At 45.4% G+C, this 452,714-nt stretch overlaps 9 protein-coding genes and 1 long non-coding RNA gene across 25 annotated transcripts in view; 8 read left to right on the top strand and 2 right to left on the bottom strand.

Moving 5' to 3' along the window:
• The first annotated feature begins 4,766 nt into the window (after nucleotides 1-4,766).
• LOC128872616 (DNA fragmentation factor subunit beta) lies at nucleotides 4,767-22,745 on the top strand. 3 transcript variants are annotated; one of them, XR_008456229.1, is made up of 7 exons: nucleotides 4,768-6,054; nucleotides 13,028-13,129; nucleotides 15,490-15,619; nucleotides 15,916-16,127; nucleotides 18,646-19,316; nucleotides 19,421-22,634; nucleotides 22,702-22,745. XR_008456229.1 is itself a non-coding variant. In XM_054115482.1 (6 exons), exons 1-6 carry the CDS (start codon nucleotides 5,923-5,925, stop codon nucleotides 19,578-19,580), a joined length of 1,389 nt encoding a protein of 462 aa, XP_053971457.1. In that variant the 5' UTR covers nucleotides 4,767-5,922; the 3' UTR covers nucleotides 19,581-22,745. The 3 variants fall into 3 exon arrangements, 2 of the variants coding, with proteins under 2 accessions (XP_053971457.1, XP_053971456.1); XM_054115482.1 differs by having other exon boundaries at nucleotides 4,767-6,036; nucleotides 19,421-22,745; XM_054115481.1 differs by having other exon boundaries at nucleotides 19,421-22,745.
• A 31,743-nt stretch (nucleotides 22,746-54,488) lies between these two features.
• On the top strand, nucleotides 54,489-328,361 carry LOC128872615 (uncharacterized). Of its 3 annotated transcripts, none has more exons than XM_054115480.1 (12): nucleotides 54,489-55,522; nucleotides 117,635-117,706; nucleotides 194,262-194,419; nucleotides 255,121-255,259; nucleotides 256,739-256,803; nucleotides 261,684-261,935; nucleotides 266,818-267,135; nucleotides 270,317-270,620; nucleotides 271,336-271,481; nucleotides 309,713-310,570; nucleotides 312,251-312,496; nucleotides 315,325-328,361. In XM_054115480.1, exons 3-12 carry the CDS (start codon nucleotides 194,332-194,334, stop codon nucleotides 315,414-315,416), a joined length of 2,508 nt encoding a protein of 835 aa, XP_053971455.1. In that variant the 5' UTR covers nucleotides 54,489-55,522; nucleotides 117,635-117,706; nucleotides 194,262-194,331; the 3' UTR covers nucleotides 315,417-328,361. The 3 variants fall into 3 exon arrangements, with proteins under 3 accessions (XP_053971455.1, XP_053971452.1, XP_053971454.1); XM_054115477.1 differs by having other exon boundaries at nucleotides 117,630-117,706; XM_054115479.1 differs by lacking the exon at nucleotides 54,489-55,522 and adding an exon at nucleotides 107,696-107,745 and having other exon boundaries at nucleotides 117,630-117,706.
• A 10,047-nt stretch (nucleotides 328,362-338,408) lies between these two features.
• On the top strand, nucleotides 338,409-358,634 carry LOC128872774 (cystinosin homolog). 7 transcript variants are annotated; one of them, XM_054115791.1, is made up of 10 exons: nucleotides 338,409-338,594; nucleotides 338,665-338,912; nucleotides 354,197-354,248; nucleotides 354,363-354,453; nucleotides 354,533-354,718; nucleotides 355,324-355,564; nucleotides 355,664-355,783; nucleotides 355,863-356,151; nucleotides 356,221-356,323; nucleotides 358,481-358,634. In XM_054115791.1, the coding sequence occupies exons 3-10, from the start codon at nucleotides 354,209-354,211 to the stop codon at nucleotides 358,560-358,562; spliced, it is 1,152 nt and encodes a 383-aa protein (XP_053971766.1). In that variant the 5' UTR covers nucleotides 338,409-338,594; nucleotides 338,665-338,912; nucleotides 354,197-354,208; the 3' UTR covers nucleotides 358,563-358,634. The 7 variants fall into 7 exon arrangements, with proteins under 7 accessions (XP_053971766.1, XP_053971767.1, XP_053971771.1 ...); XM_054115792.1 differs by adding an exon at nucleotides 340,038-340,171 and having other exon boundaries at nucleotides 338,409-338,912; XM_054115796.1 differs by lacking the exon at nucleotides 358,481-358,634 and adding an exon at nucleotides 356,979-357,778 and having other exon boundaries at nucleotides 338,409-338,912.
• On the bottom strand, nucleotides 351,775-358,856 carry LOC128872776 (uncharacterized). Its single transcript, XR_008456254.1, has 2 exons — nucleotides 358,719-358,856; nucleotides 351,775-351,957 (listed from the first exon to the last, which is right to left on the bottom strand). It is a non-coding gene; the product is annotated as an uncharacterized LOC128872776 (long non-coding RNA).
• Nucleotides 358,857-359,741: 885 nt separating this feature from the next.
• On the top strand, nucleotides 359,742-360,578 carry LOC128872775 (39S ribosomal protein L55, mitochondrial). Its single transcript, XM_054115798.1, has 2 exons — nucleotides 359,742-359,962; nucleotides 360,179-360,578. Exon 2 carries the CDS (start codon nucleotides 360,180-360,182, stop codon nucleotides 360,507-360,509), a length of 330 nt encoding a protein of 109 aa, XP_053971773.1. The 5' UTR covers nucleotides 359,742-359,962; nucleotide 360,179; the 3' UTR covers nucleotides 360,510-360,578.
• A 2,036-nt stretch (nucleotides 360,579-362,614) lies between these two features.
• LOC128872772 (uncharacterized) lies at nucleotides 362,615-382,293 on the top strand. Its single transcript, XM_054115789.1, has 7 exons — nucleotides 362,615-363,905; nucleotides 376,537-376,783; nucleotides 377,092-377,291; nucleotides 377,447-377,650; nucleotides 378,512-378,739; nucleotides 378,846-379,306; nucleotides 379,678-382,293. The coding sequence occupies exons 1-7, from the start codon at nucleotides 363,851-363,853 to the stop codon at nucleotides 381,439-381,441; spliced, it is 3,159 nt and encodes a 1,052-aa protein (XP_053971764.1). The 5' UTR covers nucleotides 362,615-363,850; the 3' UTR covers nucleotides 381,442-382,293.
• Nucleotides 382,294-382,626: 333 nt separating this feature from the next.
• LOC128872771 (uncharacterized) lies at nucleotides 382,627-424,489 on the bottom strand. Its single transcript, XM_054115788.1, has 6 exons — nucleotides 423,865-424,489; nucleotides 418,718-420,694; nucleotides 395,427-395,548; nucleotides 387,631-388,177; nucleotides 386,717-387,250; nucleotides 382,627-386,568 (listed from the first exon to the last, which is right to left on the bottom strand). The coding sequence occupies exons 2-6, from the start codon at nucleotides 420,314-420,316 to the stop codon at nucleotides 386,056-386,058; spliced, it is 3,315 nt and encodes a 1,104-aa protein (XP_053971763.1). The 5' UTR covers nucleotides 420,317-420,694; nucleotides 423,865-424,489; the 3' UTR covers nucleotides 382,627-386,055.
• A 1,301-nt stretch (nucleotides 424,490-425,790) lies between these two features.
• Nucleotides 425,791-428,225, top strand: LOC128872773 (guanine nucleotide-binding protein-like 3 homolog). Its single transcript, XM_054115790.1, has 6 exons — nucleotides 425,791-425,937; nucleotides 426,075-426,179; nucleotides 426,263-427,018; nucleotides 427,096-427,676; nucleotides 427,755-427,923; nucleotides 427,999-428,225. Exons 1-6 carry the CDS (start codon nucleotides 425,919-425,921, stop codon nucleotides 428,091-428,093), a joined length of 1,725 nt encoding a protein of 574 aa, XP_053971765.1. The 5' UTR covers nucleotides 425,791-425,918; the 3' UTR covers nucleotides 428,094-428,225.
• An 816-nt stretch (nucleotides 428,226-429,041) lies between these two features.
• On the top strand, nucleotides 429,042-433,103 carry LOC128884708 (uncharacterized). Its single transcript, XM_054138287.1, has 6 exons — nucleotides 429,042-429,188; nucleotides 429,459-429,678; nucleotides 431,072-431,253; nucleotides 431,723-431,880; nucleotides 432,256-432,503; nucleotides 432,607-433,103. Exons 2-5 carry the CDS (start codon nucleotides 429,468-429,470, stop codon nucleotides 432,452-432,454), a joined length of 750 nt encoding a protein of 249 aa, XP_053994262.1. The 5' UTR covers nucleotides 429,042-429,188; nucleotides 429,459-429,467; the 3' UTR covers nucleotides 432,455-432,503; nucleotides 432,607-433,103.
• Nucleotides 433,104-434,968: 1,865 nt separating this feature from the next.
• Nucleotides 434,969-452,714, top strand: part of LOC128872814 (cardioacceleratory peptide receptor) — a 52,356-nt gene continuing 34,610 nt past the window's right edge. For 2 of the 6 annotated variants that reach the window (XM_054115875.1, XM_054115881.1), the window contains exons 1-2: nucleotides 434,969-435,166; nucleotides 440,046-440,593. In XM_054115875.1, coding sequence (XP_053971850.1) covers nucleotides 440,420-440,593 — 174 coding nt within the window. In that variant the 5' untranslated portion in view covers nucleotides 434,969-435,166; nucleotides 440,046-440,419. Of the gene's footprint in view, nucleotides 435,167-435,191; nucleotides 436,068-436,219; nucleotides 436,252-439,342; nucleotides 440,594-452,714 lie in introns of those variants that run through there. The other 4 variants (XM_054115877.1, XM_054115878.1, XM_054115880.1 and 1 more) reach the window with 4 other exon arrangements.

Here is a 452,714-nt window from a genome sequence, read left to right as displayed (position 1 = left end):
CACTTTGGGTCGATACACTTGGAACGTCGTTGTTTCTTCTTTTTTATTAATTGTATGAGGCATCGCGCTTTTACAAAAAGTCATTTCCTAATTCGAGGGAAAGGATATATACCTGAAAACTAAACACGCAATCTTCGCCCTAGGTATAACGAGAAAATGGATAATTCTCGTATTTTATGTTAACCGGACAGGAACAAATGCATTCTTCGATAATGCTCCCGGGAAATTCGCGGTTAAACTTATTTCTATCAGTCCAGAAAATCGAGTAGGTTACCATGACTTCGCGGAAAGTGTCGTAGCGTGATTCCACTGTAAATAACTGGTTAGGGTTTCTATTTTCACGCTCAATTAGTAGTAGTTTCATCAAATCAGCAGAAAATATCCTGCCGTTTCACGGCGAGTTACGACCACGAAGAGTAAACAACATAAAACTTAAACGAGTAATCGAGCGTTAAAGCCTATGGATTCACGTATTGAAATGGCTGCGAGAACGTAATGTTACGTAATTCAATGTATAAATAAATTATCCGTCAACTGTACAGTAACATTATGTCATTTTGTTTCATAATTTCGTTAATTTATTTCATTATGCACGTCGAAAATTCCAGTCCGAGTTCGCTTTCAAACTCACCGTATATTTTTAATTGCTCGTTGAGGCCATCGAAAAATCATGAATTTTAATTCCACTACACAAGGACGTCGGACCATATTAATGTTTCCTTTTTATCTAGCCAAATACGAAAACGAAGCCTGGCGGGCTAAAGAGCTCGGGTCGCGCGTACAAATTAATTAGTCCCAAGATCGAAAGACTCGGCGGAAAGCCGAGAATAATTATAAACGCAGAATATTTTCGTCTATTGGAAAGTCGTATATCGACGGTGATTATGGGCGGCCGTGTGTGAAACGTCGCTGCACGCGAGCGCGCTTTTCTCCTCCGCGTGACGTTGCGGCGTAAATAATGACTGTTTAAAAAAGAAGCCACTCTTCCGATATCATCGTCGATGATCGTAAATACGGGGGAATACAATGACGGGGCGGTTCGGAGCCTCCTGGGACGACCGATTGCAGATATTTGTAGCTTGCGTAAATCTGGAACTCTATATTGCAAATAGAGTGTATTGTTCATATACATGGAATACACATGACGCTACGGAATCATAATTACACGAACACTCCGACCATTAGATTTAGAATTAATTTTTAACGTGGATGAAATAATCATAGTTCGATGCGCGATTATCCCTATTAATTCTAGATCGGCTGCTTTCTATATTCGTAATTTACTGAAACCATGGGATAATTTTTTTAACCTCTGTTAGATGCTTTTCACGATGTTATACAGGTACAATATTGTCTTTGCTCCCATCCAACGATATACAGAAGTTTTTAAATTAGGCTTTGTTTGTCGTTTCAGGAAGAAAACGGATAACCGTGCAACGCCCAAGGAAAACAGGACAGCTTGCGACTTCTTTGTTTGCACGATATCTCACCGATAATTCCGCGCAACACGAAAAAGCCAACGTGACAAACCATTTTCTAGGTACGCTCGGAATCGTGAATGCGCTTCGCGCAGCTCCTTTCTTTCAATTAGATCGCGAGACTCTTCCGTGAAATAGAAGCTCGTCGATAACGCGACAAACAAATACAGAGTCGTTGTTTACGGCAGGAAGTGGGAGCAATTATACATGATAAGCTCTTTCCAATTCTGACGCAAGATTCGCAAGGAAAATTCGACGCGTATCCGGCCGATGTGCATCCTGTTTCCACATATTTTTATTTTCCTTCGATATTTCGCAAACAGAATTCTGGTTCGAGATGACAGTACACTTTCGTATATTTTTATTTAGTTCAAGCTACATCTTTACGCTGCGCGATTGCAAATAATATTAATGACTTCTGTATCCTACGATTGCATCTTCATAGTCGCCTGGCTCGGTGAAAATATAAAGGCTTAACCTTAATAATTCCAAATGTCACCCAATGAGGCTGCCTCGTAATCGCTCGATCATCGTGCCCTTAAAAGCTCGGTAATGAACCGTTCTCTGCCATCGATTGACGACTGTTCATTAAAACCGATAACACCTATGACCCGAGAGTGACCAACGATTGATCGTTTGCTCTCACTGCCAGGACATCATTAATATTACCAACGTAACAAATGGCCTGTTTGGTACGTTAGTCGAAATCATTGTATAATTCATTAGTTTGCTCGCCACTCGGAATATATCAGGTCACGCGATTTTCTAAGAATCACGACTCTGTCATTTTTATTTTCAGAATTTGTTCATGATATAGAACGAGGTGTTCAAAAGTTACGTGATAGTCCTTCTAAGGATGCTACGTAGGAACAAATGAAAGGGTCGGGTCGATAATTGGCCGGTCGCGCTGTAGGATCGATCGCAGAACATCGTCCATCTCGCAAGTGTCGTTGTTTGTCTCAATGATCCCTAATTGCGTGTCTCGCGACCACTAACAACGAGTTGCCAGACCAAATGAGACGGTGCTTTATCGAGGAATCGAACACAAGGTGATTCGTTGACGTAGAACGCGTGCGTAACAATCCGTAACGTTGCGGGCCTTTGATACAGGAACGTTTTAATTCTAAGTCAACATTTTTGTTGGACATCAAAAAACTACTTTGATATATGGTTTACATACAATGCTTGGTAGCTACATTATCTACTTTAATGAGGGATTAACAAGTCAATCTTAGGTCAATGTCTATTGGTTAACTGTGTGAATTATTGGAAAGAAATGACGCACGTGGTATACGAATGGACGGTGCCCTGGCCTACTGCATCTAAAAATTTAAATACACTGAACTCTTCTTTTCGGATCAACGTGAAGTCTATTGTGCGAGTTACTCGTCTTCTTATTTTCATTTATGAGAGAGAAGGAAATCGTTTGGCGCAGGTATGCGACAATCGTAATACCTTCTCCAATGACAGACGTAACCATCGAAAGGGTAAAAGATCCTCGCGTACTTGAAGTCGAAGCGGTTCCATTGCGTTGCGTCGCGAGACATAATACTCCGCAAGTTATCAATTTAATTGCACAATTATATGAAATTACATATCCTCGATAACATCCGTTTTCACGGCGATCGTTCGATCGAGAGTGAGAATATATCTGCATGCTTAGAGTTGCTATCGAACACAGATACAGTTCTTTTAAAAATTAAACAAATTTGTCATTCGTTTTGCTCTTGGTATAATCACTCAGTCATATACTTTTCTTATAGTCGTACAAGAAATCTATAATCGCATACTTTGAACATATTCCGACTTTTATTCTACGCTCCGATTTGAATTGAATTAATCTGTACAGTTTCACACTACAAAGTAAGTCCTATTCCAATATTCATTTAGCTAAAGAACCGATATACATACGTAAAAAGGAAGTAAAATTTCAAAATCTGATTATCCAAAGGATCCACGTGAAAGCCACAGGTTAAATATTTAACATTCTCATGCAAAACGTTTCTTTAATAGGCTGAAGTGTTTAGCTATATATAAACCGAGACAGACAGCGGGGCTGACGTTGAAGGAGACCTTGGCGCAATAGGGGACCGACTAGGGTAGTATCGCATAATTTTTCTGCATGAATCGGCGCACGATGCGCCCTAGATAGCATTAGCAAAGCAAGTTCAAGAATAACCATCCTAGGCTTCGAGAGAGCAGCAAGGTTAAAAGCATAACGCAAACCAAGTTTGAAACTCGATGACGAGGCGATCGATGTCCAATTAATTGATCGAAATTTCCGGTGAACTAATTAATGATTCGAAGCGGACGGTGGAAAAACGTAATTATGCGGAGACGCGTTCCATTTTGTTTACCGATACTCGCCGTTTTTTCCGAGAACACGCTCAACAAATACGTTCCGAATTCTGTTGTTAACCAAATTCGCAACTAACAAAACACGATAAAAACTCGAGAACCGACGAGGTTCGCCTCGGAATGCTCAGCGATCGAATACTTAATTAATTCGCAATGAATTCGTTGAACAACTTTTTAACGAAGCGTGCAATAACGCTCGAAAGTGGCGAAGCTGGGAATTAAAAGAGAAATTAAATTACAATTCGTCAGACGATTACGAAAGTACGTGGAATTACGTTTCCCAATACGCGAGGCACGTTAATGGCGTCTTGGAAGTGTTGGACGATAAATTTTAGATAAAAACAATGTCATGGCCGCGCGCACGATCCACTGATTTTACTATAATATTATTATATGCACCAGATGGATTAAAAAAGGATGGTAGGTGACGAAACTCTCAGGAATACTGTTGGTAGGTACAGTGAAACTTCAGATGTAAGGATTTATAGTATTGGAAAGGTTCTTGAATAACGAATAGAGGAACTGGCGCTGCAGATATAGTTGCAACATTACAACATTCCAACAATTTTTTTATACCACAATGCCCAGAAGGCTTTGCGGCAGCTGTAGAGCTCAAAGGAAATCATAGCCAAGTACGTATGTATTAAGTATAGTTAAACTACGATTAACCAGCGTAATGTGGGTCGAATCAGGCAGGATATATCGTGGGCCATTCGATAATCGATACAAAAAATGAATTCTCTTGCCAAGAAATGCAACTCGCCTTTCAATATGTGTAAGGTGTTAGAGGTATATACATATACAGTCAGTCTCATAAATATTCGTACCCTGTGTGTTTAACGAAAGAATTTATTTAAATTAAATGATAGGTTCGATGTTTTTAAATAAATGTTTCATTACAACTTATCATTTAATTTAAATAAATTCTTTCATTAAACGCAGAGGGTACGAATATTTATGGCACTGACTGTAGGCCCTACAGGTGGGCATCCTTTCAGGGAATGATTCTACAGGTAAGGCGAGTAAGGTGAAAATGAAACGGCATGAAATTACGTAAATCTTAAAGAAAAATGAATCTAAATCTGCCTGATTGTATAAATGCATTTACTCGTTTATTCAAAATCTTGGAAAGTTTCGAAACCTATTAAGACTTGGATCAAACCATTCGAGACCAATCAAAACTTCAAGAGCCAGAGCTGATCCTAGGGCGCTCCTACGCAATCATTCCATATTACAACATCTAGAATAAAGCTTATTTACGAGGAGTAATCTGTTCTTCATTTTCTCAAGCATTTGCATCTTTATTCTGGGAACTTGAAAATGCATTTCCTGCTACGCCTACCCCACCTTGCTTGGCCACCCACATCCATCAGGACTCCATATCAACCCTATCGGAAGCAATCAAGAATTTCCAAGACAATCTCGTCTCGATCTCAATCGGGAACTTCCGAAAGTTTCAAATCTGCCAGCAAACTTTGGATTCGACGTCCGTCGCTGCTGGAAAGCGGAGCTGGTCGAACACGGCGCAGAGTGTCGGAGGAGCGATAATGCGACAGTGGGACCATCCGGTGGCTCCATCTATGTGGAGTAGACTCGGAGGATTGGCTGGTAGCTCGCAGGCGCATTTCCCGGTGCATTCTCCGGTTCGAGCCTCGTCTCGCGCGTCGCCGTCATTCCTTCCCCGCGATCCGTCGACGGTAGTGCTCTTTCTTCTCTCCGCGCACCCTTTTTCGTCCTTTTCTCCCTACGTCGTCGGTGCTCACGCGCGTGACTCCTGGGCACTGTGGATTCGGTTGATCGCTGCTGCAACAGTTGCTTCCAGTTCGCTTTCTGTTTCGGTTTTCCTCTCCGTCCAGTTTCCTCCGCCTCGTTCGGCTCCGCGCGATACCACTCCGATCTCCCACTCCGCGGTCGTGTTTCTTCTCCGTTCAATCAGCGTCGGTCCCTCTTCCGTCCGCTGACCGATAAGCGTCTCACTGTCAGGGTCGAAGAAAGAAGAGGTCGGGGTCCGTGGTCGCCGCCAGCTGTTCGACGCCGAGCAGTCCGCCGTCTACTCGCTGCCACTTTTGTTCCTACGCCTCGGCTCATGGCGTGCCGAGCCTCCGGATACCGGTCTGGCCCCAGGACCCATCCGGCCCATCGCCACGCAACGGTCAGGACTGTCGTGTCGCTCGACGGCTGCTTTCGACGACTCACCAAGGTACCAGAGAGAAACGAGGTAAACAATGAATCGCAACCATGCGTAAGCTCCAAAGTGGCTCGAACGAGTGCGGAATAGGATAGGGTCCGCTTTGTTTTGTTCTCGACGAACAGGTGAGAGGGTCACGGGCAATCGAGTCTCGAGTAGCTGAATATCAACTATCCGAACGCTAAACGGGACCAGCGTTGAGTTATTCCAACCTCCGTAATACTAAGAGTACATTTATTCATATGTTACTATTTCTACTGTGATCCAAATATTGTCAATTAATACAGAAATATTTTACGTGGAACGAAATTGAATAATGCATGAAACAATCGTATATAATTTATAATATCCAAGGAATATCACGAGGGATTCTATTATCTGAAAATCCTATCGATAGTTTATTCTATCAAATAGTTATTCGAGCTTTCATTCATTCGGGTTTTGTGGTTCTACTCCGGAATGAAGTTAACGTTTAATCGACGAGGTATTTGGTGTAACGGAATGTTCGACTAATAGAAAACAGTTTGCGTGGTCGTCAGGTACGGCATGAAAAACAAAACAAACATTGGAAGCCACATACCACTCCGATGCTGATACATCTAAACCAAACTATATGTCCTGCGATTAAAATGAATTTTCTAAATGAAAAATGTGAGCATCACACATTTCCGCGATGCATGCAAGGTGTCGAGCCAATCGCATGATTACTTCTCGAGATTTTATCAACACCAGGTCAAGGAAACTCGTTCCAAGGAAAACTCCTTTGAAGTTTTAAGTTATATTCCCTGACCTTTATAGTGTTCTCGAGGAGTGAAGACTTTTTTAAATGCTCGAGTAGCGCCATCAAATTTCGAGCACGTAATATCAAGATCTTGAGACTACGGAGACTTGATATGAAAAATCGATTAATCCTCCGAACAAACAAGAATGCTGTTTCGAGCCAAGTCCTTGTTTGAAACATGTCGCTAAATGAGTTTTTCCCAGCGGGTTGGCGGTCTGCTGGCGACAGGATCATGCTTATAAAAGTTGAGTTAAACGATCCATGTAAAATCGAGGTTTACTGGAAGTTTGCCTGTATATTTGAACCGCTATCTTCTTCGCGAACGGGTCACATCTCTGGTGGAATTGTATTAGATTCCGACAGCAAGGTTGACTCGAGAGAAATGATTCTTACGCCTACTGGAGTTATCTGTCGGGGCTCCCGATAGTGTCCTTTGTGACTCGGATAACAATGAAGGAGCTAGTTATTCCGAATCAAATACCTTTCTAGCAGGAGGAAGCTTGCGTTCGTGGCCTTTGAGTCGAGGAGGAAGAAAGACGATTAGATAAATGCATAAACTCTTTGTTAATTCCTCGCGATGTGCACAACATTTATCACGCCAAGTATAAATTGATTACATAATTTACGACGTACTTTTCGTTGCATAAACAACAGACGACGAATCGTTTATCCTTCGCTCCTTTGTTGAAAATTTATTTTTGCCCATCTCGACTGTACGTTTGTCGATGGCTCATCGTACAGACGTCGCGGGTGTCTATTGTTTTTGCTTTGTTCCCGGTCCTCTTGCTTGCAGAAGTACGTACTCTGCAACGACAGTCACGTCTGTGGCACTAATGTCTCGATAACGTATTGTTGTGGTCATAATAGGAACGGTGTCTAGATTGCATTGGCAACATTTGAGCAGCGGCTCCGAGTAGCAGTCACGAATCGATTATTCTTCACGCGAGAGCACTCGTTTTGTAATTTCTTATCTTGATTGATCCAATCGAATCAGAAACTTCGTTGTAAACACAGACTGCTTTCGATTCCTTCTTCTACTTAAAATACATGAATTCGTCAATCGAACAACACGCAATTATATAAACGTAAAAGTTGAAGGTGCTTACGGTACATTAATAAAAGTTAGTCGACGAGATAAAACGAATAAAAAAAAGCATCAATTTGTTTTTTAGAAGTCCAATTTGAAAATGTTTCCACAGCATAATTGAATCTACGTTACACAGAACTGCTGCGCACTTTACGAGAATTTATTCTCATTTTCTTTTGTTAGTAGAATTTAATTAAACTCGCTAATTGCAAGGGTTCGCCATGAGGCATGGCGCGTGTTCAAAGCAATGTAGCTACTTGGACGACGACAGTATATTAAAGTTTGTTTTTTTATTAGCTTACTCACGGTACTCCTTTTCATCGTAGTTCGATACAAATAGAATTTGTCGAAGGGAACAGAATTAGTTTGTCTAATATCGCGTCAAATATTGCTGGAACCAATCCAATATCTGACGTACTCGTAAATATGATTCGATCAACCAGCAGAATACAACGGAACATTTGCAACCGTATCGAACGATAATTTTGCATACACAAATAACCAAAGTTATCAGGCATTATGGTTGTATGGTATTTAGATATCGGAGCGATTGTCGAATGTGCGCATCTGCTTGAGATAGCAGAATTCGTCCAAAAATAAACTCGCAACGCATGACAGTTTTCAGGAAATCTATATTTCTTTCATAAAAACGAGCATCTCCCCTCTTGCTCCCCTCGCTGATTGCGCAACGAGCTCCCTTATCAGACACCGGATAACGCGTGGGAGGCGCGCTTCATCGGCAAAATTTCTGCCTTGCAAGCGTCGCGACGACTTTCAGGTCCACGTGCTTTGCATTTCCGAGTGACCGCGATTAAAAACCATCGAACGCGATGTGGGTCAGTCGGGGGAGCCGTGACACGCGGCTTTTCACTCAGACAACCTTGAACATTATCGGGCCAATTATGCGTCCGCTAATCTGCCTCCGATCCTATTCGTGACGTCGCTTATCGAGTCACACGGGAGTCATTGCCAGAACAGCTGAATCGGAATTTGCTCGACTTCATTAAGCTCTCAGCCCCCATCGTCCCACGACGAATCCCATTTTTAACCGACTTCGAAAAGGAGGACGTTACTCAATTCGACATGTATATATATATATATACATTTTTTTTTTTTAATGTCTGTTCACCGATTACGCCGAGATGGCTTGATGAATCGGAGTGAAACCTCTTGTACCTTGTCGAATATTTCTTCCAATTGGCCGCGTAAAAGAAACATTTTGTGATTTGTCATTTTTAACCCGTTTTTTTTTTAAACAGAAACATTTTGTCTTGCTTCTTACTCCGAGACGGATGGACCAATGAGATTGAAACTTCTTGCATCTGGAAGAGCATTTGCCATTTGGTCCCATAACAAAACATTTGTCCTTGTCTTATTTGTTACCACTTTATATCATTTTTTATCGCAAAAAGCGTACTATTTCACGTATGTTTGGCCTGAAACCGATTAAATCGATGAAACCCTTTACATTTTGCTGCCGGAGAGGTTTTCGCAATGATCACAGATGCAAAAATTTATGAATTTCTGTATTGTTTATAACTATTGTTGTCGCAAAATTCCTATTATACGATGTAACTCGGTGAGGAAAATACCGAGCGCCATGGAACCTTCCGCATTTCATAATAGATGAATTCGTGATGTTCCCATTTGCAAAAATTTATGGACACTTTTATTGTTTAAAATCATTGTTGTTGCGAAATTGTTATGCTCTGGTGTAGCTCGACAAGGAATTTACCAAAAGACAGAAATCCCCGACCAATCAGAGCGCGAGTATGCCGGTGGAGCGCCTGCGGTAGCATAGGCCCCGCCTCCCCCGCGGAACAAGCCTTTTCAAGGACCTCCAACGTTTTTGGGTCATCCTGTATATTGCTCATAACTGTTGTTATTGCATGAAACCTATTCGTTATAGATTGCCACTAAAAAGAGTGAAATAAAATAACTTTTTGGAAAAAAAATTTAACCGACTTCAAAAAAGGTACAGTGAAAAGTATGAAATAATTTCTAGTTAATTTATATGAATACGCACTAGCTCTATATATACTTGTTTAAAAGTATGGGAAAATGCAATGAAAAGCATGAAATAATTTCTAGTTAATGTATATGAATCTGCATTATCGACCAAGCACACTGCATTACCGACAGAGTAATTTGCATTACCGACCGAGTACTCTACATTACCGACCGAGTACTCTACATTACTGACATAGCGATCTGTGTTACCGACCGAGTACTCTACATTACCGACATAGCGATCTGCATTACCGACAGAGTAATCTGCATTACCGACCGAGTACTCTACATTGCCGACATAGCGTTCTGCATCACCGACCGAGTACTCTACATTACCGACATGGCGATCTGCATTACCAACAGAGTAATTTGCATTACCGACCGAGTGCTCTACATTACCGACCGAGTACTCTACATTACCGACATAGCGATCTGCATTACCGACCGAGTACTCTATATTACCGACATATCGATCTGCATTACCGACAGAGTAATTTGCATTACCGACCGAGCACTCTGCATTACCGACATAGCGATCTGCATTGCCGACAGAGTACTCTTCATTACCGACCGAGTACTCTACATTACCGACATAGCGAACTGCATTACCGACAGAGTAATCTGCATTACCGACCGAGTACTCTACATTGCCGACATAGCGTTCTGCATTGCCGACCGAGTACACTACATTACCGACATAGCGATCTGCATTGCCGACAGAGTAATTTGCATTATCGACCGAGCACGCCACATTACCGACCGAGCACTCTACATTACCGACAGAGTAATTTGCATTACCGACCGAGTACTCTACATTACCGACATAGCGCTCTGCATCGAGGCCGTGAAGCTAAATTGAGAGACCAAGTTCCACGAGGACTGAAGATCGGCCGAGGATAAAATAATTTTTTGGAAAAAAAATTTAGCCGACTTCAAAAAAGGTACAATGAAAAGCATGAAATAATTTCTAGTTACTGTATATGAATCTGCATTATCGACCGAGCACACTGCATTACCGACAGAGTAATTTGCATTATCGACATAGCACTTTACATTACCGATAGATAACCTATCAGACCAAACTTAGACCAACCAAAGCATCTGGCAGATTTTTTCACAAAAATTGTGTCGGAAAATGTCGATAATGCAGGTTGCTCTGTCGGTAATGTAGAGTACTCTGTCGGTAATGTAGAGTGCTCTGTCGGTAACGTAGAGTGCTCTGTCGGTAGTGTAGAGTACTCGGTCGGTAATGCAGATCGCTATGTCGGTAATGCAGATCGCTATGTCGGTAATGTAGAGTGCTCGGTCGGTAATGCAAATTACTCTGTCGGTAATGCAGATCGCTATGTCGGTAATGTAGAGTGCTCGGTCGGTAATGCAAATTACTCTGTCGGTAATGCAGATCGCCATGTCGGTAATGTAGAGTACTCGGTCGGTAATGCAGATCGCTATGTCGGTAATGTAGAGTACTCTGTCGGTAATGCAGATCGCTATGTCGGTAATGTCGAGTACTCGGTCGGTAATGCAGATCGCTATGTCGGTAATGTAGAGTGCTCTGTCGGTAATGTAGAGTGCTCGGTCGGTAATGTAGAGTACTCGGTCGGTAATGCAAATTACTCTGTCGGTAATGCAGATCGCCATGTCGGTAATGTAGAGTACTCGGACGGTAATGCAGATCGCTATGTCGGTAATGTAGAGTACTCGGTCGGTAATGCAGATCGCTATGTCGGTAATGTAGAGTGCTCGGTCGGTAATACAAATTACTCTCTCGGTAATGCAGTGTGTTTGGTCGATAATGCAGATTCATATACATTAACTAGAAATTATTTCATGCTTTTCATTGCATTTTCCCATACTTTTAAACAATTATATATAGAGCTAGTGCGTATTCATATAAATTAACTAGAAATTATTTCATACTTTTCACTGTACCTTTTTTGAAGTCGGTTTAATTTTTTTTCCAAAAAATTATTTTGTCCTCGGCTGATCTTCAGTCCTCGTGGTACTTGGTCTCTCCATTTAGCTTCACGGCCTCGATGTTAACGTTTACTTTCACGGGCGGCGATTAACTAGTATCGCTTCGAGAAATTGACCAAGATATTATTCCATATGTAGGTCTCGAGTTATATAACTCTAGTATGTTTTCAAAAAATGCGAAAAGCAGAGAGTTGTAACACGTTCGCTGTCTGGATAAAACTCGTGAGAATTCCTACAGATTTAATATTTTGTCTCGAGACTATTAAAGATCGGATAATTTAATATTTGTTCTGGTCTTTCACTTTTGAAACTCGCCAAATTCACGAATACTATTCAGATTTATTATCAAATGTCATTTTGAACGAAACAAACCGAATGAAAATAAAAGATCGTAGGAATGAAAATGAAAAGGGACCTTGCCATTTAAAAATCGGTTCGTTCGCACGTTAATGAAACTGTCCGTTTCTACGTCCGTTCCCTCTGGCGAACGTTTCATTAAATGCTAATTCGCGGGTGATAACTTCTTTGAACGCTGTACACGAATACTAGTTAGTTTTTGCGAACGTCACGGGAGGGAAATGATTTATCGTTAGAATTTATTGAATTTAACGAACTCGATTTGCCGCGAATATGCGTGACAGTTATTTATAGGGGAGGGCTGAACAAATTGTTGCGCGAGGAGGACTCGTGCAGCGACCTACAATGGCGCGTTACTAATGCACTATCGCTGTTACGGTACATTTCTCTATGCACTCGATTGCATCGGAACGGCCATAAGTTTGCCGCTCCCGCATTGTGTTACTGTCACGAATCAGGAATCTAAGATTAGACGTTATCCGTGCATAATAAACAATGAGTCAGGGCACAAATCGCGTTTCGTTCGAACAGCTGTTCTTCATGAATAATGTAACAATACACGTGAAAGCTGTCCAACGCAGGGACCGCTGGGTAAAGCTCCACCGAAGAGCCCAATTAACGGATCCGGGACGACACGCGCCAAATTTTGCTCAAGGACAGAGAGGTTTTTGTTTTCGGAGTTTGAACCGTGTAGTTGCACCTGGAACTACCTGACTTTGTTGTCTTTAATTACGTTTCCGAGTTTCGGTTCTCGATGCTATCGAAACCGCGGTAATTGGGTTATGTTTCAGGTGGAGGGGTTCAAGGTCACCGACGTGAACCGCACGCGGAAGTTCGGCGTCGCCTGCAGCACTCTCCCGGAACTGAAACAGAAAGTCTGCGCGAAACTGAACGTGAGTATCGAGTCATCGATCGCCGCTGGCGGGCGTTTGCTTAATCGATCGATCCCGTCCGGTTCCCAACCGTGCCAAGTTATTTCCTAGCGATTCGTTCCACGTCGGATGAAAACCGTATCGCGGCACGACGCCGCGCTTTTACATGTTATAATAAAAGTTGCCGGTTGAAACTGGGTCATAAATGCCTCGCAGCTGATCTATACAGCGGCTCCAGGAGAATTGTAACGCCCAGACCCATCGCGTTGTCGCCATATCGGGATTTCGTTCCGGGCGATCCGGAAACAGGCCAACCCCACGTCATGTACGCGAAAATTGGTTAAGACTCGTCCCATTCACCGTGCCACCCCAATTTTACTATCGCCGTTTCGCGCACACCGCAGCTCCGACCGCTTGGAACGCGTTCGCTTTCCTTCGGATCCGAACGGAAATCAACGTCCTTAATTAAATTATTCGTCAAAATATTCGGGGCACCGGAGCTGTACGGCTTGTTTGTCCGAGTAATGGAGTACGCGACAGCCCTCGGTGACTGGATGACGTCCAAGTTAATTTCACGTTAAAGCTTCTTTCTGTGTTTATGCAAAGACGAATCAGGAGAAGATAATATCGACGTTCCCTTGGAAGTTTTATTAACACGATCCGCGATCCTGGAATTCTGAGTTAACGATTCGTAAAAGCACATTTTTCGTACACTTTTCGCTGGGAGAATTAGTAATATGAAAATGGATTTAGTATCAGAAAGGAATACGGTAGCGTAGCCTGTATCGAATGTCGGCTTATGAAATTGTAGCAGTCCGTTGGAAATCGAGTCAAAAGAGAAACCCAGAGGAAATTGTAAAAAAAAAAAAAATGAAATGTTGAAAGAGATCATTCAAGGTAATCCACTTGAAACTGCACGGGAGACGATTTCGAATGGAATTATAATCTAAATGAAAAATAAAAGAGACGGATACACGGATGTGTCCAAAGCTTGAGCTAAAGCTTGAGCTTAAGCGAACGCTGGGTTCCCATATCCCAGAGGAATAATTAATGAAACAAATTGCCATTTACGACCAATTGGAAACGACCATGATACGTTTGTATGATACATGAAAAACGAAATTCAGGAAAAAATTGAATCTTGTTTCGTATCGCGATACGAGCTGATACGCTGGAGGAAATAAATGATTTCTGATGGAATATAATTTTACGAATTATTTCGTTCTGGAAAATAGGTCAATTAAGTATTACTAACGCGCGAATATTGGAAAGATTCGTTATACATGGATGTGGTTGCACGATAAACCTGATACCTCATTCATTCACCCATGAACGTGCAGTTTATTCGCAACATATTCCATTAATTTATAGAATCTACATTTGTAGACGACAGACGAATCGAAAAACTAAGGATAGTAGACGGTGAATAGCCTTTCGCGCAACTACCTTGTGCATCGCGCAGTAATTCGTCCGTGTGCTCTGGAAATCGCGATGGCCGAAGTCAACAAGGGCTAGCCAGTCTAATTACCAGTAGAAAGGCGGACGGCAGAGAGGATGAAGGTTTACACGAAGCGTTAGTTACGCACGTTTCGCGGCTAAGTTAATCTGGTTGCGGCGCGACCTTGGAGCCAGATTCTATTCGCCTGCAGCGTGCAGCTCTATCGAACCAGCCGGGCCACGAGCAAGGAGTAGCTTCAATGTCAAGGTCGTCAGTCCGCTGGACCGAAAGCCAGACTGGCGGCCAACCCTCCCTAGCCGAGCCAAGATTTTTCGATCTCTACCCCATCGATTCGCTCCTGGACGCGCACGCGGCTGTCATTCCTAGGGGTTGGGACCTCCCGTGGAGCTCTTCCTACTCGACAACCATTCGCACGACCAAACTTTTAACCTTTACCTGAAACGAGAAGCACTTTTTCTATACAATTTTAACTCATTGTTGACTGTCAATTTTACACAGAAACGACTTTATGTCACCGGCTATTGTTTCGTAATTGAATGTGAAATTGAAACAATCTAAATAAACTCCAATAAACTTTATTTATATTTTACCAGCATAACGAATTGAAATGAAATATTATACATACAGAACACGATGAGCAAAACTTTTGTAATATTCTATATCGCTCTGGGTTTCGTGAATTGAAGTAGTTAATGCGAGTGCAACACGAGATTGCGTAACAAGTATAGAATGATATTAGAAAACTAAATCGTCTCTCGATGGAAACGTGAACTAATCGCACGTGATAAATCACGTTCCACGCGAGGATTTCGGTAACCAGTCGTGACTAAAAGCGATTGGAGGTACGAAATGAAACGTTGATGGACGAGATAAATGCCCCTAAGCGTGGAAGCCGAACCAAGGAAGTGTTTTATGTCTTTAGATAACGAACCACATCGACGAAGTCAATGTCTTCCTGCTCGACGGAACGCTGATCGACGAGGAGTACTTTTGCACGCTGGAACCTCAGACGACGCTCATCGTCCAAAAGCCTGGCGAGAAAGTGTTGAGCGGTTAGTATATTATGTTAACGATCAAAGTCAAAGACTTGTTTTTCCTTTCTTAGATTTAAACTATTTCTAAACGACGACTTCTTAGAGACCTGAACGACATTATTAATTATTTTCCAAGGGAGCTCCAAGTGTCAAAGGTTCCACCACTCGAGGGTTATTTGAGCACGATTCGACGATCATGCGAGCCATTATCGTGCATCCTCGGCTATAAACATTTGCCCAGCGAAGGATGTAGAGCCAGGCCTTCGAGCCTGATCGTGGAATACAGCTTCTCGAGACCTAACGTTTGCTTACAGATGCGGATCTCTTGTACGACGCCTTGAGGCGCGTCAACATCGATTTCCTGGCTGCTGGCTCCAAGGCGTCCGAGTTCCTTACGGAAAACCTTAAGGCGAAGGTCGCCATTTTAAATAGTGCGCTGAACAAAGACGATTCAAAGACTGCGCTCACTGCGAGGGACGAGCATCCGGAGTGGTTCCGCGGATTGGAGACCAACTACACGACCAAAGTGAGTCTTTCGTCATTGGGGGATTGTTTTTACCTCGCGCGTGTGTCTCGTTGCTATAATTATTCAGAATTAAGAACTGTGTCAGGCCTTTCTATTTCCAAACTGTGTCGCGAGTCCAAAAGAAATGTATGTATCGTCTTTTCAAACCGTGTCGCGAGACGAAAATGTTAAGGGCCGCTGCTTTATAAAATAGCTTCTATCCAGGACTCGGTACGGTTGTATTCACGCTCAATTCCTTTATGCAATTTATTATTAAGATTAGGAAACTACGTGATCTCTGCTGAGCGACATAAATGCTGTCATCGGGTGCTCGTTTAAGAATCCCGCGTAAACTATGTAACAGTTATGTAAAGATTGAATGTCCATTTCTTGAAATCACATTGCGTAAACAAGTTTCGATAGTTTCACATTTTTGGGACATTTTTCGGAGGTCTGTGCACGCGCGACTAATGTAATAAATATTATTTTGTGGATTTCATGCATCCGTGGCGTACGCAAATATAAGAAATATATGCAAAATATATGCGAAGTGTTTGCACATGTGTAAAACGAAATAGCCGACGAAAACCTTGGGGACATTGTCCACCGTGAATCACTCTCGCGCGTAGTATTATATGGCACTCAATGTCGACGGTATAATGCAATTTGACGAGAGCGAATTTGCCCTGCAACGTCCAATATCGCTCAGACTAATTAACGTTACAGCGCCTCCACTTTAATTCCGCAAGGTTGCCATTTATCGCGCGTCAAGTTTCAGCTCGAAATCTCGACCCTTTGGCCTAACGGTTCTACGGTATAATTAATTGGATCGTTATCGCTATCTGCCCGCGTGTCAGGTTCGCGTGCAATCCGTTTTTATCGCCTCTACCCCGAATGCCTGTCTGTCTAATACTTATTGCACGGGGTGTTCTTTGTTCGTAAAGTTCTGGGAAAGATTTCAAGATAAAATTTTTTTAGGGCATTTATAATGTTAATACCAACGTTAACATTTTCTCTTTAGTTTGAAAGTAACGTTGCGCCACGTAATATCCATCTACGAAGATTTATCGAAACACTGCGCAGAGGTTAATGTCGTTTTGCAAAGATCTTGGAAGCACCATCATTTCTCTGGCGTGAATAACGCCGGATATAATCTGGGAGATACGATGAATGTAACGGATATCTCTCGATCACCGCCACAATCCTTTCATCACTATCAGGAAATCCCTGTTTCCCGCAGGCTCCACGTCTAACCATCTCTTCTATATAGCTACCCTCCTAATACCGAATATCCTCGCGTCTAAGGCCAGGATCAGCTAGCTTTGCTGGTAAAATACGCGGTCTAGCTTCCCCTTTCACACCGATCCCCCGCCTTTGACCTTCTTTCTTCCTTATGATCAACATCGGGATCATTCCAGCCGTTCCTCCCTTCGGAATTTAGAGATTCAGGGCGATTTCGATTTTGCCTTATTTTAGCATCGACAGCCTGAACTAATGCATCCCCGTAAGTGGGATATATCGGTATCCAGATTGGTATAAATTAACATCGATGGATTCGCGCGAATGATCGAGCTGCTATTTGATATAGCACGGAACAATAACAGCAATTCAATCGGCGATTTGACGAAAACAATAGCCTCGTTCCGCGCTGCCAAAAGAAATTACATTACCAATTACATTCAAAATGAAATCTATTGACCAAATTCGATTAGCTATTCGTGTTTATATTGTTATTGGTGTTTTTTTTTTTTTATTTGCCAAACAAGTCTTCGCAACTAGCGCTCGATAACGATGAAAAAAATGATCAAGCGGTCTGTTGGAGTACCGTAGCTAGTTATTTTTTATTTTTGTTAAGAGAGAGAGAAATGTATCTTTGAAGTAACGAACATTTGTAACCCATTATCAGTGACAGCTGGACTGTTGATTTTATGCATACACGGTGATTGCATAAAAAAACATATCTGCTCTTATGCAAAATGAAATATTCATATTGTTATATTAATTTGTACAGTATATTTTGCACGCGCTGCATACGTTTTCCATATTAACGCACGCCATAAATACATAAAGTCCGCTGTTCAGCGACAACCGAAGGAGCAATAAATTCGTTTAAATTATGATTTCGAAATTTCCCTGAATTATTCACCAACCTTGAATACGAAGAAAATGGAAGCAATTTTCTATAACGTCAACATGCGTCGACCTTATTTACCTGGGACCTCGAGTGATGTCGACACCTAAAGCGACACCATTTGCCTCGAGACGTAAGGTTAATCCAAACTTAAGACTCGAGGAAGCAAACCGCGAACCTTGAGATTTTTCACTCGTTCGTCATAATTTGCCAAACCTGTAACCTCCAACCACACGTGGCCATTGTGAAGCAATAGGAGGTGAAACCTTCCACTTTTTGTTCGACAATAGATATCCGTGTTTGAAACTCATTCGAATCAAAATAATCTCCCACCCGAGGGCATAGAATACCTAGCAACGCCTCTGGCTGGAATCAAAGTTCGCCACTCACGAAACTTTCGTTCCTCAGGAGGCGTACATGCATCGCAGATGCCAGGACAGGATACGAGGCTACCTCTACAAAACGATCGATCAGATCAAGTCGTCGGACACGTTCGCGAACGATCACAGGGCGAGGAAGCGGCTGCTCGACGTCATAGCCTTCTTCAAGATGCAGCTGAAAGAGGACCACTACTTCGGTTACTATTTCGACAGGAGTCGCGCGAAGATTCACTCGACAGAGTCGGTCGACGAGCGGGACTCGTCGACCTGTTACGACCATTGCCCCTGCAGGCTGAACCGACTCGATGACAGCACGTACTTCCGGTTGTTCGGGACGAGCGACCAATCCTGCGTAGACGGCACGACGAGAAAGAAGCAAGAGAGGAACTCGAACGTGCATTCGAGGAGCGAGGACGAGGAGAGCACGGACGAGCAGGAGGAAGAGAAGGAGAGCACGGACGAGCAGGAGGAAGAGAAGGAGAGCACGGGCGAGCAGGAGGAAGAGGAGGACAGTTGTCCTTACAGGATTCGAACGAAGGAATGGAAGTCTTGCGTCGCTATATGTAATCCCAAAGGTGAATTTAGGTGCGGAGGCGTCTGGAAAGCCGATGCCTGCGTCTATGGGCAGAGACACAAGATCAACCCTTACAGGTCGAGGGAGGACCTCATCCTGTTCTCCACGTGGAATTTCGATCACAAGTAAGAATTACGCTGACGATATCGCAGGTTTACTTCTTGTAGAAATACTAATAAAGTTAACTCAGCTTCGAATTGATATTTCATTAAAGTACGTATCCTTTCAGAATCGAGAGGTCCAGGACTCTGGTGCCACAACTCCTCGAACTATCGGCGCAAGGAATCGCCAGAGAGGAGGATATCCACGAGTTTTACGACGATCTGTTCACACTGAAAAACTTGAGGCTGGTTCACATCGTGTGCCACGACAAGGGATCGCACAAGTAATTAGACGGAATCGCACAAGTAATTAGACGGAATCGCATACAAGGGCGAAGGATCTTCTTCCAGAATACGTAACATCGTAGAACAACCTCTGAACACGTAAACGTAAAACTCTTCGTACGGGAACGTATTTACTCCTAAACGCTGTTGGATAGTTTATAGATTTAAACGATTGTTAATGTCGCGTCCTACAGTGATTCCGTTGCGCCACATAATAACAAGCAATACCGATCGCATTTTTCTTACGCGTTCTAATCGTCGCAATTTTCTATTTGTAATACTTCGATGAATATTCAATAGTCAATAATATACGTTAAACAACCATAGGGTAATCCGCGCACGAACTTTTCAATCTTTCTTGCACCAAAAAAATTCTTATACGAGGTCGAAGACTACGAAGAACGTCCACGCGAGAAGCTTTTTGACACATTTTTAAAAAAACAGCATTTATCCGGTGGTTATTAGCAGACTGGGGATTCTTTGTATTCATGGCACATGGGAACGTGGAAAACGTATGCAAATCTTATGCAGAACGTATGCACTCGGATTTCGGATTTATGATTGTGTAGGACTTTAAGTGAAAGAAAGTGATCGGTTTAGAAATATAGATAATTTAATGATCTTGTTCAGCCACGCTTCATCGGCTACCGTTAAAGATACATGACAATCTGCAACGCAGTGCATTATCACGCAAAACATACGTAGGGCGGTCGAGGTGCCCTATCACGATTCTATTACAATTGTAAATTACAAGCGTAGTTGGCAAGAAAGGTTCATCTCCAAAAAAGAACGGGAGACGAGGAACTCTCTTGATGCACTCTAATTTAGAAATGGTCAAAGATAAAGATGAGGAATTTTCTCAAGTCAAGATCTTAGCAATGATTCTAGAAGTAATCGCAAAGTATTCACTGCCCAACTTTGGTAGACGCCACAAATGCATCGAATCTGCAATCTGGTTGTTATAAATGAAAAAAATAGCAATCCCATAAGCGAGCACCTGGACGATGTTTCTCCTTCTTCGGCACAAAAATCTGAATCTGGTGTACAGGGTTTGGCGCAACGGAATGATCACGGATTTAACAGATTTTATCGAGGCGAGCCGAAAGGACTTGTCCCACGTTTCATTGAACGAGCAACAAAATGGCCAGTTAGGGGGTTGAACCCCAACGATGGCCTGACTTTAGGACGGGTTAGAGTATATCTTTAGAAAGTGTACTCCGTAGAGTCGAGTATCTTTCGAGTATTTTTGATCCGACTGGTCGACATAAGACAAAACCAAAGTTCTGATATATACATATATACATAAATATATACATATACATATTCGTTATTGAATTTAGAAAAGACATATATATATATACATAAATATATATACATATGTGTGCAGGCTGGGTCGGTTCGGTCTCGTTGCTGGTCAATGTTCGAGTTTGGGTGGTCGAGGAACATTGTAGTGTCATTGTTACGAATGGAGAGAGGCTTATTTTGCGAGAAACTATGTGGACATGATGTATCATGAGGTCTTTGAGACCGTTAGGCATAGTAATATAAGTAACCTCCATCTAGGGGTGGTTTTTATTAAAAATCAAGTGATGGTAACTGTAATCGCAACGACAAAAACTGCTCACGATACAGCACCGAGTCTTTCAATATTTCTTTCGGTTACTTAATCGTTGGCCAATAACGAGACGATCTTTCGCATCCTGTATTTACGTACACATGAACGATAAATATATACAGAGATATACACACCTATATATATATATATATACAAATAAATTATATGACATTTTAGAGACTTCTGCGATATACCTGAGGTGGTGCTTCTTCCGACATAGAGAATATCTGGCGGAAGGACTCGATTCGAATGGTGTCTTTTTGATAATTCTCCTTTTGATATAATTTCGACTGGTCCGCGTGCGATGCGTCGCAACGCGCGTCGCTACCCGCTCGAGACGCGCGTGACGTGCGTCGCCACGCATCGAGCCGTCGCCAATTCGACTCACTTTTTATAAAATCTGGATTACGATCGACGACGAAGACAAATAAGGAAAACGTAGTCTTGTGCGTGGCATTATGGTTGGAGAATATTAGAGCATTTTTGAACGAGGTACTCGCAACTCAGGCTCGACGAATGCCTCGTCTAAAGGAGCTCTGAGGAGGGTCGGTTGAGTATGCGAGATTCAGTTTAATTATACTTGCGCGTAACGACGTCGACTGAAATTTCTGCTTGAGAGGTCGACAATTATTTGGGCGGTTACGTAGCTATGTGCGCACTGAAAGCGGAACAGAGCAAGTGTCGGTTCTGCTGTCAAAAATCTCGTGCGCGTAGCCGTATGCATTGTTATAGAAGGTGTATCGAAAATCGTCGTACTCCGAGCAACGAGAACCTTGCGTCGTTGTACTTGCAAACTCTGCGTTTCGATGAAGATACTAGCACAAAAATCTCGTAACGTTTTCGACCGATAAATGCAGTCCTCTTCCCTTTTATCATCTACAACTACGCACTGATTCTATTTACCAGCAACTATTCGAATGAAATTGAATTAATCTGTACACGTGCCAGTATCGTTCGTCGATGCGCACCCTAGGAGAAATCCCGGTGTTATCAGCGGAGGTATTCGTTTGCGAGGTGGTTGGCCAACGCTTCCATCGGCAAAGCCTCGCGACCGAAGGTATAACGTATCGATTGTTTGCGCACAGCTTCGAGTTACTTTAATCCTGTACAGCTAGCCACTTTGATAATCCGTTGCACTTCCAGCTAATCTAAAATTGGCGTGAAATCAAAAGTTGATCGCGGGAATCAAAATGATAAAAATGGACGGGGGTGAGTGTCGAGCGATCGATCCAAAGGGACAAAGTTTGTTCGTCGTGTTACAGATAGATATATCGAAGGATACCTGTTAGAACCGTGATATTGTTGAAACGAGAAGAGAGAGATGAATATTTTTGTGAAATCGCGCGTCCAAGGAATCCCTGATTCGGTATCGCGATCGTCCTGCCGCGGCGCGGCATGGTGAAAACTGCATTAAAAGTGCAATACTTCCTCGTAGGCTACTTGTAAGCATAGTTATTTTTCAATGTAAAACGACTGTGTAGCTCTACTTTAGGCAAATATATATTTTAGGTACGAGCGAGAGGGAGATAAGAGAGCAAGTGAGAAGAGACAGACACGTCGTTATTTCTTTCCTACCCATCCCACTTGTGAGTTATGCGTGCAAGAATTAATTGCGCTCAATTAGTTGGTCATGATAAAGCAAGGATGAACGACGCAGGATTTGCGGCATATTCGGGTGAAAGAGAAAACCTGAGTAAGTCTGGAGAAATATCAAATTTTATATGAAATTTAGAACGAATATAGTTGGAACAGCGCACAATTTTGATAATATATTATTTATAATTTCTTGGGTTACCTAGCTTTGAATAGAGTCAGCCAAAAATAATACTTCTAATTATCTTCATTAAAAGTTTCAACCTCTCATTTGGGACCTTTTCGGTAAAACTTTCGTTCAGGATCAATCTACGAAATTAACGAAATTAAAGTGATTTGGTATGCAAATTTTTCTCGCTCGAGTGTGATGTTTATTCATTCTACATTTTGGCCTCGCTGCAGGTCCTCTTCAGACGTGATTAAATTATTGTAGATTAAGAATGAATTATGTATTTAATTATACCTGAAGAGAAGCTAAATTAATGTCGAAACATAGAATGAATAAACATTCTATTCAAGGGGAAAAGGTTTTGCATATGAAATTGAATTTGCTCCTAAAACTAAAGAAGAAAAAATCCGTAAGCAAATGACCTAATGATATAGCTGAGCAAAATATAAATTCGTTCCTTGTTTAATTATTCATTTACTTTGGTCCTGAACCTCTCTCCTTGGTATAGATAAAATTCACCTTAACGTGGACTATTTTCGGATTATGATGAAACATTTGAGGTTACGCCAATGGTTTACCAAAAATAACATCAACGAGATGAGATAGTATAAAAATTCGATGGGAACGATAAATATTTTACTTCCAATTGTTTTTTCAATTACGTCCACAGAAATGTCTGCGCAACCGATAATTAAACGGATCGCGCAGTTCCAGAGCGGAGATAGGCGAGAATTTACGTTAAAACGAACTGACAATGTAATTGCAACGCTGTAAAGGAGCAACGTAATTTCATTAACCCATCCGACAAAGCTTTTGCGGTGTCAGCTCGATTAAACGGAATGAATTTTATATTTTTTCTTGATCGTCGATTCGACTAGCGTTCGTTTCCCCTTTGGATGTCGTTACAGACTGGTTAATTACGAACGCGATTAAAGGGACGATTACAACGGAAGAACCGTCCAGGCCCAATGTCGTTTAATTTCATTGCGGCTCAAAGGTTCCCTTTCTTCCGTCTCCGCCTCTGTTGCCCTTTTATTCTCGGTCTTTCGCCCTTTTGGCAACGACTGCGACTCGCCAAATTTTCGCGAAACCTCGATTAACAACGCGATTGTTCAAGTTTCGCGCGCACCATTGATGTTTTACTGCTTCGAGTGCCAGGCTGCGCGCTCTCATTGGCGGGCCGATAATTAATCGTAATTACGACACAGGGTTGACGCGCGTAACAGTCACGGTGCTTCGCCATTCGTATGCTCTTAAATTTTATTTCAATTTTTTTAAACCTTGCGCGTCATATTACGAACGAAAGCTGAATTAAAAAAAGACTCAGACTATGTTCCAGGTTACCAAGATAAAAATGTTTCATTTATCAAAATTACCTATTTAATATTAATTATTTTATTTGACGTGCGTATCATCTACCAACGAGTACATGGTATTTCGAACACGTTATCTCTGAATTCGACCCAGTTTTGCATCTAATTCATCTCATAGAGGGTTAACTGTAACAATAGAGGTATTCAATCCACGAGGCAGCTCGATTTCATTATCTCCAAACATAGCATCATTGAATTGGAGATATCGACGGTGATTGAAAACGTCACTTGGATGCAGAGAATATACGTGGACTTGTAAACCGGAAAGGTCTAGCAAAAAGCTGTCACGGATTGTCAGCTGTTGGTTTCGGACCATCCATGGCTCGCCTGGGCGACCGTAACGAGAATGAATTTTCCTTTCACGAGTCGGTGGATTTTCGCGGCTGAGCGATCCTCCATGGCTGACCCTCGGAACGAAAATTGCCCCGCAATATGTTGCCAATCGTAACGAGCTGAAAATCGATACGAGACGGTGCAACTCGAAGAGCTTGCCCTTCGAAAATTGCAGTCTTACCGCCCCGCCATTAAGCACTCACTGCGGAGGTCATTCTACAATGTCAGACCTTATTGGGGAAGAGCTAGGTACATATATCTTCCGGTTCTAAATACCAACCTGGAGGATAACCTTGTAAGTAGGTAGCAGTCTACCTTCGACTTTGTACTTGGACGTGAAGTAAGTCACAGAGGGATTTATATTGCTCTACCACATTTTCACTGTTAATATTTTTTTGTGCCAGGTCTATAAATCAACAGTCTACTATGCCTATTTCATTACTACAGTTGAATTGTATCAATTGATAATTCATTTCTCGATAAAAATATATATGTAAGCTTTCAGCGACGACTGTTACACGTTCAACATTTATTTAAATATGTGAGTCATAATATAAATAAAATAAATACGGAATTACTTATCGTTATATACTATTTAGCATTAAATATTTTTGTCCTTTGTAAATAAGATATAATTTTTTATATTCTTTCTTGTCATTTAAGTTCTTTTTTTATTTTTTTTCTTGTCAATAAAAATCCCACGACACTTCCTCCAAAAAATATATCGTACAAGTTGGCAGTCAACAGTCGAAGGAGTAACGTTTCATGCGCTATATGAAATGCTTCTAAAGATGTATCGTTCGTGATGTATCTGTACCCCTTCGTCATTTGCCATCGCCTCGTTACATCGTGTAACGCACAGCACACACGAGCATTACACGCAGCTGGCTGTCCGTGTTTCGTCGAAATACGGTCAAGTACAGCGGCTAATAGGAGACAATATCGAGACGACTATCGCGAATCCGCTATAATTCGGGCGTCATCGATGATACCGTGAATTACCCCGTATCCGGTGGCGGTTCCTGTAACGATCCATTGCACGGAAACCGAATTGGACATTACAGGGGAATCGTTACACCGAATCCGAGCAGCGTTTAACGCGACAGTAAAATTCGGTTCGTCGAATGCTCGGGGACAATACCGAAACGACTGGGGCGTGCGTTCCCTCCAGGCCGATCGTTAATCCGGGCGATACGAAAATTCCTCTTCCGCGCCTCCTCTCCCGTCGTCTCTCTTTCTCCAGAAAAGCGGATCTCGAATTTCGAAAGTTTTCTGCGCGTGGTAGTAACGGCAGTTCGCGTCGACGCCTGGCCGAGGCATCGAGAGGCCATCGTCGCGAAATTAAACGATAAATCAGTAAATCGTTTCGCAGCGAAGTGATTAGTGCCGGCAGTAAAGTCGCTAGGGGGTTGCTCGAGGAGCGAGGGTGTCGGAAAAGCGGCTTGGATTCCGCCCCCGCAACGCTGCCACGCGCCCTCCTCTTTCGCCCTCCGTTCTCCTTAATCTCCAGGCTGTTGCCATCGCGTGGACTTCCTCTTGTTACGTTCGAAACGAATCTTAAAGAAAATGTCTGTCTTGGCACCATTCGACTAAACAAAGTTGGAGAATTAATTTTTAGAACAGAGAAGCACACTATAAACATAGTTTTTTATTCATCAAAGCATCCTCGTATCAAAGAAGAATATCCAAGCCGTAACATAACGCGCGCGACCCATTTCAAAGATGGACTCGGGGCTTAAAGGCGATCAAATAAGTCAATGTAAACGTACATTCAATTTCGTCTTGTTGCTAAGTTACAGCCACATCTGTGTCCTGGTAATCCTTTCGACAAACTGGGCTTTGTAACGTTACACACACCACCGCACGAATTGCAGAAATACACCTGTCCCGGGTGCTTAAAATGATTCATCGAATTCATTCCAAGTACACGTTTCCGCACTTCAGTGGATTTAGCACCGGTTCAAAAATAGAGGTAATTTATTCTTCGATTACGATCCAGCGCCAGCGCGATGCAGCAACGACGCATCAATCCTCATCGAGTAATCGTCCATTACGAGGGTGCTCGTTCCACGCATCAACGATACTAAAAATTAATTTTACGTTTACTTTTCACCGCTGCTGTCTTCTCTCTTTATTCGTGATACGCAACATCGATTTCTGTTTCGCAAGCAATTCTCCAAATGCCGGCCCGGTGTACCTCCTTAAAAATCTCCAGTTCTCAAGCTGAAGTGAGAATGCGGGTCTCCTGTATACCTGAAACCTGCAATAATTTAACACCCGAGCCCCAGGCGCTCCTTTCAGAAAATTCTTTTGGAGGAACTGGCAGCAGTATCGATACTTTGTCACACGGTGGGAGGGTAAATTCTTTTTTTCCGCGGTGCATCGCAATCTCAACAGCGCTTCCTCTGTCCGAAGCACAAAAGCGTTCCTCTCGAGGGACGATCAGGTGAACGAGTCGCGACGTGAAAATTTGTATCCGTTGGTTATTCACGCGTTAAAGTGGAGTATCATATTTCCCCATTTTTATACTTTTTTTTGCCTTGTTTCCTCGTCGTTGTCCTCCCACGCCCACCTCCGATCCAACCTGTCGATGGGCGGTTATTGTGTCACTTCTAACGCGCTTCGATTTCCGTACATTTGATTTCCCAGCTTTCCAGGATCACGTTTCCTTTCCGTCGGTGTTAATTTCGTCGTCGACCGAAAGGCGTCCTTTCCGCGCGAGTTAATTGGACACCCTGTTCCGTCCACCTGTCGCGGCGAGTGCTTTAAACGAACGCGTTCGTTAGCGGGTCGACCCTCTCGATCGTTTCTCTGTTTTTCATCGAGCGATGCATTTCAAAGGCTCCGTCTAGAGCTGGGTGTCGAAAGAACGCTCGGTCTCCTCGAATGGGTTCACTGGCAAACAAGGACTGGAGTAATTTTAGTAGCATTCGGTCGTTATAGATGGCTGACGAAGCGACAGATTTAACTATAACATATTATGCATTCTGCTTTTACTTACACACTTGCCTGTGATTAAATCGATCTTTGTATTTCAGAATATCGAATCGTAATGTGAGTCGTTCGTTGCATGAATAGATTACTTCCATAAAACAAAAGGTTGAGAAATGCGATCAAAATGACCTCTTAAATATATTATTTATCAAAGTGGAGACCATGCAAACTCCTTGGTGATTTGATACTTAAATTTAAGATTTTTCTTAATTTTGTAGTGAACGGCTCGTATGACGCTTAATCGATTCAAAGTCATCAAATTTGTCTTTTTTATTGACATCGTCAGGGGAAACATTTCACTCGACTTTCGTAATCTTCCCGCGTCCCATCCACGATTTTCTCCGTGTCCAACCTTCCAACCCCGAGTCGCGATCCTTATCTTCGTCTCCATCGTTGAACATGAATTAGGTATTCCAGTCCTTCGCCCGCCAGGAAGAAAGATATCGCGAACTTCTTGCGGTAAATTTGCCTATTAGAACTAGCAGGTGAACGCTCGATCTCGGTGCATCTGTCCCTTCCACCCTTCGGGTCATTCCGTCGTGTCCTCTACCCTCCCGAATATTTATCCCGTTTCCCCATTCCCACCCTCTGTCTAGCAGCCGCCTCTCGTTCTCCGTGCAGTTACACGGATACCGTATCGCACGGACAGTCAATTATAAGGGATTCAGCTGGTCGCAATTACGATTTAAACGTCTTATTGCACAGCATTAGCCCCTGCGCATAATTCAGAATGTAATTCCCGTGCTCTAGCGCGCCTCTGCGGCCCTCGGCTCGATCCCCAACTACGCTTCTCCCACGAACATGTGTTGGAATTAATTGTCGGCGTTGATGGCTTCTCAAAGCGAGTATTACTTTCTCTTTTCTTCGTTTCGATTGAATTCCTCGCTTATCCAAAGATTAAATGAAATTAACGATGATTTCTTGGCCACGGTGGATCTCCGACGTAGACAGAGTCAGGTCGCCTCGGGTGATGGAGGAGGAACAAGACGTAATTGCAGATTTTCATGGCTGGTCCGCGGGCACGGCTGACGAGACAGCTGGCCGAGGGTAGTTAAAAATTTCGAGCGGCCCGGAAGATTCGTCGGTCGAAAATACTGCGCTGCGTTATAATGAATGAGGTCGAGAGGGACGCGGGAAAGGTGGGGAGGGGAGGGAGATTTCTCGTTCGTATAAAATACTCGCCGATGTAGCGAGCCCCCGAGCTCTATGCGCTCGCAACTTCTGCATCGCACAGTTTTTCACGGGGAGAGCTGGAGTGGAAAAGTGCGAGCAATTAAACGATAGCGAGGAACCGTGTGGTTGCTTTTCAGTCAACTAGCTCGACGATTACATGAACGCTTCCCTCGTTACTTCGGCATTTTTTATTTCAGCCGTCGCTGTCTCCGAGCCGACAGTAACGAAGCGACCTCATCTGTACGCGTTACGCCCCTCTCTCTCGTCCTTATGATCTCGTTAAACGCGTCTCCCGTGCCTTCGGATAAAAGTTTCGCGGTATGAAACGCAAGAATTGCCCGAAGCTGCTTCAATTTTTGCGCTCGTCCCACGACGAATGTCGTCGTTCCTCGATCGGAAACGCCACGCGCAGGAAAGCTAACAAAACCAGGTGAAAGATACCCGAAACTCCAGCTAGCGCATCAGAAAAGCACGATAGTGTTTTCTTCTTTGTTTTGGTAGCCCTCAGGGGCTGTAGCTATGTTTAATTGTAAATGTAGCTACAGTACGGGTTTAGCGATCCCGAAGTACCTGAGCTATACGGGACCAGTGGGCCCCAACAGAAAGTTCATTTTTTGCAAGGGAAAGGTCGATTAATCAAAGGGATGAAATGATAATTATCGGGAACCTTCCTCAATTTTGTCCATATTACAATCTCGAGACAACGGTTAGATGCGAGCAATGGAGGCCAATCCGTTTTTCAGGCAACCGATTCTGAAACTGGTAAGGAGAAGTGCTCCCCCACTCTCTCGCTCCGCCCTTTCCGTCTCTCACCTCGTTCGCAATTTCCATGAATTTAGTCGAAACTTGATGAGCGCGTCTCATTCTCTCTTACACAAAGGAAATTTATGGAGGCAATAAGAGCAATTTATACGAGCCGCTACGCTGTGCGAAATTCATCAACTGCGATCTAACCCTTCCGTGCGGACTGTCTTTCCACCCTTGGATGAAAATTACAGGTAATTCAGCAGCTTTACTTTTAACCGCGAAATATCGAGGAGCGCCTCTGCTTGTTTCGTAAATTATCGTAGTACGTCGATCGCTCCAGCTGCATAAGAAGCAATTGTTCCATGGTGATCGCGTTTTTTCTTTCGCTCTGGACGAGCCCGAAGCTTCTTCCCATAAGCAAATCCTTTCGACAAACAAGTCTCTCGCCATCTACCCCCTGAACTCTGGGAGAAACAAATCCGTAAAATCTTTTCCCCTCGAAAGCGGGAAACGTATAAAACCGATGCAAATACAGCCTCTTCTTCCCAGGATGATTTATAGCAGCGAGGGCGAGAGAAGTTTCGCACGAAACCCGATAATTAAGAAGAATCATTGTCGCGTTCCCCTGATCCACCCCTTCGTACCGATAGCTCTTAACCAGTGGTTCTTAACCTTTTTAATCTCCGAGTACAGTTTGGACGATTTTTATCGCTTTTGGGCTTAAAGAAAAAATACTCTCGGGAATCGTAATAGATACATAATTTAACGGTCTTAAAAGCCAATTTAATACTTCAGCTGTTTCCACCCTCTGCTTTCAAGAATAAGTAACCGATACTCTAAAGTGACAGGAGTATTTTGTGCGTTGCTGGACTGGCGACGTCGAGGAATGGCTATGGAAATGGATGGCTGTCGGGAAAGTAAACCCCGAGCTATAACGGTAAACTGCTAATTTCGACTTTGAGGAAGTATCAGAATCGTTTTGCGGGTGCGTTTGGAAGTAGCGCGCGTACGGAATAGCCAGACGGCTGGTGTGTCGCGTCTGTTTGCCAGAAATTAACTCCAGGCGGGCGATAAAGACGACGACGGTGGAAAAAAGAATAAGGAAAAGGGGTGGAATGCGTCTCTCGTTACAAAGAAGACTGGCTCGCTCCGAGGGGCGCTTTAACGTCGCCCGTGCCAGGGGGCTTTAAGTCTGCTCGGAAGACCGGAAAATCGTAGCCAGCTAGCGAAATTTCGCGCTGTCCCCGACGACGCCGTCGACGACGACGACGCTCATTCAACGTCGCGTACCTGTAGATAAATTCGCCGCGAAAACACGCGGGGGAACGCGCGCAACCCTTCGCTCGGGGGTTGTACGCGCGCGTACCTGCTGGAAGAAGGTGAGAGGATCCGACGCGGCAGTCCGGGGTTGGTGATGCCAGGAGGACGAAAGGGGAGGGCGAGAATGGAAAAGTGGAAGGGACGAGAGTTATCGCGAATGGCGCACCCCCTTGCACAAAAGACCCTTAGTGCGCAGAGCGCGCGGTACTTCAGTTTACTAATGAACCCAGCTGGGGGTGCGCCACTCGAGAGAAGCACTTTTACTTCTGTCGGTCTGCCTACCGCCAGACAGACGAACAGACAGTTTACAATGGTCGTTCTTGGCTGGCTCCGTCACAGATTCTTTAACACACGGAATCAGAACTGCAGGGAGGTGGTAAGACATTCGTCGAAATCGACGTACCCCACGATTTAGGCTCTCGTGATCTGGGCCTGTAAATTAGGAGTGTTGTTATTTGTCAGCGACAGTTCTGAACCCTTTCGTTTACTGTATGAACGCGAAGAACGAGCAGGAAAACCGTTTCAGACCTGAATAATTTTTTCCCTCGTACTAATGTAATTTAATTTTTAGGGTTAACTTGGACTAAAATTAGTATGGAAAAAATAAAATAAAAATCCTGATAGTGTAGTCTTGCGTGTGGTAATTTGGTGTTCTCAATTGTGGACGCCAGGTTTGAATTCAAAGTTCAAAGTTCAACTAACACGAAACTAAATTATTTTAGACGACCATTTTCGAAACTTACAATATCTCGTTTACTTTAGAACTCAGATTTCTCGTCGCTCGGATAATTAAATAGAAATTCGGTTGGGTGCTTGGGGACTTGTCAAATTGCTGAATATTTTCGCGCGACAGGAACGCGTAAAAGTCAGTCAATTTTCTTCCCCTGTCGTTCGACGATAATCGATATTTTCGAAACGCGTAATTTCATATTTAACGCGCGTCCCGCGGCAAAAGTGATCGACATCCAGGAGCCTTGAATGGCGTATAATGAACGACCGCGTCTGAAAAACGCGACGGGGCCTCGCAGGACCGCCAAGTGCAGCGTTGAAAGTGCATGATTAAAATTGCTCCGTGTCGCGAAACGGCTTTAAACGAACTACAATCGAGAACAGGACGAGTGTCCAATTATCAGCGTTGCACGCGTCACGGAACGCAGACAACCGCAGAAAAAGGAATACTCAAATAATAGGAAAGAATTATCCCCAGCTCTCGGGTCCATGAATTTTCAACGGGGCGACAGTCATAAATATAATTTTGGAGCAGAGACGGTATCTTTTCCGAAACAATTACCCGCTGGTTACCGAATAATTGCCAGTGCAATGGATATGGAAAAACGGTAGCCGTGATTATTGTACATTGTTTACATAATAGCTGCAAGAGAAACATTCCTGCATCGAAGGATCCTGTATTATTTTCCAGTCGACCTGATTTGACGATTCGAACGGAACTTCTGATAATAACGTGCCAAGAAATTATCGATACCGTCGCTCTGGCCGCGGTTCAAACTCTGTTTACTAGTGGCTTTTAAATTATTCGATTTCCAGCGAACGAGACGTCGCTGTCCAAATGTCAAAATTGGACGTTACTTCGAAGAGCGTCGTAAATCGACATAGTTAACTCATTTTATTCGCTTGTTTCACGGGAGCTTGGCCTCGTTTCTTCTCCTTTAAAAAACTGTAACACCGGATACTGTGATTAACTCTATCGAGAACCATTCTAAGGACAGTGTACACGGTATCGGTTTAATTAAATTTGTACCGACGATGCAAGAAGGTTCCCTCGAGGAGAAGCTCCCGTTCAGGAGTTAATATACACGTTCTCGATTCGAAAAACATCGTCGAACAACAGCGCTCGAATGCCGCGAAATTACGAAACGATGGTACACCGAGGATAACGCTGTTCCGTTGTTGCGATTAAGCCGGACAATTAATGTTCCACAGCGTGCCGCTTTTGAAAGGGCTCGAAAAAGCTGGCCGAGGATTGGCCCGACGCCCGCACGACCGTGCGCGCGGAATCACGTACACGGAGCCCGCGTGTTCCTGTCCGGGGTGATAATTTTTGAACGGTGAAAAGATGCCAAACATCGGGTCACGTCGAATGCTCGCCCAGAGCATGCACGTTTACGATCTTCAACCGATAATCGCAGCCATCGACTATTTCAAACGAGTTCCAGTTTCCTGGATAACTGCATTCGTGATTTACGAAAATAAGTTGCCGGAATATTTTTAATTTCAGTTTGGGGACACAAAATATAAAAATTACCGACACTATTGTTTAGGCCGAATGTCCTTATTTGGGCAGATTTAAAAAATTTTTTTCATACTAATTTTAATCCAAATTGACCGTAAAAATTAAATTACATTCGTACGAGCAAGGAAATAATTCATGTCTGAAAACTGCATTAAAATAAATTGCATTCCGTGCTAGCCCTTCGAATAAACAGAGTCGTGGAAAATATCACCCTAACGAACCACGCGATATTTCCCTCTGACATTGTTTTCTCTATCTTCGCATGGAAGGTTGTAATACGTTACACTCGCGCGAATCGCGCTATATTTTGAATTCCACGTCGAGGGATGCGAGCAATCTTGTGATTGCTCTGTTTTCGTTATCAAGCCATAGTAAAAGCAACGGAAGTTCGCATCGTGGATAATGGACCCGCGTTTTGGAAAACGTTTCCTTTTTTTCTCGTGTACACGAAGAACGAGGCATTCGCTGTTATGCAATCCGCGTCGCTCTCCAGTTTATTCCCGTGAAGCGTGCGTATTCGAATTGATCGAATGCTCGACCATGCAAATAAACCGCATCTCAGACTTTCGTCGATCAAACGTGAAACAGTTTTCTTTGCGTTTCGATTACGCAGTCGAGGGAATCGAATCGATGGAAAACACGGGAATTTCGAAGTTATCTCGGATCTCACACTTGCGGGGACTTGAGAGTTAAATAGAAAGATACTAGAAACATTTTCATGTTCACGATGTGGCATTAGTCACCATATTGTCTACGTGTAAATTTCTTCTTTTCTCTTCGCTTACCGCGTTTAGATTCTATTCTTTCGAATCATATCGAAATATCTGAGAATAAAGAATAAATGAGTTCAGTCCTCGCAGAAACATTCATATAGATATAAAGACTATTGAAAGACCAGCTATTTTTTACTATGTCGAAGATATTTAAAAAGTAAGCGATTCTGTCGATCTCTGAGAGATCCCTAAACGAACTTGCAAGGCATCTCTCTGGATGGAGATTGGCCGTTCTCTGCGTTTGATAGTGATAATTCACGAGCTCGATTCGTTCAAGCCCTGGCTATGCTCGTAATTGTTCCTCTACGTACTCCCCTGATTGTAATTTTCGAGGAAAATCGCGTTAACGCTGCGGCCGACCCGCGATGCGAAGTAAATGTAACGACAAGCCGCGGCAGGTGTAATTATTAGTCGAACAAGAGGGATAATCAGTAGTGAACGCATGGCACGGGCACTTAACCCGAATTCTATTTTACGATTCTCCGTAAATGTAGTCGGCTGATAAAGTTTAAAGGCTCCGTAAACCGGTTTCTCGTATCGAGCCAGTGACCTCTTCGTGGGATCAGAGTTTCTTGAAGTGGAGTCGTAGCTTCTATGAGAAGTTCTTGCTGATACTTCAGATTCGAGTGATAAATAACGGTATTGCCTTCGTTTACACTATGCCACCCAGTGGAATAATTGACAAAGATAGGTCATTATAAATCCTCGTATCCACCGAGCCATGGTGCTCGAGCTATGAGAAAGAAACACTGTTCAAACCATGCACTTTTAACGCTCATAGAATATATTTATATTATACTTAGAAACCATTCTCGAATTCGAACATTTTTCGATCTTCCTTCGTCGATTTACATACTACCGAATTTTCCTCTCAAAGATTGGCAATCGCGTTAAACCGATTCCGCGCGAAATCGTAAAGGTTGCGAATTTCTATCGGCTCTCGGACTTTCGACTTCGTTCGTTTCTCTCCGGCTGGTTCCCGCATACGAAATACAGGGACAATCGTGATTGCTTCGAAATCAGGTTAACGTGCTGCACGGCCCGCCGCGACGATATACACACAGCGAAATAATAAAACGGTCGCGAAACAATCAGCAATTGTAACGATCAACGATGCGGCGGGGGACCGTCGTTATTTCCAATAATTATCGGCTGTCGATGCCGAGTGTTCCCCAATCGGCTAATTCAACATTAAACGGGAGAGGTTTGACGACGAATGGGTGAGGGGCAGGTGGGAGTGGGAGAGGAGACGTGCTCGAAGCACAATAGCGTTTTCCATGCCATCCCGTTCCTACAAAAATCCATCTCGCGCGAGCTTAAAAGTTCGCTGCCTCTTATCGGACGGTCTAGCGGAACGGTGATCCAGGAATTTATTGCCTCGGCGAACGAATGGAATCCGATTTTTACGAACAGTTCGAATGGTCGTTTAACTCGTTGAAAAATGTAGAATGTTTCGCGATACGTTTGGTACTCCGTTGCTCGAAATTACACTGGCACCGAGTCGCAGACTTTCTTTGCACCGCGAGAATTCTTCTATCAACAGTCTCGCTTCAACGAATATTCGCACGTTTGCAATATTTTGACACAGGATTATCGGTAACCTTCGGTGCTAGATATCGAACGCAGGCGATCAAAAGTCCTGTAAAAGACACATTTCGGAGACAAGACCTCTCGGGATAGCACGCCTACTTCGGGCCACGTGCTCGTACCTGTCATCGAGCATTCCTCGTTCCCCAAACTATATAGATCTCCGTATTACCATACAAAGGAAACTCCAATCGTTTCCCAGCGAACCGTCGGATTTCAGCCGGAAGCTGATCGATGAGACGACGCAATTACCGGAAGTCCCGTGTTCGGGCTTGTCCTCTTTTCCTCAAGTAAATGTAGACGAGCCTTTTGCGGCCCGGGGGACGGTTTTATAAGCGACACCGCGGAGGATCGAAACCGTGAAAACAGGAACGAGGTCGGCCCCGTTGGGTACACATAAAGCGTACCCGGTTTCCGTGGCTTTCGGACACCGCCGGTTGCCGCTTTGTTACATAAACCAAAATTTACTCAGTCGGCCCATCGTGGAAGCGGTAACTGCCCCCTGTTCCTCTCCCCCAGGCCGCCACGCGACCGTTTTCATGAATCTTTCATCCACGATCGGAATTTGAGATTTTTCCTTGTGGCGTGGCCCGGGGAGTAAAGTCGCGGTGGTTCGCGCAGGATCAAAGCCTCACGAACGCGCGGCAAAGAGGAAAAGCCGCGAGCCTTGACCTCCTTCTCTCGAGCACCGCAGCACTGTTAGTTTCTCCTTCGTCGAGTTTCTCAGAGGAGAGAAACCCAAGGCTCGAGTGACAAGAGGAAAGAAAGGGTGAACTCGCCGCCCTTGAGAGAAAGAGACGTTGCATCGCCGCGACCGAGATTATGCAGATTGGCCTTCGTTGGTAAATACTCGAAGCGTTGTAGAGCCGCGTTTTCGACGCCGGCATCAGACACCGCGGAAACTTTTCTCGCGCGGCTTATAACTGGTAGCGATCCTAAGGCCGCGAGGGTCCCTCGGGAACGCCTGCCATCCTTTAATATAAAGAGCTGACTTGTCGATACGTTAGACTTTGCGAAGCCCCTTTGTTTCTTTTTATCGGGGCTGCTTTTGTCACTCGTATAACGTCTATGTTTGTGGAGGAGGCATCCTTGTAAACAAAGACTTTCGATAATGGAGAGGAACTGTTCGAAAGATCATGGCTGGAATCATTCTAGACATTGAATCTTTTCGAAAACGTGTTGGTTGATTAACCCTTTTTAGTGCCAAGGAGCGATATATATCCCTGTTCGAAGTTGCAAATGCTAAAACTTCTTAAAAAATCAATTTCGCTTTACGAAAGAAGAAACTTAAAATAAAATTGACCGAAATGTACATTTTTGTTTAAAATCGTACATATTTGCTTGTAATTGTCTGGCATTTCTCGGATGTGTATGAACATTCTTCTAGAACTCATAGGGTTAAGCTGCACTCCTCGTACCGATACAGGCTACTGAACACTCGTTACATCTTCATATCACGTAAACATTTTCCATCGAGATAAGTATAAATCTAATTCACTTCCAGCGAATTTCATTTTCCGCAGAGCGTTCTTCGGTAACCGCGAATCGCTGCTGTTCATCAGTGCCGGGCAATTACATGGCGAAACTACCCGGTTCCGTGGAAACTCGAAGAGATTCTAACGTACGTTTATCCAGGCGGTCAGCCGTATGAATTTTGAAGTAATCGCGGATTCGTGGACCATGGCGGCCACCGTTTTCGTGGACGTTAATTTTATTTGCCACGATACCGTGTGACTTTATCGCGGCGTAAAAGGAACACGTTGCATCCCGGCGAGCCCTGCCGGCGCGCTTTAATAAAAATTTCTCCCTCGACGGCTACGACGAAACACTAGACTCCCGCGAGTGAGTCGTTTATCGTTCGCCCGGGAAATCGAATCTAGACGTCGTCCCAGTTTCTTCGTTAGAGGCTCAAGGTTTACGCGAATCAAAGGCATTCCATCGGGGTACGTACGCCGTTTCACGTGTGCGCCGAACGCCCTTCTTTCCCTTTTTCTGTGTTTTTTTTTTCGTCATCATTGTTTTTTTTATTTTCAGGAGCACGGACGCGGAGAGCCTTTCCGCCGCAGGAAATTTAATTCCCGGCACTTTGCGCGAGCCAGAAATACGACGTCGAGTGGGTTCTTTTCCATTCCTGACGGTCCCAGTCACGACTCCATGATGAATTCACGTGTATACCAACGCGTGACTTGAAACGACCTGTCGCGTCACCCTATATTTCCGCCTTTTCTCCCACGTTCTCGCCGTAAACGACCCGCTCGTTTCTTTCGAAACACGACCTCGGAAATAAGAAGACCCGGCGCGCTAAACGCGTTTCGACCGTCGGTTCCTCGGTTTCATTCCTCTGCCCTGTGCGGTGCTCCTTTCCATTTGATCGGGAAAAAGGGAAGAACAACGGGGGGTTGCGGGTAATCGAAGAAGCGCAGAATTCTCGGTTTGGATGACGACTTGGGTTGCGAAAGAATTTCGGCGTGGCTGCGAGAACCTGACAGTTGCGTTCATAATTACTGAGAGAAGGTTAAGGGTTTACCTCGGCCAATGAAAGTAAGTTTGTACAAGTTTTCTTCTGTGATCCATACTTCCTTTAAACTAGTAGGTACTTTCTTGTTGTATGCCGAGTGGTTCCGTATTTTTACAGGTAAAAATTTATGTTTATTGTTATCCTTGTTATGCGCGGTCTAAACAAAGATGTAGTTCTATAGTAACGTAAGACACGTTAGTACACGTTAGTACTTCTGGGATGACCTAATGGAAACGAGACGTCGCAGAAGCGAACGATCAAATATTCCAATTAATTATGGATAGAAAATTCTATTTTTCCACCACGGTTCAATGCGATCGACGAAACCGTGGATAATAAAAGAAAGCATAGGAAATGTAAGGGTCAAGCAAGCCGCAAAATCTAATGGATGGAACCGCGGGCCACGTGTTTGACATGCCTGCGCTAATGCACGCCGTTCAGGATCGCCCGAGTCTGTGGCAAACTTTGCGGCGAACCTTTCAGAGAAGCTTACGTGACACCTGCCAAGTTTCTGGGATAATTTCTGGTAGCAGGATCTTCAACGACGGCCCGTAAAACGCCCCTGTCTGCGATCCGTGCGCGAGCCCCGGCGTAACCGGCACGGAAAAAGGGGTTGGTCCGGGCTCCTACGGTTTTCCAGAACGCAAGGAACGATCCGTCGGACGTTTGCATGTACCCGTAAATGTACGTGGATGTTTTCAAACGTGGCTGTGTACGTGGTACGTGTGCCTGACCGTGGTAATATCGCTCCTCCCTCTGGTAATTTACGAGACCCGGCTAAGTACACCGACGCGTACTTTCCTCGCAAATGTCCTACTTTCCCCGATGAATTTTCCTCGATCGTGCCGCAGGCTGCCGTGCTGAATTTTGCACCCACCTTTTTTCATTTTCTCCCACCGTCGCTAGACCTCCTTCTGCACCGATGGACCGAGGAGTGTGACTCGAACAATGGATACCGTTTCCCTCCCAACCGAGACCTTGCGCGTTTTCTTCCGCCAAACTGGACGTTCTTTATCTTACAGGTAGTATCCTGATGCGCGAGATCGCATCGGTGGTCGATTAAGGGCACTGAAACGATGGAAAAAGTTAGTATAAATGTGCGCCCTGTCTGACTTCCTTACGGAATTATAGCTGGTTTTCTAGACCACCGATGTATATTGGCGTGTAGATTGTATCTACGGGATCGCGTGGTCTTGAATTGGATGAGGGATTTAAGATAACCTAAGTCTAGAACCATCTTGACCTGATATAATACAGATTACGGCAACTGGAGTAGTTTGGTGTTATCGAATGAAACGATTAATATTGCAATTTAATATTTTATTCCATGTTATATTCGGTAGGAATGAGGAGGATCAGAACTGTTTCTAGAGGAGTAAAAAAAACCTTAGCTACGCTGGCCAGGCCAATACGTTCGGGATGGCTTGCATTATGTTTTTGATATCGCGGCCGTTCGAGTCGCGAGTCGTTCGAGGATCCTAAATGTATTTTTTCGCCCAGGGACCGATACTCTGGACGAATATTGAAGCTTTGAAGTACGATGGCACGTACTCCAGAGCGCCGAGGCAACACTCGACACGAAAATGTTTCGTTTTCGGAATAATGGAAGACTTCGATAACGATGTCCCTGCAACAACAATAATTCGTCAACTCGAACGGTGGAATACCGGCCGGTTTCAACGCCATTTTATCCGTGCACGATTCGTGTTTATTTTTTTCATCTCTCTGCCAAATATAAATTAAATTACATCCACGGTTTGCTGCTTCAAGTAGCAATATTACACGTGTAAGATTAAATAAATGCGAGCCAATACTCAGTTTGAATAAATAGAAGGAATCCCTGCTTGTAAACTACATCTTGAACGATCATTCAACGCCGTTAATGAAAAGATTGTTTAAGAGTATTTAACAATCTTAATAACTAGCTAGTAGATAGTAGAAATTTCGTCCTTCAATTTGAATTTTTTTAGAATCAAATTGGACGATTCTACGCCGAGTTATAACACTTCAAATGCGTAGGACGCAATTCCAAGAAATAGTAGTAAACGTCGTAGTAGTATTTCCTGGAAGGAAAGCCCCTCTCAGTTCTTAGAAATAGTAGTAAACATTGTAGTATTTCCTGAAAGGAAAGCCCCTCTAAGTTCTTTAGAGGAGATGCAAATTTATCTATTGTTCCTTTCGAGCGATTTTGACGAAACTTGGAATCCAGGGGTTTTTGGGCTCGCTGATTCCAAATCTGAACTCAACATTCAGAAATACAAAACGGCTCTAATACAGCGGGACAAAAATGTGAAAACTGATTCGATTTGAACGAAACCTGGTATGTTGGATGGAACTTGAGTTTACTTCGAGAAATTATACTCTATGGTATGTTACTTCCACTCGTACAGCACGGTTGATCACGTGCTCTATCTCCACTCTTTTAGTGTCACTTTTTCTAAAGAACGATAAAAAGTTTCACTTGAAAAAAGGATCCGTGCAGAACACAGGAGCATGGAAACGTATTCTCTATATCAGAAATTTATTATTCTCCGTTCAGGATGTCGTCGGTGGCCAGGTCGGTCGGCTAGTTCGGTGAATTTTTCATCGGCACTCGGTTCCGCTTTGAAGAATTAACGCGAATGACAGGCGCCGTTCGCGAGTATTACGGCTTTTAAATAATCATCGAGCCGTACGTAATAAAACCGATCCGGCTGCACGAGCCGGTCAAAGGCGCTCCTGCGGATGCAAATACGACAGTTCGGTTATTAATAGAGGCTACGCGGTTCGAAGGGACAAGAATTTTTTTCACGCTGGACAGAGGAATTGAAAATTGAATGGGTCCGTGGAAATCCGTACGAAAAACTGGTCCGATCGGTGAGCTGGTTTTTCATCCAATACGCTGAAAAATTCATCGATCCTTCTCGTTCCAAGGATCGAATCCTTGTATGCTTGCGTTACACGTATTCCAGTCGTTCCACGCCCCGTCCTGCGCCGAATATGTTCTCCATTAATTCGTAAACTTTCAGCTCCACAGCACGAACGGTTAGGGAAATAAAACGTTAACTTTTATTAAGTAACGCACGATTGTCGAGAATTTTGTTGCTTTATCGAACATTAATCGAGGATGTATCGAGCAACAATTTTCAGTTAACCAACCTGGGGAATCTTTATCGAACACGTCTTTCAAATTAGCTCGACGTTCCGACCTCAATTTCATAATTCCTCTTTAGGAAAATTATAACACTGAAATATGTATAGTACTCGATACTCCATACCGCGCGACAGAGGATTATCGAAGCAGCTTTCTTGGAAACAAAGTTTCAATGTAAATTTTTAAGCGTAAATTTTCCGTCCTAATTTATTAACGAATTGATACGGGTCTGCATTACCTACTCCCAAGCAAAGTAGTCTAGAAGTTTATGCAAACTTTCTCAATTCGAAATTGTGTGTACATCGTTAGGGAAGTTCGGGTAATCTATAGGAAGAACCTTTGACTCGCTGTACATATTCCAACGATCGCAGTTTCTCTCGATGACGTCGATAACGTTGCCAATAGCCCATCTACTTACTTCGCTTCAGTTACCTCGATATTTGCCCATCGGTATCAGAAATCATCCAGCACCGAAAACGTTCTTCCAGGAGGCTTCCATCTTATTTGCCTCTCTCCTTTCGTAGATTCTCCTTCATAGTGACTTACGGTGGAACACGTGTTCCGTGCACTCCGGAACACCCGGAAAAAGTGCCGGCACTTTCGGGTAACGACCGCTAATGTAAATACACCTAGCGCGAAGTGAGTTATGAATTTTTCCGTCATGGACGCGAACGCAACTGTTTTCGGTTGAAAAATGAACGTCTCGAGGAAAGTGGCTATACGCGGCTCTAAACTTTCCCGTGGTAACTCTACAACTTTCTGAAATTCACGTCAATTTTGCGCAACGGACGCTTAACTAATGCTACGTTTACATACCACCGCAATTGTTGGAGGTCCCAGAAATTAATCGAGACCATCAGTTCGACCATTACTTTTACTTTTTGAGTTCTACAACTCCTCGTTTCTCAAATAATCAAACCAACGGTTGTTCTATGCAAAAATTATGTCAATTAGAAATCTGATAATATCTTTCTCTCTAGTTTCGGGGGAAACATTACAAAAGGCAAACACTGAACAATCTTAAATTTTTCTCAAGGTCCCCTGTTTGTCCCATCAGACCAACGGTATATAGACTGTTCGATTTAAGGATTACCGTTGGATCCCTTCGAGACACACCGTACAAGAAGCGCACATACCCGCAGGAGCTTGACGTAAAGGCGAACCACCGTCCTAATTGTGCACAGGACGATCATGTTTCACGGTACACAGGGGTATTGGCTCTCGATGTCGCGCGGTTTCCCTGGACCAGTATGTACAGGTACAGGACGTTACCAAACGTGTGCGCTATACTGCTCTGATCGATCGGGTAAAGTTTCAGTGTCGTTCGGGAAACGTTATAATAAAAAATGTTGTATAACAAAAAGAATAAATAGTCGTTCAACGGAATAAACATCGACTACTTATATGGTATTTGAATTCCTCATCCGATGTCCCAATAAAATTTCACCTATTCCTGATATCTTCGTACAATGAAATTCCGAACCATTGCTAAGGAATAATTAACGACACGTCTAGGTATCATTTTTCATAGTCATCTTTTATGCAGAACGCGTAGTTGGACAGTATCGACGTTGCGAGATAAGTAATCGGCCCAGAAGCAGCGTCGTTAAATCACTGCTAGACGAAAGAACGAGCAGTTTGTTGCGACGACAGTCAGGCGAATAATTTAACAGAACTCCGGTGGAATTAGCATTCATGCTGACGATCATATTAATCCGACATCGATCCACTCGGACGGCCTGCATCGCGCGCATCCTCTGTATTGAGATATCCGTATTACCCTTCTCGCTTTCGCGGGAAACGTTTATCTGGGGCGTGCACGGATTACCAGTTGCGCGAATTATTACAGAAAATTAGAAGCGCACCATTCCGTAAACTACACCCTTGTAAAGTGAACACGGTTGCTTTCAGTCTATCTGTTTGGATTACCAAACAGACCGTGCACCCCGAAAACAGTTCGCTCGTTTTAAAGTGGCATTAGCCCAGCTATTACATCGATCGTCAAAGTTTGACGACTATTCCTTGTTATCTAATCGAAACTTGCAACGCCTTAGAAAAACTTTGAAAATCTCGGTGCAAGGGTTGGGTTTCCGGCGAATGTTAGAAGGGGTTAGAAACGCGAGCACGCGCGCAGCTTGGCGGATGTTTTCCAACGTAACGTTAGACATAAAAAAGAAATAAAATTACGAGCGCGGGTCTTCTCGCGTTCCATTGTCAACAGAGAGGGTGTCGCGTCGAGCGCAGGGAATTCGGGGGACCGTCGAAGGGCGTCGGATAATTCCGACGGGATGGAGCAGGTGTTAACGACGCAGCGTGTTTAGCGCAGCGCCATATTTTCGACGCTTATCCTGTCGGTGCTTCGCTCCAGGGGTAGCAAAAAATGCCCGAAGGAGAAAGAGAAAGCGAAAGAGAGAGAGAGAGAGATAGGTGAGGGAGACGTGTCCCCTCGTCGAGGGCGCTCGAGAGAACCTAACCCCTCGCCTATTTCGACCAGACGAGGAAGCCCAAACACGCGTGTCCTGCGTGTGCACCGCCATAAATACGTCCGCGCAAGGACCTCCGGGGGGACCGACGCTGAGGCCTCGCGCTATAAGCATGAGCGTAAACTTCGTTAACGAGAAACTAATTCTCCTCTACGCGCAGTGTCGTAAGAAAGTTTCGCAATTTGGGGGGAGGCTGGGCAGACGCGAGGGGGTCGGAAGGGACTGAATTACGATGCGAATTAACACGCTGCTCAAGGTCGCTGATACAGTTTACTAAGAACCTGGTAGCGCCTTTTGTCTTTACCCGCGACTGAGAACCTTCCGGCGTTAAAAGGACACGTGCCACTCGACGGATTCCTCGCGAGTACACCGCACCAGTTTATGCATTTATGCGATTACTTTCTACATGTCAACGTGGCAAACGTATGCAAAGGGTAGGACACACTTCATAAATCAGTACACTAATATTAATATTTCGTTCTCCAAGCGCAGAGATATTCTGCATACGCTTTGCATATGTTTTTCATAATCATGTACGCTATAAATGCGTAAAACCCGCAGTTTATCCGCGAGGGACGCTTCATCGGTGAATCCTAAAATAAATGAATACCTTAAGAGTTCAAAAAGGAAGTCTACGTTATTCCTGAGCTATTAATCGTTTAGGGCACACTTATTCTAAGAGTGACCATTCGTTTAAAAGAAACCTTTTTATTCGAAGTAATTGAAATAAATACCATTCGGGAACGCATGGTTTATGGACGAGGGCGCATAATTGATAAACCGTACGAAACGGACGCGGATCCTCCATCCGTGGAAAAGGACGACGGACAGGCGAAGAAGAAGAGCAATTTCTTCCGCGCTGCGGAACGAAACAGCGTCGTTGCGACGAAATTGACATTGGGATAAACGGATTTGAAAGTAATTTTCCTGTGACAACCAAGCAAACGTGTATTTCATTTAGGCGCTGATAACGCGCGGACAGAATTTTCGGCATGGATGCTTGCGTATCGTACCCGAGCTTATATCCCATTAACCGTTTCGCCATGGTTCGTTTACTAACAGTCGGTTGATATATTATCGCAACGAGATTATGTAAAATGTAATACAAATACAATACAAACGTGAACTTGATTATCGCGACGAAAAGTGCCCTCTTGTTTATAAATCTCTCGCGTAAAAACGTTCAGCCTTTTTCAGCCCCGAAAAAAGTTTCGAAACCACTGCATTAAAGTTTGAACACGGTTCGAACGTTCCGGCGAACCAATGCCGTTCCCCGCGACCCTGTTTCCCGACGACTCCTCAAAGGAGCAAGCAACTCGGGGAAAAGTGTCGTTTCCGGAATTTCCTCCGCTCGAACCCGTCGTACGTTTGGCTATTTTACTCGAGCCGCCGGGCAAGCACCCGCGTGTCCCCGATTCCCAACTCTTCCGTGGACCTTGGACCCTTCAGCTAAAGAAGTTTACCGTCGTTGCTTGCTCCTGAAAGATCACGGGGCCTAGCCTCCTGCGCGTTAAGACCCTCGCTCGTTGAAACGGGGCGCTCTCTGCGCCGGCATTAATGGAATACACCACTTTCGGAACGACCTCATCCTCGACCTCGTTACGCGTAGGTGTACATACGCGCGTGTTTACCCGGGCTGAGGGGGCCGGCGATGTTCTCTCTTTTGCACCGGCCATAATCGGCGAACGATACACTCGCTATTATGCACGGGAAACAGGAGGAGGCTCCGCTTTCAACTTGCTTCCCGCTCGCGTTCATCTGCGCTAGACAAACAGCCTCCACCTCGTGCGCATACAGTGTCACGGTGAAAGATGTTCCCTACGAGCACCTATGTAATAGAACGAGACACGCGGGGCTCGTACCGATTGAAACGTGTGATTTTAGACCAGCTCTTGGACTCGAGGAGGCTAGAACTCTAGTTTTGAGACTATTCGATAGACGTCTCGTTATAAAGAATAACAATATAATTCAAACAATGGAACATATAACATTTACCTGAAGCAAGAAAAAAATGTCTGCAATCGAGATGAAGGTTTAACCCATTCACTGCATGATAAATGTAAAGCGTTTTGCCTTGGTCGCCAAGATTTAATGCAAATGTGTAATCTAGGTTATTATTTTGACAATAAAAAGTGATATAAAGTTTGTTGCTTTAAAAAAAAATTTAGGGTATTTTCATGACTCAAAAGGCTATAAACTCATGCAATCAATTTGACCTGCGAGACGTCTTATAGTTGGCAGTGAATGAGTTAAGATAACAAAAGATACGTTATGTGCTGCAATAGTTGTTGAATTCTGGGAGAAGCTTGGTCCATAGGGAGTCGTAGTTTTGAACGTTTGTTAGTAATTTTAAAATCTATACGTTTGCCAAAAACCTTTTGGGACTGCCGACAACATCACCGCGCACAAGTTTTGAATTGCAATTGGCTTGGCGAGGAGGAAACCCGCCGACGGGGTTGGATGGCTCGATTGGCGGAGCGCGGTCGTCCAATCGTGTATGATTTCAGTTCATTTTGCGAATAATTCGATTCCGTGCGAAACCCAGAAACGGGACGAAGCGATTCGCAGACCGAGAACACTCTGTAACATTAATGAGAATATTTACGTGGATGCATTGTTTCGCGTAGTTACACGCTTTTCAATTTTATTCCCTTTGAGCGCCGGCACAAACGCTATTATCGGCACGGTAACGGACTCGCGATATATTCCACGCTGTCACTCCGTGTATAAACACCGACAATCTCGTCATGGAAAATTATGTCACGTACAGGGCGAGATACGCAAACTGCTTTCATGTTCGTTCGTTCCCAGTCTTCTTTATTCCAACGCCTCGAATCGTTGCCACTCTATGGAAACATCTCTCGCTTCCACGAATATGGAAAACACCTTGCACAAAAATATCGGAAACGGTATATTCTGCCTCCAGGATGTATTTAATACGTTTTTCCAGCGTCGTTTTCAGGTTCTCTTCGACATTTAGAAAATGTACGTATAATCGACGAGAATAGAAAAATTGTGGACAATTTTAATAGAAAATGTTTCGAGTGAGCAAAGGATAGCTTTAAAAGAGCTTGAAAAGATAGCTTGAAAATATTGTCTTGGTTGTGTGAAAGGAAGCGAAACTAAAAAAGTAAAAAATTCAGAGAGGAAGTAATATATTATAAAAAGGTCTTGGCTGTATAGATCCTTTTCATCGTTTCTTCCTTCGACATTCTCTTCCTCGAGCATCGAAATCGTTTCAGAACAGTGGCAAAACATTGTTGAGAGCACATCCTTCCGAATAAATCGCGCGATAACGAATCACCGACATCCCCGCAGACGCGAGAAAATTGAAACCATCGGAGGGTTCGATGCAACCATGTGGGGAGTAAATGCGCCGATCGGAAACGTATACGCGATCGCAACGATTGCGCAAATGGTATCATCGCGATTTTCTCCAGGAGATCCGCGGAAATTGTAGATAATCGATCGCTAGTATTGGAACTGGAGCATCCGAGGAAATAATATTATTTATCAATTGGATCTCCCGTGTCGGTCGAGGCCCTTTCCAAACGGAGACTCTGCGGATGGCTTCGTACATGTATAATACATCCCGCGGGGACACGTTGTCCCCTTAGCCTCTGTCGATCGGCGCATATGTGGTTGCATCCAAGAAGCCTCGTTAATATGAACGTATGCGTGCCGCGGACACGTATATTAACCATGGATATTACCGTCTACGGATAGAATGGGGGAGATTTCATCGATACGCGTAATCGAATGTTTCTTGATCCCTCTACGCGATTGATAATGAACACATTCTTCGTTTAAGGGGGGATTCCAGTGTAACAGGTTTAAAAATAGGTAATTTTCAGGAATTTTTTTTGGAAAACTATTAATAATTCGGAGATGTACATATTTAATGTTAGTTAGTGTTTTTAATTTTAGTTTGACGATGTTAATACAGTGGAAGAAATAATAAATTCCAATTAACCAAGAAAGTAAACTTGCGATACAGAGTTATCGATGGCGAAGCAATGTAGCCCCGATGTTCGCGATTAATTTCGCCTATTTATTTGTACTTTTGCAGTTTCAGAAGGCTAGAGTTTCCGACATTTCAAAATATCATTTCTCGGCTAACAGGCAGATATATGTATATCGTACAGGGAAAGTACGCGATCGAGAAGCCTGGCGATTATACGGGAGCGGGATCTGCACGCATTTCTATAAATCTTCGTCGTGTACGTGCACCTATTCGGCCGTGCATGCATCTGTCTTTACAAATGCAAGCGTTTGACGCAGCTTGTACGTTCGCGTAACCGAATCGAGTGTGCAATACTGACACGTACGCGCTCCGACCTTTCCGCGCAGAGAGAGAGAGAGAGAGACGCGCTTCTCTGTAAACTTTCCTCGCATTCGTGAACGTCGGTTTATTCAAATACTTACCGCGCGTGCATAAGCATTTATGCGCCGAATATGTATGGGGAAATAGAATGGCGGTTGCCAAGTTGAAAGGTGTACCTCCAGCCGAGGAACGGGTACGGAGAAATTCTAAGGAGGTCGCGGAGCCTGCGGAATTTCCGCATCTAATTTCGAATAAACGCTCCTTATCGAGGTCCCCGCAGCCCCTAATTTCGAATTCTGGATTCAATTCCCTGGCAAACGGTAGCGACTGGACAACGTTAATGAGTCACGACGTGAAAACGTTCCGCGGAGGCTGCCGTTTTAAATTATAACGCGCGGGAAATGGACGCGCAGGATTATCAACGCGGACTCCTCTCCGTCCGCTTCTCTGTGCTTCTGAATACCCGGCATCCGTGACGAGCGGGCATGCAAATATGCATGAGACCGAGATACGCACTTGCGCATCGGTATTCCTCGCGGGCGTGTACGCGTCAAGCCCAGCAGTGTACTCGAAAACTTTTCTTTTTTACCTTTCTCCACCCCGCGGTGAATGTAATCTTCGTGTAACGACGCCAAGTTCGAGCCCACGGACGAACTGAAAGGATTTTTTAAATTCTGCGTTCAATTAGTGACCTCTTTTCGTGCGCGCCACTACGGAAAAATATTATTCGTTAGGAAACGTGTTTGCTTTTGCGAAATGTCCCAGGTTACGTTCCTGACATACAATTTACAGAGGCACGGTATCCTTGGCATTTCAGATTCATGCGTTCCATTTACCCAGTGCGATTCGGCTACGCCGGGCCAGTCGCATTCTGCGGAGGACGTTACTGAGTTGCTTCGGACTTTTTAAAGCGAACCTCTTTCTATCGAAGGCAGATACTCCGATATGAGCCATTCGTTGCACGAATCGATTAACTCAGGGGTCATTTTGATGGCATTTCTCAACTTTTTGTTTTATGAAGTTAATCGATTTGTGCAATGAACGGCCCATATACTACTAAACTGAAACATTATATGTATATTAAGCTCCCGATATGATAAGATTAAGCGTGTTCGACGGTCCGTGAGATTTTGTGTGAGGTTCGCGTAACGTAAACGCGGCATTTGGACGCAAACTTTCGATCGACGGCGTGTACGTGCACGAGAATCGCAGGAGTATATTCTATCGTCCGCAGGTCGGGCGAACTGCAGCCGCACCTGGACGTATGCATGCGCACGAACGGTACGTGCGGCGTATGTCGATGGGGTTGCGGTTTGACTCCGGTGGCTGCTGGATAGCCCGCCGTTATTATCCGTAACTCGTGTTGCGGCAGTCCCGGAACAAACGCGGCCGAAAATCTTCGTTTCCTGCGCCGGCTCCGCGTCAGCTCTGCCCTCTTTTCCACCGAAGGGGCGCCTCTGCGGAACCAAGATGGATCCGTCACTGTCGAACCATGAATTAATACCGAGAGATAATACCCCAGTCGCGGGAATCGAACCATTTCACCGTACTATTTGCACCTTTAGTAAGTTACGCGGAGGTCGATTGGAAAAGCTCGAGGTTTCACGCGCGGCAACTCGCCTGCGAAAAGATGTACCGCGAAAGGCGAGAGTACGGCGAGTACGGAAGACCGCGACGTGTTTTGTAGCGGGATCGGTTTTCAATAATCCCGGATGCGTTCAATATTAACGCGGGAAACGCTCACGTTCCTGACGTACGCGGGGCCCCATTGTACCTCTGGAAATGACACGATAATGCATTCCCGGGAATGTTTTTAAACTTTCCAGCGTTGCACGGCAACACGGAATCCTCCAGCTGTACCGGGTAATCCATAAAATTCTTATTTCCTGAGTTCCGCGCTGTGGCTTGGCTGAAACTTTTAAAATTTTCACCGTGCGTCGCGTCGCGCGCGATTCAGCCACGCCAGGTAGACGCGGTTGCTTTTGTTCGCGGAACATTTAGATTCGAAAGCACCTTTTCGCGTGCTATTTCGGCGAGATTTCCTCCTGCCCCTGTTATAGCTGCTCGTAAACGTCGATTCGTGCGGTGAACAAACCGTTAGGAACTTTCAGGTCGATAATGACAGCCGCGGCTCGTTCTTAGCACCGCCAGTCTCCTTGGGCCACTCTGTCGTGACGAATTCTCAAGAATTCGAAAACGTTTGGTATCGATATGCGCCGACAGAGGCTCTTTGAAGCAGGTAATACATTGCTTGCACGAAGATCTAACGTTAAAGATCTAACGAGAAAGGGAGATGGCCAGTGAAAGGACCTTGTATAGGAAATTCAGCCAGGGTATGAAGAGTCCTACAAAAGGATAGAACGAAGGGCGTTTCTTGTTGAAGGAAGCATATGCAAAGTTGGTTCTCCACACGTGGCGTTTGCATTCCACCGATCGAATTAAACTTCCAGCGAAGAGCTTTCGGGAATATAGCCGAAGGGAGATCCGATGTAGAAATATCTTAGCGCTCGACGAGGGTCTCTCGTCAAATTGACGGGGAGGAACTGATAAAAGGAGGCTCGGAGGGTGCCTGGCGCCAGAAACGAGGAAACCCGTGTCCTCGGGTTGCTTCATCCCTGGGTTTTCACGTACTCGCGAAAAACCTCTTTAGCCCTTCAGCGAGAACGACCGGATTACCGTTTTTGGCTTTCATCGCCACGAGTGAGGACATCCCCGCTTTTACTACGTCGACGCGCGGAATTCGTTTTTGATCCCTGTAAATTGTGATAGGGAAAGGAACTGATACCCCCGACGCTTCCTCTCCAGGAAAATTCCAGGATATTTTATTAAGGGAATCGTCGAGCCTCTAAGGCTTACAGTCTAAGCGATGGCCGAGCGAGACTTGCGCCACTGGCGAGGAAGGAAGACGTAGGGGTAGGTCACCAGAGTAACTCGCTTATCTTCAAAGATAGTCGAGAATATTTGAGACAGAAATTATACGATTTCAAGGTCATTTAATTTGTCGTTAGGACGAATCCGTCAATCGTAATTCCGAGACAGGTCACAAAGACGCTGGCGCCGATACTCGGTAAAGATATTCTTCGGGAGGCTTTATGAAATCTCGACAAAGCATACCTGCTTGGAAAAAGGAACTCGTCCGGCTGTGTGTTGTGGTCAGGTATGCTGGGAATGGTCTCTATTCAGTGGTTCTTAACCTTTGGTCGCGAATGAATAGCGCGCTTGCTGTTTTCAAAACGCGTTTAACCGTTTACTTCTTATTTCTTTTAAACTGAGCACCTTCGTGGCTCTATTTCACAGCAGGTCAAAAACGCAACGAACGCTTTGAGTCGTTTCTATTCGTTGCAAGCACCTCTTAAACCAGGATATCTATTTTACGCAGATATTAAATTTTTTTAATCCTACTTTCAACCCTTAATTTATGAGCCCTTCTCAAGCTGAGTATTTGTAGGTTATTTTTTAAGGGTATTTTTAGGCTTCCTTGGCAACCCATTCAGTGAGTCTTCCAAACCGACTCCATAACCATATTTTGAATATTAAAAAATATCAAACTGTAGGAAATACCAAACTGTTAAAATACAATTTTAAGACACTTCGCACCCATAGCTTTCCGAGGCTCATCTTACTTTTCAGCTTTCGTACGAGAGTAACCCTTAAGAATTACCGATCTACGCAGCGCGGCGACTGGCAGCCAGCATCTCGAGGGACACGGGAATATCGCTAGGATATTTGCGAGACCGTTTCAATCCTGGGCACGGCGTTCGAGTTTTTATTTCGTGGATCGAGGAAGCTGGGAAGCCTGGACGGACGGTTACGGTGTGCACATAAGAACGTACAATGTATTTTCACCCTATCGGCTGCAGTCCTCTCACGGCGTGTCGATATCCTCCTGTCCGAAGCCTTTGACCTCGGAATTGCCGTTCGCTTTTAAAGTCCCTCCTAGCCGTTTCTTTTCGACAGCGTTCTGATTTTTCCGCCCAGTCCCCTTTGCGGACATCCCTCTTCTGGACTTCCTCCGACCACCCTCCGGCATGGAAAAGTTGAGAAGCACGATGTAACTCGCGATTAATAAACATGTTATGGAAAAAATTCCAGAAGCAACCGTGGCCCCCGAGCCGTCCGTGGTAAAAACTTTTAAAGTCGAGGCAGCGTCGGGAACCGTAAACTTTTTGCATGTTTAATAATAACCCCGCCGCCTCCTAATTGCCCGTTGCACGCATCGTGCGTGAAAAGAAGTCGACTTACGCGGTTAATTCATCGCTGGGTGTCCTGCGAAATAGATTTGTATGCGAGGGTACGCGAGGCCACAGACAGAGAAAAATAAGGGGGTGTTCTGTGTTACGGAAAGAGTAAAGCACTTGAAATTCTATCGTTGGATCTATCATTGAATTCTATCAAACAACGACAGAACCCTCGGCAGTTTTTAGTTTCTCTGTCGTCATTTGGCCTCCTTCGATTCGGCCAATCGACCACGCGGGGAGCTCTCGGTTCGTTCGTCTCAATCTTGATTCACTCGCGCTCGGCCAAGCCCCAAAGATATATACGGGAATCCATTATGCGATTGGTGAATTTAGGTTCCCCGGCGGTGGCCTGGATCGCAAGATGTATTCGCGCGGCAGTCGCTTCGAGAACCGACTTCGTGATCTTTCTTGCGCAACGAGCGACATAAATCACCGTTCGCGCGATTCGGATACGCGCGATATATCAGTGACAGAATGTATTAAAAAAGAAAGAAACTGGGGTGGGATAGGGGCGTCGGCGTCGGATCCGCGATGCCATGGCAATGTACCAAAACTTGATCCTCGCGGTGTGGTCCAGCGACGACGTGAAGTGCCGTAACGTTCTCTGTACAAACGTCGCGAGTTTAATTAAAATTTATCCATTTAGATGTAATTAGATCCTGTTACGGAAGTTGTCGAGGTTTCGTTCGAGAATTGCTGGTGGACCTGATTTCCTTAAACCTTGTATAATAATTGGCTTACACGCGCTTTGCAAGTGCAATTCGGGTGCGGTTTTCACTTCCTGGGTCTCTAGATCCGCGATCCGAGATCGAGGTAGCGGATTTGGAGTCACGGAACGCTCGATGAAAACAAAAGGGCACGCTCGGATGACGCGAGTACAGGCGGAAAGAAAAGAGGTGTTACTCGGAACGAAATCAATAAAAGGATTCATCCACTGTCAAGAGCGGCGCTCCCGCTAAATTGGCAACACTGTGGCTGAACGGGCCTTAAAATCCTCGTAGGTAAGGGCGAAAGGTGGCACGAAAAGGGCCAAAGGAAGAGCGCGGACCCGACGAAGACAGCTTGCTCCGAAAACGCACGGCACAACGTTCGAGAGTTGCGAGAGAAAGAGGGTGAAAAGCGACAGAAAAGACGGACGGAGGAACGCGGAAGGGTAGGGAAATATAGGTAGGGAAAGCGAGATCGCGAGGTGGAGCGAGAGGGAACCAACAGCAAAAGAGAGCGGAACAGAGAGAGTAGGAACACAGTAGGGTAGGTGCAGGTAGCGAGGGGCTCGAAACTGGTCGAGTCGAGATACAATGAAATTGAAAATTATTCCTTTGAATTGAAATACTCGCTACTGTTACAGAGAATAGTGCTTGTAAGTCAAGGTATCGCTGTTCTTCGCATCAGAAATTATTAAATATAATAATTTTAAAAAGAATAGATAACTCGAAGTAAAATATAAATTACTCGTCGCTTTCTTTCAATTCTTGTTCGTTTCACTCTGTGGTTACTAAACAGGAATTGCTTATACATATACCCCAGAGGATTGAAACCTAACTCGGCCATTTATGGATTTCATGTTCACCCATGAAAATATAGTACGGTTCCGCGGACTAGATTACACACCAAGTTTATCAGTTACAGAAATATACAGCCCCGTTTCCATGCTACCAGCGAGATTCTGGTGTATCTCTGTCGTATGCAGCAACCTAATAGGAAAGGCCAGCGACGTTGTAGCGGGAGTTTCGCGATATTAGTTTGGAACGTATCAAATGTTCTCGCTGTTAATAGTCAAACTAAGCGTAACGACAAATGGATAAACTCTATTCGCGACCGATATAGTACGTTTGCATCAATTCCCAGCCTAAAAGCCGGATCCATTTCTATTGGCTTACCTCGGTCGAAGAATTCACTCAGCCCTTCTCTTAAGGGGTGGAATGGGTACTTGATATCTCCGTTGCTTTAGACAGACTCGAAGGTGAGATGAATTCGAAGGACTGTAGTCTCGTTACCTTCGAAAAGGTTTTAATTAACATATCTGTAAAAAACTTGTCAGCGTTAATTCTAATACAGTCCCACTGTGGAGTGGAGCAACAACTGGAAAAGTAAAAGTTGCTCCAAAGCTCGCGGTGCGGGAACGTCGAATGGCCATCGCTAGGGTTGGTCGGTGGGATCTGTAGAGGGGTAGGAAAGCGCAGGACGAGAGGGTTGGGAAAGCCGAAGCGTGGCTCCTCCGAGTGGGGGTAGTCGGTACCTCGAACGACTCCGTGGGTCTCCGGATCGCCCCGCCGCGTTCAGTCCGACCCGGACGTTCGAGGGAGACGCGTCTGTCTTCTGTGGCACGTACGCGTCGTATCGGTACGCACGTTGTTCGCCGTCGTGGTCGTAACGTAACAATCACGCTCGATCGTAAATAACTCGCCGACCGGGGAGGTCAACGTTCGACCGTGCCGATTATTATTCGCGGGTAGATAGACTCGACAGTGCGCGAAAAAATCTGGAGACGCGCGCTGACCGCATCGCACGAGGCTCGAAACGAAGAGTGAGAGGAAGGAAGAGAGGGAGAGTGAGAGGACACACGAGCACACCGTGGAAAAGAGGGTGGGAACGGCGAAGAAAAAGCTCTCTCTATCTCGACTGCCTCGCCGGCTTTCCACGGCCACGAATCGATACCACGCGACCGTCGCCGCCGTCGGTCGTTCCTCTCTCTCGACCTCTTCTCGTCGTTCGCTACTCGTGCCTACCAACCACGCTCGCGTCGATTTTTCCTCTCTCTTGACGCGCTCGCCGACTCGTGGTTGTCTCCTCACGGTCGCCGCCATTCCGCATCGACTGCACGAAACTTTTTTCACGGGGTATCGCGTGTCGTCGTGACTTCGAATTTTGGCGGTCGAGTTTCGCGCGATTGATGATCGACGTTCGATAATCGCCGCCACGCGAGAATGGCGCGACCGTAGTGGCGCGAACGTCGAACCCGCCAAAATAACCACTGGCTGCTGCTGACGGACGACGCAGCCCGTTCCCTCGTCGAGGATAGAGGACGTGAAAAGGTGATACTGGTGTTATCAGTGCGAGGCAGTGACAATAACGGTTGTCCTCGACCGCGTACAGTGCTTTTTATTTGTTCACGGAGGAGAATCGACTCGGCCGGAAGCCCCGTGGTGCGTTACTCTGTGTGGCACGTGACGATCGACGTTTGTTTGTTTTGGTGCTTACCGCCCACGGTGTTCGACCTGTTTCGGAGCAGTTAATCGAATCATCGAGGACATCTTGCGAAATCGCTGACAACTTTCGTCCAGTGACCAGCAGGATTTTCGCAACTGGATCGTTGAAAAAGTAAGTGATACAGTTTTGTTTTCGCGCGGCGCGTGCACGCTTCCGGTGTTGGGATAGTACTCCGCGAGTCTTTCCACTTTTACTAGTCAAAACTTTTGATCAAACATTTTAAAACGACAGCATCGATGGTATCGTTGTTTGCGGAGGTAAAATACTCCTGAGATGTAAAGCAAAATCGATTGCGAAGCATTCTGCTTCGCATTTGTACGTTTGGAATGTTGTATGAAGTTTTTTTTTCTAAATATCTGAGTCAGTTCGAGAGATAGGAAACATCGCAAGATGGTAAACATTGGCGAGCAGAGGTGAAATTTCGTCCGATGGCACTGATGCATTTCTGTTGTACCCAATAACACGTTGGGAAAGTAAAAGATGAACCGGTGCTCGTTAAGCCTGTCGCGTTGCTTCCTCCGGTAATTCCGGCCTGAACTTTGCGCCCGAATTATTGTGCTTGTAAATTACACGCTTGGCCAAGGCCCAAATGGCCGATGCTGCTAATTTAACTGTACATTTTCATTAGCCCGTGAGCCAGCCTCGTTAATTCGTGAATCGCGGGACACGAGCCCGATAATTCGCACGAACGAAACGCGTTAAACCTTCAACATCTTCGCTGCTCCAAATGGATCTCGAATCGCGCGATCATCGCCACCGATTGGAGTCGTTCGAGACATCCTATCTGTAATTTTATTTTGTCCATCGCAAATGATAACGATGGGTTAAGATAGTAATCATGTCTGTAAACATTTTTCGAAGTTGAAGTATTTCTAGTACAGAGGTTGTGCATCCGCTTTGTTTTTAAAACACTTCATGTATTGATTAATACATCGACCGAATACTCTTTGTTCGATGTCGAGTTTTAATTGAAATTGCTGTGCCTGCTCACTGTTTTCCCAAAGTGAACAATTCTAAATAAATTAAAACTGGATATGTACATTTTTTCAATTTAGTAATTGACTTACACACTTTGTTATACGGGGGAAGAGAGGTGTCTACAGGTACATTACCATATATGGTACTGATTCTACTCTTAATTCGTTTCGAGTACGCTTTATACACGGTTCAATTAATATACGCCATTCGTGCCGATGAGTGACTATTTTTTGATACATGCAAGTATTAATTGAAATCGCTCCGCGTGTTTCCATCGTGGAAAAAGAGACGCGTCGCTCTGTGGACCATCGTGTGACGACATCGAGGCGTGTGATTCAGTTGCGTTGAAGCTGATCGCGAGGAAATTCCCGGGCGGGCTTGAAATTCAACCGCAAAAGCTCGAGATCGAGCCGGCAGTCAGCTGGGTTGAGATCGCGGTTTTTATGAAGGTATTTTTATCGCGCGCTTTGTCGTCTAAGCGCGTGTCGACAAAAGCCCGTGACGGAGAGCGCCGCCGGCGACTTTATAGATCGTTCACACGGCGAGATGTTTTGTTCCGCAACCGAGGAATTAATCGATCGTAAAGAGGCTAATGCGAACGATACGCCGGCCAGCCGTGCACCGTTGGCACATTTGACAAAGGAAAACGATATATCCATGCGGGCGTATTCTCTGTCCTCGACTCTTATCGCCTCACAAAAGACTTCTCTCGACCCAAGTAAACGTTAGTCCTCGCCAATCCTTTTTGGGGGGCTTCGTCTCGTCCCAGAATTTCGGCGTTTAACCTTTTTCCGTTCGCCTCGACGCGGTAGATCCCTGGCGGCATCGGTCCCTTTTTCGAGCACCTCTTCTTGGATTTGTTTCGGAGCGGGTAAGCTTAGATCAGGATTTCCACTGTGTATTAAAAACACATTGGGGCGTGATAGGGGACGATAGGTCTGTGATACAAAAAAAAAAAAAAAAAAAAAAAAAAATGTAGTTTGCGATATATAGAAACGAAATTTTGTAATAAACGAAAGGTTCGCGGCTGCCAATGTTGAAGCGTCTCTCTTCGATAGAAGTTGGTAGCTCTCGTCGCATAAGTTTCCGTTAAACTCGATTTCAATCTCGAAAGCATTTCGTCCTCTTTTCCCAAGCTTGAAGTTTGCAGAAATTCTCGACCATACGAGAAGAGAATGAAGTGCGATTCGTGTTCCGCGGGAAAGGCTCGGCGTTCTCTTTCATGGCCCTTATGGGTTTTCCATTGTCAGTTATTTGTTGTCGATATTTCTCAAGCGGAGCTGATCAAGTTTCGCGGCTCGTATCGACTCTGCCCGACCACTCCGTTCTTGCTAGGTCGAATTTATATTTTGCAATCTCCTTATAACGACCATTTCGAAGGCGTGCTCGAAACACTCGAGCCTTCTTCTTTATTTGCCAATGGACTGCAAAGAATTAAATCGTGGTTCGAGAAGAGTCACGAAGACAATCCCGCAAATCTAACGCCAAATTGAATGGTTCGTCGTTGATGTAAACACTAATGCTCGTGAATTAACGTTTCCATAAAAAGAGGTGACTCCCCCCCCCCCCCCCCTCCAGGCGAAATTGAGAAATCGATTTCGACCTGGCCCTTAATAAAACCTTAATAAAAGGTCGGACGTCGAACGTTAGACGGCACAAAGATATAGGGTTGAGAATCTGTAATTTAGTTGGTCGAATTCTCGAGTCCCTCCGACGTCTCATTAGATTTTATCGCGGCAAGGTCTACGGCTACAGTCCAGCAGCGGATACTTGAGACTTTAATCCTGGCCCATAGTCGAGTCTCTGAAAGTTACATACTTTCGAAAAGTCTCGCCGGTTTCCATTGCCGTCCACGAGCACGCGACAAACTCGAACCCGCGACGTTATTATATAGTACACGATTCTACTTCATCGTGCTCGGGTTTAAATTCCAATTAAAATAAAGTTTCAACGTCCAATCTGTCTGGTAATTTCTGATCGTAACCGGCGATTGTTTCGCAGTTTAAAAAGCGTCCTAAGCCGGGGAAGGCGTGTCTCAAGACTTAGTTTCTTCGGAACCGAATTAATTGCAAGCATTATTATTCAGTCTTAAAGCAGAGATCGAAACGTGAGGTCGCGCTTTTAATTTAAAATAAACGGTAGACCGCAGTTAGCCGTACAGATTAGGTCGAAACGTTAACCAAAAAAAAAAGAGAAAAAAAAAGGTGACGTTTGGCGTTTCCGTTCCCAAGAAGCGTATTCCTTAAATATTTCAAGCCACGCGGGCTTAGAGTGTCGGACGCCAAAGAGATTTTTCTTTTTCCGTCGCGTCAAGCGAGGCGTAGCTTAGGATGATCGAACGGGTGAGTCCCTTTTCGTCGTGGACGCGACCGATGAGGTTTGCCCGTGTATTTATTTTTAGCCAGCCGAAGAAGGAAACAGCGAAGAGACAGAACTTTGCCTTATTGTTGGATTCTGTTAAGTTTGTTCGCAACTACGCACCGAGATATATAAAGTTTCCCGCGCTGCATCGTTCTCCCTCGTTCTAGCCAGCTATACCGCGCTTAGTACGGGAAGACAATATTGACTCGGTCGTTTCTCCCTTGAGAAGCCGGCAACTTTATTTTCAAGGGCTTTCGTTATCGGCGGAATCGACGAATCAAGGACGCCCGCGATCTCAGTTTTCTCCATCGTTTCGATTGCCTACGATTTCTACTGCGATACTTTTATCCGTTCCCTTTCTACGACGTCTTTACAACGATTTCAATTGATACACCAAAATTAGCGTTCAAATGGAGCATTTAACCCCCGGTCTGCGATCCTATTTTTACAAACGTCGTCTACACACTATGGTTTTTTTTAGTGTGCCAGGTTTCAAACAAGTCTACAGAAACACGCAATGTGTAAAGGTTTGTTTAGAACTGGAAACATCGTCTTCCTCTTCATTGTTCGCAAAAGTATTTCTTCTGGGAGGTCTTTGTAAACGTCGCGCATTTGTTTTCCCCGCGGCGAGCGAGAAATCGATCGACCGGTTTCCTTGAACCCTCGTAATCTGTTCATCGGTACGTTTTTAACGAGCTGTGCAGGCAAACTTCTCTCGTCTTGTTTTGCCGGCCATAGCTTCTCAAACTTTGCCCGCCTATGAATAAAAGTGGAAACAGAAGTTCATTTCGAGGCAGAAACGCGGTTAGCGTAATGGGCTCGAGTCGAGATGCTCCGCAAATAGGGAGTAAGTGAAATAAAATGTAACGCACGAGAAGGTTTCGACCGCGATGATGTTAATTAGTTTTATCGTGATAATAAATTTCTAGTCGTTGAACATTGTCATTCAACTTATCGATTAAAAAATGGAATAAGCTGTACTACTTTTCCAAACTGAGATGTACGCTGGAAAAAGTAGAATTTCGGAATAGGAACTCGTTTGATGATATATAATTTCCTTTCTTGCTGCAGCACACGAGTGCGATACTTCTTTTTGAAATGGAACCATGCATCTTCTTTAAAATAAATCTCTTCTCCCCGCTATTCCTCGTATAAAAGTATTAAGGCATGCCCATTAAACGTGTAACGCGTTACAAGATATTTCACATTCTATGAAACTCTACAGCTTGCCCCAGTTTCTAAAATCACCCTATATTTCGTCTGCGTCTGTGTTGCCCGGCTGGAAGGTATTCGCCTCGCTTTCGAAAGTAAATTTTCATCGGTGGTAAAAATTGCGCGTTACTATTGCGTTTAAAGCTTCGTAAGCTTCGGGCGCATTTGCGTCGACCGTTATATTTCATCCTGCGATCGAATTGAATTTCCTGTCAACTCCTCTGTACGTGCCCGCAGAAGTAAACAACGGTTGCAAAGACGCGACATGTTGCACGTCGAATTGATTTAAAAGAGCACGCACAGCATGCAGCCTCGCCTCCAGCTAGGAACTGGTGACGCATCGAAGTGCATTCAAAGTGCATGCTGCGTGCTGTCGCAAACGCTGTTGTTTTCCGTGCAAGATATTTTTTTGACCTTATTCTGATCTTTATATGCTCACATATTCTTGGTTGCAAGCGTATTTTTATTTACGAAAATATCATTGCAGTGAAACAAATCAAATTAATAATAGAGATAGTCCTGATTACCCGCGTTTTTGTTCGAGCTTTAGGTTTCCTCTTATTCATTTATTACTCGCGAAACTGAAGTTAAGAAACTTCAAATAAAGTTATCGTTGACAGCGCGCACCTGTGTTTTCAAGTAGTAATGCGTAGCGTGGAAGTCGCCCGGCAAGTGGAATGAGAGCACACGTGTCAGACGCCGTGGTCGGTCTCTCGTTCTGTTCATTATTGTTTCTATTTCTCGATGGACGCTTTGCGTTATTCAGATCAGCATATTTACCAGTCACGGTCTAATTGACCGTACCCTTTCTCGTCTCATAAATATCCAAGGATCGGGGTCCCGGTTCCCTTGAAAAGAAGCTCGGTGAACTTGTCCCGTTGCGTTTGCGAGACGACGCGAGCGTACACGTACGCTTATTTAAATACCAAATAGACCATTCGCCGCGAGTCTCGTGTTCTGTGATTTTCATGGAGGGTTGGAGCCGTTCGTCCCCAAAGGGTGCAGAGCAAAAGAAGAGGCAGGGGTTAGACGGGTGCGCCCTCAAACGAGGCATAAAATCGGAGACGGGTCTGTCGTTGCGAAACGAGCTGCTCTAGATCAGAGAGAGACGAGACGAGGACTGCAAAACAGTTTCGAAGGGTGGCTCGGCATTAATCAATCCAAAAGAATCGTTCACCTCGCGAAATCAACACACGCCGTCATTCGCTTCGATCCGTTTGCCAAAGGGAATTTATTATTATTATTTTTTGATATCCACGAGATGCGTAAACCTATTAGATACGTTTGGAAAATAGTGATTAATTGAATGGTACGTTATACTTTTAATCGGAGTTCATATTTATCTTTACTTGTGTATGCAACGAATTGGTAGTGGTTTTTACCATTTTAATATTCCCACGAAATTGTATGCAAACTAACTTGACGGACCACCACGTTCGCCACGTCGAAAGGGAGGGTTCGAGACGAGCATTCGCTATTAAATGCTGAAAAGAGGACCGCGCCGCCAATCTCTTCAACGCGAGCTGTTTCTAGACAATCGAATCCCATATCGTTGAGTCCATCTCGCACGGGTATGAAATCGTTTGTTGGAAAAAATGCTTCCACCCGCCGCAAAAAAACGGCAGCTGAAAATCAATCCGTCCGCGTTTCCCGTAGAAACATCAGAAACGTCGAAATCGCGGGACGAATATTTCATGAAAAACAGACGGAGGTACCTGTGCATTTGTGGGGCTCGCGAAATTATTCTTATTGTGTTTCTATAGTTCATTGGAATCTTGTTAACTGTACATTTTATAACGGAACCCCGCGAGGTTTCATTCACAAAATATATCATTTCTACGATTTTTATATTTGTCCACGGATCTAATGAGACTAGTATTAAACTTTTAGGTCGAAGTTAGTCGAATACTTTCATGGGCCACTGTACGTTGAGAGAACGCAGTCCACGCCGCGACTTGTACGCGAAACTCTGTTCCCCGTTTCTTTCTCTTTCCCTCGAGTGCCACCCACTGGGAAACGAGCTACGGGACGGCGATAACAATGGGGTTGTTTTTACGAGCATCGTCTCCCTTTTCGTCTCCGTCGGACCCGTTGGCCATTGGAACGAACCCCGCGACTGCTGGCTAGGCCGACGCTCGGACCCTCGACACACGAATTAATAACCGTTTCAAACCGCTCCGCCGCCGCTTCGGAATTAAAATATCCTTGCCAGGGGGTCGGGGACGAGCGACAAATCCACAGAGGGCGGCGACGAACAGAGGAATACGGGTGGGCTCTGGTCGACTGAGCGGCCCGCGGGGGTGGCAGCGGCGCGGATTGTCCGCAAGAATTAATCACTCGTCCAATCTGCGCGAAATCACGCCGTGTAATCACCCTGCGAGGTTTGTTATTAGCGGTCCGCGGCGCGTACAGTACAGCTTCGTCAGCGCGCGCATGTCCCGCTTTAAAACTCGCCGGAAATGGCGCGGAACCGTGGAAACCGTCGCGATTACTCGCATCCCGTTGCAACGTTCCTTTCCCGAGCGACTGGCAAATTTTCGTAACACCGTTACGAATTTCTCGTTTCATTAATTTCTTAATTATCGAGGTCTATCTACCATCGAAGTTTAACCGCCTCTCCTCCACCTATTTCATTTCATTTTGCGAATTCTAGAAACTTGGAATGTTTCGACAAGACTCTAGGGTTAAAACAAGTGTCTTCTATTATTGGAAGTAGGTCGACGTTTATAATTTACCAAAACTTAAGTTTAAACCCGACGTAGCTGTAAATTTAGAATTTCCTTTGTGGGTCGTGCAAGAAACGAGGAGGAAAATAGCGACGGTCCTTCGTACGAAAATGTGTGTTGTCGCGATGTAATCGGCGCTCGTTTGTCTTGAAAAAGTTGTTCCCCGATCGGAGCGAGAAAAGCCGGGCCTGGATGAAATATGGGGGCTAAATCGCGCGTATCGCACAGATTGCATCTGAATCCTGCAATTACGCGGTGCCCCGGTTGGCAAACTGCATCGTGCGTCGCGCGTTAATCGATGCAAGCCGAACAACGAACTGTTTTTCCACGTGGAGTGTGTTTAAGGTGATCGACTCTCGTAAAAGAATAACTACGATTATCTGAGACGTAAATCATAACGCAAAGGTGAATATATACATAATCTCGTTAACATTATGGATTTTTCATCATCTACGAATATAAGCGGAAGTAGAGTTTAAATTAATTAGCTAACGAATAGGGCGAGCACTTCGAGCAAGTCCAGATCTGCAACCGGATAGAATTTCCCCTGTCAGATTACATGGAAGCATAACTAATGCGGTGCTTCCGTGTCTTAGAAATAGCTAGAACAAAAATGAGTGGAGCGATGCAGCACTCTGCCTTAGTGCTCCAGGTTTAATTACGAGCTAAGGGAATTACTTACGGTAAGAAACAGGGCGGCGAAGGACTGTGGAACGGATTGTAATTTAAAAAGAAACACGTGTATAGTCGGATCCAGCGCGAGAAGATCCAGAATAGCCAGGAAGGAAGGAGGAAAGGAAGAAGTGAAAAGGGTGGAGCCGGACTAAGATAGATAAGACCTCGTTATGGATTCCGGCAGCATGCACACAGCAGGACGTCCTCATTGCTCGAAGTGTCCTGTAAGATACGAAATAATGTCGGCGCGCATCCCGAGACGCACGGATAACTTAACCCGTCCACGCCTCGTACAATTTCTCCTAGCTGGGCTCCCTCGAAGCTCTCCTATCTCTGCTTCCATGACCTCTCCTCGCGCTTCCAATCTTCGATGCTCGCGACAAATCTTTCTCGCCTCCGTTCTCTTCTTCCTCCCCCATTTCTCGTTTTTTCCACTCCTCGGCTTCTGTACGCATCGAAGCCACTAAATCTATCATTGGCAGCCGAGAAGAACGCCTCCGAGGGCTACACTCGAACAATTTTCGTTGTCAAGAAGATACTACGATTAACAAAATAAATACTCGGTTATCCGTCTGGTATAGCGAATAGCTTTTTAATTCAGATGAATATTTTAGTCCAAGGTCCAAAATATGTGGTGGGTGTGATAAAAGATTCCATTTATATTTTTTCTATATCCTTGTTATATCTGGTCTAAGAAAAGTCTTTTGATAGTAACGTAAGAAACGATATTACATATGGAACGACCTAATACACTCTAGTAGTAAAAAGGTAACGGATCGATAAGCTGCTTATCTCGCATTCGTTGCTCGAAATTTTCATCCGGCTTAAGCAAGTTGACCTCCATTCGTATCTAGGTTTCGCGAATTCTTCCATAGATGTTGTCAGGTACTTTCTCATTCTCGAGTCAAGTGCGCGATGTTCGCGAATCGCGCACAAAACGACGAAGGGCTCTCTCCGGAGCGCGAGGCTCTCTTCCCTCCCGTCGTAATTACTCACTTCCATTTAGCGCGGCCATTAGCAGGCTACGTCTCATCGGGATTTTCTAATCTCCTCGCGATGGCCGACTCATCGAACGTTCACACTTGTACAAAAGTGTTCCCCTCGTTATCCAAGGATTGTGTTATCTGCTGCTAGAGACGGGGAACGGTCCACTTAATTAACAGCTTGTCTCCTGATAACGGAGCACGGGGAAATGTTCTTTGACAGTGCACTTTGGGTAGACGACTAATTACAGGGTCGAGGAATAGTAGACGATTTAATTTATCCATTCCAGCGACTCCGTTTAATTATCTTACGCAATAATGTCTCTTTCCAAGGAGGTATTTGAATACGTAAGTCAAGTGCTGCTCTCGCGCCTCTTGGGTCTAAATGCGGCATGGAACGTTTCGCTGGAGAACGACCGTTTAAAAATATAGCTAGTCTCACGCGAGGAACAAAGTTTCTGTGGATTTTCAACTTCGAGGATCCCATAAAATGGAATAATTGTCCTAGTATTAGATAAAAAGCGGTGGCGCAATTGTCACAGAACTGCGAGAGAATTATAGAGGATGTTCGAAGATACATCACAGCGCCCGAAAGAACGTCCCTTTAAAAAATGCACGCGAACGCAAAACAGGCGAAGATGCAGAAGCAAGTTGTACAAGAGTTTGGAACTAAACTCGTCCCCCCAGTCTGCGACGAAGTTAGTCGAGCATGTAACTCTTTCGGCTCAAAAGCAGCTTGGTTCGGCAACGTTTCCTGTAAAATCGCCGCAGAGTGGCTCGATTTCGACCGAAATTGAAAACAACGGATCCCGCTCCTGAATACCTCGGTCTGGAACCCAAAAGACGAAAGTTGCTCGTATCGCGGATGTTCACCTCGAGTTTAGCGACGCTTCCTCGATTTGCTGCTAGCCGAGACAACGGCGTCGGCGTCGTATTGGAAAGCAGGTCTCCGAATTTCCTAAGAAACTCGAAGTGATTATTCGTATAGTGTTCTCCATAAGCATGTCAGAAGCATTACGATTTAAGCAAATCGTTCCTTCCGAAGGGTGGACCATATCCATCCCGAAAATCGCAGCAGCTGTCGCAGTCGAAGTTTCCTCTTCGTCGACGGGGGTCACTTCGAAACTTTCCCTCCTTTTCGCCGCCTCTCGCGTTCGCGTCGCGGAAGAAAGTGGCCGGGCTAAAAAAAAAAAAAGGAAAGGGGTGAGTAAGGGGTTGGTTAAAACGGAAGGAGACGACGAGGGAGCGGAGCCTCGGCTGCAGCAGCGGCTCGACTCGCGCCGATGAAAAATTCACGTCGACGATAACTCGAGCGTTGCATTTTTCATAGAGCCGCGATACTTACTTATCCGTTGCTTATATCCGCAGGAGTTTTCGACCCGAACCAACAACCGCGCGCCCCCGGAGGCTGATAAAGGCATCCCGCGACCGTTCGTTGTTCCGTTTGCGTTTCCAGGCTCCTCTCGCCTCTAATTTCTTTTCTCCGTTTGCCTCTTGCCTCCGCTGCTCTCACGGGGAAATGCGTTTCGAGTGGGTCGATTCGAAACTAGTTTGCGTTCGAACAGCAGATTCCACGTAACGATAAAGGGTATGCTGGGGTTAGTATGTGAAAAGTGCCCTTACTACGAATTGGAGTCGAGGTACGTCAATTCTTAGATCCTTGGAAAACGTTTGTACCTAGGTTTTACCTTGTATCTGTTCTCTACCTTCATTTTGTACACTGCTTCGTGGGAAGTTATTAAAGAAACGAAGCGATCCCAAGCATTTCAAGTCCTGATATAAGAATAAGCTTCATCGCAGCACGAAGGGAAAGTCGCGTCCTAATCGTGACAGTCTTCCGAACTTCAAGTAATTATTCGTCCGCTGTCCCGAATCTGTCTGTTTAAGCAAACTCGTCCCCAACGTGTCTCGCAACCTCGACGCATAATTGGGTTTCATTAAAACGAGACTTCCTTTGATATCCGCGACGTGCAGCCGTCTTTGAGACAACTTGACGCAAGTTGAGCAAAGTCAAATCCGACCGCGAGAACACCGATGGGATTCGCCCCAGCGGCTGTTACTCGAACCATCGTATCTTTGCCTATCTTTACCGGCTCGATTTTTTCCGATAACTTCCGCGGAACCTATACGTATACTGTTGTCAAATTTAGTTTCGTTCATCGATATCGCATTTCCATCTGTAAAGTTACTTTCGTTTTCGCGGTCGTACCCTGAAATCACAAACACTTTACTTAACCGTTTATCTCGAACATGAAAGAATTATTGTCATTCCTGAAGAAAGTTAAGTAAAGAAATGTTTGACCTGATTTGCATTCGTCAACCATGTTTCGAAGACCCGACCTATAGTTTACTTCGTGTAAACTAATCAACGAAGCGCAAATACATTATGTTCTTTGAACCCGCTGGGAACGGCTGCACAACATTTTTCTTCCCGAATAGTTGGCCCTGGCTACCTACGCGTCGGAATCGGCTCTTTTGTGCACCGTCGTGCCTAACTGACCCTCTATAGGCGCGTCACAAATAGACCGACAGCGCTTGGTTCTGTTCGAACGATTCGTTCGAGCGAGACGTGGCTCCCGATGACAGTTCGACGCGTTACATCCGGCGTACGTCCCATTTTCCCTCTAATTTTGTGCCAGTCGCTCCACGTGAGAAACGATGATGAATGCGTCACGCGCAAAGCCTCGTCGACGTTTATCGCCAGCGTTTGTGCTACCGTGAATCAGTCGGCGCTCGTTTTCCTGCTGCTGTAAATTTCTTTGCTCGCTCGACGCTCGGAAAATATCGCTGTTGTGTTACAGTTGAAACAGCGAGTAGGAAACGTCTCTAACACAATTCTTAGGAGGACGTTAATATTCATGAAAAAGCAAGGTTGTTCGCTTAAAAAAACCAGAATGAACCAAACCCAGATGCGACAACAATAACCAGGGCTGGTAGTCAACAGCGGGGAAAGCCTCCATTGTCGACGTGTTTCCAACAAGAGGATCGCATCGCGTACCGCTCCGCGGGTCTCTCTCGAAAGTCATTATATTTGTTCCATGCACTATACAGTATTGCCTGTCAGGTTGTCGCAAAGTTATCCCGATCACCTCTCGGTGTACCTCATTCTGGTCCTCGGCGTATACGAAGTCGAGGGCGAGATAACAGCGATCAAATTTCGTCTACCTCGTTCTTCGCTTATCTCAACTCGGTTCCAAGCTTGCGATAACCTGAATGGCAATACCGTATATTCAAATTCTATCACATACGGGAGTCGACTACACGCGTACCGCGGTGTATTGAAAACCCAAAACCGAAGTGGAGGTTAACAAAAATATCTTCCACCGTGGTTTCGTCTATTCACGGCGTCGTCGAGTGGTTCCCCGCTGGCCTTCGCGAGCTGGTGTCGCGAATGGAGATGTGCCAAGGGAGATCCAGAAATTGGGAAGCAGAGAATGCAGCGAAGATTTATCCGAGGATATTTACAGTGCTGCGCGGTGGCGCGATTAACTCTTAGGGAAAGCAGATCGAGCCGCTTCCGCTATTAAATATGCATGATTTGAGGTGAATATAAAATACTCGGGGAGGATCTGCCTTCGGTGGGGTGCACGCTGGTCTGGAACACCTTTGGCATCTGTGTTCGAGGATTTAAGGTGGAAGGATTCGCGAGTCCCGAGGGCGAACGCTGGAAGCACGAGAAACCAGAGGTTAACAGAGGACGGGGACGGGAGCAAAGATGGAGGAAGACTGCTCGAGAAAGAGCGAGGGGAAGCGCAAGGTTGTTTGCTTTCGAAGACTGCCGGAGCCCCGCTTGCTTATGAAGTCTGATCGCGTGTAAGGGTGCGTACAGACTCGAGTCGAGGACCGAGCCTAGACCCCTAAAGCCACGTTCCCGCTTTTGCGATTCCAGCAATGACTCGGATTACGTCGCAATCACGATGGAGCCTCTGGTAGCTTTTACAAACTTACTTGGTATCATTTCACTGTTCAATTCAATAAACATGGCGAATGATCGTTACACGGTGGCCTTATCAGGCGTTTGTCTTTATTCCAAGGTCTCATAGAGTATGGTCGAGACTTTACGCAAATGTGTAAAGAAGCGAAGGTGTGATCCACAAGCAGAAGCGGGGCATTAGGTGGTTTCGATGCAAGTCTGGCCACACCCAAGATGCTCTTTCGCCCTGTCTGCTCTTCCTTGCCTTCGGCACACCCTGTCATGGCACAAAGAAAGGTTCGATGCCTACCGTATACCTTATCCTCGGTTATCCAATATCTGTTACGGGTGTAACGAAGAGGGAAACAGACGCAGAACGCGAGGACCGTCGGCGAAAGTTAATCATATTAATTGAGAGTCAGATTCATGAAGAAGTTCTCGGAGGGTGGTTGATCCTCGAGATTGAATTCCGTAATTTCCTTGAAAAATTCCCGTAAAGGCGCGCTTTTACTTAATACCGTCGATGTACACTCGGTGTTTGAGATGTAAATGTCGTCGGATTCGGAGGATTTTCAATTTAATTTAAAGCTGGTGACGCGTTTGGAAATTACGGTGCATTCAGGTCGTCAAGCGGTCAACGTTTTGTTTCACGTTGTCATTTTACGCGTTGCTTTGGCGCTTGTTTCGCGTAAACCGTGCATTAAGGAGGAAAATGACGGTATCGATATTCATGGATTCTATGGTGGATTTCGGGCGCGAGGCCGTTCGATTCGCGACAATTTAACAATGCGCGGTTGTCTGGTTATTCATTCGACAGAAAATAATCCATCGTGTTATAGTAGGAATAATTACTGTAACGTTAGTGTAACGGTATTATCATTGGACAGCGCTCGATATTAATCATCTGTGCCACTATGCGCGCTGATGTACGTTATTACGTTTACATGACCATAGAAAGTGGCATGTACCGCGGTCATCATTAACGCGGCATGTTAATACACTAATAACACGTTCCTAACAAAACTGTATCAGTTTGGATCTAATTCGCCATTTTCGTCGCGAACGAGATCGTTTTAGTTCCGCTGACAAGCTAATGACTTCATCATCGTTAACTCTTTTTACACGAGCCGAGCACGTTCGCTCTTGAAACTTTTAAATTTGTTTCACGGGGAGATCAAACGTGCGTTGATCTTTGACCTCGCGCCACCTAACCGCAAACCCACGTTAAAATAATTAGCGAGATAGCTTCTATCAACAAACCTACACCGCATAAATTAGTTGAACATATTTGGGAAGAGCGGACCACTTAGTCTGCGAAGTGCAGAAAAGAATATAAATATTTAATTCAAGGTTAATTTAGTAGGAAGGTATTCTCCGCGTAAATGGAATATTCAAGTTCGTGGATGGTTTACACGGCGCTCCAGATCTTTCCATGAAAAGTGAAATAAGATTTCCTTGCCTTCATCAACGATCTTTATAATCGTTTACGACGGAAGTGCACTCGAAGCACAACGATAAAACTGTTAGACCTAAATGGAGGGAGAAGTTTAGATCTAGATGGTATTTCGGAGCAAGGGATGGAACCGGTGCTCATTGAATTCAAGATACTGAATACTTTATGGAGGGATCATCTCGGGTTAGAACAAGCGATGATCCAACTGCGTCGAGCGGCCTGGACCCTCCTCCCTCTCGAAAATTGTTTTGAATTACTCTCGAAGAGGGTACGACGCGATAAAAGCGTGTCGCCGCTTTCGAGGAAAGGAGCGAAGCGAAAACGGGAATGCGCAACCCCTGTTCGAGAGGATCACCGAAAACACTCGATCGCTCATTCAGCTCATTAAGGATAAGGCCTCGGCGCGGGGCGTTTACCTAATTTAAATATTCCTCCGGTACTGGGCTCCGGAGAGTTTTCTAATTTAACCACGGCGAGCCCTATCGATTCTCTCCTCCCTTTCTTTCCTCTACATCTTGGGACTCGTTAAAGTCCATTAAGGGGGAACACCGCGGCAACGAACGGAAAGAGGAAAAGTGTCTTCCGCAATTTTTTGCCTGGAGTACGAATCAATCTTTTTTAAAATCTCCAGTCCAGCATCTTTATACGTGAATGACTCAACATTAGTTTTTTTTTTAATTACTTAGATCTTCTTCGAAATATACAAAAGTAATCTGCGAAAATCGTAGCAAAAATGAGACTCTAACAGCCATGAATAGAGTCACGAAGCAGAGGCTGCACAGACTCCACGAGCAGGTAGCCTGATTCCGTCGAAAGGTGTCGGGCTCTTTTCGGTGCCTGCAGAAGATTTCGTGGGGTCACGTATGCTACTCGCGTCCTTCCGTGAAATTTTTCCGCCCCGAGAGCTTCGATTCTATCTCGCGTGCTCGACCGTGTGAATTTTAACACGCCCGGCAAATTCTTGCTCGCGAAAGTTTCGTGGGAATTTCCACGGGCTCTGTCAATGACAAGATTTCTGTTCCCGTCGTTTCGCCTCGGGTTTCTTTCACGTTTCCTTCCCTGTCGTGACTTGTTGATCCGACAAGTCGATTTATAATCCTTTAACGCGCGACATCTTCGGGGTGTATCGCGTCGCGAGACACAAGTCGCGAGAGAGGATTTCGTATCTCCTTTTCCGAGAAAGTTTATCCGCGTCGACGTTTCGAAGTCTCGATGAAAGTACGCCCTTTTTTTCGTCGCTGGAATCTGGTCTATCGGCAATTTTTTCTTCGTAGAGTTTCCTGCGTGCGAAATTGATGTTTAATTAATAAGGTACGCAGGAGTAGTTTATGTAACAACCTATTGCATAGGAACTTTGATTTTTGTTTTAGTCGTAAAAGATCACCCTCTTCTTCTTACTAACCCCGCGAGAAACCATCGAGTTTCCACACCGATTCAAGCTCCCTGCTAACCGTGGGAGCCGTATCTCTAATTGCATCGTGGTTCCTTCAAATAGCTCCCCGTATAAATCATCCCGTTGCGGGGCTCGTGGTATCAGCGTCCCGATTAATACTGATGAACCCGCCGCGGAACAACAACATTTACAGGTTCATAAACAGACTCGGCCGTTATTGATATTCCTCCCTTGGAGCCATCAATTAACATCGCAGCTTGTAGCGCGCGGTTTTACGAATTTGGAAGGGGGGCATATGAGCTTCTGGCCTGTGGCGGCTCGTTACTGCCGCCCTCTCGCCCTTTCCTCCACCGGACGAGTAACCGCACTCACAGGCGCGTACAATGCCCGTGGACGCACAAAATGCCGCGTACAAGGCGCGGAAACGCTGCAAGAGGAAGGAAGCAGATTCCATTTGTGGCTAAATGACTGATGCGCCCGCGTGTTGCGTGTCACGTTATGACTCTGGACGTGCGATGATGTATCGCCCCAACCATACCTCGCAGTCACCGAATCCCACCTCTGCTTCGCGCAAACACTAGTTAACTCTTTGTGCCACTGGTATTGTATATCGTTCAGGAGTTGGCGAGGCACCTACGAACTGAAGGGGACAGAGGCAAGGAACTTTCATCGTTCGGACCGCCTCTGCTACCCTCCCAGAGTCTCCTTTTCTTTCGAGCGGTCACACCGCATAGGCGTAGTCCACGCTACATTGTCGGTCAAATGCAAAATGCATTTTATACTATTTTATTTTTCTTACATATCTCTACGCCAATAGTTACTATTACTCTCTCAGTTTATTTCGATACGTCTCGTTCATCATCTTCGTTACGCGTTAGCTTTGTAGATCATTTTCTCAAACGTTTCATTTTTCGAATTTATTTTCTGTATCAGTTTGAATGCCAGCTACTCGCCATCCTCTCTCTGGAGTTAGGCGAGGGTATCGTGCAATATTCGTCGAACAGTTTGCTCGCGTACTAGCGGTGACGGTAGCCCGGCTCGTTCGTGACTGGATCGCGGGTGGAAACTCGATAGCTCGGACTCCAGAAACCTGGGCACAGACGCAGAGAGTTCGTATTACGCCGTGATATCGCTAATTGTGTACTAGCCCGGTCACCGCATTACCGGTCGATAACGCGGAGAGGTCCCCGTTGGTCTCGTAGTTACGGCACTGGCGAACAAGCACCGGTGTACATATTCCGGCGCTGGCCGTGGCCGACGCTCCTGGCCGGAAGGGTCGGTATAGCGGTTCCGTGTATATACTTGTAAGAGGCGCGTAATTTGAATATCGGCCTCGGTGGCGGCGCATCACCGCGAGATTACTGGAGTACCATTATACCTCCCATAGACAATGGAAACCGCTTACGTGGCCGTAAATGGCTTCGTCTACCGCGAGGCTGGTCCCTTCCGTTGCTTGTTCGCCTCCCTTTAAATCTCTCCACCCACGCTCTTGCTTCCTCCGTTCTGGTCGCAATGCTCCCGTCGTCTTGGCGTCTTCTCTCGCGTTCTCCTTGTTAAAGGCGTCGCGTTCCCTACCGTTTAGGCGGCCCGGTGTTGCGCGTCGCGGTGGAATCAATTTTCGGCTGGTTAGATTCGCGTCACGATCTCGAATTGATAATTGCGATGCTAAGAAGGAAGGGGCTGATTGAGGGAAATAACGAGTGGCTCGCGTGCTTCCTGTCAGAATTGCTTTCGCTAGCCTCGTACCGCTTGAATTCGGGTTCCCTCGAGAACATTTTTAGTCGGCTCCCATCATCGTTTGGGAATTAACCGGTACACTTGAGCTCCTTCTACTCTTACCTCCGTTTCAGGTACTTTTGAGCAGACCGTCTGAGGTACTTTTGCGTACAATACCATATATGGTCGATCTTATAAGATCGATGTTTAACGTCTTAGGAGGAATCTTTATTGGTCTTTTCCTTTATCTTTATATCTTTGTAAAATTCTTGATAATTAAAATATGAATTAATTTTTCTTTTCAAGAAACTTTCAACGGGCACTCGATCACCTTTCTAACGAGACTCTCACCACGAAAGAATCAAAGATCGTAAGAATGGTTTCTTCGGTCGTTTGGGAATCCGTTAAATCGCCCTGACGTCGTTACGTTATCGTCACGTGTTCACGAGACACGTTCAAACACGGCCTCGGTGACGAAGGTGTTTGCCGAGAGGAGAGGCGGACAGAACACGGACGGAAGGAACAGTGATAACCTGAGACGAAGGGATTGTAATCACGTTGGGGTGCTCACCCCCGTTCTCGAGGACGCATCGATGTTCTTTGCCGCGGTCGATTTCCATCGGATACGGGTATTCATTTGCAATTCGCTTGCTGAAAATTGATTCGACCGTGGTCGTTACCTCGTCGTTTTGTGTTTTCGTCGGCTGCCAGTACCCGGGAAAATTTAATTTCATTAATGATTAACCGTCATGATTACCGTATAATCGAACCAGTAATTAATGATTGCGATTACCGTGTAATTGATAATGATTATTACGAGTAATCAGACTTAATGTAATCGTCGGACATGATTAATTTACTAATCGTTAATCACGCAATAGGTACACCTTTTGCCGCGATCGAATCGAGAAGTTCAAGTTCAATCAAGAACAAATGGACGTTGATAATTACGACCAACGTTTTCTAGTTAAATATACATTTGTTGAATAAGTTAGGGAAATTAATTACGAAATGATACGGAAACCATTGAATTGACGAATGGATGCCGAATCATAATTTACTTCTCGTACAATTATCCGTTTAAATATTTCACTCGATCGAGTTGAATGTATAAAGCGAGCGCAGAAAAATGGAAGATTAATGTACGCAAGCAGAGCTAGAACGTACGTTCGGTACAAAAGCAGAGCTGCCGCTAGCCTAACCACGATCATTGCGATTACTTGCAGCAATCAACTAGAAAAGTAATCACAAAGTAATTGTTCAACTCTGTCGGGGCGGTGGACGCGAGCGCAAGTTATTGCCTGGACGGTAAAAGCGAGTGACCCGTTGTTTTAACGATTGGATAATGTTTACGCTTCGGTGATTCCAGCTTTGTTGCGTGCCGAATGCGCAAAGAAGAATTGCGGATTAGGCGGCAAATATTGTCCCTGCCCTTTTTGCGTGTAATTATTGACACAGCGCTAATTAACCGGCCTCGTTTAATCCGATCGAATTCTCTTGGATGCGCAGCCACGCGCTGCGACGAGCAATTTGTGTGGATTCGCAATTTCGGAGATGGTTTCCAGGGACGAGGTGTTTCTGCTTCGTCCTTTCCGTCGAAGGGATAAAAAATTTACGCGCTCGCTCGAGACACGCGCATGCAGGAATATTTAAGGACTTTTGCACGTAATTCTCCGGCGATCCCCGCGGCGAATGCATAAGACAGTCGTTTGTACGCCCTGTATATAACATCGATGCCACCTTGTACGGTTTCTTGGCTGTTTTTGGCTGTCTTGGCTGTCTTGGAATTTTTGAAAAATTCCATCTTGGTAACGAAGGAAATTGTTGGAAATTTATTGAAAAAATAATTCTACCGTTTCACTCGGATCAAAATTTTGCACATCCTCCGAACGATTTATTTATTTTTCCAAGAGGGTAGAGGTGCGTTTCGACGTTGACGCTTGCGAGGTACGGCACTGTGCAGCTGCAATGGCTGCACCGGTCGTTCTGCTCGTCCTGGACGCCTCTCTCCCCAGTCGCCGCCTGCATGGCCGGCATCCCTTTGGAATATTAATATGACGCGAAATATTATAAGCCACGACAGTCGACGCCGCGGGAATACTAAATATTATCCTGCAGGACCCTATGGTGACTCGGTGCTCCTGTTGGCGCTTACATTTCGCTCTTGGCAGCGACCTTCAGGCTATGCGCGAAACACGGTGATAAACTGCGGCCCGTATCGCCGTTTCTCTGTTACGCTACAAAAAGACCACGAGACTCGACCACGAGCGAAAATATGGAATTTTAAGCAACCAGCAATGCTAGAATTTCTTGCCTCGTTCGCGCAATTGCGATCGACTAGCTCTAAATAACGGTATTATTTAGGGTATAACACAATACGCCGTGGTCAGCATCGTAACAATGCAAGTGTAGCTTTGTTTTCAAAACAATTGCCAAGGATCATTCGATATCAATATCTAGCATTACCAACGTAATTGGAGCCAATGAATTTTCAAACGGTCCCATTCACTGTTCTTGTTTACATTAGATGAGAAATTATTCACGTTCGAACTATTGTTAATAATTCTCGCAGCAAAATTACGTAGGTTTTCAATAGTTTTCTCTTTTTTATAAACACTAAAAGAAATACCCTTTCTGTCATCGTTCAGTCATCTTATCTTTTACACCAGGTGTTCCGCGTGGAAGACATTTCTTCTAGCAGCAGTTGAAGAAAACCATTGAAGTCGAGGAAACTTTACGACAGTCGAAGTCGGACGTCTCTCCGGAGAGACGTAAAGAGATCAGGATCGCGTCGTGGTTTCGTTATCGATCGACGAGAAACGGCAAATGATAATAGCAGTGTAGATATCCTCGCGTGGTCCTCGTTCCTCTCGAACTTTTCACACCCGTACAATGATTGTCTTCCATCTCGTATTTCGATTTCTTACTTTTCTTTAAGGGGACCTAAACATTGTGAAGGATAAAGGTTACCAGGAAATTCGAAGGATAAAGAATACCAGGAAAAAAGGCGTGCAGTTAATTTATTTATCAAACGATAATGTTTGGCGACCGGATGACAGAATATACACGTAAGGCAGAACTGGGTGTTTACCACGACATTTATTGGACAGCGGCTGCTGGCGGCGCGCGTCCGTTAACAGGTCGTCTTCTTTAATGGTCGGATAAACCGACTAACCGTCGGCCGTTATTTCGCTCGAATTGGCCGTAAAGAAAAGAGGAAAAGCCTGTGCGCGTCTTGCTCGCTGCGGCGCGTCGTAGATATTTTCCGCGCGCGGGTAATTAACTTCCAACTGGAGATCGGGTGGAAAGCACCGCGTCGAAAAACACTTTCGGGGGAGCACGCTAGGATACACGTTAGAACGAGAACGAAATAAAATCCTATTAGTGCTTTTAACGGTTATTACGAGACAAACGCGCCGCGGTTGCGCGGCGTTCGAAAGTGGCCGTAAAAGGCGAAAAATAATATAAAAATACACGAGCATGCTGTCGCGACTAATTATTTTAAGTGAAAAAATAACATCGACGTAACGACCTCTGACGTTTACTGCGGGCATAATTAAAGGTCCTAAAATGTAATTATAATCGTGATTAAATCTATTTATTGGTAGCGAGGTTGGACAACGCCCAATCGCTTCACGAATAGTTCCTCTCGTCTCTACGTACCTGGCTGGCCCTCCTATTTGTTTGTCATTTTCAAGAAATTCTGTACACGCGAGTTTGTTCACCGATATCTGGATATCCTGTCCGATTTCCAAACCGTACGTTGTAACGCGTCCCTAAGCTCCCCGTATGTTTGCTCTTACGAACAGTGTCCTCGACGAGAATTGCGATACTCCCTTGCGATGTTAACTATTTCGTCCCATTATTACTCGACTGTAATACTGGGATTTTGCAACCACCGGCGAAGCATATCGTTGTAAAGAGAAGAATCACGCTCGCGTTTCTGGCAGCCTTGATGGGCACAGGGTACTTAAACATCCGTTCATCGTGGTACCTCGTGGACGGAAGGTCGCGGTGGTGAACGACCGGGTAAAATTATGCAGACAGGTCAGTCGCTGACGCTGATCTCATTATCTCATCGTTGGCAGTCTACGCCAATACGCTTTATACATTTCGGCGCGCGGAGCGGCGTAGGCGGCTGCTTCAAGCTGCTCCCAGCGTTTTTAATTCAATGGTGGCTGCTCGTAAATTATTATGCATAATACAGTAACTCCGCCGCGAATATAGACCGCGGTCCGCTGCTTCCTTCTCCGCCCATCGCTTCCCTCTGTTTCCCGTTTCGTCGTCTTTTTATCTCGGAATTTTCACTGACGGGAACGATAATTCGTTACTTTGTCGTAAGGAGACTACAAAGGGTGAATCGTTAAAAACATCCAGCCGCAGCGGTGAACTTTTTTATCTCGAACAACCAACGTCCAGGGTTGTTTACGAGGTGCGTGTTCACTACTTGTGGCCACGTACCGCAAATTACTATTACGATTATACCTGTTTGCCGTGCTCGCGAGTACAGCGTACGTTTTGATTAGTAGACCGAACATTACTCGTAGTACTTACTTTGTTATCTCATTGATGTTCAATGGAAAATGAGTCTTAAAACTTGGAAATATGACGAAGTAGAAGGAGATAACGGTATACGATTAGATTGAACGAAGGATTTCAAAGGTAACTTTGGAAGAACCAGGGTTAGGAGTTTCGAAGATAGAGCAGCGAAGAGGTGATGCGATCAAATTTACAACCACTGTATAGGAGCGTGCAACAAAAATTTTTGACATACCTTACACTAGAGACAAGACAAGAGGATAGATGAGGACCGTGCACAATGTCGCCCTAATCGAAAAGGAGGCTTACGAGAGGCACGTGGAAGAGAGCTGTCTCAGGAATGGATGAATGATGATGAGAGATTCTTCACTCGGTGTTCGAAGTTTTCAGCTTATATTAGGCGAAGACAGAGATTCGTGAAGACTTTCCTAGGAACAATGGAGATGGGTATAGGAAGTAGTTCGTCTAAAAAGGAAGTAGACTCGACAGCAAGGATGGTGCTTGGAGTTTAAGCTGAGGTCGTGGAGCGAACAGTTCTATTCCTCTTCTTGTATCACCATTAGCCAAGCGCTACGACACATTTAGAAGCCAATAAGTAGTACCGCTAATGACTTCCCCTCTACTCCATCATAATTTCTCGACAAGCGTCCCCAAGAAGACACTGTCGCCTAGTGGCATCGCGGTTAACGACTTCTACTTAGCATCTAAACCAGAGTCAGCATAATTATATTCTCTTTCAGCAAATGATCCCACCCCTGTTGGAACGAATCTTGTACTTGTATCGTCTGCAGTTTCCTTTTTTCTGAATACACAGTCAGTTCCATGTATATTCGTATCTATTGAAGAAATTTTGTTAAGTTGAATTATAAGTTCGATGTTATCAAATCAATTTTCTATAATAAATATGTAAACATCAAACCTGTCATTTAATTTAGACAAACTTCTTTGATAAACACAGAGGGTACGAATATTTATAGGCCTGAGTGTTATATTTCAAAATGGCTGCTGCCTACTCGTAACAAGTTCTACGAAAGTTTGTCTGCCGCCCCCGCCAGATCTGGTCTCGATCAAACAATCTAGAAAGAAGTTTCGCGACGAGACCATCGGCGAAGCTCGGCGAAGAGAAGGCGGAACATTTTTCTCCGGAGCAACACATAATTTGTGGTAGCCATAAATCCCCGGAACGCTTCGCGTGGGCGCGGATGAAAGTTTCCTTCGATTTTTGGCAAGAGGAGAGGCGGAGTATGGGGGATAGATGGCGTAGAGACAGGGTCCTTCGGAGGATGCCGAGGAATCGCCCGGCGCTTGGTAATTTATGCTTTGACCTCCTTCTTCCCGCGCGCGTTGTTGTAGCACGGAAAGATGGCGCGAGATAAAAAGTCAAAAATAACCGGGTGATACGCGGCCACCCCACACCCTCCCGCCCCAACCCCTTATCTGTCCGAACTTTCTTTCCCTCGCGGGGGACAAGTTGGCGTTTTTGCTGGAATTTATCAGACACCCTCGCCGGCTGCCTCAACAGTTTCCCCAGGAATCAACGAGAAATAAACGCCACGGAATGAACAATGCGTATACTTGTTGGAACGGTACAGCTGTCGTAAAAACTGCAGGATGACGAGACGTTAAAAACCCACCAACCGATGAGTTGCTTCCAAAAGTGCTGAGTTTCGAGTTATCGAGGACGAAAGCATCGAGGTTTATTCCGAAATTAATAGCTTTCCAAGTGGACATATATGGTTACCATGGCTACGTAGGCACCCAGTTATCGCAAGAGTCGTTTCCCGCAACAATCGAGCTTCTGCTATATTGGCAAACTCTAGACCTGCTCGAGGGTGAAAGTAGCATGTCCCAGATGTGAGATTATTCAGGCGCGACAAAATGCCTCGAAACTTCCACGTCGAAGATGGGAAAATATGGACCGGGGTAGGAAAACGGTGTACGTCGGTGTCGCGAACTCGTCGGTTACGCAAGCTGCCGGAGTAGGGGGACGAAAACAGTGTTATTAAAAAGTGGAGAAGAGCGAAGCGACGGTGCGGCCGAGTGGAAATTCTGGCGGTGGCGCGGAATCGACGGAAACGCGTCCGGGGGTTGAAGCGGAGCGGTTGCACGGGAAAAGAAGAGGCGAGGGAGCAAAAGTGGGAGGTAGAAGACCGGTCGTTAGGTAGCGCCGTCGTAAAATTAATTACGCCTCGAAACTGTCTTAATTAAAAATGTGTCCGCCGCCCGTCAGCCTCGCCCCCACTCCTACGCGCCCCCCTCTTACCACCTTTATAACCTCCGTCACCTTTCTCAGCTTCTGCCCTCGTATATTCAGCCACTGCCTCGTTCTCCTTCCCATAGAACAGCGTTTCTCAACTTCACCTTCCCCCTCGATTAAGGAAACTTCTTGCGGGCCCTCCAGGGAAGAGTTAAATTACCATTTTTTTGGTATATTTTAGAACTGCTTTTCAATGAAATATGTATTCGTTTAAAGCGCGATGCAACGATCGTTACTCGTTCTACTAATTATTATACGAGGATGAATTATTAGACTCTCAAAATTATCAAAAAATAATTGATGCTTTATCTTATATTTCAAGACTCCTTCGAAAGCCTAAAGAGAGTTCGGAAAAGTCCAAGGTTCAGTTAGAGTAGCGTTGGAATTCATTTTCGTCGAGAGAACCTTCTCGATTCATTGGTAACACTCTCGTGATCATTAAAAAGAAACACACACGGAATGGGTCTATTAATTTTGAATGTAAATAGCCGATAATTATTTTCTAAGTCTCGGGGAAGTTTGAGTAGCACTGGCATAGGAAACCGAGCTCTTTCCAGCCTTCTTCCTCTTCCATAGTGTTCTCTCTCGCGGTTCCGCAATCATCTTTCTCCGTCTCTGCCATTTTCTCACCCTCTCCCACGGTCGCTCCACGACACCCTTATTACCCACTCGGTCGCAAGCATAAGCGCACCGCCATGAATATTATGTCATTATGCAATCTCGCGGTGCATGCAACGCCTCCGTGCGAGCTGCAGCCTGCAGCGGCGTGCATCGAGTTCGCGTGTTCGTGCATTTACGTGCGCGACACACTCGCGGGGGGTTCTCAGAGTTCGCGCCCGTGGATTCGGTTACAGGTACTCGGGGAAATTATCGAAAATTTTCAAGTAATTGCCGCGCCCTCTGCTGCGATCGTTGCGGTCGTCGGTGTTTCGCGGCTCTGACGCTCAAACGATCGCGAAATACGCTGCAGTATTACTGAAACATTGGACGGAATTACATATTTACAGGTTCATAAATTTAGTTTTTGATAAACACGAATTTAAGACCCGTTCGGAAGCGAATACATCGATCGGCGACTTTGTTGGAGTAGATTCAGAGACGAATCGGAGTGGAACAATACGCTGCCTGTCACATTAATTAAATGTATTTACGAATGGTATCTACAATTAGAATGTATACGTGTGCGACTGTAGGATTTCGACGATCCAAGTTCGATACGTTATTAGATAGCTGAGTGAAACCTTTCGAACACAGCGTAGCTCGGAATTATTCAAACGGCACGATGCGTCGTACAAAGCGAGGATTATGTTCCCGATATGAAACGTACCTGCACGCATTGGATGGAGTTGCCAAAATCGTACCACTTATAATATTTTCCCTTGTTATTCTTATCTGCTACCAATTTGTATACAAATTTATATCGAAAATTTTACCATCCGGACTGTATTATTCGCTAGTCGCAAGTGTGTCGATTCTTCGATAGACGGAAATATTTGGTCGAGACTACGTGACCAAGCTGGGTCAAAGGTTCGTGCGGCGAACAATTTTTGTTGTGACTGCACGGTGTAAGGTATACGTGGCGAGTAGAGCTGTAAGTACCCTTAACCGCGATATGTCGTATCTTTTATTTTGATAAAGCGCGTGGAAACGGCCGCTGGTATCTCGAGATTTCATCGCGACGTAGCCTGCACGCTCTCTCGGTTTAATAAAATGAAACCGCGCGACTCGAGGGCTGAATACGATCAAGGATCTTCGCGTATGGCGAATATCGGTACATGATACCTTGGCGATAATTGAGCAGTTGTTAAATTCGGCTTCTATTTTTATATTCGGTTACAACGGGGGAGTATTCGATAATTATTTTCTCGTACGGGTTTACACAATAGAACCTACAAGTTAGAAAATTCGGCGAAACGAATCGATTTGTTCCAAACAAACGGGACACCGCGATAACGACATATTCATCGACGAACCGATGCGGTCAAATTATTTTATAATTTACACATTCGGTATCGAAATTGTAATTTTCGTCCCGTTCGAACGACGAATGGTGATAATATATATGTATCCGGCGCGACCATAAATATAGAACGACCCATTTAAACGGAGGCGCAGACGTAATTTATTCAATTAAATTGGAGTCCCCGCGAATACAATTGCGCGAAATTAATTGGAGGAAGCGCGCGCTCGTGCCGCGACACGTAGAGATCGCGATTTTTCTTTTCGACGTTAATTAGACGACCGACGAGAATATTGATGCGAACGTTTCAAACATTGCCCAGAGTCAATTTTCTTGCAATATTTTTATTTTTCATTTGACTTTATTGACTCATTCGCCGGAACGTTCCGAATGTTAAAAGGAAGAAACATTACAAATTGTTTCCTCGTTTAGTTATTTCGCGGTGATTCGCAAATATAAATAAGATTTTAATTATTTCATAGAAATCTTTGATAACCGGAAAATTATTTAAAACATGAATTAAACGACGGAATTTATAATGCTCCAGCCTGATTGGTGGATGCGTGAGTTACAGGGGTTGTAATATAATGATTAAATTTTACATGCACGTGAAAGTAATGGAAACCAACTTGAGAATTCCTGGCGGTGAATCATACGAAAAGCGTTAATTCGTTCCAAAATGTTAGAGAAATAAATGCAAATTAATTACCGACCGTATGTACCTATTTGCAGTTGCTGCTTTGCACATGGAACTTAATTTCAACGGATTTATATTTTTGTTATCCCCCAGTGCAATTAGAAGCGCGCGCGCGCGCGCGCTGGTTTTACGAGAAATAAATTTTGGTGGAATTCGTAGCTTTAAAACCAGCGAGACGGTAGAATTATTTCCCTCTCCGCTTGTTTTCTTTTTTTTATCTCCCCCTTCAAGTCCGTAACGCTCGTAATTATTGTTCATTACCGGCGGCCTTAATCTGGCCGTGATCATTGTTGACTTATCAACCAGATTAGGTTAGCAGAACATTACGCCAGAAAAATGACTCGCGAGATAACCAGAAACACGGAGTTCTCCTCGTTGAAGGGTTAAACGCTGCCCTCATTATCGCCACTCTAAATGCCTTTACGGGAACGCGGCCAGACGGGAAAGGGAAAGGGACACGCGAAAGGGCTTTGCACGAACGTCGTATTATTCCATACCCAAGGCGCGCGAAGAAATTCCTGAGAAGCTTTCGAGACGCTTACTTCTTCGCTAAATAACCAACCGGTATTAATGATAACAATTTTTGAAGTGAAATTTCTTATACGACGTCAGATCTATTTAACGTTTGAGTTAAAGTTTCCACGCAGAATGACTTAGGACAGAGATAGAAGATATGGTGTGTTCATTATACGGAAGACATATGAACAAAGAGGTCGTTATAGACTTAGGTGTTTCGGCGTACACGGGGCGGCGTTTGGCCGGAGTTTCCAGGTCGTTTCAAGCCACTTACGGCACCTCGTGTGTTCGATCGAGACCGCTGGATCTCGATCGGAAAGGTGGATGTAACGAGGGAAACTCGGTCATTGCCGTGAATTTATTGTGGTACTTTGCACGAACGCTTCGAGGCGGATACGGTTGCCATGAGAGGATCCCGAAATGCGCGAGATGGCGAAATAGGTCGTGAGTGCTCGATACGTGTAGGATGTAGGAGTACTTCTGCATAAATAGAAAAATTTCTTGGAAACGCGAAATTCGGGAGGAAAATTTTTCAATGGCAATAGAGAGCCGTGGTATTATGACACGCGAATATTTCACGGATATATGCAAACAGTTAATGCTCGCTTCCTATTTCCACGTTATTAGCTCGACCCTCGATCGGTCTCTTCTGGTCGCGCGAATATTCGTTTGGAGAGCACTGCTTCGATGTTCGTAGGCTGGATCATAAGTAACCCATTTTTTAAGATTTACTTTTCAATTCACATATTCTCCCATCGAATATGTCAAGTGTTTAGTCATTCTTTGGAAATGCTTGTACAAATGCAAACGGAGGGCCAGTTTTCAGTTGATGCAAGGCCAATTTCCCCGTTCCGAGGTCGATAAACCCAAGATGCATGGTGCATCGAACCACACAGGCTGCGCAGCCTGACCAATTACCACTCGAGAATGCAAGTTGCGCCACTTGTGCAATCAATGGCATTCGTACCACCCCGGACAATTGTATTCCCCCGCGGAGCCAGAGGCCCATTATGATCGTTATACTTCGAAAACACAAAGGAACCTGACGTGGAGAGTTGTGCACTGTCTCCTCCCTGCACACACGATACGCGCACCCGAAATATTAATAGAACTGCATGCAAGTCCGGTGCATCGCCGCGCGGCTCTACGTGGACAATGTACTCCTCTATCATCGCTCGCCCAGTTCTCCGGGAATGAAAGGAACTTTCCACTTTGGACGGGAAGTTACAGGCTCAGTTTTCATTAAAGATCGCCAGTCGTTGGCCACTATGGAAACGATGACCTCGATCTCCGGTTTGATCATTGTTTATCGAGCCGGTCAGAAGATCAAAGCTGATCACTCTTTCTTTGTACTTTCGGTTATTATTAAAGTATTGGACTTGCACAGGCTGAGCCTGGTTCCAACCTTATGAGTGCTCATGCTACAATGGTTCCCATACAGTTTATTTAAGAAAAAAAAAAAAAAAAAAAATAGCAGAAGCGTCCACGATACCACTCGAGTCTGAAATGACTCGTATTCAGACACGAGCGTTTTTCAGCGTCGAAAATGTCTCGGAACCACAACGATTCCAAGCTTTTTCGTTGCCTCGAGACGATATTGCGAACGGGACAGTGTCCGAAACGAAATTCCCCGTGGAGCAACCGCCGCTAAAAGTGAAGACTAACAAGAGGAAACTTCGTCAGGGTGGCGAGCATCAAAGCGACAACGCGGCGCGACGCAAAAAGTACTTACGCTTGTCAGCAGTTATAAACAGCCCCGTGGCAGAGGTTCCGCTGCAAATACGAGGGAAAACACGAACGCACGGGATCGGGTATAGGTAGGGGATGTCGGTGTATGCGCGCGAGTCGTGCGCACGAAACAAAATGCAACGAGTCGGGTGCATCCTGATACTGTTCCTTCCGTATCTCGAAGTGCAGGACGTGCCTGAAATATGTACGAGACGTAAGCGTATGAAACTCGCGGGGATATCGTGTTGCGCGCCTTTTGTTTTATGCAGGAAATGGTTTCCTTGCGAGCTACGACGTTCACCACTGGCGCATCTCGTATACCCGGTGTACGGATAAGATATCGCGCATTGTTTACCCCGTAACGACCGGCTGGGATTACTCCAGCCCCGAATGTTATTTATTTCGTTCGAAGTGGCTACGCGGAGCACAGTCATTTCTCTAGATAATTACGCGGAGACGAATCGCTGAGACCGTCGAAGGACGTCCCTAGTGGACATCCCTTCTATGTAGGGCCATAGAAGGGAATTCTTACCATCGTTGGATGGTAAGAAAAGTTCAGGCGAGATGGTATAACCATTTTGTTTTTATACCTAGGCTCCCGCAGATGTAGATAAACGAATGAGAGGGTGGACTACAGGGAATTTCGTGTAAAATATGCAGCATAAATGCAAACGACGTAGTCCTTACAGAACATTGTAATCTTTATTTTTTCCAAGGAGAGTCAGAATCTGTATAATAACGCTCTAGCATACCAGCGTTTTTTAACCGGTCGTCCAGTGTAAAATGCTTCCATAGCCATCGCTCTTTCGTCCTCCATTTTATATTAAACTTTTTTCCTTATAAGAAGATGTCTTTGTGACGCTTGATCGAATAAACTTGCGACGATACATTGATCAAAAGGAAACGGGGTCGAGCGACGGAGCACTAGAAGTGTATTTCTCGTAAATCTATCGCTTCTCTTCGCTCTATTGAAGTTCGACGTGCGCCTGCAAAGTTTCGCGTTTCGGACCGCCGTGCATCACCAGATCGATCGGAAGATTTTATGAGAACTTTCGAACACAGTTTGAATCGCTGCACGGCGCTGGAGCCGGTTTAAGTAAAATTTTTCGAAAAATAATCAGACAGGAAGGACGGTTTTTTTTTAAATTGCACCGTGAGTTTCACACCTACCGCGATCATTCTTAAAAAAAACTGCAAAGGAAAATGTACCCTGACGTCCGGGATCCGCTGGAATCCTGTCGAACGTGGAATGACGAGGAAAGATTGCCCCGAACTTAAGTTATAAACCGCACCATGTGCCAATCGTCGAGAGTTCTATCGCGTAGCCACGAGACTCGCAAGTTAGGTCCTGGGGCGCGACTACAGCCTTCGATCTCTGCGGTCCACCCACCCAACGGGCGTCGGGGACGACAGACCAGTGGCGAAGGATGCGCGGGGGTCGAATCCCCTGTAGCTTGGTCTCTGCTCGCAGCCAATTCTCGAATTAGTCGCAGTCGAATTAATCCCGCTCGCGAAGTATGCACGAACGGTTCGATCAGCAATGCGAGATCCCGAAATCTCTCTCCGCGCGGCAGGATTCGTGCTTTCGACGTGTGCTCTGTCGACCATTCCCCTCCTACACCCACTCGCTGCTACCGTCCCTGTCCATTCTCTATTTGTACGTTTGTATATACCCGTGCTTTTCCGCCTTTTATTCCCTCCTCGTCCATCTCCGCTTCGTTTCGCTCTTTCCACTGTTCCTTGCTCTCAACTTTTATTTGTTCCCTTCTTCTACCTGGGCCCCTTTTTCGCAGGCTAGGGGATGTTGGCGGGTGGGGTGAGCAGAGATTGAAAGGGCGATCATGTAAAACAGAGCGGTGGCGGTGGTCGGGCATATAGCTGTCAGGTACAGGGCACCGGTTTACCTGTTCTCCTCCTGCTCACGTTTTACCTGGCGTGCATAGACGTCCGTCAGCGTTGTCGTTCGAGCGTGAAACCTGTGCGAAATCGTACCTGCGCGAACCCCGATCTCTGGTGCCTCCGACGTACAGTGGGTCACAGAAGTATTCGTGCTCGAGTGCTGGCTTCGTTTCTAAATTTTTCGAAGAAATAAAAAATGTATGGTAACCTTAACGAAATGTTTCTATCCGATATGACGACACAAGATGTTTCAGACGTAAGTGCTCTGTATATTTATCGATAAAATTCTATAACGTTTGACCTGCGAATGTATCAGTCGTTTGAAGTCAGCTGTCGATGGATACTTCTGTGACCTACTGTATGTTCTTACGTAAGCGCACACGCAATGCCGCACTTTGAACCTACCATAAGCAGGCCAGCGTACCCGGCTCCCTTATATTTCTGTACGTCCGACATGAAAATCCGGCTTCTGTGTTTCGGGCCCCTTCGTGTCGCTAAAAAGGAGATCGTGAGATCGTTTCCGTAATTGGCACAAAGGATCCTTTCGTTTCTTTTTTATTCCGATATTCCCTCTAACTTAGTGCAAACCGTTTTTATCGATTACATAAGGAATCAAATATAGTTCATACTTTCTACACGAGAATTTTAAGCACGCACTACTTCAATAAAATGAATTATTAATACTTGAAAAAATTCCTGTAATTTTGCAAAGCATACATAAATCACTGCGTAACGTATAGAATTAATGCATCCATCAGATTCCCAAGAAAAATATCTCGAATTTCATCCTATTATCAGGACTCGGAACTAGACAGACCCTTAAAGGCAGAGACAAGCGATCTATCGAGTTTCGGGTACGGTTCGCCTCGCATTAAATCGTGCACGCATAATTTCAGATCGTTAGTCCAGTCCGATCGACCTCGTTAGTTTGCACCGTGTTACCCCTGCGAACGATTCGACACCGAGTCGCGTGAGCGCACGCGAATTGCGTGTATCGCCGCAGAGTTCGCACTCGAGTCACGCGCCCGCACCTTCCCTGCATACATCTGCATTTTAAAAGAGATTTGTACGTATCTCGCCCGTGTCATTCGCCGTGTTTCCTAAACGCGGGATGTTGTTGTTCCGTCGCCGCGATTACGAAACGGAAATTAAGAATTTCGAGCTCCGAGGAAAACGAAGTTGATATTCTCGCTTATCCTCGCCGTTTCACGCAGTTCCGATTCACGGATTGCTTTTCATATCGTAGCATCAGCGAATCGTTCCTCGGCGTTTCTTTCTCAGGCAAGGGTATTTCAGTTGGAGAGAGACAAATCCTTCGGATTCGAGTTCGTCGAAACGTCCCGAGTAATCGCAATTACGCATCGAGTTGCGAGGAGAAGCCTCCTCTTAGCAACGGAGGAGCGAATTCATCGTCGACGCGGCATTCGGTAAAATGGGCATTCATAATTCTGGCTACGAATAGAGGGTAGTTATTGTTTCAAGTTGGTAACCGGTCCATCCAGGAGAATACAAAGCCAGAGATCGACCGGGTTTCGCTTTTCTCCGTAAATACGTCTAGCTGCCGATGCGAAGAAACGTCGAAATCCTGCCACCTCGAATAGAGGAGACCTGGATACCGTCGGGGGTGAAAGGGGTTGGGTGGTTTGGCGCAATGGAGAAAGAGGGTGGCAAGGGAACGTCGATAGAGAGAGGGATGGTATCGGGAAATTTCTGAAATACCGTGGCCCGTGAAATGCACTTGCTCCGCATTTGTACTTGAGTTGCCTCTTCCTGTCTTGCTACTCCTGCTCCGTTCCTCGATACCGGCGTGTAACCGGCTCTGACTGTTGGCTGGCTGCCGTTACGCGCCATGTTTCTCTATCGATTCGTTCCGCTGAATAATTACAAAGTTAATACGTTGCCGAGTTTCGACGTTATTTCCCAGCGTCGAGCTTTTGACGATTTTGCGTCGACCGCGACCCTTGACGCTATGCTCCGGCTTTCGCGGGCAACGATTAACCATTTGCAACCCACTGATGTCGCTACGATGGCATACATCCACCATAACTGGGTTGGTCCTCTATTCAAACTAGCGATGTAAATAGAAGTCGTGTTATTTTCTCAAAGCAGGACAGACGTTTGCTTAATTCAAACGAGATACAAATATAACGAATTATAAAGCAACTTTGTACGCGTTACTGGTTTCATCGTTGCATTTCAACAACTTTTATAAGCTTTTATACCTTACTCTTGCGCGTTACAATTTCCTTTGAAAACGCGTTTCACGAATACCCATTGAATGAGACTTGCAACGCGTCGAAAATATTCCTGAATTTTAATAAATGCTTATTGACTATGAAACGCGGATATTGTTTTATCCACGGACCACCATTTTGTTGCTAAATATTTGTACAGAGAAAAATCTCTTTGCGTTCGGTGCAGCGGATCGCGCACATTCAGCACGTTAAATAAAACTGGAACAACGCGTTGTAACCTATCGCGCATGATGTGTAATCTGATTTCGGCGTGTTTCATCGTGTTAATTTTTTTCCCAACGGTCCATTTTAATTTCGACGCGAAACCACGGAAATCCGCGGATGAAAATCACGCGTTCGCGCGGAAGGGAAGCGAATATTTTTTGGTGGGAATCCGTCGAATCGATTTTGTCTTAAGCCGTTACATTTGCGCGCATTTCTGTCTATTTATGTTCATAGCTTTGCGCGATACATTTCCTGTCATATGCCGCGAAAACAGGGAATATCTGGGACGCGCCTGAAAAGTGTTTAATCTTGTATCAATATTTTTACAGGGGATTACGCGCGATCATCGGCGGTTATTTATAACAACACAAAAGCTTGGGACGGCCATGCGTTTTAAATGATCGTTGAATCAAACTGCAGCGTGTTGCGATCGTTCGAAGACACGTTTGCATTGTTCACGCGCGTTGCATACGCGAAAATACGGCTGGACGGATATTTTTCATCCTCGAAACTCGCCGTGCGTCCATTTTGCTGGGACGCCGTTTTTCTGAAAGCGCGCGATACGTATCTAAAATTAAAATGCAGAGTTTCTAAAATTAACAAAGTTAAAAGAGTTTGAACGGAGCGGTGAACTTTTGTGTCCTTCGATATTGATTCTTTCGGCCGTTAGCTCGAGTCAGACCACGGAGAGAAGTTCGTCGACGTCGTTTTCACCTCGGAGGAAGTTTGTTTCCGGCTCGAGTGGTCGCTTAATTCCACAGTTTATTTACAACTAGGGAGACGAAGACGCCACGGAAACAACGTAATCCCTTTCGATTCCCATTGACGCGAAACTACACGCGGCAATCGTATAAGTCAGCAGGTGTGTCACTGCAGCTTTCTATAAACTGGTATAGGGCCAAAGCTCGAGGGGTGTATTAATCCCGGTATTACGAGACCGTCGTCGCTATGTGTGAAGTTATCAAAGAGAGTATACTACAGCCAGTTTCTTCCCTCTTCGCCTCTATCCCCTTCCCGTTTCGCTTAACTTAATTTCCGGCGAGACTCCTGTTCGGGAACATTCTCCTTCCATCGAATTAGGAATACTCGTTGAAATCTATTAACCCTCCGTCGCTTTAATTTTATTTTATCGTTCGAGCTGAAATTGTTTCTCGATTATTTATGTGTCCACGATTTGCCTTAAAATACTTGGGGTTCGATATAAAAAGAGCACCATGTCGCGTCCTGCTGTCCAAACCCTGGTTCTAACAAACGATCAACGTTGACCATCGATCATTCTCATTTTCAGTGGTTTCCCACTACGTTCTATGATGGATACTCCTCCTCCAATGTCGACGACTCACTGAATTACGAGGGGGTTCGATATGATTATTTTCACGAATCATTCTCAGAATGTGAACCATTTTTATTTTCCACCAATCATTCTCTTAACCTAACTTTTATCTGAACCGGTCATTGAACGCGAGTCTCGCAAGATTGGCGAGGAAAAAATTGAGGTATCACGCGCGAAGGCTCGGAATTTCACGAGGGACGTTGAAAAGGAGAGAAAAGAGAAATTGGATGGCGGCGAGACGAGATAGAGGAACCCGCGAGCCACTGGAAGCCTCTCCAGACGCGGTCTATATTCCAAACGCCGTAGCTGTAAAGCCCACACGCACGCCTCGGCGCTGAAGCCGCTGACGTTTGGCGAGCGCCGATAACGGTAATCCAATTTTTCGGAATAATATTTGTCTTGAAGATCGACGATTACGTCGCTCTTCGTCCGGTTGGCTCTCGGAGGATGAGAGTGACCTTGGAGCAGGGGATGGACAGGGTTCGAGCACGTAGAAAGAACGGCCGATTTCGTATATAAAGAGATTAACTCGTGAATGACTGAAATACGTTCGGAGGGAGCTGTATTTTTCTGGAAAATTCGATCAATCTAAAATGGCGCGGCTTGGGAGTGACTGATAAATTTTCATCCACTTCTGGGATGCCACTTGGAACGACAATATTTTCATTCTGGGACCATACAGTGCCACGGAAAACAGGTCCTTGGGGTGTCGACAGTGAAGGGGATATCTCGAATCATGTATCTTAGTCGAAAGGAAGTTGAAGATATGTGACCTCGAGTAGAGTTACTCGTTCCTGCAAAGACATCAGGAATTCCTTTTCCAAATTCCGTGCATCCCTCTCGAAGACACGGGAATTCTCTGAGAACCCGAATCTCTTTATTTCAAAATTTCATCGTTTATTGAAATTTATCTACCACCGAAGAGAAAATAAATACGACACGTAAGTAGAGGAAGCATCGATACGAAGAACGAAAAGGAAAGAGGGCAAAGCGATGCCACGTAGCAAAACGACGGTCCAAATGCCAGGATAGATCAAACGTTGCACCAAGAATGTAGAGATCCGGTTGCACAGCAAGGAGCGTTGATGCACTGGAATATTCCGCGCGGCACTTCGTGTTACCTAAATGCACACATCCCTCGTATCGGAAACACGTATGTTTAGAGAATAATAAATATACGTGTGGCACACACGCTGTCCGAAACCCCTTTTAACGGGTGCAGGCGACAGGAGGAGGAAGGAACGAAAGAAACGCCGCCCAGAATGGATTTGCGCTCGACTTGGCAAGGTCGACGGAATCCCGATGAAGCTACCATGAGACGGGAGGGCAAAGAGGAGTCTAGAGGAGTATAGAGGTGTACAGCAGAAACGAAGAAATCCCCGGCTTTCGTGGGAGTGAATCCAAGGAAAGTCAACAAGTCGAAAGGAATCGTATTTTTGTCCTCCTCCGCCCTTCTTTGCCTTCTATCACGGGGTGATCGATGGTTATCCCTCGCCCATCGATATACTGTTCTTCTTCCCGAAAATATGAGCGTAGTCGATGAAAATGAGCGAGTTGGGCGCACAAGTTTTACGGGCCGCCTGGAGTCTCGCCGAATATGTAACTTTTTGGTCATCCGTGATCTATGGTGCCATCGGTCTTCCTTTGTCGATTCCCAAACAGAAGGATTTTATCTTGGAAACGAGCTGCCAACAGCGCAGAAAATACTGGATCTGGTCGCCAACTTACTTTGTTCTGCGTGTAAAGTGTAAACAATGCAAAGGTGGTACTTGGTACTTGCTATTTTCGTCAGAAAAAATGGTTACAGCAAACGCAATAGATCGGGGCTGAGGTCAAACATGCTAAACCACTTATTTCTAAAGCGTTGCTCCTAGAAAATCCATTTCTCGAAAAGATGAACTCGTACCACTCGAGCGTAGAACAGCGTATTTTCCGATGCTTGAAATGTAAGGTCGTCAGGATGCTCGTGGCAAGTTCTCGGATCGACCGTTTCGGGTAGCAGTCGCTCGTTCGTCGATTCGATGGTGCTCGATTTTCAGGCGACGCACGCTTAGCATAATCGAATCAAGCGAAAGTAAGTGTGTCGCCGCGTGACGTCAGATCCGAGATCAGCTCGGGGAAGCGATTTTACAAATCGCGAGATTATCCGTACCGACGTCAGGAAAAGAGGGCGAAACGCGGCTGGCGGTGTTTGCCGAGGGAAATATATCGCAGTCAAGTCGATGTCGTCTGCCTTCCCTCTCTAAAGTGTCTCTTCTCCCACGTAGTTCCGAGGTAGGGAAGTTCGCGAATAAAGTTATCGTTAGGGAAATTCGTCGACTGATAGCAGCCAGTAACCGATGGGCGGCGAACGCGAACCGCGGTGCCAGTTTCTCGCCTTTCCTTCGAGCTCGCGTCACCGAGCCGCGCGATTTGCATACAAAGACGCGAGCTGGCTGTTCAGCCACCTTTCCGTGTCAGCAGATCTGTTTCCGTTTACTCTTTGCCGGTATATCGATTTCATACGAATGCCTCTGTCTCCTCCGCCAGTGCAACCTCTTCGACGAGGAACGAGCTCGTGTTTACACGACGAGCAACAGTCTTCCTGTTTGCCGCTTGTCAATTTTTTCCCTGGCGAACAATATCGTCCTGTGTTCTGCGCTGCTGGCCCGAGCACGCTCGATCGAGGTAGAAAAACCAAGGAAAAGTGTGGGGCAACGCGAACCCTGTGTACCATGATCCAGTGGCGCGCAACCGTCTTTGTTGCAAGGATAGATAGAACAGACAAACGTACAAACTTTGTCCTTTCATCAATTTAATACTTTTCAACGTTCTCGTTTTTCGAAGATGAGTCCAGGTAGTCCTGCAGAGATTAATACGTTAATTCCGTTTCTAACTGAAGCGCGTAAATAAATAAGCGTTCGGCAAGCGGTATCGAATCAATTCGTCAAAGTGGGCTGCTTAAAAGCTTTCGCGTTTGCTCGGAATGTTTCCATTTATAAAATGACGAAGTTCTCGTTACAGGGGGAAAAGCTCGAGCCGGGGCGATTCGTTGGTTTCAAATATTCAAGGAGCGTGAAAACACTCTCAGTTAGTCAATTCCAGGACGTCTCATTTGCAAGGCAGCGGTGTACCGTCGGGATCCGTGGAAAAGAAAAATTCGTTATCGTTAACCGAGTTTTCTATTCGCCGAGCCGGTTAATTTAATCGTACGCCAGTTTCGTATCGGCCGCGTCACCGACACCGATTAAAATTGACGTGGATTTTTATCGAACTACTGTCTGTGACCTTTCAGAACCGTACGCTAACCAATCGGATTATCCTAACGCGATTTATCTTCGGCGCGGTTTGCAGAAAACGATCTAACGTTATAGCCGATACACCGACCGAGCCGTTGTCAACATTTATCCATTGATCTCGACCGTCTGAATTTTAATATCGCTTTAACGGAAGTTACCTCGTTTCAAGAAAAAAGCTTTCAATTTTTTTATACGACGGAATTTCGTTTTTCACGTTGAATTGTATGAATGTAATCATTCTTAATACGGAGCTTTTCATTGTATTATCACATGTGTGGGTAAATGTGTGAGTAAAAGGAAGTAAGTCGAAAGGAAGGTTCGTTCGATGAGAGATTAAGAAAGATAATACGAAGGACTGTATGAGCACGGATTAATCGAGTCGACTGGTTCGACTGGCCAAAGCATAATTAAGCTTCGCTGCCCCTGATGGCAAACAGACCCGGTCGATCGCGTCTCGAGTCGAAATCTTGGAAAGACCAGCTCGGCATTCTTGTGATTCATCCACTTCAACCCTTCTGGTGGCGCAATCCTCGGTAGAGATCAGCCCGCGTGGCATCGCCCGCTGTGCCAGACAAAGGGCGACTGGAAGACTCAGAGGGATGGAGGAAGGAGAACGGCCAAGGAGAAGGAAAGAGAAGAAATATCGTGTACGTGCCCGGATAAGTTTGCACGCGCATTTTTACGAGCGCGAAGAAGGGGTGAAAAGTCCTCGAGAGAGAGAGAGAGAGGGATGGGAGTGGAAAGGAAGGGAAGTGGAAGGGTCTCGCAGGACAAGAGACACGCTCGACTAATTTTCTCGATATGCTTCGCTGGTCGATCGATGTCGATTTCGGCCTGGAAGGGGCGCGCTTTTGCCAACGGGAAGGAAAGACGAACGGATCAGGGTTGCCAGATTGAAATTTTAGTTCGTGGCGGATCTAATAAAATAATTTTGGGCGGTGCTCGCCGTGGAACAAATTCAGTGACATTAATATTCTATTAGGTCCTTGTAACGTAACTCTATACGAAAAAGAAAATTCTGTATTTTGTTTGCGAGGGAAAACATCCCCTCGAGTATGCCATCGTTGACTCTGAACAAGTCAAGGAGCCATCTTACTTTGGATCCTATTTAGAAAGGGGGTTGATTTTTAGAATTCGGTGTGAAAAGAGCCAATGTGGCAACGTTGGAGCAGATAGAAAAAGGGCTGGAGCATCACGGCGAGGGAATGAGGGGAAAGAAAAATAAAGAACGAGATCGTGCACGAGGGAGTGGGTCGGAGAAGGTTCGAATTCATGGCGCTCGTAAATATGTTAATACTCGGTGTCCACCTCCGCGCTCGAGTGGGTGATACCCAAAGACGCCGAGCCACTTTTTCATGGGCATCCTTTATCCTAACGGGCATTGTGCGCGATCGAACGATATCGTCGATTTCACTGGCAATAACGCCGAAAACTTTTTACGCCGTTCCCGATATTTATTATCTATTTAGAATACAAAGGAAACTCTCTTGCCGCGGCGGCCATACTTCGCGCGGGGGAATCGTGATCCGCGATTTATGCCGATGATATTCCCCTATGGAATTGCCCATCCAATAATTATTCTTGGCCGAGCGTATCTCCAGGAGTAATTCAACTGTTGGCCAGGGAAATGATTTAATAGTTGCGACGTCGCGGAGAACTTTCATATTTATTCCCAGTATTTATGAGTCGAGTCCTTTCACGGATAACTCGCTAGCATCCCCCTTCGCGGACAGAAAGATCTTCCTTATTTCGTACTCGGTCGAGTCTCTTCCTGTAAGAATTCAATCGAAAACATGACGAGGACTCGTACCGATCTACTTCCGAGCTATCAACTTACTTGCTTACTAAGTTTATTCTTGCCCCCTCATCTCGAACTCGTTTCCGTGGTTATGAACATTGCTTTACACCCAATAAGTACGGTGGGCGTGAACATTGAGCGTTGAGTATATTACTGCCACCCACCAGGGAAAACACGGCATCATCGAACTTTAGTTAGTTTGAACGAGCAAGTCATAAACGCGACCAAACTCGAAGTCGACGCGTGTCCCTGGCAGATGGTTTTGCTAACGATACACGAGGACTTGGCTCGCCCCGGTTTATGAGATTTTCAACGCTGTCTTCCGCGAATCGGCAATCCTCTCGTCTCTATTAACAACTTCGATACGAACATGGTGATACCCGTCTATTTCGTGCGAAATCTGGTAATTATGTAGCGTTTCAACGACCGTTAGCAAAATAAGGGAGAAAGGGATCTCAGCTTTTAGCAAGCTGTTTATGCGCTCGTTTAGATGCATTCGTTTTCCCAGCATTCGAGATATACTCGTCCAAACGACGCAGATTTACCTGGCGTTGCAAATATCCAAACGCATCAGCGTCGTGCAGGGAAAAAGAGCGTTGCTGGCATCGTGAATAGTAGGTTTCAGGGAGGTCGTAAAGGAGGCTGTCGCAACAACGCGTCCTCCGACTGTAAATAACAGGCTCGGAGTGGTAAATTAGGGGCGCTAATACACTTTAGTGGCGCGGAATTAATGGTCCGTATTCTGAACGCGCTTACAAGAGGCGGTAACAGTTATTAGCGGTAGGTCATTAGACGATTTGCACGGAACAGCCGACAGGTTTGGTCAACAAGGTCATTTATAACTGTTAACACGCTTGTAAGTGCGAATTGAATTCCGGCTAATATCTCCGATAACAGCGCATAATCGACCTGCCACCGTCCTAGAAGATCGTTCTTCGTTGCTTCGATTATTCTTTCCTATTCGAGTGCTTTTTTTCTCTCGTTTATTCGACAAATCGTGCATCATGGTTGTCGACACTCTCCTTTTGCGCGACGTGATATTATCGAACTCAGTCGAGTCTCTTCCTGTAAGAATTCAATCGCAAACATGACGCCATTATGAGAAATTTTCGTTTTTTGTTGCTAACTAGATTTTTCCTTTCTGTTTCAGGTAAGTCGCTGAAATTTAACATAAAAGAGTCCGCAGCTGATTCCGAAAGAAACCTCTCGTCACAGGTATTTACTCTGCATATAAATTCTGGAAAGTAGGGTAGATACGACTACGACATGCGTCGTGTACGCGCAATCGCGAACTAAGAAGTTTGGACCCAATAGAAGAAGGAAATATTGTCCCTGTCGAGGTTAACTGGTTTAAACGATCTGCAGAAGAAGGAGTTCGGGGTTCTCGCGCGCAAAGAAAAATCCGAACCAACGGCACCAAAGTTGTAACGACATAATAAATAACAGCGGATCGCTAGTAGCGAACTAGCCGAGTAGCGAAGTGTTAAACAGAGGCTATTACAAGGAGAAACGTACGGAGTATCTTTTGGTAGCATCAAGTTCCACCTGGCGATACTTTAGCCCGAACATACGGATCCACGTGAATAATGTTTGCATTTGAATCAATTACACTTTTATCGCTTTTCCATCTAACAATGCGTCGTAACAGCGACGGGGGCAACCTCTGGCTATTTCGATTCCTTTTCCGCTCCAGTTCCGTTTTATTAGCTATCATTTGTCCACCTAACTACTGCAGCCACTTTCTCGCTGCCACACTCAGCGTTTCCCGATCGCTTCGGAGAAAGGCGCTCGCAAATCATGCGTCCTCCTCGTCGACGATATCGACCTTTGGCTGATACGGCACCCGGTGTTGTCCTCCGCGAAACATTACCTTTTCTCCGAACGTCAGACACGATGAATCGTTCTATCCAGTTCTGCTCGAGGAAAACATTGGACAAAGCGTTCCTACGCTTCGTTCATTTTATTTTGAAAAGAAACTTGGCTTCGCTAAAAAATAACAGCTGAAAAGGATTAACACGTTTGCCGCGTTGAAACTTTTGTCTCGACACTACCGAAAGTTAGATAATTTAACATTTGTCAGAGAATTTAATTTTTTAACTTTAAAATTAATTTGTTGTGTCACGTGGCGACCAACGTGTTAAGGGGTTGTTCTGCATGAATTTTGTGTTCTGATACTAGCGAAAGTAGCGCCGTTAAATTGTCCTCTGTTATCCTGATTTAAATTAATTAAACGATGGCGACACCCTCTCCGTCGAATCACGTTTAACGTATCCGGCATCCAATCGATGGCTTTTTTCCCAAGTAGATGAATAGGAACGTCCTGAATCATCATCGAACAACGGTTACTGCAGCCCTCGCGTGGGATATAATTATTACCACCTGCAGTATCGGTTGCTCGTTACGTATTCATTTATAGCAACCGGGTGTAACGCAATACTGTATCGTCGATATTGTTCCCCGCGTACAATTAACGTAAAATATTACACGCCCTCGGAGGTGTACATCGATTTTGCATGGAATTTATGTCTCCCCCCCCCCGCCCCCCACCTCCCACCCTGACCAACCAGAAAGTCCACCGTGATATACAATCGTTCGGCAAACATCCCTATTCCTACAACAGACTTTCGAGGAGCACAACGTTTGCGCAAATCTGCGGCGTATCTCCATGTTTCATTTGCTTTTTAAACATTAAACGCACTAAATTGGACGCCATTAGAGATGGGCCGTGATTAAATCGTTTTTCAGATCGAGTTTAATTCCGAGATCCTTTACGGTTCCAAAGTTGCGGAAAATATGTCGCTGAAACATTCGATCCGGTCCACCGTGGCGCGGCAAACGACGAAATTTAACAGAGCTAATAGAACGTAAAGTTCGCGACAGTTCACTTTTCCGCGACCCCTGGGGCGAGATCTGTCTCGACGATAACCACATTTTCGACCAGGTTATCCGCTCGGTGATCGTGCATTCGCGTTAACCGACGACTGAATTCGAAAATGTAATTCGCGTCGTTCCGAGCGCGGGCCAGAAAATGGTGCTCGAATTCGGTTAAAACTAACGAACCGCTTCCGGGCGTAAATCGCGTCCTTTTCGGAAAATGATTTCGACGATTCTCCAACAGTGCAGTTACCCTCGTCGGTGGTTTGGTCACGCAGCGATATCGACACTCCACTCGTGGCTAGTATTTATTTACTACGCGCTGCATAGAACAGTTTAAGAGGCGTCCCCGTTTTCCTCCTCGTTCTTTGGGATTTCACGTGAAAATCCATTTCGATTCAGGCTTATAAAACATCGAATTTTAGCCTTCATTTTTATACTTGCGACTGCATCAAACATTAAACATTCTCTTCTAAACTATCCAAATATATTTTTCTCTTTCTCTTGTTCTAGAGAACGTGCAATCGCAAACGTCTCCAGAATGTATCGCAAAATATAATGTTTCTCTTTGCCGGTTTTAACAATGCAACGAAGATTTCCAGAGGACCTGAAGGAAAAGAAGAGCTTCCGTTCCTCCTATTCGAGGACTAACGTTATCGAAAAATATCTCGAGTACCGAATCAATGGAGTTGGTCTCTCGAATCCGTTAGCGCGCCCTCCCGTCTCTCATCGATTTGATTCCGAATAGATTCCCCTTTATCCGAGAGAACGATGATAACGAGAATCGTCGAGTCCGTTCCAACGTTCCCCGTCCCGTTAATGTCCCCTTCCTGCGGAATCTAGACGATTCTGCAGCATAAGGACGATGAAGAAGAAAAGCCATCTTTCTCGCGACAACCGGGGAGACAGGTGTCCCTGGAACGAAAGAGAGATTCGTGCTCAGAGTCGTGCTTGTCCTCGGCAGACTAGGCAAAGGATAAAAAAAAAAAAGAAGGAGAAACGTGGCTGGACACCCCCCGGGAAACCCCGACCTGACCCCCCCCCCCTCGCCCCCTTTAAAATTATTACATTCTGCTCGAGATGATCGATGTTCGCTTTCCGCATTTACGCCGCCCCGGGATCCGGTAATCGTTCGTGTCTCGCGAGCATTTCGCCGCCCGAGACAATATTTCTCGTGGTTTTCGTTCTTTCCCACCCTCGTTGTGTCCAACCCTCACCCTTGCAGCCCCTTTCCACGACGGGACGGCTAGGACAGAGTTATTTCGCGGGGTTCCTCTCGAGGGATGAACGTTTCCGCTATTACGTCCGCCTTTACAGACCGTTATAAGGGGATCGGCATTCTTTTTCAATCGAGAAGTTAAAGGCAATACTCCTCTATAAATTAGTACTTCCAAGTCTTTAGTATATTCCGATTTAACTCGGCTACAGTGGCTTGTAAAGGATCGGTCCTCGACTACTGTACGCCCGCGAAAAGATTCACTGGGACTCTCGCCGCGATGAAATGGCGGCGCATTTTGTAGAACAAAGTTTCCTTTTCCTTTTGCAATCACAGTTGACTGGTTAAAGCAGTATGTGTCGGTTTGCATAGACGACTCTTCAAGTCAGATCTGAAAAATTTCTGGGGACCAAACTTCTCGCGGTTTTCGCTCGCAGCGTTCGCCCCTTCTTCGGCAACCCCTTTAGACAGTCTAGGATAGGAGTTATTCTGCGAGGTTCCTTTCGTTAAAACAGCCTATAGAGACGAGCGACGAACGTTTCCGCGATTCCGCTCGTCTCTATAGGCTGTTTTAACGAGCGATTTACCCGACGCTGGGAAACTCCCCTTCGCCTATCTACTCGGTGGACGTCAGCGATTTATTCGCAGCTCAAAGAGTTCCTTAGGCTCCTTCGTTGCCTCTGAAAGGATCCATTGTCGAGAGACTTTCCCGTGGAATGGCGGTACATCCGCGAAACGAGGGCTGATGATTTCGCAACGTCGACCACCATTTTTACCGTTTCCATAGAAGTGTCGCGGTACTTCAAAGTTCGATGATTTACATCTTTGCTAACTGTTAAAGTACTCGTCCATTTACTTCCTGATAAATCGAAATATATATTAAACAATAATATATTCTTCTATTATCAAGATTGTATACGCTTAGAGATTCGGTATCTTTCATTCATAACGATTTATATAGACTATTCAGAGATGTTATTTACATCGCTAAATGCATGGGTAGCTTTACCTGGATTATAAGCATAATGATTTCCATTTCTATATCGACGGCATAAGCTTGGCGATAAGAGGGAAAGGAATGCAGATCATTTACGTAAATAAAATGTAATAGGAAGCCGAGGACACTTGCTCGAGAAACTGATTTGCCAGGGAAAGGACTTAAATTGAAGTCGAATGAATTTGTTAACTTGGTATACTCTGACAACGTGTCACACAAGGCAGCAAATTATCGAATTCGTCGGCAGGATCGTTCCGTTGCGACCTGATTAAGCCGCAAATGGCGCTCGTGGATTGGACAATGACCGCGAGAAGGAGAAAAATCAATTTACGATTCGTCGAGGGACACGCGCTCTTTAAAAGTGCATTCTACGGTGTCACGTGCGATGGACGTTCGAGGCCGATAAGAGAGGGTGCTCGTTCAGCCTTGAACCGAAGGGAAAGATGGAACAGAAATGAAGGGTGGTCATGGTTCTTCTCGAGTCATGCACCGGAAAAAAAAAAGTGATCCTAAACGAGAGGAGGATCCTGCGCCCTAAATCTGTGGGTAAACTTTTAGCGAAGAAGCAATGGTGCGCATCCGATGATCTTGGCCTGATTTGTTCCCGCTGCTCCGTTACACACAGATGGAACTCGGCACGCGTTTGATCTTGCCCGTTATCGACCGCTCGCCGCGTTCAAATTTCGTATTTTATGGGTTCCCTCGCGTGGAAGTTCACCCGGAACGATTCTGCTTGAAGTAGAATCAGGTTCGAGGCTCGGCGCACGGTGAGTACGCGAATCAGTGGCGCCACTAATCTTGAAAGAAGAAGCTTGTGGAAGAATAACTGGTCGTCGAGCTATCAAACTGAGAGCAAAAGAAATTCTATAAAGTATGCGATCTTTTTCATTAACAATACGCGGCTTGTTGTTTGTGCAATCGACGGTTTAATTGTTTCGTCGAAAGTGCGCCTTTTTAGAACGCAGATGCATTTGGTTGCCAGACAGTCTTTAGTAATTTACATTGTTTACTCGGCGTGCGGCTCGTCTATACGTTTCACCGTGATCGTTCGATCGTCGCTTGATACGGAAAGGAATCCCTTTATTCCCTGTGAAAACACCGTTTCGACGGGTTCCATTGACATTGTAATCTGGATGGAACGAAGGGGTCCAAGGAATGCGGAGGGTCAGAGGCCGGGGCTCATTCGGGACGGCCATTTGATTTCAATTCGCGTCCTCTCGATTTCTCCGCTCCGCAAACAAACCGTGCGCAGATTACACGCCGAAATATTTTTACAAATTTACGAAGTCCGGCCAGCGACGACCACGAAAGACCCGTCGACTGGCGCTACCGCGAACGAGAGTGAAAGAGAGGCGGAGGGTGTCCGAGTCGCGGCGCGCACGATCGACAGAGAGGGGTGGCAAGGTAGCGAAGAAAGAGAAGGTAGTATGAAAATATAAAGACCGTGGGATGTAAAGACTGCAAGCTCAGGGGCTTTTGTTCTTTCGCCTCGTTTTCTTCCACCCTCGTGCACGAGGAAAATTCACGGACTTAATGGTCTCATTTATTATTTCTTATACCTCGACCGTCCTCTATAAGGGTCCAGCCCAAAAAGTCAGCCACTTTCCACCCTTTCGCCTCGTTTCTGGTGCTTTCAGCCTTTCAAATGGTTTTCACTGATGGACGTCGATCGAGAGAAGGGGAGGATCGTCGGCCACCCTGTGAGTTTTACTTTTCCTTTTTACCGTACTTAAGTCCTTCGACTTCCCCGTGAATCGTGAGACATATTTATGATATCGAGACGTCGGTACCGCATGCGGAGACCTTCTAGAAATTCATCGACGAGGGAAATACAAGAATATTTTCAGGCATACTTGCTAGTATAATCGGTTAAGAAGAACTGAAAACGTTGAAATATTCTTTTTTCATTGCTTCATCCTTAAGGATATTTATACAGATGTTTGAACTAGAGAATTTCAAGATGTTCCATCAATGAAACTACCATCCATCGTTAATCAAATATATTTCCAGACGTGGTCGATGCTCGACTCCGCGTAATCGTCGAAAACGTCTGAAGCGACGAGTGAAATGCTCGCGGATACGACGTCCCCGTGAAGGAGCCGATTAAATGAATTATCGAGAGTCGCGTAGCGGGTCACGCTTGGAAAATAAACCGAAAGCGACTTTTGCAGCGCGGTCCCCGTTAGAGAACCGCATACAAAAATTTTCATTCGCGTCGCGACCGTGTGCACGGGCGGATGCGGTATTCAAAATAGTCTGGGAAAACGTTCCACCCTTGAAATTGAAATACGAAAATACGAGTGCCCGAAGTGACCTCGGCCCCGGGAATACTGGGAACCGACGAAGCGTACCGAATGGGGCAGCCTAGAACGAATCCAGCGAATTTTCAAAGTAGTTGACCTCTTCGCAGGATAAAAGGCGGTCGAAACGATTTCGCGATGGCGCTCTAGCTTCTCCTAATTCGCTCTGGGGTGAATTTAATTTGATCGATATCGAAGGAGAGGACCCAGAATATTTCATCATGGTTAACATCGCCGTGGACAAATTATTTGAATCACCTTTGAATATAACAAACCATTAACAAACCGTTGGAGAGAGCATTGCCAGGAGCGCTGTAGCAAAACAAAGAAAGCATCTCGAATGCAATGGATGCACAAGTCAGTTCGGATGTGGGATCGCAGAAATCGAAACGCAAAAGTATCCAAAGGGGGAGAGGAGATCGAGGGTCCAGCAAATCTTCCAGGATGCTCGGTTGGCCTCTCCGCTAACAAAAGGAGCCGGGACGGGGACGGCGGACGTAAAATATGATGCTTTTAAGCCCCCACGGAGGAGTTGGGAAGCGCTTGCCTTTAAATTTCAGTTCGAAGATCGAAGAGCCTCTGTGAAATCAAGCGAGCGATCCTGTAGTATGCAAATACGCGGGAGGACGGACGTGGTAGGTAAATCCACGAGGAACAGGGAGGGCAAGGAACAGTGAGGAGGGTACCGTTAGATGGAGGAAGGAAAGATCCAGAGGGCGAGGGTAGGACTGTGAAAGGAGGTACCGAGGAACGGAGGAAATAAGCGCGGAAGAGCAAGAGGGACCAGGATGGGGGTGCAGTAGGTGATCTTCTGAAAAATGGGGTCGTAAAGCATTCCACTCATATCGTATCCCGCCTTTTCACCTTTCGCACAGACGTTTCCAGCCTTGGTACACACATACTCGTCGACTTCTTTCAACCCTTTGCAGAGGCGTCTTCCAGACTGGAACGTCGATTTTTAATTTTCGCGAGATTTTCATACCGTATGGCCCGCGGCTCTTTGTCCACCTTCGAGGAATTGTACTCCAGAATTCGCGACAGTTGAAACCACGCAAAAACGTTTCGTGTACTTCCTTTCCCCTCTGTTGTCTCCTTCATCCACCGCGGATAGCGGGAATTCTCTAAATTGCTACCGTGTTCCCAGACATGACGTTCCGCGGAGGAATATATATACATATTTCTTTGTTGTAGCGAGTTTTGAATCATGGCGTGACTCGCGTCTCGTTAAGAATATTAATCTTAATTAGATTGCGTTAGATCGACCAGCGTGCGTGTTTTTTTTCAGTAAAAAGTGCATTTACCACGGTCGCGCGTTTTACGAAACCTCTCGCGACCGTAACCACGAACACACCTGCGACTTATCTCTCGATGCATATTTCAAGACGCAGCAAAAAAGGGAACGTACGGTTGGCATGCGAATCGGCGTGAAACGTGCAACCGTGGAAAAATTCCCATAAACCAGTGGTTCCCATACTTTTTCGAAACGCACATCACGGATATAAAAATAAGTCGCAGAGGTCTTAAATTATTTCTGCGAAAATACTCGAACGAGACAAATGGTCAAATGAATTCTAAACAATAGTCTGGAAAGATAAACTGTTAACGATCGATCACCGAGTAATTTAATCGTGAGACGATGACGACGTTGATGATTCCGCGTGAAAAATCCGTCATTTTTCATTTCATCGAGCGGACGTCGCGGTGTCCCAGTTCCCGGCCAGAGAACGGAATGATTTATTAATACTGTGGCGGTAGTAGCGCTTTCGTTGCAATTATCGAAAACAAGATTTATCGAGGCGATTCCTTGGCACTCGCCTAACGCGGTCCGGCTTCGAGTTAATGATTTATCGCGGCACGCTGGCAAAGCTGGTGCGCGCGGTTCGCGGGCGCAACTGATTCCACCATTTTCCTATTGTGCGTCGCGTTACTTCCCGTTATTTATTACGCTTCGGGTATTTGCTACCAGGCGGAGAAGCCCGTGCAGAAAATCCACTAAATCAAGGGATCGGTTAGCGAGCGCGTTTGTCGGTTCGCGACGTTGAAAGTGGTAAATAAAACGTTGGCGAGATTAAAGGATATCGTTGCACGCGTCATGGAAGTTTCTTTGACCCTGTTCGTTACCGCCACCGCTGCTGGAAAAACGATAGCAGCGATTTATTGCTGCTTATTCGCGGAAAGGCATTAATTCTTGTCGTTATCGAAGATAAGGTTGTTTATGGTGATTTCTTCTCGGCACGCTTCGCGAACGAGACTTGCTCCATCGATCGCTCGCAATGCTATTCGCGCGCGAATTTTGTTCTGTGATCTACAATTAAATAACGATTCTCCCACGATTCATAATTCCTCGATAATGGCCATCTTTTCGGGAAGCTTCGGGAAGGAGTAAATGTTTAAACGCGCAGCAGCTCTGCAGCGGCAATCCACTGCCTCGAGCGATGCCCGCGTTAATAATACTAGTATATTCGATGTTTGGAGCAATAATTGCCCATCGAAACACACCGTTTACCGTTTTATTTTCATCCGTAAACCGGCCCAATCGACCGGTACAACGACGATTATTCTGTATCGTTATGCGTATGCATTGTACGCCCGCGATAACAAAGTATGTATCGCCGGCTTGCTAATTATGCAGCGCACGCGTAGCGCATAATTAATTCGTCATCGCGACAGGTCACTTTACGTGGCATGTTACGGCTGTTAGAAATACAACGTCTACGACTACGCGATCATCCCTCGGAGTCCTCGGTGACGATTAAAACGACGCAGTGTTTAAAGAAAATAGTCGAAAAAGGATTCGTAAGCGTCGCATCCTGGCTTTCGGCGATCTTTAGAGCTGCGTTGGTCGTGAAAAAGAGCGCAACTCTCGGAAAAAGAGGCAACGCTTCGCGATACTCGCGCCTGATGACTCCCTTTTAATAACTTAAGCCTATTACCCCGAGTGCCTCGGGTCTTGTTCCCTGTGGTTTGCTCTTTTCTTTCACCGAGGAAACCACGCGAATGCCACTTTCTTTTTTTTGCAGCCGCCATAGCGCGGCGGGCATTCGTTCCTTCCTCGTTTATTTCCACCCCTTTCCATGCGCGTGTTCTATTCGAGTGGCAGGCCCATAATCCGCTATTATCGCGCGAGTATCGCGTACTTGCACGATTTCTGTGTTCTATCAAATTATCGGAGGATCCACGTGATTATTCCTACTTTTATCAGCGAGAGGTCAACGAGCGTGAAATCCTCGAGATCACGGGATATCGGGCCAACAAAGGAAGCTTACTACACGAACGAGCACGTTTTGGACGGAACAAAGATCGTGAAAACAAATTGAAATATTAATCGTACATAGCCAGATGTTTTCATAAAATATTGCACTATTCTCGCAGTACACAAAAATTGTGTTAGTTTTGTATGTAAAAGTTTCAGCAGTGGTCTATTCCAAGCACCGTTGTCGCACATGTTATTTTCGCGGTAGGCAGAGTATTATTATCAGACGTCTCCATCAAAGGACGCCTCCGCAACCTCGGATGGTATTTCACGTTCCATTCTCTCGTTGTTTGTCCGATTCCTGGTAGCAGGCGTGTTCAAACAATCATTTAAAGTTCCGTCGCGGTGTTACATATTCATTCGTCGCGTTACTATGCATTATCATATATTTGGCTACGTAAACAACGCGACTTGCCGCGGGAAGCGTAACCAACCGACGACCGTACGGAAAATCTCGGTTGAATTTCGCCGTCGGCATCGGAGAGGAACGTCCACCGTCGATGGGACGCCCACAGGATCCCTGGGAAGATAAGGCGATTACCGTCTCTATTTTTTTTCTCTATGCTAAATTTATGCCATCAACCGCGCTTTGGCCACGACAGTGACAATATTTTCTTTACGGGACCCAGGAGAAAGCAATTACCGTCTTTCGTGCTCTCCTGATGCCGAAAGCGCAAAGCGGATAAAGACCAGGTCGCCGATTTTCGACAAGCTTCCTAATGCCACGCTGTCCCTGATATTCTGCTTTACAAATTGAGCCTCTCTCGGGGGCGTCAAGGTGTCTGTCGATTATCGATCGCGACGCCCAGGCGACAAAAAATGCTCCTCCGTCTGTTTGCAATCGCTCTCGATCGACGCTTCGAATGTAGACGAGGAGGCTAAAGAGTCGACTGGATGGGAGCAATTCCATTGAGGGCTCCTCGCGATGTGCCTTCTATCACCGTGGCCAGTTGAAAAATATATTATATTCTGCAAGAAATATCGCTGGAAAATAGTTTTCGATGTGTACTTTGATGGGTAACACTTCATGACTGCTAACGTGAATTCACGTCACTTTGAATTCTATTCCTGGTTATGACAAAATTTGTGATGTCCAGCTTCAGAATTTTATTATTTTCGTCAGTATTCGGTATTAGAAACGTAAAATATCTGCCGGTCGCGAATGCGTTAAGATCGAGTACCGAGTGAGAGCAGCTCAGGAAGTAGTATCGGCCCGTACCGCGTCAGATGTATCAGTCAGCCTTCGTAATACTCCTCCCTTACCATTCTGCATTCTTCTCAATCTAAAGCTGACGTTTCTTCCTCTACTACGTCCAAAAGGCTTCAGCGAAATTTCCACGCAGAATATTTTGAGGCTCGCCAGGAGAGTCCTGGCTCCCGGGCGAGCATTTTTCTCGCCCATGTAACCAGGAATTTACCATGGATTTGATTCATTCTGTTCGGGCGTTCGTCGGTACAGCAGCGAGTTAGCCCTGTGTATACGCGGGAGTACAATCGAATTATCAGGAACCGTGGGGAAATCCTTTAATACCTGCGCACGAATTTGCCTGCCCCTCCCGATCGATTAATTCCCTACGAAATCGCCAGGCGTCCTCGTCGCGGATTAGGGCCGGTACAACGAACACTGTGTCGCGTTTTCAGCGGGGTAGCTGCGCGCGGGCCACGAATCGGACCGTTCGCGGACACGCTCGATGCAAAATTAACGAAGAAGTCCGCGGCGAGACCGAAGGGATCCAGTTCCAGCGTAATCCCGCGCCTGTCCGCGCGTTCTGTCGCTCGCGGCTGCCTCCGCGTAACGAAGTTACACCGTTCAACGCAAGGTGATATACGATCTCGGGGAATTTATTTTGCGCCGCTTCCGACCGCCGCATATTTGATTATTTTACTTCTGGCCCCGTATAAATAGTTAATGGACGGGAATAGGAACAGCGACGCTTGAATTATTCCTGCCGTTGGAATCCTGTAATTTGAAATAGTGGCTTCGAACGGTGACGGATCGGCCCGCCGTGGATATTGCTGGGCGGACGCTCGGTATTTTATCCCGTTGCGGCTCCAATTGGACTGTGTAACGCCAAGGAGGTCTTTAGATTTATCGATTCACTTTGGCGATACAGGCTAGCCCTGGGAATCTGTTAGACGCGCGTGTGTTATAGTTTTGGTGTCGCTTGGCTAGGTGGGGATCACGGTACAGTTGTTGAATTCGATGCTACTAGCAAGAAGGTAATATACAGTCCTTCTCATAAATATTCGTACCCTCTATGCCTATTAAAGAAGTTTGTCTAAATTAAATAATAGGTATGATGTGTTCAAATGAATGTTTCATTATAAATATATATATGGATAAACTTCACACTTGTCTATATAATGAACAATTTATTTGGAAACATCGAACCTATTATTTCGTTTAGACAAATCCCTTCAATAAACACAGAGGGTACGAATATTTATGGGTACTGACAAAGTTGGAAGTATACCGGAAGGCTGACACATAACACCTGAAGAGACCTCAGGATCCTCATCCCTGGTTAAGACCAAAGTCGCCCTCTTGAAGGGATGAAAGAGTCCACGAGTGGTAGATTCGAGCCGAGAAATCGGTGCTAGACTATGGTCGGCTTACGGAGGTGTTTCAGCAGGCAGGTGCGGATTCCTGGTCGCGAAACTCGGCAGGGGTGCACACGCTTACGCCAACACCCGCAATACTCCTCCGCGAGCAGCCCGTTCCACCGTCCACGTTGAATCCCACGGGATAAAACCGCCTCGTAGTCCGCGCCGGAGTCCCGTATATGTGGCCGCCGGTTCCTCCTTCGTCCAGAGCATCCTCTTCGTTCCACTCAACCGCTGCCCCACCCTCAACCTCGTTCCGACTTCACCCTCGTCCACCGCGTCGGCCAGACACCCCTGCATCCACGAACAAACGCCCCGGGGCCTGGGCTTCCTGAATATTTTATTTACTCCCCGCGATGCTACGTCTTCTTCTGGGCTTCTTTTCGCCCTCCCACGCCCCCACGCCACCCCGAGTCGCCGTTCGCCTTTTTCTTCGGGGTCCCTCTAGCTTTCGCGGCTACCGCCTCATCATCGATGCTCCTTGCCTCTTCGTTCAGCCACCTCGCACTTCTTCAGGCTTTCCAACTTCTTTGCTATCCGATTTCTCTTCCACGATTGTTTTTCAAGATTGCTTCCACTGGCTATTCATCGCAAATGCGTTTCACTGTCTGGTTGCCTTGGACCTTTCTTAGAAGGGGATCGTTACCAATTCGCTACGATTTTGGGGCTTGTATAATTCATGTTGACGAGGAGGGCTATCTGGCTAGTTGTCAAACATCACCTTCCTTTCCATTTTTCTTTTTTTCAATTGTAGACATGATCACGCTACGCAGAGTGTCAGATCTTGAAGGGTTGAAAAATAAAATTGTTTATTACCCACTGACTGATTACCAAAGTATTCACGTATTCCGTTTACCAAAAGCAGAAACTGTAGTAACCCCTCGATCACCATTTTATCGCGATCTGGTGCAAACGGGTTAACCTGCTAAAGCTCGTAAAGAAGTCCTGGTGTTCTTTTCTGGAGTGTCCCCCCGGCTTTCCTTGGCTACCTCATCATCCCCCAAGTCTCTCCGTTCGATCACTTCGCGCTTCTCCAGTTTCCAAGTCTCCGTCTCCCCTCTTTCCGATCCGATTTCTCGTGGACGATTGTTTTTACTGTCGCTTCATTACCGATGCGTTTCACCGCCCGTCGCTTTTCTTGGACAGCTCCGCCCCTTAGGAAACCCCGCAGACGCGTTTTATCCCGTCGGTTTAGCGGATCAGGAGGTGGCTTTGTTTTACGGTCCGAAGGGAAATTTATTATTCGTTTCCTTTTGGACACGGGACTTTTTTCGCCCTCTCCCTTTCTCGACCCCCGCTGGCATCGTCTCTCGAGGCATCGATGGGCCCCGGACTCCTTATCGATTCTCCTTCCGCGTCGGACTTCCTCTCCCGCCTCTGGCTGCTCGGCGCTGCTGTTCTCCACCCCTCGCCTCTTTTTGCCCTTAATCGCTCGAATTTATCTTGGTTAGAACGTCTCTGGAAGCCGACACTCTCTTCCTCGTCCCTCTCCACGTGCACACGGAGCCAGGTGTGTATACACTCCCGATCTCGCCAGGGCAGTGGTTCTTAACCTCTTGGAGTCCGCGGTTTAAGAGGAAATTCTTGGTCTTTTGCAGGGGAGGAAAATCTGACGCAATTTTTCGTCTTGAATAAACGGGTGGAGTATAAACCCAGGAAAAAAAATATAGTACAGCCAGGAATTTAAATATAAATATATATTAAATGAAAAATAAGGCACGGAGTGTTTACCTACACGACCAAATCCGTACTCTACGATTTGTGTTCTCGTTTGACTCCTTATTGTTAGGTATGAGAGGCGTGGATATTATATATAGTTTAATCGAACTCCTTGCGATACTGGGACCGCATTTTTTGAATACTGGTAAGCTTCTCTCGTCAGATAGAAACATATTTTCGACGTTTCAATTTTTCTATACCGTCTGGGTCCTTTATTAGACTGTAGGCACGGCGGTTAAGAATCACTGCGCTAGAGGAACGAGCTGGATGCGAGCATGTCGGCGGGACCAAACGCACGGCCAACTCTCTAACGATCCAACCTCTGCCCGACGTTTCACGGTTGTCGATTTTCCCGTGACTTCCGGCGAATAGATGCGATAATGTTCTTCTTTTACGAGTGCAACGCCCGTTGATTCGTTTAATTATTCGATCCCAGCCAGCTCGGAGCGCTGCGAAATCCCGGCTGCTCTTTTACTTTCGATAGAGAATAGTCGGAGGAGATTTTATAATTGCCGAACGAAAGAACTTACGGGGACACGCTTCGATTAAACTCTCGAACGTCTTGCGAAATTTACCAAGAGGCTGGTCCCGTGCTCTTTTGTTGCAGTATTTGTTGAAATTACTAAATTAATGTCAATCGTTTCGTTAACATGTGTACATTGTCGAAAACTTGTTCTTTAAACTCGCAGAAAATACCTGTAGGAGAGTACGATTTCGGCTGTTAATAAGTAGACCAAAGAAAATGCATACGGAGGATCGAGTAAATTGTTGCAGCTCGCCTTCAAAGAACACATTATTAAATTGAATCAAACACATTATTGTTAGTGAATTAAACTCCGTGTTTACTGTGCTTTGATGCCCATACCCTGAAGCGCGAGTTTTAATGAAAATATCATCCGCAGAAAGGATCGAGAAACGTCTTAAGGAGATTATTATTGGCCGATGTAAATTAACGTTAATTCACCTTCTTCCGCTGAATAAGTATGATGAATCAGTCGGTGTGTTTATCATGGTAATTTATTGCTCGCGCCAGCATCTGTAACTAATGGCGCGCGATGCTCGCTGAAGCATCGGTAATTATATCTGAATGCAATTCAGTGTCGCACACTCGAATGCATCCGACGAGGCGGTAGTTAGACCTTCAGTTGCCGGGTCACGACTGGCGTCTGTGAATTCGTGGGCATTCGCGCGCAGTAAGGGAGTCGACAGCGTGCGTCGGTAATTGTAAGACACGAGACGTTCCCTTTTGCAAAATGGTAAACAGGGGGCAAGCTGGCGGACGTAAAAGCACGAAGGCAAGGCGCAATTTAAGCATTGCTTCAGCGTACAATCGAAAATTGATGCTGACCGATTCCCTATCGCAATTTGAGCTCGTGACACAATTTAGACGATGGTTATTAACACTGTTTAATTAGAAATTCCGTTACAAATTGTACGGCGCTTGTTAACTTGCTTCAACAAAAGTTTCATTATGGCATCGGGCCACCATTAACCTGTAATACAAGTCCCGTGCTTGGACTAGATGCATACAACATTTGAATAGATTCAAGTGGAATGTTACCCCATTCGACTCTCTCTAGACTTGTAGTGGCTCGATGATATGTAAATCGGACGACTGTGCTGACCAAGGCAGACGTTGAAGTTTAACTTTTCTGGCTGTGAAAGATAGCATCGTTATGGATGTAGTTTCTCGATGTTTCTTAATGTTGCAATATAACAGTGTTCTATAGGTAGATGAATATTATACGAGTTAATCCTAGTAGCCGTGTTGCAGCAACGCACAGGATGATTTACGATGTTCCGTCGACCATGGAGTCGAATAACATATCTGCGTATGTACCTTGCGTATATCCAACCTCGCCATCTCATAACATTATCGCGACGAACGAATTTCAAAAGCGGAGAGGTCTTCGTGGCCTTGGCGTTCTTAATTCGCGTAAAAGCAGAGATTAGCCCCCAAAACGCGAGCTTTCCGGTTGCAATTAATATGCAAGCACCGGCGAATCTTTAATGCGCCTTAATGAAAATCTCTGATTCTGAAATTCGACCCTATCTGGCGGAACATCTGCTTAGTCCAAGTTGGAGTTTCACGTTGATTTCTCGGGGTCAGTCGACCGTCACACGAACTTCGTCTTTCCTCGTTCGCCCCACCTCGCGAGCGCCGCCCGAGTCATTGCCTTTGGTGTACTGGGTAAACTTAGTTAACTAACATTCCGAATTGAATCCTCCAGAATGCAATAAGAGAACGCGACGGTGTTGGTGTAGCGCGTCGTTGGAAATTACCGACGTTTGATTATTACGATCGTGTTCGTGCCCGAAATTTCAAAGAATCCAGTCCTCGTTGTTTATAGTATTTACGAACCTAGAGGATGTCGTGTTCATTTTACGAATATCTTCGTATCGAAAAGCAGGATCAGAGTTTCGAATCTTTCCTTGACATTACTCCGTCGACTTGTCGAACCTTTCGATCCACGATCGAGGAGGTTCCACTCGAGGGAAGAGGTAGATTCGCTGGCCGGCGTTATCAGCGTTTCCCCTCGTTAATTATATCAAAGCTTTCGACTCCGTCGAGCGGCATTCAGACGCTCTCTCGTATCCTAACCCCAAAGACAAGCGAACTTCCCCGTTATCATAATATCGCGTAATTTAGTATTGGTGGGCTTTCGCGCACCTGCTGACTCCGGAAGGCTCGTCTCCTCCTCGCCGACGTCGAGTTTCACACCGACTTCTCGGGTTAACCGACCGACACCTTGCTACCCGTCTCTAATCCTTCATCTCCCTTCGACTTCGGTCTACTAGGTAAACATTCTCGGGCAAATCCATGGAAGCTCGTCGGTGCGAGGCCCCCCGCATCCGAGGAGTCAGGCATTCGGGTTTGATGGCTTTAGGTCTGTCTAGGAAAATTCCAGGAGGTCAGTGAAACCTGCTGGCTCGCGTTTGCTGGCAGCCTGGCGACGATGAATGTTCTCGGAGTCTGCACGCTCATTCTCGGTGAGATGAATTTTCCAGGGTGCCGAAAACCGAACAGAATTTACCCTTCGCGATGTCTCGAGTGCTACATTTTCTCTAACAACTAACACGTACGTTACGAGTTATTCTACTCGAAGGCAGCCAACAACTAACGCGTAAAATTTTGACATCACCTGTTTAACTTTTAACGTGCAATCGTCGAGGGTCGATTTTTGCGCTACTACCCATCGTACGTATCGTACTTCCGCGCCTTAAATATTTGAACAGGGAGTCGATGGCGGGGGAGTGACTGGCCGCGGCAGAAACCAGAACGTTCAGGATTCTGGATCAGCCATGATTCCTGGTCCGACCACACGATCTCGTCCGTGGTCACGCATGGGATCTACGCTAATGGATTGCCAGCCGATACGTCCTACCCGCCATCAGATGGACGAAGATAAGCGACAAGTATCGCGAAAATCCGAGTGCCTTTGACGGTTCGAGCGACGATGCATTTAACCAAGGTTCCGCTGGACGATTTTTAGTTTCAAACTGCCACCCTTGTGATCAACGTTATTTCCATTATCGAATTTTTTCGAGGAACTTTTGTGTCTGCGATCAATAAGTCTTCGGTCAAAATATCTCTTCCTCTGTTCCTGACGCGGTAGGATTTACATTTAATTCGCCACGTCCACGCAACGCCTCGCACGCGCGTAGATACTACTGTCAAACAGGTCGAACGTCGATGTTACATTCATCTCGACAGCAAATCGAAATTCCAAATTATTCTGTAACATGTTACGCGTCACGTTCTAACGCAAAATATGGTAATTACGACACGCGTCAGAACGTTCGTTTAGAGAGTATTTCCAGAAGCGAGAAAATCGCCGGAATGCCTCCAAGGCATCCGCGAGAGCTCAGCGATTTCCAGTTTTGATTCTCGCGGAGCTGAAATAATCGGGAGAGACGGAGCTCCATAGTCCGTCGCTTAATTAGATTATTAATTATGCAGCGCCAATCAGCTACTTGATCCGTTTTTGGATAATCGCGGTTTCGTTTGGATTCGGTTAATAGTCGATTAATAATGAAATAATTTAATTAACTACTCGACAGCTGGATACGTTTGGTTCAGCTTCGAGATAACCTGGCGACGTAATCAGTTTGATAGCGCATCGAGTAGAACCGTAGAACTACGGATTCAATTGATATAAGAGGAATTTTTGAAAAAGTTATTGCCTAACCCAGATTCCCAGATTACCAGCTCGAAGCTCTTCAGGGTGTATCGCTTAGTTGTCTCGAAAAACTGGTTGTTCCGGGTCTGCGTGAAACGAGCATTCCTGTTGGCTCGCTGAACCGAAGAAAGGAACCCTCCTGGTCTCGTCAGGTGACAGAGGGGAGGGGGATATAATTCGGTGACCTCGAGAGAGCGCACACGATAATCCTTGGTGTCGCGAGGGTTGGTAGAAAGGAACGCAAGAGGGAAGGCCACGCGGTGGGAAAGGGTTGGCAACGGAGCGAGAGGATCCACGCGCGCATAGTGTATAAAGACGGGATTATAATAAGCCGGGCCACGTTACGAAATTGTTTCGTTCTCTATTAATAACGGCAGCCTGGTCGTCGAAACACGGACGAGCACGCGGCACCCCTTTTCGCCACGCGACGATTATTATTGCTGCCACCAGGGGTGCGTTTCACCCTTTCGCGACGAGTGGAGGAGCGTCGTTTGTTTAACCAGCAACCGCGCGGCTTCGTTTCCAGTCATAATAGCTGACCGGTTTTTCATCATCTTAATGCCCCCTGGCTGACAGCCATCTTCCAAGGAAATAAGCCGTCTTTTACCCATTCGCCAAGACGATCCTAATTGAATTTGACGGGCATTGAGAGATATCCGAGGTGCGTTACAATCTTCCTCCCACCCCTCTTTGAATCGAAGAAGGAAGCTCGTTTTAAGAATTCCCGACTCGTTCCTCCGGCATGCACCGTTTGAGTCAGCGAAACGGGAAATTAACTGGCTGCTGCGCCAGTTCCGTCTGTTGATTTCTCGTTAAACGAAGTGAGAATATTATTCTAAGAATCTTCTAAGAAGCTTTCGCGGGAAACCTGCCTCCCAGGCTACGAAGAGAGTCAACTGGTTATGGTATCGCTGCCGAAAAGGTCTTTGGGCGCAAATTCACGGGGAACGTAGACGATAAACAGTTTCGCATAAACAGTGTAAATCTTGAAGATTTGGAGACTCGCGTAAGCGTAATTGTTTCCGTCGAAGAGGAGGAAGGTATGAGCCTTGAATAAGCTACGAGTAAATCATTTTATTTTCTTACGTTCTCGATAAAAAAATAAAAGTCACTCGAGATAGATAGGTTCAATCAAGATATGCGAAGAAACGAGGAAAGAAACGAGCCTAATTGTTCGCCAGGGGGGGGGGAACCTACGCCGCCGTCTAATCTTCCATCGACAAAGACGGGCGTTCGCCGCAGCAATTTACTTTCCGCAATAGTAGCACTGATGACGACGCGCGTCCATTGTTCGCACGCGCTATTAGGCTTCCGATTCTGTCTCCGGATGCAACCGTCATCCTTATCGAGACGCAGAGGTTGAGGCCTCGTTTGAGCGGGGGACTGGAGGCAGAGGACGCATTACCGATGGCACAATGAAGGAAACGCGGCAGGCAAGTTGGTCTCCGATACGGATTGCGGCGGCATTGATAGTAACGAGCCATTAGGGGACGCGTTAAACGTATCTCTGGCGAATACCACTGCTCGTTCAGCCGAGGAAACGCCAAGGCGACGCTTCCGCGAAGAATGGATTTTCGGGGATCGAATTTGTGTACCCTTTCGGCTCGGTGAACTTCGTTTCAAGGATTTGCACCCTGTCGCTCTTCCTGTCTTTCCGATCGAGTACATCGCCGATCGCATAATCGCCTTTTCTTTTGAAGTCAATGTCCCGAATCGGAGCTTTGACTCGTCGACCGATAAAACGAGTCATTCCGAAAACTTCCACGACTTTTGTCAAATTTCTTTGATATTCTCCATCGTGGATCCTCATCGACACTGCTCTCGCCTGAAATTGGTGAATTGAAACCAAAACAGGAGGGTTAACGCGAAGCAATCGAACGCGACGCGTTTAGAATAGTTTGTATCGAGAACGAGTAAACTTGGACGTCCGCTCGAAGCTGCGAAAAGGTTATGCTAGCTCGAGGAGTTTGAGTATACCGTATTGTATGCTAAAATCAAACTGTACGTCGAATCGGAGTGGTCCGCCATTGTTATACACTTCCTGCTTGCTCCTCGTTCGCATTCCGTTTAGCATGCTACTTGACCGATCGTGCATCACGCCGTCTTTGTGTTTTGCATTATTCATGGTTACGCGCGTACTCGAACGCGGCATCGTAATCGTCGTAATCGAACACTCCGCGGGGGTCCTACGATTATCTTTTCGTTCCATCGTATCCGTTTCCCGCGCGCCATAAACGCTACTCCATCTTTTCCGGTCGACGAAAGGTGACGAATATAAAGCGCGAATAAAGCTCGGCGAATATAAATCTTTACTGATGATAAAACCGAAAGAACTTTTGCTTCTGATTTGGAACCATCTGCCGTCAATTACATTCAACAGTTTACGTGCAGTTACACAAATGCTTCGCCAAGGACTTTAATAGGCATTTCATTCCACGAAAGTCGTCATTGTACTACGGAGTTAGTTCAGCGACGATGTGGGACGGAGACTCGGCCAACTTTGTTGGAAGAACTATCATTAAGATTGATGCTATTACTTCTTGTACTTTGTTTTCGAATGAAGCTTCTTCTTTCTTCCAGCGTCAACTCTTAATAGAGGTTGACGACCATCGTTCCTCTCGACGTTTCCGTCGATTACTGCTTTCAATGTTCTCTGATCGTACAAACCTCGTTGCCAACCAATGTCAGTCCGCACCAAAAGATCCAGTCTATCTACTCCCGAGGGTTCTCCTTTCGCATAAGCGATAATAAAAAGAAAAGAAATTAGACTCGAGGCGTTCCCACCGTCAGGCCAACGCGCGCTAACGGAATTCGTGGATGGCGCATTGAAAAACCCGCTTACAAATAGCAAGCGAGCAACAGGGTCAATCCCTGCTAGATTACTTTTCAAGTATCTCAATAGGGCTAGTTTAGTCGACTGCTTATGGCTTGTTACCGCGGTGAATGCGAGGCCGCGCGACAGAACGACACCCCGGCACAAAGCCGCAGTAACATAAAAGAGCGTTCAAGCCCATTCAAAACTGTTGCGCCACGTTAACATTTATTAACTTCGTCAAGCAGACGCGCACACGTACAACGTCGCCAGGATCGTCGCTTTTTAACGTTCCGTTATTGCCAGCGGCACAATGTTTCCGGTCGGCCCGGACCGGAGCACCATTTTCCTTCTTTTCACGTGGCCTCTCCGATGTTTTTTGTTTCAGTGTAGTTGCGGCTTTCGGGGCACGAGGGACACGAACGCGCAGATCCACGCTGTGCGAATCGCTGCATCGCCAGACAGGTATGTTGAGAGTCTACATTTTTATTAAGAAACGACTCTGTTAACTTCCTTTACTCGAAGGAATCAAGCCACAAACTCGTGCCCCTGTAAATAAAGAGGCCATCTTCGTAGCCGAAAATGAATCACCCCTAACGGGATTTACCAAGCGTTTAGCTATTAGATTTCCAGCAGCTTGCTCGCCATCGGAATTTTTGCAAGTTTTCGCGTTCGAGCGGCAATTTGCCGGCTGGTTATAACTCGGCTGGTTACGGTCTAGTTGGATTTAGGAAATAAATATCCCGTCGCCGGTGAAACGACTCTGGTCGCCGCGCACGGACACGGTGTCTCGCGTTATCACGAAAATCACGATGCAGGTTCGCGAGGCGCGCGCTGTGATCAGGAGATACGTGCCACCATAAAGCTCGCGTTATCTTAACGTTATTGCATATGACGGACGTGATCTCTGGTCCTCGTGCGATCTCGCCGCTACGTAACTGCGACAGATGCACGCCTCCTGCAGATATTGTCTTCTCGAGCACAACCCAGTGCATTAATAGAATATTGATAAACAAAGGCCAAATTGCCTCGAGTTACGATACATCGAACTTCTGAAACCCAATTTGCTTGGTTTATCTTATATACCATTCAAGAGAGAACGTTTTCGTCTCTCGTATTTATTTGCTACTCTTAACCAAGCCAGAGTAAAACCTTCCCAAGCGTGAAATCTTTTATACTTCAGCTCGGTGACAATTAAAATTTGCTAACGATTTCACCGCTAGCATTATTCTTGGTAACTAGATTTTTGAGGGACGACGCATTATTAGAAGCAACATCGCTCGACGGGCCGCCGATCGGAATACCAACGAGCGGGGACCGATGCAAATCGTGCCGCGCGCAGAAATTGGATTATCGCGAGCGATCGGTCAAACGGCGCATGGGAAATTTTAATTATCGAAACTACGTACAGAACCCACCGGCTGAAATTACTTGAAACGCGACGGGAGAGGATTTTTACCCGCGCAGTGAATCAGTTCCCCGATCGGGGCGATAATTATCGCGGATAACGACGTTATCGGTTTCGCAAGTCTCCAATAATCCGCAACCATGCGAAGCTACCGACGAATGGGGAACGACGCGACGTCCGTCTAGAAAATTGGGAGAATGCCTTTTCTCTGTCAACTGTTTCGGTGGAATAATTGAAAAATATTCATTATTATTTCAAAATACTTTTCGTTGCCAGTTCTAGGTAACGTTCATCGTTCAAACATTCATCGTTCAAACGTTCATCCTCCGTTAGGGTTCCATACTTCCTTTAATTTTGTTTAAAATTTTCACATAATTCTTTTGCCATCGTAAGCATATGCCCCTTAAGGGACGAATCCAATGTGGATGAGGACACTTAACAGATGGTCGTCCCTGGCTCCTGTTAAAGGATAATCTCGTTGATTTCGCAAGATACCGCGCACTCGCGCAGATTGCCGGCCAGAAGGACTCTATTGGATCAACGATACACCCTTTGTCTCGTCGCGCATTCAACTATATCCTCGGGACAAAGTACCAACTGCCACTATTTTTAAATAGTTTACCTCGGAATCGACTGGTCGCCGCCGGGCATCGGAGCGGCTTCTGTCGGTGATTTTCGGACAGTGCAAAGACTCGACGAGAACTGTGATGACAATCTAAAAGTAATACACAAATCGTCAAGCTTTACATTTGAGTCACCTGACCGAACCGTCTAAAGGCTCCTAAAACTTCTTCTCGAAAGCTCCTTTAATCGAACCGATTGCCCGTCCTTCCTATCAACCTCAGAACCAAAAAATCGACCTACGTTCGTTCAATCTCGAAAATACAATTCTCTGGCGCAACGAAACGCGATCAGCTCGCGGTTTGCGGTTGGATCCACCGACCGCTTCGGATAAGTCCATTGGTCGACGATCATCGACGTCGTCCACGCGACAGAGGACCGTGGTATCTCGCGTGGGAGATCTTTCCAGCTACTAGGACGTTGTTATTCCCCGTGCAGTGGGCGACTTGTGGAGAATCTTGACGTAGAGGCGAGGCTCGCACGGCATTCGGCGTCAGCGTCTTGAATGGTGACAAACGGCATGTACCGCGAACACACAGTCGCGCGTCGTGGCTGGGACGCGAGGCATGAAGGGGCCCTGCAGCTCGTGAGCAATGCGGATGCACCGCGGAGCCAACGGCGAACATACAGTTGACAGAGGCGCTTACGAAGGCGAGAGATCGTGCCTCTGTTTCCACCGTGTCTATGTCCGTGGCTCTCTCTCTCGCTCTCTCATCTCTTTATCCCTTGGCCTCGTTCCTCTTCGTCTGGCCGCGTTACCGTGCGATTCTCCTTCGTCCTTTCGCAATCCTCCGCGTTGGAAACCGTCTCCGAGGTCCTGTCTCGCATTCGCTGCTCGCGTTTCATTCTCGTGCTCCGTCGAGCCGCAGCAAACGCGAGCAAAAATCCAGTCGATTCCATGGAAGAGTATCGGAGCACTGTTTGCCAAAGTGCAGGCGTGGGAGTCCAAAAATAGACCTGTCCATACAAAATTCTGTAGTCACTTTCGATCGCTAATGTCACTTTGTGATTCATCGTTACCGATCCGATGACTTTAGGGAAAATTACTTGACACGCGGCCATATTTTCAGACCAAATTTCGACGAGTTTTGGTTTCGTGAATGGCTTGGGATCAAAAATCGTGGAACAGCGGAAGCTTGGCCGGACGTTGATACAGTTCGTACCGCTTTTACACGAATACAAATTGAAACCGGTGAAATCGAGACCCAAGCGATTGTTATTCATACGATATATGGGTTTATGGTTTGCCGCGGCGCCGTTATATATTTCGGGGACGGTTACAGGGGACATTAAAACGGCGGATCGATTAAACGCGGCCAATTAAAACTTAATGGCGTCGAATTAAGCTCCATAAAAGCCGAAGAGCGAGATTTTTTACCGCCTCTCGCTTTCCCCTTCTGTCTTTGTTCTTTTTTCTCTCGTCGCGCCGATCCTCCTCTCCTCGAATAATTGTTCGCGATCGCGGCTCTCTTTATTTCCTTTTTGCCACGATAAAAACGATCGCGGATTCGACTACGCGAACTCGAGTTATCCACCCACGATCGATATTATTTTATAATTATAGAACAGAGGAACATCTCGTTACGTTCAGTATACGGATTATTGGACAGTTCAACTACGATGGGGTTTATTAATTGCGCCAAGTTTCTAAAGTAGTATTTCGTACAAAAGGCTCCGAGAACAAGGGGGATTTACTTTTAAAAATTTCGTGTATGTTAATTCGTTTGGAGTTTACAACACGCACACAAATTAATAATTACCGCGCCGCGGATTTTACGTATTTATGGCATATGCAAACGCGGAGAACATACGCGGTGTATGTAGAATATATTTCATAAATTATGGTAATGTAAAATATTTCATTTTGCATAGGTGCATATATGTACTTTGAAAAAGTTTACCATATACTTTTTGCACTCTTCTACGCCATAAATGCATAAAATCCAATCTAATAAACGAGGTGTCTATCTTTTTCGAATTTGAAACGTTCCCGTCATCGACCACAAGTTCCAAAGGCAAAAATGATCGAACACGTGTCGACTTATTCTCGACGAAGATTCGCCCCCGCAAAAAGTCGAAGATCCACGATTGGATAAAATTCGAAAATTTTCGCGGTGCCGTTTCGTTATTCCGTCCCGTCCAATAATCCTAACTCTCCGTTGCTCTTTCGGCACGCGCGGGCGTGTGTACACACGTTTCCGTGTGGTATCGCGCACGTAACCTTAGAGTACACACGACGACACGAGAAAGAGGCGACTTCGGCCAAGAGAAGATACGGCGCATACGTAGAGAGGGCCACATAGCACGGTACAGCCCCGAAGCATAGTCTCAACTCGACTCGAGCGGCTGAATCGATCCGCGAGCCTTCCCCTGCACGCTCTCTCTCTATCTGCGGCCCCAGAACCAACGTCGACCACCTACCCACCCTCTCTCTGCACCCTCTTTCTCTTTCTCTTTCTCGGCCCCTGGCTACGTCTCTGTTCAACCTGGCGTGTTCTGCCTCCAGGAGGAGGCAGAGGGACCGACCTTCCTTCTTCTTCTTCCTCCTCCACCTTCTCCACCGACCGTGTTCCCTCGGCGCCACCCCATCGACCAACCTGGTCACGCGAACCTTTCAAAAATGCCTGGCCCTCTCGCGCCCTCCGCGCGAATCTCTTCGATATTTCGCTTCCGCTTTCAACCGACCTCCCGACGCGTCGAACGCTCCCCCAAACTACCCTCTGGACAGCGCTTCTCAAACTGAGGTCCCACAACCCCCTGGAGATTGGGGAGGTCCACTGCAAAAGAAAAAAGAATTAACACATGGCATCTTTGTTATAGTGCATTGAACGGGAACGCACCTTTTACATAAAGAATCCTTTTTCATAGGAAAAAATCCCCTTGATTTAGGGGTTGAGTTCCATGAACCGTCTCACGAGTCCCTCAAATGTCAGTTTCGAGGGCTCGTGGCAAGCTTTTCGATTCTCTAATTTTTCCTGTTTCGCCCGTGTTTCGTGGCACTCGAATCGGCCCAGGAACTAAGTAAACGCGACGCGGCTGTTCGACCACCGAAATATCGAACTTTTCCCGTGGTTTGTATTTGTAAACTAAACGGCACGGAACGGCTGGAGCGTTTTCGCGCGTGAAACGGCCACTGTGGGGCGGTATCGAGAGATTTCCCAGTGAGTTATTTAAACGATTCCCCTTTGAACCATCGCATGTAACCCCGCCGCACGCAATCGTCACGTTTCCGCCGTTGTTCCTCGACGGCAATTGTCTGCGAAGGAGGAAAAATCAGTTAGGTATATCGGTAGAACCCTAGTTCGATATCTTTTCCTTTTGACAACTCGAATGAAAAGAGATATCAATTTCAAAGGGATTCGCGACGTTGCACGTACACTGCCGAATAGAGAGCGTGCTCCATCTAACTTTATCACTCGAAACATTTCCTCCGGTATCAAAATCGCAAAACGAGTTTTCCGAGAAAGTGGCGCGGTTCAATGAGAGGAATTTTACGACAAAAGTATTTTTATTGCACAAAAATTAGACCAATCTTACGTTTCAGCGGAAAGAATGGTATTTACAGGAGCATCCTGTTCAATTCTTGACGTTCATCGTAAAGAAGAAACCTAGATAAGAATTCTCCCCGTCTGCGGTGCGAAATCGAAAGGGCTACCCGGTCTTTCCTGGAGGAATATCGACTCGTGAAAGAGCTGGGAGCGCTCGGGGGTTGAGGGGCGACGCTTCAGGGCGCTGTCTACCAGAATTTATAAGAACCCAGGCCTGTGTGTGTGCGCTAGTAAGGAAGATACCTTTCGGAAGAATGGATGAGGTTCGCCTGCGAGGGGGGTTTTTTATTAATCGGCAGACATTCGAAGAAACATCCGTTTTGTCCCAATATTTTCGAAAACGAATATTTCTCGAAAACGACGACGATTCTTTCTCGTCGCTCGAGTTCTTCGATGGATCGTGCCGGTCAAATGTGCCTGGAATGCGATCGTTCTCAGTCCTTAAGTATTTTGTAATCCACATCTGATCTAGTTCGGTTGCCACGCGGTTTCCATAGCAGAGAAAATGTTTGTCGCCATCTTCAAAAATTTTTCCGTAATTTTCCAGGTGGAATCATCATCCCCAAGTATAATAGTTGCTTAAGCTGTGCATCGAATGTTGCATTCCGTGTCTCGCACTCCTGGTGGAACTACATACGTTAGGAAAAGCGACCCAGGAGAAAACATTCTGACAACTGCTGGAACCTGGAGTCTAACGGGTTTTTAAGTACCTACCCATCCTTTGTGCGTCGGATAACGACGGCAGGGCTAATTATACCGAGTCAACACCCCACTGATAGTTCGCTATATGAGGGTGGGCATATTCGTGATCTTCAGGTCGGAGTGCGGAACTATACTCGCTGTGTTTTGATTCACTTCCTTCTGATTTCGTGCAATGGGCTTCGTATTTTGCCTCTTAATCGACTCGAACGATGTTTGCTCTTGTACAACGTTTGTTCGCGAAGAGTTCACCTGTCTGAGGGTGCTCGTGGTTTAGTGGGCCTTATTCGCTAGGGTGCGGAATTAGTCGTGTAGCGGTCGGCTGTGCATCAAAGGATCGTGGGTTCGAATCTCCGTGCCTTATTCTTTGTTTAGACTCCTTCCTGCAATACGTCGATGAGCTCTCCAGGTTCGAGTCCCAGGTATCCAAGAATAATATGCGCCTGTGCGATTAACCGCCCGAAGGCAACCGTTAATAAAATTTCCAACGCGACGTCGCTGGTCGCATTAACGTAATAAGCGATACGCAAGACGGTCTTGCATCCGCAGCGAGGCATTGAACGGGACTCGGGGGAAGGATCCTCGCTCCTCGATACGGCTTCCTTTCCAAGATTTCCCCTCGAGCGGGCCGAGAAAGTTTCAAATTGACCCAGGGTCGGTTTCACCCAGAATCACCCCTCCCAGGCCGGCGCGACTTCCACTCGAGACTCGATCCGCATCAAATAAACTCTAAATAGAGAAGACGGGGACCACTGTCGGAGATCGAGGAGGCAGAAGCGAGGGGTCGCGGGACGCGAACTGCGGAGAGGGTATAATGGTTTCCGTTGCGGGCTGAATTTCTCCATTAGCCACCCTGTATCTGTACGGGCATGTGCGGTACCCACCCCTGCGCCTCTTCGGCGTGCATGCACGTCTGCGTGTATTCTGCAAATACGTGCTGGCGCGCGCACGCTCGCACGGAGAGTACACGCGGCCTCAGACACTCGCAAAGATGAACGGGGACACAAATCACTGGCGCAGAGAGGGATAACATCGGTAGGTGGTTCCTCTCTCCCAGACACGTGCGTAATTGAATCGGTCATATTTCGAGCCCAGAGATTCAGTGCGTACCTTGCTGTGATGTATGCGAGCACGGGGCATGTCCCAGGAACTAAGATACTCCTTCTTACAACGCGATAAGCCAAACAACCATCACGCTGCTTGACCGTGACCAATCTACCTCGTCCCTTCGTACCCTCTATGCCTATTGAAAAAATCTATATTAAATGATAGGCACGACGATTCCAAATGAATTTTTCATTATAAACGTATTTATTAATAACCTTTGCACATGGATATATTTGTAACAAAACATTTATTTGGAAACACCAAACCTGTCATTTAAATTAGACAATTGTCTTCGATAGATATAGAAGGTACGAATACGTACTTAGGGAACTGACTGTATATAGACGAATATAGTCAATAGAGCAATCCTCCGAAATTCAGAACACAACACCTCGCAAAGATCACTGAAACGAGACTGCATCGGTCCGACTTGACGCGGATTCGAAACGTCAAGATTTAAAACGCTTCGCTCGCAGGATCCCGGTGAAAAATGTATCGCTCTGCGATGTTCGCGGGGAAATATAAATTACGTTTCCAGGCGATAGATCGGTGACTCCGTAGAATGCGCGAAGGCATTATGCAGATTCCGCGGCATCAACGGGATTTTTAGTTGATTCTTCGTCCGCAAACAATCGGAACCGTCGGGCCGGCGCCTGCGTTTTCATCCCGACCAGGAAATATTCAAATATTTGCCCCCTGTAATAACAGTAAATCCCGCGTTTTTATGCATCGGTAACAACCCAACTAACGCGAGGAGAGAATTTTTTCCGCGCGACTCCCGATAGCAGTTGAAGAGGATTAAAGCTGTAAAATGAAGGAAGAAAATTTTAATCTGTTCTTCCCGGGCGCTCAGCCGTCCCGATTTCATTTTATGCAGGTCGAGCGCCGGAGAGAGGAAGTCGCGAAGTCTAAGGTTAATTTGAAACTTTTCTTGAGTTGCTCCGCGAAGGTGGGAGGGGGTGGTGTCCAAAAGAGAATACCATATGAACCGTACAGATTCTTCCAACGGACTCATCCTGGATAAGTAATTTTTCTTTGAAAAATTACGCTATTACTTACAAAAGTACGCGTTCCCCGAGGAATCAGGTGTGGGAATGCGGTTAAGAAAAAGTTACGCATTCCCCTGCATAATCCTGACTAATATACGGAGTAATTCCGAGCTATAGGTGCAGGCTTGTCTGATCGATAACAGAGGTATTCGTGTGACATGTAAAGCACACGAACCAATGGCAAGTTTAATCGTCTCTCGGGTATCGAGTTCTTTAGTTTAAAAAATAACGGGTTGATCAGAGTTTCGCACTTGTTATTTCATGATGCTACTATTCCGTATTCGAAAATAACCTTAACATTACGCGCCAAGTGCACCGTGATGTTAAATGATCTTCAATTGCCAGTACACTTATCTCGATAGCGAAACAAGGGGGAGTAGAAGCGATTGGTTCTAATGCATCGCTCATTCGAATTTCCTAATTATATTTCGCGCGAAATGTGCCGCGAAATTAAACAAATCGAAAGTTAATCTGTTTCCCATCGGCGAGGCTGCCGGCCAGAGGCAGAATTCCGGAAGAGGACCGTTCAATTATACCCGAGGACTACGAAATGTATCGCGCTCGTTGCAATATTTCCCCCCCCCCCCCCCCACCCCCCGCCCCTTCGCGTGTCACATTAAAGCTGATAGAGCGTTCATAGAACGGCACACATTTTTCACAATAGGATAATACCCAGATAGATCATCGGGGGCGTTGATGAGCGCATCGAGTCCAGGGCGAACCAGTCGAGTGCAATTGGTGCGATCGGTCCGTCCGGCTGTCCGTCGACAGAAGCGCGTCTATGACGTTAATACATCATCGATTGTCCCATAAACATATACGACGGCGTAGAGTGGCGATATTCAGCGTGCGCCAGTCGTTCTAATCATTATGCAGCCAGTGCAAACTCGCCTATTACCGATTTGGGAGCATCACACGCCATTACTCTCCTGCATGCCTCTTCATCCCTGATTCCCCTCTATTTTTCAATGAAACCCACACCGATTTCCGTTCCACTTTGAGCAGAAATTCTATAGGTGACAAAAAGTAGATTTCGCTTAATTAGAGGACCCAGGATTTAGGATGACGGGATCTGAACTGACCCCCGCACATTTCTGGGTTACTTACTATCAGATGACCAACAATCGTTGTGCTTTGAAATTCCTTCGTGAAAACGGCATCGGTCCTGATATTGCCTCGAGCAGTCTAAAACAACATTTTGCGTTAGTTTTAAATTATTTTATTTAAATGAACGTTCAAACGGCGTGTACACGAGTGCCTTCCACTTCTTCAAACGAAATTACATTTTATCGGGATCGGTCCAGGACAGAATGTTCCCAGTTAATTCCTTTCGCTCGGAATCCAGACATTACAACCCATCCTGATTTCTTCAATTTTATTTAAAAAACTGCATGTCAATGTTCCTTCAACGTTCCTCCGTGCTTCGACACCCCTTTCATCAGTCGAAACAATACTCCAATTGAACAGGTTCAGGAAATCGTCGGAACTTTCTCGGTCACCCGTAGGATCATCGATTGTCCCATAAACATGCGCCGCAGCGCGGAGTGGCGGTAATCCGCTCTCGCCAGTCGTTCCAGTCATTATGCAGCCGGCGCAAACCCGCCTATTACCGATGTGGAAGCCCATCCCCGATTACTCTCCTTCGCCCTCTTCCCTCCGTCTCCCGGGCTCCCTCTATTTCTCACTGAAACGCGTGCTCGACTTCGTCGTTCACCCACACGGGTTTCACCTGGCCGCGTATCCGCGTCTTTGTGCGGTTGCATATCGGTCTTATCGCACACGCGAGCCCAAAGCAGCAGTTATTACGACGTTACGCAGGGTAAATGGCACAGACAGATACAACCAGGCTGAGCCAGAGACGGCGAATCGATACACCGGTATACACGAGGGCCTCGCAGTTGGATGCAGACATCGAGCCATCATCGATACGCAGATTACTTAAGTACTTCCCGCCCTCAACCCCTGCCTCCAGCTGCCAGGCGTTTCGGAAATCGAAGCTCCACCGTCAGAGCTTTCCGCGCGATGCGAGTTCGCCCCGCGCAAACGAGTTCAGGACTCGCGTGTTGCCGGTTCGTGTACTCCTTATCGCGAACTTCTGATATTCCCCTCCATTCTCCAGCGACAGCCATTTGGAATATTAGCCTCTGTCGTCGACTGTACGCTCTCAAAGGGATCAGCTGGAAAGTTCGTCTTTGATCATTCGTTTGACCGTTCGCGGACTTTCAATAGACGCATTTTGAAAAAAAAAAGAAGGAAATGAGTGGACAGATGTTATTCGCTTTGACGGAACTTCGGATGATGCGTTCGATACCGTGTACGGTCGAGTCTTCAGGGGGATCTCCGGTTTGCTTAACGAGGAAGCCCCTCGGCATGCGACACACTTGGAATTAAGTCTGGTGTCGATCGGTTTAGATATCCTAAATTGTGAGATCAACTCGAGGATCTGTGTGAAACTTAAATAAACTCAGTTTCTTAGGTCCCATGTCTTCGCCTGTTTAACATTCTGGAACGAGACTTGCGGTATTAAGTTCAAGCATTGCATCTCGCGAATATCGTTCCGCCCAAACTACCAACGACATAAGAAGCTCACAGGTGTCTAACGGTTTAGCGTTTCCAGTGACCGCTAATTTCCTGAATTAGCACTCGAGCTTTCCGCGCCATTTGCTACCTCCAAAGGGTCGTGTATAGCATTGATGGCCCGAAAAAGCGGCCAACGGGCTATGAAAGTCAAATATATCCAGTTATAGGCTATTAGCTTCGGAAACGAGGAATCGATACATACTCGTTTCAGTCGGACTGAAAGATTAGGGTGGTATGGAGGACTTACGTATAGGGCATAAATTCGCAGGAATTTCGCAGGATTTCGTTGCTTCCATCACCTATGTGGAATTGCTAGGACTTTCCAGTTAGTCTCTCGCGTCGCGACGCAACCCTCCAATTACGCTCAGAGCGGCAGGAAATAAGCCGATATTCGAATGGTACGGATAACTGGATGGACGTCGTTCATCGTTCGAAAACTAGGCTGCACGGTTTGATTCATAGTCGATCCTCGATCACGATTCTTATAGAGCTCGTTCACTTCGAACGCCCTTTCCTACACCTGAATAGAAAGTATTCGTTCAGGTATGTAGGTACTGTCAGACAACTGCGATGAATCCATGGGGTAGAAATGGAATGGATCGTAGGATACAATGACGCCAAGTTCAAAAGCAACGCGAAGATGTCCCTTGATTGCGAATCTAAGAAATCGATCGATATCAGCGAAATTACTGTACAATTTTAAACCAGCGCGTGTAATCCGTTGGAAGAGAAATCGCTGCCCCGTACAATACCCATTCTACGTTGGCATAATTATACCTGCAGGGACTAAGAAGGCTTCCATTCAGGGGACTCGAATCGTAGATTCAACGTTCGATTGGGTTCGCGAATCGATTAATGGGGCGACGGTTTAGGCGAGCCTTCTCTGGACCGTGTGTATCGTGGACGTAACGGAACACATGCTACGCGCATAGGTCGGTTCGATTCTCACGATCGCTGCGTAAACGCCAATTAGGGACTCGCGGTAAGTCCTTACGGACGATAAACGCCTGGACGAGTTAACTCGCAATAATAACGGTCGCTTGCCGGCGATAATGGCCGCTGAATCAGCGCTATTTTGATTCGCGGGCCGCGCTTTCCCCGCGACCCGCGCGCCATAATCGCGTGGCTTGCGATTTTCGAATCTCTATAAACATCGTCGGTCAGCAAATTAACCCCTGCTCTCGCTCGTTTCTCCTTCTACAACTCGTCTGCGTCATCCTCTCTCACCCCTGCAGCCGACGTTTCGCTTCTTGTTCGCCCTATCAACGGCCGCCATCGAGCCACCCCTTCCTTTTCCGTTGACGAGTCGGTAAATGCTGAGTATTTAGGATTCGCGAGTTTCGTCGTGTAAACTGAGGCAAAGCTCCGCGCCCGTGCAAATATTTGATTTCTAAGTCTCGATGAAACATGCCGCGTATTCCCATCCCAGAGCCATCCCCCGTTCGCCCCACGGTGGCAGGGCTGCTTTCTGGTACCGAGCCCAACTTCCTTCGGTCGGATCATTAAAGCGATTATTAAGCGCGCGTACATTCGGAAGCGAAATTGTTTAATCAGGAACGAAGATAAGTGAGTTGCAGACGCGTACGAGATTACTACCCGTGCGGTGCAAAACGTTTCGGGCTTGTTTTACGTCGATTTTGGACGGTGTAAATGTGGAGGATGGTAAGATGTCATAAGATATCAGGCTTTGTTTTTTTTTCTGTGAGGTTGATAGCGGGCAATACTCGCCTAGGAATTAATTCGCAAGGGAGCGAATGTCAAACTCGGTGACTTTTCCCAAAATACGATGCTCCGAATTGTCCTGGATGGTCGGAGGCACCCGAAGGCAAATAAAGTACGATGCGGAAGAATAGAATATTTTCCGAGGTACTAGCGCGCGGACGTCATATTTCGGTGGCTCCTTTGTCGATCGTCGTTTAGATATTTCCCCTCTCCGCCGACGGAAAGTTTCGTTTCCATGAAAGAAGTTTTTGACGTTTCGTCCGTTACTCCGTCGGGCATTGTCGAGCGGTCTGGGTCCGGGGCGTTGGAAGACGGCCAACGACGAACGGAAGGGAATTTCGCTGTAATTTATTTAACAACGAAGCCAGACGGGGAAAAATTCATTCGTTAAAATCGTCTGGACGTCGGTCGAACGACGAACCGGAGTCGCCTCGCGCAAGAAATTCTCGCCGAACCAGGGTGGTCTGCTTCAGTGATGCGCAAGGTCTGGCTCGAGGGCCAATTTCGCCCTTTCGTCGAGCTTGTCCGCCAAAGAAAATAAAATTATTGCGACATTGAAACTATGCTAACCACAACAAAAATAGAAACTTCCTTTGATATCGAGTAAGATAAGTAAATTACTCGAATGGACCTTCCACGCTTTTGTAAATAAATCTAAAAATAATGTACCTTTTTATTCGTATCCTAGATCGAAATTTGACCGGCAGGATGCACAATTGTAGTTGACTTTATCCAGTGACGAAAGGAGTTGCGCGCCACTGGTCTATTTAGAGGAGAGTGGCCACTCTCTTTTCGTCTCTTCGTCTCTCACGGGAGAGAACTAATTTCCTTTATCTATCGGGAAACTGGAAACGGGGAGCAGCGAAAAGCGTGTGGAAATACGTTGGCGCAGTTGCGAGGGCAGACGGTCGCGCGCTTTGGCCGTGCCGCTTAAAGTTTCAACGGAACGCTCCGGGCGCATACATCTTACGGAAGTTGAAAGATATTTCAAGCGTATTTCGCCTCTGCCGGCATAGCCATTTCACATGATTATCGTTGCCATTCAGAAGATCAGGGAGATTGCAACCCCTCTTTCAGAGACCAGTGAACACGTCGGGTCCCGTCCAAAGGCACTCGACGAAGAAACGAAGACGCGCTAAAGGGAGGCCAAAGGCTTGCTCCCACGGTCGATAACGGCCTACCAGCTCGCGTTAAACCGAATTTAACAAACTACCATCCGTCTCTGTTCTCGTGTGCCGACTCTGTCGCGACTGTCACCCACAGAGAGTAGCAACATATTTTATGGTCCGCTTTGCAAAATACGATTCCACCCTCCCCCATTGCCCTCGTTGGCTGTTTTACGCACCGCTCGTCGAGATGCTCTCCGGAGCTAACGATGCTCCTATTTTCGGCTAACGAATCAAACGCGCCGTTGTAGAAAAAGCTGTGACGTTCGTTAGAACCTTTCCAGAGCTCGATTTTTTACAAATATCCGCGATGAACTTGTTCAGCGACGCGCTGGGATCTCTGAAACGGGACGAAGTAATCAGAAACCGGTTCGTTTCAAATGGCACGTGTTTGCGCTTTTTCAGAGAATGTTATCATCCACTTCTTAGCTTGATTTGGTATTCATGGTTTATTCGTTTCTCTCTTTCGTTCGAGGTAACGACCTTTTCGTAATTCATCCGAATAATCGATAGATTTGTCCGTCGCAGGGTTTATTATAAAATATTTTTTTTAGTTTCTTTTTGAAACTCCCATGCAATTTCTGGGTGAGTTTTGTTTCGAACCCGTATTTCACTATTTAGTTGTAAACTAAATTAATGCTCCGAAATTGATAACCACGTCGTTAAGCGATAAGCGAGAGAATAAACCGAATAGATGAAAGTACGTACACATCGACGCGCTGTGCGATTAACCGTTGAACAACAAATACGAAATTACGCGGTAATTGCCCATTTAAGCGCTGATAGGACGCATTAAACGTTAACACACTTTGCTAGGATATTTAGAATTCGTTGCTTTACATGGCCTTAACGAACTATCGAACTTTTTTCATCGAAGATATTATTATAATCCTTCTAAAACTATCGATTGTTTTCCATAAAATTTACATTGCCTTTTAGAGAAGAAATTTTTACACGTCCTTCCAATTTCCAAAGGGTTCGACTACATTCCGTTTCGATCGTTCGCGTCAGAGAAATCCACCTCGTAAGAAATATCGATGGTGTGCATGTTTTTCTATGAAAAACGACAGAAATGTTGCTTAAAGTACGTTCCATTTCGTCGGAGTAAACTCCCAACATCGACATTCTTTGGCCCTAAAAGTTCGCCCCTTGAAATCATCGAAACCTTTCACAGTTTCAAAAGCCCCAACAGCGTAGGGGTTGCTTGAAAACACCTTTGGCAATGACTCCGGAGTGAAAAAGTGCGAAACCGCCCAGTTCGATTCCCGGGGTTCGGTGTGTTCGTCAGCAGTCAAAGGACACGAGGGCGATCGCATCGCGAAAAGGGAGAAAAGTATCAAGAAGGGGCGGCGCCCGTTGCGACGTCGCCCTCGTCGAGCGTCAAAGTAAATTAAACAAACACCGTCTCTGTGGCCGGTCCCGCCACCGCGAGTAATACATTTTATGGACGATTTTGCGAAACGCACACCGCCACCCCCGCGCTCCCACCCTCGCACACGCAGCGTGCGGATGCGTTAATCCCAACCCCCCTGGCTAACCCTCGCGGTTGAATGCGCCCAGCTAAAAGCCACCACTACTACCAACGATGCGGCCGCCATTCATCGTGGCGCTTTCCATCCACTCTCGCCTCTCCCAAACCCCTCCAGCGGGCTCCCTGCCGTGCTTTCTCCACCCCCAACCCCTGCACCGCTTGCCCCTCGGTCCAAGTGCGCCGTACCTCCACCCGTTGCGACCTCTCGAGAGCACAATAGATTCCTGTAACTACCCCTATCTACGCCGCGAATCGAATGCCTGTTTGTGTATTCGAGTGTACGGTTATTTGCCGGACGCTGCCGTGTTACGTGTACACGTACAACGACGAGCATCTACGCCAACCCCTACCGGAGAGCCTGACGGAAATCCTAGACCGCCCGCGGTGCTCCGTTCACCGATCGCAACCGACGCCGTCGCTATCGGGGTCGGTTTTTACGATGGTTGTTCTTTCATCCGGATCGATGATCGATAGTCCCCTGTTTCCTTCGAGGCCACCTCTCGAAGAAGTTTCAGGGCTAGCGTCGAATAAGACGACAGTAATTTTCCATAATTACCTTGGTTATTTTATAGGGTTAGCGAGCGACGTTCACCCTTCGCAACTGTCTACCTCGTCGAGCGCACCTGCTCGAGTCTCACTCGACTAAGAATGCGTTCTGTCGCTGTAACGACTATCCGTGCCACCTTGATTTCTCTATATTTACGAAAGAAGCTTTTATACGTCGTCCAGTTACTACCAGACCGTCCTGTATTTAGTTCAGCGTAAAATTATTAAAGAAAATCGATTTTCCGAGGCTAAGTGCGCAGTATATCCCCTTCAGTGGAAGATCCGTCAGTGCTCCGCAGCAACAACGTTGCGTGCAGCTGTTACGTGTGTTGCGGAAGGGTTCCGCGAAGCGTCGAGGAAAACGCGTGAAAAATGCGGCCGAAAGGAATCGAGGAAGGAGGAAAACGGCGCGAGCCGTCGTCGCAACGCGCGACTTCGTTCCAATGCGGTGTTTTAGTATCGGTTGAAAAAAGAATTCCGTCGGGCAAATGCCGTGACTGCCGTACACAGCGGATTATTTACGTTACGTCGGTCGACTGGTGTATATAACTTGGAGAGCTTGCTCGCGTGTGGCCTCGCTATAATAATTGCCGCCGTCAAAATCGCTGTAATTTACGAGCAATTCCAGTTCATTCTTCCTCCGATGTAATTTCCACACTGCGTGGAAATAGCGATTCTCGTCGATCTCCCGGGCGTATTCAGGCCCTGCAGGTACGTTCTTTCCGCGCGAAATTAAGAAAAACAGGTTCGAGATCAATCGCTCTTTATCCTGTTGGATGTCACCTGCTACGCGAAGGTACAAAATTTGGACGAATGTATTTGTAGAATAAGAGACCGATTCTAGAAGGAATTTCAATTGTGAGTCAAAAAAATGTTAACCCTTTCAGACCTAAATTATTTTTTTTTGTCGTACTAATATAAATTAATTTTTAGGATTTCCTTGTGCACAAATAAGAACATTCGTCCTAAACGATAATAATTTTTAAATTTTGTGTCCTCAATTGTGGACACCAGATCTGAAAGGTTTAACTAACTCCAATCCAACACTTTTTCCTTCTCTCCGCAATGGACGAATCGTGTAAATCGAGTATTCACGAGATATTCAGTTTCCTTTCTTAGTATTTCCCACCTTGAAACGCAAGATTGGTAACATATTGCGAGGAATGACGCTATCGCCAAGCCTCGTGTGTCGACGATATCCTCATTCAACGAAGGTGTAACAACGATTCGTATGCAGACTCGAGCCAATAGCGGAGGTAATACGTAGAATCGTAGGAAAGGTCCTCGTAAAGAAGCCCTCCTATGTAGAAATGTTCGTGCCAGTATATTCTCAGGAGCCGAGGATTTCCGTAATTTCGTTCGCTTTCTCTAATTCCGGCCAAGTTATCGCGGAAGCGGAAAAATGCCCGCCCTCTTAGGTGCGAGTCTTTACGGTTCTCCTCGGCGCGATAAAGGACTCGGCGGCAAATTAGGCGAGATAGTCGGGGGTGAACCGATTTCCGGCAATAATCATCGATTCCCGAGCGTAATTAGAACGACCACGATCTTGGCCGAGTAGTAATACGCCGTAGATTGTAACGAGGATCGAATGATACTGCCGTTATGACCAACGTAACGAACTTAGCGAACGTATTCGTACTCTCTCATAAATTGTTATCTATTCTTGTATTATGTTCGACGACATGGCGGCTCTTACCGTTTTTCACGATAAACGTTCCGTTTAAAAGTAACGCGGGCAGTCGATAGCATAAATGAGAGCCAAGCGTGTCGGCGAGCGAGAGTCGACTAATCGAGTAGGATCGAGCGCGATTGTACGAGGGGAGAAAAGGCCGAAAACCAACATCGATCGAAGATCAAACACGGTGCCCCGTGTGTGGCCGAGCGATAATAAGCTAATGAAAATTCTTTCCCGGCGATATTCGCGCGTCCGCGTCCCCGACGACCCGGTGGAAAATTGAATTAGAGAGCTTAAGCCGCCTCTCCCCTGTTGGTCGTTAGAATGGTCACGGTAATTGATAATCGAGCGACGGCTACAACCGAGCGCGACTAATTGGCTGATCGCATTGTGATTTAAATGCAGAGATTTCCGCGCGACTCGCGGATTAACGCGAATTATAGCCGAACGACTAATTGGCGAAAGCGCGCGAGACGGCCTCCTGCGACTCGTGGTGTGCGTGTTATTTGCCCTCGCGTGTCGTTGACGCGACACCTCGCCCCCGCGAATGAAAGAGAAGAAGAATCGATCCCGCCAGGCGGACCCAGCTCGTCGACTAATTGCCGAGCTCACGCGCGACAACGAATAAATTTATCAAGAGACATCCTATGGACATCCTATTTTAACTGTACAGAAACGCCAGCACTCCGAAGCAAGATGAAACCGTTTAACGTATTCCTCTCGAAACAGTATTTCTTCGGGATGGCAAAACACACTATTAATCAATTGTTTAACTCGAGGACTGAACCTTTGCACTCGAATGTCTCTCCTGAGGGGACATCGCGAGTCCAGGCATTTATTACCGCAGCCATGGAAACCTAAGGAAGCCTCAAATTTTCCATTGTTCTCTTTCGCATCCCCATCCTGAAAAAATACATCCCGGAGAGCTTCGCGTTCAGGTCTGGTCGTCTAACCGATTCTCGCGCATCTTCGAGCAGCGATCCCGGCAAAACGGCCTCGCGCGCCATCGACGACGATCTTCATCGAACGAATCCCTTCTGTTGGGGTGAAATTTTTACGGTCGATCGTTGGTAGCCGAGCCAGCGCGATATGAACTGCCGGATGCGATAACGTCGATCTGTGCTCGACGTCCGTGTACACACGCTCGCGTGGCGCACACGGATGCGTGGGCGTCGGAGCTGATACGAGCAGCGTCGGTTCATGAAAGGGTCATTGGCTGCACGGCGTGCACGTTTGAGCCGAATCAGGTCAAATCGTTCGGCTACATCGGCCGCTCGCCATCGACACCGAAGCGATGGCAACTTCGCATAATTAGACCCACCGAAGGCTACGGCAATCGACCAAGTTTACCCTCGTACACAGCATCGAATTGCTCCTCTTTCTTCGAGATCTCTGTATCTTCCGATATTCCCTTCCAATCGTCCTTGTCGCGTACGTCGATGCAGGCTTCGTTGGAACGAATTTCACGTATCGAGGTTGCAACAGAATCTCCGGACACTCGTGAAATTATCGAATCGTTCCGCGCCGTTGATCCACAACCTCTTCGTCTTCTTCCCTCTTGCTCGCGCGTCGAACAACGAGTATTTACCATCTCGGAGCCGGATGCGCTTGCGTTACTTCGGAACCCTCTGCACGCATGTGTTTGCGCACTCAGCCCTTATTGCCTGATTTCCTTGCCTCCGTTCACCCCTTTGCTCTGGCTCCTGCACTTCCATCCCCTTGCACAGACTCGTTCGCCGCTAGGTGCCTTATTAAAACATTCTTCAACGGGGGTTCGCGTTACACTCGGAGTGCCCTTGTCGTTTGCACCGACTTAATCCCTGGCAGGATTACTTCTCTGTGTTACATTTCGATTCCACGGCCCCTTTATCTTGGAATTCAATGCAGTGGTTTATAAAATACAGCATCAGATTTTTCATAACAATTGTAAATGAATCTCTAACCTCGATAGCTGTTTTTCGCGGTTCAAAGGGTTAAATTTAACAAGAAGGGAGTCCACGTGTTCCCTTCCCCCGTACGAATAAATAAATCCATAAATTTAAGCGCATTTTTCCTCTGTACACGCATATTTCGTTCAAATGTAGAACATTGTGGAGTCACGCGTTTCGCAATGTAAATTTTCTCGACGTTTATCGCGAAACTTTTTACCCCAGTTGGTTACCATTAGTTCGGGGAGGGATTTGCTTGCTTACTACGGTTCCCCGATAACAATGTCGGCTGAAAAAATTTGCGAAAGCTATTCCCCCGATAATTTCGATGCCCCGTTTTGAACTTTTATCGGCTAAAGAAGCTAGCAGAAAAGGGCGATCGCGACGAAAGAGGCGCGAGTTTTACAGCTCGTTTCACGGCGTCTACGCGGTCGTCCATTTTTCTTTTCGCCTTCGCTAGTTAGTCGGGCGCGAGGGCAAATCGCTCGTGAAAAAAATGGGCGCCCCGAGAGGCGAGCGTTTTAAAATTAAACTAAGCTTAACGAACCGATCGGTGGCACGTTGCCTGCTTGATTACGTCCTTTGATTTACTCGACTCGTTTCGGCGAGCCTCGCTACGAATTGATAAGTCACGAAGACTTTTATCACCTTCGACATTGTTTCGCACCGATGAGTCAAACAAATGAAACCGTTATATCTCAACGGACCACCCGCATCTTTAATATACTCCCGATCGAGTGTATCGATGAAACTAGTAACGAATAATCGTCACGCAATCCTATGAATTTCTACGCCCGAGGTCGGCGGAGTTAGCTTGGTCTCGTTTTGGCACCATATTTTCAGCCAGCGCGCCTCGAGCGACCCGATTCGCAGGGGATGTTTTTCCATTCCGACAATAATCGTTTCTCGCGAAATTAGACCGCCGCGCCCGGTGAAATATTAATTCGAAGTCCAGCGACGTTTTATCGCGGCCTCGCGCGTTTCGACGGCGCTGATTTTTCCCGAGTAATTACCCGCCCCGAGGTGGAAACGCGACGGGAAGCCCGTGCTAATTAGCGGAGACCAATGAGCGCGAAAATATCGGGAATTCCGTTTCTCTTCGGCAATCCCGTTACCCACTTTTCTCTCTCGCCATTCCTCCAACAGATACGGACGAGGAATAAACAGCGGGCGTCACTTTCACGCTCGTTGTCCCGCCGTTGTTTGCAAAATAAATACCGACTCTGCGCGAAACGAACGTGCCGGAGCAACTTTGCGACCGAGCAACACTTCCCTGCCGACTGCAAATCAAACTTGTCCCAGGATCTGATTTCTCAGGCACCGTTGTTCCCTGCTTTTCCAAACTTTGCATGGTTGCGCATACTTTTGCCAATGTTTCGCGTGTAAACTGGTCGGAAATGATTCGATATCTTCTTGTACTTTATCCGTTACTAATCGTCACACCTGAACTTCATAACGGGCCCTGAAAAGCCTGCAAAACTTTTTGACTTGTAGAGTTGCGACTTGTATAATCCACAAGTTTTACAAAGGGCATTTAGATTAACCCTTTGCACCCCAATCATGCCCAAATAGTGCTAATGAAACTAGCATTCAAATGAATTTGTTTCTTTCCTTATTTATTTAAATTGCATTAAGTTTTAGATAAAGTAAATTTCAAATAAAACACGTGCAAGAGTTGGAAGCTGCTGGTATCGAATTTGAAATATAATTCGGAGTGCAAAGCGTTAAATTCTAAAACAAGGAATTCGGCCTAACTAAACTACACGTTAGCGCCAGGACACCGTCATCCAAAGTTCCACCGTGAACGTGTAAGCCATTGATTGCGCAAAAACAACACGCGACATCTTAACTTTCTGTTTTGCTTTCGATGATCGCACGGACGCGTTGCAAGTGTTCGAATATGCTCGGATAGGATAAGCAATCGCCGGCGTCGAAGGGAGAGCAACGTCGAGGAGGGATGGCGCGTAACCGAAGGTGGAGAGAATAGCCCAAAGCAATCGGAACCCCCGTCTAACCGATGTAGTAGATTCACTTACCTATTCGTCCCTTCGCCTCTCCGTCCCCCTTGGCCCTCACGGCTCCACGGAACCCCCGACGAGTTACCGTGGGACCGCAGTGACGCTCAAATCGATTCGCCTCCGTGGAAATCGAGTTAACGTTGTTTTATGAGCTTCGGTTTCGTTTGCCCGACGGTTTAGTCGGCGCTTTGACGGATTAAGACCTCGGAATCTCGACCGATTCGCCCTTTGCGTGGCCCACCGTTATTTAACCCTTCCGCGGGGCCATGCTGGAAGTAATCGCGTTTGCGTGAACCGTTTCTCGGACTTCGCGAAGTTTAAAACATAGCGGGAGACGTTGCGCGGCGAATACGTGGAACGTTTCAGGTTAATAGGTATGTAAAGCGCTCGGAGAAGTAAAATTGCTGCAAGTTTGTTAACGAAGAAATGGTCTAAGGCATGGTTACGAAAGGAAAACAAGAGAGATAAGTCGAAGGTAATTACGACGAAACGATCTAGATTTCTCCTAATTTCGCCAACCCCACGACCGCTGTTTGCTTTCCACTTTGCCTTCGTAATTGACTCTCCACCCGACTCGATCTGGAATGCAACACATTTTCCGGAGGGTGGGCGCGATGTAGTCGAGCCGATGTCGTTTTCATTAAGAGATTATGATACTTTCCAAATGTAGAATCTAAATAATTCTAACCGCAGTCCCATCGCAGTTAATTTTGAGATGTCGCTTTATATCGTTTCCACGGTCTAAGTTACGATTTATCCAGTTTTCTTATCGCGCGAATAAAGCCCCGAATTGTTCTCAATCAACGTTTCGAGCCGCGCCACGTCGAAGGAAAGAAACAAACACCGGGGTGAAACGTGCCCCCGGCGTCGAAACAGCGAATTACGGTCGTAAATTTGATTTCGAAATGATTTGGAAAAAAGAACGGGGAAGCCGGTTCGTTGCGAGTGACCTCGGAAATCCTGTTATCGCGCGTCGTCGAGCAGCGATAGACGAGACCGCGGATGGCGAAAACACGACGGAGACCGACTCTCTCCGTCGCCTCGTCACTCGCGCGGTGTTTTCGTATTCCGCGGAAGTTTGAAATATTGAAAAATCAAGAGAGAATAGCGGAAAAATCGAGAGAACGCGGGAGAGAGCCGCTCCGGTTACGGGATCAAGAGAATTTCCAAGGAAGCTTGCGCACCACTGACGCAGACACGCGTCAAAAAGGATGATACGTGTTGGGGGGATGGAACGCGACGATGCTCGCTGTTAGGGGGACATCAGGGGGTGGCGAAAGGCGTCGGGAAACCTAACGTTCGCGGTGCAGTCGCTGCGCGAAAGGGTTGGAACGTGACGGAGACGAGAAAGCCGAGTTCAGAGACACGAGAGCAAGGGGGATTCTGTTGTACGCAAGTTTAGAGTGTCGCGCTGGGAGAAACTGCGGCTGGGAAAAATATTTTAAGCAATGTGTGCATTGCCAGACTCTCTTTGCTACCTTTGCGAAGTACGTTTTCGAATGCTTGAAAGGAAGATTGGGTTACTTCGCAGCTCTGCCACAGTGCTTGGTAGAGCATTCCCGTTTCTATCTAAGAAGTGATTTCACTGTCGCCAAAAGTATATTCCATCGAATAGAATACCAATGGAATAATACGAACGCGATGCTATTCTCCACACCTCAATTACTAAATTTGCTCGTACACTCTTCTCCTTGTGCTGTGGCTGCGCCAAGTTACCTCGTGTTATCGACTCTACGGATTTCCACAGAAAAAAGGGAACACGCTTCTTCTGTACGGGAGATGTGACCACGAGACGACGGCTAAAGGGCTCGCATACATCGCATCGAGTATTTTGTATCCGTGACGGCGAAGATGAAAGGGATGGAAGGGCAGCGAGAAAGCAGTGGGAAGAATGCGTGTGGGGTTGAAGAAAATAAAGAGCGAAAGGATCGGAGTAACGCGTACGAGAGGAGAGAAGGTGAAAGGAACGCCGCGGAGGAAGATGGAGAGCAGGTCTTGGGGGTGGATGCGCGCGAGAGGGAAAACGGGGGAAGGAAAGAGACGGCGCGGCTGGTATTCGACCCTCTATAGGGAAATATCCATAATGCGCATTTGCAATTTCAATGCCTCGTCGAGCCCCGGCAAGTTGCCGAAGCACAGCCACCCTCAACCTTCGCGCCGATCCGAAGTCTCGCGCTCGCTCCATCGCCGGCCCTCTCGTTCTCAGCCTCTTCTTCTCGGGCTGCGTCTCCTCCTGGCCCTTTTGCCTCTCCGCCAGCCCCTACAGTGCGCCGTCAGAACGCCCCGAGCAATCCCCTGCGTGCAACAACCCAATCCGATTATTTCGCGTATCCGTACGCGCGTGCTGTTCCCTGGATTCTCAATTCTGGATTCCCTCAGTCCCCACCGCGATTCTCAGTTTTCACAGACGTTGACCGTCTCGATTGTTCTCACCTTTCCCGTCGTCGATGGGAATCGAATGCGAGACTGTTCGATAAGCGATTCCACGACGGATTCGTTTAGCGACTCTAACCCTTTGCCCTCGAGGAGTGACTCTCAGGTTCGACGCAGTTAACACTAACGTTTGTTTAGATTTAATTTTAATGGAACTCGAAGTGTCAATAAAATAATTATCGGTGAGGTAAAGGTGACCTGATTAAGCTAAGAAAGCATCTCGAGTTGCTAGTAGGTAGCAGAAAGAAAGGCCTCGAGTGCAAAGGGTTGAAGGGCGCGATTGGTCCGAACCGAGAGTCGCCAGGCGACACTGTATCAATATTTCCACGTGGCAGAGAAAGGGTACGAGGGTGGGAGGAACGAATGAAATTCGCCGAGCTTCATATCGCGGTCGTTACTTTCCCAGCCCGGAATTTATTTTCCTCCGGCTCTGGTGTCGCGCACGTCCCCGCTGGGTCGGAACAGCGGGAGAGCGAAAGAGATGTGGAGACCTCCAAAGGCTGAAAGAGAGAGAGAGAGAGAGAAATTTAAGTACATAGGAATCGGTGGTCGGGGCCAGAGAGGGGTAGGAACCGAGAGAGGTGAGTTAAAATCAGCGCTACTAGGGATATCGAAGAAGGCAATATTTCAATCGACGTCAGATTTACCGACCTCCGGCCACGCGAAACGACCAACGCGCCGAATTGCGTTACGTGCCGTTTCGTGGGCTGCTTTTCGTACACCATAAAATATAGAGCCTTGCAGTCGATGCGACGTAGGGCCTCTATTAAAAAAAAAAAAAGAAATATTACACGAAACGTTTCGAATGGTACAATTCCAGCAAGTTAATAATTTTGAATTTTGTTAACGTTCAGAGTTGGAGCGGTGGACTTGGCGCGTATTCGCGCACGGGGGCAAGGTTAACGCGATTTTGAAGCTGTTTTATTCCAGCCGCTGTAGGAGCCTAGGGGGAGGGACTACCCGAGGCCAGATTGCGCCCGATATTACCTCCACGTGTTTTAGATCATTTTTCCGTCCCGCGTCGACTAAATATTCGTCGCAGCTGCCGGCGAGGGGGCGATTCGTTACTAATTGTTTCTAGTTGCGCGTCTCACGACCGCGAGCACGTGCCGCTAATTACCTTTCGTAGCAGTAAAGCAGCGATATTTTATGCCGCGGGGGTAATTCCTCGCGTCGCGGCCGGGGTTGAATTTTTGACACTAATTACCGAGCGAGACGGCGCAAAACTACCCCCTAGCCACGGCTCTGATTACTCGCCTCGTTCCGCTTTCCTTCTCTTCCCTCTCGTTCTCGCGATACTCTTTTTTCGGTCTGGCCAGCTCGGGGCTTAACTTTGACTCCAATCTTTGGCGACAATTCCGGAACGTGTACATCGAAATACGCGCACGTATTCGGAACTTTGCCGAACACGGGAACGGAGTTCGCAACTTCGTCTTTGGACTGCTTCACGCGCGATGGAAACGATAACGTACTCCCCTTGAATTTTATCCGGCCGACACAGAACATCGAAAGGTCCTTTTGCGTGCCGTTTCCCCGAGTTTCTTCCATGCGAGATTTCTTTCACCTTTGAGCGCCGGGACGCTTGATGTCTCGACCCTCGTAGATAACTCTCGAGAAACGCCGGGCGTCAACCCCTTTTACCCTTTATCATCCGACTTTGCCGCTTTTCATACCTTCATCGGTGTCGATTGTAATCTGCTTCGAGGCGGCAAATCTCTAATTGGTAACAGGGCTTGTAATTTTTTAATTGTTACGTTCGAGTATGGGTTGCGATACAGCTTTTATACAAAATTTTTGCCGAAACGTTCGAGGATCGAAGGTCATGAATTTAATACCGGTGAAAGTTGGAACTTCGCAAAGTATTTTGTTATAATTGAATTTCATAGCACCCGGTATAGCCAAGGGAAGAAAAGTTAACGACAAGTTACTACTTTCCGCGCGGCAGGATGTCGTGACCATTAATAACGGAAGTCGTTCCTGAAGTTTACATTCTAAGCTCGTCTCGTTCTTAGTAATCGTTACGCATAACTGATAATGGAGGGAGTTATTAATTGCTTCTGGTCTCGGACCCGTCGACATCCAAGCTTACCATATGGCACTGATTAATTACTGTGACCGATACCTATATCGGCCAACTCACTCTCTGTGTACACTGTGCCAGCCGCGATTAAGTTTGCAGTGCCAATAGCCTCGCGCTAATTGCACGTCTTCGAGAGTACCTTCGCAATTTTGCTTTTAATTATCGCTGCCGTCGCCCAGGCTTCTTCCAACAACCGAAAGTTCGACGAATCGTGCTAGTCGATTTCCTAACACGGCCAAGAATATTATTATTATCAAAGATTCCAACTACAGGAATAAAATCTTCGATCGTTAAGACGGAGTGACCGTTCGTAACTTCGAAGGCTCCATTTTCAAAGAAGCTCCCGAGAAACTCCGGCGCTATCCAAAGCCTATGTAATGAACACCTCTACCGTCGCATACATCGCGACAATAATGAGTCCCTCGACAAAGCTTCGAAGACACAATTTTCGAAGCCTCGGAGAAGCGTAATTCAAAGCCCGTTTAATTGTCGAATTTAGGTACAATTTATAGAGCCAGACGCCGGGCGCATAATTACAATCGATCGATTCTTGTGGTTCGCTCTCCCTCGACGATGTTTCGACTCGACTTTTTGAGGAATTACCGAGCTCCGGACGAGGGTGGAGTCTCGCGGACTTCGAATCTCCGTTATCGTTTCATTATTTCCGTTAATTTAATATCCGTCGGAGGTCGTAGCTGCGCGTGGTCAGGAGGCTATGGGGCGCGGTCAGAGGACATCTGACTTGTTAATTTTTCCCGCATAAATTTCAACCGGCTCGCGAGCTTTTAATTGATTCGACCGAGTCCTGCCCCCCGACCACGCCAAGCAAGACGTCCGCCTGCTCGTTCGTGTACTCCACCGATCGACCGAGTAATTTTCCGAGAGTCACGCTGACGAACGCTATTCCCACCGATCGTCATCGTGAATCGAGCGTACAAGAGCACCAGGAGTCACGCTCCTCGTCGAAGTTTGCGCTCCTGGGAGAGAGAAATCTTATATCGCCGCCCGTGCTCGCTTGGAATTCGCTTCGTCGTCGTAAAGTCATCTAGTTGTTTCGAGTCATTCCTCTTCTTGGTTTTTGAATTACGTTTCGCTTGGAACGTTTGGTTTAGCGAGCTCCAACGAGGTTCACTCTTCAGGTTCTCAAGGAATTTCTCTCGCAGTGGAAACGAGAGCCGAGACGAGGCTCGCGGGAAAGCTTCGTTAGCGCAATCACGAAGTTTAATCCGACTGATTTCGACCAGCATCGCGCGCAACCGACCTCTTTTTTTCCCTCCGCCGATGGCATTTCTTCCAGCATCTCTCTCTCCCTCGATGGGGTGGCACGCGGTGCCAGAAGAACTCTTCAGACTGTGCAGAGTACACGAAGAGGGTCCAGGTCGCCTAATTAGACGCGGTGCCCGATGCTAAGAGGGTGAAACGAAGGGCGGAGAGGACGAGACGGGGACGAAGAAAACGAAGAAGAGACCTAAACCGTGAACGCGCAAACGTTCGCACACGGACGGGTCCGCGCGTGCAGAGTCGCCTTTCTCTCGTTCCACCGAACTTTCAAACTGTCTCTGGCAGCTGGAAAAACTTACGCAGGGTTACGAAGGAAACCGCCGACTAACGTAACCACTCTCTCTTTCTCTCTCCTCTCCCTTTTCTCTCCCTTCGCGTTGATGACGGTCTGTCGAGGCGACCCCTCCGGCAGACACCTCGAGTACCGCCACGGCTGTTTTTCGTGCGTTTGCGCGGAAACCGCGGGTTTATCGAGGCTTTTCGCGTCTAACCGACGGGGACTGTAGATTTCGATGCGCGGGAATGGAAATTTATTCCGTTTCGTACTTTTTCCTTGTCCTTATCCTCGCCCCCGCCACCTCCCCGTGTTCATCCTGTCGGCTGGCGTCGAGGGACGCCCTTGCTCGCGGCTACGCCTCGGGTGAGACGGTTTCGCGCGCGGAATAAATGTATTTCCACATGAGTTTGTTGAACAATACCGTCGCGGCGGATACCCAACATTTCTCGTGGCTCTGGAAACGTCGAGTCACGCTCGACGGGATGCAATTTCTTGGTGGAAAGCTTCCAACGTCCTGTGTTCAACATTAAGGGTGTATTTCGAGAAACGTGTTCTCTAACCGGGCTCCTGTCATTTTTTAACACGCCGACTGTAAACCTCTTACACTGATGACATTTTGCGTTCGCGTTTGTTCACTTCTCGGTGACATTCGCGCATTTTTTTAACACGTTCCGTGCCAAGCCGTTTTTGAAAATATTCTGGAAATATATTTTACAGAATTAATTTTGTCATAAGATATACGTTTTTATGTCTGTGTTTGCCATCGTTGGTACACGTGGCACGTAACACGGTAAGAAATTGATTTTTATCGAACGAATAGCAAATAACAGGCTGTTTTTCTTCGTGTTTTATGACGATTCACGAGGGAATGTCGGGTAGAAATTGACCGATGGAGTCGATAATTCGACATTTTCGAACGAATCTCCCGACCGCAACAAGTACGCGCAGCCGACCATCTTTTAAAGTAAACTTTTCAATCCGAAAGCGGACGCGGGCATACATCAAACGCGGACAACAAAGCCGGCAGATGTATTTTCCTAGGCCGTAAAGGAGGGTTCCCGAAGGAATAGTCGGGGCTGTTTCTCCTCGTAGTCCGCCACCTGTCCAAGGGCGTCAACGACGCCCCGAGAAAAGACCGGCTGGCGAGCCTCGGGCCGAAAGAAAAAGTAGGAAAGAGGGCAATTCGTTTTCATTACCCGTCCCATCCGCGGTAACTTCGATGCTGCCCGCAACGCACAAATTTACATCATCCTCGCGCAGCGGTATCCTTCATCTTGTCCTGTAGCTTTGCCACGAGATGCAGGAAGAACGAGGAGAAGGAGGACCCCAAGAAATGGGCAATTTCTTTTCATTAGCAGGTGCCGGCGCGTTCGACGTCGTTCTCTCTGCGACCCACCTGCTAACGAGTCTCGGTACTTTTGGAATGCTTGTTAACGGACTAGGAATTCCTTCGACATTAATCAAAATTCGATCACTGATGGCCAACAAATAAACTCTGCGCTATCTAGCAGAGAAAATGTGCGAACAGGAATCGCATTACATAAAACAGTCTAATTTTGGAAACGTGGCTTTTTGGTACTATTGCACTCGATTATAAATTCTTCTAGCTTTTTTAAAGCGTCGAGTATCACTAACAAAATATATCAGACTTACGATGTCCCCTCATAGGAGACATCCGAGTGGAAAGCGTTGGAACATAGAGAAATCGAGCTTGTATTTGCGGTGAAGGGAAGCATTTTTATTATCGTCGAACTTCCAGATTCATCCCTCGAAAGATCGTGAAACTCTGCTGGGACGCGTCCGCAGAGTCCCCTCGTTAGTGGAAGCCATCCCACACGGAATTAAGCAGGGAATTACCGCAGGCGGAAAGTATCGAACACCTCACGGGCGACAGACTCATCCGAATAAGCGATTCTCTAATTGTCTTGCTCGGCGCGCAAAACCCTCAGGTACGGGGTCGCGGGAGGGTGAAAACACGTCGAAGGTTCGCGACGTAGGCCAGACCCTCGGCACGCTCTTGTCTACCTGAGCCCCTCGTGTCTCGCTCCATCCAAGCGTGGTGGCTTGACGGGGGTAAAAAAGGGGTTGGCCGTGGAAGAAGAACGATTCGTTTTCATTAGCGGAGCCGCGGCAAGTTTCAGCTGGTTCGGCGTTGGATGAGGGGCTGGTTGGGGTTAGGCGGGGTGCGGTGTGTTGGCTTGTTCGTCGGGGCTGACTCGGTCCACGAGAGAATTCCACTTGGCTAGGAAGTGCGAGAGAGGAACGCGAGACCGCAGGTATCGGCGGAGTTCCAGCGAGAACCACGCTCCTCGTCTCGACGCGCACGCCTGCGTGTGCCTGAATGCGTCTCGACGGACGTTGAGCTTTCAACCCTCCCCCTTCGAAGGGTGGTTACGCTTGCATCGTGGATTACCGCTTCGGCCAGTGGATTTCATATTTTCCGTTGGTCGCGATTGTCGGCGCGGATCGATCGCTCAGAAAATTGAACGGACGCTGGAGGCCCTCGGTACTTGGCCATTCGAGGGATGTTTGGTCCGCGTACGTGCTTTAAAAAGCAACCCCTTCCGTAATTGGGGTTTAATATTGGGGGGTCCTCTGTCGTTCGGGGAAAATTGTTGGAACATTTTTCGAATATATTATTGTTACGTCGATTACTGCCCACGGAACTCGCAGCGAGACTCGAGGGTAATATTAATGATCGTCGGGGTGGCTCGTGCGATTCGAATCGGTCGCTTAACTTCGTGAACGGTATTGGAAATTATCGAGGATGGAAATGGCACTTGAGGCGTACACCTCGTGGGAAGAAGATGGTAAAGTGGTTCTTCTCCGGTCTGTTTGATTATAGAAATTGTCGGAGTGGTTTCAACCCCTATTTCGAGTACTTTTAAGTTACTCTTCGCGTATAAATTTCTGCAAAAAGTACATCGTAGTATGCGACACCAGAGTCGCGTCAAAATCGGCGCGTCTACTTCCAAAGTCGCGAGTACTAGTCGAGGCTAGATTGAATTTAATTCAAACCTCCATTCGTCCAATTAAATTCTCATCGAAAACAAGAGAGTTCAAAGAGAGTTACCGTGAAACGCTTTCCAGCTCCGGACACCGACGAACATTTTCCGTGGCGTTGTAGGCGACCAGATCCTTCGTCAAAGTCAATGTTTATGGACGAATCTGTACGATTACTATTTTCACTTAGCGGGGAGAAGTTCTCCGTGCCGTGCGTATACATATTAATAAACTGAGCGAGGGAAGTTCACCTTGAAAGCCACTGGTATGCGCGATGGTACCTGCAGTTCAGACGTACTTCTGGCAGTCGTACAGTCCGACCGTTACCCGGAGGCAGACCGGGGGTCGAGGGTTGCCAGTTGCGGGGGTGTAAGTGCTGTTTCGTGTACGGCCAGTTCTGCCACCCGCCTTCGATCCCCTACCCTAGCCCTCTGCCCTTCTCCGTCCCTCCCACGAGCACTCACCCCGACCTCGAGTCCCACGGGATTGACGTGCGCGGGGTTATTTCACTAGGGGGGAGGGGGTAAATTTCTTGGATTAGAATACGACGATAAATTGATGATAAATAATAGTTTTGATATTACCAAATGAATTTTTCATTACCAATATGTACATGAGCAAGCTTCTACACGAATATATTCATCAACGTATTTATACAAACATCAAACCTACCGTTTAATTTAAACAAATTTCTTCAATAGGCATAGGCATCATTATAAGCGACGAAAACACGCTTCGCGTTGGTCGGTTTATCCAGTGCGGGGATAGAGAAACGAAGGCGGATGTAATCCTGGCCCAGGGTGGAAGGTGCTCGGCGTAGAGAGCAGCTAGCTTCTGTAAATGGCAGTAAACCGGAGAATCAATTCGCAGCCGAGTTAATAGCGGGTTACAGTGGTCAGAGCGATTCCGTGTAAGGGCAAGCGTGGCCGTGGCAACGGTGAACATCCGGCAGTTTCAACTCTGAAATGAGAGACTTCGGCCAGCAGATCAGGATTCTACCGGGTGTGTTCATCCTGCGAAGTTACACGGGCCAGCCGTCGATATCCAAAGTTAAGGGGACGGCCCCTGTGATATCTGGGACGCGATAAACTTGATAGCGTCTGCTGGGGAAACCGAGACGACAGCCCGGCATTGCCGATGACAGACATAATTAATGTAGTGGTCGCCATTGGTACAGCTAATCGCGGGATGCCATCGGGATTGATGGTTCGTTCTTTCGTTCCCTCGTTTGTGCCGTTAAAACGTTACGATCCACTTTGGTCGTAATTGCCCCCGAGATGGACACAATAATTTTTACCACCGGGGTTAACGACCTTTTCTCGAATACAGATCGGTTCTGTTGCTTGTAGATCTCTGGAAACCACGTTCACGATATCGTCGAGCGAAGCACCTGCGAACTAATCCCTCGTTTAACACATCGCGGAACGCTTATCTTCGACTCGTTATTCGAGATTTGTATCTAATTAAAAGTTTTGCTACCGCGGTTGCGTTACACGTTTAGCATCTGCAAAGCGATCGACCCGTCTCGTTGGCTGCCAGCGAGTTGCTTCGCCCGATAGCGAGGCTCGCCGTAATCGCGTAATCAACTGCCACAGTCTGGATTCCGCGGTGGCTCCCCATGAATGATTTCTGGGCCGTTAATCGAATTTCAAAGTCGAACTGCTATCGGATCGAAAGATCGTTTATTCTCGGAACGAGGGAAATTAAATAAACACGAGTGGAAGTGGCAGCGCCCCGAGGTGAAAATTCACTCGGCGCTCGCGTAAACGAAAATTTCCAATCGTTGATTTTACTCGAGAAACGAGTTTTCTGTCCGTCGATTTCTTCGTGCCACCGCGTCGCGGAATTACGTAGTCGCGAACGACTGGTTCTCAGTAAACGGATACACGTCTCTGAATAAGAAAAACAGTGTATTTCTCATTGGTCCATCGAGCAAATACCTGTTCGGTTTCTTTTGACGAGCGCGATTCGTTCTGTTTCTCATTTCCGCCTCGCTTTGTGGCATTCCATTAACGGATATTTCTTCGAACGACTGAAAAGTGAGAGAGGGAGTCGTCAAAGCTGTCGCTCGAAGTTAAATCGTTTAATCACCGATTAAAAATTTAATCACCGAGCGCATTAAGTACACTGTAGTTTCCCTTGGCGCGCGCTAAAATGCTATCGAAGCTTTTTAATTATCGACCAACAAGCTTTTGGCTCGTTTGTTGAATAAGCGGATATTTAATGCAGCCCGGTACCTTCGACGTATTTAATTGAACTTCGCGCGGCTTTTGTGCGCCGTCCATCGTGCACAACTTCGACGCCGAATTCATGCACGATTTTTAACGAGTCGTGTGCACGAAACACTCGTTAAATTACTAGCGACTCGTGCTCCCTTTGCGAATTTCCGTCACCACTCGGCGTCGATGCCGCGGCTCGTAACATTCGCGATCGATGCATTATTTGCCAGGTAAAATTTCATTTCATCAACAAACAATCGCTTCGAGCAATCCCTTCGACCCCATATCGCAGGGCATATCTAATTGAGAACTAGGCTGTATGTCTTCTTCAGAATTTAATTCCAAGGAAACAAGTTCCAACGTTTCAGTGTTGAATAAATATCGTAGACACAAATTTACCCCTCTGTCGATCCATTCTTTCGATGCAATCCGAACTGCATTGAATCGTTCAGGAAATCGACGATGGTTGAGACAGGCCTTCCTCTTGCACGCAGCTCGGTATGAAACGCGTAGAGCTCTCACAGGTCCTCTCGCGATTCGCAGACACGTTCAATCTCGAGTGTTCGTGTGTTCCTCCAGCTAGACGCTTTAGAGGTCCCTTGACACTCCCCCAAACGCTTGCCACTCGCATTCACAATTTCGCGTTTCAAATCTACTCGTTTCGCGAAACTCCACGGAAGCTGTGAGAAGATACGGTTGTTATACATATTGAAACTAGTTTCCTCCGCAGAGACTTACGGCGTTGATGTTACCTGATAACGGAAGAAACAACACCTCGAGATAATTTTTATTTAACTCATTGTTACGTGCAGCTTAGATAATAATCTTTTTCTAATGTCTACAATTTTCGGCGATATTTTAAATTAAACTCTATATCTAGCATACATCTAGAACAGAAAATTAGAGTATAACTCTTCAAAAATGAAAATACCTCCAGCGTCTCCCTATCTCAATAATCTTTTCGTGTGCTGGTGATAAGAACTAGAAAGAATTCTCAAAGTCGCGGCTTAGTTTATCGAGTTGAACTGTAACCCCTTAAGTCGCGAGGGTTAAAAGGGTGGTGGAGCGGGCCAGCTGGTAGATTAGGCTGGGTTCGGTGATAAGTGATCGCGGTTCCTGGCCTGAAACTCTAATTAATACCTCGACGCTTCGTTTGAGCCGGTGACTTACGGCCCTGTCGGCTGGGCGCAGAATTACGCTCGAACTGCCGGCGCAGCGTCGTTGTCCTTCAGGGGCGGTGCGGCCATTTGTTATCGGACGGGGTCGAAAGGGCCGCTACCAGCGACCAGCCGACCGACCAAGTCGAATTGTCGCTCTCGCGGCGCGCCACGACGCCCTGCGTCGCGATTCCAGCAAGCGCCGCGCCGCTCACCCGCTCGCCTGCTGGCTGACGCTTAACGAGCCGCGTCGCGTCGCTCACCGTCGCGGGGTATCGATCCGCGGATTGATTTCAGTTGTTCTTGAACTTTCAACCCGGCCTCAATGGGAAATACGAATGAACGGGACACGGTAACGAGGGAACTTTGCCGAGGGGGATAGTTGGAGCGTGTTAATGGACGTCTTCGTGGCGGGTCTGAAGAAAAGTGCGATTGATGTGGTTCGTCTGGAAAGTCGAACGTTGCTTTCTTTGGGAAACACGGATTAACGGAGTTACGCGGCGAGGGACGTCGAGAACATTCTTTTTGTACGATGAAAGTTTGCTGGTATGGGTTGATGAAGACCAAATGGATTCAGTCTGGGATGCGAGCACGACTAGATGTATTTTATCATTTTCAGAATTTGCAAAGTAAGAAACGATGAATATTACGATAGTCGAAAGGAAGAAGCTGATGCATTTCAAATCCTTGCTTCCTCGAAATGTATTAAAGAACTAAAAATCTCCGAGCACCCGATAAGTCTTCGAATCGAGAAACGTATCCTCGAAGAGAACGAAATAGTTTCGTAGCCATGTCCGTTTCGTTCCAAACGAGCCGTCACACCTTGAGAATCCTCTCGAATTTACCTTCCTCTTTACGATTCGTCACGAGTCGCGAAGCGTCGAGATGGCGACGAGGAGAGATGTAGGTAGTTTTCCTTTCATCCCACTCGCGAGGCTGCACCTTCTTCTCACCTCTGCTCGCAATGAAGTCTCAGCCAATCTAGTGTCCAACCGGCGTAATGCGCTTTACTGCGTCGTCGCGACATTTCGTGTATGGTCGGACCTCGTAAACGAGCGAAAATCTCGGAATGGAAGAATGAAAGAACGGGACGAAGAGGAGAGGGAATCGTGAGAGCTGATAGACGTCGGATACTTCGCCGACGAACGTTCTTCTCCGCGTGGCTTTTTTTCTCTCGCTTAATCTGTGTTAATCTTCCAGATTCGTCTGGCTTTCCAGCGTAGCAGACGTGCTTCAATCGGGAAGCCGAATAAACAAAGCTACGATGTCCTTTAACTCTGGGTTAAAGGATTTTCTGACTCGTTGAACTCGATATCCGTCATTTGGTTTTCTAGGTATACACTCTAGTCATAGAAGGAATGAAACGTAGGTTTTCAAGGATAGACGTGGGTATCCTTGATCAGGAAGTACTACTGATAACTCCTGTGCCTGTGTACAGAACAAAATCCGAGAGTTCGAGACATAATTTAGTTTCACCCCAGGGGTTTCATCCCTGTTTAAGAAAGAACGAAGTTTGAGAAGCACCGATTTGTTTAATGAGCCTGGAGTCAACGGAGACAACAGCGACGAGCACGAAGGGAACGAGATCCTTGAAGAAGGTTCCTCGAACTCGAAATTTCTGTTCGATAATAGGTGAAGCCAGTCAAGGAGGACACGCGCGATTGTTGGAACTTTTCTTACCGTTCCGTGATTCGGAACGCGCCGTGGAAAGTAATTTCAAGGAGAATAACCTGAGTGGCGTGCCGAGGCGTTGAAAACGGTTTCGAAAAATGGGGGCGAGAGAAAGACGAACATCACCTGGCTAACGCCACTCTTTCTCGGGCCATTGTTTGCCTTTCTCGGTAACTTCGCTCTTTTTCCGTGCTTCAGCTGCAGACAAATTCCAACTATCCGAGTGTCCGTCCGGTGTAATAGACTTTGCAGCTACGTCACGGCGGCGCTCCATAAATGACCGAGGGAAAATATCGGGGAGGCAAAAGGAATAAAAGGAGCGGTCGCGGGCGAAGGGAGAAGGGTGAAAGCCGGCTCACGCGACGGGGAGAGCACGAAAGTGACGAAGTACATTTTAGAGAAATACTGCGCCCTTCGAAGTTTCCTCTCGCCTCCGGGTTCTCCGCTCGTTTCAACTTTCTCGCGTTTTCCAGCCAAAGACGATTTGTTAGCTGTCGTTCATTATGCTTGCAGCGGAAGGGTTTATCCATCGATGGATGAATGGGCAATGTTTGACTGCGCCGTAGGGCGGGCCTCGACCGAAGGGGTTGAAGCAAATAATATTCATCGCGTTCCCTAATACGTTTAAACTTGAAATCTTGCAATCTACATATATATCGCTATTAAAAAATCATTTTCTACTTGCGAGTTCTTCGACCCAAAATAATTGTGTCCTAATTTTCTTTGTTGCAGGTGAGTCGAAAATTATATTCTTCTACGAAGTTGGCGCCAGACGGTTCGATAGCGCAAGTACTATGAAATAACGAAGAACTTCTCGAAACATAGCGTGATTACTAAGTAGGTCGAGCCAGGTTCTAACCAGGCTTCGATGATCACCGTTTATTTACCATACTATGCGAATTGGAGAACAGTTGTTAATAATCAACTCGGGATCACTTGAATAATAAACGAAATATAGATATCATAAGTCAGTTTCGCGAGCCTCATCGTGAAGACGAGTTTTGGTGGCAAGAAATAATCATCCATTTCTCCGTGCGATACAAATAGGTTAACACGTTGGCTGCCAAGTTAAAACTCGTGAAAATTGTTACAAAGTATTTAACGTCTCCAAATTCACGAATCCTATCCAGATTTATTTTCAATATTCATCTCATCTTTATAATTAATACTTGTAATTCTTCAACGAAAAAACCTGTCACCTTGTTTTGGGTGACGTGGGGACTACCGTGTTAATCCGTCATTTCTGCAGCATCGTTAAAGCAGCTTCGTTTCTGGTTACTCGTCGATAAAAGCTGACCTCTCTCCAGAGGAGGTAACAGAAACGATGCCCCCATCCAGCCCTCGGGTCGGCTTCCTCCGGTGCAGCAAGGTCGGGCTCTGCAACCCCTGCCACCTTGAAACTCGAGGGGTTGGAGATGGCGGTTAGATGCGGCCGGCCGATTAAGACGTCGATAAATAATATTAATTGTCGGCCAACTCCCACGCCAAAAGCACCCCTCACCCCCGCTGGGAGAGGCGGTCGAGATCCGGCCCGAAGGGAGGGTTGCGTTGCGTTTAATCAATACCCACGTAATGCTGCTGCGGATAGATGATGGCGATGGTGGAGTGCGGGAAAGACGGCGTTGATGGAAGTAGAGCGTCTGTGCCAGTGGCGGCGGCGGCGGTGGTGGCGGCGGTGGCGGTGGCGGTGGTACCGATGCTGTTGCTGTAAGTTTATTACGTAAGCCGGGCCTCCTCGACGCTCTGAACGCAGCCTCGAGTTGTGTAATTAAAATTAATAATTCCGCGGCCTCGATGCAACCTCGTCAGACGACTCTATTTGCTTTCCACCCCTGTTCGTCCCGCCTAGCCGCGCCTCGCCTCGTCTTCCACACCTTCTTCTTAATGCTCCCCGATATCGATTTCACAATGAAGCTTGTAATCGCGCGTGGATGCCTCGTGTCAGACATCTCTTCGCGGAGGAACTTTGCGTGCCTCCTCTCATAGAAATTACTTCCCTACCGCGACTCTTCCTTTATTCGAGCTGACTTTCGCGGAATAGCCTGTACGGTTATTCCCGAAGCTCTCGGGAGTATGTGGCGTTTAGCTCTCGCGAGACTGTTCGTTGCGTTCGTGTCTCGGAACTCCTTTTCTTTTCGTTATATGGAGCGTGTACATCGTATAAATATAGAAACTTTCGTAACAAATATGTTTTCCTCTATTTTAAAAAATACAGTTTCTGGCCGCTACGGCAAGTTCGATAACTATAAGCACCCGCTTTCGAGATATTCTTGGCTCGCTTCGGTCTGGAAACGTTTGCCTGCCTGCTTCCATCTTTTCGTCTCCGTCGTGACGACGTATCACCGTGTTTCCCCGCCGATGGACGAAAGGCAAAAAATAAAATGGGTTTCACGAGCTGTCATTGGCTTCGCGTGCGCGACGAGGCTCTTGCCGGGGTATCAATGATTAATTCAGGCGATCACCGTGGCGGGATGGCGCGGAGAATGAATGCCCCGTTTCTTTTTCAGCGACGAGCAGACGCGCGAATAAAAAATTCACGACCGGGCGTCGATTCCACGTGTGTTCCTTTAACGAAGCGTCTGACGTGACGTTTCCGGTGCAAAGTTCGTGCCTGGCTGGCGCGAGAAGCCCTTTCCTGCCGTCTGTTAGGCGTTATCGGACGCTCGAAGAACGTCGAAGAAATTTACAGAGACAGCTGGGCCACAGTTTTAGCCTCTTACGATTCGTCGAACCCTATCAACGTCGCAGCGGAGCCCGTCCAACTTGCCATCTTGAATATTTTCCAAAAATGATCTCGCTGATAATTCAACCATTCGTCCTTTTTTTTTAATCAAAAAATCCAGCGAGGTCAGTTCTCTTGGAATTTCAGAAAATTTAAATTTACGTATAAAATAAATAACCGTCGCTCGAGTTAACGTCGGAACGTGTAAACAACGGAAATTATAAAGTAGTTTGCACACTGAGAGTTACCAGCCGACATCTCTTTCAACGACGTCTAATGAAGTTAAAGTGAATTATAAAGTTCACTTTCATCGACAATTTGCATTAATTTCAATCACTCCTTTGCACGACGGTCGAAGAACTTGCTATACCAGTTGGACGGTTCGCGCGATACTCTTTCACAAGCCGGCACTTGTCGCGAAAGAAAGTACAAGGTTCTTGCCTTGTTTCTTTTTTCTATTCAAAGCAGAGTAGATCGCTTCCGTGTACTTCCAATGGCGACACTCGCTCGTTCTGTTTATCCTGTCGCAGTAGATTTTAAATGCATAAGCACCGATGAGAACGAGTTGCTTCTTTGTTCGATTATTCTGGAATAATCGAAACTGTAGTGGGTAATCCTCACGGTGGATTAAACGATGCAAAGGAATATCTGGTGCTTAACTTTAGCGTTGTTTTTAAAAATGTTTTCGCGTGCCTATGGTCCATTTGGCGTATTCATCGCGGACTCGATGGGGGATTCATCGACGCCCGGTTGTCCCCAGGATACGTGAAGCACTCGCGGCAGGCGTTTTCGGAGCTGAAGGACCTGTAGCGAGATGGTATGGGTGCTTGAGACGACCACTCGACCCACGCGAGTGCTCGGCCTCGGTGCGAGCATTCGCGCACTCGAAACCACTCGCGCGTACGCTTTCATTTTTCAGCGTCGCTGTCGCCGCCAAGCGCCGCGTCAGTGAGCGTTCTAATGCGGTAACGATTACACCCCGGGGCTGCTGGTTTTTGAGGTGTGCGTGTCGAGTAGAGCGCAGGCGAACGCTCCAGGCTCGAGTAACACCCGCGTGTTCACGCGAGGCACGTAATTTCTTTCGCCTTCTCGCGAAACGTCTCGAGGTGTTTGCTCGGGGTGTGTCCACCGATTATGGTATAACTATATTTTTTTTTTTAAAGCTAACGTGGTTGCACGACTTTTTCCGTTGGACACTTCAACCCTCGACGATGTTCAACGTTGTGAAATAAAATAACCACTAGGTCGATATCTTTCCACCCAGTTACATTTTTTATTCAAAAGTACGATGACTGCTTGTAAAATTCCTGATCTTCGAATAAAGGGCTGCTCGAGCGTGAAACGAAACAGAGACCTACAGTCAATTCCTTCGATTATCGTAGATTATCGTAGACCCGTTGGTTGTGCATTGACGTAATTGTTCGCCGACCATTGGTAATTAGTAAATAGTTGTGGTAAATAGTATTGGTAAATAGTTGTGGTATTACCTCATGAATTTTCCAGCAACCTATTCTTCTACCCTTGTACTATTGTTAGACGCGACGGGAATAAGAATACATCGAAGCTCGAGTATGCTGGAGCTCCCTCGCCAAGGGCAATACCCCTTCCGTGCCGTTATGCTGGCCAGTCGGGGATCGAAAGTCGCGCAAATTATTGACCAACTCTACTACTGCAGAAGCGTACCTTGACTTTCAAACAATTGATCCCTCGGATAATAAAGTTCTAGGAATTTTGCACACTTTCCATCTATAGTTAAGCAAGTCCCCCATCGTGCCAACTTGATTTCCCGTGAAACAATTAAACGGAAAAGCGTAGGGTCGAAATCTAATCCGATCGAAAGGGACTAGTCGAAGACGGTTGCTTGGCTGATTGCGCAAGGTCGCGATATGGTTTGGCCCCATAAAAGCAACGTCGTCCAACCCGGTAATAAGATTCTCTCCCTTTGTGCAGGGCTTTCATCGATTGTAATTACAGCCCGCTACGATGACAAAGGGAATGGTAACGCGGTAACGATCGTGGTTATCGGATTTTCCATTTAAATTACAGAATGTCTCGCGGTTGTTGGGACGAGGAACACGGGTCCGGAATTAACGCGGCCTGCCGCATGTTGGTAAGGAGGACGAGAGCCTGATGAAAATTTCATGCAAACGATACCCTGGAATATCTAACCCACGTCGGAGCATCGAAAAATGTTGGAGCATTTTTTCGCTCGTGTTCCTCGCTCCCCCTCCTTCAGGAATAACTTTCATGCTCGATGAGCCGCAATTTCGCCGCTGGGTGTGCGTAAGCGTTTTCGTACATCTACAGGGTGTCCCGTTGGTAGCAGCGTCGCGACGCATCGCCTCAAATATCGGGGCCACCTAATTTGTACGACAAAATTTTCGTGCCGTTAGGAATCAAGAAAATATTACGAGTAGATCAACGCGAAGCTCGGCGTACTTCGCAATTTTTTTTTAATTTCATTTCACGAGTAGAGAGACTAATTAAGATAGCACGGATATTTACCATTTGCACTCCATTAATGCGATGCAAATTTATAAGCAAATTTCAGCATAACCGCGCGCAGAGTGCGCAACAGTTTGCACGCTAGCCCTTTATTATTCACGGTTACGGTTTAACGGCGTTTAAGCTCGACGTAATCAATTTGATTGGGGCTTCGACTGGAAACTGCCGCGCGGAAAGTTCGATCCGATTTTTCGCCGCAACCATGTCGCGTGCGCGAACGTTAATCGCGATGCTCGGTCGATCCTGTCGCGCAGTCGATGGGTTGCGGCTGGCTCGCCTTATTTTGTCCATTAAACGATCCATTGGCCGGTTGCTTTCGACCACGAAGGGACAGAATTTGATTTCGATAATGGATAACGAATAGAGACTAATCGATACGCGTGTCCGTGAAATTTTCCGCTGTCAGCGAATCTAGAGGATGCGACAACTTTAAAGCCTGAGAAGAATAAAAATTCACGTACGTTCATGGCGCAGAGATTAATGAACTGCTGCGGAATGTACCGATGCGATATCAGGTCCCAGCACGTATCAAGACTAATTCAGAGTTAACTTCCGCGACGCTGAGAGGGTCGGCGTCGAGGAGGAAGTTTCTTTTAATGCAATTACCATAACGCTGGAAGCCGATATTCTCGATCGAGGACTCGATCGGGTAACCGCTGGAAAAGTCCGCGAAGCAAACAGACAGCTAGATGACTTTAAGCTTCCCAAGTGCTTGCGGCTGATTCTTGAAACTGACCAGCTCCCCCTCGCCCTCGACGTCGATCCTGTTCAACGGACGACAGAGTAAACTGGACGAAGATAGGCGAACGGCGGAAAGGAGATGCGGAGGTTGTCGACTAGAAGAGGGAAAATTATTTTCGGGAAATTCACCGCGATAATCGATCGATACCCTTCTCGATGGCTCGAAACGTCGACGTAACCGACTATACAACGGAGAAGTTTTTAAAGTGGCCCCGACGGCTGGTCGACGTAATTGGCGGAAAAACTTATCGATACTTTCGGTATCGGCACTCCACTTTCCATGGCCGCTGTCGTTGAAAATGATCGTCTTAATTGCTTCAGCTCGTTGCTCTATGCGCTCCGAGTGCAATTAATCCTGGACGATTAATCGGGAAGGGGTGCTTATTCTTTGATACATTTTTATCGATCATCTTCCGCCGAAACGTATCAAAATTTTGACATATTTACAGGACACTTTTTTCAAATTCCCGAGGAATTGTGTTTCCAAAGGCTCGTGCGTGCCACGACGAAGTTAAAATTTCGGAAATGAAAAGCAGATGTCGCGATGTTGATATTACGTTTACACGGGCTCGCAAAAAGGAAAACTATCCGATTTAGAGCGGACGGGACCAGGAGATACGGGAACTGGGAACAATGGGGATTAAAAAACGTGTACGCGTTTGAAACGGAACTAGGTTGTACGTAAACGAGTGATCTTGCGTAATCTGAATTCGCTGACTCGAGTTACACCTCTTTATCCGTTCCACTCTCCTGAAAGGAATAATTCCGTAGCCTGAAGTTATTTGTTACAGCTAGTGGGTATTTTTGTTCTTTTCGCTAGCCTTCAACGGTAATGCGAATTACAAAGACAAAGGGTTGGAAGCCACGCGAAAACCTAGCGTAGCTTTTTAAAATTTTTCCTTTCATATTTGACTTGGAATTTAATGCCGCAGAAGGAAATTTTAAATGATAGCTTTCTCAACTATCGCGAAGAGAATTTTTAATTTTATTTGTTCGATGTAGCCCCAGGGGTTTATAAATTTTATTCTAGAAATCTGCCTTCTGTGCTAATGCCCATCCCTGACAGATCAATATGGATATCCAGCGTTTCGAGTGACAGATGCCCATTTAGCTCGCCTTTATTCAGATTTCCAATATTCAGATATATTTAGCTTCATATCTTCGTTGGATCTTACTTATTTAAACATTCAGTGTGCATTTTCGCAGCAAGCAATTCCATTCAGGGCACCAGCTTCTGCGATTTATTTTTGTCATTAAGGGTATCCCTGAACGTGCTATTTTAAAGAGGTGTATCTACCCCAAATAAAAAAAAAAACTTGGGAATTTATAACATGAAAGCTAATTAATGTATAGAGTTCAAATTTAAATACACGAATATGTATACTTTACAGAAAATTTAGTAGAATTCATTAAAAAATGTTAATAAATGGCATGACACCACCTGGTTCGGGATATTTCCTCCATACAAAAATTGTCTAAAGACTGTTGTTTGGTGGTTTAGGGTAGTTACATCCCGCAGCCCTTAACGCTCCAGAATTTGACGCCAGCCCCGAAAGGATGATCTCCGGGACATTCGGTATCCATCAAGGAGCAAAGTTCCCCGACAGAGGGATGGTTCGCATCTTGCGAGCGACTTGCACGCGAAAGTTCGAATTGAAATATTAGTTGGTCCACGGAGGGTTGGATACCTCGTGGTCCGCGTGCATACTCGCGCGCATCCACCGCGGATTTATGTATGCATTTATGTATGCAGCCATCCGCTGACACGCGTATGCATTTATGTATGTAGTCACGTCTCGACGTACAAGGTGTGCCACTTATTCTGACCGCTGTAAATAACTTCCACCTCTTGTTTGCATAACCAAACTCTTTCCACAGGAAATTGTTGTAGCTCGACGTGTTGTGGGATCACGAGTGCGCAACGATAGTAAAAGTGTTCTTGCTCTCGAAGCTTGGAAACCACAGGCAATCATGTGACTTCTGTTGGTATCGAAGGGTATTATTAACAGGTATATGCATATACAACAACAATTTCAGTGTAAATAATATACACAAGACGGCAAGACCGTAATTAGAATTGTACATCTCCAAAATATTCTTCCTAGAAAATGAAAAGAAACAGAAAAGCTTGCATGTAAATTGAGTATTTATGCAGTAATGTTGCAGGAGACTATTTTACGATGCAGAATATTCTACCTCGTGCTAATGAGTGTAGAAAAATATGGTTCGGTTGGCAGGCACGTGCTTCGAGAAGATTACGTTTTTCAAACGAAAATTACATACCCTAATTTAATCCTTATAGAACGTTCTTTTATTGTCCTTAACATCCACTTTTCTATTTAATTTCTAAATCGAATCGATCGCTTTTCACTTCCGTGTACGTACATGAAAAGCATCCCAGTGCGCGGTGAAATATTAGAAATTAATCAAAGTGATCGAAATATTGCATGCTCGCGTTCCCTAATGATGATTGGGAGTAATACCAACATCGCATGCTACTGTCACTCTCAAAGCGTCGAGTTCGCGAACTTTCTCAAAAATGTCGAGTACGCTAATATGTATACGACCAATATCAACTTTGGTGATCATGGTATTGATCCACTGTGGTGGTGTTGATATGTTAATACCTGTGGTTCGTAAACTGATTCGAAATGGTCGGTAAACATGTTAGCAATTTCGGCATCCGAATTAACTATTTTATATACGTGTTTCATGGAGGTTGGATTCTTGTTTACACTTCGTCCCTGTTTCACTCCAGAAATATTTGATATCGCTGCTAATCGTTGTTTTGGATGACCTACAGCAATCATGTTACGTTCAATCCACTTAAGCATTCAAACGGCATCTTTTCACGTCTTTCCCGTCACTTACACTCCTGATTCTTCGTTCGGAAATGTCAGAAGCGATCGTTTAATCGAAACGTACACCGTTCCTGGTTTAATTGGCGTCGTATACGAGGCTGAAAGGCGCGTTGTTACCGACGCAAAGTCGCGGTGAAACGAGAGGAGTGATTTATTATGTTCCGTGGCACGATGCCACCCCCACGGGGAGGATCGGGGGTCCGGCGCGGCACGAAGTGGAAGAATAATTTGCAAAAATGGAATTCTGTCGGTGGTCGACGTTGACGAGCACACCGTGCCGCGTACGTGCGCCCGGTGAAATACATACCTAAGGCGGGGAATAATTGTGATTCGTTGTACGGCGTGCTTGACGAATGAAATTCTGCGGTCGAAATAAAATTGCAACGTCGCGCGGCACTCGTGCCAAAGCCTGGCCTGGACCTAGCTCGTGATTTAATTATTCCGTCGCTTGCCATTCCGATGCCGTCGTCGGCGAAGCCGCGCGTTCGATAATGTGATCCCCGGTTGTTGATCAGCAAAATTTTTTCGCCAACTGGACGCCCAGACGCCGCCGGCTCTTTGAAGCATTAGCCACTGGATAACAAACCTTTCAGCTTGATAAAAAACGCGAAGCTCCCATGCCTGTTAATAATACCCTTCGATACCAACAAAAGTCACATGATTGCCTGTGGTTTCCAAGCTTCGAGAGCAAGAACACTTTTCCTATGTTCCCATGCAAATTGATCAATCTATTGCTCCTCGCAGCATTCGACGATTTATTTCATTGTTAGAAACCAGATGAGGTAAATGAAACGAGCGCGATAATGAGAGAGTTTCGATATAAAACTTTGTGGAAGTTATTCGATCTTAGGTAGGTACATATTATATTCCATTATCTCGAGTTTACTCGGTGATCGTCACTTGGAGATCTTCCCTCGTTACGGAGGAGGAGTCTATAGACACTATGGACAGCTCGGTTAGATCGGACGTCCGGCGAAAGATCGGTGTTTGAATGTTGATCCAGCAAATAGACCAACTCTCTGTCTGCTAAGTTCTGTTCTGTTGCGCTAAGCAACTGAACTATTAGTCCACCGAGTACGAGCAACCTTGCGACTCGAGGTTCGATTCTCTAAATTTCCATGTGTTTATTTCTTCATCGCAATCGAGTTGTGAAATAACAATTGAGTGAAATGGAAAATTGATCGTAAAATCCTTGAATAACTTTCGTAGACTGATCGAAATCCTAGAGAACGATTATCTTGTTTCAACGCGAGTATGTTGACTGTTTGTCCGACGCAATTACTAACATCAAGCCTGGGTTTTCCTACTAGCCTTCGACAAATTTACGTAACAGAGTACATCGAAAGAAAGATTGAATTTTTTCGTAGCAATTATCGTCGGCTTATCAATGATATCAATCGAACTTGTAGAGCGACCGGAGTCGCGCGTAACAAACGAGGCGACATCGTTAACCGATTCGTGGTATCCTAATTTGCATCGATCTGGGCACGAGTCAGGCTTCCAAGAGGTCTCGATTACCAGCCAGAAGTGCACGGCCGGGGGAGGGGGTTGAATTCGATTCTGTTGCGAGTTGCAGAGTTTACGGCCACAGGAGATACGTATACGTGTATCGAGGGAGACCGATAACGGGCTGGTATAAACTATACAGGCAGGAAAGAGGCTGGGAACGCGGGAAACAGATGTAGCCTGCGATAATTCAAACTGCTGGCGAACGTGTCGGGTATTTGTGCAGGACTGGGACAGGAAGGTTAGGATGCTGAGGGGATGTAAAAACAAGCCGCGAGGGATTGGACGTTTCGCGTTAATCATAACTAACTTGATATCCCAGACTTTGAGCGCAAGATGTTCTTACGCGAACGTTGACCCCTCGTGAATTTCTCAATATTTCTAGTTGTAACTTGGTTTGTTGTAGTTCGTATAATTTACACTGGTAGGATTGAGGGTTGAGAAAGGCTGGGTGGCTAAGCTGGAATTACAAAGAAACATTTTATTAGTAGATAGACTGGAAAGTAATGTCAAACAAATTTTTAATAAATTTCGTCATCTAGTGTGTAAATTTTCAATACCAAATTGATAAAAATCCTAATACATTGAGAGGTGCAATTTTCCGAGGTACACGAAAGCTTAATTGTACTTGTCACTATGTTAGTTTCAGTTGTTCAAACACTTTCTTGTCTTCCATTCGACCCGTTCAGCGAGGAAAAGGATTGAAATGCAGGGGGTGAGTGAAAAACGAAAGAATGGAGAACGGGACGCGGCACTAAATCAGCCACGGGGCTGTAAAATCATTAGCGTTAATAACCGAAGGCTTGGAAGCTGAACGCCGTCCCTCGATATTCAATTACCTTTCTGCGGCTCGAACGCGACGAAGGTGAGACACGGCTATCTCTGCTATTGACATTTCGTTCCGTTCGTTCTGGTCGCGGCGTTGTTCTCGCGGCCGGCAGGCGCCCATAAAAATCATGCGACGACACGTTTTGTGGAAACGGAATCGATTCAGCCTCCTTTCCCTTTCTATGTATCCTGGAGCATTTCGCTTTCTCCTTTTCGATAGCTTTTAACAATATGTGCATTCTAAAGCAACGTATTCTGACGTAACAAGATTCTGGTCATTCAAGATCATGTAATACACTCCAAAAAGATGCACTTGATGGAATATTTAAAGCAGAGGGATTTAATTTATTCAAAACCAAAACGGATTTAACGACATTCTTGGAACTTAGCAGTAGCTACGCCTACCCGTGAATCTTCCTTGAAATCACTCTGCAGTTCCTGCAGCCACTTTACGGCAACGTTCATCCGTCCAACAAAAAGTTATTAATCGTTTCAGAGATCGCTATCGACATGCAAAAGGCGTGAACGAAGCTTCCGAGCGTCTTAAAATGGAAAACACCGCAAAGAGCTGCAGCGCCGTTTCTCTCCCTCTCTCTCCCTCTCTGTCATTGGCGAAACCATCGTGGCCAGAAAATTGCAACCATTACCACGAACCGAGGGCTACGTAATTTGTAGACCGTGTGATCCACTGGGGAAGCGACGGTTAAAGCTAGTCTCGCTTCCGAGAACCGTGTCACGATATACATAGATAAGAACATAAACGCGGCCGAGATGTGCAAATTTAAATTGCAAAGACTAACGGGCTAATCTGATTTCCGATTCCATCGCTATCTCGACAGCCGAGCCAGAAATTTTGGCCAGCGAGGTCGGTCTGTCATTTTAATAATATCCGCAGGATATCGACGTTGCGGCAATTCGATTTCTGAGAATGACGACTCGTGAATTAAGAACAACTACGTGACGTTCTCGAGGACACTGTTTGACAGGATTTTCAGTGGTTATGCATATTACGTATTGGTTTCCACGAACTCGATTTCTAATTACGAGACTCTCCAATAATTTGGTTAAATACTACACTAACACTAATGTCACCATAAACTCGATATCCATCCCGTTTACTATACAATTACAAACGGAAATTTCATTTCCTGCAACGAGGTAATTTAATTTCTATTTAATGAAAGTTATATGATAGACGACATACTTTCAAACAAGACAAGTGATATTTAAGGTCATAAATCTCGTATCGAGTACTAAATAATGTGTTAGTTATCGTGGATTGAAGAGATGAAATAGACAGGAGGCGAATAATTACAGCTGAAACGCGAACAAAACTCGAGATATATAAGGGAATGCGTGAAGTAGCAAGCGATTACCGTGCTGCGAGATTACTATAGGCGCCCACGGTTCGATATTGCGACGGCCGCAAGCTGGGTACACGCGGTGCATGCCGCGCGAGGGTCGCGCACGAGTCCTCGCTTCCGGTATAATTAATCTCGAGGAGAGTTTCCCGCAAGATCCCCCGACGCGACAGTGTCACCGGAGGCAGTCAGTTACTTCTTCCAGGCTAACTTGCCAACGAGGATCCCCAATACCCCTCGTTACCTAGCTCGCGTCGCCATTTCATCTCGGGACGCCCATCCGGCAACTTTTCTCGCGTTTTCGTGATTTTCCGCGCGGATCGACGAGTCCATTGTTAACAACGCCAAGCACGATGCGTCCAACTTCTTCCCTGGACTCTACGTGCTACAGGCGACGCCTAGCGTCGCAATATTTCAACCAGGGGTATTTAAGACGCGAGTAATTAGTTCGGCATTTAAATTAAGTCTTGCGAGTAACGAACGGGCGTCCTCCTCTCTCCTTGACGTCGCGGGATTATCGATCCAGGTTGAGAACGCTCGGTTTCCGGAAATTCCGTGATTAACGGACCCCCTTTCGGTGCTCGATTGATGCTTGGAGATGGGAAAATGACAGCTATGATAATTTTCTAAAGTGCGAAAAATTCGAGTGGACGTACTTTCGATCGGTAGCGTGCTCCCGAGGGGAAATTTTGAACAAAGAAAAGTGAATCTATAAACAAGAACATAAAGTTTCTTAAAATGGTGGAATGTCTGAGAATTATGCGACGCGCCAAGCACTAAAATAAACAACACAACGAAAACGGAACGCGACGCTTTACCGGGATAAGCAGGGAGCTTCCATTGAATCGAAGTTGTCTTAACAAAGGTAAAATATGCTCGTCGAGAGACGGGGGTTGGTTCGCAACGCGCAACCGGCATCAGGTTCGCGTGAGCAAGATAAAACGCTCCTTCCGTGGCGCAGTTCCCTCGTTCCGTGTGAAATTTCGAAGCGAGTCGGCCGCGATTATACTCGGCGTATGACAAATTTCGACAATTAATTACGCGTCGAAGACACGAATAGCAATTAATACCGACCTCCGGCGCAATGAAAGGATACGAGCAAGATGCTAAACGCGCTGGAGCGCCCGCGAGCACAGACACCGCGCGAGGCAACCCCTTCTCGTGGAACTTACAGCACGGAAGGACGTGTAATTTCCTGGCTGGTAAAGCGACTTCGGTGCCCCTCCCACCAGATATCCTCCACGGCGAAGGGAAAACCGGCCGACGAACCGTGGCACGGGTTAAAGGTGCGTTTCCAACGATTCAACACGTGGCACGGGATTCGGCTCCCTCTGCTCGGGCGTCGCGGACTAATTGGCACCGTGTCAGATCGATTAAACCCGTTGAGAGGGTCATTTCTTGATTGAAAACAACATCCCCGCGGGGAATTAAGAAGCAGCAACTTGGAAATTCGCGATACGTTGCGTGGGATGGTCTCAAAAGTTAGGTAGGTCCGATGATTCATTTGTAAGTTCATCGAACGATTCCTCTGAATTCTTTTTTCCTACTTGGCAGGTTTAAACTAACCAGATACTGTCTTTAAAGATCGTAACCGATGCCAGTCTGAACGAGAAACTGGGTTACCAATGCAAGGATAACAAAACCCATAGCAACTCCCAACCGACGTTCCCAAATACGTATTTCGTACTTAAACAGCAATTTCACTGGCTTAGTACTAACCCCCGAGTCCGTTTCATGCTAAGCAATTCCGCGTTTTACATTTAAATTTCTCTTTCTAGAAGTTCTTTCTCCGTTAGCCTAATATTCCAATTAGCTGTCGCCCATAACTGACGGTTTATTTAAATGGAATCTTATGCGCTTTTTGCGGAAGTGACCTAGAAACAGACCTTTATAAAACGTATCGGGATATGGTAAAAGAATAGTCAGAATAACCACTTAAAAGTAATTTAAATTAAATTCTCAGCAAGCAGTTTCGATTTCCCTTTGAAACTTGGTTAACCCGGTTCTAAACGCGCTTTTATCGCGAGGACGCGACGCCGTTCGTCGGTTTGACTTTTTTCCCTAGTGTTGGCGATGCTTCTTGGAGAAGGAACGAGCTGATTAAGCGGTCGAGTGTGCACATCCGCGCGTCCTCGTTCGGTGACGCGCCGTGCCTTGTTTCTTTTAAATTAATGGTCCTCGTGAATCAGCCACGATGCTCCAGTGGGCTGGTAGAACGGGACACATGGCGTGCCGAATTCAAATCACCGAGGTGTCTTCCGCTCGAGGAAAAAAAACGTCCCCTCGGATGAGCGACGCTCTGCATCGGATCGTTCGGAATTTTTCTCCGTTTTGTTTCTTGCGCGTTGCACGAGAAACGAGCGCCCCATTTACTCGGGAACGGCCCTTTTAGCTCGGTTGACATTCGACCAACTATGTTAACGCGACTCGTAGCCTTCTTCAAAGAAACATACGGTTGAAAGTGGCATTAGGAAAAGATCCTTTTGATGCTAACGACGTCTGGCGCTGGGGAGGCTGGAGATTTTCAGGCTAGTAATCCTCCTATTGCAAAAATGATTGAAGACTAAAACAGATACACGAATAATAGATACATGGTTCGACTTGAATTATAGTTTCCTTTCACGGTAGACTTGGAAATTGTCTCTTAGAGATTGATAAAGAGAAGATGCCTCCAGACTTGACGTGTAGCGTTTGTTGCAGGGTGTTTCTGCTGCTAGGAATTTTTTCCAATTTCTAAATTGTTTCCAATTCCTTAAGGTCGAGTAGCGGAACACGTGGCGCGAGAGAAAGAATTAAAAGCAGAAGGGTGGCAAGATTCACGGCGCCGTTTGTTTCTTCTTTCAGCTCCTTTTGCCGAGTCAGCATTTCTCCTCGGCTACCATCGCGAAACTTTGAACTTTAAAGTTCGCTTCGCCAGAGTAATGTCTTCCGTCACTGCAAATAGATATCACAACTGATACAGTCCACGAAGACATTTTTTTCCGCCCGAGAAGACACTCCACGGAGAGACGAAGACCCATCGTAGCGACATTTTATCTACGAAACTATACTGCCGCTAAAAAGAACCGAGGTTAATCATCTCGCTGATGTATAGATAGGACTAGAAACAAATTTATTTAGACCGAAGGATGGATTGCTATGTACCTGACGTATTTATTAGATGACAAGTCGAAACACAAAATGACGTAGAATATTTCGTAGAAGCGACACCCTAATCAGGAGGCAGGGAGAGCTACACAGCAGAGGATGGTGGAAGCACCACAAGGAATCAGCCACCGTTCGTGTGTGACGGCACGCGGCAGGGATCGAGATTCGAGTGGCGAGACACTCGTTCACGTTGGTTGGCCGTTCGACTTGCTACTAATCAACGTAATTCCTAACTTGTAAAACACACAAGCTAGTTCCGTGGTTCTTAACGAGGTTATCCCTTGTTAAGCATCGAACCGTTGCTGGATACGGCGAGCCAGCTCGCTGGTCGAGCAGTCGCAAAAAACTGGACCAGTGTGTGTGCTATCGCACGAGTCATTCGCTTACGGAAATCGTCTGCTGGCTGTTTCTGTTTTCTCTATCAGTGAAAATTCGCCAATCGAAGTGAACGGTTGTTAAATATCTTACTAGGGTATCTTACAAGGGCCTCAATTTTACACGATAAATAGGAAATTAACGTGAAACATTGGTCTGTTTTCCAAACGTGCAATGAAAAATATGCAGTCTTTCATCCACACTGTGAGGCTCTGAAATGACGCGAGGGGCCTCGGAAAGGTAAGTGGTCCCTATCAGTCTCTGAGAGGCCCTGCACGAGGCATTGTACCCTGACGAAACAGGCAATCTGAAAATCAGCGAACGGTTTTTCAGTTCTCGATGGTACGATAAGTACTGTGACAGTGTACGAACAAGGACTCACAATAGAGGGTTCTATTGATTTTTTCCTTATCGGCTGTTTCAGTCGTCTCGCTACGGTGAGATAGAAAACCGTTCCCGTTGTATCCATGCGTTGTCGCAGTGGTTCTCGACCTTGTTCGTGTGCGCGATACTCTTATCGACGAGAGCAGAGTCACGTGCAATTTTTAATTCCGTCGCGCTATTCAATTCGCGCGCGAAACATTTTTAATCACTCCGTGGCGATGCACGGGGGGGCAAAGGATAGGGTACCAGCGAGGGGGAACACGAGCTAATCCGAGCTTAAGAACAAACTAACGAGACAGCGGGCGAACGTGAGCGGAAGTATGACCGGCTGCAATTAGGTTCGCACTCCTGGGCACGATTTCTCGAGGCTGCTCGACGGCCCTCCCCACAGATTGAACAGTTTTCTGGGGAAAGAGAAAAACCAGTCGCACGTTTATCCCTGGGGGCGCTAGAAATCGTCTCGGTGACGACGCACCGTGCTTCGGGATCAAAACATGGCGGTCGAAATCTTAAAATACGGAATCTCTCGCGAAGAGTATTTATTACTCAGTCGATTCAGTCAGTTCACAGTACTGCCACATGAACGAAAAACTTTAAATAAAATAGTAAAGCTAAGCAAAAGGTGGGATAGTTTTTAACCCACCTTACTTCAAAGATATAGGTGAGAAGAGAGGTAAGCGTAAGTACAACCTCATGCTTTGTCAGAACGTTTCTTCTTGACTGACATTTATAATAAACAACGCTACGTTTAACTCCACTGGAATATCGAATTCCCAGAAACTTTTCCCAGGATTTTGATTTTCCTCTCACGGTATCGTCTCGATTCTCGAGCGCAGAGGGAGAAGCTCCGCCGAAGAGCAGGAACCGGAGGCTCGGATCTTCTTCCCAGAGTTGGCCAGAGAGCGAGGGAGATACAGACCCACCGGGCTGCATAATTGCAGCGAATTAAATTCGTCTCTCGTGGCTCCGCCGGAAATCACTTCTCCTCACCACTCCCACGTCATTATTTTCTGCGCGGCTGCAGCGCCTTTCAGAGTTTACGTACTTGTCGTACTCGGTGGGTTCGTTAACGAACTTCGCCGCGGGTTCATCGGGGGTTTTTGTTAACGAGCCACGGAATGGATTCGCTTTCAGGTAAAAACTTTAGCCTGGCTCGCCATTATCTTTGCGGAACAGCGGATCTTCGCGCGAGCGCGCGTGCCACCAATTATTATTTTATTCCGTTCGAATGGGTCGAAAAGCGACACTCCCCCGTCGTCCCTCGCAACCACGTCTACCATGATTATAATTAAGGTGGTCTTTGTACGATCGTTTCACGACCGAAACAGACGGAAATCGTAGCTGACGCGGGCCACGAACTAACTCCGAAGATGCCCGTCCTCGAGGTCCCGTTGCTCTGTTACAGGCTCTGGAACGACCTCGACGATGGCGAATCGCTGCATTACCGGGGGGTGTTGACCAATCGGGAAGCGGGGATGCTTAGATAACCAGACGCTGGATTTGCCTGGCTCTGGTTTACCCGGATGAACTCTAATCGCGTGCATTCTACGTTGATGGGCAGTTCCCGTTGTAATGGTATCGAGGATGGGCGAAACTCTAATCTGTATAAACAAAGATTTCGTGGACCGGACGAAAGGTGAACAACTCGCGCTCGTTATTCGAATGAAAATGCAATTTAAGTTACACCGGCAAATTGGAGACAGAGTTATAGAAAAGTTCAGGGGAACCGATTTTCCAAAAGCGCTAGGCTGGAATACTCTCTTAATTACGGCGAGAATGTCTCGCGAATGGCATTCGCTACTTCGAGTCGTTCCGTACAGAGACAATCGAGAAAAAGGTTGAATTCACGCAATTTCAATTCTCGCGATGCTTCCCATTATACCGATTCTCAGGCATTCAGACGATTAAACTGCAACAGTCAACGATGCGAAACGAGAACTGGGTCACTCGTTCCAGACTCGTCTTTCTCGCGAAACTTGAATTCGCCGGCATCCTGCGCGCAACGTCCCGCACAAAAACGTTGTTTGCATCGAAAGCTCCAAGTTTCTCGCTTCTAATTCACGTCCCGGGTCTTCATCGAAGCCCCAGATATTATCAAGAATATTCCACGAACGAGACAGCACGGGAATGCCGCGAGTGGCTCGAGCCTCTCGCTCGACTTGCCTAATCGTTCGAGCTAGGAATGTTCGATTTTCGAGGAGACCCGGGATGCTTTGAATCGATTCTTCTACGTCCAATTCTGACGCGAGTCGATTATTTTAATCAAGAGTCGGTCCTTGGTACATCCAGCTTCACGTGAAGCGTGAGATTCATTCTCGTTTTGTTCTCGTCGAATATCACGTGGATTTCGTTCTCTTTTTTTGCGATGAAAGCAATTTTCCTGGAATTTCCACGTTTTTTCGCTCGGACATTCCCAGGAAATGGTTGGAAAATACTTGGGATTATGTAGTTCTCTCCGAGTGTCCTCGAACATTTTGCCAATTGTAGCGGTGTTCCTCCAAGCAAGAACGGTTATTTTCTTAAACAAGCAACATTATTTTTAACATCGTTACCCGTGGAATTAATGGAAATCTTCCTAGACACCTTTCTCGGCATTTTCTTAAAGCTCTCCTCGAGCAACTCGTCTCCTTGGCGAACAAACGCCACCGTCTTTCTTCTGAAACTCCGTTGTTCCTGGTTTTTGGAGCCTCTACTTTCGCAGTTTCGTCTCGCGTCGAGATCCATGCTGATCGAATCTTGGAATTTCGAAATCCACCGAGGAACGTGTCCGCATCCCCTCGATCTTTCCTCCGTTAAGACTTTGCGCCGCGCGAACTTTACCCTCTCGTCTTGAAAACCAACTTACGAGTCTTATCACGGTCGACCAACGCTGGATTTCACTTTTTTTCTTTGCTCCTCGAGGTTTCCCCTCGAAGCTGAATTTGAATCTTCAGCCCGTTCAGAAACTCGAAGACGACTTTTTAGTAAGGTTCGAAAATTCGATGTTTGTCGGTTTCCAGAACGAAAAGTATCAGATTCGAATAATTTTATTTAGATGCAGGAGCAATTACGAGAAGATGCTTTTTGTTTAATGCTTCTGGAATGAGAGGAAAATATGGTAAATAAATAGTGGGGCTAAAAAAGAAGAATAATGTTCCTAGCGGTTGAACGGGAGACCAAATGGATTAAAAGAAAATGGTAAGATGACAAAGAGATGGTATATTCGGGAGAATGAATTGAAAACTCGCGGCGCGAAACAGGAGAAACACGGATCGCGGCGCAAAGGGTTAACGAAGTTGGCGGTAGCGGTGCTCGAAATGATTTTCCCCCGACGCGAAATTACCGGCTCGCGTTTCCGTCGTCGCTCTTTTATACGCTCCCGGAGATTAACGCAAAGCTGAAAACTCGATTTTCAACGATTCGATCTCCTCCTTTTATACTTTCAATCGGGGCAACGTTATAGATTTGATTTCCACGTTCGAGTGACGACGGTTTCGCTTATCAACCTGGATTGCTCGATCCTATCTGCTCCCCTGTCCGTTGTTCCTCGTTCGTTTCACAAATACCGCGATCCCGTGGCTCGGTTTCCCTGTTAATCCTTCCCTTTACGTTTGTTACCTTTGCGTTTGGAATTTCCGTACATTTCACTCTTTCGGATGTTGTCGACACCTGATACTTCCAGTTAGCTTCGCCCCAATGGATTCGACGTGTTTAATCACACCCCTCGAAACTAGCTTTATATTAGGGATGTTGCTCGTAAATACTGTTTCGCTGGTAGACTTCGAAAAGCTATAAACGCGTACACATGCACTCATCCATACGTACGGAATTTGTTCAAAAATTGAACGGTTGTAACGTTCTATACGTAGAAGTCGAAGTTTGTCGAATATATGTTAAAGAGAAATAGAAGCACGTCCCCGTGGAAGTCACAATGAAAGTTCAATGCAAAAGTCGATCACAAATGGGACAAAGAAGAACAACGGTAGCTAGAGGGTCGGGGTTAGAGTTCCAGTTGGAAAGCGTATACACCAGGCAAGATCTCACGTTCCGGGGCGGAAGAATTACGAGTCAGGCGGGATCGTTCCCGTGTCCCGCGAGCAAAGTGAAATTAAATTTAAAGCAACGGCTGGATTTTAAAGTACAACGAAGGGAAGAATAAAATTCGATGTTTCATGGAGTGTAAGACGGCTCGGCGGAGCGTGTCATTGGTCGAGATGTAGTTGCGTTTGTACAGTGTCAGCGGGTCGTTCGATGCGGTCCGAGCGTTGGGCGGGTATTCCCCGCGAGAAAACCCCATAAAATCGGCTTACTTCGGGGCGCAACACCCGCCCCCCCCCCCGTGGTCGTCGTCGCACGGCTAGTCCAGAGCCTCGTTCCCATCCAGTGCGCGCGCTCGCTGGCTGGGTCAAAGTCCTGGGATTTCGTTTTGTAAAACAGTAGCATCGCGGTCGATAGCCCGGGGAGAAGTAGAAGTCGACCCCGAAGGATCAACGCCCGCTGTTTTCCGGCTGCACCGCAAGAATTTCAATCTCGATAATCTTCCGCCTCGATAATGGAACAACTTCGCGCGATCCTCCACGGCTCTGCTTCGAGCCGGCGATATTCTTTTTCCTGTTATACGATTCGATTAACCGTGGGTGATTTTTGTCCCGATCGTGGAAAGGGTGGAGAAAAAGCTTCGCTCGGAGGCTGCCTTAAGCGGACCCCAGATTAATCGTTTTCAACGTTTTACCCGGGAGCGGTATTGCCGGGATATTTTCCCCGAGAAAAAAGACTTGGCGCGGGAAGCGTATTGGTTCGGACGTTGTAGTCAGACATACCGATTCTATTTATTCGTAAACTCGTTCCCCATAACTCGGGGCTATTCCTTCCTCTTTGCTAGACGAGAGATCGATGCAAAAGTGCGTTAGGCACTCAGGGTGGCGACTTTAGAAATCTATAATTACCTCCAGAGACCCTGAACTCGTTTAAACCTTAAAGAATCGTTTAAACATCCACCTCTCGGTATCAGTTGTTGGGAGATCTTCCCTCCAGCAGCCATGGAGGGGAAAAACGCTTTAGCCGGAGGCGGCTTGTGTCCGTGAGCGGTTTGCGCCGCTTTGGCAAAGGGTATCGAGGATCTGGCGGTATCGGGAAATCGGCTTAGCCGGGCTACTTTCCGATGCCTGCCGGTTCTTTCCCCGAGGCAAGCAAAGCTCCGTTCGTGATTTCGTGGATTGGCTGTGCACGGCTCGCAACCACAGGCCCGACCGCGGCTAAGGGCCGAGGACCAACGACGCGACGGGAAGGATCGACGAGGCGCGGTCTGGTTTGCGGGCCAGGATGAACCTGCAAAGAATGTCCGGTCTCTGCGGTTGGATGGGATCGATGAAACCGCCGTGAACTTCGCGCCGGAAAAAGCTCGAGCATTCGGTTATTGTCGGCAGAGGCGGTGGATCAAATTCATCCGTCGTTTCGACAGGCGCTAATTAAGATTGGCGATCTTTCCATGTCTTGGAACTACGTATCAAAGAATAGAGGAATAAACCCTTGGTGTTACATAGTAACTTGAAGAATATTATATTTTTAGAGATACTAACTGGATTTGAAAGGTTGCAAGTATCAGGTGAAAAGTGCCAGGTATCAAGGATTTCTCTTTCCAAATTTAATTACATTTTCCTCGAGTTCAATGGTTCCGTGGTGAACAAAACCTGAGCTTCCACAGCCTGATTTTATCTAGCTTTCTATGGAATGAAAGCTAAGTCATGTTGAAATCGCCCAGCAAACGCTGTTACCATCGCGAAAATCCGTCGACTTCTTCGCTTTTAACAACGACGTGGAGCGTAGAGGAATGCAGTGAACAGAAGACTGTTTCACCGGATTACTACGCGACGGATAGTCCGGTGCAAGAGATACAGCGATGTCGTAAATTAAGCGAAGCGCGAAGAAGGGTGCACGTAGTGGACAAAACAACAAGAGAGACGATAAAACGATGGGGATGGTACCTTTTCTTGTTTTTTTTTTTTGTGCACGGCGACATTCATGCCATTTAAGTATTGCCTTGAGGTGGTTTGGGGAACCCACAAGCTTTCGAGAGCTTCGCATATTTTACCAACGCAGTCACGGTCTATCCTTGAACTAATAAGCGATCTTCCGATGCCAAAAAAGATCTTCATTCCTGTCTTAAAAATTGTCTTCCACTCGCGACACTTGGTAGATACCGCGAAACCGCCAATAAAGCTCGCTATCTGCTCCCGAACGCGCCGTTTGAATGAAAAACCTGAGTCGAGGGTTGCGAAAATCTTCCCTCGCGCGTGCATCGGGAAAACACCGTTATCTCTTGAATCCGTGTCATAAATCCAGGCTTCGGAGGGATTCCAACGAGCGGAGTCAATGGACACGGAGCACGAGAAACAGAACATTGGATGGACAGGACAAAGAATTAAAGAAAAGGATAAGAGACGTGGGAGGGGGTGGGTAGACAAAGAGTATCACGATAAAGAAAAGGGCCGCGAGGACGGGGCGGCATTGTTGACTCCTAATTCCGCTTCGACGCCTAATTAAGTCAGCGCGTTGATTCTCTTTCGAGTCCCCTGGGCTAGGACGGGCGCCAAGAACAAGGGGGGCGCGGCAAGAGACGGAAAATTGGATGGGGAGGAACTGCGGAGGAACTCGTTACATCCACTGACTCCGATGTCGCGTTAGTTACGCAGATACTAAGTGAAATCTCTCCCTTGGTTTCCACATTTTTTTTCCCCCGCAGATTTCAGATTCACTTCCAACCATTCTGCTTTTGCGCAGCAACCCCTACCGTTGCGTCCTCCGTTTCCTCGTTCCTGAAGCTTAAATCGCGCTCGAATTACCCTTTACACGCGTACCTGGCCACTGTGGGTCGACGGAGTCGGTCTATAAACATTGATACTCGTTGAGAGAAGCCCACTCTTAACATGTTTCAGATTGACTCAGTTGCAATTGGTACGATAGAATGGATCTTTTCTGAGGAGTTGGTCCGTGAAGCGACTCGCGACTCGGTCACGTGTTCCTCTTGGTCTGGAGGAATCGCTGGCTCCTGGGACCGTTTGTCGTTCGCATTTAGCGAGGCTATTAACGCCGATGAAACCGCGATAAACTCCCACTGGACTTGGCGCGGCCGGTAATTAATTTCCAGCTGCACAGATACTCGCGATCCTCGCGGCTTAGCTTTGCCCGACGTTCTCGGTTACTCCCACGTTTCTTTCCGTTATTCGACTTTGTCGACCGCCCCGGGCCACCCGGGGAAATCGCCTCGTCGACTTAATTAAACGTCGAGGATGAGATCGCGGGCCACGGATACGGATCGACAAAGGAGGAACCTCGAGACGCTGCGCCGCGTCGAGAAGATTAGCGAATTTCTTTGCTATTCTCTTTTCCAAGAAAAGCACTTCATCTCCTAAGCCGGGTAGTTTGCGATCCGGAATCCAGGACGTCGCGATGACTGGTCCATCGGTGAAATGAACGCAGATTCAATGGAAACTGATATTCATAAAAGCGAGCGTAAAGTTCACACAGCGTATACACGTAGTTCCTATAAAATACGTTGCCGCACAGTTAGGTGATCGACGGGGAACCATAGAAACTTAGAACGGAATTACCATTCGTTCGACGCTATCTTCTGGGAAATAAACGAATTTTTTTTATCGGGCAGATGCGAATGGAGCGTAAACGCGTTGTCTCGCGAGGCAAGGAGAGAATTCCGTACGCGATTGAAACTAAATCGAATCTCCGCGTATTGGGGCATGACGCTTTTTTGCATAATTCATGTCGCGAAAGAAATATCGTATTGTGGTACGGAACGGGTGTACTTGGCGCGCTGGAGGTTTCCTCTTAAATTATTCAGCGTCAGGTGGCGAGCATCGCGAAACAGTCCTTTTATAAAAGTCATTTGCGGGGCCGCGTCTAGCAAACAAAGAACCTCGCCGAGCTGTGCACAGTTCGTTGGATTCGTCGAGTTTCCTCCAACTGTCCTGTCTTTGAATTGTTCTCCAGCTCTCGAGTGAATATTTCCAAATAATTCTGTATCGCGAAACGTATCGTTGAAAGTATATTTTCCCGATGTATTTAAACGACGCGAAAGCAAACAATTTATTCGGTTTAATAAGTGCACGCGATATATCGAGGTCCCTTTAATTTGTTACCCATTTTCCATTTTAAATACACAATGGTATATCGTTGCATTTATTCGAATCAATTTGTAAAATATTTTACACCGCGAAATTTTCTGTTTGGGCAAAACGACTGTATGATCCAAACGTAACGGATTTGTAATTCGCGTAAAATCCTGCGCAATTTGCGTGCTTTTGCGCATAACTCTGTGTTCTATAAATATACAGAGCTCGCTATGTTGCAAAATACGGAAGCCGCAATAATCTGCGTAATAAAACGCTTATGTACTTGCGCGTTTGTTCTTTCATCGTGTGGTATTTTCTTCTGTTTTTTCCAAACTTTTTATTTAATTTGTACGGGAATTTAATCTTACGTTACACTTTTCCTTTTTCACTCATTAATTCTCTACACAAGCTTCTCCTATTCCTTCGTCTACGTAATTATGGAGCTTTTTCCTTTCTTCTTCTCTTTGTATTAGAATAGACTTTCACGTTAATTAAAGAGAACCCAAACGAAACTTGTTCGAAACGTCAGAAAGATAGATGTATTTTGATAGATGACGAATATTTTCCATCGTCCAGAGTGTACAACGTCGAGAGCAGCAAGTAAGAAATTGCCATAATAAGTGACCGACAAAGTATCATCAGGGGCCCATAAAAGCTCGATTCGTTTCGGAACTGCTCCCTTTGGCCAGGGGTGCCACGAGTAGCTGAAACGAGCGGGGCGGGTTTACGAGGAGGGTCGAAGCATTTTCGCGCGCGTCGAATCGTCGCGATAGTAATTCGCCACGGCCATTGGTTCCGGTATTTCGTATCACAGGGTTTCTCAACAGGGCCGTATGGGCCATGCTATATTCCCCAAGGGCCACGAGGGCGAGTTTAAACAAAATAGAAGGCCACCACCTCTAAGCGAGTCACTGAATAAATTCATAGAGCATTAATTGCGTGCCAAAGATCGCGAGGAACGAGAATCAGAGGGGGCTGACGATCCACAGAGGGTTGAGAAACACGGAGGCATCACGCCATATTCCAATCCTTTCGAAATACGAGCAAGTAGAGGGTTGCGGAATGGAGGGACTAGTTGGGTAGGAAGATCAGGGCAAAACTCACGCGCGATCCCACACAGGGAAATCAGCTTACGCCTATGGCAACAAATCTGACTTTGCAGATGTCGCGTCACCGGCTGATGCCCCGATTTACAGCAAATATTCGCCAAGTGGCCGGCTACTTTGGCGGATATTTCAACGAGTCGCGCTCCCCCACTCTGGGAAACCAGCTCCCGCGCTCGTCGGAGGATCCTCGACAAAGCTGGCACCGGGAAATCGTCTGAAATATTCGGCAAGGATATTTTCATCGGGCCATTCGGCGGCCACCCCCCCTAATTCTGCATCGAAATATCGATGCCACATCACCGCGCTCACGAATCGTCGAAATATCATTCCGGGGCTAGAGGGGGCGGGAACAGTTTTATCGCTGCGTCGAATTCCCGATGAAATTGCGCCCTCCGCGGCGTGATATTTCCATGAAAGTTCTGCTCTTTGCCGCGCAGATTTTTGACCGTGATTCGGCAAGAAAAAAGTCAATAAAGAGAGGCTTTCGCGCGTTCGATTTTCAGCAGTCTATTGGCCCGTCGAAGGGATGCGAACTGCCGGAAAATTAATCACAGCGGACTAAATGTCCACAAGTCGAGTCGAACGTATATTGTACGTTCAGAATGGGATGGGGGTTAGAAACAGGGATACGCAAAGTCTTTCGATCGGTGGTGCGTTATAGCATGGGGGGCTTTCAAATGAGAATAATCTTAAAACTTTAATATCTCCTAAGTAATCTTAATTCCTAAATAATCTGAGTATTTTCTTCGAAACGTCTAATAAGGTTGTTTGTACACCTAAACAAAAATGCAACTTTTGTGATATCTCCCGTGGTTCTAAAGATATTCCGCGAGAAAGAAAAGTCCGCGTTTCACACAAGGAACGACGACTCCGACCGTATTACATACGCCAACGAAAAATGGTTTCGTGTTGCGGTTGAACTGCCGTTCGCAGACACTGTTTCAAAAATCGGGATTTTCGGGATCACGAAGTTCCCTTGCAAATCTGGCGCTTTCACCTCGAGTATCAAGGGAATATAACGAGTAGCGACGGAGATTTTTCCAACATGGTCGCGCCGTTGAATTTGGAACGGAAGGAAGTGTTCGCGTGGGCCACACTGTAGCGAAACGAAGAAGAAAATACGCGAGGCGAGAGGAACGGGACGCGGTAGTCGGTGGGTGTACGATGCCGGCCCATTTTGTTCCCTAGAAAATAAAGCCGAAATAGAATTTAACGGTATCCAGGTTTTATTGCAAAACGAAGAAAGCACGACGACAAAACGACCGCGGGAAACGGAGAAGAGGGATCGCAGGGGTGTGGAGGGATCTGCAGGCGAAGCGAATCCGGTTTGTGGGACAGCGATGGCAGCGCAAAAGGACGAAACAAGAAGGATCGAATAAGCGGGAACTAAGGCGCGAAAGCGAGCCGCTGCGAAAGCCGCGGGGCTGAAACAGAGGAGAGCTGGAAAAATAATTTAATGCGTCTTTCGGCGACGTTAAGAGGAAAAACAAAGCCCTGGGTCGCCGCAAGTGCGCCGTGTCAAGAGTCTGAGAACAAAAATTCCTTACCAGCGAGGAGTCTTTAAGATCCTGCGGCGCTGAAAGAGGTTTAAGGATGTATTCTCTTTTCTCGGGTTAATTTCTAGGTCAGCTTCAGAATTTTTTTTTATGGAGAACTATAAAACGTGCAGAGTTAATCTTTTACTTGGTTATTCGTGTATTCTTTCGCTAAACCTGTAAACATTCGAGGCTTTTTCTTAATTATTATCAACAATAAACTGTTCGACTCACCCTTATCGATACTAATAAAACTAGTACCTTTTTTTTTATAGTCTATTCGAGCTAGTGCACAGAGTCTCCGCAGAGCTCATTGAATTTCCGTGGCAATCGATAACGCGAACCCTTGACCAGCGACAGCGAAACAATGCCAAGAGGGAACCCCGAACCAAGCATCCGATCGCCTTAGGAAGAGGCGAAAGAGAAAGAAACAATGGCGATACAAACCTCGCCGATATAGAAGGAATCTCGAGGTGGGAGGTACAAGGGTGGAAGAAAGAGATCGGCGAAGATCGAGGAAGCGACGAGATTTATCGAGTCGAGTTAAAAAGTTGCGGTGGCGTCGTTTTCGTTGGCGTCGTTCGCCTTCCGCGTTGGTCCAGGACTCCACGGAGATAACACCGCGCAAAAGGGATTCCTCGAGATTAACCCTCCGGACAGATAAGGATTTCGAACGTCGATAAGCCAGCTCGAAGCAACGTCCATCGGTCTTGGACGTCTCGTATCAGTTTCCTTCGGGCAACTAGTCGGGGGACCGCGGCGCCGATGCATTTGTCGATGAACTTCCTCGTGCAGGAAGAAGTCCGAGCAGAGGACGTCGGGAATGGATCGTCTTGGACTCGAGGACGTCGCAGCAGGTACCAACCGAAACGTTGTTCTTACCACTGATCCCCGATTCCTTTGAGCGCACGCGATACCCTCGTACGCTCACGGAACTTGGCCTGATAAACGACCGGAGAATATGGGTAGGAACACTTGTGTCTTGATAAAGCTGGGGCGTCGATTGAAGCAGGTTTCCATATGGAGTTGAATAACTGGATTCTGGAAAGTGCTAAATCATGTTTAATATTCTCCCGGCGCGCACCATACCCGGAAGATAAATTTCGTCCATCTCTACCGAGCAGCGGTGGGCACAATTTTAGTCGAATAAAAAGTCTAAATAAGAGATCGGTGGCTTTTCGATTGTTACGCGTGAAATAGAAATTTTAACTGTAGACTTGTACTCTGCGAACAACCCATCCCATAAATATTCGTACCCTCAATGACTATCGAAGAAATTTATTTAAATTAAATGTTAGATTTGATGATTCCAAGTGTATGTTTGTAATCTAAGTTGCTTAGCACGACATATTTACAACGATGAATTCATTTGGTAATGTCAAAACTATTATTTAATTTAGTACAACTTCTTCAATAGATAAAAAGGGTACGAATATTTATGGGATTAACTGTATATGATCGAGTTTTATTCGATATTTAAATTCACGGCATAAGAAGTTCCACCCGCGATCCAATCGTCGCGCTGTCACGAGTTGGTCAACGATATTTCCTGCCCAACAAAAGCCACCTTACACCCACGCTTGCTGCACCAGTACCAGGTGCACGATTCGCTGAAATTGAGGCTGCGCAATCTCGATCGCGTTGGTTTTGAAAAGCGACGTGTCAAAAATCGTGTTGCCGCTGGCAGGACCTGGCAAGCTGACCTGTTAGTTCGACGTCAGATTACACCGGTACAATTCCTGAGGTATACACCTTCGGCAAACGAAGGCGAGCAGTTTATACGCGGCCACGTCAAACTCCGTTTCCCCCAATTATTGTAAGGATTTGAGTTTCGCGACAAAGCCGCAATCCGTTGGCCGGCTTCGTTCCCCTCCCAGTTGTTCCTCTGCTGGCAACATCTACATTGTCGAGCGGGTGAAACGCCGTACCGCGACGACACGGACAAAAGGAGGTCGTGATTTGTTAGCGCGACGAGATACGAGAATTGTCCTTCGGACTAACAGCCTGTCGAGTAGTTTTTGCTATCGATCACTCCTCCTAGCCCGAGCATTTGTCAGCCCGAAGCAATTTTCGCGTCGCCCCACTTGGAGCGTGGTTCTGATCTTGATTTTTGGTGTAAACGCCGCAGCCGCGGCGACGATAACCGCTGATTTATTGCGCGTCCCGGGTAATAAAGATATCGAGCCACCGCGAAATTAGAGGAACCGCGCTAGTATGCCTGGCGGCTGCTTGTATCGCCCGTGCGCGTCTTTTCGCCCCTGGGTTAGGCGAGCTGACCCTGAGGTCCAGGATAATATGAGGAAAATGTACTCTCCGACCCTTCGACACTTTGGGCTACGTTAAATTTATGAGCATGTATTTTTGTGCGTTTTCGTAACACAACTCCTTACATTACATTATATTGCAATACAATCCAAGGCACGCCTGTTGTGCCCTGTGGCCCCCTTCTAGCTGGGGCACCTCGGGTTCGCTAAGCCCGTACTGTAGCTACAGTCAACCATAACCACAGCCCCTGAGGAAAACCACGCAAAAGTAAGTTTTAGAATAAATCAGGTCCAATTCGAATCCAGGGTAACATGTTACCCCGACGTCTGTAAGGATTAAGTGGCCGAGCCCGTGGTGGCAACCGCGAGAAGTCGCAAGAACGAATGAAAAATTCTCCGCAACCTGGTCAAGGGTCGGGGCTGGGTGGCGAAAGTCGAGAAGGGAGAAAATGGTGGAACGCGATCGAATCGTTCGAAGAGAAGGAAAACAGCCCGGCTGCGCGTAGCCCGCAATATGGAATCTGAAGGAGACGTTTGTTAAATGACTTCGGTGCCGGTACAGGCGGATGATAGATGAGGACGCGACTGGGTTCTACGTCGGCTGGCAACCTGGAAAACCGGCGCCGCCCTTGCACGGAATCCAATAAAACGAGACCGCGTGCCAGGGCCTGTACAGGCTCGATCGGCCGCGCAGGAAATAAAGGATCGAGATAAAACCGCCCCCCCAAGCGCAGTAACACGTACTCTCGGCCAACTTCCAATGTCCACGGGCAATCATTTTTACTGCTACACCAGAAGCACCTCACGAGTCCGTTTCCACCGTTTGCGACTTCGGGTCGTTCGACGAAACGCTTACGACGAAATCTGGTCGGATTCGGTGCTAATTTAGGTAGATCCAGGCCATCTGTCGAACTTGGCTACTTCTGGCGATTGTGAAAAATGTATCGCACCACCCTTGCTCGATTACAAAAAGAGCGTAATCTGACACGAATACGTCGACCACGACGAAAAAATATTTCCATTCGAACGTCGACGAAAGTATTAATGCAGATGGAGGAATTATACTCGACGGGATTGGGCCGTAGAATTTCTTCGGGATCTGCGAGGACGACGGTTCTTCGATTTGTTTTAGCGCGCACGAGAGAGCACATTGGTGAAAAAGGGGGTTAGAGAACGATGGTGAGGAATGGCGGTGCGGTGTAGCGGCAGGACTGGAGAGCAATTCTCTTGACAATTTGGCCTGGCGGTTCGCCAGCAGAGGCCAGTCGATTCAACTAATCTAAGTTGCTTAGCACGACTTCGTTCATCTCCTTCCACCATTGCCACCGCCGCCCCCAACCCCTTAACCGCCCCACGCTACTTCGACTTGTTAGCTCTGCGACTACCCTTTCTCTATCTGTTCTCCGACGCTCCCTGGCCCCTTTCACCCCCTTCGCGCAGACTACGAATTCTCACGGGCTATGAATATAAATGCATCGATAGAAAAGTATCCGCACACACGTATCACACCCTTCCGCGGTTATCCATGGCGCACCCTTTCTTTGGCGATCGATGTAATTACTTGCGATTCTATTTTTCATGTCACGAGGTACAATCTAATTTATATTTTTATATATCTTACGCTCTACGCAATCTTTCATCGCGTTTAATCCCTAAGGAATCCCGTCTGTCGCAGCGTGACCCCTCGTAAGGGTCTGACTCTCGGTCACCGCCAGATTCGACGCAGTAACTCAACCAGCAATAATGTTTGTTTAAGTTTAGTTTCATTCGAACTCGAAGTGTCAATAATTGATTTTCAAATCTCAAATTAGAGATCTCATCTTTGAATTCAATCTAAGCTTAGCATTCGTGGCAATATAATGTTAAAAAAGAAAATCTCGAGTTATTGGTAGATACCAGATAAAAATGCCTCGAGTGCAAAGGGTTAAGAACTGCTAGATTGTAGGGAGCAGGCAGCAATTCGTTATAAGACAGGGACACATTCCCCCTCGCACGCGTATCCCGTATCCTAGAGCGTGGCTAATTGAAAGCAGATTCACGAGTTAGCGCAGGTGCGTGCTCAAAAGGTGATACGTCGAGGTATGCTCGAGTAACACGACACCGACAGCGGACGGGGGGCGTGTAACTCGTGGTAGTTTGTGCTCAGTGTTTCGCAGTCCCTGCGCACTTTAGGGCACCCCCTCGGAACACGGCAACCCCCGTGTCACGGTCGTAGGCCCTCCTCGCTCCTTCAGGAACAGTATAAGTCCCGCTACGATGCCCAAGGTGGCTCGCAACTGTTATAACTCGAATAAGTTTGTAACCAAGATCCCCCACTCGCGCCACCCCCTCGATATACCTCCGAGACCTCGTAACTCGCGGCGAAACGCAATTCCTTGGGACGTAATTGGCTGCCGCGCGGAATTGCCTTCGCTCCGCTCGTTCCACGGAACTCGACGTGCAGCCGATTCACGAATCCTCTTCCAAGATTTTGCAAATTACCGTTCGTCGACTGTTAGGATGCCCGGAAGGCTGGCCTCGCGATTCGGACGCCTAATATACCTAACTTCGACCCTCTGTCGCGGCAATTTTATTGCATCTCTCGAACGAGATATCATTTCTGCTTTCTACTGTCCATTTTCGCTCGGTGGCATGTCTGCGACTACCTTAAACTCTTCATTTTTCATCCTCAGTAGTCGCCAGAGGATTTCCCCGAACGTCGTACGATATATTTAATTGCGAATTGCTGGTTGTAAACAACTCGTGGAGCGCTAATCGAGGCTCGTGACCTCTCTTTCCGAGGTCGAATTCCCCAGCATCCGTGGCACACGCACGCAGTCAACCATCCGAGACACGCGTGCGGCGGGGGTTGGTTTCGCGCCGAACTGTCGGAACCTAAACAGTTGGTCCTGGAATTTCAGGCTGGCGAAGCACTCCGTCGACTCCTCGAGCGCGCAGCTACGTCGATCCACGTGTTCGTGTGACATACGCGTACAGAACCAGAAGTGCCTTCTCGCTTCGAGGACTGTGCGTGCTCCTTCGGCGACGAGCGAAATTATCATTTAAATAGAAGTTTTCGAATGAGGAACGAAAACTAAACAACTTTGTTTTTTCCAGTTTATCGACCTTGAGCTGGGCAAATAAGATGATTGGTCTGAATTATGAGACGAGAACAATACTCAAAGAGATGTACGTCACAATCAGCGTCCTCGCTTCGATAAAATGTTTTCCGTCCTCGAGGAACCAGTGCAGTCTCGTTACCTCGAAGCCACACCTCGTACACGTTGTTGCTTTGCGCGGAGCCTCGAATCCGTCCTCGAAACGCGTCCTTGGGCATCGTAAAACACGGACGCAGGAACGTCCGAGCGGTGCTCGAGTCGTCGCGTAATTGGATATTTCGAGTGGCTGGGTAAAATTAAAGAAACGAAAAACTCCGAGGATACGAGGAGAAGACGATACTTGTGGAGGGTAGTGTACACACATCGATGGGGGTGGGAGCGCGGGGTTGGGTCGGCTGGAGCGCCAACTAGTTATCCGTTCGGATGGTGGCGCCTCCATCGGCGTTCACGCACCCTTCCTGTTCCTCGGAGGAGCTCCCTCATGTTAACTGCTTGACAAACTAAGTTAACGTTTCTTACGTTGTAATTGGCTCCACGCGGCACACGGAATTGTGTAAGCCGCGTCAACGACGAACGACGACGAAGAGGAGGACGAAGGATAGGGGGAGGACACGCAGGGACGAGCAGAGGGATGATATTGTTGGCGTTACACCGGTTACCGCGTCGATTCAATTCAAGGAATCTTAAGGGGATGCGGGAATCGTTGAAGGGAGTTTGACTCTCGATGCGTGTCGCAAATTGTCGTGAATTCGCTCGGTCGTTCCTCTGTCGCGGGGCTCGCACTTTCCCCGTTCCTCGTTCTCCCGTTCCTCCGCCCCGAATTCTGGTAATTTTGGGTAAGACAACAAAGAGGGATGTTAATTGCTACCGAGAATGAGAGACGCGATAATTGGCGGCAGATAGGAGGGGGTCCGCGACGACGGAACGCTTTTCCAGGCTCGCGTCTCCATGGAAATTCGATTTACGCCACTCGGAATGCTAAATCTTCGCAGATTTCGACATCGGGTTCGCCTGTTTCGCGAATCGAAATCATACCTGGGGACAAACTCGACGCGGTTCGATGGAAATCTGTCTAATACGCCAGAAAATGAAACGGGCACATCGTAATCGTACAGCTCGTTGAAGTAATTGAAGTCTGACTTTCCGACGATCGCGACAAATAGTTTAAAATCTGGTTGGATAGGTAAAAAAAATTCATGGCTTTTTAAATATTAATCGCAGAGGAACTGCATGTTCGAAGTTGCTTCTCCCGTATGAATATGCATGATATGTAAAACGTAATATTTTTATTTTTGCTACCATTAAGTTTCGTAAATACATCCTCTTTTATACGTACATTCGTGTACGAGTTGTTTTTTTTTTTTTTTTTTTTTAGAAATGAGAAACATGAAAATATTATTTGTTATTCCCTGCACAGGGGCTAGTGGTACATCTGTTTGGAATTCGAGATAAATTCTAGAACTTCAAAGAGATCATTTGTGTCTTAAATATTTCTGTACTTCGTAACCATTAAATATTCATGCACCGCGACTGCAAACTTTTCGAGCTTACCGCATTCAATTCTCGAAATAACGAAGACTGTTTTAAATTTCCAAGATGGTGTAGCTCCCTGAAACGCTTAAAACTCCATCAACCGGAACACGAAATTTCGATTCATCGAAGCGTGCGATAAAACCGCTCGTTAGAATGTTTCAGCGCCTTGGTCTCGCGACGTCCGTGGTCCATCTCGTAATCGATCTTTGGCCGTTTTTCCACACGGCCAGGAAAGAGATCGGTCGATCTTCGCATCGCTAAGAAACCACTGGCGCCTCTGCCTCCACCCTCTTCCGGTTCGACGTTATCCTTTTTCTTTCGTCGTCATCCATCCGCGTCGACGATAATAACCGGCGAACCGGGCGGCGCAAATCTTCGATCTCGTTTGGCAAATGGCCGATCTCGAGGCTCGGTACGTTCGCCAGACAAAAGAAGTCGCCTCGACGCGTGTTCCTAGCCGCCAATCCGCGGGATGTGTGTTCACCACTGTCGCAGCGCAGCCGCATTGTTCGACGTGGCGAGAGTTCCTCTTCCAGGCTGGCCTTTCTTGCCCCAACTTTTCTGCTTCTCGCCTTCGACTTCCTTCCAACCATTCTCCGATCCGTATCTGCTTTCGTTCCTAGGCTAGGTCGTTGTTCGAACCCTTACGAATTATGCGATCTCCACTGGGATCGCGGATAGGACTCCATTGACTAGGATGAGACGATGAGACTTTCATAGCCATAAATAGTCTGCTATCTCAAACGTTTTGGCTGAGAGGATTAGGCTTTCGTAGCAACGAATAATCTCTACTACCTTTTCTAGGTGCATCATTGCCTCTACATTTGTTAGTTTTAAAGAGACTAAGCTTTTTAGATATCGGTACAGACGATGGTAGCTCTGTATTCAGTGGGCACTCGATTCAGAATTAGTCTGACCCACATGTGGGTTAGGAGACAGTCAACGTGTTAATGCTCCGTGGACGTAGTTGGAATTGCTTTAGAAGTTTCCAACTCGTGCTCTTGAAGTCGCTGATTCTGGAACAACGAAAGGACAATGTAAGTCTTGGGGGGAGGTTGGACCTAGTAGGAGCCACAGACGTGACCATTCATCGTACGATGAGTCGCGCGTCGATTTGCGGCGATAGTTATAAAGCAGCATCTGCTAGCGACTTGTGCAGCCATTTTGGACATTTTAGTGTTATCGTTCGAACAGTCGTATGAATCGCGCAATTACTAGACCTATGGGGTCTGGTCATGAATAGTACCATTTTAGCTATGCGAAGACGTTTGACTAAATAAAATAATAGATTTGACGTTATCTAACGAATCTTTCATAATACCGTATTTCTATGTACATCGACATATTTATACAAACATACACTTAGAAACATGAAACCTACCATTTAATTTAAACAAATTTCAACAATAGAGCGTACGAATATTTATGGGACTGACTGTATACACCAAACCTTGGTTTTCGTCAAGTTCTGATCCGTGGAAACGCTGCATAAAATCGACGAAGAACATCACATGCGACGCTTCATCTTGGCTCCCTTGTTCCGTTAACTTCATAACTCTTGCCTCGGCGCAGCGTCCATCGTGTCTCAAGTTCCAATTTCCAAAGACCACCTCGTTCCCGTCTCTCTTACAAATTACAGTCTGCTCCTCTTCTTGCAGTTCACTTCTCAGCCCCATCCATCGACGCTCCTTATCTCCCGCTCCGCTGAAGGAAGGTCCATTCTTCCGTTTCACAGTTTGCTCGCGGCATTCGTAACTCCCGATTTTTCTACACGTCGGCACCGGTTCGTTTCCTCACTATTTCCTACTTCCTCGCGGACTGTTACATTTCACTTCTGTGCCGTCGGAGCGGTCTCCGAGACCGCGGCATCTTCCATTTCCAGCACCTACCATCGCCCGATGTAACAAGTTTTCCTTTCCATTCGAAAGCGATTTACCGGTGGCACGGTGTCCTGTTGTCCTCTGCCCGTCTCGAGAGTCCACGATATTGCGAGATATGACCCGAACGCCGGCTGAGCAAGGCTGCGGGGGTGTAATTTGACGGGATCACCGGTCTGCGACACGCTGGAAATTTCTCAACGAGCTGAATTCCATTGTTTGCGGCCGGGATCCCTCGTTCTCGTTATCCTTTCCGCGCGACCACTCGGCTTCTTTTCACCTGGCAACGTGTTTTCCTTTCTACTTTTCACTACTCTCCGAGCAACGGCCTGATATTTCGAGGAATACGTATAGAAGTAAGGATTGAAAAACCAACGGATTTGCTATATTTTTATCTGTACGAATTTGCGAACTATTTTCCCATAGTCCTTTTATCCCACCGTATCCTAGCCACGATTTATCCCGTCGTTGTAATAACATACGAGTATCGAGTACACACAGTGGCCGAGAATGGGTAAACATTATTACAATAGCCGGAAACGCTAAGACCTCTATCTTTCGAATTCGATATCGGTTGCATTACGTTCACCTGCGAAAGAAGAATCGTATCGGTTCTGAAACAGATGCTTCTGTTTGCAGAACATCGGGAACACGGAGGCCAGGGGTTGCACCGCGCTCGTCGGAAGCGAATTCATGAATTCTATTAATCTCGACGATGCACCTGCACCCTTTTCATAACGCGAAACTGTAGAACCGTAAACTGTAACCTTGGAGAACGGGGCGGGATTCGAACGACTGGTTCTTTCCTCCCCTCTGCTGGCCGTTTCTCTCTTCGGCAGCAGATACAAGCGAGACGAGTTTCGCGCTAATTCGAAAGACGAGAGACGACCCTGAGCCGGTTCTAATCTCGTTCGTGCCGCGTTCGCAGTATCGCGATGAAAGGCGTGCCTTAATTTTCGTGCCGAGGGGGAAAAAAAGCGTCGAAATACGATGGATGGTAATGAGTCCGGCACCACCGCGACTCGAATATCTCGAGTCTCCGAAGTTATTCGAGGGTTCTTTTTGTTCGAATGCCGTCGCGTCGGCGCCGAGATCGCCTTTCAATTCCGCGAACACCAACTTTCATCCCCCACCACGTGGGGTTAATATCCCCGAGTCGTGAGAAAAGAGGACGCTCTTTAACACCTTCGACTCGATTTCTTTTTAAGCTAGGAGAATATTGTCGCTGTGTTAAGCATCTTCGACATAGAGAATGGAGTTCAATGACCTACAACATTGGATACTGAAAATAGTTACCCCGACTACAGCATATTCGCACGACGAGAAGATGGCGATCGAGTGGCTGGAAGTTATAACTCAAGATGGAGTTTAATCATGCCTGAGATGGGGACCATGAACTCGAGAACCTCCCTGCTGAACTCCACTATCAATTTTTCGTTACCTACCATCCCTTCGGAATAACGCTGTCGCGTCTTGACCTCTTCGGGAAGCTCAACAACAAAAAGTCTTTTTATTTCCCCGAAATTACCAGCTTCGAAGTTCCAAGCATCACCGAGCGACGTACAAATGCCAAAGTTTGGAATCGCGCGTTCCTCGATGGAAGCTGATGCTATCGTCGTGTCTCTCGACCCCGGTTGAAACGTTTCAATCGCACTCGGCACCGGTAAACTTGGACAACGTTCCGAGGCCGTCTGCGAAAAATCTGACGTTTGAAATCCCGGCTGAAATGTGGCTTGGTTTACTTGATATTGCCGGCAGGATGACCCGAAACTCTTTCGAACTCTGATATCCAATCTCTGCGGACTCACGCGAAACACAGAGGTCATCCAAGCCCTGGAAATCCTGGTCAACCGTGAGCGCTAGTCGCGAGGCTCTGGAAAGTGATTGTCAGGGACTATCGACTTTTCCTTGCGCCATAATTTGATGACGAATCACCTTCTCTTCAAGGTGGAGTGTACTAATAATCATATAATAGGATACCTTTCACTTGTGTCGATTTTGTTTAAACTACATCTCGGTTTCTTAACACTAAACCTACCACGACCGGTCAAATGACCGTTTTCAAATTTTTGCATACAGTTCTTGTATGCTATACATGAATCATATACAATTATTTCATGGCATTACTCAATTTATTTCCATTAAGTTTGCATTTAATTGAAAAAGGTGTCATTTGCCCCATCACGATAGAAGTAGTTACGCATAGGGACGCAAACAATGCTCGAGTATACATGGTCGTTCACCAGCGCATACATTGCACCGCTACATCCCGCTGGATGGTATGCCTAATTCGCTATAACTCCTGCGACTCGCAAGCCTGGCCGCGCTGTTACAGGATAATGCTTTTTCCCACCTCCTGAGCTCCATCGGCGCTGCTGCGACGGAAAGTCGATAGTCTGATGGAGCCCTCACTCGCAGGCACAATTCCCTCGCGCGAGGGAACCCGCTTTCCCGTTCGTCGATCAGCGATTTGGATCAGAAATCGCCTCTCTCCGTGGGTGCGAACTTCGACGCGGGAAGACGCTCGAGGAGGAGGCTACGATCAAAATTCACCAGGAGCTCCTCGACGTAATTCACCGTGACGATCCACGAGACCGGGGCTCGCGGGGAAAACCCGAGAAAATCATCGTCGGGGACGTGCTCTCCGGCAAAAAGCTCGAATGTCAGGGCGAATCCTTTTGTTCGCGTACGTGTGCAGATAGCGGCACACGACGGCGACGGGGGGTGCACGCGGGTTCGTTTGTGTCGTGACAAGAAACTCGGAGGAGAGGGGCAAGGACCGACGCGAATACAGGACGTTCAATAAAGCTACGTGTCCACTCGGGAATACATGTCGCGAATTATTCCGGCGAGCGGGATCCGTTCACAATTGAGAATTATTTCTCGCTTGCGTTCGGGGAGACAGCCGTCGGAAAGTAAACATTTACTTATCGAAACGAGTAAAAAATACTCTGTGGCGTGGAATCAAAGTCGAGAGTATTCGTGGTATGTTAAATCTGGGTTGCGTATCCAGCGCATCACATTAGCTGTCCTATGTTGAGTGAGACTCGACGGAACTGTACCGAAATCAGAAAACCTGGACAGCAAAGGGTTAACGTTCCCGTGATTTTGTACAAGTGAAACGAATCAAGAGTTGTTTATCTTGCAATCGCTCTTCGATATTTTCAATCCAGAGAAAGTTCTTTGGGACGAAGTCACCCTTGATTTTATTCCGTCCCGGCGGTCCTGGAATGGCCTGTAGCCCACGAGCGACGGAAAAGGACCCAGAATCGGACGAGACGGGGGCGAGGTCGGTCTGCAGAGAACGAGAGAATTTAATTTCTCGGTAACATTACACCTTAGGAGCCTTATTCCAGCGACTTTGTGCGCCTCAGGGGGGTGGCGCAGAGAGACACTCGATCGCAGGACTCCATTTGCGGTTTAGCATAATGGAAACCCAACGCGCCCTCGGGGCCAACGGGGCTCTCTTCTCTCCTTTCTTCTTTCCACGGTGTCTCGCTACGCTTCCTAGCCACGTTCCGTTGCAGAAAAATAAATAAGTTCGAGCAAACGCCGCGGGAGTGAAGACGCTTGATCTGTCGTGAACGCGGTCGTTCACGGACCTGCGTCGCCCCTGGATTCTCTTCGGTGGTAGTTGACGCCCCTCGGACAAGTGGCTGGCGAAATTGGCAGACCGGGATATCTTCCTCTGCGTGTGCGTCGCCTCCTCTACGATCGTTTCAACGCACCTGGAAAAGTGAATCGATAGGGTATTTTAGTATAACGAGGAAGCGTGTAGACGCCTACTGTGCAAATCATCGCACATGCATCGAAAACAAAAGTGCATTAGACACAATGTGAACGTGCTTGTCGGTAAACGTACCATTCTCTTGCCGTTTTGAAAACTTTTTAACGCAGAACTAAGAGCAACGATGTATGATAAACTCTGTACCGGATAAAGTGCCGGCGCTATTGATAAAATCGATGTCCCTTGCAGCCGAGACCATACACGCCATAAAACGTGCTCAACGAGCGGAAAGTGGACGTTGCTTCTTCTCGCGGCGTGCATCGTTAAAGTGGACATTTTAATTTTACCAACTACGTAGCCACAATTGGCTCGGAGGGTCACTGTCGACGTTCCACCCTGTCGCTCGAGCTTAATGACCCCTAATGACGGGTTAAAAATATCCAATCCTGGGGTAAGATCGAGGGTTGATCGCCTGTCGCTGAACACATCGAACGACGCCTGTTGAAAAATTCGCGCCCATCGAATTCCGCGTTCAACTTTCCAAGCAGCGCGATACGGCTCTGTTTGAAACTCATTTGCCATTGAAATTTCGTCTGGACGTAGTTCACGGAGTCGACAATTATTACGCGAAACAAACGATTGCGGTCGTTAATCGGGACACAATTTGATTACGTTTCCATTTGGCCGACCTAGATGGAAAAACTGCAGCGACAATTATTCGCTGTTGAAATATAATAAACGGGCGACGAATATCGAGGCTGATTTGACGGTTGATTGCGTAGTTTAAAGATGGCAGGTAACGATTCGTTTAAAGTAAAATTACACTCGTTACTTCGTGGCATACTGTCTCGCACCGCTTAGACTTCGCTGTTAGACATTTGGTCGAGTTTTAAGTTTAAAAGGTAAGGGCGATATCATGTTATAGAGAGACGCTTCGTTCTCGCGTATATGTATATTACAAATTTGTGTGCCTTAACGAACGCTGAATTAAATGTTCCAGGCTCGTTAGCTCGCTGGATCGAGCAAAGGGAAAGATCTCCCCGTAGGATATTCCCTAAAAGAATTATATGGGTAATCGCCTTGCAGACGAGATAATTGCAATCGACGAATGGAACAAAGGGTTAACTCGACGCTTCGCTTCTGCGTAATTTATATTTCGGTAACTTACTTGCTCTAGGACGATCTCTCAATTAGGGTCGGTCTCACATGGGCAATTACTGTAGTCTCGGTAACAGAGAGAACGCAACGTTACATTTTTTTCTAGGTGGACTGAAAAGTAGTGTCGTTTCTGCGAATCTCGATACTTATTTATCATTCATCAGCTCGTTGATTTTTATCGATATGGCATTGAACATTTAAATAATTAAAAATAGAAATTTATTAAGAATGTATTTGTTTTGAATTTAATGTAAAAGAAATGACATTACTTTTCGGCCCTCCTAATAATATGAACTGTTCCTTCTTCTTATACTGCAGCTTGTGAATTTTTCTTAGGCTCTTGTACTCTTTAGAATAGACTATGACTGTTCTCCTGAATTATGATGATGCCGATTACCAACTGAAACTATCCTTTGTCCCTCGCTGTATTTCCACGAGTTCTTACCATCGTTACAATTTTTGTTCCAGAGGGGCTGTGATGAGGGAAGCCGGTTAAAGGACCCTGTGTCGCGCAGGCGCCGGTAGGAGTACAGGAAAGATGCTGCCTTCCTCGAGAGCTTTATTAAGCCCGCTGCTGCTTCTAATCATCGCTGGAAGCACCGGTGCCTTCGGCTCCCGACAAGGAGGTAAGAAACCATCTCTTGGAAGATGTTTTGTCCCTGGAGGGCGACGACGACCCGCTGGGGACGGGGAGCCAGCGTTACCTCCCGTACTTCGTCAATTTTCACCAAGTTTTACCGGGGAAAATCTGGTTAAGTCGTTGACCGACTTTTCCCACGGCTGGCTATTCTCGTAGCGTCGCGGAGCTTCGTTGTTTTCGCTCGAACACCGGTCGTTTAGCCGTTCCGGCGGCGTTGAACGCTCGCGAGGATCGAGGACCTGTTGGATGACGACCCAGTTAGTCCTGGTTTCAAATTATGTAAGCCGAAGGGACGAGTCTCGGGCCAAGTTCTGTGAATAACGACTCTGTCCGACTCCCTGTTGCGTTGCAGCTCGATCCTAGAGCACGCCAGTCTCGAGCAATAAATATTTGCGTCGCGAAGTTTTTCTTTTCTCCGAATGGACGACGCAACTTACTCGTGCTTGTCTCGCATTTTCTCGTTGTCGAGGACGTTGTTACGCGGACAGTAATGAATTTGACGATTACGCTTAAGCAAAGATCAACGAATGCCTCCTGGTTTATTTAACTCGTAGACTGTTCGTTTCTGGGTGACACGGTTTTACTTAAAAGAATTAGAAACCGTAGCTTGTTTTTGACTCTTCCAAGTGTATATTTCTCCTTGCGATTACATAGCCAAGTAGAATCCGAGGCTCGTAAACGTTCCGTAACAGATTCGCGAGACAACGGTGGTCCAGGCTTAATCCAAACTGGCGCCGTTTCTCGGAATTACCGTGAGACGGGCCAACATCTGAATTTACACGACCTTATTTTGGAAAAGCACGCGTGGCCCACACGATACAGAGCGCGCGTGCGCGCTTCCAAGAAACGTCGGAACGTTTCTCTGTGACTTTTCCTAGCGTTGGGACCAAGCGACATGCAAGCAAATACTAACCCTGGACGGTTGATATAATAGGTCAGAGTAACTTGTACCTGTGTTATCGGCTTCTTCTGGTACTGGATCCAGGTTTTGAAAGCGGTACGTTGCAAGCGTACACTGTTTGAAACATTACTTCTTATGACCAGCGACGCGAAGGAGACTTGGATATTGGACTGGGTTCGGATTCGCGAGTAAATATTGAACTTAATCCCATCGCTACTCCTTCGCCATCCGGAGTCATCCCCTCCTATTTTCCAACCCTTGCCCTCTTTTGTCGGCCAGCTCGGTCCTCCACGCTGTCCCTGTCGTTTCTCTGGCCGTTTGTCCGCGTTTCGCTTTGCTCGTATTCGCGAAGGGAACACCTCTTAGCGGCCATTTCCTAGATTAAGGTCACCTGGAGAGCAAATAGTTTGTTAGGAATGAAAAGAGGGAACTGGCTGGTTCAACGTCAACGCTGAACTTCCAGTGTATACGGTTGTGGAAAACTATTTACGCGCGAAACGCCACTGCATTTCAACAGTAGACCTCCCTTTCGATGTAAACCTCATTGTTTTCGACTTCTCCGAGCTAACCTGGGACACGTTTCCGTCTGTTACATTCGACCCTGTGTCGCACATTCTTCAGAGTCTACGTTGGTCTCTGTCTCCGTGCAGATTTATATTGTACTAGGGAGACACGAATCCCTTATAGTTCTAGAATTGTAGTTATACGTTGGACAGTATGGTACGTTCTTGCCATGTACAGTCAGTCCCAGAAATATTCGTACTCTCTAAATCTATTAAAGACTTTTGTCTAAATTGAATGACAGGTTTGGTGTTTCAAATAAATGTTTCAAGCTCTCGTTTCTCCATCAAGAAGATTGAGTCAAACGAGAACACGAAATGTAGGGTACGGGATTGGTCGTATAGGTAAAGCGGTCGACTATGGATCCGAGAATCGTGGGTTCGAATATCCGTGCCTTATTTTTCGTTTGGCCTCCTACATGATTTACGAAACTAGGAGCAGGTCCAAAATAACAGGTGCCTTCGTCTTCTTCGTGACGTTCTTTGTTCCAGCGCTCATCCAGCTTCGAAACTTCACCTAAACTATTCGCGTTGCTCTACAAACCTCGTTCGACGGAACTGTGGGACCGATCGTATAGTAGGTCTCACGGTGGTACTACTCCGAGGTCATGAATATTTTCAGTTTCACGGTTTTATCACTGGGAACGCCAAGGGTCGGAACCTCAATCTCTCGTAAAACGAAACCATAGATTCCGGAAGAGCGAGTAGTAAATCGTTGGGAGAGTCTAGGAATCCTTGCCAGTTTGCGTCGATCAAGATGAACGCTCCCCAAGCTGGCGCGGAAACAACTTTCGTCATTGGTAGCTGCGTCCGCTACAGTTTGTAAACTTTTTTTGGCCATTGAATAATAAATAATTTATTCCAGAGGCCATTTCATCGCACTTCTCAATATTTTGTTTCATGGAGTTAATCAATTTGTGCAACGAACGGCTCATTTATGTCCTCGTGTCATAGATAGACTAGGAAAGGTCACGTCGCCTTAGTGAACTGTAAACCTCCGAGAATCGAAAGTGGCAGGCACACGCCCAGTCATCGACAAAACTTCCCAGTGGCCACTCTCTGTACCGAGAAGATTACAATTTCCTTCCAAGTCGAGAACATCAACGCCACTTCTTTCAATTGCACTAGTGCAATTCGTGTCGCGGATTACCGTTCCGCGAGCAGCGGAACCCTTGAGATTTTATTTTCCCGCTGGGTTCGCCAGTAGGGGTCGCTATCGTAACCCTTTAGACTCCGAGATGGCAGTTCCAACCGCCCATTGACCTAGATCCCCAGGTTCGTGCCAGGCGAAGTTTCACCTAGACGCGGAGGATTCGCGAAGCTGATGCAACTGATTTCCTGTCCTCGAGGAACGAGAAAGCCCCGTTAACGTCGCCGTAGGAATGGCTGGCCAAGTTTTTCAGCGACAGTGAATTCTTCTCTTTCGAGAACTTCCTGTTTCCCTTTCTAGGCGCTGGTCGATTAGCTCGGAATTCGTGTCCCCGTTTCTCGTCGTGCCACGTCAAAAACGGGAGGGCGCAGGGTGAAACGCCTAATCGCGGGGCAAATAAGATTATCTGATCGAATTTTAATGGCGAGCTCGCGTGCCCTCCGTGACGAGAAGGTCCCGTCCCTATTCTGGTTAAGGCGATCGTAAAGAGCGGTGTTCTGCTCGTTAATGCGGGAGCAAATTCGACCACGAGCACGCTCCACCGGGGGTAGGGGGTTGTTTGCCCGCGTCTAGCGAGTCGCCCAATCCCCGAACTCTCGACCAAATTACAACCCCGCGAACAAGCTGCCCCAGTTATCTTTTACCGCGCTTCCAGGTCTCTCGTTGCTCTTTATATCGCGGTCGTACCCTCTTCATCTTTTCGCTCGCCGCCTCTCGAGCGTACCACTCACTTGACATTTTCCTTTTGTCTTGCGCGGACACTGGCGTGGCTGTTTTTATTGTTCCCAATTGAATCCGAGCAAACATCTGCGAGAAAAGTTTGCAGTCCAACAGAGAATTCTATTCCTGACTATGGTGTCAAACGATCATGATATCAAATTAACCCTTTGCACTTGGAATCATTTCGTTACAGAATATGCAAACAGGAATCAGGTCATATTACATAATGTAACTTGTAAAGCATGTAATTTACTGTAACGATACTCGCGCATATATGAATCTTTAGACATCGAGAAACATATTTATGTCATAATTACGTTCGAGTTCTCCCAAGCATCCGTAAACGAATGCACTTTCTGCAAGCCGCGTAAATCCCTCTGGTTGTTTCCTTAATGCATTTTTATTCCTACTCAATTCCACTGCCGGCAAAATGACGCGAAGTGTGGTAAATTTCAGCGAAGAGGGAAAAATGTCGGTTCCCTTGGAGCGACAAAGTCTCGCTTATCGTTCTTCCCTCGTTTACCAGGACGCCCTGTTGCCTCTGTAAAACTGATTAACGTGATCTTATTAGCGAGATGCGTCTCGGTGTCGCGAGTCGAAGATCAAAGCGTAAACAAACGCTTTCGCGACGCGTCGTGACGGTCCGAGCCGCGTGTTTCGCTTAATTGCGAGTCCTTTCGGACAAGAACAAACCCCTCTGCGTGCCCGACACGTCTTCTCTCCTGGACGACGCGACGGTTTACTCTTTCCCAGACACGTCACGATTACAGGTCGTTTTGTTAAAATGCTCACGGACGCGGACGACCGCTCTAATTGCGAATCTTGGCTCGTTTCATTGGGTACAGTTCTGTGTATAAATGCGAGATATTATCAGGATAAGAGTTTCATGCAATGAAGGAAACATACACTACTCCGGACAGTCTTAATGGCATTCGCGTTTGGTGAAAAGAATCTCGCGTACATCTGTATCGGAAGAATGACTTTTTTAATTATGAATATGAACTGACCTTTTCGAAAAAGGTTTTTTTCTTAACCCTGTAGCTGTCGTAACTCGGAAGATGATCATTACCAGGCCTAAGAACGCCAAATAAAGAACATCGGCGAAGGCTCGAGCAAACATGGATCTTTTTCCAAAATTAAACACCAGTTGGAATTTTCCTAAAAAACACGAAGATAAAGAGCCGAGAACGAGTACGAGCCAGTGTGTACTCGGCTCTCGCGACATTTCTCAGAGCGCGCGTTCTCCAACCTGTTAGCCGTTTTCCGTATCCCGCCCTCGACTTCTTGTCTCCATCTTCTCGGCCGTTCTTCCAGCAACTTCCTCGCACAAGTGGTCGTCGGATAAAACTCGCCAAACTGGAGTCCCCGGACACGCGAGTTTCGCGCGAGTTTGCCACCGATAAGGGAGGAGCGCGTCGCGAAAATTCCGAGGCAAGGCGAAACGCGTTCCCCTTTTACTTTTCAGTTTCACCCTGATAAATTGTTTACTCGATGGGACAAACTTTCGAAGCGGCCATCCTCGTTGTTTTCTAACAGTGTCGTAACGACCGCACGGTCTTTGTCTTCTTTGTTACAAAGACGCGGTAGAGGCTGGGGACGCGGGTAACAAATTCCAGTCGTCTTTTTTTTTCAAAGTTTCCCGTCCATACATTTTTATCTTTTCATTTAACCCCTCTCTCCTCGTTTAACACTGAACCTCCCGAGTTCATTTGTCACTATTTCTATCGTGATGGGGCAAATAACTTAGACACACATTTCTCAATTAAATGCAAACATATTTTACGTGGAACTAAATTAAATAATGCATGAAACAATTGTATACAACTCATACATTGTATATAAGAGGTATTAAGAACTGCAATACAAAAGTTTGAAAACGATCATTTGACCAGTCGTGGTAGGTTCGGTGTTAATTTCGTTTTTTAAGCACAATTCCGAATAATATCTCTCGTTTATGGAATTATTTCACCCAACACTGGCAACGGCACACCTCATCGCGTATTTTGGTCGCCAGGAGTCTAATTTTCACGCGTTTCGTCCCGGACCCTGCTCCAGTCCCGTTACTTTGTAATTACTTGCGACTTTGAACCCGACCGGGCTGCCCGGCGCTCTCAGCGATCGCGATAGAATATTCGGTAGGCAACCGCGTAAAGGTCCGCGGAATTAACGCTTCCCACATGGAGAAACAATAACGCGTCTTGCCACCGCGGGTCTCGACGTGCCCCGAAGAGATTTAATTCCTTAAAAGCCCCACGCGTTTTCCTGCTTTTACTCGGGCCCCCGGTTATCTATTCGCTTTACGCGCACACGCGAAAGAACTCGTCGCGGATGAAAGATAACGAAAGTCAGCGATGCGTTCCGTGGAATAAATTTTCCTAATAAAGATTTGTCGCGAGAAAAAAAACTTGTTCGCCCCAAAACGCGACACGATGGAACTCGAGCGCGGGGGAGTAGGAGGTCTGAAAACTGGAGCCTTGGTTAGAAAGGTGCAAGCGATTTTAGAGCTAATCTGAATATACCTGCGAGGATCTTGCAATTTACTTTAATAGAGAGTTTCTTCCAGCGTTTAAAATTTCTCGTCGATCTATCGGGTGCATCCAGTCAACGTTTCAGCCGCCACCTAATGTCAAGCTGGCGACAAACGCGAGGACGTGCGTTTGGCGTGGCGTGTTCCCCTCCCGAAACGGGAGGAATTAATGGTCACGTGAAAGCGATAAATCGTTGCGTCCACGGGGCCTTCAAGACGCGCTTAGCCGACCGTTGTCGGCGCATCCATCGACATCGACACCGCCTCTGCTCGCGGCCGTCACGGATCCGTCATTCGACGGGCTGCGGAATGAAAACGCGGCCGCCGGCGTTGCGGAGGGAACGCGGAAGGGAGAAACATTTAATTCCGTTTGCGGCGAGCGCAGAATGACGGCCACGGCAGAATAGAAGATCGGAGACAAATGGTCGCGCATACTTAGCGAGCACTTGACTGTGACAAACTACCCCGCATACACACCGAGAGAGTCGGTGCAAACGCGACTTCGTCCTACCGAAACGCAGCAACTTGCACGAAGGGAGAGACGAGGGGCCGAAAGCGTTGTTCGTAAATTGTGCTCCACGGAATGCCGAGGCGTCGACGGGCTTCTGCGCCGTGGTTTAAACCCTTGCGGATTGCTAGGATAGGAACGGAAAGGAGAACGTGACTGCGATGGCGGACGTGGCCGAGTAAATGAGAATTTTATTGCTTCGACGTCCTAGCGGTGTGTCGGCGCTCCTTTTTTTCCATTGGTTGCCGCACGGGAGTTGGCCCTATGTTTCAGAATGCACCTTGTACGTACTTGTTTTCCAAAGTTTAGGAGCATTCCCTTTCGCGCGTTCTAGTTTTCCTTCTACCGAATTCTAGCGCGCGACGACTTCGGTTGCTTGGAATCTTTGGAGTTTGTACGGGGCGTTATTCCCAAGTTTCTTCGAAGCCCTTTGGATCTCGTCGACGGGAGACTGGGTCGACGAATAGGTTGCTTCCTATTTTTAATTTTAATGAACATCTTAAATACTTTAATTCCATTCGATTTTCCAGCTTTCGAGTCCTTAAGAATTCGTTGGATTTGAGGCCGATGCATCGAAGACATACATTTGTCCGTTTTGTATTTTTAAACAAAAGCATCTTGCGGTCGATGGCTGGCAAGGCAAATATCGAGGACACGCGGCGAATCCATGGATCTCGATTAGTTTTTAGTAATCGACTCCCGCCTATTCGACGAGCACGGTCAACAACACCGCGGTCGGTCGACCGTGCGACAAAATTGAATGCAAACAATTGCTTGCCGCTCGCTAACGCGTTTGCATCGATAGCCGAGCTAGGAAAAAGAAGCGGGAAAGGGACGCCTCATGAATATTCCGCGAGACCTCGACGTTCCCTCGTTCCCTGCCATTTTTCAAGCGGTCGAGACAAAGTACCCTGGTACGTTGCCAGAAGGAGAAGAAATCGCGCGACGCCGATGTTCGTGAGAGGATCCCTGATTTCTCGCTTATTATCGGCGTGTAGTTCGTTAGTCTCATCGGTCACGAACGGGGATACCAGAGAAAGATGAACACGAGCCTGGGGAAAGAAGCGTGTCATTTTCGAGAGTCGAGCTTGTTTTGCTCGAACGAGCGATTAGTCTAGCCCTGTCGCCTCGAGAAAAACAGGGATTTTCTTTTCCCCTCGCTGGAAATCCCTTCCCGAACGATTTCGAAAATGGGGCTCTCGATCAGGGTATTTTTACATGCTACGGAAACCATTTAGCATTTTCTTGATCCATCGTTTATCTTCCGTTTCCTCCTTGCGTGTATTATTCAACGAACACTGCTCGCTTCTAAATTATTCCCGCAACTATTTTCATACCACCTGCAATTATGCCTGAGATGCATTTACGATCATTTCCAGCCCACAAATGGATCCTAAGCGAATCGTGAAACGTTTTTCACGTGGATCTACCATCCACCATCTTGTATCAGCGTTCCACGAAATTTTCGGAACGACAGCATTTTTCGTTACGGCTCCGCGATTCCATTCGCCCGTCTTTTTTAATATCCCGCCACACTCGTCGTCATTTCGTCGTCAAACAATCGGATTCCTTTTTCCATTCTGTGTAATCATCAACAGGACGAGCAACGGGGACCGCTTCGTTGAACAAAAATTATTACCAACGGGCGTTGGGGAATCCCGTTTCAAAACGGGGTCGTTACAGTGCATCACCGAAATTTTCTTTATCGTTTGTGGCTTTCCAAGAATTCGTTTGAGCGTCCAACTCTTTGCAAACGTTTTTGCTCCAATCGGAAGAGAAATTCACGATTCACCGCCCGGTTGAGGGTTTCGATAATTTCATTTTATTGTTTCATTTCGCGCGACGGGCGCAAATTTTGCGCGTTCGCTCGCGAACGATGTAACGCCCAATGACCGAAAGGGATTACATCGTTCTTTGGAAAAGCGTCGAAGGGTCGTCGATCGAATTAGTTGCTGTGCACGTCATTAAGTATGTATTACCGGGAATTGGGGCATCTGGCTCAACGCGTTACAGAGTACGTATTCGGTCGTCCCGTAACTAGCGGAACGTTATTTATGCACGTATAGAAAAAACCTTTTCAATAGATAATAATTTATCCCTTTGAACTCGAGGCCTTTTTTTTCCTGTATCCACCATGCTTTCTATTGCCACGTTTATTATGCTAAGCTTATTATACTTTCATGAAAGAATTAGAACAGTTAATCGTCAGATGCATTCTTTTCGCTCGCGAACAGTAGAATCGTTCGCACTTTTGACCATGGACATTCCTCGTCGTTTTCAGTTTTCGAAAAACCCTCGATTATTGCCGGTCGTTAATCGTCGCGCGGGATGGCCAGTAATTATTATTATATTTATCGCGCCCAGTTTGGATCGACGACGAGTTTTTAATTCGGGCGTTTCCGATTCGGCCGGCATTGCGCGGGCGGCCTGGGTCGTCGTTTTTGTTTTTGTTTCCCTCCCTACCCGCTCTTTGCCGTGGCTCTTTTTATTTTGCGCACGGCCATTTAGCGAGGAAATTTGTCGGACGATGAAATAACTCTTTTGTCCTCCGGCGCGACAGGCGACTCTCGATTATTTCGCCATCGCTCGGCCAGCGATGTTCGCACTGCGAAAATCTCTCTGATCCGTCGGCTCTTCTTCTCCTTTCAACACCCTGCCTACCTGTTTTCGTTAACGCATCTCCTTTTAGAAACTCCAGTAGCAGCCTCGCGTGTTTTCCTGTGCCATTCGAACAATCGATTCTCCAAGCTAGAGGTTTTTAGGTCTGAAAATTTGAATTTTTAAGAAAAATTCCCGTTGACTAGAGGACAATTCCGTTGCTACATTTCTACGTGGAAGTTCCAGTTGTAGCTGAGAATGAATGAACTTGTTGCGACTTGCTGAAGAGCGGTTGTAGGTTTCGACGGAAGAAGAACTTTCGCGAATGTTGCAAACTCGTTGTAGAACTTCAACAAGAACCCTCAAGTTGCCGAAGGACAGAGAACTTAAATGGCGCGAAGTCTCGGTTCAGATTTTGTAATAAAGTAAATTCGTGTCTTGCGCATAAGTCTCGGTGAGTGGTTCATCGAGTTATCAGTCTTACAGGACCTTCATAAATTATATGTTCTATAACTCCCTGACAAAATAAAACGAATGATCGCCTTTAGTTGCCATGTCACCGATAGCTGCCATTACCTCGCTCATCCCCCTGTCAGGGCAACACAGTCGCAGTGGCCAGTAAATTCGCATCGATCGGTAACTGGGACTAGCCGAAGCGGGAATTCGAAGGTTCCTGGGGAACAGCACGTTGCACGTTTCGCGTTCCACGTGGCCGGATCAATCTAAATTCGCATTATTACCGAGAAGCTAGGCGCGATACAGCGTTCGATCCGACACGTAATACGGGTAATTCCGGTTTATTAGGCCGAACCGCATTAGGTTTCCGCTTTATTAGCTCGGAAGCGTTGTCCATCGTTCCCAGCGAGCCTGGCCCGCTGCTCTCGCGATCGTTCATCGATTCGGTTGCCCTCTCGCCAGCAGCGGTCCCGTTGCCACCGTTTACTTCATTAATTCCGCCGTACTATTTAGTTGCCTGGCTCCACCAGCAGCGAAAGTTCCTTCGACACTGAGACAAATCGGATTCCGCGACGGGACACCAGCAGTTGGCAGAGTTTCACCGGGGCGTGCCGTGTGCTCCTCGTCGCGTGGCTCTAGCATCACGTGCAGCCTCGAATCTTCGGATACAGTCCGCTAAAGAAGTCTGCATTGTATTTTCGATATACTAATCTTATTGAAAAATTCCGTGGATGAGGCTTTTGGGGGTAAACTCGATTCGAAACCCCGATCTGGTACCAGCCAGACTTTGAGATTAGAAATAGAAGCCGAAGATCGTACAGAACAAGGATATACTACTGATAGAACGGATAGAATATACTTCGCGGTAAATTTTCAATCGAGAAATATGGTCTCCGGCTGCAAGCACGGAAGATGTTTAATTCCGATAAAATTGCAACAGGAGACGTCCCCGCACACCGCGTTCCTCTCCCGTATCACGTTTTATCCCAGTTTCCTCCTCTTCCTGTTTCTTTCAAGCTTTTCTCCTCACGTGCTCGAGCGGACCAGTTCAACGGTTGTTTATATTTCAAAGCGAGGCGCTATTTCAGCCTGTCGTCGTTTCTGCTCGATGAGTTTTTCAATTAACCCGCCGACGTCGGGCGAAACCGAAGACGAAGAGACGTAGCGAACAGCGAATCGGATATTGAGCGGAAATCGAGCCGCCTGCGTTCACCGTCGACCACCGTTTCGCGGGAGATTTCTTATTTTAATTAGCCGAGGCGCGTGCTGGCTGGTTTCGAAAGTTTCGCAGTAAATATGAAACATGGCTCGCTCGGGGTGCGTTTTCCTCCCCGTTCGCAGCGATTCATGTCGCTCCAGGAGGAGCTTTGAAAGTTGGCGAGCGATTACGGAGGGCCACGAGAGCCATGGGGTGATTCCACCTACGATCGATCACTTTTTACGGTCATTGTCTGAGATTTCATTGAAATCGTAGCGTGTACGTACTTTGTGTGGAATTAAGGAGGGTTTAAGTCATCGTTTGGGTAGTTTTAAACTTGGAGACGAAGTACGTGTCGAGTTTTTTTGTTTCTTCATTTGGATGTTGACTAGTTGAAGAAATCAATCTTTAACAAGCGATCTATCATCCGTATCGAGTCGATGTCCTTTTTTTTTTTAGTTCGATGAGAACCTTGTCCAGCTATGATCTAGATACGGTGTTTCAAAGGTGTTCGAGGCCTTAGGGATGAACAGAGACTTCGTACGATGCAACGTTCGATAAATTACCCCTCGGTGCTACTAATTTTATCGCGCGTTGAAGACAACCGTCGACTTTGAATTTCCTGTAGGACGCGCAGCGATTCGTCGGTGCCTTTGATCGCGGAAACGAAGATGGATTCTTTCTTCTCGCAGAAGAGCAGAATGATTTAAGCCCCCGAGCGTTCCCGAAATTCCAGAAGGAATTGCTCGCTTCTCGTTCCTCCTTCCGCCTCGTTTCTTCGCGGCAACTCATAACGAAATGACAAAGTGACTCGTCACTAGTGGCTCTCCCTTGTTCTCGTCTCACCTTGATCATCCTTCGCTTCTGTTATTTTCTTCTTGGCTGGAGCACGCGTGAGTTCCTCCCTCGTTTCTAAATTAATAGATTCAGGCACTGACGTCAGTCAGTTTTCTTCACCAGTTTGTTTTAACCGAGGTAACACACTCTTTTAATATAAATTAATTTTTACTCAAAAGGAATTTAATAGTTTTACAGTAACGAAGGCAAACAACCTTTTTCTCTGCCTTCTCTGATCAAATTCCACAAGGTACCGCAAGGCATTGCGGCGCATTCGTCTCCATTAATTTTTAGTTGCATCCCCTCGCTAAATTTCTGGCCGCATCCTGCATAATGCAACTTTGAGGAGGTCACAGATGCTCGCGGCTGCTCGACTCGGACGAGCAAATATCAATTATTCGAGCTCGTCGAAGTTCGAGAAACACCGAGCCAAGAAATCGCCGTCGTTTTTGTTCTACCAAGAAACCGTGCAATATTTCTTGGGGTTGAAATGCGTCGAAAGAAATTGCTTCGTCGAGCGCAATCGACAAATTTCAACAAATTGGGTGGCCCTGCTTGGAAAAAGAGCAAAGGCTAAGTTTTCTTAAGGGCGCTTGGCTTGCTCGACTGCATTAATTGAAATTAATGGAATCTAGGATTAAAGAATTTAACGAAGCTTTAATATTTTCAATGCAATTTCTAAGAAAAATTCATATTTATTTATAGGAGAAGAATATTATTCAAGACGGCGACTAGTTTTAGATTGCTTCGTCTATTAAAGAAGGTTTCGAGACCCTTTCTTAAAAATAGGCGAGTGCTTAGAGCGCTATAAATATAGTTTTAATGCCTAAACGGTGCCTCGTATGTTTGTACAGCTAATTGTGTTTACGCGTAACCTACATAAATCTCAACTGCTTAACGAGTAGGTTTTTCCAGCTATATAGATTGCATATAGAGGGAGCTAACATAACTTTTGGCCGGTGATGTAGGCGTCACTCCTGGTGTCGCGATTTTAAATCAGTCGTCGAGTTCTTCCAGCCTCCGTTTATGCGAACATGCGCGCGTAATTTCATGTTAGATATATTTAACCATCGGCGCTTCTGCGTTCGAAACGGCGCTCCCCTCGAAATAAAGACGGTGACGTACGATTAATTTTGTTTTCAAAGCAGTCGGTAAACGTCCTGTTCTCTGGCACTAAACTTGCCAAGCGTTCGCCCCCTATTTCTCTCGACGACATCGGAACGCATTCTCTTGAACACCCGGTATTTTTGGCACGGCAACAATAACCAACGACTTCTTCTTCTCTTTAGGATTAATGAGAACCAAAATTCCAACGATGCCGTGTCGACCTTTTCTTTCGAAATAAATTGTCTGTGTCTTCATCGGTTCGTTGTTCGTAATTCCCAACCCCTAAACGTAGTCACCACTGCTTTGTTGTCTTTCGCAGCACGTTCGTGTATTTTCATGGTAGATTGGGTAGGAGTTCTTCTATTTTTCGCCAGTAAAATTTATCTACAACTAACCACGTCAACGTTCCCAGCGTTCCAAGTGACTTCTGAGTTGTCTCGAGGCCCGGCACCAACAATGACACTCTGCTTATTTTAGCACTCTACACTCTTCCATATTCCAGTTTCACTCTCGGCCTTTATCCTTTGTTCCAACACTCGTTAACCGCAGTCTCGTACGACGGTTGCACCTCGATGTCCTGCTAGCACCTAACAACTCGAAACTTCCTGTGTGTTTTCAAATAACGCCTCATTTCTCGTCGTGTTTTAAACTCGCGTCTACATGCAATGCGTTTAATGAATTGCGGCATGAATTCTCCCGCTTACTTTGTTAGTGAACACACGACAACGCGCGTTTTTATCGGTGGAATTTTAATCCCTTTTATTTGAATTCGATCAAAATTCGTGGTATCGAGTGCTGAGTGATACTTGTCGTGGATTCGGGGCATTCTTTTATTCGAGGCGTGGCGGCGCTAGTGTCGCGCCCAGCATAACTTCCGCAGCTCTTCTCCTTGATAACGAGACCTGAGAAGGCATTCTTTAATATTTGAATTCAAACTATTCACAGATCCACGAAAAAGACTGATTTATTTTACTTCAACTTCTAACTGACTTTACTTGCTAGAGTGTACAAGTTCGTTAAGATTTCGAGTACCTAGACACGCTCCACGCGCAACGTGGTCCCATTTTACGGTGGTAGTTTGAGTAGTTCAATGGACAGAACTTTCTCAACGATTTAATAGTCCTGATCAAGCAGCGAGTAACGAAGTATTAAAATCTGGCGGCCAGACGCTGCGACGGTTAGTTTCTTTACGGCAGTTGGACGCGTTTTATAGTAAGCGATTCGAAGTTCCCCGGAGGCATTCCCTTGAAGCTCCTCCGCGGGTCATGAACGTTACAATACGCGCGAGTTACGGGTAGCCAGTAAATTTTGAACCGAACAGAAATGTTTAACGAGAAATTAAGATCGCGATGGCCTCTGGGCGAATGGAAAACGGGCCGCCAGAGTGGCAGCTTTGGTGGGGAAGAAATGGACTCCAACGAAGAGACGGACGAACGCTTCCAACGGTCAACAAGGAGACGGGACTCCTCGTTTTCTCCACGTTCGACGAAAGAGACGCGTCGTCGTCGTCGCGGCGCTTTCTCTTCGCTATTTCTGGCGGCCAAAAACAATACGATGTCGCGCTGTCAGGCGCCGAGACTCGCTTCGAATTCTCAGACGTGGACGTTTCGCCCTTCTTTTTGCGTCGGGAATCGTTAGTCGCGTACATACACGCTTGTACTCGATTTTAGCCCTCGATGTAACAGTTGATAAATACGTAGCTAGTCCCCTTTGTCTAAGCGTTATCGTTTGATGGCGATGGGAGTGACTCTTAGACAGTATCCGAATCATTTTAAAATTCACACTAGAATTTTCTATACAGGAACAAATATAGTTGACGAAATTTGCTAGAAGTCCACAAGTTCCTCCGTTCCCAGAAGAGAAGCCTGGACGAAGGTATACCGTTCGTTTTCTTCGAAAGACCCCGCCATTTAAATATATCCCCCGCTACAATAAATTTCTAGCGAGAGCAGCGGGGGTTTATCCGGGACATGATCGTCTCTCGATCTGCGATCCCGTACCTCGCCATACATTAACGGTTTATGCAACGGGGGCGCGAGAGGATTGAAACATTCACTCGCGTTCTGGTGCTCGAGCCCGGCGCGAGAATCACGAGGCAGCCTGTTACAGGCGGGAGCCTATCACGAAATTCGAACACGGCCGGTGAATATTTCAATCGAACACCGAATATCCTTCGCCTCGATTTACCGTGCGATCCGTGCACGCGTTCCTGAAGGAATTTTAAACATTCAGACGCCGTTCCAGGTGGAACCGTGCCCGTCCCTTTTCGAGGTGGCCTCTCGACCGAGCCGCGAGTATCGATTCGCGGTAGGGCGGGAAGAGAACGAGGGCTTTAATTAGGCTGTTACACGATCGACGATCGAGAACACGCGAATTCGAGCCAGGGGGGCGAAAACAACCCCCTGGGGCGCATTCCTTCTTTTCTCGATGTCTGGCTCGATTAATGTCTTCGACGAATACTTATTTTGACCCGTGATCGTCGTTAATATTTAAACGAATACTAAATGTTACCGTATACATTATCCCTTTGCGATCCAATTTTTTTTATTTTATCAAGGGTTACAAATATTTCAATAATCAATTCGGAGATATTACATTTTCACATTGTTATTCCAATGTCTTTTGAGGAACCCGTGGCTCGCAGCATTTTTGTGAAAAGAAGGGAGCGTATTGACGCATGGATCGAACGTGAGAATTCACGAGGAAGATCGCGTCGTCAGGGTGGCAGCGTGTAAAACGAGCTGGCCTGGCGGTCCCGTTTTTCACGGTGGTCCACACACGGAGCCACGGCTCGGGTGAAAAGACGTACGACGTGGCTCGAGGAGAACTATACGGGCGTCCGCGCCTCTCCAGTCACTATTATTAGTCCTAATAGACCGTATGTCACAGGAAAGACCTCGTCGTTGCTCTCTTGTTCGCAACGCCGGCCGAAACGACTGTTTTAAAGAGATCTAGGGAAGAGAAACGCCGACGCGGGGGGCGTTTCCTCGGTAATAAATCAGCCTCCACTCTTGTTAATCATTGAAATAACGCGACAGAAATCGTGGGAGAGATTTGCGCGACACGATTTCGTACTGGTAAGTCAATTTTCTAGACGCTTTATTCGCGATATTAAAATCATGTACGCCAGCAGCTTCGCGATTTTCATCGAATTGGAAATCTACGGCGGATTAGTTCGACAGAGGTTTTGTCCATTGAGATATCGAAATCGATGGAAGAGAGCGCGCGCAGATTGCGCCGTGTTTGCATCGGGATAACATTTGAACAAACACGGAGTGTGTTCCTCTGTAAGAGTTTTCGAGGAGACTAAAGATGGGGAAACGATTCGTTTTAAAAGCGGATATCTCTGGACAGTGAAACGCGGCGAAATATTTCGTTAAAGACCCATGTCGCGTTAGCGTCGATCGTGGTTTCTCAACGTGCCCCTAACTCCATTAAAGCGTCTCGGTGTTCTTTGAAAGTGCTTTGCATAAAGTAGAAGCCATTCTCGTAATGATGATCGACGTTACGCCGCGTCCCCACGGGAATTTCGTGAAGTTATATTTGATTTAATTAGCGGATATGAGGTTATAAATCGTGGAAACGAGAAACGTCAAGTTTAATAAGTACCCGTATTAAGTAAGTGCGACGACATTATTCAGGGACCTTTCTTAGCTGCGACAATGCCCGGAAGATCGTTTTCGAAACGAATACCCTTCGGGTAACCGCCAGAATCTCCTTCTTGTCACTCGAAATTCGTGTACGGATGGCTCAAATATGTTTTCGGATATGTTCGTCAGCTACACGTTTTCATCTAAGACATTTCGCTTATTTCCTTCCATTTTAAGAGCTTCTGTTGATTAAAAACTACTAGAGTCATGTTTTAAAAATCATCAAGCTTGAAGAAAATGCGAAAAAATCATTTCCTATAGACTATAATAGAGTATCTCTTTACCCAGAAAAAATGTCTCGATATTGGCGCGAGGTTCGAGCAGCCATTATCTCTCGTCCCACGATCCACTATTTAAATTACCCACCGTATCATTATCCCCCGCCGGGTCCATTGCAATTTCTCACGTCTTCAGATTAGTCGTGGCCACGCCCAGCGGAGCCCGAATCTTCTTCAGCAAAACACGACGATTATTAATCTGGAGCGGCGAGACCGCGACACCCTCCTGCGAATCTCGTATCCGGCACGTTCCCCAGCGCCCTCTGGCACCCCTGCCCCCCCCTCCACTCCACGGGCGATTCGTCATCGAAGCGTTCCTCGAGCGCGCGATAATTCGGAATCCGACGTTCGTGCCGCGTCGCGACGCCACGGAGCATCGCGCGACCGCGAGCTGCGACATCCGGCATTATCGTTGCATGATTTACGCGGCTGTTTCACCGTTTGCGCCTGCTTTCGTGGGAATGTACGGGGTGGGCCGCAAGAAACGGAACGTCGTAGATCATTTCAACGTGGCTGAAACGATTCCATTCGAATACATACGACCGAGTAGAAGCTATGGAACACACGGTCGAACTTTAGAATTTAGACGAAGATTACTAATTTCTTCGGCGATAAGGAGGCCTTTGACGAACCTTTTGAAACAAGATAGCGCGCCCAATGGATGATGCTAGCGCCACCTCGGTCGCAAGATCACGAGACGGTAGAGTCGCGTCGTGTATAACTATGGTAGTGCCATCGAAAGAAGCAAGCATCTTTCGTTGTTCCTTTCGAAAAGGTGGTTGACCCCTGTTAGCTAAAGTAGAAACGTCTGCTAGCTGATCTACAATACAGGGTACTTACCGTTACTCCTCGCGGTATATGGGTTAACGCCCACCATCGACCTGGTCTCAACTTAAACAGACGATCGTCTGCTAGAACTCCGTGCTGGTAATAATTGACGATTCATCCTAAAATCGCTCATCCCAGACTACAAGCTTGTACTGGGTTAACCCGCAAACATGTTAAAATATTGAACTGTCTCTCCCGTTCCGGCACTCCCAATCTAGCATCTTCGCGTACTATCTATAGAAATGTCGTGTCATCTTCCGTTCAATACTCTCGCTCTCTGCCTCCGCGGTTCACTTTTAGCTCCACGACTGAAAAATCGCGTCGGGTTACTCCAATTATTAATTGCTCGGCACTCGTAGCCATAGGATCTCAGCAATTTCCAAACACGTATCGCCGAGTCTCGTAACGATACATTTCCCTGCGCGTGTCGTCCCGTGGCCCTTCGTTCTTCTTCTCCGCTTCCACGTTAAACGCCTAACCGCGGCCCACCCCGCTACACGGGATTACAGCGTGTAAGAGGGTGACTGGGAAACCCTCGTGAAAGCTCGACGGGTGATAAATAATCAGATTAATGAAAAATATTTCCTCGCCGCAACGGCACGCCGCGACTAAGCACGCGATCCTCCTCGCCTCGAGGAACGAGGAACTCCTCTGCACCTAATTCTCGTGGGCTGAAGCGTTCAACTTTTTCTTTTTACAGGGTATTTTTCAGACTATTCACGATGCCCAGACTAACGTTATTTATTCATTGTATAAATTTTATTATTATATTACTTTTATTAATGTTTGGTACGAGAACGTATTTTTTGGTTATTTCTCCCTGCACGATTTTCGACTGAATTGTACATTTTATTTCTGTATTATCGAATTTAATTGATCGAGATACAAACTCGGTACTTCGGAGAATTTAATTACCATTTAACCTATGAACCCCTGTTCCTATATTGTATCTTTATTTTATCGAATTTAATTAATATCAAACCTATGAATTCGGTGCTCCATTGAATGTAATTAATAGGTACTCGATGAGGGCAAAAATATAGATCGTAACGTCGAAATAAAAATATCGAAATTGTCCCGAATGTTCCGAAACCATTGTTTTACACGATTTCGATGGTAGCAACTGAACATTTAAATAACTGCACGATTATTATTATTTTCGCAACCTCGTAATATTTAATTTAAGAAAAAAAGCCTGATAACGCGACGATGTAAGGTAATCTAACGATAAGGCGAAGCGAAATGCCAAGAAATACAGCAACCAGACGATGCGGTGGGATTTACTACTGATTGATCTCGAGCGTCCACTTAATTTACCCGAGATTAGGGACAGATTTCCGGCGAACGATTGGCGCGAACCTAACGCAAACTGGAATGGACCGAAAGACCCAAGACTAGCTGAAAAAAAAAGGGAGATGGAATTCACAGGAGCGAAACGTCCGCTTCGGCGCAACGGGGAAATGAATATTTTCCTTTAAAGAGGAATGTTGCAATATCACGGTAATTCCGCGAATTGGAAAGTGAATCTCCTGTTTTAATGTCGTCCTTTATGCGTTTCCCCTCTGTTCTTGCGATTCCCATCCGCGCCAGGAAATTTAATAACAATACGAGCGGGTTGGATAGTCCGTGGCGCGGGAGCCCGTCGGAATCGCGGAAATTTCGACGGTTAATTCGTTTCACGCGAGAAATGAAAGCCAGAGCGCTGCGGGGAGGGAATCAATCGGGCCACGAGACCGGTGTTCGAAATAGCTGGAATTTGGGGAATCCCGCCGACCTCGACGCCCACACGCCACTCGAAAGTTATTCATTGATACCGATTCCTCGTACCTCCCCTCCCACCGGTACGCACGCAGCTTTCTCGTCAAGGATAATAGTCCTTGGGTACGTTCAATTGCGTGGGAACGCGCCACCGTCGATCGCACGACGGCTTTCCATTTTCCGATTATCGCATCCCCTCCTCCTCCTCCTCCACCTCCTCCTCCTCCTCCCTCAGCCCTCCCACTGCCACCCTTCGATCATCCCTTCGCGTTACCTCGTTTTTTAATTTCGCCAATTTACGATGCATCTTGCTGCCCCTCGAATGGCCCCGTTTGCTCGCTCGTTATGCGTATGAATGATGAAAAACGATGGAATATCGATCCACGTCGAGGGTATTGCCTGCGAGAGCCAGTTCGACTCCTTTTTTCCATTGAAAATCTCTTCAGCGCGGTGCATATCCGCCAAATTGACGAAGCAATTGTTTAACGACGCGGTAATCGACGAAATAACCCGCAATATTTTCAGCGAATTAGACTTCGAACCTTCCAGGACGTACGGTCGTTGAATTGAAACGGAGTCAAAGCCACCGACCGCGGTTTCGATAAAATTCCAACCACCTGTCCTCTACGCCCAGCTCCCGAACGAACCTAATTTGTTTCTGCGGATCAATGACGACAAGATGCAAAAACCTCCGCCCCGGGGGGGAGGTCGACAATTTCGTCGTCCGTGCGACACGTTGGAGCCGCGAATTCAGTGTCGAGGACGGGAAAAAAGTCGCGACGAGTGGCGGACAGAGTAGCTTTCAGCAACTATAGAACGTATCATCCACGTTCGCGAAGTGTGTTCCAAATTACGCGACAAGCGTTCCTCTCGAGGGGATCCGCTTTTTCACCGGCCCGAAGAGGCACGAACCACTTTTAACCCGTTCCCAGAATTTTCGCTGGCCACTCAGCCGCCACTTGTCCCGTATATCCAGAACCTTCTTCCCGCTGTAATTGCACTTCACCCCTTGAAACACGCGGAATTAAGGCAACAGACAGCGGATATCTTCTTTCGTCGACCTTTCGGGCCAGCAGCATTGGTACGGTTCTTTGCCTTTGGTCGACCAGCTTCCAACTGTTTACGGGCACTCGTCGAATCGATTCCAGCTGATGCCGCGTCGCTCGTGAACGACAACCTTTCGTGGAGGATTACAACAACATTCATGGAACAGAGGTGAACGAGGGTGAATCCAAGAAACTGGACCTAGCAAAATTGTCTACGCGTTATAGTCTGAAACACGTGATTTGTCATGAATATTTGCTACGTAGTATACACAGTCAGTCTTATAAATATTCGTATCCTGTCTATTAAAGGAGTTTGACTAAATTAAATAATAGATTCGATGTTTTCAATTGAATGTTTCGTTACTCAAATGTACGTGGATGAACTTTACACTTGTATCTACATAAAGTTCATCCATGTACATATTTATAACGAAACATTCATTTGTAAACATCGAAACCATTATTTAATTTAGACAAATTCCTTCAATAAACACAGAGGATACGAATATTTACGAGACTGATTGTAAGAAGTAGAAAGTGGTTAAAAGTGTTCAAAGCATCTGAAAATACACGTGTGAGATGGTCACGGAAACGGAGGATTGAATGACAAACTCTGGAGAGTCGTCCGTGATCGATGGTGATGTTCTTTGCAACATTTTGGAAGGAAATCCATGTTTATCCACACCAAAGATAGCAGGAGAGCTCGATGTAGTCCAACAAATAGTTTCAGATAGCGTCTGACAGCTTGGATTCATGTACAAGTATGCAAGATGGATGCTACACGAATCGACTGCTGAGAACAGCCAGGATGGCGAAAGCGTTTGCTCGTCTCCGCTTTCGCGCGATAGCAATAAATCAGTAGACTGTGTTTGACAATCTAGTTTGTATTATTTTCTATACAATTTCTAGGCCTTAATTTCCAGCGAGTCCTAAAAATACCAGTTTCCTATTGCATTATTGACTCTGTTAATAATTTCGCCCGAAATTACTCTTAATGTAAAATATTCAGAGTCCGGGAATCATTACGCTTCGAGCTTCAAGAAGGAGGTTGAATGCTTGAGAGGACCTGACTCTTTGGAACGGGAGGTCGTGAACACGCTTGAAAATTTCAACAGCTCGCGTCATCCTTCAATTTCCTTTCAGATTACTCCGAATCGATCACGGTTTTTCGGGGCGGACTTGGTCGGCCAGGCGCTCAATATTTCAGGGCAATTAAGTAGCGATATACATTCGCCGCAGCCTGTGAATCATTTAGCAAAAGTTCCGAGTGAAAATAAACCGTGGCCCGACCGGATCATCCATTACTTAGTGTCCGTTAACGCGCTTTGCCTGTAAAACGTGTAACAGCCTCGCGCACTCCCAGCACCCTATCGTCGACCTTAATCGGAGATACACGACCCGGTCTCGGGATCCGAAACCTATGGGAATATCTGACGGGTCTGCTACGTGTATGTATGTATGTGTGTTCGCGCGTGCACGGGTGTATGCGTCTAGCTGCGTTGCTAATTGCTCCGTGCTCGACGTTGCTGCGATCTCGAGTGTAGGCGACCACCCCTCCTGAGCGACGAAGGGCTCGATCGTTTCGGGGGATGAACTTTGTCGAAACGAGACGTTCCGTTTCAAACGACTCGTCTACAGGGCTGCGCAGGATGGGTCTTACACCGGTAAAGTGGAGGAAGGGATGGCAATTGAATTTTTAACGAGGGAAAACGCTGGGATGGTGCTGGAAGGTAGGAGTATCTTTGGGAATTTTTTTCAAACGAATATTTGGATCGAAAAGTGTATAGCGATTTTTTTAGGCAAATTAGATGAAAGTTTAGAAATTAGAAGTTTACGGCCTATTGTAGTAGTTCATTTTTAGGGTCTAGGTAGTTTCGTTCCGAAACGCCTCCAAATTTCTTGGCTCGTTTCAATTTTAGTGGCACGCGATGACTTTTAGACAATAGAAGTGTCATCTAAGGGAAGAACTTCACCATTGACCGGCATGATTAATTAAAAATCCGCAGCTCGGATACTCTCTTGCTGCGCAAGTTTCTCGCGGAATTAAGCGTAACGAATTAATGCGGCGGGCTGGCGTGTATCGATCCACGTCGGATTTTGATTCGGCCTGAATAGTAATGAACGAAGGAAAGAGGAGAGAAGCTAGTTACCTGGCACTAGCTAACGAGCGAAACGAGAATTTAATCTAGAAATCCGAAATTACCGAAGCTGCGGATGTCAGATTGCTCTGATTTCTGACGAACAAGGGGAACAGCTCTGATCCCAAGTTACGGAACTACTGGAAAGCCGTTCCATGAAAATTAGGTTAAAATTAGTTTCTTCCGTGTCAATTAGAAAGTTCAATTCCAAACAATATTTCCCGGCCGAGGGAAAGTTGGAAAAGTGGCAAAGCTAACCAAAGCGACGCCGGTTCCGCGGATCGATCGTTAAAAGGATAAAGAGAGAAGCAAAATCATGTTCTAGACATCGGAAGTACTTCGACTTCGGCGAAGCAACAAGCGTTTAATTTTTGAGTTTGCTATTTCCAGCTTTAATTTATTACGAGACACAAAGTTTCAGCGAAGTTACAATTTTATTTCCTTTATTGATTCAAAGGTTGCGCAAACTCTTTTACGGATATTTGCAAATTAGTTTCAACGGTATTGAAAGTTTCCCTTTTTTACAATTGAATATCTACGGTAAACATTGGCATTTTGTAACTTCGCATTTAATATTAACACGTATGCGTATCCGAGAAGGAATTCACGGTAGTGAAACGCACAGGGAGAGGTACAAATTTTCAATGAATTTCCGATGGCGAAGAGTTCCCGTTACGTTATTCATTTAATAAAGCTGGATTGCTAAAATAACATACCGTGCACCACGACGAATACGGTTTCGTATCGATATGCACACAAGAGACCGAGCCACGAAATTTTTGCCGAGACGCGTCTTTGGAGATCAACGCGACAGAATAGTTGCATTAGTCCTCGTGATCTATCACTTAGTCAACTCCCTACGGGACTCTATAGGGATACTTTCGCCCTCTTTGCCAGTCACCGACACTGTCCAACGAAAATCCCCGTAACTTTTTAATTCCGTCACGACGAGACACCCGTGCCCTTGGTCCTCGTTGATCATTCAACCAGCGATACCTAAGTTAGTTGCGCAAGAAACTTCTGCCGAAGGATTTCTAGATTTCAGCGGTAGCTTACTTAAAATACTTTAGGGCCAGACAGACTTGGCACTGGACTAAGGTCACTCAGGCTTGGGGGTGCCAATGTTCTTCTTTCGAAAGGAGAACTAGAAAGGCGAACTTTATTTATTTTATCATTTTGTTTATTCATAAACGAAACTGTTAATAATGAATATGTATCAGTCTTCTTAGGGGTAGTATTTTTTTTCATACACATATTTTTCTGTACAATTACCTTCCAATGCTCATTGTTATTTAAATAACTACCCAAGCAACATTATCATTCTTATAACTGCATGAATATGGGGCACAGTACAGCTCGGGTACCTCGGGATCGCTAAACCCGTACTGTAGCTACAATCGAACATAGCTACAGCCCCTGAGGGCCAGTATTCATCGAAAACATGAATCCTAATACAATATCGAGTTTTCCGAGCCACCAATTTCTTTGTTCGCATCGATACTTGCTCGTCTTTATCGTGAAATTTAGCGACGCTCTTGTCCCCAGGAACAATTCGGAACGGTATCAGCACGTTTCGCGTCAGCGTCGGAGGCGAACGCGCTGGAAAATCTCGGGGGATGACGATCGACCGAAAAAGAAAGGGGAGCAGAAAAAAAAACGTATAAAAGTTTCCCGAGTTGGCTCGACGGCGAGGCCGCGCGATCTGTCACTTAGCACGAGGGAGAGAGAGGGCGTCCCTGTTTCATCCCCTCGGGACTCTCGCAATCGGGACATTTTTCTCCGTCCTACCCGTTTCTTCTCGTCAACGACGCGAACTGATGTATGGCTCGTGATTGGAGTGACTGTACATACGCGAAGGGAATTCTCGTCTCACCCCACGGGAACGCGACATCCCGTGGGAAAAACTGCGCAGCTTCGCCACGGAAAATCGTCCGCGGAGCGTCTCCGAAATCCTCTGCCCCCGTTGCTAATTGATTTCGCCCCCGGCTATGTTCCAGCTCTCGCCGAACAAAGGGAAATATTTTCTGTATCCCGTCCTGTTCTACAGATTTTAGAAACGTATTTTCCTATTCTTTGTTAGGTACCCGATGTTAGATGTAACCGTTCAAAGAGAGCGTATCGAGTGAGTAAATTCCTCTACAGTTACAGAGGATCCTAAAGATTATCGTTCGTGCGAGAGTTGCTCCACCGCCGTTCCATTAGAAACCCGCTACCTTCCGCTCAGCTTCTTTCACGAGAATATTCCCTGTACCGTGCCCTTGCAAAATTAATGAAATACTCGGCGAAGAATGCAGGTAATCCCCGACTTACGCGGTGGAATCGTTTCGCAATTTTTCGTTTAAGTACGAGGCCATCTCGTAGTCAAACTGTGGCATTTAACGTTTCGCACGGCAAGAAAGAATATCCCGATGGTCATATATTTCAAATATCTATATAATTTGCCTTCGAGATGCGGATACTACGAAATAAAGATACGAATGGAGGCCCGATCGCAAGCAAATGGCGAATGAAGTGGTCGTTCCGGAGACACTCGGTACACAAGTCGTGGGCGTAGCTCTCCGCTGTCCATTCTGGTTTCATCGTCGATATATCAATTTCCACCGTACACTCCCTTGGGATCCGCGGCGAGAGTCGACAAGTGAAAAGGGACGGGGCAGAACGAAAGAAAGGGCAAGTGGAAGCTGGACGTTAACGAGGTTATTACTGGTCTCGATTGCACCCTCCACTCGCGCAACTGTAAATAAGGGAGCATCGGAGTCGTGGGGCGACGCGACGAAGAAGGGACAATTACTTTAAATCTTGCGGGCTCCGCGATATTGCGCTGATTCATACATTCCGGCCAACTTGTCGCCGGTTCCCACAATTTTCTGCCTCGAGTGACAAAGGACCTCTCTCAAAATCGACGAAATTCCCCGTACTCGTCATCGCGATATTAATTTTCTCCTAAATCTGCAGACGTGCGAGGATGAGATTATTGCTCAGCGAAAACGTACGATTTCGATGGTTTGCCGTTATTTCAAACGCGTGTAAATCCAAGTTTTATTCAATCCCTGTGCAACGTATCAACGATTCCCGTTGCAATGCGTGATTCCCTACAGCGACGCGACAATTTTTCACGTGCCCACCCTCCATCCAATCTCCCAACTGGCGGATCACACGTTGGGTTTCGCGAGCCTAACGATTTGGCCTCCGCTCACGGCCAGATGGGCGAGTCGAGATAATTACCCGCTTTAATTATTTAATTAATCCCGACGACGTTTTCGGTGTTTTATCTGGAAGCTCGTTAAGCTGGACCGAGCTCGCAACCCTCGGCCACGTGAGCTTGCGAACGTGTGCGTGGGTGGGCGAGCAGCACGCATTTCACCGACGACGCGTGTGTGGGTGGAACGGCTCGTAGGTACGCGGGAACAAATGAAGTCGTTCGTTTTCGAAACGGCATTTATCCGTTCGATCAAATTGCACGCCGTTGCGCGGCCCGTTCGCTACGACCCTTAATCTGTCGAGCATTTATTTCTGTTTATTGAAGAGCCTTCGAAATTATTTGCACTTCGCCGTTCCATTGTGCGCGTTCGTCGTTAGCTCAAGGGGCACTGGCTTTCGAGCGGTGGTAAACTGCGGGCCGGTGTTGGGCGGATTGTAATCCACGATTATGATTACAGAGTAATCAGTAAGCACGGTTAATGATTGACGAATAATCAGTACACGAGTAGCTCCCGATTTACGACTGCGGATTACGAGCGCTGATTATCGTTATCGATTCATCGCGCTTACGATTGGTGTCAAAATGTGAAGGATTGACGAAACGTTCGCGTGTTTATAAGGACACCGAAGACTGTGTCGATCATTCTGTTTGTTTTGTTGGACTTTTAAAAATTATTTTGATACCGATCTCACCGTCTTGCAAACATAACCATCTTTCAGGAGCGGGTACTTGTAAGTTATTATAAAATTCTATTATATTAATATCCAGTAGTAGCACTGAGGAATTGTGACATCTCTGTGACTTCTTATTTTTATACGGTAATGGGTTTGCTCGTTTATTATTAATAAATAAATAAATAAATAGACTCACGAAAAGACCATTATCGTTCGTTTCGGATCGTCTCGTATTTCGTACGGCGAAAATGGAGTAATTAACGGCCGTGTCGTCCGCCGGAGTCGTCGGCCGAGGAAAAGTTCCCAGAAAATTCTCCTCGACCCAGTTCGCGGTGACGTCGTGCCAGCAATACTGTTGCTAACGGTCGCGTCCGTTCCACCGTAACCGAGTAATTAATTGAACATTAATAAAGTCGCTCAACCACGGGGGGTCGGTCGAAATTTAATAGCCAGGCCGGATATTACCGGAACGCTGGCAAAGAACGATTCTTTTTTTTCCCTCCCTCCCGACGCGCAACGAAACGAACGTCACTTCCTGCGTCGATGTTTATCGGTGGCGAAAGAGGAACGCTCGCTAACCGTTAATGAGTCAATTAGCCGACAGAAGGCGGCTCGAATGAAAAAGATCCAATACTCGACGAGAGCGTTTCGTTTGAACCTCGTCAACTCCGGTGAACCCCAACTCGAAGACTCGTTAAAAAGTGGCGTTTTTAATTAGGTGCTCGATGAAAATAAATTGCGCCCGTAGACTGGATGGACCCGTTTTCGAGAATATGCAAAGGAGCCTTGCGCGGGATCACCTCGTCGCGAGTGTCCGAAGTTTGTTGTGGAATGAAAACTAACGAGAGAAGAATTCCAGAGAGAAAGAAAGATCCTGGACGGAAGGAAGATTTTTCTGTAATCTATTTCTGTAAGGAGAACAAACACTCGTCGATAGAAAAAGAGAAAAAACAGAGAGGGTGTATGTATCCATGAGAGGCACAAAGGTGCGAGGTATCTGGTTCACCTCGACTACAAGCTACGATCAAAGCTAACTTCGTTTCGATGCAATTTGACTCTCCTCCGCTGAAACAAAGGAACATTCATTATAATAATAACTGCTCGGAGCGAGAATTGTATACGATACGACAATGGAATTGTTCGATAGAATTAACACAACAGAAAGAAGAGGCAAAGCTCGAAATAAACGCTAGTAAGTTGTTGAAAACGTTCTAAAATGTTGTGTTATATATTACACGCTAGCTTCGAAGTCATCCGTGCATTTAGACTGGAACTAACCGTTCCAACATCCCCGTGGAACTTGATAATACAAATAATGGCAAAGATTTTGCTCGGTGGAGGAGCAAATGAAATTCACCCCTCGCGCGTGGAAGACCATTCGGAAGTGGGGTACACGGGTAATCCGAGGCTCGAAATTGATATTACGTTCCCTCATCGAGATAGCGTCCGAGCTCATTAAGGGAGAAAAGTACGCGGTTGTTAATGACTTTATCAGCCCGGCAGGAAGGAGGTGGAGCGCGGTTTCCGTCGGTCGCTAAGACGCCGCCGCATTGGGAGATTTAATCGCGAAGTATTTAGCCGTTTCTCTCCCTCGAAAAACGCAAGATTAATGGCCGCCCGCTCGCGAGATGCTGCGACGCGAATTTACATCGCGACGCGTTCTTTAAGAAAATTGCCCCTCTAATTCTTTGCCATCGTAATATCGTGGCTGCTCAAATTTTCTCGTGAAATATTCCACGATTCTTGGGAAAGATTGCCATTTTTCCAACCCGGGAAATACGGGACGTGGGCCAACCCGCGAAGATCGAAACTTTGAAACATTTTTCAATTTTATTACGCTTGTAACCCTTTAGAAATATTGTCCGTCAAATCCGACCCCGAATGAAAAACAATATCGCAGCATCGACTTCAGAGCGTACCGATCGTTGCGATCGCACGCGTCGTCGCACAGCAATATTCGAAGTGCCTTTCAATCTCGCTAACGCCAACACGCACACGCGTTTGTCCCTCCGGCCGTTCCCTACGTTGCTCTCCAACGAGGCAGGACGAAACTAATACCAAAAATATTCGAATCCCGTCGCCTGACATTCCTAGTTTTTCTTCAGAGAGGAGGCGGCTTTCATCGCGAAGCATTTCAATTAATCAGAAGCTCGCTACCGCGACGTTGGCCGGCTCGAAGTTGTTGGAAACTTCCGTCCCGAGTCGTACAAATATTCCCGTGTCCGAACGATGGAAATTAAAACGTTGGCCCGAACGTCGGCCGGGTTCCGACGCGACTCCCCTCGCCCGGCCCCCCCCCCCGCCGGGGGGGGGATTAACGTGGAAAAGAGGCACAAGAGCCAGCGTCGTTTCGCAGGCAAAAAGGTTGATTCTCGATTACGGCGATGCAATAACGTTTCATTGGCTGAAACTCGCTGGAACTCCGTTGCGAGGCGACGAGTGCCTTAGCGCGACGGAATTTACGCCAGAAACGCGGACTGCCTTGCAAGTGCCGATGATTGCAATCTCCCTCGTTTTTGCTGCGGTTTTTCGTTCCCTCGTAGCTGCTCTTTATTTCCCCTCTTTTCCGTGCAATACATGGAAGTTCCACGCTCGGGGCGCAATATTCGCGACATCGAGCTTCATCGGCGCGGGCCACGACGTTTCGCAATTAATTACAAACTGACCTGTCGCGCTCGTTCTCCGCTGCGATTTTCCTGCCCGCGGCGGACCGACCCGCCGCTCGAGATTAATCGGAAAGAGGTACCGGGCTCGCGGTGGCTGAGTGTCGCGCAAATATTTGCTTTTTAATTTTGCCGGTGATTCCGCGATGCTCGCGTACGGAAATTTCGACGTGTCGCCGCTAGAGGATCGCGGGAGGAACGGCCTGAAAGGAATTTCGACAAGGAAGGCGAAAGGAGATTTGGTTGCGAGGACGTTTCAGTTATCGGTCTCACCTGTGATATTCGAAGCGATGGATGGAAATCACTGTCCAGCAATTAATTGCGAGTTGCCAAGTGACTATCGATCCTGCGATATTCGTTCCGCGAATGTTGCTTCTGGTCTTTCGTATTGATATGGCCACCCCGAGTGCCTAAGTACACACGAGAATCGAGAGCGATTTAGAGAGGAACAACCCCGCAAATTTCCGGTTGCTGCTCGAGCTTCGTCGTATTCGCGATGGTACCGTTACACGCCGCTGCTCTTTGCGTCAATCCGAAAAATCCCGTGCGAAATTGCATTAAACGTATCCATCGCAAAGATTAAAGATAGCGAAATGAACAAACGCTAGATATTTGTAAACGTGAGATTTTAATGAACTCAATCCTTCTTTGAATTTTAATATTCCCTTGGTCGTCGATTTGAAATTGTTCCTATTTGAATTTGCAACGCGTAGGTTTCTTTTAGCTTCGAATGAAAAGTGGCTACAAAAGCACGGTGGCTCGACCGTCGTCGGAAACGCGCAGTCAAGAGGATTGCTCTTATCGTCGAACAAAGTTGGACAAACGATTTATCTGACGTTTACGTAATTACACATCCTCGGGAGTTACAGCGCGAACGGAATGCTCGTTGAGTTTCTTTCCCTGAATCTGAATACCGCGCTTCTTTGCGTTTTAAATAGGGTAATAAATAATGAACACGCAGACACGGGGACCACGCGAAGTGGACTCAGTCATTATTCTCCAGCGCGCATTACTCTTGACACGAATTTACACATTTTGCACATTGTATCCACTTTTCTCCGCGCATGTCACAGAAGTATAAACCATTCCAGTAAATTCAGAGATGAATGCGGCGGACATGCCAGTGCCGCGAGTACAACGTTAAACGACATTTACCTGCGGCCACTACAACTGTTGGTCCCCTGAAATAATCGCTGGAAAACCCGATGATCTAAGGAAGATTTGAAAACTTGGGGTCTTTTCACGTGTACCTCGATTAAAGCATGCAAAATGTTATCAATTTCGCCATTTTGATTGAGCAGAGTAAAGCACATCCACCGAAGCTTCCATATTTCCATTTTTCCGAGGTTTGGAAACGTTGCATTTATTTGGAAGCGAAGCATTTATTCCGAAGCACCGAATAAACAAAAAATCGATGAAGAATTTAACCTGCCCGCGGCACAGCGAAAGTCACGTTCCGACCATTCGGTATAATTCCGCGTTTTGCGTCGGTGGAAAAATCAATGCGGCCGTGAAAAACTCGGGAAAGGAAGCGGGGATGAAAGCACGCTTGGAACCGCTTTTTGTCTCGCGACTCGTAAACCGCCGCCAACGAAAAACTGGGGAGAGGAGGACGTCGACCAGAGAACGAAAAGACGGTTGGTCCCGCGAGGGACGTCGTCGCCGCTACATCCCTCGCACGTTCTCTTGCCAATATCTAGCTTCTTCGCGGTTGGCTTTGCACAGGACTGGTTAGGTTCGGGACGATAATCGATATCGCGTGTAACGTCACGTTTCAATCAGCGAGCGACGCCGGATTGCTGTGAAAAAGGTCGACGGAAGGACTCTCCCCGTGAAATATTCCTCTCGTGACTTGGCTGGTCACCCTAAAGCGACGCAGCCTGGCGAATAACGCGTCGATGACTTTTGCGCGAGTACACCGACTCTACGGGTAAATACCTCTTCCCCGAGGATGCTTCCTGCACGCCTGAGCGTTTTATTTTGCATTTAGGCAAAACTCGAACGGGCCTAACCCAAACCTAACCCGGACCTCTGCTCCGTAGCCTAGAGATCTAAGAAAAAACCTCGTGCACTACCTTTCTTCCTCCTTTTGAATAAATTTCATCCCTGTGATTTAATTCGAATCAGGCGCAGAGCGCAATTTGGCGCAGCGGGAAATGGTGAACCTTCCACGTGAGGTTGAACGTCAAGAGACAAGTCGGTCGGATTCGCACACGACGCGTCGCCACCGACTTCCAAATTAAATCAACCACTTAAATTAACAGTCTTCTTACTCTCGGGAGGAAAACCAGCCAATTACTAGAATTTTCATTCTCTCGGAGTCTAACGGACGTCGGGCAAACTTAGTATTCTCTTCGACGAAGCACACCCGCCGCTCGATGTGGTGGTCCGTGACCGCCAGAGGCACCAGAATTTAATTATCATTTCACATTGAAAGATTGCTCCGGCGAGCGTGAACGCGAGACCGAGCGCCCCCCGCGCTTTATTCGGCCGTGCTCCGAATCAAGAGTAATTACCACGCTCGCGATGATGATTAATTTGTACGCATTTTATTAATTCCCGACCTTCGTCCGCTTCATAACGGTCAAGCAATTAGCGGCATAAATGAATTCGTTATTAATTCCATATTAACCTTTTCTCACCGGCAACGACGCAACGTGATTGGCTGATTTCCAGAGTGTATATATCGAGATCTCGACGCGTCTAGATAATTTACATCGCTTTATTAACGAACTCGTCAGAATTTTGGATCTTCTTTCATTTCGAAACGTGGTTCTCGACACGTCTAACGTGTCGCGTTAGCGTTAACGAAGGCAACGTTAAAACTGACCAAAGTAACTTTGACGTAGCTTGATTTTTCGCCTCCGAATATTTCGAAGACACTCGGCTGGGTTTTCCTGTACCCGATCGTTCCGAGAGATTCCAGTCGTTTTAAACGAGAAATCTTGGAAGATTTAGGGGACTTAAGAGAGATGAAAGTCTTGGAAGTCCGAAGGGTTTTGAATATTTTAGGGGGATTTACGAATCACTTAATGTTTTAAGTCGTTCCAAAATAAAAGTCGCGGTGGATGTTTCATTAAAACTGTTGCGTTAAGAGCCAGCGCGAACGAACGTTTCCCCTCTCGCCTTGGAAAATCTGGCGGGCAGTAATATCGCCAGTGGCGACCAACAATTAATCTAGGCAACATTATTCATGCGTCGCTCGAGTGTTACGGGTGTTTCATCTGGGCAAGGAGACGTGAAAAAGTAGCGCAATTACCGATACGCGGCCGGCTATTATCAGCGAGCATAGCTCGCGTTAAACGAAACGAGAATATTAATCGACACCGATTAGGTGAGTCCGTTTTTCCTGGATTTTTCCCTTCGAGTCCAAGAAGAAAAGCTCCCTGTCACCTTTTCTCTATCGCTGGCTCGTTACGGGAGAAAATAATTTTCATCTAGGAGATGGTTCTATCGCTTCTGTTAAGTGGGAAGCAATTAACGGGCTTTCGAGAATTTAAAAAATAATTAAGCATGCTTTCCACACGCAGAGCATGGTCATTTTTTCCCTATTTACTTTTACCGAAGATAAAATGCGCAATTTAAGCTTAATCAGATTACTTAGAAAACGAATTCAAGTTCCTCGAACGTTCGCATTCGAGGCATACCTTCCCCAACTCGAACAGAACTTCTTCACCCTTTCCACGTTTCTTCGAAAAAGGATTCGACGCCATCCAAGGGCCAATTTCTTCGGAGAAACAACTTTCGAACGTCCAAATCGTACCCCAGATGCAGAGGTTACCTTGGACTGCTGGCATAGGGCAGTTTTCGAAACGATAGTTCAGCAAAGTCATCTTACTTTTACCCCCAGCGTCTTCGCCGCCCCGGCAGCTTCCCATTCTCAGCGTCTGACCACGAGGAAACTAATTTCAAAATTATTCGAAACGTCTGATTCTCGTAAACGGAACTTTCGGCTAATCTCCTGCGGGTAAGTGTCGCCGTATGCAAATCCGGGGGTAACGTCCCGGAGTTTCCCGAGGTCTCCATCACTCGACCGACTTTATTAATAACGCACGAATAAATGTACCGCTGCCGCGCAAACGTTTGCCAATTCTGATATCCATCTTTTGCGAAGACGTGATCCTCCTCGCGAAACAAAGTTCCAACGGGTGCTATCGGGGTGCGATGGACTCTGAATTCCGAATGTGGAGATCATCTCGTCTATTCGTTCGATATTTTTTTAGAGGTGTTGGAGGTAAGTAAAACTTAATGTATTCAGTGACAAAATTAATATTCATAGAGTTACATTAAATTAATATTCATGTACCGAAAGGAAATTTATGTCGGTTAATTCATAAAAGAATATATATACAGCCAGTCCCATAAGCAATTTCTTATGTTACTGTAAAAAGACAACTTTTATCATATATACTGTTTACTCTCATCCCTAAGAATATATTCACGCAACCGTTCGAGCGATTGCACCTCTCGAATGAATCACCGTATACGATGGTCTTATTCGTCGCCTATTGTTCGAATAAAACTGGGTCCATCTCCCGTGACGGAGCGTTTCTTTGAGCGTCGGTCGAACGAGAGTAACCTGACGAGAAACGGGGTTGAATTCAAAGTCGGACATGCCGTGGATTCGCATAAATCGCGGGGTTTGTTTCGAGTCGACCTTCGGAGTGATTCATATCCATTTGGCGGAGAGGCGGGTCGCATTTCGAAAACGAAACAGTCCATTTCCAAGCTCGCGAGAACCCGTCGTGGCGTGAGGCGCGCACCGAGGCGTGCACACGCTCGTACAAGCGCGGAGTCCCGGAAATGACGAAAACACGAATTCCTCTCTTGGATAGGGGAAACTATTTTTTCTTTATTCGCGCGTGAAAAGCAACTGCGGTCGCCATTAACGCGCCACGGGGAAACGGTTTTCTTTACCGCGCAACTAACGCTTGGCACGGTCTCGGGAAACGCAGTATCGTTCGAGAATCGTACTTCGGAATTTTCGAAACGAAAGGAAAATATTACTCTTTACAACTATAAACAGCGATCTACTTTTGTACCGTGCGCAATATCAACCGAGGCTTCCAGGTGCGCAATAGTTAAAATGTTAAAGAATATTCGACGCGAACGCCGAAATTTTTCGGGATGGAAAGCAAACACGTTTTTTCCCCCTTTTTTCGAAATTACTGGCAGCAGCCACGCACACAAGCGCGTCCGTGTCCCGAAGCCGAAACAACCGATTCGCGTTTTTCCGCGTTTGTCGAAGCGTCAGAGCATAAATTTGGTCGCTCCGCGGAAAAATAACCGTAACGCTGGCTGCCAGCTGGCAATCGCCGCGAGTAATCGAAAGGGAAGGGTACCTGTTGCAAAATGAAAATTGTTTCTCCTGGACGCTCGTGGCGTCCTTCGTGTCTCGCGTATTCATTAGGCAACGAAGAACTCGTCCAAATGAAAATAAAAAAAAAAAAAAATGAAACAAGCGATGGATGTGCTCTGCGTTGCAACTGCGATAAGAAGGATTAGCGTCACGGGTCGAAAAGCCTCGTATGAGAGACGTCGGCAATAAATCAACGTTAACAGTCAAAACTACTCACTTGAGCGAATGAAACGCGAGCGTTAATTGTCTAGGCCGATGTCGCGCGAGTCCATTTTCAAAATGAAGCGACCCTGTCTCTGGACGTACAGCGACATCGACGCTCGCGGAAACAACAAAATGCGAATCCGCCTCCGGCGCGTACAAATAGCTGCGAAAGTGGTTGCAATTTCGAACAACCAGGCTGCCAGGAAGAGGCGCCGGTCCCACAGGGGTGCGAGGTCCTGGCACCAGGGTCGGAGCACTGTTCTCTCTGACCAGAGATCAGTTCCGGTAGTTTACGAGTTTCTCTTCTCGTGGGGAGGAGGGAGATGGGAGCGCATGTGGGACTGCTAGATTTAGGACAGAATGCTGCTTAAAGAGACATGCACACGCAAGGGTGACGGATAAATCGTGAAACCTTGGTTAATCTTCAATTGAAAATTGTAAGAAGGTTGCCCACAGTGGGACCATGAACGCAATTTAGATAAATACGAGCGATGTTGATAATTTTATGAGGGAAAGTAGAAAGAACAATTTTTTGCTCGGTGAACGTGTTTTACCGTCAGGACATCGCCAAATAAACTTTCCTCTTTCGGTTTCCCACCCGTTCAATTTCTCTTCCGCTCGAGCTGAACTGCTTGCTCCTTTATTTATTCGCGGAGACGAGTATCGCGAATGCTCCCTCCATGCCTGCTATTTAATTACCCTTTCGCCTGTTTTGCTCCGATGACGACGTTGAGTGGATGCTTTGAGCTCCCTACCGAATTTAAGTGCCATTCCGACGCGCCTTTCGCGCAGATTTCAACGAACCCTCGCCTGCACATGTCCTCGTCGCGTCTTTATTAACATTCAAGGCCCTCGAAGCTGAAACTGTGCTGTGTTGAAGTTGAGCTGCTAGAAGTCCAGAAGTCCTCTTCCTGGCAGTCCCCACCTTGCATCGCGATATACAACGCGTGTCCTGTTTGCCCTGCACCCACTAAAAAATGAATTTCGACGCTCGCCGTCGGTTCAAATACCCGTACTTAAACGGGTTATCGTTTCGCGTGATTTTGCAAATGTTTGCCCATCGATCAGGCGCGCAGGACGCGTCAATTAACATATCCGCGTGCCCGTTTCCACGTTTTGCAGACCGCGCCGCTAAAAACGACGAACCTCATTTCCCAAATGGAACTATTTCACGGCTTCATTTTCGGCCTGCAGAGAGGAAACTGGAGTGGGTGGGGAGGAGAAAGGCGAAATGAATCGCCGAGGGAAAGGTGGAGGAGGAAGAGCCCGGAGCTGGAGGGTCGAAAAATGAATGGAAGGCATTCAGGAAACGACCAAAAATTTGGGAGCATTGAATATACACGCCACTCTTCGGATTACGATGAACGCGCAACGTTCAAAAACGACGCGGCCGCCACCCTCGAGAATATTCCCCAGGAAGAAGGTGATCGACGCGTTCCACGACCCCTTTTTGACGTCCCATTTTAGCCACCTCACTCCACGCGTAATTAAGTTTTTCAACAACATGTTTGCGCGCTTTTCAAAGCACCGCTGCTTCTTAATCGCGTTACATTGAGTGTTTTCCAGCAACAACGTTGCTAAGAACGGTAATAGAGACTTGCTTGTACAGGCTACAAACTAATACTCGAGGTAGAAGAAGCCTGTCGTGGGACCTTTCAGACCTTCAAAGGAAAAAAGAATGGCGTTTACGCGGTAATATCAAACGAACTTATACGTTCTGACACTCTGAAAAGTTCAATCGCCAGTCATTTTCAAACGAATGTATCGATATTTTTGGCTGGCTATTCTTTGGCGAGAAAGGCCATCCGTCATTCCCTTCTAATAGCTCTGCGTAATGTGACGTTCTTCGGGCGTTGGTAGCTTCGCCATAAATTCTGTCAGTAAACCCGAAATGCTCGTTAATGTGGGCATTTTGCGCCCGATTGCGGCTACTGTGCATGCGTATAGGGCCAACAATGTAGCAGACGACTGTCAAGTCCAAAATTACTCAGTCAGAGTGCATCGCGCACAGCAGACGCGGATATTCAGATTCTCACGGGCCAAATGCCGTCGACTATATTACCTGTCGTTCCTAGAGTTGGATTCCATAATCCAGAACACAAAGGCATAAAAAATTTCCTAAATTTTCACTCACCCAGCGTGAGTTCATTTTCTCTTTACACTGTTATCAAGTGCGTGAATTTCGAGCTCTGTCGGAGAACAAGCCACCGAATATCCGAGCGGCATCCTCTCGAAAATCGGGAGACACAAGTTGCTTCTCCGCGTCGTATCCGGGGAAGGTTGGAAAACTCGTAATCGCGGGAAAAATTTTTCCCCCAAACGGACTTACGAGGAGGCGCGGAGGAGAGGACGGGGGATGCGTCGCGACGCCGGGATAACGGCCGCGGAGGCGTGCAAATATTTGCGGAACCCGGGGAATCGCGTTTGCCGAAAGTTCGTTAGAGCCGGCGGCGGAAGGTGGATTTTCGAAGCGTAATTGCGAGAACAATAACGCGGCTGGCGCGTCCGCGAAATGAGCGCAGGCCTCGTTGCTGTTTCCTGCAGCTACGACGGACGGATCAAGGCGGGCTCCGAGGGCGTCGCTGCGTAAAAACTCCACCATATTTGCCAGGTTATTTAACCTTCACGTCGACGTTCAGTTTTTACAGCGGCCCGCGCCGCCAGATGCAACGACCGCCGGAGATATTCAAATTCGGGGCAGCCAAGCAAAATTCTATTTTCAGCCGGCAACGAAAAAAAGTTGGGGGTCTTATCGTTTTATTACGGAAATATAAAAATATTTTCGTAGCCACCGCACGTTTCTAAAGCGGTAGAAACGAACGGCAGAGCGATCCAAATTTATGCAAATTCGCTCCTCGGTCTAATTATAGACCGCGCTCAATTTCGCCTTTGTACGCGGCGCTTCCGGTGCTCGGTTTCCGTATTAGTTCGCTTGCTCTTACGTTAGTTTTAATTTTACGTAGAACAACACGCGTGCTCCCGGAGGAGGCCAGAACCGAGCGATGGTCCGAACGTTTCGAGAAGATAATTTCAATTTTGCACGTTCAGCTATTTTTATGGTGATTGGCCATACGTAACGCATGCGGAGAATTTTGTACTTTTTAAGGCGAGATTGCCCATTATGTACTTGAAATTTAATTCCAGCGAAAGTTGAATATCGACCAACCAATCGCGCAGCTGCTAGAACCTGAAACATTAAACGAACTTGCCTATACGTCGTGTAAAAATACTTGCAGTTGGGTGTGTGCTAGCACACGTACCACGCCTAACCAGAAGCATCGGATCTCCGGCCACGCGTCGCGTACGAAGTCGCCGAGCAAACATCTTCTCGCATGCGGAGCTCCGCCTCTAACTCTGCGGAACCTTCTGCCTTTTCACGCAGTCCAATTCCGTTCCAGAGCCCACGCAGACAAAAACGCCGGCTTCTTTGGCTCCTCGTCCCTGAACAAACGTAGCCGCGGTACGTTCCCGTTCGGAATTTCGAATAGAGACGCGTGAATCGCGTTCCCCTGCACGCGCATCCGCGAAACTCCGAGGTTTTTTTTGATCCCCGGGGCTCGTTTGTTCAGTGCTCGCGCATTCGAGAGATTCGTTTACCCTTCCAGCTGAGCGTTAATAGGGAAATGGATCCCCGAACGGTATACTTTAATAGTTCCATGGATAGAATGATCCAGGAACGGCGAGACTTTTTATTTGTTCAAAGAAGTTCCGGCTCTTCTTCGGCACACCGGATTAATTTAACATTTTGGGGAGCGAGTTTGCGACTCGCTGCCCTCCAGGAAATCTGCTTTCGCCCGTTGGGGGGACCCAGTTTATTGCCTCGCGGGAAACCGAGTCCCGCGAGTCTGTGACAAAATGTAGATTCACGGATTAATACTCGCTGGGAGAGCGCAGAGGTTATGGGGGGTAGTTTGAGAGATTCCGAACTAGTTTGGAAGACCGCGCCAAATCGATTTCTGTGAAATGCTGAATCGTCCAGGAGTCTACGCGTTGCGATGAATTTCATCATTTTTTTTTTTATAAAATGGATCATTGAACAGTTCACCTAACAAATTCGCTCGTCATTAAAGTGGGAAGCTGTCGTATCAAACGCTATCCAATTAAGCTCGGGATGAAGTGCTTCCCGACACTTTATTTACACAACCCGAGATCATCTTAATCGGCTTCAGGTCCACGTAAGAGTTCCACGTTCCTCGAACTGTTTCCCGGCGGACACGAGTGATTTTTAATCTAATGAAGCCAGCCTTTGATGTTGCACGTTACCGTAGAATTTCATTATACGTCGCGGCGAGAGCGCCTCACGCAAGATGCTCGATAGCATTGCCTGCAAATACCTCCTGTTCATTACTTGCGAATCTTGCGCCGCAATTTTGCCCCGCGTAAGCGATTCTGGCGCAAACGTTGCTCCATGATCAACATCGTCCATTTTAATGCACGGCAGTTCATTAAAATAATATTATGCGTTCAGTTACAGTCAGTCTCATAAATATTCGTGCCATCCGTGTCTATTACGAAAAATTCGTCTCAATTGTATTCGTCTCGTTTGATGTTTTCAAATAAATGTTTCATTATAAATATGTACATGAAAAAACATTACTCGTGTATATTTTTGTAATGAAAAATTTATTTGGTAACATTAAACCTCTCGTTTCATTTAGGCTTTCTTCGATAGAGGGTACGAATATTCATGGGATTAACTAGATGAAAATCCAGGTCAAAGGGTTGTTTTTTTTTTATTAAATTGCAGGACTTAGGGTCCTCGATCCATTATTTTCACCTGTGGCGCCACTTCTCTTGCTCGTTGCGCGTCGGAACGATCGTGGTTCAACGGAATTTCTTCTTGCATTGATCGCAAACTAAGAACGTCGAATTAAACGGCAATCCCCGCAAGGAAACCTAATTACGCGACTGGGAGTATCGAGTTTCTCGCGAGGGGAAGAAGGGCGGAAAACAATAGGAGAAGACGGACGATCGCGGAGCTCGTGACGTTTTCTAAATTCCATAGAAGCCGCCCGCGCGACCGTTTCCAGCGGATCTTTATTTCACCGTGGGTGTCGTCCTAGCGTAATTAGTCGCGACGCGCGTTCCAATTACGAGACGCGACATCGGCCCTAATGAGGCACTTGCAAGTAAGCTGGCAAGGGCTTTGACTAATTAAGTCCCAGCAGGGCTCGCCATCGGCGACCCCTTCTCTGGGCGGCTCGCGAGCCAGCGTTCCTACCTATTCCACCTTCCTTTTCTTTCTTTTTTTCCGCGTTTTCTCTTCGGGGTTCCGGGTTGCTTAGGCGCCGCGCACGTCGAGCGACTTTTGTCCGTCGACGATGTATCGATTACGAGACGCCCGGGGAGCCCTGGCGCAGCGGCTCATTGTTTCGGGGGAAATAATGGGCCGTGCATCGTCAGCTAATAAGGTACGACGTCGCTGGCGCGGGCAATTTGTATACCGACGAGAGTCATCTTGTCGTCGAGCGGATCGACGTCGAGTAGAGACCGGGGGACAACAGGTAGCGGCTGAATAGACGCCTCTCCTCGCTTCGGAACGGATCGAAATTGCTCGTTACGCGGCCGCTTCGATTCTCGATGCGAGGGAACGGCGGCTTGGTCAAGGAATGCGGGATTCCTGGCGTCCACCATTCAGGGAGAAGTAATCGTAGGTCGGACAGCGGGCTTGGAAAATTTTCCTCTCGATTCTCATGCACGCGACGTCGATCTCTGGAGTTCGATCATTAATTCCGGCTTTGGAGATACCTTGAATTTTACTTGCCTCGCGAGATGAACGAGTCGTCCAGGTGACCCGTCAGCGTTCATCAAAGCAGGAATGCGTTTCATAATGGGCCGACGTTGCAGGTCGCCATTATAAATCTGAGTCGAGTAACCCATTTTCCAGGAGGCAATATCTGCACGCTGATGTAAGTAGATTTCCGGCGAAACTCGAATCGATAAATTCCATCAGAATCTGGTTCGCGAAGGTGTCGATAGCTCTCGCAACTTTAAGGCGGCAATTTGTCAAGCCGAGCGTCATCCACGTAAACCCCATTCTCGTTATTGACCTTCATCGACGACAACCAGGGCTGCCACGGAGTCTTTAAGCCCGTTTTCACGGCCCGTAAAATTGCCTATCGACACCGGGAGATCCATCCACGCGCGAGCCCAACGTTAACACCCACCCCCATCGGCAGCCTTTAATTATTCTCAAACGGCTGCGTCGTATTTCATCGGGCGTCGAAGGTTGCCGTCGTTGGACAAGGTCCTCCGATTGGGTATTTCTCGGCCTTCGCGAGAATCCACCCGTGCCATTTTCCGCGGTAAAGGTCACCAGCTGGATGCACATCACTCGAAGAGCACCTAATTTTGTCAACGCATCTGGCCAGGGATGCGCGGCCTTGGTATTCGAAGGCCTCGTATGTGCTCCATTAAACCAGAAGAAAATTGAATTTTCCATAGGATTGTATTTTACTTGATTTATTTTGTATCCATAATGCCAAGACAAACCGAGGCAGTAACGTGTTCTATATTCTGGCAAAGTCTTGTGTTAAACGTACCAAAATACTCTCACACGAAGTCAGAATTTCCCCAACCCGGATTAATCTTTGTACCAAGGCTCGAGTGTTTGAAGTACCCAGGCAAACCATGAGGTGATGTTTCGCCTCATGATTTTTCGACGAGCATCGAGGTCACTGTTTTTTCACCGATAGACGAGTCTGCTCCACCCACCCCGTTTGCTCGCGTCGCTTCGGGTTCAAAGGTGTTCAAAAGGTTTCAGTTTCTTACGCGGATCTCTCGAAAAGCATGGTAGGATCCTCTTATGCAAACGTTTCCGAACGCTTTGGCTTCTTCCTCTAGGCACCGAATCCTTTGATAGAAGACGCGACTTTGGATAATAAGCGACGGTACGCTTTAAGACACGCGTCGGTCTTTGTACGAGATAGATCCTATTTATCTAATTAAATCTTCGAACGCTAATCGAACCTGTTCGCCGTTAAAGGAAACCAAAAATTTCTGAAATGCTTCGGTCTAACCCATCTCTTTAACTTCGCGTTACTCGGCCATGCTTGGGAGTCGAATCTTCTAGTAGTTCGGGAAGAAAACGGGACGAAGGGAGCAACAGCACGAACTGCGGGGGTGTATTGTAAATAAGACCAGGAAAACAGAGTTCCAGAGCCAGATACTGTTGTCTAATATCACGGAACGATCTCCGGCGCGATTCTTGGCGAAATTTAAAGCGCCGCAAAACGCTGCGAGCTCGAAAAGTTGAGAAAGGGGACATCGGTAACTCATAAGCGCTGTTCCCGTATTTTAAGAGAAGGAGGAGGTTGAGGGAGAAATAAAAACAACCGAATGGGATTCCTTATTTCGCGAAAGCCGTTCCAGGAATTATTTAGAATCGCTGCGAGCGTGAGGAAAAGTAGCGAGACTAACAAGAATGAATACTTTGGATAATCTACCGCTGTTACCAAACCTGTTCGTCCTCGAAGCGATAAGATCGTTATCCGTATTAAATGGCTATTTCTGAAAGGCTAGATCTTAAGTTTGGTCCGAAACAGTGAAGGTTGTTGCAACATTTAGTCGCACTCTGGGAAAGCTTTGGGAAAGTTAGGAAAGCTTTTCTTGCTTCCGAGTTTAATTCAAGGGGCCATATATGTGGGCTCCAACATGTAGAAGACAACGCTAGGATGTCGACAGATAAGGAAAACATTTTGGAAGAGGTCTACCAACCCAAGAACGCTACTTCTAACACATCGAGTTTAACTGCAATGACAGAAAATAGTTTAAGCACTTTATTTTTAGAGACCGGTACAAAAACTTCAATCAAACTCAAAAGAAAAACTTAGAATAGAATTAGCACGTAGACCACGACCGTTTACTTCTACGGTTCGAGGCTTGGTTCAACCCTCTTTCCTAATTAACCATACGTATTGCGCGAAAGAAAAACAGATGCTTACAGTAGATCGCTCGAGTTAAAGAAAGAGAGCCTAACCCAGGAAGACGAGGCGATGCGAACTCTGGTGGTACGGGGATGTCAGATCATTCTCACGTCGGGTAATCCTTTGGAACCCAAGAGATCCTTGGCGTCGAAGGCTTCGAGAGCAACCGATTAATTCGTAGTTAATTACCTCGACGGTTCGTGGATCCGAATACCTGAAGGCTCTCGAACCCGAGGCGTGTCGGGAACATTCTTCCAATCCTCGGAGGAATCCAGATATCCCGTCGGAGCTGACTGGAGGGGTCAGTGAAGGGCAATATAATCCGTCGGGAGAGCTCGTACGGTATTTTATTACAAACTAGTTGACGGTAGGAGCGGGACGAGCGACGGGCTACGTCGATGGAACAGGGAGAACGAGCTTTTCAGGATTCGGACAAAGGGAGGCGGCTGTCCGGCGTTCTGCTCGCGGCCCCTTGTATTGTTTCGTTAACGGTAATCCGAAGCTTTCGGTATCCCGGTATTTTCGGCGGAAGGATTTCGCGGAAGACGCTGGGAACGACGCGTCTAAAGGAGGGTGAACGCTCGCGGAGGAAACGCCTGATACGTAGGGATAAAAGGGCTGTTTCCAAGGGTGAAAGGATCGCTAGTAGGGGTTGTCGGTGCATACGATCGTTGACGAATTACGGTGGTGTACCTAACCGAATCTATTAGGCAACTGGAATACGGGACTCGGTTAAGGACTTTGAATCCGAGTCAGAAGTCGAGTCATTTTTGTGAAGGACTCGCAAGTTTCTTTATCTTGGTTGCCATGGAACCCCTCAGCTTCTGGAGTCGACGAATTTCTTGAAAGCATTTTTAATGAAGCTTTGATTAGGAAAGGTTCCTTCCTCGAGAAGATTTTCCAGGTTTAAGAAAAGAAATGAAAATTTGTTGGCAACAAGCATGGAGAGTATGGCGGACAAAAGTTTCATATTTTCTTCTTTTCTCGGTATTATTTTGTTTAGGTAGCTCCTCTCCTTTTTCTTTCATATTCAAACTTGTATTTCCTTTTAAAATTATCCATAACAATTAACGTTAGAGCACGAACATAAAAATATTAAGGGTTAATAGAAAGCGTGCATTCTAAACATTAATCAAAATAATAAGAACGTTGTTTATCCATGATCGAAAGAGATTGATTCGCGGTTAAAAAATAGAAGGTAGCCTTGAGATCTTGAGAACTAGACCCGATGGAATATTAATAGCGCATCGCGTGGCTCCTTTTGAACCATGCAATCGTCCGAATCAATATTTACGGAGTTATCGAAGTGACTCCAGTTACGTGCCTCGCCCTCTATTAAAGTAGGCAATCGAAGTGTTCGATATCGAGTCTAAATAGGGCCTCTTACTCGATGGAAACACCAGGTGCTCTCTGAATAATTCAAAATCTCCTGTTGCTGTGTTTGTTATACATCACGAACATCGAGAATATTTAAACGTACACGCAACAGACTTGAAACGCTGTCAATAGTAAATGCTCGAAGGATACACTCGCCCGAAACCTTTCCTATTCGCGGAGAATACGTAAGGAGTAGTTTTTCCACGGGCGCTTACCTAATTATCGTTGTTTCTACCACTGCCCGAGCATTGTAACGGTCGTCGGATAATTAATACCTCGGAGTCGTGGTCAACGTTTTGCTCGGCTAAATTGGACGTTTCGTAATTCTGTTACCGTTATCATTATTGTTATCATTATCATAATTATTGTTATTGTTATTGCGTTTATTTCGCAGGGTCCGGCTGCATGCGTAATAACTGCCGCGTGAAGCGGCACGGTCGCTATAATTACACGATTTCAGGACCCCAAACTGTGGCAATAATTGCAGTCGCTGCTTCGACAGCACGTGGGTTGTCGCGACGAATAATTGACGCGACGCATCCCACGGTTCTTGCCTTTTTTTTTTTTCGCCCTCTTGAATAATTGGCGACGAACACGCGTAAAGTAATCACCTATCAGCGATCTCTACTTCGTGAAAATTTATATATCTCGATGCACTCGAGCTAGATAAATTCACCCGCGATTAATCTACGATATGTGTTCCAAGGGCCATTATTTGTGCCTGAGGGCCGAACTTGACCCACCCGAAGGTGATGGGTTCGTAAGGGCGCCTATTAACATATTATATTAGTCTCAGTTACCACTGGCAGGGGTTCTTACGCCAACGAACCTTTCGTTGAGGCAGGTACTTACATTACATGGTAATGCCACTATACCAAAAGAAAAAATTTACAAAACGAGTACGAATCGTCTCGTTTCGTCAGGGGTATACGATGTCCATCGCGGTCGCGTCCGTGGTTGACAAAGGCGATAAGCTGGGACCGAGTTGAAAAGTTTGTCAACGCAACAGATCGTCGCGGCGTCCAATGGGGAAACCCGGTAACTTTCCCGTCGTCGAGACGCATTAAACGACCAGGTACAACGAAAGTTGTCCGGGAGTGATTTTTTTAAGCAACTTCTGCCATCTACGAGAAACTTGGCGCGGATTTATGGACTGATCCGATACACCCGCCCGTTGAAATTGTGTCGTCGGCTGCTCGCTCTCGGAGCCTTCCTCCTTTGTGCGACGCGACGGTGCTTTAATAAATATCGTCGTAAGTCCGCGGAAAGAGAGCGGATGTGCAAAGACAAAGAGGAGAACGCCGCGAAGAATAGAAATGCGCGGCTGGAAAAGAGGGAGGGAAAGGACGCTCGAGGGGATGAGATAAATTGAAAGAGCTCTCGAAGTTGTCAACCCCCGCCCCCGTTTCTCTCGCCATCGCTTCATTCTCCGTTTCACTCGTCTCGAGCTTCTTTTTTTTTTTTCTTTCTTCCTTCTGTATAAATATGGGCGCGCTCATTCGCGTGTACAGAGTGAATCCACCGGATCTTTCTCCTCCGGAAAGACTTGGTCAGGAAGTAGAAAATTTACTGTTTGGTCAACCTTGTTGCGTATGTTATGAAATAGTATTTTATCAATTCGAATCTTACCACGCTGTTCTTTGTTTTCAGGTAAAAGACTGTGCGTGGTCTAAATAGTTATTATAATACAGCAAGCAAACAAAATTTCAAGCTTTGTTTTCAGAGAAACAAATTTTAGTTTAATTCCAAAATCCTTTCCCAAGGAAAGTATCATAGATTTATACGTATATTATCTCTGTATGGTATTCTGTTTCGTATCGGATTTATCAGAATCCGAATTGTTTTTTGAAGTGTGGCGAAATTCGTGACACCATTTCACGTAGATCCCCGCGTGTTCGCTTATTTATTTATTTATTCAGAACCCTTCGAACGCTTGTCACTTCATGAATACAATATTAGACGCTTCCGCGGCTGCGGATCCGAAGATTCCAGCGAGAAACTTCGCTTCTTCTTATCGGACTTCCTGTAGGACGCGGGTTGGGGGCGGTCGGGACCGCGCGCACCTGTTTGTATCCGCGTCGAGATGCAGGCGCTTATAATCCAGTCCCTTTCGAGAAGCGTAGTCGAGCGTCGAGACGCGAAATTTTCAAATCGCGTTTGTCTCCTTCCGTGAATCTACAGAGGAAAAGTTTGCGTTGCAACCCCGGGGAACCGAGAGACGAGCGGGAATTTCCAAGTTTCCAAGAAAATGGTTACGTCTGAAATTTTGATTATTCAAATGATGGTTGTAATGCGCGGAATACGAAACAATTCAAGGGAGGGGGATAGAGGTCTCACCTGCGAGGAGACCGCGTTAAGAATGCCAATTATTTTTCTAAACCACCGACTTCGTTCCGAAACGCCACGACTGCAGTAAAACCTCCATTATCACCTATACTTGGTCCGTTCCTCGAAGAGCCTTCGGCCAACTTCTCCTATGAACCGCGTCGAGGCACCACTTTTCTAATGGTCCAGGGTCGCCTGGAAATTAGGAGCGTTCCGTTGAAATCGTCGTGAACGTAAATCCCAGGTCCGACGACGTTAAGTAAACGGTAAAATATAGCCCGTGATATATTTACGGGGAAAGTAGAGGCGGATTAAAGTCAAGCCGGCTGAGTATAATCAATAGGTTCGAATTGTCTGGCGTGACAGGGCCGCGATATCGGAATCCTGCCAAGTTCCGCAGCCGTCGAGAAACGGTACAGCGAATTTCTCTCCGTTTCTCACGGTTGCCCGTCCCCGCATTCGTATGGGTGCGAAGTCGAGGGCGGCTTTCCTGGATTCCATAACGAAATCCGTTCTTACCGCTCCGCGGGCGAAAACTTTGCTATTTCAGGCCTCGACGACGCCGCGGAGACACTTTCCGCGACACGTAATCGCCGCTCGCGGATGAAATTTTCAAGGGACGCGCCGCGTGCCGTGGCTGCGAAATTTTCATGCAGCCGGATTATTTATTATTTAACGCCCGGCGGGACCGCGATGACGCCGGCCGCCTCTCTGCGGACTTAAATATGATTCTTTTACGAACGCGTCGGCTACACGCCTTTGTTTTTCATTTCGCTGTTTCGGAGATGGACTGGGAATACGAATGGTCTCGTTCCACGGACGGGGGTTGGTCGCAGTTTGGGGTGATGGATGTTCGATTCCAACCTGGACCACGATTCTCTCGTGGATACAAAATGGAAGATAATGAATCAGAGGTTTTTTTTATTCGTTGAAGGAAATAAATGAAAACTAGCGGTTCTTGGTTGCTGCCAAGCTGTTTACAACGAAGCTTCGATAAAATCGTGAATTACAAATGGGGTTTTGAGAATTCGATGTACGAATACTATTACTACTATCTGCCAACACTCGAACACAAAAGTACGATTTGCGACTGATTTGGCCTGACGCTTTCACGAGGAGCCACGTACGTGCCCGATATTTTCCAGCTGGAGGGTCCCTGGCGTCGCGAGGGCAAAAGTTGCTGTAAACGCTGGCTTTTCGAAACAGTCGCAGCCTTTCTGGACGACGAAACGCGAAGCATCGCCGCTGTTAAAGAAAAGAAGCTTCACGCCCGTCCGTTTCCACCCGTTGCCCCGACGCGGAAACGCAATTTTCTCCTTTCGCGTTTTCCACGCCGCTTCCAACGCCTCTCGTTACAGTCCACGGTTCGCGAACTGTATGAATTGTGCAGTGTCTTTCTCGTGTCGCGAATTTCCACGGGTTTTATGGTGATGCCGTGAAGCTGGGCTGCGTGTAGACAGAGCCGCAGATCCGCGAGTGATTTCGGTGAATGAATAACGAATGAGCGTCTGGCCAGGCTCGATAGTTGGGGATCGTCTTCCTTCGACCCTCCGTCACAGGGATTCTCATCCTGAACCATCTGGCCACCTGATGAACCACGAACGAATCATGTCACGAAATGTTAAGCTACAACTTTTAGGTGAAACATGAAAAATATTACTCAGATATCAGAGTAGGGTAAAACACTGGAAAATAGCGTACACGTAGATTCAGTTTAAAGTATGAAATCATGTACTTTGTTCCCTTTTCGACCGACTACATAAATAGATCAGTAGGTAAACAAACTCCAGAATCGAGGTTGAGGAACACTGCTCTAGACGTTTCTGTTCCAATGCATCGAGCCTGGTCCTTGCTTATTCTCGTGTAGCTTACGTACGTCGATTTTCGTTAGCATCAGATGTTAGTCGGAGGAATTTCACTTTACTATTTGATCATCCGATACTCCCCGAGCGTATTCCATCGACGACTGCGGGTGTTTAAACAATTTTGATGAGAGCTACGATAATTCCCAAGCAAGTTTTAATCTCGTTTTCTCGTTTCCAATTTTGTTTATCCGTTCAGTTAGACGCGTTCCAGTTAGTATATTTTGCCAGCATCCAATATTGTTGCAGTACTCGAGCGAGACGCAACTCGGTCTTAATTGTATAGATTTAGACGGAACAGGGTAAATTGCGTATTGTCAGTACCAAGTAGCTTCTCACGAATCGCATCGTCAAGCTTAGAACAGTTAAATATGCAATGTGTTGACACAGGAGAGAGCTCGAATGGAACTGGGGAATAGTTTGAGTTAATTTGGAGGAATTAATGATGTTAGCTTAGTCCAGTGGACATTTGTGTAGTGCTGTCCTTAGTCTAGTCGTTGGTTACGGTTTTCTAAAGGGATTAGGCGACTGCTTGGGGAAAATCCAGATATTAACGCTAACGTGCTATCTAGTTTAAAAAAGAACCGAGCAATTTAGCGGAAGAGCCTAGATTTGCGCCCCAGAATTTCCTATGAAAACTATTGAATGAAAAAGGTGAACGTTCCCTTGGAAGGGAATCACGCGCATTGATCGGAACGCGAGCGAACAGCGAACTGTACCAGCTGTAACGCGAAGGATCCTTTATCGTTTCCGTGATCCGCATAAAATTGACGTTAACGGGACACGCTCGCAGGATGCTCGATCGCGTTTAATTAATTTCCCCAGGCCCGGCGAGCGAGAGGTTTTAAGGACGATTAAAGGAGGTCGTTCGTCCTCGATAAGAGTCGAACGCGACAGGAGATTGCGATCAACTACCGGACAACTATGGCGCCGAGAGGGAAAGGATTTCAGTATGCCGTTAAACTATCCTCGGGGGCAGATGACGCAAGAAGAATTTTCATTATGCCGCAGCGAATACAATCGGTGCGGCAATCAGGCCGCTTCACCCTCGGTTTAAACTCGTTTCGAGGGTCAATAAAGGCTCCACCCTTTCCGTCTCTTCGTCTTCCTCTCGTGTTTCCACAGTCCCGCGTCTCTCTCGACACCAGCAGAGCAACCACCGACTCTTCATCCGACCCTTTCGTACCCTTTGCCCCGAGTAAATCGCGAAACTTGTTTTGTTAATGCCTCGACTCGCCTCGCGTCAGAACCACTCGAATCGCCGTTTTGTAAATTGAACTCTCCGACCGCGAGAATCACGGGCCATGGCGCGATTACTGTTGGACGCTGCCAGTTTAGTGCTTCGCGATAGGCGCGCATTGGAAACGATGCCTCTTCGATCACTCTTGAAAGTTGGCCAGTTTTTGAGAATCTTCTGCGCGGATACTATGCACTTTGCGGCACTAGTTATTCGTAAAAGTACGAGAGCTGTCGTAGATATGTTAAACTATTTATTCATCGACGCATTTCTTACGGGCTTCGTTTTTCATTTGCAAACGGAAACATCCAGCGCGTCGGATCGCGGTAGCTATTGTGCTCCGGACCAATGACAATGCTCGGGTCCTGACTTTTATCGAGAGACGGACAAGCCGACCCCCCAGGATGAAAAAGTGCCGTATCTGCGTTACACAGTGGCCCGGATTATTCCCAGGACCTTTGAAGCGCCAATCAATTATGCACGACGAATAGAACCACCGAGGCCTCTTTTTCCTTCCTTTGTTCTCCGTCTAGCTTCCACTTTCTTCGTTCGTCGCGGCGCTCTAGCTCCTTTTCTATCCTCGAGCGCACGCTAAGCAGACTTTGGCTCGCGCATTATCGTAGCAAACAAAGTACCTTGTTTGAGCAACAATTACGTTATCGCGGCCCCACGATTCGTCCCATTGATCAATTTCCTGCGACATCGTTCTCGGGAAACAATCCTTTTTATAAAAAGAATATTACCCTTTTTCGTCGCTAACTAGATTTTTTCCTTTTCGTTTCAGGTAAGTCAAGGACGATCCCCTAGTCAATATTCAAAGAAACTCCTCGTCGCAGGTATTTATCATAATTTCTCGTTCCTAACGAGGAGTCCATCGGTTAATCTCGAAGGTAAACAGATTTATTTAGAGAAGTATCCGAGTTGGGAGCGAGAAGCATCTTCTTCTAACGATTAATCAAACGTGTAATCTTCTTATGAGAAACGTGGGAAATGACACGCGGCCTTCCGATGGCAAAAGGTTTCTCCGACCCTGTCCTAGAGGCTCGCATAACTTTCCATACGGAACGAATGCCGCAGCGTCGAGATTATTTTCCAATCGCCGCCTCCACTTTCACGCCCCTCCGCGTTCTCTCTTCATATTCCCACTTATTCGAGCAACAAGAACCTGTTCCCCTGAATAACAAATGTTTTTCGGGGGTGCCAACATCGGTTCGTCCCCGCCCTTCTCACGGCAGCGTTACCTCTGCGCGAGTGAGAAGCGCCGAGGGTGGCGAAGGACCGTGAGAGAAAGAGGGTGACAGGCCCAGAGGGCAAAAGGGCGAGGGGTGGGGAATGAATAAAATTGGAGACTTCGAATATTTCGCCCTTGGGAGCAGTGGCCATTTTACGCGCCATTTCAATCCGTGACGTCGTCATCGAGAACCAACACCCCTGCGCGCCCCAAACGGCTGGGAACATTTTCGATTTTTTTCCCACCTCCCCGTCGCCCTGAGGCCGTTCTTCCAATCTTCGTGCTCGTTTTTTTTTCGCATCGGAATCGAAACGTCGATTATCGACCCTTCCGACAGAATCGATCTGTTTTTTTTTTTTTTTAACGCACCCCTTCCTCCTTTGCTAGCTTCGAAAGTGTAGTATCGATCCGACGAGCAAGCCTTAAACATGGAGACGAATCTATCAACCCTATCAACGCTTCGACCGGTCAGTCTAATCTGCTACGTCATCCCAAACTCCCCTAATGGATTCGAAAGCTTGGTTACACTGCCAAATAGGCACCGCGATGGAACATTTCAAACTGAATTCGAGAGGAAGCGGAGCATGTGTGGGGCGCAAAAAAAAAACACATCGGGGAAAAAGAGGATAAAGGGAGGAGACAATTAGAAAATCGACAAAGTTAGAAATAGGCAGAGAAATAGCAACGGGACCGAGGGGCGAGTCCGTGGGGGCGTGGGGAACAAAAGGTGGGATAAGTGGCGAGGGGCGAACGAGGTTGAACCGCTGCAACAACATCAATTCCGAGAGGAGAAAAAAGTTCCGGTTGGAGAGGCTGAAAAAGACAACGAGGAAGGGACAGCGAGCGGAACAACGGAGAATTGAGAAATAAGGGCGCACAAAGGGCGGCGTTTCCACGGGAAGAAAAACGGAATTGAAACGAAGCTGGAATGGTCGATCGAAGAAATGGATTAACCCCTTGATGACGAACTCGTCGCAGTTTTAGCAACAATATCTCGAGACCTTCTACTTAATCCTTCCGTCTCGGTTATGGCCAGGATTAGGGGGAACTTTCATCAAAAACGCTTTTCAAGCATTCCTCGTAATAAGCATTTAACGTAATATCGTTAATCATGGAGGCACGGAGATACTATAATAGTCTGTTAAGGATACAGCCGTCAAGGGATTGAGATAAGACAATGGAGCGATGAAGCGATCGGATCGGAAAGAAAGAACGCAGAAGGTGGAAATGAAAAATTTGGCGAATTCGAACGACGGGGAAAAGAACGATGGGATATATTGGAGGAGGGGGTGGTAGTCGGTGGAAGGGGTAAAGCTGCAAGCGCAGCAATATCAACTTTCGTCCTCGTAAAACTTTCCAGCGCTGACGGCTGACAGCTGTCAATGAGGGGAGAGGGCTCTGCCGAGGAGAAGCACGAGGACGAGGGTGGTCGCGGTTTTCCATCCTCCCTCCCACTTATTCTGGCAGCCGGAGTCCCTGGTCCCTGCGCGTCTACGTCGCCCAACGACTGTCAAAGTGTCAGGGATGCGCGCCGCTATTCTTCTCCCGGTCGACTGACAATAATTCACTTGGCGTCCCAAAGATTCGACGTAGGCCCGCTCCCGCTCGTCGTCTGTCGCGTCGCGGGCTGCTGATAAAAAGATAATGGATCGCCGCGATTCGATATCGAAGAAGGACGAGCTCGAGGGTTGGCTCTCTTGATCCTCGCGAGGACGTGGCTGGAGGAATTGGCGCTGAGACGTCGTTTCATCGGGGTGTCTTCTTCCTAGGAGGATTCGCGAGATCTTCTTGGCCTGGGATTGCCTTTGCAAGAAATCTGCAGCGACGTCGTTATACTCGTGTCTTCGAGAGGTTGTCGTTCATTGTAAGGGGACAGTGATACTTGGTGTTCGGATAAACCAGTATCGTCATTATTGTTTTCTGCACTGAAGAGCTGTGATCAGTCTCTTGCTGTCAATCTGAATTAGTAACGTCACTCTCGAGAAGCACGAGCTATTTCATTCGGTAGACTAGAAAATAATGTCGTTTCTTTTACATTAAATTCAACGATACAGATCAACGAGCTGACGAGTGATGAACAAGTATTTAAAATTGCAAAAACGACATTATTTACCAGTCTAGCTAATATATACACAAGGGCATTACACTTGTAACCTAATTACGTTTATATCCTGCATAAATATTATTGTCCTCGTACGCTTCTAGGTCCAAGTTTGTGTTTTTTTTTCGCCCACCAGAAACGACGCCGAAGTTTCCCCGCGAAGCAGAAGTTTGGGCAAACGGTCGTAAGAGCATTTAAACAATCCCGGTTATTCGCTTCCGATCAAATATCGCCGGTTCCCTCTTTTGTTCGACGGACAAAAGCTCTTTTCGCGGGAACGCGTCGCAACGAAGCGAGCGCGCCATTTGAAACCGGCTCGAAATACTCGTACAAGCAACTATTAACCATTACAACCGGCCGACTCGTCGGCACTTTTATTTCCGGTGTCGCAACGGGAACAAGCCGAACGGGGCCAGAAACGAGGATCAAGGGGCAGGGGAGAGGATGGCTCGGCCGACGAGAGAGAAGAGACACGCGACAGCACACGGGCAAACCTGCAACATTGTAGCCACGGTGTCGCATCCCTTCGCTTCCTGTTTCCCTACCACCCTCCGCCCGCCCCACCCCGTTCGAGCTTTTCAAAAGGGTTAACGAATTCGGCAATCAACGGGTATCGATTTCGATCGCCCGTCCGATTTTACCCCCGTTCTCCACGACTCCCTTTTCGCGGCGCCCTGCCTCTGCAACGATCTCTCCTGGCGCCTCGATGACAAAACGTCCCACCGATTTGTCCGAATCTTGCGGTGATTACGCTTTATTTCCCGTCGAGCGAAACTGCGAGCTTTGTATTGTTTCTGGCGCGAGCCCTCCAAGTGTTATTTTAGCAAACGGTTAGAGATAGGAAAAAGAAGTTTTAACGAATTCTCGCGAGATGTCCGAAGCCATTCACATTTCTCCTCTAGGCGTCACCCCTTTCCCCTTATCTCTGCCGAACTTATCTCCGCCTAACTCTCGAAGGAAGATATCTCGAAAGTGTCTTTACCCGGAACGAGTATGTTCGCTTCAAGGAGGTAAAGAATGCAGGAAAGCTTTAACGCGAGCGCCGATAAGCGCCCTCGAAGGAACATTTATACTTTTACCGGCGGAATTTGTGTACGACGAAATTCTTTCCGCAGACTGGTCCGTCGAAAATGGCCCCCGCAGGACCGCGGCTCGCGCTGCTTTTCCTTCTGATAAATGATATATATATTAGGACCGCGAGCAGTTTATAGCCAAAGTTTCGGTCGTCTGTATCAACGCGGCCGCTCCCACCGGGACGCCCATCCAGCTACTTAATCTCGCCATAGCGTCCATATTGGCAAATATTTCATTTGCGCGTCGTAAATCTTCGTTTCGCGCGATCCGCCGTCTAATAGCCATTCGCGCGAATTTTCCCCATAGATTTTATGAATTCCGGTGATATTACCTTGCGTGTCTGTGACGACTCTGCGTCGAGGAACAATTTTTGTTTTATATTTACCCTTTGCACTCGAGATGCTTTTTTAGCATTCTATTGCTACGAATATCAAGCTTAGAGATTTGATAATCAGGTCACCTTTAACTCACCGACAATCATTTTATTGGCACTTCGAGTTCCAATGGAATCAAACCTAAACGAACATTATTGCTGTTTGATTTACTGCGTGGAACCTAGTGGCGATCTCGCGAGCGCAAAGGGTTTATTTCGGAGCAGTCGTGTGAGCTTTGCATGTAATTTTATTTATTCAGATGTTTCCATTCGTTTCTATATATGTAAACGGCGCTTCGCTGGGGTTCCACTCTTTCATTCTCGAATTTATCGCGACCCCCGGGGTTGCATACAGAGGAAAATTGAAATCTCGCCGGCGGTGTCCACTGGTACCGCGGACTTAATTTCATGGAATCGATGGAAAGTCGAGTGAAGCAAAATTAATTCGTCCGAGAGCCGGGAGCCCGTGAACATTCTGCTCCGGACTTTATTTCATCTCGAATCGGAATTACCGCGAAGTAATATGAGCTGGAAATGAAGTTTGATTGCTTCGTTGCTCGCGGCGATATTTGCGCGAACCTTTTAAGAATTCCCAAAGGAGCACGGAAACGCATATTAGCGTTTCCGTAGGAGCCGTTTCATCCTGTGCACTTTGTAAACCACAGAATAGCACGGTGAATTTTGATTCGAAGTGATTTTCAAGTTCTGTTGCACTTTTAAAAATGACGAGTAGATCGTAAAAGGCATGGATCAATCCGCAATTATAAACGCGAACTTTTGCTCGAAAGGGTGGGATGATGGAAAAATTCGACAAGTCAGACGAGACGAGAAAAAAGCGAAACGTGTTTGACGAGACTCGCATCATTTCATGGATAAATTGTTTCCAATATCGCGGCGAGCACGGGCATTATCGGCCTCCATCGCGCGAGCAATTATCAACGGCAACATCGTCAGTCCGCAAGTTCGAGATCACAATGGAGCCTCATCGCGTCCCGTGGGAGATTCGAGGAGGGTTGCATCGGGCTGAATAGCACAGATCGAATCGCCAGATAGTATACTATCTAACGGGTGAATTCCTGTTTGTAGAAGGTATGACGGGCCTCGGCTGTAGAATGGAAATAGAACTAACGGCAGAAATTTGACGCGCCGTGGAACGTCGCTGTTCGTTACTGCGAGAGAGGAAAGAAACGAGAGCCGGCTTTTCGCGACGATTCTCGTCCATTTTGGAAAATGGCGATGGTCGGCGATTGATCGGGCGAGCGGAAGAGAAACGAGCGCGCACAGCCACGGAAGATCGCGTGTCGTCGTCTTAATCAAGAAATTTCGGGGCCGTCCACGTGACCCGCTCACCCCATAGGACTAGAAACAGGGTGTATTTTGTCGTGGGCCATTTCTGGAGTAAATTACAGCCACGCAGGAGTCGTTACGGCTGCTTGAATACCGGTGAAATGGATTGTGCTAGGGATAAAGAATGAAAAATAGCCGCCGCCGTTATATCGCGTGCGTTGTCCGACTGTTTTCTGGAAAAAAGAAAGGAAAATACAGTTTTTCGTTAACGCCTGTTTTCGTTGCCGCGCCACCGAACCGCTGAAGTTGTCGTTGTTGTATCGACTATGGTTTTATTTCTATCTTTCTTATCGCGGCCCTTAGTTGCGTTTTAGTCTGTGATTTCACGTGGAACTATGAGACTTCTATTATTTATTGATAATAACGACGTGGAAAAGTAGGATACATCGCGATATGATATTCGAGACACGTAGAGGACGATCGTAGAAACCGAGACAGGCTATAGTTCTTGTTTACCAAGTTAAAGAGAAGATTGTCAGGCAATTTTAGGATGCAACAGTGGAAGACCCCGACAAGTTGCTCAACGAATATTATGGGATTTGCATAATAATAGCTCCTGCACTTCTCACGCTTGACGCTACAGTCACCTTCGAATCACGATGAGGTCTAGTTACCGAGGTCTCGATCGTTTTCAAACTAAATGACAGCTTGTTCGAGGTTAATTTTGGTTTAAATTTATTTCTCGCCACTTTTTCGAGTTATCGTTGTTATCATTCGCGTCGCTACTATTCTTATTATCACTGTCCAACCGGAGAAGGCGGCCCATTTCCGGGAAGACGTACAGCCACCAGGGGGTCGTTATTCGGTAGGTGAATGGAGCGCAGGAAGCAGGATACGCTGGTAAGGAGGTCGCAGGAAAATAATGACTCGTTCGTGAGAATAAACTCAGCGTAATTTCGAGCTTCTTAAATCCCCGGACAGAAGAGTCGTTCTGTTAACGAAAAATAACGTCGTTGGATTTTCGCGAATCGACACCCTATTCTTTTTCCTGCGCCCCAGCGAAACAGCCACTTCCTCCGTACTGTAATGCCCTTATCGAGGTATCTCTTCATTCCATAAGTACAGGAGATCTCCATTATCTCGAGCGTTCTGTTACGTGAACAGACCATTCCTCTTCTTATTGAAATTAATTCTCATTGGAAAAGCAGCGATCACTGGTATTGGATGTACGAATCGTATTGTTTACGTGTAACTTCTTTCATTAACGTGGTTCGTTCAGAGGCACGCGCGAATCGCTGATAAAGTGTCGTTAAAAGATACGGCTGAATTTATTGATATTAAGCCCGCGCCGGCGATGATATACGAAACCCTGCGGTTGTTTTCCCCTGCTTATTTCCCCGCTCTCCCGGTTTCCGGGCTGCCTATTTCCGCGCTCGCTGATAACAGAATCTTCAATCAGCCACGGTGGTTGCCGCGGCAAACTCCTGACTGTAGCTTTTCAATTTATTCGGCTGCGAGTTTATCGAGCTTATCGTTATCGGCGTTATTTGTTCGAACCTCTTTTGTATTCCTGCCTCTGTTCCGCTGAATTCCCGTACTACCACGGATAGGTTAATACCAACGTATAGCTTTCATTTCTACTTCTACGCATTCATTTTCCTCTTTTCAATTCTTCCTTTTTTTTTTTTTTTTTTAAGGGAGACCTACTTTCCTGAAACAGTTAATTGGTTGCATCGGTGTCTCCTTTGTTCAGAGCAAATATATGACTAGATTATTCCTATCGAAACAATTTCCAATCTATTGCAATGATATTTAAATCTATAACACGTCCACTGTTCAGGGCTCTCGAGTGTCCAACACCTTATAAACAGTGACTAATTTTAAAAACCTACCCTTAACGATCTGAAAAATATCATCGAACGTGCCCTCTAAGAAATACCGTTACCACGATCCTCGACGCGTCGATGCACCGTAATCCCCTTCGGAGGATTGGGATTCGAAGTTCGAAGGAATCGAGATCCTCGCTGGAAACAAGAGCGCGGGACCAACGCGAAATCGCGTATTTCACGGGGAACAAGCGAGCTGTCCCTGGAGCGGCAAGAAAATCGGCAGAAACGAAGTCATTCGTCAGATCGGCGTGGCTCTGTGTTTCGAGGCTGGAATCGATAGCAGGTGGCGGGTTCCTGGAGCGAATCCACCATCCGCGCGTCCACCCTCCGCCCTCGTCTCACCGTTGCCGGTCCACCCCTTACCCTCGAGGCATTTATTTATTTCCATGCGGTTCGTGTGCCACGCGTTGCCTCCCCCGCTTTTCGACGCGTTGGGATCCAGAAGGGCTGAAGCGTAGGGGGTAGAGGGGTTGAAAGCCGAGCGACCAAGGGGTGAGTCGTGGATACAATTTTATTTTTACTGATTTTGACCTTCGTTGACATCCAATCTAAGTTTGTCTCAAGACAATGCTGAAGAACAACCATCGATTTCTACATCATTCATTTATTTTCACGCGGTTGTTGCGTCGTGTCCTGTCCTGATTCTTGTAGTTTGGAGGGGCTGGCGTAACAAAAGGACGGGTGTTTGGATGGGGATGATTCGCGCGATTCGCGGCGGGCTCGTAAAATCCGCGGGCGAGACTCGAAATCCGTAATCACAGTTCGCACCAGTCGCTGGGTCGCGATGGAGAATCTCACACCCACCTCACGGGACCCGAGAGGGCGTCGCGAGACCGCTGAAATGGAACGGAAGAGAGAAAAAAACGGCCGAGTGTTTCGCGCTGGCCACCGTCGCCCCTCTCGCGAAATCGAATCTTCTCGGAGTTGCCGTTCCCTGCCGGCGTCCCTGATGCTGTTAACGATAAGGCCTCGGAATTGCGCGTAAATATCGCCCGCGTTGCGTGTGTCTGAATGGAAATAGTCGTTTTTCTCCCGGGAGTTTAATTTCGTCTCGGGGAAGGGATGATTCCGCTGAAATAGCGTCGTGTGCTCCCGGTCTCTTTATAATGGCTTTCGTTACTGGTTTACTCGCCGGAATACCAAGTTAGTCGCGGAATTTATCTTCGGAGTGTTCTGTATTATCGGTAAAGCGATTTGCCGTACCGACTGTGCGTTCTACATTATCGGGGATTGTCTGCAGAGCACGCTGCGTTGCCAACGGAATACTCTACCTCGCCGACCGAGTAACTACTGCATCCTAGTGTCTCGAAATCCGTATTTATAGCAACTACAATTTTAAATAACGTATGAAAAGTGTTATCGATTTATTTGAAACTCTTTCTCCAGCAACGCTCGATGTAAAAGATTTCATGGCGCAACCGGAATGTAAAGAACCGCTCACTCGGCGACGCTACAAAAACTTTGTAAAATGACACGCGTCAATATCAGCATCCCCTCGGCGATAAGCAATGCCGGGAACGCTTAAAACGTTTTCGTCGCGTTTTATTATTCCAGGAGCCCCTCTGGCGAAAGTGCCTCCTCCCGTGGGGGGATAAATTTTTTTATTCCGCCTTAAAAGGAGAGACATCTGTTCTATCGACCGAGACGACGCTTCGCGAAACGTCTACCGAAAGGAAAAAACGGGGACGAATCTAGGGAAAAGTGTCGGAGACGAGGCGAACCGTCAAGGACGAATCCAACTCGATTATTTTCTCTTCTGTCCCTGTTCTTGCGGTGATGCGAAAACGATTGCCACAATTAGATGAATCAACAGCTCGACGAACAACAGTCTTTATTTACGAAGCTTTTACTTAAAAAAGACACGACTGGAAAACGTCTGGCTGCCGTTCGTCAGCTTTGGTCCCGCGGGAGACCGCGATCCCCGTGGAACAATATTTTTCATCCTCTTTCCTCGTCGACTGCTGGAGTGAAATCTAATTAACCACTGATTACGGGCGGGATATCTCCTTTGACCACTTCATTTATTTCCTCGATGTCTTCTTGTTCCGAAGGTATCGTCGACAGCTGAAGGCAGAGATAAAAAATACAAATTTAGTTCTTCATTGAAAAATTTAACCTAGATTCGAATTTCGAACATCTCTTTGGGCTACGCTATATTTGAATGATTCGATCCACCTCTCCTAACTAGCGAAACATTGTTTCTCTGATTGATGTATTCGTTAGTTTTCGAGTCTCGTGTTTGGTCTACGTTTCGTGGCTATTCAATTCGACACGCGATGCCGTTCAACGATTTTTCTGATGAAGCAGTACTCGAATTGCCACTGCCAGGTGACACGCTGCATTGCCTTGTCGAGGATCAATTTTGTAGGAGCGTGCATCTCAAATGGCGTTGGCAGACATTTCGAGAAAATTTGATCAGGAAACTAAGGAGACAGTCGCTATATCTCCCTCGTTAGAGTCGTCAACAGGAGTAATATACCTCCTACAGCACCGAGATCTAGTGGTACCTGGTCGGCGATGTAGTACGCTCAGCAGGTAAAACGGCGAGGTATACGCCAGTGTACGTATCAACGGAGTCCTCTATATTACCAGCAGAACGGTTTGGCGTACCTACCGAGCGTTCTACGTCACCGAGTTTTACTAGGAACATCCACGATCGGAAAGTCCAGGTTCGAGTATCTACGGGTCGAGCAATCGCATCGTCCGATTCTTTGTCTTTTCGAAGAATAGAATTGAAACAGTGAGACGCGACACATTTAGCTATTATGCAGGACGTATCATAGTGAGGCAGGGTATCAATAGGGCAACGCAACGGAATAGAACAGTAGGAAACAAAGGGGATGCTACAATCGGAACGAACAGAGAACGCATCTGGTCGTGCGGACAACGTCTCGATAAGACTCGATCGGGAACCATCTTTTGCGATATTATTCTTCACGGGATACTGTAGTCGAGGTACTAGGTCGAGGCTGTTTTACTTGCTCGTACAAGGGTCGTCGGTTAACGACGTTGCTTGGAAGAAACTAACCAAGCAGACCCAAGGATGTCTATCGAAGATTTACCACTGTTCCATTAACGGTTACAGTATGTTTTAATACGAGAGCCCTCCGATGGTGATTTGCAACTGGATTTGGGAAACTAAACCGCGAGAATGAATCCCAGCTGGTCGAAATGCACAGTCAGGTATTCGCAGACGTACTTCCACAGAGAAAAAGGAACGAGACACGAGGGACGTTCCTGAGTTTCGATTATCGTCGATAACTCGGGTGGATGTATCCCTTCCGTGCTGTAGCAGTAGTTTCCGGAAATTCGCTTCGCCCCTGGGATTATCCCGTCCTGGGAATTCCCATCTCGACGCCATGGTTATGCGCCCTTCCAGCCTCCCTTTCAACCCTTAGCCCGCGTTCCCTTGCCTTCGCCACGGATCCGAACCCCTTTGTCTTCGTGCCCCGGCACGATTTGTCCCGAATTACTTCCTTCGAGAATGTTACATCTTCTCCTCGCTCTCTTCCAAGGATGACAACTTGTCGTGACCCTCTCCAAACAGTGATCGAAAGGCGCAACAAGGAATATATTCGGTGTGACGTATTAATAATTAATAAATATAGGCGATTTCGACTAACTAGGTACCTCGATTGTTTCAGAATGCACGTTTCCACCGAAATGGGAGGGTACCTGGTTTCAAAGCGGAGTCACGCACCCTATCGTCATCTCCAAGAACGAGCTGTCCGGCAAGGGCAGGTGTCTGCACAACGAGGGCGACAAGTTCCTTCTAGTGAACCAGTGAGTAGACGTTTCTTCACCTTGGCGACTTCGAATAAGGAAAGAAAAAAGCCATTGTGATCGTAAACTAGCTGAACAACCATTGTGTACTTACGCATGTACTTAATTTCTACCTGTATCTGGAGGTATAATTATTAAGAAACAAACACGCTTCTCTCAGCACCGATTAATTCGCCAGCGAAGAGCTTAAACAATGGTAGTTCAGCGGTTTCGCGACGATCGACCTTCGGGGACCCCCTAATGGTTCCAAACGGCTCGAGACGCCGCGCCGCGGAAAATATCGGAATAAGAAATTGAGACCAAAGAGGGGAACCACGGCGAAAACGTCGAAAAGAGACGACGTCGAGATTCGGGGCGATACGTCCTGGAGCAAGTTTGGCCCGGAGGCTAGAAGGGGATTAAAAGCGGGGTTTGTCGCGAGGTGGGGTGGCTGGGTTCGCAGCGGTGCCTTCCACACGCGAGAGGGAAAAGGAAGAACGTCGTTTCGCCGCGTAATGCTCGTGTCACACGAGTCGGTCGAAGTTTTCGTGGAGATTTCTATCGAGCTCGCCTGCAAAGTGTCCGATCGATACGCCCGCCGGGGGCGAGATAGAAAAAGAAGGCGGAAGTCGCGCCAGGGGGTAAGGTGCCGCGCGACACGACCGAGGGGATAGCGTTCGAGCGACCACCACCACCACCGAATATTCTCTTTTAGATTTGAATATCGAGCCGAATCGGATCTACCCGTCGCGGAGACCGTGATTCGATGGAGCTTTGGGGGAACGCTGTCTGAGCATCACGGTCTCATACTACTTGATTTAGAAGACGAACCGTGTCTATAGCGGTAAACCGCGTTTCCCGTCGGCTCCGTCGAACTTTATTTCTTGGATATTGCTAGACTATTCATCGAAGAGTCGGTATATTTACTTTCTTTATAGGTTCTCTAAATGTAAGGATGATATTTAGTTACCAGAACAGTTCGTTCGTTGACATGGAAAAAGTAGAGATCTTCTAGAGGTTCTCGACTCCTGGCTGATATTCGGATAGCAAAATAGCACTCGTTAGAGTGCTACACATTATCGACCGGTCACGAGGAAATTCGTATTCGCACTTGCGTTACCTATTTCAATTTATGAAATCCAGGGTCCTGTCGATTTTTGATTCTTTTTCGACAATAGAATATACTTTTCGCAGTATTTAGATTTGTATCAGTCAGTAGTTCAGTAGTACAAAAATTACGAAATAATAGCCCGTGACGTGAATTCGCTTCTGCGTAAAATTGTCGGTCGACGATGTGTTGACTACCCAGCTACCACCACAAGAATTCCGCGAAATTGGCCTGTTTTCTCGGGGTCAGGGTAGCCGCGCGGGTCAATCCCGGCACAAGACAACGAACGTGGAAAAAGACGTCGGTAACAGGGGAAAGCGTTCTAATTCCGTCGAGCGATATCGAATGAAAGGCCTGAATAAGAGAGACCCTCGTTTTCCGTTCTGTTCCAGAAAATCCTGCTACCGTTGCGTCGTCATTCACGAGAAGCACTCGAACGTTCTCCAGTACAAAGAAAGTAAGTACAATTCCGAAAGAACATTGGAAGACGCCGTTTCTTCCTCGGTCCTCCCCCTTCCGTCCATTTTCGCGTCATTCTCCCGTCGTTGCTCGTCGTCGACCTCCTAATAGCCGTTGTTTCGTCGCATCGATAACGATTTTCCCGGTGGCCCGGGGAAATCCATTCATTAATTAGAATGCCGATCGGTAATTAAAAGCTCGAAGATGACGAGAAGCGAGGGCGAGGACGATGGAACCCGTAGCTCCAACGGAATAATTCTCGGAGAAGAACTTAACGACTTTCGTTCGTCGTGCAAACGGGGGAACGACGGGGGACGAGGTGAAGAAGGACGATGGTAAGGGAAGAGGGGTTGGGGGGAGGGGGATTCCTACTAATTCTGAACGGGGGCTGCTAGCCTCGTTTACAGTGGAAAAGAAATCGAGAGCACTTTGGCGGATTCTGTCGTGCAATCAGCCTCGTGCCTCGTTAATACACCGACAACAGAATGGATAGCGAAGTTTCTGGAACGTGATAATGGTTCTCGTTCCCGGATATTTATCGAGGATCGTCGTGTAGATCGTTGCAGATTATTGCGCGGCTTCGGTTCCGTTGCTACGGAGTGCCTCGGGCTTCGGGTCCGTACAACCTCGCATTATCTGCACCGTTTCGAGCACTTTGTTTTGCATTAGCACGTTCCGCGCTTGTGACCCGCGCCATGTTCACGACCGATCGGACGATCGTTCTTCAAGAGTCCGTTCCCGCTTGGAAACGTTGATTTCGGACGACTTTTTGCGGGACAGGATAGTCGCTCCAAAACAGAATCGCGGCTTTGATGCGGCACCTTTTTCTATCTTAGGCACGAAGGTAATCTTTTATTTGCATATTTCCAAGGAAATTTCTGCAATTCGGAGCGAAATGGAAATAATTTGCCCCGTATTGTTTTCATATAGAGCTGTGCGAAACGTTCCCGCTTTCCCGTCCATGTATACGAAGTGTTTTCGCGAAAATTCTTGAATCTATGAAAGCATCTCGTTCGCTTTGATACATCTTCTTTCGCGAGGAACGCTTTTACTCCGGCAGGATCGCGCAACGAGGTTTTGCGATAATTCTATTCGCTCCGACGTAGCTCATAGACGATGCGAGCCTCTTTTTTTTTTCGAACACTGCTAACGACACTTTGATCTTCCGACTGTGGTCGTAAGTGATGCGTTCCCGCGCGCGGCAGGAAACGAGTCGGGGGTCGAAGGGGGGTGGTAAATATGGATTCGTATAAAAAATTGGTTTGGCGCGGGTGAAAAGCGCGTGCACGTCCAAATAGAAGCTCTTTCAAACGCGACTGGGATCGCGGAATTTATCGCGGCGCGTTTCTCATGACGATTAATGCGTGGCGGTATTGTTGAAACCCGCGTTGCTTTGGATTTGTATTTTTAAGCTTGTCGAAATCGTGTGATATTTCAATGGGATGTGGGCTTGATCTGTGGACCGATTTTAGGGCCATACAATTCATTTTCAGGGCAAATTGAGCACTTTGAAATCAAAGCTATACTTCACGTAGTAGAAAGTATGTCGACCTTTTCGTATTGTCCACCACTTTTGTGTATAGAAGATAACATTTTTACTCGAAGCGTTGCTTCCAAGGCTCGAGTCGTAAGGAAACGCGGAGTAAAATTGATGTTTCGCTACGAATTTGCTAGACATCGTCCCCTTAAGGGCGCGTCAACACTCGTTGACCCTATTCAGCGCACACAATTCCTTTGAGAGGGTTCCATTGCTCGGCGATGGTCTCGTTAGCTATGAAAACCATGAACACGCTCGACCGTGGACTGAAGTGGACGGGCAAACCTGAAACGGCCTGTAGAGGGGCTAACGGAGCCGAAGGGAGAGCACAACAACATCGGGCAGGTGGAGTTTGGCACTCGAGCCAAGCCGCGGAGGAAAGAAGAGGGTGGATATCGATATATACACGCTAAAAAAAGAGGGACACCGACCTCCAGTGCCGCCCCCTCCTGTCTCGCGTTCGCATTTTTCGACGATTTGTCAAAGTCCCTAGGGTCCCCTCTCTCGCTCCCTCCAGCTCTATCCGCCGTTCCTCTTTTTTTTTTATCGGATTTTAATCTGCATAGTGTCACACCGCAGATACCGTCGCCTGCAGGCTGCATTCGGACCGTCAACGTGCGGGGAAAATGTGGGTCGTTTCTGTGGAAAACGGGGGAAGAAACGGACGGTCGGTGACAGCGGATCGGGAAAAGGCTCGTCATGCTCCGGGCGACCAAATGAATGGAAATGCGGACTTGCTCGATGACTGCGATGCACTCGTTGTTTCGCCTCGAAAATATATGTATTCTCATTTCTTTGGAACTCGAAGTGTCAATAAAACGACTGTCGGTGAAACGAAGGTGACCTGATTCTCAAATCGCAAATAAGAGATCTCATTTTCGAAGTGAATCTAAGCTTAGCATTCGTGGCAATAGAATGCTAAGCAAGCATCCCGAGTTGCTGGTAGACACCAGAAAAGACGACCCGGAGTGCAAAGAGTTACACGAAGCTACTCTTAAGCCCACCTTCGAAATAAGACAAACGAAACGCGCTGCAACGACCGTCAAAGGTACGACTACCAAAACTCAAGACGAGAGCAGTCGGACAAGATGTCCTTCGTGCTTGAAGAAGTCAGTACGCAGTTGCTCGTTATTCGCGAAATAAAGCGTAACTCCCGAGTCGTCCGCGTCAGAGGAAAGATCCGAGGCAGCGTTGACTGGCGTAGCTGTTCGCGGGAAAGTTTAAGGGGGCGGAATTACCGTCGGGACAGAAAGCCCGCTTTAAATTTAATTGGCCGACAGGCGAGCGTGTTTATCGTGCGAGCGGACGGCGAAGACTTCGCGCGGATAAGTCGGTTTCGGAACACGAGATTGCACTTTTTGCGCTTTTCTAATTTCGACGTTTCTCCGCCGCGGCCTCGAGCGAAGAACCGTCCCGCGCGCAATCCGACAACTGCCCAGGGAGTTGTGTTAACGTTTTCACGCTACAAACTCGCGGGATACGTGTTTTAAACGAATTTTATAAGTAATCGCAAGCTCCTCCGAGCGAAGACATTTGTTCCGACCTTCATTTTTATCTGGAGGATTGCTTCGGATTAAAGGAATGCACGTTTTAGCGCAGTATATTATTAAAATAAATTGACACGGACACGCTGTCAGAAAAATTCGGAAAGAAAGCACAGTTTTAACCAAAAGGATAACGCGAACCTTTAATTCTCGAGGCCCGCGACAGGAGCGAAAAACGCGCTCAGGAAGAGACGAATTCGTTATAGTTTCGCTAACGCGACCCTTTTCGAGGCGATAGCATCGCTCTGTGGCGTTTGTCATTCGTGACCGAGGAAAATAAAGCGCGGCGTAATTAATCAGCGAGACGTGGCTTCGGAAGGGCGAATTAATTATGTCGAAACGGTGCTTGGACGCAATTTTGTTCGGCCGATAGCGGCCAGGGGGTGAGACAGAAAGAAAGGTCGATCGTAATAACGAATAAATGACGATGAAATTTTGAAAAGTCGACGGAACCGCGTGGAAGGTAAAGGGTGACACGAAGCGGGCATCCACGCGAGAATAAATAAATAAATGAGCCGCCGCGAGCAGAGCCAGCCGGTGGGAAACTTGGAAATAGGGGAAAGACACGACATTGCACTTTTTCCATTTCCACGCTTTGAAAATTACATTCCCTCTTTCCGTGCGCCCACAGTTCTTTTGTTTTTTTTTTTCTTTCGCCTGTTGACGACGCGGCGAGGCGTTCGTGTAAATAAATATTCGTTTATTTGAATAATTTCTGGGACGCTCGGCGTGCGTAAGAGGGAAACTCGGTTGCGACGAATGCAAAGGAATACTCGGAATTCCTTTTACCGAATTTCGAGTCGCGGGGTAGTCGCGTGGCATTTTTATTATCGCGAAACAAAGGAAGTTAAGAAGGGAGGAGATTCCTACGGGGAAAACAATCATTGGGGTTGTTACTCCTATTTACTTTACGAAAAGTGTGTTGGAAGTACAACTGTGAAAGCTCGCGTAGTCGCATTTTCTTGTATGCAATATTTTGACTATTGGACTTTACATACTTTCCACTCGTATAAAAAGTAGAAAAGAAAGTACTCGAAGCGACACTGTCCTCTACATATCCACCTCGGGAACTAGTCGCAGAGTAGTTGCATCGCAATTCCAAAGGATCTCTTTCGGTGCCACGCAGATACGCGCCTCAACTTTCGTCGAACAACCATAAGTTCTTTCCCCGTTCGGGGCAAGCTCGACAGGAAGTCGGCCCTCGGCGAAGAACGGAAAAGAACGGCGGAGAAAATGCAGGGGCGAGCAGACGATGACGAATCTTCCCTGAGTAGGAAGTTCATAGCCGCGAGTAACTTTAACCGTGGATATTCCTCGCGATTTCGTTCTCTCCGGTTGGAAAAGTGACGAGACGCTCGCAGAGGGACTCGAATGCAAGTTTTCCGCGTGCAGGTGTTGCCGCAGCCGGGGAAAGAATCAAATGGCGATCGACATTCTCTTCTTCGATTCTGTGCGCTCGTTTCCGCTTCCAAACCTTTCGACTGCCTGGTTATCGGAGATGAATCAACCTTTCCTTTTAATTCCTTTTTTTTTTCGAAAGAGTCCACGTCGAACGAGGGGCAGGAATTTTCCGGTCTTAATAGAACGAAAAGTTTTGTAGGATGCTAATTTGAATTGCGTACGACTTTTTCTGGTGAGAGACAAGAGGAAACTGAACCGAAAATCGTATCGAAGCAATTCGTATCGTCCGATCGTAGAAACGGATTTTCACGATTGGTCGTTACTACAAATAGAATTATTGGAAAAGCTGTGGACGTGTAAAGCGCCTTCTAACGCAGCTTTCGGGTATTGTTTCAGCTTACTGTAACAGTAGAAGCTCTCTCGCATCCCTGTGCTCGTCCATCACAGGAGATGCCTTGCTCTATTCGATGTTCAGAGAGGAGGCGACACCTGTGCCGTGTCCCTTTCGAGGCCCCATGACCTTCTCCTACAACCGAGGTCACGGAACCTGTTCGGTACCCGTCAGCAACGTCGACACCTGCACCGATGACAGCAGATTGCTCTTCAGATACCAGGCGTGTCCGGACATACCTGCCTCCGAAAGCGCAGGTAAGAATTTTATGAATTTCTACTATTCCATTACGAAATATAAGGGTATATCATGTTTTACGCAGTACTTATTCTATAAATTTTCTTTTAATTTCTCCTGTTGGCATTTCATTTAACCTCTTCAGGGACAAATTTCAAGGACGTGAAGAGGTTAATTGCTATCAATTTTCAACACAGCGTACTTTAATCTTCAAATGCACTCAATACAGGTTCGATCAAGACTGAAAAGTCAAATTTAATAAATTGAGCAGCGCATCGAACTCCATATTTTCAAACGGACATCCAGATAAAACTGTCGCTCGAATCATTTTACTATATTTTGATATATTTTTATGCTCCTTGACGAATCGTTTACGAAACAAATAAATTTGAACGATTAATAGGGAAGAGAATATTCGTCGATAAATTTTCGTTTTTAAACGTTTACGGGGGCCCCCTGAATCGCGACGAGGATCCTCTTCAGAAGCAATTAATTGCTCGAAATATATGGCGTGTCCAGACAGCAATATTCGTGGCTATTAAAGAATACTCTTTGTAGGAAACGAAATTAATTACTGGAAGTGGCGTGCTAGGGAATTAAAATGGTGGAGATTCCAACGATTCGAGTTATTTTTACGTGCAGTTGCGTGTAGAATAACGTCAGAATATTTTGTCAATTTTTGCTTTCGTGAATCATACGTTTTAAAGCACACTGTTTAGTACTAAGGGCGTTAACTAAAGTCAACTATAAAATATGCTAACGTAAGCTGTGCAGCTTTACGAGAAATCCGCGACACGTGACCTTCTGATGCCAAAGGTTTTCCCTGATTTGGAGTTCGACGGATTTAAATATCTCACGAACTTAATTTTCCCTTGGAAATATGTAACTTGGGGTCTGTTCGATAAGAGACACGGGGGAGTTCCATTAAAGTCTCCTTCGAGCCGTACGTTCGATTAATCGACGAAAGGGTCAGGGGTGGCGTTGCGCGATTAGAAGTGATTTTCGTGCGTTCGTTAGTCGTGACCCAGGACAGGGGAAGCTCGATTTCCGGAGGGGGTAGCCGACGTTTGCCATTAGACGCACATCCGATAAAGGATTCGCGGAGGTAACGATGTCTGCGGTGGAAAATTAAACGGAAGGACGAGCGTGGGGGGGGAAAAAGATAAATCGCCGTTACGTCGAACCTGTCACGTTTCTCTTATCGAGGATGGCTGTCGGAGGACTCGGAGACCTCGAGATTAACGATTTGGCGTCGCGTTTTGTTCGTTTTGAAAGCGACCCTCGTTTTGCAGCTCCATTCGAACGGAACTGCCGCAGGAGGAACACTGATTTTCCTGGTTAATTAAACAATAGGAAAAGAAGGAAATTTAAATCACAAACCATAGAACTGTTTCAATTGCTATGACAAAAATTGTCATAATGTAGACCCTTCTCTTTCAAACAGTTTTAGATTGTTTCTAAAAGAAATAAGAATTTAATTCTACCTTATGGGGGCTACCAACAATTTTCCTTTATCGAAGGAACGTTTTGGATGCCTATTCGTTTATGAAAAAGCCCACGCCGAAGCTTTCGGGGTTAAATGCCGCGACGACCTGACAATCGTCCCTTTGGTCCCTTAACGAAGATTCCCGCTCGCAAAACCGCCGACTCATTTTGCCCTATTTGGACTTCGTTAAACTTCTGTCTCGTGTCGAACGGCGCGGGGTTCGATCCAGTCCCACGTGCGAACAGTTTCCCTATTTTCGAAGGGCTTCCCCCTTTCTGCAGTCGGACGGGAGCGCAATCTTAATGGACGAGCGAAGCGACGAACAAGCGAAGTTTCACGGTTCGCTGTCCTCGGCCAGGCGTCGAGCCAAAAAGTTCCCGATCTTTTGGCGAAATTCCATCGATCCGATGTTCGAGATTACGCAACGCGACGCCCGTCGGTTTTCAAAATCATACATCATTCGTAAGCCGTAGATTACATTGTCATTACATTCCAATCCAAAGAATGTGTGTTGGGGCCCGTTCGTCCCCTCTAGCTCGGGTACCTCGGGATCGCTAAACCCGTACTGTAGCTACATTCAAATGTAATATTAGCTACAGCCCCTGAGGGCAGATTTGGAAATGTGTCCAAACACGTACTAATTTAAAGGATACTATGATTACTGGAGTAAGATTTAGGGTTAGTTTCTAAAAGAATGAAAAGAATGTCAAGAAACCAGTCGGCTGTACCAATTTGGACAAGTAGCTGTGTTAAAGTTGATAAGAAATGGTAACTTTGTGCAATTCGTGCGACGAATGACCATTCACGGGAGCCTAAATGGTGCCCAATATAATTCCGCGAAATTGCTCGCGTTATACGTTGCGCTCGGAGCACTGTGATTTGCTAGGGGCCGTGGCCATAGCCTGGATATTAAATTGAACGCGTATTTAGGAAAGGACAGACGTAAACTCTGCATTAATACCGCGTTAGGGGGAACGTTAATTGAAATGAAAAGTGTCTTTGACGATTTCTGTTTGGGAAACTGTCAAGGAAGTTTCAAGTTATGCTACGTGGATTCTTGACAGATTTCAATAGGATTTGATGACGCTGTTGCCTTTCCAAAGCTGTTGCCGCGGTGTTTCTCATCAATCCCTTTGTGGAGCGTTATTCGACGCGAATTCGAACCCCGACTGAGACACGCGCGAGTGAAAAATTCGGGTGGAACGGGTCACCCTCGGAGAAAAACGAATCGCGGAATTTGTTTAAAAGCACTCCATCGAATTGAATCCCTCGAATAAACTTGTAACGGGCGGTGGGGTTTTTATGTGTATGTGTGTGCGCGTCGTGTTTTTTTTTTCATTTTCATTTAGAAATGTTCGATGAATCTCGGCCAGAGTCCACACCTCTGTTTAGGTGCGATCTGTCGGAAAATTGAATACATCGATAACTTTTGCACTTCATGGAGTAAATAAAACACAGAAAACATTCGATATGGAGAAGTTCGCAGCTATTAGCTCGGTATTACTCGCGACGAAGGATTGTTCGAACAATCTTTCGTCGCGAGTAATACCGATTACCAGGTCTCACCACGTGGAGGTTGCTGCGAGTGGAGACCCAAAGGGAGATATTGTAGAAAGAGAAGCGTGGAAAAGCGGAGCATTGTCCGATCGTTCGCCAACTAAATCCAGGAAGGGCAACGGAAGGGCGAAAGAGGAGATTTTCGCGTGAAAAACGGTGGCCCTTGTGGATTTCGGGGGGACGCGGCCGTCGTCTGGTCGGCGGAGAGGACGTCGACACGAGGAAACCAACAATTATCGGTTCGCCTTGGCGGATGCGCCCCCGCAGACGTGCCCCTCGAAAGGTCAGGGGTAAAGAGCTCGATGTTATCGGCGGATACCCTCCGCAGACACCTTCCTCCCCGTCCTCGAACACCGTCTACGCGGCGCGGCTTTCCAGAAAACCAGAAGCCAAGATTCCAGAGGCGCGTATCTAAATCACATCTCGCGGAAAAATCGGCTACCTCTTTTTCCTGCCGTTTCTTTCTCGCAGCTACGCGTAGACCCCGTCTAGCCATCCCTCGCTCCTTTATCCTCGTCCCCGAGCATTCCACTCCCCCGGTTCCTGCGCGTCTTCCCCCCCGTTCCCTTCGTCTCATTCTTCCCTCTTCCCTCTCCGCCACGGCGCAGCCAGGCTTTCCTTTTTGATCCCCGATCCTCCGAGGCGAGGACGCCCGCGAGCAATTTGCGAGGATCCGAACGAAAAAAGCTCGTTCCTCCCGGAGCCTTCGGTGCTCTTTTGCTCGTCAGCCGTAGCAGATTCCGGCGCAAGTACGGCTTCAGCCCTCGTTTCTTCGTGTTCCTCGCGACGAATTTGATCTCCGACCGCGATAGTCGCGGGAATCGCGAACACCCGACCGTCTTCCACCGCGTCTACGTTCGTCTGGGCGTTCGTCCGGTGGCGGGAGTCACTTTGTCGAGGAAACCAGACGCTACGGTTTCACTTGGCGGGATACGAGATAGTGGAAGAAGTCGATGACGTCTCGTGCGACCTTGAATCGCGACAGGTGCAACGTTTGCGCTGATCGACGTTCCGGATGTTCAGGAATTAACGAAGATCATGGTACCGCCACGCTTTTTGAATAAACCTGCGTTAGGGATAGTTAAGAGACTCTGCGAGAGAGACAGAAGGAATCAAAGTCCAATAATAATACAATCGAGCGAAACATTTCAAATATTTCTGGAATTGTTTGTAAATGAATTCTGGGACCAATCATGCCCGAAACCGAGTTTTTCAAAACGTGATGGAGGCGGATAGCAACCGGTGTTTAAAAAATATATCGCACAAAGTGATTTTTCGACATGGAATTTTTTGCGCTACGGGATTTCGAAGAAAAACGAATCTGGGTCGCGCCGCGGGTGATTGAGGCAAGCCCTCGGATCTAAATTTATTTAAAACACAGGAACGTGGCTCTCTGGTCCATATGCGCGCAGTTAGTACCGCACAAATAACCCCGGTCCCATCGACACTCTGTGTACAAAGCAATTTACGCATAGATCGTTACTCCAATAAACCATAGCACTCACCCCCCAGTTTGAAGTTAGTAAAAAAAAAAATCTGCAAAAAAGAGAATGGTGACAAAATCGTTGCAAAGCGAATCCTATGATACATGTAACTCGTGTTCCATTTGTTCTCTGTGTCCCGTGAAACCCGGCCAAATTTTATCCCGTGCTTTGGCATACGTCGATTTCATCAATTCGTTGGAAAACTTGCTTGCATCTTTTAAACTATTTTCGACCCCTTAAATTTCTGTTATCGTCGCTAAAAAAAAAAAAACGTAACAATTTTGTGCAAACCCTGCAAAGTATCCTCGAGATGAAGGTGCTTCGCGGATGTACGTAGTCAGTGTCGCGATGCAATTGGTCGTTTTGTCGTTTCAGTCGAAGAGTTGGAGTGCCTGGCCACCTGGAAGGAGGGCAGTAGCCGCTACCTGGTCGGCCGTTTACATCATGGACACGCGTCGAGTAACGAAGATCGATACCGATGCTTCGTCTACGAGAAGGCTGGCCAAACAGTGCAGGGTAATCTGCACAGAGCTGCCATGGGCATGGGAGCCGTGGATCATGATGTCGGTTTACAGAGCGGACCTGTGCCCGAGGGTGCGGCCGAGATATACCGGGTGGCGCAGAGCGGAGACGCCACGTGCAACGGCCTGTTCAGCCCTATGGAGGGATCTCGGACCATGACTCTCATGAAAGGTAAGAGTTCTTCTCTTTAATCGTTCATTTCTGTGTACCGAACGCGATCCTTCAACCTCTGACGGGCTCTCGACGTCGAGTGGCAAGGGCGGCGCTACCGTGAAACCAACGAAGCTTAGCCTCGTGCCTCCTCATATTCGTTGACCTCTTAATTTACCTGCCGTTCGGAAGCATAGATCAAAATTTTAGTCAGAGTACTTCGTAGGTAAGAATCGATATCGTAGATGACTCCACCGACGAGGTTACCTACGAAATGCAAATACGTGTCAACGGAGTACTCTGCCTCTACCAATCGCTGCTTGTATCTCTACATTCTGGCCCCTATCCCAGAGACAACATAGCATTACCGCTACCCTGACGTTCGTATGTTATTATTTAGTTTCACGAGTCTCTGGTTTATCCCCTACCAGATCTAACTAGCTGCCTCTCTAAATTTATCTCTGTCATAATAATCCCTGACCTGGAGGGACGCTTCGCGTCCGTCGTTAGCGCATGTCCACGTTCATTTACGCGTGCAGTGGCGTTCAAAATTGCACGATTAGGGCGAGCCAGTAGTAGACGAGGAAGAATAAGGTCAAGGGGTTACGGAATGCTCGAGAGGGTCTAGGAAGGAAACGAGAGAAACGAGAGGGCACGTCTATCGTCTGCGAAATCACAGCGTGAAAAATTCACTCCCGTTCTTTCGCAGTGTCATTAACGGGACGCGTCAAAATGGCGGTCCCGAGCGCCAAGGAGGAATATTTACACGCTACTCCACTAGTCTGTGTACAGTTTCCTTTCTTCTCCTTCCGGTGCATCGCGCTCCTGTTTCCTCCTTTTTCTTTCTCTCCCCACCGTCACCCTCTTCTTTCGGAGTTTGCCAGCCCGTATCTTACCGCGTGCAGTGCCACGGCAAACTTCGTTAACGAATTTTACTTCGGTGGATCTTCGAGATCGCGACGTCGCTTCGAGCTTTTTCTCGCCGAATTGCGCCAAAATAAGGTCTTCTTTGGGAATTAATTACGGGCAGATGCGCGCAAACATTCCCTAAAAGGAAGAGTTCGGACTTCTGTACGTCTTCGGAACTGAGAAATTGTTGTTTTCATAAATAACCGTCTGTGCGTGGACATTGCGATTTGAAACGAGCGAAAGATCCATTTCGTACGAGTGTTCTCAGAATTTTTTGGAACAGACGCGGAGCATAAATATTAGAAATCAATCTCGACACAGATTGGTCTCTTTTTCGAGGCATCGCGCCGCGTCGTTCGCAGACCCTCTCGGTGGGAGGGAGTTACAAATTCAGCCTTCCGTCAGATTTTATCTGTATCGTTAAAATGCAGATTGACAATACGCAGCGGGGAATGGGAAATATAACGGACGAGGCGACGCGGGGGATGGTGGGAGAAAGGTACGCGCGAAATCGAAGAGAGAAAAAGCAGTGGGGAGGTGGCTGGCTACCACAAAAGGATGAAGGACGACAGCAAGTGAAACAAGGGGAATGCCATTCGATTTTTACGATCGCAGAATTTGTATCTCGCTCGTCCGCGTCCGTGAACTTATCGATGGAGCCGCTGAATTATTTCCATTCTTTCCCAGGCCGCTGCAACAATGCTTTTACGTGCCATAAAACTGGCCGAACGTGCACCTCGTCAGCCCTCCGTTTCTGTGCTATCCCCCTCCCGCACCCTTTTTTCTATCCCAGTATTTCTTTGGTTTTTTCTTTAGGCACCCATCTCTGTACGTTCTCATCTTTTCTCCTGTGCTCCTTTTTTTTATATCGTATCTTTTACCCTCCCATTGTTGCAATTCTGCTATCCCCTTTTTCTCCGCTCTTTTTCTCCCTCTCCTATCTCGGTCGCTGTTCTCACCTTTTTCCATTGTCCAAGCGCGAGTGCAGTCTCTGGAGAGCAACAGGGACGGAAATCAATTTTTAAAAAAATTAAAACGGGTGATGGAGGGCGGTGATAGGGGATGCAAAAGTGCTGGCAACGTAGACGTAAATTGTTCTTACCAGCAAAGTATTATTTAATTAGGAAACTACCTGAACAACCACGATCAATCGTAAATATATTTCTAATATTATCGAGATCGTATTCTAGGCACGCTCTTGGCATTGTCTCTTCCCATCCCAGTCCCAGCCTTCGTTTCCCTTCCACCACTTCTTGCGCTTTTCTGGCTTATCCGTCCGTCAGTCTGCAGGTCATTCCTCTCGTTCCTTTTGCCAATGAATCCACATCCCCCTTTGTTATCCATTTTCCCCCGTCAACCCTTTCCTGACTGCTCGACACTATCGAAGTGGCTCCTTCTCACGCCCGGATTTTATATCCCCGAGCCTGAAGTGAAACGCGCGCGAAAAGCTCTGAATCGAGGGAGAGAAACGACGGTTCTGGCGGACTGGACCAACGAGATACTCGAACGATTCTGTTTCGCCATCGAATACCTACGTCGACGTTTTATCGGCTGTCGTTCCGGAACGTCGAGGACTTTACGGGCCAGGACGTTCGAGGTGACTGCGAAAATTTTTGGAGGCTGGCACGTCCGGCTCGTCTCTTTTATCCCCTTTCGTTGATCTCTTCCTCGTCCATCGATCGATGTACCAGTCACATTTTACAATGGAGCTACCTGACAACAAATTTTTCAACCGCAAACTGAATCCTTACGGTCCAAACATATCGTAGTTCGTTTGACTCCACCTTCTTGGTTATGTAAGACGCGGATACTAGAATATGATAACTCAAACATATGATAGTTAATTCTCGACCTCCCTCCCTTCTAACAGAATGTAGAGGGCCAACATTCGTTCGAGTTTAAATATCCTGAAATCAAATTCAACCAGCAGACTTGCCCTTACTGGTTATTCAACGCACGAATCAAACGCTGCGATCGAAGACAGTCAAACACAATTAACCCACCTATCCGAAGCCCATCTCCCCTTTCCATTGTTCCAGAACGACGACGACGCGTCCCTTTGGCGCAGTCCTCGAATATTCCGTCGCGACGGTGAAACGAACCGTGCGATACGAATAAAAACCAGGGGGCAAGTTGGCAATCAGGAATTACAAAGTCCATACTCTAAATACATTTTAAAAGCAGAGGAACGCTCACGCTTAACGAGGCCCTGAGAGGTTCGAGGATCCAGTTGGGGGAGGGACTCGAGGCAGTTCAATCAGCGTTAAATAAATTGGTTCCTGTGCGCTTTCAGTCTCGCCACCCGGCCAGTGTCGATTTCCCAATTGGTTGACCGGCCATTCCAGCGGCGGCGGACTGACCTGGCACACCCTCGACCTGACCAGGTCTTACACGTTCCATCCGCGGAACGCTTCCCTGCACGTGACCAGATCCAACACCAGTTCCTCGAGATTCGACAACGGTGGCCCGCTGGACGGCCAATACGTCCCTGGCCAAGAGGATCAGGACGTGAAAATCCTGTGCAACAGCGTGAACCAATCGAACTCCGCGCAAACGATGACGATGACCATGCTGGTGGCGCATTACACCGTCGGATGGTGAGTACACGATTTTCATTTCACGTTTCCTCTTGAATCGCTGCTTTCCTCTCGGTGTTTCGAACCCCGGTCGCCCCTGTTGCGGCTTCGAATCCTTCTTGAGCGCTCCTGAGGTGTAGAGTTCGCGACTGGAAGATGTGTAATCTGCCAATCGTCCTAGGCATTTATACTACGACATTGCATTTAACACCCTGAGCCTCTTCTTCCTTCTATCCATTTTAAATCCGTGAAAAGTTCTCCAAATGTCCAAGAGTTTCTCACAAGAACTCGAAAATACGTACCGCGTTACCTGAAATCACAATTTAAGGGGGTAAACTTTTATTTCGCGTGTCATCGGTGCTCGTTGGAAGGAAAACAATAAAGTAGCAGAAAAAGCAACGGCACGCGAGCAAAGTAGTATATTTCGGGAGAGGAGAATCCCGGGTAAACGGCGCTTCGCGAGCATTAACTTGGTACACGGTCGTTTCGTTACAGCGGGTGCATTTTCGCCGTCGCAATTTTTTTCCCGCGGTCGACGCGACAAAAAGGAGAAAAGAGCGTCGATAATACAGTGTTTTGAGAAGCGGTGCAAACCGGACGCGCGCGACAACGGTGTACATACATTGTTGGCGTAAATAGCGCTGTTGTTTGCGGCGACGAAACGTTTTGTCGGCCCGGGGAAGTAGAGTGCATGCGAAACGCGCGCCTTTTTATACCAGTGGCCTTCTGTTTTCAGTCGGAGCGGTTTTATGTGCATGACGTTCTACCGAAGGGACGGCCACGTGGTGGAGGTGCAGACCGGAAGCGCCGTTTCGAGGCCGGAAGAAGCTTGCAGCACGCCCCACTTTCAGCAGCACAACATACCCTTCCTCACCTTAGTCAGTGAGTACAATCGCCTCTTTGTTCTTCTCTTTCAGTGATTTACTTGACCGTGTATCGCGATCAATTCCCTTATCCACGGGTACATACATCCTTTTTGAGCGAGATGCACAGCGATGTGGTCTACGACCTCGTTTCAATAGAAGAGAAAATTCTGTTGCCTCTGGCATGGAGATTTATGTGGTTTGGTCGCCAAGAAATTTTATTCTTTTCAATTTGCACCCCTCGAAGGATAGAAGGGTCTGTTGGTGGTGATGCAGGGCAATCTGTCGCTAAGATTCAACAATGTAGAATGCTTACTTGTCAGTTGCCACTGTTGATTTGTCAACAGGCCGTTCTACGTTGCCATCGAAGCGTTCTGCCCTATGAAATATTGCAGAAGGAGGCCACATCCCTTCGCTGTTTAAATGGAATATTATCGAAATTTGCGCAGCTTTGGATAATGCTTTTAAAAGTGTACGAATGTTAACTTAAAAAATTTGTTCGCGTGAATTGGACTCAATTGGAGACCCGCCGAGTGGTGGACTCGCCAGGTACGGTCGATTTGCGTGACCCTCGAATTTTATCGGGTTTACGATGGAGGGACAGAGTCCGAGGAAAGAAAAACACCGGCTGAGAGGGAAAAAATATGCCTGGTGGAAACTGGCTCCGCCACCGATAAACTCCGGAGAACTCGAACTTCGTGGAAAAGTTTCTCGTGGCGCGGCACGAGGATTTAGTGCGCCAACATTGTTGCTCGGCAAACCCGGATGGAAAAGGAGCAACGTCGAAAAAAGGAGAAAAGGGAATTGGCCGATCCTTCTCCTCCAATTTTCGATCGATTCGAGCACGGAATCTTTCTCTGTTTTATTGGGAATCGGAGCCCTACTACAGCTATGGAATTAACCGACACATTCCCCGCAATTTTCTATCGACTCGAACGCAACACGTTTCTTTATTTGTAAAAACAACAAAGAGTCAAAGTTGTTTCTCACCCGTGGACACACGGCTTTCCTATTCGAGCTAGAAACTCGTGGATTAACAATTTAAGGTAGAGCTTCGAACAAAGAAAATGAAAAAATATCCTGTATTCCCAATATGGAGTTTGGTTTAATTCAATTTAACGTCACTCTCTTCTGATCTATACGAAGCGTATCGATCGTTGTTCGGTCCCGACGCTAGAGTCCAAACGATGGAAAAACGGAAAAAGGAAAAAGGGCAGCGGTAGCCTCGGCGATTTGTCAAAATCCCACGAACGAGTTAGAAGTTATATACCTATCGTTGGCTGGAACGGCTACGTTTACTTCCTTCGGCCGATAACAGCGCGCGCGCGCGCAGGAACATGTCCTGGCTATGTCACTCTGTGTACGCTGGCTGTGTCGGTGTTATGCAACGGTTGGTAAACGAATCTTCCTGGAGAAATTGAATTTGTAGGGAGCCGGTGAAGCGCGTCACGGAAATCGTCGAAACCGCACAAATATTTTGTTTCATCGTTTCCACGATGGCTCGTGCGGTTTGGTTTCGTGGCTCTGTTTGCCGATCACCTCTTTCTCCGTTTGTTTTTTGCTCTGTTTTGTTTTTTAAATTTGTTGCTGGGTTCGAGGCGTGTCGCGACCGCTGCAATAGTCGTTCTTTTTTTTTAAACGGAACCGTCGCGGCCTCGACCATGCGATTTTCGTGTCAAAAGCACTTTGTTGCTCTACGTTCCTGCTTTGAAGGACGACGCCGTGTCGTTATTTGTCTTTTGCGGTCAGCGTGTGTGTGTGTATGTGTGTGTGTGTGCCGTTTTACAGAGTCGTCGTAATGCTTTACGAAATCAATATTTAATAAGGGTAGAAGACTTGGAGTTGGAAATACTTTGTAAACAGAGCAGTACCGTAGAAGAATGTTTGATCGGTATCAATAGGAAGATATAATCGTTAGGATAATAGAATTGTCTGATATTAAACTTTATTTCTATTTATAAATTGAAAGTTAGGCTCTGTGACTCGTGGCCAGCGACCAAAATAAATCAGGAACGCTGCTTTGACTGAAAGCCAATCTCCGTGTAACAACATGTACCCTGTAGGACATCACCGTTTATGATATTTCGGTGTGCTTCTCAGGGATTCTACTCTTCCAGGCCGATCGTGGAATAAATTTTCGGAAATTCACCGAGAAAACAATCGACAACCCCGGTTGTTTCTTCCCTCGAATGTATACGCCGGTGTACCTGACACGAATCCAGGCTGCGATATACTGTTTGGTCGGTCCCGCCATCTCGAACCGCCTTCCCTTATCCTAACACCTTCCCCACCTTCTTCTCTTCTATTTCTTTCCTCTTGGTTTCCTCCTCGCCGCAGCTTCCACATCTTCGGGGAACGGTCGGTTCCCAAGGGTCGGGGTTGTAATCCCGCGGGAGTTATTGGATTCGGTTTGATCCAGTAGTTGCTCACTCTCTCTTTCTCGATCCCGTTACCTTCCCTCGCAGCAGCACGCCTCCTAGAAATGTTCGATTCGAACGCACGCGTCTCAATTTTCTTTTCCAGCATCGGCGTCGCTCGGAACGATTAGCCGTAAGTCCAAGTGAACTATGTTCACCAGTTTGCTGTTGTTCGGATATGCACATTGGAAACTGGGACGACTAGGTAAATTCTTGCGACACTCGCAAGAAAGAATTAAAGATTCTTTTCGACGAGGCTCCGTGGAAACGGATTTTGGCACAACCGATGGAAACCCAAAGCCTAAAACGACTTCAAGCTCAAAGTTTAACGCGTTGCCCCATCCCAACGTAATTTTACGAAGCTGTTAGATTATAAAATTATAATCGTTCTTGAATCGGTGGGAAAGTTCGTGCCGTAGTTGAATCCATCGAGCAAAACTCGAGCTTAAGCCTGTTCCGGGACCTAAAGTACGCTTAGAGTAAGTACCCTTTTGAACGGGACACTCGCAAGGCGATCACGTGATAGGTTGCCCACTTATTTTATTTGGACATCGTACGTACTCGATAGTGTTAATACCGATCGTGATTCCTCGAGTGTTTACGTACACTTGATGTACGATCATAAATAAATAAATTTCATGATCATTCATCGAGATCTAGCGCAATCGCGTATTATTTTATTTTTATTTCAACCCATCGGCAGAAAAGATTGCACACCACTGCTCGAAAACAGTAAACGGTGTGAGACGGACAGGAAATGAAGAGACCGAGAAGCAGAGTACCGGAGCAGCTAACTTATATAGCGAGATTTACTCCTGGACGGCCTTGAGCGGTCAAAATATTTGGCCCTCAGTGTAAACTTCGACCGACGAAAAATTCATTCCGTTGGCGTCTCTCTGGATCCGTGTTCCACGCGATAGATCACTCCTTTTCCCAGGGAAACCTCTCCTCTCGAACCAATCCTCCTCCCTGCAGCCTGCAGCCATAAGCTATACTGTGTATATCCGACGGTGCAATAAAGTGGCCCATCCACGAGCCATCCATCTTTTTTTCTCCCCACGCAGTATTCTTGGTTGGTTTTCTTGTATCCTCTTCCTGGTTAGTTCGCTCACCTCCTCTTGCCTCTTCTTCGCTTGCTTTTTTGTTCTCGTTTGGAAATGTTCTCTCGAACAAAGTTTTACGGAATGACAGAAGGACATTGGTATTCCGTCTACGAAGGAAAATTGATCATCAAGATAGGAGTAAGTGTTAAAGAAAAACTAGTACAGATGTTTGCAGATCTCATTTTTTAGAGAAATTAATAGGTTCAGGACTAGCAAAGAAGAATATATCCTCGAAAATACATGGTACCTTCCTCGACACCGAGAGATCTAAAAATCTCCTTGAGTCTACGATGAAATCACTGCTCTAGATGGCGAGGCTCGTACCCTGATTTCCACGTTTCCGCTCACCAGACGCGGAAGAAGGGAGATTAGTCGCGGTTTCGTCGTCACGAATGGCAGTAAAACGTAGGCGACGTCACTGTTAACTTAATCACCCAGCCCACTTTATCGTTATCGTGTATCCAGCGACTTATAGTTTTACGCGATGTTCGGTCCGCTGCGACGAAGCTACGCGGATAACGGCGCTGTAATTTCGACAATCTCAACGACGACCGCAGAGATAGAGAGCAAACGAAACTCGAGTAACGAGCTAGACACGAGGAGAATCAATGATTTATTTTATCGTGTCTGTCCAAAATGTCAGGTCTGAATTAGATATAAACTCTCGAAGGATTCATTAAGAGGGATAACTAGTTAGTACCTCCTCATAAAGCGTATAAAATTTGCAAAAATTCCTCGACCTACATTTTCTTCCAAGTCTTTGGAGGAGAAGTTCCTTTGCAAGGACAAGATAGATCTTAACGGAGGTTCGGTTACTCCATTCTTTCTAGTCTATCATTCTCAAGAGAATTCACATCGTAGACATACATAAATAAAAATAAGTAAGCACGAACCGTACACGTGGACTCGAGTGGTAGAAAAAAGAACCCGAATATCTCTATATTTCCAATTCATCGATTGAATATTTCTTCTGCGCGAACGGATTGCGCGCGGTTCGAGCCCAATTCGTCGAGCAATTTTATTTTTGTCAACGAGGCACGGGGCCCTAATGGTCGGTACATAGGCGCGCTGGCAATCCCCGAGATTCCATTTTGAAGTTAGATTGATAGGGATCCACTAAGCGTAATAAGTGGCGGGGCCGAGAATTCCTGCGGGATGGCTCGAAGTTGTAAGAGGTCCGGAAGCAAAATCATCATCAACTGGATGAGTGAAACGATTGTAAGCGGCGGCGGTTGTAAGTGCACTCACGACATCGGTTATAACGAGCACGAATCCGGCCAATTCGAAGTTACAGGAGGGTAAGAAGCAAAGTCTGGAATTGATCGTGAGTGAGTGGAATGGAACCGGGAGAGAAATGAATCCCTTGGGTAGCGTAATGTTCTTCGAGAGCTCGCTCGGTTTGCCTCGTGGCTCTCCTCGATAAAAAATGCCCCTTAATGAAGAATAAGGCGAAACAATTTGAACCGTGGGCAAGGGTGGACAGACGATTAATAGAGGGACGGAAACGCCAAGATCTGACCCGTGGAAAAAAGTATACGCCTTGGGAGAGAAGGAAAAAGTCGTTGGCAGACTTAGCTAGAAAGCTACGCGTCGATTATAATGCACAGCTTGGGGAAATGGATGAAAAATAGTGTTCATGCTACTACTACGTATAACTTGCCACTACGACGCGACGTCTAGATGGCGGTACGTTGTAATCACACGAGTTGCCACAGAAATCTACAGATGACGACATAGAAAATTTTATCTCTCCTAGGTTGTGTTATTTACGATAACATACTTCCTTCAAGTTTCATTCAAGAGTTACAGAATTGTACGAACACCCACACTCCCCTTGTTACTTTGCATTCGTACCTAGCTGGTATGTAAAGTGTTAATTACCCTCGCGGAGGAAAACCGTGTCAGTTTGCACAGCAGTCGTGATAAATGAGAAATTCAGATCTGTGTCCTGTTTCAACAATCCCCTGACTCTTTCACCTTCTTTTAAAGTAGAGGAAGGACAAGGGATTCGCTGTTCGAAAAAGCAGAAATCCGTTAAAGAGTCGTCGGGTGTATTACGTAAATCGGGAGCGGACGACGGAATGACCGTAAGGAAGAACGTAAGAGTACCCATTCCTGCGGGATGGCTCGAAGTTGTAAGAGGTCCGGAAGCAAAATCATCATCAACTGGATGAGTGAAACGATTGTAAGCGGCGGCGGTTGTAAGTGCACTCACGACATCGGTTATAACGAGCACGAATCCGGCCATTCCGGCACTGGGTCTAACGAGCTCGAATCCCTGAGCAATTAAGCTTTGCTACAGCGACACGTTGTTTTCGTTTCCTCCGAGGACACGGAACCTCACGTCGCGTAACGTCATCGCCAAACCTTGGAAAAAGGAGCAAACAAACCCGAACGGTGTCCAGATACTCGCTTCCGCAACGTATTCGTCTCTCGCCAATGATTCGAGGGTTCGAAAGCGACTCAACCCTTTGCACTCGAGAGGTGACTCTCAGTCATCACTAGGTTTCACGCAGCAAATCTACCAGCAATGTTTCTTTAGGTTTTATTTCTTCGGAACTCGCAGTATCAATAAAATGATTGTCGATGAGGTAAAGGTGACCTGTTCTTCAAATCTCAAATTAGAGATCTAATCTTCGAAGTCAATCGAAGCTTAGCATTCGTGGCGATAGAAAGAAAAAACGGCCTCGAGTGGAAAGGGTTAATTTTCGTTTGGTTCTCCGATAACCGAATAGCACTGTACACTATATTTTATTCAAATTTAATTTGCACGACTTTCGGACCAATTCGAAACGGGTCAATTTAGTCGATGTGTCGTCCATGTTGAAAGTTATTACTTTGCAAACATGAAATGAACAATTCGGAGATACAGTATACGGTTTTTTGGGGGTGTGGTTCGAAGCAACGTTTCAAGCGGTGGTATCGAAAGGAATACCCTGTATATTAACTACACGTATTATCCAATTGTGGCCAGCCGTCACGCGACACGAGTAACCTCGTACTTCCCGCTAAGCGCGCGTTCCGTTATCGCGAATCTGTGCAAATATCCCCGCGGAAGAAGAAAAAAAAAATTGAGGCTTGTTTAACAGGAAGGACGGAGCGTAACGAACAGGAAAGGGCCAAACAACCAGTAGTCGGGTGCGCCGAATCAAATTCGCTCCAGGTGGCTCGACCGAGTCGCAGCTGAATTTGTCATTCGCAGACCCGCGCGGTTTTTTGTTTAATTGATTTATGGCACCGCACGCTGATGTAAAAAATCGCTGTGACGCGGCTACATGCGTGCACTGGCATGCATGTATGCACGTCGCGATGATATGCATCGCGATACCATTATAAATTGCTTGTTTCTTGCGTCATTATCCGCAGCCCCGCACACCGTCTATCCCAAAAGTTTTCAGACTCCAACCGAAATGGTGGCTTTTTACTGAATATGAAATTCACATTTTCGTCTCTTCCAGATTATTATATTTATTATTTGGGAATCTTTGTATCTTTGTATCTCTGTTGTATGGAATTTTAATTTGTCAAAAAACCTCGTATCGAAGGACGCGTCATTTTAATACACGAGCAAGCGAAATTATGACCAGTTTTTAAAACTATTCCGCACACTGGAATCTATTTGCAAACGGTGACTACCGTGCCGTGGGTATACATTTCCAAACAATAGGCAGAATGATAGGCCCGCCGGAAAATCGAATACCGAAGTTGCTCATCGGAACGGAGCACCGCGACAATGTTCGAGTGCAGACTTCGTTTGCCATAAATCACGAAATCACCGCAACAGCCAAAATCATGCTAGAATAATTCGATCCCTTCGAAACTGCGTGCCGTTCGACAATGTTTCCAGCTTGTCGGTTGGAGATTAGGACAACCGAGGTTGTCCGCAACTTCCTACCCCGTGAGCGCGTTATTTATAATGCGAACGAGCGGTACGCGACGCGACAAAATCCTAATAGTCATCGAAAGTCACGGGTACCCGGTGTAACCGTCAACGATATCGCTTCATCGTGGTTCGAGCTCGCCTCTTGACGAGCAGCGACACGAAACGCGATCGAACTTTCGCGTGTTCGCGGGAGTTGCCATTTTTCAGGCGAAAACCTCGGCCTCCGCTTTCTTCGTGACTTTTTCAAATTTACAGGTCGACGAGCAATTGGCCAATATACGAGGGAAACCCTTACCTCCGCGACTCTGAGCGGAATTTTATTAGAATCGTAAGTCACGAATGGAAACACTGTAACGCCACGTTTATTCGATTGAGTGATCATTACCCTTGCTACAATAGCTCTATTTCTTATTATTTCGCCTGCTACGATGAATGGATTTCGTTTAGATTGAAACAGGTCGCAGTCCATGGGAAAACAGGGGGAGTTTAAGTCATCACTTTTCTGTTTTCGCTATTATTTTGAAAATATAGACCTCGAAACATCGTGGCACCATCCCTATTCTGCAGATCGATTTTCATCGTGGAATGACCCGGAGGCATCGTTACAGTCTATTGTACGCTGTTCATTATTTCAGCTCACTTTTTTCCCTATTGCGTTGCGCGTTACTAGTGAACCAATTATGAAATGAATGTGTAGGTCGCGAATTGTGCTAAACCGCCGTTTGACGTTTGAAAAACAACGCGTCATGGTTTACTCGCCAAGTATCGGTGAACTTCAATTTTCGATCTATGGATACAAAACTTTGGCTATGAGATATCGCGCAATTTACATAAATATTGTTAACAGACGAGTCGTGCTATCCAGCATTTCGTTTCGAATGCACAAAGCGCGGGAGGCCATAGTAAAAGTAGAACGTATGGCTTTGTTGACTCGATAAATTATATGTAAATTGCAATGTGCACGAGGTCCGAAGGGGTTAAGGCGAAGTTAAACACCAATTACGGCGATGTCGCCGGAGGAAAAATAAAATACGGGAATATACGAAAAGAAAAACACACAGGGGCACCGGTGACAGAGAAAAATAGGGAAGCGAGAGAGAGAGAGGTAGAGAGAGCTTCAAAGTCTAGTACGGTTGGCTAGTTAAGCGGCGCAACGGCGGTCAACCGTTGAATATATTATATTTTTAAATCATCTACACGCTGGCTGCTTCCGTTCGTTGCCAGGAACATGGCCGCCTGTCTAGATACTCGGATTATAGAACGTAACGTAGCTACACGCGAAATCTATGTGACGTATACGCGTACACAAAGTGTCCCATTTAAATTTATAAGTGGAGACAACACGCGGTGCACGTTAAATTGAAAAACATTAAACGTACGAATGCGGAGAAAATTTATAATTCACTGGAGAAACTAATGCCTGAAAATGTCAAGAATATTTATTGTTATCGTTTAATCCAGGGGCAATTCTTTTGGTACAACATAAAACGGAAATATGTTTCGTCTATACGTTTTGAAAATTCTGGCTCTCCGTCGCGGTAACACCTTTGTAAAGGTTCGAGAATCACCGAAGTAATCAGTTTCTCCATTCCCATGTCTCAATTTTTGTTCCCGTTGTCCCCCGATTTTGACAGCATTTTCGATATCGTATCCGCCCTACATACGAAATGTCGCGTAGCCCAGTTATCGATTCGTCGGGGAGTTTTAACAGACTAGAAACTATTTCGACAGTTTAGAGGTACTGATAAGCAACATTTCAAACACTGATAGTCGAGAGTTGTCGAGCTATCGGTTTTTCATAGTTCGCGCGGGAACTCTTTCCGCGTTGTTTTATTACTTTGAGACCGTTCAAGCATTTATTAGAATTGTTTAACAACATTTTAGATAAAATCAGTTTCAAGTTCTTGCATTCCCGTGTATCTCTAATTATCGCATTTCTGTCGAATCTTTTTTATTGCCGAAGGAAACTGAAATAACAAAGTCGAAACGTATAGAAATCCTCCAATGCGATAAGTCGCGAAATAATTTGGCCCGATACAATACTTCCCGACTAGGAGTCGGGAGACCGGGGATGAAATTCACGCAGGGGATGGCGGAGGGGGATCGTTCAGCAATTATCGGCGAAATAATCAGGCAGAAACCACCCGGCTTTTTTCAACGTCGAGGCTCTGTTCATTGCATGAGAGAATAAAAACTCGCGTTTAACTTCTTGGCTGGTTTTAATACGTCGCGACGCCCGGATAGTGGGGATGAAAGGTGAGGGGGCGGGCGAGCCTCCGACGCCGGTTTCGAAAATTTACGATTCTCTGGTTATTAAAGCAAGCTTGGGAAACCGCAGGGCTCGCTGTTTAAAACGGCAGCTTGGGGCATTAATTCGATTCGCTCTCGTTGCCGCCGTCGGGTTTTCCTCGTTTGTTTTCCAGCCATCAGCCACGACAGTTTATAAAAAGCGACAGGTCTATCGAGCCGAGCACACGCCCCCGTCCTTATTTTTGTAATGCTGTAATAATCAATAGTGCGCCCCTACTAAATCGTGTAAGCACCCCCTCCCCCTCTGCCCCCGTCAATTTAATCGAGACAACGAGAGCACGTACCGGTTCTACGTGAGCTCGTGCACGGTCCATGCAACGGGTGTTCCCCGTCAAACTGATTTCTATCCGGCCAATTCTCCGTGAAACGAATTCAGTTCCGAGCTACGAATCGTCCAGGATCCCGATCTTGCTACGCTCTATTTTCTTCGTTTAACACGCGATGAAAGATAAAATCTGTCACCACCGACGATGAATATTAATATCAAACTTTCAGTCCACGTATGAAAATTTACAATTGATTGAAAATATTCGAAAGCAAGAAGCGTGAACGGTTCAGGCCTGTCAATCGCGTACGAGGGACCAATCGAGCGGGGCGGAATGGACGAGTGGCAGTTCGCGATATCGGGAGGGGGCTCGAAAAAAAAAAAAGGTGCGAGGATCGCACGAATAAAAAATTGCCCGCGATGATCGGTTCGCGGTACGGACAGATATTCGGGCCGATATTTTTTTTTTTGCCCTTTCCCACCCCGATCGAACCGAAATATACCAGAAATTTGAATAATGAAAAAAGAATCGAATTACTTTGGCGGGGGCAACGTTGCGCCGGCAATTACGCGAGTTATACAAGAGGGGGAGTTTGTAATTTCGCGGTCGTATGCAGTCCGCGTATGCGCCTCGCGTCCTCACACGGACGCATCCCCCAATTTCGATCCGCGCGACTGAGTCGCGTGCTCCCCGCGGTTTTACATTTACGACACGTCGATAAAGATAGGGGCCTCCTGCCGGAACGGAGCTCGTTGGACTCTCGAGATTATTCCGTGTTTTAATACGCTCGTAGGAAATACTGCCTTCCTGCTAATTATCTTGCCTCCGAAGGCTGAATACAACGTCGGCACCGCAGCGACTGACAGTGCCTTTCAAAACTGATCTTATTTTTGAGTAGAAATACCCCAGTTGACAGCAGAATTCACCGATATAGTATTCTACTTGCCAGCCGACTACTCTACGCTACTAATGGAGTGACCTGGATAATCTATTGTTCTATTTTCCCAAACCCAGTTTGCTGTGGTTAATACGTCCTTGGGCTATGTAGAATCCTGAGGATCTTCGCAAGTTATCCTTGGACGTTACAGTCGGATCACGCGTTCCTTATTCGTGGAAAGATCATGTCGGACGATAGGGTGCCGGGGAAAGAAGACAGGGGAGATGATAAATACGCGAGAGCAAGGACTCCGAGAGGAGCAGTAAACGCAAACTCGAGGCGCGTGAAGGTATTCAAAGCGTGCAGACGGGCTCCAGGATCTCGGGGCTCGTACCCAAGTCCGCGATTAGCCTCGTTAAGGCTCGAAACGATGGTAAACGAGCGGGCCAGCCCGAGTGTCTATCCTGGCATTATCCTCCCTGGCCAGGGACACTTGACCTTTCCTTTATTCGACCCGGGCTACGCAAGAGGAAACAATGAGCAGGGGGAAAAGAGGCGAATAATCTCCAGTAATGTCGCCCGCCCCCGTCGCAGTTACAATTTTGCCCGGGCAACAAGAATTCTTTGCCGTGGAGAAACGGACGAAAAAGGGACGAGCCGTGTAATTTGTTGGGAACCCTCTTATTGAATTCGGCCGAGCGACGGGCGGAACATCGCGCCGTTTCGTGGCTGAGTTTGCGTCCAATCGAACACGGTAAATAAATATTCGCGGAGTTCCGGGAAACGGCGAGAGGAGACTTCAAAGACGCCACTTTAAACGTTTTTGCTCCGGCAGAGATGAAAGAAATACCTTTGAAACGGGCGAAATGAGTAGCCACGTTCAAGCTGAGTCCATTAATCCGAGTACATGGATGTAGTTTTCGTCGACTTTGAGGTGGCGGGGGCCTCGAGGTTAGATTTGAACGAACATAAAATATCATCGGTTTCACGAGCAATTCTTACACGGTCATTTTTTTACCGTGACGTATCCGGGGCATGAGATTTCTTGCTCTTCGCTCTTCGAAACCAACCAGAAAGAATTGCACCATCGAAGCGTAAGGGGGCGAATTCTAAACTTGAACCGTCAATTTTCATCGCGTCGACACGTTTACATTGACGGTGGCTGGTTTTAGGGTAAACAGAGCGCGAGAAATGCGAAAAAACGCATAAAATGCGATCCGGTACGAAGGAAGGGGGAGGGTGGGCCAAAGGAAGATACCGGTAGCCCTATGCTGGTCTGCGGAGCGTTAGTTCAGGTCAGGCTGGATCGAGTTACTGCGACGTGAACTGTACCGGTGCACGTTTCGCGGTAAGAACTTGAAATATAGGTTATATGCACCGTGCCTCCGTGTCTCTCGAGGTTATGCGCTATAATTCATCGCTGTGCGGTCGCAGGGGCTCGCAAAAAACGCTCGTGAAAACGTGAGCCGAGGGGCCTGCTCCTCGTCTCGGTCGGCCATCTTGATTTCCGTGACGTCGCGAAGGAACTTCGATTATCTCGGTTCGTTGGTCGGCGACGTTGTAAATGGAGAAATGTTCATCTAAAAATACACCGTTACGTTCGGCCTTTATTTTCATTTCTTCGAGATTGAAAACCATTTCCTTTCTACATTACACGCCCCATATACTACAAAAAAAAAAAAGAAATACGACTGGCCGCGCGAGCCCGTCGTTAACCTCGCGACATGCACCTAACGCGAGGGTACTAAAAATGGAAACATAAAAAATATAATTATGATAAAAATAAAATAGTTTCGTTTAAATGACGTTGAGAGAGTATACGAAGGAATTGTCCCGAATTAGAAGTTAGAATTGATTAGGTTCAAAATCTTTGGTCGCAACCCTGATGCGTCACGAAAAAGATACGATTAACAGCGTAATCCTAGACCATACGAGCACCCAGGCGAAGTTTCATCCAGAAGTGAATATCTCTGGGAAATTTCGCAGAATTTGCAGCGGAGAGCGAAATTGACCGAATTTCAAGCAGCGTCTCGTATCAGACTGCGGCCAACGTAACGGATGAGTGAAAAATGAACCGAGTTAAAGGACCAGCCGCAATAACGGAAGAAAAATGAGACGAGATACGTGAAAGATATGGTAATGGAGGAAAAGAGGAGGCCCTCTCTCTCGCGCGCTCGGTGTTTCTACGTTCTCCGTTTACATACGGCTGCCTTGATTCCGGAAGCTCGCCAGTAGGTTAACAACGTTGTTTGCTTCCGCTGGATGATCGAGCAACCCTTCAACTCGGACAAAAAGCAGAGGATGAGGATTTGTAGCGGCACGATGATTAAAGACGTAAGCTTTAAAGTGAAAAAAGGAAGGGAGGCCTGATGGCTGTTAAAAAGACACTTTAGCCTGGACAGGAAAAACCTGGGACAATTTTTTGAATTTTGTAACGCGAAGTTTTACATCTTCCTGAAAACTTCGAACAGGACTAACGATCCACGCTCGATCGGGTGAATTCAATCTGGCCAGCGAGAACAAAAGCGGAATTAAAAATGAAATAATTTTTAACGCGAATGCGATGGCTTGTATCTACTTTTCCACTATTTAAATAATTTCCACGTTATTCCGCGTTAATAGAAGCCGCGGAGAGATGAATTCGTTGGCGTAACGGACAATCCTTCCATCGAATTAATGTGAAAAGTTTCGGTCTTTAACCAGGGCGCTGTCAGTCAGAATTTCTTTAATTACTGGTATTCGGGGACTATTAGCGATCCCGTTTGCTGGTCGAGGCTCGGAGGTCTCGGGAAGAGTGGAAATTAAAATGATAGGGAATAGGGAGAAGGCGTGGAAGTCGAAGAAGGTAAAGCCCCGGGCGTGGGGGTGGCTAGGGGGTTGGGGAGGTTAGTCTGGACCCTCGGCTAGACTCATTTTTCATAAGTTCGAAAAACACACCCGGGGCAGTCGGTGCGTAAATTTGAATTTCTCCGTTGGCTGCGGTGAGGCACCGAGACTGTTCCTCCGGGGGGGGGGTGGTGGCGGCCGGGAAAGGGCAGTCTGGAGGAGCCATTGAGCATATGGCGCGGAATTTCGAACGACTTTTTCCACCCCCATCGCCCACCGCCTTCATTCTTCTCCGGGGAACCCGCCGGAATACGCGGCTCGCGAAAACGCCGTTTCCTCGCCCTTATTGAACGCGGTGCCATGCTGCTGTCGGTGGTGGCGTTACAGTGAACTCCTCGAGACATACTCGAATAGCGGCTGATTTCATAGACGTCTCTACCTTCGTCGGGTTAATTCACGAACCAAACAAAAAGACGCCACGAAGTCGAGGAAGAGTCTGTCAAGCTGCAGTGTTGATATTTGAATATTTTTGGGGGTAGTATCTAGTCCCTGGTATACATATTTAATTCATTTGTTAAAAGTGCGGCATTTCTGCAGATTCTCGTAATAGCACGCTACAGTAGTAACAGCATACAGTAATTTTCGAGTCGTTTCAAGAAAACAGTAAAGTTTTTCCCCTAGTTATTATGTCGCACTTGACTTGTTGCGAAGCACTGCTCCCTATGAAGACACTTTACTCGCATTCGGAGTCTGTTTCGTTTTATAGTTCTGCGTTATTTATACGACAAAGCAATCGATACTTGCTGTCGCGGAGAAATAAAAGAAAGAAGCGTGCATAGCGAAGTCGTAAATTAAGCGAGGCGTGAAAAGAAAGGAAAAGCAATCGACCGAAGAAGGGCACTCTCTTTCTATCCTTTGTATCGCTCGCCATGAGCTATTGCAATTGGAGCCAATTTGTGATATCTTGCGTCACCTATATTCGTGCTCGTCCCTCGAACCATTTCGTACGAGGGCGACACATTAACCGATACATTTACGCGCGGTCCCTGTTTATCCCAGTCCTGATATTAAATTGATTACGCGCATCCAGTTCCTAATCACTCGGAGCAACGACGTTTCGATTTAGTTCGCGAAAAATAATTACGATATTTTATAATTTAAAACTCGCACACGTTTTTTAATCACCGTAATGGTACCGAAATATTTCAGGGAAGATAGCGAGACCGTGCGTACCGACGAGCATCGTGAAATATTATATCAATAACAAAAATTTCACCACGGAGGAGAGGAAAATGCATTGTTCTGCGAATATCGAGAGACAATTATGCGATATTTGCATTCAATCGCTCGATCGTATTTTTCCAGTGCCCATTTATTCCATGTTTGTCCGCGTAATTATACAGAAATTAAAGGACGTAATTATCGGACCGGGGAATTATTAGATTAAATTAATCGTTGATTAAAGCGCGAGTTACAGGCTGTCGAGTTATATTGATTTCGAGGTTCGCTTAACGCGGATTTAGGGCTGAAAGGACAAGTAATTGGTATACGAACGTTCATTTCGATCTACGTGACTTGTCGTTCTATCTATAGACCCGTCAATGTCCAGTCCAGTTTGCGCTGAACACGTACCGGAAATCGGCACGATAATTCCTAAACGATATCGCGAATTACACGCGCGTTTCTAATTCATTCGTGAACTACTTAACCGTCTGCAACCGTTCGTGCATACGAGATTGCTCCTCGAATATGTCCAACGCTGCACATGACAACAATATTCCCAGTCTCTTTATAAACCGACGGACCATGTAACTCTAGTTGAAGAAATACGGATGTTTAGAATTGTAATGAATTTCTACTGATATTGTACAAAATGTAATCAAACCAAGGTTCGTTATAAGAAATTGCGAAAGGAGTAAATAAAGACAATAAGTAATGCTTGAGATTACGCAAATGTATAGAGCGCTGTAAGAATGTCTAAATCGCTTACTTTCCCGAAAGAGCCGGGAATACTCGAAACTTTTGAACAGTGTCTGCAATCTGGTCGAGGCGTTAAGTGGTTAAACAAATTGCGTGGAAGTTTTTCGCGGCCAGATGGAGGTTTTTCGGCGCGTTCCGTGCGGTGGCTCGAGCATCCAGAACGGTAGAAAAGTTGGCATCGTCGGTGGTCGGGAAGATAAACGATAGACAGATTGTTCGCGCGTGAAGTTCCTCGCGACGAGTGTATCTGGCCGTTTTGTCTAGACGCGTCGTGCTCGAAACCAGCCCCCGTGTATGTACAACAACGACAGGAAACCGTCTCGATAACACCGCAACTCGATCTCGAGCGTTACCAGGGCCCGTGTTAGCCCGCATTTCCGGGTGTCTCGGCGCGCGTCCATGTTCCAAGCGCGCATATCCACCCCCGCCACGTTTTGCCCTCGATACCGCGAGCACGTGACCAGGGCCGACGTCGCGTGGAACCAGAGGTGAAAATATGTTTGCTTTCTTTCTGAAAAATAATGATTTATTAAATACATCGTAATGGTCTCTTTTGTGTTGGTCAATGTTTACATTTAACTAGTAATTGGATAGAAATTTGTACGGAGTCATATTTTATTCGATTCCTGAGTTGGAGCGGAGTCCAAAAATTGCATCAGGGCGTTGGTGGCTCTATCGACAGGCCTGAAGTGCAACGGGGATGAACGTGTCGCGGCGGCGAGAACGCATTCGTCATTGTTTTACCCCGTGGAGCTGTGATCAGTGGGGCAGGGGCGGTTCGGGTGCACTGTCAGCCACCGCAATTCCCCGAAAGGGGCCACCGCTACAAGCCTCCCATAATCGAATGCTCCGTCGTTTTCGAAAACGAGCCGCGAAAACCGGCGAATTATTGACCGGGTTCAGATCGCGTCGAACAGACCGTTCCCGAAGAAACGAACATCCGCGACCGTCGGTGCTGGCTTATGTTTTGGGAAATTAATGGGCCACGATTAACCAGGCGGTAGTCTATCCGGCACCTTTGATTGAAAAATTAATTGCAGGATTGGGCCACTCGATAGGGGTGGACCACCATCGATAAATTTGTATCGCAAAAGAAACTTCACCAATCCTTATAGAATACTCTCGCAACGTTATTATGAGAAATTTAATTTTAGTTTAATTTAGTAAAATTCGCCCTCTGAAATACTCTCCACTGGTAGGTGAGCACCCCGACGAGGCAAGCATATATATGCGTCGAAATGGCTCGAGTACCTAATTTATATTTAAACAAAATTTTATTTTAATTTTTAGAAAGTTATGGTCAAGAAAATTTCCATGAAACACGACAGCTTCTTCCCAGTGGGAATGAAAAGGGAGAATTGGTGGCTACCCGAGGGACGTTTGGGGCGCAACTAGATTCAAAAACGGTGAAAATCAGTGGTTGCGGGAGGACGTTCGCGGAGGATGATTGCGTACAATGCAGCCGCGTAGGCGCGGCAATCCCTCAACTTGTCACTTACGTCCCCCCTTGTCGTACACGTTCATGCCTTTTTCCACCCTCCTCGAACAACCGGCTTCCTATCTGCCGTAGCAACCCTTTCATTCGACGACAACAGCGATGTCTACGACGTCGACGAGGACGACGACGGGGCTCCTTTCATCCGGTAAGCCATTTCATTCGAGAGACTCGTCGTCGTCGCCGACGAATGCGACTTTCGAGGGCGAGTTGACCTTCAACCTTCCGGAAAGTTTAGCAAAGTGGAAGGGCGGCCGCTGCTTTTGCCAAGGTCGGAGTCGTTCGAATTAATCCGCACGATCGAATTCGCTTTTACGGGAACGCCGCCCGAATAATAGGCTGGACAAATTCTGCCCAAACTACCTGCCGGATAAAGAGCGAAAGGACCAGAGGGGGTGGGACGGAACGTCCAAGAATTAGACGAGACGAACTTTTTCCGAGGAAACGTGCAACTACCATTTCCTGTCCCGATATTTGCAAGACGCAAAATGGAAGGAAGTGGAAAATTCATTCGAAATCGACTAACGAGCGATTTAGCAGTATAATGGACTCGATACTCTTAATTTTTGCAGATTAACGTTACGCTTATTACAACATTTTGGCGAAGGAGACCGAAATGAAAATTTAATTGGCAATGTGAGCCGCGCAAATTGTTGCACTCGATGATATAACCACTATCTCGGCGATAATTTCGACGAACCCGTGTCCTCTGGTATGGAATGAGATATGCATTAATGAATTGACGATACACTGGCCTATAACAGTTTATGCGAAGTCGTTATTTTGAAAACGATCCTGTTCCATCCGTGTAGCTCAATTTCAATCATAATTTTCCTCTTCAACGTCGCTTCGAGCGATTTCATAGCCACGCGTTCCAGAATATTTTAACCCTTTCGGCCGCGGCGCGTTGAATTTAGCACCTTGAATTTCGCATGCTTCAAAACACAGCCGGTATAAAATATTTTACATATTCTAACAATTTAATTGTTAAAAGAGTGAATTCTAAGTTTCTTAGAGGTGTATAATAACGACGGAGTAATTTATCGGCACCATCGACGAAAACGTTAATTTTCGAGGATGGCCCCGGGCTAATATGGTCGGTGTCTGCTCGGCCAGTTTATTATAATTAGGATTACGATTGGTCTGGCGCGATCTCGTGAACACCAAAGTATTTATACCGACGATCTTGTCGGGAATTAATCTCCGACGAGATTTATCGGGTTGATTTATGCGCGTATTAAGCGCATTATAAAGTCACCCGGTCGGGGGTAATCTCTCGATACTTGGGGTGTAATTTTCTGCGTGCAAATTATTTTGTCGACTCGCGCTACTCGCTCGAGACTCGTCGACAGCCAGCAATTAAGGTCCCGTAGAAATTCTACGGTAATCATATTCACGGTCTGAATGTACGTACGTTCACAAGTCAACGTGGAACGAAACTATTCCTACTTCTACTTAAAAAATGGGGGAACTTTCTGCCGAACCAGAATGTATCTAAAGTTTTCTGAGCTTTTCTTTGTTCCCATCGCTTCGAACGCTCCACGCAAAGTTTCAATTACACGAGAATTCGATTCGAGCCGCGCTCGAATTCGAGCGCGTCAGTTTCGATTAAATCGCGCCACATCGCGATACGCGTCCAAGTAGAAATAAACGCGGAATGTCGGATAAGCGGCCTGCGGCGACCGGCGACCGGAAATGACGTGACGAACGAGATCACGGCGCCATATTTTAGACTCTAGTCGCTCCAACCAGCCTACATTTTTTGTTATCACCAATTTCTTCTTTGTAGCATCGTATCTTTGACCATCGTTGTCCGAAGAATGCTTATAACTTGCTTATAACTAAATATTTTTTTAACTCTATCGCGTCGTGCTCCTATAGAATTTAGCGTAGTCGTAAATTATTCCATGCTAGCGTGCATCGTACCAACACTGCCATAAAACTGACTTATATTCCGCTATATAATGCAAAATGTTGTCGAGATATAGGCGAAGCATATGGGATTCCACGAAGCAAGCGATTGATATTCATACTATAGCCTTCTATCTCGAAACTTCTTATGAGCTGATCCGAGTTGTTGCCTCGAGGGGAAGGACTTTAAATATACCCCGCGAGGGATAAATTTACTCTGAAGTGTCTTTCAATCTGTTGCACGGCCTTAACCGAGTTTAAATTACAACGGAGGAATTTCTTCTACCAGTTCTTTTTTTTTTTTCAACAAAAGAGGTAACTACGAGAAACGAAAAAATGAATATCTGCCACAATTAAAAGCGCTCCATTTTCTCTGGTAACGCGCTCGTCTATTTCGGTCTCGAACACGTATCCTCGAAGCTGAGAAAAGTTCCCCGAACTTTCCCGACGAATCAGTTCCATCCACCAAACGGAACCGTCATGTTCCACGGCGACTTTTCGAAAAAGATGAATCATAGCTCCGGGAAGAACAGCGAGTCTGAAAGGTGGACGTAGCTGGAAATGGAAAAGAAACACTGGAAGAACGATTGCTCCTTCGTCATCGTCTTCGATCGGTCAGCCAGGTGAAACGTGATCGACGTGACCGACCAATTCCGTGTCGAAATAGAGCCGGGAGTAAATTAAAGGAAAACAATTGTCGTGGCAGGTTTGCCTCGCCTTCCGGCCCGATGCCCTTTCAATCTCGAGTAACTACACGGCGAAAATCGTTCTCCCTTGGACCTAATAAACGTCAATAGTGCGTATGGAATTCGTCGACGGCGAATTCGTTCCGATTGGATTTATTACCGAAAGGAGAATTGACTTTTCCGTGAATCTAAGTGACGGCTGACGCCCGAAATTGCCTGGAAGTTGTTTAACAATTTCTACAAGCGATTCTCGGCGAAACAAGAAACTGATTTCGGTGTTTCTTAGAAATAAAATTCGTAGAGACGTACTAGTTAATAATTACTAGCTTAAATTTTAATTCTGATACCAAGAATTCGGACAAACGCGTTTCGCGATTACTTAAAATAACCTCGTTTAAGCTCGAGTACCAACGTAAACGTATCCTGTCGTATATTGGCTAATGTGTTGAAAGAAAACAGGGATTGTTTAGGTTCGATGTTGTCGCTTGAATCCCACGTAATCATGCTACTTCTGTTTGTGGAACAAATCCCTGGAAGGCGAGGAAAACTATTATTCGAATTGTAGATATTTTCAGTCCGTGTTGCCGTCGTACAATAAAAATTGAAGAAGGACCTTTGCTTAAAATGTCTCGGAGATATAGGAGTGTTCGGTGACACAGGAGACGGACGTTTAGAAGCCATCTTTCCTCGTGCAACTTCGACTTTACGACGTTTTGACAGTCCCTCGAGAGGTTTAATTAATTACATCGCAGGTGTTACGCGATACCCTGCGTCTTATTGTGTTTTACACGCCCCATCGCGAAAGGTAACACACACGTACACGCGTATCGAGGGAAGTATGGGTTTCCAGGAGGTTTCTTGCTCTGTTTCCTCTCAAAGTCGCCTGCCTCGGCTCTGTTTGCCTAGCGATGCGGACCTCCGTAAGCTCCGGCTCCGTTTCGTTTACGTGTACGCGGTAGAAATCGTGACGCGAACGAAAACGGAGCGATTGTTCCTGGAAAGGATAAGTCGAATCGTTGGATTCGTTTTTCTTGCACAGCGTCAACAGTAACTTACAGCGTCGGATACGTTACAGGCGGGCACGTACGTAGCCTGCAACGATATTTGTTCAAGATGAAAGGTTTCGAGCGAACCATAGGGAAGCTTGGGGATGGTTCCGACAATTTTTAACTAAGAATTTTCTGACAGAAGAACTTGAGCAGTCTGTAAATGATCTAAATTTGCATAGAATGAATCGAGGGTTCCTGAGAATCCTAAGAACAGTACAATATAGAATCGCATAAACGTGGGTAAGAGATTCTAAAGAAGAGTATCGTCGCGTCAGAGCTCCCTGCGTTGTCCGGTGGGTTGTAATCGTGTAAAACCGAGAGCAGGGGATTCTCTCCCACACCTAATGGCGCGTGGAAGCGGTCGTCGAAAGAAGCAGTGGGAATTATGGACTATCTCGAACTCTCTTCGTCGCTGGGCGCGATAAATCATAGCGTGGGGGGTTGGGCAGCTGGTCGTAGCTGGTCTCTCGAAAGATTCGGTGGCTGGAGAGCTGCGCGGGGGTAGTTGCCGGTCGAACGTGGACGTTCCCAGAGAACGTTCGCCCTGAAGAATGCTCGAAGAGGATTGGGCGGCCGCGGGCGTCGAAAGGGGACGGAGCGTGGCACGAAATTTGCAAGCAAATTGCCAATTCTCAGGTGGCACACGGATAGGGCAGGCACGTAGGTAGATCCACCGCGGACGGCAGGTAGGTTGGCCACCTGCGGCTGGATACCCAGGGGCCATCTCGGGACGGTCCACAGCCCGGAACTCGTTCCGCGAATTTCCCGACGTGGCCGAGAACCGTGCATCGGGGATCCCTGGCAAGCCACGAAAATTTTCGTCGCAGCCATCATTTGAATTTCCTCCCTCCCACGCCGTAAGATTGGCCGAATGAATTTCACCGTGGACGTAATTAAATTCTTCGCGGCTGTTTCGCCCGACTCATTTTCACGCTGCGAATTGGGAGAGTTCCCCCACCGTCCGTCTGGGAAGGATCAAGACGGTGATGTACGATTGCGGAGCAAACGGTGGGAATTTGTATTGTTATCTTGTTCGTACTTTTGATGAATATCAAGTGGAAAACGAAGAAGAATCATCGTATAGCCGTGACACCATAATGGTACCAAGGGTTTTGTATCCGCGATCGTATTATTCTCTTGGAGTAAGAAACGACCTAGAAGTCCTTAATACGGCTGGAGATTAGAGGTGGACGGGACTTGAAACGTCCTCCATGAATTGTGTAACGATGAGAAGGACATCGCAATCATCCCCTAGGTTAAGGAAAAGGAGATTTTATTCAAGGCCCATTTTTTGAACTCTGAAGCAAAATTCCATTCTATTATTTAAGGACTGGATAAAAAGTACAGACGCGTGTTTCGGCCATTTTTCGCTGTGAATGACGTTTCCCATAACTGCGTCACGACGCAATCATATCATTTGTGTACGGAGCCGAAGATTTCTCCGTGAAATCGACGTGAAATCCTCTTCCGCGATTCTCGAAAGGATCGAGCGCTCGCGAGTGTCTCGAGAAGAGGAGAGAAGAGAGAAACCGGTCTCGTAAGCCGTTTCGAAGAGTTGGAAGAAATCCACGAAGAAAAAGAGGGGTAGGGGGCGAAAGAGCCTTCTGCTGACGTCGCTGGCAATCCCTGCGTTCGTCCAACCGAGCTTGCAGTTGCACATCTTGCAGTTTCGGTTTTTGCACTCCGTTTCGCTCGCATACAGGAACGCAGCGAGTTTCCTTCGTCTCCAGCATCCTTCTTCATCTCCTCTCCGTCGCCCCTCTCCAAACCCCTTCTCTTCTGGCTTCTCTTTGTACACTTTTTTTTTTTGCTGCTTCCATCCAGCGTCACTGCTCCTTGCTTTCTATCTCTGTACATCTTTCTTCGCTTCATCAATCTCCATCTTCTTCCTTGTTCCCCTTACGTCTAGCCGAAGGCATTTTCTTACGTTTCGTTTAATTAATTCGGAACTTTGACGACGTTATTAGACATTCTTAAAACGAATTAAAAACTGTCTAGATTCGAAAGAACTTTCTGAAAGAAGTCTGAACTATGCCCACGAATTCTTGAAGAGAAAATGGTACCCGATACGTAACTTAAATTTCCAATAAATTTTGTCGGTCGCCTCGGTATTCTTTTTGCGGAGCCGTAACACGTCACCCACGAAATCCAAGAACAGAAACAGGAAACGGAAGAATAATGAATCTGAACCGAATCCTTCGGGGAACTAGGGAACCGTCAACTGCATCGAAACCAACACTCCACGGCCGCGTTCCCACGTGTGTAACGCTTCACATACTCGAGGCACGTAAAAAGAGACGCTTTTCAAAGGCGTCTCGCGTCAAAGTGGCGTCTGAAGTGTATTCTGTGTCGCGCGTTTCGCACGCGAGGACGTGGCTTAACGTCGTCAGCTAAAGTCGCGCTGGGAGATTAATTTTCGCTCGCCAGTCATGCAGGATTAAGTTGACTCGTGACATGTAGATTACCGCGACCTAAGCAACGCCGCGAACGTGCACAGTGTATTGTTTATCTTTCCAAGAATCAAGATTCGGAAAATAAAATAAACTCGTGTCGTAGAGCCGCTAACCATTAAACAAACGTGCTCGTATTCGAGTAAGCGGTAACAGAGATAACCGTATGGCGCTCTGCCAAACTTGCCATTAATTCTCTCTTTTAATTGGGATACAAATGAAACCTTTTTAAAAGATAAAGGATACGATTTCTTTTAATTTAAGAAATAATGTACACTGTCGTGTGCTATTTATCGCATAGAATAGATTTTAGTAAAATTCACCCTCTGAAATACTCTCCACTGATAGGTGAACACCCCAACACGGCTGTAATCGTGATCATACCTTTCAATTACACATTTTTCGCTTAAGCTCCTTGTACCAAACATCACAGAAATGCCTTCGAACCTATCCAGCGGGGCTCCATTCTCGTGGAAAAGTAGAGGAGTCGTTCATGTATTTAACTCGGGAATTTTTCCGGACCCCCGTCGCGCTATTTAATTAAGACGCTAATTAGACATTCATTCTTGGATTCTCGTAAAAACGCTCCACGGTTACGTTCCTCTCACGGGATGAGAAAACGAGAGAGGGTGTATCGGGGTCGTTTTTATCATCTTAAACGCCAGTATCAGGACAATCGCGTTTCCGCGTCGATTTTCCCCACGCTCCTTCTTGCTCTCACCCTCGCATATTGATTACATAAGCGACCGAATATACTATCTACGCTAAAAACATCCGACCTTCACCCCCGACCCCTGCAACCCCTCGCACCATCGCCAGCCACGTTTCACGACACCTATTCCCCAACCATCGGCGAGAACACCTTGTCATAGTTAAACGCGAAGGTGTATTAATACTCCCCTCGAAGGAGGATTTTCCATACGCCTCGCAGCCGAAGCAGGAAGTTCACTTTGCGAGTTTTATGCAACGCGTGTCGATCAAGGCCGTACAAAGCGTCTAGTATACGTGTATTCGTTCGAAATTAAGTTCTCCTTATGTTTATCGAGTGTGAACATTCCTCCGCAAAAGGAATAAGTGTTGATTGTCGAAACGAGGAGAATAAAATAATTCGTTGGCAAAAGTATTTGTTTGCGACACTTCGCGAATCACTATAATTTAAAATCAGGCAATCCAGTGGCCCAAATTGAAAATTCGCACGCAGGAGGAAACCTCTCTCAACCCCATTCTCGGCGTACGGTTTGCTCTACGCTTCGTGGACAGGAAGCAAAGCGTTCGACGTCCACGAAGCAACGTACGACCTAATTTTGTGGACGGACGGCCTAACAATCTTATTTTGCACCGCGGGACGGTTACGTACAGCATGTCGCTGGCGCAAATAATGGAACGACGCGCTCACGTTTAATTAACGGAAATTCCGGGGCTCTCTGCGTATGATGGAATCCAATGAGATCCCTGAAAGAGGAATTCGCGGAGATCATTAATTTTTGGAACGAAAAGTCGATTCGCGATATTGCGCCAGTGCGCACAGAGAGAAAATATTGCGCGCCATTGTTCGGAATGTTTCGATACAGCTGCACGCGAAATCCGTGAAACGAAATTCCGATGAATTCTTTCCTAAACGTTGGCTACGCTGGATGGAGTGTGTACAGAGATTTACGGATAACTTTTGCATTGTTTTCTGTCAGCGAGTCCGGCTTCCGGACGGAGAACGTACTTGTACGCGAATCCTTCTTTTTCTATTATTGGAGCAATTCGAGTGGCTTGTCCATCTGCTGTTTCGATCGCTTTTCTTGCATCCGAGGATGTATCGTGTTTACAGTATGTTGAATTTGTTTATGTTACTCGCTAATTCAATTAAATATTTGCTGATCTTATCCGGTGACCTCTTTTGATTTAGAGAGCTGATCTTCTTCAATCACCTCTAACAATTCATACTATCGTTTTATTTTTGGTTGCGTCGATTGTTCGCGCCGATAAGCGGAAGCCCGCGACGACACAACCGTATATCGTCAACGATGACGTTCGCTGTAATTACAGTTCGCCGTGACGGAGCAGAAAGGAGCACGCGCCAAATTTAGCGGGGAATTTCATTAACGGTCGTGTTTTAGCTTAATAGACCTTGACGAAAAGAAGCTTGTTGCAGTGAGCACGGGGGGAATTTTATTAGCTACCTGGCGGGAAATGTAGCCCGCGTGGGCGACTGACTAGCTGGCGGGAAAGTAGGTAATTCGCATGCCCGCGATACTTAATTGCCGTCTAACGTTAAAATTGAGCTACCGTCCGGCGAATAGTTGGACACAATTATAACTTTTCGCGGAAACCGCATTCATCCGTTGAACGGGAATTTAATATGTTTCGTCCTGTCTCCTCGTATTAAAATCGATATTTAAGCACAGGGAGAAACCACGGCTGCTTCCAGTCTTCTGGAAACTTTCAGACCTTGCCCCTTACTAATCGACTTCAACGGAATGGACTTCTCCACGGGAAGTTAACCGCTCCAGGCCTGACTTCTTTCCTCGGGATAAAATAAAGATCCCGATCCTCAAAAATATCCCTGTATCCGAATATCAATGCGAGTCGCTGTAGGCAAACTAGACGATTGAAGTTCCCCTCACGAACTGCAATATTTATTTCTGTTTACGAGACAGCGCCGGCAAGGAATATTCTACTCGACCTCGGAAGAAATTATTCATCTTCTGGAAGAACTCTGGGCACAAAAGCCCGAGGATTGAAAACGAAATAATTATGTTTCTCCTTCTTAAACGAAGCCCAAAGATTTCAATGGAAAAAAGAAGACAATAAGAAGCTCTTCGGTACTCGGATTACCCTGGAAGAAAATTCGCCCTTAAACGCGAGACGAGACGCGATCAAGGTAATTTCGCTGGTTGTTAGTTTGGTATCGAGGAATGCTCGAAGAAACGCTGACCAAGCGTCGGCGCAGCGTTCGTTCTATGCGGGGAAAAGCTGAACGACGAAGACGAAGAAAAGAATGGGGCCAGCCGTGTACACAAAGTAGACCGGGGGGATTGTTATTTGTTCTAGGGGTATAGTTGTCGGAATAAATAGAGATAGGAGGTGAATGATGCACAAACACGTGACTGTATAACTGTCACGTTGAATAGAACGTACGAGTAGAATACTGAAAACAATGTTGCACAACGTGCAAGACAAATAGAACTCCCATACGATTCCGCTCGCGCGCTACGCTGTGTGCAGGATTTATTCCGAGCCATCGAGGGCGTCTGAGTCTTTCGCATCTGCCCGAAAATGTCATCTTTGTCACGGTATCGAAAAGAAAATTCCAGAAAAATGGACCGTGTATTCGATACGGAATAGAAACTGTTAGCGTTGATAACGTTAGAGCTTCATAGAAAGCGCTACTTCTGACAGCCTGCACTCTCACTTTGCCCGTGCAAGTTGAGAAAGCCAACATAGCCTCAAGAATCTCTGCCCCACGTCAAATGCGACGTTTTCCCCAGGCTTTCGGAAGCCATTTTGCCCTCTCTGCTCTTGTAATTTCGTCGAACAGAAAACAGCCGAAGCGCAGCTACCGATAGAGGTCGTTTCGGGTCGATGATATTTAATTACGCGCGTTGCCCGCAATAAATCGAGCACTAATAATGCGACAAGCATTTATTACGCTCGGTGAATGCATATTCGGGCTGCGCGATACAATAATAACGTTACCAACAATAACCAACGACCATAGAGGGTAAACAGTTTTGCGTAACGTGCCGGAAAGCGTAATTCCATTGTTAACAGTATGAAAAATACAACGCTAAGGGGGACAGAGTATTTCCGAAGCAGTGGTCTTTTTTTCGTCAGAAAAAAAAAGCAAAAAGCGATAAAAAGAGAGTGGACCGTTGAATTCGCTGATTGTGAGTCCCTGAATCGAATGTTGGCTTTTAAAATGACATTGAAAACCGGATTATCTGAAAAGTGCACAATAGCACATTTTTGCTGCGGTCGAAAAAGAAAATGACTACTTGAAACGAATTGTTATCTCGAATAGTTTGGTGTATTGTTATGTGACGTAATTAAAATGGAACTTAATTGGAGGCATATTAATTTTTTTTTTTTTTTTGTATTAAAAAAAGTAATAACCGTGCCTCTGATTTTGAAACTGTTATAAATGCATTAGATACGCTCACCGTGAACTTTTCCATATTTACCGAAACAGTATGAAATCGACGAAGGTTGAAATAACGAGTAAATTACTATTTATTACCTTATTAAGCAGTCGCTCGTAGTTCCAAAAAGCCCCGAAATTAAAATGAATTAGTGATAACGCAATCATCCCATAAGATTAAACAAAAATTGTAATGTTCCATCGAACAAACGTTACGGAACAAATTGCTATCAGTTGGTTTCGCACGTTATCTATTATTCAAGTTAAATTGCACCCTGCCTCTGCTTGTTACAAGCGCTATCCGTTGTAGCAAAGCTTGAAAATTAATCTCGTTTCGTTCCAATTCGCACGAACACGGAATCGGCGACAGGCTCGCAGTAATTTGTTGCTTGTCGTCTGCGCTGAATGAACAAGAAAAAAAAAAAAAGAAAGGGAATGGTAGGCAAAAAAGAAATCTAAATACGGAAACAAAGTATCCATGAAATTTCAACGTGCGTCGGACGTGTCGCTGTTAAACGTCAAATCGTCCGCGCGACCTGTCCGAAAATACGTATGTACATATCGACGACTCCAGCTAGTTGGAAAATTGAATTTCCATCGGGCGAAAAGCGAGCCGATCGTTTCTGCGAATTGCTTGCCGTTTTGATACCCGTTGACGTCGCGTGTCTCTCTTCCGCGTTCCATTGTTGCCCCGCGATTACTATCCCGTGCTCCTCCATACGGAAGTTACGCAACTAGACGACAGTCTACAACATCCGGCTGGCTCTCGGTCGATTGATAAAATATTGAAAAGTCGCCGTGAGCGGGGATACGCAACGGTCGTGCACGTTTTCTCGGACCCTCGTCAATTCCAGTTCGACGATTCGGCTTTTTGGAATCACTGCGAGTTCATTCTCGTGGCTGTCTTGCCTCGTTACCGACTGTATACGCGTGGGAAAGTTTGATAACGTCGGCTTCAGAGACATTAACAGCCGCTCTGAAGGCCTTTAAATTAATATTTAACCATTTCTTTGTTATATATTTAAACGCGGAACATGCTTACAAATGGGGAATAACACGACATCGTTAAGATTGACGAACAGACACGTCGTACAAGTCGAGCATTAGTGGCTACCAGTGTAAGTAGAAACAGCGTGCGCTGATCGGACAGGTCGTACGTTACTGCTTACGACCGTAAGTAGAAACGGCGAGTCCTAACCAGCCACGCCAGACAAGGTGTGCATTAGTGCATCCCAGCGTCAGTAGGAACAGCGAGTAATGACCAGACACGCATAAGTAGAACCGGTGTGTAATGATCAGACATTCCAGACGAGTACTTCAATCGATCGATCGACTTATAAATTGAGTATATTATAAAAAGATCCTATTATCGAATAAAGTAATAATCAATTCTTGAACAGAAGCTAATAAATCTGAATTCTACAGCATAACCTCGGCGTTCATTTATATAACTCGAAGATGTCGACGAACCAGGTCACCGAAAACGTTCATCAAATGAATATACCTCGACGCGAATATGCTTCATTCGCATCTGAAATCCACGCGAGCACGCGATTCATATTTCACGGCGAAGCAAAAATCAGCCCGCGAAAATTCGCGGGAATTATTAATTGCGAGCAACCGATAAGAATCAGCTCGCAGCAGACGAGAAAGGTGCGTTTTTAGCTTTCTGTAACGACCGACGACATCCGTTCACGGTCCAGTGAGATATTAAATTGCGAATATCGAGAGACTGCGATGAAAACACCGCGCAGGCACAATCTAGGGCAAAGCTATGTGTCAGCGCGAATATATTATACGATCGGGCGCTCGTTTTTCACGCTTAATCTCATTAAAGCCCCGCCCAGCCTCGACGAGTTGTTGTTGTCCCTGTTATAGAAGTAGAAAATCAAATCTGCGAATATACGCGCCCGCCCCTGCCACCTGTAAATATTGTCTGGCATTAACGAGAGATAACTGTGTCGCGTCGATGATCCCTAGCCTCGATATTGAATATATTTAACCGTGCAATCTTCGGGGAAATATTAATCTATGCGATACATTTGTCGCTGTTGAGTTCGTAAATAAACGTAAACGTTAATTATCCATTCTAGATGTTTCTTTTTCGTTACGCATGCTACGGTAAAATGATTTTTGGAATTAAAAAGAAAAAACGAACTGTTAAATACAAATCTATCGAAAAATGATCTTCAACGAGCATTCGCGCGAATTTTTCGAAAAACTGTGTCCAAAAAAGTATTGTCGCCGCGAATACGCGGCGTAAACATTTTTTAATCCAATTTCGTTGCCTCCAGTGGAAAGCTTTCTCGTGTAACGTCAGTAGTAATCGGTTTTATTCGAGCACTGAAAATAAGTAGTACGTATCAACGACTAGTCGAACGAGATAGAGCGCGATCGGTATCGAAATTGAAATGTTTCTCGCGCAGTTGTTGATTCGATTACTGCGTCGTTATTTATGGGGTGGGGGTGGGAGGGGGCGGGGGGCGGAGAGAACCGTAACGTACGGTGCCAAAACGAGGTTAAAGGTTGGGAAACGGTGTCTGGTCGTTTGCTGAAACTCGCGCATAAATTTCGCCCCGTTCGCGGAGGGGAACGTTGAGATGCAGATCATCGGGCCGGTTTATGCTGTCGGTAATTGAAATTAATTTAGAATCGATAGCCAACGTCGGGTCCAAGAGGTCTGCCAACAGCAATATTGTAATCACGGCTGGGAAATCAGTTTCGAGCGGCTTAGAAACGCCTCGAGCACTCTGCCCGATCTAAATCAAAGTATTCAGCTGAGTCACGAATCGGAAATTCGCAGTGGGCGCGAGAATATTGCTGGTGATATTTTCGTATAATTCTTGCGCTCTATTGATTGTCGAATGAAATATTTGGTAACGATAATATTAGGAACATCGGGACGCAGTTGGCAGACAAATTAGGTGTCAGTGAACTACGTTGTAGAATTCTAATCTTAATTCGAATAGATTGCAGTTCACTCGTCCCTTATTTTCTTCTATCGAACAGAACTGTACCATTTTCGTAACAAGGCGATTTGTTTCATCAGCTATTATAAGATACCAACCGCTACATGAAAATGCAACTTCCATGATTTAGGATCCTTTTCCGCCTTCCGACCACCGTGCTGCCATTTTCCACGTCGCAAAATGTTCCTGACGTTCGCGAACCAGCTGTCAGGTATACTTCCGAGCGTTCGCAGAGGATTCACAGCAACCCCGTGGAAGAAATCTCAAAATACCCAGGAACGTTTCGCGGAATAATGGCGAACCGAGTGTAATACAATTTTCTTCTTGCAAACTTTATCAGTGTTGCTGTCCGCGGCCGAGGACCGAATTCGTTGCCACTGGAGTGACAGTTTTCGCATCAGCAAAACTGGAGGAAGTATTTCAAGTAAAAATTAATGAGTGGAAATGTAGGAGAAATGCTGCTCAGCAACAATCAAACACGTTAAAAGAGTCGTGCGACGATACCTAAACGAAGGAATAAGTAGAAATAATCAGCAACGGTTAGACGTGTCGGACACGTCTTGGCTCACACCCTTAAATACCTAATAAATATTCGATGTCAGTTATCTAGACACCAATTTCCATCCATTTCGGTTACCTCTGAACTCTATTGTTGTCGAACCACAAATTTAATAATTACGATCACGATTATTCATCCCAGTTATTACCTGCAAACTAGAAATGTTTTCCCAGTGGACCCGCAACTAGATCAACCGCAATATTTCATATCGAATAAATGCCCCTTGGTTGGAATTGTTCGGTTGTTTAATAACATTAAACGGAACAATGATTTCGATCGCCCTAGACCACTTTGCCTGGAACAGTAGCAGCGATTCACGCGGGGCATTCGTTTTGTAAACAATGATTGTCCCTCTGCGTTTTTCCGCCACTCGGCACAGGTATCCTCAAGTAGCGGTCGCGAAAAGGGGAAAAAAGAGAGGAAGATAAACGTGGATTAAAGTCACCGAGAAATAATTTCTGCGTCAAAGGGTAGCTGCGTTTTCACGGTGGATCGATCACGAGCCACCTTATAACATCGGGGGGTAGTGGCTCTTAAAGGCCTCCTTTCAGGAGCGCGGAGTAAACCTTGCTAGGGTTAGGATTCGCGTCTTTGAACTTGACACGGGTCACCTGACACTGCGGCTTCAGCCTCTTCTTCGGATCCTTGCTCCTTCTCTACCGCCCTCCCCCCTCGGATCCGCCCTCCAGTCCTCTCTTCCAGTGTTTTCCTCCCGGCGTCACTCTTTCTCCTTCGCGATCTCCAGTTCTCCGTTTCCCTCGGTCTTCCGGTTTCGAGCTAGATTCACTGGAGTCTGTCTCGCTGCAAACGGCGACCGCAGCTCATCGTGTTATTCCCTCTCCCTCTCCACTTTAATTTTCCTCCGCATCTTGTCGCTCGATACAGTCTATCGAGGTGTATTGGGGCTAGTGATGTGAACTCGGTCCTCCCTCCCCAGCCGCCTCTCGAGCAATTTGGTCGTACAAAGCTTGGAATCGCGGTGAACGTTACTTCGACTCTCGTGGTCCTTTGGAAACCTTGCAAGGCTCGCTAGTTAATTATACGGCCACGGTTAAATTCGTTTCCGTAGAACTGATTACCTATTTCCCGCGCGATCTTGTTCCTCGCGGTAACTGAAAATGCCTCTTGTATATCCAAGCGAGATGGACCGAAACAACTACAACAGAATCGTACCCTCGAACGAAAATTTTTATGAACTCACCGTGGTCTAGTTACCGACGTCCTCCGTTGCGCTTATTCGAAACAAGCCATTGCACGAATCGACGATGGAGCTCAAAGAATGTCGCTAATAATTTCGAATGATTTCTTTTAATTTTCGACCGCTAATTAAATTTTACGCTTTCCGCCCACCGAGCTGTGAGTTCGACAAATTATTCAGAGCGTGGCAAAACGACGCCCCTGTCCCTTTGCGCCGATAACATTCATTATTGCTGGAAAATTCATTCGAAAGTTGGAGAGCCAACGGAATCCAACGGATGCGCGTGAAAATTCGGAGGATCGTGTATTGGTCGAGCGAAGCCGACGATTGGCCCGATGAATTTTCGCGGCGTCGCTGGGCGCATCGGTCATTACACCTAATGGTTTAATATTCGCGATACAAAATTACGCGGCCGGCTATATTTGACAGAATCGGGTCGAAATGTTAGCCGGCCAATAATAATCAAGCCATCCAAGCTCGATGTCGTTTAGTTGCACTCAGCTTTAATTACATCGCTTGTCATGCGTGTTTACCGCCGGAGATACGTGTATTTCAACCTCTACAATGGATCCACCGGATCGAGCTGAGCAGAAAATTGCCAGACTGTGCGTGTCTTTGATTTACGAAGCGCGCGATTGTTTCCACGATTCCATCCAGCGAAACGCAAATTTCGAGCGGCGCTGCTCGCCTTCTCGTCGATGTCTGCACTGTTGTCGCGGTTTGTGTGGCTTTTCGGGAGCATTTCTAGGAATGTTATTTCCAAAGCTGATCTAACCTAGCCCCGTCTGAAGTAGCGTTTCACCCCATTAGCTTTCATAGAATAGAATCGTCGATTGAAATTCTCGCTTGACGAACGTTTGTTAAATTACAATATTAAAGGGATTCGCCCCGCAGCGAGATATTCTCTCATTATCGTGTCGCACAACAGTCCATTAACTCGGAAAATAAGAGCGGATGACAAAGCTCTTCTTTTATCGGAGAGAGGAATTACCGGGCGTCCCCATCGTCTTCGTCGCGGTTGCTCGAAGAAAAATAAGAGAAAAGATGGTGGATGAGAAAGGAAAGGGAGGAAGGAAAAGAAAAATGAAAGTGAAGGGAAACATTGGAGGGGATGGTAAGAATAAAGAAGTTTCATGTCGAAGGTGGCCGCGGCTGAGCGAAAATATTGGTCGCACTCGTTTGAGCGAAATCAAAGAGGAGAAAATCAATCGTGGAGTCCTCGGTGGGACGTTAATGCGAATTAAAATCCAATTCCGTCGACGGGGAGAACCTATTTCCAAACGTTGCGTCTTCGTGGCTGGGGAAAACAGGATGTTCGCAGGGACGGGAACCAACGGGCGAAGAGCAAATTTACGCGGTGCAAAGGAAAACGTTCTGCGTGACGGGCATAAATATTTAATAAACGCGCGCGCATTCGCCGGCCGTCAAATATTTTCGTCCGTGTGCCATAAATATTTTTACACGCCTTTATCCCGGGCAAGAGTGTTCCCCGAACTCGCCCGAATAGGTTCTCGCTTCGTTGCTCGTATTCCTGGAAGCTGCTTGGCGAATCGAAACATTTTAACGTCGCTGTTCCTTGACGTATTGTTCAGCGGTGTTCTTGGGTTACAAACTGTGCGATTCCAGGTCTCTTTGACCTCCTATAAATTTCATTGTAGAAATTTTACGCTTCTCAAAGTGCTGCCTATGACTCTGCTTAATTTTTATATTTGGCTAGGGTTACTTTGAATACTCTAAGCACAACCACGCGCGTAGCACCTTCGCTATCATCGCGATAGAAAATTATTTCGAGCAAATCGAGGAGGTTACCCTTTCCCTGAAACAATCAGGACTCGACTGGGGATAGGAGGGAAAATATCTTTCGTAGGCCGTTCTTGTTTCCCCTTCCAGGAGAGAATAGAGAGTCGTCCCTATTTCGTGGAGGGCAGTCCACGCCCCCTTTCACTGCCAAAAGTTATTTCCGCTGGAAATTTATCGCTCTGCCGAGAATCGAGGCGTCATTTCCGGACGAACGAAACAAAGAAAGCGTCGACCCCGACTCGCGCGAAAGATAATTGGCGTGCCATTCTATCGTGTCCTTTTTCGCTGCAGCTCCCCCATGCCCCGTTCCCCTCCTCGCCCCGGGGAAACCACCCCCGCAGTGATTTCTTTCCGGAAGAACTGAACGGAGCGCAAGCTGACGATTGTTAAATGTACCTACGCCTGGACTGATTTATTCCCTCGGGCTTTCGAAGGAGAGGAACCTGGATATTTATCGTCCCTTTCCGCTGGCGCGGTAAATAATGTGTTTGCTCTTTAACGCGATTTATTTGGGGCTCCGTAAAAGTGTTCTATAACGTATTGTGGTTTTCTGCAACGTCACGTTTCCATGGAATCACCGGGAAACCCCGTTGCAAGATATCCGCAAATGTTCCGACTTTTCCTGGGTGCGTCTTCATTTTTATCCGATTCGTTCCCTCGTTACGCTGTTTGAATTACGGTTCGTACGTTTTTCCCCTATCAACGAACGACCGAGTCCGCCGTTTCGATCACCGATCATCGATACATTCAAAGAATTTGGCAGAATATTTTCGGCGGGCGCAACATTTTCCAGCTTTTTTTTGTATCTGTTTCCATTTGCAAATACGTTCCACCTAGCGCGCGATACGATTACAAAGTTAACGTAGATTGCATCGACGTGGTAGCCTTGATCTAACGCACGGAATACACGGTTATATACGAAAAAAAAAAAAAAAAAAAAATCTCCGCTGAGATAGGTCTTTTCGTTTCTGCCAGAGGGACGTAAATTGCGGCGAGATTTTGATAGAAAAACAAAATTTAATTCCCGTTTTTCAATAAGCTGTCCATCGTCGCGATCGGGACCCGATATCGCGTAATTAAATTTCACGACTGCTGGAAGGGAAAGGAACAAACGCGATCGCGTCGCGTATACAACGAAAAGTGGGAAATTTTCGCGATCGATTAGACCCGCGGCCGGCCATTTCGTTCCCCTGCAACAAAGAAGTCGTTCGACCAGGCGAATAAGAGGGGGAAGAAGGGTGGCGATTGATTAATTAAAAAGTTCCAAGTGCCGTGTCGAGGAGCCGTGCTTGATCCGCTAGATAGCGGATAGCGTGCCTCTTTCTGTTTCCTTTTACTCCTTCAAAATGGCATCGACACGCGATTCGCGCCAAGCGACCGTCGATTTGATTTAATTGTCCCGCCAACTTTCCATTCGTCGAACACTCGCCGAATCCTTTCTCGAGTTCTTGAACACGAACCTGTAATTCGGACGTAGCGAGGGCCTTGATGGATGTTTGCCCCGGATTTCAATCCGTACGTTTATTCGCACGCCAGGTGGCGCGAAATTGGAAGCCTCGGATTACGATTAGAAATTGAACCGTTCACTCTGATAATTTCAGCTCGAAACAGAAGCGGATTGATGTAAATTGTGAATATTATCCAACGGTACTAGCTTTGAATCGCTTATCCCGCGGGGGATAAAACTATAATATAGATATTTCGAAATAATATCCGCGTAATATTTAACCAATTCATGGAATCGATGGGAATCATGAAATATTCTGGCGCGACAGATAAATTTCGATTACGTTTAAATATAATATTTTAGGACACGAGCATTCACGGCGAAATTGAACGAGAAGTGTAAGTTTAGGGGACCGCTGGTGGAACTCCGCTACTTTGCCATTGAAATTTGCAGATTGGGGGCGATTCCGCAATACATTGTCAAAAGTTTCGTCCGACGAACGTAATTAACGATCGTCGAAGTTCACGATTTGTTCTCCTGATCGAAACACAGAGGGAGAGAGAGAGGGAGAGAGAGAGAGAGAGAGAGGGAGAGAGAGAGAGAGAGAGGGGGGGGGGGCGAACGTCCTCTTCTCTTCTCCGAAGGGTGGACTCTGGGATCTCGCCCTTAGCCCGCCGTCCCTTTGGCCAGGACGTTCGTATCGGGAATCGCCTAACGAGTCGGAAAAATCGAGTCTGCTTTGCCGTAGTCGCCTTTGGTCCGACGCAATACATGTCTAATTAACCATAAAAATAACGAGATTTTTCTGGTCAGCCCTTTCGAAATCAATTTTTCCATCGTTCGACGGACAAAGACCTTACGACGACGAAGGACAATGAGCGGAGTTACGCGATTCTCTTTTTCCCCTGATTTTAGGTCAGTTTACGCGTGCCCAATCGTAAACCTAGTTCGTATAAACAAATACAGTAAATTCTATAAATATTCGTACCATTTGTGTCTATCAAAGAAGTTTGAGTAAATTAAATAATAGTTTTGATATTTCCAAATGAATTTTTCATTATAAATATGTACATGAACTTATACATGAAGGAGGGTTATGTTGCGATCGTCGAACACATCGATCGAGTGGTCGATGTGTTCGACGTTTTTCGGGCGCCTTCGCGAGGTATCGGGACGCGATTTTCTTTTGTCGAGGCAAACAGCGTGCGCGAGTCTGTGATTTTTTTTAATCGAGTCGTGGGTTAAAACAGGCGTACGTATGGTGTGTGTCGTCAACCTTCTTTTATACTTTTTTCCAATTTCATATTTCTAATTATATTATATTAACCAATTTCTCATGTGTCTAATGTCTAATTCATTCGCCACCCTCGATCATCCCAAATCCTACATACATATATGCATCAACATATTTATACAAACATACACATGGAAACATCAAACCTACCATTTAATTTAAACAAATTTTTTCAATAGACGAGTACGAATATTTATGGGACCGGCTGTATAACTCGTACGAGTCATTCCTCGATTGCCTGTTACTTTGTTTCTACCTCTTGCCATTAAGCGTGCATTACCTCTAATCTCGCTACGTACCTCTAACATCGTAAGTTCTCCCATGTAGTTTTCAGACCACTCGGCACAGAGATGTACAACCCGGACGCGTTAATGTCACGGATGCTAATCCCACCGGAACTAGCAGTAACGCCACGGTGGCAAGGGGGGCCGCGGTAAACATCCCATAAGGAAAATCCTGAAAATCTGCAAATAGAGGCGCAGAGCTGAGACTTCCGTCGAAAGGGGTGAAATTCGAGGGGTGGAAAATCGATGAGGCTCCTCGCCGAGCACGACCTGCACGCCGGGCGAAAGTTTAGCGAGTATTCTGTCACGTCCGCTCGACGGTGTTTGTTTAACGTCTTGGATTCTTGGATGACTGCAGCCGCCTCATTAAGCTCGAAAATAATACCGTGGCGAGTGGCGGTTCCGAGACGACGAAGAAGGAGGATAGAAAGCTTGGTGGATGTTCCATCGCGGAGCATCGCCAAGATACCTACGGGAGAAGGGGTTGTCGCTAAGCAGAGAGGAAGAGGGACTGACCGGAGGGTGCGACGTCAGATTTGTCTCGTTAGAGTTTGCATTGTGCCTGCCTATGGTCGATTTACGTTCTCTCGTTATAGTAGTTCGTCATCCTTCTTCGTTCTTCGATAAACCCTTGGTCCCCTCTTCTTTCTCCTTCTCGGTATCTAACGAGCTTCCATTAAAGCAAAAGCGCCGCCTCCCTCGCGATTGGCGTCTTTGCGTATACAACGGATTCTCGGGGTCGTCACACGTGAAAGATACGAAGAAAAGTGGCGACGATGTCGAATGACTTTTGTGGGATCGTCAGATTTCGCCCTCTAATCAGTGGTGAGACCAGGTATCCCTCGAATTTCCAGGGGTGAAGCCCAAAATTTCCCAAGTGCTCGGTGGATGACCGATCTTCCGCCTAGTGGATCGAAGTCTGAGCAAGAAACCATCGTTAGGGAAGATCGATAGACACCGTCGAAAGTTTCTTGTTGATTCCACTTGGTGTACTTAGAGCGGGTAATTTGTAATTCAGCTGATCTCCGGTCGAGATGTCTCTCGGTAACTTTGCGAGTGTCCCTGTTTAAGGAGTCGCCTAAAGGGGGTTCATATATACATAGATCGTTTATCGAAGCGTTAGCTTCCTGAAATTCGGGAATGGACTTTAACCGGTTCGGAAGGTGCCTCGCATCCGAGAGAAATTATTCCTCCTTCGAAACACGGTTCGTCGATCGTAGAAATTCGCTAATGTTCGGGACTTTAAATGGATGATTATGTTTTGAAAGTATAAATAAATATTTGAAATCTCATTGAGCACTTTCTTTGGAATTTCAGCCAGTTCTCCAGAGCTACGCACGTGCCCGTACTTGGGAAAATTTACCGTAACGGGGGTGAACCGGAACCAGCGGAACATCCGCGATAGCCGGAGGAACCAGCACCAGGAGGCCGTCAGACGGGACCGTGAAAAGGTTCGTCACGCTCAGGAACGAACGCAGGAGGATCGCCGTGGCCGGAAGCTCGACTTCGAAGCGGAGAAACGTCGGGCGAACAACGAGTACCTCGTCCACGAGCGAATGGGTCGACGAGCCAGATCGAGCCGCAACAACAGAGGCCACAGGGATCACAGCCTGGAGGAAGCGTCCTCGAAGAGATCCCTGGACATCGAAGACCTCCTTCGAGACCGTTCGTGGTCCAAGGTCAGAAGGCCGGAGGAAACACGGTCCAACGAAGGTTCATCGAGGTCGAACGTCAGAAGAACCCACGACCTCGAGAAACGGTCGACGACCGTCGAGCAGAGAGACAGGTCGAGAAGAATGCCGAAAATGGAGGACTTCCGGGTGGACGCTGACGATTTCGCGCGGATCAGACAATTCTGGACGCCCGACTTCGACGACTCCGACGGCTCGAGCATCCTCGAGGTCCAGGAGGACTATTTCGGCGACTATCCGGACAGCTCGGACCTGCCAAAGAAGAGGTCGGGCAGGAACTATCGGAGAATGATGTACAACGACCTGTCGAGGACGAGGAGGGACGTCGAGGAGCTCGACTCCGGGGACGACTCTTCCGAAAGAAGAGAAAAGAGGGAGGAGGATATTTCTAGATGCAGCTCGGAGGTCACGACCATCACCATCGGCTGCTCCAACTTGGAAAAAATGGAGTTTCAGACGGACTGCGTCGACGACAGCGCGATCGGTGAGTTACCGCTTGTTTATCGATCGCAAATTTTATTTTAGGGTTCATGGGATCTTGTAAATACCATGTGATTTTGTTTATATAGAGCGATTAAATTAGGGCTTGGCGAACCCCATGCAGTCGTCTAGGGGTTAAGTATCGCTAAACCCTCTATCGATGCCGTTAACGCGTTGATTGTCTCACAGACGCCGATATCTTCCCTAGTACTTGTAAACTCCTGAACAACATTAATCTCATAATCCCGCTAAATACAGACCACCTTAATATCTTCGCCACCAAGACAGGGCATTTACGGGGAAACCAGTTACGAGTAGTTTCCACGTTAAAATTAGGAGAGATTGCAGTTTTAGGATATTTTTGACGTTGAACTCAATGGCGATATTTCAAGGGAAAGAATGATATTTCAATTTTGATTTCTTTCTATTATTTAAAATAACATAAATGGTGGAAACTGGTCATAATGGGAACCCCGTGTATCGTAACATGTGAGATTTTACGAGTTTCACTAATTGCCGGACACGACACGTGACTTATGCATGAAGATGCAACGCTACATTTGTACCGAATTATTAAAGAGTTTATAAATGAACAATTTTCTAACAGATCCGCCAGATTTCAAACCGCTGGATTTTTATTTTTGAGGTCGCTTCGAAGCATTTGTTTATTCGAAACATCGGTTTGTCAGTATGCAAATAGTTCGACAACGTATGACCTGATGGCTGGTAACGAATTTCAGATACATACATGGAATATATGAAAAATTGAGAAAGTTTTTTGGCAAAACATTTGCAGAGTTGCATTCATTCTGAAGATAAACCGCAACACGATACAGAGGTATTGAAATGATTATACTTTTCTCGACTTTATCAAAACGTTTCATATTGGATGAACATGACTAGAACAGACGAGTGCAAATAGGGCACGTGTTTATGCGAACCCTGTCCTCTGTGTGATTCCAATCCGGCGCTGAAGTGCTCCCACATGTTACGATACGACCTGTGTTTGAACAAAACACTTCGACGAAACACTCCACAGTCTGTGGTCTAAACCAGGGATCGATAAACTACAGCCGAACGCCTGATAGAATCACGAAATTGCTGTTTCGATATCACGGAGTATTATTAATGTGACGCGTCCATTAGTGGTTTGCTTATTATCGTAGATGAATTTCAATATATGACAGTACCCATTCGCGTGAGGAGGCATTGAACAATGAGAACCAATGGTCCAGTTTTCACGGAAAAAATTATGTACATTTGTGGGCTTTCTCAGAATCAGTACACCGACTCCTGCACTAGATAACGTAGACACGATCTCGCTAGAGACGGAACCCGCTGAAAAATTGAATCCCGGTCGCAAACGTTGGAACGGCGCAGTCCGTCGCGTTCGAATTATCAACTGGATAGAGACTGGCAAGAATCGTCGATAATTAAAATCGCATTAACGATAGAGTAATGGTATAGATCCGGTTCGTCGTTAGTTGAAGGGCTTTTATTTCGTTGGCATTCAAGTCCACCCCACCCCCCCCCTCCCCTTCAGCCCCGGAAGGTTGTCAAAGTTTATTTAGAGGATAATGGCACTCGAGGGGTAACGACCGGCTCGAGATATACCTCCCACCATTATCCAGCAAGTTCGTTCCCTTCGGAGACGATAAGGGCTCGGTGCCTTTCTCTTTCGCAGCTTACTCCTGCCACGGTAGATGGTTCGACGCCGAGGGCACCCAATTCGTGATCGCCACCCAACTGGCGCCCGGGACAACGTGGACCGGCGAAAGCAACAGACCCCAGCCCTACAGGAACAGCCGAAGATTGTGCTTCATGTACAAAGAGAGCGGCGGAGTTGTCAGTTTAACTGCCAGCGAGGTGGCTTGCCAAAGAGGAATACCCCCGCCCCCGCCTATGTTGGCCTTCAATGCTACCAGTACCGGTGAGTACCAACCCCCTATACCCCATCATCCTTCGGACCACTTCGCTCGAGAGTATCCTTAAGATCTTGACTGCCGTGCCGAGGACGCGTCTCCGCTGCGAGAACCTAACGGTTTTGTCCCGCAACTGCTGCGAATGTTCCGTCGTTCGAGCACTTTGTCTCGAGATTTTGGCCTCCTGCCCCCTTCCCCACCCGTCTCCACTCCTAACGGAGCCCATTGTCGAAGGAATTAGACAGCTTTCACGACACTCGCCTCTCCCCTCGATCCTTCTGTTTTTTTTTTCTCCTCCGATCTCGTCCATTAGGACTCGACTCGGGATACTTTTCTTTTTTTTTTTCAATTACGCTCGGTTATTTCAGGGACGCTTGGTTCACCCTCACCTTCGGAATCGTGGGCGATTTCTGGCGACCATGCGTGAAGAAAGTTCCCTAGTTCTCTCTTTCCCATTGATATCAGAGGAATACCAAGGGAACCACAAACACTTCGTTGTATTATCCGCGAGAATCGATGGAATTTATTACGCAACGCGACTGATCGAGACTCGAGCCTAAAAGTATGCAAACTTCGTCCCTAATAACTTTCGTTCAACGCGATTATTTGCAATTTTGTCGTCGGAAAAATACGCTCGACTCGAGCCCCTCGATTCGTTTGATGTTATCAAACTATATTGTACTTTTCTCGGTGCTTCAATCTGAAGCGTCCTCGGAACCTTAACTGTTATCTTGTCACTCCAGTGAAGATCCTTCAGTTTTGTTTCCCCGTCGCTACTCCAACCGTTCGTTTGCCGCTGTGTTTCGCTGCAGATTTCGCGTTCCTCGCCGAAGGAGCCGCTGGATTCGCGTGATTAAACTCCAAACTCGGTGTATTATTCGCGCGTCTGCGTGTCATTCGTCGGTGGGTACTTTTTGTTAAACACAATCTCGAATTCTATGCGCTGTAACGTGTATTACGTATCCATACGGACACGGCGAAATGCTCTTTGTATCGCAGTTACTCGCCTTTCGGCGAAAAAAAATTGTGCTCTCTCGTTTTTGCTATACAGGTTGTCAATATTTGGCTATTTTTTTAGATTCTTTCCAATGTTTTTCACTTTTGCCGTGTTCCAATTACGTCGAGGACCGATATTGCCGGGCGTTTTTGAGCTTTACTCGACCAGGAAGCCCTTTTACCAACGAAAATTGTACATCCCCGGCTTTTAGTCGCGGAGGAGCGTTGCCATCCGTCAAAATTTACCACCTTGGTTTTTTTCGCGTATCTCGACGTTTCGAGGTGCTCTGTATCCACATATACAAAATAAAAACTGGTCCCAAACATTCCATACGTATGGTCGTGCGTACGTTTGTATGTATCTTTATCAAGAAAACATGGAATTTGGTATGTTATCACTGTATGGGTTCCACGTATGGAGTATCGATACTAAGTTCTTTGAAAAATAGTGAAAATCCTGTATGTATCGGCGTGTGTATGTTCGCGTGTCGTCCATTTTTCGAGTGTCAGAGTTGTTTGTTAGAAGTTTCGACTATTAAAAGCGAGGACATTTTTCGCAAAAGTTTTACTCGAACGGTCCTCGTCTAGGAAAGAAACATATTAGATCTGTCGAAAAGCGAAGAGGGACACCCGATTTCCAGTTGCTTTCGCGCCAGGAGACGTTCAATGCAGTTTGACAGAACGACAGACTGCAGCGTCCAATCAAAAGCGTAGCGTCAGCAATTGTCATCCGACGCGTCGGTTGAATTCGCGTCGCAAGCGGTGCGCGACAGCTATGCATAATCTACTGCGACGTATAGGCGACTTCTCCTGACAAATGTACCGTGACAATTCGTTGATAAACGTCGAATTAAATGTTGCTGCTATCAAGCACCATGGACCAATCGACGGTCATCTACTTCGACGAAACTTTGTGCGTAGGTGGAGCATCAAAAAGTGTTTGTTATGTTTATTTTAACTCGATACTTACTCTAAATATTGCAGATAATGTAATAGAAAAAATTGGAAATGTTTTTCCAAATTTGGCACCAATATCAACCGTTAAAGAATATTTCACATAAAATCAGAGAAAACCAATTGATCCCCGTAAGTAGAATTCGCCCGCATGATCAGACGCGAGCAATCAACAACAGTCGCCGTCTCGGGACGTCTCGCTTTGATGTGGACTTAACGGACGACTTTCGACTTAACCATCAAATCACCTTGCAGCTTTGTTTGCTCGAAAGTTCGAACGGACTCGTGATGCGTACTCTCAATTACCGAATGAAAGTGTAGGACGGGGGAATTGTAAGTAATTAACACGTTGATCGCCATGTCACCCACATGTGGGTGACAGTGCTTTCCACTGAAGAACTAACGAAATTAATTCCGAATGTCAAGCATCAAAGGAAATGAATTTATACCAAATTCATGAATTTTCATGGAATTACAAGAGTAAATACGACGACAAATGTTCGATTATGCAGTCTCCAATAGTTTAAATAATATTTCATTTTAGTAGAAACTTTAAAGAATATCTGTTTGGCAGTCAACGTGTTAAAAGAATAGCGTTCTTTTCGGACCTGTCGCGGAACAACAGTAATTTCTTTCTTCCGATGCTTTGAACGCCAAATATTAGCTTTACGATCAGCGAGGGGGAAAAAACGTTGACCGTTGAGTAAATTAATTGATCAGAGTAATTACCAGAGGAGCTTTCCCTTTCGCGATAAATCTTAATCCCACTGATTTTAGATTGTATTATTTTTAATTTTCGAATGTCTTGTACCGTTAAAAACCAACCCTTAACCTTTGAAGTATGATTCCTTTCTCTATCTAACGCGAGATAACATTTCTGTTTCAGGTCAATGCATGGAGGAGAACGGTGGCATCGTCGCACGGTCGACGTACCTGATGATCGTCACCCTGACGGCGATCGTCGCGATATACAGGTGATTTTAATCGAACGGACGACGATCTCGCGACCGTTAAATCGACGTTTGGTAATCTACGTTATCGGACACACCGTGTGAGTGACGAAGACCCGAAGGGTGGTACATGTGTATACAAAAATATATAAATATATAAATATATATATATGTAATATTATTATATATATAAATATATATATATATATATTATACGTACTCGCCTTCGTCGCGAAATCACCAGAAGATCGGTCGAACGTCCGGGGCGAACGACAGGAAGCGAAGACAGGAAGAGGAAGAAAAAAGAAAGGAACAATCGATTCTCTGGCTTGGAACGCTCGCGTCCGTGGCTCCTGTTAGCCTCTCCGATACGTCGGGAGAGATTCGTGCTCGCACGATCGTCGGAATGTCTCGCAAAACGAGGGTGAAACGGCGGAAAAGAGAGAAACCGATAAGTAAACGGGGAAACGGCGTAAAATCGTGTCTCGAGTGGAGGGCAGAAGGGGAGGGTGGACGTTTCGTTACAGGCAAGAGGGGCACCCCCTGATTCGATTCGATGACTGAGAACGAAACGTACAGGTCGACTGTAATAAAGGGACGAGAGGCAAAACGCTGATTTCTTTCGTGTAAGAGGGATTCACCTCGTTCAGGAAGAAAATCAGACGAGGGGTGGAAGACGGTTCGCAAAGGAGAACCGGATCCGATCGAGCCGGACGTTTTCCATGGCGAAGAGAAAAGGAGGACACGCTCGTCGAGCGGAGAGTTTGTTCCTTCGTCGACGGGGAAGGGGAGACAGGGAAGTCTGTTTGTTCCTGAAACAGGGGAGGTCGTGGAGTCGGGAGCACGAATTCCCCCCTGGCCAGTAGGTTTTTTACCGATTGTAGCTCGTAGGCACTAGCTAATTAAATGGTCGGGCAAAGCCGACGAACGGATGCAACTGCGCGAGTTCTCATGGTCACGACCATATCGCGAGAGCGCGATTCGCGGCGCACGATTGATCGGATTCGCGCTGACGGATCGATTCTGCCGCATCCCCGCCACCCCCAAACCCCATCCCCTGGAACATAACGGACGAACGAAACCAACATCTCGTTTTATAGCCAGTAAGACGGTCGACCGACGACGGTCGTTATCTTTTAAGATAGAAACTACATAGAGAATAGCTTTAATAAGAAGCGAGGGGGTGGGCTGTTTACTCGGCAAACATTTTTCACGCCGGATGCTCCTTTGTTTCCACGACCTCATCGAGCGCACCGTGAACGAGCGTGCCGTGTATTTTGTAAGTTATAATTATATTGCTATTTCAGAGCGAGAGAGTGAGAGAGTGACGCTCGAAACATCGAGAACCGCATTTGTCGATGCGCCCTCGGCCTTTTCCACCCTGTAGATTAGAGTCTATGGTCTTTGTGTCCCTTATTTCACTTGTCACGGATGCAAGAGTAAAAGGTACCTTCTCTCGCGTGAAGTTTCTTTTGTTTTATGAAACAGAAATTATATCTAGGTTAATTTCTTATTAATTTGGAAAACGAAAATAAAGTTGACGCGATAGAGGGTTCCGATTGCACGCACCGTTAACTGCATACACCTGAAATAGAGGGTCCCGCCACAGGTCGCTACTTCCCATCGAGTCTACTAACATTCAAAAGTTTAATCCTACGAAACAAGGATGGTTCCGCATTCGCTTCGACAACAGATTTTTCTGTCCATTCAGCGAGATTCAGTTACCGCGTCAGATATTAACGAGCGTATTAAAAGTTGATCGCGCTATAGCTGTTACGCAATGGGCACAAAGGACTATCAGCCGCGTTGTAGCTGAACGGTTCGCTGTGGCCATTATATAATAGCTGTAATAGCCTCTGGCCGTATTAATAACCGAGCGAGGATACCGTTGGAAAAAAATACACGTTTCAAAGCTTCCGATTACCTGCATTATTTTTCTATCGCGTGATAAAATAAAAAAGGCCGCGTCGTTCTCGAGTCCACGATGTTTCGAGAGCTGGATGAACGATCGATGCCCGCGGATTTATTAAAAATACACGAAAATCCTTTGCCGAGTAAAACGTTCGTTCCTGCGAGGAGAGTGATCGTGATGGGTGAGAGATTGAATCGACACCGACGGGTGTGTGTATAGCGGAAGTGTGTCAAAGTATTTAAGGAGGTAATTCTCAACGCAATACAATCTACCGTGTAGTAGGATTATTTGGCGCGTCGGGGAATCGAGAGATGAGAGGCACGAGGAAAGAATCAAAGCCTAACGTTCCCACGTTTCCCAATTTGTACCAAAATAAAGATGCACTCTGAACGCTTGCGAGTTGGAAAATTAAACTAAACGAGGTAATTATAACTTCTCGAGCATAAACACACATTTCTTTGTAAGAATACCTATCGATAGCACATCGTGAAAGATTTAAAAGTGTCATAGCTCTTTCGTCTAAATTTACAATGCCGTTGAACTTTTGTCTGCCCTCTATTTTCGAGTTTATCTCTGACAGTATTTAGAGTACACGCAGTTAAATATGAACGATGCCCGGAACGCCAACATGGATAATATTTCTGGCATGTCAAGGCGACGGGTGTTTCAACGATTCGATTAATTAATTCAGGAAACGGGTACTAATGAAGGCCGTCGCTGAATCCATTTGCCGACACTTTAGGAACGCCGATATTCTTGGAGCAACCTGTTATGCATCCAGTTCATAATTTTCTATGAATAGTACAGTTAACGATGGAACAATACAACATTTTGGTACATTGGCTAATTTTTGGAAATACAAAGACTGGAGTAATTTCGGAAGCGGTGAAACACATTCGAGAAGGTAGTATTCTTGCAAGGCTATGCGATTTGCTATGGTATTCGAGAAGTTTGTGATAAAGCATCTTTGCTTGCATAAATTTAATTTTCAAATTAACGTCCTCCTAATTTTTAGCAAATTTTTCTGGGGTCTTTGCCTATCAGGTGCATCCAAATTGATGCAACCATCGAAGCACAAACCCTCGAACCTGCGCGGAAGGGAGCGAGGGAACGTTCGAAGGTGGAAACAATCGGTGGCAGGATGTGTAAAGTGTAAAATTGTAACTGTGATGGGCTGTCCGTGCCGTTGTGTCGTGTCACGTCGGACTTTCCTCGACCCTTCGGTGCACTGCGGCCCGGAATCTCGATGGAACACGGCTCTGATTCTTCCTCGGCCATGATCTTGGTTGTTTCTCGTTTTGAAGCGTCGACGGGTCTCGGAGAGAAATTCCCGCGAGGGCGATTATTCAAGGTTTATCCGCGTGGATCGCAGAGGAGGGGATGAATCGAAGATCGAAACGCGCGAGACAAATCGGCCACTTGTTCAGACTCCTATCAGACCAAGAGAGAACGGGGGTTGTGGGAATATTTTATTAAAGAGCCGAAAAAAGAGGAGGGAAGCTGGCCACGGCGGCGTCGCAGGTCGAATCAAAATGTAATTCCTTGCAACGAGTGTGGCAAGAAGCGGCATGGCGTACGATTTACGATTCACCCTGCGCTGAAAATGTTACACAGAGTGTGGCGCTTGGACGGGTCGCTGGGACAATTCGGTTATTTTTGACGGTGGACAAGAACGATTGAAACGATTCTTGGTTTCGAGAGGAGCGCAAGCTGATGCAATTAGTTTTTTTTTGTAGATGAAGGTGCGAAAGAAACACGAAGTTTATACGAAGTCGCGGACATAAAAATTAACGATATCGTACTTCGTCTCCTTTGAAACCACCATTTTGTTTCCCATCAGAAGTGACCCAGTCGTTTGGGTGGTTTTTGCTTCGAACGTCTCAGGTTGTACATGGTCGATAATTGGCGGCGCCCGCCGCGCGTGTTCGAAAGTAAACCTTTGAATCGCGAAGGAATTACTTTCTCGGGACCTCGGGGCGCGCACGTTAACATAAGCAATAAGCAATAAACTCACGCAATGGCTCAACCGTGTGCACGAAAAACGTTGCGTTTCAAGAGAGGATCTGTACCGAAGGAGATCGCGAACGTTGGACCCAGAGATGTTCTACTTGGAGATGGGCGAAATTTAATTCGAGCAATGGATTAATAAAACCACCGTATAAGTACTCACAATTATTGCCACGATATATAGCTTCATTTTATAATTCAAGCTTCGTAGTTTCATCGAACGAATTCAGAGGTTGTTCACGTTTCATTTGTTACTTGGCATTTTCAACTAGATGAGAATTTCGCCCACCTCTGATTCTATTGTATATTGGTTCGTCCGATCGGATTGTTCGCGACCAGCGAGTGCGGCGAAGGGAGAAAAGGAAACGAAGGGACAAGCGGACACGGACCGATCGATCGCGAGGGTAGGATGCTACGATATTATTGTAACTAATACAGAGTCTATATTATATTATTATATTATTGTACAAGCATCTTTGTAATAATTAACCCGTACCGAGTGACGAGAGAACACGCGAAGGGGGAGGACGAGCAACGGTGGCACGATAGAGGAGTACGCAACGGAAGACGATGAGAGAAACGTAAAAAGAAACAAAACAACACACACAAAATACATGTGAAGAGAAGTATATATATATATATATACAGAGAGAATGAAACGTAAAAGCCAATCGCTATTTTACCATTTTTGCAATCGCGGTAAACGTAGTTTTTACGCCGTTACGCTTTCCTTGATGTTCGTTTTACGACGCGGGCGGGGGTGGGCCTTTGATCCTCGAGAATGTCTCTGGCCGCTGATACGAATATCCTAAATCGATCCCTGCTTTTGACCGTGATTGCGTTCTCGGCTCCTCCTACGAAAAGAATTCTTAACAAACTCGGCGTCTTTCTCGGGATCCGAGAAAGCAGGTTCGATCTAACTTGTGCGGCGAGTCAAGGAATTTGGAAAATATCTTCGATTTATTTGCCGCTATACCCAGTTTACTCGAGCGAAATTTCATTGCAATCGCTTGAACGGCTCGAGAGAAAACGGGTCCTGAACGTCAGCAATTTTCCTATAGATTATATCTCAAACTTCGAAGACCTTCGTGATCTTCGAGGTTCCAGCTATGACCGTCAAAGTGTCGAGAACCTTTCGATACCCGAAACCAAGGAATTGGACTCTTAAAGAATTCCCTTTTAAAAATGAGCTGTACGCAGCAGAGAAAACCGAAGTGTGTTCGGCTACGACGTGCTTTTTCTTCGTCGTCGAGAAAATCTCAAAGCGCGGAAAGAGAAAAATCTCTCCGCGCGGGATGCGGAAAAATGCGACGGATCAAAGGCTCCCCTCGAAGGCGTTCATTTAATCGAGCGAATGACGCTCCTTTTCAGAGCTCTCGGTAGAGAAGGACCGATCGACTTTCGTTAGGCTTCCCGACGAGTAACGTCGACGAGCTACTTCGCCCGTTTTGGTCCTACCGCGCGACGAGAAATCGCGGATCGACGAGCCACGATGAAGCATTTTTCATTCGCGTTTTGTTTCCCCTTTTCAGTTAATTTTCTCAGCTCCGGGACGAGTAAGGACACTTAGCGGTTAGGACTTTTAACGATTAGCACCTTAGATGCCGTACTGTACCTAAGGGAATGCAGCGTATTTAGCGTAACCTTAATGCGACACTTAGCGGTTAAGGATTCACTAGCTTCGTAGCGGTAATAAGCTCATTGTGACAGCAATCAGATGCCCCGCGGTCCAATCGCGAACCAACCCCCCTCCAATGACCATTTTCTTTCATCGCAGGGCCTTAGGTCCTTGCTTGTCGAGAAAATAATTTCATATATGAGAGTCATAATTTGACAAATATATATTTTAATTTATGCTTCCACCCTTGCTGTGGATTTAAAAAAAAAAACAATGATCACGTATAAATAAGAAATACGGAAGAAGAAAATGTCGGATTTAGAATTCTTTTGGGGGAGGTTTATTCCAGTCTTATTAAACAAACAGAGCGCAAGATACGAAATCTTAAGAGTAAGGTGGTGGAATTAAAATTTACTCTCGATACGTGAAATTACAGGTCTCGTGGGTGAAATTACTTTCTTTCATCGCTCATCTTTTTACCCGCCATGCTTTTCGCGAGCCTCGAAACTCGGTTTCTTATGGAGCGTGCGTGGAGGATACTTCGTCTGCGAATCGAAGGGGAGAGAAGCGAGATTAGACCAGGGAACCATGTGGTTTCCATTTTTCTCGATCCGACAAAGCACCAGTTTCCAAATTCCGCGTTTAAATAATCCCGAACACCGGACCTCCCGAGTTTCTGCTTCTGTTCGGACAGATATACGCATATTTGAACTACGGCTATCATACCGAAAGTCAAACATTACCTTCCGTGTCCAAATATCGGGACGGCGGTAGACTCGAGTCAAAGAACCATCGGGATTCGTTCGAAATTCGCGAAGTTATGGCATCGTCGCGGATTACCGATTTAACGGCCAGGTTTCGCAGGTCCAGCCCTCGCGATTTTGGATAATCTGTATTCCCGATTCGAACGTAAAGTTTCATTCTATCTTTCCCTGTGAAAGGAATTTCGAATAGTCCTGTTCGACGTGTCCTTTCGCGTTGCCTTTAGAAATAGCGACGAAACTAAAACTTTTTCTTTCGAGTGTCCCTACTTAGGCAACTTTCGTCCATTTTCCATAAAAATAAGTTCGGTGTCCCAAGAATTTCATACAGAGCACGATTCGACATGAATTGGTTGCCTCGGGCTAGGTTCTTAAGCGTGAGAATTTTTCTCGTTACCTCGTGCCCCAAAGCGCACCACTATACATCACAATACAATTTCCTAGCTACACAAATTTCAAGCCGATAAACCCGCGCGTAAAATTTGCCCAACCTCAACTTACGTTTCCTCTAAAAGAAAAATAGTGGCAGAAAAATAGCGTCGCGCGTTAAGGGTTGGAATCGTAATGAACTTGTCGTCGATCCCCGTTACGAAGGAACAATCGCGCGGGACGTGTATCGATGATCGAAAAGGGGGTGGAAAGAGTATATCCAGCCCCGAGCAGCGCCGGTCGTCTCGACGCTGGTATTCTGTTATTTTCGATTTGCCTGGCACAAACAACGCCGAGGGATTTGATAATTATCAGAGCATCTCCAAACATCGTTACTGACCGACTGCCTACGCTCGTGCCAGTCGGCCTCTCGTCAAACATTATGCGCACCGCTTAATGAGATTGATGCAATCGGCCTACGCATTTAATCCAGTTAATTTACATTGGGTCCTAATATCGCACGCGAATATTCTGCTAATGCAGTCGGTAATGAGAAACAGAAAATTGCTTGCACAACCACCCCCCCCCCCCCCCCGGCCCCCCCCCCTCGCTGTCCCGTCCCGTTCTCGCCAACCTCCAACGCGGTCCAATTTCAACTTGACGCGTTTTCGGTTTATTCGGAATCATTGCGCCCCCAATTGGGATTTTCATCAGGCGTCGGGAATTAATTTAACTTCCCAACAACGAGGAAACGCCGATCGATGGGGAACAAATCGCTGAAATTGCCTCTGATCAATTATTTTTTCCTGAATCGTTACACGCATCAAATTGCATTCATATCGGACCAACCTGTGGGACGATCATCTCGCCAAACCAGGACCGACGACGATCTCCGGGGCGACTCGGAGTGAATATAATTCGCCCTTGTAGCTTGCGAGTTGAGATTAGAAGTTTAATTGTTAAGATAACTGGCACACCAGTCTCGCTTTCGATATCAAGAATAGATCGTCTTCGGGTGACCGACTCGAGGGTTCTACGCGACTAAAAATTTAATCGAAGAAACGAGGTTGGATCGTGGGACGAGGGTGTGTCGCGAAACTACTAAAGATGAGCCAGAGATCGCGGGAACCCAGCGGAAATGCGGCGAAGGAGAGCTGGACGCGTTTACGCGACCTGGATGGCGGTTAACGATTTTATGGAAACCCGTCTAATGGGTTTATCGGATTACTTCCGCGTCGGTACGGGTGCTCCGCCGCGGTTTATTATTCCCACACTGTGGATTACGCGCTCATTCTTGAATCTTCCTCGCCGCCGCGCCCCGCAAAGCCAGATCCTTCAGGAGCGTGGACGCGTTCGCAGACATTTGCCAGCGGCCAGAATCGTCCGAAATTTCCACGAAACTTGAACCCCTCTCCCCCGTCCCATAATACGAGAACCTAATTGCGCGATACTTAATCCGAAACGTCCTTTTACGAGGAACATAAAATTTCCCGCGATTCTCGTGGCAATTCCGTTTACTGCGAACTCGACCGCCTCTAGTTCTCGCTAAAGGAGCGTGTACACGACGGACAAAGACAAAACCAAGCTTGAGATTTTATTTCGGCGCGAGGATTAAATTCGTGAGATCAGGACTTTGCGGAAATGTTTGTAGACAACCGAGATATGGCCATCGAGGTCGTGGGATGCTTTCAGTCTCGCGGTTTCCTCGTAGACTGGTAACGTCGAACAATGGAGCGCAGGAATAGACTTAACGTCTCTATGTATAGAGCACTACCCAAATGCTCTTTTACTCGAAAAGGTGTGAGAATTAATTTCTTTACCCCCGTAGGTGTACACGTCCCTTTAACGAGGATTTGACTTTCTGATTCCGCGAAGGAGCGTCTCTTTGAAGAAGAGATTGATTCTGGTCGCGACCCTCCGCGAGGTCAATAGCCGAGGCAACCCATAATGGTTCGGGATGACGCATTCAGGATGATTTGAAACCGTCGGTGAAAGATTAGAAAGGCACCGCGCCATATGGGGACCGTGGGTCCACCCTGTTCTTCCGAACGTCTCTCTGCGTACGCTCCACCGAGTCGGGGACGTTTTCAATCAAGGGACAATCATCCCTCGACGAGCAATCGAACCTTTTTATCGAATCATCGCGGCCCCGGCGTATCCCTCCTTCGGGCGAGATGTCAGCGGCCGATCATCGAACAACGACGAGAATACTTTTTTCGCGGCGGGGGTACATTTCGGAGCAATACGAGAGCGAGTGAGCGTGTGCGCGTGTGCTCGAGGGTGCGACAGACAAGACAGAGCGAATGGATGTGGATGATAAGGAGATAGAGAGAATCACAACGGGACGTTGTCCTGGGAGATATTTAAATGGAAATACCTGGACGAAGGAGGCAATATTTTATACTGACAAAGCATACAAAACTCTCGAACACTTTGTTATTTTAATTTTCAATAAATGATTATTATCAGTGTTATAACGTTCTCGGTGTGCAATCAATCCTTTAACCCCTTGACGACGACGAAGATTCGGACGAACCTCTCGAAAGAGTCGACCGAGATGTCCTGCCTACTGCTTCGAAAATTCGTATTCTCTCCATTCTTCGAAGAAGTTTCGGCCGAACGTAACCTACCCTTAATCGGATCGTTATTGTTACGACTGCGCACATATTAAGATGTATATAGGACACACTATCACCAGGTGGAATAAATATAGCGGCCATACACGTGCAAATGGGAATAGAGTACGTTACCCAAGGTTACAAGCGTGATTATGGAGAGCACAATATACGGTAATTGATTAATTTTTAATTGTATTATGTCAAGCTACTCAAGCAGAGAGCTCGGTGTGCACTATGACATAAAATTGATGCTCGCGAGTTGAAACCTACATTTTGAGAACGCAGGTAGCGAGTTACAAGCAGTATTATTAAACGTAATTCAAGTAATAATAAATTATTATTTTAAATAGTAATTCCTGTACACGCTATCTGCGTTTTTAACATACAGAATGTTTATACGAGTAATGTTTGATACCTGTTTACTAAAAAAAAAAACTCATGCGCTAGGTAAGCGAGGTTGTATGTCGACTCATCGTTGCACTCACACATCTGTATCATTGTTGTACGTATTCCAACTGGTGATTTCGCATACGTGGCTACTTCCAACGGATTATACTTTTTTATTATCAGAGCAACGTATGCGTGAATTTTGAGCTATGGGGCGACAGGACCGCGGGGCAACGGCGAGGACAAGATTCCATTTCGATTTAGGGGATCGATCTCTACTCGATCGACGAACGGGGAACAGCGGGTGCACGATCTTCGCGTACTCGTTTCAATTTTTACTGGAAATGCCTGTATTATGCTAATCGTGGGCTTCGATGACCAGATAACTCTCGAGGGATACCGAAGAAAATTACAACATTGATCGTACACGTCACAGATGCATAAAATTGAAAGCCTAGTGACTCACGGATAGATTCTTTGGAGCAGGTCACGGCTAGCTCGATGAAAGAGACGTTTCGCCTTATTTAGTTGGATGAGCGATCGAGGACGCTCCCGGCGGCGATTTCGTGGCCGCGGCACAACGAACGATTTTCCCACTGGTAGCGTAAAAATAGCATCCACCCCGAGAAAAATATACGTCGCTGGAACAGTTAATAGAATGTCGATTCTCGAGCTGACACGTGTCGGGCGCGATCGGGGATAAAAGCTGCCAGAACGCACGACGAACGTGGCCGATAAAATGACAGCGCTCGAGCGTTTGTATGACGAGGATCTCTCTTGTTATACAGGGCGGGGTGTGACTCCTGCCAGCGGCCAATGAAGACACGATTTCCCTTTGTAAAGCTAGTCGAAATCGCGAAATAACATTTTGCGAGACGGATGAATACGAAGGTCCCATCTTGGTTCTATTTTATTTGAAGAAGATATCGGCGACAACGGTATTTCTATAGATATATATCAATTGGAACGTTTGTGGTGCATGGACACATTTTAAAGAAAATGACACCCTTTCGTAAAATATATGGAAAATTTTACTTGAATTTATCTCTATACGTTTCTTTCGTTGAAAGGACCCTATAGATTCGATTTGAAAAATTTTTGTCACGCTCATCGCACTACAAATTCCAATGTCTCGCTATCAGATACGTGACACAAATCAGACATCGATATTAATTATCACTTATAACGGATCAATAGCGAAAGATTTCACAAATATACACACCCGATTATCTCGTCATTTACGTAATTAGTTTATTAGGTCGAACGGTATTGCGATGTACTTGCGAAATTGTTGAAGTCTTGTACGTGTGTGTTGTCGGTTGCAATTCGATTATCAGCGAAATTGATCGTCGACCAGTATCGGTAGCTTGAGAAGTCTTTAAAGCCGGCAGTTAGCTTGAGAAAGGACGGGTTGATATATGACGAAACGAGTAAACAATTTTCTAATTGAACTCGAACAATTTTAATCTCAGCTGCTTAACAAACAAGGACGTTGGCTAACACGTTTTTATTCCAGAAACTCCACGTGACGATTATGTCTCAAGGTTTACTCAATTGAACAACTACTCACGTTAGCTTTTATTCGATTTTATCGGTCTGTCTATATTAGAACATTTTTATTTTACTATTGGAAATTTTTCAAATTCGCCCACATATATTCCTGTTTCTCTTTATCAAGTTCTTTATCACATACTTCGTCTAAATGTCTAGACTCGGTAAAGTGCGATACACAAGTGTTATTCGAAATCATAGTTCGATCGTCAACTTCAGATTATAATTGGTATCTCGCAAGACTAAAGCTGTTTATCTTTCATCTGGGACTCGAATGAATATTTTTTATTTCGAGGAGACTTTTGCGCGTCGCTGCGCATCTTGTTTGCACTACCCATCGCTTACGTCGCGTGCACGGTACACCAATGACGCAAACGCTCGATCATTAGCCGGTTCGGGGTTTAATCGCGTCGAACGATTCAATTTGACGAGCCGAGCGTACACGGATCGGCTCGGCCCATCGGAACACGCGTTTCGATTCCCTCGATTACGACTTTTCGACGCACTGTGCGTTACGAATTGCGCAATCACGTCGGACTCAACAGAGCGCGGCGGCGCTCTCGTAATCGAGCACGATTAAAGATCGACACGCGATCGCCTCTACGCTTGATAATTTGCTGGGAATCCGGTTTCGTGATCGACGCTGAAGGCAGCCCGAATTGAAGCTCGTGCACGCCAATTGTTACCCTTTTCGGGCAATTATTAAGTTTACTTAGAACTTTTTTAACTCTTGACCTCTTTTACTAACGAGCCTTAATTTCAGCGACACTATGGACACTATGAATTCGATGACAAAACGCTACGAGCTAAATACTGGGTATTTTATTCGCTCGAGAAGCTCATGATTAGTAACAAGCTTGTTTCGTTGATAAATCACGACCGTGCCCCCGATCGTCCCCGCCGCTGTTCATCGAACAGAAGGAACAAGAGATAATTAAGCTAAACGAAGTAACCTATAAGAGGGAATATTAAAGCATGGGGAAAGGGAGTTATTGTAGTCTCTGTCGAATGAATGACGATAAAGCAATACCGCGTGAACGGTGGCGTGCGTGCGGCGAGCGTATGTGGAAGCGCGAAATCGAAGGAAAAGCGAACGTCGAAGGAAGGAATGTGGAAATGCGAATGATTAAAGAGTGTGTAAGCTACCTGTGCCTTGTAACAAACTATGTATGTATATACGTATTATATATACGCATGGTCACACGAGGAGGAGATAAAAAAAAAAAGTACATTGCATACCACACACAAAACACGATGTGTAAACACTAAACACGTAAACTCTCACGGTAATACATACTATATACATATACATCTATAAACAATCGTTGCCGTCTCTTCTGGAACGCAGCAAGAAAACGAGAACCCCTTTCTCAATGAATTTTCGTTCAACGCGCGCACGAGAATTCGACGCAGGACGAAGAGGACACGCGAGGAGCAATGGGCGCGAAAAGGCGGTGACTCGAGAAACGAACAAAAGAAACGGTGAAATATGTTGTTGAATTAAACGGAAAAGCAAACAAAAAAAAAAGAGGAAAATAGCAATAATCGAATCTCAGACTGAATTATTAAACGGTGGAAAATAACAAAAAAAAACAAATAAAAGGACAAAAAAAAAGATAAGAAGAGGAATGGGATAATACACCGCAATCTTTGTTGTCGCGGCGGCGACGCGCGAGCGTGTTAATTATTATAAATACTGTTACAGTGTCTTGCTACATTGGGGAGATTAAAATAAAATCTCGAAGCTCGATCATTGGAGGTTTTATTCGGCGACACTCGCGTCGATTGTGACCACCAGTCGATTAACTTTTCGTTTCCCTGTTCTTTCCTCTTTTTACGGCGTGTGCTCACTCCAGTTTTACGATTGGTTCTCGATTTTTAATAGCTTTAACTCCCGCGTTCATCGCCATTTTTATTCCACCTCGACGACGTTTCGCTGTTCCCCGCTGTTTTTGATCGGACGCGATGTATATGCTCGTTGCTTCTAAATCTCAAAACTGGTTCATGAATATGTAGTCTTACGTAAATGTTTCAGAAGGCTTCCATCGCTTCTGCATTTAAATATGAATGTTTCCTTAAAGCATTCTCGCGTGATGTTAAGATGTACGTAGGTAAGTATTTATTGTTTTGACAAAACCGATATTTATTCGGGGAGGTTTTCACTCGCACGAATTCAATTTTCATGAACTGAATAATACACGAAAGTTCGTCGTTCTAAATTTTTATCGTACGTATTCCTCCCATCTCCGTGGAAAAAGGGAATGGGAGAAAGAAGTGGAAATCTTGGCTAAACTTTAAAAGAAAACGCGACCCGAGATCGAACCTTCATCCCCTCGGGGATGCGAGATCGCGAGGATTTATGGTCGGTGCGTTGCATCGACGCGGTCAATTGCCGAGCGAACCGTTGCATTGGTGGCTTCCCTTTTTTGATTTAGGACCCTTCTTTTTCCGTCTACGATCGACCAAGTCTGTCTCGCGCTAAACGACACGCACGCACACGTAACTCCTTTCCGGTGCAGCGGCACGTGACCACGATTTATCGCGCTACCGCGAGTCGTGACGTAGATAAGCATGCGTTTGTACTGCTATGCTTCGTATCGTTTCGTATCTAGTTATGATTTAGGGGGGAAGATGCTGCATCAAACACCACCAGAGTTCGCTGAACTCTTCGGGGACGCTTCCACTTACGGTAAGTTCTCTCTCCATTTTTCTTATTTCCTTTCTTTATATTTTTATGAAAGGAACGAAACATTATGCATAGATTCTTCCGTGACGAAAACTACTTCTATTGTGTACGCGATATCTAAAAGGTATCGTTTCAAAGCAATCGCCAACTCGAATGCACGATATTTCAACGGAAACTGAAATCGTAAATAAAAGTTTCTATAGTTACGTCGCGATTGAAACGCGGTTCATTGAAAGAAGGGGCACACGAGACAATGAAATGGATAACGAAACGGTGGCAATTTATGTTTAGACAACGCGGCTTTGTATGGCCATTTTATCGGTTGTACCATCGCCATTATCTCGCTCGTTTTCGCGTGACGAAGCTCCGGCATTTGTACGAGCCGCGAGCAGCACGCGCTCGTCGCGGGGGATGCTTTTGTTTTTATCGGTAAGAGCCCTTTGTCAGCACGAGTCAGAGCATAAAGCTTATACGGCCAGTTATCCCCTACCTGCGGCTCTCCTTTTCGTTTAACGGAGTTTCAGGAAAAATCGATTGCTCGGTAGCTCCCCTGCGCGAGGCCAAATTTTTAACGCAGTACCGCGATACGTGGACGTTTATATTTGTTTACGAAAATTGGCAGAAATGCTGTTCAAAGCGTGTATTTCTAGCGAATCGAATATTGATACTAGATATTCCGTGTCGTTGTAAAAAATTCCCGATCGTAAGCATTCTTTTCTGGTACCCAAGGTAGCGTTTTCTCGTGACAAAAGGGTTGGCTGCGGGTACGCCAATCGAACGAGAACTCTGGGAGGCTGAGGTAACGTTGACGCGACGCTTCAGGGAGATTTCCTTGCACTGGGTCAACTGACAGCGCGATCGATTTATCGGAGACGAAACACGGGACTGAGCCATGTCGCGGGCGGAACCGGTTTCCGTCGAAGGGAGATCAATGGTGGCGGCGACGGTCGACGTTTCCGAATTGGAATATAACGCGCGACACCCGTGCACCGTGTCCAGTCTCTGCCCACTTCTACCGACTCGTAGAAGCTCCTGTTACCTAACGTTGCCGTCCTGCTTCACGTGTCCAATTGGGATCGTGTGTCACGTCGACGACTCTATCTCGTCCTACGTTCGATACGGAACAGGAATTTGTGCAACGAAACAACCAATACGTTCCCCTTTCGCGATAACCTTTTTAGCATTCTCGGTGTCTTGGGATATTTAAATTTCACAACGAGTACAAAAATTGTTACAGGAAAATTGCATTGGGAATGTTCGTGCACGGTTGCGCACTAAATGTTTCAGGTCCAGACTGTAACCAAGATTAGGTTTGGGATCGAGTCAATTGATATAGCGAACTCGAATGTAATTCGTTAAAATAGAAGGAGGAAGACACAATGTTTCGTTGGCCTTTCTAAGGTGTACTTCAAATTAATTTATAGCAACCTGAACGGTTCAGGTTTACTTGATGAAGAGATTCCATTTTCAGGTGTTTCTGTCTTTCCCTCGTTCATCTTCCCACGATGCATCCATCATTCTTCCGAAACAGAAAAGAATGTATAGGTTACGAACATGTCATCGTAGGGGAATTTCAAAGATAAATTTGACACGAGGAATTTACGTCAACGTAGGTTTGATTCTTAAGAATAAAGAAAGAACGGACAGGAATATCGAAAGATGCTTCGAACGAATTGTTTCCTTCGACGTTGATCGTATCGACAGCCCTAAAACTGGAAACGGGATGTTCACCAGTTTAAGAGGCACATACACGTTTTATTATTTATTGCGCGGTTAAGGAGTTACACTGTACCCCGTCGATAAGGTGCATTCTATATCGAACGAAACGATTCTCGAGCCTGTTCCACTGACAAGGACACGAACGCGTATCAGGATGTTCACCGTTTTCGATTACTCCTTTGCATTTTATGCGCCGTTTAATTTTACGCTGCAGAGTTATCGAGACAATTCGCAATCGACAGGGACCACTGTCGAGACAACTGTTTTCTGGAGGATCCCTAAAAAATGATCGCGCCGTAGCGTTCAAGAAAACGCTTCGAAGAAAAAGTTGAAGCGATCAGCGACTCTTACAGTTTTAACACTCCCATTTACCCAGCAATCTTCGCCGTTGCACGAACACGTTCTAAAAAGTCAGCTAACCTTTGTCTCGCGAATAACGTCAGATGCCTTTCTTTTATTGGCCATTACTCGGTCGACTGTTCCGCGGAGATGTTAATCCTGTACACTCTAATCGCGATTCGCATCGAACCGACGGGCTTTGCGCGGACGCGAAACTTGCTGAAAACCTCCCTTAATATTGCGATAACGTTTATACGCGTGCAGGAGGCTGAACAGCCTCCTTTTAAGGGTAGCCCATAAATTCCCAAAGTACCCGTAAAATGATTATAAACGGCCGAAGTTATCCTTAACTGTGCGCCGACGTTGATTTAACGTAGACTTTACGTGCCTAAAGGGCACGGGAAGTGTATATTGTTGCAGAAGAGCTTCGCGGCAAGTTCCATCCCTAACGAAGTATCCTTCGGGATGCATAATTTCGACAATTACCCGCCCATGGATTCAAAAATCGTGTTTCGCTACGGAACTTGGCATGTCTTACATTAAATTCGCTAGTTCGACGCGAAACACACCGCTTCGATCGAAGTTGAATAGAACTATGTATTTCTTTACTCTTGTACCAAATCGAGGTTAAAGAAGTAACGCAACAAAAACTCGATGGAAAACCGGTGTTGACAGTAGAATGAGAGTAATCTGAAACTATAGGGACTCGACCACTAAGGAGGTAAATTTCTATGGGGTGAATGGAGGAAGTCAAGTAGCAACGTTCAAAGGTTTCGTTGGAGGATCAGCAGTGATTCGAAAAGTTTCGCCGCTAAAGAAGTCTCTCCGACGTTTATAACGAGCTTACAAATCCGCGCCTCGAGCGAACGAGCCTAAGGCAAAGTAATTTCGCTAATAAAGTAAGGTCCGCGGAATCGAGTTCGTGTTCCCCTGGAAGAGCACTTTCTTTCTCTCTTCTAAGGAGGGTGACTCGGAATTAGCTAAATTCCTTTAAAATCCCGCAAGAACGGTAAGGTTAATTCGCCAGACTGTTTCGTTAATAAGGTTCTCCGCGCGGCGACTCTCGCAAAGAGTGAGTTGTGCTAAAATTAATGCCCGCCAAGGCGAAGTGGCAGCATTTAAAAAAAAAAAAGTTTCGACCAAAGGACCAACTTTAACCCTTCCCCTGGGAGCTTAACGAGCCCGCGAGCGAACATTGTTGCGGTGATCCTCGAACGAACGTCCGGATCTCGCCCCGACCAGACACTTTCTCGTCGAAATCTAATTTAAACTCGGCTATCCCTCGATACGATCTCGATTCGGAGGGGCGATTATAAAAATAGCGGTAAATGGCCTGAACGAGGGAGAAAGAGGAAAATTCGTTCGAGGCCCGACCGCGCACCTTAACGAGCCAACTATTACGTTGATTAGTTCGCAGCGGGACAGCAATTAACCCCGTGGTACACGTTCGAGAAATAAATAACTTCGAGATTAATACGTCACGAGATTTAACAGGGGAGGAGCAGGAGGAGGGTTATCGATAATGTTCCAGGCTTTCGCACTTTTCCCCCCTGTTATTTGGAAAGTTGCGACAACGTGGACGCGAATGCGCGGGTTCTATTTTTAACGAAAACTTGAGCGGTGCGAAATTTGTATTGGGTCGTTAGACTTTCCGCGCTTAAGCTTTCTGATAATCTAATTAGAAAGTAAACAACGAACGGTGGGGTCAGGCGAAGGTAAGGCGTAAACCAACGTAGGCTAAGATTGTCCTAGGTCAAAGATTGCCTAGATACTTTTGAACGCTACCGTATTGTAACAATTGCGCCCAGTTACGAAGCGATACACCTTCAACGATAAGGCGGAAAGGGCATAAATTTTTATTTTGAAATTTTATACGAATTTCACAACGCTCGTAAAGTGCGTTTTACACGCAATAAAATTCTCCCTCCCTCCGCGACGATTACGAAATTTGAGTACTCGAATTCGGAAAACGTAAAAATTCAATTCCGTGTACTCGTTGCACTAGAAAAAAAAAAGAGCGTATCCATAGCTGAACACGTTATTTGTTGTATGTTCATACTTTACACGTTACTTTTCAGTACGTGAATTAAAATCCGAATTGGTTTACATCCGTGTATCTTTAGATGTATACTCTGTGTAGAGGGAAATCGAAGGAACTTTGATTCCTTCTAGTGATTCTAAGGTCATCCCTGTCTTTTCTATGGTAGCAGTTGGTCCTGGGTCTGCTAGAACCTCTCAGAAAGGTCCTTCTTATAGGAAACCTATAAGAGGAGACCTCAAGGGTATTTTTGTATAAGAAAATGAAGTCCCACTGGATCCTCCAGTGGATCTAGGATATGATTCATTTTCGACAGTTCCGTGTACAACTATTCCTGTCGATGGAACGCCAAATCAGAGGTGGTCTATCATGTGGTCAACAACCTAGCCAGTTCAAGGTGGAGCAAGTTCCTCGAGGCGTCTCGTGGGTGGCAGCTGCGTCGTGAGACGTCGCCTCGCGAAAACGCAAAATTCCGGAGAAGGCTTAAATGTCCGAGGTTCGCACAAGCGACCGCAAGCCGCACGATTGCACGCGGTGGACCGCATGCGGCACGCGAGACCACGTGACGCGTTGTAACGAGCCACATTCCGAGCGTGGACCGCATAACAGGCCGCACGTGGCCCAACAGTTGCGCACCACTGTCCACCGAGCACCTCAGCTTCGCCATTCGTCGTAAAACGAAGCCACCGATCATACGACAATCATTTCACGTATCCCTCTCCGATTTGATCGATCGATCGAGTTAGCTAGTCCAAGCTGTTGACTGATACGATAAAGATACGTCCAGTGACATGCAAGAATTCGTCAGATAGCAGTATTATATCAGTTGCATACGGGCGTCTAATGTCACAGATTCAATGACGGATCACGTGAAGCCGTTATGTCTCCGTCACATGATTCGTCGATCACCTGTTTACTTTCTATGCCCGCGAGGCTAATGGTTACTAGAACGGAACGCGTACGTTGTCTAGGAGAAGATATTTCTTGAATGGTACCCAAGATTATCGATGATGGCTGTGTGTCGTTAGCAGAAATCTGAGACGAAGACGGTGACGGAATTGTTCGACGAATCGTAAAAACGAAATATCGATTAACGCCATAAACGCGTTAATTAGAACGAACCGATGAATCGGTAATAAAGATCCGTGCGAATATTAACAGCGCGTCGAGAGAATTATATCCGCAAGACAGAGTATTAACGATTTAACCGATTACAGAAATTCGCTAATTATCAACGTACTTGAAGCATATTGACGATAATTAGTTTCGTAAAACGCGGACGATAATATATATATATGTATATATACACAATCCAGTCTCTATTAATTACGCTCCCCTTGCGTCGTCGGATGAAATTAAAGTCGAATCGAGCCAGGGTCCGTGGTCTGTCGGGCATGTACGCGTTACGTTTCCATTAAATTTTTGTTTACCCCTCTCGAGGATTTTTATACATTTCGACGTACCGGCTTGGAGATTTAGGGGACCGTCGTCGGTTTCGGAATCCGTGCCAAGAGTGCGAGTACTGTCCGATCTCGTCGAGGGATCCATGAAAAATGGCGTCGTCCTATTTGAACGCCAATTTATTAATGCGTTTATTTATCAGCACGTTACGCGACCGTAGGGTCCAGTCTAAAAATAACTTGTTCCCGATCAATCGTTTCGTTATCGTTTCGTTTCATTATTATCTGCTATCTGTACCTCGAGAATCGAAAATGTACTAATGGGTATTCAACCGATTACGCGATCTAGAATGTCAGCCGCGCATTCCGTTTCGCGGAATAGAAATTATGATATTTTTTTGTTGCAAAACCAAGACATATGGTCGCTGTTATCGTTCGCGTTATTGGATCATTACTCATTGACTATTTGCAGAACGATAAGTAGTTACACATGTTACGGTAGAAGAGTGTACTTTGATAATATCCTGCGTTTCGCCTGAATGACATATGCATCCTGTCTACCGAGTTCCAATGCGCTGTTAACACTGACATTCATTTTTTTCCTGTTACGTAGGTGGTTTCTATAAAATGCAGGAAAGTGGTTTTCAAACTGGGATCCCCAGACAATATAAATAGGAACGAACCCGTCATACGATATCGAATTCTTTTCCAGGCAGCTTAAACAAATTTGAAACTTGAAAAATTAATAAACACTGCATCGGTAGATACATAACAAATAGACTGCATAATAGAATACTAATAGAAATAAAATAGTACGCAAATGACGATCCCAACGCGTTTCAGCAGGAAACTTTCTATTCGTTCCAGTATCAGCAGGAATGCGGGCAGGATTCGTTACCGGGAACTTTACGTGCGACTTAATTTAATTTCGCGAATTCCATATCACGTCTGCGGGACGCAGTTCCCCTGAGTTTTCCTTCTTCCCCCTTTCTCCTCCCGTCCTCTTTTTTCCTACGGGTCGACAATTTATGTTTTTCGCTGGCAAGCCAGAGATTTACAGAGGTAGCCGCCGCGGTTACCGGAATTCGTGCCAAAACCTTGCAATCTGTACTGTAGAAGCATCGTGCAGTAAAGTTGTATCGCTCGCGGATTCGCTTAGTCATTCGATGACATCAGGAAAATGAACCGTTTCAAACTGCAATACCGAGACTAATCTGCTACGTCATTCTTCTACTTATCGCTCCGCGGGCCCATTGCGCGAGATTACTGTCCCTTTCGGGAAGAAACATTTGTATTTGAAGTTAAAAGGACGGACAAACAAAAACTGAGCGATAAGTATCTGCTCGTTATGGAAATTTTGAAACTGAATCGATAGAACGGAATATTTTTGTGGTTTCTTTCACTCTCCGATACGTTCATTGATAACACATTCGAAATTTGTATTGGATGAGTAATGGTTGTTTATCTTTGAATCAATCTTTCTCTACATATTAATTACGTATATACTCCAAACGTACTTCAACAAAATCTGAAATAATACACCACAGAATGGAGTGATATCGATTATTACGAGGTATTTCTCAGAATGGCTCTACATTCGTTTAGAGATGACAATCGTAATCGAAAGTAACTCGTCAAGCAATTAGATATTTTCATGCGAGTCCAATTACAATCGTAATTTTCGACAACCAAATATAGCGTCGAGATCATTATATTTTAACGACGAACTCGTAGGAACCAGCCTCGAGGAGACTTTCTATTGGTCCAGACGCAACGAACGTGCGACCCGTCCAATTAAATTCAATCAAAACCGTTTGATCCAGTGGAGTGTCAATGTACAGAATGATTCAGCGTATAGTACGAAAGTGAACGAATGACTTTGGCTAAGAATGGGAATTCACACCGAAAAGGAAACGAACAATTCTGAAAGAAAAAAGGCAGACAATAGTTCGACGAATCGATCAAAATTTCAACTGTTCCCTGTTTTTCCAATCTCCAAATTCCGTCCGTCACTGTCAAATCTGATTCTCGCGAAATCCCATCATTCTCGACACCCAGGAATATAAACGAGGGGCGATCGTGAAATTTTAACCACTATTTGAGTTATGGAAAATCGAAACGATTAATGCCAGAGAAAATTCCATGGAATTAACGCGACATACTAGTTCAGTTTCGAAACGAGTGATAAGCTTTTTCGAGCGTTCGTGGCCAAATCAATAATTGGCGGTTTAGATGATACTGTTTCACCAAATATCACGATTGTAATTTACCGTCAATTAGAAGCCATTGGTCTCCTGACTCGCTGACCTAACCGCATATTATATACAATATATATATATATATATAGTATATATACATACATATATATATACATATATATATATATAAAATAGCTTGATACCCGATACAAATCAATAACCCCTGGCAAACCGATCTAATACAATTTAATAAGACTAATATACCAAACTATGTTAATGACGTCGTTCGATCCATCGGCGTTAATATTGCATTTCGACGATCAATTTTTGTCACAATACCGAATATACGCGATGCGTATACTTCATACATCACGCGGTGTCGAAAAACGTCGAATAATTCAGCTCTGAAATATTTGATCAACTCCGAAGATTTCGAACGCGATAAAATTCTCGTCAATTAATCTTGGGCAACGTCAACACATCATTATTGTTACGTAAAAACAGATATGAAATTAATTCGCTTCCGACACGGTGGAATTTCAACGTGTCGTTCTTGTTAATTAAAAGCAAATTTGAATCAGTTCGTGGTCTCTCGAAGACATGTATACGTAATATATATCTCTCGAAGGGAACGTTGAACGCGAAATGAAAGATTAATCGTAAAGTTTTTTTTACGAGGAACGAGACCAAGCGGAACGTACAAGGCATTAAATATAAATATCTGTTTCCACCAAATGTTTGATCGCGTGCTATTTCAATCCTTTTTACATTCCCGCTGAAATCGTTCAACTCCGACCCATCGGAAAATCGATTAACCTTTCATCATTGCAATCGTTGCGATTTTTTTGCACTGCGGCTACGTTATTCATCCGCGTTCGAAACGCGTTTCTTCGTCTCTTGAACAGACGGCAACATAATAAAATTTAGAAGTTTTCTACAAAAATAGGATATCGCTAAATGACAATCGATGGTAACCTTTTGCTTTTTTTATATTCTTAAGCTTAGAATGGAAAAGTTACTATTTAGTCTTTTAGTGGAATGATCGAGTAACTTTTACTCCTTTTCAAAATAACCAATTTTTTACCTTTTTTTTCATTAGTACATAAAGTATCGAGGAATAAGGTACCAACATGGTTAAAAATAACAATAAGAAAACTTCCCAATCTCGATACAAAACGGCATACTTTGCTGTTTACCCAATGTGATGCCCAATCCGACGTTCTTCATATGCAATCGACTTCCAAGCATTGTTTTCATCCAGGTAAGCACGTGTTAAGAAAAAAGTTCTTTTCGAACGACCTTTTCACATCGTGAAATCGAACGCGACACCGGACAGGAAGAGGGGGGAAGAGTCTTCCCGAGGGAGGGGGAGAGCTCTTTAGAACAGATTTATACGTAGGCTCGAGAGGCTCGCGCTAGCCATTTGCGAACCGTGTTCGCCAATGTGGTATCAGCGCCGCTATCGTCCAACGATCGTCGAAGGAAAAAAGGAACCGTTCGCCTTTCACCTGCAATAAACTCTGCTCGAGACATTGGCTCGTGCTAGTCGCTACTGGAGAACTGCTCGCGTTTGTTCGAATCGAGCGGTGTTTGGTGAAGCACGGTGAGTTTCGATCCACGAATCCCGATCGATGCAGTCTCGATCGTGACGAGGTGCGATCCCGTTTTGGCAGGAGAGCAACAGCGCAAACGCGGAAGAGAGGAACTGATGTTGGCGTCAAACCGGATGAGATACCGGGGACGAACGAGCGATAGTCTCGCTGGAAGTTCAAGGCTGAAGCCGTGAGAAGGTGATAACGTTCGACAAACTGGATCCGCTGGACTTTGGCAAGCTAGGCGTAGAGAGTGCGTGCTCGCCTGGATGAAGCTGTATCGGATGACCGATTCATAGACCTGTTCGCGCGAACGTGAAAATCGGCAGGTAAGGTGCACATGGTTGGAGTAACAGATCGATAAAAACGGGTCACCAGTGAAATTTGTACTTGTTCCATGCCGAGTCACATAATTTGAACTTCGATATTTATTTTGCGAGTACCTATAAAAAATATTGCTTGCTTTCATTAAGGAATTATGTCCTCTCTTTCAAACCGGAAACGCGAACGCATGTTTCGATAAATTTTGGAAGCTCTGGCATTGCCAAACTGAACAATAACACACGTTCATGAATCAAGCTTAAAGTATAATCGCCGTGGCTACCTAACGTACACATTAATCGTTTAAGCATAAATTCGGAAACGAATGGATACACTAGGAAAATGTCCTATTGTTTTGCGTCATATTTGTTCGAAAAATTTTCGTTGGAATATTCTAAAAGGACCGCGGAGCTAAGGTCGAAACGTAGGCGTATTCAAATATCCACGATAATGTAAGTCATCTCGGTATCTGATAATACGATTATTAACGATAACAATAACGAATCGATCCCCATCGAGAAGAGAGTTTTATATATTTCCTTAAAAAATGAACGTACGCCCGTGGAAAATTTCGAATGTCTAGGTTTTACACCTTTTGGCACAATAAATCCTAAAAATCGGGGGAAAAGTGACGTTTCAAATGAGAACACCCCTTTCAACCGCGGTCAAACGAGAGACTAGTATTTTTTTCCTATTCTGCGAAACATGAAAACGGGAAACCGTGACGGACAATGAATTTTAAATTTGACCGTTAAAATGGTTACCAGGGATTGCAACCGTTGTCCAATCCGAGAGAAACCCGGCTTCCCAACGTGCAAAGTTAGCGCAACCCGTAGTTTCGCGAACATTTTTCAAAAATGTATGGGAACAGGTTATGCGAGGGCTGAAAAGAATATTAAATATTACTACGCTGCCGAATCAATTGTTTTTCGTCAAAGAAAATTCGTCCAACTTCCTTGAAATTTGTCAAATTCCTCTGACGCTATTGGCTGTAAAGTTCACGGACCGACAAGTGCAGAAATCATGGGGAAAACGACCGTGATCGGGATAAAAATTGCGCACAAGAATTAAATCGTTTTTGTTCCGTTCTGCGTCGTCCTCGGCGAGTTTTAATGGAAAGCTCGTTCTTGCAGGTGGCTCGAAACGGGAGAAAAGAGATTTTTAAAGCGTAGAGAGAGAGAGAGAGATTGGACGTCTCTGTATCGGATTCGCTTACGGTAGGCTTTAACTGTCACCCGATCCCTTGCGGCCAAACGAAATTCGACAAGTGAGTGAGCGAAGCCGGGGTACAATTTATCCGTAAATCGTGATCTAATAAAACTCGGATGAAACCTTCGACAAACACGCGCAAGTTTAACCCCTCCAGGTACCGTGCACGGTGCACGTAAAGTTCATCAAGCCAAGGAACAATCGTATTTCAGTCCGAGCACAGATGTAACCTATCGATCGTAACGTGTTCTTGTCATCGACGATTTGTAGTAGTCTTCTTTTTCTTTTTCTTAAATTTAGATTAAATTCTCCTAAAACTCCACGATACACAATATTCACATTCGTTAATGACTTTCAAATTTTTCGGTTTGCAAACATATACATTATCTTAAACTCCTTCGACTTATCTGCCGATCGAACTGGATAATGAGATAGACAATGAATAATAGAAAATACCTCGTGAAAACACATGACACATCAAGAATAAAATACGAAAAGATTAAAGCCAAGTGTCCGTTATTGCTCAGAGTGGGTGGCGCGACAAGAAAAATGTATGACACGGGTAGCAAATTATTTCCTTCGTTTTTATCGCGGTGTCAAGGAGAAGAGTGTAAAAAAAATCGATTCGATCGACAACAATTCGGAACGAGGTTGTCCCGTCGTTCCCGTCGGCTCTGACACAATATAATTTCCGTGAAACTGGCCGTGAAATCGAAATCGATTCGGCACTCGTCGGCTGCCGAGGAAACGGGGACGACGAATACGAAAGTCATCGACACGTTTCTACGGGCGCACACGCCCACGGGGAAAACGCTGGCGAACGTCGTTGACAGCTTTCGTAAGCGGAATACTTTGCGAGCTGCAGCCAGAGACAGGAGTTTCTTGAACTACGACCACCGTATTTTCGATTTCGCGGCAACCGAACGCGACTCGGACGGGACGGCATTGAGAACCACGGAGGAACGATAAACGGCACCGAAACCTATATAAGGGATTATTTTGTCTACAAGAAGGAGTTCATTTATCGCGAGCGTGCGCTACTTATCACTGTTAAACAATCATTGACCGGTTTTTACTTTATCGCGTTGATAAGGAACTCATTAGACACGCAACTACGTAATTTGATTTCGTCGTTATTATTCACGAAAGGACACTTTGACTAGATGACGCATAAGTGCAAATACAGAATTAGGATAGAATGTTTATTTTGTTTAGTTGTCTAAACAGGTAGCAATCCTCTCGTTCTAAAACTGGAATGGACTAACTTGTTGAAGGTACGCGAGCTAATTAAATGAAATTCGCGAGAATTGAACCTCCTGTTAATAACAATTAATATTATCCGTGAAATCCTAGAGATTACTGAACGTGCTTTGATATTCCTGGAACACATATTATTAAATTATACTGACTGCATTCTGCCAGGAATAAAATTAACCAAACCGGAAGAGACTTTCAAGCAATTCCAGGAGGATGCAGGAAGATTGTACTTTCAGTAGAATCGGTATAATTTTCGATTGCTCGGCAGATTTAATCGACGATCGCGAATAGTACTCGTTTCTGTTCGAAAATTAGAACGCTGAGAATGAATTATTCCGAATCACGGATGAAGATTAACAAATGTGATGGATCGAGAGGTGAACCAAGTACGTTGAAACAAAGTCGCGAACGTCGCGAGAGAATACGTTGCAAACCTCGTGGCAATCGCGACAGTTTACGCAGTACAATGCACGTAACGACATTACATGAAACGATGCTTAACTCATGTCGTAGAAAATTGTCCTCGTGTTCGTTGAAGTCGTCGAGGTCGCCGGAAACGTGGATTGCTACCACTAACGACGGTTAATTTATACAATTTATGCACAGATAATGTCACTTTCTTGCTTTTCAGTCGGTCCTTCTCAAAAAATGAACAATTTTTAAGAAAAATTATTCTAACAGAGACTTGTCGATTAGTTTTTTGCACGAGTCTAGATTCCTGAAGAGTCGCGTTACGATTCATTCTAAATGAAATTTCTCTTTGCATTGGTCAAAGACTATTATCAATCAACAATTTACGTTCTAACAATAAGCAGAGGTGAGCCGACCATAAAATTCTCTTTCTTGGAATACAAAAGCAACGATTTTATCATGCCAAGCTTAATTGACGGATATCGACAGGCAACGTCTTACTTTCCGCATCTCATCGTTAAGTTTTAGCGCGCTAGTTGACGCAACGATTCGCGTAAAACGATAAATCATTTAATTCGGAAAAAGGATCGATCAATGGCGTCGCCGCGAGCCCTCGTCCATTAAAACCGCTCAAGATTAATTGCCACGAAGAAGTCTCACGGTAATTATCGATTGTTAGTTCGCGATCGTTATCGACGGCACAATTCTTTCAATTTATAACGAGCAAGGAAAAAGTTGCGAGTAACTTTGCTAAATGCAGCTAGCGCATTATCAGAATGTATCGCCATATCTACATCAACGGAAACGTTGTTATCGGCTAATTATTTATTGCGAGATAAACGTGACTCAGTCTATTATCGTTACAGAAAATCTTGTTAATTCTCGGTTATTAGAGACTGCGATGGGTAAAATTTCAAAATTAAATCAATCTATTATTAACATTTGTAATCGTTCCATTACACTGCGATTCAAATTTTCCTTTTCACTTAAAGTTCTTTATCTTCGATTCGTTATTCTAAATTTCTATCCAGATAAGAATTTTGCGTATCTCTGATTAGGGAAAAGTGACCTGGATTAAGCGACGATTTTAATTAATTAACCGGAAGCTAGCACCTGAAGATAACAAAATTTATGTCAGCTAGAAGTTACCGAATTGTTCCCGGAGAACAAAGTAAATTATTCCATCGCTTCTCCGCCTTGTTCCCAAGACTAACAAGAAGTTTCTCTGTTCCTAATCCTAATAACACATCGTACCTCGAGGTTTTCATGGACACCGGACACACTGGCTAACACCTAGTATTTAATAATGTACGCGATTTCGACGTGCCGCATCGTAACATTTAGCGTTTATCTTGTATGTTTTGCACAAGATTTAAAAAAAGAATTCTCAGACTCCTGAGAAACCGTCAACTGGCCTGCCAGATCGTATCGCGAAGAATAATTGATCCAAAATGAGTTCGAGTCATGCTAGTTCTCGTGTCTGTGGTACAATCGTTTAAAACAATTAAATCTACCGCGACGTGCGCGACGAATTGCTCCTAGGTAATGTCATAAATGAAATAAAAAAATTGAATTTCAGTATCTCACAGAGATTCGTGGATGACGAGGTTTATAGCCATCTGTAGTTGATCTTACTAGACAATAAAGTAATTCTCGCTAATCTTGTTATCGCGGCTTATCCGGCAGCTATATTTATGCGAAATGCTCTTACGCATCCTTCATAAAACCACTTGACGGGCTTTTAATTAATTTTTCACTCGGTCGCGATAAGAGCTCAAAATTCGCTATAAAACGCAAAAATTCGTTCCAGTCGATTAGAACAGGGTTAGTAGGAACCGAACGATTAAATAAATTCTTGCATAATCGCGTTATTGAGCTTTTTACTTTGTACGGATAATTTTATTCGATTTCAATGGCTAGAATTCGCTGCGGAGAAATCTGGAATTAACGCTGCTTTTAATCCTGAAAATGACGGGTGCAGATCCTCGCTTGTACTGATCTAGCACACCGTGAAATATTAACAAAATATATATTTTTCACTTTTTGTAATTTCATTCGATTTATTGGAAAAATTTAAAAGTCGATTCTTCTCTGCGGTGCATGAATGGATAACAGTGTTTTGAAACATAGATTTATTCGACATTTTTAACGAGAATATTTTTTACAGCATGCACACGCGTAGAATCACAAATTGAAATAATGCAATCGGTAAAAAATTCAGTCGTAGTGAAGCAATGTTAGTCACTTTACGGCAACAACAAATTCCCAGCTGAAACCTTTTTGAAACAACGCGTTAATATTTAGAACGACGAAAGGAATTTTCGAAATTCAAGGAATCTGATATCGTTCGACGAGGCGAGCGTTAATATTTTGCGTTAGCCGGGTAGATGAAGTAAATAATTGGCCATTTATTTTCCAGACCCCGGCGAGCGTTTATTAAATGCTCGAAATAATTTCGTTCGCTAAATGACAAACTAACGCGTCCTCGGTCGACAGTTTTATTGGGATACGGATTTTTCACGAACTTTCGTTGCAAATTTTTATCCTCTGCCGTTGCAAAATGTTCACGAATAATGATAAAAGCATGTCGAAGAACGAGCTTATAATCAGGCAAGCTTGGAGTCTCAACAACGTTCCACTTTTTTCCCCTCGGTACGGAATTAAAAATGTAAACCTCAAACTCGACGGAGTTGCGAAACAAATTTGCAGAGATGCGAGGTATTTCGAAATTAAAAATGGCCCCTTTCCAGAACGTTTCGCGTCCTCGTAATTTTTGTGTTATTTTGAAAAAAAAAGAATACGTTACCTTGCGTCTCTAACACGTTTGACCTAAGTAAAGTAGAGTAAAGCAAGCTAAAGGGACTTATGATTACGCGCTCGTGAATCTGCAAGGTAGAAATTAAAAATCATTTGAGCCATTAAATTATAAAAGAGAGACGAATCCTTGATGCCATCAACGGTACAATATTTTACGTTCTCGATTCGCGAAACACATCGAAATCGTTTCGGGTGGTCCGTTTTATCTTCGGGATACTATGTAATTACAGTAAAAGAAAAAAATGCAAATGAAAGATAAGGACGCGAAGAAAGCATTCTGCATATTATTACATAATCCGTTCCCGTTACATATATCAATTTGAATTACTCTTATTGCGAGATATACGTCAGAGAGTATCTAATCATTTTGAGCCTCCGACTCTTATTTTAAAATATGTATCTCTGTTCTCTTCTTGCGTTTTGTACTCGTGACGTTACCTTCAATTTCGAAGATGTCAGATATTACATTTTATTTTAATATTTTCGTTCACTTTCATTTGTTTTCTCAATATCCACAGTTTCCAGCTCGACAAAAATTCTGCAATTCGGCTAATCAATTATTCGAAGCTCGAATCATTAACGAGGAACGCCTAACGCGTAAATAATTGACTCGGTTTGACACAACGGGTGTACGCGTTCGGATCCTGTTTCGAGACAGTTTCGCGATTAGGGTCGCCGTAAGAGACACAAGCACAATGAGCGATTCTTTATCAAACAGCACGTGCCAACCAATGACCTGGAGGCTTTCGTCCGAACGAAAGAGGTCGTTTAAAAATCGAGACGCTCGATCAGCCGACCTATCGACTCTTTCAATTGTTAATAACGAGGAAAGCTTTTTTATGTTGTTTGTTTAACCGTACATACGCCTGGGGCACTCAACCGATAGCCCGCAGCTGCTCGAACCATCTCGATATTGAGTTTTCCAGTTCCTCCGGTTAGAAACAGCGCGGACGGGCCCGTCTTTTTATTCTCTTTGTCATCGAAATACCTAAATAATCATCAAGACACGTCTGACAAGTTTCGAGAGCGAGCTGGCGACTGGATTTGCGATCTAGTTTCAATCGAGTAGAACGTATCCACGTAACTTCGATTTACTAGAATAAATTCAGCTATGTATCGAAGATGGATCTTAAATTAACCCTTTTACGGGAAGATTTTTCCTAGAAATTCTAAGAGGCGTAGACAAAACGAAACTTCTTTATATTTACAGTTCATTCATACTACGTCTACTTTCAGAGATAAAAATTAAAATCTTAGAAGACCTTTCTCCTGAAATTCAATTTTTGCAACGAACTTCTAACTTTTCAATTTTTATTCGCAAAACTAAGTGTCCTATGAATAAATTGAAAATATAAAAAAGTTTCTTCTCATCATTCCCTGTAAGCTGATATTTTTTTTAAATTGATTTAACGAATATAAACATTTCTCTGAATCCATTTCTCGAGGGCGTACAAATACGCCTTTTGCAGTCAAAGGGTTAAACGTGGTTGTCGCCAGACAATGAGTTCCAACATTCTTGTCTTCGATGTTCGCCACGTCGCCCCCTATCCAAAGGGAAACTTCTTTTCCTGGAGTGCGTTCGAACCGTTCCAGTCGATTTCCAATGTAAATTCGCCAGCTCGTGGCGGCAGTTTGGCTCGGTTTGCGAATTCGGTTCCTATCGAATATTAATGCTCAGTGCACGGGCTGCGTTTGACCCTTTCTTGAGACCCGATTTTACGAGAGACTGCACCCTCGAAAACAACAAGAACGATACTAGGGGTTGGTGTCACCGTTTCGATCCAGTTTTTCGCAAGAAAACCGTCCACGGAACGTACACGCTTCACCAACAAACTTTCTTTACTTCTCTTTGGCCCCCTTTCTCTTGACCGTCGGAAGTAAACCGCTCCGGCGCTCCCACCCCGAAAAAACTGTCGCAGGGCCAAGCGAAAATAGGTTTTCGGAACTGTTGGCGGTGACAGAGTTCTCTCGCGGCCTTGTTCGAAAACTTAATTACTAGACGAAGAAAGTTCGACAACGGAGAAATTTATTCTTCGTTATTAGAATCGTTCGCCGCGCTGTCGAACCGGACACGAATTTACCGCCCCTGGGATTTATGGCTGGTGTCGTTCGTCTTGCGGTAAGCTTCTCGCGAAAGCTCCTAACCTAGGTAATTCCTCGACCTCCTTACATTGTAATTATTTTCTCGCTTCGTTATCAGTTGAATCTAACTTGTAACATCTGTATCCTTTAGAAGATATCATTTCTAACGTTCACGCGAAAGTCTGGGAATATGTATTCCATTTGTGTTTACTCTGTGAAACGTGTTCGCTTCGCGCATAGCTTGTTACAGGAGGAACAAAATATCGAAATGAAATCGTTGGTTCGACGGATATTATTGCTCGCAATGGGAGCGTCAAGTTCCAGCAGCTACGGAAAAGGAGGTGTCGCATTAATATTCTATAAGGATCGAGTTCGCGAAATAGGTGAGACCGGTGGAACGAAGCCCGTGAATTTCCATTGGAGTTCGAGTCGAACGATACAAAGAAAAGCCGAAGTTGAAAAGCTATAGAGTATGTCTGATGACAGGCGAGGATTTAACGCGAGCACAAAACACCCGACTCGCCGCTGGAAAAATATCGTTGGGCAAACAGAACGAGAAATTCGAGAATGTTTCATTAATCGAACCCCGTGATGAAAAATGAGCTCGTGGGTAATGCACAATGATTTGTGCAACTGGAATTAAAAATACGAAGGGAAACCTTCGTAATTGTCGCGAATGTTTACAAGCTTCTTTCTGTTCGGTTTAATTCAGAGTTGGCTACGTTTCTATTCGAACGAAGCTTCATTTATTACCTGTGAACAATATCGTATTTATTCGCGAGCTTGGGGAAAATCGTTTCGAACGAAAATATTTTGAAGTACATCGTTGTTCGGGTGATTATTCGAAGACAGATTTATTTCGTTTATTTATATGTTTCGAACGATCCATTAAAAAATCATTGCGAAAGTAAATGTGTTAATTATCGTCTGGATGTACTGCAAGTGAAAAAGAATAGCTTCGAAATATTTTTCTACCGAATAAGTAGAATGTGAACGGCCGACTATTATGTCCAGTCGAGCACAAGGAACCTTGTTCTACTGAGTAAGTAGAATGTGAACGGCTGACTGTAATACACAGCCCAACTACCACGGAAGATCTAATCTTTCTCCGCGGAATAAAAACGAAATTCTGTTGCTATTATTAATTATCGATACCCATTATTAAAAACACGAATATCGAGTACCTAGAGGGACATTTCACAGTCTCGAATGGAACTTGTGTGTAGCGCAGTAGTCTCGGGAAAGATCGTATCGCATAACAGGAAAACGGTTCTGCCTATCAATGATATGATAAAATCCGATTGCGAAACGATCGTATTCGTTATGCACAATTTTGAAATGTTCCCCGTGCAAAGTTGACGGTAATCGTCGTTCCAGATGAACGATATTCTGTTACGTGTTTGCTCGAGTCAGGCGTGCATGCTTGTTCGTGTAAAAAAAAAAAAAAAAGAAAAATAGAAGTAGGAAGTCCTGATAAAGTCATGAATAGAGAGGTCATAAAAAATTCCTCGATATTGGATAACGACGACCGAACCATGTATTTCAGGCCAGGCACTATCGATCCCCCGACTGACAAAAGAGTACGACGACACTGTCTCGGGTATTTAAAATCGTTTAACTGCCAACTAATTGTGCTAATAATTCCGCTGACAGAATAATAGCGTCGTGCCAGTTCTGGTTCGATAAATCGCGCCTGATTCGGACCAGCCAAGCGCTGCGATCCGAAGGAATTCTGAACTCGCTCTAGATTCGCTAAACTTCCGTCCGACGAGCGCCAATTTGTCGCGAAATGAATGCGAGTTCCTCGAATATTATAATTTTCATGGCGTAAACAATTTTATCGTTGGATTTGTTCGTTACGTGGAATAATGCAGAGAAAGAGATCTTTTCTTGTTCTTCCAGATTTACTCCAAGTGCGTAACTCTTTGTTCAAACTTTTTGCGTCGTCATTCAAATCACTGCATAGGGGACATCTTTAAATGTACCAGATAAAACTGTAAATTTATCAACCAAATGACGAATAAATAATCTGTCCCCCTGTGGCCGCCTTTCACCACGTGGGATTTTTTTGAATTACCTCGTAGCAGTGCAACGTTCTTCCTTTTTTTAAGGGAAAAACTGAAGGTTGGCCACGAGATCCCGCGGAATAAAACCGATCCCACGGATGTGTTTCTTCGCGTCCCAATTAGCCAGGGACGCGGCTGAACGTCCATTCGACTGCGTGCGATTAAGTAATTGCCGGCGATAAGAAATTAGCATGGAACGGGCATTACGTTGCCCGATCCAGCCGGCAAAGTTAATCTTTAATTTATGCTAACCGTTATTACCTGGCCGACTAGCCTTTAATACAGCTCGCGCAAAACTGTTCGCGAAATTGTTTCCAGGATGAAAGGGATAATGCAACCGGGCGAAAGATAATGCGGCCGAACACGTCGCATGAAAAATGTTTAATAACACGTCTGCAAAAGAAATCGGTCGACTTTGACAAACCGATGCGCACTGGTCACGGTTCTACAGAGAGTTTCGCGAATGGTGGTCGTAACCTCGGGAATTTAACACATGTGCGTGGAAGATTCTTTTTAGTATGCTCTGTGTATTATTAGACTCTACGTTTCGCTTTATCAAATTTACTTGGGATTTCTGGAATTTATCGATAGATTTTCTTCAGCTATTTATAACCAACGTATCACGTGTACAATCTTAGCTATTTGTAAACGCTTTCGTAGCACTATATCGTTATATGGTCAGATGATAAGAAGTTCTCGTATCGGAATACAAGGTGAGCTTCTTATGAAAAAAAAGGAAATCCGACAACGTGAATCCACTTGCAACTCGAAGACGAGATACGGTAAACGTCCCCAAATCCCACATCATTTATCTAATAATAATAGCATTTTTATTGCGTATAGATATTTTCTTTGCTACTTTTTCATCGAAGATACAGGCACATTTCGTGAATCGTTCTGTATAATTGACAGACCTTTCATGTAAACGATTGCGCGCCGAAAACTGCTGGCAATATCGATTCCCCAATAACGAAGATACTGGAACCGGAATGCTGTGGTAATCGACAAATAAGAAAATTGGTCAAGGCTCGAGGTAATCAATCGTCGACGAAATTACGTTTCTCCCCCCATTCATTTGCATCTTTGATACACGTACGACGTACAGTACCAGCTGTAATTATTCGAACAACTCTGCGCGTCGGTGAAAGCGGAGATCATATTTTTACAACGAAAGGAAATTTTTCAACTTTCATTTTCTCACATTAGAAAATTCAAATTCCGAGAGACGAATAATAACATTCTCTGTCCACCTCTTTCGGGTCAATTTACTTGATTTTCTCTAACTGTTATTAATAGCCACCTTGAAACTCGTGCGTTAATTTAAAGAACATTCGTGTAACCGAAGTATGCGTTACACTATAGTTCGCATAATGATGAGCCTTACTATATGCACGCGTTTATCTAGAATCCCCCCATGCTGGTTTAATCGCCGTACATAATATAATGTTTATATAAATAATATCAGCAGTCCGTGTAATTCATGGATGTAGGCGTAGACTCCATTTTTCATCTGGTGTTTTCTTATCGCAGTGGTTCCCAATCCCCTCGAACACGCCGGGTAAACAATAATAAAAATACGTCGGATCAGTTGCCAGTTATTCGCCAGACAATGGTTACAGATCGCTGTAACCGTCGAATTAAAAGTATATATCTATTTTTTTCGCAATTGTCTTCACGGGCCCTGAGCTGTCTCCCACGCATCCGTCACCGCGGTACCAGTCGTCTGTTATCGCTTGTCTATTCCGTTTCAATGCGTCAAATAGTTTCCGCAATCGCGGTGGAACTTCACCGACACTTGACCCATTATAGTGTATTGAGTTTATCGAGGAACACATAATTGCTCGACAGCCACGAAAAAGGCTTAGATAACGAATCAGCGTGGCCTGACGTAAGAGATGCTCATTCTCCATCTTCTTCACAAGAAACGAAACGAAGTACATTTCTCGTATAATTTCAGCAATAAATTAATCAGCTGTGACGTCCTTTCTTTAAAGAGGTATAGTCGTACAGAGTAAGTGACTCAGTTAAAATATTGACGAATATAGTCGTCGAACACAGCTGAATGGTTAATAGCTCGAGTACGAAGCTCTAGAATCTAATAACCTCCTAGAACCTACAGCCCACCTGTAGATAACACCGATATGGATTATGGGGACTCCTCTGTATCGAAGAGCTTTAAAGTCTGCCGAACTTTCGAATCTATCGGAACAACGGAATATATGCTATCACCATTCTCGCGATACTCGCGAACCGTGTCGTATCCGTTTACTCGGAATCGCTGAGAAGATCGCCGTGGACCGTATCGTCGAAGAAAACACTTCGAGACATTCCAGAAATTTCCCAGAACGTAGCGACGGGGGTTTCACGGATTCCCAAATCTGAAGAGAGCTCCTCGAAGAGGCATATTTCCTCGGGTATTCCGTTGGAACGATCCGACCGAATAATTTCAATGTATACCAGGCGAACGTCCTGCCAGGAACGATCTTGTTTATCCATATCGAGGACGAATTGAAAGTGATAGAAAGGACAGAAAGAAACGGGGGTGCGGGTGAAAAGATGGGAGAGGGCCATCGTCGAGGATTAGGTCCGTTCTACTCGGTCCACGGGCATGACGCAAAGGAAAATATTGGCGACGAGGAAGCCTGTATACGCCAACAAAAGCGGCAGCAGACTGCCGATCGACTTTCAGAGCTGTTTCCGTGCGAGCTTCGCGAAGGCCCCTTTGGGACGCTGAGTGCACTCGAACGTCGATCTCTCTTTCGATTTATTCTATCTCGAAATGTGTATGATATAGCCAGGTCGACCCATTCCCGGCCTAAAACTTCCGATACCCTCGCGACCAACTTGCCCAGACTGAATTTTTCGCATTGCTGAACGAGAGATATTAATATACCATCGAGGGAATTTAAGTTACTTTGATGCTTCGGCTTCGTCTGAATCGAGATCCAGGAGGATGCATTTTAGAACGTACGAAGAACCTGTTTATTTTTGGGGAGATGGTTATTAATTTTTCAAATGGTTTTTAAAAATTTGCCTTTAAGAGGGCTTGTGATCCCAAACTTCATGACCGTCCACTTTTCGTCCACTTTTCGGAAAATCAGCTTCGTCCCTCCACGGCGTGGTCACTTCGTCGATTTAGAGATTTCCTAATCTCTTTCGGTTCGGTCGAAAGTCACGCTCTTGTATCGCAACAATCCCAACTCTTTCGTAGCTGTAACAGATAAATAAATAGATTTGTTAGCCTAAGACGACATATTTATAAAAAAAAAGCTTGTCGCGGTAATCTTTTTCTCCCAGCAATAAACAATGACGTTCGATCGTTCGTGCACGCATTTAAACATTCTGGGGCTTTGGAGATAAGAGGATTCCAAGAAAGAATTCAATCGATTTCGCCGCAATTCGTTATTTTTCTTGGTAACGGTTCTCGCGTTTCATTGTTCCCGGTCGGTTTCTTATCATTGCGAAAACAAGCGAATAAACGTACGTGAGAAACAGGAACTGTAAGCAGGAAACGTTTACAGTTTTGAACGAATGGAACTTCCATTTGCATCGACCGATACGAACAACAAAGGGGAACGTGAGTAATCGGTTGATAAAGCCGCGGAAAATTTGAAGCCAAAGGAAAATCCCCGACTTGCCAGGCTCTCGTACGAATGTATTTACGTTTACAAAGCAATTAATCGATACGAGTTCTATCCGAAAAGAGACTCGAGACTGTAACGAAACGAACTGATTTGAAATGATCCGAAAAATCTGTTCCCTTTCAATGGCCCATTTATTCGAAAAAAGATACATGTATCCACAAAAGAATAAATTCTCCCTCTCTCCTATCTGATATCAAATGCAATTAAGTAATGTTTTCAAGCGATATCAATATTTACTTTCATGACTAATTTCCATAATGTGTATCATGAGTCTATCAGGAGCACTAGGACAATTAATAGGGCGAGGAAGAATATGATAAAGATTACAAAACAGAAAAAGAGAACCTCGGAATAGTAAAACATTGCATATCAAAACGATAACCACGACGTTGTGGAACCAGTTAATGGCGTCGCGTTGTCCTGCAATTTACATGCAAATATCTCGCTGCGAGCCTGAGAAACTCTACGAGCTCTTTTTCGCCTAGATAATACCATGGAGAAATTTATATCCGACTAATTTTGCAACTTCTGGAGGACATCGGGAACGGACTCGCGTAAATCAGTGGTTGCCAAATGTTTTCTTTCGACAGTGTCCATTAATTAAGTACAAAGTTATATAACTCATTTTCCTCGGCCTCTAATCCTATTTACCTAAGGTCGATTTACCATCGACCTTCTGTCAAATAAATGCGATGTTATGAAACTTTAAGTACATGTTACTCCAAAAACTAAACGTACTAGAGAATCGTGGATTGCGACATTCTTCATCTGATAAATTATGTTAAATAAAAAGACGTTCAAATCGCGACGCCACGGAAATCGTAATCGTCCCAATCCTTGACACTCTAATCTAGGAATCCGATTTAAATGAAGAAATTCTTTCGGAAACCCCGGTGGGGCCATGCTTCGTCACGCTCCTGGTCGTGATGCATCCTTTACGCCGGGAGTACCCAGCAATAATGTAAACAGACAGCGCGTGCTTTTGTATTCGTTTGCACGAAGGCTCCATCGATTTTTTTTTTTTTTTACGCCGCGTAACACGTTAATTGTGCGATGCCAGAGCTCGGGAACGAGTCGAGGCACGCACAAAATGTCGAAGACATCAAAAACGTGATCTCTTATCGTTTCTAACGCCCCACGACGTGTTCCATCGAGGTCGTTGTGCTTACGAGGTTAAGTTCGATTGATACTCCCTGTGTGTTTTCACGAGAATCGCTTTTGTACTCTACGCAAGGCGAATGGATCGCACGAAAGCATGGCAACGCGTCTCGTAATTGTCAATGAATCAATGGGAGGTATCCGACGGCAACGTACGATCGCCTCTGTGATATAGATATCGATCTACGCGAATGACAGCTCGTGAATAGGCTGACAGATCCGTCGCTCCGGTATCAATGGCATGCATCCGGCAAAGTGCGCGACGCTTCATAAGACTTCCTTGTTTTTTTTCCCGCGTTAAGCGGTCAAAGCCTTCAGAAGGTAGAAGATTTCTCTTCTGAATAGATGTGCACTGTCGAACCGCGATTACTGAAACTAGTTTAACACTTTAACTGCCGCGTGTGCTTTTGTCATGAAGCATTACGTCTGAATGACGCGTACAGCGAGTCTAGTTACGCGGTAGTGGCCACCACTTGTGCCCTTGTAAATATTTTGTATGTATTCGCATGTGAAATAAGGTTTATCTATGATGTTCCCTTTACCCAAAAGAGTCGGTGCATGTGAATCTGCTTGACATGTTCGTTGACAGTATGTTTATAATTGATACTTTGTTCGGGAATGTATAAAGAACTACTTTGTTCGTTTCAGAAACGATCAAGAATGGCTTCTCTTTGGTATATCGGAATTTTTGCAGCGTTAGGTAAGTTAGTATGCAACGTCTTAAATGATAAAATCAATTCGGTGAAAGAATTTGAATTATATTGTACTTTTTCGGATGGTAGTCCATATATTGAAGAGCATGACATTTTTTCAGTTGTAGGACAAGTATGGGCAGACTTACAAGTTTCGTCTCAAGACCTAAAAGTTCAACTAGACGCTCAAAAGTCATTTACTCTGTGCCTGACGTAAGTGGCGGCTTAATGTTTTAATTGCAATCGATGCAAACACAAATGACAACGCTTTAAATGCAATTACTGTTTGCAGGAAGAATCTATCCGGAGCTGCATCTGTGTTGATAAACGTGCAACATCCAGATTTATTATCCACTGATCCTGTTACTTTTAATATCAGTGAGAATGATATTAAGAGCCAGTGGAATATATCTGTAAAGGGCCTTAATGCAGGACATTCCATTGTTAGTGCTAATGTCACACCTTATAATATAACGGAGTAAGTATATAGAAGTAATAAATTAGGAAAAAGAATAAATTCTCCCTCTCTCCTATCTGATATCAAATGCAATTGTGTAATGTTTTCAAGCGATATCAATATTTACTTTCATGACTAATTTCCAAAAGATTCTGATCGGTCTTACATTCACTAGCATCCACTGCCAGTTATTTGCAGAGATAGCCTCCTGACCTGTACTTGTCATCGGATCTTAAACTTAAAGTTCACTCAGTCTGTGTTCAGATTTTGAGCAGTCTACTTCCTGCTCTAACTAGAATGTAGCGAATTAGTTATTAGTAACAAATGTATTAATTAATTTACAAGTTTTACATAAAAAGTGATTTAGTGTAATTGTTGTTGAAGTTCTACCGTGCTCCAAAATATATGCTGTGAGATTTAAAAATAATCGAAATATTATCGAAGTAATTAAAATTAGAGAATAATGACATTTTTTAAAGTGATCGTGATTCCTCAAGATCAGTTAGACAAAGTTGATTTAAAGTAAGAAGTGATTACGAAGTTGTACTTTTTACGATAGCGCGTACGTTACGATCTCCGTTTTACGCTTGTCGTTTATTAACGAGTCTCTTTTTTCGTGTTTTCAGTTTTTCACAAGCATTTGTTAGAGTTACTATAGAAAAGTCAGACACTCTTTATCATATAAGTGCTGTAGTTGGATGGATATACTTTTTAGCATGGAGTGTAAGTTTCTATCCACAGATATACAGCAATTACAGACGGAAAAGTGTTGTAGGATTAAATTTCGATTATTTATCGTTAAATTTGGTCGGTTTTATTATGTATGCCCTGTTTAATTGTGGTCTATTTTGGATACCAGAAATAGAGGTATGTTAAATGATAACTGTAATTGATATATTTTTTTTTTAATGTACTATATTATTTGTAATCGTATCATAAGTATTAATTCGCAACTACATTTTTCAGATTGAATATTTTAAGCGATATCCGAAAGGTTTAAATCCTGTGCAAGTGAATGATATATTTTTCTCTTTGCATGCAGTATTTGCTACTGTGATAACTATCGTTCAATGCTTTTATTACGAGGTAAATAATTCGAAATCTATTCGATCAAAAATGTTGATAAATAAAAAAACAAGTATTAACGAGATTATTAATTTTTCAGGCAGGTACTCAAAGAGTATCTACAACCGCGCGTATTATTCACGGAATATTTACAGTCATTGTACTAGTTACTATAATACTAGCTATCACAGAAACGCTAGCGTGGCTAGATTTCCTATATTATTGTAGTTACATTAAATTGTGTATAACATTAATCAAATACGTTCCACAAGCATTTTACAATTATAAAAGAAAATCCACAGTTGGTTGGAGCATAGGAAATATATTTTTAGATTTTACCGGTGGTGTTTTGTCGATGCTGCAGATGATACTGAATGCATACAATTATGGTAATATATATGGAATAGATATATAACGAGACGAAGTTCTTAAATAATCGATGACAATTTTCTTTTTAGATGATTGGGAAAGTATTTTTGGAGACCCAACGAAATTCGGTCTGGGATTCTTTTCAGTTGCATTTGATATATTTTTCATTATACAACATTACATTTTGTATTGGTACGTATATTTCCTCTCTACTACTTATCATCTGTCATTTTTCATCTAACACTGCTTGCCTCACACATTTGCAGAATTATGTATAACACGAATTGTTTTTAAAGATTTTAATACTAACAAAGGTAAAAAAGCATTTGAAAAGAGCATGTTGCATGTTTTAATGTAATGTTTAATTCTTCATAAAATATTTACACGATAAACAATTTGCATAAAAATGTTTATTGTACATCGATTATGTTAGTTAAAATCTAATTAACGTTTGATTTTGTAATAACAAATTAAAATTGGAAATTTGTTTAATTTATTTTTACGAAAATGATTTTTTAGGCACACGATTAAAAATGTTATGTGAATTTGGGAGCTAATACATGTTTGTATATATGCACAAAATTTGATCGAAAACTTCACACTAATTATTTGTTAGTTGCTTAAACTCGATATAATTTAATTAATTCAGTACTTTCGCTATTGCACATAGTTGTATGTATGAGGTAGTGAAAAGTTTTAATTTTACAGATTTGTCAATGAAAAGATGATTGACCTCAGACAAAATATAAACACGTCTCATCATCAGTTTCGTTTCCAAATCATCTCATTGTTATATATTATTTTTCTGTTATATTGCACATGCTTGCAAAATCATAAATTTTTGCAGACTAGATACCCACAATACTACAAGCGATGAAACACTTCACAAACAAGAAAATTTATATAATGGAGATAAAGGGACAATAGTGAAAGATACATGTTGCTATTTATAAATATATTAGAAATGTATTAAAACTTGCAAACTTCATTCCATTTTGAATGAAGATTCAGTATTGAGTATTTAAAATGTTACAGTATATGCCTATTATCGTATTATAATAGGAAATTTACATTCCACTTAAAATGTTGATAAACAGTCACTATTGAGATTATTTTTACGGGTTTTTAAATATCTAAATGAATCTCCGTTGGTTGTTGATTATAAATAAATAAATGAAAAAAAATACTTAGATTGATAGATGTACATACGTGTAAGAATTAAATTACTGTATTTTGATTTAGCCTAACTAGTTTTGATGCAATATTCTAAATAAAAATTGTAAATATATTTTTTCGTGCCAAACAGTTACTAAGGTAATTTTAATACAAATTCAGTTTTGTTATCAATGAAAATAATGCGACTACATTATTGTGCCAAACAATGTTCTTGTAAATAAATACATATTTAGCGTTTCTGATGTTAAGAATGAATTGACGATTGAATGCATATTATTGCAATATATAGTATTATGCACATGGTGATGGTATTATAATGGACGAGAATGATTCTCTAGTTCATGGTAGTGACCTTTGATTTTTTGCTACAAATAATCATACGTATTTGTTCAAAGTTTTGAATACTTTGTACTTCGTCATTCTACTTTTATATATTTACATTGATGTTGTAATAAAAATTGTCTGCATGTTTTTGTGCACTTTGACCTATCAAAACGTACGCGTTTTGTAATTTTGTTATGTTTTGCAATTTAATTTTACAGTGTTGTGCAGTTGTCATAAGAAAAATCAGAAAACATTTAGTTGAATTAAGTTGTGAATCTCCTTTCTGTAATTGTTCGTTGCTATGAACCACAATTAACCTACAGGCAAGGTGATTCAGAATTGTTAATATGTATATACTAATATATACTGTTCATAATTTCAGTTTTACGAAATTACAACAATTCTGCATCATAGTAATAGTTTTCGAAAGAAATTCTTGAATACTTTATAGTGCTTCCTATGGAGCAATTCAATTTTAAGATACTAGTTATCGTCTTATCTTGAATGATAAAAGAAAGATGAACTAGCTCTTTTATAATATGTAAATGTTTTGATATAAAAAATTCCACTGAAATGTTATCTCATTGAAGCCGTAACATTCATACAAAACTTGTATGATAGCGTGGAGTAAATCAGTTATTGCATGTATGATAATGCGTGTACGTGATCTTGTGTGCGCGTGTGTATGTACGTATATTTATAAATTACTAACAATACTAATTAAACTAACATTTTGAAATGATCGAGAGCTGGGAATTCATGACATAAAGACACTTAAAACGAACAAATCTTCCCAATTTTTACTTCGAAAAAAGTGCTATATACAGATTATCGAATTCCTTTCCACAGGGATCGAAAAGAATACGTTGAAATACCTGGTAGCAATTCTGGAGACTCGCAAGAAGACGCATCCACTAGCGTATACGCTTGATTTTACATCGTTTTTTCCGACTGACTACTCAGTTATTCTTATTATAATAAAGAATGATCTATCTATCTACCATCCAAATGCGAGAAAGGACGCCATTACCGCCATCGACATCATACTTAATTCATTTGGATACATTACTTGAAATTTCGTTCTTACCAAGCAACGTAATATCCATCGACAGTGATCCTAAGGTTGTCCAAGCAGATCTTGAAACTATATTGCACTTATGCTGCGAAACGATGCACAAAATTCACTTTCTTTCCAACATTATGCACTACTATTCGCAAACTGTCGTTGAAACGGTATTGAAACCGCCGTTTTCGCAAATTCGAACGATCATCGAAATTATCGAAACTCGATTCGATAAATTCGTATAGGTCGAACTGTCACGTGATCTCTTTGAACTTTCGCAGGCTGTGGATAACTTGTCGAAAAGGTGACAATGATCGGTATCGCCATCTAGCGGTGGAAGGTTTTCCAACCTACGAAGCAAGTAATTATAAATTTTGCAATTATTTACATATATACGTAGTTTAACGTAAGATGAAACATAATATATCATTAATTTGGACCTGTAGCTTTGTATTTATAATACAAAATTGGTTAAAAATTCATTTTAATTTCATGCCGGTAATCAACTGTTACTGGCACCATCGGTGGTAAAATGTCCAAGCTTGTAGTAAAAATAGTTTTCACTGTTCTCACTAGATGGCACAGCTTGTACTAAAGGGTCGGTAATTACGGCTGCATCAAAAAACTATTCATAAAAATGACAAATTGTACATATTAACTAATATATTGTAGTGTTATAAAGCAAAGAATCGTATTAACTATGTATTTAGGAAGAAAAAAGAATTAATTGATTGAAGGTATCAGTGGTGCCATCTTATAAGAAAGATGGAAAGTATTTTTATTACAAACTTGGGCGTTTCACCACCGATGGCGGCACTAAATAGTTGATTATCGGCATGAAGTTAAAATGAATTTTTAATCATTTTTGTATTTTAAATACAAAGCTACAGGTCCAAATTAATGATATATTGTGTTTAACAGTATGTTGAACTACGTATATATATACATAATTGCAAAATTTATGATTCCTTGCTACGTAGGTTGGAAAACCTTCCACCGCTAGATGGCGATACCGTTCGACGACACCTTTTTGACAACTGTAGTCAAATGTATGAATGAAAATTATTATAAAGTATTTGTTATTTTATTCACATAAAATCATTACAATAATTATAGACGTTTAATTTATTATTTTTCTACAATTTGCAACTAAAGAAAATTGCGAATTAAAGTTGACTATATGTTTACTGAGCGGTTTAGTGAGCGCTAACCTTTCTGGATATACTTGTGTTTTTGTCTGAGGTTATCGGTGTCTTTCAAAACGAAATGTAAGTTTATTTCAATTCAAATCTTATTTCAGGAGAATTGTAGTATTGGAAGATAATATTATTTTTGATTTTGCAACTATGACATTAGTATATTAAAGTTGTGTAATTCAAGTGTCAAACCTAACCTCTTTATGTAAATAATCGATTATTTTTTGTTGTATTAAAGGTAAAGTGTTGTATATTCATAAATTTCTGTATTGTATATTCATATTTCAGAATGAATGTGTCTCCACTTTTGCGATCATCACAGGCTGTGCTATCGATTTGCAGAAATATCAATTGTTGGTCGGCAGGAATAACAAAGAAGCATAGAAAATTATATATAAGAACCTATCCTACATTCCTTATTTTACCAGATGGTAGTAGCATAAATGTAGATTACACTGAACCAAGGAAAATAATCTCACTTCCCCTTGATATCAGCACTCTTTCGAAAGAGGAGCGTCAGATCAGGATAGCTGCACGTACACCTTTATCCAAAATAAAAATAATGGAAGAGATTGAAGATGACTTCGACGAATCCGAGTTTTACAGAGTTAAAAACTGAGTTATCAGGATCTCATAGTTTTATTGTATATTTTACATAAAATAAAAGGATTATCATTCTATACTTTTACCACAAGGCACTTACTGTATCCTAATTAGTACCATTATATAAATAAATAAACAAAACGATCATCCATCCGCACTATTTTGTGCGCACAATTCAAATAATGTACATAAAAAAAAACTGAAGGCATTGGAATACCTGCATTGGAACACCTGAATTGTAACATTATTAGCCAATAAAAATGTAGATACATATAATCGCTAGTATTACCTTTTACTCTTACAAGTATGATTAGTAATTATAAAGGAAATGGGTATTAAATTAAAATAATCATCTAACGGTGACACGTTAGATATTATTCTCTAGTTGCAAAAACGTGATACCTACTCAAGTTTCGAGACACGTGCGATCTATGGATACTACACAGATGTTATATTTACAGTCCTGAAGCGATCAGTTGTCGATCAGAACAGTGCTGTAACTTTAGTCGCTGTGTACAGAAAATGATATGAAGAAATCGTGTATTAGGTTGTCCCGAAAGTTTCTTTCGCGAGCTGCACTCAATTATTTTATATGGTCGTGTTTCTATAAATAGACAATCTAATTTCATAGATATTCATGTTGTAACAGTAATGGAGCAAAATGAACCGTGCACAATTCAGTAATGTAACATAAAACATAAAATATTGTGCATGTATTACTTATTAATAAAGCGAAAGAAACTTTTGGAACAACCTAATATAATCCACGTAGAATATATTCTCCGTTAGATTGAAACAAGTAATAAGTACTTCCTCGATCGTATCGATCGATATCATTAGCGATCATTCTCGAAAGCGAGTCACAGTCCTTTCTATCGCGAGTAGGGGCAACCAGGAGACCATTTTTGGCATAGGTACGGTGATATAATATTTGGCAATGCGTAGCTCGCGTGTAATTGTGCGGATGCTTTCATCGGTGGTGAAACTCCCCTGTTGCGACACCCACGGAAAATTTTACTACCTTTGTTGGGCAACGACATACAGCGTGCTCTAAAACACGTAGAAAGATATAGCTGATGACTTCTTACCACCAGCCTCACATTTCCAGAAAATCGATTTAAAATCAAATCAACGATACGAATGTTATTTTACACGTCATTTTTGCAATTTCTCTTTTTAAGGAGGAATCACCTGCTTCCACGTTGCGACACATTCGTGGTACTCTGTATAGTATACGAGCTGACCATAAATTGTCAATACGTACGAAGAATTAATTTCTAACGACTCGCTGCACGCCTGCTAATTTGTGCGACAGGAAGACAATGGGCATCTCTCGACAGCGAGAGAAAGAACATACCGTACATTACGATGACATTTTCACTTCGATCCTCACACTGTAACACCTTTGCGTGTGATTTTCCTGAAATCTAAATGGAGGTTCATCCGAGAGGACCCTAAGCATTCCGAGGAGCAATTATGCTTCGAATTCAAAATTAATGACTCGATATACAGGGTGTCCAGCATCGGTGGTACAATCGAGGTGGGGGTGATTCTACATACAAAAAACAAATCGAAAATAAAGAATAAAATTTGTTCATTTGAAGTTTCGTTCTCGTGAAAATCGGTTTTGAATATTCAGCGAGTACGCGTACACGCGACTATGGTTTAGATGGATGGATCCCGATACAAGTCATATGTCACTTATAAGTAGTACTCATATCGTTAGTATCAAGATGATGTGCTGTATCGCTCATTTCTGTCTACGGATTTAGAGTGAATTTTAAAGTCTGTATCGAGATCCATCTATCTAGGCGATAGTTAAGTGTACCCGTACTCGCTTAATATTCAAAATCGATTTTCTCGAGAACAAAACCTCAAATGAAAAAATTTTATTCCTTATTTTCGATTCGTTTTTTCATGTAGAATCACCTTCTTCTCGGTTGTACCACCGATGCTGGGACACTCTGTATAATAATAAAATACTCGAGACGACCGTGAGCATCCAGAAAGAGGATAAATATTTTTGACTACTTCAGAAGTACTGTCAATTAAGGGTGATTAGAGTGGTATGATAATTTTTGGCCAACTTGTCGATGCAAATCTCCCACTGTGGGGCGTGTAAACAACACCAGTTCGCGAATGACAGGTAAAGAGATGCGGTAAAGCGATGGTGGGAGACAGTTCTGTTATAGTAGGCCACGAGGTAGCAGCTCTGGTGTTCCTACAGGTGTAGCACGACGGCTTCGCGAGTCTAACTCTCTCTTAGTTTCTGCTGGCGCGCCAGGCCTCTCGTTTTGCTCGGAGTGCGCCGCTCCGTGAAAATCGAGCTTCGAGATCGCCTCGAAAGCGATTCGCGGACAATGAATCGCGGGAATTTATCGGCCAGCCGCTAAATTCGAGTCAGCTTACTTTACATTATAAATTGCAAAGTAAAACTACAATTATAAGCTGCTCCTTTGGACGAGCGACGGGATCGGTGGCGATTTCACGACATGGAACACGCGCTGTTTCAGTAACGCGTCCACGAAACGATGATGTGATCGTTTCATGCACACGTTCGTATCATTTGCGATCGACGAGCCTCGCGACGAATTTCGTAAGTCGAGTGAACGATTGTGGCACGTGCGGGGGACATGTAGTTTCATTCTACAGACAATAATAGTCAGCACTGTTTCGATGGGCTACTTTAATTGGCAGAGAAATTAAATCGAATCAGTTCGTTTCAAACTAAATACAAATTCTCCCGCGTAGACTCCTCTTCGAGCGGCGTGCTCGAGGATCGTCGATCGTCCGAGTGCCTCGAGTCGTTAGAAGGAGAAAGCTCAGCAGGAGCTGAAGAGTTCGGCTGTGAAAATCGCGTCTTTTTGACAGAGACTCCGTGAATTCGATCTGGTTTCCGATGCTTGCCTCGTAACATTTTTACTCTCCCTCGAAGTCGCGCGTAGATCGTTGAGCCGCGACGATCGCGTGCGAGGGAACGCGATTCGTTTCCAAGTGAAATTGCAAAATAGAGGATAACGCGAAATTCGACCCCGAAGGACGCGGCGGAGACACGAACAACGAAAGGCCAGGAGAAATCGATAGAAACTCGCGAGTCGAGTCGCCGAGGCTCCAGCTCGATCGTCCTTTATTCCTTTGGTCGCTTTCGGACATTTCGGATAGCTTCGTCATCGGTTCCTTCGATTGATCGTCGACCAAACAGGAGGATGAAAGCTCGCTGACCTTTCGCGTGGTTCGAAGATTCCTTCTGGCGAATCGGCGAGCAGCACGTGCTTCTTTGGATTTTCGCGCCGATACACGGACGATGGAATTTTGAGAAGAGGAACTCGTCTTTCCGGCTGGTCCACGAATCGTGAGATGATTGGCAAAATTTTCTTGAGCTTTTGGATACTCGGATGGATCAGCCTCTACGGTATGCCCCTTGCAATTATTTTATTTCGCCATTCCTCGTTTCTCAATATTTGTTTTTTTTTTATCGAAGGGACGCTCCTGTTTCATCGAGAAAGGGAAATTTAAAATTTGATAATCTATTTCGATGGAATCAGTTTTGTTCGCCAAAGTGCGAACGAGAGGCGTACATTCGAAGTAAACGTCCGAAGTATTTGTCTGACTTACTTTAAAGATCCGCAAACGGTGGTTCTTCATTCCCTCTGCGTACACTTCGTGAATTCCGTTGTATGAACCGTTAACGAATCGGGGACAATTATTTAATCATGTAATCGGACGCTGAGGTCACTGGCGGTGTCGTGTTAAATTTTAAGCGTGTTTCTTAACCGACGTCCGTCCTCCGATGTCCGTTTCAACTTGATCCCCCTGGGCGTAGCTCGAGGAAATTTTCACCCAGGGTGAACTACATTTTCTAAAAAAACATTCGTCCAACTTTTAATACGAAAGGGTAAAGAATCCGTGATTTTAATATACGGTCACCAGTAATATTTTTTAACACTAAACCTACCAGAGCATCCTCCAAAAATATTTGGAAACCACAGCGAGATACGTGATAGCGAAAGAAAGAATTCTTTAAGAGTTTGCGCGTCGAAATTTTGCGATCGAGATTCTTCGATCCCGGATCTGGGAACGTTCGATTCTTGATCTCGAGGGAATGCGTCGATTTCGAGCAAGATGGAAACTCGGTCTAGGTACCAATTTCACGGGCATCTCGTGAACATATCCTCCGAGCCAGCAGTTATTTTACAACCAGTGAAAGCGACTCACGGCGCTAATATTACATGCACGCTTCATGCAAATTGTCGAAATGCCGCGACCGACCCGCGCATGGAGCTCGCAAACAAATTTCCCCTCGCTTCCGAGCGTCTTCTTGCGCTAACTGTTGCGAGGATCATTTTTTAAAATGAAGTAAATAAGTTAAAAAAAAAAAAATCCCGTAAGTACAAGATATTCTATAAAATTTTACAAAAGATCTCCTAACACTTTCAATCAGATCTACACATGAGTATTTATTTTCTCGATTTTCATAATTTTATAGTCGCGAATAAATTTCTTTTATTACTCGAATAAAATTTTTCCTGTCCGTGAATTTGTACGCGAGTCGAAAGTAGGCTGTAACTGAAAAAGAAAGCGTTTGCGATAGTTTGCAGGGATCATCTTCATTGTTTTGATACGCAAAGTGGATTCTGCGTGAAAACGTGTCGAATTAATTATCGGCGGAAGCAATTAGAAGCGGAGTGTTGCGAGCGAGCGTGCGCTCGATCTTTCCTCGTTGTATCCTTCACGGATTCTATTAATATCTTCCATTAATGATACAACTTGGGATTTCCCAACTTGGTGAAAATGTTTTTATAGAAAATATCTCGGAGTTGTTCATGCTAAATGGTCTCTGTCTTGTACCCGAAGCGCATACGCAAGGACCATGATCAGCGTTGCTCTTTGGAGATGAGGAAAGTAACTGGTTACAGTTTCACGGTCACGGCCACAACAAAAAGCTTACGTGCACGCACATACGCACGACGTACTCCTACACTGCATCTACAGGGTGGTGAAATTAACTAGGATCACTCTAATTACTCTGTTTTAACCCTTTGGGGACGTGTGTCGGAAAATAGAAAACGATAAATTTTAACAGGCGTGCATTCTTATATCTAAATGAAACTTTTGACCCCGTTTGGGAAAGAAAATTTTTTTCTTTAACCCTTTGCGAGCGAGCGTCTTTGGACGGCTATTTGCCGACATTTGTCCCCAAGGAGTTAATCTGTTATCGTTAGTTCTTTTAACATAGATGACACAGATCCCGTTTGTCAAACTGTCTCATGGCGGATCTGACCTTTTTTTCGGCTAGAATTCTACGATTCGTACGCCTTTCTCCGGCGTGAGTAATTTCTCTCTGCCAAGGTGGCTCACGCGTCCCAAAATGGTCGACCGCTTTCGACCTGCTCGTCATAGGAAAGACCTCTTAAAATTTCCTGATTGCTCAGTCGCTGTTGCGTTACCGTTCATAGAAGAATGATTCATCGATACGCGAACATCCTCGAGCTACTTTCATCGGATCTTTAATCATTTATCCCGTTGGAAACGCACGAGGACCACGCCTTAAATCCAAGGGTACTAAAGAGCTAAGACCGTAAACGATTAATCTTATTAATTCTAAGGTTATTCGCTGGCCAAGTTTGATTTCATCGATCAATTGGAAAGTTACGCGACGCGTCCAGAGATTGTGACGACCAAGCCAGACCTACGTCGAGCAGCTTGACCGCTGTTCATCGAGGTGCAAAGTAATTTTGAAATACCGTTCCACAGCCAGCAGGGGACAACCAGCTATTTCCCTTTTCCGTCGTTGCGCATCTCGAGCATAATTGCCGTAGGCTTCTTCGGGGGATTTCGGTGTCGTCGCCGTCAGCCAGCTGGAAATGTCATTCGTTGCAACGTCAATGGGGAAAAATTGTAATCGTAAGGTCCCAATTCTGATTATCGACACCGATGGAGGAGAAACGGAACGTGAGAAGAAGCAGTCGCGATTCGAGAACCGACGTCCGCAGCGTGATCCGTGCAACGTCAAGGCTTCGGTGATTGTTTCGAGATCAATGACACTCCTATTATTCGTCGCGCGACGAGATGCGACGTGCGTTAAGTACGTGTCGTGGGTGAGGTAAAAGGTGATACAGCGGCGCAATATCCCATGAAAATATTCCTTCGAAATTTTTCGCGAGTAAAACGAGCACTAACGCGGATTGTTATTAACCTTTCACTTGTCATTCCAAGCATGCTACGAGCTGAATTTAATATACGTATATTACGTAAAATTGTTTCGTTTCTGACAAGTACAACGAAAAAATGGCCTTTTTTAAACATTGTTCACCGTTGTTCGCGCGAGACGGACGTCGACCGCATAATTTCTTTCCGGTATCGTTTGCGTGCAAATCTTTTTCAAGGTTTTTTTTTTACTGTGCTCGTGTACCGTGAAACGTTGTCACGAGGCCCACACGCCGATACGATTGGACGATGGCTACATCCGCAAAGTCGTTTCCCCTCGGTGGACCAAGGACGCATTCCTCGAGTCCTCCGAAACAAAGATTCTCCCCTTCGAGCGGACTTCTATAATCTACTTAAATCCAAAGCGATGCAGTACGTATCTGGACTCGCTGACTCGTTTCTTTACTTTTATCGCTCAAAATTTTCAAAATTTGTCAAATCATTGTCGACGTGCCTCAACTTGTACAATTACACTCGATTTGAACGTCACTTAAGGATTTTTTTTATAGCGTAATAACGAACTGTAATCTGAACGACGTCAAGGGAACACCTGTTCAAGTATCGAGAAAAAGAGGTGCCAAAATTCTTGTCTTCTCTCTCAACATTATTACTCATCCTGAAAATTCCGCACGAATGACGAAATTTTAGATTCCGCCAAATACCTGAGCACCTGCCTCGTAATTAAGAAGGTTCGAAATGCTCTGATCGCGACACACTTCGTCCTTCTGATTATTCAATCCCTCGTACGATCGATTCGACCTTGTTTCTTTTTTCTCTCGTGTTCGATGATCAAGTTGCGACACACGAGAGATTTCTGAAAGATGACGAGAAGATACTGAACCAAGTAAATAGTTTGGTCGTGGCTCTCGAGTTTGTCTAGTTCGGGAAAAAGAAAGAGTAATAGGATCAGCGATCAAGACGTTGTCCCAATCTCTCGGCCCCAGAGTGGCTTAACACACTTTCGCACAATGAGCGAAAGGCCAAGGAAACAGGAGATAGCAGCTGGATTGGCAAACGCGATATCTCGAGCGACACGATCGACGAGTTGCAGTGGAAACGGTGTTGCTTGTCGCATTTTTCTGGACTCGAGTACTCGAGGGAATTTCGAGTGGAATGATGCTTTAAAAGTTGAGTACTCGAACTCTCGAATAGTATTCGAATGGAATATTCAATTATTCGAGTATTCACTCGAATACTGTTGCAACGCTACTGGAATACTTGACTGTTCCAGCGCTACTCGAATGTTAAAAATTTGAATAGTACTCGAATCATTCGAGATCGCCCCGCCCTCCGTGTGACGCATTCACGCGTGCTCGGATGCGCGTAGGTAGAGGTCGAGAATTTCTAGAGCCGAAGTCAGTACTTAGCCACTTTCTCTTGTGAACGCGGTTCGTTTCCTTTTTCCATTCGCGTCACGAATCATTCTCTGCTGTCGAAGAGTAGTTCGAGCTGCTCTAGCGCTATACTCAGGAAATTAAAAGTAGTACCTCTAAAAGAAATGGAACGATAATACCAGGTGGATCAAGGTAGAGAAAGAACAATGACAAGATGACAAGACATAATTGGACCACAGTCGGAATTAGGAGTGCATAGCTTTCGTCGAGAAGTTGTATAAACGACGACTTCCGGGGGTGGGGCGGAATGGGAGCGCAAAAACGCGGTAAACATTCGAAACAAGGCGAACGGCCATCGTGTCCCGTAAATTGCAAAAGAACTAGCATGGTATCGCGGCTATTGTGGACTTCCCGTTCTTGTTGTCTTCCTCTTTAAGCGGCGGCCTTCCGGTTAGAAATTCATCCATCTGGCTAGTGAGAGCTGTTCACGATTCCGTTCCAACTGATAGGCGTCATCGACCATTATTGTTTCCTACTTTCTTCCTTTTAATCCCATAATTTATGGGACGCTTCGCGACTCGGTTGACTTACAAATGATCCTCTGGATCAAAACAAAGGAGCAGTTGCTTAATTCGTACCATTTAGGATACTGTATCTTCCATACTACCGCTCAAAATTGTTATCGTTAGATTTTTTTAAGCTACCAGATCATGTAATCAACTTTTGGTGTACACACACCGCCATTTTGCGAGAGTGTGCTTGCATTCAGTAATAGTAAAGAAAGTGAAACGCGAATTAGGCGCCCAGTACGCATTAGGCAACTCTCTCCTGTTTAATGACTGTAATTTTTTATTGTATGCCGACGACCTTGGACTCTGTCCCCACCAGATCGATTAGTGCACTCCAATTTAACTCTTCTGGACCTGACAGGAATAAATCGTCCCCTTGCGCCAAAACGAACAAAAGGGATTCGACAGTCCTGACACATCTTCGCATAATTACGCATAATTTTCACGCGCTGAAAAGAATAGTTCACTTTTTCTTTCGCGTCAGAATTATTTCGAATCTATTCTATAGACGAACAAAGATCCTCCGCGGAGGCGTACTGGGTCAGACGTTGTAGTCAGCCGTCCTCATTCTACTTACCCGTTCCCCTTAATTTGGGACTGTCCTGTATTTCTTTTCGCGATACCAACGGAGCAGCTTCGTTCAACAGCCTTTCGATCGCAGCACAAAGTAAACGATAAATGATACATGCAATTGTTGCCTCTTATTTTCATTCACTTTTGACTTTTCTAGTAGAAAATAGAATAACGACGGAAGACGTCGTGTTTTGACGACTAGCCTGATCTGATTACGCTCGCGGAGCCAATTGCCGCGAGACCGAGACCTTGAGACAAGGTTTATTATATATCCTCGTCAACGGTGAAACGAGAATCGAGAAAGGCGTGCTAGCTCCGAGGATCGGTAACTTTCATCTGCCATTATTGCCACGTGGTGCGTCCACTTTCCGTGTGGATCCTTTCAGATGCAAACGCGATTCGTTTTGTGGGAGGCGTGGATCCGGGGTGTTACACACCTTTTCTCTTTATTTTTCTCTTTTTCCCCATGACTAAGCCGCGTCTTGGAATTCTACGTTTCGCTTCTGCGATCCCAATTGCCACATCCTCGACTCTCCGAGGGCAGAAAAGGTTGGATCGCTTTCTTTCAAGTGTCAAACTCCTTTGTTTTTTCCTTGCGTTTTTCTTTACATTCTTATTCGATAGATTAAATTGATATCTTTTTAACAGCCATCGCGATATCTCAATCGTACCACCACAATTTTCTTGAATCGTGTCAATTACCAAGTCATGGTTGACAAGCTCGTTATCCATCCATCTTATCACGTTGATTAAGCAACGCGCTGATCATAGTATTTACGTAACGTTTTAGCTCTAATTTGAATCACCGATGGGTCGTTTAAATTGCTCAACAATATTGAAATGTTATTTTGCGAGTATAAAGAAGTCAAATTGCATGCACGAGTCAATTTTATCTTAGTGTACCATCGACTTTGTAAGTTACTTCACCAGATACCATCGTTACTTTTAACGAGGAGACTGGTTTGACTTCTTGTGCAATGAAGCACGTATGGAAACCATGGTCCGGTGCATGAAGTGTGCATTATAAGTTTGTGGAACTTGCGGTGGAGTACGAAAAATCAACTTTCTCAATTGCCCTTGGAAACGAACAAACATACATATATATCTAAAATGAGTAAAAGTTTCCAAAAAAGAAACTATTTTCGACAATTTCTCTTCTTAATCTATTCGATCTGAAAAGAAATTCGAAAATAATACATTCTATCTTAAAATCAAAGTTTCGTAACGGGTGCCCAACGTTGCCAGGAATTCTCTTTATACAGAGAGAGGCGTGAGGACGGCGCGCCGAGAACTATCCGTACCAGACAGGAGTATCGGTATAACGGTTCCAGATTCGACGTTTCCTATCGTAAATGCCCAGTTAGTCGCTCGAACGGGCCTCCGGGGAAAAGACGTGGGTCCAGTCTCTCAGCGAGCCCGTAATTGGGGTCACGAAAAGTGAATTGACGAGATTCGAGAGAAAGAAGCGAGCTGCGAGACGACGAGAGGTACTCCGGCTCACCGATCGCTAGATAAAACACTGCAGAGTTCACTCACCCCGGCACGCTGGAAACTGTGCCACTATCCGAGCTTACGACCGACCCTTCACCGACCTGGTCTACCTTGGCCGTTGCTCGCCCACAGCGAATATCGATAGCGTGGATAAAATCCTGTATATTCCGTCGAGCTTCCGTGGGTATCGATAATATTCCAAATACTTAAATAAAAAAATGAAGCATTGGGTATATCAATTCGTGGCTTCTGGGTAAGCGTCTCGATAGGACGTTTCACGAGTTTGCAGCGTCATTGGCAAAACGAGACTCATCAAACACTTTGTGGGAACCAGTTCACCAGGGAGCAGACTCAGTGACCCACATTCGGCGAACTTCTCGGTATTCTTTCGCGCGAGAAACGCGTCCGTTGGGGCATTGTTGTTCCTGCAACGCGAAAAGGTTGCCCCATTGTGGAAATCCGTCGAACATACATACACGCCATCCGCTGAAAGCGATCCGGATGCTTGATAATCGCAATGCACAATGAGGGATCGTACAGCCGTTTGTAAGCCGCAACTGTTGCGTCTGCTCTGTTTTTGTTGCTCGTCTCCCGTCGCTTTTGTCGGCGCGTAATAACTTACGTAAAACTGCGCGGCAAAACCGTTGGTAAATAGAGTTGTGCATCATCTGAAGTAAATCTTTGGCCGAGATTTGTTATCTGGGTGTGTTCTAATTGGATACCAGCGTGAATGGTTGTCCCTGTTCGCACGGTCCAACGAAATGGTTTATCAGTTTTCTATTGCAGAGGATCATAATAACCGCGGAAGATTGCTCGCAGTAAAATTGCACACAGTCACGAGCGTCTCGCGAGCGTAAAATTGATCGAAATGTCTCGACCCAATTAGAGCGAAATGGAGTGGATATCGTCGCAATGTAAACAATGAAGAATTTTGAAAATTTGAATTAAGAAAAATTGAAAAATAAACCTCGGATAAACCATGCTTTTATAGATATATTCGAATAGGTATCGCAGCGGTGATTTCAATGCCACTGCGTATACTTTCGATTTTCATAACGCTAGTCGGTCTGCAGTGATACTCTGCCACGCGTTGAAATCACCAGAGCGCCGTGCGTATTCGCTGGCACCGTGATTCCATTACGCGAGACTTACGCGCCGAATGAACTTAGAACGTCGCGAGTCCGTGTCAGGAACCGGACAGGAAAATCGTCATCGTAACAATACAGAAGACGGCGTCCGAAGAAATCCCGTTGCAGCGAACTTGCAAAGTGTTCGTGTACCGTTAAAACTCGAGATTGATGCACCGCCTGTCGCTTTATCTGTCTCGGTTGTCCGACGCGTGGCTTTTCCTAATTGAATGTCCATTTTGTATCTCTGAGCCTTTTACAGAATGTAAGGAGCACAACCGCTATGCATAATTAACGTGATCGGAAAGCAGAATAGCACGAGCATGTAATCCCGGAAGCTCGAGTCGGATCGCGTTGTCAAATGGCGTTAACTCTCTAACAATGAAGCCTGAAATGTTTGAATTAGTTTGAAAAACTATGCAAACTGTATGTGGAGTATATTTTATACTCTGGTACGTAGCATCTTCAAAAATAAAATACGATTATTCCTAGCTCCTTTCGATTACCAAAGGACTATAACATTATTAAACCAACGTATTATCGATTCATAGACTATGGGTTACGACATTGCGAACGTACATGCGGTACATCCGTAAAACCGCGCGAGTACGCTCGCTTATATGGCTAATGAAGGTGAGCCAGCACTATCCAAAAGCGATTTCGAAAGCTTCGTCTCAGTCAGACGAGAATTACCCGCGCAGAATTGATTGCTTACATGGCCCGAGTCAATCATAAACGCCTTTCTCCGGTTGCACTTTAATTAATCTTACGAATTGCAGTTGAGAAACGAATCCTTTATTCGAGCGAGTCCTAGTTGAGCAATTACACGTCTATACCTGCGGTTACCACTTCAATTAATTTAAATCTAACAACGATGTATCGCGTGCTGAAATTTATTCCAATTTTGGTAATTTATTTAATCAAAACGTTCGACTCATTATTTACCCTAACGAGTCGCGAATGCGGATGTCGGATGATAAAAAGTCAACGCGAACAGCAATACCAATTTCAGACCTAATGTTCCCCGTATTTCGTAATCGCCTCAGACTTTTTCCGTAAATTATGTAAACCCGTCAACCTAGTAAACGACGATTCGTATGGAATTCGCTCGCGAATCACGACGAAGGGCCTTCTAACAGTTTATTTTTCTCGTGTTCCCCGTCTGGTCGAGCTGTCGCCTATTATTTCTGCGTTTGTCCGTCGTTTCAGGATACACGGTCCGCAAACTACCTAACGACTCTCGTGGGCGCATGATTACTGCATTTCGCAAGCCCTGTCAGGACTCAATCTCGTTTTACAGTTCGAAACGATTATTAACGTCAGCAATTACTTTCGCGCATTTCGTTCTAGGAATAAACAAATCTTTTAATTATATCATTCCGATTGGCGTTATCGATTTCAAAGTTTGTTTTTTTTCCTTCGTAAACTACTTTCTAATAACCATTGCGACAGACTGACAGCAATTAGACACTCGATTGCCAGCTGTCGAAGCAACAGACACGCGATGTTGATTAAATTTGAAGTCTCATTCGCTTTGAACTGCACACTTTGCAATTAAGTTAGCGACGATTTTATTTATAGAGCGACGATTTGTTAGAACAGGCGAAACTCTAGATTCAACGTTTGCCTCAGCTGTTCCACTCGAGGTCTCCCGGTGTCACAATAGTCGCAGGTGTAATTGCTAGATTTCGCCAAGTTTGCTCAACAATGATCGACGAAAGAGCCGAGAAACATCGCGTTCGGGTTTTGAGTTCGACATCGTCGGCTTCGTTTTCGTTTCGACGTCTCGTCTGCGCACGTATGTATGTAATTATCATTGAGGCAGCGTAAAACGGTCAGGTTCGCTCGTCATCGCCGGAGGAACCTTGACACAGAGTGCGCTAGACCTAGCTGGGGCGCAGCCTCTTATCCCTGGGTAATCCTAGGCCACGTCAACCCTCTATTTGCCATTTATGGTTTCAACAATCTAGGTGGAAAGACTCTTTTCTAATAGAGACTCTTCTGATATCTTTTAAGACTCATTGGATGGTTGGAGGTCGTTCGAATCTTCCCTTGTCTGTTTTCTCGAATTGAGTAGAAATGGCGGTTAACCCTTTGCGATCCTATGTCGAGTGAGGTTCGACAAAAATGTACCGAAATCAGAAAATTCAGAGTGAAAAGGGTTATCACTAAACGTATCGAGACTTTACATATACTTATTGTTACTATGAGGGGTCATTTGACTTCTTGTGAAATAAACGTTGATGTTTATAGAAAGAAGTTCTTAACTTTAATAAGTTAAAAGAGGCTCTGAATATACAACTGTATTTCTATATCATTTAGCCATAAAGAATTCATTTGAGCGAGTATTGCTCGTGAATGTACGATAAGGACTTTAAAAGAGTCCCACGCTTGGTACGTTTAGTGTTAATAAGCTGTGGTCAGTAAGTGCCGGAATAAAAGAGTCTATGTTATTAAAGTGTCAACAGAGGCAATATGTCTGATAGATCGAGAGACTAGCCAGCTAGGCGTCAGCTAGTCCTGATTTCCCTTTTCCCTCGCTCGAGACCGCAATCCTTCTGCTAGACACGGTGGTTGTTTAGCGTATAAAAACTGCAGTAACTCGAACCGCTCTCCGATCGAGCTGTCCATTAACGGTCCGCAATCCTTCGAGCTCCTGGCTTTCTTTTTCCAAATTTCACCCGACCCGAGACTGGTCCGATCGGTTCACCCATGGGACGACCCGTGGATGTCGACGCCGACGCCGCCTCCACTCGATTTCTGCCCCGATTTCTATCTAACGAGGAAAGTATCGGTACGATCCAAAAGTCAGCAGTAAGCACCAAAGAAAGAGATTTCTTTCTTCTTCAGGCACGCTTCCGTGTCGAGACGATGACATTTGAAATGGTACTTTTGTCTTCGATAACTCACTGCCGGTAGACCAATAAAAAGAGTTTCTCTTTCTTATCTCGCCTGGCCCGCAACTCACCGATACGAAAACTTTCTTCACTCGTTGCTTCACTCCTCGATTTATTTTGGTCGCGAGGACATCAGGTGCGAACGTTTACAAATGTAACTGTACTCTTAGCTCAGTTTTACACGAAGCTCAGTCGCACGAAGGCGACCGTCCACGTAGGCAGCGAAAAGCGTTTTTAATCGATGTTACTTCTTGAAATAGAGTCGCGGCATCACGTTTCCCTTCTGCGTGCAAACTTGTAGATCAGAGCGCCTGGCAGCCTCGGAAGTTACAAATTTCACTTGGTAAATATCAAATGCGTAGAATATCCTATATCCAGAGTGATCCCAAAGCGTCTCCATCCTTTTCGTCAAACTCGTTTCGACCTCGGGCACCGTTTATTAATGAAAACCTGGCACGCTCGTCGCCTGTACTCGCGAGGGAACCCGTTCCTCGGACGAGTATTCCTCCCAGTAACACGCGATTCGTTTTCCTTTCGAGTTTTCTTTCCACTGGTGGCAAATGTAGGCCGTAAGTTCAGGAGACGGTCACAATCTCGATCCGCGACTCTTCGACCTGCAATCTCCACGCCACTGGTGCCAGCGATTTTTCCACCGGGCACTTGACACTTTGGACTGGAAAGGAATCGGTACCGTGGCAACAGCACGACCGACATCCACGACTCGCTGTGTCATTCTTTACCACTTTATTCCTTCGATTATGCATTTTTTTTTTTTCGGTAGTTTCTTAGTTGTCAAGGCGCGAAGACTGGTTGGAAGAGACTGGATAAATATTCTCGAACATTTCTGCTGGTATTAAATATTATTTAAACTGTAGAGGACTACATAATCAAAGATTTATCGTGGTATTTACTTTTGTAACTTTATCAAAATTCACGAATTTCATTTGAATTCATTTGAAGTTGCTTGACTTCCAGAATTCGTTGTTTGTAGTTCTTCAGTGGAAAGCACCGTCACTTATATATGGGTGACATGGAGATCAACGTGTTAATTAAAAAATTTCATTGAAAAGACATTTAAAAAGTCATTCGATTTCCTAGATCGTCGCACGATCGATCACGCGACGCTTACCAGCAATTTCCTAGCGCTTTTCGACGAGTTGCGAGCTCGACTTCTATCGATCATCTAACTTTCCCTTCTCACGACTATCGGTTCCGAGCAGATGCGGCTACGCGGATGACGCGTACAGTTAGCGGCCAGGTTGGTCGCTCGGTGTCCCCGATATTTGGTCGAAGCTCGTCGATGCTTCGATCGCTGTGGTTCTGGTCCACCAGACCCTCGCTCCCACGCTACGATGCACCAGGAGGCAACGCCCTGGGGAAAAAGGAAGCGCCATGGCTCGGTTCCCGCGTTTTATCGACGTCTTCCGGCGTCGTTCGGTTCTGAAGCAGGGAAGACAGGAGGAGAGTAAAATGGCATCGCGCTCCAGAAGATTGTTATCCAGGCGTTATGCTAATAACGGCGCAACCAGCCGAGGAACCCGTTACAAAAAGGTTCGCACGGATCTATCAATCCGATCCACGATGCGTGCAACTGCCGCGAGAATTTTGACTCTCGTTAGTGCGCTGTTACGAACAATTAACGAATCGATTGCTTGTAAAACTGTCCCATTAAACGCCTGCGTTGCTCGTTGGTTGTGTAATCTTTCGTTTGGCGATATCGAAAAATTACATTTATAGTTGACTAATTATTTAATTCATTATCGCATCATTGAACTCGGTTAAATTTCATTTCGATCGAGTGCGGCCTGTAAAATTTGAAAATAACCAGAACGTTCGATTTTCCAGGAGATCCTGCGGTGAGTCAAGGGTGGCCAACGCCACTCGACGAGTCCGCAGACGAGAAGAACGATGCAGAAATTTTTCGAGCTGTCGTTGAGTCGATGAAGCAATGGACTCTGCACAAGAAATTTAGCCACAGGGCGAAGAGGGAGGTCTCGAAGGTCTGCTACGAGGATGTCGGCTGCTTCGAGGACACGGGGCCCTTTAGCTACTTGGAGATGCTCCCGTCGCCCCCGAAAGACGTTGGCACTAGGTAATCCGCAGCTTCATACTCAATTTCTCTAAAGAAATAATATTCATTTCTGAACGTTGCGACCAGTTGCACAATCTTCTTGCCACTATTTCCCTTACACCTTCGTGCGCAGAAGAATGTTTGGTCAGTTGCGTGAGTCAAGTTGTGCAAATATTTGTTGACAATTGACGCAGATGAGCCAAGAAATTCCGATTCTATTAATAAACTCCATACTTTCTAATCATAGTTACGTTACGGACAGAAACTTTCGATGTGCGTTCAAATAATTCTTTGGTTTGTGGCAAGGTCGTAAATCGGTATTGTTACAGATTTTTAGTGTACGGGAGCAGAAAGGCGAGGTCGATCCCGATGGAAGTTCCTGCAGATGATATAAACGATAACGCGCATCGTGCCATAGATCCCGATCTACCCACCAAGGTGATCGTTCATGGATTCGGGTCCAGCTGCGATCACGTCTGGGTTTACGAGATGAGGTCCGCCCTGATGACGGTGCACGAATGCAATATAGGTTTGCGACAATTCAGACCTTACTATTGCGTTTACCAGTAACGATATACATCGGTAGTTCGCTGCACAAATCGATTCAACTCCGCTTTTTGAAAAATCTCCACCATACTTCTCAAACTCCTCTGCTTCTTGTATTTACATGAAATCAATTTCCAGTGTGCGTCGATTGGGGTCCAGGAAGTGCAGTTCCAAACTATGTAAGAGCAGCCGCCAATACTCGTTTGGTAGGCAGGCAGTTGGCGAAGTTAATTAGAAGTTTGAACGTGCCCTTAGAGAGGGTTCATCTGATCGGATTCAGCCTCGGCGCTCACGTGGCTGGATTTGCTGGCGCTGAATTGGCCAACGTTTCCAGAATCACAGGTACTCAAACACGTGTCACTTCCCTTGGATCTACTCCGCGTCATTTCCTTCCATTTACTCGACGAGTACGTTTAGACTGTGTCGTCCAGAGTAAAAGTTTCCAATTCGCTGTTCCGACAAATCAAACTCCACAGTTTACTACTCCGTTCCTTTTGAGACATTACCGAGCTCGTTGAGGTGTGATCAAAGTTCCAGTTATTGAACTCGAGTTACGCAACGCGGCGCAAACGCCCGTCCAATCCTGTTGTCCTTGGGAACCCACGTCTGGACCAGTAAAAGGGGCCTCGTTGGGACATACCCTGCATCTCCGATTAAGTGGAAACATTTACAATGTTGTAATGCATCGATCGTTGGATTTCATTGCACTTTTTGTTGACGCGTCGCCACGGCTCGAGCTGCAATTTACGAAATCGTTGAGAGTAGGCTTCCAATGCTCCAGCTAGCAAATTGGGTTAATCATACAGCAATAATGTATGCTTATGAATTCCTGCGTTTCTCAGTTGCAATGTTACATAACAGAAATCATAGTACTATTAAGTAGCAATCTATGGGTGATCGATTAGTTTACTACCGTTCACTTTGAAACTGTAACAAGGACATCCGCAAAAAGAGCGTGAAATAAACACGCTGAGTTTTCCTCGATCGACACGCGTGGGAGACTTTTACAAGCTCTTGGAAAGTGTTCTTTCCTCTACGACGCTAATATGCAACAACAGCATTCACTTTTCCACCTACAAGGCCACAGACAAACATAAAAGACACGTTTTTTTCGATATCTGCATCGATATCTTCTAAATTTCCGTCTTTCTAGATTTAACAATGTACCGAAGACGATTTTTAAAAAAAGTGATCTTTCCACAGGGCTGGATCCTGCGGGGCCGCTGTTCGAGTCCCAGGATCCGAGAGCCAGGCTCGACGAAACCGACGCAAACTTTGTCGACGTGATCCACAGCAACGGTGAGCAACTGTTGCTCGGTGGGCTGGGCTCCTGGCAACCCATGGGCGACGTGGACTTCTACCCTAACGGCGGCAGGATGCAAACAGGCTGCTCGAATCTGTTTCTGGGCGCAGTGTCAGACATCATCTGGTGTAAGTCCGCGTCGTAGTAAAAATCAACATGGACTTTCCAGACGACCCAATATTTTATCCGGCAATTCTCGGAAGTTTAGCATCGTAAATTCTCCATTGGTTACAGCAAGCGCCGTGGAGGGCAGGTCCCTGTGCAACCATCGTCGAGCTTACAAGCTCTTCACGGACTCGGTTAGCCCCAAATGCCGTTTCCCAGCGTTTCCTTGCGAGCGAGGCTACGACGGTTTGCTCAAAGGCGACTGTTTCCCCTGCGGATCGAACGGAATGGGCAGACCGTGCGGCGACATGGGCTACTACAGCGACGAGTCCCCAGCCAGAGGGCAACTCTACTTACTGACCAGGGACGAGGAACCCTTCTGCGCTCACCAGTACCAGGTGAAGGTCTACAACAGCCACAGCGAGAGGCCGACCAAGACCTACGGGAAACTGCAGGTGACTCTGGTCGGAGAGGGTTCTTTCAACGATAGCTTCGCCATGACGCGCAAGGACGAGGAGCTATTGGTTGGATCGGTTCTTCAGAAGATCGTCGTGCCGCATCCTGCGATCTCGAGTTTGGACGCTATCGAGGTGAGCGCTGAAAGATCCGCAGCGTCTAACTGTTAGTAGTCTTGTGGGTGGGTGGGTACTCTTCAGGGTGTAAATCTCTGTATATTCTGACTTAGCATTAGATCCATCTATCTATCTATCTACAGCCAGTCGCATAAATATTCGTACCTTCTATGTTTATCGAAGAAATTTGTCCAAATTAAATGATAGGTTTAATGTTCCCATATCAATTTTTCATTATATATACATGTGCAAAATTTATTCATATACATATTCATAACGAAACATTTATTTGGAAATATTAAGCATATCATTTAATTTAGACAAACTTCTTCAATGAACATAGATGGTGCGAGTACTTATGGGACTGACTGTACCTATTCATTTTGCAGATCAAATACACCGCCTACAGCGGCTGGATCTCCTCAGGACTGGTGTCCTGGAGCATCGACAAAGTGGCCATCATCGACAGCTTCGGGAAGAGTCTCTCCGTCTGCAGGAAAGGCTTGACCCTGGAGTCCGGCAAGCCCGTCTACCTGCCTCTCTTCCCTGGCGAGTGCAACGTGCCCACGGACGCCGACAACTCGACGACAGCAGTCGTCATGGAGCGTCTGCTCCAGGAGAAGCAGGTTGGCATCGGCCCGTTCACCAAAGAGCACAACTACGAACCTAAAGAGAGTTTCACGGTGGAAACGTTCCCAAAAGAGCGACCGTCGTCCTCGTCCACGGTGAAAGGCTTGGGTCCCTTCACGAAAGAGCAAAACCTGCGCGTGATCGAACGGAAGGAGAGCTTCAAGCCCAACAGCTTCGAGGACTCCGTCACTCGTCGCAGCACCTCGAATCCTTGGAACATCCTCGACATTTCAGCCGACGGGGACTCCAATTCCTTGGAGAATACAGACTCCGAACGAGGCAGAGGATTCTCGGGCCCTAATTTCTTCCCGAAAGCACCGTCTTCCGATCGTTCGTCGGAGGCAACCACGGAGTTGCTGACGGAGATCCGCGAACCAGTGCTTCAAGTCGGTAAGAAGGAAATTGGGAGGTCCTTGAAACTCCCAGTGATCACCGAGCCGATCCTCAGGCCACGTTCGGCCAGACAGAACACCAGGAACGAGGTCCACCCTCGCGAGAAGCAGAAGGATGAGATACAAGAGACTTCCTCCACGACCAGGTCCTTCACCGTTCAGTTCCTTCCTGAGAGACTGGCAGGGATCCTCGCGCAAGCAGAAAGGTACGCTAGGCAGACACTTCTACCTCTGATATCACAGTACACTCCTAGTTTCGTTACTGGATCGAGGTACGAGGAACCCAAGTACTTTCCGCGGTTGGGCGAGATATCTGCCGAGGATAATCGAGACGTGGAAGCGAATCAAGATCAGCTGAACAGTAACACGGAATCCGTGTCCAATATAGCAGCCTCCAACGAGGGTCCTTTCGAGGACGCGTCGGCGGAGGTGCCAGCGACAGTCGAGGATGTCACTCCAGAGAAAGCTAGGTCAAATTCGTCGGAGTCGGGGATTCGAAGGCTGGATGGGAGTCAGGAAAACGAGGAATGGATCCCTATAGGACCGTCCGCGTCTTTCAACGTTGTCTCCAGGAGACATTTCAACGTGTCCAGATCCCTCAGCTGGGAGAACACGAATTACAATTGGTCAACGCAGAGGTATGAAAATTTAGAAAGCAGTAGCTTCGGGCCGGAGGTAGACGACTGGGTGCCAGTCACGACGAAGGACGAGGATCCTGAGCGTAATACCTCCGGCAAAGCTAGCGCTACCACGGTTGGCAAGATGGACACCGTCCAAGCTCAAGAGGAACCTGAAATAACGAAGAGCAACGAGAGTGATTCGAGGGACGCCGTTACTCTGGTGAAAGAGGAGAGGAAGTATATACCTCTGACCGCTGAAGACACCAGGGAGTCGTCGTCGACGAGCCCTGAGGTCGCTACGGAACCTCGTCCTAGCGTATCGACCCGCTCGAATATTCAGAGAATCCCCAGACCGAAGGAACCCGAAAAGGAAACGAGAAGCTCCACTAGGAGAAGCATGGTCTTCCCTTACGCCTACGAGAGAAAGAAAGATCCCAGAACTAGGTACATACCTCTGTTACCGGAAGAGGATTTGGGAAGGCCTCGTTTCTCCATCGACAGGGAGCGTTGAGGACGATGAGAAAATAATATTTGAAAGTGAACGCTGCGATTGAATTCGTGGAATTGTTGTCTAAGATGTTTGTTGTGATTTGAAACTTAGTTGATTGTATTTATCGTTCGATAATTGCCACTCATAGTTGATCGGTTGCTCGGATCAGATTCTACGTAAACGATGATAGTAATAATAATAACGTCATTATTATTATCAGTATGTAGTTATTATTGTTATTATTATCAGTATTATATTGTTATTATTATCAGTATGTGGAATATTGATAATAATACTGACGTTTCTTTATTTAAGGTAGACTGGGATCAAGCTGACTGATTAAAACCGCGAGCAAAGTCAATCGTTACGTTCCCTCGATCATTGTTCCGCATTGTTTGTTTACAAACGTTGATTAGTTGTTAGATTTCCGTGGAAATTGCATCACGAGGACGTTGAAAAGGCTGTAAAGATGTTTTGTTTTGGTAAAAATTGGAGCCTTAACTTTATTCTTGTATATAGGAATTTTTTTACAATATATATATATATATATATATAATATAATATAGCTTCGCTGAAATCTGTTTTTCACATTGGTTATATTAATTCTTAAGTATTAGAATTATTATTATCCTCAGTACCATCGTCATCTCTATTACCCCCAATCGCGATTTTCCCTTTTTTATTATTTTGTTTGTGTCCGACAGGACGACCGTAAGAGCGAAGATCCATGCTGTTGTTTGACCCTTTGTGAGTGTGTGTATATATATAACGACCCGATTTTTGGAAATCGCGAAACGTTTCGCTTGAAATAGTATTATAGTTTTTTTTTTCACGTAATAATATAATATATGTACAGCTAGAAAAAAAAAAGAAGAAGAAATGAAACGAAGTATTGGAAGAGACGATTTAAGTGGACTTCTAAGTGTGTCTATCTACAGTATACCTGTTTTTTTTTTTTTTACTTAAAATAAATAACCCTCTTTAAGAAGAAAAAATGCGCCTCTCGGTCTCGCGAGCCCGATGTACTTTAAAAATCATTTACTCTCCGCAACATTCATGTTCTCGGTGTCAATCTTTCAGTGTAATATTACCTTTCTCTCTCATTCATATTACCTTTCTTTCTCGCTGTCTCTCATTCCTCACTCGTCGATCATCACTCACCAGCAACAAACCGTTTTCAGGATATGCCCACTCCTGATATGTCCGCGACTATTAAAAATAAAAGCGATTCGCAGTCCTTACTTCTACGTTTCTTCAGGTACCGATTGACGCGTCGAAACAGAACGCATCGTTCTCGAAATAGCCCACCACGATGCAGAAGCTACCCTTCGCCTCGAAAAACGGTAAAAAGATACATTCCGGAGGATTAGCTTTTTCCATCAGGTACTCCTAAGAAAAGAAAATTAAATCTTCTACGATGAGGGGGTGGAAGCGGAATCTTCTGTTCGAATATCTTAAACCGCTGGTGGATTACTGTTGCATCGATTCGGTGGGGAGGCGAGAAAAGAAAATCTTGGCTCTTCTGGTCGACGGTGCCATTCCGTTAGGCAAGGAAGAAGGGACTGCGAATGATCAAGAACTTACTACTTACGTACATATTTAACAAACACGCAGTCTTATCAAGTAGAACCCGTGAACGAACTCTGACAAGTAAAAAGGTATAGTGTGGCCTATTATTCTAGTAGAAATTTGGTTCGACTCGTCCCGCAACCAGGGCGACGAGACGATTTACACTGTCGCGCGAATTAGTAGCTACCCAAGATCCTCAAGACTCGATCTGCTACGCTGGCACAGTATCCTCTTGGAAGCATACGCAAAAGATTCGGAAATTAAAGGAACCTTTGCTCTCGATGTCGGATCGAGGATGACTTAACCCTCTACTGCACGAATCTGTTAAAAGAATCTTGTTTATTTATACCATAAATTAGCGTAAAAAAAAACACTTCCCTCCATATCAGTGTGTATGTCGGATTAAATAAATAAAATTGAATCGTGCAGAAAGGAAACATTTAAGTGAAATGGTCTCGTTGAACCTCCTCGTTGAATCATCTGGGTGCATTGCGAAGTAGAGGGTTAATATCCCTCGTTGAAACGAACAGAATCGCGGAAAACACGGGATCAGGAAGACGAATTGCCAGGGGCCATTTAACGAATACTGTACTCGCGTAACACAGGCGTAACTAAAAAGCAATACGTCCTGTGCGTGTCGCATCGATTTCACCCTTCTATGCACGTGAAAACCTGCGTCGGAAGAGGCACGATCTCGAGGAACCAATCGAAGGACACGACTCGTTCTTCGTACGCTTCTAAACATGCACACCGCTTTCGCACTCACAAATCACCATGTACATTCCGAGTTTCATTTTGTCATCTCCGATAACGTGTCCCAATCAACGACCACAGCGGTCCTCTCTCGCTCACTCACGCTTCGTTCGCTTTCCGTGGAACACTTAAGTTATTAGCGCTACGACGTACAAAAGATAAGGCCGCCACGATAATACACTGACTAGATCAGTTTCATTTGCTCTCTCTCCCTTTTTCACCCTCTCTCGAAGTGGACCATCATCGTCCCGATTTTTTTACACGTCAACAAAAATATTCAGGACACTCGGGTGTCATCTCTGTCAACAAAATATACTATGTCTCCTTCTCTCGTCTTGAGTACTATTCTAAGAGGCTCGCGACGCCCGACCTTCGCGTCGAGGCGTCGCCAGCTGGGGGAAGTGTATCCTTCGGCTCGATCAGAAATGTAATAAAAACGATCGTCTAGGCCCTGATGAACTCTCGTGTCTCGCGAACAAGCACGACGTTACTATACAAAAGAAGATGCAAAGTAGCTGATCGTCCTGGAAAAAGAAAGTTGCGGTAGAAAGGGAACAGCTCGAACTCCCTCGCCATGTCCAAAGCACGGAATAAAATGTTTTCGTAAAAAAATATTATTTCACACTTCCGGTTTACTTCTGCCGTTTTCTCCTGTACATCGTGCTTGTTCTCAGGTGTCCGAGTCGACATCCGCGTCTCTCTCGCAGGAGCAACGCATCCACCAATGTTAACTCCAATATTTGGCGCCAAAGGTAGCGATGTACAACGTTGAACCAAGGGTGAAACGAATTCGATGGAGGTACGCAACGTTCTTAAACCGTTCACGAACGTAGCTGTTGTTTACAACTGGGTAAATTCGCGTCTCTACTTCTATCGTCGTCATAGCGGTCGGTAAAAAGTCGGTTAACGTGGATAAAGGACGGAGGTGGCTAACTAGGAACTGCGAGGCACTGCGCGAAAGGTAAGAACATGAGCAGCGTTTCTACTGGCATTACGATTGCCGCAGTCACGAAACGAAACGTCTATTGCTTTCTTCGATCCCTTGGAGCTCGGAACTGTTCTCTCGAAAACATTGTACATCTTAGGGAAATACGTTGGCCTTGGAAGAATCTCAAGTACTCGGAACGAACTCGCGGAACGTTCCATTTCTCTTACATCGACGCGTTCTTTCATCTTGTTCCATTCGATTAGTATCCGTTCCATCGAGTACCGACAATTTTTTTTTCAAAGGTTGCACGCGAAACGGCGAACTAGAGTCGACAGCTTCATCGAACGTAGTCGTACGGATCAATAATGTATGTAGATTATCAAGAAACATCACAGTCGGGTTACTAGATTTTAGAGTGAAGCGCGCCTGCTAAATTCGTGTCCGGACTATAGTTTCACCGAACTCGAGCCGAATTAGTTTCGTTCGATGGCGGACAAAGTGGTCAGTTCCGAGTCTACTTCGAGGTCTGCTCGGTGGTGAAGTTCGATGAAAGTATAGTCGCGCCTCGATTCCGTTTGTGTTCGGCCGTTTCGCGCGGCAAGTCTGCTCGATGCGTCCTCGTAGAACTTTAGAGAACTTCCGGGACTGCAGCTGCTTTCAAGATTCTCGATACCGACGTAAACCTTTTGCGGTGACTCGCCATGAGTCACGGAAGTATTTCTAGTCTTTCGATCGATGACTGCAGACTGTTATCCTTTTCGGTTTGTCGCAGGATTCTTATAGATAAACTCTTTTATGAAAAATAACAGTTCGATGCAACGGAAACGGAAATTTAAATAAACTATTAACAGTCGCAATAATATTTGTACTTGCGCGGTGGATACTAGACGTAATTAGCATTTTAGTAAGCAATTTTCAGACGATTTGGCATACTGTGAACTGTTTGATGCGCTCCGCTTTTGCGGTCGCAACGAATTGTTATTTCTCGAAAAGGTTTGTTTTATACAGCGTTCGTATTCATCTCTAAGAGTCCCGTAATATCCTGGTTGTAAAAATATACCCAACCGAAATTTGAAAATCTCGCGTTGATTCGCATCCAAATTACCAGTTACCGAGAATGACTCAGTTTATTATCCGAATCCCTGTCTCGAAAAGTTCTAGCGTTCGAGAAAGATTCCTCCAGGCCGACCTTGAATTCTTGGCACTCTGCAGTCGAAGGCGCTACCGTTTTGGCAGCCAGCAGCTTTAGCGAGATTGCTATATTTGTTCCATCGACTATACGTCGAAGAGTTTCTCCGCGTAGGCGTATCAGCGTGGATCACGAATACCGACAGAAAGCCGAGAAACCCTAAGGGACGAACTCTACGATTCGCGAGCAAGGCGTATCACTTCTTGTCGAAAAGAGGCAGCTTGCTGCGCACAGCACCCTCGCAGACGACCAACCTCTGCGCGGCTGAGATACTGCAAAGAGGAACCGGACCTTCCAAGCTCGCCTTCAACAGAGTCAGCCTGCTGGAACCGGCATCGTGATCGGCAAGTCTCAAGCTGCCAGCTTGCTTCCTCTCGAAGTACTCGACGATTTTGGAAATGGTTTTACTGGAAGACCCGAAGCCGCTTAACCTATCCTCCCAGCAGGAGTCACCGCCACCTAGGCTCGCTATGTCCTCGGACGAGTCGGTATATATGGAGCTGGTCCTGTGATCGTCCAACAGGAACAGACTGCTAGCAGCGGAACTGCTGAGAGTCGAAGTGTGCCTGCGGTTGGGGGGCTCAGGACTGAGATCCTCCCCTACGCAGCTCCAAAACCCTGACTCGCAGCTGCCCCGTCTCCTTGGCTCCCAACCGTCCCGGAACAGCGGATGGGTGAACAGACTCGCCGCCCCCACCTTCGTAGCCACCTGGAAATAACCAGAAATACTCCTTTGGTTGACTCATCGATATCAACTCCTACGAAACGACCTGCCATTTCTCCACGCCAACTAGCAATCGTTATCTCAAGCATCGCCTAACCGATATCGCGAAATCGGATCGAAAGTCAATCCGTACCTTTCTCTCCCACTTCTTTCTGGCGGTCGGGCTGCTGGGCTCCGAGTTCGGCTTCTTCCTGTCCAAGATCTTCGCGATACTGTCGTTCTGCGCGGGCTTGAACTTGGCGATGGCATCGGTGACGCTCGGCCTGACGTCCTCCAGAGACGGCAGCTCCAGGCAGCTGGAAAACAAGTCGCCGAGGATCTTCTTGACGCCACCGAGCGCGTGAAACGGATTCGCCGTCATGGGCCTGTAATGCGGGTCCCTTCTGCTGGCGAGCTCCGCGACTCTTCTCGCGGAGTGACATCTCGCCTTATCGGAAGGCGTCGCGTTGTCGCAGCCTCTCGCGTCCGCCGACTGGCTCCTCAGCCGAGAGGTCTTGCGCTTCATGGATCGTCCCTCGCGCGTGATCTCGTCCATGCTGGACATCAGGGCTGGATCCACCGACTGACGTTTCCCGATACTGCTCTTAGAGTCGTCCTCGTAATTGGCGATCATCCCGTCCAGAGTGGACATGATCTCCGGGAAGGTTGGTCTGGACTTTGGCTCGTACTGAAATCAGAGGAGGAAGCGACTCGATCAAACGACTGACGCTGATAGAATACGATCGATGATCGATTTGTTATACGATGTCGTCCTGGTGCTCTTGGAACTATGTACACAGAAGACACTGCAGTGGCATGTTTACAGCGGACCATTTTCTGCGTCGCGTGAAACTTGATGCAAGAGATGATCTCACTCGCATTTCGTAACGTTTATAAAATACTACCGTCAACGATACGTCTCCGGCGCGTTCGCGAGTGTTGCCAATGCGCGATTTTAGGATGGGAACCGTTAGTAAATTTCAGAAATTTGGACTGAAGAACTTGCAAACAAAATCATCGGTACAGGATAAAAATCGGAAATGAAAATGCCAAGCGCGTGGTACTCACCGTGCAGCAGTAGAAGGCGAGTTGCAAGAAGGCTGGCGGTGGATCGGCCGCGGCGCAGATCTCTGCCACGGCCAGGTAATCGAGGCCAAAGTTATCTGACCGTGGCAGAACGTCCGGATCGGCGGGCACGCGGCCGATCAGCTCGCAAACCACGATCCCGAACGAAAAAACGTCCGACCTGTGATCGTACCACTGACCCTTCAAGCATTCCGGCGACATCCAGTAGGGGCTGCCAACGGTGCTGAGCCTGTACCCCGAGCTGGGATCGGGGATCTTCGCCGCCAGCCCAAAGTCGCCTACCACGGCCATCATATCCGACGTGATCTCGTCCTTCTTGATAAGAACGTTCTTCGACGTCAGATCGCGATGAAAGAGACCGCGGCTATGAAGGTAGGCCATGCCACGCGCCACATCCCGCGCTAGGTTCATCCTGATCAGGTGAGGAAGCGGCGTGTGCCTCGACATGATCAGCTGCTCCAGGCTGCCGCCGTTTATGTACTCCGTTAGGGCGTGGAGCTGACCTTCGTGCACGCAGACTCCCATGAACCTGAAACAGATCGAACGGGCTCTGTTGATCTTCGATTGTAGGTGAATAACGGAGTTTTGAATTTATTTAAAGTGATACGTATCTCAAGGTTTATTTAGCATTCTACGAAAGGGACAGAACCGAGGGTTGAGCTGAGAATCGCGGGAACGTCGCCTGGGAAGGGGGACGGAGGATCTATACTTATGGGAAACGGTGCTCCTCGACTAGAGGGCCGTTTACACTATTATTCCACAATCTCCAGGCATAATGCGTGCTATTTTCTTCGGCGTGCAATTATTAACATTGTAGTTATTACTGTAATTTCCGCTCTTGTGACCCGGTCGATTGCAAGATCTGCTTCTCCTCCTGGCCCTGTTCCACAAGCCCTATTACGAGCCTGAATTGCAGATGCTTCGCGTAATCGAGGAAAGAGGCTGAAATCCCCTTTAAAGGAGCGTATCTTGAATTTCTAGCTTGATGCTACCTGCATGCTGCCGAGGTAACGCAATAGGTGCGAGTACTATGTCCTGTTGAAATCTAAGCGAGGTCGATTCTCATAGATTCGAGAATCTCTAGATACAGTTTTCTCTAGATACAGTGCTGAAGGTATTCGACCTGAATTTTTTTGCGAAGGGGTGAAGACCAATTTCAGGTGTTCCTGATTCGATGGTCAGAGGTTGCAAGGCTTTAGGAAGAAAGATAGCTCTAGTTTTTAGCGTCTAGAAATCCCAACTATTGGATTAAAGGTGAATAATAACAACTAGGAGACTCCATTGATCCAATTCGCTTGCATTTTTCGAGAAACGTGTATCATCCATCGACGGTCGAACGTTGCCACCTTCGTCCGTCCTTACACGGAGAACCATCGGCGAATGGAACGCTTCGACGCGCTAAAGGCGAAGTTTTCTGACGCGCGGAGAGCGAGGTTTAATTACCCAGCGAGTGGCGGCCACGGCTCTCTTTGCCAATCCACGCACGAAGCGCGAAGTTGCTGCGCTCGTTACTCATCTTTCCCTATAAAGGCCTGCGACCTTCGTGTTCCGGCCATGGACAGCCGCGGGACGAAGGTCTTCGACCCAGAATGGGTAAATCGTTTTTGAGGCTTCGCGCACACCTGTGCGAACAGCTCTCGACTGAGAAAAATGCTCGTCGGGGCATCTTAACCCGAGGAGTACTTGTAGGGGTCTCAACTGACCCCATTTCTAGGTCACTTACAAGTTACTTTGCTTTCTTCGACAGCTAACTTTTACTTTACAGAGTACAATTGCATAAATTAATTATATGCCCCTCACTCCCTTCCGTTAAACACTGCCTTCGTTAAAATATAAAATAATTTCGTATAAACCGAGTTTTTTAGGAAATTGGCGAGACAGACCACCTCCCACGAGAGTTGTTTCGTGTTCCATCCGAGGACAATCGCAGGACGAAGGTCTTCGACCCAGAATGGCTCGACGCGAGTCGGGGAACAAAAGGACGGCGAATAAAATAAAAAAAAAAGTGGCTATGATATGAAACACGGGGACGAGCAGCGGGGTCAACGATTGTCTCTCGTTGTCCAAGCCACTGAAAGCTTGCTGGACAATGCGTTCGGCCAAGATATTTGTGCGCCGGGGCCGGTATCGAACGATCTGCCGTGGTTTCTGACAATATCCGCCGGCGCGTTTAGACAGGAATAGGTACGATGCTTTTCAGCGAGTTCTTCGTTTCGAAACGAATGAATCTACCTGGCTATAAATAGATTAGCGGCGAGGCTTGACATTTGTTTCGTTCACTCGCGTATAGAAACACGTCGAACGCGGACGATGCATCATCGTTAGTGCATCCCCAGTTGGGAGCCACTCGAAGCTTAACTTTTTGGGACCGAGTGGAAACCGCGTGTAAACAGTTTCTAGAATGGTAGCTCGACCACTCGTGCGAAACGTGACTCCGAATATCGAAACCTGGAAACGTTGATGCAACTCTTGAACTTTGCTGTTTGGGCAGGGTTTCAAACCAGCATTGTTGGGTGAATTACTTCGCGTTAATTATCATATTCCAGGCCTTGTTCGATCCGACATTAGTTTTTCTTAAATAACAGACCACGCATAGAATTCGTTAGTGCCTTGACTCGATGATAATTCTTGGTTTCTCTCGTTCGTCGAGCCTATTATTAATTCAATTTTACTCTTCCATGTTTTCTCCCGCCTTTCTCTTCCTTTATATGTATATCAACGTTTTCCCTTACTTTTACTTTTATATTTCATTACTAGATCACGTGTATCTGCAACAATAACGTATCGTGCCACTGGTTAACTCGCAGATCATAGATTTTAAAATAAAAGACCAAGTCACCGCAAGAAACTGCAATTATTCAAAAAAGTGTGCCGCTGATGAGCATTTCCGAGAATCAGCTTTCCCAGGGAAAATGCGAGCAATTTTTCTCGCAACAACGATCGCAGACCGTGGCGCAGTTTATTTCTTCGTGTCCACGCGAGGATAAGAGGATTAAGGGGGCTGGGTATCGATTCGACACGATGCTCTATTGACATCCAACGAGCTTCTAACGAAGCTTCGATCCAGGGGAATGGTCGCTGGAGATAGACCTTCGACCCTCTGTGTGTTTGACGATCGAGCAACCGGAAAATTCGGATCGGTTAGAAGGCGTCGAAAGAGCTTCTGTTCAGAAACGATGTTTTCCTCTCGTTAGTTTTAATTGGCTTCACCCACCGTTACTCAATTTCACCACGGGTCGATCTTTCTTTGGAAAACATTTGGCGACACTGAATATTCACCCTGAAAACTAGTCTGCGAATATTCTGAAAATTATCCTTCATCGTTATCGGAGTATTTGATTGAATTTTGTTGTTCTTCGACAAAGATAACCATCCAATTTTGTTATTTAGATTCACTTAGCGTTCGATTCCGCGTCGTTGCCTGTTTCATCTTGCGTTAGCCGAGAGCTAAGACGATGATCTCTGGCGCGAGATCTATCTCGCTATTCATCTACGTGTTGTCAGCAGAGGCGAGTAATTGCGCGAGTCTGTAGCGTTTTAGTTTCACGGGGACGCGATAGAATCGATGCTCAACAGGAAAGCCTGTGTGTCGGCTCAGCGATTCTAGCCAGAGATTAGATAGAGCTCCGCAGGTGGCTTCGAGTATGGGGGCAAAGTTGAGGTTCGTTTAGGTCGACTCTGCTAGAATGTCATACCGCTAACGTGACTAGCTGGTGTCGCGATAAGCGCCAATTAACGCCAGACTTATTGTTAACCGTTGTGTCTTCATTTGTAAACTGTCCGCTCCCGCAGACTACGTTATCTCGTAGTTGGGTCCAGGATCGCTGGTAATTTATGCGACCGCGTCCTGTTATCTACCGATTGCGACGAAAGCTGACGGATCGAGGACTCGCCATCGACTTCTAGAAATCCCCTCGCGGGGATTTGTCTTTTTCATTTACAGAGTTATCGAAGCGGATTAAGCCACGTGAGCCAACACGTACTTCGGACATCGTACACCAACTTTACAAGATATCTGTCGCAACTTCGCTATCTCCGATAGATCAGATTGAGCACGTAGCGAAGTATAAGACGCTGCAAGCTTATCGAATTCCGGTATCTTGCGATAATACGAGAAAAACGTATCGGGAGATACTCTCAACGAAATGGCTGCCGAAGGAGCCAACTGTATCGCTTTTCATATCCAAGTTTGTCTATGAGAAGTATCCCTTCCTTCGTTCAAACATTTTTGTTTATGCTCAAGTGTCTATACCTTTACAAACAAAACTGACGGTTGATAGGCTTATCTGAGATTTTAGTTTTTCCCCCGCAAAAGTTTGTCGCGCCAACGGGTAACGCAAAAGTTCACAGGATGTTATTGAGGCGCGTATCAAATTCATCGCGGCAACAACCGGACGTCAACAATTGAAGCGATATCTTAATAATCAGCACGCAGACACGTTCCACGACGAATTACCGACCAATTCGACTTTATCTCGCGGTTATCGCGATATCCTAGATAAAGCGATCGGTAACTACGTAGGCGTTAGGATCGTGCGACCGTCGACATCGCGAAATTCGCACGCCGTCTTTCTAATCATGCTACGAAAGACAATTCGGTACTGGAGAATCAAATTTCACGTTCGTTAGATGAAACTTTTAGGGAGCGAACTCACTTGCTACGTTAACAAAAAAGTTTGTTTCTTGATTCGTAAATTAGTTAGGAATTTGTTTGTACCTTGGAATGAATTAAAGAATCTATAGTATGTAGATGATATTCGCTGTTTTGTTTCAATCTCTTCGACGCATCGAGGTATTAAAGTCCGCTTTCCACGTTTCAACAACGATATTTATCTAAAAATGATCATAGCCATCCGTGGCGAGTAGCAAACCCGTTCGCCTTTGGTCTGCTCTTTCGTGCAAGCGCAGTACTTCTTTGTCGAGGAAGCATTTCATGCCACTATCGATTTAATCGCGAAACAGCCGTCGGCTAGTGTTTCAGCGAAACAACGTGGATCGAGGTTGATACTTCCTAAATGCCGAGATAAGATATATGCAATTCTTGCCACGACAAACAATAAATATTATCATATCACGCTGGTATTGTATTTCCTACTATCGATATACGGTACAGGGTGTATCGAGATAAGCGTGGCATGAAACGCTTGCTAAACTGGTGAGAGATACGAGACAACGCCACGGGACTCCGCGTTGATATTTTTTATTTTAAATCTGATAAAGCGAAACAAATCACTTTCTTGTTACTCTTTCTCGAAATCACTCCAAGGTTACTCGTAACGGCGTAGCGATAACGACGAGTCTCGATTTCATCGAGAATTTGTTTGCGTTTCAACAACGGATTCCTAAAGTTTCGAGAGATAAGCAAAATTTGTCCGTCGGATCCGTAACGATGAGTTACAAGTATCGCGCGGAATGCAATGTATAAATTACACTTGACAAATAAACGCGATGAAAGTATTGGCTCGCGGGCCAGACCTGTGCCTTTGTGCATCGCTGGCTAAGAGTAACGTATTTATATCTTCAGGGATCATTGATGATCCCCGCAGCGTGGAAACGCGGCCAATATTAAGAACGCTTCGAATACCGATAGTTTTTAAGACCCTGTCGAACGCGGAGTCAACGAACCGACGCTCCCAACAACAAAACAGGCGTTTGGATGTTGATTTATCGTCGGAACTATCAAACGTGACTTTACGACGTAAACGTCTGATCTAATGTTTAACCAAACGGATAGGCTAACTCCGGTCTGGATATCTAGCTTCAAGAGAATTGTGCATCGGAGCGTCGAGATTCGTTGAAGAACAAGACTTTTTTGCAGGAACGTTCTCGAGCATAACTCCGGAAAAATAAGGAAAGTAAAATAGCCCTGCTGCGAATCCACTAGACGAGCCAATTATTCGCTGGCACGTTCCTGGCCCGAGCCAAATTTCGACGAAGAGGGCCATCGATTGAAGCGAGAATACCATTCGTAGTAAATCTCTGCACCGAAAGGGGATGGTATTTCGAGAGTATCGACCGATTTCATTCATCCATATTCCCCGAAACCGGCCGGGCACAGCTGGCGCGGGGGATCGATTCAACAGTTACGGAATCCATCGACGAGGCACGAGTTTTACGACTTTCTTTCTAGAAACAGAGGCATCGAAGAGGGCTGGTTTCTTTCCATTGTATACATTGATTGTTGCATGGTGTCGACAAGTGGATGGCCTCTAACCACCCCTAGCAAGGATGTGTTCTTGCCTCGACAGTTGCAAGAATCTCTAGTCGAATTTCCTGCAACAATCGAGGACCTCCTGCAACCACGACAAACTTTGAGCAACTTCTAATAAAACGACCCACTCGATCCTTTTCCATTCGAACTTAGGGACTTTGGGGCGCATATCACGCATCCGACGATCCGTTTTTTTCCAATGATCTGACTCACTCGAGCGACGCCTGTCGTCCACGGTTTTCGCAGCCTTCAACGAGAGAAATGCCAGAAATAAGATCCCGCTAGTCGCTGCGGGATAAACACACGCACACACAGCCGAATCTGGGCCAAGCCGTTTATATCGTTGGAATGCGTTGTCGCCGCGGATGCGACGCGTCTAGTCGAGAGCATCGCAGCGGCTCTACGACACGCTGTTCGCCGTTATGTCATATCTCGTAACTCGCGAACCGTGGAATCTTTTGGCATTAGCCTCGACGTCCGGCCGAGACCCGAGTTGCGTCAACCTGAACGGAACACTCGGCTCGCGAGTGACCGGGGCCACTTTCGCGCCAAAACAGTTTGACTATGCGAGATCCTTCTCGATTCCAACAAGCGAGCGTCCCTCCGCTGCGTTCGCCTCTTTCAGTCTTTAATTCGAATCGCAGAACGAGGTTTTTCGCAAAACGATCATTTTCCGTAAATTGAAATCCACACGATGAAATCAGGACAAACGGACGATACTAGAATACTCGATGAAAGCGGATTTTCCAATGTACAGAATAAAATGTCCAAAGTTAGTAGGGCAAAAAGGAAAAATGTAACGCTGTGGTTATTAGCGGAGAAAGAGGAACTGTGCCAGGGCATCTGAAATAATTTGTTCCAGCGATGTTTATTTTTGTAAGACAGCACACGAAACCTCAATTAAGTAACGGAGCGCCTGCTGGGTAATTGTCGCGAAACACGAATTCACAATTAGTAAATTGTTCGTAAACCGATTTTGTAAACCGTTAGAATGTACCACTTTATTGTAACTATGTTGGAGCGCGCGCTCCGCAAATTGCAACTCCATAACCGCGGGGATTACTGGCCGCTTGCAAGTGTATCGCGTTCAAGCGCTAGATCAATGAATGACACGTTATGCTAGTCAATGCGCGACACGATTCGATACAAGTTCTATTATAGCAACAGCTTATTACAAAGATGCATCTATTAATAGCATAACGACTGCCTTTAAACATAGCAGATGTTCGCCCGTAAATAGATTCGTTTTTAATGATCGAAATGTTACGAAATAACGATGGGTTCATCAACTATCGAATACTTCTACTTTTGATACTTTTTCCACTTTGATTTAATCGAGAGACATCCCTCGAAAATAATCAAACTTGCCAAAGTGCTAATCTAAAATATTCTTTTTCAGAAAAAGAAAGTAACGTGCGAACGGTACACGTGACTGTTCGCACGTCGACCGAACTCAGTCAGCGCTTGGAAGATCGACGAGGAAATTCGGCACGTGCTGCGATCCCCGTGGATCACCCTCGTTGAGTTTCTCCGGCGTAAAAGTGAACCGGATTTCGATTCGACTCACCTGAGTATGTTCGGATGGCTGAGCTTGTTCATCAGCTGCACCTCCTTCAGCATGTTCGGTCTGTTCGCCGGCAGCTGGTTCATCTTCAGGACCATCACCTGACTCGTCACTTTGTGAGTAACCTGGAAACCAGGAACACAGATGTTGAGAACGATTTCCTCGTCATTTTTCACGCTGCACGCGCCGCGAACCGCTATATATTTTATCGTACGAACTTCTGACCGTCTAAGCGCTTTCTGATGGACCTCGCGTGGTTACCCGTTAGCTGTTACGAAACGCGAAAAATGCGGTAAACATAGCTCCGAGGCTCGTCGATTTTTGAAAGTTGCTCGAACGGTCAGATTTTCTAACGAATCAAATACGCGAGGCGGGTCGAAAGTTGCCGCTGGATGCAATGAAACGCTCGCAAATGCGTCGTATTCGTTGGTGTTTTTATTAAAATCGAGCCATTTAAATTCAAATTTTGTAAGAACCCTAATTGTCTATTTGGAAACTCGTAAAATTTCCACTTAGATAAGAACTTTCCCTATCTTTGCCAAAGTAGGACCGTACAATTCCATAAATTAAATTCTAAATCCGTTAAATCGAAGCTTAAGTGGGCTGATTTCTTATCATCGGCGCGCCGCGTTCCGTGGAATCAACAGGACGGGCGTTCGATACATTTTAGAAAGTCTGGAGAAGAAACCGAGCGAAGAAACAAAACCAAAAATTCGCGATATCGTCACTCTGTCACTGGGGATAATTGATAGCTTTCCTGAAAGCAACAAGGACCGTAACGCAAGCTCGATCGAGTTTTCGCGACCGGAACTTCACTTTCTCGCGTTTCCATCGCCGCGAGTGTTTCCACCGCGCACGAGAAAACGATCTCGTCGCCGATTAGCCTGTAATTAACCGTTCTCGTTTAACGACGACGCGAGACATCATCCTGCGCGTTCCGATATCAATACGCCCACGTTTTCACAGCTCGAGGGAACGCCGGAGCGATTCACACGAGTCAGAAGGCTCTTATTAATGAAACGAGGCGCACGCCAGGGAACTTGAACCGTCTCTATTCGAGAACCGCGAATCTAAATCATGCCTGACGGTATTTGGGGACCATTGTTCCCGTCGGTGTTGCGACTGGACCTCGTCAGGGTCGAATTAAACCAGTTCGGCTTCAAGAATTCTGGCGAGTCGACGCGATGCCCCAAATTGATCGACTGACTTTATTGGGTATTTTCATTAGACGATTCTACGATTCATGATTGCAGATGTAGTGTACGATGAATTTAATATTCATCAGCGAGGATGTGAATATGGAAACGTATGCAGAATATGTGCATTTGTTTAACATAAAACGGCAATGTTATATTACTTATATTAATTCATGAGATATTAATCGTCGTATATGCACAAAGTCCACAAAATGTTGACTTTCAAAATGCTGATTATTAATAGATGCAGTCACCGATCTACAATTCTAAATACCATTTTGCCAATTGTATATTTCCATAGTCCAGAGTAACCGAGAGGATATCACCGGTTTGAGTAAAAAAATTGCAGAGCATGATGGAGCCACTCGACCCAGTCAACCAAAGGTCTCGAGTGCTGGGAGGTCTCTCCGCCAATTATGCGAGCCCAGGTGATCACGGAAGCCCCGAATCTTCGAATCCACTCGTTTCGACGAGGTAGGAGGTCGGATCCGCGGCGAAATCCATTTTTAATTTGCTGGCGTAACGGGACGGGTCGTGTTCTCCTCGTCGTTTCGCACTTTTACGAATTCTCGCGTGGCCGTGCTTCCGTAACCGTGGAACAAGGTTGTACCTTCCACGGCGTGAAGCGTTTACCGTTACCAACGGAATTAGAATTCGCCCGCAAATTGGATCAAATCGAACTCTTTAGAATTAATCGGGTAAAACGATTCTTCCAGCCACAATTTTCAGAGGAGACATCATCGACTGCGGCAGGAGGCCATCTTCTTGTAGCAGAACGAAACCGGAAGTCTATAGAACGATTAAAAGAACTGTCCTGGTTATTCCTGCGCCATAGAACAACGCGAAATCCAGTTATTGCTGTTCCATCTGGATTTTGCCCATTTCTGCAATCCGGGACACGGCGAGGAGGGCGGGGAAAGCGGCGAGAAATTCGATCGAGGGGAAAACGAAGACGACGGTGTCGCGAGGAGGAAATTCCGCGGGTTAAAAAGTCGAGAATATCCAAAGGGAATCTGGCCAGGATTCCTTGGCAGTGGCTGGCTTAGTTGGGCCGCCGCCAAACGATGACGAATACGCGCGGAGCTGATCGAGTAAACAGAGCGCCCGCGAATCGAGAGTTTTTAGAAAAAATAACAAAAAAAAAAGAAGGTCTGAACGATATCGAGAAGAGCTAACGAGAATCTGGTCGTCCCGAATTCCAGAAGAATAGAGATACATTGAAACATTCCGAAAATTGACCTGTTTCTCAAGGGATCGGGGTAGTTAAGACTCCTTAATCGAATATCAACGAACATTGCCCACGGTATAATGTTTTTAAGTCGAGCAGAATCACACGGTGGATCGATACTCCCCGGAGTATCGAGTTTCTAGCTTTCCCCGAGGAAACCCCGACTTTTTCTTCGCACTTCCGTATCGCCGTTTGTCGATGAGCTTTTTAACGTGTACGGTTACCTAATCCTTTCCCATTCCCGACCCTCCAGTCTCTGATACCGTTCGCACATTTCCCTACGAAATTTAAGAATGCTTAAGGACGATTACGATCAAGGAAACTCAACTTGTATCAATAGAGGAATAGCATTCGATCCTTCCATAGTTCGCTAAATATACAGCTGAACAACGTGTCCACCCGCTATGTTTGTTCAGGCTTCGTTAATTCGATCCATAAACATCGCGAATTTCAGCGGAAGGATTACAACTTTATCGGGTCTAAGGACTCCCAACACGAACGTTAGTCTTCTGAGAATCTGGGTACACGCGACAATGGTGTTTACGCTGCTTTATTTGCGCAGCTTGTTCCTTGAAAGTCTCGATTGCTTTCCCTGCAATTTTCATCCTTTGTTCGTGATCAAATTTATTTAACTCTGCGTCGATGCTCCGACTTGTTCTGTTCGAGGAAATTGTATTCGGAAGGAAGAATGAAAATTCCACATTTATTCCCAGAAACAAAAACAAATGAACCATCGGCTAACGGAGTTGACCTCCTTCGCGCCGAAGGTATTTCTTCTTATTCCCACGAATCCAGAGCTTCCGAATGAAATTCCCAACTCTGGACCAGGATCTCGTTTCACATGGCTCAAAAGTCCAACGTTCGCGGCGGAATAGCGAGCTGGAACGTTAATCACTCGCGGTACAATAATCACCGTGTGCTTTCTCTGCGCGTCCGGTAACAATGGGCTCTCGAGCGCTTGGAGAACACGCAACGCCGAGCGCGCGCAGACAGTGAGAATTATTTAAATGAATCGGCGCAGCTAATTATTTCGGCATCCTCGCAGTCGGCGATCTTTCCTCGCAACTTCGGCGAGGAACGACTGCTTTCAGGCGTCGGGTGAAAACTACTTGGCATAGTTTCGTCGCTTCGCGAAAAGACCGCGATATTTCGAGGCTCGAGAACGAACAAAGATGTCGCGTAATTAACTCCTTCCCCCGTTGAGATCCTCGCAGTTGCAACAACTCGGAGAAATCACGCGAAGTCTCGGGCATCGATTTCACAGAAACTCTGCAGACGGAGAATTATTAAAATTTCCTGCGGTGGGAAAGACTTGCTAGCCACTTTGTTATGCACGGTTTGAACAGCGAGAACATGAGAATTCGAGAGAAAACGGCGAACGTATCGCGAAGAGGAATTATGATACGGGCCAAGAAGAGGAATCTTTGCGAACACGGAGCACTCGTCGAATAAACTTATTTACTTATTCCTGTGGTAACTATCATAGAGGAATTTTTTTAGATTGTCCAATTTACAGGCTAGGGTGCATTGCGACGGTAGCAGGGCAGACTACTTCTCGTAGTCGTTCACCTTTACGAGAACTCATATCTCGCCTGAGTGGTTCACGACCGGTATTTAATTTGGGCTACTTAAATTTAGATGCCGACACCGTGCAAGAGTTCGAGAAAAATGTACGCGGTAAAAGTTGGATTAAATTAAATTAATTAAGATCTCGAGTCGAATAATAAAATCCACTTCCTCGAGTCAATTTCTATTCAACTCAACGTGGCTTCTGCTATAATAAATTTGCAAAGTGCGACGGAAGGGATGAAGGAATACGACGAAATGCGTTCGCTCGGTTCGCCGAGCCCCAGGATGGAGGTAAAGCGAGCACGACGATTAAAATCGATGGGCCAATTAGGGCGTGGTCGCATGTGTTGGAGATTTTGCAGATTCAAAGGCTTCCGGAAAGAGACGAGCCGTCTGAAATGGTCCCGTCGAACTGAGCTGATTTCCATTAGCGAAGCTTTCTCGGGATAGTGCCTACCCAGCGATAGTCTTCTTTGACGTTACCTTCGGGATAAAAGAAATCGCAACGAGTTCGCGCTGATCGCGCTAATTGTCCTGGCTGATTCAATAAGAGACGCGACAAGATCGTCGCTAACTGTACAGCCGGATAAGAGGAGGATGATAAATTCACCGAGCAATTAAGGTCGGCGAGCCAATTAAAGGGCAAACACACGCTTCCCGAGAATAGTTTTATTCAAAGCGGCAGCTTGTAAAGCGAGAGGCTAGCAAAGGTCATCCGCGTCTATTTGTAACCGCGGTCGAGTACTCGCGGATGAGAAATGGACGATATAGCGCGAGTTATTTTTTGACAAGTCTTAATTGGTCGGATTATCGGGCGAATTAAAAATACTTTCGACGCGTAAGCCAACCTTAGTCACGCACCCATCGTCGATCGCTTCCTCCATCCGTAAACGAGCACCGTTCCAATGAATCAATTTCGAAAAATGTTTCGAGTGCCAGTCGACCTTCCGCGAGACTCGGAGATGTGCAGAATTTTATTGGACACGATAAGTGACGAATATGGAACTATTCGCAACCGTTGAGGAAAGCTCTCGCTTGTAAGAACTACAGAAATGTTACAGTGGCGGTATAATGACTATGTCAGAAAGGTTTGAAAATATTGTAAAATCGGAGAGATTACCTATTTTACAACACTTAAGAGTATGTGAACTTTTAGGACGATACAATCTCATCTCCTCGCTTAAAGCAACGCTATTTATTCTATCTAGCATGCTCTCATCCCCTTCGTACCATATTTTTTTTTAAACATTTGTCGATAGCTTCATCCCCTCGCGAGACATTTAACCACTCCGAAGCAGTAGCTCTAGCAGTAGCTCTAATTGGCAACTGAAAACGATAACAAACGTTAATGCACAAAAATAAAGGAATCATCGTTCGTTCGTCATCCTTGCCAGTCTGCAGCTCTTTCAGAAAGGACAAGGATCCATCGACATCCAGACCGTGCAGGCATCGAACGCCGCAACGAAGGAAGTCGCAGGTGCTCGAGTTCGCAGTCGTTCGAGCGATACGACATCATAATTAAAGTCCACGCGGCAATTAAAACCGCGAGTGGAGGGGACCTTTGAGAGTTCAAAGTTTACGCAGCGACTCGTGCAACGTGCTTTCAACGAGTCAATTGCGAGGTGCGTTCACGCAGGCAGAGATTCTCCGCCACTTAACGAGAAGGTTCGCTGCGACGCGAGACTGTTTTCGCATCCCGATATTTTTATAACGCACTCTTTCGATGATCTTCTGAAAAAAAAATCTTCTGTAAACACACGTGACTGAGACATCCATTACGGCGATCGGTGGCTCAACGATTGATTTGCATCGTCGCCTTGAACTTGGCTCGGAAATTGTGCAACCATCCTTTTTGATGTAATATTGAATTTGATGTAAATAATTGAATCGCGTTTGCAGCCAATTTCAGAGAACCCGCCAAGTTTCCGCGTCAAATTTTCACTACAACCCTCGAAGAGTCGCGAGAGATTCAACCTGTCCCTCTCCAATCGTGACCTACTTTGGTAGAATTACAAATTACAAGTATTACACTCCGCCGCTACGTGTAAAATACTAGGCGCGACAACTCGATAATTGTAAAGATACGAGTAAGATAAGACGCGGGTCGTATCATCGACCCTTTAATCTCTTCCTAGTATTTTTTTAAGTCTTATTACATCTGTAAGGATTCGGAAGCCTCGCGAAAGATTATTCTCTTTCGATTCATTTTCTCGATGAAGTCCGATTCGTTAAAATTTACGCGTTCCATCTGAAGCGTGGGCAATATGAAAAAAATGCACGGAAAACAGACTTCACGACGATCGAGTTACGCGAAACTAGCGACAGCGAAAACGATCCCGAAAGACGCATGAAAATCACCGTGACGAGTTAGTTCCGGTCCGTTCGTAGAAAGCAGCGATTCCATTAAAAGCGATTTACCAATTAAGAGCGTGGCTCGAAGGCCATACCTTGAAAGGCTTTACAAGTTCAGAGTTATTTTTTCCCCCGTCCGATGACGGCGCTCAGCGAAAGTGCGTATAAGCGGCGAAAGAACCTTCGCAGAAATCGCAAAATCGCGACGCGGTGCAATTTACCGAATCGCGCGACGACAAGCGCACGCCACGGTTATCCAGAGCTCGTTCGCGGCAAATCAAAGGAAATGACTGGCCATATTTCAGGACTAAGAGACGACGAGTCCGAGGATTTCTCCGACTACCGAACCCCGGGACGTCGCGATAAATTTCTTTCTCGCCTCTCGCGATACCCGTACATACTTTCTCCCAACGAGTTTCTATATTAATATTTTTCGATCACTTTTTCACGGAAAAAAAAAAGGTTTCACCGCGTGAAACGTTCGATCCCCTTTCGCCGTGCGAGCTTAATCGTCTCCGCTGAGTCTGCAGTCCTCTCCGCGCATGAATCATCGAGATATTTTAATTGACTTCGCTCGACACGTCGTTCGCTGCTAGGTTTTGCTGAATTATCGAGAGGACTACACGGAGAAATTGCGTGATACACATTCTGCATGATTTCTTGGGGTACTTCTACACGAATAAACGTGTCACTTTTTTCTGTAATTACGCTACCTTTCTTCCAAGGTTCGACACGGTCGTCGTCTGGTCTTCAGAGTATGCGTGGCACAGAAATGACCCAGTTTACAATACGATAGGAACACTACTATTTTTTAGGATCCAACTATGACCATTCGTGCTCCGTATGGAATCGGAGAAACCCGTTAACGAGGACTCGTCCTCGAGAAGCTGATTGATTGAGAAAACCGCGAACCGGGCCGTGATTTGACAGCAGCAATTACGTGTTTACACCGTCGAGCTCGAACGTCTGCGTCGCAGTACAAATTAGTATACCGCGCGCATCTGCCGCTGAAAAGTAATTAGTCGCCGTATCCTTTCTTCCAGGGCTGAACGTAACAGATAAAATAAGACGGACGATGCAAGTGTCGACGTGTAATTACCCGACTCGGTGCTACTAATTGCGAACGTAAGGAAAGCTCACAGTAAAAGCAACGTCGTTAAAGAAATTGCTCTAACTGCGAACCAGAGTTCCTCGAAGCGTGGGTGCTCTAGCTCCATTTTTCTGAATCTAGCATTCACTCGAACCCACCCCATTCAGCATCGACGACCTCTTTCCTCGTGAATTTCATTCAACTATCGCACGTAGATGTACCGGGCAGTCATGAATTCCTATTTCCAACGATCCAGTGGATACGTTTAAAAAAAAAAATGAATTTTTCAAAATTATATCGTAACGTATTATCTGAAACTAATTTCCTGACGAATCAAACGTCGGCGATAAACACTCTCGAAGCGTTTGTCCGGAGTAGTTTCCATCAATCACTCGCCGATTATCGAGGAGATGGCTTCTGGATTTATTTAATTACACCCCGCTCGACGGTCTTTCAGTTTAACATACATTAAGTGAGACGTTCGGGCATCTTAATGGTTTACCAGACGCAACTTGTAATTCATACCGTGCGTTTTATATTCACGGCAGCGAACTTGACGCAAATACGTGTCACGACGTAAGAATAATGCTGCAACCAGTTCTCGCTCCATTGCGGCACTGACGGTAATACGATTTAATGTTATGCGGGTTAGTGTTTGCTCCGCTCCGCTATGTTTATTGAGCTTTCACTAATCCATTCGTTAAAGTGTCAAGCTGGCTGAAAAAGTGGCACGAGTGATTTTTTTTTCCGGAAACGAAGCAAGTGCCCGCATCTATCCTGACTCCGAACAAAAAGGTCATGGCACGATACAAGTCATGGAACAGACAAAAGAAGCGGGAAACCTAATCGCTAGATATGGAGCGCGCGATGCTTTTATGAAGAGTGAAACGTTGCTCATCGATAAATCGACTCGAAAGTTATTGTTTGTTTGTATTTTATTACGTTCTTTCGGGAAAAGTGATACGAATTCGCTTCGTTATATTATTCGACGCGTTATTTTTCTAATTTCTCGTCGTTCAACGCGCCAGTGCTGTAACTAAAAAATGGAGCTAATACGAATACAAGTACAAAGCAAGCAAGTAAATAGAGGTATTTAATCGATTTTGATCGAAATCCTCTCACGATTCACCGTGAAGCGCGAAACGAACAGGATCGATCGACAGGTTTTCTCGCTCGATCTCACGATACACGCGAACCGTTTTCGCTTTTGCGCGCGCCAGCTCGAAATTCGCGCAAGCTGCAAAACACGCGACCGGTTTTCCAAGACGACTTCGCATACTTTTGCGGTGAAACCAGGCCCGCAGCGATCTGCATGTCGCTTAGCACCGAAGCAAATGAAAAACACGATTTCCCGACGTGCACCCGCCTCCGCCTCCACCCTCGTCCAGGCCTCGAGCATCGTTAACCACCCGGATTAATCGAGTGTCACGGGACATTTCGAATTTTGAACGCCATTTCCTTTTTCACTCGAACGGACACTTCGCCTATCGCGTCGATCGGGCGAATAAATTGCCACGCGTCGGAGTATACTGGCCAGCTGTTTCTCTTTCTGCTCGCTTTTTTTACAACCAATCAGAAGTAAAAGCCCCCTGCTGAACGATGTGCCGCGATCGAAAGAAACTCAAGAAGAATTCCAGTAAAATGATTCGAAACGTGTTTCTTATTTATCAAAATAACGTCTTGCTTGGGTTTTTCTTTTTGGCAATTAATTTCCATGCGCGGACAGAAACGCATTCACAGCTTGCGGTCGAGAAATCGCGAGGTATACGTGATCGATGAAGATTTCTCTGAAGATCAATCGGCAACCGCGACGATAGACACTACGTTTGCGAATGCAGCCGATCGGAATCGCGACTAGGATAGTCGTTAACACACTTCTGCGTCGAGAAGTTTATTTTCTAAATGACCATTGTCGATGTGCATAATCCGCGCAGCCTTGAGAGTGGTAATGAAAAGGATCATCCGTTATTGCACCTTTCAAAGAAGTAGCATGTGGGTCAACCCATCTCGGAAGATTATGTTTTTAAATGCACGTTAACTTGAAATTGATTTCACGAGTAGGCTGATCATTCTTCAGGGTTGTTAAGAGGTTGTTAAATATTTCTCGAATGTCTTTCGGGCCATTCTATGCAAACAACAAATGGAATTGATTCTCGCAAGCATTTTGTTCGTCTATGCGTTATTTAGATCCGGTCTACAGGTACTTCCATGCGAGTGCTAAGTTTTAAAAGTGCTTCATGTTTTCGACGCCTACGCGCTCGAACCTTTTTTAAACGAGAATCCTAACTAGTTTGTACAGGATCCAGTAACCTATATTCGGTGCCCAAGGCACTCTAATCTCGCCACGTTCGATTCTTTTAAACCCGCCAAGGTTTTATCCGAGTCCACCGCTTAGCACTTGAAAACCCGACTCGCGAAACTGTTAACCTATTCGACTGATTTCGTACGAGATATTTCGTCAATCGTGACCTTATGTACGAGCCTCTGATTTTACTTGGGTTCCCAGTCGACGACATTACGCTAGAAAAGACGCCCACGTGCGTTTCTATCGGCGTGCAGTTTAAGTATAACAAAGTCAAGCAGTGATGGGGAAATGAGTCATTAGGTTGAACAGAAAAAAAACGTTTAAAATTACGTGTGAAGTCATCCCCGCGTAAATATTCTACCCACCTTCGGGGCTATTGTTAGCTTCTTTCCTGCAGGTGACCTTTTGCAAGAAATTATCAACTTTCACGCAACGAAAAAATTCGAAGATCGCTGCGAAGAAGTAAAGTTCAAAGTAGAAACAAGATAAAACCTGGTCGATGGATAATCGTTGGTTAATTCGATCGAATTGTAACTTTGACGAGCTCAGCTATGAATATTAAGACGCGATCTAGTAAACGAATCGATGATCCGCGATAAGGATCGTTGCGAAACTATTAACTAATCCAAGAGTATCTTTCACCGAATCGAATCGAAGTTACGATCCCGTCGGTCGTTTTGTGGGGCAACGGGAAAATATTCCGTCACTTTCCAATTCATCGCGGTTGCCTTGCTCGAGCGAGTCTAGGATCCAGCGATCCTGCGCGTCGAGCAACCTCCTCTTCCAGTGGTAATCGGGCGATCATTAAAACTTTCGAAATGTATGCTACATGTTTACAACAGTTGAGGAGGTATTATGGTTTGTTGCCCCCGAAAACGATCGATAAGGATTTTACCATAAACGAGGCTCTTTCCCAATCTGGAGCACTCTTTTTAAGTAATTATCTTTACCTCTCCGAATTCCAAAATACCTTTCACGCGAGGTCCGACGAAATTAACTTTCCAGATACGAAGCGAAGGAAGCTCTCGAGGCTGACAATTTAATTGCCCCTTTCGAAACGAGAAGATAAACGACACGCAGCGAATCGAGGGCCGGATCTCGATGCGTCTAATATTAATTTACGAATAAACGAGTGTCTCTTTTCGAGAGTGGAGGGTTTTGGTCTGGATTCCCGCGGACTTCCGGCGTTTCGCGCGGGATCTCGTGGAAAGAGAGAGGATTCCCGACCGCGTTCGTATCAGGAATGAGCGAACCACGGAACGGGCCGGCCCGTATATCTCGTGGCTGGTAATGAATCGGTCGTACAACGAAAATGAGCGAGGAACGAGAAGCCCGTAACAGAGGCTCATTAGAGAGTGTTCGTACTCCATGGCCAACGCGGCGTGACCGGCTTTCTCGTTTGCTTCGAGCATTCTTTATTTCGCCGCAGGAAGGAAATGCTCGCGGCGGAGCTTCTTGAGTCACAGGCAAGGTCGTCGTCTTCGTCGTTTCTATCCTGCGGTCGAGGAGCTTCCGAGAGAGATCGTTCGTTCGCCTGGATCAACGATCACGGCCTTTAGAAGGTCCTTTGCTCTCGAGCCGCGGCGCATGCGCCCGATAAGGTGTTACACCAGACGCGGGGGAAACTTTTTGATGGCCGCGTGTCACGAATTCCTCTTAAGGCCGCGTACTTTCACGTGTAGTTAATTCTCTACTGGATCATGAACATCGCAGGAAAGTATTTGTATCATTTTCCTAAGAGAACCAACACGCTGCGTATCAACATTATACGAACACTTGGACTTTTCTGGTTTCAGTGTCTGAAAACAGTTTTTCACGAAAAATTATACTACGACGTGCCAGAAAAAACCTCTGGACACCTATTTGCATCTCCACATGGAAAGAATTAACGTTGCTATAGGTAAAAGGTTGGTTATTATAGCGTGTCAAAAATATACGAACACTTATTAAAACAAGAATTTTTATTAAATTTCGTGTCAACTTCGTTTCATTTATCTCCATGTGGCATTCTACATACGAAACGATCGGTCGAATTACTTTAAATTAATGCTCCTCGTATTTAAAGAAGTTACTTTCATTCTACATACGAAACGATCGATCGAATTACTTTAAATTAATGCTCCTCGTATTTAAAGAAGTTACTTTCATTTCACAGCTCGTGACACGTCCAGTACGTTCTGCTTCACGTAAACGCTACCTACAATTATCGCCCCGAGACAATCTGCCATCCATCAAGCGATTACGAAACTGAATTTTCCTCTCTTTCCGAGGAATCCGACGCGAATAGTCCGATTACACGGTAGTCAACGTCTAAATCGCGTTTAAACGGGAGACAAATGTACGAAGCAAGCAAAAGAAAAAAAAACCAGCGAGGAAAATCAGGTGGAAGCGAAAGGGGGAACGGAGACGTCCGCGGTGAAACGACCTTATTTCGATACCCGCTCGGTTTCCGCACGCCATGTCTGCAATAACGCGGGCTGTCATCAAGCGGGACGTTACCGATAATTTACTGCATTTTCACCGGCCGTTCCGCGAGCATAAACGTAGAAATTACCGTCATGATAATAATTGCGTTCCATGCGACCCGATGCGCGCCGCGAGGACGTGATTTATACCGATAATGCATTACGAAGGGGGGGGAAGTGCGGTTACTTCGATGTCTTCGTCCCAGATTCGTCCTCTTATCGACAGAAAACCAATCGACTGCGGCAGATTCCTCGAGTCACGATTAAAAATAAAATTTCCCCTTTCCAATCAACCCCTCGGGATACTTTCGTCTAAGACATTAAACGAAATCCTAGCTTTCCTCGCGTTTAATGTCTGACAGAAGAAATCGTGCAGCAAAGAGTTCGTTTCTGACGTTGATTTCTCACTAGAAATCTCGGACGTTAGAACAATATTATTATCTTCTTCGAAAATGTACTTCGACGATGCGCAACTCTGGTAAACGCGATACTTTTCCTGCTGATTTCGCCCATCGAGAGGCTCCCGGTCGATCGAAAGGTCCGATAGAGACTCTTGGAAATCGCGAAGGTTCTAGGATCGTTCCACGATAAACATTCCAACGAATCGGGGCCGAGTAATTGGCGGAGTTACGTAAAATTCTGATAAGTTTCGCGCGAAGACGCGAGGAGGCGTTTCAGCCGATTTCGCGTTATTTTCGCCTCGACGGAATTAGAAATAAGGAAAGCATCCCCTCGCCGGTCGCGTGCCACGCGGATTTGCACAATGTATGGTTACGAAAACACCTGAGGGCCCATTAAATTCGAGGCGCGAGAACGGGCCGCCGAGGAAGCGTCAGCGAATGGAATCCGTGTAGATTTCTCGATTAAAATCGCTGGAATTCTTTCGCTTCGAATAAAAGCCAAGATTTGCGATAAACAATCGTAATCTGCAGCGTCGATGCACGATGGCAGATTACGTTGCGCTTCAAACACGAACGTAAAACGGTTACTCTGCTGTCTACGCTAATTTTTGGAACTTTCTTTAAAAATCACGAGCAACAACGAATTCATTTTTTAGTTGTTCATTTTAGGTGTTTATGTAACACGTACCATATTATCGTATTTCCAAACGTAACTTGCTTCACGCTTTTAATATACCGAGAGTAAATCAATCAAATCACGCGTATTTGTTACTAATACGAATGCTTCGGAGTGCATCGGTGATACATGGGAACGTAAACGTCGACGATGGTATTATACTGCGTGTCGTGAAAGTATCGGAACGCTTGCAATCAAGATGTTTAACGAGCAAGATATGTAAATTAATTCAAAGATGTGATCGAGCATACGCTCGTGGAAGCATTAAATTTAAATTGAATGAGAGCTTCGACGGCCAACTGCAGATAGGATCCTTCGATTTTTTAGTCCTCCTTGGAAGAATTTACATTAAGGAAATAGAAAGAAAGCACACGCTATCGATATGTTAAACTGCGCGTTAAATAGAAGTTGAATATAGTAAGCGTACCACTTGTTAAACGTTAACTAAAAATACGTACAAAGAATATTTTTCATTCGAAATTACATAGTGTTCGGGCTCACGTGTAACTTGATGCAAATTGAAAAATGTAGCTAGCGAAGTCCTCGTCGTAAGCTGTACTCAAACAGTCGTCAAGATAAGAGCGATTCGTTTCAAGGAGATACTCTTCGTAAAACATCGAAAGATTGTTCAAAGCGAACAAGTGCATCGCAGCTACGTAACGCGAGCAATCATTCTTCCTTGAAAACTTCCAAGGAAATAACGAGAAGTGCCGTTTTAGGTAGTATTAAAGTGTCGTTCCATAAAAATTAAAATTTAAGAAATTCTTCTAGAACGATGCAACAAAATTTTATATAAAATATTCTTATACGTTTCCTCGTGCAATAGAGCACTGTTATGTGTCCCGTTGACACGGATCCGCGAATCAACGCTAATTCGCAATTTTCAGTAACACGTATAACGTATTTAGCCTTATCCGTCAAATGTCACGCTCAAACAAAAAGGATTATCACCGGTTACGTCAGAGTCGTTCATTAGCCGTTTTTGCAATTGTCATCGTACTAGTTCCCATTCCCGTCCACTCCAAGTACGTTATCTTGAAACGTGAAATCGAACGATTTTTCTAGTTTGTAAGACAACAAAAAAAGATGAAAGCACCACGAAAACCGATCTATTCCAAATGAATATACATCGCAACGTTTCGTGGAATGAACTCAGTGGACACGCTAGTTCCCAACTCGAAGTATTGCTTCGTGCCAGGAAAAAGTCAGTTCGAACTTTTACTCGCTCTATCTTCCGCAATCTAAGATCCAGTCAGACAAGTTTAATTGAACCGGGTCTTTTGTAATGGCCATGCAAAGAAAACGGAACTCGAGTTTACCTCGAAATTACCGAATCTCGTAACCGCTTTTAATTGCACGCAGACTTCTGCTACATCATTAACGCGAACGGCGTCGCGAGGACGTCGGACTCGCGAGGGGCGTCGTCGACGTACCACAACACGAGTTTCGCGATGCTCGTTTACGGAATGCTTCCAAAGAATATTGCGACACGTCTGTGGACAGTTCCCGAGACATTTATTTTCGAGGTACGCGTTCATTCAATGACTGAATGATTTATATAAAAATCGTCGCGACGGTCATTTCCTGCTGATAGCGAATCGGTAATCTCGAAGGCTTTTCCTGGAAAACTGAGTCATTCTCTCGATTATGGGAGCGAGTGTCGTCGACTTTGAGACCAGATGATTTCATTATTTTTGATTCATCGGTAAGGATTAAATCGAATTGTACACTTGCAATTGGTTTATTTTTAATATTTTCCTGTATGTATGTTACCACTGCATAATGTTCTTTTGAACAAAAGTTAAAAAAGTAAACGACAAAATTGTTCAAATAATTGATATTTTGTTTTTGGTTTGGAAAATCAAACTTCTAAGGGTTAAGGGGAATACGGCGCTAGGAAGTAGAACGAAGACGTCTGACTATAATGTCTGACTACGATATCTGACCCGATACACCGTCGCGTAGGTCTTTCTACTTCGCAGAATGGATGCGATTGATTTCTTATCTGTTCAAACGAACCTCCATCGAGGCGGCTTGATTCGAAATTTCAGATTCATCGCGCGAGAAACTAGCAAGGGACAAGGATCGAACTCGAACGAGTCGCAAAAATAGATCCGCCGCGTCTTCGCATTTCACTTCCCCCGCGTGAATGTCGCGATTCTTTTTCCTTTTTCTCTAGCCGAGCAGCCTCGGTTTTATCGTTCAATTTCAGAGAGTCACCGTCGAGATCTCGATCGAGAGACGCCACTTGCTAGAATCTTCGATCTCGACGACTTGTCAAAAGCAACCCCTCGATCGAAGATGACCAGAGTTATCGTTTAGATAAAAACTAAATATTAGCAAACATTTCAAATTTCCATTATATTATATAATTCATAGACCGAACAATTTGAAACAATTTGATACAATTTGAAAAATGTCGTGCAAGTATCCGCGTCTAGAAGGAAAAGAGGCCAGAAATGCGGCGGAGGAACGCGAAGGTTGAACGAGGATAAAACTCTGGACGGGAGGATGGGAAAATATGTCGTGATTTATCGTCACGATGAAGCCGCATCATCGTCAGGACACGAACACGACGTAAATATGATTAACGACTCGGTTGTTCGCGAAGGACAAGGAGACCAGTTCTCTGTTACAGTTCCTTCTTTTACGTTTCGCAGAGTTACCTGAAACGAACGCCTCACTCCCGTGCATAGCGTATACCTCCCCTTTCTTTTTTCATCGTTGAAAGAAAAGAAAAATACGTCTTGCAACCTGTCCACGCGAGCCTGTCACGCCATTACTTCCACATTGATGATCAATTTCGAGAGTACACGGATCGATGTACGGAGGTATCCCGCCTTCGAGTTTTCTAGAGCGTTTGCTCTTGATAATTGCGACACAGGCCACGACGAGTGAATCGACGATTACCCGGCGCTTGACATTATTCCAAATAGTATGATGTAATCGCGTTTACGAGGAGGATTCAGCGACTTAGACGATCTCGTTTAGTGCGACAGATATCGCGTTATGTCGATTCATCGTGGCACTGTACTTTTCCAAACGTCGATCCACGTGGATTATCAATTCGCAATCTATTTAATTTCGCGCGCCTTCGAGCCTCTCTTGGAAGATAATCGTAATGGTCGTAGCGTCGTATCGTGTTGATCCAGAATTATCAAATTTTTATATCGGAATTTGATAGGCAAATACGTTTTGAAAATAGCAGTCCTTGCCAGAGGAATTTTAGTCCCAATCGACCTTGAACCACCGGACGAGTTTAGTCTGACCTAGAGTACTTGTTAGCGATACCAGCTACACTGGATGACTTGGTTTCTTTTTTCTGTTATCAGTGGTATTCATAGACTCACAGGCATGAATTATAAGTACGAATATTTTACTTGGAGTTAGCGGTGCCGCGACGAGCAACACGCTAACAGCGTAACGCGAGCAGTGTTAAACAAACAAAATATGAAGATTAAAGTTTCGCCGAGATTCTTCTGATAAAAATATTCTTCTACTCGAATAATTTTTTTTTGTTTTACTTAAAATAGTTATATATCAAACTTTAATAGTATTAAAGTTAGGAAATATCGTAACGAACTCGCCTGTAAAAATCCCTTACGCAAGGGTTAGCTAACGCCATTTGAACTTTTACTGTTCGATATAAATAGTGCACGATGATCGCTCGATTTCAATGCCGACCCATCGAAAACCTGTTTCTACCTCGACTCGCAACGGCGATTACGACGATTGATAACGAGCCGTGGCACTGGAATTCCAGACAAATCGTCGGCTCGTAAGAATACAACAATGTGTACACAGGTGATTTGTTTAACGACAAGCCTCGTAAGACGGGGGACTGTGTTCCCTCCGGTTGGCAACGGATACAGTCGTCCAGTAAGATGAATTCCTCGCTCGAAAATCGAGGGAAACGGTTCGCCAAAACGTCAGCGAGCCGTCGCGGCATCGAGCGCGTGCCAAGAATCCGTGGGACCGAATTCAGAAACGGGACTGACCCTGCGTCGCGTCGTTCGCGATTTTTTCAATTTCTTCCCGATCGACTTTCGTGACTTTCACCCGAACAACAACTTTCGCGTAAATTGCCTCGCGTCGATTCGCGCGTAATGACATTCCAAGGACGCGACCTCGAGCAACGTCGTTAACTCCGCGAGGAAAACCGCGGTACTCGATTGGTCTTCAATTTATTTCAATCAGCAACGCAGCGGTCGCTGAAAGTCTTGCGTCTAGCAATAGTTGCTCGGAGTTGGACGTAGTAGATGGAACAGGCTTTTTTAGAATAACAAAAAAAAAACCTGATACATGGAAGAAATTAACACTGAGACACGTACAACTGTATCTTTGTAACTAGAGAGAGGAGTGGTAAAATCCACTAATTGAAAAGACATACTAAAACAAGGCATCTTTAGAGTTAGGCAGCTCCGATAGTGAAGCTCCCCTAATTCAAAAGACATCCTGAACCGAGGCATCTTTAGAGCTAGGCAGCTCCGATTGTTAATAATTGAGTGACTTTGAAAAGAAGTTTGAGTCACGTGTTTTAAACAGATACTGTTTGGTGCACATTGCACTTGCACTACCGTATAAATACTCGTCGAAATCACGCGAGAATTCCTGTCCTGGAACAATAACGTCGCAATAAAGGAACTGGGTGCAGTTTGAAAGTGCTTAGGACTCGGATCTCAATAACGACGAGATTAATGGAATTGGGTGCAGTTCGCGAGCGTAGGAGACATTGACCTAGGCACGAATCGCAACGGCGATACCAGCTACGATAGAGGAACAGATCTGGGCGCGGTTCGCGAGCGTGGAAGAGTTTGACCTACGGCACAAATCGCAAAGATCCTCCGGAACGTCGGCGAACACGGCGATGGGTTTATTTTTAAACGAAACGTTCGCGATACGTCGGGGGAATCACCGTGGCCGTACTCAATTTCCTGTTGACCTATTTATATCATACCTAACCGGCGAGAAACAACGCTCTCGTCAAGGTTCTCGGGTCGGTTCGATAGCTCACGATAACACCGATGCCCGACGATCATCCAGAAGACGATAGACATTTTTCTTTGCTAGTATTCCATGTACTATTTTAGATTTCAAGCTTTCGAGGGTGCTTGTAGTATTCATAGCTTACAGAAGGTTGCTGGGTTTGATATCAGCTTTTTGCCTACCACAAGTTTACTACGATTCGCAAACGTTGCATTTTTAGAGTTAGGTAGCTCCGATACCGAAGCTCCCTTGGTTCAAAACACATCCTGAACCAAGGCATCTTCAGGGCTGGGTAGCTCTGACATTGAAGCTCCGACACTGAAGTTCCCCTACATCAAAGGACATCCTGGACCAAGGCTAGTTTAGAGCTAGGCAGCTCCGATACCGAAGGTCCCCTGGTTCAAAACACATCCTGAACCAAGGCATCTTCAGTATTGGACCTACCTAGGAGAGTTGGAAAACCATGAATACTCCATACACTATTATCGCACGCTACTGGAGCACACGGAAAACATAAATATACCTAGGATATTAATATTTCCTTCTGACTGCACTCTGCATACGTTTAACATACATCTCGTTTACATTTGCATAGACTGTAAGGGCGTAACGCACGCGGTCGCGTACAAAATCCACGCCAATTTCCCAAGAAATGACTAGAAATGACTTTCTAGAAGATTGATTCGGAGTCGAGCATTCCTGCTTTCCAGTCGTGTCCACGAAGCACGTGCACGTCCCGGAGGACTGCGTGGATCGGGGGAGCATTTTTTCCCGTCGCGAGAAAGAGGACCGAGGACAAGAAGCGACGCAGGTACGCCGATCCGCGGATAAGGGGGCCAGGTGGTTAAGAATGGAGGATAGCCGTGGAATGCGCAATAGAGGAAGCGGTTGCAGAGAAGAAGGAAATTGTGACTTGTAGCATCCTTCCAGGACATCGTGCCTGGTGTAGCACCGCGCAAGGAGAAACTTCTGCGCAGTGAACGTTACGCATTTCTACGGAAGACTTTTCCTTTGAAGCGAGGAGCTGTAGTCGCAACGAGTGTATCCTCGCGCTGCTATCGCGCGTTACAATGCGTGCAACTATGGCATTCGTGGAATAGAGAGATTCCCGATCGAAAGAGCGGTACGAGAATATTAAACGACGCACAGCGGGATGTCGTCGCTGCTCTTTTTCGATGGTTCTCGCGATACCAACGGACTAATTAAACGATTCGATGTTCCGTCGTGCGTAAAACGATTCTGGAATATATAATCTGTCACGAGAGCACCGGGTATTCACGACTTCGCATCTATTTATACAAATAAGCGAAGCGCGTCTACTCGACCCTCGGAAACGCGTAAAAAGTCGACGAGCTGCAGCCAGCCCTGACCAACATAGATCCAAGGAGATGATGTTCCTAACGATTCACGATAATAAAGCCTCGGAACAAGGAAGAACGTGATTTACGCAAATGTGAAACATGATTCCCCCGTGAATCGTTATGTCACAGTGTTTCCATCGCGATGCAACACCGAGTTGCACCGTTGTTGCAATTTCGATCGCAGTCGGATGGCGCCTTCGACCCTTTGCGTCCTGAATTCTTTTAATAAGGGAAACCGTCGTTGCAGAAATCGCTCTGTCGTTCGGATGTCGTGATTCTAAAAATTGTATGCATTTATGATGCAAACGAGTACAATCAGTCCCATAAGTATTTTATCCTCTACGTGCATTGAAGACATTTTTCCAAACGATATGGTCAGTTTTATGTTTCCAAATAAAGATTTTATTGTAAATACGTACAGGAGTGAACTTGACACGCGCGTATATTTATGATGAAAAATTTATTTAGTAACATCAAACCTACTATTTAATTTAGACACGTTTCTTTAATAGGGACATAAGGTACGAATATTTATGGGATCGACTGTAAGTGTTTAACGTAACCAAGGGCACGTGCATTTATGCAAAGCAAGATATTTATTAATAGAGTATATATTCCAGCTGCATTTCCATATTAGCGCACCGCATAAATGCATAAAATCTAATCTAGACGTCAGGATTTGTATTTTGTACTGGGAAGTGGAATCGCGAACCTATTACCGCAGCTTCTTTTGTAATTTCCGAGTCGAATTCAGTTTCATCGACTGCTCCACATCGGCAAACGTATAGAACAATAGTTTGGCGCGCGGTGTCTGGGAAAAGTAGACGATATCATTGTATGTTTAGGTGAATGAACTTTTCGTGCGTTGGGTGTGAACGACGAGCGGTGGGTGCGAAAGGAGATCGAGCGACTGCTTGAGATGCAAGGATCGCTTTCGAACGAGTTGCGTTAAAGTGCTTCGAAGAATGCACGCTGCGGTTTTTAAATTAGAGTTAATCGTTCGTTAACGTTGCGTTGGTTACAGTCGTATATATCACTAAAGTCTAAAAGTGTCCTGTATAAAATGATTGATTACATGTAACGGTAATAAACTATAATCAGAGTGATTTATCGTACTATTACATGTAATAATTCTATGCTCCTTATCTCACGATCACCTAGCAATGCTCTGCATTCCTACAATAAAACCGATTCGTGTCTTTATTCCTGAACGCTTCTCGAAGTGAAATTATTTAAAATTTCTGCTAACTGCACGAAGCGAGCCTAAAACGCCTCGTTCTTCCGAGGCGATTTGCTTTCTACCAGTTCGCAGCTAGCGTTGATTGAAATTCTGATCCACATATTCGAGCACCAGGCGCGATAATCGGATCGGGAATCGAGAAACGGTTACAAACGAAACGGAGAGAAATTCATTTTGCCCCGCGGCCGGAGAGAATCGTCGAGGGCGGAAAAAAAACACGCCTTTTTATGCTCGTTACCAGCGAGTAATCGCGTGATTATTATAGGAATTAATTTTACAAGAACGTTCGGGGAACGCAGCACGCACTCGTATCTAATCTTCGCCGATGATAATCTACAACGAGAGATAACGCGCATCGGCATTGCGAAACGAGCGGCTGGCATGCGCGGTACATAATGTACTCGAAAGAAAAACAGTGAAAACTGTGTTAAGGAGAAAAGATTTCCTATTTTCATGATAATTCACTCGAGAATTCTAATCGGGGAACTCGGTAAACCGCATCTGGAAATTCTAATCTAAATGGAATTTCGAACAATGAATAAAAGATCCCGATTTATTTGTCAACGCTAAACCCACCACGATCTGTCGAACGACCGCTTTCCAACTTTTGTATACGGTTCTTGTATACAAAATAAAAATGATATACAATCGTTTCATATATTATTGAGTTTAGTATCACGTGAAATATTTTTGCATGCAATTGAAAAAACAGTCATTCAATCGATGAAATAATACCATATTTAAACGTCGATCTAATAAAAACTTTAATGAATCGAACGGTGAGAATAAATGTCCACGGAGTGTTTTTATTCGCGATCCATTATTCAGGAAAATCCTGACCATCCTCGATTCTAATTGCGAATTCCTAAACAAGAACCGAGCCAGGAGTACGCGCTTGGAATAAAATATGTAGCGTTCGAGGTAAAGCTTCCTTTTTTTTTTTTTTCGTTACGAAACGAAGCTACCCGATGATAGAAATACGTGGAATCGCTCGTCCGCTTCGTTTGCTTCTGTTTAGAATTATTCATTAATGAAATTGAACACGTTGTTCGTGGCTTCCACGTTAACAGGTTTCGAACTTATAGAACATTTTGCAGCGAACGATCCATGTGTCCTCGATTCAGTTTGATGCACCTTTGGGCACGTTTTTTCGAAGAATCTCGTTCACGTTCCACGATTGCTTACATTCCGACCAGTGTGTGTATATACACGTACGTTATTGCGCTTACTTTGCGATAACTATAATGGTTATTACTCGATACACCGAGTGGACCAAATGGAAACACTCGAATGTCTCCGTGGCTTATCGTTACGTACGTAAAAAACTACTCGAAACGAAGTTGAACGATCAAACGGTAACAAAAGCAGAATCGAATATAATACAGAGTCTCCTTATTAATTCGACATCGGTCCTTCACATCTATTTCTATCCTTACTTCTTGTAAAAAATATCGGACGACACCCACCATTTAGGTTACATGCATAAACGATAGTTTAATAGCTTGGTCTCATCTCTGTTACACTCAACGCTTAGGTCACTACTTCAAGGATCACATTAAACTTGTCGAGCTCTACTTCGCGAGATAAACGGACCACCCTGTACCTCAGATACATGCTCCAAATACGATATTAGTCTATCATTTTTCTAACAGCCTATCGTTATCCCATATTCGATCTATCGTTTCGGAGTCGAGCTTCTTTAGATTCCTTCGTTTAGCGCTCCTCTGTAAAACCGTTACATTTGCATAAAATATATTTTTATACGCAACTGAAAACTTGGGTCGTTACTCGAATTCGATGCTACACTTACACCGTTTAGGAAGTTACTCGCGTTTTAATACGCGAAGCCTTTATCTCATTACTGCTCTTACGATCCAATTAATCGGATTATTATATCTGCAAACTCCTATGATAATTATGCAAATTTCTTTTTTAGGTCGTTAACGTCTTTCCTATCTAATTTACGTAAAACACCGAGGTATGCATACGATTAATTCAATGTGTTCAACTACCGCGTCAAGTACTATAAACGCACTTTTCGACTACTACCGTATCTTTATCTATCCATTCGTTTAACAAATGGACCATTTAATCCACTAGACTTTATCCACGGTGCCCTCGGAGATTTTGACGATGCTTGCAGGTGCCTTGCTAAAATGTTAAAGTCGAAGCCTTGTGTCGACAAAATCTCAACTGGTTACAAGAACTATCCATCCCAACATTCCGCAAATGCGTTCCTCCGTATATCACAAAAATCCCCAGGGACACGACTGCAGGTCTCCTCGAAACTCTGGTCCTATTTTATTCAACGCTCAATGGAATATGCAAGGTGAAACCAGATCGCGAGCCATGGTTTCGAGTGGAGATGGTCGAAATCCGCAAAGAAAATAAAAGCAACCGATGGAAAATAAATAGGCGAGCCTACCTTGAAGACCTCCGAAAAGAATCCAGCCCCGATCTTCTCCATGTAGAAGTCATCCAGCCGATTCAACGAGGCGACCGCATGCCTCAACGCCTGGCAGGAAGCGCCTGTCCTCCTTTTAGAGCCGGTATCCTGATAGGTATCGGTAGGACACACGTTCAGGTTGCAGATATTGCTTTCCATCTCGGTCGGTCGCCATGGATCACGGCACTTCTCTCGATCCTTGTAGCTCCTCGGCGAAGACTGGAGCTCGGTAGGTAGGTCTTGCGGTAAACAGGAAGCGCAGCTCTGCTGCAACGCGTCACTGTTGCTTTTCGTCCAGTCCTTCGACGGCGTGGAGGTGGGAAAGTCCCCTCTGCAGTTTCTCTCGCAGCTACCCGCCGACGAGGATGGAACGCCCAATGAATCCACGACGTCCTTGTCGCCGTACGACTTGCTCGTCGATTTCGAACAGGAGGATTCACCGCCTATCGATTGAAGCGCGGAAATCGTCGAGAAATCGACGACGATGGAGTCCGGTTCGTCGATGGATTCCGTTTGTCGAGGCTTGGGTTGATGACCAGCGTCGGAGGACCTCGTCGAAGACTTCATCGACGAGGGAACGACCGTCTGCGCGACGTTTCTCTGAGACTTCCCTGGTAAATGTTCTTTCCCGAGGAACTCTCGATTGAGGGGAACGTGCTTCTTCGCCAGCTTCGAGGGCTCCTTCGAGCCAGGGTCGACGTTCAAGCTGCTCAGACTAGTAGAACAAAGTACTCGTTGCGATTTGGCGAAGCTTGGGCAGTTGGGGTTGGAGGAGCATTTGTGGATGGCGGAAGAGTTCCTCGCCGCGAGTCCTGTGTGGCTTCTCGCGTGGCTGGACGTCTCTTTGGAGTACTTGGAACCGTTCTTCCCAGCCGAGGAACTGGTAGCCTCGGTCCTGCAGGGTCTGCTCACCTCGGCGAACGCCACGGACGCCTGGGAATAATTGGACGTTGAGCCCGACGGCTGAGACCCGGTACAGAACTCTGCTCCCCCGTTGCTCGAGTCTTTGACCCGCCACTTGGACTTGTCGTCAGCGGAAGGTGGCTCGGTAACCAGCGAGTTGCTCTCCTTCGACCTGCGTGGCTTCTTATCGCTGATCGTGGGACACTCGGTGGGCGTGCACGTTTCCTTGCTTCTCCTGACCTTCGATTTGTCTTCGACGAGGGAAGACGTCTCGGTGGCCGCGGCGGTGCTACAATTCTCCTTTGATCTCCAAGTCTTCGACTTGTCCTCCGCGGAGGATTCAGCGAAAGGGCTCGACGCTTCCTTGAGTCTCTTGGCTTTCGACTTGTCCTCGATGATGGACGGCGTGTCGAGTATGATGGAAGAGTTACAGCTCTCCTTCGACCTCCACAGCTTCGGCTTCGAGTCCTCTACGACCGTGGAGGGAGCTTCGGAGACCACGGGGACATAGCTGTCCTTCGATCTCCAGGGCTTCGACTTCTCGTCTGCCTGGGGGGCTGGCGTCTCCTCCGCCGTGAAACACGGCAGACACGTCGTCCCCGTCGGCCTGGCGCAGGATTTCGACGAGCTACTGGGTGGTCCCGGCGTATTCGACGGCGGCACCTTACCAAACATTTTCACCGCTATTACGCGAAGATTGAGCAGCTTGCACAGGGACGGAACAACGTCGCCGCTGAGTCCCGCATCACACGGATCGTTGGCCACTTCCTCGGGGGACCTAGACGAACGATCCTCGATAGGGAAGACTTCCAACGCGACGAGCTACGTCCTTCGAGGGGCGGTAGCTCGGCATCTCAGGATCACATTTACATAGATGGAGGTATCTACGGTCGCGTTTGGCAGTAGAATCACACTCCGGAAATCACAGTCGGACTAGGACATGGTCATCCTAGCAAGGGACGCAGTGCGGCAACCGGTCGACAGCGACAATCACATGGAATATCCGCAACGGCGAAACTTGGCACATCTCTGTCCTCGAACGCTTTGGCCTTCCTAGAAGAAACATGCGTTTCAACGCATCCTCGCGATACCTATGTTTCCAAATTTCTTTTTATTAACACATTGTCGACCAGCACGAAAGCCACTTCTTGACACCGGCTATTATCCCCTAATTGAATGTTAAATCAATCTAAAATAAACAATCTAAATAAACACCGATAAATTTGATTTATATTTTATCAACATTATGAATCGAAATGAAATATTTTACATACGGAACGCGACGAGTAAAGCTTTTGGAATATTCTATGTCGCTTTGAGTTTTATAAATTGCAATAGATAACGCAAGTGCAAACAGGAGTTTACTCGTGACCGATCAACAATGTGGTATTACTATTAGGCGCAGGAATCAGCTTGAGTAAAAACATTTCTGGTGGATTGAATCTATGTTCATACAAGTCTCGACCTGGTGGTCATTACAATTTATCCGTACAAGGGTAAACACGAATTCTCCACCTTCACGGAATCAATTTCTACGCCTAAAGGTCGATTCAGACTATACGACACGTACCGGCACCGACACGACAAAACATTAAAACACGCGTTTTAATGGAACTATTCACACTTAACAGACACCGACCTGAACGTTCCGTCAACAGGAATAGCGTGAATAGTTCCATTAAAACGCGTGTTTGAATGTTTTGTCGTGTCGGTGCCGGTACGTGTCGTTGCCGGAACGTGACGGTCCATGTCGTATAGTCTGCATCTAACCATTATTTTTGTAACACAGTCTGAGCTATCAAATTTTCAAATGGACACCGCGGTGTAATGCTTATCGACATTCCAGTTGCGCATCGGTGGACCTTGATGCAAAAATGATGGTGGAAAAACGTTTAAAATAGAACGACTGCGGAAACATACACAAACACGTTCGAAAGAAGTTCTGGAGCGATATAATAGGTTGTTTCAAATGGAGTACGAAGGCTGCAATTTTTCAACGAGACAATGACTCGCGGAGTACTTGAAAGAAAACGAAGGAGTGGTTCACTTGGAATACGTAATGCGTGTATCTTCTCTTGTGTCGGCTATAATTACGGATCACAATTAGCGAAGATAGATCAATACGAGGAAGAAACTAATTAGGAGGACTTCGCGGACACAATTTCTAAAGAACTGTCGGGACTTTGACACGTTACCATTACACGCTCAACAGCTGTTCAGCAAAGAAGGAACGATGATGAACTAGAATCTCTAACAAGAAAAAATCGAGGCTAAGAGCTTACTTTTGGAGTTACTCAAGGTATGCAAGTAGCGTGAACCACCCTGTATATACTTGTATTTATCGTATACAATGGTAAAAATAGTATCCTCCGACTAATAAGAATGAAATAAAGGTAAAGGAGGAAGAAGTCAAGAACCCTTATAAATAAAACTCATTCACTCTCTACTGATACGTATATTACACACAAATATTTTATATATCTTTTATAGATAAATACGTTCATACAAAGGCTCTTCCGTGTGCACCGTTCGCAACGATGGCAATATTTCTTAGCCAGAAATTCTCGGGTTTGCTTCGCGATTCCGCTTTCGAATGATCACCGCGACGTCGCTGCAAGTATCCCTGTGTTTGCAAATGAAGCATAGTTCCGGAACTGTTAACGCGAATTTTGGCGCTAGACGAAACTTCGAACCTGTATCGAATAATAAATACGAGTTCCTAGTCCCAGGAATGCGGACGGATTCGTTAAATAACGCCAACGCGGTCGTGTGCTCGCGCACGATACGTTACACGGTTCCGAACGACGATTTGATTTACAAAACAGCGCTACTTCTTCAAACGGGACGGCAGATGAACGTTTTCACACGCGAGAAATTTCAGATAAATTACACAGCACGGTTACCAGATCGCGTACGGTTTAATTGGGAACGCAGCGAGTGCGTTTCTATTAGGTTGTCCGAAAAGTTTCTTTCCCTTTATTAATAAGTAATACATGCACAATAATTTATGTTTTATGTTACATTACTGAATTGTGCACGATTCATTTTGCTCCATTACTGTTACAACATGAATATATATGAAATTAGATTGTCTATATAAACACGATCACATAAAATAATTGAGTGCAACTCGCGAAAGAAACTTTCGGGACAACCTGATACAAGGCGAAAAGTGGTTGCATCGAATATCACGATTCGGAATCGTGTCCCAGTTTTTGTTGTTTTTGTTTTTTTTTTTTTAAATAGTTACAGTGCTCACAGTATCGCTTTCGATAAACAGCAGTCTCGCAAGTAGCTTCTACGGTCGCATAAACAAGTCACGGTAACAAACATCACGGTTTCATCAATTTTTTTTAATTTGCAAAACTAGGAACGAAAGCTTTTAATTTTTATCGGTGGCGATGGCACGCGCGCGGCGCCGCTATAAAGTTCGACCAGTCGAAGAATCAAAACAGAAAGACAACAAACAGTCTATCCGTCGTTAAAAATCCACTGAAAACGCGAATAATATCACAGCTCGAATTATTATGTAAAATAAGGTCGCAAGCGAAGTTTCGATACTGTAGCAAGTTCTGTTATCGAAATATAAACGACACAACATTCGAAACACATCCTGAGCCAATCTATCTTAAAGTGAAGCATGTATCGGGCTGTCTGGAAAGTCCAAGCCGATTTTTAGTAGGCAATACAGGTCTGAATATATCGAAATGGCGGAAAACAAATAAAATGTGTACATTCCTTAGCAGGTGGAAAGGTCGTGGAACAAAATGGTACATATACAATTCAATAAATATACATCAATATTCAAATATGCCTTTGAATTTTTCTTAAAAATAGGCATGAACTTTCTGGACAACCCAATAGAAACCAATCTACCACGAATATAATATAAAAAATGCTTAGAATTTGATAGCTCAAATTGTCTCTCAAGATTTATAGAAAATATCAGGCTTCTAACGCATTCCGTTCTCATCCCGAGACTAAGTGACTCCAAAAAGTTCTTAAAAACAATCTCCCATCCATATCCCCCATCGAGAACGCATAAAATTTGATAGCTTGAAATTCGAACCTTCCGTTCTCGAAGCGAGAGGGATTTAAGATTCAAAACGCATCCTGAGATCGACGGTGAGTTGGAGAAAAGCGTGTAAAAACGCGGTTGACGTTAGTTGTCACTGACAACTGTCGCGGGACACGTTCGATCGCGAAAGCGCCGTGAAACTTACTGGGGTCCTCGTTGGCACCGTGGCGTTAGGATGATTTTAGAAGACCTTGAACCACGTGAAGAGAATTCGGAGCTGCTCGCGCGAAACAACACGTCAAACACTGCCGACAGCCACGGACGAGACGGTAGGCATGAATCGAACTTCGGCATCCGCGCACGCTGTCACTTTTGTTTACTGTCTGAGAACGGAGCTGCCGTCGATGGAATCGCGCGACCCCGACACGACGCGACGATTGCTTTGACTGGATCGCATCGCTCGATCAACGATCACGCGTCCTCTTCTTCAGGGACAGAGCACAGGTTTTCTTCGATCCACCGTCTTTCCAGTCGTCGATGGGTACGAGTAAACAGTCGGCCAACACCACCGCGAATCCCTTTTTGAATTTTCCACGGTGGACTGTACGTCGATGATACACTGCTACGAATTACCACCGTACACCACGCACAAGGCAACACCACACCTCTTGTCACGTTGGAGCGTCGTGCACCAGGTTCTTCTCAAAACGATACAAAACGCTCGAAGCTTGTCCGCGAGAATGCGAAAGAGACCGATTCACCGACAACGCCAGACGGCGGCCATTACAGAAATGAACTGGCCCGACGCACGCCGTCTACCGGCAACACCCGACGTTCCCATACTTCCCCCACCACCGCGGCTCTCTTAATGAATTGGACGCGGAGAGGCACGGCGTTCGAACTCGAAACTATTCGAATAATTTAATCATTTCATTTAATTTTAATATTTTATAAGTATTCGGGTGCTACGAATAAGCGTTACAATAAATAATAATCGAATAGTCCGTTCAAATATAATTCCTTAAGGGGGTATCCTGAATTAGGAGGTCTAAAAAAAAGCGGTTTTTCGTGAATTTTTTTAGGATGGAAAACAAATGAATAATTCTATCGAACTTTTTATCCTATTTTCCTATTATTTGAGTAGTCTGTACTGTATCCACATTTGTACCTCACAATTAAAACCTCCTATCGGCGGGAAATGCAGGTCGTAATTTTGGTTTGACACAAAAAAAAAAAACCAAAAGAAATGTTCATTTTCATACATTTTTCTTCTACGTGAACTAAGAAAAACCCGCAAAAATGGTAACATGTGAATTACTGCATGTTTGAAAAAACGAACGAGTTCTTTGGGTGGAAAAAATCACTTTAACTTGATGAGAAAGTTGTTTAAAATTTTTTTTGTATGAATTTTCTTGGTTCACATAGAAGAAAAATCTATGAAAATGAAAATTTCTTTTGGTTTTTTTTGTGTCAAACCAATATTACGACCTGCATCTTTCTGAAAAAAATAACATTCCTCACGACAATGCAGTTGTGAATGACATTTCATTTAATTCAGTACGAGAACAATGTTATTATGAAAGTAACATCGTGGGAATAAGCGTAGAGAAACTATATCACTTGTTCAATGAAAATCTACGAAACAGCGATTTCACAGCGCGAAATAATTTATGAGAATTTCCATTCCAATCTTACTACCACGGTCTCGTCTCTGTATCGCTGAACAACTACTCTTTTACCAGGCTGAATGAAAGTGTGAGAATTCTCATATGCATACAAGCACACCTTTCACTGTCTTTCAACAAATTTCAGTTTCTCGTTATAAATACTGAAATTTCTAAGCGATGTCAAGAATAGGATAGTTTCAATTTATTTCGAGACGATTCAAAAATTGTATTCGCCTTTCATTTGTAATTTTAATCCGTATCATTCGCTGTACTCTTTAAATTTGTCCTCAAAAATGGATTTTTAATTTCTTTTTAATTACTGAGGAATAATAAAAAATAATTACAATTTAAGATAGATACCACAATTGAACTCTCTGTAGAATTGAATTGAATTGAATTGATTTTCTGTATGCACTCAATATGCACCTAGCAATTTACATCTTATATTTACCGCACTGATTCCTAACCTATCTTTCCATCACGGACACGATTCGTGTGCACGTGATAGTTTGAGGTTTATCTTATTAGTCTCGTAAGATATTTATACTCATTGTAAATAAGTGTTACAAATTAGTGTAAGGAACTTGAAAAAATGGCGAAATTTTGTTTAAGTAAGTACAACAATTAAATAATTTTGATTCTATTCATACAAGTTAGACACGTGGGAGGTTATGTTTTGATCCAAGTTGTCTAGAACCATATGATTTTCGTAATATTTCCAATAATACTAATATTCTAATTATTACAGAAAAACAAAGCAAACGAATGCCAGCGCGGAAGAGGTATAAAATAGAAAAAAAAGTTCGTGAACACAATCGAAAAGTGAGGAAAGAAGCTAAAAAGCATCCTAAAAGTAAACAAATCTCCGTGTATAAACTGCTTTATCCGAACCTAAGATTGTCTTGATCAGTGTAAATGTTTCTTTAAATTTTACAGAGAAACCAAAGCTGATACAGGTTCCAAATCAATGTCCTTTCAAAGAAGACATACTGAAGGAAGTGGAGGCCATGAAAAAGCAACACGAAGAAGAGAAAGAAAAGCTGCGCGAAGCTGCACGCGAAAAAAAGCGAGAGCAACTCGCCAAATCAGGTTTGCAAGGATTAGTTTCCATGGCAGAACATAAACAAGCAGAACGAACAGAAATGGAAGTAGATACCGTACACGAAAAAATAAAGACAGCCGTGTCCAAGGAAGAAAATTCTCTAAAAGCATACTATAAAGAGTTCAAAAAGGTTTTAGATGCAGCAGATGTTATCTTAGAGGTTGTAGATGCTAGAGATCCTTTAGGAACTAGATGTAAACAGGTTGAGGAGGCAGTGCAATCTGCTAAAGGAAATAAACGATTAGTAATTGTTTTGAATAAAGCTGACTTAGTACCTAGAGAAAACTTAGATCAATGGTTAAAGTATTTACGCGGTAGTTTACCAGCTGTTGCATTTAAAGCATCTACTCAAGTTCAGTCAAAAAGATTAGGCAGGAGAAAATTAGGAAGGAAAACAGAGAGTATGATACAAGGTAGCACTTGCTTTGGTGCAGAATTACTTTTGTCGTTGCTCGCGAATTATTGCAGAAATGCTGGAAACGTTAAAACCAGTATTAGAGTAGGAGTCGTCGGACTTCCTAATGTTGGTAAATCTAGCGTAATTAATTCTTTGAAGCGCAGCCGAGCTTGTAACGTCGGAAACACCCCAGGTATACCATACTATACCGCTTTAAATCTAAGTGCGTATTAATTTCATTCTTTACGTCGTTTAATTTTTCATTAACAGGAGTTACAAAAGCCATGCAGGCAGTACAATTAGATTCAAAAATAAAGTTATTAGACTCTCCAGGAATTGTCTTCGCTAATCACTCTCCAGGAGAGAAATCGGACGATTCGTCCGTAGCCCTGAAAAACGCGGTAAAAATACAGTCTTTAAAAGATCCGTATACACCGGCAACTGCAATTTTGAAAAGAGTTTCCAAGCCACAAATAATGGAATTGTATGACGTGCAAGAGTTTTCGACGCCTGACGAGTTTTTTGCTTTGAAAGCTGCTAGAATGGGAAAGTTTAAGAAAGGCGGTATCCCTGATACAGTAGCGGCAGCTCGTAGCGTCCTCGAAGACTGGAATTCCGGAAAGATCAGATACTATACTGTGCCACCAGAACAACCGATTTGTCACATATCCGCGGAAATTGTTAGTCAAATAAATAAAGAATTCGACATCGAAAGTTTTGCCGCGGAAGAAAAAATGATGCTCGATACCTTCGAAGAAGAATCTGCGAAAAAGCCGACTGTTAATTCCTTGTTGATCGAAAGTACCGGTCCAGTCACGTCCGCAATGGAAATCGAGACGCAGAAGGAAGCAGTGAGTCACCTTTTACATGCATTTTCAAAATATAATTTTTTTAGTTTAGTAATCATGAGTCAATATCAATATTTACAGCAAGTTAAAATACAACAAAAGATGAAAAAAATGGAAAATAAAAAAAAGAATACAAATGAAACGAGAAAGAAAAAGACCGACCCGCTTTCCGAAATCGAAGGTAACCAGAAATTAAACAAAATGAAGAAGCTACAATTTAAAAAAGACAAAAAAGATCGCGCAAGAAGAGGTTTGTACTTATTTCGAACTTATTTTATCTGAAAAGTTTGGTCATTAATTACTGTCGATTATTTCAATTTTATAGAAAAGGTAGCTGTTAATTTAGCTGGTCAGCTCAACGAGTTTAGTATTTCAACCTCTGATGACTACGATTTTAATACAGATTTCGTTGAAAAATAAAATGAATGTAAAAATATTCACTTGTTAAAAATAAAATGTTTAAAACGATTGAAGTCAACCTACCCCTCTATGAATTACGTTTGTATGTATAATGTGAATAAAAGATAACGATGTGAATTAATAAACAAACATGTTTTGTTAATAAACATTCTATTACAAGTTATATAGTTTGAATTCTCCCGCCATTTTTACGTCAACTCAAAAGCCATCTAGCGATGAAAGGGTTGAACTAATTTTAAGAGTTTGGTCAGCGCCTCTATCGGGAAAACGCTCAAGTTTGTCCTGTCAACGTTAGATGGCGTCATTTGTTTATTATAATTAAAAATTAAGAGTTCAGCGAGTCGATCACTGGCACCGTTTTTGAATATAAATTGAATTTTTTATTTATAATAGTTATGAAATCAAAAAAATAATTCTTTCTAACATGGTCTTATATTTTTTACTGTTAAATACACGGCAAAGGCATTGTAGATTAAATATTGGTAATGCATCTTCCTTTAAAGCAAAGTTCAAAGTTTATAACAATGACCACGACATCACCAATTTTGTAAAAGAATAACGAGACAGGAATTCGTGAAATAAACCAAATCAATTTGTACCTGTATGAATAACGTTTGTATTTATAATATAAATAAGACATAACAGTATATGTACATTAATACAAAAATTGTCTCATACCTGCTCTCAAACTTAAAATAAATTTACAAATATGCGAGTACTCGACGACCCAGACGACTGTCAAAATAAATCCAGCTCAGTTGATCGATTTACATGCTTTTAAAGATACCTGTGTGTTTACCACGAGACACAAATACGAGACGTTATTAATAAAGCAAACGAAGATAAGGACGCTAAGGGGGGGGGGGGATGCAGCAAATGCTAATTGTAAAACTCATAAACTATCTTATCGTAGACGACATCAAATACGTGAGAATTTGTCCAATTGGCTCTACGTTGGTACCAGAATGATAACTGACATGATTGATAACTGACGAGCGGCGCATTACACAATTCATCGGTCATTTCTCCACAAGTCTTAGACGGTGTTAGTGTCAGAGCGCGGAACGCATATTTTAGTGTCTAAAATAATACTTGGTACGAACAGTTTCGAAAGAATTTTTAGTTATTAATTATTCTAGAATTATTAATTTGTTATTATAGTTATTTATATAGCGAAAGCCAACGCTGTATACCATTAGTTTTGTTTATTTTACAAAGTGCGTAGTCTTTAACGACATAGTACACCAATTACTTTTTGATAGAATCTTCTCCTATATGCTATCTCTTACATACTATCCGTTGCTACAGTAATTGTTTTCTAATAAAACATTTCTATAACTACCTCTTATGTAAATTGTTTACCAGAGAAGTACGATGAGCAAGGTCGCGAATAAATCGGTTACGTTTCCCATGAAGCCCCCTGGTCAAGCAAAGGTATGGAATGTGGTTGATTGGATGAAAAAAGATAGCAATGAACCACCGATTAGGATTTCGATTCAAGAGATACCCGAAGACAGGTACGAGGATGTCCTTGATCATATGTGCACCTATTTCATTGTCGACGAACCTATTTGCAAGTGCATGAGTAAGTATATCGCATTTCCCTTTTAAAGTAGCACTTAATTTCATTGCTAATCAATAATCGTATCAGTTCCCACTAAACGCCTATTGTCTAGTTTTTGCAACTACTTTGTCTTTACGAGCAACGACACTTAACACTGCGGCTCAACGCGTTAATTCGCTCGGTACGAAAAGCATCGTATTTGGTTGGTCCGCATTCACTTCTACACGAGCGGACTTCATCTGTTGATCTTCAGCATGCACGAAACATCGTGAACGTTAATTCGAAAGAAATTTCTACGGTAGCGGTATTAATTAATAAAAAGAAATTTAGTAAAACTCGTGTAAAAGAAATTTAAGAAGGACAGCCATTTGGTTGTTATGTTTTCTCTTAATTGTCGACCGTTATCGTATCATCTTTCTATGCAACATCTGTTCTCGCCTTTCCTTGCCATATTTTCGCTGGCGTTTTCGGGCATTTTCGACGAAATCTATCCTGTACGATCGCTACCGAAACATCCTAGATATCCGAGTGCAAGAGTATTGATCGATAAACGACAAAAGAAGATTAAATTTCAGCTGGACACGTTCGCGCGTGCCTTGAAAAATGCTCTACCGTGATGCGTTACTTGTCAGAATACGGTAACCGGCATGTTCTCGTATTACGCTATCGTGTGTTCTTCACAAACGTGACACCGCGAAAAAATAGAATAGCGCCGCATGTGATATTTACATTTTAATGATATGTTTTCGAGGGATACGTGGTAAACAATATCGTGGGACTGCAACTAAAGTAATTAATTAACGCTGTGAACTCTTCGCGTGCCTCGACGGTAAATAATAAATAATAATAAATACAATTGAATTCAATAATTGTGACGTACACGTGAATTTTCATAACTGTACGAAATTGGCAGTGCGCGGTGAAATTCGTCGAGCTAATTTAATGGAACGCGCGTACGAAAACTCCAAACGTGAAGTAGGATATGCCTGTCACTTCAGTTTCCGCTCGACGTGGGCGGGAGCGACGCTAATCTTTAATGCACGTACGCGTGTACAATGAATACGAGTCATCGTAGTTTATTTCCTACATTATTATTAAAATTTAGATAGAATAAAATAGTAAGAAGCGATCACAGAGCGTACATCACCTAAAAAATATTGAGCGGTGACGAGTGCTGCAATTTCCGTGACCAATACCAACCAACATCTCTCTCATCCACCTGTACTTTCGCTGTGTAATGTTTTTCTTTCCTGCTACTCGTATCTCAAGATTGCAAGACGATTTCTGTTATCAATCTTCATCTGATAACACCGAAATCTTGCACTTCAAGTCTCCACGAGTAACGATAATGGTATATTATTTGTTTTTCACTCGAGTTTAATTGCTAAGCTAATCGTTACATCGACTTTTACAGATGGGGCAGAGGACCCAGAGTACGTAGCACAGTTTCGAAAAACTTGGACGATGCTTTTAAACCAAGGGTTGTCCGTGGGGGCGTTCGCGGATAACCCTGATGGAGGCAAACCAATCATAGCGGGTGCCAACATACTGGGATTGACCTTCGAGGGAGAAACTTTAGAGGAACTGGATATGCATGTGATTTATTTATTTACGCCTTCGACGTGCATCGATCAATTTTTATGTCACAGTTGAATATTCATGTTTGTTATTGACGATATAACTGAGAACAAAATAAGTCAATAAAAGTAGCATTCTGTATTTAAAAAGATCATTTATAAGTAAACGACTAATACGTTAATTCTTACCGTGTATAATTCTACACATACAGTACTCTTATTGCTCTTTCTGCACGATACGTTATCTGTTGTGTCTGCTATCTTACTTAATGCATTATTAGTTTGAACTACTTGCTATGCTTCACTTCAAGCGCATGCTATTCCGTTTTTAATTATTTCAATCTCGAATTAGTAACTATCGACAAGAATGGATCGCAACTAAATTAAATTTAAAAATCGATATATTTAAAGGGAAAATACAAAGTTGAAACGCACGAATACCACGCTTATCTGAAAATATTAAGTATTAGCTGAAAACTATTTTACAGGAAAAGGAAAAAAAAATAATGGTGGCTTTAGATGAACTATGCCACGAAGCTGGTGTATACAAAAGATACGGAGTAGACAGATACATGTCCGCTCTTGGATTATCTGTGCATCCATCGTTTCGGGGAGCTGGTCTGGGATATCATCTTCTTAAAGCAAGGTAGATCCTAGAATTAACACGTTGCCAGATTAAACTCGTGAAAATTTCTACAAGGTTATCATAACACTTCGTCTCGTGTCTCGCGAAAGTTAGATAATTTAACATTCGCTGTAGTATTTCATTTCTTCACCTCGTCACGATTTTTTTTTTCGTTACTGCCACAATTAATTCTTTTTGTTTCTTAATGAAAAGTCCTGTGACCCATTTCTGGGATTTTTATTCGCATGTCAACTCATTTATTAATTCATTTTTTAAATACCATAGCTTTGAAAACAATGTTTCCCGGTTCAAACAACAACGTACGCGAATACACTCGTGAAATAATATATGAAATGCATAAATTTAAATGGTTAATTTAAATGATTTTTGTCGCAGGGAAAACATAGGTCGCGAGTACAATATCCAAGTGACAAGTACCGTGTTCTCTTCGCCGATCGCGCAGAAGCTGGCTGCGCGATCGGGGTTCGAAGATCTCCTCACGAAAGAGTTCAAAGACCTCGTCGACGAGAAGGGAGAACTCTTTCCAAATATCACCTCAAAAATCGTCAAAGTGTCGGCGAAGAAGCTGTATTAACGTTGACGATTCGTTGCTAGAAAAGTTACGGCAATTAGCATATTACACGGTAATACTCGACGAAGTCTTTGAAGTCACGAGCTAAACGGTTACTCAGTCTCATTTCGCAGTAAGTGAACTTTGAATTCGACTATAAACTTCGTGTTTTATAGAGCTCGATGCTTGGGAAGACCTGGGCAATTTTTAAACGTTATTTCGGGTGAAACGTTGAAAATGATAAATTTGTATCATTGTTCGAAACGGCCTTGACAATCCGCAGATGTAGCACCGCGAGGAACTGTTAATGATTCCAATGGGGGAAAAAACTGGATCAATAAAACTACTTCATTAAGTCACTGACATCGTGCACGTGGACTGAAGTCATCATTTTGTGATGAAATATGGCGCACCGTTGCCAATGTAACTTTTTTACAGGCGAAGTAAATGTGTTTTTTTCAAACATCGTTTGCGGATACCCCATTAAAAATGGAGCAAATAAGCGCACACCATTTTTTAATAAAAAAAAGTGAATCTGAATCGCAGTCACGTAAATCGTTTCTGCCTTTACGTAGAGAAAAAATAAATAGAAGATGGAATGTGTACACACATAATTTAGTATCATATAAGTGTTGGATCAATAAAATAATAAATTCTAAGCGTAACATTCTTATTTATTTGTAATTGTAATACCCATGGAAAATGACAATGCCCGCTTGGGATAAAAGTAAATGTATAAAACATTGAGTTAAATTTAATTAATCGACAAATTGAACAACGTTCTTCTTATTTATGTGCATAATGGCAGTGCGGTGTACTAATGCGACGTATCTCTTCAGGAATCGATTAAGCACACAAAAACAACGAATAAACTTCAAATAAACATGTTAATTATTTGACCTTGTTTTCAAGTTATGATCGTTTTCGTATTAACATGATAACTGTTTCTCTCCATGAATTATTAAAAGAGCTCGCATTTGATAAATACATGGCCGATTGAGAGAACGAGTAACATTTTTAAACTCTGAAAGCAGAACGTTTGAACAGAAAATTGTTGAAGATAAACTAGTTTCCCAGGGCAAACTATGTAATATTTTGTAGGGCACGTGTTACATTTTCGACGATTATATCTCAACATTTTCTGCGCACGTAATGCACTTATTGCGCAGAATATTCACATAAATTAGGGGGAACAGGTTTATTCAAAATTGTTCGTCATTCGTCAAATAGTCATTCACTGTCAATAAATCAAATCTTGTCTTCCACGCGCGTATTAAAATAACAAAAAATGTTCAAATACTCTGTAAACATGTAGAAACAAAACCACGTGTAAGATTTTACAAAAGAATGTTTCGTGTTTCTGAAAAAAAAAAAATCCTAAATCTCGAAGTCGATCCATTATCACGAATCGCCTATTATTTTGCCAAACTTCACCAAGAGTGCTCGAACGGATAAAAATGAACACTTACCCGAAAAAAGAAATGTTTTATTAATAGCCCGTGCCGTGGATAAAAAGATAAGCACATGGTGGTTCGATAAGCAAAATTAACGAGTATCCTTTGAACGCCGTGTCCGGCCGGTGGGACGCGGCGCGAATTTCAATTGACCGTTGCGCTCGGTTCGCCTAACCGTTTCGTCATCGATGCGCGCCGAAATACGGGCTATCGCGCTTCCGTTTGTTCTGATAAGCCGAGGCACTCGAATGCATTCGAGATGCGCGTCGTGAACGCCTAATTCGACGCAGGCCCAGTGAATCCATTTCAGGTAAATGCTAGAGAGTCAGCTTCGAGATCACGTTACGAGAATCCTCGGCTGCGATCGAAGCGCAGTCCGAGGCTGCGTTTACAGGAAATAGTAGAGAAATTTGATGGATTCTAAAGCTACTAAGAGTTTTGTATCAAACTCCTTTTTGAAGTCAGTCAATTATTAATTCTACAGCAAAAGATACTCTATAAGTAGATCAAACATAGCTAAAATTCAAATGCATTATTCTAAAGAGGACTTAATCTATAAGCTTCCTTATTGCACTCGACATGAGCTGAGTTGATGCACACGAGTTTCTACAAGCTCTTCGACACTGATATCAAAATTAACTATCGTTCGGGCAAAGCTCAGTCAGCTTACACCATGTTCCATCTTTCTCCATGTTTCGCGTTAACATCTTTTCCAGTATCTTTTACGTATCACGCGTTTCCTTGTACAATGTCCTCCACGTAAATGAAAAGACCGGTGCACCATTGTTTTGACCATCAGTACCGAGGTGTGGGAAGGGCGAGAAATAAATCTCAGAAAGAGGTAACGAGCCAAAGAAGCTTGCGGAACAACACTAGTGCAATACACACCCGACGTGGACGAGTACTCCAAGAGACGCTCGTCCACGTTTCGACCAGGATCTTCTTCGCACATGCGTACAGGGCTCGCGAAGCTCCTGCACGCGCGCTCCAGCGATCGCGGAAGTGTAAGTAAGAAAGCGGAATCGCCGCGAGTTTGTTCGGCAGTACCGCAGTCGCGTTCGGCGCGTCGTACGAGCAAGTACGTTCTCGTTCGTTCTGATCACGTTTTCCGATCCTCCTCTACTTTTATCTCGAAATCCCTTCGGTCCTGTCACGCCTCGGCGACACCCTGCTCCCATTCAGCCAATCGACATTTGCATAAACGGACGAAAACGGCGCGATTCGAAAGAACAACTGAATTATGTACCGAATTTAAAAATCGACACGAGGATTCTCGTCGAAGGTGAACAAGCCACCCGTGACCACTTCCTCGTGTTTTCCACGATAGTTCACGCTTGCATAACGAATAGCTTGTCGTGTGGTTTCATTTCGCTTTCTTTTTATGTTTATTTTTGGAATATTGCCATGTCTTGGGAATATCTCTCTGCCAGTGATTAAATTAACGAGTATAATTTGAAAAGAATTCTCTGGGCAAGGGTTGACAAAAAAAATTAGGTTGACAATTCGGTAGTTCAGTGTCAGGGTGTGCTCCCTCAATCGGTGACTTTAAAAGATTGATATCTGTACATTTTGCCTGTCGATAAATATTTGTACTTTATGAAAAGAATTTCTTTTTCCTAAATGGATAGCATGAATTTAGAGGTTAATTGACACAGGGTATACCTTTGTTAGCAATGATCCTACGAGTCAACTCTTTGATTGATTCATCGGCAGTGGATTTTAATACAATACAAACGTTTTCGACCCGTTCTGGTCTCTTTTAATAATTTCATAATAAAACGAAGACCTGGAAAGATTAAAGATGAAGAGGCTTGGAATGACTACATTTAAGTTAATTTTCGAACAATCCACAAGTCGAAGTCGATGATATTTAAAAGTCACTGTGATTTAACGATTGTGTGATACGAGTGACAGTGACTTAATTTCCAAGTGTCTTCTGTCGTGTCAGATCGACGAACCTACAGACAAGATATTTCGAAGGATACTCTATTGTGTAATAATATAATTACATTGTGCAGTTAAGGATGCTTTAATATACAATGTTATTTGGAGAAACCTGACATTTCGAATAAAAATAAAAAACAGAGTAGTCTCAACATCGACGACAGTGTTCGACGAATACACTTAACGCTAAGCAAACAGAAATCAAGAAACTCGAATCTACGGTTTCTTGGATTACAGAGGTTCGTTCTCGATGTTGCTGTGAGTTGGAAGTTCTCCATCGTGACGAAAGTAGCCCGACGTGTAGAACGTGTACTGTCGAAATAGTTTCTACTCGAATCCGAACCGAATTCAATCCACTAAATAGGAAATGCAATATGGTTACGTCGATACAGTCCTCTCGAAATAGATCCAGTCGTCGAAAAGGTATAAGACCGTAACCTGTTGCGTGACGGGGAGTGATCGTCGACGTGTCGGTGCTTCTTGCGATTGGAAGAAACGCATCGTTCGTTTCGAGTCGTCGAGCTTAAATATTAAGCTCCGTTTAGTTCGTCAAGACGACCTTTGAGAAGATAAATAATGCCCTGAGTGTCATTCTAACAAGCATTACTACTCATCTGCTTATCAGTTAGACAATGGATCGATAAGTTTTTCTAGCAGCAAAGAAAATATTCGCATATTTACTATCGAGCAGTATTTCCACTTCCTCGAACTGAACTGTATTGGCTTAATTCAAAGAGATTTCCTGTCCAAAAAATTGAAATCAGAAATCTCCTGCGTTCTTAATTCTCTTATTCCTCGCGTTTAACTCGACGGAAATAATTCATTCATTGTGTGTCGAAAGCGTTTCGCGAATGGAGGAAGGGTGCTTTCGTTGACGAAGAATCTATCGCGTATCGATCGATCGGGATAGTAAATCCAACAGGAATTGAACGCGATGGACTCGCAAAGAGAGCAATGGGGAAATGTGTGACAGAACCATGAATTAAGCTTCCAAATAGGAGACGCGAAAAGGCAGCTTAGAAATAGAAATGGGAAATAATACCTGGAAACGTTTCGCTCGATCTTCTTTGTCGAGGTTCGTTTTCCAACGGATCTGTCTGATCCAGTTCATTTTCCGCGTTCCGATTCCTTTCTCTCCTCGACTGTTGGATAACAATCAGTCGATCTGATTTTGGCCACTACTCAAAATCCATTACAACGGCTATGAACTTTCAATTATCTCGCGTTCCTGATTCTATAGTCGGCGACACGCGGTTCCACTTTGACCCCGTTATTGCTTGCGTGCCCGTCAATCCCAGAGTTTAATACTAATTCGCGATAATGACAGTATAGTTCGGACCGCTGGAGAAATATATTTCGAACAATAGGACGCTCGAACCACGGTGGTTCGGATGACGGAGTTTACGCTGCGTATTGCGATAATTAGGGGAAAATACAAATTTAATACTGTACATTAATTTCAAAGTGATGATAATCCAAGCGGTAACTTGTCTGGGATACTTAGCTTGGATTCAAAAAATAAAAGAGATAACGAACACGAGGCTGAACTAACGTATTCAAGGCTTTCGTAATTGGAATTCATTTTATAACGATACGCGGAAAAGGGAGTGGAAAGAGGACTTGCTAATACAATATTTTAATGAGAATTTATTTGGTTATTGACTATTAAATAGAGTGTAATATTGACGGCATTCGAGATTTCAGATGAACCTTAATACCCATCACTGTTACTGCACGCGAGCTCAAAGGGTTAATATTTCGAACGCGTATTTGCACCCTGAAAATATAAAGTACAAATCGTACGTTTATCTATTGATGCGATTGAAACGTTCCGTGATAATAACGAACCGATTTTTAGTAATCGTAACATGTTAAATCCCTGTCATCTCCGAACAAAGATACGCAGACCATAATTAATATTTCATTCTACGACAAAGATTCGCGCGACATAAGCGAGACATGAATTTAATTCTTTAAATCTTTGCTCAACCTTTGTTCGTTGAATTTTATATTTCTGAGGTTAAAATAAAAAAGTATATATATATATATATATATATCGTCCCATGCTAGAAGAGTAAAAGAATTTTCTAGCAATTAAGCTCCCGTTAAATTTCGATCTTTAGTTTCGAGATTATCCTTAGAAATACGTCACCGAGTGTCTCCGTTCTCTGTCCACGCGCATCTACTTCTCGGATATTTCACAAAGGTACGAGAAATATAGAGCCGCTATAACGAAACTCTGCCACGTACCGAGGAAACGTTATTCCTGGTGGAACGGGTTCTCCTTTTCCGCAAATCCTGATTTTTACGAGTTCCATTTGCAACTGGTCACGTCCTTACGTTTTCTGCGCGTCTAGCCGTCAACATTGTTACATACCCTCAATCGCATCGTCACGATACCTTGTCTAAGCTCCGTCGACGTCCGATTATCAGTGTCCAGAGCGAAAAGTTTGATTGTTCGGTAATTGGCAGCCTCGTCCGTTCATCGGAATCGATTCTTTCGACCCAATGACGCGTCAATTCTCTAGTGCGTGGGCTTTTCAAGCTTCGTCTCCCCGCGGTCGCCTTAAACAAAAGGAAAATATCGGTTAAATTAGAATTAAAGTTTCCTAAAGATTTCACTAAAGTAAAATAAAATTGTCTCTTAAACTTGTAACTACGTTTCATATTTTTGGAACTTCATCTTTAAAGTATTGCCACTAAAATAATAATAAAAGATTCCTTTTGAAATTGTGTAATAACATTTTCAGATAATAGTATTGAGTTACATAAACTGAATCCAATTAAAATTAGTTTTTTTCAAAATGAAATTTCTTTATTTCTTGATGGGCGCGCACTTGACCACGCCTCGTCTAATGCGTCAGACTAATACTCGTTATTTCTACTTGCGTTTGTTTGTAAATATTAACGGTGACACGGTGCGGTATCTGTTACGTCAATTATACTAGCTTCTATCTAGTCAGAGACACTCGAAACGAACGATGCTGTACCACGATCGAAGTTTATCAACTCTAGCACAAGTAGAAATAGCCAGTAATGGACAGACAGGATACCCGAGTAATGCTCTCGCCCATTATCGCGCAACGAATTATCAAAATTCATTTTCCTTTCTTTTCCAAGGTTTTTTATCGAAAGCTATATAAACGTTACAACTTTCAAGTTTAATTAAGCAACGCATAATTACCTAAATGAATATGTATTTTATTAATTGCATGATTTCGTATAAGTAGTGCACATTACTAATTGTATAATTTTCGATCATTGTCGCGCATTATAATTTTGCGCAATGTATAATTAATGTATACACGAACGAGAAAACGGAAGACAATTATGAATCGGAAAAAAGTGATTGACTAACGAAGTATGTTGTAAAATAATCCACTTCAAAGAAGAATCGTTGGTCTAAATATTTCTAACGATAAACTGTAGGAGTTACACATATTTTTATTTGGTTTTGGAAGAGTTTCATTGAAACTTCGAATTTAATGGAAAATTTGAATTTTAGTAAAATCGTGTCGTTTCACGTCCGATTGTCAACAGTATCGAGGATCAAAGTTTTCAGTGAATATTTTGATTACACACTGATTGAAATCCTCGTCCCTCGTTGCCAAATCCAACGATATTTCCATTCGATGCTTTCAATAGAATCTCAGCAAGGTTTCCCGGTTTGTTGTCTGTACTGTGACGGCGTAATAAAAGAATGGACGATACCATTCCTTCTTCAATTTTACAGATTATCATTATGGAAACGTCGCCTTTGAAGTTCTAAATGCCATTACACTCCAGTATCCTGCTTAGCTTTACTAATTCACACAGTCAAAGTAACTCCTGTCGAAACGCATACTTAAGGATCTCCTTCGTAACAGCGAATTATTTCATATTACGTTCTTATTAAGAATTCTCTTCGTTCTCTCTCGATGCGAAAGATGCTGGGACTCGGATTGAATAAAACTAAAAGCATTTTAAGATGTTTCGAATCGGGGATAGAAAGTTGGAAGATCTTAAACCATGCTGTACGGGACTTTTCAGTCGAACGTCTTCATAATTCTGCACAGTCTGGATTATAAACTGTATCGAAAGTAATGATTCGTGTTGAACGTTTCGAAACATCTTAAATTCTTACGGAAGTATCAGAGGTCAATGGCGTAAACTGATAATTTCTAAATTCCTAAATCTCTATTAAACGATACATGAACGATCATTTCTCTGTTCGTTAGTCACGAAGAGCTAAGAAATCACGCGATCTGTTCTCGCTGATCATTCAAGTCACCCCCAAAAGGATCCTTGAAACTTTATCAGCTTGGTCCTTCAGCCTCGAATAAAATTGCTAATACACTCGCGCAGATCGAGACTCGGAGGTGGCAAAACGATGCGTCAAGATCCCCCGCGTCGACTGTAACCGGAAGTGGTGAGAAAACAAACGAGAAATCGAGGACAACATGAAGTCGTCCGACGCTTAGCCGCCGGTTTTCATCTCGAAGACGATGTATTTTACGCGATGAGGTGTGCGAACACTCGTGTGAGAACTTGATTCGGCGGGGCTGCGTTCGAGACGAGTGGACGACAGTGCTGAGACGCTTTTGTGGACGACATGTCCGCGGAAGGAGACAAGGAGGAATGGGGAACAACCGAACCGAACCGAACCAACCTGGACGAACAGTGCTGCGGGAATCGAACCGAGGATCTCCTTCCGGATTTCAACGCCACCCTGCTCGACGTAAACGCGACGCCGACGGCCGAGATCGACTCGTTCTACTTTTACGAGGTGAGTTTAACCAGTCAACTCTCTCTCTCTCTCTCTCTCTCTCTCTCTGACCACTATATCCCTCGTGGAGACAAGCTAGTATTTCACGTGACGACTGTATCTGAAAAATTTAGCTACCATTTGCTATTTAAATTGTAATTTAAATTGTAGTTGTTTTAGCCATGCTCAAATGACGTCCCTTCAAAACGTTTGACGTTTAAAACTCTTACTAAATAATTGGGAAAATTTGAAAAGTATGAGGTAAAAATAAAAGATACCGAGCCACACAACCCAAAACTTGGGAATGAAAAGAATGTCTACGTAAATGTACTAAGATGTACCTTTAAGCTGCTTTTCCCCCGTGTTTCAACATCTGTCCGCGATACACGCGATGTTATGGCATATTCGCTTAAAAGGTGAAGAGCACCGGAAAATCTGAACACAAGAGAAGGGCCAGGGATAGGGGATAAACCTTCTACCTCTTCACAAAGAACGGGATGAATAGATTTCTGAGCTCGATGTTTCCTTTCGAAAGCCACTTTCGACTCTCTTCGACGAACTTGGAGAATCGGAGAAAGCTATGGAGCGTGAGCGCGGGGGTAAGAGGTGATAATTCTTCGCGATAAAACTGCGAAAAATCCCATCCGCCCGCTACGTCACCTTCAACTCGCCGTATAAATCCTTAACGTCTGATATTTCGGCGAGAAGTTCGCGGAGTCTTAAAACAGACGAATCGTTAATCGCGCCTGATCCTCTACACAATTCCCCGGTTGTCAGAGAGGGAATAACTCCGGAAATTATTTCGTTCAACGGTTTGGCGTTTCGACGTGACGTTGAACAAGCGAGGAAGCCGACGAGTCGCATACGAATGAATCTTTCGCGTGTCCTGTGCACGATGGGAGCCAAAGGGAAGCTGGGGGTGGTCGCTAACAAAACGTTCGGTCGTTTCACGATTCGCGCATGAAACCGCCACGCGCTGATTTCGATGAGTCTTTGACGAATCGCAAAAGTTACCATACTTCTTGTATATTTTCCTTGTTTCTTTAACCATTTGCCTTACGATTTACTTTCCAATAATGCGTGTCATAAACGATAACAGGGTCGGTCACGCGCGTTGAGACATTCACGTTTCTGACACGACATCGTAAGCTAAGGTGTTGACTGTATTTATCGTATTAAAAACAAAAATGCAAGGACAAGAGTATCTCATTATATGCAGGCGAAAAGAAACTTATGATAAATAACGTTGGAAGTTTCAAAAGAATTTTTACGAAGCATCTCGGATACCCGTCGAAGAAACAGCGATCGAGTTCTAGTCGAAGGAATCCATTAAAAGTTTTCCTTTAAAAGAATCCATTAAAAGAATTGGAGGGAGGCGAAGTTCGAGAAATAATGAAATTTATCCACGTTAAACTGGCGACTAAAGCGAGTATTCTTGTAACGTCCGTGGACTCATTTTTCGTAATTCTGGAGTCACGCCACTCGTCAATCGAGGGGGCCCAATTATGTCCTTGGAAACATTCGACGAGAACATGGCAGAGCGCGGTTCGTCGATGTCTCGAATCACCTGGCCGCTGTCAGGTAACACAGCGCGTTTCCCTTCGTAATTGGATCGGTCTATAGGAATTGATCCCCAACGTTTGTCCATCAATTAATGGAACGCGATGCAACTATGCGTCAGTAACGGAGAGCAGCTGGGAACGTAAACAGTGCCCGCGATAACCAGGAATCATCCATTCGGAGCTGCGACGGGAATAATATTAAATAAAATTTGTTTGCCGGTTTTATAACGAGCGTGCGGGAAATATTGCGCGCAAAATCGCACGCAGTTTCAACCTTTTCGAAATCAGATAGCAACGTGTATAGGAAACGAATTGGAATTGCGCTAACGCATTGATATTTCATACGTTCGAGGATACAGTTTCACGAATCGAAATCGAGATCTCTAAGCGCATCAATCGTGGGGGGAACGGTCGAACGGGACAGTTTTTGCGTCAACGTTTTCATTCCGCTGGTGACGGGTCCGATGCATTTTTCTAATGTTTCTTGCAACCGATATCGTATTAATAATGACATCGGAATAATACAAATAATTTCTGGATAGGAGAATAAACGTATGAACGCTATTGAAGTAAGCAGCGCCAAAATGAAACGAATCGTTTTTAAATGTCTCACTCCACTTTGATTGTTTTGTAACTGGCCGGGTGAAAGGCGTCGCTGTTTACTTGGAATAAATACAGGTGAGGTTTCGTAGCGATATTTCTTTTCTTTTATTGCTTCCAGTGCAATCCAGGGGGTGGCTGCGTCGAAAGAAAGTTTAAACACCCCTGAAGGAACGTATTTATGGTACAGCACGGAGAAACATAATGGAAAACTGTGATAACGTGGGATCTGCGTTCTCCTTACGACCACGTAAGGTTTCTTTCATTTCGTCGCGATCTCGGCCAACATAAATTTTCTTGCAAACATCTCCCGTTATTCAGGATAAAAAGGCGATATTTCAAAGTGGCCGCCGCGTTCCAACGAATCGAACGCGATCGAACGAACCGAGATCGCCCAACTTTACAATTTAATAATAGTCTGGTCCTGTGCTTTACGCGACTGTGATACTTGGAAAGACTTTTGAGGCGTTGCAAAAATATAAATAATGAATACGTAGCGTTAATTTATTTTTTTGCTGGTGTTACGTAATATATCTCCTCGAGAAGACACAGTAAAAAACCTAACGTACGTTAACAATTAAATAACGTTTTTATGACGATTATACGAGTCACGGTTGGAAAAATAATAAACTCTGTGCTTTTTTTGACTCTACTGTTTTTAAGAATTCGTAGTGCTCGCGTTATGTTCTGGATCGTGTTTTCTAATGTCACATAATCTGTGTGATGAACTAGACTGCGTGGCAGCGAGCATGCTAAACGTCGGGTCATAAATTAGCTTCCAAAATAGTAACAATTTAGTCTTTACGATGATTGTATAGAAAATAAATGGAAAATATTCCAGCATGAAACTCGCTCGAAGAATCAGATTTAAAAATGTTTAGGTTTCTCGACTCGACGCGTTTACTCGTCTCGTGTTTATTCCTTGCTCGGTTGAAACGCTCTCATAGATCCCGTGCAATTCGATTTCAGCCAATCGAATCTCGCTCAGCAGGTATTTCCGATGCTTGTCGAGCTATCCTCGACGAGCGTTAAAGTGAAATTTATGAATGGTTAAGTTCCAGCGGAGATCGCTCTGTCTTTGACGTTCGGAAATCGTTTATCTCCGTCGCTTTATTCCCAGCGATGCGCGATGTGTCGAAAGAGGATCACCGTTGACCGATTATTAAACGCGTAGAGCGACGTTTCCCAAAACTTTCCCAGTCGCGGAACCGCTCGTCTCGTAATATATTTACGGAACACTTGCATTCTTTGCCGGCTGTTTGCGTTTAAAAATGGAAAACGGGTAAAACGGGTTGCGCCTTTAGAGACGAGAGCGAAACGGAAACGATGAAATCTGTCGGAAGTTCGGGTCATACTCCGCTCGAGAACGGTTATAGAAATACTGGATAAACTATTATTTAATAAAAAAAAGAAACAATTATTCTATGTGGTTATTTCCTCGTAGATCTTCGTTAACAGATGTGGAGGCAACGATGCATAGAATTCATTATGTACTCGATCTGTTTGATTATTATTAATAACTTACTACAAGCATACTATAACAATGTTGTCTTCTTGAATATTAATCGTGATCTTTCGTGGAACGTTGGAAGTTTGGGAAGCGCTCTCGTGGAGCATAACGAAAGACAGTTGCCTAGCCAAAACACGACGCAACACGACTGGTATCGAATTAAACAGGCGCCTGTACGGTGACTATGGCAATTCGTCAGCCGTGGACGCCCAGCGTCACGTCACCTGTTCCTTTTTTACCAGCTACCGTGACACGTGTCACGCACGCGCCCGAAAAGAATCACACGCGCCCCATTTAACACTAAACGACGCACGGTGAACACAAACCACGCTCCTCGTATCGAAAACGAAGAACTTTTCAATGGAATGGGATAATCTAAAAATGCTCATCGGACCTTGTAGGCGAATGCTTCTAGAACGAGAAGAAAATATGAGAAACAAGACGTTTTCCCACCTGGGAAATCAGTAAACAGTCGATGTTCAGTTCCGGTGAAATTTTTTAATTCTACACCGTAAATATACGATGGAAGCAGCAGTTTTTTTTTTAGATATCTATGAAATCTACACCTGTAGGGATGGCAATTATCCCTACGATACTTCTATACGTAATCCAATAATAACAACAGAATTATAAAATTATTTGCAACGACTTAGGAAATGTATATGTAAACGGGCTTTAGAAGAATTTTTCTCCAGCCAAATCCAAAGTGAACGGACTATAGCAATGAATCTCGTTTCGTGACGTAAGGCTGCACGATGAAGCGTTCGCTGAGAAAACTGGCACTCGTGGGACGTCGCGTCCTGGAAAATATGATAGTAAATAAGCCGGAGAGTTAACGATATAAAATTACACCCTGCTTCGCGAGCAATTTTAATTTTCCTCTGAACGAAACTTGTGACTTCTGTTGCAGGGAATTTTAATTAAAAGTTCATCGAGGCATTTCTTGGTGCACGTTAGCCGCGTCTTGGAACTGCTATGTGGATTCGTCGATACGTGTCCCTTCGACAAACGCTACCTATTATAGTATGTTCTCGAGTGACGCTGATTGGCGGTCTGATGAGAGGAAGAAGCTTCTCGTATTGAAAACAAAATTGTTCCTATTCCAACTCCTCTGTATTAACACGTTCGCTGCCAAAACTCGAGAAAATTTCTGCGAAGTTTTGATCATTTTGATCATTTTGATCATTTTGTCGTAACATTTAATTTTCTAACGTCGCTAAATTCACGAATTCTATCCAGATTTATTTTCATTATTATCTCACTCTTGGAATTAATTTTTTTAATCGTTTAATTAACGCGCGAGACCCGTGGTACAGAATTTGAGTCGAAGATGAAAAACACGAGTCAGGCACGTCACATGAAAGGACGCAAGGAATTTCATACGTAATTATGACACCCACGATCTTACAGTAAATCGTAGGTCAAAGGATTAAAAGTTCTATCACTCATTTCTGTGTAACATAGCGAGCAACGTGTTAAACAAGCGTCAGATCAAAGTAGACCGTACAAAAGCAAATTTTTCTTCGTAAATAAACCATCTTCGGAACTCCACGTCAAAAGGTCGCTACTGCTCGTGTGTTAATCCCGCAGAGTGGAGGGACGGAAATTCTGTTTCTCGAAATATTTTTCCGTTTCGGTTATTTCCTCGAGAAACGGGAACGGAAATTCGTGAAAAATTCTCGACAACTCTCGAGAAGAGATTCTCGATGCACAATTACCGATCGCCGAGGATGTCAGGCGAACGTCTGGATCCCGAAGGGACGCGATCGATTTAAAGGGGCCGGTTCTCACTGTCTACAGCGGTTGTCCTGGCTGTCAGCAAGCTCGTCCTGTCACCTACTCGTTTCTTGCTCGGTTTTCTCTACGGACAACCCATTGGCGGGGCGCGCATGGATCCAGAACCCGAGTCGCGCACTTTGCAAAACCATCGTGACGAGTTCCCTCCATCTCGCGCCGCCAACGTCCCGTCTGCTGATTGCAGAAACCCAGGCCAACAGGGAACTCGCTTATTTTTACTAGGAATGCGCGTTCGCGAGAAAAAGGGGAGTTGGAAGAACGGAACGACGGAAAACAAAACCAGAATGAGAACGGTGGCACGGCGGAGGGATGGAAGGGGGGGGGCATTGACGCGATGCTGGAAACAGGCGAGTGATAAAATTAAGCCGCAAGACGATATCCCTTCGCGAAATGGAAAATACTCGTTCCATGCTTTCCACCAGACGAGACCGTGGACCCGGCTGCGCCGAATTAACGTCGAATTTGAACTATTCGGTGGACGTTTACCGTTGCGACGAAATAATTAATTACGATGTAGGATAATCAAGCATGAAGTTTCGTTGGAATATGCCATCGTTGTAAATAGATCTCTTGTAAGAGAAAGATCCACCGAATTTATTAACACGATTGAACATAAAATGTCGGTGATAATTCACGTCTTTCATTTATTATGAGAATTAAAATGACGAAATTCAGAGAGAACTCTTCCTTTTTGGGGATTTCATTAGTGAAATGACGCCCCACGAAATTCGGGTGGTTTTCGTGGAAACGTCCCGTCATATCGGCGTCGAGTGGCTCCGGTGGCTTCCAGTTCTGATTACGAGTCGAAATTAAAATAATTTCGCGCCCGGAATGATGAATTTTCATCGAGTTTTATCGATTTTTCGACGCGCTCCACTGGTCCGGTAAACCTGAAAAGTTCCTGCGAGTTTGTGGAACAGGCTGATTATTCGCGAAATGATTAGATTTATTGCACCCCTAGTTAGTTTGGAATGGTAATCCTATTAGTTTGAATCCATTTCGTGTATGCGAAGATTAGCGGGATAGACTGGCAAGGGAGTGTAAGACTTTGACCTAAAAATTTGATGAGAATTTCAGTCGTATGGCTTTGAGGAACACGAAGGAGCTGAAGAAGACCACGAAAAACTCGTCTGCAAATTAATTTGTGTTATTCGAATTCAAATGAACCGACGAATGAATTTTTTAATTCCTTTTAACGTCTAGTTTTCACGTCGACAAAGTGTATAAACCTCTTCCACGTCACGCATGAACGTTTCCTGTTCATGTATACGGCGTTAATTATCGTTGCCTCAGAATTCTAAAGTTTGTTTGAAACGATAGGATAATTTGTCGCGATATGGACGCCGTTGTGATAACGTACACCTTGCAAAAAGTAATAACGAGGCGAGTACAGTGTCATTTGCGCGTCTACAAAGAAAACGCTTTGTAAAACATGTGCGATACATTCCATGATAAACAGTCGCGTCGACGGAGAGTTCCATTAGTTAGAAAATAATAAGGTATGGAGGCTCGTGATAGACGATAATAACATTAACGTTTTCTTTGCACGAGCGCATACGTTTCGAATACCTGCGTTCGGCGTACGCTTTTCATATCGGATAAAAGCCGCAGTCTAGCCGTTGCGCTCCATCGCTCGCGACGAGTTTCCCTGTCATAAATCGCGGTTGCGATTCCGACCGCGAAACTGTTTTCGCTCTTTCGTTTTCCTCGAACAGATTACCCCAACCATCGCATCAATCGTCGGATCAGCGACACGGGATTCAATTAAACGACGTATGATTCGTTTCACCCGGGCTGGAATCGCTGGCGTCGCGATGTTTCCCATTCTCGGTCAAATAGATTCCAGAAATGAATTTTTCTGTCGGACAAAATAGCGTCGGAAAGCACTTGAAATTAGACGCAATACGAGATACCTGCTACATTTTTCATTCCTGGCTTTAAGGAACGCAAAGGAGCTGAGAAAGACTACGGAGTACTCGTTTGCGAATTAATTTGAATTTTAAATGAATCGATGAATGAATTTTTTCATTTCAATAGCGTCAAGGTTTCACATCGACAAAGTATATAAACCTCTCCCACGTTACATTCTTTCCGGACTACTCGAGTGCTACCTAGCAAAAATATCGTAAGAAGAAAAAAGTCGAAACGATCCGTATGAAATTTCGTTCGGCGCGAATGTTTTTCGGACGTTTAACGAAAGTTTTTTCATACCTCAACCGAATCTCGGATCGTAAAGTATCGGGAGAGCGGTATCGGTCGGGCTGTGGACAAATTGCGGAGCAAACGTTTGCCCAGTCAAGAAAGTTACACGAACGCGATGATGTACACGTTGCACCGAAAACTTTCTTAATTACACGAAACTCCAATACGCTCCGATAAGTGCATTGTTCGCCAGGGTACATTATTCTCGGGCTAACAGGGTGCTAAATATTTCCCTAAACGTTCATTATAATTCGACACCGAGGAGGTAATTCACGTATCGCCTTCCGTGTTTATTTTCTTTCATTTCGCGACCATAGTTTCTTTCATATTAATGGGTGAATAGACGGCGAGTTTACGCGAGTCACCCTGTACTTGATTTTCTGACGTAAACAAATAAATAAAGAAGGAAACGGTGCTCGAGGACGTTATATAAGCTAACCTAGCAGAATCACGTGAAACGACTGTTGAAGTCGGAGGAATATCGACGCAGCGAGGAGGACACGGTTCCCTGCGGTATCTATCGATAGTTGCAAAGGAATCCCATAAAGCTAGGTCCCGATGCATCGAAACCGCGGAAACAGAGGCCAGGCAAAGGTTTTTTACGGGTTCGTATTGCGTCCACGGTATCTCGGTGATCTCGAAGATAGAAGACCGCGATGGAGTTGTTTATGGTCGCTCAGAGAGAATGAACTTCCGAGATCTCCGCGTTGCTCGAGACGCGATGGGGGAAAAAAAACGTAAAAGAGCAGAGACGAGTCCTTTGTCTCGGTCATATATCTTCCCAAGGCTGTTCCTATTCCTTATCAGCAGGGTCGATTACGCGACGGCTGACTCCTGACTTTACTGGCTTTCGAAAAATTCACGTCGAGGCTGCTCGAACAATTAAGGAATTATTTTGAACTTATTAAGTTGGCATAGAAAAGCAAAAACACGTTCACCCATTAACGATTGTTGTCCAAGCGATTCTTCGTAAGTCGAGCATGGCGTTAATCGAAATTCGCGTAGGTAAAGAAACTTGCTTGGTGAGAGCTTATTCAAAGTTTAACGAGTCGTTGCTTCGTTTATACGACAAACTAATGAACGTGAATTATTCAAATACCGACGCGACGTTGTCCGTATTTTTAATGCGGCGAAGCGAAATAGTCACATTCGTTCCTCGCCGAATAATTAAATTTTAATTTTGAATTTTAGGAAACTACTCGTAAGCAGAGCACGTGTTTTGAGAGCACGCATAGGTGAAAGTAAATCTTCGTGATACCGCAGCTTTAAAGTGATGCATTTCTCTGTTCCTCTCGCACGGGATTTATGCCGAATATTGTGTTATCCGCTTCAGTTATCGTTAATGAAACCGTCGTTTGCGACCAAAACGCGACGAGCCAAATATTCGATGACTTCGTATTTCACCTGCGACTGTGTAAACGCCTGTCCCTGTAAACTCGGTAATTAAATGCAAACTCGCAATCTAGATGGTTAAATTAAACTTGATTCTTGATTGAGTTGGCCCGAACTTTGAATTTTAAACGTAGAACATTTTCAACCTCACCGTGATTGCATTTCTACGAAATTAACAACTTTTCTCCTGCTCTATGCGACGATTCATACTACTCGACGTGGTGTAATAATCGTCCTATTCGGAAAAGCTTCGTTTAATCGAATCGTTCGTTGGCAACGAGATAGAATTTCATTTATGTTGTTTTAGAAATAAGAAACATTATTTCTTCGTCGATAGCACATTTACGAACGCGGATTCATTTTGTATCGCGTCGACTTTTATTCGACGTTCTTCTCCGTTAATTTAACCGTTCGGTGATCACTGCCATACTTGTTACATTTATCGAACTTTATCTCCGCGTATTTCATTTCTGCTTTCTTGCACGTCTGCTTCGATTTTCTTTCTATTTCCGTTCCAACTGTATCTCTCCTTGCCCCAAAGGGTTTGTCACATATAAATAGATCAAAATAAATGTTACCCAACGACGTTATTTTCTTGACAACCCAATATTTCTGCACGATATCGCCCTCGAAACCGCGTTCACATTTTACGATATAAAATCCTGTATATTTTTCCCCGGCGTTATTTACGCACCGTAACCGTTCCGATGCTGACACTATGGAATTTCGGTTACCTTCTGCCCGTGTAACATCATGACAAGCATTCCGCAACAGATGCCGTCAACTTCCATTGTCGATTAATGTAACAGTACCTATGCCACTAAGTGCTCTGTCGCGGTAGCACGGTGTTCATATATCGGCAACCATTCCCGTCGATGCACGCTCGTAGTATTTATCAAATTATACCAGAATGCAACGGCTCGCGCGAAATAATCGTGTGATTATAGATGACTGTAATTCGCTCAGCCATCGTTTCACAATTTCACAATCGACTCTGATTGGACCAGCTTTCGAGCCCAGACAGTTTCGACATTCGCATGCTTATTAGTCTGGGCTTGAAAAAATACAGGCACGGAAATCGTTCAAGAACAAGTGAGTTCCTTTAAAACAGCTTTCCGAATGTAAGGACACCAGCTGCGACGACTGACGTTGTCAGGGAAGGGTAGCGATTTCTTTCCAGGAATATCTCGACCACGGTATCTTCAATCGATTAGCTATCCCAGTAAAAATGTGATCAGATGTATAGATTTACATAAGAAAAATACGTTTAAATTTAGAAAATATTGCAGACGTGATGAGATATTAATGAAAGAAGTTTCAAGTTAGGTTAGGATGGACCATCTCTCCTGTAAAAGAGCGGTAGCGCCACGTTATACAGGGTGGCTGTATAATTTTTCACGAACTTGGCGTCGAAACGCTACCGCGTCGTCTAGATATCGTTTCCAAAGTGTCATTGCTCGGTGAAAACCACGGGAAGGCGGTGAGTCCATTTTAACGAAATGCTCACGAGTCAGCAGGATAAACGTTTATCCGAACGCCAACGAGAATCGACAAGAAGTTACAGAAAATCGAAGTGACGAACAATGCGCGTAAAAAGCGTCGTCGCTCGATAAAACGGGCTTTACAAAGCTAATGGCACGATGTTAGAACAACTTTACAAGCTCACGGACGCGGATAACTTTCGACGAACCATTAACGTTTTAAATTCGCCGTTAAATTTCCAATAAGGCCACGAGTATATATTTCGGGCTATACGGGCCTCGACTTTACGACAGATTGTAATGTATTTCACCGGTGTCGAAGTTTACAGCCCGGACGACGAAACTGTACCAGGCGTCTCTTATGATTGCATCCGAAACAAAATGCTTGAGCTGCGACTAAAAGGAACGCGTTTTATTTTCTATATATTCAATTACTCCCAAAGTCTTTTTTTTTTTTGTGTTTCCTTCGAGTAAAGTACCGCGACGCAATCGTCTACGTTGATTCTCTAATTGCAACACGACCCAATTCCACGGCCACGTATATTTAGATAACATCCAACGCGTAGATACCGAAATTCCTGGTTGTTTGCGAAATTAACTCCAGCCGAGGAAAAGAAAAATCACGATTGTGTCCCATTCGCCGCGATTAGAGGGACGACGATGTTTACGCTGGCTGATTAATCTGCTTTGGTGATACCATTTTTGGAGGCTTCGTAGAAGATCAAGGCGAGTCGATAATGTCAACGACGCGAATATATCTCCCAGGAATCTCGGTGAGATGTTGGCTCTCCTTCGTTTCACAAGACGACCCTCGCGACCACTGACGTAATTATTCTCGAGGCGACGCGAGATAAACGTTCCCGAAACGAAAATTATATGGACACCGAAGAAACACGAAATTAAGCTGGGATAAATTCACAGTTTATCGCGGCCCAATCGAGGCCTCGATGCCACGGCATCAATTAGAGATGTTTACGCGTTCGAGTCAGTTCTCTTGAATAGATATTTCGAACGAGAAATTTCAAAATGGACCATTCAACGTTTCATTTTATTTTTTGCCCGTATTCATAGAGCAATTCACCGTTACAATCAACATGCGCTTCGATCGAACGGAATTTTTCAGTTTAGTCTGTTCAGCGTCGGTCTGCATGCGAGATACGAACCTCGATTTACCCGAACTGATAATTAAAAGTTTGAGGTAGTTTTTAAACTGCGCCGTAATAAGCTGAATTATTTAAGTGCAAATTATTAAACTAGAACACGAGGATGATCGAAAATGTAAAATGTGCAGTTAACCAGAAGTTTAAGTGGAAAAGGCTCGTGCTAGGTAAGACAGATATTGCTTCGGTGGCATCAGGTTTAACGTAGCCTCCGCAAAACACTTTCCGCCTGCTTTTAAGAATAACGTAACGAAGCTATTCTATGAAACGTTGGTTAAATGTTATTTAGAATGCGCTATTATCCGTTTCCCTACTTATTCCAGATATGAGGTAATGAAGAGGTAACGTTGGAGAGGGTGCAGCATAAATTTCTAGCATTTGCATCGTATAAATTACGTAACAGTTTGTTCTATTATGTTCGCGACTGCGCTCCAATAT

This window comes from Hylaeus volcanicus, chromosome 2 (genome assembly GCF_026283585.1).
Source record: "Hylaeus volcanicus isolate JK05 chromosome 2, UHH_iyHylVolc1.0_haploid, whole genome shotgun sequence".
NCBI lineage: Eukaryota > Metazoa > Arthropoda > Insecta > Hymenoptera > Colletidae > Hylaeus > Hylaeus volcanicus.
This window is presented reverse-complemented; position numbering and strand designations above follow the sequence as displayed.

What these genes read in the sequence shown, in the direction of transcription:
- LOC128872772 (XM_054115789.1), top strand. Translation starts at nt 363,851, where the DNA reads ATGATTGGCAAAATTTTCTTGAGCTTTTGGATACTCGGATGGATCAGC. An exon ending in CCGAAAGACGTTGGCACTAG is followed by an intron (nt 376,784 to 377,091) that starts GTAATCCGCAGC and finishes GTATTGTTACAG; the next exon opens with ATTTTTAGTGTACGGGAGCA. An exon ending in CAACGTTTCCAGAATCACAG is followed by an intron (nt 377,651 to 378,511) that starts GTACTCAAACAC and finishes ATCTTTCCACAG; the next exon opens with GGCTGGATCCTGCGGGGCCG.
- LOC128884708 (XM_054138287.1), top strand. Translation starts at nt 429,468, where the DNA reads ATGAGCAAGGTCGCGAATAAATCGGTTACGTTTCCCATGAAGCCCCCT. An exon ending in TAGAGGAACTGGATATGCAT is followed by an intron (nt 431,254 to 431,722) that starts GTGATTTATTTA and finishes ACTATTTTACAG; the next exon opens with GAAAAGGAAAAAAAAATAAT. An exon ending in TATCATCTTCTTAAAGCAAG is followed by an intron (nt 431,881 to 432,255) that starts GTAGATCCTAGA and finishes TTTTTGTCGCAG; the next exon opens with GGAAAACATAGGTCGCGAGT.
- LOC128872771 (XM_054115788.1), bottom strand. Translation starts at nt 420,316, where the DNA reads ATGTTTGGTAAGGTGCCGCCGTCGAATACGCCGGGACCACCCAGTAGC. An exon ending in TCTTTTCGGAGGTCTTCAAG is followed by an intron (nt 395,549 to 418,717) that starts GTAGGCTCGCCT and finishes CCTGGTTTCCAG; the next exon opens with GTTACTCACAAAGTGACGAG. An exon ending in TCGCCTTCTACTGCTGCACG is followed by an intron (nt 387,251 to 387,630) that starts GTGAGTACCACG and finishes CTCTGATTTCAG; the next exon opens with TACGAGCCAAAGTCCAGACC.
- LOC128872775 (XM_054115798.1), top strand. Translation starts at nt 360,180, where the DNA reads ATGAATGTGTCTCCACTTTTGCGATCATCACAGGCTGTGCTATCGATT.
- LOC128872774 (XM_054115791.1), top strand. Translation starts at nt 354,209, where the DNA reads ATGGCTTCTCTTTGGTATATCGGAATTTTTGCAGCGTTAG. An exon ending in TTTGGATACCAGAAATAGAG is followed by an intron (nt 355,565 to 355,663) that starts GTATGTTAAATG and finishes TACATTTTTCAG; the next exon opens with ATTGAATATTTTAAGCGATA. An exon ending in TTCAATGCTTTTATTACGAG is followed by an intron (nt 355,784 to 355,862) that starts GTAAATAATTCG and finishes TTAATTTTTCAG; the next exon opens with GCAGGTACTCAAAGAGTATC.
- LOC128872615 (XM_054115480.1), top strand. Translation starts at nt 194,332, where the DNA reads ATGCTGCCTTCCTCGAGAGCTTTATTAAGCCCGCTGCTGCTTCTAATC. An exon ending in CGTTCTCCAGTACAAAGAAA is followed by an intron (nt 256,804 to 261,683) that starts GTAAGTACAATT and finishes GTATTGTTTCAG; the next exon opens with CTTACTGTAACAGTAGAAGC. An exon ending in CTTCAATGCTACCAGTACCG is followed by an intron (nt 312,497 to 315,324) that starts GTGAGTACCAAC and finishes TTTCTGTTTCAG; the next exon opens with GTCAATGCATGGAGGAGAAC.
- LOC128872616 (XM_054115481.1), top strand. Translation starts at nt 5,923, where the DNA reads ATGGCGTGCCGAGCCTCCGGATACCGGTCTGGCCCCAGGACCCATCCG. An exon ending in AGGTACCAGAGAGAAACGAG is followed by an intron (nt 6,055 to 13,027) that starts GTAAACAATGAA and finishes GTTATGTTTCAG; the next exon opens with GTGGAGGGGTTCAAGGTCAC. An exon ending in AGACCAACTACACGACCAAA is followed by an intron (nt 16,128 to 18,645) that starts GTGAGTCTTTCG and finishes TTCGTTCCTCAG; the next exon opens with GAGGCGTACATGCATCGCAG.
- LOC128872773 (XM_054115790.1), top strand. An exon ending in TCGAGACGCAGAAGGAAGCA is followed by an intron (nt 427,677 to 427,754) that starts GTGAGTCACCTT and finishes CAATATTTACAG; the next exon opens with CAAGTTAAAATACAACAAAA. An exon ending in AAAAGATCGCGCAAGAAGAG is followed by an intron (nt 427,924 to 427,998) that starts GTTTGTACTTAT and finishes TCAATTTTATAG; the next exon opens with AAAAGGTAGCTGTTAATTTA.